The sequence below is a fragment of the Canis lupus genome, chromosome 33 (genome assembly GCF_048164855.1).
Source record: "Canis lupus baileyi chromosome 33, mCanLup2.hap1, whole genome shotgun sequence".
Lineage (NCBI taxonomy): Eukaryota > Metazoa > Chordata > Mammalia > Carnivora > Canidae > Canis > Canis lupus.
The window spans coordinates 33,306,713-33,836,432 of record NC_132870.1 but is presented as its reverse complement, the minus strand read 5'-3'; the positions used below and the strand labels follow the sequence as shown (position 1 = coordinate 33,836,432).

Sequence of the window (529,720 nt, the reverse complement as noted above, 5' to 3'; positions counted from 1 at the left end):
GAAAGGTGCTCGCAGGGAACTCGGGCAGGATCCCAAGAGTGGCAGTGGAGCCTCCGGTATCCCAGGTCACTAACAGAGGAAGGACCCCGGGGGGAGAATGCACCGCACACGGTGGGCCGAGCGCGGTAAAGGGCTGACGCGCCTGGAGGGGCCCCGGGGAGAAAACAGGGGGTCAGGTGGGGGCTCCGGCGGAGGGGGCTGCACCCTGCTGCCTTCGGAAGCCGGGGCCCCAGGAGCGCGATTCCAGCAGCGCAGGCCCCGGATCCCAGGGCAGCGGGGGACACAGCCCAGGATCCGGTGCTCCCCTCAGGACAGGTGGAGGTGGGGAGGACACAGGACAGCAAGGAAGCTCCTTCCCCCGGCACGCCCGAGCTGTGGTCAGCTCCCCCCGCCCCTGGAGCATCCAGGCCAGTGCAGACTAGAGCTGTGGTAGTTACTGCGGGAGCTGACTCCAGGGCTGGAGAGCTGGCCACTGCCAGTGGGGTTGTTCCTCCTGGTGTTACCCCCTATGCCTGGGAGGGTTGGGGCACCAGGGAGCAGGGGCCTCACAGGATAAACAGCTCCCACTGAGGCGTGCACCTGGCAGTGGGTGGGGCATCTCCACCAGGTGCACACACCTGAGAGTCAGTACAGCAGTCCCCTCCCCCAGAAGACCAGCTGGAAGGACAGGGGAAGGGCAAGTTCTGGACAGAGCGTTGCTGGAAAGCTCCAGGGGAAGTCGAGGAATTTACAGTATATAGAACCAGAGGATACCCCTCCTTGTTTTTTTCTTCCTTTTTCCAGTACAACTCGTTTTTGTATCAGACTGTAATTTCCAATATTTTTTCTCTTTTCCCACCTACAATATTTTACCACCTCTTCATTTTTAAGATTCTTCCTTTTTGACTTTCATATTTCTACAATTACATGTCTTAGATATATTTTCCACTTCTAGATCCCCTTCAACATACTCAACTTATTTTTGGGAGACATACAAGATATGTTTTTTTTGTTTGTTTGTTTGTTTTGTGTTTTTTGTTTCCTCTGCCTCATTTTGTTCTACAATGGTGGAAGTTAATACCTTCTAAACATGACCAGCATGCACCGAGAACCAAGTGGTATACCATGCTGACTTTTTCTGTAAGATTCCTAATTCTCATTCTGCCCCCCTCTTTTATCACATTTATGTTTTGGTGGTAAATGTTGGGGCTCTCTACAAGTATTTCTAGTTTATATAAATTTGGGACTGAGCATCTTCTAACATACAGAGCTTAATATACTCAGAACCAAGAGGATCACCCTCTAGAACCCCTCAGGTAGACTATATTCTCCCTCCACTACAATTTCATCACCACCACCATCTCCCAGTCCCCCCATTTTTCTTCTCCTATTTATTTTTATTTTTTCTTTTTTTCTCTCCATTTTTGGGATTCTTGGCCTATTATTTTTTACTACTTTATTTTAAAATTTGTTTTTCACTTTAGTGGTCCTTTTGTTTTATGTGGTTCCGATCTTTATTTTCAATTTCTGGTCTCTGACCTTGCCAGAATCATCTAGGGTGAAATTTACTTACGTCGTGGTTGATATTCTTGACTCAGCCAACTCATATAGTCACTCTGCACTGAGCAAAATGACTAGAAAGAAGAACTCACCACGAAAGAAAGTATCAGAAATAGTACTCTGCCACAGAATTTGGATTACAATTCCATGTCAGAAAGACAATTCAGAAGCACAATTATAAAGCTACTGGTGGCTCTGGAAAATAAAAAAAGCATAAAGGAATCAAGAGGCTTCATGACTGAAGAATTTAGATCTAATCAGGCCAAAATTAAAAACCAATTAAATGAGATGCAATCCAAACTGGAGGTCCTAACAACATGGGTTAATGAGGTAGAACAAAGAGTGAGTGACATAGAAGACAAGTTGATGGCAAGGAAGAAAGCTGAGGAAAAAAGAGAAGACTGATTAAAAGACCATGAGGAAAGGTTAAGGGAAATAAATGATAGCCTCAGATGGAAAAATCTACGTATACTTGGGGTTCCAGAGAATGCCAAGAGGGACAGAGGGCCAGATAGCATATTTGAACAAATCATAGCTGAGAACTTCCCTAACTTGGGTAGGAAAACAGGCACTCAGAACCAGGAGATAGAGAGGTCTCCCCCACACAAAATCAATAAAAACCATTCAACACCTCAACATTTAATAGTGAAACTTGCAAATTCCAAAGGTAAAGAGAAAATCTTTAAAGCAATGAGAGACAAGAGATCCCTAACTTATATGAGGAGAAATATTAGATTAACAGCAGACCTCTCCACAGAAACCTGGCAGGCCAGAAAGGGCTGGCAGGTTATTTTCAGGGTCCTAAATGAGAAGAACATGCAGCCAAGAATACTATGTATAGCAAGGCTCTCATTCAGAATAGAAGGAGAGATAAAGAGCTTCCAAGATAGGCAGAAACTGAAAGAAAATGTGACCACGAAACCAGCTCTGCAAGAAAATATTAAAGGGGACCCTGTAAAAGAAAGAGGAAGCCCAAAGGAATAATCCACAAAAACAGGGACTGAATAGGCATTATGATAACACTAAATTCATATCTTTCAATAGTTACTCTGAACACGAATGGGCTTAATGATCCCATCAAAAGGCGCAGGGTTTCAGACTGGATAAAAAAGCAAGACCCATTCATTTGGTGTCTACAAGAGACTAATTTTAGACCTAAGGACACCTCCAGCCTGAAAATGAAAGGTTGGAAAAACATTTAGCATTCAAATGGTCCTCAAAAGAAAGCTGAGGTAGCAATCCTCATATCAGATAAATTAAAGTTTATCCCAAAGACTGAAGTAAGAGATGAAGAGGGACACTATATCATACTTAAAGGGTCTATCCAACAAGAGGACCTAACAATCATGAATATTTATGCCCCTAATGTGGGAGCTGCCAAGTATATCAATCAATTAATAACCAAAGTAAAGACATACTTAGATAATAATACTCTAATAGTAGGAAATTTCAATACAGCACTTACTGCAAATGACAGATTTTCTAAGCACAACATCACCAAAGAAACAAGAGCTTTAAATGATACACTGGACCAGATGGATTTCACAGATATATACAGAACTTTGCAACTGAATGCAACTGAATACACATTTTTCTCAAGTGCACATGGAACTTTCTCCAGAATAGACTAGATACTGGGTCACAAATCAGGTCTCAACCAATACCAAAAGATTGGGATTGTCCCCTGCATATTTTCAGACCACAATGCTTTGAAACTAGAGCTCAAACACAAGAAGAAATTTAGAAGAAACTCAAACATGTGGAGGTTAAAGAGCATCCTGTAAAAGATGAATGGATCAACCAGGAAATTAGAGAAGAATTCAAAAGATTCATGGAAACTAATGAAAATGAAGATACAACCATTCGAAATCTTTGGGATACAGCAAAAGCAGTCCTAAGAGGGAAATACATCACAATACAAGCATTCCTCAAAAAATTGGAAAAACCTAGCTAACCTCACACCTAAAAAAACTGGAGAAAGAACAGCAAATAAAACCTACATACACCAAGCAGAAGAAGAGAGTTAATAAAGATTCAAGAAGAACTCAATGAAATAGAGACCAGAAGAACTGTAGAACAGATCAACAAAATGGAGTTGGTTCTTTGAAAGAATTAATAAGATAGATAAACCATTAGCCAGCCTTATGAAAAAGAAGAGAGAGAAGACACAAGTTAATAAAATCATGAATGAGAAAGGAGAGATCACTACCAACACCAAGGAAATACAAACTATTTTAAAAACATATTATGAACAGCTATACGCCAATAAATTAGGCAATCTAGAAGAAATGGACGCATTCCTGGAAAGCCACAAACTACCAAAACTGGAACAGGAAGAAATAGAAAACCTGAACAGGCCAATAACCAGGGAGGAAATTGAAGCAGTCATCAAAAACCTCCCAAGACACAAAAGTCCAGGGCCAGATGGCTTCCCAGAGGAATTCTACCAAACATTTAAAGAAGAAGCAATACCTATTCTACTAAAGCTGTTCTGAAAGATAGAAAAGGACTGAATACTTCCAAACTCACTTTATGAGGCCAGCATCACCTTAATTCCAAAACCAGACAAAGACCACACCAAAAAGGAGAATTATAGACTAATATCCCTGATGAACACAGATGCAAAAATTCTCAACAAGATACTAGCCAATAGGATCCAACAGTACATTAAGAAGATTATTCACCATGACCAAGTGGGATTTATCCCCGGGATGCAAGCCTGGTTCAACACTCACAAAGCAATCAATGTGATAGATCATATCAACAAGAGAAAAAACAAGAACCATATGATATCTCAATAGATGCAGAGAAAGCATTTGACAAAATACAGCATCCATTCTTGATCAAAACTCTTCAGAGTGTAGGGTTAGAGGGAACATTCCTCAGCATCTTAAAAGCCATCTATGAAAAACCCACAGCAAATATAATTTTCAATGGGGAAACACTGGGAGCCTTTCCCCTAAGATCAGGAACATGACAGGGATGTCCACTCTCACTACTGCTATTCAACATAGTACTAGAAGTCCTAGCCTCACAGCAAATATAATTTTCAATGGGGAAACACTGGGATCCTTTCTCCTAAGATCAGGAACATGACAGGGATGTCCACTCTCACTACTGCTATTCAACATAGTACTAGAAGTCCTAGCCTCAGCAATCAGGCAACAAAAAGAAAGAAAGGCATTCAAACTGGCAAAGAAGAAGTCAGACTCTCCCTCTTTGCAGATAACATGATACTATACATAGAAAACCCAAAAAACTGCACCCCAAGATTGCTAGAACTCATACAGCAATTCGGCAGTGTGGCAGGATACACAATCAATGCCCAGAAATCATTGGGATTTCTATGCACTAACAATGAGACTGAAGAAAGAGAAATTAAGGAGTCAATCCCATTCACAATTGCACCCAAAAGCATAAGATACCTAGGAATAAACCTAGCCAAAGAGGTAAAGGATCTCTACCCTAAAAACTACAGAACACTTCTGAAAGAAATTGAGGAAGACACAAAGAGATGGAAAAATATTCCATGCTCATGGATTGAGAGAATTAATATTGTGAAAATGTCAATGCTACCTGGGGCAATTTACACGTTTAATGCAATCTCTATCAAAATCCCATGGACTTTCTTCAGAGAGTTGGAACAAATAATCTTAAGATTTGTGTGGAATCAGAAAAGACCCTGAATAGCCAGGGGAATATTGAAAAAGAAAACCAGAGCTGGGGGCATCACAATGCCAGATTTCAGGTTGTACTACAAAGTTGTGGTCATCAAGACAGTGTGGTACTGGCACAAAAACAGACACATAGATCAATGGAACAGAATAGAGAACCCAGAAATGGGCCCTCAACTCTATGGTCAACTAATATTTGACAAAGCATGAAAGACTCCACTGGAAAAAGCACAGTCTCTTCAATAAATAGTGCTGGGAAAATTGGACATCCACATGCAGAAGAATGAAACTAGACCATTCTCTTTCACCATACACAAAGATAAACTCAAAATGGATGAAAGATCTAAATGTGAGACAGGAATCCATCAAAATGCTAGAGAACACAGGCAACACCCTTTTTGAACTTGGCCACAGCAACTTCTTGCAAGATACATCTATGAAGGCAAGGGAAACAAAAACAAAAGTAAACTATTGGGACTTAGTCAAGATAAAAAGCTTCTGCACAGCAAAAGAAACAGTCAACAACACTAAAAGACAACCTACAGAATGGGAGAAGATATGTGGAAATGACATATCAGATAAAAGGCTAGTATCCAAGATCTATAAAGAACTTTTAAACTCAACAGCAAAGAAACAAACAATTCAATCATGAAATGGGCAAAAGACATGAACAGAAATTTCACAGAGGAAGACATAGACATGGCCAACAAACACATGAGAAAATGCTCCACATCACTGGCCATCAGGGAAATACAAGTCAAAACCACAATGAGATACCGTCTCACAGCAGTGAAAATTAACAAGACAGGAAACAACAAGTGTTGGAGAGGATGTGGAGAAACGGGAACCCTCTTGCTCTGTTGGTGGGAATGTGAACTGGTGTAGCCACTCTGGAAAACTGTGTGGAGGTTCCTCAAAGAGTTAAAAATAGACCTACCCTACAACCCAGCAATTGCACTGCTGGGGATTTACCCCAAAGACACAAATGCAATGAAACGCCGGGACACCTGCACCCCGATGTTTATAGCAGCAATGGCCACGATAGCCAAACTGTGGAAGGAGCCTCGGTGTCCAACGAAAGATGAATGGATAAAGAAGATGTGGTTTATGTATACAATGGAATATTACTCAGCTATTAGAAATGACAAATACCCACCATTTGCTTCAACGTGGATGGAACTGGAGGGTATTATGCTGAGTGAAGTAAGTCAGTCGGAGAAGGACAAACATTATATGTTCTCATTCATTTGGGGAATATAAATAATAGTGAAAGGGAATATAAGGGAAGGGAGAAGAAATGTGTGGGAAATATCAGAAAGGGAGACAGAACGTAAAGACTGCTAACTCTGGGAAACGAACTAGGGGTGGTAGAAGGGGAGGAGGGCGGGGGGTGGGAGTGAATGGGTGACGGGCACTGGGGGTTATTCTGTATGTTAGTAAATTGAACACCAATAAAAAATAAATTAAAAGAAAAAAAAAAGAAACGACAAATACCCACCGTTTGCTTCGACATGGATGGAACTATAGGGTATTATGCTGAGTGAAGTAAGTCAATTGGAGATGGACAAACATTTTATGGTTTCATTCATATGGGGAATATAAAAAATAGTGTAAGAGATTATAGGGGAAAGGCGGGAAAATGGGTGGGCAATATCAAAAAGGGTGATGGAACAGGAGAGACTCCTAACTCTGAGAAATGAACAAGGGGTGGTGGAAGGGGAGGTGGGCAGGGGATTGGGGTGACTGGGTGATGGGCACTGAGGGGGGCCCTTGACAGGATGAGCACTGGGTGTTATACTGTATGTTGGAAAATCAAATTTCAATAAAAAAATAGACAAAAAAAACCCCGATGAACTCTGAATAAAATATGGAGTTCTGTTGATACTATCATGAAAAAAAAAAAACTTGTTTGGCTAACTGTGCGATATGAAATTGACATGTACATTGTCTTCTATGTAAGTTGACTTGAACAAGACTTCATTTTAAGTTTCCAAATGGGGATGAATGGGTAGGGATGGCAGGGTTATTTTTCAATGTGGTCTCCATCCCCCTATAGAGGAAAGAATCTCTGATGGGCCAACAAAGCGGCACATTAATTCTTTAACCCATCCTTTCTGGAAAGGAAACTCTTGTCTCAGGTGAGCAAGCCCTTGACTAAGGAAATTGGCCTATGAGTCAATGCACAATTGCATTCGGCCACAATATTGCCAATTGAAAAAGAAGACTTGGCTAAATAGTTAGAACTCCATCACCCTCTCTCTATTCAACTGTTTACCATGATATACTTCTTAAATATTTTTGAGTGGAAATAAAAAAAGTAAATTAATAAATATGAGAGTTAATTTATCCTAGTGTTCCTGTGAAAGAAAACAATTTTTTTTCAGCCAGATATTTGATGGAATTTAGCAGCATCAGAAGCTTCCCAACCAATCTCTCATTTCCAAAGGTGGGGATGGGAGTTTAACTGAGACATTTTTAGAAGCTAAGAAGAAATATCAAATATCCCAGAACTTTGATATTCACTGAAGATAATTAGACATAATACAGGAAGGAACTCTGTTTCATGCAACATCGATTTCTATGGCTCCCCTTTACCTTCCACTAGTATGTAGTAAGTATTTTGTATGGAACAGGCACTGTGGTAAGCCCTGGGCCTAAAGTAGTGAACAAAACCTAAACTAGACCCTAATCCAGTGTAGGGATAGGCATTAACCAAATATGCACAGTGTCTAAATAAGCTGAAATCAACATTCTGGACAGAAAGGAATATGAAGTAAATGGAGGGCAGGACTGGTGTATGATCAGATATGCAATTTTTTAAAACATAATTGCTGAATGCAGAAAATCAGTTGGAGGAAAGCCAAGTGATTACGCTGTAGTAAAATGTTCTGATGTTATTTTGTAAGGGAACTGACTTTTCATATTAGTTAACACAAGTACACAGAGAAGAAACCTCATTTTATGTGCACTTGTCTGGAACTTTGAAAAAGAAACTTTATATTCTATGCGGGAAAACATGTGAGCTGGGTAATGTTCAGGCAAAGCTACTCTATGTTCATGGTACTTTTGATGTTTTCTTGGGTATTCTTTTCATGCATGTTTTAACTGGAGTAGAGTCTGAGTGGGTGGCAGGCAAGCACACTTTGTTAAAACTTGCTCCACTCATTTGCTTCATAAAGTTTCAGATTATGGCTACCAGTGGGACTAGACTCAACTAGTTATTCTTTCTGAATCAAAGTACTAGGTCAACTTGGATACTGAAAATAAACCATAATATAAAATATGCCATTATAACAGATTCCTCTAGTTACTTCCAGAAAATAACAATGACAGGATATTCCGCTAACAAACAGGATATAGAAATATTAAATTAGAAAAGTATAAGAAAATGATAACTGTCTACTGAAAATAATTTAAATAAAATATATTTCAAAATATTTGAGACAACTCCCCCATCTTTATCTTTCCATCTTTATATAATACATATTCGTATATGTACTGTCTCTGAAAATTCCATTATTCTTCCACTACTCCTCTATGACCTTTTCCTATTTAACTTCAAATTATTTGAAACATCACTACTTGCTTGCCACTCCCTCTACAGTGTAAACTTCAGAAAGTCTCTAACATTATATCTACTTCCTTCCCTCTCATTTTGATATTTTCTACTTCACAAGGCATGAACTAGAAATACTCTCATTATAAATGTTATCAAAGTTTACCACACTGAGGGAAAGTATGCTTAACCAAAATCAGAATTATTTTCTACCTATAAATATGAATTTGAAAAGCATTCATCACACTAGCTATATGCATAAAATTATTGGTTATTTTATGTCAATTCAAGTACATGTAAATTAATTGGATAGTTCCACAAATGATTAAATGTACATTTACATGTAAATTTTTACAAAAATTATTATTATTATTTTTAAAGATTTTATTTATTTATTCATAGAGACAGAGAGAGAGAGAGGCAGAGACACAGGCAGAGGGAGAAACAGGCTCCATGCAGGGAGCCCAACGTGGAACTTGATCTAGGGTCTCCAGGATCACGCCCTGGGCTGCAGGCGGCGCTAAACCCCTGGGCCACCGGGGGTGCCCCCAAAATTATTAGCATATTGTGATAAAGTACAGATTCCTTAAAATCATACCAAATTTATGAATGTTACACAACTTATTTTGCTATGGTATTAAACTGGAAGAAACAAAAACATTCAATTTCTTTACAAAGGTTTTTAAGGAGCATGTCAGTTTTTTTTAAGATTTATTTATTTCTTAGTTGAGAGAGTGTGAGCTAGTGGGGGGAGGGGCAGAGGATGAGGAAGTCTCAACATACTTCCCACTGAGCGAGGAACCTGATGTGGGGCTTAGGATCCTGAGATCACAACCTGAGCCAAAATCAAGGGTCGGACAGTTAACCGACTGAAACACCCAGGCGGCCCTAACGGCATATGGTTTATAAAACACTTTGTGGATCAGAATCCTCAATATGCTAATATAAACATCTTCAGAAAAATTTTTTTATTTATTGTGGTAAGTAAACACAAGATAGAGACAAAGGGAAACATGTCTTATAAAACCATTTTATTATGAGCCAGATCTTAGATATTAAAAGGAAATTATATCAATTGCAATAACATTTAAAGCACTGAAAGGCCTTTCTTGTGAGATCATTTTAATATGAAAAGCTGACAAATGACACTGTTTAATAGGGAATGCTGTTTAAAAAGGCATTTCATAAAAATCTTACCAGCAAAATTAGTGCTCCCCATCTTGGACAAGAAATATTGCATTTGTTTTAATATTGCCAAAAGATGGTTTTATTGCTTCAGTTGACCCATTGACTTAAAATCAATGCTTCCTAAGAGGTGAAGTGGAAAGGCTAAGCAGGAGAGAGAAGGAGAGGTTCTCCTCAAGAATCCATTATAATATGAGAGCATATTGTTTGCCAAATCTACTTATTTTCTGAAAATTAAATTCCTTCTGAATAACTGAACATAAGAATTGACCTTACTAATCATATATGTATGGAGTGCTATGTTTTAATTTTTTAAATTAAAATCCTCTGGCCTTTAATTTTATTTTTTTATTTTTTATTTTTAATAATTTTTTTTAAATTTTTATCTATTTATGATAGTCACACAGAGAGAGGAGAGAGGCTGAGACATAGGCAGAGGGAGAAGCAGGCTCCATGCACCGGGAGCCCGATGTGGGATTCAATCCCGGGTCTCCAGGATCGCGCCCTGGGCCAAAGGCAGGTGCCAAACCGCTGCGCCACCCAGGGATCCCTAATTTTAAATAAAAAAGAAGACATCTACTTTAAAAAATAATCAAGAGCATGATTAGCAAAAACAGCAGAGACAAGAGGCCTGTACTTTCATTGACTGTTTAGTCACTGATTTGCTATGTAACCTTGAAAAGTCAAGGAACGACTTGAAGCCAGCCTTTCTTTACTCATTTATGAAGTGGATACATGGTAATGATTACCAGCTGTTTCTAGGATTGATGAGTTTGGGTGTGATCCTCCCATGTTACAGAAATACACCCCAGCTAGGCCCCACTGAGCCTATTAACAAAAGGGAGAAGCGATATCACAAAGCATCAGGGCTGAGCCAGGCACCACACAGGATGCCATATGGCTGGAGGTGGTCCAAGATGGTGACTATGAAGATCCTGAACTTGCCTCCTGCAGACATACAAGTCTACAACTACACATGGAACAATTATCTCGGAAAAAGACCTGAAAACTTGCTAAACATTTCTTTCTCAGCTGCAAATGAGAAAAAGGGGGAGAGAGGCTGAGCTATGGTCTTGTCGTATAATCCAGCCCCAGCACAGCAACCCACAATCAGGAGGGAACTTACGAATCCAGAACTTCTCTCTGAAGAGCGAAAAGTTGGTACCCCACATCAGGAACCCTAACTTTTAGGTTCTGCACCTGAGAGATGAAACCCTGAAATATCTGACTTTGAAAACCAATAGGGCTTTTGTCTACAAGACCCAAAGGGCTGTAGCAAACTGAGAAACTGCCCTTAAAGGCCTCATGTGCAGACTCACTTGCCCCAGGATCCCAAGCATAAGTGGAAGTTTGAAAAACACCAGTCTATATGTGAAGGAGATTCATTTGCTAATCTTAAAGTGTCCACCAGATGGGTAGAGGCCTGTGAGGATACTCTCTCAGGACTAAGGTACAGGCAGATGTAACTTTTGAGCTGTCTTTCTTCCTTGTAAAGCCAAGAAATGTCAGGCAACTTTTTTTTTTTAAATCTTTGGGGGTGCTATCTTCATGCTCTCCCTCTGCAATGTTCCACAATGCCAGTACCCCTGGAGTTAGGGGAAGCTTTTATATACACAGCTGATGCCCTGGTTTTTTTTTTTTTTTTTTTTTTTTTTTTATATATATATATTTTTTATTTATTTTTATGATAGCCATACAGAGAGAGAGAGAGAGGCAGAGACACAGGCAGAGGGAGAAGCAGGCCCCATGCACCGGGAGCCTGACGTGGGATTCGATCCCGGGTCTCCAGGATCGCGCCCTGGGCCAAAGGCAGGCGCCAAACTGCTGCGCCACCCAGGGATCCCCGATGCCCTGGTTTTTATGTCTGGTGTCCCAGTTTTTGCAGTTGCAGCCCAGGTAGTACCCTTTGATCTCCTGGTTCAAGTGGTGAGGGAGACTTGCATTTCTGGGTCCCATGAAATTGTAACAATCAGAGAGACAGTTCTTAGCAGACTACCACACTCAGGGCACTGCACAGAATAACTAAAACATCCCCCCCCCACTCCCAGTTTTTCTGATAAAGAGACCTATTTGGTTGTCTGAGAGCTATGGCGGGAAGGGCAGGCTTCCGGTTGAACACATAGGAGCCTGCAGATGTGCTCTGAGGGAAGGAGGCCAGTGGATTCAGTCTTTGTGCTTTCCCTCTGCCTTTCTCCTTCTCACTGGTATCTTTCAGGAATGAGCTTATACATTTATATGATGCTCTGATTTTTGTAGCTGCTTCCAGGAGACACCTCTACATCACTTGGTTCTGGTGGCCAGCATGGCTTATGCTCACAGGTCCTACAGGACTATGTATATTTGCATACTTAAAAGTTTGGCTGGCTTCTGGCTTCTAATCAGCCTGAAAGTAGGTGTTGAGATCTCCCCCTTTGGGACACCCTCATAACTGAGAGCTATGAAAAATAAAATAGGCTGCTTAGACAAAGATCCAAGAGACTACCAAGAGCTAGAAAAGGTTGAATGACTGAATAAAAATTACACTAGTGGTGTTCAACAGCAAACTGGATGAAGCAGAGGAAAGGATGCTATCAGACAGCTTGGGTGAGTTTGCAGAGAATGAGGTTGGGGGCACTGGAGATAGGTCCTCTCCCAGTCACTGCAGAACCAGGAGCATAGAGGGCAACAGTGGGAGCAGGGAGAAAAAGATAGAAAAAAAAGGAGAGAAAACTAGCACATCTTGAGCACCTATAAAACGCAAATAGCCATAGTACTACTTCAGGGTGAAATTATGAGAATTAAAGAACTAGACTTTTTTTGGAAAGACCTTAGCAAAATTCTTGAAATACAAAAGTGCTAAAAATTTGTTGGTTTTATAGAAGTGGCTTGGGATCCAGACTGACTAGGTTCAGATTATTATTCCAAAATATTATCTATGTATCTAATTAATTAACTTCCCTTTGTCTCAGTTTCCTTAATTATAATATGAAAGTAAAGATATTCCCTGCTCGTAGGGCTGATGCAAGGATAAACATGTTAATAACTACACAGCACAAAGAACAGTGCCTGGCACCTCTAAGCCATTCAATAAGTATTAGAGTAACAGTGTGTTCATCACTTCCTGCCAGGTTCTGCGCATGATGCTTTCACAACATTGTCTCATTTTCCATATCTAATTAATGTTCTCGGAGGCAAAAATGGCGATATGGTAACTTGCATTCTCTTAGAGAAAGATATCATGAGGATGGTATTCTGTTTATGACCCAAAGAAATCTAATATAATTTTTAAAATAGATAGCACTGTATAGCATGCTATTACTGATCTTGAAATACCATAATGCAAAATATCTTCTGTTGTTTTATTTACTCCACAAATATTTACTATTTACTCACTATGTGCCAGACATATGTTGAAACTCTATAAGCAGAATACTAAAGAGATTTCTTTTGAAAAGTTCTTTTTATTGCCTACAAAGGTTAAGATCAGAATAAACTTTCTACCAACTATATTGTATTCATTAATTTTACTCCCCTCTAGTTTTGTGTCTCCTTTCTAAGAAGACATCCAGCTTCCTGTTTTTGTTTCTTTTTGGTCCCTGCAATCAATCCTTGTTAGTTTTTCCATTCCCATTTCGGGATGCTTCTTCTTTAGGAAACCTCCATCAATTCTGATCCTTTCTTGCCCGGCTTTGTATCATGGCCAGAGCACAGATAGGGCCGAATTAAGCATGGCAGGAGGATTGTTGTTGTATAACAAACTATACCCAAACTGAGTAGCCTGAAACCACAGTCACTTAATTTGCTCATAATTCTGTTACTAAACTGGGCAATTCTTATCTGGGCTAGCTTAATGGATCTCTACAGTCAGATGGTAACTCAGCTGGGGCTGATGGTCTAGAATGATCTTATTTATAGCTAGGTGGTTCTAGTATGCCTCATCTTTGGGAGAAAGGATAACTTTCTTTGCTTCATATAATTTCCTATCCTTCAGTAGGCTGTTCCTGATTTCTACCCACAAGTTCTGAAAAACAGAAAGAGAAAAGGCAAGTTCCCAGATACAGCCTCTTTTTAAGCCTCTGCTAATATCAAGTTTACTTGTCCTACTGGCCAAAAGAAGTCACACAGTCAGGCCCAGATCCGAGGAGAGGAAAAATAGATTCCTCCTCTTAATTAGAAGCATTTTGCAAAGAAGCAGTATACAGAGATGGGAAGAATTTATGACTAGTGTGCACAAGAAGGTAAGCCCTAAAAAAAAAAGGCAAGAGATCACAAATATTTGAGCAAAATAAAATTTTTGATATTTGAAAATTCAAAAAAGCATAAAGTGATTATAATGAAAAAAATTGGTACTGTTAGGTAGCCTTACACTTATAATGATATAAGATCTTGAGTTTTATTTATTTTATTAAGATTTTATTTATTTATTCATGAGAGATACAGAGAGAGAGGCAGAGACATAGGCAGAGGCAGAAGCAGGCTCCCTGTGGTGAGCTGGATACGGGACTGGATCCCAGGATACCGGAATCACAACCTGAGCCAAAGGTAGATGCTCAACAACTGAGCCACTCAGGTGCCCCAAGATCTTGATGTTTTAAATTACATACGAAGCAAACGTGGGCAACAATTTGTTTTCATTACTTAGTGTCTTAGTCTATTTGGGATGCTAAAACAAAATACCACAGACTGGATGGTTGGGGTCTGATTGCTCCCACACTGGGTTAGGACCTCTATTTTAGATTCTCATAGATATACATCATCTTCATAGTGCTCATTACAATTGTGACTACTATCAATTCTCCCAGTAAACTGCAATCTCCATGAAGGCATGGATTATGCCTATCTTGTGCCGTATTATATGTGTCTCCAATAACTGACCAATAAATAATGGACCTTTGATGGGGGATAGCTGAATGAATGGCAAAGCAGGAGAGAAGAAAGAATAAAGAGATATGTATACAAACATATCTTTGAAATTGATTGAGAAGATGTAAGGTGAGTAAGGGAATAAACAGTAGAGAGGCCTGCCTGCACAAGTTAACAAAGGAAAGACTATACACTGAGAGAATGATAACAAATAAAGATGTATTTGGTAGGAATTAAAGTAGAAGAGGGCATGAGCAAAGATTTCCCATTTTGATGATTAGAAAGCCCAAAGTGAAACTGAGCCCGGGGGTGGTTACAGTGGAGGTAAGTAGGACATTGGGCAATGAAAGAGTTTGATAAATCAAAAAGCCAGAAACAGTATAGTAGACCTGGACAAGAGGGGCCCCTGCCCTGGGTTTCCACCCTATTCTCTGGCCCCCCTTCAGTCTTGTTCCTTCCCTAAGTCAGGATGCCCACCCAGAGTCCATATACCTCCTTTTAGATCATATCTGGGGCCCGAAAATTTCATGTAGAGATCACTCTACATATCTGTCCTCCTGAGGGTGGATCACATGGCTATCGTATACTCTCTGGATCAAGGGGAGAGCAAGACAGGACTCTTTAAGGGCAGTTTGGCCATGTGGTCTGGAGTGTCTAAACACTTTTACAAGGGTCTTGCGGAGCAGGAGCAGGGGCAGAGAGAAAAAAGAGTGAACATGGTCTGGGGTCCACCTAACCCACCAAATAGTGACATGGGACTCTGACAAGGTCCAGGAATTCTAATCTTGAATCAGGCTTCCAGCTCTCAAGTTGTATCTCTGTTTCCCATGTATATTTCTTTGCTCTCCCTATAGTAAAAGAAAATGCAGGCTTTCTAGGAGAGAAATAAGTTGGACTCCAGCTAAATTGATGAAGTCAGAGTTTCAAATTAGGTTTGACTTATTAGCTTGACTTATAACTATTAAATATTTAAATATATGACACACAGACCTCCATTTTTAATCTTGACACCAGCTCTGCAATGTTAGGGGCAGGTCCAGCCAGGATGTTTATCTTCTACTAGAAAGCTATGATTCTGAAATGATCTTTCACTCTGGGTTGATTTTGGCTGGTTATGGACTTCTTAGTATCCATAACTCTTATTTTTATGTGAAAAGTTAACTAGACTATCCCACAACAATTGGCTTAAGTTTAGAGTTCCACTTACTCTTTTCAGATGGACACTGAGTAATGTATTTGGTTAGGAGTCCCTAGAGGCTAGAGCATCTTCTAAACTCGGAGAAATGAAGAAAATTAGGGAGACATGAATAGCATAAAGGTATGTGGTAGTTGATGATTTCAAAACCCGTTCATGTATATTATCCTAATTTGGTTCTTAGAACCACCCTGTAAAAATAGATAGGGAAGATATTACTTCCTCACTTGACAGTCAAGAAAACAAACTCCAAGAGCTTGCACCATGATGGATAGCAGAATTAGAATTTGAACCCAGGCTTAAAATATCCTTTTATTTTTCAAATTAGGAAGGAGGTGACATATTTACCAAATTTGAGGGTTTTTTCTTAACAAAATAAAACATGTAAACCTGCAGTGAATACATATATGTGATCTCATCATGAGAAGAAGGTGTAGCACTTTTTGAAAAGATACAAAGTCCTCTAGTTGGCTTCAGTTTGAAATCTCTCTGATTTCATCAGTTTGGCAGGTGTCCAACTGGCTTATGCCCTAGAAATCCTGTGCTTTCTTTTATTAAGGGGAAAGAAAAGGAACAAAAAAAGGGAAACAAAGGATATAATTTTAGACCTAGCTTTCGTCTAAGTCTTTATTTTTATCTGAGGTCACTGCAACTCAGAAAAGTTAAGTGAGTTGCCATAAATCTCCGAGAGATAGAAGGAAGAGCTAGACCATGAAACCACATCTGATTCAGATCTCTGAGATTCCCCTCTCTTGGTGTCCTGTGTAATAGTCTTTACTCTCTCCAGTTAATTTTATTCTTTCTTTCTTAATTTCTCATCACCTTCTTTTTAATGTAGTCTCTGCTCAGTTATTCAAACCTACTAGTTTGAAACTATATACAAGATATGCATACATATATCTTGTGTGTTAACATATATATCTTGATTATATAGTTCTGGTCTACAAAATATTTCACATTATTATTTTCACTATGCATTACATTAGATGCATGTTCTATGTCCTTTAGTATATCCATAATTATCATTTCTAGGGTTCATAGCATTGCATCAAGTTGATGACTCATAATTTATTTAACCCATTTTCCTATTACTTAACATTAAAACTATTTTAATATTTTCTATTATGGATAGTGCTCCTGTGACCATTTTTATCAACTCTTTTTCTATTCTACTGAATTGTGTTTTTAGGATAAATGTCAAAGAATGGTATTATTGAGCTAATGTGTAGAGATATTTGTGTGGTTTATATATGATACTGTGATATACATTGCCATATTATTTTCTGAAAAATATATATCAACTCAATGCTTTCACAAGAGTACCAGTTTCAATCCAATCTTATTAATATTATATACCATATATTATTCATTTTACTAGTTTAATAGGTATAAAAATTATGATAGTTGTTTTATTTTATATTCCTTTCATTACAAATAATATAAATATTTTACTCTCTTTTGATCCACTTCTATTTGCATTAATTGTCCAAATTCTTTACATATTTATTATTGGATGTCAAGATATTTTTCTTAAAAATTTGAGTGAACACTTTTCTTGTTATATTACTAATAGTATCTTCCCAGTTTATTTTCCTTTTGTTTTTAATTTTTTTTTTAAATTTTTTTTATTTATTTATGATAGTCACAGAGAGAGAGAGAGGCGCAGAGACACAGGCAGAGGGAGAAGCAGGCTCCATGCACCGGGAGCCCGATGTGGGATTCGATCCCGGGTCTCCAGGATCGTGCCCTGGGCCAAAGGCAGGCGCCAAACCGCTGCGCCACCCAGGGATCCCTATTTTCCTTTTTGACTCTAGTTTTATAATTCATTTTCACACAATTAAAATTTCCTATCTAACTGCTACTGTTGAACAAGCAAAACCAGTAGATTCACACAACTTTGTTTTTCTCAATGTCTCTAAATTCTATGGGCCTGGTTTCTCTTGCCCTTCAGACTTCTAGTCAATCCTAAAGAACAGAGAGTCTTGTGATCTCTCTATTTCACAAAATCTGATAGCAATTCAGAATTAGGATGCCCAATAATGTATAATTATGAAAACTCTGAACTTCATTTAACACATGTGTTTTGTCCTTTCCCCAGATCAGAACTACTTCAGCCTGGAAACCTAGAGTATTTCTCTAGTTTACTGCTCCCTGCCTAGTACTTCTACCCTTCCTTCCCTAGTTTGTTAACCTCAACTTCTCCTCCAGGTTGTGTATGCAGGGAGGGAGAAAAGGTGAGAGAGTCGAGTAAGTCCTTAAATGACCACCAGTAGGATGCACTCGGGGCCTGGCAGTTGTTCAAGGGTAACTTTTTCTCAGATGTGCCCCCCGCCAACTTTTGACAATTTCCTATCTGCAGTTCCTTTGACATGAGGACAGGTATGTCTAGGCAGAATCTGGAGAGTCAGCCCTTCAGATTGGACAGCTATCTCTTGATTCTTTTTGTCTGATTGAGACTGCACTCCTGAAATTCCTGAACAGGACCAAAGACAACTCGCTTCTATTCACTCATGGCCCACATCTGATTCCCGGGAAGCCCTGAAGCATCCTTTGTCCTGTCCAACTGTGGGAGACCTGGCCAGTCCCTGTGAGCCCCTCTCTTCCTTTGACTCATTGGCAGACAGTCCTGAGGCTTTCTCAAGCAGCAGCCAGACACCAGACTACTTGAATCTCAGGAGGTTGGCCCCTCCCTCCTCAGGCCCATGTAGGCAAGGTTAGGAGTTCTCAGGGCACACCAACCACTTATGAAAATGTCTCTTCACATATACCCTCCAATCTCCACACACTCTGACCCTTTTAATACCTTTGCATAGGTAAGAATATTAAGAGTTGTCAAACTGGTTTTTAATAATCTCCTTTTGAAAACTGGCATCTTGCTCTGGCACACCTCTTTGGAAAATCATACCTTTGAATCTTGGTGGCTCAGTTACAACTTCTGATTTAATAGTCTGTTAAAAGTATTTTATAATCATCTGTCATTGAAATTTCTGTATCATTTAAAAGTTAGAAATAGAAGAGTTTGGGTGGCCCGGGTGGCTCAGCGGTTTAGCGCCGCCTTCAGCCCAGGGCCTGATCCTGGAGACCCGGGATTGAGTCCCATGTCGGGGTCCCTGCATGGAGCCTGCTTCTCCCTCTGCCTGTGTCTTTGCCTCTCTCTCTCTCTCTCTCTCTCTCCCTATCTCTCATTAATAAATAGATAAAATCTTTAAAAAAAAAAAGAAATAGAAGAGTTTCCCTACATATATAGTAAATTAAATTTTCTGTTGGGCTTTAACTTCTTTTTCATTTAGCTCTCTAATTTCAACTAGATATGTTTTTCTCTTGATATGTGCTATAAGATATGGGTTAGTAAATATTTTTATGTGGTTTTATAATTACTCAATTGTTATGTTCATCATTCTAAATGCTTACTTCCTTTTATGTTGAAAAGTTTATTTTCACATATTATTTTCTTATAGCATTGGATCAGATTTTGGCCTCTCCTTTCTTTCACTTTAATCAGTATTAAATTATTGTTGTATAGTAAGTTCTATCTGGTTAGGTAGGACCTATATGTCATTTGTTAAGAGCTGATCATGCATATAAGAATAATTCAGAAACTGGGAGCTTTCGAACCAACAGTGGAATGAGTCTCAGAGGTATATTCTTATCAGATAATTTATATAGCGACAGTGCAGAGGCGGTTTGTTCTTTACAATGACTGGTTATAATATTACAGTTTTCTTAGTGATAGGGGATAGGTTAAAAGTGGTTACCTTATGCTAATTTTGGAGAACAACTTGTTTCGTCTATGTTACTCTTCTTATAAATATTATCTCACATGTTGAGTTCTGAATTATCATTAGAATAAGGTTTTATTGGAATGACATTACACTGAAAGTTAATTTAGGACAAATGACAACTTAAAACAAGCCTTAATACTGCTTGCAGTGGACAAAAGCTGTTCTATGTGCTTTCAAATATTAACTCATTTAATTCTCAAAAGGACTGTGGTCGATTTAATTACTGACTCCATTACATCACCTCTTCTGGCATCAACAACTTTTTTACAGCCTCATCCTGAGAGGGATGTATTTCCCACCACTTAACTCTGAGCTTAGTTATAAGATTTGCATCACCCAGCAAGAGGTAAGCAGATAAACAGAGTCTGGAGATGTGGCTGCTTGGTATAGCTTGATTTCTTGTGCTTCAGCTATGCCCTGAGATGAATTTGTGTCCATCCCACTGATCGCAGGAGGAGATGGGAAACAGTTGGAGCAGAGCTAGCCCTGCAAATCCTCAAATCCATGAGAATTGTGGATTTTTGTTGCTTTAAGCCTTTGAATTTTGGGGTAGTTTGTTAAAAGCAACATTGTTTGGTGATAAGTAATACGCCACACCATGAAGTAGGTATTATTATCATCCATATTTTACAGATGAGAAAAATGAGGCAAAGAGAGGCTCAGTAACTTATTAGCTAGCAAGTGGGCAGGCAGTATGATTCCACAGGGCATGTTTTTGATCATCATTACAACACTGAGTTCTTAGTTTGGAAAACAGTTTACTCAAAACTGTGTATTCAAATATTTTCAACTCCCAATCTAAATGTATACTTTTCTTTATAAATACTGCACGTGTCTCATCTAGTTCATCTAACATATGATTTGATGATTATCAGTTTCTATTTTGAGTTAAAACCCTGTTTTATTTTCAAACCTACTTTGTTCATCAATACTTCAATATTATAGAGCTCTATCATTATCTATGTTGGTAAATTCAAAGAAAGAAAAAGTTTTACTCAGGTATTTATGGAGACCTTATTCCAATGAATGAACACTTACTATGTTCCTTATCTCACCATCCTCTTCACTCTTTACTTTATTGACCTTTCTCACTTCCTGTTGTGTTAGTTCTCTGGTTCTTAGCTATTTGATATTCTGTTCTCTTATGATGTCCTTCTCTTGTTTTCCATCTTTTTATATAACCACCTGATGTAACTTAACCTTTATTTCACATATAAAATGATAATTATAGCATCTATCTGCATAAGTTGTGAAGAGCACTGGGACAGTTCACAAAAAAGCACTTAGCACTGGGACAGTTCATGAAAAAGCACTTAGCACATAGCTGGCACCATGCCATGACTGATAATGTTTAATAAAAGTTGCTATCTTTGCAGTTATATTTCTCTTGCTATTTCTTGGTTTCCTTAGGGGTCCTATTTCATCTTCCCTATCTTTAAATAGTTTTGTCCTAAGCCCCTTTCTCACTTCTTATTCTCCATAGTTCCTTAGGAAATTTTACCCACCTTAACTAGATGTGGATACAATTTTCTCTCCTCCCTTGTTCTCTGAGGTCCGGACCCATATATCCACCTATCTACTGTACTCCTCCACTGGGATGTGTTTCACATATCTCAAGTTCAACACCAGAGTAATTTTTTCCACCTAGTCCTCAAACCTGCTAGTCCTTTCATGACTTCTACCATTATAAATTGTCATTCAGGCAATTTCCTCCAAACCAGAAACTAGGTATAACCATTTATTCCCCCCTCATTTTTATTCTCCAATCACCAACTTCTATTGGTTTCATCACTCTGTCTTAAAAATTCATATGATTTTTATTCTTATGATTTACATTATTCTTATAGTCTTTTTGATTCACATGATTTTTATAAATCCATATAGTCCAAGCTTGGGGATATGCTACTTTCTGAATGCCAGATCAGGCACTTACTCTTACTGAGTAGGCTTGACTCTAGATTTCACAGCTATCGAGCCTCATTGAGACCAGATACTGAAACATTCCTGTCTCAGGAGGTCAGTGCCTTAGACCTTTGGCCCATGCCACAGGAAGAATACTACAAATCCTGCCTAAAGGCACCACTATAGATGAACTGGATTCAGAACTTAACTTTTCCTTCCCGTCTTTCCTTTCCAGTGCATCTGAATCCAGCAGTGCCTGCGTGGGCTGGCTATTGCCCCTGTCACTCACTCGTTTAAGCTTTAATACCTTTCCCTTCTTTTTTTGATCCTGTTGGCCTGGCTATATCTCAACTTTATTCTTCCTGCCATCTTACAGAAACTCACTGTTTAGCCCTCAGCTGTTCTGACTCTAGATTTATCCAACCATTTTTTAGCTGTGTTTCCCATATTGTATTTGATAAATGGCACCAATCTCATCCATTAAGTAATCCTATTAAAACTTGATGCTGCAGCTTCTAAGTCAGTGGTTTTTAAAACCCTATACATGCCAGAATCACCTGGAGAGCTTTTCTTAGCATAGATATTCCCAAATTCTGAAATTTTGATTTAGGTCTTGGGTGGAGCTGGGAATTAAAAAAAAAAAAAAAAAAAAAAAAAAAGGCCCTAAAGGAATCTGATGAGCAGCCAGGTTTAGAAATTGATATTCTAAACAGAAAACTGCTATGTAAATAATAAAGAATTTTACTTACAATTTAGGCAGTAAGAATGGATTTTAAACTAGTAGAAACTACCAGGTTTTCCCATTGTAAAAATTCTATTTAAAAGTCTGCTTTCAAACATTTGTTTAATGAAAGATCTCTTCTTTGACAGCTCAGACTTTCTGAGTTTCTAATGTCAAAAACCGTGTTACTTTTGGGTAGCTATGTTTACACACTCTTGAAATTTTAGTGTCACTCATATTACTCAAGTTATTACAGCTTATTTCAACAGAGACTTCCCAAGAAAGAGAAGTAATCTTTACTTAACAATTACTAGATCAGCTACTTAACCACCCTAATCAGAGAGCCCTTGTTTCTTCAAACAATAGCTCAAAGCAGTCTTAGTTCTATAGCCTAATAAAGAGTTAGTAATGATGAATACGGAGTTGATTATATAGAATGCATATCAAAATGACTATACTAGGACAAATGTTTCTTTTAGACTGCATGAATATATCCTTGGTGACTATTCCCTCATTTTTAAGTACTTTAATGTACGTATAAATGCAAACAAGCAGCAATGGAGTTTTAAATCTTTTTAATAGTCTATAAATCCCTGGAGTGGCTATTTTCACAACTTTTTAAGCCTACATTTAAAAATTAGAAGTATCTTTTAAGCATCTAAGTACATGTTTTGTTGAAAATAAATGCCTATAAAAGAAAGGAAATAGGGTGGGAGGCATGCTTTCTTACTAAGCAAAAACAAAAACATGCTCTCTTACCAAGCAAAAACAACTTATCTAGGTGTATGCAGTAGTAAGCTAGGGCATTTCTGCCCATGCATACTGGGGGCTATGGAAATGTCTTTATGGTGAGGATTAACATTGATATTTCAAAGAAATATTGTGCAACTATCCATTTTAGTGCTTGTGAATTTCTTAGCTTCTGTATTTACAGATTGGTTGGTTCCTCATATCCACTCCTTCATTCTACCTGCCATCCCTGGGCATCCTCTACCCTTGGTATGTCCCCTAAAGAGCCTCAGGCCACACTGTGGTGCTTTATTCTGATCGTCCTCTCTGATGGTGACCTCCCTGGCAATACATTCTATTATTTCTTTTCTTTTTCCATCACCCAAAGAAGGTCCATATTGGGTCCCTGGTTCCTTTGTCACTTGTTTTCTTCTGAGGTGATTAATTACTCCTTTCCAAACTTTTAACAAATACCCCTATCCCAGAAGATGATGTAATCATAGCATATTTCTTTAACTTAAGGAATATATTGCTGTAGAAATTTCACACCGTGGCAGTTGTGTGATTCTAGTCTTTACTCCCTCAAATCTCTCCCTAAAAATATCCTGGGATATCTTTTCCTATATTTTCATCATGTCTCACTCTTACCAAAAATCTTTAATAGATTCAGTTGCTCTCAGGGTACAATTCAACTCCTCAAATTTTTATGGACTGAAGCCACTTATTTGTAGCTTCTATGTCTATAAATCCATCCCAGAAAGGACCTTAATATGATTTAGTTAAGTACTTTTCCATGTTATGTCCTATTCAAAGGACCTCACCACTCTTAATGCTCCCCAAATCAGTCCCAGCCCTTCATACCTTTTCAAAGCTTCTCGATATCTGGTATGATCTGAACTTCCTAACATCATTTGTCATACTCTCCCAGTCCAAATTTTTCTCAGCCAATTGGTCTTCTCTTTCCTTTTACCTGAAGTGCCTTTCCTTTAACTTCCTCTCTTCTTTTTTTGTCTTTTAAGATTTTATTTATTTATTCATGAGAGACACACACAGAGAGAGGCAGAGACATAGGCAGAGGGAGAAACAGGCTCCCTATGAGAAGCCCAATGTGGGACTTGATTCCAGGACCCAGGGATCACGACCTGAGCCACAAGCAGAAGCTCAACCACTGAGCCACCCAGATGCCCCAACTTCCTCTCTTCTTTCCCAAATTGTGATTGTCCTTTAAGGTATAGCTTCAGTCCCACCTCCTGATCAAGCCTCACCTGAATAATCAGTCCACACTAATGTTATCCTTAAGCAATTCTATTTCCTCTTTCTCTCTCTTTACTGAATCAAATAGTACCTTTAATTTTTATAATGCCATTCCATAACTAGAAGACTTACATCTAAGCCGAAATAAACCTACAGTGTGGTTCCATAAGTGAAGCTGATGCCTGAACGCCAAAAATGCTTGCTTTAAAGTCAGGAAAAACAGCTAAGTTATAGAGGGTCTTTAACCTGGGATTTCATGAGGACGCTAAAACTACTGCTTACAGTGCATGAAACACAATCCTATAATGAGAAATGCGAAATTTATGTGCTTATAATACCAGTATATGTACAGTAAAGCATAGGGCATTCAACAGCCTCTGATTTCACTCTCAAAGTATTCCTTATGGATGTGGGAATAACCATTATCCATTTCCCACTTTGGCTCGTGTACCCAACCAATGGATTTTCCCTTTGAGTCACATCTCATTTGGTCTGCTGTAGCATGACTATTCTTGTTTCTTGGCTCTTACTACTAATTGCAACTAGTTCTTAGTCTCCCTTAATATTAGTACTGCTTACTCCAGAAATGGCATTTTTCGGGCCAGAATTTTGCCCTTCTGTCCTAAATGTGGAGAACATGCATACCTTCTGTGAAGATTAGAATTCTCTAACTCTGGCAGCTGTGTTCTCTCTGTGCTGTGTGGCTAGAAAAGATCTTAATGTCCATTTGTAGGAAGATTATCTTTTGAAAAACATGGGGTTTTGAAGACCGACGTATCTGCCACGTCTCAGTTTGTTTCCTGTAAAAAAGTGGTAACTGCTTTTACTCAGCAGCCTCTAAGGTGCTCTGTCCTCCCATCTTTCCTCGGAAACTAAGGCCAGGATGGGTGAGGCCCTCACTTCATCCTATGACTTGCACCTTGCCTGGCAGCACCCACTCAGCACTCATCCACACCATGGCCCCCAGCTGGGACCTCACCTGTTTCTACTCAGCCCTCATCCTGCACAACTCAGCCCTCATCCTGCACAACATGGTGACCATCACAGAGAATAAGAGCAATGCCCTCATTAAAGAAGTGGGTGTAAATGTTGAACCTTCTGGTCCAGGCTTGTTTGCCAGGCCCTGGCCAGCGTCAATACCAGGAGAGCCTCATCTACAGTGTAGGAGCAGAAGGACCTGCCCCAGCAGCTGGTACGCCACCAGCAGAAGATCCTGCTCCCTCCACCACTGCTGCCCCAGCTGAGAAGAAAGTGGTAGCAAAGAAAGAAGAATCAGAGGAGTCTGATGATGACATGAGCTTCAGTCTTTTTTTTTTCTTTTATGATTTTATTTATTTATTCATGATAGACACAGAGAGAGAGGCAGAGACACAGGCAGAGGGAGAAGCAGGCTCCATGCAGGGAGCCCGATGCAGGACTTGATCCTGGGTCTCCAGGATCACACCCTGGGCCGAAGGCAGGCGCTAAACCTCTGAGCCACCGAGCGATTCCTGAGCTTCAGTCTTTTTGGCTAAACTTCTTCTGATCTGTTCAATAAAAAGCTAAACTCTTAAAAAAGAGGGGTGGATAACAGAAAATAGCATCTCCCTCAGTTTAAAGGTTACTTCCCTGTGCCACCTCACCCACTAACTGCACACAGTCTAAGTCAGCTTTCTTCCTTCTAAAATTTCTTTTGATTTTATTCCTTTGCTTCAGAATACTGCAGAATAGTAGAGAACTTTTGGAGTTTGAGATGCTTCATTGATGAGCATATCTATTGCAGTCAACGGTAAGTTCCACAAAAGCAGATGCTGTGGCTGATTTAGTTAACCATTACTTCCCCAGCTACTAGCATTGGCCCAGCTCCCCAGATATTTGTTGAATAGAAGAATACCTCATAAAATTGGAAGAGAAGGAAAAGCAATAAAGTGTGTAAAGCACTATATATATACTATAAGGCAGATGTGGGTGTGCAAGTATTCACTCTTGCTTGAAATCTGAACTGAAAAGGGTCCTCTTTCTTGCAGAGCAACATGGACACTTCCTGTGCTATGTCATTCATTACCCCCAACTAAAGTAGCCCATCTATCTGAATGTCTGTTGACATTCAAGCCCCTTGTTAGGCCTACATAGCTGAGGGCCTTACCACAGTGCTTTCCAAACTCCCAATATTCAGTTCACTCATTACATATTGGTGATTTAACTTACAGAATTGCCAGATCATATTTTCAAGTACGCTCATCTCTCCACAGATTAGTCTCCATAGACTAATCAAAATGGCCTCAGGGAAGAAAATAAACTGGTAGAGGGCTACACATGTTAGCAAAAATAACTGCATGAGGCACACTGCAAATTTCAAAGGTGCTGAGTTTCCATTTTACAAATGTTTTGCCTAGAAACTAAATAGGAACTTTAGCAACAAGAGGAATTAAAAACAAATGGCTAAGTGAAACCTAGATTTATGCATAGGCAATTGGGAGGATCTGGCTTTTTTATGTGCCAGCCCATAGTAGGTGTTCAATAAATAACTTGAATAAATTTTGGGAAAGCAAAAACGTCTCAATGGCTCTTGGCGTTGACTGCCTCCTCTATAGACACCACAAATCCCTTTCCTGACTGAGCAGGGCTTTAAAAACCTGTGACTCTAGTAAAAAGCAGGCATATCTTCACAGTCAGGACAAGCTTTTACAATAGTTTCACTCTACATGGTTAAAAATAATAATAAAACAAAAAAACTGATGCAGTTCCTGGAACTCTTAGATGAGAAATAGTTTCTCTACTGCAAGAGTGCAGACTGGGCTTTCAGTTCTCGAGAATGAAATGCGGAACTCCTCTTCGCCCCTCGTTCTTTGCTGGAGATGCCCGGTGGGTAAATCTGGGGGAGAGGACGGGCGGCCTGGGTGGCGCAGCGGTTTAGCGCCGCCTGCAGCCCAGGGCCTGATCCCGGAGACCTGGGCTCGAGTCCCACGTCGGGCTCCCTGCATGGGGCCTGCTTCTCCCTCTGCCTGTGTCGCCGCCTCTCTCTGTGTGTCTCTATGAATAAATAAATAAAAATCTTTAAAAATTTTCTAAAAAAGAATAAGAGAGGACAACTTCAAGACCTTCACGTAGGGAGAAGCTAACGAGGAAGTCAGCCTGTAAAGGCCAGCAACAGCGAAAGGAGATTCAATTTAAAAACTTGTAGTCGCGACTGTTAAAAAAAAAAAAAAAAGGAGAGAGAGAGAGAGAGAGAGAGGCGGGATAAAAGGAGTAGGAAAAATGGGGAGGGGGGGAGTGGAGGGAAGAAAGCAGCAAAGGAAAACCAGAAGAGCGTTAGGAAGAGTATGCGCTACGCAGTTGTTTCTCGGCTCTTCCTCTCACTCCCTCCAGAAGCTCGAGGAAGTTTGCAAGCGCAGCGGTCGGGATGGGCGGGATGGGCGGGAGGGCTCCCGGTTTACGGAGCCGCGAGCACTCGCGCCCGCCCGCCTCGCCCCCGGCGACCCGGCCCGCCTGCGCCCTCGCCCGCCGCGGGAGCGCGGCCGCCGGAGCCCGAGAGCCCGAGAGCCCGAGAGCCCGAGAGCAGCGGGCGCGGCGGACGCCCCGGGCCCCGCACCCCGAGCAGGGCGCGCGCGCACCTTCGCGCCGCGGGCCCCGCCGAGCCTCCTCTCCCCCCTCCGCGCGGAAAGGAAAAAGGGAAAGGCCGAACCTCTCAGCCAGGACCGCACCCTCCCGCCTTCCTGGACGAGCCAGCGCCGAAAGTACGGGTCTGCGATTCACGGACACAGGAGCGGGAGGCGGCGGCGGCAAGGAACGGCCGGGGCCAAAACCAAGCTCGGTTGCCGGCACCGCGCGCCCGTGCGTCCGCCGGCTCCGCGGGGGCCGAGGGGGCGCGGCGGGGAGCGGCCACCAGGCCGGGCCGCGCTCCGCCCCCCACGCGCTCCCGCGGCCCGGAGGACCCGGCGCTCCCGCCGCACAGGGGTGGTTGCCGTGGAGAGAAGTAGGGGACCGCGCTGGTTTGGGTCCCCCCTCACTTCGCCGCCCGGTGTCGGGGAGATTGGCCGACGCCTTGCAGAGGAGCGGGAGAAGTAGAGAGCCCCGGAAAAGTGGAGGAAAGTGGTCAGGAAGTCGGTCCGCCGCGGGCCGCGGGGTGTCTGCCGGGGTGCGAGCGGGGCGCGGCGGCTCGGCCTCGCGGAGCTTTCCCGGCGAGGGGCCCCCGGAGCGCCCCGACGCGCGCGCGCGCGCCCCCGGCCGCCCCGTCCCCAACCTCCAGGGCGCTCCGGCCACAACAGCCCCCACCCCCTCGGGGATTCCCAATTCCTTACTAGACTTTTCTCCCGAGAACTTTGGGGTGTTGGCATTCACTTTTGGGTGTGCGTGCGCGTGCAAGCTGCTCAGGGGAGCGAGGAGGAGGAAGTGAACTTTGACGGAGAAGAGCGACTGTTTTTCCGACGTCTCGGCGCTCGTGGAAGGCGCAGGCTGTTGCACGTGCTGACCGCCGCGAGCTGGAGCGCAGGACGCCTTTCCGGGTGGAGGCAGCCGCCGCCCGTTCGCTCCCCCCCTCCCGCGTGCATGTGTGCGGCGGCGGCGGCGGCGGCGCGCGGGTCTGCGCGTGGTTCTGCGCGTGGAGCCTCAGCCGCGACCCCAGTGAATGGCCCCCGGGGCCCCTGCGGGGCCTGCGCCTCCGCCGCCAGCCTGGGTCGGGCCGGGAAGGATGCTAGCGATGGGGGCGCTGGCAGCCGTCTGGGTCCTCAGCCTCCTCACCTACGGTTACCTGTCCTGGGGCCAGGGCTTGGAGGAAGAGGAGGAAGGGCCCTTGCGAGCTCAGTCTGGAGAGATCCCGGAGCCCAGCACAACTGCCACCTCCCAGCCCCATCTCATCTTCATCCTAGCGGATGATCAGGGATTTAGAGATGTGGGTTACCACGGCTCTGAGATAAAGACGCCCACCCTGGACAAGCTCGCGGCCGAAGGAGTTAAACTGGAGAACTACTATGTCCAGCCTATTTGCACACCGTCCAGGAGTCAGTTTATTACTGGAAAGTAAGTGTTACCACTTCCTATATTTGTTCCTTGGAGAAATGTTAAGCATTTAATTGAGACCCAGCTCCTAATTGAAAGGAGTGACAGACAATATGGGAAACGAGTGGATGAATGAAATGTGGGTATTGAGCTGTGGTGAGTATTAAATGGGATGCCCTCTTCATGATCTTGAACGTCTCCTCTCTGGTCTAGTAGCATTTTGCTTATTCTCAGGAGCCCGCTGTGAAGTGCCTGCCCTCCACGTTTTCGAATGAGATCTGGACTTGTAAAGTCCCACCTACCAACCAGATGTCTCCAGAAGGGGTCTCCTTTTCCAAATCTATTTTGGCTTTTGAGCATGCCCAGATTTCTTTCAGGCGTCACAATACAATTCACAAACACCATCGTTGATAAGAAAGGTGTGCAACTCTTGGTTTGTTCTTAAATCTAGAATTGAGTCATCAAAGTCTTAGGTCTTCGCGGACGTAAAAGGGGCCAAAGAAACAGAGGGAAAGCAATGTAAAATCTGCCTACAAATGACTCTCTCTGGGTCTTTGATAGGTAATTTTATCTAACTGGATCAGTGAAGAGGGCCTTGTGTGATTGATTACCAAGGCAGTTCTCAAGTGCAAGGAAATTCAATGATAAATGTTCAACAGGATTCAAATTTCATCTAAAGTTTTCTGCCATTCCTCACGTCTGTGAATTTTCTGTTTAACTCTGAGAAAAATCGGGTTATTTGGGTGCTTAAGGAAAGCATTTTTAATATTGTTGCCTTGCTATATAGCTAACCTGTCACTTAAGGCATTCGCTCATTTTCATATTCTAATTCTATCCTATTAGAATATAGGTCACTGTTGCTGATTTGCACGTCCAAAGTTAGCCTGTGGAACAGAGATAGACTGGGAGGTCTGGAGGTCAAGCTACCACTGGACACAGGTAGAAGAGAAGCCTTAGTGGTTCAGCATATATGTCCTGTGATTTCAGTCTCAGAGAACTCTGCTTCAGTGAAGTTGTTCTTGGAATTGGATCCTATAAAAGTAGCCAGTATCCATTGGAAAAATAAAGATTATTTTGTAAGAATCTCTGTCTTAGAGAGACTTTTGCTTACGGCATGATTTCCATTGCTTAGCAAACTGTCAGAACTTAGCATCACTGCCAGAAAGGAAAAGAAAAAAATCCTGTCCTTTCCTTTCTTGAGGAAGAAAGATTAAAAAAAAAAAGTCTCCGTGTACTTCAGAATCATTTTAAAGGTTATTTGTGGCATCAGAAAGTCAAGGGCATTTGATATTCATGAAAGAGTGGATTTTTGGCTGGAAAATAAGTCCATCTGGTGGCCTGCAGGTCAAGTTGTTCATGTCTAATCCCAACCACTCTTATTTTGGCTTATGAAATAAATGTGTCATAAAAGCTCACTGAACCTCTTCAACTAGTTGAGAAAGTTTAGATTTACTGGGACAGCCAATGGTAGCTGTAAATATGTACGTGAATTATATGAATTTATCTCTCACAGTAGGGCATATGCTTTAAGGCTTTAGTCTCTGAACATTTAGTTCCTAAACATTATTTTTGCACTAATAAAATGTCTAGGTTTTATCTTTTAATCTTTGTTTACTTAACGACGTGAAACAGAAAATGAAGTTAGAAATAATTCCTAACTTTTGTCTCTTTTAATCGAAGATGATATACAATATTGCATTTGTTTTAGACATACAACATATTGATGCAACAACTCTGTACATTATGGTATGCTCATCACAGTGTAGATAATTTTTCTCTTTTGTCAAACCTTGACCCTCTTGTTCTTTCAATGCAATCAGACATCTAATGAAAAGATTTATTCTCCTATTAAAATTTTCTATTCGTGCAACAAATTGTGTAACTTTTATAGACAGAAATTAAAATAGATGCTATAATTTGATTTAAATTCTTATTTGACTAAACAGTTGAAGACATTTTCAGTGCAGTTCTCTTTTTTTTTTAATTTTTATTTATTTATGATAGGCACACAGTGAGAGAGAGAGAGGCAGAGACACAGGCAGAGGGAGAAGCAGGCTCCATGCACTGGGAGCCCAACGTGGGATTCGATCCCGGGTCTCCAGGATCGCGCCCTGGGCCAAAGGCAGGCGCTAAACCGCTGCGCCACCCAGGGATCCCGCAGTTCTCTTTTTAGACTGAACTTTCCTTTAGATGAATACAAATATAAAAAAGAAAGTAGTTATAGGAGCCTAGTTGTGGACCTAATATTAATTGTGCAGAGCCAGGGATTTTGGTCATTTGTCCTCTCCATGAGCACATGTGTATACTCTCTGGATCTTCTAAACTAAAACAAAACAAAACAAAAACAAAAAGCAATAAAAACCTGACTTATTATGTAAAATATGAAAGGATTCAAATGCTTTCATGTTTATAAAGAAAGTTAAGTGGATTAAAACTGAAGCAATTTTTAGTGCTATTAACAAAACAAGCCTCCTTTTATATTTTGCTGGAGTCAAAATGTAAAAACCTATTCCTTTATACTGCACAAATGTGTAACAAATTCCAGATTTCTCTAATAATTTATTATCATACACGTCTGGCAATGCTGAATATCACACTGTCAGCAAGCATTTACTGTATGCAGATCCCTGTATTGGAGCTCTGAGGAACAAGAGGTAAGCCTTAATCTCTGAATAGTGGCCTTCAAATTCAAGTCTACAAAAATAATCACTCAAAAGCCTAGTTAAAATGCAGATTTCCAGGCCAAACTAGCAATTCAGCTTTAGCAGGTCTGGGGGTGAGCCCAGAAATCAATAGTGATTTAACAAACACCTCATTTCTGATGTTAACATTAATACAAATTAAGGGTATTATTATTAAGTGCTAGCAGCCACTATTCCAGGATAATACATTTTTATCTCATTTCATCTTTATAACACTGTAAGAGATAACTGCTGTTGTTATCTTCATTTTATATAGTTATAGCGAAAAATTTCAAGAGAGGTAGTAAATGCAGGGGTTGCATCCTATGTGTTCAAAGTTGGCGTGGTGATAAAAAGGTAGACTGAGCAAGTGGCTGCCTATGTTTGATTCATTTCAAAGTAATTTTTCTCACTTTTTGTTTTGTTTTTCACAGTTTTAACAAATAAAGACATGGGTAAATGACATCATTTCTTATTAAAAGAGAATATAGTAAAGGCTTCTGGAAGAGAACTAAAAGTTTTCCAAAATTTAGGGGTGCCTGTGTGACTGAGTCAGTTGAGCGTTTCATCCGACTTTTGATTTCCACTCTGGTCATGATCTCAGGGTCATAAAATTGAGCCAGGCATTGGGCTCTGCACTCAGTGTAGAGTCTGCTTGAGGATTCTCTCTCTCTCTCTCTCTCTCTCTCTCTCTCCTTGAGGATTCTCTCTCTCTCTCTCTCTCTTCCCCATCTCCCACACACACTCTCTCTCTCAAATAAATAAATCTTAAAAAAAGAAAAAGGTTTTGCAAATTTAGACATGCATTTTATGCAGACTTTAAAGTAGGAAAAATTGGCAATCTGAACTGCATTTATATTTTTGCAATAATTTTAGTTTTTGACTATTTTGTTATTGATTTTTCTACCTGAAATATCATGCTTTTTTAAAAAAAAATATTTCATTTATTTATTCATGAGAGACCCAAAGAGAGAGAGGCAGACACATAGGCAGAGGGAGAAGCAGGCTCCATCCAGGGAGCCTGATGTGGGACACAATCCAGGGACTCCAGGATCACGCCCTTGGGTGGAAGGCAGACGCTCAACCTCTGAGCCACCCAGGGATCCCCTTGAAATACCATGTTGATCTCCTTGAAATACCTTTATAAAGCAAAGGTAACTCAAATGTGTATTTGTAACAGGATATTTGATAAATTCATTTGTGTTAAAACAACCCCTGCTTCTTGCTGAGGGTAATCACTCTCCCAACTTCTAACACCTCAGGTTAATTTTTGGCTTTTTTTGAACCGTATTTTAATGGAATTATAGAAAATGTACTCTTTCATGTCTGACTTCTTTCTCTTAACATGTTTGTAAAACTTTTCCATGTTATTGCCTGTAGATATAATTCATTCATCCTCACTACTGACCAGTGTTCTTCTGTATAAATATAATACAATTAATTTATCCATTCTACCGTTGACAGACATTAGGGTAGTTTCAAGTGTTGGGCCATTATGAATACTGCTGCCATGAATGTATTTGTATGTGCTTGTTGATGAACATATGTATATGTTTCTCTTGGATAACCATCAAGAACTTTGATTGCTGGGTTATGGGAAAGTGTGTTTTCATTTGCTGTAGCTGCTGCCCAACAGTTTCCCAAAGTGATTCCACCAGTTTACACTCTTATCAACACACACTCTTAGCAGTGTATGGAGAGTTGTATTTGTTTCACATCTTTGTCAACATTTGATATTTTCTTCTTCAATTTACTCATTCTGGTTGTTATGCCCTGGTATACTATCATGGATTAAATTTGCATGTCTCTGATGACTAATGAAGTTGAGTATCTTTTTGTATTTTTATGACTACTTGAATTTTCCCTTTTAAGAGATATTTATTTAAGTCTTTGCCTATTTTCTCATTAGGTGATTGTTCTTCCTTGTTGATTTGTGGTAATTATTTATATGTTCTGTTTCTTTGTCAGATATTTGTACTGCAGATGTCTTCTTCCATTCTGTGGCTTACTTTTTCACTCTTAATAGTGTTTTTTGATGAGCAGAAGGTTTTAATTTTATTGTAGTCAAAATAATTATCTTTTTCTTCTTCTGTCCTACTTAAGATATCTTTGACTAAATCAAGATCATGACAGTGGTCTTTTTTTCCTAAATGTTTTATTGTTTTATTTTTATATTTAGATCTATAATTCATCTGAAATTAATTTTCTCTTATGATATGTCAGGGTTCAAGATTATTTTTTTTCCATGTGTACCTCCATTTGGCCCACACTATTTATTAAAAAGACCATACTCTATCTACACTGTAGTGTCACTTTTTCATAAATCAGAAAAATGTAGATGTTTGGGTCTATTTCCGGACTCTGTTCTGTTCCATTAGTCTCTTTGTCTATCCTTGTGCCAATAATACATTCTTAACTATTAGTTTTATAATATTGATATCTGGAATGTAAGTTCTCGTACTTGTTCTCCTTCAAAATTGCCTTAGCTCTTCTTTAATAGTTCATTCATTTTAATATAAAAGAAGGGAAAATATGGATGTACAAATGCAAATAAGTTGGAAGATTCGGTTTTGGAGTATGGAGTAGTTCTTTTTTGAATTATTCTACTTTCAAAGTGAAATAACAAATGAGGTCATTAGCTGAGAATAAAGATCTGGAGGTTTAAATACAGAAATAGAAAATATTCCTCCAGGAGAATGAGAAAGTGAATTAAGTAGAGAAATGCTATACAAAAACAGGGCATTCAACTGAGCCCACTTGAGATTTGTGGTCATAAATTTAAACAGAGACAAGTCATAATTTGTTTGTTTTTCTTGTGCCATGGCCAGGTGCTGTGCAGAAGAAGCGTCATTGAAGAGGTAGATTCAACTAGATTTGGGGCTTTGCCAAATGAATTAAATAGAACCATGGACTCTAAATTGTCAAGGAAAAGGGGAAGACAATAAGAGGTTTATGTTCTCTAAGAAATTATCAGGGTCAATGAATTGACTATCTGGCTGGGGTTGAAGTGAGGACACTATAATAAACTTGGAATGCTAGATAGATAATGGTAGTTGGAGAAGTGCGTGCTTAGAATCAAAATTGTGTGAGTGGTACAGTTTTGGGCAATTACAGGGGAATGGATGCTAAGGTGAAATAGAAGAAAACATCTTCAGAAATGAGGAAGGCAACATTTTAGAAGGGCAAGGTGTTAGATCACTTCAGTGTACATTAAAATCATTAACAACAATGGGAGAAGCAGTATTGAAGAGGATGGTGAACCAAGTGGTGGAATCATTTATGACTGGGAGGTAAGGGGCAGGGTTTGGAAGTGGGTGGGTAAGGGAGTAAAACAGAAGAAATAGTCTATAGTCTGCTACTTTGCTTTTCAAAAGAGTTAGGCTTTTAAAAAAGACAAGAGCCAAAAATGCCAAAAGTGCAAGTGAAGAACTAGGAGGACACTCATCCGTGCTTCAGGCTCTGTGATAATGGGGTAGGGGTAAAAGAACAGCCCCAAATTGAGAGGATATCAGGGATGCCCAGCAATCAACTAAAACAAGAAGGTGGGAAGAAAGTCCAAGAAAGAGAGGAGGTCATAGTAAATTTTGCCAATGACAGATTTTCAGTAACAAAAGTCTTCTTGGCAAGGGTTAGGGAGTTAGTAGCAGAGAGGGGTTGATGTAGAGTAGAGATGTACAGAGATATATGGAGATTAGAACCTGAATGAAAGAAGATACATTGGGAAGATTGAAGTTAGAGCGAAAACATAAGTGGCGTTGAAAGGCATGGTACAAGTTTTTTCCAGATGATCTCCAAGGAAATGATGTGTTCAGTTTTAATTATGGTCTCATTCTGGAAATTGACTGAGCTCCTGACCCTTCATCACCAACTACTGCAGCCATACTGTGTACAGTCAGGCATACTGTCAGGAGCCCTGGGACCTCATTTGGTCCAGGAAGAGAGGATCCATATAGGCCTTGTCTGTATCCTGCAATGGGCTGTACAGGCAGGGAAACATGTCTTTTAGGAGTTTACAAACTATTTTTTCTGGATATGAAATTATCAATTAACAATTATTTTAGTGTTGAAAACTCTGAAAAAGTAATTGAATTCTTTTAGCCACTCTCACAGAGAAAGATTCAAGGACACTAAGGGGATTAGGATTTGACTATTCCATTTCATAGGCATGTGGGTACATATACACATTTCCCCTCCACTTCTATCGTAAACATAACATCGTCATGCATGCTTTCTCTTCCATCCACTTCTTTTATCCAAAGCCTGATTTTAAGTAGTGTTCTATACACTGAGAGTACACAATAAATATCAGTTGCTAAGAGTTCACTTATTGCATTTGTAAATATTTAGTTAATGCATAAACATCTAGAGAAATGTTTATGGTTAGAAGTTTAGAAGAAACAATTTTTTTCCAAGGCTCACTTTAGCTTTGGGAAATGAATATAACAACAAATGGAGAGGATGGCTTTAAAGCCTCACATATCCATTTCAAAAAGAACAGCTCTGTTGAGGAGACCATTCAACAAATAGCTGCCTATTCCTGTTTGACCTCATGGGTTTTTCTGACAGTAGAATCATGGTCAAGTAAGCTATTGGCACACTCTTGTGATCAAAGTCCCTAATTTTAAATGAGTCTTTTAAAAAAGATTCCCTTTGAAATGAACCTCTATTCAGGTAATCCTGGATGAGTTTCCTGAGTGGCTGTTCTGAAAGCTGGAAATTTATCCAGGTGTGGAGAGTTGAGAACATTTTGTTTCATCCAAATGACCTCTCCCAGAGATCAAAGGTGGTAGAAGCAAAAGACTCAGAGCCCCTGCTTCTAATATGAGCTCAGTATGAAAGCCTCTTTTATTTAAAAGTTTGGTTTCATTCAGATTTTGTCTCACAGCAATATTCCAGAATTAATTCCACTGTAATCTTTTTCTGTATTTCACTTTGATATAATTAGAATATGTTGCAATGTTCTTTTATCCTTCTAGATAGTAAATAATCCCGGTAGTGTTACCTCTTTGAGACCATCATTCCCCTGTGTGCTCAATGGCAAAAAAAAGACTTTTTACCTCTAATCATTTACTCCTTCTGTCTTCTAATTTGCCCAGCATATTTGCTTTACTCAGACATGACTCTCATTACATCACCAGCCTTAGTAAACATGCTCCCTGGTTCGCCACTGACTACCACAGAATGGGAAAAGAAATTGTTTACTGACACTTATTGTGCCATTCACTTTTCAAACATCCTGTCATTTGATCTTCGCACCTTCATTGAGGTGAAATATTTTTATTATTTTGGAAAATATTTATGAGATGTTTAATAAATGTCTTCCTTCCATGGACCATATATAAAAGTTATAGAGAAATATCTAAATTGATCACACAGCTTGTAAGCAGCAGAGCCTGTATTTAAACCTGAATTTGTGTGGCTTCAAAAAGACCACTGGTGTTTTCATCCCCTCATTCTGCCCAATATGAAAAGTGTAAGCACCTTTGTCCAGTCTGTAAAAAAGTTTTTAGCTGTGTTTTCTCCTCTCAACCTTCACACTCCCCTCCTGCAAAAAGGATGATTCATTGTTTCTTGAACACATTCCACACTTCACTTTCTTCCTCCTTTTGCCCATACAGTTTCCACTCCTTGGAATTCATGCCCTATCTCTCTTTGCCCAAATGCTAGCTGCTCAGACTCACCTAAAATGCTATCCATCCTGTACAGCTTTCCATGATTCCTTATCCAGAAAGAATTTATTCCAGTGATGACCTTTCATAATTCTTTCTATTACTGTCTTACTACGCATGATTTCCACGTCATTCATAGCTGTCACTGGCCCTCATACCTCCCTTGCCAGTCCTCAGAGCAGACTCTGATTTATAATCTCCCATGAATCTCACAGTGTTTCGTACTAATAGGCAGTAAGTATACATGTGAAGAATGAACGAATGAATGAATGAATAGATGAATGATTATGTATGTCCCTCTGACAGGCAATGTGATAGAGCAGAATAGCATAGAATTTATAGTGAGGAAAATCTCACTATAAATTGATTCAGTGTTGATTCAGTGAACAAATTCCTGACTGTGTTATCCTGAATAAGTAGTTTAATCTAAGACTCCGTGGTTTCACTATAGAATAAGGATATTATTTGTATTACCAACCTTAAATTGAGGAAATTTGTGAAAACAGTCCAAAAATTTTTAAAGATTTTCATAGCTTTTAAGTAAAAATTCTTTTAAATTTAGAGCTACGGCTCCATAATTTTCAACCATATACAAACTTTAAAGGAACTGTTTGTTATTTTTAAAAGTTTTCTGTGATACAGTCCTATCTCTTTTCCAATTTCAATTGATCAGTGCAAAGAGTTGAAATTAAATCCCATATGTTTTAATTTCTATACACAGATTTTTTTTTCACATGATATTGTTAGTTCTGAGATGTTCAGGAAGGTTATTGGGGCTTTTTTTTTTTTTTTCAATTTCTGTACTTGGAGATTGTGTTATTGTCCTTGTGCTTGGAAGAATCTGAATGAACTCTATAAGCTTGTGACTGCTGAAAGCAAATGCATCTTTAAACAATGACATTAAGAGTATAACATACTAAATGAGAATAAATGAAAATAGGGTAATGAAAAGGCCAGTGATTAATTACTTCAAATCCTTCAATCAACAATAGCGTTAAAATTTTATTGAATATCATTAACACCTCTCATTCAAATTTGAATATCAGTTCACCCTAGGGACTACCATTCAGCAGGTACTCAATAAATAGTTTTGAATTAAGATGTTGCTCTTGGCTTCATGGGAATTGGAATTTTATATGCTCTATGACCACTATTTCAGTCACACACACACCCCCCCCCCCAAGTGATTGTATTGCCTGCAGCATCTGCCTCGAACACTAGGACCTGGTGAAATTTCAACACAGTTGAAATCATATCACTCCCTTGGTCATAATCTTTTAGCAACTGCCTTGACCTGTAGGCTAAAGTCCCATTCTATAAAGAAATCCCTAAGCATTTCTATATTAGAATCTTCAACATAGGGCTTCTGATAAGGTTCTGGTGCAATCTCCTAACACGTTCTGATTTATATCTTTTCTGGATTGTCACCGCCAAGGTACTTGTACTTTCCCACAAGGGCTATGCCCTCAACTTCCCTGTTTCCGTATAAGCAGGTTTCTCTTACTAGAATATCACTTATTCTCTTCATTGCATCTCTCCAGACCCTCTACTACCTTCATCTCCAATCTTTCTCTGACCACTTTCTTACCTCACACCAGGCAGAGTCAACTGCAATCTTCTCTGTCCCTACAGCTCTCCTCTTTATGTTTTTATAATATTTGTAATGATTTATGTACCTATTTCCTCTCAATTCCAAAATGTACAAACTTCTGCTTTTTAAAAAATTTTATTTTATTTATCTAAGAGAGAGAGAAAGAGAGAGAGAGAGCAGGGGAGGGGAAGAGGGAGAGAGAATCTCAAGCAGATTCCACACTGAGCAGAGAGCCCAAAGTGGGGCTCGACATCACAAACCTGAGATCATGACCTGAGCTGAAAGAGTCAGACGCTTAACTGATTAAGCTACTCAGATGCCCCTAAACTGTAAACTTCTTACAACATAGTTTTTTTTTTTTAAAAACATATCCTATTGATTAAAAGGAAGAATCCTGTAAGACATCAGACACATAACTTAAGTTTTATATGCCTCATTTCCTCATGGGAAAATGGCCATGATAATTATATATAAAACCTTGATAATCTTGGTTATTATCTTCATGCTGGACTTTAAGCTATCCCACAAATAGTGAATGTTGATAAGCAGACACTCAATAAATATTTCTTCAATGATTGTACTGAATCAAGTGAAAAGGTCTTAATGAGAAGATATTCAAAAATATGTTAAGTGATTTATGGGTGACGTACATGAGTTTATTCTAAATTTTAGGAGTTTCCATATTTTTCAATGATTAGTACTGTGGCTTAAAATTTTAAAGGAATGTTACAATTTAAAAATTGTCAACATCTGCATCACCATTGCTGATCAACTGAGATTTGATACTATATTTCATAAAGTTAGGTGGACGTAAATATTTAGATTGGTAACATTTTAACAATTGTTCAAGTGTAATTTTAAACTTTATCATGTTCACAGAAAGCAGCGATGTTAAGTGGAAGTTATTTGAGAAGCAGTGTGCAATGTGGAAAGAACAGTAGGCATAGAGTTGAAGACCTGGGTCTAAATGCCAGTTTTCACCTATGGTGAAACCTTTGGTAGGTTACTTCATGCCGTTGAGTCTCCTCATCAAATGAGAGTATAGGAACTAATTCTCAGGTTTGGTTATCATATTAAATGAGACCATGTTGGTGAAAGCACATAGAATATTGCCTGACATATAATATAGATGCTCAATACATTCTAGTTTTAAGTTTGAATTCTACAGGGCATTTATTTTGAACAAAAAAGGAAAAATTTTTTTCTGAAGTCTCAACTACTGTTTTAATTTTTTTTTAAAGTAAAAGATTTTATTTATCTATTCATGAGAGACACAGAGAAAGAGAGGCAGAGACATAGGCAGAGGGAGAAGTAGGCTCCATGCAGGGAGCCCAAGGTGGGACTCCATCCCGGGACTCCAGGATCATGCGCTGAGCCAAAAGCACTCAAACACTGAGCCACCCAGGCATCCCTACTCTTTTAATTTTTTTCCAAAGTAGGGATGTGTACAGCCTTACCAAAAATTGTGACAATACTCACAAACCTTTTGCAAACGTTTACTTTATATAGGCTTTATACACCTTTTCTTGAGTATGATATGATATGACAGCCAACATACAGATAGAATTCTTAGAATTCAAAGGGGTGTCACACATAATTTTTTTCCAACCCCTTCACTTTATGACAATGAATAGGACTCTTCTTTCCACTGACTAAACAAAATCAATAATATCACATCTCTATTATAATACCAACACCAATCTGCCAACCACTTTGGCCTAGTAAGAGACAAGCCAGAAGATATTCACTAGGTCATTGTCCCCTTACTGAGGAGATATATTAATGTGCTTTTCTCAATATTTGGTTGTTCTCAGACTTGATTGGAGAGGTTAAGGGAACCAGATTTGGATGAGAAAGAGGCTAAGGAAACTAACTGGACCCTATGGGAGTTCTGGATTGTTCTGTGCACAGTGTCCAAACAGGCTTTGTGAGCATGGTTTGGCAACATTTTATGTCCAATAAGGTCCACCCAAGAGGTACACATAGCAGAAAGAACATAAGTGGCAATCAATACTTGAGTAAATCCACGACCACAAATCCAAAATAGGCACTCAAAAGTGCCCAGTGATTTTTTTTAACTTCCTCTAGTATGTGTTCCATTCTTTAGAACTACTATTTCAAAATTTCTCATCTCCTCAGACTGACAATATCCTCTAATCAGCTCATTATCTTATTTCAAAATTCCATTGACAGAAGCAATAATGAATAATCTATGCCATAATATTAATGTATACTATAAATTATCTATAATTTTAACATTTTTAACACATCTGTAATTTATCAGAAATTTATAAAAAGATTTGCCATAATCTTGGATCTGAAGACCTCAAAAATTTTTAAATTGTTTTATCAGACATTAAAAAATTATCTTTGGGGTTAAATATTTTAAGATTAAAGACTGTGTTATATCCTTTGAACACAGCAGGTTCTTGCAAAGAATAAGGCTATCATAAAAGAATGTGAACTGAGTGTATCAGACTCATCAGATTAAGTCTTTTTTAGTTTAGGGCACATGGATGGCTTAATTGGATAAGCATGACTCTTGATTTTGGCTCAAGTCATGATCTCAGGGTTGTGAGATCTAGCCCATGTCAGGCTCCCCACTGGGCATTGAGCTTGCTTAAGATTCTGTTTCCCTCTGCCCCTCCCCACCATAGGGAAAATTTTGTTAGTTTAGAAATTATTTAACACACTTGAAAATATAAGCTCAAATACTTGAAATCAGTTGTCATTTGTTTGTTTATTTATTTTCTGGTTTGGTTCTAGTTTGTCTTTCAGTGCTCTGATGTGTAATTTAATCGTAAATTTTTCTAAATAAAAGATTTAGTTGAAGATAAAATCTTGGGAATAGAGATATATCATTTATTTGACACAACAATTGTTAAAAAATATATGTATGTATGTATATATATTATCCTATAATATACATTCTCTAATTTGTCTATGTATGAATATTTCTCCTTCTCCCAATATGTATATAGGCTTCATAACTCAGGGGTAATTATTATTATCCACATTTTATATATGAAGAAATCAAGCTCATAGAAGTAAAATATTTTGGCCAAGATACCATAATAAGTAATAAGGCTAGAATTCCAACCCTAACACTATGATTGTTCTATTATACTACTCTGATTGTTGACAAGGTGGGGTTTAGTATAGCTGCATACCTACTCTTTAAAGTAGAAATCAATAAATACCTTATTCTTGCAAAGCCACAATAGGCTAAAATAGAGCCTTTCTAAAAAGCAGGAACTAATTTTCAAACTGGCTTTCCCATACAATTTGGGGAAATTGGAATAAGTTCTTATTATTCATTTGTTTCATATCTAAATTAAGGATGACACTATTAGTTTACCTTTCAAAATTTGTAATACTTATATTATTAATCAAACTACACTTTCTCATATTGAGAGGAAACAAAGAACTTAAATGGTCCACAAGGGATTTAAAATATAATCCCAGCTCTATTTTTGTTACTATGTTTTGAAGCAATAGTGTTTAGTGCCTGGTAAAAGGTTTTGTTTAAATTCAACTTTGAAAAGTTTTAAGGAATTTTTTCATATGTACTGTTGACCCTAACCTCTTAAATATTAACAGTTAGACATTTAGAATTGTAAGATGTACATGATAGTGCAATGCATAAGAATCACCTGGAGAATTTGTTAAAAATTTCATTCCTCTAGGCTCCACCCAGAAATTTTGTTTTAGAAGTTTCTGGGTGGTGCCTGAAATTCTTCATTTTCAGTAAACAGCCTGATGATAATGAAGTTGCTGGTCTGGGGACCACAATGAGTACTGAGTTATACTGCAATACAGTTTTCACCTCTAAAGCTCCATGACTGTTTATTACCATCTTTACTTCTTTATTTTTTAACCACCATTTAACACCCACTCTATGCATAAGACTGTTTAATTTAAATGCCATCCAAGGAGCAAGTGCAGTTAATTCATGTGGCTTTCTTTATATCCTCTACAGTTGAAGGCTTGTTTCAGGTTACATAGATCTGGCTCCTGGAAGAGAGAGAGCTTCTCTATTAAGGTGCTTCTGCTCTCCTACAAAATGAATGATAAAAAGATTCCTATTTTGGGCAAAGTAATTGGCTCAAGACCAAAAGCAACTGAATTTCTGAGAGCTAAATCATGAAATTAAAGGTGTTAAGAAATACAGATATTTTAGTACATTGTTCTCTTTTAGAACCTTTACCACAATGCCGACTTAGAGAAAATGGACATTTATTTCGAGGTCTTGTTTAAATCCATAAATTAAGAATTTGACCTAGTTTGCATCAGTTTCAGGATGAATAAAGATATATCTTGATTTTGTAAAGTGTTGTAGCTGGTCTGAATTAGCTGAGGAATACCTTTAAATGAAATTGGGTCATTTGGTTCAGTAGTCAGATTTGCTAAAATAAAGCAGTGATTTGACTTTAACAATAGAACTTCCCAGATTCTCTTTTCTGATATGGCTCTGAATAACTGCAGATGCCAAAATAACAAAACAAAATAAGTAAATAATTTAAAATCGAGTTTTTTAAAAAAAATTTTTAGGACAATGTTAAGCCTCAGCACAAATCTATGAGGAAGGTAAATGTTAATATTTCTCAGAAGTCTTCCAAGGTTAAATGCATACCCTTAGAAGTTCTGTAGAGGAGAAACCTATACATTGACTAGCTTGTCACACTCATGTGTAAACCTTCATGAAGCTTTCCATTACCAGTTAATGGTTTCTGAGGTTATCACCCTTGATTTCATTGGGTTTTTTATTTTTATTTCTCTGATTTCTCTGAAATTCATTCAGCATTCATTCATTCAACATTGAGCAACTGCTCTTTGCCAGATACTGTTCGAGGCACTGGGAAACGTAGCAGTCAACACAACCTACAAAAATCCCTGTTATCCTGACTTTTATATTTTAGTGCAAGGAGATACAAATAAGTGAAATATAGAGAATACTAGAGGACATCATGCTCTGTGAAGAACAATACAGCAGGAAAGGGGATGAGAGTTAAGAGGGCAATATTATGGAGGTCACAGAAGGCCTCATTAAGAAAGGAAGTGAAAGAGAGAGTCTTGTATATTACTGCTCCAGGCAGGCAGAACAGTAAATGCATTGGCCCTGTGGTAGGAGCACCTTTGATGTGTTCAAGTACCATTAAGAAGGCCGACTAGCTAGACTGATCAGAGGGAGGACAGGGGAGAGTAAGTGGAGGTGGGGTCAAGGTGGTTAAAGAAGCCAGATTCTGTAGTGCCATGCAGGCCTAGGCAGGACACAGACTTTCACTGTGAGCAAAATGGGAGCCATGGAAGGCTTAGAGTGGAGAGGTGACAAGACCTAACTTAGTTTTAACTGAATTGCTTTGGTGCTTGTGTTGAGGCTAGATTGTAGATGTAAGGTTTGCAGCAGGAAGACTTGGCCCTGAAATCATCCATTAACCTAGGGGGAGATTACAGGCTTGGAGAGGAGTGATGGAAAGCAGTAGGCTCTGAGTATATTCCACAGGTAGGCAGACAAAATATTTTTATGGACTATAGATAGATAGGTTGGGAGGAAAAAGAGTTGAGATGTCAGGAGTTGACCCTGACAATGTCAAGGTCATTCATTCTGCTATTAGCAGAAAAAAAAAATGTGCTCATTCAAAAGCAGGTAAAGTTACTACTGATTACAAATCACAGGACCGCTTTCAGCAAATACATTTTATACTTCAAAGCCCACCAATAAATTAGAGCCTTTGTATTTTTTTATTTAGCAATATGGTCCAGGGAAGAGCATAGTAGGTAGGGTTAGAAGATCTGAATTTGAATTCTAGCTCAGCCAGTTAACTACTAACATTTCAACGGAAAGATAAAGCAGCACAGGGGAATGTGGAGGAGGTGGCTATGTCAGGGCAAGAACCGGGGCTTGCATTCTTGTTTGGCCCCAGAGACCCAGAATGACAAATTCGCTATTCCCATCACTTTGCCACCTCAGACTTGCAGACACAAACCCTGCACATTATTAGTACAGTACCCATTATTAGTATTAGAGTTGCTCAGATGGTTGCTGAAAAAAGGAAACCCACAAGCACAGCCAATGTATAAACTGGACATTCCTCTCCATTGTCATTACACTGAAAATGTTGCTACTTGAGACGGATTAAATGTCAAGTGTATACACCACAAACACACATACATACTATGTGCATGTTTCTCCCTTTCTCTTGGATTAATGTCAAAGCCAAAGAGTCTGAGTGACACTTGGTGGTTGATTCTTCACCTGCATTTATGGAGTTATGACTTTTAAGGATTTATTTCTGGTAAGAATTTTTTTTTTTTTAATTTGAGGTATGGCTTATTTTGTTTCTTAGTTTAAAAATGGCTAAAAGTAGAACATCTGCTTTTATATTTAGAAAACAGTCGCTTTAAAAAACTTTTCCACATTGACAATCTCTTCTTTTTGTTCTCTGAGTTAATAAAATTGTTCTCTAAACAATTTATGAACCACTCTGGGTAAGTTGTATCACTGCTTCTGTGTTGCTTTCTGGGCCAAAGAGTTAACAGCTGCACAGATACAGAGACAAGCTTTAATGAGATGAATGTTTGTGTCAGTGCATTCATTCATTACCCCCTGGTATTGATATCGAAAGGTCCGCCCTCCATCTGACATGACAGTGAGCCCAAACTTTCTCTTTCTTGGATTTTGAAGGACATGCGTTGTCAACAATTTTATACTGAAGCAAAAGAAATTTTTAAAATTATTTCTTAAAGAACACTGAATCTCAATCTTTTACAATCTCAAATTTCTCCTCAAAATCTCTTCATTTTAAGTATTTGTGGCTAACTTTAGTGAAGCCATGCTGTCCTGTCCTGTAAGTTACCTTACTTCCCGAGTGCTGAGGCTTTTCTGGGTAGGAGTAGGGCAGTAGTGTCACGCCTCCAGATGTCTATGCAGGAGCCACACAGTTCCTGCTTTGTCTCAGGGCTTCCTTTTGACCTGGAGGAGCTAGCCAGTTCACAGATTTTCTGCCACATGTAAATTGATTTATTTCCTTGCTGGACTTGAAACTTGTTCTGTGACTTACAAACTCTTTTTCTACTTGGAACGTTTTATTCAAGTGAGGTCTTTGAGGGAATAGCCCAGTATATAAAACAAATGAAAGTGGATAGTCTGGTAGAGGTTTCTAGCCTCAACCCCTTCCTTCTAAGGCAGGCTCAGGGACCCTCTGCCCAATCTCCAGGGTTCCTGGGTCATGGCTTGAGATACTCAGGCCTATTTTATCTACTCTGAGGATAATTTTCCGACAGGTCAAGAAAGATACATTACTGACTTAATACTACAAATGAGTACTTTGTTGACAATGCAGCCATTCTCAAGAATAGGGAATATAGGCATTTGGTTATAACATGTAAACATTGTGACACAACAGCAGCAACCACAAAAAACCACCTATCTCTTAAATACATCTTTTACAAGTAAATGCTTTGACAACAACCGTTTTTTTGTTTTTTGTTTTTTTTTTCTTTTTACAAAGTATGCTGTTTGTTGTGATACTTTTAAAGAATTGATCATAGGTTTTAAAGATGAGGCAGTTAGTAATAATCTTAAAGTATTGTAATGCTACAATGCAGGGGCATGAAAGACTTTAATATCCAAACAAGGGTACATGGAAATACGAGGAAAATAATAATAAAGCAACAATATCTGTATGGTGGAGAAGACTTTCCAGATAATATCAGACCTTCAAGGGTATTTTTTTCTTGTCATTTCAATAGCCCATTAGACAGGACAAGGAAGTTAGTAACTAAGTTACAGGTAAGCATGTTGCAGAACAATTATTGAGAACTAATACTTAAAGTTTGTCCTCTTTCTATGCATAATCTATAAAATATCTACTATGATTCTACTGCCCATTACTATCTCTCTAATTCTGTATCAAGGAAATCAGTAGGAAATTGTTTAGATGAGAAATGAGAAGCTAGAAAGACATAATAATAAGAATGGAAAAGAGAACAAAACTTCAAGAGATAGTATTAGAATGCACACTGCTGAATCCCCAAATGAACATAGCTTGAAATGAAAAGAGGAAAAACTGGAAGACTTTTGGACAAGTTCTCGTTGGGTGGCTGGTAGAACATATAACATTAAGCAAAGTAGACATTAATCAAAATGTAAGGTGGCAAATATTCTGACTTTTAACTATACTTTTTTTCTTTATATTTGCATTCTGTCTTTCAGAAACCAAATGCCTTTTGACAATGTACAATCATATAAACACATTCTGGTGCAACAATTAATCCCTCATCATTGCCAAATAGTCTAAAAAATCATAGTAAATAAATATAAACTGAAACATAGCAAATGTCTGTAAAATTTTTGCTTAAATGCTACACATGATCATTGTAAATCCTACATAACTAAAAAAAAAATACAGCAAAATGAAGTTCCTCTAGTAAATGTTGAAATTTAGAAAAGATAAAGCATGAAAACAGTAAGATCTTATTTCTCTCTTACCATAGCCTCTCATAAAAGCTAAAAATTCTGTCTCCTTTGAGACTGTGAAATTGTTCACAGGTTCACATATGTCCCTAACATTTTAATAGCTAACTGTCTCGGAAAGCTTTACGACTCTGACTCATGTTTGGCCAGAATGATTCAATATTAGGGAATCAATTCACTAGATCAGAACTAGTCTGTGCATTTGAAACATTAAACAGAAGATTTTTTTTAAAGGAAATGTTATACATATTTAGAAGTAAAGCTGTTAACAGAACAGAACTCTGGACTGAGGGTGAACAGAAATTATTTTCCCCCACAGTGTGCTGTTGGCTTATGAGGTTTATGTTCTGTGTGAGCCACTCAGAAAGATGTCTACAGCAATTTCAGGCAGATTACTTAATTTAACATTTGCCTGAAAAGAAATGTTCTTTTTAGACAGTTCTAGTTATTATTAAAATTTTTATAGTGCTTTTAAGTTGCTATTTTAAGAAGAAAGACATCATTTTTATCACACCTTCCCCAGAAAAAAATTAAAACCACAAATAGCTCTGATTTTGGAAAGGTTACTAAAAAGGGTTGATGGAATAGAAATGGAGAGAGTGGTATAATCTGTGAGAGGAGTTTGAAACAAAGGCAAGAGATAAATATTCTGGTGATTTAAAAAGTAGCAGGTTCAAAGAGGGTATTTTCAAGGTAGAGAGACATGTAGTTGAAGATGTGGGTGAAGGTAGAACAGAAAATAAAGGGGAGCTTAGGGGAAAGTAAATCTTTAAACAAATGGAAGTGGTACATTTTGATCATGATTGCCCTCTTCTTTTGCCGATTTGAAATCTTACTTATCCTTGAAGGCCCCGATTAAAGTCTGTCTTTCTCCAAATCCTCCTCACCTTAAGCTCTGTTATGCATGCATTTGGATATATATATAATAGCTAACAATAAAATACTCAGGTTAACATCCATAGAGAAAAAAAATGTAAAAGCTATGATGTAAGGGCCTGATATTTGTCAAAGTGTGAATGGTTTACAGACCTTCTATGATCATCATAGGTGTCTGGTTTAGGGAACACAGTACAAATAGAAAAATAATTAATGGATTTCTTAATTTCCCTACACACAGGGAGATCTTAGAGCACATTTTATCTTTAGTCAGCGTTGATAACACTGTTTGTACTACTGTTATGCATATAATTTTTTATTTAACACTAATTTTGCCTCTATCACTCTCTCCCTAATTAGACTGGATTTTCATAGAGCAATGCCTTATATACAGGGAGATTCAGTAAGGTGGCTGATTTGTCATCTCCTTTTTCACCAGACCACCTCACTGAACTCAAGTTGCTTCAGGAGCACTGCTGTTCAGTTTCTTTTTCACGGTAGTTTGGAAAGAGCGAGTAAGAGGAAATAGAGGCTCCAGGCAGTGGCAACAGCTGGAAGGCATCTCTAATTAGATTCCAGGCAGACTTCAGCCACATTTATAACTTTCCATATGCTGGCTTATAGTTCCTTTTAAAAAGGTTCCCAAAACAACATGCAAATTTAAAAAGATTTGCTGCACTTGTATGTCATTCACTATGAAGTAGTTTTCCTTGAGCACCTTAGTATAGAACATAGAAATGTAATCACCTAATGCTAACTTAAAAGATGTTATCCAGAAAGGAGTCTTAGGAGGTCTGTGTGCTTGACTGATAAGTTATTTACTCAAAAAGTTTTAACACTTCTGTTACCTCATAAAATCACAAGATATAAGCCTAGCTGCTCAAATTCTATCTAATTTTTACAGTTTTTTTCTCACAGAAATGATTTGGAGTCTCTCTTGTAAGTTACTGTTGCAAAAGAAGCAAACCATTGTGTTCAATATACAAACAAATCAGTGGCCGTGAACTATGAAACATATGTTGTGCATTTGTGATTATAGTGTTGTACTCAACGGTAGAGGGAAGGTTTAGGGTGGTTGGGTTTTATTTTATTTTTTTAGGGTTCTATACTGGAAAGATTGATTTAAAATTTTCCTTCTCAAGGAAATTGAAAGTTACATTTGTTGCAGAAGATCTTTAAAGACCTGTTGCTCTTCTCAAATAAATGATTAGGCCACTTAATTTTAGATTTTAAATTTTCCAATAAAATGTATTGCTTATTACTTTTGTACTTGTGAAGGATTCGTTTTTGTATTTGTTTTTCTCCAGAGAGGTCTCTAAAATTAACTTAAAAAACAAAAGATTTATTTATTTATTTGGGGAGGGGTGGGGAAGAGGGAGAGAAAATCTCAAGCAGATTCCACACTGAGCTCGGAACCCAACATGAGGCTTCGTCTCATGACCTAAGATCACAACCCGAGATCACGACCTGAGACCACAACCTGAACCAAAACCCAGAGTCACATTTTAACTCATTGCACCACCCAGACACCCCTTAACATCTTTAAAAATAGAAGAAACCCCTAATGTTTAAGCATGTTAATAAAGGTATGTAAATGAAATGGTGGTAATACCTTCTGAAAAGCTGAATGTAAAAGAGCTGCCACCATCCCAAGGCATCTGACATCACATTGAAGCCTTTATTGCTATTAACTTACTATGTTATCTTTGAATCTTCTGCAAGACCCTACTCTCCAAACCTTAGCCTTACCTCAAAACATTTCATATTTATGAGCTGCCCACAATTGCTAAAAACATTAATTATTCTAAAACAAAATGATTCTCTAATTTATGACAACATAGATCATTATGTAGTTTCATCTTGCCCATACAATTGCAATCACTTGTAAAATGGTCCACTGCCACCAGTCTCTTCCTTCCACCATTTTCCTCCCATAAGCCACTGCAATCGTCTTTGTAAATCACCCATCAAATAGGTAATGCTCTTGACAATGCAGAGACCACACTTGGGCACAGAAGACCCCTTACAAACCAGCCCCTCACTCTTTCTGGACTCCTTTCTCACTGCTCCTCCAAGTACCCTGTAATCTATGTACACTGGTCATGTCAGCATTTTGAACTTACCTCTTTCACATACCTCTTTGCCTTTCCACAGGCTTTTCCTTTTGAGGTGTTCTTTACCCCTCTCTCATTTTATATGTGATTTATCCTTCAGAACTCAAATCAGGGTGCCTGGGTGACTCAGTTGGTTAAGTGTCTGCCTTGGGCTAAGGTCATAATCCCAGCATCCTGGGATGGAGCCCTGCATCAGGTTTCCTTCTCAGTGCAGAGCCTGTTCCTCCCTCCTACTTATGCTCTCTCTTGCTCGCCCTCAAATAAATAAATAAAATCTTTAAAAAAAAAGAACTCAAATCAAATTTTACTCCCTTCACTTACTCCTATAGATGAGTTTCTTTTTTTTTATTCATAGATTTTATTTATACTTACCAATACTGTAGCACTCATTGCCATATTCTCCATTGCACCCTGAGCTCTTCAAAGGCATAGACCTTGTCTTATAAATTTAAATTCACCCTGTACCTAGCATTACATGTCATAGAGTAAGTAGTCAATAAATATTTATTAAGTGAATGTGTGTTCCCACTGATTTCTAGCATATTTGTAATACTTCTTAGTATTTTTGCTTTCCCCTTAGTATTAAGGGGATCCTTAGATCCCCTTCTCTTTATTTTTTCCATTAGATGACTGATAACCAACTCTTTAGGTTCTAAGGGAACAATACATTACCTATACCCTGTAAGAAGGGGAAGCTCCTCTAATCATGAATAATTTGGATCCTAATTTTTTGTTCTAAATACATGTTTTCATAAAGAAGGCTTTGCCTCACTTTCTTTCAAAATCAGTACAAGCTCTATCCTCAATATTATCCTTATATTTTTATACAAAGAAATTAAATACTGTAATCTTTTTTTCAGCTTGGACATATAGCTGAATGAATATTCAACTTCTCCAGTGCTGGTTTGAAAAATTATTATATTTCAATACAAGTCTGTTTTGTTACCTTGTCCTATCTGCTATTTATCCAGTCTTGGTAGAGAGATGGTGTTCGATGAATACTTGGTTATAGCTTACATCTTGGTTCTAGCAGCTTATGTCAAGTCACATGGGAACATAAAGACAAAGAGAAGAGAAAGGGAAAAGAAAATTATCATCACACTGTAAACCAAACAGCTATCATTTGGGAATAGTTGTCAAAGAAGCATAAATATATGCTATATGTTTTTTAGATATTTTTTAAAAGATTTACTTATTTATTCAGAGAGAGAGAGAGGGAGAGACACAGGCAGAGGGAGAAGCAGGCTCCACGCAGAGAGTCCGATGCAGGACTCGATCCTGGGTTCCCAGGATCACACCCCGGGCTCCAGGCGGTGCTAAACCATGGCGCCACCGGGGTGGCCCTATTTTTTAGATATTTTATATCCATTCAGGTTTGACCATTAATATATCCTGTTGAAAAATAGTTATCCTGGGACACCTGGGTGACTCAGCAGTTGAGCGCCTGCCTTCCGCCCAGGGCATGATCCTGGAGTCCCTCGATCGAGTAGGGCATCAGGCTCCCTGCATGGAGCCTGCTTCTCCCTCTGCCTATGTCTCTCTCTCTCTCTCTCTGTGTCTCTCATGAATAAATAAAATCTTAAAAAAAAAAAAGTTATCCTATATCTCTACCAGAAATTTCAAATCAAATCTTTCCTTTAAAGTTATAAAATTGTTTTGTTCTTCCTGAATAAAACCGACTAATTTACTTATAAATTATTATGTAAACAGAAATTAAATATTAGAGATTACTTGTTATATTACCTTGATGTATTAATTTTCCAATCAAAATCAGGATATAATAAGCAGAGGTTGAATTATCTTCTTTGTCATCTTTTTTTTTTCTACCAAACTAGATTTTATTTTTTTAAATTTTTTTAATTTTTTAATTGGAGTTCAATTTGCCAACAGATAGCATATCACCCATTGCTCATCCGGTCAAGTGCCCCTCTCAGTGCCCATCACCCAGTCACCCCAACCCCTCACCCACCTCCCCTTCCACTACCCCTTGTTCATTTCCCAGAGTTAGGAGTCTCTTGTGGTTTGTCACCCTCACTAATATTTCCCACTCATTTTCTCTCCTTTCCCTTTATTCCTTTTCACTATTTTTTATATTCCCCGAATGAATGAGACCATATAATGTTTGTCCTTTCCTGATTGACTTATTTCACTCAGCATAATACCCTCCAGTTCTATCTACGTCGAAGCAAATGGTGGGTGTTTGTCATTTCTAATGGCTGAGGAATATTCCATTGTATACATATATACAGCTTCTTTATCCATTCATCTTTCAATGGGCACCAAGGCTTCTTCCACAGTTTGGCTATTGTGGACATTGCTGCTAGAAACATTGGGGTGCAAGTGTTCTGGCATACAAGACAGGAAACAACAAATTTTGGGGAGGATGTGGAGAAAGGGGAACCCTCTTGCACTGTTGGTGGGATTGTGAACTGGTACAGCCACTCTGGAAAACTGTGTGGAGGTTCTTTGTCTTCTTATAAGCAAGATATATTAGTACCCTAGAATAAATAGAAAATAAGTTTTATTTCCTTCTGTAATAGTTTTGGATATAGTCCATTTGCTTATGTTAGGTTGGATTTACATGATAGCTGAACAATCCCCAATTTTCATTCAAAAGTTTTCATTAAAAAAAAAAAATTCTGGAGAAAAAAATTCCAAAGCCACCTTTTAAAAAGTCATGGTTATTTTCAACCACATAGGCAGGAAAGTTTTCCTTCATAACCAGTTTTAAATTCCAGTTAATGTTCTTCTATCCTTCTTCATATTCAGTGGAATTAGAATACTTATAAGCTATCATTATCATAACTTATAAATGCCTTAATTCATTCTTTAGCTTTTATTTCCCTGAGCTTTTGTTTTTGTGGAGTGTTGTTCTGTTTCACATGACTGGATCACACATGTAATGAGATCTTGATGTGAAGTGAATGTTAGCAAAGTACATCTGTTTTCATAAGTTATATAATGCTGGATAAAGATATGCTATAGTTTTTATGTAATAAAGACATTTTTGTGACACACAACATTTTGTGACACCAGCTAATCTCTCAACTTAAATAGGGTAGAATGGAATAGATAAAATAGAATATAATAACCCAACTAGCATTGCATTCCTCCTAATAAAAGTGAATTTACACGAAATTTTTTTACATAGAGGAAAATACATTAATGAAGATAAACAGGTTAAATGTGAATATCTTAGATCAAGTTCCTGATGTTTGTGCTTTTTTTAACCTATAAAAATGGTACTTTTGTACCTGATACTTACATTAATAAAGTGATGATACAGTGCCAAGAAATGGTAGATACTATGAGGAAAAACAAGGCAATTTAAGGAAAAAGAGAGTAAGAGGAATTGGCCTATTTCTATAGGGCATTCAGGAGATGTGTCTGTGAAAAGGAAACAATTGCAACCTGAATGAAATGAAGCAAGAGCTAATATATAATTAGTCTAGGCTGAGGAAGCAACGTGGCAAAGGTCCTGAGATTCGTGCTGGCTTGGCACGTTTGAGGAATGGGTAGTTGGCTGGTGTGGAGAGAATGAGCAGAGCGTGGAAGGAAATGAGAACAGAGACACAATCTGTCTTGCAGTCCCTGGTAAAGACTTTGAAACTTAACCTAAGGGTGAGGAGATGCCACTGAAGGGTTTTGAGAAGTGTGACATGATCTAATTTATATTCCAAAATGATTTTTTGTAGCTCTCAGTACTTCAGTCAGGCTATATGAGGCAGAGGGCTACAACCTCCTGGATAAGGGATAGTGTGTCTCCCAGGATAGAGTGGAATTTGCTTTATCTACCTGTAGCCACTTGGATTTAGGGCAGGTCAAGAGGAGCTGGTGAATTTTAACTACCAAACTCTACTGTAAAATGTGGACTCCTACACCTGCACAAATGCAGTCTGACTTCCCATGCTTCCAAGGCCAGCTTCCCCATTTCTGCCTGGAGCCCAACCCAAGTGTTCAGAAGCAGGAAACACCACCATGGTTCATCACAGGTTCCAGGAGCCTCCATAGCGTATTCATTTTAACACTGGCCAGCTAGTGAGTGTGGGGCTTTGTCCCTGATGCCAGTGTACTAGAATTTGGTAGAGTTATGGCAACATCATAAAAAGTAGCTATATAGGTCATTCATGGACCTTTCATGGAGGCACCTGCACTGTATCATCCAAGGTTTGGTGAAGACTGAAAGTACATTTATTTTGGCCTTTAGACAAGATCAAAATCTATAAAAAAATAGTTGTTAATTCCATTCTTTGTTTCTGAAAATTACTGAAATGCCATTTGCTAATGTTTAAAAAGTAGCATTCTTATTTTAGCTACTCAAACTTTACAAAAATATTCCCTATTTCAATCAAACATTTTTGCATGTTGTCCCAAACTGGAGTGAATATACTTGGCTTTAAAATTTGAGACAACTGTCTTCAGCTTTTCTTGAATGTTTTTACTATAAGAAGCATTTTTATAATTAAAGACATGGTTATCTATTTTTCCCTCTTCTAAATGAATATGTATCCTTTATCTTAAGTCTAGAAACACTGATAATTGGGACAGCACCTTAATCAAAGGTGATCAAAATTAGTGTGCCTTGAAACTTTATGTCCTTAACACATTGTTTTAAATCACTGCTCTTCGTTCTGAGGCATTACATTGCTTATGAGTTGTTGGCCCATTTATGTAGAGCACATGGCAGTAACCATGAGGATCCTTGAGAGAGGTTCTAGGGTTTTTCTGTGGCTGCAGTCTACCCAAACTGCAAATTTCAGTACATTAAAAAAAAAAAAAAAAAAAAAAAGTTTGGTCACAAGTGGAACCAAATTAAAATGTTTAATAAATTTCAATAATATTTTCAAATTTTCAGTTTAAAAATGCTATTTCCATAGTTCAAATGACTTGGAAATATTATATTCATAAATTATTAGACCACAGCCCATATCATTGGAAGATACTAAAAGACAACAGTTTCTAAAAATAACATTAAAAAGTATAATCACATCATTACTGTTCTTACAATAAAAATTTGTGAAAATGTTCCAAACAGAGGCAGGACACCACAGTAGAGCTAACACTAGATTTGGAATTTAAAAAACCTCGTTTTAGAGTAAAAAGTTATGGCTTACTCTGGAAAACTGTGTGGAGGCTCCTCAAAGAGTTAAAATAGATCTACCCTACAACCCAGTAATTGCACTGCTGGGGATTTACCCCAAAGATACAGATGCAGTGAAACGCCGGGACACCTGCACCCCAATGTTTCTAGCAGCAATGTCCACAATAGCCAAATGGTGGAAGGAGCCTCGGTGTCCATCGAAAGATGAGTGGATAAAGAAGATGTGGTCTATGTATACAATGGAATATTACTCAGCTATTAGAAACGGCAAATACCCACCTTTTGCTTCGATGTGGATGGACCTGGAGGTAAAATATTTGTTGAGTAAAATAAGTAAATTGGAAAAGGACAAACATTATATGGTCTCATTCATTTGGGGAATATAAAAATTAGTGAAAGGGAATAAAGGGAAAGGAGAGAAAATGAGTGAAAATATCAGTAAGGGAGACAAAACATGAGAGACTCCTAACTCTGGGAAATGAACAAGGGGTAGTGGTAGGGGAGGTGGGTGGGGTGGGGGTCACTGGGTGAAAATAAATAAATAAAAATAACCAAATAAAAATAAATAAGTTATGGCTTAAAACATTGTCTTTTGCTATGTGAGCATAATGATTTCATTTTACCACCTTAAGCCTTTGTTGCCTTACCTATAAATGAGGATTATAGGCCAAGCAAAGCAATGTGTAGAGTGGAAAACATTATACAGATGTTAATCATTATTATTTTCATGGTATTTATCATACTGTATCCATATGGATTTGGTGCTTGAAAACAACAAACTACATCCTTGTGTTTTCCGTTCAATACAAACTATGACACTACTCCTCCTGGGCTTCCAGGTAATTCTATAGATTTTTTTCCCCAAATTTTCTGTTTAATTATGTAATCATTTAGATGACCATGAGTCCATGCAGATTTAGAACCTAAAAGAAGTTGGTTAATTGGTTGAGTTAATATGTAAATAATAACCTGTTTTCCCACTCATTTTGATAGACATTGATGAGAATTTGGGGGACAGGGAGGTGAGTGTAATGTAGCTGCCACAATTGCTCAAAGACGTTCTCAAACTAGATGTATGCGGTGTCACTGAATCTGGCAAGACTTGGAGAAGTGGTTTAGTGTGTTCCTGACAATGAGTGTCTCTGGCTTTCAATTCTACCCTTCCATTATCTCCTTCCTGTGTTAAAAGTACCTTGATCTCCCTTTCCTCAGATTTCTCCAATAATTAATTTTCGTCCATCTGGCATAGACTCAGAAACAGATGCTGTGTGCTCACATATGCTAAAGAAAACAGTTAAGAATTTGAGAGGAGGAATAAAATAGAACACAGCTCTGTTTGTAAGGGTAAAGAATGGGACCAAAATAACAAAAGACAGATAAATGTACAGAGCATAGCAAAGGGGAAACATTACTGCATTAGAACAAATTGGAAATCATTTCTAAGAGGTTCCAGACATCTGGCTCCTGGGGTTTGGGGGTTGAATATCCATAGACCTTTCTTGGAAACAGTGGAAATTTAAAAGGCATGGCTCTATTTTCAGCAAGTGGGCCTTTGGTGGATCGCTGCCCAGTGTGATCTGGCTTCATCTGTCTCACTGCTATGAGATAAATTCCCACCTATTGGCAATACCCATACATCAAAACATGCCTATAACTGGGAATCTTTGTCCCGGGGACATTTTGCACTGTGAGTTATAGAAAGTACATGTGGACTTCTAAAGTACAATCTGTGTTTAACTTTAAATGAAATAAAGGAAGATATTTAGGTTTTGGAAGCTGTGCTTCCTAGGTATTTTGTTTGAGGCAGAATTTGAAATAAACGTTTCATTTATTTTCTTTTACAAGTATTTAAAATCTGTATTTTCACAAAGAATGAAAACATAAACAAGAACACAAATCTAAAATTTTAAGATCAGAGAAAGCAAAAAAAAATAAGATCAGAGAAAGCTATTATGGAAACATTATTTATTAATTTTAATGAAAATTCTGTGTTAATTGCAAAGAATATATACATTGAGAGGGAGGAAGACAAGGAGGAGGGAGACAATGGCTAATAGATTTCTATAAGTTAACATAAGTTCTAGGATGCTTCTAATATATATATTTAGAAATACTGCCTTTTGAATCTCACATTTCTTGAAACAATTTTATTCAGACTTATGTCATGTATCTTTGATATCACTGACCTCGTCATTGCTCCTGCTACCTTTTTTATCTCTTTTTTCCCCACAGCACTTTATCTTTACTTGTATCTTAAGTTATTTAACATTCAGCACTTCTAAAATTCTTTTCTTGTGCTACCACTGATCGTTGCTTTTGATTTTACAGATACTAAAATTGAAAATCTTTTTTTTTACCCTTTAAAATATTTTCTCCCTTAATTAATGAATTAGCATTTTCACTAGGTTGATCTGGTGCCACATATGTATGGCCAGTATTTGGGGCCAAAAGGTGCACGTCCTGTTTGACATTCAAATTATTATTATTGAGGATTCTCATTGGTTATATTTGGTTAACTCCCTTGTACTAAACAAAAAAGCCATATGTTATTTTACAAAGTATACGTTTGTCACAAGATTTTGAAGAAAATAGAATGTACTAAGAGAAGATATTTTGTTTACATCCTTTTTAAAAAGCAGAATGAAATTCAAACTGAGGGATTGATGAAATACACTGCCAGCAAATAGTAGTATGAGACAAATGAGATATGTCTACACTCCACAGATTCTAAGGGAGATTGCCTAGTCTTTAAAGCTGATTGTCACACCTTTTGCCACGCTGTGTTCCCCAAGTTCTAATTTTCCTAATCAGGAGACCCTACAGTCTTTCAGCATAGAGAACACAAGCTTCAGAGTTCAGCAGGCCTCATTCTAAATCCCAGGTCTTCCACTTTAGTTTCTTAATCCATAATTTTCTTTGTCTGAAGTGGGGATGCTATTACTTTCCAAAGGTTATTCCAAGAGTGAAAGATATTGTTGGTTTAGTGCCAGATGATACAGTATTCAATTGTAGGTATCATTGCTGAATCTGTGCTATTTTGATCTTAGTTTTTAATATAGACTTCAATCATAACACCAAGACTCCTAGTGCCAAAGCTATTTTCTGATATCAAACCTCCTAAAAATGTTGTTATTGTCGTGTCCTCCCACTGAGTGCTGACACAGATCCCTCTTGATCATGTCCCAGTTCCAGGCCAGTTCTTATGTGAACCATATCTAAACTAGAATTTTAGGATAGCCTAAGAGGTTTGCCTTTCCTACAGGGGGCTGGCTTTCTGTAACCTATAGATCTCTTGGTCCTTTTAACCAGCTGTCACTCACTCCGGTCCCTATTTCTCAGCCCTTTATTGCCCTCTAGTGATTACTTTCAGCACTACCTCATTTGGTGGTTTATCCTTGTTCTGAAACTCGTTGACCTGGGTTCAAAGACTGTAAGAACAGTCAGCTGAATTGAGAATCCACAGTGGATTAAATTACATTCCATATTTTAAACATTAACATATGTGTGAAAAAAAATTGAAAAGCAGCCATAACAGACTCCCAAAAAGAGAAAGTATCAAAATATTGAAGATGTGTAGGATCTCAATGTCAAGAGTTGGGATTAGAGGAACAAGACATTAATTGGTTATCATGCCCTGGATAAAAAATTCTACTTGACTGGGAAATGATTGTTATTGAGTAAGTTAGTAAGGAATCAGTGAGTAAATCAGTTAGTAAAGGAATCGTTAGAATCTTAGATTCATTGAGAAGTTATGCCCCCCAAAATATCATTTACTTTTCTTCTGGCATGCATGCCATTAGTAGTGGAAGTTATAGGTATACTATATCTCAGTTTCAACAAAGCCCATAGAAAAGACAATTCGTTTAAAAAAATTAGATTGAGTGGTAAGTGAAAAGTTGAATGAGTCATTCAAAGTGAATTGATTAATAAATCAAAGTTAGCCTGAGGGCAGGTCTCCGGTAACATTTTATAAGGCTTTTATGTGAGTTAGTGTTGTCCCTTCAAAATCTTTAACATGTGATTCAGATGAAGACATATATTGCCAAAATTAGAAGAAGAGGAATAGGTATTGGATGGCAAAAGCACAAGTATCTTCTGGTCTCTAAATGAGCGAAAACATCAAAAAATGGAAAATTCTCTGTGTAAATTAACAAATTAAACTATTCTACAAAATACAGGAAACCTGGCTTAAGGAAATATACAGTAAAAAAAAAAAAATAATGTAGGGCTTTAGCTGCCTGCAAGCTCACCACGTGCCAACAGTGTGATTAACTGCCAAATAAGCTAATGTGAGTCCTAATAAAGTGTAGAGTTCAGATCAAGGAAAGTACTAGTCCCATTGAATTTCTCACTGTTCATACCACATCTGGAGTATTATGTTCAATTTAAAGTGCCAGATTTTAAGAGGGACACTGACAAACTGAAGCTCATGCCAAGGAGATCTGGCAAGCACAGAGCGTGAGGATTGGCTGAAATTGCTGAGATGACTCAGAAACATGGTAGCTGTCTTCACGTATTACAAGAACTGTAATGTAGAAGAGATTCTGTATTTATTAAGATTCCAGACAAGTAGAGCCTGGATCAATCCAAATAAGAACCTTCTATTAGTAAACTCTTCAGAAACAAAATGAGCTGTCTGGTGAGAAATTGAACTCCCTGCCACTCAAAGCGGTCTAGAAAATGCCATAGGACTAAAAACCAAGCATGGCTCTTTATAGCTTTACTGTTTGAGGTGTCTCATGCCTGCCTTATAAATCTTTAACTTTTATGATTATATTTATTTTCCCTCTCTTATATTTGTTTCTTCAAACGTAGAAGCCTTCATTTATTTTCTTTTACTCTCCAAGTCCCGCCTCCCAAACTTGGTGCAAAGTTGGACAAGGCAGTGCCATAAACAGAATTACAACATATCATGGCCAAGGCAGGATGCCAGTGCTTCAACTGTATGCAGATTTCTTGAAGAATAAGATGGTGTCTCAGAACAGAATCCAGAGGAAATAATTCCCATTTCTATCCCCGGTTATGGTATAATCAGAAAAGTGTAGCTTCTTAATGTGTAAGCCTTTATATTTGGTGGCCATAAAAACAAAGAGAACACAATCACTTTAGCATAAGCCTAAGAAGCTTATGTGCAATGTTTTAATATTCATATTACAGAACCAAGTAGGATTTATATAACTTCAGAATTTGCGGGCCTTTCAAAGCAGAATCAATTCTCTCTCCCTCGTTCCTTCTTTCCACTTCTCCTTCTTTTTTTCTGTCTCTTTCTTTCAAAATTTATCTCACAGCTGTTGCATAGTGTTTCTCAGTAGAATGATTGAGTGTCCCGTTCCTATGTTTTTCTTGAGTTGTTTCCTTATTACCAAACCAAACTGACTGCCAGGTCCAGAGCTCATCTGGCTGGTGCCTCCTACATCTGCTGCGCTAGGAATAGCTTCCTCTTCACCAGCTGGCAGTAAAGCAACCATGAGGGTGCAGAGGGAGCAGGTTTGGGGGGAGCATCAAAAGAACGGAGAGGATGTAGAGCAGAAATGTCTTTTCTTCTCTTTGATGGATTTCCTTCAGGGCAGTTCTAGACAGCTGAAATCTCTTCAAAGGAAGGGAAATAGAGAAGCTGTTCTTTCAGAAGCAGGTTTCTCCTTTCAGATGGCCTAATATTACTACTTCTATGTAATTACTTTTCAGTACCTTTTATTAGAAATTATTTTTATTTCCTGAGAAATCATGTAGTTTGCATCTGTATAGCATGCATTTCTGTGGACCCCTAGGGTCTTGGCATTTCCAGTGTCTGATTCCATTCCCAGATGAAAAGTTGGGAAAACCTAGAAAAGAAAATCTCCACACTTTTTTTTTTTTTTCCTCCAAGGAGTCTTTAACATCAACTGCAAGAGAGGCTGTGAACATTAATAACAAAGATCTCTTTCTGCTGTGCTGGGGTGCTGGGAAGCATCAGGAACTAATGTTCTACATATGGAATAGAATACAGATTTCAAAAGTATGTTAATAGTGATGAGACTATCAGCATCATCCCTTTATGCCTTCATATCTCCATATTTAAATGACACTAATAGGTCTATCCCATAGGGTAATTAGAGGAGAAAACAGGAAGGAGGTAAAATCCTTAGCCCAGGGACTGGAACAGAGTAAATCCTCAATAACACTCAGCTATTAATTCATTCCTGTCTATTTTTAAGTAGGGCAGTGAAGGAACCATCAGGAAATACCTGTGGAATGAAGGTGGGGGCCATTGAAAACCCGTGTTTCAACCCATTGAAAACACAATGTGTGCAGATCTTGAGCTTCATTCAGAAATGGCAGATTCTAGTGTGTATCCACAACTCCTGTTCATGTGCTTCTTTTTCCACCTTTTAATGAAAGTCAAACAGAAAGGAAAAAGATGGTCTCTGGCATTCTCTGTATCTTCAATTTTAACCAGCAAAAAAAGTGCCATTGGTGAGGTAGCACATTTCTTAAAGGTAGGCTAAGAAACCCTTTGAGCATCTGTTGCAATGAAGTGATAGAGAAAATTCTAAGAGCAAGGGTGCTTGCCTGGCTTAGTCATTAGAGCAATGTGTAACTTGCTCTTGGGGTTGCTAGTTTGAGCCCCATGTTAGGGATAGTGATTGCTTAAAAATAAAATCTTAAAAAAAAGAAAGGAAATTCTAAGAGCAAAGCCAAATACCATGTAAGAAGCATAGAAGAGGATGTGGAATGGCTACATCCAGTTCATTCATGGCACGGGACTGTACTCTTCTCTGTGCTTCTGTAGTAATAGATTTATGTTTGCTGGTATGTGCCTGTATATTTTTTTGTATGTGCTTTAGAATGAAGTTTTAAAATATGATTGCCTAGACATAGATAGAAAAAAAATCCATGAAGTGCAATAAAAAAGCTATAAGGACAACATTAATAATATGCTTGGAGGGCAGCCTGGGTGGCTCAGCAGTTTAGCGCCGCCTTCAGCCTGGAGACCCGGGATTGAGTCCCACATCGGGCTCCCTGCATGGAGACTGTTTCTCCCTCTGCCTGTGTCTCTGCCTCTCTCTGTGTGTCTCACATGAATAAATAAATAAAACCTTTAAAAAAAAACAATATGCTTGGAAAAAATTCTAGAATGCAGCATGCTTGCAAATATTTTCAGTAAATAATAATGTGTGTTTGCTTTTAAAATTAATAAAACTGCCTAGATGTTATAAAATATGACATTTCATATAGCTGTGGTGTTTCAGGGAATGCTCAAATCTTTGTTAACTGTAAGGAATTTTCTGAAGAAAAGAGTAATAATTTTAAAGTTTTTTGCAGTTTAAATTTCTTGGTGATTGTAAGCCTTTTGGATTTACTGATCTATAGTTATGAAAGAATATAAATTTCAACAAGTAATTCCTGAGCAGGGCTCATAGATAAGATAGTAGAATGAAGCCGTAAGTAACTCACAAGCATATTACTTCTGTTAGAAACATTTTTCTCCACCCTCTTTGAGTCTCTGGCTGGGCCTCAGAATTAAGCTGACATAAGACAGATTAAGAGAAAAGCATGCAAATTGTATGGAATTTTCACAGGCACATGGAAACCTTCACAAGATAATGGAGACCCAAAGAAGTAACCAGAGCAGGAAGCTTTTAATACATTTTAAACAGAAATACTACATCTATGAAGAATGATGTGAAGAAATAACCAGGTTTCTTTCCACAGCCTTCTTAGCCCTAAATTCCCCAACTCTGGTGATTAGGATAGGGTGTCTTTCTTCCTCCTGGTACAGGGAGAGAACCTTCCATGTGGGAGGTTTCTCTCCTACTGTTTAAGAAGGGGTGTCAGAATGACCTTCCTACTGCTACTATTGTCTCAAACTCCTTCAACGTAGGATATTCAGTATGTCAAGGTGCTATAATTTAGAGTGGCATGTCCTGAACTTCATCATTTCATAATAAATAAAATATTATATTTTAATATATTTTCATTAGATACAAAATTTAAAGGCTTAGTTTCCAAATGTTCTCATTAAAGAAAATATTCTATATCCAGATATGTTTGTTGATGAGTTTTACCATATTACACTTATCGAAAGAAAGTATAAAGTATCTCAAGCTAGAGGTACTTGGGTGACTCAGTTGGTTAAGTGTCTGCCTTTGGCTCAGGGCATGATCCTGGAGTCCCGGGACTGAGTCCCACATTTGGTTCCCTGCTTGGCAGGTAGTCTGCTTCTCCCTCTGCCCCTCCCCAACTCTCTCTCTCTGTCCCTCGGAAATAAAATCTTTAAAAATAAATAAATAAATATCTCAAGCAAAATGACCAAAAGCAACAAACAAAATTTATTAAGTAACTTATAAAATACAGTTTGTATAATTTCCTTATTTAATTGTCAAGGCAAAAGTCATTCTTCACTTATAAATCACAATTAAAGTACCTAAATATCAGAATTTGAAAATTTTGAATATATATCAATATGTCAAAATACTAATTGATGAAAAGAAAGTCAGATGTTTTCCACATAGTTCATGGAACTACAAAGTGATATTCATCAATTTTTTTTAGTGAATAATCATCAAATGTTAGATAACACTCATTTTGCTGATGCTTCACCTCTAATAAATGAAATTTTAATTATGTTGTTTTAAATTGCATAAATAACTTTTAACTGTTACTACAATATTCTTAAAATGTGTATAATTAAAAAATCATAACTATGTTTAGGAAAAGACAATAAGAACCTAGAAACCACTGTATAGGAAAACAAAACAGCTATAATTCAAATCATTAAAATAATTTTAATATTGCATTTGTTTCCTTGAGGGCTCCCCACTGAGCTCAATTTTAATAATGTATGTGAAAATAAATTATATAATTTTTACAAAATATAAAACATGATAAATGAATTATTATTGCTATTATTAAGATCAAGGAGAAATGCAAACTTATGTAAATTAAAATAGAAGTTGGAGAGTTTGGCATATTAAATATATAAATCATATTCACTGGCTTGTTTGTGTGTGCACATATGCATGTGTAGATTTGTGGGGATGTGTTTGTGTACTGTGTGTATATATAATCCAATCTTTCCTGATTTCCTTTTTATTCTGAAAGGAGTAAAAGTGGAGACCATGTGAAAAATTGGGAATGCTGACCCACTGTAAAATATAACATATTTAAATTATCTTTTGTATCTCAACATTCTTTTCTTTCAGATACATTTTTTTTATGCTTCTTAAAAATGCCACTTGATGTGTAAAGGAGTCCTCCCTGTGTGGAACTCCATGTATGTCTGCATCATTGTATTTATGCATAATGATTTGCAAGCCATTAAAAGATAGTAGTTACATATAGGATTTGTTTTCAGTTTAATTTTGGAGCACAGTTCCTATTGTTTCCAGTTCTAAGAAAGTATAAAGAAGACAGATAAGAAATTGGTGAAAAAGACATCCAGAAGTGTGAAGGAGTAAATTCTGGCTCACTTTTCATTTCCTTTTCCCAACATGGGGAACACAGTTAGAAGTGATCTACACTTCCTTCATTTTAAGTTACTTTTCACAATAACCACAGGCACATTATTTTTATACCAAGGGAGGAAAGTGATTCTTAGGAGGGAGAAATTTAAAGAGTGGAAGGAAAGTACTTTGTGTGAAATTGTTTTCCTAGATCACTCTACCTGCAACCTACAAACAGATTGATATTTTTAATACCCCAGTATCCTCTGCCAACAACAAGATTATTTGTGCATATCAGAAAAAATAGTGTGTGGAAATTACTAGGGAGAATTGTTTTTATTTTCATTAGAAAGAAAGTAGAAAGAAAACAAAGAATGGGCAAAATTCTAGTACTCAGGGTACTTCTAAACAAGAGTTCTTTTACCTATTTGTATGAATGTCAAATCCATAAAGGTATACTGCATTAAGGATTTTAATATGAAAATGGAGGGGAGCCTGGGTGGCTGAGTTCCTTAAGTCTGACTTCAGTTTAGGTCATAATCCCAGGATCCTGGGATCAAGCCCCTATCAGGCTCCCTACTCAGTGGGGAGCCTGCTTCTCCCTCTCCCTCTGCTGCTCCCCCTGCTTGCGTGCACTCTCTCTCAAATAAATAAATAAAATATTAAAAATAAATACCTTCCTTTAAAAAATAATAATATGAAAATGGAGAAATGGGATTTATGATGGCAATTAAGCAGGTTTTCTCCTGGTTGTTCATGATGCCTTTCTTGAAAGAATGATGAAAAATATTCTCTTAAAATGTAAGTATCTTAGGAACAATTACATATATATTCAATCACAATAATGACATTACCCATATCTTGACTAGTCAATTATAATTCTAACTATTCAAAGTCTACTAATTTCTGTTATCTCCTCTTTAAATAAGAAGTGGACATTTTAGGAGAGACCACCAAAGAACTAATTACAGCAAATAACTTTCTATTCGGAATACAAAAATGCCCCCTTGATTTTTAATGCACTATTGTTACTCTTGTTAACATGTGATTTCAAAAGATAAAAATACCACTGTCATTCAAATATAAAATAAACCTGTCAAAGATTTATTTTATTAGATTCATTAAGGAGAGAACCATTAAGATGTCAATATTAATTTAAATCAGAGTTTGAAGAAAATAAATATGCAATCATGAATGCTGAAATGAATTTGTTAATAAGTGCAAAACTAGTTAATATTCCTGGGGCAATAAAATGCAGTGGAGTCATCTTTTCTATAGGGCAGAGATCAGTTGTATCTCTATCAGACAAAATACATTTGCATTGCTGTGGGCAAGAATTATTTGTATTACCCTGAGTTTTCTGATACTTCTACAGTTTTCTAACCCCTACAGTATTGTAACATAGCCTAATCAATAATAAAACTCACATTCCTATAGAATTGATAATCCACAGAGGATCTGTCAGGACACTCTACCTCCCTGCATAGCCCTGAAAGAGCATTCAGAAACCTCTTTCCTATCCTTGGGAAATATTTCCTTCACAGTGTATATAATTTTACCAGACATACTGGTCTTGATTACTGTGATTTTTTAGGTAATGGATCCCTTTTGGTGACTAGACAACTTTAAAATTATGAGGCCATTTTATGAGGCTTCCTCCACCTGATGAGGAACAATGGGATTAATATAATAATCTCAAACTTTTAAGACAGTGTCATTGAATTCTTTTTATGTTCCTCTCCTAGTCTTTCCATTGTCCTCAGTTATTTAATCCCAAATCCTAGGAATCATCTGTCTATCTGCCTCATCCTAAATCCAAAAGCCACACAAACACACATGCACACACATCCCCTGTCTAGCCCTGTCAGATCTGCAAGCAAATAATTTCCTGAATATTACTTCTCTGAGTCTCCTAGTTCTAAGCCACAAACATCACTTGCCCGGCCTAGTGCAGTAGCATTCATATTGTTTCCTCTTCTGTCACCAAAATTGCATTCTCTACAAGTCAGCAGAGAGATTTTGAAAAACTTAGATCATATTACTTTCCTGCTTAAAGCTTTCCAATGGCGTTACAATTTCAGTTAAAATAAAAAATTTTAGGACATGGCCTACAAGGCCCAACATATTGTGGCCCCTACCTATGTCTTTGGCCTTGTTACCTACCATCTTTGCTACTGTGCTACTGTGCTCCCTGTGCTCCAGCCACACTGTCTGTCCTTCTGCTCATGGACAGGTCTATCTGATTCCCAGCTCAGGACCCTTACACTTACCATTCCTTCTGCTTGAGTGACTTTCCCCCATATCTTCACTTGCCTTCACCTTGTCATTCAGGTGTCAGTTCAAAAGCTACAGCCTGAAAGAAGACTTCCCTTCTGATGTACCTTTCTTTGGTCACTCTACCAATTGCTTGTTTTAATTTTTTCCATAGCAGTTATTACTACTTGAACTTTCTTATTTGCAGTTGGTTTGTTTACTATCTGATTCCCCTGAGGGGAGGGCAGAGCTATGGTTCATGTACAACTCTAGTGCCTGTCCTGTAGTGATGTTCAATTAATATTTATTAAAGCATAGGTAAATCCCAGTAAAATATGTTTGCAATATTCACAGAGGAATTTTGGCTCTATTTAGGAATCTAAACTGCACATGTAATGTGAAAGAACATCAAGGAATCGTGCTCAAGACAATAAAAGATCTAGTCCTCCATGATACAGTAGAACATTAGAGGGGCAGAGATTCCCACCTAGGGCTTTGGTAGGTACTTTAGGACTGGGGGGTACAAGTAAGTCCTCAGATACTGAGCTAAGGTGTGAAGCACAGATTCAGGATCATGGAACCCAAGGATAGGAATTAAATAAAGCAGGGAAAGTTGAAATTGGAGTCTATGGAATATGCTGACTTCTCTCTGTTAACTTTTATTTATTTATTTATTTATTTATTTATTTATTTATTTATTTATTTATTTTTAAGATTTTATTTATTTGAGAGAGAGAGAGAGACAGAGTTAGTGGCAGAGAGCTTGAGCAGGGAGGAGAGGGAGAAACAGGCTCCCTGCTCAGCACTCGATCCCAGAATGCTGAGATGATGACCGGAGCCAAAGGTAGATGCTTACCCAACTGAGCCATCCAGGTGCCCCTGTCAACTGCTTTTGAAAAGTATGTGAGCAGTTCTGCACCCACAGTGATAAATGTTAGTCAAAAGGAGGTCAGTGGCCTCCAGATAAATCCTGTTTGAGTTTCAAAAGATGTGATAAGATCCACCAAAGAGATTCAAAGCCTAATTTTGTGAACAACTATCTTATGATTCTTAGGAGAAAGATGCTTTGTACTCTTAGTTGTTATTGTTTTTAAGTATCTAGGTGAATTTCTGAAGCATGAGGCAAGATCTTTTCTTTACATATATTTATTAGCTGCACCAGTTAATTATTCTAGGCTATGATTGAACCTATGGCTTGGGTGCTATTTAATTAATGTGGCACTTTTTTTTCATATTTTTATGACTTTTCCATTTTAAGAAAAAGTTCCACAATTCTAGCACAACTGTGCATTGTGTATATGCCAAATTAAAATGAAGATCTGAAAAGATCACTCATATCCACTGCTTGCCAAATCTAAGAACATTCCCTAGTCATTGTTGATGGTGCTTAGTTATGCCTCAGGGGGGAAGAGGAAAGCTCCATGGCAGAGGTGGCATATGAAATGGGCCTTTAAATATGGAAGTGGTTCCAAAACAAAGATTTATATCAAGTTAAGTCTCAGAGCAATGTTGTCTGGGTTTATTTGGAACAGGGGAGAAATGAGCACTAGTTACTTGGGTCTGTGAAAACTTGCAGTAATAATTTCAAGGGCCTTGTTCTGAGACATGTGCACTTCATGTATTTTGCAGGTTACTGATTTTTTAGGAGCAAGCTTATATCACTGGGATATATCTATAAAATACTGAACTGAAAACTTATAAATTAATTTGAACAGAAAGGGATAGGAAAGCAAGGAAAAAAGGGTTTGAAATGTGGATCCATGGGTATTACCATGGTTTGACTGGGTGTTGAGGTAATCCCATGATCTGATTTTTCTTTGCATTTCTTGCTCATTACTCATCCCTTGTGTTCTAGCAAAAGTTAACAGTGCTTGTGCTCTTCAAATTCAACACATTTACCTAAAAAGATTCCTTTTAGCTGGCATCCAGTTTTCCCCTTCAGCTTACTCATACTTCCGGGAGGTCATAATCCTTGACTTTCTCTAACCTGCTCTCACCATCATCCTTACAACTCTATTTTTGGGAATCATGACCTACATACATTCCTTACCTCTCTAAACCTCTGACTTCTAACCTGTAATAATATTAATATCCACCTCAGAACTGTGCCAAGGTAAATAATGAAAAAGTTTTGAGCATTCTTATTTTTGAATTGGTGCAGTTTTAACTTGGCAATATAAATTTAGCATTTTCTCTTGCTGTACAGTAATTTATATACATGATTTATTGCTTCACCCAGATTCTAATTTAATTGAAAGTGGAAATTGCATGTTATTTTTGTCTTCACCACCGAGTTTATTATGGTGTCTTAGACATTAGACATTTATGTTTTAAGTTTGAATTAAGTGCCATTTTATAATTGTTAATAGCACATCTGGCTTGAATTATGATTATTTGGGGCTCTGGACAACACACCAATATCAGACAGTTTAGTTTGTTGAAAGTTGTTTGAAGGCATAAACACCATATCTTCTTATCTTTTTTAAAAAAGATTTTATTTATTTCTTTGAGAGAGAGAAAGAGAGAGAGAGTGTGTGTGTGTGTGTGTATACAAGCAGCGGGGAGGGGCAGAGGGAGAGAAAGAAAGAGAGAAAGAATCTTAAGCAGACTCCCTGCTGAGCATGGAGCCTGTTCTAGGGCCCAATCCCAGGACCCTGAGATCATGACCTGAGCCAAAGTCAGGTGCTTAACCAACTGAGCCACCCAGGCACCCCCATGCCTTCCCAGCTTTACACTGTCCTATTGTGCTCCTAGTAGATTTCCTTCCTGTCTACCAGAAGCCATATGGTAGGAACCAAGTAAACACTCACTAAATCAAAATATGAACACAAAGAAAGAGACTCCTATATTCTTTAAATTCTCTGAGATGTCAACAAGCAGTGATTTCACTTTCTTATTTATGTAATTGAGAAAGTTTTGCATTATTTTATACTTTTAAAGTTCCTAGAAACTCTTAACTAGTCTATTGTATTTTCAAAATATTGAGTGTGTTCACATGTTTGTATATATCACATTTACATCAGAAAGAAATCATTCATTCTTTCTAGGAATATTTATGAGCCTCCACCCTGTTCCTGGTTCTGTGAGGAGCACAGAAGTTCAGATGTGGAATCGAATGGAAAGATCTATTTACTTTCTGGTGATAAGTTCTCAAAAGCTAGAAGGCTATCTTTATCCCTATAACCTGGAAGTTTACTTCAGGAAGACATTGTAGAAACTGGAAGAGAACAAGGAAATCAATTGTGTAAGGAACCCCCAAGAGCCTTACTCCAAGAGTAATCTGCTTTAAGCATATATACCAAGAAGCATGCCATGTGTCAAAATATTAGATTTAACATAAAAATTCTGATATTCAAACATAATCCATTTTGAATGTATTCTTTAATGTCACTCCTTCTGAGAGACTATTCTAGGCCAACTTTTAAAGTGGGTGAAATCAACTTCACTAATTCCACCTCCCTCTCTGGATCTTCTGTCTTCATCTACATTTCCTAGGCATTCAGAGTTTTCCTGTTGCTTTAATTGAGCAAGACCTAATTCTCACTAAGCTTTTAGTGTCCTTTAGATCTATTAATTTTCTTGTGTTCACAGACTTCAGTGCAATATAACTAAAAGTAGTAGTGTGAACATATGAACAGAAGATATTGAAGATGCATTAATATTTTATTTGAAATAATCAAATTCTTAGAAGTGGTTTTTTATTTTGCTTCATTATTATTCTGCTTTTATGAGCTAAAAAATTTTTGGTACTTGAGCTATAATAAAATATCTTCACCTTTATGATTAATGACAGTGCCTCTAATTATTTTTAGATTAAGGAAAGCCTACAGTGAATCTGATTCTGATTCTAAAAGAATCCATTCTAGCTTTTTGAAAAAATTTAATAAAGTATGATGAGCATGAGGTGTTGCATGTAAGTGATGAATCACTAAATTTTACTTCTGTAACTAATATTACACCATATGTTAACTAGCTGGAATTAAAACTTGAAGCTATAATAAATAAATGAACAAAAAATAAATATACAAAAATTATAATAACTACTTTTGTGGTTAAATTGTTTCAATGTGGTATAAAAAGTAAAAGCCAAAGTATTTTTTAATTAGGCCGCTATTTCTAATCCTAGCTATTAAAAATGTATCTTTATGTGGTAATATTCCCTAAATAATTCTCTATGTTTAATGAAAACAATGTTATTTTGTGTTTATAGGTTATAGCAGGGAAGACAATGTAATTGTCATTATTTTATAAACAGGGGTTAAAGACACTGTAATTTTTATATTCCTTGTGTAATATTTAGTATGTGAATCCTATATAGCATTCTGTCCAGTAATAAACTGTGAATATTCAATAAGTATCAGTTAGTGATGGGTCCTTTTTTCATGGTAACTTTCCTTATTTGTAATAGTTTTTATTCTCTTCTCCACTCTACCATGACTCTACATTAAAACATACATACTGTACTATTTCAGTGGTATTATGTATTAGGCACGGTGCTATGCACCAACAATACCGTAATGAAGAAGTCAGCAAAGGCCTTCACCTGCCTGGAACTTAACATACTAGTTCTGGTAAGCAGGGAGAAGGAGACAAATAGGAACCCAGTGAGTAGGATAATTTCAGATTATTCTCAACAGGAAATAAGCAGGTTGATTTGATAGAGAATACTATTTAAGAATCAACCTTTACTCATATATGTATTCATCCTATTTATTTGTTATGTAGCTGGTATGTACACAAGAAATTACAAACTCAAGTGTCTGTGTGTGAAGTGTGTAAAGCAGCAACCTAATGGAAGTTGCAGGCATATTTTCAAATGTTCTTCAAATTTGTTTTCCTGGCTAAACCAGGATCACCTTTTGGAATGCATCTAGTCTACTGCTGTCTACTTCTACATGTAAATATTTTCTTTTTAAGGCAGCAGATACATTATTTTTCTTTGATTGCCAATCTGATTCATGAACATACAAGTACACAAAATTCATTCACTTATTTAATTCCCTCAATCATCCAATAACCTTTAAAATGACATCTTTATTTCAGTATGCTTGTACAAAATGGAAAACTAGGATAAGACTCCGACTCTACCTTCCAATAAATTATAAATTATAAACCATGACATATGAACCCTTCCCTTATCTTTCTGTCCACCCAGCCAGAATTAGTTTCCTCTTCTTCAGAACATCCAAAGAATTTCCTATGTTTTGTATATGTTTGTAAATATATATATGTAAACATAGAAAATTTGTATTTGTATATGTTTCTATTTAAGTCTTATACTCCCTACTTATCTATTCCTTATATATCTTGGTATTCTTCATGCCATTAAAAGTTGTTCTTTACCGTCAGATGTTGCTCAATATATGTTTATTATATGAGTGAGGCAACTGAGATATCAAGTCAGAGCTCTTGCTCATATTATCAAAATGTTTTTTATAGGTCAGAGCATCATTTTTGCATTTATTTACATTACAAATTAAGATAAGGATATAATGAACAGCACCTTCTTTAATTATTTGGTTTGATTTGAAATTTTATCCCCTTCATTGGTATCCTTAATTAATTACTTAAGCTTAGAAAGAACGTTTAAAATACATTTTAAGTTTTAAGAGAGACTGACCTTCAGAATGAAAAACACTATTAATTACTATATTAAGGAAAGTTTGAGAATCATGTATATGTAGGATAAATAGGAAAGTAGAGGAAAGTTGAGCAAGCTGTCAAAATAAGGACAGAGAATTCCTAAATCAGGTTACAGGAAGGTTTTGTTTGCTTTTACTTTCTTAGACCAATGCCCATTCCAGTGTAGTAAAATATAAACTCCAACTGTATAATACAAAATTTCAAATTATTTATTATTTTGAACCATATAAATACTTCTTTCAAAGAGGAAGGTAAAAAAAAAAAAAAAAAAAAAGCTTAGTTTGGGCCTTATTAAGCATAAGGCACTTTTTAGACAAAGTGAAATTGCCAGGTAAGCATTAAATACAAGAAACTGGGGTTTGGAAAAGAGATTATATCTTAGGATATACATGAAAAAGATTAAATGTCATGAGATTATATGGAATCCAAAGATGAACCTCAACCACTCTAGAGTTAAAAGATCAGTGGATGAGGGGGATTTTCAAAAGCATCCTAAAAAGAAGCAGCCAGTGAGTTAGGAAGAAAACTAAGAGTGTGTTCTGGAAGCCAAGTGAAAAAAAGTGTATAAAAGAGAGGGAAATGACCAACTTTGTCAGAAGCTATTTATGGATCAAGTGAGAGGAAGGCTGAATATTGATCACGGCATTTAACAACATGGAGGTCAGTGGTGATCTTATAGTAGAATGGTAAACAGAAAAACTTACTAGAATATGCTCAAAAGAGGATGGGAGAAAACTAGATGGAGATAACAGGTATCAACGAGTATTTCAAGGAGTTTTGATATAAAAGTGAAGAGAAAGACAGGGCAATAGCTGAAAAGGGAAGACAGAGAAGACAAGGTGTTTGTAAGTTGGAATAAATAATAGCAACAGCATATGGTAGCTGATAGGAATGGTTCTGCAGAGAGGCAAAATTTGCAAATGCTGGATATCAGAAGATGTTTTTGAGTAAGCAAGAGATGATGAGATCGAGTGCATGAGGTGAGGGATTGACATGAGTCATGAACATAGAAAGGAAGATAGGGTGTTATGAATACAGAAGCAAGGAGGTGGTAGATTGGACTGGGTAACTTATGGAAGTTAGAATAGAACCTGAGTAATTCCATTTCCTTTGTGAAATAAGTAACTTTACCAGTGAGAGGAAGGATGAAGGAAAGACATTAGAGATCTGAGAAGAGTGTGGTATGAAATATGTATCTAGGAAAGTGAGAGGCAATGAAGGAGGAAATAAAAGTAAGATGAGGGCCAGAATCAGGGCCTACTTGAGATTAGTGATCATGACTCTAAAGTAAGACCAGTACACTTCATTTTAGGTTTTTCTCTGGAATTAGGTTAGGCAGAGAGTTGGATTCAATCAGAATTGAAGTTTCACCAAAAGAGTATGATAAAGTTAGAGGGAAGGAAAGAGAGTAGTACACATGTGTAAGATAATTAAAATGAGAGCGTGTGAAGTTTAAACTAAGGCAATTGGGTATAGGGCTGATGAAAAGGTAGTATAATAAATGGATTACTGGGCAGCCCGGGGGACTCAGTGGTTTAGCGCCACCTTAAGCCCAGGGCGTGATCCTGGAGACCCCCCCTCACCCCCCACCCCCATCAAGTCCCACGTAGGGCTCCCTGCATGGAGCCTGCTTCTCTCTCTGCCTGTGTCTCTGCCTCTGTGTGTGTGTGTCTCTCATGAATAAATAAATAAAATCTAAAATCGATAAATAAATGGATTACTAGTCTCAAAAAGGACATATTTTTATTAATTAGAATATTAGAAGGGATTAGCAAGAAAAAGATTGGAAACAGTGATTAGAGAATGAGGTGCTTAAATTTTGGTTAGAGTCAGGTTTCCATAAATGATAGTGAGAAGATCTTCTTGATCACTAGAGTTGGTAGCTGGTTAAAAAGATCATGGGAGGAAAGAAAGTCAAGAAACCAAGAGTCCATAGCATTGAAGAATCATTTGTATGGACATTGAAGTAGCACTGAAGAATGTTTTATAGTAAAGTAAGAGCCAAAATCTTCAAGAACTGAAAGAGAATGATATGGAGAAGGGGTGCTAGAAAAATGAGATACAGTAGATTCTATAGTATGATAAAATGGACTCAACTTTTCAGGCTATAAGGAGAGAAGAAAGAGATTGTTTGGAAGCAGTAAGGAAATCAAATGGGGTATTTACTCCACTTCCAGGCCCAGTGGTGTAAGAGGTGTCACCACTTGAGAAGGTTATAGGTGATGGAGTGTCTCCAGAAGAGAGCCAGTTTTCAGTGGAAACCAGAAGATAAAGATCACATTCAAGAGGAAGGTGTGACAAATTAGGACTAGTGCTGAGCAGGAGAGTGGTGGGGACCTATCAGTGTTGTGGGAGACAGTCAGACAGTCTTGCCTATGGTCTGCAGAACTGAGACTATCGTATATTCCCCGTAAGGAAATACATATGTTTAACAAATGATGTTTGATGTGATAACCAAATATGTAGAAAGGTAGAATGTAAATACGAATAGAGACTAACTAAAAGAAAAAAAGAATAGAGTCTACCTTTTTGATAGGAAATTCTGTGTTAGATCATTTATAAGTTGATATATTCTGTAGAAATTAGGCTAAGCTGATTCTTAGTTTATAAAAGGAAAGGTCTTTTAAGGAACGTCTTTTATGAGTATTGTCAGATCTAAGTTGATATTTTGTTCCAAAAATTCACATATGGTTTCACATAATATGATTTATTTTCCCCATATTTCCCTTCAGTTTCCCAGAGTCTAAGCTTCACTAATAATATTTAGCTTTATTGTGGTAAAAGGGACTTAGTTCTTTGAGCACACCAATTTTCTGGTCCATGCATCAGATTTAACTATTTTAAAAGGACATACTATGGGGCACCTGCCTGGCTCAGTTGATGGAGCATGAAGCTCTGGATCTCAGGGTTGTAGGTTCGAGCCCCACTTTGGGTGTAGAGATTAGTTTAAAATATAAAATCTTAAAAAATATACTTTTATGCTCTTAAACTTCATTTAAGAATAAGATAATTGCCAACTAAATAATAGCAAATTAAGTCTCTGAATTATTTACTTTTTCTTTTGTTTCTTGCATACTTTTCAGATTTTTTTTTTTAGCAGATTCTCTTCATTGCTATCTTTGAGGCTGTGATGTTCAGTTCCTGTCTCTGTTGGTTTCTTATGAATCTCATCACTTTCCTGATTGGTATTAATAATTTCACTGGCCCATGTTTACATTTCAGTTTGTCTTGATTCAGACATTAAAGTGCATTTTAATTTCTGCTGGATCAAGATATTTTCTGCTTTTCAATATAATTTTTATTTTTTATTTGTTCTTGTAATTATTACTTTTTTTCTCGCAAATCTTTTGAGCCTCTTCACATAAATTCTTCCTTGTATGCAAAGCTTCCTCAAAGGAGATATTGCCCTTTCCAAAATAATCTAAAAATTGTTTTTAATTATGACCAGGTGAAAATACTTTCTTGAAGACATTTACAAAAAAAATAAAAAATAAAAGACATTTACTTTAAACAAAGTTCACCAACATAATATAATCCGGTGTGGATCAGGGGAGAGCACATCTGTTCTTTCTTGAGTGTGGCTGTCCTCTTTTCTAAACAGGTAGAAACAATGGCTACTCCTTTCATAGTGCAATTGGCCTCTTCCTCTATTCTTTTTTGCTTTGGTTATCACATTAATTCTTTTCCTCTCTTCACTTAATCTTGGATCATGACAGGTCCAAAAGGAGTGTAAATTTGTTAATGAAGAGGAAAAATTCATGCTTATTTTTTTCCACTTGCTCAAAATGTTGAATTTGTGCCAAAGCAGAGGAAACTGAGCCATTAACAGTCCTTTATTTTTACGCATATTTATTTATACTTCTATTGGCTACAGTTAGCAGACTTAGAAACATGTGTGGACCATATTGAAAAATCAAATTAAAAAGCAGTACTTAATTGTTGATATTTAATTGGATGATATTTAACTTTTAAGTTTCCTTGATTCAGGGTATGGTATTTGAGTTTCAGCCACTGTATTGAAAATGAACCTTTTTCTTAAATTATCAGATCATTATTAGATTCTTAATAGCCAGAATCATAAGATAAAGTACTGGTATTTTTGCTATAGTGTTGTGCGCGCTGTGGCAACATGATCAGGGTCCTGAGGATAAGGGGATGAGGAAAATAAAAGTAAAGAGATGGGGACAGGAGGGACACAGTGGATGATGTCCAAGCAGTGCCAGATTTATTCAAGGATTTACAACATTGTATAGCATGAGCAAAACAAAGCTAAGAAGGTGTTTACTTTTAGCAGGTTTGTGAAACCCTCCAAAGTTCCCATTTCTCAGCATGCAAGACAGACTCACAGGTGCCGGAAGACCTTGGTAAATAGATAAGCTTGTTGCTCCAGATGTGCATACTTCAAAGGAATCTTAGATATGGTAAACAGACCAGCAAGGACAGCACAGACCCTTATTTACATTTATGACCAGGCCAGAATAAGTTGTATCTATTGTGTTATGTGGGCGATCACGTACAAGCGAGCCCTGAGAACCATTGCTCAAGCCCTTTCTCAATCGTCAACCAACTATTCACCCTTTAGGCTCCTGAGCCTTTTGAGTGAATGAGGGACACAAGTCCGGGCCTGGTTTGGTTCAGTTACTCCAGCTCCAGCTAGTCCATGGTGGCCCACACTATAGGGATACACTTGTCTCAGGAACTGGATGGATTGAAGAGTCCAATAAATGAGGCATCACAGAGAAGTCTCAGGAACACAAAAGTAAAGATTGCCCCTCTGATTTTTTTTTTTTTTGAATGACTTGCAAATCATCAGTCCTCTTTCTGAGTGATACATTTATTCCTCTTTCTATAGGTGCTATGGCCATTGGTCAAACTAAATGCATATCACCACCAAATGACTTATATATGCCACAATTCTTCCCTAACATGTTAATTTTGCAGCTTAATTCTCACAGGGTTCATTTTGTTTTCTTCTGAGTTTGTGAAGATACTGCTGTCACACACCCCTTCACAGCAACCCACATATGTTATATTGTTTGCAGTGAAGCTAGTCCTCATTCTATGGAACTTCCTCTGATTGACCGGGCATTCTGAAAAAGGAGGTATAGGAATTTGGCTTCTAGAACTCCCATTTTCTATATCAGTATTTCCCTTCCCCATAACTGAGCTCCATTGCATCATTGCACAATTCTTTTCTGGTATACCTCATTGCCTCATCCTGCATTTTATGGCCAGCCCCCATGGCTCTATTCCTTGTCTCTTCCAGATTCCATTTTTTGAAACTTTATGGTTCTTCATTCCTTAGTAGATATACTATCTTCTTGCTGTGACTTGAAAGCTAGAGCATTTTGAAAACTATAGAGTTCTATTGGCAAAGGCATAGCAGTAGACATCCCAGTTAGCTAGTTTTACCTAAGCTTTTACTGCACAACACCCTTGCCCTCCTCCTCACCCCTGGCACTTGCCTACCATATTGAACTACTTAAAATTCCACCACTGTGTTTGATCAAATCATTTAGCCTCTGTTTGGAAGGTTCTTTCCCACCCTTCTTCACCTTACCATTCTACATTCTGGTCTCTGCTTGAATATTTCCCAGAGAACATTTCCTTGAACTTTCTTGAACTGCAAACATTTGAGTCCCCGTATCACTGTCATCACCCCTATTTAAGCACTTACCACACTGAATTGAAATCACCTGGTCATTTATCTTTTATTATTTGGCTGTAAACCGCCTAAGATAAAGCACTATGTCTTGTTCACCTTTGTTTAACCAGCACATTGTTGGAGAAGGGAGAGAAGGAATAAGTAAAGAGGGGAGGACAAAGTTAGTTCTACAACTAAAGAAGACTGAAGAGCTATGAGTGAGTGTTTTCTTCTACCTTTATATAGACAAAAGTAAATATTTGCTGGAAAGCCTTTATAATATGAAGGATAGGGACATAAATTTGAAGTTTTATAGTTATGGCATAAAATAAAACAAGTTATCTTTGTACTGAGCTATTCATCTCATTGTCCCTGCCTACTTTACTTCATATGATTCTTTAAGAATTTTGTATCACTTTGATATGCAAATTTTAGACATATGCATTGCTCTGGGAATATATTTCATATTTTATTGATTATAAGATGTCATTAATAGTGGGGAACCCAATATATTATGTAAAACCACATAAAATATATAAGTCAGTTATAAAACACTTCACAATTTGGGAATTGTTCTGAAAAATGTGCATTTTAGGATTAAGGACTATAGTAATAATACAGTAAAATCTAACAATTATTGAATTCTTACAAAATGCCAAGTACTTCACATACATTATAATACTTAATTCTCAAAATAACCCTAGGTGGTAAGTCTACTATTATTATCATATTACATATAAGGAAACTAAATGCATAGAGAGGGGTATGTGGAGGGATGTAGTGTCACTGTGGAGAGAGAGAGAGAGATTTTAAATTGGCGTACATGATTATGGAGGCTGGCAAGTCCAAAATCTGCAAAGGAGGTCATCAGTCTAGAGATCCAAGAGGTAGTTGATGCCACAGTTTGAGTCCAAAGGAAGAATTCCCTTTTCTTCAGAGGAGACCAATCTTTTTCTATCAAGGTTTCAGCTGATTGGAATATACTCACCCACATTAAGGAGGGTAATCTGCTTCACTCAAAATCTCCTGATTTAGATGCTGATCTTGTCTAAAAAATATTTTCACAGAAACATCTAGATTAATGTTTGAACAAATATCTGGGTACTATGGCCTAGCCGAGTTGACATATAAAATTAGTGATCCCATAGTTCACTGAACATTTTTGTATGCAGTATAACAAATTACATTGTTCCATGGAGTACACTGGAAAGGAATTTGACTAGTACTAATGTGACTTTAGTAACTCATACAATCAAACAAAAATGACATGTTTAATAAATCACCAGATAGAGCAGTCTAAGTTAATGTTACATTGTTTCAGGTATTCTAAAACACTTTGATGCTATTTAATTATTACCAAATAATACTTTTTTTGTTTTCTGCAACATATGAGTAAAAGTATAAAGACTGCTTTAAATGTTACCATTTTCTCCATAGTGAATATACAACAGTGGTTCATGGAAGCTGAAGCCATTACTTCCATCAAATTACTAGAGAACATATCTAGTATATTTCTATATTTAAAAAAAAGAAGCTTAGCAATAGAGCTGATAGGATATTATGTTATGCATACCATAATTAAACACTGAACAATAGCTAATCATAAACAAATAATTAGAATATTTGTTAATAATCTTCCTATTTCCATTTCAAATTTGAAAATTAAGTGTTAAATTACATTTCTCCACTGGTTGCAAACTCTTAGTAATTGGAGCTATTTAAAATTTAATAACAATATTTGATTTGGTCTGGTTTTTAATTTCACACCAAGGATTTCATCTCATTACTTTCCTAACATAACATTTTTGACTGAGGCATGATGTTTTACTTAAGCAGAGGACTGCCCTTGGAAAGAGAAGTAGAGACAGAATTATTTCCTGTATTTGTTTTTAAATATTTTATTTATTTATCTGAGAGAGAGAGGGCACCTGAGAGAGAGCAGGAGCTGCAGGAAGGGGCAAAAGGAGAGGAAGAAGCAGACTTTCTGCTGAGGGGAGAGGCCATCCCAACCCGGAGCTCCATCCCAGGACCCTGGTATCAGGACCCGAGCCAAAGGCAGACACTTCACTGACTGAGCCACCCAGGCACCCTTATTTCTTGTATTTTTTAAGTGATCTTCCTTGTAGACCTTACTTTCCTCACAAACTGTGGTGTTGATATTGTTCTCTTTCCCACTAGAATAGGGAAGATGAATCACAAGGAAAAAAACCCTGCCTTGTTCATGTTGTTTAAGCATGATGGTTGTTCCTTGGTTTATTCTTAGGACTATTTGAGAATTCATTGATATTTGCGTGTTTGTTTAGACTCTTGTCCACCTAAAGTTTTCACCAACTTACTCCATTCCTGGTATTGTCCACCAGGCTGTCTGCATGTGGTGTTTGAAAGATGAAATTTTAATTGGACTAGAAACTACGGAGTACAGCCTTTATTTTAGTAGTTTGCAAAATACAAATTGACTATAGCAGCTTTCTGACTAAGAAGAGAAGCTATACCATTTGGCAAGTTTAATTAACCCAAGACTGGTGAGATGAGTCCTAGAATTATGGGTTAATAATCACTAAGAATGTGGCTTCATTTATATCCTGGATGAGAAAACCTGTTTAATCAGCTTTATGTTTAACCTAGCTCTTGGTTAAAAGTTACATTCCAGATAGATTAAACAAATTTTGTAGTTTCAGGTGAATAATTCTGAGAGCCTCTTGCCCCTCCTCAACAAACATTAAACAGAAGAACTGTCATTCAAGATAAGAAGAAAAAGAGTATGTATAAACCTAAATCTTTTGCACACACCTCCCACCCTCCAGTCCCCTAACAGCCTGTCTCTTTGTGTTCTTCTGGTGGTGGAATGAGTAATACTCCACACAGTTTATGGAAGTTACAGAGTATGTGTGTCAACAGCATTCTTTTCTCTCAAGGTTTGTCATCAAATACCATGGTTTTCTATAGTTTCTTTTCATTTTAAGCAAAGCTGACTCAAAGTTTAAAGCTTCTAATTTTTCTTTCCATGCTCTGGTTTCCCCCTGGTTTCACAGTTATGGTCATTTAAAATGTGTATCTGTATGTCTATTTCAGAGAATTTTAAGCAATATTCTGCTGTCTTTGATGAATCTCATTGAACTTTGTACAGTGCCTACAGAGTCCAGCCATCCCATTTAATTCCCAGTTAATGCTCCAGTATGTCATTATTGGTGCCATTGCTTTTAATCTAATACCTTCTAAACCTTGTTAGTGTCCTCCATTAAATTGTTGAAGAATGTAAATGTGACTTTTGTAGTTACCTTGGACCTCTGGGTTATTTAAAAATTCTAAAACTTCATTTTTACTCTAAAATGTGATAATGTTTAAATTAAATACTTACCAAGTTGACTTTCCCATAGTAGGCGGTTGAAACAGGCATATTGTCCTAAGTCAGGTCCCTCCACAGGCTTTTATTTAAGTATGGGCTGCTCTTTAGTCAGCCTCTGAAGAGACATCTAGGCCTCTGGATTCTTTATGATTTCTCTCCATAAACAAAAATTTCATTTTAGGAAAATTCCATCCATCTTTCAGCATTTAATTGTGAACAAAGGTTATTGTTCATAGAATGTTAGAACTGAAAGGCCCAGAAGCTCCCTCATTCCAGACTTTTTATTTTATATAAGAAGTCTTACAGTTTTTCCTGACATTGCCTAGTATGTTTCTTTGTGTGTTACCAATAGTTATTCTGACCTGTTTCTGCAAATATATGTATAGTCCACAGTATACAAAGGTGTTGTCAAGTGATCCTGGATAATTTTTATGTTTGCTGCTTGGTGCTATGAGTGTGTGCTTTAAGCCTGCTTACTTGTACCTAGGTTAATGGCCATAGAACACTTTTCTAGAGAATATTTTGATATTTAAACACTCATGCAAACTCAAATATTCTGTAGAAGCCTTTCATCCACACTGAAACTAACCTATTACAAGAAACAAAAATTATATGACTTTTGGCACAATGTTAGTATTAATTTTTCTAACCCTCAGAAGCTAGTTGTTGGCTTTATACAAAGGAATATCAAGCTGCCCTCTCCTTTATTAAAATTCAAAGGAATGTAGAGCACTGTATTCAATATACAAAAGCAAGTGCTTCATTTTAAGAGAAACAGTACATTTCTAGTTCCTACTAGAAATTGCTAACAAATCTTAACCATACTCACTTTACAGAGCATGATTTCCTGTTAAATATTAAACTATTTCAACAACTAGATTATCTTTATGAGAGGGATCTACAGGACTGTCTTGCTTCTTGCTCCTGTTACTTAATAATAACTAAACTTCCATAATATTTCATTCTTCAAAGAGAGAATTTATACATATTATCTTATTTAATTTTCACAACAATATGAAGGGAAAGGCAAGTGTATGATTGTGACCAGATTAAGTGAAAGTCAGGTGTCACATGAAGTAGAGATTTAGTTAACTACATTCCACAGCTTGCTTCCATAGGCAGGGCTTGTGAAAACCATTCCCATTGTTTCTTTGCCTTTCTCAGTTTACACTCCCTCATCTGCCCATATTCCAGATTCCTCTTTTTGTCACACTGAACCATGAATCTCTGCCTTTCTTCAGGGTCCACAAGATCCCCCCTGCTTTTCTGAAGCATGACTAAATTTTCTGAAAATGCAGGGTCATGTTGCATAGCAACGGGTATCTGCTATTTCTCTGGCTCTCCACCTCACAAACTACTCCTTCCCAAAGTCCACACTTCAGATGTGCACCTCTATCTCATACAGATGGGGAAAGTTAGGCTTAGGAACAGTCAGTGATGAGTCCAAATGACAGAACATGAGTGAAAGGCATGTGTCTCATTACAGATCCAGGGATCCACACATTACTTTATCAATATTAACAGTAATAATTTGTTCGGTGCATTATAGTTTACATAAGCATTTCATTTGCATTAACATGTTTTAAATCTGTTTAATAACCCTGTGAGGGAGGTATTATATTGTTCCATTTTACAGAAGCACATGTGGATACATACAGAATTGACTAACCTAAGGCACTGTTTGTTACCATTCAACTTTACCCTTTTTTTGAGATTTCATTTGCATAAAGTTGATTTAAAACCTTTAACCTTCATCTTATTGAAGTCCAGTAGTCTGCCAAGGGTTTCTCTTTTTTTCTTTTTTTAAAGATTTATTTATTTATTTATTTATTTATTTATTTATTTATTGCACAAACAGGGAGGGACAGAGGGAGAGAGAGAATCTCCGGCAGACTCCATTCTGAGCATGGAGCCCATCTCAGGGCTTAATCCAAGGACCCTGAGATCCTGACCTGAACTGAAACCAAGAGTCAGTGGCTCAACAGACTGAGCCACACAGGCACTCCTCCCAAGGATTTCTGTTAATTACTAGGATCTCACAGTCTCATGGTCACCTCTTTCTATAGCCTTTGATCTCAGCTGAATCTCATGTTCTAGTCTAGATGATATGTCTCTCAGCTTCAGTGCAACCCAAATATGAAAAATAGTCCTTTTATTATTTTTTTTTAACTTTGTATAAAAACCAAAGCCAACTACTCTAGAAGCTGAAGGAAGTGATATGGAAAATTTTCACCACTAATGTGCATTTTGCCAGAGGCAACTTACTAAAAACTATTTGTCTCATATTGCTACAGAGTTAATAATGGATTCAATATTGGAAGTTTTACAGCTAATATCATGTTCTTTTCATTATAAAATATTGTTTCATAAAATTATTGTGTATTTAGCTTTGATAATGACTGATATATCTATTCAGAAAGTTTTAAACATAGTATAATTTAGAGACTGTTATAACATCAATGTTTCTCAAACTTTTTGGCCTCAGGACCTACCTGTGTTCTTAAAAATCACTGAGGATTTCAAAGAACTTTTGTTTATATGGGCTAACGGTTGTTTTAACCATAATAGAAATTAAAACTGAGAATTTTAGAAAAATATTTTCTTATTAATTCATTTAAAAATAATAAACCAACACATGTTAACAAAAATAAGATCTTTTTATGAGTACAACAGTCCCCCCTCATCCACAGAAGATATGTTCCAAGATCTCCCAGTGGATGCCTAAAACTGTAGAAAATATCAAAACCTATATATACTATATTTTTCCTGTGTATACATACATATGATAAACTTTAAAAGTTAGGCTAAGGGATTAACAGTAACTAATAATAAAATAAAATAATTATAGCAATATGCTATAAAAATGTTATGTGAATATGGTCTCTCTCCTTCAAAATATCTTATCCTGGATTTATTCCTCTTGTGATAATGTAAGATGATAAAATGCCTACAAGACAACATGAAGTGAAGTGAATGACATAGGCAGTCTGATGTAGTGTCAGGCTACTTTTGACCTGATAATACATCAGGAAGATCATCTACTTCTGGACCATGGTTGACTCTGAGTAAATGAAACCACAGAGAGTGAAACTGCAGGGAAGGGGGACTACTGTATAACTATATTCTTCCAAAAAACAATAATGAGATTAGCACTGTTTTTTACTTTTTTGCTAATCACTTTAATGGTTAGTTTAATAGAAGATAATTGGATTCTCCTTGCTGTACCTTATTACTATTGAAGTATGTGAAGAAAATTCAGCTTCATGGAGGCAAAAAGTTGGAAAGGGAGATGTATTTGAGCCATGTTTTCAGATAAATGTGGATATTCTTCTTTGATACTACACCAAAAATTTGACAAATGGCAGTTTCTTAGAGAGTTTTAAAACTATGTTAGATGAAATCACACAACCAATAGGTTAGAAAATGTGTTAAGTCTGCCAAAATTCTAAAAACCTCATTACACTCTGTAATTTTTTTTGTATTGTGTTTCTATTTGTTAGACACTCTTCTAAGCATTTTGGATCTACTGACTCATTTAATTGTCAATAACTCAATGAAAAGGTGCTATTTTAAATCTCATTTTATGCAAATAAGGAAACAGAGGCATAGAGAATCTCTGAAATGAACTTTCCCTGTTACTGCTCAGCATTAATGTTTCACAGGATAGTAAATTCAAAATCTAATAAATCTAATGACAAGGATAAGTAATAGAATTTCAAAGTTACGGTAAGCATATGACATATTGAACACTAATAATACTTGGGTAAATTACAAAGGAAGATAACATAACCATCCTGTAGTAGGCCAGAATCACTTATTATTCCCTTAGTTTGCCTCCAATTATATTGTCTATTGAAATAAAATGATCTACTTTTGGTAACTTGTTTCTAATACATTATTTTTCTGAATATGACACATAAGAACTCCATTAATACAGCTTTAGCACACTGTACTTTTGTGTACACTTTTCCTTACATTGCTATAAAAATACCTTATACTAATATTAAGAATCTGTGTTTGGATCCTAGTAAAAAGACAGTTAAAACAGCATAGCTTTTCAGGATTTACATAGCTATCTAGGATTGCAAAATCTCAAGAACATAGGGATAACAGTTTGGGATATTATAACACAAATTTTTAGAGGAGTTGTCAGGCAAAGCATAGCAGGAGGACATGTAATTCCTCTTAATGGCACAAGAAAGGAGTGACGGGCACTAGCAGAAGCAGTACCATAAAGACCAATTTTTGCTGCAGCAAATCTTAATGGTACCTTCTGGGAGATTTCCAGAATAGTCACCTGAGAAATGTGTGCTCAATAATGGATATGCTTTCCCAAGGTCATAAATGCAAAATCTATCTGTACAGTATGAGTAAAGAATAAGAAAAAAAATGGATGGTATATTCCAGCTGAGACTTATCTATCAAATCTTCCCTCCAATAGATAATATAAATATTAATTAATATGAAAGCACTCAAAAGAGAATTGGGGAAATAAATTTATCTCTACTTCTGAAATATTATCAAGATGCATATATTAAATTAATACTGGAAATTATTATTCAGACAACTAACAGATCAGTTGGTTTTTGTTTATAAGTCATTATAACTCAGCACTGGAAATTTTCCTATAGACTCAACACCTATCCTTGTCACAAACTGTCTCCATTCATAAAAATAAGGCTAAGTAATTGGGAAGAACTTGGGTCTCCCTACAGAGCAATATGAATTATATTTTTGCATTCCTTGTAGACATTTAAAGGAATTGACACATTTTTCAAGTAGAAGAGATGGAAAGCAACTCTGTGACTAAAACTTCAGTTTGACAACTGGAAATTCCAGTCTGGTGCCAGGAAGAAAAAGAATGGGCAAAATGCTAGTTCATTAGTTCTAAGCATCTGAATCACGTATTTGCCTTGGTTTGTTTTTGGTTTCATCACTTGCACAAATAGGACAGTGGAGGAAGAGGACATGCAGTTGAAGAGATGATGGATAGGATGGGGACAAGAAAAGACGTTTTAACTAATTATTATTAGTATAACTAGCATTTGTATAAAATTTTACGGTTTACAGTATGTTTTTAAGCATTTTATTTCATTTAATCCTAACCAAAAAGGGAGGGGACAGAGTCCTGTGGAGTTGACACATTGCTATTACTGATATCTCTGTTACAAATGAAGAGATGAAGTTCAGGTTAGTGGCTGGCCCAAGGCTACGTGGCCAGTGAGGAGGAGGATTCAAATCTAGACATTGTGATTCCCAAAACAGTGGGTCTTTCTCAGTACAACCACATATTCTGGATTGTTTCCATACTACATGCTAGAAAACATCCTGTGATGTCAAGTCATTGGGCAGATTGTCCAGAGCTAAAGTATGGCCTCTACTAATCCCTCCTCCAGCCTGATTTCTAACAAATAGAAAGTACACATTTCCCACTTACTACACAAGATATGGGTGGTTGTCCTCTTATGAGACATTGGGCTGTAGAACCAACCCGTCCTGACCACCAGGACAATCCCTTTGGAGAAGATAAAGAGGATTATTGCCTGAGCACATGTGAAATAAACACTGTGAACTTTCCAGTTACTGCCCTTTTTGGCCTGTAAGCAGTGAGCCCTCCCCTGAGGAAAATAATCTGCCTCTATAATGATTACTTTCCACTTTACTTGTAATGTTTGGATAGCTTTAATGGAAGAAAAAAATATATAAGAGGGCTGACCAGCACCTGCAGCGAGAGGGATGAAAGCTCTGTTAAGCCAGAGCAGAGAAGATCTCCTCCCCTCGGGTATGTTTCAAGGCAATAGGTTTTGCCTATTAGAGATCTTCAGGGTATATTTATTTTTCCTTTTATTCCTAGTTTTAAACATTTTTATTATCACTGTAAAACATTTCAAACATACTAAAGCTTTTTGAGAATAATATGACAAATACTCTGGGCATTTTTCTACACAAAGAAGAAAGTTGAGTGAAAAGAATTATTATATAAAATTAAGACAGCTATAACCATCCTTGTTATATATGTGGTAGATGAAAGAGTATCTATAATAATTATTAGGGCAAGGTGTCCATTTTAATTTGCTAATTTTCCTACTCTCATTTAAAGCTACATATAAAGTTCAGCACTTCAGAATATAAAATATCAGTTCCACATCCTTATCTGCCAGCACTAATTGCTTATTAATGCTGCCATTTTAATAATAAATCCTAAGCTATTCAAAATAGTTCAATATCTGTATTCAGGACAGAATCAATAATCATCACTGTTAGAATTTACAGAGAAACCAATAAAAGGGCAAACTCATGGCAGAAGTCCATGAATGCAGCTTTTAGGAAAAAAATTATCTATACATGCCAGTTGATGTCTAAGTCTAATGATGCCTATGTGAAAATGAGTGGCTCTAGCCATGAGAATTTGGTCATACAAATTTATGGAGTTTTGACTGAAAAATCATCTTTTTTCTTTAGTTTAAATTGCTTTGTAGCATAGAATTATAAACATCTTTTAAAAATGATGCTAATCAACTGAAAGTGTTAGTAAACCTATTGGCTTTGAAGAATGTAGGTTCACAACTCTCTCTCTGTAGATTTCCTGGTGTAATCTGAAACTTGTCCCCATCCATAGAAACAGGGACAGACCTAAGAAATAGGCCACTCCAGGTTAGTAGGTGGGGCTTTTTAAATTTTTTTGTATTTTGGTAGCATTTCTGGTGGTAGCAAAAGGAACATACATAAAAGGCTTGTTTTGGGTGGCAGCAAGATGAATGGATCCCTGCACCCTCTCTTCCAATCTTAAAAGCTTATAAAGAGGCCCTAACTGGGCTCAGTCACCTATACTATGCAGGTGCTTTCAACATCACATCACCATCTCAAGGCCCTGTACTTGGAGCAGCATCTAGGACCAGGACAGACCAGTGAAACTCACATTCCCAGGACAGAGAAGAGGGTGATAAGCCTCCTAGTGCCCATGTCCAGCTCAAGGGTCAATTGGCAGTCATGTTTTTTTGGTCACATTTCCCAACAATTATATAACAATTATATATTCCCTGATAAGCCTCTTTACTTTCACTTTATTTTCACCTGGCTTGCAGCTAAGACATTAATGAGTTCCATATGAGTTTGACATGAAATACTTTCACCTATGTGTGGGTAATTTCAGTGCAAAGATACCCAGTTATTTGAAAAATAATTCCTAACTATGGCTAACAAGTAATTATGTTCAAGAATGCAAGAATATTACCACTTTTTCTGTTGAGCTAATTCACAGAGAAGCCATATGGTGAACATAAATGTCAAGCTCTTCATAATTTTTCTTTCTTTTCAAAGTTAGAACTACCAAGAAAATATCAGGCTTAAATATAGCACTCCTGGGACACCTGGGTGGCTCAGTCGGTTAAGTGGTTAAATGTCTGACTTCAGGTCATGATCTCAGGTCTTGGGATCAAGCACAGCATCAGGCTCCCTGCCCAGTGTGTGGAGTCTGCTTCTCCCTCTCCCTCTGCTCCTCCCCTTGCCCAAGCTCTCACTCTCTCAATCTCTCAAATAAATCAATAAAATCCTAAATAAATAAATAAATAAATAAATAAATAAATAAATAAATAAATAAATAAAAGGCAGTCCTGTTCTAGGGAAATAACAATGATGGACTAATGCATACAAAGGAAAGTGAGAGATCATATTTTCAAAATATTTGAAAGGATTTTTAATTTTTTCTAAGAAATTTATATCTTAATTTGAGAATTCTAACATCAAAGGATATTACTTAAGGATATTTTCCTTAACACATCTGTCTCTGGGGTAAAGTTGGTAACATGAAATGTGGTTTAATATTTTAAGTAGTCTCTGGTCCATACTTTCAAGTGCATTTTCTGTTTAGAATAGAGGACATTAAAACTTGCACATTTAAAAAAATGATTTAATAATACTCTGATAGTAAAGAGAATAGCAAAAAAAAAAAAGAAAATTTTATTTTGATGATATGGTTATACTTTGTTTTATGGAATATATGTGACCTTAAAATAATCTCTATAAATTAAATAACTGTAAATATAGCTCTGGAGTTAAATTTTACTCAATAATTTTACAGAAAAGGAACATACTAATTATATAAGTGAATGTTCATTTAGACAGATATTTGGTAATCTCTTGTTTATGTATTAAATCTTTTCTTTTTAATGGAGTAGAAAGTATCAGTCTTCAAAAGGAATAATTCCAAGAAGGAAAGACGACAGAGGAAAAAAAGAGGGAGAAGACCCTCTAGTTGGGAAGCATATTTGCTTTTTAATGGAAACTACCAAGAATTCACACACACCATAAATAAGACTCTAAGTGAACCAAATAAAAGTACATCCACCTGATGTGTGGCAAGCCAATAAAAATTGACACTCAGCTTTTGCAGTAAGGAAAGGCAGGCTATTTATTGGTATAGCGCCACCCAGGAGGATGGGGAGCTAATACTCTAAAGTCCAAAACTCCCTGATGGCTTGCAAGTGAAGGGTTTTGAAGGCAAAATTTGGGTCAGGGGATGCCTTGAAAAAGGGGATACCACTGATTGGAGGCCCAGAAGATTATGCTAGCATGTGCTCTAGTGCCACTTCATCTGATCTCCTAGAGATCTTTTCCATCTCAAGAGACTTAGGATCTGAAAAATATCTTTATTCTTTATGCTAGAGATTTCTTTAGGTGCATCTGGTGATTATATCTTTAGGGTAGTGCTGATATATACCTAAAAGCTAGTAGAGTTGCATTCCTACAGGTTCGTTGATCAGTCTAGCCCTGCCTGGGGCAATATGACCTCTAATGTTCATTCTTTCATCTGAACTGACAAGATGGACACGGGTTTCAAGATTAAAAGAAAAATTTCCAGAAAGAAGTCACTTAACATGTGATTTGCAGCCATGTTTCTAATGAGACCAGGAAAACTGTATTCAGTGTAGCAAAATCTTTGATGTTTATAAATGTTAACATATTGTGGATGAGCAGGGCAATTGTAAGGATGAACAGCAGGTTCTGATGAGGAGGAAAGACCATTTAAAGCCAGGAATTTTAAGTTACTTGACAAGTTATTCTTTCTGTTTGTTAAATGGAGCATTTTTCTCTGGCTTACATGAGATGATTACAGAATTTATTTAGCTCATTCTGTCTGTTTTATTCTGGCCTAAAGTTGGCCTCCTGAATAGATGTTCCTAATAGGAAGCATGTTCCTTGATGAGATGAATGTTTTCATTCACTTGGCATTTACATTCCCTTTTTTATTTTATTTTTTATGTATTTTTTTTCCTTTTTTATTTTAAATTAAAAATTAGTCCCTCTTCTCTCACAGTTACTATTATCTCCCTGGAAATAATCATGTCTAACTATTTGGATCATATCTTTACATTTTTTCTTTCCCTTTCTCTTTCTATGAATACACACTCATTCATTTATCCATTCAACAAATATTTATTGATGTTCTTTTATGAGCCAGGTATTGTTTTAGGCAATGCAGAACAGCAGTGAACAGTCCCTGCCTTCATAGAATATGCATAGTTTTTATTATAAAAATGTAATCATACAATATTCTCCCATAGCCAGATGTTCTTTCACTCAACAATGCACCATAAGCATTTCTCCATATTAGCACTTGGAGCCCCATCATATATTTTTTTCTTTTTCCATTTATACATCTTGAAGAAATAGTTTATACTCACCACTTACACGTTTTGTAAACCTAAAAAAAAAAAAAAAAAAAAGGAAGCCAATTATCTTACCAGCAAAATGGGTTTATTCAAGAATGGTAGAGAATTACAATTCAGGACCCACAATCTATAGCAAAATGACAAATGCAACAGACAAAGGAGAGGAAGATTATCTTATAGAGAAAAAGGAAGTTGGGAGGGGCTGTTCTGAACTAAGGTCCATTGGAGAAAAGTAAGAGTTCAGGATGATGACAGTTTCTCATTGGCTGAGAAATTGGGGTAGTCAATTTCTTGTAGAAGATTCAGTGTACCTCTTCTCCTGTTGGGGCCTATAATTGATCATTACTTCCTATTGAAGATTCTTTTGTTGGAGCCTGCAATTGAGAATTCTTCCTGTAATTGAGGTTGAGTGGTATGGCTCCTTCTAGCTACCCAATTCCAGTTTACCCAAATGCACTCAGATCAATTCAATTAACATTTTCACAGTTTTCACTTTTCATTCAGGTCTCAACTCACTAAAATCTGGGCTTCTACTAAAATATGTTTTATCACGTTGTCAGGGAGAAAGAATTTCCTCTGTCCTTCATGGTCCTTCTAGCTGGACTAAGAATCGAACTGACATAAAACAGATAAACAGGAGAAAATCAACTTTAGTTTCATATGTATGGAAAATCCACACAGACATGAACTTCCAGAGACAGTCAGGCAATATGAGGTTTATTTGACTTCCTACCTGAGCTAAGGAGAAAGATGAGGGTTTAAGGATACAAAGGGTAGAAGTCTATTAGCAGGAAGGTGAGGGGAGATGTCTGGAAAACAAAGGTTGACCTATTATGCAGTTAACCTTCTTAGGTAAAAAAGAACCTATGTTAATAGCTCTCTTCCTGGTACATCCAGGAAGTTGTGGGGGAGATAAAGAGCTTTTTCTGAATCTGCTGTGTTTAACTCGAAATAATCTTCATGCCAAAGTAGCCTTTTTTGGGGCAGCCTGTTCTTGGTCCCTACAAGGTCATACAGGCTTATTCCCAAGTTAAGTTGATGCTTTTTAAATTCTCATGTTTCTTAGCTTCTTTACTGTATGTGATGAAGTCGACTCAAACTGCCCTTTATTACTCTAATTTATGCAGTAGCTGTTTCATCTCAAACTCTTTCACTGGTGCTCCTTGCTTTTCTTCTGCATGATGGCATTCCCTGGGCTCCGTCTTTGGCCCTCAGTCTCGGTCTTGTTTTTAGATGATCTCATGTGCTCCCATAAATTCACCCACCACCTGTATACTAATGAGTCTCAAATCTTAGAGTTATTTTATCCTATACATCTCCAACCAAACAGTGCTTTTGGATATCTTACAGGTGTTTCCAACCAAACACAGAGCAGGATGCATCATCTTCGTATTCATTTCTCTTCTTCTTCCTAGATTTCCTTAGTACAAGAAAACTTCTTTCACCCCACCACTCAACCGAGAAACTTGGGACTCATTTTTAACATCTCCTGTCTCACATTGCCCACAGTATGTAGCCCTCTCAGATATGCCCCATTAAAATCCTCCCCTCATCCTTACTGTCACCAATCTCCGTTTCAACGGTCAGCATTTATTTCTTACACAAACATCCCTGCTTTTGTCTTGTTCCACTCCAATCTACCCTTCATGCTGCAGAGTGATTTTTCTAATACAGACTTTTATGATGTATTATTACTCTTTTTAAAGTATTTTAGTGGTTTTCTGTAAACTTCACATTAAGTACAAAAACCGTTGTACAGCTGTATGCTGTAATACAGCTCTATGTAACTTGGCACCTACTTATCTCTGTAATCTCATCTTCCATCAAGATATGTCTGAATCTCTGTTCTCATATTCTGAACTGTTGATCCACATGAGGCCAAATTCTCTACCTTTGTGCATTTGAAGATTCTGCTCCTCTTACTGAAATACTCTCTTTACCTCCCCTTCCTTCAACTCTTCAAGTGAATGGCACCTCCCCCCTCAAGAATCACCTCAGATTCATGTTCCCTTGTGACTCCATGCTTTTGTCCATATTGTTCCAGGTTTTTCACTATCTGCCTTTTCCCCACATTCACCTAGATAGCCCTACAAATGCACTCAGATCAAACATGGCCTCTTCTGAGAGCATTTTGTGACCCTAATAGGAGTACTCAGAATATGCTGTGGTTGTTTTTCTTGAACTATATATTCCTGTCATGACTATTCTCTAATTTTTGTCAGTCTCTAATAATACTAGACTTGTAACCTAATCATCTATTGTAGCCTCTAATTCTAGAAATGAGGGGAAGCCCTGAAGTGCTGTTGCAACCATCCATCCTGAGGAATCCCAACAAATCAAAAGCATAGCTCCTGGCTGGGTTTGCCAACACTGTTGCCCAACAAACTCAGATAAACTCATCATAAGAGAAGCCAATAATTCAAGAGGGGGGTTGTGGAAAAGAGAAAGAGAAAAATTAATTTTGGGTGCAGGCAGCTGGAGGAGGTGGCAGGCTCAAGCCTTAAAAACCAACATCTCCACCGGCAATATGGACACCTGAAATTTTATAAGGAGAGGATGGAGGGTGGGGATACATGCAAGAGAGCAGGCAGAGAGTGCATGTTCATGCATGGGGGTCGGGATGTGTTCAGACCATTAACATGGGTGGGAAAGGGGATGTGTGGTCTTCTAGGCATTCCATTGCTATCAGGGCTTTTCTGACCTGGCAGTTGGAATGTTCTGGTCATTGCAAAACACCTTTATTAATGCCTCAAAAAAGTGTGAAAAGAAATATGCTCAAGGGGTTTTAGTTAGAGTATGAGTTAAGTGGTCTTATCTGCTTCTGGTTTGGACTGTTGGGGTCTATAATTGAGTAAGAAGTCTTGCTAACTGAGTGCCTTGCAAGCAGGAATCATCCTCTTCAACTTTATGACCCCCAAAGCTAGCAGTGTCTGGCTCATGGTGAGTGAATGAGTTTTAAATAAGTAATTCATTCTAAACTATGACTAGTTTTTCATCTCATGAATGAATACTCAATGAATATCCATTCATTCATGAAAAAAAGCTAGACATTGAGTTGTTATGGTACCTCTCTCCCACTTAACACCCTTTGTTAGAAGATATAATTAATTGAAAGGTGAAATTAAGACCTATAAATAGAATGGCAGTCTTTGAAATAAAAGAGTCTTTTGGAAGGAAGTGATAAAGGAACACCTTTCAGAATATGGAAACTTAGTTACATTTTTCTAATTTATATATAAATACCTGAGTGACATTTGATTCATAAGGTATAGTTTCTTATACCTGGTTCCTTCCCTTCGAAATATCAATTTCTCCTGCACTATTGGCTGATTTTGTATTCTGTAATAATCTTAGACTCTAGAGTCTGCGTGGAACTATAAAGACTCATAATTTTATAAGTATCTCGTCATTATAAGGGTACAACTATGTAACTGGATTAAAACAATAATATTGGGCAGCCCGGTGGCTCAACAGTTTTAGTGCCTGCCTTTGGCCCCAGGGCGTGATCCTGGCGTCCCGGGATCAAGTCCCGCGTCGTCGGGCTCCCTGCATGGAGCTTGCTTCTCCCTCTGCCTGTGTCTCTGCCTCTCTCTCTCTCTCTCTCTCTCTGTCTCATGAATGAATAAATAAAATCTTTTTAAAAAAATAAAATAAAACAATAATATTATGTTAGACATTCCTAGGCAAAAGAGAATTCAAAACTACTGCTACTACCAGAACTCAGTGATATAAATTAATATTTAAAAAATTACAGAAGTCTTTACATAATCTAATGCCAAGCTGAAAGGCCCACTTAGCTTCTGTCTTTTAAGTTGGCAGGAAAGTGAGAATGATTGCTATTGATTTTAACAGATTTGGCATCAACTCTAGGTTTACTATTGTTCATATGGAATTTTCTTCACATGGTGGCCAGATGGTAACAAAAAAGTAGGCTAAATTTCAAAATTAGTTCATTTTTTAGCCTGATTACTGCCTTCAGAAAATATTATGTGAAAAACCTATTTTTAAGCTAACTTTATATTATTCAAAGAAAGAAATTAAATATATATGGATGCATTGTGGAAACTTCTTTATCAAATACCTGTATGTAATATAAATTTGTTTTTGTAAAACTGCTCTGAGGTTGCATGGCGTTCCTTAGGGAAACATTAACCTATCATCTTTGATCCATGAATTTTTAGTTAGAAGGAACCTTAGAGGTAATCTAATATTCCTTTCCCAATTCAGATTCATTTTTTACAGAATCCCTGGCAGATGATCATGTAGTCTATTTTGTTGTTTTTTGTTTCTTTTCTTTTTTAGTTGTGGGGTTTTTTGTTTGTTTGTTTGTTTGTTTGTTTGTGCTGTTGTTTTTCAACCTACCATTTTGTAATCTTATCCATTAGGTCTAACTGTATTCTTTGGAACAAAATGGAGATCAGCTGGTCCGTCCACTGTTCACCAAAATATGAAAGCCACAAACCCAAAAGTCCTTGATTTTTCCTTTTCCTTTCCCACTACTCTCCCTTCACTGATTTAGTCTTCTATCAGTCCTAAATTCAAATTATACATCTGATTTATCCCCTTCCTTCCACTTTTACTGCCACTAGGTGGTAGTCCAAGCCACCATCATCTTTGACCTACACTACTGTAATAGCCTCATTAATCTCTGTTTCAATCTCATCTCCTTACAATCAACTTTCTGTACCAGCAGTCTCCAAATTGGAATACATACACCCTAGGACAATGCGGGATCATAGGATATAAGAACAAATACCAGAATTCTACTTATATTTATTTTATCCCATTCTTTTTAATTTTTACTTGGTGTGACTTAAAATATTCATAAATTAGTGCAGTAGTGCCTGTATATCACTTTTAAATAAATAAATGTACATATACTTGTGGGAATGTGCTTAAGCATTGAATATTCCAGATGTTATCATTAGCCCAGTGTAGCGTTATTACTTCTTAGAATTTACACATCGCCCTTATATAATGTAAGATCTTACTAGCATTTTATCTCTTTTCTGTTTTGCTTTTTTCAAATTCATAGTCTGATATGTCCAATTTCCCAGATCCATAAGAACATGTAAATAAATGTCTTTTAACATGCAGAGCCTTCCATTTATCCCAATTAGATTTTCTTAGACATTTTTTATCTATATTTCATCTTGTTTCAACATTTCAAGTCATTTATAGTACTTTGAGTCTTGATTACACCACTTATAATATCAACTATTCTTCCTAGATAACAAGGATTTCTTCTGTTTCTTTATTCAAGTCATGGATAATAATAGATATGGATTTTTAATGGATTATAATAATAAATGTATGATAATGACCAATGCGTAAAAGCCATGGAAAGAGCTTTGTTGTACTGTTCCAGAGACTACTCTTCAGATCAGCAGTATTCAACTAATTAATCAATCACTATTTTGTAGTGTGTTTTGAAGAATTATCTAATTGATTATCAAGCTTGCTGCTGCCAAGTCAAAGACACTATCAAGCCAAAGATTATTCCCTAGATTCCAACCATCCCCTTCCTAAAAGAAAATAATTTGTTAGCATTCAGTGCTATTCTCCATGACTGAACTGTCTCCATCCCTACCTGATCCCAAGGTTCAGAAAACTCATACCTTAATGTCAGTCCCATTGCTAGTAGGATCTTGACTTAGAGCTCACTTAGGGATAGCAAAGCTTTGGGTACCAGGAGGTGGTGGACAAAACAGAACAAATATTTAGACCCTGGCATACATTTTACACTCCATATACTGTTTAACTGAGCAAATGAATAACTACTGAAGGTTAATGTAAATAAATTAACCCAATGTTTAAATGGGTCTAGCTTTTCAGTAATCTGTGAGTGTTCCATGGAAAAGACTCTAAAGCCAAAAATCTGGATTCCAGATTTTTTCAACACTTATAGCTATAAAACTCGACAAATCATTAAATTACTCTGAGTTTCAATGTTTTGGGTTTTTGTTATTAGATGAAAATAATTAATGGAACTCTCCTGCTTCATCCACAGAGTTCTATAAGCCAGAGAAATCATGTAAATAAAAATTATCTATATGCCTTGATTGGTATTAATGTGTAATACTATCATTCTTATAATGACCATACTGTTATTTTCCATTATTTTGTAAGAAAAGAATCATGAGCAGATTTTTGAAATGCCAATCATTTTCCAAAGCTGTTTACCTAATACTGATCTTTTTTTTAAAAAAAGAGAGTGAAGCTTAAAAATTTATTTTAAATAAAATAAAATATAATAGAAAAGAAAATGAAGCTAACATAGCAAGACTTTTCTTTTTGGTCCCACCTAATTTGTTCTTTTTGAAGTGGTCACAAATCATCTACTTAAAAAATCGTTCTCAAATTTTTCTGGGATCAATATAAACCTCACTATTTGGTTTACAAAAATCTTTCTTTAATTAGAAAGTTAAAACAGATTTGCTTCTCAAGATTGATGGCATTTTTCCCCTGCTCCTTGATTTTTTTTTAAGAATACTGATTTTACTTAAAGAGAATAGAGAGAGCATCAGACTTAACTGTTGTCATTCAGAAATCAACTTCACAGCTTGGTGGAGCAGGCTAAGGAGTTGGGGGTCATCTCTATATCTCTATTCTCCTATCTATAAAATTAACAAAAAAGTATCCTACCTCTTACTGTTGTAGTAAGAACTAAATGCAATAATGCATGTGACAGAAGGCCTATAAATTATAAAACATTATACATATATGTTAGTAACATGACTCAGAACTCTGAGGTAATAATAGCAAAACCTATCATTTATTGATGTACTCTGTACTCTCCTTATTAAACTCTATGCTCTCTTAATGTTACAGCAATCCAATATGTATTATTATCCCTATTTTACAGATGAGGAAACTGAGGATCAGAGGGGTTAAGTACTGCCCAAAGTCACATAGCTAATAAGCAGTGGAGCAAATTCAACCCCAGGTCTGTCTAACCCCCAAGCTCTATCTATCCTTCACCTATGCCCCAAATTCTAGTCCAAACTACCAATTTACCCCCAAAGTCTTGAGTTCATTTAATAAGAGCCTGTCCTGAAAAGATCTCTTCTGCTATGAGCTTCCACCAAACCTTTATGTTGTTGTCTGTTCTAAATTTTCCAATATGAAAACTGTTCTAGGTTGTGGGGAAGAAAAAAACCATACAGCTAATGGTTCTGATGTCTCTTACTTATCTGCTAACACTGTTCCCTCTCCTGAAAAACACCGACCTTTTCTTCCCTACTCTTTTTTGTGTGAGCATTTTCTGTATTTCATGCTTTTCAAAAGGCACAATTACTTTTGCTTTTAGTACTAGCTGAGAAAATGCCCAGTTTGATTAAAAAGACTTGAATTGCTTAGCCATTCAATGAATTGAATAGATACTCTGGCCAAGTATATTTTCTGCATAGAATTATTTACTTAATGATTCATTAAAATTCTTACCCATACAGATTTTTCCATTTTTAAATTGAATCAATGCTTACACTGATAGGTATTATCAATTTGTCATGTACTCTTACAAAATCAATGCTTTCACCAGGAAGTGTTTTGGATTCTGAACTGAATCATCAAAAATTATCAAGGGCAGTAACAGTACTTTCTTAATTTGCTGCTAAATAATGCTTATGAAATGCTTATTTTTGAGAGTTTATTACATTTTAAATTATCTCAACTGTGGTAATTGTGAAACTTTGACAGCTTAATGATTAGCAGAGTAGACAGGGCCCATGTTGAATGCTGCTTTGCCTTAGTGACCAAATATCCCTATGGATCCCACAAAACCATCAATGTTAGTTACATCAATGACACTTTAAAAAAACTCACAGTTACATTATACTGTCATTTGAAAATTTAAATAAATTGCCCTATTCACCCAAGGTATGTATGACATGTGGCCTTTTGAGTTAAATCAATTTTAAAAATGTTTTATTTTGATCTCAATATTACTCTTTGTAACTTGATTCCAAGAATATTTTTGCATCTACCTTAAAAAATATTTTTGCATCTACCTTAAATCATATTTTTGCATCTAACTTAAAACCTTCTGCAACCTTCATTTTCTCAGAATTTCTGTATTTTCTATTTTAAAAGTCCTTTTGAACTTATATAATAGTTATAGAATCAATTGCTTTTAAATGTCATGAACTAATAGGCACATCTTGATCCAAATGAAAATTCATACTTAGGTGATGATAACCATTCTCTGAGGAAAAGTCCTTGGCAAAATATCCTTGGGAAAAGAACAAGGCTAGAACCTAACAGTCACTTAATTTTAATATATAGAAAGGGTTGCCTTGTTTTCTTAGAATAGTTGAATGTGATTTTTTTTAAAAAGGAGACACTGTGGAAAAAATATGAAAGGACTTATTTGCTGCTGTTTTGAAGAAAATATAATCCTTCCTTAGCACCAGCTAAAACCCTTACCCTAAAGTGGCTTTTCAGTAATGTCTTGTGTGCCAGAAAAATTCCCTTTCTCTTTACAGAAATCTAACAGGTTGAGGACTAATTATAAGATATTTTTTGACAATCAAATAGCAGATTTTTATATAACTTTTCCTTGTATTTTTAGTGCCTCAGAATTAGTGCTTGAAAAAAAAAATGATCTCAGGAAATGATTTGGGAGCTAATGTGAGGTCCCTAGACTAAAAACTAATTAATCATCATCATCATCATCATCATCATCATCATCATCATCATCTAACATTTCTATACTTTCCCTTACCACATTAGCTTTCTATGTCATATAATTAAGAGATTAAAGTTAATTCAGGTCTGTGGCCATACCACCCTGAACGTGCCCGATCTCATCTAAAGTTAATTCAGATTAGTTCCATTAGAAGAACTTTAAAAAGACTTTGAGATAGGGGCACCTGGGTGGCCCAGTGGGTTAAGCGTCTGATTTTTGGCTTAGGTCATAATCTCAGGATGGTGAGATTGAGCCTCACATAGAGCTGCATGTTGAGCGTGGAGCCTGCTTAAGATTTTCTCTCTCCCTCTACCCCTACCCCTTCTCAAAAAAAAAAAAAAAAGTACTTTAAGTGGTGAAATCTTAGTTTTAAAAGTACTGATTTAGAGTCAAATGTATTTCAGATGTTAAATATGAAGCTAATTAGGGTAAGACTTTTGAGTCGACAGTAGAAATACTGAATTGGTCCTATTTTATTTCAGGTAATGTTTTATTTCATAGGAACATTGTTTAACTTAAAAACCATTATAATATCTCTTTTATTCTGCACTGACAAAACTTTTACTCTCGTCAAGGTATCAGATACACACCGGACTTCAACATTCTATCATAAGACCTACCCAACCCAACTGCTTACCTCTGGACAATGCAACCCTACCTCAGAAGCTAAAGGAGGTTGGATATTCAACACATATGGTTGGAAAATGGCACTTGGGTTTTTATAGAAAAGAATGTATGCCCACCAAGAGAGGATTTGATACATTTTTTGGTTCCCTCTTGGGAAGTGGTGATTACTATACACACTACAAATGTGACAGTCCTGGGATGTGTGGCTACGACTTGTATGAAAATGACAATGCTGCCTGGGACTATGACAATGGCATATACTCCACACAGATGTACACTCAGAGAGTTCAGCAGATCTTAGCTTCCCATGACCCCAGAAAGCCTATATTTTTATATATTGCCTACCAAGCTGTTCACTCACCGCTGCAAGCCCCTGGCAGGTATTTTGAACACTACAGATCCATTATCAACATAAATAGGCGGAGGTATGCAGCCATGCTTTCCTGCTTAGATGAAGCTATCAACAATGTGACTCTGGCTCTGAAGACCTATGGTTTCTATAACAATAGCATCATCATATACTCTTCAGATAATGGCGGCCAGCCCACAGCAGGAGGAAGTAACTGGCCTCTCAGAGGTAGCAAAGGAACGTACTGGGAAGGAGGCATTCGGGCTGTTGGCTTTGTGCATAGTCCACTTCTGAAAAACAAGGGAACAGTGTGTAAGGAGCTGGTGCACATCACTGACTGGTACCCCACTCTGATTTCACTGGCTGAAGGACAAATTGATGAGGACATCCAACTGGATGGCTATGATGTCTGGGAAACCATAAGTGAGGGCCTTCGTTCACCCCGGGTGGATATTTTGCACAACATTGACCCCATTTATACCAAGGCGAAAAATGGCTCCTGGGCAGCCGGCTATGGGATCTGGAACACGGCCATCCAGTCAGCCATCAGGGTGCAGCACTGGAAACTGCTTACAGGAAACCCTGGCTACAGTGACTGGGTCCCCCCTCAGTCTTTCAGCAACCTGGGACCCAACCGGTGGCACAACGAGCGAATTACCTTGTCGACTGGCAAGAGCGTCTGGCTCTTCAACATCACAGCTGACCCATATGAGAGAGTGGACCTATCGCACAGGTATCCTGGCATCGTGAAGCAGCTCCTGCGGAGGCTCTCCCAGTTCAACAAAACCGCAGTGCCTGTCAGGTACCCCCCCAAAGACCCCAGAAGTAACCCTCGGCTCAATGGAGGAGTCTGGGGACCATGGTATAAGGAGGAATACAAGAAAAAGAAGCCAAGCAAAAATAAGGCTGAGAAAAAGCAGAAGAAAAGTAAGACAAAGAAGAAACAGCAGAAAGCAGGTTCGTTTCCAAATTGCCGTGCAGGTGTTTGCCATTACCGTGGATAAGTACAATCTTTTTCCCGTCTGCTTAAACTTAGATCAGTCTGTGTCTTTTAGCTGTTTTCTAGGTAAACCAGCAAATTCGGTTTAATAAGATCACTGCCATAAGCACCGGAACTATTTTCATGCTGTACCAGTCCCGAGACTCCTGCCACCTGGTCGCCACATGGAAAGCAGTTCCATTCAGTGCCAAAGGTGCTACCCTCGCAAGCCACACTCGGAGGAGAATGGAGATGTTTAATTCTTTTGCTCCTTTATAGAAATGTTCATTAAGGAGTTCAGTGCTTCAGTCAATTGACCAAACACTTGCTTAAAACTGCAGCCAATGAACATGTTAACTTGATGCAAGTTACAGGGTAGCAGGACTACAACTACCTGTGATAAAGGACAGTCAAAGGTTGCGTCACCTCAAAAGGCCTTGAAAAATATTTTTTCTTAGTGAATTATTGTATCTCTATTTTATGACACTTGTTTTTTTTTTTTAATTAATTCCATGTCACGTATCATTTCCTTTCCTGTGAAAATAGGCTGTTTTCTCCCATGTAAACAGCAAGCACCTCATTTTATCACGCATGAGGGAATGGCAAATAAGAATGTTTGAGCACACTGCCAAAACATGAATGTAACTGTTTTCTAAACACTTTAATAGAATGACATTTCAACATAAAATACATAATTTATTTTACAGAAAAAAATATTAACTATTTTGTTTTCATAAAAAGTTATACAAATGACTTTTAATTATCTTATTTTTATTTTCTATATACTGTTAGAAGTTTACTTCATATCTTTAAGATTACCAAGCACTGTAATACTACAAATTACTGTAATTCTGTGTGAATTCATAGAATATAAAAAGAAAATTATTCAGAAAAAATGATCATTGTTCAATTGTTATTTTTGAATGTAAAAAGATGAATATATTCCTTAAAAATTACTCAAATTCAGTGTTGTACAGGGGTGAGAGACGACTTTATTGTTTCTATCATAAACACTTTATTTATATGACTTTATTATTAAAAATGACTTGTTTTACAGCACTAGCAAATTTAGTGTGGCTTTTATGATCTAATTTCTAGATATATTATTCATCTTAATAACAAAAATCTTTACAAATAGTCAATTGAAGGTATGATTTTCTAACAACCATAGTAAATAATATGGATTTTGCAAATAAGAGATGTTTCCATTTGGCTATTTCATAGAGAAAAATGCTCTTTTGTTAGTATGTAACATTTATAATGATCCTACTCTTACACAAAGTGGACATGGTGGGGATATGATTTTAAGTTCTTGATTAATGACCGTAACTTTCTCAATGAAAATAAATTAGCCCACAGTCTTCTATCTGGAAATGGCTTCGCAGATGTTCAATATTTGTAAGAATACCTGCCACCAGCACATGTGCTAGGTAGGCTGTGATTTAAGAGAAATCTGTCTTGCAGGGTGCCTGGGTGGCTCAGCTGGTTAAGCGGTTGCTTTTGGGTTAGGTCATAATCCTGAGGTCCTGGGATTGAGCCCTGCTGCTCAGCAGGGAGTCTGCTTCTCCCTCTCCCTCTGCCCTCCCCTTGCTCCTGTCGTGTTCTCTCTCTCTCCCTCTCTCAAATTAAATATTTTTAAAAGTCTGTCTTGCCCTAAAGAAACTAAAGTCTAAAAAAAAAAAAAAACTAAAGTCTAATATAATATTCATCTATAAATAATGAACAAAAATATTTTCAAAATGTCTGCAATTCACTAGGTATTTCAAGATGTCTGGGAAGGAAAATACTGTACACTTGACTTTAATGCCCTAATAATTAAAACTGTGTTAATACTGGGCATTTAATCTCTGGTGTCAGTTTAAGAGACTAAACTGGGTTTCTCATGCTGTATTTCTAGCTCTTTCAAGACTAGACTGCAACTCTTCAAAACCTCTGATCCTTTTACTAGGAGAACAAAAGAAAATCCTGGACTTAAAGTTTAAAACTAGTTTTGTCAGAAAATAATTTGTGGATTTGGCTACGTGTCTTGGATGCAAAAGGATATAAAACAGTTTATTTGAATAAAAAAGCAACAAATAACAAACAGCAAACTCTAATAGTGCCTTTCCAGTGAAAACATCCACCCCAGGTCTGTCAAGTCTACTAAAGGAGTTGCTTCATCTATATTTATATAGTCTCACCTCACTTTTCAAAATAATTGAGTTAATGTTACAGTTTTCTTGACCAGGCCCTTTTTGAAAATCTTAAGAATAGAGAAAACACTGTGCCTCTGACAGCTGAATAAGTATACAGTTAATACATTTTAGCATTTGATATTCCAAAGTATATGAATTTGGCATCAGGATTAGCCTCTTAAGCATTTTATTTATAGGGTTCTTAAGCACTCAAATTATGAATTTGTCAGTAGCCATCAGAATATGTGTTGGCAGAAAGAAGCTGGCTTGCCAAAAGAACCATGCAAAATTCTTATGTCATAAGCCAATAAATTCATTGTTCCTTCTTAGCAAAAATTACTTATCAAAATTTACATGTTCATTCAACAAATATTTATTAAATCCCCAAATCTGTCAGGTAAAATTCTAGGTGCTTGGGATGTAGCAGTGAACAAAATGAATAAAAATTCTCACCTTTGTGCAGGTTATCCTCTTGCCAAGTTAGGCAGACAATAAATAATGAATGTAACTAATAAGCAAATTCTATATGTAGTCCCCCACCTTAGCCACAATTTTGCTTTCCATGGCTTTACTTACTCTGAATAATTAGTCTACTGCAGTCCAGAAGTAGACGATCCTCCTTCTGTATCCTCAGATGAATCATAGCCATCCCAATGCCTACGTCATTCACCGCACTTCACTTCATCACTTTGGGATTTTTTCATCTCACATCATCACAAGAAGGCTGAGTTCTATACAATAAGATATTTGAGAGAGAGAGAGACCACATTCACACAACTTTTATTACAGTATATTGTTAATAATTTTTATTTTATTATTAGTTATCGCTGTTAATCTCTTACTGTGCTTAATTTATAAATTAAGCTTTATCATAGATGTGTATGTATAGGAATAAAACATAGTATATATAGACTTAGATATTATCTGTGGTTTCAGGCATCCACTGGAGGTCTTGGGACTGCTGTATATAGGTACTATATAAAGTAATATGAAAAGGAAAAAGTAGATCAGAATAAGGGGAGGATTCATTCAATGCCAAGTTTATCTACCCATTCATTCAACATTTGTGAAATGCCACATACAATGATATCCCCTAGGGTCCATTGACAAGTATAATCAAACAGAGTTCTTGTCTTCAGGTCATGTACATTATCCTGGGAGACATACATAAATCAAATAATCAAGCATCCTCATCTCCTCCTCTCCCTTCTTCCCTAAGTGATGTCTCTCCGTAGCACTTCTCATCCTTTAATATATTTCATACTTTACTTACATATTTTCTTTATTCCCTGACTCTTTCCTCTAGAGTATAAGCTTCTTAAAAATCATTTATGTCTGCTCTGTTTATACTTGTATCACCAGTATATAAGGCAATACCTGGCTCATAGTCAGCATTCAATATATATTTTTGAATGAATAAATACAGTTATCACATACATCCATATGTTCAGCTACATTTGCTTGAGTTTCTGATTTCCTTTTTTTTGTTGTTTGCTTTCCATTTCTTGTATCAGGATTTCACTGTTGAAAATAGAACTAATCATCTCTAATACCTTTCCTCATAATAATAGCAATAATGTGAAATGCAGACATTTCTAGCACTGTAAAAAGTAACTCTAATAATGTATAGTTATAAAAATAGAGTGTTAAAGCAAATCCCAAGCAAAGTCACACAAAATTGAGAGCAATTTTTATCTACTTTATTACCTAACAGGACAGAACACTATTATTCTAACACTACTTTGAATATTATAGATCCATTAGCTGAAATGAGAGTTTCCAGAAAGAAGAGGTGGGGGCTTAAATTGTGAATAATTGTCTTAGCAAGTTGTAAAAGGAAAAAAGATAAATAGCAAACGTCTATGTCTTCATAGAATTTTGAAGCCACATGGATTAAACCTCGTTTCCTTGAGTGATTACAAACCTCTCCAATTTGGCAGAACAAGAATTCTTCTTTAAAGATAGGTCTTTCTTAAGCTGGACTGTTAGGATTTCTATGAAGTCTGTTGATTTATTGGCTAGCTATGGCATTATTAAAGCCAGGACACCAAAATGTCCTTGCAAGTTAGGTAGACAAACACATTACCTAACCTTCCATTTTATATCTGTGACTTGAAATTTCCTTTCTCCCAAATTTTTCTACAATCCTATGATATTCTTGGTTCATTGGCTTATGCAATTTTGTGTAAAATTAATCTCAAAAACCATAAAGGAGGAAGAAAATAACATAAGCTCATTAGAAATGTCTACATAGTCACTCTTTGCAAAAATTCTCTAGCTGAAAATTTTTTTTTTTCTAGCTGAAAATTTTAAGTGAGGAGCATCTTATAAATCAAAGAAAAGTAAAATTTATCTTTCACAATAAAAATCCATAAACAAATTTTAAATGACCTATTAATTTCTCTGGAAACGATATTTTAAAGAATTAATGTTCCTTCAGCCTTGAGAGTTGTGAATGACTGGCAGATACTTTCAAAAGAACTTCTAAAGCCTAAACAACTATAAGAAAAAAAAATTTATAACTAAGATTAACAAAAACAAAACCTTGTTTTTGTTTTTGTTTTTTAAAAAAAAACCTTGGTTTTTATATAGCATCTGAAACTGTATTTTCTCATGTCACCATCATCAGAACTTCCAGAGGTTTTTTATCAGCAAAAATGATAGCATAATTCATCAGCCATGGAGACGCATTCTAATACACATCCCACTAACATTTGTAGTTTTTCATGATTGGAGTATCAATTCCCTCTAGCACCTGAGAAATAGAGAATTATAAGCATATAGCATCCACATTACTTTCTACTATACAATCACACTTAAGTCACCAATAAAATGTAGGGATTCAGAGTATATCACCCCAAAATATGCTGCCTTGGTATATTCATTCCTTTGAGTGAGTTACAGTCACCTTAAAAATGGCAGATACAAGAACAGCCTTCCTTTTTCTTCTGGAAGGCAGGAGATAAAACTCTCATATGAAAAGTGTCCTCTCCATAAGGAGGAAGACATTCTTGTCACTAGACAAGGGGAGTGGAGGCTGAGAGAAGCCTGTACAAATTTGTTAATCTGATCCTCACCTCTCTAGTCACTTTTCCACAAGTAATTGTCCTGGCCCAGAACCCTTTGTCACATTCTCACAATTTACTACCCTTTGTCCAACCTGGTACATAGCATTCAACTCTAGCGACTTCTTTGTGTCTTCCTTTTCCACCGAAGATGCCCATGTACGTGTAAAAATAAAATATACAGTCTTTTTTATTAAGCCTGTCTTTTCTTCATGTTTTGCTCAAAGACCTAAGAGTTAACTTAGCCTTTCAAAAATTACAGTGACAACTGCCAAGATAAGCTATTATTTCCCAGCAGGGAGAAGTGGCTGTAGTGATGAACTAGGTAAGCAGGTAAGTGGAGAGGTTTTTCCCTTCTTTCTTTGTCTCCAAGTCTGTGTACTTCCTAGCATCTGGCCTATGGGTAGGCTGTTTCTTTCTGTCCTCTTACATTACAACCATGGCTCCACATTTTACATTTTCAGTGCTTTTATTATCCATTCCTGGGTCCCACACCACTTCCTGCCACAGAACTAGGCACATAGACACCTGTGTCCAACAGATTATTGACATCTTAATTCATCCTCTCCTAAAATTCCCCAACATAAAGAGATGAGTGTGTAAAACTACCCTCACTGCCCCCACCCTGTGACAGGAGGTCCTGAGCCCCACACTAAAACCTTTAGCAGCAGAGATCATGGTAGAAGGGGAGTGGGGAATGGGGAATCAAAGTGTTTCCAAAGGAATAAGTGAGATACATCTCCCCTCAGGTTTGCACAGCTTCCCAGCTGCAATGCCCAAAGCCTTGCCTCAATTTTGGTAACTAATTAACATGTTCTCCTCCTGTCTCCTCCTGTCAGGAGAGATCAATAAACAAAGTAATTTCTACTGTTTTGGACCTACCTAAAACCCATCTTTGGGAATTCTGGCTCTTTCTCATCTAGCCTGGAGGAGAAAGCAACAGAGACTTCTAATCTTGTCTACCTACCCACAGCTCAATTTGGGGAATTCCTGGACCTTTACTTCCCTGGCCTGGAAGACAAAACAGAAACCAAAAGCACCGTTTTGGGATGCTACCTCGCAATCTTCAGCAGACCAAGGTCTTCCCATCCTTTCAACATGGCAGCTACTGGTTTCTGTTGACATCTCTTAGATCCTGTTAGCCTATGAGGTTCTCCTCAAACAGGATCCTATCCTCATTAACAAAATTGATACATTTTTACTATTTATATTTCTTCAGAAAGAAGAATTATCCTGAAAGAAAGTTATCCTGAAAGAAACCATGACTCACTGGAGTAGATATCAGTCATTGTTATTTACCGTGATGACGTCACCAACTTCCCAGAGGTGACCTAATAACTGCCACATGGTTAGGACTCCATGTCCAGGAATTGTACCACAGAAGAGGAACCCAGAGATTAGGAATTAGGGTTCTTTGTTTTTTTTTTTTTTTTTTTTACATACACATATATGTTGGAATTAGGGGTTTTATACAGGAACAGGATGCCTCTTCTTTTCTCCTCCCCTCCAGAGTAAAAAAGAGAAACCTTTGCTCCACAGTCTTTCACAATCCTTTGGAATGTAAATGAATTCTCTCAAGAAGAAAGGGGCAAGTCAACACCATAGAATGTGAAGCATTTGGCTCTGGAAGAGGTAAGTTCTATTACCTTATGAATGGGAGCAGATGGTTCAAGGTCTATCTAATACCCTTTAACTTCCAAGGCTTGTCCTTTAACCCAATTGCCAATAATGTTTCCTCAGAAGGTCCTAACCGTGCAGAACCATGAAAATACCTACTTCTTGACACAGTGGTGGCCTGTGTCACCCTGTGACTGTTGGAGGGGGATTGACAGCAAATAGGTAGGAGGGAATCATCTGGGGTGAGGTAAGTATTTTAAACTGAACTGTGAAGTCTTGGGATCAAAATGGCGAGCAGGTCTCCTGCTGCAACATCAGGCGGCTAGAGGGTATTAAGAAATGGTATTACAATGCTGCAGGGTTCAATAAACTGGATTTAATGCAAGATGATGCAGTGTATGAGAATGATGATGTGAAAGAGGCTATAAGGCTTCCTGAGAACCTTCCTGAGAGCCACAGGATGTTTCACATTACGAGAGCACTGGACCTGACCAGGAGGTAGCATATCTTGCCTAAGGAGTAGTGGACAAAATATGAGGAAGGTAAATTCTACCTTGAACCCTACTTGACAGAAGTTATTTGGGAAAGAAAACAGAAGCATGGGCAAAGAAGTAATCACAGAGTTGAAATCTGTGGTTACAGCTGCCCTCAAATATTTTTAAGAAATTTGAGTAAATCTGAAATGTACAATTGAGAACTATTTGAGCTACAAATGTACTACTTAAATAAACGTCTATTGTAATTTTTTAAATTTAAATTTAAAAATATTTTAATAAAAAACTGAATTGTGAGGATGATTTGACAACTGCATAATATCCTAAATATCCTAAAAATCACTGAACTGTATGCCTGAGATAGGCAACTGAAGGGATCCCATGAAGGACTGCTTTTTTTTTTGCTGTCTCTATCCTTGCTAGAACCTGCACCCTCACCTTACACATGCCTGAAATATATGTCCTCCTTATAAAGATCAAGGAGTTACTGGTTTCTTTGGAGTCTTTCAACACAATAGATAACATTTAAGGAGTTAAATAGGTGAGGTCATTTTTCAAGATCACTGATTCCAGACACCTTGTTGCCAAGACTCCTGGCTTGAGAGCATAAATGACTTACAGAGGACACTTGAGCACTCATCCTTGTTTTGATCAATTGTTGGATACTTGGGAGGACCCGTTTACCAGATACCAAGCAAAGACGACAGACTCTCTCTTTTCTTTCCAGGTCTCCAGGATAATGTCTGTATCTGCATTCTCTCTATTTCTTCAGTAAACTTTGCTCTCACTTCCTCTTAGTTCCCATTAGATTTCTATCCTGCTAGAAGCTAAGAACCCTCTTGGCTAGTCCTATGGGCCCCCTTCTGGGTCCTTGGACCTGACCTGCCTACATCACATTTACAATGGGCAAATTGTGTGGTATGTAAAATATTCCTCAATAAAGCAATTAATATAAGCCATAGATTGGGAGGATTATTTATAACAAATATGATTTAACAAAAGATCAGTTTCCAGAATATATAAATCAATAAGAAAATAAAGGTCCTTCACAAAAAGGACACACCCAAATGACAATAAATATTTGAAAATGTGCTCAAAATCGTTAGGCATTAGAGAAATGAAAATGAAAGTCATAATGGTATACCATTACATGCCTACCAAAAAGGCTAAAATGAAAAAGAAAAAATAAGTGTTGGCAGATATCTTGAACAACCAAGTGAAAGTGTTCATGAGAGTGTAAGTTGGTGCAAATGTGTTAGAAAAATCTTTAGTCTCTCAATGAAAGTTGAACATATGTATCCCTATGACCAAGAAACCTCACTCTTGGGTATATACCCAAAAGAAATGTTTATATATAGTTGCCAAAGTCATACAAAGGGATATAGCATAATCCATAGTATGTCAACACTGAAAAACACCCCAAATATCCATCAACAGTAGAATGAATAAATAAATTATGGTATAATGACAAAAAAAAACACCACTTTTGTTACTCTCACCAATACTTATAATGCCAGATATGGGAGATTTTACACACCAAACAATACCCCACTTCTTGGTAGACACTAACTAGAGATATCCTACAATTTAACTCAATTCTGATACAAACTGCCTGGAGTTAGCCCAGATTCCACAGGTTAAGACTGCCCTTCTGCCACTTCTGACTCCAATCAGAAGTCTAGGCTTCCCATACTCCTGACTGGTGGCAACCAATAAATTGGAGATTCCCAAGACTCCCTCTTAGAGTTTGAGAATTTACTAGAAAAGCTCATAGAGCTCAGAAAAATAGTTTGCTTACTAGATTACTGGTTTACTACAAAAGGAAACAATTCAGGAACAGACAGGCAGAAAAGATACAGAAAGTGTGGGAAGGGCACAAAGGTGGTGTGCTCTCTCCACATGCACCGTATCTCCAAACACCTTCATGAAGGTTCAGCATCTCAGAAACTCTCTGAATCTCTTAGGTTAGGACTTTTTTTTAATGTAGGCATTATTATATAAACATGGTGAATTAAATCATTGGCCGTTAGTGATTAACTAAACTCCAAGCCACTCATCTCTCCCTAGAGGTCAGGAGGGACTGCTGAAAGTTTCACTAGTAATGTGGTTAGGTCCCCTGGCAACCAGTCCTTTTTTTTTTTTTTTTTAGATTTTATTTATTTATTCATGAGAGAGAGAGAGAGAGAGAGAGAGGCAAAGACATAGGCAGAGGAAGAAGCAGGCTCCATGCAGGGAGCCCAACGTGGGACTCGATCCTGTGACTCGAGGATCACACCCTGAACTGAAGGTGGCGCTAAACTGCTGAGCCACCCGGCTGCCCCTGGCAACCAGTCCTAATCCCTAGAGGCTTTCCAAAAGCTACCTCATTAACATAAATTCAGGTGTGATTGAAAGGGACCTATTATGAACAACAAACACTGCTCTTTTTACTTTATGGCTCTGGAACTATTTCAGAAGCCAGGAACAAGAACCTAATTTTATAACAGAACATGTTCCTATGGCTCTTATCACTTTGGAAAATACAGGGTTTGAGGAGTTTTTTCAGAAGCTTGGAGGAAGACCAAAACATATTTTTTTCTTATTAAATCACAGTATCAAATCCTTATTGTGGAATGTTATTTCATAGAGAAAGGAGTGTTGGGAGATCACCGGAAGGGACACAAGCGGAGATTTGGGGTTCTGTTAATTTTTTATCTTGCTGCTGCTTATGGGAGTATTTTGACTTTTTTTAAAAAAAGATTTTATTTATTTATTCTTGAGAGACACAGAGAGAGAGAGGCAGAGACATAGGCAGAGGGAGAAGCAGGCTTCCCAAGGGGAATCTGATGTGGGACTTGATCCCAGGGATGACGACCTGAGCCAAAGGCTCAACCACTGACCCACTCAGGTGCACCAGCCGTATGTTCACTTTTTAAAAAATTTTTTTTTTAATTTTTATTTATTTATGATAGTCACAGAGAGAGAGAGAGAGAGAGAGGCAGAGACACAGGCAGAGGGAGAAGCAGGTTCCATGAACCGGGAGCCCGACGTGGGATTCGATCCCGGGTCTCCAGGATCCGCCCTGGGCCAAAGGCAGGCGCCAAACTGCTGCGCCACCCGGGGATCCCCGTATGTTCACTTTTTACGAATTTATTAAACTACTCATTTCTGGTTTGTGTACTTTTATGTATTTTTGTTATACTTAGCACCAACCCTACCACTATCAGAGTTCACTCTATGTGTAGTCTACTATATATGTTTAATCTGTGTGTGTGAATATATATCATATATATAATAGGTGTATATAATAGGCATGTCTACTGTGTCTACCCTATGACACAGCAATACTACTCCCAGATATTTATGCAAATCCAGTGATAAATCTATTAGGTACCTAGCAGAGTATCTTGCACACTATGGCACATAATTAACATTGAACACAGAACAAAAAAAGGCCTAATATACTCACCTAATATTTTAAATTTTTTTTTTACCATATTAACCAGCATGCAGAAATCAGTGGGACCTAAATAAATATCACGCCATCACGTTATAGATGACTGTCACCAGATATCATGCGAACAGGTTTCATTCAACTGATTGACGCTATTGACGTTATTAGTTATAACTAATTTTATTATTTTTAATTATTCAAATCCAAATCCTTTAAAATTAAATCATAAAACTAGAGAAATATGAATAATCATCTTGAATGGTAAGTGTAATTATATCTGTATATGCATTTTACTCACAACTGATTCATGTTTAATAATCACAGTTCAAATTCAATTCTAATCAAAATTACTAATAAATATAAATTTGAGGGGTGCCTGAGTGGCTCAGTGGTTGAGTGTCTGCCTTTGGCTCAGGGCGTGATTCCAGAGTTCGGGGTGGGAGTCCTACATCGCGCTCCCTGCAAGGAGCCTGCTTCTCCCTCTGCCTATGTCTCTGCCTTCTCTCTGTGTCTCTCATGAATAAATAAATAAAATCTTTAAAAAAATAAAAGTAATAAACATATATATATATATATATATATATAAAAATTTGGAATAAAGAACCATGCATATATGGCTTTCTGATTATATGATATTCTACTGAGAAAATATGAATTCCCCTTGAATCCTCTCTGTTGTTTTCATGTTTTCAATGACTATTTCTCTGTTTCTCTGCCCTGCTCTACTCTATCCCACCACTGTTTCCTCTGCCTATTTGTCCATCTCTCACCCTCTCTGGCTCTGTTTCCTTTCTCATGCTTGCCTTTTCTTCTCCATCTTTCAATAAATATAATCTATTTAAAAACTAAACAAACTTGCTTGTTGAAATTCAACATTAACTCCTGTTAGTTCTGTGCACCTACCTTTAAAAAAAGTCTTTGAGGGAAGTTTCATAATAGGATGCATTGTTCCAAACAGCCATTTATGTTCCACCCTAATCTAAGAGTAAAAAGACTACTGATTGAAAAATCTGTATTTTACCTACAGTCAAAGGTAGTGATCAGATTTCAACAATAGAAAATTTTATTTATAGGGAGGCTGGGTGGCTCAGTCAGTTAAGCATCCAATCAAGAGTCTTGATTTTGGCTCAGGTCATGACTTCAGGGTCCTGAGATCCAGCCCTGGCATTGGGCTCTCCATCACTGGGTGTGGAGTCTGTTTAAGATTCTATCTCTCCCTTTCCTTTTGCCCCTCACTCCACTTTCCCTCTGTCAAAAAAAAAAAAAAAAAAAAAAAAAAGGAACTTTATTTACCATTACCAGATTAAGTATCTTTGTGTATTTGTATGTTTAATTATAATAACTTTTGCTTGAACTGTGGTACCGAACTAATTACAGCTGTTATTGGTAATTAAATAAGAAAATGTATTTGTAGCTCAAAATTTGTCTTGTTATATTTCCTGGTGGAAAAAGGCATGTATACTGACAGGATATTAATTAATTTTAAATGGATTCAGATTATTCCCCAGCACAATAAAACAATAAGCAAAACTCTGCTTTGCAGATTGTGAATTATTAGTATTTGTATTATTTTCTGTTTGCCTGCATTTTCAATATTTTTATATATATGATCATTTTGTAAATAAAACTGATGTAAGATTTAATCCTAAATACTTGTGAAGAATGAATTATCATTTTCTCTTAATCTGCATTAACCCATTCAAGCAAGAAAGTTTTTTAAATTAGATTCTACTAACCTTCAGCATATATGTTCTTGTCAAATTACTGAACTTACGCTGTTGTAGGATAATTTTAGTAAAATATATCTTGAATTATTCTAAATTCTCTTAAGTAAGATGGCTGATAAATTTTCAAACAATAGCTATTTTATGAGCTACATAATTCAATCTCTAAATTTGATTTCAATTCAAAACAAACAGAGTTATAGTTTCAATAAACTTCAGCTTATTGACACATTATAGTCCTCCTTTTCCCTCTAACGATCATTTGACCTTTTTTTTTTTTTTGACCATGAGTTATTCTGTTCCCTTTATAATTCGTAAATAAATCTTGGGGTTTTTTTCATCAATATGAAAATGCTGTAATTTCCTTATAACTTGTTATTGATGCTAATTTACTCTATAATTTATTTGCCCTTTAAAGCATCTTTCTCTCGACATTTATCTTAAAATTTCTTTGTAAGCAGCCAGTTACTGAGCTGAAGCATTTTATTAGCTGATTTGGATGCTGTACATGTTCATGAAATACTGCCAAGCAGATCCTTGAACATTTTCCCTGTCATTGCTTGTCTTTTCTCTTATACTAAAAAGTATTATGTACCCTATTTACATGCAAAATACACATTTCTGAAATCTGACTTCTGAAGTCCATTTTTTTAATCTGGACTTCAGAGAGTGAAGGAATTTAGGATTTCAACTATGTTCAATGTACTAATAATCTTTTTATCTTAGGAAATGTACTCTTAATATTGTTGCTATTATTATTTAATATCTCTTTGAGAACCTTGAAATATTATTTAAGATAGAAGTGTACCTTGTAAGTAGTGAGCAATAGGGTTAAATTGGCCGACTAAATTCATTCTCTCAATTCTCACCTCACATGTATTGTTTTAAAAATACTCTAGGAGTCAAAAACGAGTGTTGCTGAATGAACTTCCTATAGCTGTATGTGAAAAGAGAGAGAATACCTGTTTTATAAAAACATCAATAACTTTATTTCATTTCTTTTTTGCCTCCTTTCTCTGATTCAGACAGCCAATCTTGATATATAAGTAGAAGAAAATAAGTAGTGAGAGGCTTCACATTACTGGCTATATATCCTCTACAGAGAACATGAGAATTTTATCACTTAAATTCAGATCTTTTATTTCTTTCTTCCAAGATGAGAAACATGAAAACTTTGTAAGAAAATTGCATTCTCTTTGACTAGCCATTTGTACTCATTTTTCTACAAAAAGAAAGTAGGGCTAAATCAAAGCAAGATAGCAAAAGGCAAAATTGATTTTTCAAAAATCATAATGTTTAAAAATAGATGTCACTGATTCCCTTGAGCTTGACACATTACTTGTGAGTCTCACCTGAATTTCACATCATTCTTTGGCTGTAGGTGGTTAACAGAGCAACAAACAATAAAAAGCCTGAAATCAATCAAATAATGAGTTCAACCAATCTGCTCTCAGTTTGTCATACTTATTCTTCAGCCTGGAGAGACTCACAGCCAGGGAAAGTTGCTCTTCCTATTTGTTTATAAAAATATGAAGTGATGTGTGCATAATTGCAAGTGATAATACAATATTCTTATTCTTGCTAGTAATAGGCATATGTTATTATTTATTATGGTTAATAATAGGGGTGCAATGACTAAGAGGCATATTTAAACATATATCATTGCTAAACACATTCTAAGAGGCATTAGCTTAAGTCAATTACAGCTTAGAAATAGATTAAAATGTTTTTGTAAGCTGCCTTCCGTGGCTCTCTAAAGCAAACCTAGGATGAACAGATGAAATTAGGTAAATTTTACATCAATATAAGCAGAAATTTTCTAGCAATTAATGCTACCTTCAGTGGAATATGGCAGACTCAGAAATCTACATGTGTCTCCCGTTATTGAAGCAACTATAACTGAAGTGCAATCACTAAATGGGAGGGACATATCCAGACTCCATGTGTTAGTAAGAACCAGGAGAGTTGTCCACAGCCCAGACAGCTATAATAGTTTGGGTCCAAAGCCACCTTCCACAAGCATCAGGAGAAATGAGCTCTCACAGTTTCTCCTGTCAAATGTTTCTTCCAGTGCTGATTCTAACTAATATATAGTAGTTGAGATGATGTGAATATATGTGTATATGATTTATTTATTTTCCCCAACTCAACTGAAATCAGTAGAAAAAGGAAGATTTGTGCCATGTTCAGAAGCTCATGAGCATGCAGGCTCAACTCTCTTTAGAACGTCACTCAAATTTTCTATCTCATGACTTGGTCTCTTGTCGATGGCATAAATCTGTGTCCAAGGAAGATAGGACCACTCTGATTATGATTTACTTCACATTCACGTCGTTTTCTCATTATAATGCTTTAGCATAATAAGATACTCCTGTTGCCAGGGCAACCTAAATGCACATTTGTTTCCTTAAAGCCTATACAACCTTGTCAAATTCCCCCTATAATCTTGTCAGGTCTCACTTTTGTGTCATTAAGATGTAAGCATTCTGCAATTTCCCCTCTTCTTATTTTGCCATTTTTCACAAGGATCTGTTTGTCTATATACTCTTTTCCTTTGATTCACTGACATTTTATTTTTATTAACTAGTTCAAATGCATTTCAGCACATTGAAAACAAGATTTATTTCCCATCCCTTGCATATGTTTCTCTCAAATTTTTCATCTCCATTAGAAAAAAATGAAGAAAAATCAACTTGCACATTTAAAAAAACCCTATATTTTGGAAAACTACATGAGTACTACAACCTCTTTTTAACATGTATTTTTGTTTCATCATAGAATCATGTCTTCAAGATACTTAACATGTTCAAATTATCTGTAATCATTTTTTTCCTTTTTTATGTTAAAATTGATATAGTGGGCCCTGAAAGCCCTCTGACAAACTAGCTTTTCTTTTTTTTTTTAAAGATTTATTTATTTATTCATGAGAGACACACACAGAGAGAAGCGGAGAGACACAGGCAGAGGGAGAAGCAGGCTGCTCGCTGGGAGCCCGATGTGGGACTCGATGCCAGATCACACCCCGAGCGGAAGGCAAGACTCCCAACTGCTGAGCCACCCAGGAGTCCCGCATACTAACTTCTTTAAAGTTTATTCTTATTTTCCTGATGTTAAGTGGATTCAGCTCTACTCCAAGGAGCCCTCGTTACTTTTAGGGAAGAAGAATATTAGAAGCTATATGTTGGTGTTAGATCATACATCAGATTATTCCATATGATTACAAGAGTCAGGAAGAGTGACAGAGAGGACCCAAGAAGTGCTTGCTTGCATTATTAACACACACTGAATATTGGAATAGAAAAGTATATTCACAGATAACATTTAGGTATGATACTGTAGCTTTTTCAGAATTATGGAAATTTAAAAGGGTAAGAATAGTTCATAAAAGTAAAATTTTATAATTTTTCTTAGCATAATGAAACAAGTCAAATGCAGCTACTAGAGTTTGCTGGAAAAGAATGGGCAATTAGTAACAACAGTGTCTGCCAATAAAGAATTCTGTTTTTTCCTCTTATATATTCAAAACTGAAGAATGCAACATGAGGAACTTTAACTGGAGTTAGTTCCTTTCTATGAATGATAGGACTTTCAAATAGATGATTTGGGAAAGAGGCCAGAGGGCCTATACTTTCTTATATTAATCAGGTCATTACTTTAAAATGAAACAGAATTAGTAAATGAAAGAACTAAAATCTCAGATGACAATCTAAAGTTTTGTGGCTGTAATTCATACCTCACAAGAAGGATAAATAAGTCCTGTGTTTTTACCACCTCCTAATGGTTAAAATCTAGACTTCCATCACATCAATTATCTGGCCAAAATATCCAGTGGAAACAAGAAAACTTGAAGTAACTTGAAATGATTTTCATGTATGTTTGAATTTGAATAATATACAAAGTAACAGATATTTTCAAAATGAAATTCTAGAAATGCATCCTGAAGATATATTCCACAAAATAAAAGTTTTAAAAATTATTTCTCCTTTTTTAGGGTGTGGCTTTTTATGAAAAGTGTTGCCCTTTGTTTTAACATTATATGGAAACTTTAGGGATAGACTAATTATTGCCAAATTTCCTGCAGCTGGCAGCCACTCAGTATGATGCACATGTTTGTGATCAAATCTCCCCAAAGAGCTTAAGGTGTTTCATCAAATAAGAGTTGATTCATAAAATTTAGCTGTGTTTCCAAGAGCTGTTGTTTTTCTTTTCTTTTTTTAAACATTTATTTTTATTTTTTTAAGATTTTATTTATTTATTCATGAAAGACACACACACAGAGAGAGAGGGAGAGAGAGGCAGAGAAACAGGCAAGAGGGAGAAGCAAGCTCCATGCAGGGAGCCTGATGTGGGACTTGATCCCGGGTCTCCAGGATCAGCCCTGGGCGGAAGGCAGGTGCTCCACTGAGCCACCCAGGGATCCCTGTTGTTTTTCTTAATTATATCAACTCCAAGTTTGCTAAATACATTCATAGATATATGCTGATCAAGTTCAATCTTCATTTATTATAAATACTCTTTGCTTATTGAGAAATTCATCAATGCATAAGATTAGTATACTTTTAAGGTAGGATTCTTTAAAAAAAATTTTTGTTTTCTAAAAAAAATTTTGAAAGATGCTGGAGGTGGGACACCTGGGTGCTCAGCAGTTGAATGTCCACCTTTGGCTCAGAGCGTGATCCCAAGATCTGGCATTGAGTCCCACATCAGGCTCCCTGCATGGAGCCTGCTTCTCCCTCTGCCTATGTCTCTGCTTCTCTCTCTGTCTCTCATGAATAAATAAATAATTTTTTTTTTAAAAAAAGAAAGATGCTGGAGGTGACAGGGATTTGGAGTCATTCAACAATATGTCATTCTTGAAGGACAAAACCTGAAATTAACTGTTAGTATGAAATCAGTAAGAGTTCATAAAGAAATAAACATTAAATAAAAACAAATCCTCCTAATATTTGGTCAACAGGTGAGAAGGCAAGGACTTGAACTGGATTTTTCAATAACTTATACTTTTGGCTGAATATACTGTGTGGCAAGAACTTGCTTTTTTCTTGTACTAATTTATAGAAGACTTATAGGCATAGTCACTCAAAAATTGTTATTATTTTACTAATCTGACCTCTGAGAAATGGAATAGAAGTGAGAATACAAAATGAATTTTCTTCCAAGTCCAATGTAGCATAGGACTCAGAATTAGTCTCAAAATTATGAAATTAAATTTATATAGGAAATTAGCACTCTAAGTTCTCAGGTTGAGTGGCTCTCTGCACTATTCATTCTGGACAACTAATGCAAACTGGAGTGCTTTCTTACCTTTATTTCATGTACTTTACCTGTTTATTTCTAATGCTATTTATAGTTTCATATTATCTCCAACAACCACCATTGTCTATATTTTAAAACCTGATTGTCTTATTACAAACATTAGTTTTTCAATATATTGCAGGGAATTCAATGATCTTGAATGATCTTTGCATAACATTTATGCAGAGGACAACTTTTGTCTTCAATGATAAGTTATGTTATTACAGCATGATATTGTAGATTACCAGTGGAAAACTTTCTTACTGTCCCAGAATTAATGTCTAAGGGTCCATAGTCTGATACCAAGTAATGCATGTATATTTTCTTATTTTCCCAATATTGATGCCTAGAATCCACATTGTAATGTCAAGTAATGTCAAATTCTAAAATCAAAAACTAACCACCTGTGGGGCTAACCACTTTGAAAAGAGGATTTCTAAAAGGCACCATTTCAGCACCGCTGGCATCATGCATTATACAACCCATCACTTCTCCACTTCCCCTGCACTATATACAAAGAAGGAAGGCTAGAAGTCATCTTTGATGGGAATGAGAATTTGTGGAGCAGCTTTCCATCCTTCTCCCATAGGTGAGGAAGCACATTCAAAATAGTCTTTCTGATCCCACGTGGTTGAAGATGTCAGAACCACTACCTCTTCCACTAAGTTGTGACTGCTGATCATCCTCATGTAAAATTTTCTAAGCTACAAATCCAGCCGGACACTTTCTGCCCTAAACTTAGAGCTACTGATGAGAAAAGGGAGGGGCAACAGAGATGAGGAGAGACAGCTACAAGGGGGTATTGCCTGTATCCCTACCATATGGTGTGGCAAGAATATGTTTCCCACAAGCACAATGTACCAGTATAGGTTAGAAACTGAGTGATTTTGCTAGTACTCTCCAAGTGAGCTATCAACTAGAACAGGAATCCCCAACTGCAAGAGGCAATAAAGTGAAATCCCCATGGCAGAAATGGGGATAGTAAGTGGTTAAACCTCAGCTGATTCTTTCAAGCCATGGCATGGTAAAGAGTAAGAACCCATTAGGGGCTCTTCGCAGAATCAGGGAACATCTGCCTATTAGAAAACAATCATTTGGATTCCTACCACAGAGAAGTAGCTGGAACTGACAGAAAGGGAGAACAAATTGCCATGGTGGATTTAAGGGACGGAAGAGCATTTCAAATAACAAAATAAACATCAGCCAATTATCCATAGGCAGTTGCATATGGCAACACATTTTGACTGTTCTCCCTCTCTATCTCAACACCAGAGGACTAAGAGCTTGAGAAAGGACAAGGTCATAAGAAAGTTTGCTCTACTTCCACTGTTAACCCAAGTCCTGAACCACTAGGCTGGACTTGGGGGACTAAGGGAGGACTTAAATTGATTACAAGATTTACATTCTAAAATAGACTATTAATAACCAGTAACTTGTATTATTTTTCTTATGTGAAATACCTGCATATATCCCATTTGTGGAAATTCTGTTTAATCTGTAATTCTATGGTAACAGTTATTTTCTTTTAGTCCTTAGATTATGCCACTGCTTTCTGGCTTCAGTTTCTAATGTTGAGAAATCAAATTTTAATCTAATTGTTCTTCCTTTGTGATTAATATGATTTATTCCCTGATGCCTTGATGCTTTTAATAACTCCTCTTTTTTTCATTAATGTTTTACTTTCACTATGTCTAGGTGTGTATTTGTTTTAAACAATTTACCTCCTTAGGATCCATTGAATTTTCCCAATTTGATATTGGTATATTGGTGCTTTCATAACATCTGAAATGGCAATTATCTCTTCAAACATATCCTTTTTCACCATCCTTTCTATTTTATATTATTCTGGAACTATCGTTAGGGGTATCTGAAACTCTTCCCTCTATCCTCTCTTTCATATTTTCATGTCCTTCTCTCTCTTTGTTGATCCTGGATAATTGATTCTTTGCATCAATCTTCCATTGACTAATTCTTTCTTCAACTGTGTAATGTGTTATTTTATCCATCGATCAGGTTTAATATAATTTTATATTTTAATTTTTAGAACTTCTGTTTGGTTCTTTATCGATAGCAAATTGGCCTTTGTTTATAGTTTTGATTCACTCTTAAAGATTTAAAAAATATTCACACATGTTTTTCTGATTATTATATCTATAGGCTTTACAGGTAGGTTCATAATGTTTTGTGTTAATTTTGCTTATGGCTTATTTCTTCATGTTTTTAATGACATTTTATTAAGAGATGATATTGATTGGAATTTGGAGAATTGTTTGAATTTGTTTTTAAAGTTTTTTTCCCCATAGCATATCTATGTTTTCTTTTGTCAGGCTCTTGGTATTACTACCAATACAGAATCATATTAGCTTAGTTTTAAAGTTACATAGTAGTGTGAATTCATGCCCCATATCCACGTATGTTAAAATATTCTGGTTAGGGGCGACTGTGTGGTTCAGTTGGTTGTGTCCCACTCATGGTCTCAGCTCAGGTCTTGATCTCAGCGTTGTGAGTTCAAACCCCCCACTGGGGTCCATGCTGAGTGTGGAGCCTACTTAAAAATAAGAAAAATTCTGATTAGAAACTCTTAGAAGATTTTTGTTCTTTTTATATTTGCTTTTAATTTCATGTTCTGTTCCACCCAAAGCCAATGTGTTTTAATGGGTACTTGGGGTTTGTTTTAATCAATTATGGTAAGATGACAGACATGGAGGCAATTGCCTCAAAGAATGACTTTATTACTCACAATTTCCTAGAGAATGGGGTGCATACCATGCCATACAGAGCCATCTGTTGAATCACCAGGGTTAATAGAAGGCAGACGGAGCAAGAGAAAAGCATGTGCAGAGGCTTTATCACAATTTTTGCAAGAAGGAAGGGGTAGGGGCACCTGGGTGGCTCAATGGTTGAGCGTCTGCCTTTGACTCAGGTCATGATCCCAGGGCCCTGGGATGGTATCCTGCATCAGGCTCCCCACTGGGTGCCTGTTTCTCCCTCTGCTTATGTCTCTGCCTGTCTCTTTCTGTGTCTCTCGTGAATAAATAAATAAAATATTTTTTAAAAAAGAAGAAGAAGGAAGGGGTAAGACTGGGTAGGCAAGCTGAGCAAGCTTAGTATTGCATAGTTTGAATAATTTTTGAGGGCTCTGGACTATAAGGGTGGCCCCTAATTATTGGGTACCTGGTCTTGGGGTGATTTAAGGCAAGGGGAATCTTGGCTTGGTGTGTGAGTTACATAAAAGAGGTGGTTGAGGTTAAGGACTCAGGATTATTTGGTTTGTATATGAAAGGCATGCTCAAAGGAAAGACCTTAACTAGCTGTAGGAGTTAGGTAGCTCTGGGAGAGGCAATCTTTGCAAGATTAGCAAGGGCCCAAGATGACAAAGTATTAAAAAATCTTAAAACAAACAAATAAATAAATATAGTACCCAAGGTGAGATGGGCAAGTATTCTCAACATCTTCCTGTGTGGGTATACGGGCCTTAAGAATCCAAGCTCAAGGTTACTAACAATTAGCAGGTGCTCTCCAGGCAAAAGGCAAACACTGCCTCAAGTGCTCATTTACTGTTCTGAATATGTGGGGAGGGTTTTGTTGTTAATTCTGACTTCTGATGTTTTTTCTTAATTTACTACCACATCAGTAACGATTTTTAAAACATTTTCACGTTTAATTTGTTATTTCACACATACTCTGCTCCACTAGTCAAGCATTTTGCTAAAATTAAAGTCTTTGGGGAGCTTGGGTGGCTTGGTTGAGCAACCAACTCTTGGTTCTGGCTCAGATCATGATCTCTGATCTCACCTCTGGGCTCTGAAGGTGGAGGCTGCTTCAGATTCTCTCTCCCTCCCCCAATACCCCTCCTCCCCATTCACTCTTGCACATGTGCTTTCTCTCCAAAATAGATAAATAAAATCTTAAAAAAAAAAATCTTTGATTTATCCTTTAATGTCTCTTTGCTTATTAAAGGTTATTCTTAAACTCTACTAAAAGCAAGAAAAAAAAATCCTAAACTAGTATATAATGAAATTTCAATACGATTTTTTTAGGCCTTCAAATAGTTTTGTATATTTTGAGCGACAGCCATAAAATGAAGCTACTTGACTTTTCTGACTAAATGTTTTGTAATTTTTATTTTCTCTAAGAAATTGAAAATCTTCCCTGTGATTTCATGTTGCAATCTGAAATTTAATTTTAAAACGTGAGAACATCTGTCTTCCTTTTTCAATATTGAAATTATTTTTGTAAAAGATGTCAATATTTCTTAACATAGAGATCAGATTCTGCAGTTTGCTCGCCTTAGAACATAGAAGCCATTCAACCTATCATTGAACCTACCTATTCAATATCCTCTAAATGGGCAATAAGAAAACATTTCAAAAGCCAACCAAAGAAGACTCTGTACACATTATATAATAATATAGATGTGTAGTCCATAAAATGTAATTAGAAAACAATTTGAATTACATAAGATATTACCTGCGATTTCAATATCATATTAATTTTAGGTCACTTTGCTTTAATTTCAAGTTCTGATAATACTAAGAAATACAAAAGGTCAATACAATGACTCTATAATCACAAGATAACTGTGCTTGATTGTTTAGCAGAACAGTTTTAGTCTATTGTTTCATTTTTTATTTTAATTAAGCTAACTGAAAGTTCCTAAGAGTCATTTCAGCATTTTTATATTACCAAATAATGTGGGAATTCAGGCAACTATTGTCATTAATTAATCATCATTTCCATTTTCTTAGGAGTCAAGCCAGATCTGAGAACTAACTAGTAAGCAGGAAGCTTGGGAAAGGCTGGTTTAACAAAAGGGACATGAACAAACATGTTTTGTATTTCATGTCTATTCCGGAAGTCATTTGCCAATTAAGTTATCTGCTTTGTGAGAATTAAAGTATTCTAGTCTATTTACATCAGGATTAGTAGACAGAGGAAAGAGGAAGAGGAGAGTACTGAATAAACTTCCATAAGAATCTGGGTCATCACAATAACAATTAAAGATGCACAAGTTAAGAAAAAATATTTTTTGCTTCTCAGATAGCAAAGAAAATAGTGTGATAATACCAGGGTGAGAGAAACTGGAAGTTAAAAGATGTTTTTTAAACTGTTTAATTACAAATTGCTACCAGCCACAGGATAAATTGACATCATATATCATTAAAACCTTTTAAAATATGTATATTCTTTAGTCAACTAAACTTTCAGAACTTTTTCCCAAACAAAACAAAACAGATGGAGATACACAAATGTTCATAATTGTGAAAGTTTCCAACAGCAGTGAGATCCTTTACTAAAAAGAGGCAAAGGAATTTGTATAGCTCTGCTCTTTGAGGAAAGCTATGTCTACCATGAGTTGATTCTTAAGCCATCTGCAATGAAAACCTTTCTTTATGAGGGACTCCTCCTACTAGCCTACCTTTTGCATTGTTTTCTGCCTTTACTAAAAATTTATTTATGCAGTTCATCGCTTCATCATTGACCTAAAATTTATTAATAATTTATATGTTGTATACTCCCATTTTTATTCTATTTTTTATATTTTAGATTTGCTAGCTTTTATTTTCTTGTAACTAAAACATTTATTTGTTTTTAATACAAAAACTTTATTTTACAGGATCCCTGGGTGGCGCAGCAGTTTAGCACCTACCTTTGGCCCAGGGCACGATCCTGGAGACCCAGGATCGAATCCCACGTCGGGCTCCCTGCATGGAGCCTGCTTCTCCCTCTGCCTGTGTCTCTGCCTCTCTTTCTCTCACTGTGTGCCTATCATAAATAAATAAAAATTTTAAAAAAAACTTTATTTTACATTCTTAAAAGCTACTTTTAGTCTTAATAACCTCTTTCTTAACTGTTTACTTTTTAGACCTAGCTTCTTATCTTGAATCTATTTATTTTCAAGTCTATTCAATTTTTTTAACTTAATTGCTTTTTCTATATTTTAAAAACAATATTTTTTCCTTGGGATAAATTCTCTTACCTTAAAATTATACTCTATTTCTGCTTCTTTTGTTTCTAGACTTCATCCATTTTAATTTTCTGTTTTTCCATTTATTAATTTTAATTTAATTTTTTTTCTGTTTTGTTGAATCCCCTCACTTCATGGCTCATATTCAAGAGGAGAATCCTGGCCCTGCCCACCCCTCAGCCCATTTGTATGAAGAGGTTGGGTGACTCTTGTTCTGGCACTGTCCTTATTCAGCTCTGCTTTCACAAGAGAATGTCTTTCTGCTTGCCAGCTCCATTGAAACTTAACTGGCAATTAACTTGAAATGTAACTGGCAACATGTTGCAATTGCAATCCAGTTCTTAACAAAAGCTTATTTGAAAGAAACATGACTAACTGAAGGCTGTGAAAAAGTTGTGCAATCCTTCCACGTCTAAGTGCTTCAGTGAATCCCTGGATGAAGCCAGATCAACCGAAAGCCTGAACCTGAATTTAGAGTCTTCTGGTACTACTAAGATTAATCATACTAAACTTGGTGTTCTCCGGTTGGTCTATTTTGAAGATTTTTATAAGAAATTGCCCTATGAAAATGTTAATATATATATATCTAGGGTAGAGAAGTTCCCAGGAGCATAGTGTCTCTGGAGCAAACAACCGCTTTGTTTTGGGTTTTGTATGGCTATTGATACGGTCAATGCTATCTTATTGACCCTCTGAATTGTGTAACCCCTTTATTTTCTTTTCCCTTTTGGTTGTCTACTAGAGAGCACAGAGTCAAAATCATGGCTTATGTCTAACAAGCACACAGGATCTCTTGGCAAATATTTTACTACTCACTTCTAGTTTTATTTTTGTTTCTCTTATTTTAAGCATTCTGTCTGCAGTGATTTTTCTTAGTTACATATTTTTATTTTATCTGGATATATTATATGCATTGTTATACTTCACCTTAAAGAATTTTGAAATATGAAACACTCTGAAAGAGAGAGAAACAGAAAAGATCAGCATTATAACCCCATTTTACACATTAAAAAACCAGGACAATGTGATAATAATAGGAAGCCAGTCAGTAGCAGAATTGAAATTAGAACATCCACCTTCAAGTTATGAAATGACTTAAAATTCAAGAATCCAAAGCCATCAGACTCTCTTGTTATAATTGCCAGATTTCCATCAACACTGGGGATCAACCACCAGTCAGAAATAATCAAATTCTTTGTGCTGTTTTCTCTACTTTATTTTGAGTAATATTAAAGTTCCAGAAATATCAGCCCAGGCAAATCCAGTGAGTATAAGTAACTAAAAGTGTTAGCTCCCACCTCTTTGCCATATGTTTAGAAAAATCTCAGACAAGTCCAACCTGATGTTTTGTGAACCACCCATCTAGAAACATTGCAAGCTTTACTGGGTGGGGTTTTGTGGCAACTTTAAAATACATAAGTTTAGTCAAGAATATGCAGAGGAACATAACAGCAAAATCCATTTTGCCATAAAGATTCACTTTGCCACTTAATATTAAACAAAATATTTAAATAATACTTACAAATATTTCAGGTGGATGAAATGGTTCTTGCAGACCTGATTTTAAGCCACAAAACTTGGATTCTCAACCTTTGCTTTATAGAACTTTATATTTGTTTTGGAGCTTCATACTGTAGAAATACCATCCAAAGATTTTTCTACAAGACTCCTTCTGCTTTGTTTTGTTCTCTGATTATAAAAGTAACTATTCTTATTGTAGAAAATTAGAGAAGCAAAAAGTATAGAAATAAAAATGAAAACTTAGGGAATCCCTGCTCAGCGGTTTAGCGCCTGCCTTCGGCTCACGGCGAGATCCTGGAGTGCCGGGATCGGGTCCCACATCGGGCTCCTTGCATGGAGCCTGCTTCTCCCTCTGCCTGTGTCTCTGCCTCTCTCTCTCTCCCTGTGTCTTTCATGAATAAATAAATAGAATCTTTTTTAAAAAATGAAAACTTAAAAGAAATCATTCTAGCTAACATTTTTTTCAGCATTAATTTAGTATGAGCATTGATCTAAGCACCTTACACACATTTTCTCTACCTCCCAACAATGCTGCAAAATACACCGCTTCACTCTGTTTTATGGCTGGAGAAAACAACACTCAATGAGTTGCATTAAGTGACTAAGTGAATGAATCACTAATTATAAAAGTTGTAAGTGGTGTTTGATGTTTTGCATTCCAATTTTTATTCATTTGTGATAAATAATGGATGGATAGATATAGACAAAGATAGAAACGGATAGGTAGGTGGATAAGTGGATGATAGATAGATGGATAGGCAGATACAGATACTCTTCTTATTATTAGGACAATCATGTTTGAAACCTAATTCTGTCACACATAATTATATCATAAGCAGTTTTTTATGTGTGTCTTGAAATTTTACCAAAAATCTAAAAGCCTGCTGAGTCAGTTTAAATTACATTCAGCTGGAAGGGACAGCAAACCTAACAGATATGCTTGAAACAGGTAAGTGCTTATCTACCTACAATAATTCTGAGTTCAAAAATACCATCAGCAATCTAGACCTTTCCATCTTTCCCTGTGCTTAGTATACAGACGTTCATCCTCTTACTGGTACCTCATTGTCATATGGTGGGTGACTGCCACATCTGTAGCTGCTGTGTTTCAGATAGGAGAGAAAGGGGAAAAGAAAGAGGGACATGCCCCCAGGTGTTGTGCCTCAAAAGCCCCTCTCACCATTAGCCATATCTGGTTCATACAGTATTTCAGCTTACTACTGCATAACAAATGATCCCAATACATAAAGGCTGAAACATCAAGAAAATGGCAGACAACTGCCAAGTGGACTAGGGAGAGCTAGTCCTTGCTTTGAGTGATAGTAGCTTGGAGGATCCAAGACGGCTCCACCCAGAAATTTGGCAGTCAGTTGGGCTGGCTAGAATGACTGGGGATTCACTGGGCCTCTCTTCTCCTTATAATTCCTCCAGGATTTTTCTCTTTCCACCAGTAAACTTTTTCTAGTTAGACCTTGGAATTCTTTACATGATGGCTGGCTTCCAAGAGAATGAAAGAACAGAAGCTGCAAAGTTTATTGAGACCTAACCCCAGGAGTCAACTGGCCAAAATAAATCATAGGACTAGTCTGGATTCAAGGGTAGAAGACTCATATCTTGATGGAAGGAGGGGGATATATATGAAAGGATGGAAGGAATTGGTGACCATCTTTGCAAATAATCCACCAGATGTAGATACTCCTATTCCAGTTACTGTTTTAAAAAAAACTGTAGTAAGAGCATCAGACTGGCTTAGTTGGAAGAGCACATGACTCCTGATCTCAGGGTTTCAGGTTGTGAATTCAAGCCCCACATTGAATGTAGAGATTACTTAAATAAAATAAACTTAAGAAAAAAAAAAAAAAGCTATAGGAGCTCAAAGGACGTTCAGACAATTAGTCTACCTTAATTATTTTTTTTTCTGCAAGGAATTCTATTCTATCTCTTCCACCACACCTCCCCTTTTAGGTTTCTCATTCTCTCTAGCTCTCACTCTTGCTTCCTCTGCAACATTCACATACACACATAATCACCTAGAATAAAATAATTAAAAAAAAAGACTCATTAAAAATTAAATATACAGCCCCTCTAAACGTTTCTCTCTCTCTCTCTCTCTCTCTCTCTCTCACAAAAAGGGACAACTGGGTGCCTCAGTAGATTAATAATTCAACTCTTGGTTTCAACTCAGGTCATGATCTCAGAGTCTTGAGATCAAGCCCCACTTTAGGCTCTGAGCTGGGTGTGGAGCCTATTTAAGATTCTTTCTCCCTTTCCTCCTACCCCTCCCCACCTGAAAAATTAAATATACAGTTATATGCAGTTTAATCTTAACTAAAGATAGAAAAAAATCACACACAAAGTTTTGGGTGTAGTTGGGCTACCAGTACACCTTTTTGTTTGTTTATTTTTTCAGTATTTTCTGATTCTCCATAATAATATTGTTACTTCTATATCAGAAAATAATAATAAATGCTCTTTTCTAAAAGCTGTCTTTTTTTACTAATGGTATAATATTCTATTACATAGATGCAAAAAATGATATACACATTCCCTTATAATTGGATATTTAGGCTATTTATTTTTTTCCCATTAAATCATGCAAAGATAACTGTATTTGAATAAATATAAATGTCTTTTCCTAGAAACTATTTTCCAAGAAATGTTACTTTCATTTAGACTTTGACAAGCAGGGTATAAAATAGTCTAAGCATATCTTCAGCACCATTGGGTATTTCAGCATTTTAAAAACTTATGGCACCTTATTTTTACTTGCCTTTTTTATTATTAGTGAATTTGAAATTTTATAAGGTATATTTTTGGCCATTTGTATATTTTCAGGTCCAAATTGTCTGCATCCTTCCCAGTTTTTCTGATGGAACTAAAATGTTTTTTCATTTTTGTTAAGTCTTCATACAAGGAAGCATATTAACTTCTTGATATAACTTATTATATTTTCTGAGTTTCTCATTTACCTTTTTGATGTTTTTCTCATACAATAACATTACAACTTTTTACTCTTGAAATCTATCAATTATTTTATTGTATTTTCTCTTGCATATATCCTTAGATATTCCTCCCCCCCATCTTGAATTAAATATTCCATTAAATTTTCTTCATGTATAATTTAGAACTTTTTATGCTTAACTATTAGATTCACTTGGGTTTTATTTTGGTACATGATGCAATGAGAAAATTTAAATTAATACATCCCCCAAATAAAGGCCATCTCTCAAGACCATTTATTGAAGAATTTATCCATTCATAACCATATGTTTATATAAATTCTAAAATATATTATTGTGTGTACAGATACACACACCATCTATCAATTCTTACAGAAATGATTGACATTCCTTCTAGTTTTATAATGTATTTTAAAAACCTATTAATTATTAGACAAATCCCAGTCCAATTTTTCCTCTCAGTTTTTTTTATCATTCCAAGTAAATATTTAAATCTTTATTTCAAGGTCTAAAATGATCCTGGTGTTATTTTCACTTAGAGCAGAAGTGTATAAATTAATTTGGGAAGGGCAGCCCGGGTGGCTTAGCAGTTTAGCGCCTGCTTTCAGCCCAGGGCCTGATCCTGGAGACCTCGGATCAAGTCCCACGTCAGGCTCCTTGCATGGAGCCTGCTTCTCTCTCTGCCTGTGCCTCTGCTTCTCTGTCTCTGTCCCTCATGAGTAAATAAATAAAAAATCTTAAAGAAATTAATTTGGGAAGAACTATCATCTTTAAAATATTCTTAAAAGGAAAATTTTATGTCTGTACATATCAGAACTTATTTCCAAATATGTTTTTATAATTATTTAATGTGAATTATGATTTTTTCTTAAGAAATGTCTCTTGATAGAATTTCATTACTATTTGTAATGAAATATTTTTCTTTCATAATATCTTCTAAGTGATCATTATTAAACTGGAAAGCTATGAATTTTCATATCTTTCACATTTTTTTTTTTAAGATTTTATTTATTTATTCATGAGAGTCACAGAGAGAGAGAGGCAGAGACGTAGGCAGAGATGTAGGTAGAGATGTAGGCAGAGGGAGAAGCAGGCTCCATGCAGGGAGCCCGATGTAGCATTCCCGGGACTCCAGGATCAAGCCCTGGGCCGGAGGCAGGTGCTAAACCGCTGAGCCACCCCTCTTTCACATTTTCTTAATCAGTTATTTTGTGTATATCAGAGGTTTTCAAATTATTTTCTTGAGTATGCTTGGTTTATACTATGTTGCCAGCAAATAAACATTATTGTCTCAGTCACTGCAAAGTAAAAACCTTATTTTTTTCTACTTTAGTGTCCCATATATTGGTTAGAATTCCAGAACAATAGCATGAGACATTTATTCATTCAACTAATATTTAATGAGTGGCCCTTTTCTGGCTGCTAACATGTGCTGCAATTAGGTTATTGTTCAACCTCAGAATCCCATGTTTGATTGAAGTTCTAATTGCATTTTTGCATTTTTGTAATTATGCCTCCCCCACCACTATTCAGAATTTTCACAAGGAAGATCTTCCCATTCACCTCCTTTTTTTTGTTTGTTTGTTTTTTTTTGTTTAGTCTTTGTAATCTCAGCAGAGAGCAGAGTCTCAAAGATTAGGTAATTATTAGATGTTCAATGAATGGAGGAATGAACCACACAATGTGTAGTCAGAGACATGCTTATGGAGAATGAGCTAAGAACACATTCATTTATTCATTTCCATCCACTGAACTTGAGCAACCTCCAACCAAAGTACTGTGATTTTGTACAAAAACATAAGCAATATAGCTGAATCAAAAGGACTCTTATTCTAGGGAATGACTGGGCAGTGAAAAAGCAGCAGGAAGCATGGAGGCTTTATCAATAACTCTTATTTTTAAAAAATATTTTATTTATTTATTTATTCCTGAGAAACACAGAGAGAGACTCAGAGACATAGGAAGAAGGAGAAGTAGGCTCCCCAAGGGAACCTGATGCAGAACTGGATCCCAGGACCTCAGGATTAAGACCTGAGCCAAAGGCAGATGCTTAACCATTGAGCCACCAGGTGCCCCAAGAACTCTTATTTTTATACTGCTTATATGCAGGATGATCATACCTCTCTTATCACTGAGGAATTTCTTTTTTATTAAATCCATTTATTTGACAGAAAGAGAGAGTACACACAAGCAGGGGAAGTGGCAGGCAGAGGGAGAGGGAGAAGCAGGCTCTCGTTGGAGCTCAATCCCAGGACCCTGGGATCATGACCTGAGCAGAAGGCAGATGCTTAGCTGACTGAGCCACCCAGGCGCCCCCACTGAGGAGATTCTTAAAAACAAATTCAGAACAACCTCTCTTTGTTATGTTCAATAATAGGTTAATTGTGGGAATGGAAAACCAAACAGCTAAATAAATGAAACTAAGGCAAAGTTCAAATCGATCAATGTTAGGGTTAATCAATACAGAGAATAACAGGCAGAAACTTTCATTTATTTTGCCCTAGTCATCAAATAACATCTAGGGTTGTATAGGTGCACTCATCATTTAAAATCTTAATTTCAAAATGTAGTTTAGAGATTGAAGAATATGGACAGCAATTTACAGTTTTTTACATCTGTAGTTTTTTTTTCTTTTTATTTTTAAGATTTTATTTATTTATTTGAGGGAGAGAGAGAGAGAGAACAGGAGCAGGGGTAGGGGCAGAGAGAGAGAGGGAGAAGCAGGCTCCCCACTGAGCAGGGAGCCCGCCCAATGCAAGGCTCCATTCCAGGACCCCTGGATCAGGATCTAAGCTAAAGGCAGATGCTTAACTACCTGAGCCACCCAGGTGGCCCACATGTGTTGTTTTCAATATGCACAAAATATGTATGATAGCTCTAGGTATCAATTTGTATATAAAGTAATCTGGGGAAAGAAAAAAATGGATTCTCTAGAGTATACCACTGGTTTTCAAATCAGTTGTGTGTGTGCTCGGGTCAGGAAGACAGGGCTTAAATGAACCAGGCTTTGAAAATCCCATGAATATTACTGCTGTAGATTAATTTTCTAACAAAGAAATTTTAGTCTATGAATAATTCTTAGACTTGTGCTTGTTATCATTGCTCATTATATTCAAGCTGAAAGCAATATTACATAGGAGGTCTCTTTTTAATGAATCTTTTGCAAGGTTGTTAAAGGGGAGCCAGGAATAAAACATTGTTTTCTAAAAATAGTGGCATTTACTTATGAAATTGTGGAATTCTGAGCAAGTACACTCTGGGTAACTTAAGGGCTCAAATCCAATAGTTTGTTTTTTTAAAAATCTGCTTTATTTAACATTAAAAAGTGTGTTAAACAGAAAAGTCAGGTTATTCCTTCTTAGCTAGTGCTCAAAAATAAGGAGATGATACAATTAAATTAATCGTATTATTTTATTTCTTACAATGGGAAAAAATATACCCTATGTATTCATAAAGAAAGATTCTGACATGCCCATGACTTGAGCATAAAATTGCCTCATGAGCATAAAAAACTTTTTGTTATTGCCATTAATATGGACAATTAACACATAGTTAATTATGTTATCATGTGTTTAGCCTTCAAAAATTACAATGGGGATATTCTATATTGGAACAATACATGGAACATGATAGAATGTATCACTCAGGTGCAGAATTTTAGATTAGTGGTGTACAGTATTACTGTATTGGGTATTCAGGGCCTAGAAGAGAATAAAAGGTAAATAAATGGAAAATTTTCTTATGTAATATTATCCACCAGAGGGAGCATAGACAGTCAAAAAGAATATAAATCATAACTAAGGTCGACCATTAAGCTAAATAGATTTTCCCCTGGGCTTCAGTATTAAAAAAAAAAAAAAGAAAGAAAGAAAAAAGTAAAAGAAGATTTCTTAAATGACACCAGCCCTCTTTTAAGGAATCAAAATGTCATAAAAAATCAGATATCATTTTTGATTTTTGAACAGTGGTTATATTTGTATTTTGAATCAGGCCTTTCATCACAACAAATAATATATAAAATATGAAACCTTTGCTTCACACATTAATAGCCAAATGCATATATAATGCATGCTTAAATTATTTTCACTTTACACAGTGAATCCAAACCAGACAAGAAGAAAGGACCTATTTTTAAAGTCTATAGCCTCATTTAATCTAGGCAAATGTGAATAGGAGAGAAGTAGTTGCTAAAAGATGGCAAAGTTCACCGAAACCAATGAAATTTTAAAACATCTCAAAGTGAACAAAGCCAAAGACTCCATCAGCTGATGCTGCCTTCTAAGCTTACCTGCATAGGAAGTCATCCCAATGCTATAGAACTGCCTTTCAGAATTGCTTCTGTTCTGAAAAGAAATGTAAACCCTATTGTGGTTTTACAAGGTCAATATTGAAAGTATTTCTGAGCACATTTCAGTTTTATCTTTTTCTTATGCATTATCTCAAAATTTCTGGTTTTCATCTTTTTCTATTACTCAGTAAAGGTTGATATTGTCTTCAACAGTGGCCATTATAACTAAACTAAACTAAAATCACTAAAAGGCATTATTAAACATAATTACTACATTATTATGGCAGTTGCTGACCCCCTTTCTATATGTTTATGGAGCTGCCCATGATTATGCAGATGATAGAATTGAAGCCTGTGTTTGCATTCTGTAGGGTAACTGGACCTGACTAATAATACATGAGATTATCCTAAGCAATTCTCCATCTTGGCTTTTCAACAATTAAGATCTGAGTCTCTCTGCAACCAGTAACTGTTTTCCCTTTGTACTTCACAGGGATCAAGAGCTCACATTCTTCACTTTTTAGATAGTTGTGAAGGAATATATTTTGCTAAAGAAATTTGCTTGAATTTGCAAACATTCTGAAGGAAATTCTTGCAATACAGAAAGGGCTAACCAAATAAATAAATAAATAAAATTTAAAAAACAAACAAACAAACAAACAAAAACAGAAAGTGCTAACCTATCTAGGACTACTTAGTCTATACAATATATGTATATGATATTATGAATATATCTATCTACAGTCTCCATCTGATACTAATACTCGTTGTAGCTATAAGTAGAGTTTTATACTGATAATCAGTGTAAGATTGGTTGTGTACTTTTGTAAATAACCAAGAGATATTTAATTAATTTTTGACAGATGAGTGAATTAATAAATGATATTGAAGTTTTGGCCTTGAAACTATACTGATTATGAGATGACTTATTACTGGGTTAATAACTAATGAATTGTCTAACATAAAAGGTAATTATCTTATTTTACCTTATTGGAGCACTACTAAAATATCTAAATTCTGACCAGTGGTATTAAACATTTCTCAGTTTATTTTATCAGCTCCAAAACACAGCTAAATGTACTAAAGGAAGTATTTCAAAACCACGTTTAGGAATAACCAAAAAAGCTAAACCAAAAAGGTATTCACTACAACAAAAAAAGCAAGTAAAAAGTGTACTTAGGGTATACACTAAAATCAGAAAGTAATTAGAAAATATGTAAAATAGTGATTTAATTTATAACAGGCATTTGAATGTGAAATTTTGTTCTTTTTTATGTGATATTATTTCTTCTCATTATTTTATACCCAACAGCCTGAGCTTCAATAAGTACCAGCTGACCCTCAGGCAAGAAAGGCAGTACAGCACAGTAATTTGTAAAGTAAAGCTAATTTTTGGTGAATCATCCAAGGAATTCACTGCTTCTCAACATTTCAGATTAACCTTTCCATGTCACAAATTATTAGAAATAAATCCAATTAAATTACATAGCTTCTGTGAAATAATTTCCCCTCAAGATGCCATTTCCATCTCTCCAGGGAAAAGGACATTTTAAAAACCTAAAACTAAACTAGAGAAATTATTATTTTAAACTTTGTGTAATTCAAATATATGTGTTGCATTGAACACTATTGCTTTCTTGTATGTCTATAATGCATATAGCTCATCCAAGCAAAAATTCCCAAGAACATGGCTTCCCAATGACTTGATTTCCTCCCCATGAAGAAGGCACCATAGCCACTGAGGTAAGAAGCATCTATCTGAAGAAAGTTTACATCTTGCATCCTCTTAGGTTTCTTTTTTTTTTTTACATTAATTTACTGTTTCCTTTTGGAACTAAGACCATAAGTAACCAAAGAAAGTGAGCAAAATATGATGACAAATAAAAAGAAGGGAAAGTAGAAAAAAAAAAACATGATAAGTGATAAGGATGCCTTTAGTACCATAAAAATCCCTTATTTATTAACTTGCTAAGGTCCTTAGTACAATATCAATCATATAGACAGTGCTTGACAAATATTGGATAAATGAATACATTAGTGAATAGTGCATAGCAATCAAAACTTAAGAGAACAGTGTGAGGTGGAGCTAGAGTGGGTTTTCAGTCTCCATTTGCTGCTAATCTCTGGAGACTGTGTTCCCTAGTGGACACAGAGACCTGGTTTGGAGATGGGCTGTGCTCCCCGAGAGCAACAGGATAATTAGAACCAGCTAGTAACTAACAGGAAGACTTAGCTCTCTCATGTAGACTTATTTCAACACTGGTATTGTATTTCTGGGATTTTGTTCCACTCTGGTAGATCCAATAGAGAATAAAATGGAATGTCTTCCCTTCACATTCATTCATTCACATTCATCTACTGAATAAAATTTGTACTATTATCTACACTAGCTGTTAGTAAACCTTGACATTGAAGAAGTAGCTGATTCCATATTTTAGACAGTTTCCATTTAGTGTTATCAATTTAAATACTACAGCCGTTAATGAACACATTAAATACTCTCATTGCCTTTTTTAAGTCTGCCTTTTTACCTCCCACCACATGATTCCTTTAGCAGAATAATTGCAGGCAAAAAACATTTTTTTCAGCTATTGCTATTTGCCCCAATATCTTGATCAAATGTACACAGCCTTTGCTTATGAGCTATAAAACAGAATTAAGAGATATCCTCTGGCTATTTTTAATCTGAGACTTTAAACAATAGCACACCAACTGGAAAGTAATGTCAGTGAGAGATGAGCAAATGTTAATCAGTGTAGCTCAAATAAATATATTGAAATTCCTAGTATGTGTCAAGCTCTATGCCAGGCATTCAGATAAAAATATTTATAATAAATGTTCTTTGTTTATGAAGAACTTATAGATTAATGTGTATTATTATTTAGTTAACTGTATATAAGATGGAAAGCAGTGAAAAGAACCGAATGAAACTCAATAAAACCCAGAAGCCAGAAAACTCGAAGACCTAGAGTAAAAAAGGGAAGGATTCAACTCTATAGAGGATAGAAGTATGAGGGTAAGAAGAGCTTGTAGTGTCATCACATCTCTGGGACTCAGTTTCTTCGTTTATGAAAGTAAGGAAGTGGTCCAGAAAGCTTTGATGATGCTATGATTTCAGTAGTTTTAAAATACATCCAGGGGTGTCAGTTAAGCATCTGCCTTTGTCTCAGGTGATGATTTTGGGGCTCTGGGATCGAGCCCCATGTCTGGCTTTCTGTTCAGTGGGGAGTCTGCTTCTCCCTCTCCCTCTACCTGCAGCTCCCCCTGCTTGTCTTGCTCTCTTTCCGTCAAATAAACAAAATCTTTAAAAGTATATATGTATCCACAGATTCTTATATATTCTTCCATTCGAAAAGTGGAGCCTAATTCCCCTCCCTTTGAGTGTGGGCTGGTCTTAATGACTGACTAAAAACAGACGATGATGGAAGTGACTGGGAATAAGTCATAAAAGGCATGGCCTGCTTGCCCCTTGCTCTCTTTTTTAAAATTATTATTAATAGAATGTTTCTTTTATTTTATTTATAGAGGATAGAGTATTACTCTTCAGCTCTTGCTCTCTTTTGGGTTGCTAATTCTGGGAGTAGCTACATACCAGGTGAGCAACCCTCTGGAGAGGTCTACATGGCAAGGAACTGGGGGCTCCTGCCAAAAGTCATGTGACTGAGCCATCTTGGAAGTGGATCCTCTTGCCCAATCAAACCTTCAGATGGCCACAGCCCTGGCTCAGATTTTTACTGTAATCTTAAAGGAAACCCTGAGCCACAACCACCTAGCTAAGGCATTTCTGGTCACCAAACTTTCAGAAACTTTAGGAGATAAAAAACATATGTTGTTCTAAGCTGTTAGGGCTTGAGGGTAATTTGGTACAAAGCTGTACATAACTAATAATATGGCCCTGATGTATAAATTAATAATGTTACATAATTTTAAAAATACTATAAATAAATAATGAGTAATAATTTTATATTTTGACATAGAGAATTTGGGAAATTCATAGGACTTTTTGCTTACAAAACCATAGAAGACTAAAAGGAAAAGATATAATTCTGTTAGAATTAGACCATATAAGTTGATCATAGTCTTGGCTTTGACACGGCACACTGCAATAGTGCAGCCCACTGGGGTAGCTCATTATCACACAACTTTTTATGACCCTGACAGGCGTTCAGTAAATATTTGTTGAATGAGGGAACAATGGAAAATGACAAGGAAATGTGTAAGTCTGGGGATAGCACGAACTCAATGTTAGAGAATACCTAGTTTGTGCCAGACACCATGATAAAGAGCTCACATGAATAAACAAAGTACTTATATTATTCAAGACCTTTAATATGCAAGTATTCACTGCCTAAAACTAATTTGGAAAGAGGAAGAAACGTAGAAAAGGAAAGTGTTGGAAATAAAATCCTCTCAGGCAGAGGAGAAATAGTGATTATATGAACCCAAGATAATCCTAGAAAGTGCCTTATCAGTGCCTCAAATAGAAGATTTTCCCTTAGGCTATGTGGTTTTCCACAAAGAAAAAAAATACTTAGTAAATGAGTTTAAAATCATGAAATGCAGTTTTAAGCAATGTTTATTTAAAACTACTTGATGCCCAAAACAATTACGTGAATAAGGCCTGCTTGCTTACCTTCATCTCTAATGTTGCCAATATAATCATATATTATTTTTCAAAGATTTGGCCTTTATCTCAGCATATTGAGCTAAAGCCACAAATAAAGATACAGTTACAGTGATGATAAATTAAAATTTAAAAATGTTGCAATATTTATTGCTTATATACAAAAATGTTTTACTTAAACCATGTACTTTAAAAATTTATAAGTGTATACTCCATTAAATGTCACCTCGATTAGGGTCTAAATACATCATTAGAGTTTTGAAAGAAGAGACTTGGGCTTCAAAACAGACCCAATTATCTATTTCTCATGCCCTTTCTTTTTTACCCTTAATTGGAGTAGCGGGCATCATTCCAGCTTTTTATTAGGACTAAATATACACACACCTCATGACTTGAGGTAGAAGAGAATTTTTTTTTTTTTTTTTTTTGCAACTCAGATTCCTTCAAATACTAGAACCTATACAGACCTATCTAACTTGAATTATGCCTTTTTACCTAAACATAATAGGAATTAAAAACAAATTAATTGAGGGGCACCTGGGCAGCTTAGTAAGTAGAACAAGGGACTCTTGATCTCAGTGTTGTGAGTTCAAGCCCCACAGTGGGCATAGAGAGTACTCAGAAATAAAGTCTTAAAAACAAACAAATTGAACTATAATCTCTGTAAAAAATACTGAGCACACATAACTGATATACCCTCTCAGCTCATTTACAGGCTGTATCTAAAAGAAATAGGTGGCACACATGCTCATGCTGCATTTACAGAATGACTCTCCAGACTGCCCCCTCGTACCTCGCTGTTTTTTTTCTTGTTATTCTGTGCTGAGCCTTCACCTGTTCCCTCGTACTTCTGTTCCACCTGATACACTAATTGGCTGCTCTCCCATTTCTGGACTTTCAGCTTCGTTCCCTTCACTCCAAATCATGGTTGTTTTTCTGAACATCATCTCAAATTACACAATGATAAGGAGCTCTTTTTTGGAAAGGACTTCAGCCCTTCTACTACATACGACCCTCCTTACAGCTGATATTTGGCTGGGCCCGGCCCACAGAGTAGGCACGAGATCTTGCAGGTTTGGCATATATACATGAAGGATTATCTGCCCACAGTGTGCATGCTATCATCAGACCTTCCCAGTAAAACTGAGCCTTCTACTATCGCCAGTCCTCCCTATGTATGTCTTTTTAAAGAGATCCTGTTGCTGAAAATGCTTTCTTCAATACCTGTCTCAAGTGCTAGATTATTCCCTCAGGGTCAAACCCCCAGAGCTAGAGAATGAATGCAATTTTACATTCAAATAGACACATGCCTTATTCATGACAGGGAACTTCCACACCTCAAAAATAATTAAATCAAAACAGAAAAGCAGGGTTGCCTATGTGGCTCAGTGGTTGAGCATCTGCTTTCCTGCTTCTCCTTCTGCCTATGTCTCTGCCTCTCTGTATCCCTCATGAATAAATAAATAAAATCTTTTTAAAAAGCAGAAATTGGAAACTTGGCATCCAGTATTAACAGTTTGCCCATCCCTGATATACACAAACACACAATCCAAAGTGCATTGACTCAAGCAATGATTGATAAGAGCTTGTAACAAAATCCTTGGGCCTTCTTCAATTTCAAAAACCTGACACAAACTACTTGGAAGGCAAAATACAAAAAAAAAAAACAAACTCTGAGATTAATATTTTCCATCTGTGGAAGGAGCTTGTGAGAAACCGTAGAGGAGAAAAACAAAAACAATACCTTGCCCTTAGCCTGTGAGTATTTTGTTTTTACCAGGCCACATGCTGGGGTATTCCCAGGGCTTTGAAGGTCTGGGGAGCAATGGAGAATGAGTAGAACCTGGAAGTTACTGCAATTCAGTTTATTCATTCATTCAACAATATTTTGAGCCCCTGCTCTGTGTTGGGAACACCAATGCTCTGCCTTCACAGAACTTACTTTCTGATGGAACAGACAGAGAAAAACCAAATAAATAAAGAAGTTTAGAACACACAACAGGCAGTGCTAGTGCTGGAAAGAAAGAAAAAGAAAAAGAGAAAGAGAAAGAAAAAGAAAGAAAAGAAAGAAAGAAAGAAGAAAGAAAGAAAGAAAGAAAGAAAGAAAGAAAGAAAGAAAGAAAGAAAGAAAGAAAGAAAGAAAGAAAGAAAGAAAGAAAAATAGAGCAGGTTAAGAAGAAGAAGTGTGGCAAGTCCTGCTAGGTGAAACATAGAGCCTGAGTAGGTTTTTCTTAGGAGGCCTTCAATAGAGGCCAGAATGAGACAAAGAGTGAACTGTGCAGAAGTATAGGGAGAACTTCAGGTGGCAAAAATAATGAATGGAAAAGTCCAGGGCCTAGAACATGCTTGGAGGGTCCAATGAATAGAAAAAGAACCAAAGCATCTGTAACAGAGAGAAAGGATAAACGTAGAAAAATGTGTCTCAAGGAGCACCTGGGTGGCTCAGTGGTTGAGCATCTGCCTTTGGCTCAGGTCATGATCCCCAGGTCCTGGGATCGAGTCTCCCATCAGGATCTCTACAGGAAGCCTGCCTCTCCCTCTCCCTATCTCTGTCTCTGCCTCTGTGTGTGTGTGTGTATCTCATGAATAAATAAAAATCTTAAAAAAGAAAAAGAAAAATATTTCCTAAAAGTTGTCAGAGGCCAGATTGCATAGGCCCTTGTAAACTATGGTAAGGGCTGTCAAACTGTTCCTTCCCACCTTCAAGTGCCTTGGAAGCTATTTTGGAGACCTTTGATTATTGGTCCCCATTTTTTCACTTGCTTGTCATAGGATGATATACTTAGACATACCCTTAGCCATAGTGCTTTGCAGCCCCCTCCCACGTGTGTAACATGTAATTCCTTACACCATTGATGCATATGACTTGGTTTGGTCAATGGAATGTTAGCTAATGTGACACAAACAGAAGCCTTACATGTGCTCACATCGGTTGTCTTGGACTCTGAAGCGCCCCAGGTTCCCATTTGAAGAGTAGGCCCTCAGCCAGTGTCCCAGAATAAGATTCATGGAACACACTAGAACCCATCCTGAGCCCTGAGTCACAGCTGACCCGTGAGCAAGTAAAAAAGAATCCTTAATGTTGTAAACTATTTAGAGTCAGAGTGGTTTGTTTAGCAGTCTTATTGAAGCAAGAGCTGACTAATACACCACTGGAGGGTTTAAATCAAAGGAAGACAGTAATCTGACATATTTTAAAATCAGCGGTTTGGAGAGTAGAAGGAAGAAAGATACAAGTGGAGATAGAGCAATTTGGAGGCCACTGCCAGCATCGAGGTGAGGCACCATGGTAGCTAGATCAGGGTGGGAGCCTTGGAGCGGACAGGATTTGGGGGTGATTAGGAGGTGAGGTGTGAGATAAAGAAAGGAGTGTGACAACACTGTCTTACAGCAATTTAATCATCCAGTTTGTTATTTTACCCAGCCCACCAGCCCAGCCCACGTTGCTAAGCTTAAAAATCAACACATAAAGAGTGTTTCTGTCAATTGCCATACATTCAAGGACTACGGTTGCCATAGCAGCCAAGCAATTCTCCTTGGGTAGCCAGGTGGAAACCACATTGTCTCGAAGAATCCTAGAGCTGAATAGGGAGATTTTCTCTAATACCACATGACAAACTTAATCATTGCATTTTATTTTTTTAACAAGAGTATCTAAATCAGGATGCTATCCATGGCTTAGTACACAATCCTCTTTTTCTGAAAGCCATCTCTGTTTTTCCATTTTGCAGTTTGTAGTTTGTGCTGAGAATTTTATGGATGTTGCTGTTTCATGAGGTCATTCTGGCAAATGCTAGGGCATCTCTCCCTCGACTGAATGGGTACCTATCCTTGGGTTGCAGAAATAGCTCAGACCAGTGTACACTACTCATTCATTGCAAGGGCTTTTGACTCAAATACGTGTCTTCTCTCCTACCTAGGAAACCAAGTCAGTACTGGAGCTGCAAGGACCACCTGGCTTCTTTCTTGTCACACTTCCTTCAAGCTTGGAGCCAAACTAAACCTGGAAGTCTGATCCTGCCTCTCTTCCCATATGGCTTACCGTGGCATTCCTCTCATTAAAACCTAGATTTCCTACTTGCATAAAATACACCCAGCTCAGGAACTCTTGTACCCTGTTGGTGGGAATGTAAATTGGTACAGCCATTATGAAAACAGTATGGAGGTTCCTCAAAAAATTAAAAATAGAACTACCATATGATCCAGCAATCCCACTTCTGGGAATATAGCCAAAGGAAATAAAATCAGTATCTTGAAGAGATATTTGCACTCCTATGTTCATTGCAGCACTACTCATAATAGCCAAGATATAGAATCCAACCTGAGTCTCTGTGAATGAATGAATGGATAAAGAAAATAGAGTGTGTGTGTGTGTGTACACACACACATATATGTATAATTATATATATTATTAACAATACTGTATTTTATACTTACGATTTGCTAGGAGAGTAGATCTTAAATGTTCTTAGCACAAAAAAATGAGAACTATGTGAGGTGATAATATGTTAGTTAATTTGATTATGGTAGTCATTTCACAATGTATACATAAATCGAAACATCACATTGTACACCATAAATATACACAATTTTTGTCTGTCAATTATACCTCAATAAAGCTGGGGGGAAGTGCACTCAACCTTCACCAGTAGTATGACAAAGGGAGAAAGACATCCTCCAGGACTCCCACATGTATGATCCTTTCACTTCTCTCAAAAAAGTTTAGTCTCCAACTTCCATGATCTGAGTGACATAATATCTTATAGTGCACCTAACCCACCATCTGCATTTATATATAACTGTCTTTGATTCTACTTTGTCTATTTTGTCCACAATGGTCCTTGATGGGCATTTTTGCTCCTTTTCCCTGAGAGATCAGAACGAGAGGGGACAAGCAGGTGCCAGTACTTTGATGAACTTATTTCAATTTTTGGATATCTAACATACAGCATAGTACATTAAGTACTTCTTATTGTTATACCATATGATATTCAGAATCAAACACTTTAAAAATGCCTAATGTCCACCTGCCAGCCAGGGAGGGAGGGTCTGGTAGACTGTAATAGGGAACTAGCCTCTAAAGCTTGTGGCTATTCATAATAGACAGCACTGATGTAAAAATGACAGCCAAACATTTATTAAACTCATTAAAGTCCTAAGAAACTCAAGAGTACTCAAAATAAATTGCATTTTGGCACAAAGAGTTTAAGGAGAAATCTCATAGGAAAGAGTTTAGAATTGCTTGCAATCTGTAGGAGGGCTACATTTCCTGCATTTTAAAAAGAAATCTCATAGATGTTCAAGAGAGATTTATTGTCTGTGGTTTCTATGCAGCCAGCAAGCACTAGGTAAATAAGATGCCTTACTGGTGAGAAAGCTATTACTTGTTCTTATATCCTTGAGTATGAACATGCTACTGCAGTACAATTAAATCCATATTTAGAGACACTAACCAGGCACAAAACCTGCACGGTGTAATCACACTGCTCAGGGAAATGGTTGCTTCATGCAGTATCCCTCATGGATTCTCTTTCCCTTCCTGTTCAGGGACACATATGCCACTTAGCCTTTTCCATCACATTAGAGGTCACAGAGGATAGGTGGCCTTAAATGTCTTCTCTAGAATCGCAAGAATACAGATAAACTAAAGGACTAATGTGACAGGTTTTCAAGAGCATAATACTCTGTGGAAACAATATTATTAAGACAGCCCTTCAGGAGATAATGGAGTCTCTTCCTTGGGATTTTTAATAAAAGGTCTTTCATATTCTAAAGTGTGATGGGGAAAACATCCATTGAAATGCTTCTTGGAGCTATAGTTCACAATATTTGGAGTTAGTATCTCCCTATTTCCCAAAATTATGTTTCATTAATGTGATTTTCCATGTTTTGCTTTTGGGTGTGTATGTTATAGCCTCAACAAAATACATTTAGTTGCTGTTCTACTTTTCCTGATGGATCTGGATAATGAACAAGGAAAAACAGAAGAAAGATAAAAATAGAACTCAATCATTATTTACAATCATATGCCATTTTCTAAGCTGGCCTTGGAATTGTCTACAGCCTGGTTTTGTGTGTGTGTGTGTGTGTGTGTGTTTTGTGTGTGTGTGTGTGTTGTTATAACCCTTTCTCTGCAGAGCTGGTTTACTTGACAGCTGGGATTTTAAAAATATTTCATTAAATATTTTGAATCTAAAAAAAAAAGACAGTCTTTCAATGATCCATTATTGTTAGATCTTGGGAGAGAAGAGATTCTTCAATGTCTTTTGAAAAAGTCAAACTCAAAAAATACATATCTAATGCTCTCTTGAGATGAATGTTTATATGTGAGGAGTCAGAAACTGTAGTTAAGTTCTACCACTACTTCCCACAGGACTTTGAGCAAGTTCCCTTCTCGCCCTCTGTGTATGCATTGTTTCCATGGTAGGAAGTGATGTGTTGTGTTCCTCCTCATTGAGGAGGAGAGAATGAAGAAGAGGTGAGGAGGTCACTCCTCCTGGAGGAGTCCTCCTCCAACATCTGGTCAACTTAATTCTTCTATTCTTAATTCTCAGCATACAGCATACTAGGTATAGAATAAGATAAAGTCTCCAATTTTAGAAAATAAAAGGTAAGAAATGCTTTATAAACTTGCTTAAACATTTTTAAAATCAAGAAACATATTTGGAAGAATGTTTTAAAACATTACACACACACATATATGTTTTTTATTATATATATATAACCATGTATATATAAAACCAAAAGGTGTGTATATATATATATATATATAAAACCTCTATATCTGATTGCCTATTAGACATTTCTACTGGTATGTCTCTGAGCACCTCCACCTCAACACATTCAAAATCAAACCTAGTATTCCCCTGCCCCCTCCATGAACAAAGTCTTCCTTCTAAGTTCCCTAACTCAACATTTATTCCATCTGGTCAGCCAAACCCCAAACCAAAGCATTGTCCTGTGCTCCTCTCTCTCCCATCTCCATTATCCAATCACACAATAAGTCATAGAAATCTGCCTGTCATAATTTCTAATTTATTCATTCTTTCTCATTTCCACAGCCACTCCTAGACCTTTATCATCTCTCATTTTATAACGAAACCTCCTATAGAGATTCTCTGCCACCTGTCTCTCATTTCCCTCCACCCCATCTAGCATGGCTGCCAGAATTATTTTGCTGAAATATTTATCCGATATTGTCTTTCATTGACTTAAAAATTGACTCGGGTGACCCCTTTGTTGCCTCTAAGATAAACTCAAAGTCATTTCAACAATGTTTTTTTTTTAAATATCTATTACTATAAGCCATAAAGTCTACTAAGTACAATGAATACAAAGATAAAAAGGCAGGGACTCCTAAGGATCCCATGTGTACTTCTAGGAGAATAAGATGTATTAACCGCTATTTACAAGACAATGCAATATATGCAACCTCAAGAGTGTGCACAAGTACAGAGCAGCATAGAAAAGGGAGTAACCATTTATCTTAAGGGCTTCAGAATGGGGAGCCATGCAAGCTCGGGATGAGTATGCCAAGTAAAGGGAATGGCATGTGCAAAGTGCATAAGAATAAAATAGCACTCTGGAACCTATTTATTGCAACTGTTTTTATTGCTAAGAATGTTGAAATCAAGAACTGAGACTGGAAAAACTGGAATATGAATTGTTATTGGTTATGGTGTTAGGGGTTGGTAGTGGGGGTAAGGTGGGTAAGCAGAGAGTGGTCAAGACACAGGAACAACAGGTGAGGGGGGTGCTATTTAAGTTGAAATATCCAAGTGCAGGTCAGAGATGGAAAGCTTGAGAGGAACTTGGCTCCTTATTGTTGGAGGGCAATCCATGGGAAGCATGAAAAAGAATGTAGGCACCTAAAGGAGCAAAAACTGGCCCTTGGATGATGGCCAGCAAAGACACAGACCTCAGCCCTATAACCACAGTGAAGTGGATTCATCCAACAACTTGAATGAGCTTGGAAGCAAATTCTTCCCTGGTAAGGAATGCAGCCCAGGTGAAACCTTAATTTTAGCCTTCTGAAGCCTTAAGCAAAGAACCCAGCTGAGCTCACATGGGCTTAAGATCTACAGATACTGTGAGAAAATAAATTGTGTCACCGTTAAACTTGTGATAATTTGTTACAACAGCAAACTAACACTGCCAATTCATGTTCAAATTAGTTGTGTTCACACACTAATTATACTCATTAGAAGTTCAGTTCATTGAACTTAGGAACCACCTGTTACTCTCTATGAGGCTTTTGTCTTAGAATTATGACTGGACCAGAGAAACAGTACAATCAAGATTCAACTGAAGTTACTGGAAGATCTTTAGGTTCCTCATCTCTACCTGATAAGGGAACTTCATATTATGACTTATTTGTTATTAGTTTCATCTGAACATAAACACTTCTTCCTTTGTGCTTAGAAGAGCATCTCCTTGGTACTAGGGTCACAAAATGATACTGAGTTTCCTTCAGGAATCTAGATATTTCACTTGAGAGTTACTTCAACAAATGGAGATATTTTGTTATCAAAGATTTCTGTAGTCTAGCCCTGATTACATGCCCTGTAACATGCCCATTCCTGTGCCTGCCTGATAGCTGGTTCCCTTGCTGTCTCTCATGCATAAGGCGGGTTCAAGAACACGTTTTCTCTTATTTTGGTCAAGAACCCGAGCTTCTCCTTTTAAAAAAGTTACAAGGTGGAAGCAATCCACCTTGTAGCCCTCAACTAAGGGTCATTCCCACCACCCCACCCCAGGAATGACCTTCCAGGTAACCTGCCAGTGTGAAAAAAAAAATCTACTACATCAGAACCTCGTCTTTCTGGGAGTGGCCTCTCCCCGTACCTCTTTCCTGGAGATATGATGCTCTAATGGCTACCAGGAAACACAATCTGCAGCTTAAAGAACTAAAAACATGTTGATTTACTACTAAAATCTTTTCCTTTTTAGACTCAAGAAATTTTTGGAATCTAATCTTTCAGGATCCACTAGAAAATTCTAACTGCTACCATTTTCTAGACTTCCGTGTGCCCCTGATTTCTCATGTGAAAAATGAGGACAGTAATAATAACTAGGTTGTGGGGGAGGTTGTGCGAGTTAATAGATGAAAAGTATTTCAAGCCAGCAATTCCACTTCAGGGAATATGTTAAATAGCCCTAAAAGCATCAGTTAATAAGAATATATGTGTAAGGATGTTCGGTGCAACATTGTGGTGGCAAACAGGAAAACTGGAAACAACACAAATATCTATCCAACTGCGTATAGCTAAATAAATGTGGTGCCTACATACGACAGAACATTGTACAGTTGTTTTAGACATCTGCCGGGTATCATCTTACATCCTAGTCCACACTTTACTCCAGCTGTTGCATAGCAACCGACTGCTTCAAGGCATCCTCCACAGCACCCTCCTCCAGCGGCATCACAGATTTCTTGATTTGTGCCCAGAGTCTCGGTCCATCAACACTTGGAACATATGCAGGAACTCCTAGCCATTTCAACACAGGTGCAAACCTGCAATTGAAAAGAACACACGGCACATCCTGACTATTCGAGAGTGGGAACCAGTGTATAAATGGTTTTTCTCCTGTCCCTTAAGCAGATAGTTCTGAGTACATACTCTACACTGCTGCTCAGAAGTCCTGATTCTCCACAGTTCTGGCCTAGTGAATCACTGGCTGACTTTCCCTTTTCTCCTGTTCACTCTTTCTAGTCTTCTATTCCTGGTCCTTGGGGATCACTTTCCAGAATAAGCTGCCTGTGGCAACCCCTTGTCTCAGGCTTTTTGGGGGAAACTCAGGTTAAAAAAGTAGCTATTTTGAAAATGAGAAAATATGTTGACCTGAAAGGTCATCCATAGTATATTGCTTAAAAAGGAAAAATGAAGTGCAGATAAATATATGTGATGCCATGTATAAAAACAACCAAGACTATGGAGTGCCTCAGTGGCTCAGTTAAGTGTCTGCCTTCAGCTGAGGTCATGATCTCAGGGTCCTGGGATGGAGCCCTGCATCGTTCTCTCCACTCAGCAGGAAGTCTGCTTCTGCCTCTGCCTCTGCCACTCCCCCTGCTGGTGCACTTTCTCTCTCTGTGTCAAATAAATAAAATCTTAAGCAACAACAATAACGACAACACTAAACTGTGTGTGTTTCTATAACCTTGGAGAGAGGTCAAAGGGTGTACATCAATTTGTTGGAATCAGTCTTCTCAGGGACGTGGAAGGAAATTGTTAGCTTTTCCTGAGTAATTTTTTCATTCTTTTAGTATAGTCAGCATGAGTTAATTTCACATTTTAAAATCCTTTGAAAAGAATAATGATGTTTAAACCTAGTATCAGGTCAACATACCAGGAAGAAGACCTTCTAATCAGGTGATGAAGACAATAATTGTACTATTGGACTTAAGCTGAAATACAAACTCTATTATAAGCCTTTTTATTAACCTTGGGCAAGAGAATAAGTTCTTACCTGAGAACTTTCATTGTAAAATAAAGTACCCAAAACTATACTCACTAAACTAACATACCGGCTGTGACTGAGATACACTCCAGAGAGCCCTGAATGAAGAATGAGCCACTCACTAAGGACTCAGAATGATTAATAGATAAACAGATGGACGTCCACTCCTGCAGCATTTCCAAAGGTGTATATAGCAGGGGCCGAGCCACAGAATGAGAACAGCTATTCTCAAGAAAGATCCTGGTTGAAAAAAATGAAGGATCTCACAGAAAAAATTTTAGAGCAGCAGCTATGCCAGCGTGACATGCAGGATAAACCTCAGTTTGGAGCTCTTCAAACTTACCGAAAGAAGCACACAGTAAGATCTCATACAAGATATTATGAAACTTCAAATCTAATCTGATTAAATTTACATTAGCCTCATTTCCTTTGATTCCTGGGTGGGTTCGTTATCAATTAAGCATGAGTGTTGACCAGATGCATGTGTGTGTGTTTAAAGAAATGCTTTTGAATACCTCCTTAGAAGTCTAGACCTCCAGTTTAGCATCTGGTCCCACTAGTTAAATATGCAAGAGGTGAAGAAAAACCTCTTTAGAATATGAGACAAAAGAATGAAGGAAGCACACTCTAAAAGACATACTCTGTCAAGAAATGGCTGACTTACGGCTTGCAATGATAAGTACACTTTTCCATGGTACTAAATAAGTGGACCAAATTGGCAAATCCTGGGATGCAAAGGCTAAGTTGATTAACCACTGTAATGGTTAATTTTATGTTTTAACTTAGCTCAGCCACGGTTTTCAGGTACCTGGTTGTTATCAAGTGAATGCTGTCTCTCCCACGCCCCCGCCCAACCTATATGTTGAGAACCTAATTCCCAATGTGATGGTATGAAGAGGTGGAGTCTGTGGGAAGTAATTAGATTTACCAAGGCCCTATGCCTCCACGATGAGGTTAGTGTCCTTATAAAAAGATGACGAGACTAGAGTATATTCTCTCTCTTGCTCTTTCTCCGCCCCCCCCCCCCCCAACCCCTGTTCTTTCCACAATAAGAGGATACAGCAAGAAGGTAGCCATCTGCAAATCAGGAAGAGGGCCTTCACCAGACACCGAAGCTGCCAGCACCTTGATTTTGGACTTTCCAGCCAACGGAACTATAAGAAATTAATTTTGTTATTTAAGCCACCAGCCTATTGTATTTTGTTATAGCAACCAGAACTGACTAAGACATGGGTCAAACATTATCCTAGAGGTTTCTGTGATGGTATTATTGAATGAAGTTAGGATTTAAATGGGTGGACTTAATAATGTAGAGTGTCTCTCATGATATGGGTGGGTCTCATCCAATCAGTTAAAGTACTGACAAAAACAAAAGACTGACTTCATTCAACAAGAAGGAACTGGATCTCAGCTCCCATATTGGCTCTTCCTGGGTCTCCAGCCTGCCAGCTTCTCTTATCGATTTTGGACTCATTAAGCCTTCACAATCGTAGGAGCTAATTCCTTAAAATAAGTGTTTTTATATATACGCATCCTTTGGTTGTTTCTCTGGAGAGCTCTGACTAATTAATATTAGTCACAACGTATTCAAATGCCCTGGAATGTAAATTGACTCATTAATATAATTAATAATAATTATAACAGCGAATACTCACTGAATGCTTACCTGAATTCCAGGCATTGTTCTAAGTGCTCTACAATTCAACTCATTGATTCTGCACAATAATGCTATAAAGCTATCATACCCATTTTACCCATTTGTTGAAGAAACAATAGCACAGAGAAAGCACACTGCTCAGGGTTCAACTGCTCAGTGAGTGGCAGAGGCCTTTATAGACTCATAGGCGATGTTCTACTGCCCAAAGTCCTGACTAGTACAGATAATGGTTTTTAGCAAAGAAACAATACCATGCAACAGTAAAGAATCCTAAAGTTAAATTTCATATCCTCTTTCTCTTGAATTTGAACTCCCCTGATTCTCTGCTTGCAACAATCCTTTCAGGCTACACCTCGATTTCCCTGTCCCTAGACATTCAGTATCTACTCTTAAATTTCTGAGCAGTGACCCTCATCCTTACTCTGTCTTCCCTGGGAGAGGCACAGTTGCAAACTTTTCACTCATCATAAATAGCAGTGGAGTAAGGTTGAATCTGTGTGGGGTCTGGAGTCACAGCCCAAGCTTATGCCTGGTCCTGATGTCACTAGACCTGTGACCTTGGCAAGTAACTTAAACATTCTTAGTTTCCTCACTGGTAAGTGGAGATAATAATATCACCCACCCTAGTGGGTTCCTGTGAGGTTTATAGGAGCCAATACCAGGAAAATTCTGAGCATAATGCGATCCATATAAAAAATATACAATAAATGTTTGCTTTTTTCCAGCCCCCAAATTCACCAGCCTTGAGTCACATTTTCTCTGGACTCTGTTCTTTCTTTAACACATAATCTGATAGCTTTAGCTTCAAAAAGGAAGATCTTATCTTTAAGGAAATATATTTTCATTCCAGGGCTTTTCTGGAAACAAATGCCTTATCCCATGTAAAGGTCCTACACATTGGAGTGTAATAGGCCTTCTTTTTCTTGCACTCTACTGATACTACTCCAAAAGTCTTATCTCACAGGAGAAGGATCCATCATTCTGGGAGAGTTTAAATTCCTAAAGAAAGCATATTAGTAAACAACAGCAACATGCAATCCTCACTGTGGGAAGGAAATGAAAGGGACTCAATTGAACATTTCCATTTAAATGGCACTTCAGGCTCAACTTGTATAAAACTAATTTACATTTTAACTTAAAAAATCTGTCAATATACTACTGCTCACCCTATGATGCAAGTTAGAAACTCAGATTATTCATGGATTCCTCATTCTCCCTTGCAATCTCATGATTGATAGTGCAAGTACATCTAGGCAACTTGTTTACCTGTCTAGCTGTATTTCTCCTTCTGTCTTCCCCTACTATTCACTACGAACCATCCCTGTAAAAAACTCTAGTCTTCCTTTCAATTCAATCTGCGCAACACACTATACACTCTTCTGGGCTTTCTGATTCTTACAAATTTAAATGTTGGAGGCAGCTGATAAAAGTGCAAAATAAATCTTGCCTATAGATATGACAAATTCTGTGCAGTGGAGAGACAGCCCCACCCCCACCACTCCAAAAAATGAGTTTTGTCTCTATTTGCACATTTATTTCAATATTCCTGATCAGTAAGTGTGTCCATTTTCTGGATTCTCTTTTGAAGATCTGCCTCATTCCCTTATTGTGAGTCAAATAAAATATTTAATACATGTTTATCTTTTATCTTGTTGGAGCATCATGATTTTATCTTTTTTTAAAAATTATCCTTAAACAACATCATGTCTTTTGTCCATATTCAAACATTCAGTGCCTCTTTGATGACTAAGATTCAAGATTCTTGGATTAGCATTCAAACTTCTTTACTACCAGAATACAAGCTACACTTCTTATTTTTTCTCTAACTTTGCCCTCACACATACTTTCCCCATGAGCCTGGAGGTCTTCTTAGTCATTGTCCTGAGTGTCTCTTGATGCCACAGTTCGGTCTCTGGCATTAGTTGAGTGTATCCCTCTTTGCATCTAATTCCTGTTCTTCATTCATGGACAAGATCAACCCTTATCTCTTCTGTTAAAACTTGCATAACAATCCCAAACAAATTCTTCTCTCTCTAAAGCATTTAGTTTTGTCAGTATTCTTTTTGTTTTTGTTTTTTTTTTTAAGATTTTATTTATTTATTCATGAGAGACACAGAGAGAGAGGCAGAGACATAGGCAGAGGGAGAAGCAGGCTCTCTGCGGGGAGCCCAATGCAGGACTCCATCCCTGGACCCTGGTGATCATGCCCTGAGCCGAAGGCAGACACTCAACCACCCAGGTGTCCCAGTATTGTCAGTATTCTTTTGAGACTTTATAAGCTGCCCTTTATTTGTCTAAAATATATATCCTATTGCCCCAGAGACCATATGTTCTTTTTTTCCCCCTGTATCCACCACAATGCCTTGTACCATGCCTCGATTATTAGTTCCACAATTGACTCGGCACATTGTGGGGAGAAAAGCTTCTATTATATGCTCTCTCCCAATCTCTCATCCTATGCCAAAGCAAAAGTACACATTTCAGTTATAAAGTCTAACACTTTTTACACTGTGGGTAATTATTTTTAAAAATAAGGAGATAAGGATAGGCACACACAATGATAGCTTGATTACACTCAACAGGGAATGCATCTTAAATTCCTAGTTATGAATATTTTAATGAACAGTATCAATAAAAGCCTCTTACCCTTTGGCCTATTTGTGATGCTAAAGATTCAGTTAGTAATAATAGCTCTTTGAGGACAGAGAGAACTCAAAATAATTCTTTTTTCAAGAGCATAAAAGGCAAAGATCCTCCAGGGAAGTTTTATAAGCCATTTCTAAATAGAAACAATTACCAAACTTTCTAAAAGCATGGATGAATTGTTAGTTTTGATAAAAATAGATTTAAGCTCCATCTGAGAAAAATACAGTGAACAGACTTATAGAAAGCAAAATATTTGCCATAAAAAAGAATCACCAAGTTCTACAAAACATCTACAATGCTCAAATAAAATATACTTGAAAATCTTACAGTTGCTCTATTAGTGAAGGTCACACATCTAAATTCAGAAGCTTTTGCCATTCTCATCGTCAACCTTTCCCTCGTGCTTGTCTACAAAACTGAGCGATTAAAAGCATGAACTTGATAGTTGAGGTCCTGACTAGACCACTGTGTGACCTGCAGCAGGAGACTTAGCCTTCCAAAGCCTTAATTTGCCCTTTTACCAAATGGAAGTATTGATAGCACTGCCTTGCGAATTTCCCATGAAGATTAAATGAGATAATGAACATAATACACAGAGCATGGAGATGGGTACATACTACATGCCTGGGAGATGTCAGTTATTATTGTGACATAATACGTCAGAAGGAAAAAGAAACACAAAGCAAATGCTTTTGTAGAAGTAATAATGTCATCGAGACATATGATATTTACAAAGCCAAGAGTGTGTCAGAATTTGCCTGACAGAGGACGCAGAACAGCTATGAGGCTTAAACACTAAGTTGAAGCGAGAAGCTTTAACAGGAACCATTGATATAAGTTTCAAAGTAACTTCCTTTACAGACAACTCTACTGCCTAAGAGAAAATGGTGAGACTGAACATACTGAAAAATAGTCAGACCTCCCTCAGGCTTTAGTTCATTATAAATTACTTTATTTAATGCACACGGGTTATAAACTAAAATCTCTGCAGATCACAGAATTTAGTTTTAATGACCTTGGACCTAATCCAAAGGCTTTTAGTTACATGAAGTACCATGAGGACTTTATTAAAATAGGGTTACAACAATCATATGCCCTAGTTTCTGAAGGTGGGATTCAAAGCCAAATATGGTATGTAGTCACAGAATCATACAGTTTATGAATTGAAAGATTCGTACAGAATTTCTCATTCAACGCTTCCATTTTATAACTAAGGAAATGGGAACATGGAGAAACTGTCTAGTAATGTTCTTTAGTGTAAATCCGAAAAATGCATTTAAAGTGATGGTCCCGGTGAGGATTTATTTTGACACATCTTCAGGAGCTTCTTAGCAGAGCAGAACAAGCCAGGAATGAGGCAATAATTCTGAGAAAGATACAATAAAATTTGAAGCAGACACATGTGGTTTTCTTCTTAGAACCTATAAAAGTGACCACATGGTCTTCTATTTCCTCATTCCTCCCCCACCTTGCTAAGCCTTGGCTTTGGACCTTTCATTTTAGCAGGTGGTTCTCACTACTCAGATGGAGAATCATTCTTGATGACGGCAAATGGTACATGAACACAGAGACTCCACCAACATCTATGTGATGAGGCTTGTGATTTTAAAACCTAGGGTGAACCCTGGTCTCTCAGAGCTTTCTCCTATCCACCATCATGTTTAGCTGTCTATATTGACCAGCCTTATTAACAAGAATAATAGCAACAATTAAAAAAATCCCTTGTACATTGATATAATGTTATAGGTAATGATAATTAACTTGTCTGATTACTATCACATACCAGATGCTGTTTTAATAACAAACCCTAAGAGATAGGTGCATTAGCAACCCTTTCACGGCGATGAGGAAACAGAGGTAAAGAGCGTTAATTGCCTCAAGTCACTGGCTAGCATCCAAATTCAAGGAGTCCAACTCCAGGACCTATACCTCTAATCTTTGTATTCTTGATCCCCGTATTCACCACTAGATTCCTCAACACATCATTTAATCCTCAACAAAATCTTTTGTAGTATTATTAGTTCCACTTTACCAGTGATAAAACTAAGATTTATAGAGGTTAAGTTTAAAGAGATTACAAAACATGATGAGCATGTGGAAGAGCCAGGATTATAATCCAGGTCTAACTGATTCCAAAGCACACACTCGATATTAAAACCTGCTTTTCTGGCTTTCACTGCATTATCTCCTGCTGAGACTAGAAACCGGTGGCCCTGGCTCAGCTTCTGGGCACTGCATCTTGCTCTCTCTAATCCTGGCTTAGAGAAAGACCATCTGGAACCATGATATGGCCATCTACCCTGTACGGACTATTGTTACTTCTTGCAAGCCCTTCCTGCCTTGCTCTATCATGCGGGGCTGTCAAGCTGCGTTCATCATCCTTTGGACACCATACATTGGCTGCTGGCCACTGCTCTGTTGGGGACCCAGACGTAAAGCCAGGTTAATTTCCTCAGCGCTGGCCCCAGCTTCCTTTCTCATCCCATTATTCCATAGCACTAAGGGCCAGTATCCCTTCTGGTCCAAATAATTCAAGTCTTAACAGCCATAGGATATTCTTAATTTAAAATAGTTGAATGTGATGCTATTTATCAGCACTTTTGCTTTAAATTATACATGTGTGTACATATATTTAGATATATAAATTATATTTTCATTTTCTATATTTCAATAAATAAAGAAATCTAAAAGACTTTTAACCAAAACACATGCAGTCACATAAACACATGACCACACCATATTTAGCTTTAAAAACTACTTGTCCATCTTCAACATGGTGCCTCAGTGCTTTCCTTTGATGTATATACTTACATATGATTCTATTCCTAAGTCTTACGGGTGCTCAACCACACTGCTTAACAGGATGGGAGGTTTTATCCTCAAGTCATTAGATTGTGTGTTGAAATAGCTATGTGAAATTCAGCAAGGTAATCCAGTTGTGTCCATTTTAGTCAGGGCCAACTTGGAAATGCTTTAAATTGCCTTATTAGCTCCATTGGTAATGAGCGGATTGCCCTTGAAAACAGCAGACACCTTTTTATTGCTCCTGGGACTATTATAGGAGCAGTCTGTCAAGAATTTGGCCCAAGAGATAAAAAATGCCTTTAAAAGTATTTATCATATGATTTTCATGCACATTTTTTAAAAAGAATGAGTGATTGACATGATATTAAAGAGACCTACATAAAATTAGGCTCTGCCCAGAGTGGAAGAGAGAGGCTATGGATCCTAAAGTGATTTGTTTGCTTCTTTCTGTGCACTTATTTTAGTCTGTATTATTTCCCTGATGCAAGATTTTGTTTAAGAAGATCATTGCTTTGAACATTTGATAGATATTTTCTTTTATGTGCACAGTTTAAAAACATTTAAAGCAATGCCAATTCTAAAAGTGCTAACTGTTGAAAATACCTTTCCAACTAGACGTTATTGATGTCTGCAGTTCTGAGGAAACCATTTCTTTTAGATCCTGACAGTCCCTGAAAGTTATGCATTTTGCCAAAGTCATAACTCTTAAGATGGAGCAATAGTTGCCTATTCATTTCTGCAGATACATTTTGGCATCATTATGTAATCATAAATTGGAATGCTGTCCTCTGAACCAAAATGACCCCTCAGAGGTAGAACAGGTAACATTTATCATAATTTTAAATATTTTTATTAAATATCATTTTAAGTCCTACATTCAGCAAAAGACTTTAAATTTACCCAGACAGGAAAGTTCTAAGAATACTGATAGATACTAGTTGCACCTTCCTCCTTACATTCGAAAGGGAAGAAGTGTTATCTTGAGCAACATCATCTGTAAACCCCTAGGGCTCTCTTTGTGAGTCCAAATTTTCTTAAAAAGGGTGATATTTACATTATAAGGAAAGATCCAAAGAGGCCGATGTCCAGAGCAAAAATAATCAGTGAGTAAATACAGGAATTCTGCTTTTACCCACTAAGGTAATTATTGTAAGTGATGCCTCACACACTGAGTAGGCTCGAGGGTAGGGCATGAGTTCTTTCCTATGCCTTGAAGCAGCAACACATAACAGAGGCAGCCTGATTTTTAGAACCAGACAATCCAATATGTGGGTCCTGGTTCTTCCTGTTACTACACGTGTAGTTAACACGGTCAAGTTACTTGTGCTCCTAAGCCTCAAGTCATTCTCTAATAATAGAATTATGCATGAAACATGGAGTATATTTCATAAAGACCCAATTCCATTACTTCTTTCCTGGTTTTGCGAATCAAAGCACTAGAATCTTAACTGGAATAGCCAGATATGGGTCACTGCATTTAGGAATCTATATTAAACAATAACTATAAGGGTTATTTCATTTTAAACTTTATGAAAATAGCAAAAATACTTATTTTAATTAACTGAACCTACACTCTATTATGACAGATACACCAAATTTATACTGCAACATTATATATACTGTACAACTGGGTATATTAGTATATTCTTCTAAAGAATTTGATTATTTAAAAAAAAAACTCTTGTTGTTAGGGTGGATTCTATTTCTATTTCTAGAAAATGTCTGTCCTCTAGAAATAGAAATAGAATCCAGTTCACTCTCCTACTAAATTGGGTCTGAGGTATCCGTTTCTTTCAGGCTCTTAATAGGTTTTAATTATGCTATGTACTTGCCCCAAATACGGCCTTCTAGTATTGGTCTTTCTTTCTCTTAACAGATATTTATTTAGCTGCTGTAATGTGTCAGGTATTGTGCCTGTTGATTCCCTGGGAATCAGTTGAATTCTACAGAAGGCTTTGTACTTCATTGGATATGCTTTAACATGCTGGTCGTGTGATATGATGCCTTGTTCTGTGGTGGGGCGGGGGTCAGGGGGGGCAGGGGGGGTAAGATCAGTTTTCTCTGTTTTAATTGTTCCATTCTCTCTGCAGGACCAATATTGTTCTCCATGCTGGGGGAACTTCACAAGGGCTTGAATGCCTTTAGGCAAGAAAGTAATTTCCTGTTTGGAGCATAAAATGAAATCAGATCCATATGCTCAATGCCATTATATATTACATACTCTTAGCAACAGTAGTTCAAAGTCATTTCTATTTAATCATTTCATGCTCACTATCTCCTAGTGGTCATGAAAAGTTACATAGCAAAATCCTGGGGAGATAATATTCCTCTGTAAGTGCAAAACATTTAATCCCTGTGGTTATAACCAGAAGGGCATTTAATGGTGGATGACAGGAAATAGACAAATAGGTAATGGATTTTGAGTAATTTGAGGGGAGAGAGGAGAGCAGAAGCTAGGGGTGGGGCAAGAAGGAGTAGCCTAGAGAAGACTGTTAGCAATTGAATCAAAAATTCCTTTTGAAAACCAATCTAGAAGGAAGATGCTTTATTTTTGCGATGTTATTTTAGAGTTTCATCATAATAAGGGTGATTCTATAAAATTAGCTAAATATTCTCTACTGTTCATGTACTAATTATTTCTTATTCCTTCAAATATGTTTTTTGGAAAATATAAGACTGCCTCAATTATTACTAATGTCTGCTCTAGTCTATGTGAGAAGGCAACTGACTAATAAAGAATCCTGCCAGGAGGGTAAACACTTTATAACCAAAAAGAATAGCATTCAGTGAAAAGGAAGCCATCAACTGAGAGATGGTTTTTTAAAATATTTTGTTTATTTATTCATGAGAGACAGAGAGAGAGAGAGAGAGGCAGAGACATAGGCAAAGAGAGGAGAAGCAGGCTTCCTGTGGGGAGCCCCATGTAGGAACCCTGGATCATGCCCTAAGCCAAAGGCAGATGCTCAACCACTGAGCCACCCAGGTGTCCCAAGAGATGATTTTAAAGACTCATGAGAATATGGAGAAATTAGTGATGACGAGTCAACTTCCAGGGACAGAAAGCAATTTATATATCAAAAAATATTTAATATATGCCATTGCATAGCTCTCAAAATAAAGACATTATAGGACAGCTTGAGACAATTGGAGGTGAATTGACTAATTATAGTGTTGGAGTCCATCTCTTCTTTTTTTTATTTATACCCCAGCCATACTCTAGCTTCTTCTGGAATAAATTCTGAACATGTGTGTTCAGTCATGTCTTGTGCCTTTGCTCACGCTAAACACATTTGGCAACCCCTTTTCTACCAATCCAAATGTTTCTCATTCTTTAAGTTTTATCTTAAATTCTACTTCTTCTGAGTCTGAATAACACACACCTTCCTCTATATCTCCTTGTCATGGAGCTCTTATTGTTAGCCATTTTCTTTCATTCTCTCTGTACAAGTTTGTCTTCTCAGCTAGCTTATGATGATAGTTTGCCTGTCTTTGTATATTCACAGTGCCTAAGAGAGTGCTTCAAAACTAATAAGCATTTAATAGTATATTTAATTCAGAATAAGACGTAGGGTGTAGTTTGAAATCTTTGAGGATAGATTTAATATTTATCCTTTAGGTGGTATAGTATTTAGTTCAGGTTTCTCTCAGAATTTCTTTTACTAATTTGTATTCTAGAGATAAACATAACAGTCCTGCATTATGTCAGGATTTGGGGAGGATCACACAGGCAAGGCATATGAAAGTGTATTATAAGCTGCAGAACACTATACAGAGATAGGATCTTACATTTATGAAATAAACTGATTTGACCACATTGCACATGAGCTTCCTTCCATGATTATGGAAGCTTTTCTTTACCCCATGATGACTTTACAAATGGCTGCAAATTCTTAGATACTCCTCTCCTGGAGAAGTAAAATCCTATTCCTGCCTCCCTCTTCACTCCACCCCTCACCACTGGATTCTTGGCTGTTTTTATGACTCTCTCATAACTAATAGAATACACAGATCTGACACTGTGTGTAATGAAAGGCCATGAAGCTTCCACTTGAATCTTCTGGGATGCTCATTCACAGGATGCTTCCTCTCAAATTCTGGCTGCCATGCTGTGAAAAGTCCAAACTACATGGAGAGGTCACAGATAGTGGACAGGTCCACTCTGGCCTGTGCTTTAGGCATCCTAGTACAAGCACCAAGCATTGAGTGAAAACGCCAGCAGATGATTCTAACTAGGGAGTCATCCTAGTCAACCCAGTCATTGTGGAGCAGAAAAAAGTCAGCCCTTCTTTGTCTTTCTGAATTCCTGGCCCATAGAATCTATAAGCACAATAAAACACTTGTTGTTTTATGCTACGAAGTCTTGGGGTGGCTTGTTACACAGCAGTATATAACCGAAAAAACTTCCCATACATGGCCTGCCAATTTGCCATGAGCTGTAATAGCCAGGACAGGACAGGTAACATGACACAGAAAACAACCTAATAATCTCAGTGGGTTTTTTTTTTTAAGATTTTATTTATTTATTCATGAGAGACACAGAGAGAGAGAGGCAGAGACATAGGCAGAGGGAGAAGCAGGCTCCATGCAGGGAGCCCAAAGTGGGACTCGTTCCCAGGACTCCAGGACCATGCCCTGAGCCAAAAGCAGAGGCTCAACTGCTGAGCCACCCAGGCATCCCAATCTCAGTGGTTTTAAATAACAGATACTCATTCCTTATACCACATGTCCATTGTGGGTCAACAGGGAAGTTCACCTCCTCCTAGTTACTCAGAAACTCAAGCTCATAAACACTGCCAATCACGAGGCTAGAGGCAGACAGAGCTCTGAAAGTTCTTGTATCAGCAGTTAGATGTTAAGCCTGGAAATGATACATTACTTTTGCTGTTGGCTCATTGGCCAGAACTGGTCATATGGCTCTTCCTACACACAGAGGTGCCAGAAGTATTAGTCCTATCATGTACTTTGGAGGAAGAGAGCCAGAAATATTCCAGAAGCAGTACTTATGATTACCATATAAGCTCCTTCATAGACGTTGCCTGCCTAGGCTTCCCAGTCAAACCCTTTACCTCAACCTCTAGTTCTGACTTTCTTTCCTGACCTATGTTAGCTCTCCTCACCTCCTCAGGCCAGTATCTTATTTTGCTGCTACCATTTTACCATTTGGGATCCATGTCTATGTCTAATCTTCCTGCCTACCCTTCCTGCACGTTATCTGCATATAAAGCAGTGGCAGTGGTGGTCTCCATGACAACCAAGACTATCTAGTGCTTTTGCTAAACTCCTAATCATGAGTTGTTTTTTTGGTTGCTTTCTTTCTCTTTCTGTCAGAGCCAAAATCAGGTTTTTATAGAGAGTTCACCATTCCCCTTTCTCCTGAAAAAAAAAAAAAAAAAAAGAAGTCTGGACTTATACTCTGGTCTGAAATGATTACTTATGTGAAGTATCAATTAAAGATATTTATAAAGAATAAAAAGAGGGATGGAAATTAAAACAAATTCTGTAAGGAGGAAGAATGAATTTTGTTAAATGAGAACACAAAGGAAGATTCCAAAGTAGGAAAGAGAGGGTAAATACAGAAGGAAATGGACCAGAGTATATTTTGGTGCAAATTCTTGACTAGGTATTAAATTTAAGGCCCAGGGATCCCTGGGTGGCGCAGTGGTTTAGCGCCTGCCTTTGGCCCAGGGCGCGATCCTGGAGACCCAGGATCAAATCCCACGTCGGGCTCCCGGTGCATGGAGCCTGCTTCTCCCTCTGCCTGTGTCTCTGCCTCTCTCTCTCACTGTGTGCCTATCATAAAAATAAATAATAAAAAAAAAAATTAAATTTAAGGCCCAATTCTTTTTACTTATTCAATTTTTAACATTTTGAAAGTTCATATTCCTTGCATATAAAATAAGAAAATATAATACTTCCCCTACCTAAGTAATAAGGTTGTTGTAAGGATAAAATTAGTCTAAGTAAAAATATATTAAAAGTAGAAAACATCATTCAACTGCAAAGTAATATTATTACATTTATTTCAAATAAACATAGGAATGATGGTTAAAGATTCTCATGGCTTCGGAGGGATTGTAGAAGGTGTTAGAAATTCTCAACCTATAATATAGTTGAACACAGATGTCTAAAACTTCTAGGTACAAGGTGATGAATCACAGGCATAATTAATGCTGTGAAATGTGAGACCACCAAATAAATACCATGTGGAGGAAGTCTTTTCAAAGGCCAAAATACAGAAACATAGTCCTCTGATAAATGCCTTTGAATGGTATTGATGATCTAAGTAACTCAATAGCCTTCTATCCTTCAGATTTTAGCAAAATTTGACCTGCTTAGCAATTCTTTTTAAAATGTGCATGTTTGAAATTCTAGGACTTTAAGAGCTCTCCTTCTATTATCTCTTGTTACTCTTTTTCTGATACTTTTGATAAACCCTTTTCTTTCCTATGTCCTAAATGTGTACACTTCCCCAAGTTTTGATAATCTATTTTCAGCTATTAAAATGGCCTCAATCTGGGGCACCTGAGTGGCTCAGTCAGTAAAGCATCTGCCTTTGGCTCAGGTCAGGATCATGGGGTCCTGGAATTGAGCCCCACATTGGGCTTTCCCCAGTGGAGAGCCTGCTTCTCTCTCACCCTCTGCTTCTTCCAACCCTGCTCATTCTATCTTAAATAAATAAATACATACATACATAATACATACATAAATAGATTTTTTAAATGACTTCAACCCGCCAAGCTTCAAGGATGACTTGTGCATTCTATCTCACATCTCTCCCCCTGAAAATTGTTTTGAGATCAGTCCGCCTAAAGCACTATTTTTTTAATCTTATTTTTATTTATTTATTTATTTATTTTAATGATAGTCACACAGAGAGAGAGGCAGAGACACAGGCAGAGGGAGAAGCAGGCTCCACCGGGAGCTTGAGGTGGGATTTGATCCCGGATCTCCAGGATCGCGCCCTGGGCCAAAGGCAGGCACCAAACCGCTGCGCCACCCAGGGATCCCCTAAAGCACTATTTCAATCATTCCATTCTTATAAACTCAATTCAAACCCGTTAGTCTGATGCTACAAGCCTATGCTTGATCTTCCTCAAACATATTTTATACCACTTTCTTTGGGAAAAAAAAAAAAAAAAACTGAGCTGAGCTAATGACTATTTCTTAAATGTTCCTCTCTTCTGTCTTTTTTCATGTCATTCCATCAAAACCTAACAACCCATCTCTACTTATAAAATCCTATATCACTAGAGTTTCAGTCAAATGCTACTGCCTCCATGAAGCCTATCTGTGGCTCTTCGATAAGAAGAGGTCTTTCTGTCTGATCTTCTGAATACTTGGTTCATAACACTACTAATGCACATATTGAATATACCTCAAGTTCTGGTTCTGTGTGGTTAGTTGTCTTCTTTTCTTTTCTAATACTAGGGAGGAAAATACCTTCTTTTATTCATTTGTGTATTTCTCAGAGTATCTGAAACAATGCTTTACACATAGTAGGAGATCAACAAATATTACTTGAATGAATGTGAAAAAGAAACTTAGACATGGAGCATATCCTCAGAAAAATATCATATAAATCATAGAAATGAACAGTTTGCAAATCTTAAATTGACATTTTTATGATATGCCTGATATATATATATATTAGTCATCAGTGACTATGTTAAATTATTTATCTTCCAGAAGCTACAACTCAGGCAGTAAAGAATTTTGTTTTGAAGAGCCTATCTTAATTAAAGATTACTTGCTGGATCTCTAACAGTCAGCATTGAAGAAAAAGTGAAGCAATCACTTCCAAATTTTTCTACGTTATTTACTATAACCACGCTTCACGCCAAAAAAGCAAAAAAACAAAAACCCACCATGTCTATTTTGTGTGAAATGGTAAATTGAGTTTATAGCTTATAATGGAGTTGATAACTAAACTTCTGCAAATTTCAACAAAACAGAATATCTGAAATATCAAATGTTAAAAATAAACAATTCTCTTTTTCTTTCCTATCCCCACCTCCTTTCCTAAGGCATACCAGCGTGTTCAATGTAAAGCCAGAAAAATCCATTATAGCAACTTATGATGAAATCAAATCAAAATGAAAGTATTACATGCAATTTTCAGTTGTATTATTACTTCTTAAATATTTTCTGGTTGTACCTATAAAACCTTTTCTTTCGCACAAAAGTATTTTAAAAGCACTGTCTTCTTAAGGAGAATTTTTTGGTTGGGAAAATTCACTGCAGAAGCTGTGGAGCAAGCGGGAAGCTTAGAGTTCATTTCAAATCTCTGGTTGATGCATGAATTTCTGTTCATCCCTGACAAAAGGCCATGCTGTCTCGGAACGTTGCCGCATGAGGTAACCTACTCCTGTTTCAAAGAGCTTCCACTGTCAGAAAATTCTTTATTAGACAAATTCTACCTCTGTCCTCTGCAATCCTGAATAATAGGCCTGTTGCATCTTAATACTACAATCCTTTAGTTATTTCAAGATAACTATCATGTCTCTGTCTTCTAGACCAAGTGTTATAAGGACTTACTTTTAGCTCAGTATTAAAGGATAACATTATTTCAAGAGCCTAGAACAAAATCTGAGATTGTATGATTTTGAAAAATCTTCCCTGAGAGTTTCAGCTGAATGTCCTCACTCCTCCACCCTGCTGTGTACCTCCAACCACCTCCTCTCCTCTATCCACGCAAGTCTGCTATGATTTGTTCCTGGAAGATGAAATTACTCAGAGGTCATATTAGAACTTCATATATATATATCAAATTTCATTAATGTACATGGTTATGGATCAATCTTGCTACTATCTGATCTTGTCACTCCTATAGACTGGCTCATCTTTGACTAGTTGCTTTGAAATTAATTCATCCTGTCTTGTGCCTGACAACCACTCACTATGCCTTCTTCACCAGATATCTACCTATCTCTTTACTAATATGACAGCATTTTACCCAAAAGTAGTAATTTGTTTATTTTCTGAGTGTTAATCTCTCCCTCTGCTTTCTAAATAGTACTCTGAGGACATTTCCCCTAAGCCATAGCCAAAGATCCAAAGAGTGAAGCTATTAGGCGCCATTTGAGACAAAAAAGATTTTGAAGCCAATTTGATGGCTAAATTCTTTCCTCCTCTAAAAACATGATGATTTAGAGGACATGGAAGAGAAGGGGCCTCATTAAGAAGGTAGAGGGACAACTCAGACTAGATAGTAGGTGGTAGAGAAATCTAAGCCTTCAAAGAGCATGAGTGGAGTCTGCAAAAGGGGCGAGAGTTGAAATGGGCCAGGAATGGGCTCAAGAAGAACCTTGCACTAAAGAGGATGCAAACTTATTTCATAGCTATAGTTATAAGAGGACTTACAATTACTAAAGCCATCCATATTTGATGCCCTGAAAAGTCTATTCATCCGACCTTTCCTTTCCAGTATCTGAATAATTGTGATTTTTACATTTGTCTATAATCATTAGATTAGTGTATGCCTCTCTCAACCTGAGCATATAGTTCCATGGGGACTGGAAGGACCATGTCTGATTGCACTTATCATTGTGTCTAGGCACCTAGAACAGTGTCTGATACATGGTAAGCATCAGTAGACTTTCTTTTTTTTTTTTTTTTTTTTTTTTACAATGAAGTGTGAAAAATAAATGATGTTATTGGGGAGAGATTACAAATTCATCAAGAATAGGTACTGAACAGAGGTGCCTGGCTGGGTTAATTGGAGGAGTGTGTGACTCTTGATCTCCAGATTGTGAGCTCAAGCCCCAGGTGGAATATACAGATTACTTAAATAAGACTTAAATAAATAAAATTAAAAAGAAAAATAAGAATAGATAACTTGTGGGGCATCTGGGTGGCTCAGTAGGTTAAGTGTCTGCCTTCTGCTCAGCTCATGATCTCAGGGTCCTGGGATCAAGCCCAGTATCGGGCTTCTCACTCAGCAGGGAGTCTGCTTCTCCCTCTGCCCTTCCCCCTGCTCACTTGCTCTCTCTCTCTCCTCTCCCTCTCAAGTAAATGAATAAAATATTTTTTAAAAATAGTAGGTAATTAGCTACCTGTGTATGTTTAGGTTAACTATTAAGTACCTTGATGAATAGTTTATCATTATGTTGCTCAAGTTTTCTTCAGCTGGTTATAGTGGTATTCCATAAGCCTTCATTAACCAATCTATTTAGGCATTGTAAAACAGACATATTTGAACTGGATAGAAGCATTCAACCACCTGGAGGCCACCAATGTGGAGCCCAATAAGAGACAGCTACAACATTGGCATCTTGGCACAAAGAACAGCACACATGGTGTCTAAACAGACTATTCCAGGCTTGGAGAAGCCAAGTGTTACATAAGAAGCAAGGGTCAGCCAATGTGGGTTGTTCCCTACCATCATACTTAGGTTCTGCTCCAAAGCTCATTTTTGGACTATCCCAAGGGTTATTTATTTATTTATTTTGCAGCCAGTCAGAATATTCGAAGTAATAGAACACTGGAAAATATCAAAGAAGTTGTTTCCATTCCAACTTTGTCATTTGAAACACTTAATCAAGTGATTTGTGTGTGAATTGTTTCTTTGAATAGGAATAATTTTAAAAGAACTTATTTAGCATATGAACTCTATGTGAAAGCCAGGCATATCTCCTTTGACCTTGAAACCTAGCTAACCAGACCATTTTTTTTCTTCTCTGTTAACGGGCTTAAACCTAGGCCAGACCTCTTAGAATGTCAGAATTGGTATACATATTTGGAAGGGAGAGGAAAGGACTTAAGAATGATTATTTTGTTCTTGGAAAGCAGCAGTTAATACCAATGTTCACATTAGCCGTGCAGTACAGGCACCTTTCCATAATCTCCTCTCAAAACCTTTGGTCTGGTCTGGTTTTGTTTTTTTCTGCTTAAGTTTGAGATGGAGGAAGAAATGAGCTGGAATGTTGCACTTTATCCCTCTTCTACCACAATCCTCCTGACCACCTTTGGCTCAAATTTTTTCCACATTCAATCTATCTAAAGCTCCTTTGAACTTTGAAGAAGAGAGAGACAAATACACAGAGACCGAGAGAGAACAGGGAAGGAAAAAACAGGAAGTCTTCTTGGGAGAGGTATGAGAGCTCCTGAAAGTTTGCCCAGGCTTAGCAGGGAGGGGACAGAATGGAAGCCATCAGGGTTCCTCTGGCTCCTTTCTCCACCATTTCCATTAAGTATCATTCCTTAGGAGAATGGTTGTTCAAAATTCAGTCACTAATCTCTGTCTGATTCAAAAACCTCCTTCCATGCTACGAGTTGAAACCATGGGTTTAATTTCCATCTGCTTCTTTTTAATGGACTTGATTTTTAAATGATGAATTTCTCTCAAATTAATATTGTAAAATGTAATTGATATTTAGAATTTGTTATTTTCCATTCTCGAAAGCCTGGGGAAAATTAAGATAAAACTGTTCCAGGACTGCCTTGGGTGGCTCAGTCAGTTAAGCATCTGCCTTAGGGTCCTGGGACTAAGCTCCACATCAGGCTCCCTGCTCAGTGGGGACCTGCTTCTCCTTTTCCCTCTGCCTGCCATGCCTCCTGGCTTGTGCTCCCTCTCTCTTGCTCTCAATCAAGTGAGTAAATAAAATCTTTTAAAAATGAGAGAGAAAACAGTTCCAAAACCCCACTAAATTATGCTTAGTGAGCCTACCTGAAGCACTGTTAAGCCACTGTTAAATTTAAATGTTTAGATTCATGTGTCATCTACTTAGGTACATGAAGTTATAATTGATCTCATGTTAGGAATTGATGCTTTCTTGGTATTTGTCAAGGCCTGAAGACATTAAGTTTTCATCTAAACACGTGATTATTCCTATTCTTTTTAAATTGATAAACTCTTAGCCAAGATTATGAAATACCGATTGATGCCACAGCATTGTTTGTTTGTTTTTTAAGATTTTATTTATTTATTCATGAGAGACACACAGAGAGAGGCAGAGACACAGGCAGAGGGAGAAGCAGACTCCATGCAGGGAGCCTGATGTGGGACTCCATCCTGGGACTCCAGGATCACACTCTGAGCCCAAGGCAGGCGCTAAACTGCTGAGCCACCCAGGGATCCCCACTTTTTCTTATTTTAAAAGTGATACATGCCAATCACGGAAATACTCTGTGTGTGTGTATATGTGTATAATTGTATATAATGTTGAAATGTAATGGTACATATGTATATAATATTTGTATATAAATACAAATGAATAATTATTCTTTTTTTAAATAATTATTTTAACAGTGTAGACATTGGTTATTTTATATATAATAATGTATATAATTGAATATAATATATAAATTATATAATATAGATATATATATACATACACAGACATTATGTAGTATGTATACACACACACATACACACACACACACAGACATAAATGTACCATAAACATAATGGTATAAACATTGGGCTTGTTGGCATCAAAAGTTCCAGTTTTATTTTGATATCCATCTCCCATCTCCCCACCTAGTGCCATCTCATGCCTATTGGCTTTCTATCTGTGTAGTGTAGGTAGGTTTCCTTCCCCATTCAGCACATGAATGGAACAAATTACTCATGCAGAAGCCAATCAGAGCAACATAATCCCCTTGAAATAGGGATTAGGTCACATACCCCATACTAGTCCAATCAAAGAGACTTTTAGGACATTTGCTGGGAATATTAGGACAAAGATATTCTCTCTTGTCTAACATAGAAATTCTATAACAATTGTACCACTACATTGAGATAAAGAATACGAAACAGTGATTAGCAGAGTAGAAGGATGGGAAAAACTGCTACCTAAAGATGCTTTGTGAATCTCAAACCCAATTGTTTCTGAATCTAAGTTTACTTTTGGGCTTCATATGGATTGTAAGAGCCAATATATCTACCATATTTAATTGGGTTTTCTGTGACTTACAAGAGTCTTAACCATAACACTGATTATCCAGAGATCACTGTGGAAATTTCACAGTTTTTCCATCCTTTTTTCATATCATTATATAATTACAAGTGGGTAACATTTTTCATAATGAAAGCAACCTTATTAAGCATAATTATATAAATATAATTCCTAGAGTGAATAGTAACCTACATATTTCATAAACACCTTTGACTTACAAATAAATTATATCCATATTACTCTAACTGGTTTTTAAGTAAACTTAAAAATCCATCTAAAATAAAAGTTGATATATTAAGAACTATTGGGGGAAATGCAAAATGGTACAAACACGTTGGAAATCAGTTCAGAGATTTCAGTTCGACTGTTCGATATTTGTCCAAAAGAAGCAGTCACACAAAAACTCGTATGTGAATATGAATATTGGTTTTATTCACATGCTCCAAACGCTGAAAACAACTCAAAGTTTCTTCAGTTGGTGAACATATAAACAAATCATGGTAATCCATACAATGGAATACTACTTAGCAATAAAAGGAAGAAGGTAGGATGTGGAAGACAGAGATAAGAAATGGAACAAAGACCACCATATCAATCATACAAAAGATGAACAAAAAATAAAAAGCATAATAAAAAGGTCTACAACAAGGTGGGAGTGAGTCTAACAGTAAACAAAAAGTAGTGAATAGATTAAATTCCTATATTGAGTAACAGAGTCTCAGATTGCAGTAAAAGAACAAAACAACAACAACAAAAAACCCCAGCTATGTACAGGTTTATGAGAGACATTTCTGTAATCAATAACAGAAAAAGGATGAAAATAAAGCCACAGAACCCAATGCCGATGAAGTGGAAGTAAGTGTAAAGGTATCCCACATTGACTCATCTCCCTACTGCTCTCCTTTATCTCATATTTTCTCTCATTTTTTCCAACTTAATCCAAGGGAAACAACATTTTCCACACATCAACCTATTCACCTGAGTGGAAAATGATCTTTCCACTCCATAGTTTCAATAAATGTTAAACCTGAAACCTCTACAGTGAAAGCTGTTGATTCTCCTAAGCTTCCGGTGCCCTGCTGTAAGCTTTTTTCTTCCTGTGGTTAATGCAGCTTCCTGTTTTACTCCTCAGCCAAATAGAAAAATCCCCGTGCCTCTAAGATTCATACTACACAACTGTCTCAACGTTTGTCCCTCTTGTTCTCCTTTGTTCCTTAGTTATTTTCCTGAATTTATTAGACTTTGGCACCTGGTTAATTCTAGCATGGAAAATTTTAAAGTCACAATGACCTTAGGGGTTTTTTTTTTCCTCAATAAGGAAGGATTCTAAGGAGGTTCCTATGATTCCCCCTTCCTGGCGTTCATATCGTTGTATAAACCTCTACCCTTTAGAGTAGGGTGGGGCCTGTGACTTACTTCCATCCCACAGAACGTGGCATGATGATAGGATATCACTCTGGCATCTCTCTTTACTGCTTTGATGAAGAAAGGGGCTGAATGGAAAAGCTCACATGGTGAGGGGTTGCAGGTGGCCTCCAGGAAATAAGAGTAGTTTCTAGCTGCTAAGGGCTATCTTCAGTCCATAGCCAACAAAAAGCCCTGGCCCTTGATCGATCCTGCCATCACAGAGAAATTCAGCCAACAAACTGAATAAACTTGGAAGTGAATTCTTCAACAGTTGAACCTCCAGATAAAAATGCAGCCCAGCCAACACTTTGTAGCACTGTGAGACCCTAGGCAGAGGAAAGGGTTAAGCTGTGCTCAAACTCATGACCCACAGAAACTCAGATAATAACTGTTGTTTTAAGTCACTAAATTTGTGGTATTTTGTTACACAGTGATAGATAACTGATAATAATTCCCCATTGGGTTTCTTCCAAAAAGCAGTTACCTGCTCTCATAGCTCTACCCTGCACCTTGTTGCTCCCTGGGAACTAAAATCTCTGGAAATTTAAACTAAGCTATTTTACTCCATGAGCATATTTCCTATCTATTCTTTGACTTACAAGTGTTGAAAGTTAGAGACTTCTAGCCACTTGATCTTTCAGATGTCTATTCATCTTCTTAATAAAGAAGTATCTCCCTTTTCCCCTGTGCATCCTGGACCTAGCCAATGACCCAAATTTTTATCTGACTTGCACCACTGATCCTCTTATACAATATCCTCTCCTGTCCCTGCTCAACTAAATCATAAAAACGGTAAACCTCAGGGTTTCATTATCATCCCCTACCACTGCATAAATGATTGCTACTGAGAGAAATTACACAAACATTCAGATCAGCACCTTTGAAACACTAGGATTTCCATGAAGAGATTGCTCCTCAATTCCAAACTCATTCAGAGAATCTATAGTTCCAGACACTGGAAACATTCTTGTTATGATTCCACATCCTGCTCTTTATAAAACAAATGCTTTTTTGCCAAGAAATATATAGATTATTTTGATTGCTCCAAATATTATTTTTCAAGGGGCTTCGTAAAGGATGTATGATATTTTGAATTATTCCATTTGGATCTTGTCTTAACTCCTAATCCTGTTTATATTTGAGATACAAATGAGCCTTCATACTCTCTATAATGTCTAGCTCCTAACATATTTAAACTACCTGAAGTCCTTGTTTCTATAATACTTTTACCTTAAAAAAAGGTTCTTCATAAGTTATTATTATCCTAAAGAAAATGTTGAACTTAAGGCAAGAAGTTTGAAGTGAAAGTATGATGACCTATTAGAAGAAAGGATCATATTCCTAACTTAGTATATATTATCCCATCAAGCTGAGTTCTTTTTAGCTTTTTTTGATCAATGTGGTACAAGATGGATGTGAAAAGGTGCTGTGATAACTGAGCAACACTAACACTATTTGTTCTGAGTTAGAAAAAAATATGTGAGAAAATAGAAAATTTTCTGTAACTGAGTTAAATACTCCCAAGGATACTGTACTCATAAAAACACTTAGAAAGAAAAAATGATTATTGTCTTTCTTTAGGAGCCAGTTGGTGAATGTGACCACTGGGTGAGAGAACTGAGTTCTCAATCTGACTAGGAGCTCACTCTTTGATATGTGGCCCATCTTTGCTTAGTCACACCTTATCTATCAGAAATGGTCATGATAAATGTCACCAGCATATTTTTCTAAATGCTTAACATGCTTAAAGGAAAGAGTCTAAGCAAAGAAAGCAATTTTATTATAAATATGGACACTAGTTTAATCACCAATGAAGTTGGTTATTTTCTATCTCAGAGAATAGCTTTATTTAGAAATTCATCATCTACAGATGGAAAAGAATAAATCTTTTTAAAATGTGTATTTTTGACATCATTAACGTCAATCAAAACCAGAGGACTGTATCCCACCAAAGTGACAGCATTGCTATAGTACATGTTGCCTGTGTTTAACAGACAATTCACTGGCTAATCAATCAAAGAAATTGCTTGACAACATTTTCATTTCATTGGAGCTCAGCTTCCAGGTGGATAAAATGAGCAGTAGTATTATTCTCATTGCTTTGGGCTGTTCAACCCTAATGCACAAACATTTTGACCTCCACCCCTCATCTTCTCCCTTGAGTATGTCTAAGAACCTTTCAGCAACATGTCAGCAGTCAGCATCTCTTTTCTTTTTCTACTTGCAGGATGGCAACTTTAATTAGTGGTTTCTCCTCCTACTCTCATATGCTCTCTGTACAGTAATATTTTACTTGCGATTACCCCAGACCTCCTACTGATTCCATTAGAGAGTAAGCCAGGAGCAGACTCTCTCTGACTCAAGCTTTTGGTTCCTCCTTTGTTTTTCCTGGCAGATACAGTTCCTTCATTATATGTAACACCTACGGTAATTGCTGCTGCTTCAAAAAATCTTTTCTGAATGTTATTAAGACACGCAGGAGGGAAAAGCATTCACAAAATAGAGATATTACTTTTATTTACATGCCAGCATTCTCTCAGGGGAAAAAAAGTTGAAAGCTTTTTACCCTGGTGTCTCATTAATTCTGACAATACCCCTAGAGGCAGGGAAGTGACAAGACCATTATTCTTGTTATAGTGGAGAAAACACTGAAAAACCCAGAGAGGTTAGATATCTTGTTGAAGGTGACACACAGTTATTGTGAGCCTGGAGGGAAGAAAACAGACACCTAAACCTCAGGATTCTGATTCCCAGGTGGTTCAGTCATTTCTCCATTCCATTTATAAGTATATGTTTGTAAAGTCCACCTTGCTTTTAAGTGCTGCCAGATGTTAATCATGTGATTAAAGTGTGGGGTAACTCAAACCTCAAAGGATCTTAGACTAACCTGCTGTGCAGAGTTATCAATCAGAAGCATCATACTTCCAAGTGAACATTCAAGCATGAAATACAAAAGCTATCATGATAAAACAGAATGGCAAATACTACAGTCTGGGGTGCTCAGCATGTATCCCCTCCTGCTGGTATGTCATCACACATGGGCTAGAAACCTGAAAGCTACATTTCCTCAGAGTCCTCTGCAGTTAGGGTTCTGTGTGCAAATGAGGTGCTGACCATAAGATGTACCTATGCAAATGTGGAAGGCCCAAGTGAAGAGGAAATATTTCTAGGCTCTTTAACCTGCTGTTGCTTGCAAACATGTTATGGAGATATTTAGGGCTTTTGCAGCACAATTTAGCCTCCCAAATGTGGACAGGTAGCTAAACGGGCTTTGGCAAAGCTTCCTACCTTAGCAGCAGGAGTGGCTGTGGCTTTCTGGACCATGGACCATCGCCACATGTTTCTGTTTCCTGCTTGTGGGACTTACGTGATACAAATGGCCCTAAACCTACCTCAAGCCAATAGAACGAGAAGTGGTATAATTTTCACATAGAATAACATTTCATCTTTTCTCAAAAAATTATTAGAAAAGTCATAGCATTCAAAATCTATGGGATTGCCTGACAATCTCCGGAAAAGTTTCTTTCCAAAGGAACCATCTAGAGTGCTGTGTATCACACAGCTCATTTGCTTTTCTATGTCCACTTTCCACAATACTCTTCCTTCCATTTCTGCTCATATCTCTCTCCCCATGCGGATAGATCTTTCTTATAGTTCCCCATTGGAAATTACTTCTTTCTTCTCTGGCTTCCTTCAGCATTTTATTGGATTTCCCTTGGGTACTTCTTCTGTGCTGTGTGAAAATACAGAGGAGCCAGGAGGTAGGAGAGGAAGGATTCACAGGCAGTCACCAAAAGAGCATGGGTAGGTTTGTGCTACAGGACGCTGGGCAAGAAAGGGCAGCAGAGAGAAGTAGTTGTTGTCGTTGTTGAGTTGTTTCTACCCCAGAAAGAGGGAAAAGGAAATAGATCATTGGCAAAAGGGGAGAAAGGATAAGAGATGTTAACCAGGAAAGGAAATGAACCACAAGGAAACAAAAGAGCAGCACCACTAGGATGACCATATCAGGTACTATTCTAAAGCCTAAGAGAAGAGCATCCACTATGGTTTCTGACAACCTGGAGAGAAACACTAAGAAAAACAAGATTCTGCTTCCTATGATTTACTTGGATGTAATGATAATACAACAACAACCAATTTTTATTTTGCCTTTGTTATATTCCAAGCACTGTGGAGAGTGTTTTACAAGTATTACTACCCCATTTAATTTTATAGTAACTCTGTGAGTATGTACTATTATTAAACCCATTTTACCGATTAGAAAACTGAAGCCCATAGAGGTTACATTAAGTAAAATACCCAAGCTAATAGGTGACAAACTGACATCCAAGATTATGCTTTTAACCACTGTGCTATAGGGTCTCTCTACATTGAGAGTGGCCCAGAAAACATCATAATTTTCACATAGAATTCACAGATATTTAGTAAATATTTAGATGACATTTTCCATTTAATTATTTTCTATAGCCTTATTTTAAGCACAGTTGCAAAGAGGAATAAAGAAGAGCATTGTCCAATATAATAATCCTTAGTCCATCCTGACTGGAAGTATTTCCACCAATGGGCACATTGCTAAGCAAAATTCCCCTGGGCAGTCTGTGGCACTTTTTTATGTGCATATTTTACCTCAACTCCTAAACACCTGATCCTTGTGGATTGCATTTACAAACATGCAGTCCAGGTTCATAAAAAACAAACTCTTTTTTTCTTTAGAATTTGACACAGAATTAATTTAAAGTAGATATGAAAAAATGTGTGCATGAACCTGAACAAATTACTTAATCTCTCTATACATTAGATTCCTAATGTGTAAATGAAGAGATCATTGAACTATTATAAAAATTAAATTTCTGTCTCCTTAACCCTTCAGCATCTTTTGCTCACAGAAGACATCCAGTAGATCTTACCCTATGGTGGTGTTTGTTGGTCATAAACTACTGATGGTTATTGAATATCCTTTAGTGAGAACACAGAGTAATTCCTCCCTTCTGTGTTCTCTCTTAGCCTACAATATAGTTGTGCTTGGCAAGTATTAGAGAGGAGGAAAGGAAGAACAAGAAAAATTGAGTATTTGATTTTTTCCATACATTGGGATTTAGAATAAAAATATTGTTTATTATAATCTATTGTCATATTGTATACAAGGTGAGGTGATCAGTTTTTATTTAAAAAATTTTTTTTGATTGAATTTTTAACTACCACTACCATACCTATATTTTAGGTAGGATATAGCTTCTTCACTTCAATCATTTGCACAATGAGGAATTAATGAAATATTTAGAACATTTATTCTTTCAATATTTAAATTTAATTAGCTTTGTAGATAGACAAAATCACCCAAAGAATAAACATGTATAAGCCAAGGCCTACTATTTATCATGCATTCTCATCTAGACAACTGCAGCTACTTTCACTTGACTCTGATTTAAAAAAAAAGCATGCATATATTTTGTAGCCAAATGGGTTAAAATGCAGTGCATATAGTCACATATAGAAAATATGATGAACAAACTCTTTTTTTCTTTAGAACTTGACACATAATTAATTTAAAGTAGATATGAAAAAAATGGCTAAGCTAATAAGAAAGTAGAAATAGAGAATGTCTATGAGGTATGTGGGTGAAAACACTGATCCAAAGAAAGGTAGTTGTAAAAAAAAAAGTGACAACAGGCCCCAAATGGAGTCACCTATGTCAAGCCTATGTTACCAAACCAAGACTTAATACCTAACGTAACCTAACTGCAGTTTCAGCCTTTTCCAGGAATGTAGTCTTATCCAGTCAGTCTGGAATTTTCTGGTCAGCACTAGTGAGGTAATTCAGCTGATAGACCCCTACTGTCCCCCATAGGAAGGAGATTTTGCCTGAAACAATTAGTGTTTGGTTAGAATAAGGTCCTTGTCCTACCTCCTTGTACTTATAAAAAAATCTTCCTTTTTAAAAATTTTTATATCTTTATTTTTTTAAATCTTCCTTTTGAATAGCTCTTCAGAGCTCCTCTTTGTTTGTTAGATGGAATGTTGCCTGATTCATGAATTGTGGAATAAAGCCAATAAGATCTTTAAATTTATTCAGTTGAATTTTGTTTTTTACCATAGTCAAATTTTCAAACTAGCACAAAGTCGTATTTTCCTTTACAATTTAAGTGTCCATTGCAGGCAAAACTTGGGTTACACATTGTAGAAAATAGGAGAGTGAATAAAACAACTACCTCCTCATAGAGTCCTATAATGTATCGTTAATTAGCATAGAAAAGCAATGAATTGAAAATAAGTGGAGACTAGGGCCTTCATATCTATATGAAGATACCTTTTTTCCCCATCATCACAGTTAATGCATTTTTACATAACTTAACTTTACAGGCCTTATCTCATTTAATCCAATGAAGTAGATTCTACTATAATTTTTATTTCTCTTCTATGGATAAAGAAATTTGAATCAAGAGTTGAAGTTACTTGCATAAAGTTCACATGGCAGTAAATAACCACTATAATGTCTTTACAAAGGGCCCTTGGTTGATTGGTTAGACAATTGGTTTCCTTCAGCAAGTGCTCTAAGCATTAGGAATGTGTAATTTGAATGATACTTCAACTTTCCTGGTCTTGACAAGGACACATAGCTGGAAAGGCTTCATTTTTCTTCATATATAAAATGAAAGACATGGAAGGTCATATTGAAGTTTCATCCCTCTTTTCAAGTGCTTCAATTTTTTAGAAAATTTTATGAATATTAAATTACAGCAACATACTAAGCATCATAAAAGGCTACATGTAGACTTCTGTTGATCCAAAGCATCAATTTTTTCTGAAATTATCCATATATTTAGGCAATGAATATCAGAATTTCCTGAAATAGCCCAATAATCAAAATGAAGATAATACTGCTGCTTATGAATCCCAATCCGGGGGTAATTTAAATGTACTGTAATTTAAGAAGAAAACTATTTAATATTGCTTTCATTAGGGATCAAAATGATGAGTTAAAGAATACTGTCAAACCCACCAGTTCGGAGGTGCATAGCTTTTCTGTCATGGCTTTTTATGTTTGTTTAAGGGTTTCCAGTAAAACACAAAGAAAATGATAGAGGACTAGAAAATAATACGGAAAATCAATAATTCAAAGCATATCTCTCCATAACTCTTCCAACTAATCAATACATGAGGAGTTACTAGTGCTTCGTCTCTCACTTCTTTGTGAGAATATTAATTTTCTGTCTGGTTTCCACTCAAATTCTCCATGCCTACTTGCATATTAAGTACATATCCAGTCTTTAATTAAAAAATAAATATTTAAGGGGATCCCTGGGTGGCGCAGCGGTTTGGCGCCTGCCTTTGGCCCAGGGCGCGATCCTGGAGACCCGGGGTCGAATCCCACATCGGGCTCCCGGTGCATGGAGCCTGCTTCTCCCTCTGCCTATGTCTCTCTCTCTGTCTCTCTCTGTGACTATCATAAATAAATAAAATTTAAAAAAAAATAATAAAATTAAAAAGAAATATTTAAACATTAACAAAAAGTGAAAAAAGCCAGACATGGAGTGAAACATGCTAGTCCCTTGGAGAAACCAAATATAATTCCTGACAAGAGATATTTCCATTGTAACTCAGACTTCATCCTTTTTCAACAAGAGGCAGAAAATCAATGATCAGATGTTGTAAATTTCCACTTCAGAGAGTGCAACTTGTGTTTTTATTACAAGTATGCCAAAAGTCTTAATTCTTAAATGATGACAAATTGTCTGCATCAATAGAACTATGATTCTCTTTCATTTATAAATGCATGTAGCAGATAGTCCCTAAAGTTCTAAAGATGCTTTGCAAGTGGAGTGTTAAATATCAAAGTATATACAAAGGTTTATCCTGATGGAATCTCCTTTGGCATTAGAACTGCTTCCTTTCATTGTAATCTCTTCCTTGTTTAGATAGAAAACACTTAACAGTTTGATGTTTTGTTAATTGTTCCTGAATTAGCACCAGCATCAGTTCATATTTCCTGCATCACTGGGACAAAAGAAAACAAACGGCCTATAACACGCAAGCTTCCTTGCGATCTGCCTAGACTAGGTCTTCCTCCAAAAGCCACGCGGTTTCTTTCTAAAAGGCTCAGGAGAAGACTTAACATTTAGATTTCCTATGAATTTTATTCTTGTTAGGTTTTCTCCAAAAATGTCACAAGGAACTAGAAACCAGAAGGTGTAAAAGGGGAGCTCAGAGAATCCTGCCATCATAAATCCAGACTACGGTACCACGGAATGACTTCCTAAATCAGATTGCCTTCAAAAGATGGCAAAAAACTACCTGATTTTTACTAAAACTACCTAAACAGTTGTGTCAGAGATGGTCCCGCTTGGGCATATTGGAGACTTGATATTCTTGTCACCTTATATCCAAAGAAAGTGTAAGGGGAAATATAATGAATTGTTTCTGCAAAGAGACATTTAAAATTTTATATGATAGAATTGGCAGAACAAAAATGCATTTCGGGGGAAGCTTTGATTACGTAATGCTAAGCGCTTTGCCAGGTAGCTCCCTGAAATGCATCATTCTATCACATTTATTCCAAAGCACTTTCCACACAATAAATACTCATTTCAACCAGCGTACAGATAACTCCATGGTTCATATATAATGTAATCATTCCAGGGTCCCTTTTGTAGTACTAATTTGCTTATAAAAACATATTTTAAACATCTTTCAGAGAAGAAAGGGTTGATTTTTGGCTTTTGTTTCCAGCAAATAATACGTTCAAAATGTATTAGAAATGTGACAACCAGATATTTTCACTTTCTAGTTGTTTACTTCCTGTGAATTTATTTTATTTCAGGCCATGAGTAATAGCATCATAAAAAAGTATATTAAGATATTGGCCAAAGCAAAAGAACTATCTTTTATGAGTAGGGGATAACGAATTAAACAATATGTCTTGTAGGTTAACAAATGGGGTGTTTTAATTTTTTATCTCTCAAATTAAAAAAAGTATCCAGATGAATGTCTTGATCATTTAAAAAAAAATGATTGCCTGTAAGATATTTCTACTAGACAAAATGTTCGCTCACATTTTTTATCAAATTATTCCTATTAGGGCGGGGAGCAAGAGAAATTTGAATGACTAAAGTGAGGGGTTTTATTTTGAAAAAAAAGTAATAGAAAATAGGAGGAAAAAAATTCTGCCTCTGATAACTTAAATTTTCAGATATGGGAAAACTCTTCAATAATGCCATGAAAATTACCACTGATCATTTTTTTTTTTTAAGATTTTTATCTATTTATTCTTGAGACACAGAGAAGCAGAGACATAGGCAGAGGGAGAAGCAGATTCCCCTGGGAACCTGATGTGGGATTCAATCCCAGGACCCTGGGTTCATGACCTGAGCCAAAGGCAGATGCTCAACCACTGAGCCAACTAGGAGTCCCATAACATATGCAATCTTATAATTAAAATTTGGAGATCACAGATCATTGTACAGTCAGCAAGTTTTAGTATTTTTATTTTTCAGCTTTGGGCAAACACCATAAAAGCTTTTGTCTTCAGGCTCCACTGTGTGAGAGTGAGCACATTAAAGCACATTAATGAACCTTTTCCTTGGAGAATATGCTTCCATTCATTGCCCTTTTTGCTGGACGCTATCCCATCCATTGTTCCTTGGTGTCTCAAATGGCCCTGTTTCTGCTATTTAACTCCACCACTTAGACCACAGCTGTTTTTCCAGGGTTGGACTCTGACTGGAGTGCATCCAGTCTACTGCCTGAGTGACACCAATCAGATTACCTCACAAGAATTTAAATAAGAGACAGAAACTGCGATTGTCTGCAGGCTGGGCACCAGTATCCCAAACCAAGCAGCACTTCCAACAACTCCCCTTCCAGCACACTTAGTGTAGCTTCTGCTAGTTAATTGTTTCATCTAATATGCTTTCAGTTAGAGGCTTTATTATCTCTAAAACGTGTGATGAATATATCACAAGTCATCTAGAGATCACACAAAATAGTCCTGAGGCTGCTCCAGGAGAAATGTGGATACCTAAAATGATATGTACAATGAGTCCTCCTAAAGGTAGAAATTTTAAGGAGAATAAAATTAAAGATTAGAAAAGGTAGTAACTTTCTTAACACTCCAAAGCTAGTAACAACAGGGCTGGGATTCACTCTATTTCCCGCCTCTCGGTCCAATACTTTAATATTCTCTCCTGGCTCTTACAGAAATCTAGCCAGCTGTGGGTCTCCATATAATTTTTGCCCTTTTGGTTGTAAACATTGTTCATCACATGGCTGCCAGATCATTTCATAAAGCAAGATGAAAACTTTTAACTGTTTAAATAGCCCAGCACCCTTATTTTATGTATGAGAGAAAAAAGATTCAGAGGTGTTCATTGATTTGCTATGTGGACATAGCTAGATGATGGTCAGGATTGGAGACTGGGTGTCAGACTCTCAGTCCACTCCATACATTCATCTAATAAATGCCACACTAGTTAGTTATACTGACATGGACTTTAAAGACAATGTGAATGTAGATGTCCTGCATGTGACAGCTTATTTTGATGCATTATGTATGCTTAAAATAAATAAAACACATCAAAGAGATGTGCTTCTCTCTTGATTATGTCAGTGTTTTCAAGAAAAGGAAATTGATATTTGGAAATAAAATACAGAAAGGGTAAGAGATTCCTATATTCTATGTTTAGCCAGACTTAACATGACTATAACAGAGAATGTTTTCCCTGCTGCCATTTCTGACTCTACATCAGTTGTGAAGTAATGCATGCTCTTGCTTTTAGGATGCTCTGCAGGATCCTAAATAATAATTATGTACACAATCATGTCAACCTTGCTCAGATAAAATGCCATATGCAAATAGGAATCTTAAATTGCTAGCTATTAAATCCATTTTTTTCCTTTTGCTAAGCCAGAGTATGAGTTTTCACATAGAAGAGAGTTACAGAGGTGTTATATAATCAGGTTACTGAATTACAATAATCTAATGCTCTAATTAAAGAAATGTATTTTCAGAAATATTTGAAACATGGTAAAACATTACCAGCATCTAGTTTTCCATCCAGAAATTAAATTTTCCAAACTAAACAGCCATCCCATAATTTCCCCATCTATAAATGGACATATGGTGAATAATGATCCCCACACCTTGAAATTCACACCCTTGTATAATATACCCTCCTTTTGAGTATGAGCTGGACCTAGGGATTCACTATTCTAGTGAATAGACTATGGCAAAAATAATGCAATGATACTTTCAAGGTTAGGTGACAAAGAGACTGTGGCTTCTGATATGATGCTCTCTCTTACTCACATATTTACTCAATTTGATGGAAGCAGCTGCTAGGTTGTGAGCTGCCCTACGGAGAGGTTCATATGGAACCAGCCAACAACCAGTAAGGAACTGAGACCTCAGTCCAAAAGTCTATGAGGAACTAGATCCTGCCAATAACCATGTTAACAAACTTGAAATTGTATCCTCTTCAAGTCAGGTCTTCACAAAAGATCACAGCCATGGCTTTTCTTTTTATTACAGTCTTTTTAGATTTTGTGGCAAAAGCACATAACGAAGCCATCATAGTTGCATGGCCCATAGAAACTAGGAGATAGTGTTTGTTATCTTAAACCACAAAATTTGGGAATTATTTGTTACTCAGCAATAGATAACTAATACAGAGTATAAACCATCACAGAGTTTATGACCCTCAACAGGCATTCAGTATTGCTTGCTAGTTAAAGAACAAGTTTCATTGATTTTGTACAGCACTTATGATTTTTTAGGTTGCCTGGGGGGCTCAGCAGTTGAGCATCTGCCTTTGGCTCAGGGCTTGATCCTGGAGTTCCCTGATGAGTCCAGCAGTGGGCTCCCTGCAGGGGAGCTTCTTCCTCTGCCTATGTCTCTGTCTCTTACTCTGTGTCTCTCATGGGTAAATAAATAAATCTTTAAAAAAAAATTTTCAGTTTAAAACAATGATTCAGGTAATTGAGCAAGTAATAGAATCTCAGATCTCCAGAAGCATTGAAGTGATCCTCCTAACATCTACTTTTAAATACTAGAGGAATTGAGAGATTCCTGTGATAGAAGGAATCATTAATTTTAAAAGAGCAAGCTGCTATATCAGCTCTAGGTGACCACTCCAATCTCACCACTAGACCCATTTGGTTGTGGTATTTAACCCAAGAAATTTTTCCTCAAGATTAAGCTGTAAATGGATTGTTCTTTGAATTTCATTGCAAATTCTTCATATTACAAAGCAATTGCAGAACCCAAATCTATCATGACTCTGGTATAAAACCTGATTAATAGTTTCTATAAAAATAGAAACTCAGTTCCTTCATACTATGGTTCTCTTTAAAAATCCCAGTGCCTTAGTTATTTTTTCCATTAAATCATTGAATGTTAGATTTAAATTTAACCCCATCTGTTTATGACATACTAATTAGAATTTCTTTCAGTCACATCTACCCAAAAGCAGTTTGGTCACATCACACTCTTATTTATTTAGAGTTTATGTCTCCCCTTTAATTTATAAAGATCCACTTTTCTAGACTCTTTGAAGATATTTTACATTTTTAATTAAATTTCTAGAATAATATCAATAAATAATACTATATAAAACATGTCATACATTAGGATTCCTTTGAATATTTACAGACATACAATCCCTGAAGGATATAAGGGTAATGAATAAAACTAGGAATGGAAAATAAATAAGAAAATGAGCTAACTTGGGTATTATTACAAACATTTATTGTAATGATTATTGCAATGATTATTACAAATATCTATTGCAATGATTAAGATGCTGATATTCTGAATCACAAAACACAGTCATTAAATTTAATGGAAATAATCCTACCTAAAGCTTAGTATATATTCCGACATTTTCACAGCCCTGTTGGAAAAAAATATCACCTAAATGAAAACTAGCAATAAGCTCGTTAAATCACGTCAGGGTTTCCTTTCCCTTGTCATGCTTTTATCTAATGGGTTTTCCTTTGAACAAGGAAAGCAACAGATATGTAACACCTGGTATATCCAGGTAATGAATGTCATTAAAGCTATCTTTTGCTTTTGTGCCTTTTTTTTTTTTTTTTTTTTTTTTTTTTTTTACAGTTTTGAATTAGATGACTCCAACACTGGCATTGGCATAATTTTTTTTTTTTTTTTTTGTAATATATCCATCATGACTCAGACTCTCTGAATCAGAGCCTGTGGGCCAGCATCAACAACATTTTCCTTTTCTAGAACAGGAGAGGTCTGAATATTGCCCCAGAGGCCTGTCTCCCAGGCAAACAGAGCCTGCCAGCACACACAGGAAGCAGGCCTATAATTTGAGTGTTTGGCTTTTCATAACTCTGGCTATAAAATAAGAATCATCAAGACAAAAAAAAAAAGTTGGTTTGGCTGCTGGATTTACTATCCGGCTACTCAAGAAATTCTCAGGATTTTTTAATCTTCGACCATACTAACAGGCAATATTGGTCACGTTACAGTCAGTTTTAAAAGCATAGTATAACCATCCAATTCTACCAATGTGTCCTTTACCTATGACACTTCTGAAAAACTTTAGCTATATCTAAGACCCTTCAAAAATACACACATGCACACACACAAATTGTTAATTAAAAGTATCTTGCAAATATTTTTGAACACTTCTAAAGCAAAGAACTGCTTCAGTGTTCTCAGTTTGTTCCTGGCGCTTGCAGACATTTGAAGAAGTATAGTGTATTCCCGGGGCTATTGGTGTGTTAAGCACCCAGTGGACTTTAAGTGGGTGTTTTTGAACATATCATCACATTTAATTTCATGTTATTTTTCTACTCTGAAGGTAAAGACAATTTGTTCTTTATATTTATAAAAGGACTGAAGTTTTGAATTAAGAAACTCTGTATAAGCATGCCTTGTGTCCTTATGTTGTTGTAAATGCTAGCCTTATATACATTTTTAACACCTTTACAGTAATTCACCTTGATCAATGAGAAAGGTTTTTAAAATCCTGCTAGAATAACTACCTTTCATAGAAAGTGGATTTTGATTTGGACTTTAAAAATATACTGGAGTCTCCCTCCCAGAAGATAACAGCATTGCTGGGTGGGAAAATGATCCAAGAAAAGGCCTGGAAGAGCAGAACTACCTGACAGAGAACTTCGATTTTACAGATAAAACACCTGCAGACAGGTGGTCAGGGGTGAATTTTAAGAGTTTTCATGCCATGCAATGAACGTGGGGCTTGGTTCTTTGAAAGCTGGAGGGCAACAGATGCTTTTTAAGGAAGGCAATGGCTTGTTTCAAATGATTTTTTGTTGGCAGAGAGGGAAGAGAGAGAAAAAATGGCAACAGAAAGACTGTTTAAATGACTATTCAAACAAAAATGGTCAAGGTATTTTGGCCTTAAAATTACTTGAATTTGGGATCCCTGGGTGGCGCAGCGATTTGGCGCCTGCCTTTGGCCCAGGGCGCGATCCTGGAGACCCGGGATCGAATCCCACACCGAGCTCTCGGTGCATGGAGCCTGCTTCTCCCTCTGCCTATGTCTCTGCCTCTCTCTCTCTCTCTGTGACTATCATAAATAAATAAAAGTTAAAAAAAATTACCTGAATCTTTTTCATCTAATTTTCTTGAGACTTTTCTTCCTGACCAGCATTTAAAAAAAAAAAAATTATCATTTTGATTTTTCCATTTGGCTCATTATCTTCAAACTTAAAATTGCTAGGAATACCAATAGACTTTCCAATTCAAGACACAGGCCTATGCTATTTCTAAGTTTATGTCATCTGCAAATACTAATATGAATCATCCTGCTTTAATTTTGAATCTATTAAAAAGTGCTGAAACTCTTCTCTTCTTGAATAATAAAATCAATTGCCCAATTCCTGATGCTGTAAACTATCAATCACATTTATAAGAAATATAGTTTTACTTTTTTGAATTACATCAAAGTAAAATTTATTTCTTGGTCACAGTGTGATTCACTTGATTTTATGAACGAAATTCTAGTGAAGTTTAGAATCTAACCAAGAGCTATGATGAAGCCACACCTAGTTGGCTGGTACATCTGATTCTATATCTGACCCCTCATGGCTGTGTTTCCTACAACCTATACAGATATCCCTCTTTCATCATCAGAGTTCAAAGGGACAATTACAATTACAGCAATCCGGAGCAATGGGCCAGGGAACGTAGCTGCCTATTTGACAGACTGCTCCAGTGGGTAGCTGGTTTTGATCATGGTCAAAGTTATGCTGGGCCAACGCTAGCAACTAGCTGTGGGTCTTAGCTGGAGTCAGGAAAGATAAGTTACAAAGCAAGTACTAGATTGGCTTTGGAGGCCTAAATCTAAGCCAATAAGCCAAGGAAGACTATAGTCAAAGTCATACAGAGCTTCACTGACAGGTAAAACCTGAGAAAGTTGTGTGTGCCTCATGAGAAAAAGACATCTGAACAGAGAAAAAAGAAAATGAGGCAAGGACATCATGCTTTGGTGACCTATCCCCTATGGGAAGAGGGAGTAACAGGTGTGAAGGCAGGAAACAGCATGGAGGCCAATATGGCTGGAGCACAGTAAACGAACTATAGAGTGGGAGTAGCTGGACTCAGAGACGTAGCCAGAGGAAGATCATAGAGGGCTACAAGGGTCAGAGACGAGGCTTTGGATTTTACTGTATACAGAAAGGAATGACATAATCAGACATGTTCTTTAAAACTCACACCAATTGCTGGTTGGAAAATAGATTGTAGATGTCTAGAGTAGAAATAGGGAGACCAGTCAGAGACTCCTGTAGTAATTGAGGCAAGATTTAATCGTGTTCTGAATAAAAGTGGTAGCAATGGAGATATTGAGATGACAGATTCAGGATATATCTTGAGATATAGTCAATAAAATTTGTGGTTGGATGTGAAATAAAAAAAGAAGCAAGAAAGACTGAAATTTTGCCTTAAGCAATTTCAATGGTAGAGTTTTCATTAACTTTACAATGATTTACAGAGACCACTGAAAGAATGAATTCAAGTGTTCAGGGTGAGGGATCAAGTGCATGATTAGGGACAAGAAGAGTCTGAGATGTTTATTCTGTCCATGTGGACATGTCAAGTTGTAATTGGAAATATGAAAGTGAAGTTGAAGAGAAAAGTCTAGGCTGGAGGCATGAACTTTGGAATCTATCCTATATAGATATCATCTAACATCATAAAATTAGATTGAGATTATGTAAGAAGTGAGTACTATTAAAGAAGAGTGGTGTTCCAAAAACTGAGCTTTAGGAGGTTCCTAGATTTAGAGACCGGGAAAATGAAGAGGAACCTCCTGGAGACAGGGAAAGAATAGCAAGTGACATAAGAGAGAGGGCTGTCTTAGGATCCAAGAGAAGACAGTGCTTCAAAATAAAAGTGACTAATTAACTGTGCCAAATTCTGATGAGAAGTCAAGTAATTTGAGGACTAAAAATAGATTGTTAGATTGAGCAACAAAAGATCACAAGTGGCCTTGACAAGAGTAATTTTAGTTGAATAGGGGAGAAGGACTTGTGAAGTGGGTTCAAGAGAGAATAAAAGCTAGCAAGTATAGACAGTTCTTCCTTGAATTTTTCTACAAAGATGTATAATATGGATGGAAAATGTTATTTTTTTAAAAGAGTTTGTTTATTTATTCCCGAAAGGCACAGGGACAGAGAGGCAGAGACCTAGGTAGAGGGAGAAGCAGCCCCTTGCAGGGAGCCCGATGTGGGACTCAATCCCAGGACCCCGGGATCACACCCTGAGCCAAAGGCAGATGCTCAACCACCGAGCCACCCAGGTGCCCCCAGAAGATGTTATTAAAACGTTCCTGTTTTTGTTTTTTAGGTGAGAGGTACTGTAGTGCATTTGTATGCTGATTTAGATGATGCTATAGAGAGTAAAAATTATGATGATATGGGAGGGTAGTACTACTGGAAAAAAATGGATATAAGTATGTTCTAGGAGTAGCCAGCAACCTTGTTGAGGAATGGAGTGGAACATGTGTAGTCACTCACATTTGGCTCTTCTTTGTCTTTGAATTCATTCTCATCCTAAACAGTCATGCTTTAGAGTATCAAATCAAAATTTCTGACAGCATATTAGTATTTCCTCTTCAATTTTTTATCTATTATACACATCTTCTCTTCTTCTTAGAGCTGTTTGTTATGCCTATTAATATCATTAAAAAATAAATTTTAACTCATTTTAAGTACCCACATAAGACTTTCCTCCTCTGCCCCCCTCCCCAAGATGTCCCTCACCCCAGAATCTTTCTTTTACTATGTCACCACCATGGAAAATATGATCTGAGCACATTGGGTGAGAAAATAAGGACTATTCTTTCTGTTTCATTGCAAATAGAACTGAATATTACATTTTATTTATTTTATTTTTAAAAAGATTTTATATATTTGTCTATGAGAGACACAGAGAGAGAGGCAGAGACACAGGCAGAGGGAGAAGCAGGCTCTTTGTGGGGAGCCCAATGCGGGACTTGATCCCAGGGCCCCAGGATCACACCCTGAGCCAAAGGCAGATGCTCAACCACTGAGCAACCCAGGCATCCTTAGAATTGAATATTTTAGAAGGATATTGATTGCTCTGAATTTTACGTATTATCTCTCTGTTTTCTAGGTGACCCTTCTGAACATAATCTCTTGCCTTTCTGATTTACCATATCCAATATCATCCCTACATGGCCAATCTCAAATCCTGACTTTTCCTAATTTACCCTATAACCTCAGCATCTAAGTCTTAGCAGGTTAGTTGATTTTAGGAGAAGACTTAAAGCTCTGGCCAATAGAGTCAGGCAAAGATAGAATTTCTGAGATCATACATAGTTAATAAGTTTAATCGGCTGAGAGTGGCTAATAATGCTTGTTGTTCATGTATCCTGTTCAAATGTTTAAATACTCAACAGGATAAATGCTACTGAGATGTATCCAGCAGTTACGTCAGGGCATCCGCCTGCTCTTAATTACTCTAGACATAAATTGTTGAGTGTTAAAATAGCTAAACCTGGGTAAGCACCTAAAGGATTGTTCAAAGTCCAGCAGTTTTGGCAGATAAACCAATGAAACTTAAGTGCCATTCTTTCAGAGGTCATAACCCACAGAATTAAATTCCAATTTTGCCAGTCTGGCCTCTTCCATAGACCTTTCATTATCTAATGAACCAGCTACTGCTCCATTTGCCCATAAACCTCAAGATAAACCTGTGATGCATCAAAAGATTTGCAAATTATGTGCCTATTTGGATGTGAACCACCAAACTATGTAATCTAAGACCTTGAGTTCTATTGGCTTAGTTCTTTTATGGAATCATCTGGTTTACCTGGTCACTTGGATCAAGTTGAATAAGTAAATCATTATCTATTAAGGGTATATTCATGGACACCAACCTCTGCAACCATTTTTTGTTCTAAAAAATACATGCTGCTGCTGCTGCTACTTCTACTCGTCTCCTACGTATAGTCAAGTTCCTGTCACATGTACAGTATCCACAATTGAATGTTTTGGTTACTGAGGAGTTGGAATCTTTTCATTTGTCCAGATTGAACTTGATAGTCCTATAAATGCTCCAGGAGACCAGAATAAAGAAATAGGATTCTTTGTTGCTTCTGACATCCGAGGAAGGCCTCAAATCTTCCTCTCTCTCAAATGGCAGAAAACACTTACTCTGGACTTACATACCTAAGCTTTTATCAATGAAGGAGGTTTTTATGAATCTCTTTTGCAGTTTACGGCATAGAATTCACAGCAGAGATCCTGTGGGATTTGGATTTGTGCAATGTGGGCCCTGGATATTTAACTGCATTCAGCTTAGGGAAAGAGAGTACTACAAAGTTAAAAGTGCACAGGGCTAGTTGGCATCTCATATTCTAAAAGAGCACTATAATTTAAATAATTTAAATGCAACATAGTTTCATATTTTATTACCTATGTCAGAATTTCTGTGAAACTTCATGATATTCTAGGATATTTCTATATTTCTTTCTGTCTGGGTGGAATTAGAGTTCTTTGCATATTCTGAGCTGAGGTTATTCTCAGAGTGTAATTTGCATATTTTGTCCTAAGTAAGTTTTGATCAAATCTTCATTATAGAAGCCATTTTTCTTTTTTGTATCCTTTACACTCCAGAAGGGTATTTTTGTTTTTTTAAGAGTCACATTAATAAATAGTAAATATCACAACAAAATTAACAACCTTCATTTTCTCTATTTTATTACTGCAGTATTAAATCTGCATTGGCAATACTTAACTTCTATATCTTAGGATGAGAATATAAGCAGAATCAGGAGAGCAATTTGATCGAATTGAGAGGCTTTAGAATCAGACAAACTAGGCCTGAGTCCTGATTTGACATCCTCCCAACAGTATAACCTTCCTGGCTTTCTTGCCTGTAAAATGGCAATAGTGTAATCTACTGTTATGAACTGAATGTTTGTGTCTTCCCCAAATGTATACATTAAAATCATACCCCTTAATGATCGAGTGTCTGCCTTTGACTCAGGGTGTGATCCTGATTGGGGATCCAGTCTGGCCTCTTCCATAGTCCTTTCATTATATAATGAACCAGCTACTGCTCCATTTGCCCATAAACCTCAAGATAAGCCTGTGAAGCATCAAAAGAAGATGTGCAAATTATGTGCCTATTTGGTTATGAACCACCAAACTATGTAATCCAAGACCCCTGCGAGGAGCCTGCTTCTCCCTCTGCCTATGTCTCTGCCTCTCTCTGTGTGTGTCCCTCATGAATAAATAAATGAAGTCTTTAAAAAAATAAATATAAAAATAAAGTCACACCCCTCTATGTGGTAATATTAGGAGTAGGAGGTAGGTCCTCTGGGGAGAAATTAGGTCATAAGGATAGACCTGTCACAAACGGGGCTAGTGCTTTATAGGAAACGCAAGAGAGCTTGCTTCCTTTCTTAGTCTGCTGTTCACGTGAGGACACCATAGAAAGAAGGCCATCTGTAAGCTAGGGAAAGAGCCTTCACCAGGAGCCTAATCATGAGAGCACCCTGATATTGAACTTTCAGTCTCCAGAACTGAGAAATAAATGTCTGTTGTTTAAGCTCCCAGTCTGAAGTATATTTGTTGTAGCAGCTCAAGCTGACGAGGACACCTACCAAGTCAAGATTGGGTACACATAACACAGCACAATGCTTAGGAAACTCTCAATGGCTAGTCATACGTAATAGTAACACTGCTGAAGCAGCCTTTCAATCCATTTTAATTCACTTCTCAAAAACTATCCAGCACTTACTTGGTCCCAAATTTGTTACCCGGTTATGTGGATATGATCCGCTTTGTGGTGCAGATATAAAATAAGCCACAAATTGTGGGTCAAGGAGTTCAGTGTGTACTGAGAGAGATAGATACATGAATAATTACAATGAAATGCCATACAAATCCAAAGAGATATTTGTGCAAAGCTCTTTTGGTTACAGAGGAAATGACTAACTATGAGATGTGGAGTTTTGGAAAGGGTTCACAGAGCAGGGGACTTCTGGGTTTAGAGACACTGTAGGAATTTTTCCAATAAATAGAATTACTTAGTAGAGAGAGCCCTTAACGGGAAGCAAAGGTCACTGAATTGCTGCTCTTTCTCTGGGAACACTGGACCCAAGATTTCTAGATATCCTTTGCTCTGAAACCTCAGGGATGAGACTGCTTCCTCACCACCACCCCACCTTCAGTTGCAGGCAAGACCAGCCACCACATGACCTTTAATTACTATCCTGTGGCTTCTGAAGCAAATCCCATCATGCCTCAATACCAGCTCTCCTGTATTACCACAAGAAGTCCAGGATTCCCAGATCACCCAGTTTCACACAGATATTCATCATCACCCAGTTCCCAGCCTCCATGAATCTGACCATATCTCCCACACTCTTGGCTATCCAAGCCTTTCCACCCAAACTTGTTTCCTGATCAGAAAACTCGTCTCCTTCCTTAACGTCTTCGCTGAACATGTCCTTTACATTTTTGCTGAAATTTAACTTGGCTCCCGAAAACACTGCTTTCTTGGACCGTTCAAGTGAAGGACTTATTTTTATTTTTTCCTCTCATGCTTAAGTAGTACACATGACTGGAGCTTGAGGTAAGGTCTTTTCTGCTCCCTGTTCCCACTTCCAAATGATCACTCCTTTCTGCATTTGAAACTTCATGTCTTTTGAAACATCCATTCTCATACTATGTCACCCTGTATCCCTCTTTGTCAGGCCACATACAGACCTCTGAATCATTGTTCTTCACTCTTTAATACTTTCCCTGCCATTTTGGTTATCCACTTTAAAATACAGCTCTATGATCCAACTATCACCTTGGCTTCTAAATTCTTTTCTTTCATTAGCTCCATCCTAATGGAGAGCTAAAAAGATAATCTTTTTCTCCAACCTTTCTCCATGACCCCCATGTCATACCTAGACCTTGTCATCACCCAAAACTGAATTTCAGTTTCAAACATCTCATTTTGATTGTCATCCCCTGTTCTTCCAGTCTATTCCCTCTAGGACTCCACTCATGCAATTCACCAACTCATCACAGCTACCCATTCATTGACCCTATAATTCATCTTTATTCATCATAACTCCTTGTCTAAACATGTCGTATTATCCAGCTTGTTTTTCATGATTCTGCCCTATAATTACTTCCCAATGAATGTCTTTAACTGCCTTTATACTTTCTCCCTCAGGCAAACTTTCCTGGCAAAATCTAAACTCTGATCAAATGCACCTATCTGTTGGATGCATTAATCTATCCTGCATTTAAGTGGCTAAATACTCCTTGGGAATATTACATAATTATGCTTATTAGAGTCACCCATGAACAACATCTTGCCAGAAACAATGGCTGGTTCAATGTCCTCACCTGTCATTTCCTTATCTGAAATATATTTTTTTAAAGATTGTATTTATTTATTCATAAGAGACACACAGAGAGAGGCAGAGACACAGGCAGAGGGAGAAGCAGGCTCCTTGCAGGGAGCCAGATGCGAGACTTGATTCCTGGACCCAGGATCACACCCTGAGCTGAAGGCAGATGCTCAACCAACTGCTGAGTCATTCAGGCATCCCTGAAATATCTTTTTCTAGGTATATTTACTTATTATGATGTGCTACAACTTTGAGAGTGTTTTTGTTTAAAACCATCATAAGTGCACTTTTACATAGAGTTCCCTCTGGATAATATTCTATGTGCCACTGGCATGACATTTCACAACTTCAGACAGTATCCAAAATGCAGGATTTCCTTACCACTAGCTGGACCGAAAATTTTAATTGCCAGAAATTGTTACATGTATTTAGTAATCAGGCATTTGTTTTCTATTGTGTTTTGTCTTGTTTCACCACTTAAAGTCATTAAGAATCTACGGCAAGATCAGGCTCTTAATATCTAGCCATCTAACAATGTACTCTACTAACACTTCTTTCATCCTGGTCCCCTACACAATATCTTAGACCATGTGCTATTTCCCAACTTCCAATTATCAGATATTTTTAAATGACATTTAGCTTCCTACTATCAGATGCTATTAAATGCACTGACCTCAGTTCTCCCAAAGCTCATGAAAGATACATCCTCATCTGAAATCATTGCTTTTTCCTAGATCTTGAATTTAATAAACCCTAAATCTAAGTCTGCTTTAGGAAAGCTGCTCTATATCTGCTGCATCCTTTATTGAATTTTTAGGGGAGGTGGGGCAAGAGTCTATGGAGAAAAACTCTATTCTCTCATTTGTAGAATAAGAGGAATAGAACAAATATCATGAGGTTTTTGATATTTCAATGTGTTAATATACATAAATGTTTTAGTAGAATCCTGGCACATAGTAAAAATTCAATAAATGTTGCTTTTATAATTGTTATTATTATCTAGAACCATCTCTCAACCCCTGGCTTCACATTGCCAAATGCATGAAAGTCCAAGGGAAGAATACTCATTTTTTTTTCTTTTTCTGGTTAGTTATCTTTACTCATTTGTCATCTTTTCTTTTCTTCCTCCAGGCAATTTCTCCCAGTATTTTATTGGCTTCTCCTCCCAGTAGACATTCTATTAGCCTCTCCCTATCCTTATTGTTACCTCTAATACTTCAATTGCATTATATTCCAATTTTATTAAGATTCTCTGGGAAATGTATAAAAATAATAATTGTATAATAACCATCCTAATGGTACAATTGTTTAGAAGTAAAGATTCCAACAAACATTAAGATTAATTTTAACATTTTTTAGCCTAGGAGATCCGAATCAGTGTATCTATTTATTTTTTCAAAATTTACCAGAAGCCTTTAGTGAAATGTCTATTCAGCTTTTTGGCTCTCATCTCCCTCCATCTGAGCTCTGTGCCCACTGCACCACACCTGGGGATAGTTTCTGGTTCCTGCTACACTGGCGCTGCCCTTGCTCTCTTCAGGTGCCCTCATAGTCATCTGCTAGGACTTCATCAGCCATGATGAGATGTTCTCCAACATCTATAAGATCTGGGAGATCTCATATCCTGCACCTGGAGGTAGACTGGAAGATGGTCAGTAGAACAGCGAATATCATTAATGGCTAGCTCATTGGTGAAAATGCCACCTCAAAGTCCCCAAGGGCAGCAAAGGTAGCAAGAGCACAGTTACCACTGGTGTTGCTATTGTCATGAACCATCCTTGGCAGGAAAAGAAAAACAGCTTCACAAAAGCCTATAAGAAATATATCAATGATTGCATGAACTTAATCAAAGGCAGACTTGAAGAACAGAGACCAAAAATAGAAAAACCTTTTATGACAGGGGCTGCAGAACAAATCAAGCACGTTCTTGCTAATTCCAGAAACTACCAGTTCCTTTTTGCTAAAAACATGAATCTAGATGGCGTGATTGCTCTGCTGAACTACAATGAGGATAACATCTTTAAGGATGTTTTAGAAATGGAAAAATGTTAACCAATTTGGCTATTACATTGGATTGATCACCTGTTGCCGTAACTGGCTATTACTTTTCATCCATACAAATCAGAACTTAGGCAAATGGGACTGATGCCATTTTGAGCTCTTCATTAATTTTCGGCTTGATATACTTGGAGCGGACACATTGTCTTAAGGGAAAAAAAACATGTCATGTAGGTTATCTAAAAATAAAAAGCACTTAAACTAAAAAAACAAAGAGTGTCCATCAGTACTACTAGTTATTAATAGGAATTGCAAATTTCGGGCCCTCTAGTGGTCAATACCATGTTGCTAATTCTCTAAGACTTCCTCAAAGAGTAAATTTCAATAATATTTCCATCAAAAGATAACGGGCCATTATCTTTGTCCCCCAAATATGGCACCACAGTTCAAGCTGAATAATTCATTATATCAAAAAAGAGTTGTGAATACCAGTGTAAATTAATACTACTAATAAAAAAAAATCAAGAAACCAAGATAAATTGTCAATACTTCCTACCTTGGGTTTGGGTCATATCTTTTAATAACACAGTATATTTATTTATTTTTTTATTATGGCATATCATACAGACTTTAGGAGCAGATATTACTACTTATTATTTATATGCATGGCTTAGAGGAGTTAATAAATACTTCTATCAGGTTCTACTAGTTTAAAAAAAATCTAGATAATATGTACCTTACAAGGATTATGAAATGGAAACAAGATTAAATATATACCTTAATTAGTGTACTGCATGGAACAGAAAAGTGCTCCTCAAATCACTAAAATAATCGTGGTGGTGCTACTTTTGAGCAATAAAGGAAAAGTAAGACATTTCTTCAATTTCTTACAAAAACAATACTCTTATTGACATTACTTAAGTCTCAACTCATGTGGATTTTATGTGTACCTAAATAATAATTATTCCAACATTTTAAGTTTTACTTTTTAAGTTTTATATGACTTAATAAGATAGTTACCCTGTCACAAAACTCTGTGGTTTTTGTTTCTCAGTTTAACACCAATACTGTGTGCCATTTTTTAAAAGTAAGGCTAAGTCTCAAGAACTAAAGGCAACATTAGGTGTTTTTTTAAAACATGACCAATTATAAATAATTGCAGTAATTCTATAGAGTTAGTTTAGGACTACTCCAAGTATTTAAAATTAAAATGAAAAGTAATAAGAGATGTGACAATATTAATATGTGGAAATGTCTCACTTCTTTCAGCTCTAAAAAAGTAAATTAACTTTCTGGTGGAATTATATACTATTTAGCTGGTTATATTTTAGTGATAAAATATCCTTGTTCCACTGTGTGACTAAGTATGTGTATAATACTATAAAAATAATACAACATATTCTTCATTAATTTTTCTCCTACAAAAGAAAACATAGACCTTTAACACACAGAGGCCAGGTGATTATGTGTCGTATTTCACTGTAAAGTCACCAATTTAAGCTTTAATGTCCTTTATATGTAAGGATATACATCTGTTTCTATTTCCTTGACTTCATACCTCTGCCAAAATTAGATCTAGAAATGTTTAAAAGTAGTTTTGCAGGGTTCAACTTATAATAAAAAGGAAGTAAATTTGCCAGATAAAATAAAGGATGGCCAATTCAATTTGTTTCAAACAGTACAGTGTTGGTGGTAAGCAGAGTTGCCCTCCAATTTGTTCCAGATAAGCAATGAATATTTAGTATATATTTCATGCAACAATATTTTTTAGTGTATCTAAGTCCCAGATATTATATAGGTCAAACTTATACTAAAAAATTATTCATTAACTATCTGAAATTCAAGTTTAACTGAGTACCTTGTATATTTATTGGCTAAATCTGTTAACCATAAAAGGAAGATAAAAATTAATTTGGAATAAAATGCAAAACAAATATTTCAACAATAATACCTTGTATTTTAGCTGAAAAAAAAAAAAAAAAGGATCTCCAGTCTACTAAGAATGCAAGGCCAATACATACAGAATTTTATGCATATGGAGAGAAAAAAAGAACTAGCTCTCTTTCCAGATCTAGATGATTTCTGCTGTTCTTGGCATAATTTCCATTCTGATATAAGTTTCTTGAATAATTGGCTATTAGGAGATCTCTAAGAGTTAAAGGTTAGTAGACAGTCTGAAATATAAAAATTCAAGGAATTGTGAAAAACTGCTTTACCCACAAAAGTCTTACCAATTCACAATTAAAAAAAAAAATACCCTTACTTCCTGAATCGTAGCTAACTGAATCAGAAGTGGGGGCCACTTTCAACAAAAAATTCTTCTCCAGGGATTTGGAGTTTGAACAATATTAATTTTTTTTTTTTTTTTTGTGGCTAGACCTGAAATGTGCAAAACCATGGCCATTTGGTGGGGTCTCTGCATGCTTATATGCTGCCTTTTAGAAACTAGAAAAAGTCACCCATCTAGGACAACTCAACCCTGAGGGTTCACAGCTGGGCTAGCAGAACTAGATTGTTTTTTAACTCTCTTGGCTGGACACCCTTGCGTAGATTGCAAACTGTACAATCTTATGGGATTGCCTTGCCATTTTATGCTGTGCAAAATAAAAAGTAGAGTACAGAAACAAGTGGAAATGGAAAACAGTATAAGAATACAACTAGCACTTTGATATTTTTGTTTCTAAATTCTAAGCCTCCTTGAGACAAAGGTTTATTTCTATCACTATGTTTTATAAAATATTCTCTTGAATCTTTATAATAAATTCCTCCATTTTGCTTACTGTAGATCATACTCATTCCTGACACTTGAAAACAAACTATTGTAATTAGTTACATAAATACTGGCTTTAAAGTAATGTCTTAAGAATCACTGGCAGATTCTGATAAGATTCTGGCAATAGGGGATCCCTGGGTGGCTCAGCGGTTTGGCGCCTGCCTTTGGCCCAGGACGCAATCCTAGAGTCCCGGGATGGAGTCCCACGTCAGGCCCTGGCATGGAGCCTGCTTCTCCCTCCTCCTGTGCCTCTGCCTCTCTCTCTCTCTCTCTCTCTCTATCATAAAAAAAAAAAGATTCTGGCAATAATCTATATTGAACTAATATTTGAATACACCAATGTGCCTTTCTTTTACTTTCTGGATTGATCTTAGTTTCAGAGGCTGAGAAATCCTTCAGTGAACAAAAAGGTTTGCCTTAACTGCACCCAGAATGAATTTAATTTTAATTCACTTCCTATGAATAATGAGCTCCTCAGGCTGGATTATAAGCTTTGTTGTTTGATATAAATGCCTTTTCTTTTTTTGGAACAATTTGTAAATATAGAATTGGAGAGGCAGTAAAAAGAAGGAATCAGAAGGTTTTATACAAAAACAGCTTAATGACATGAAAGAAAGAAACACTGGAATAAACAGGAACAAGAACAGAACCACTTACAGTGTTAACTAAGACCTCTCTGGGCAGTGGCTTATATATTACCAAAGGTTTTTGTTTTGTTCTATTTGTTCTGTTTTTATGATTGTGGGGAAAAGCTCTGCTTTTTCATAAACTATCACATCTCAAGTCTTCACAGAGCCATTTTCATAGACATTCACTTTCCTCCAGGTGAAGATATAGGAAGTTGTTTTCTCATTGTCTTTCTATCATTTAACATGAGAGGCAAACTTGCTCTAACATACAGTTCATTCATTACAGACATCTTGCGTGGAATCATGTGTTGAAAGCATCCATTCCACACAGCATGGTCTAAAGGATGCCCATACCATAGTTCGGTGTAGTATTTTTACTTCTTGAGAATCACAGTTTGGCTATAAATAAGTACTTGGCCATCAGAGAAATTATCATTTCTTGAATCTCACTAGGAAATTTAGGATAGGTTAAAGCATCAATGCTTTGTGTGTGTGTGTGTGTGTGTGTACTTAATCTCATTCTACATCAGCAAAAACCCTGAAAGCAGGGGCACGCTTAGGTGGCTCAGTGATTGAGCATCTGCTTTTGGTTCAGGTCATGATTCCAGGGTCCTGGGATGAAGTCCTGCATCAGGCTTGCTGCAGAGAGCCTGCTTCTCCCTCTGCTTATGTCTCTGCCTCTCTCTGTGGGTCTCTCATGAGTAAATAAGTAAAATCTTTTTAAAAAATCCTGAAAACAAGTTTCTTGACTTCATTGGATTAATTTTTAATTTTTTTCTGACATATAATCACATATAAAACAAGAAGTTGTATCCAGTGATTGTCTAATTTATGTGTCTTTGTAGTATCATATATTAAATTCTTAGAACAAGCTTTGGAATCCAAGAGACCTGGATCAAATGACAGCTCTATGTGCCCTCTGGTAGGTGTGACCTTCCAGCAAACATACTGTTAATTGAATCTTGTTTGCTCAAATGTACAACAGGCATAATAACCATTACTTTCCACAATTCTCGAAAAGATTAAAAATGTAAATATACGTTAAGTGGTTAACAAAGTGTTTGGCACATAGTAGATACTAAATAAACAATAGTTACTACGAGAAGAATACAGATTAGCCTTATACTTCAAGTTCTCCATTTTTAACTTGGTTTCATTTTTAATATAGGAGGTGATGAATGGGCTTTATAGAATACTGAAGAAATGGACCGCTGTCTTGGAGGAGAAGGCTCAGTAGGTGAAACACTAAGGAGACCATTGTAATTACTGAGCACCAAGATAATAGACCCCCTCTCTGATGATGACATATAAGTGGGAAGGAGTAAATCCTAATGGGTAGTTTTTATTTCCCCTAATGGGTAGTTTTAATGTAGATATTTTTAATATAGAATCTACAGGATGTGATAACATTGGAAATAGGGAATATAAGGAAGAGATCAAACATTACCCCAAGGATTGAATTTGTAGAAGTGAGGAAATGGTACCATTAACAGAAATTGAGAGTTTGGAAAGGATGCACTGTGGCATCAACACATGAAATATAAGAGAGGAATGAGCACCTCTGGAGAGCTACAGGGGCTGAGGACCATGATGTGGGAATTCTCTGTATGGAGCCAGTAGGCAAGGATTTTGGTAGTGATATCCACTCCAAAGTAGTGGTAAAGGCCTAATTATAAAGAAAAAGGGAAGGAAGAAGAACAAGGCGGAAGTATGAACACTGCAGGAACGATTCTTAGCAGTAGGAGACCCAGGAGAACTGGGATTAAGGAAGTCAAAGGAAGACTCATTTCAAGAAAAGATAGCAATTGGCCATGTAGATTTCTACAGATCCTCATGAGGATGGGGCTGGAGTAAAGTTGCCTGGATTTGGCCATTGGGAGTCCCTAGCCTGGTGATTAGTAGGATTCTTGGATTGGTAGAGGGATTGAAACCAGAACACGCATATTTAAACAGGTGGCAGTGGGAGATAGTGATAGAACCCATCCAATATGAATCCTTTTTATGTTTCTGAGGTGCACTTGGAATCTGGCATTGCCAGCCTGTTGGAAGGGCCTGGTTTGAAGCTCAGGGAGTAAACCACAGAAATGCACTCAGGAAATGAGGTGAGCTGGGAATGTTAAGGAAAAGGGCTTGCATCTAGTCGTTAAAATATCTAGTGAGGGCTGTGGAGTTTATTGTCACTCTCCCCCTTACCAGTCAGATTTTCAGATCCTAATCTGAAGTAAGATCCTACCAGATCCTAGGAAATGAAGCAGATCCTAGCCCTGAGATGAGGTAAGAAACTAAGTTGATAAGTGGGTACCAGAGCCAGAAAGAAGCAAAAACTGGACAAGGCCTATGGAGGATGGAGGAAGGATGTATTCAGCTGAACCTCTGGAGCAGAAGATGAGAGTCACATAAACACATGTTTAGAAAATGAGTCACCCATCTCTCTAGAAAAGCAGTTGTTTATTGGCTAATATTATTTACCACTTAGGGCTGACTGTAGCTAATTATCAAAGTAGGAAATTCACTGGTTTTCCCCTGAAGACATGACTTCTGCAGTTCATTTGTTAACTCCACACCGTTTCTCCCCTTAAAGAGCCGCCAAATCTGCACAGCTAAATAGTCTCAGAACTATCCATTTGAAAAATGTATCTATGAGTGTATCTAGCTGTGGCATGTAAAATGAATAAAAATATGAAAGATAATATATAGTAATTAAAAATACAGGTTCTGTGGCTCTGTAGCAGAAAACTATCTCAGAGGGTTGTGAGTCATATAGTAACACTCAAAAAATGTTACCTGTTATTATTACCTTAGTATAAAACTTGAGTATAAAACTTGAAGTGACCCCTATTTCTAGTGAGAAATAAGGTTAAACATTTAATGCTCAAATTTCCTCATTCCATAAGATAAAAAAATTTCATGTTGTTTATATGATTACTGGGAAACTATGACATGCAAAGAGTAGTTATTACTATTCCTTCATCCTTTGGTCCCAGCACCAACAAGGAACTCTCCAGGAGGAAACCACAGAATTGATAAATTCCAAGCTTCTCTTTGATTCTGGAATGTATATTCTAATTCTCAAATATATGTAAATTCAAAAGTTTTATCTTTTTAGAGTATTCATTGCTTTTAGTACACAAAAGTTATTGAGTGAAGGAAAATCCAAAAATACTGAAAAGAAATAATTCATACACCTACTTCCAAAGATAATCACAGTTAAAATTTAGGAAATTGTTTGAAGTTTGAGAATTTTATCTATCTCATATCTTACTTAACTCTTTCTCTATCCATCCATCCAAACAACCAAACATAAACCAAATAAAAAACAGATTAAGCTAAACTAAACTAAATTGAGATTAAAATAAACTCTTCAGTAACTTGAATTTTTAGTTAACATATTGTGACATTTTTCCATGCCAGAACTTTGCTAAGCACGATTTAGTGCAATAATAGCTGCATATATTTTATTGTACAACATGCCAGTATTTGAAAGAACTTCCTGTGTTTCCATTGTCCCCTCTGAATATCTTCAGACAACCTATTAATAATGCAGTACAAACTCATTACGATAGGGAGAACACCACCTAATGTTTCAATAGAAAGAATTCAGAGGGGAGATATGCATAGGACTTGGGATCTGGACTCAAGATGTTTAAAAAAGAAGTCTTCCAAGAAGGAAATAGAAAATTGGGCAAAATCTATGATATAAGAGCTGAAAATTAGTGGATGCTGTAAAGTAATTATTGAAAACTGAACTGATGAGTAAGTTAGTTAGCCAGGTGAGCAGAATACTCTCTCGAGTAACTTGATAGAAAGAAGTTCCCAAATAAAACAGTAAAGTTATTTATTAATTTATAGTACTATATTTCCTGGCAGAGTTTTCCGAAAAACAAACAAACAAACAAACAAACAAAAACCCAAATCTAAGTCATTCTAACATAGATAGTCTATGGTTTTATCTAATTCCTAATAATACAGATGGTTTCAAATGTCAATGTGTCTTTTATAGTTTTAATATTAATTTTCCAAATATATTTTAAATATTCATTTAGCGTTATTTACACCACTACCACCTAAATCCATGCTATCACTTTCTCTTACTTTTGCCTTCTAAGCTGATCACTTTAGATTACTAACATTGATTTTCCACAGGCAGCCAGAATAAACTATGGGATACAGAATATCACATGCATTTTTAAATCCTTGCAGTGCTTCCACACTGTTCTGTGTGTTTTTCTTTTTTCTTTTTCGTTTCTTTTCCTTCTTTTTTGTGTTTTTTGAGTAGGCTCCGTACCCAGTGTGGAGGCCAACATGCTGCCTGTACGCCCGATCCTGAAATTAAGACTTGAGCTAAGGTCAAGAGTTGGGTGCTTAACCAACTGAGCCACCCAGGTGCCCTTTCTTTTTCATATAGTTTTAAGTTCCCCATGACAGCCTCTCAGACCCTTCCCTATAGCCTCATTTGGCTCACTGCATGCTGCCCACAGTAGACCTCTTCTGGTTCCTCAAATTTACCATGTTCCATATACCAGAATACTTTTTCCTGTACTTTTTAAAAAAAAAGATTTTATTTTTAAGTAATCTCTACACCCAACGTGGGGCTCAAACTCACAACCCCAAGATCAAGAACTGAATGCTCTTCCAATTGAGCCAGCCAGGGACCTTGCTTTTCCCTGTACTTTCTTTTATCTAGTTCTTACTTATTTTTCAGATCTCATTTGCTCATCCCCTCTCAGAAAAACCTTCTTTGCCTACTCCACCAAGACAAATATTCTACATTCTCATAGCTCCCTATATTCTTCCTTTATATTGCTTAAATTTCTTACAAACCATTGATTAAATGCCTATCCCCCTCCAAATAGTGGGGACACTGCTTATTGTGCGTGGCCTAATGTATAAACAAACAACTTATACAATAAATGTTGCAAAATTAATGCACAATTCACATTTAAGCTGCAGAAAGAAGCTCTTTGTTTTCCATATACTTTGATAACTCTCTCAGCTTAAATGTCTCTGCCTTCAAAAACACCTTTAAACTCTTAATTTGAGGGCACACCTTCTTTGTTAAATGAATCAAGTACTTGTGAAAAAAAAAAGTGTTGCTTACAAATAAGCAATTAATTGAAAACTCTTTTTTTGGAGTAATAAATGAAGTAGAAAAACACAAAAAATGGGAAAACTTTAGAGAAAAATGTTCATGGCCCTTTGCAGTGATATTGCTATAGCTTCCAAGATTTCTAAAAATCTGTTTCCCCTATTGGATGAAATCTTTGTGTGGGCATATGTGTGTATTGGGGGTGTGTGTAGTAGGGGTAAAATGATAGAATGATTCTTTCATTTATTTTTTTAACTTGAACCATATAGATACTTGTTCTGACTAGAGTTGGACCATTTTACAACAAAGCTAAATATTAATAACCTCACTAATGGAAACTGGCATAATATGGAAAAATAAAATATGGTCATACCCCCAACCACTTATTTCCATTCATTCATTAATTATACTTTTATTCTTAAGCTTTGAGTTATAGTGATACTTTACATTTATACAGGACTTTTAAGAGGTCTTTTTAAAAATGCTTTGTTTTACATAGGGCAGGCTAAGCTATAGAAACAAAAGTTTAAAATTCAGTTCCTTTGAGAACAAAAGTTTATTTCTTTAGTCTAGAGCAGAGTTTCCAGGTCAACAGCAGCTTTGCTTTTATGAATTCTTTCAGGGATCCAGACTGACATCTTCAGCATGACACTTAGAAGATCATCCTAGGATTTGCCATGCCAGTCATTCAGGAATGTGAAGAACATTAAGCAGCATGAATGTGGTGTTGTTTTGTGGGGGTGGGAGCTGGGGAAAATGCAAAACCTAAAGTGGTATACATCACTTCTGCTCCCATTTCTTTGTCAATAATTTAATCTGAAGGCAAAAACTTTTGCTAGATGTATGCTACCTATGTGCTCAGCTCCAACCCTATTTTTGTAGAAGGATAGAACAGACTCTGATGGTTAGGTTTAGCTACATGTATTACTGCATTGGCCAAGTAAAACTTTAAAACCACTTCTCTTTCTACTTTTTAAATGAATGAGTGAGCATATCTACAACGAACTTCTACAAAGCAAAGAAGCAGAGAAATAAGAAATATTGGAGGCCTTGGTAAGCTAGGAATGAAATAGTAGTTGATAACAAATTATAATAAATAATAATGAATAGCCTGACCTGTCATGCAAATAGGACAGAGGTTAGTATAATTCTACAGTATTTGGTGATAATAAATTGAGTAAGAAAACGTATTTTAAAATCTATTCTGTGTCGAGTTTGTGTTGCCTAGTTGAAACCATATAGCAAAGCCTTGGCATTGGGCCCTACATGAAGAAAAAACAACTTTCAAGTTTTGGCAAAGATAATTTAAACCATTAATATTTTTTTAAAAGCTAAGTTTGAAAATGAAGAAAGATGAGGGAAATGCTATCCTCCTCTAAAGCCACATGAATTAGGAGAAGAGTTTTAGCACAGGAATAGACAAATAGAAGATAGAGAATAATGAAGCAATTCCATGTATCATGACTATATGATTTTTTAAAAGGTCTTCTAAAGAAGTGGGAAAGATGAACTATTCAGTTAATGCATTGGCAAAACTAGATATTTTATTTTAAAAAATATTTTATTTATTTATTTATGAGAGACATATAGAGAGAGAGGCAGAGACACAGGCAGAGGGAGAAGCAGGCTCCACGCTCAGAGCCTGACATGGGACTTGATCTTGGGTGTCCAGGATCACACCCTGGGCTGAAGGCAGGCACTAAACCGCTGAGCCACCCAGGCTGCCCAAAACTAGATATTTTAGAGAAAAACATGAAAGTAGATACTGGCCTTGTACCATTCACAACAATAAATTTTAGACAGGTTAAAATACTAATCATAACAGTGTTAAGAGAAAAACACAGGCAAATATACAACCTTGTGAATAGAAAAGGTTTCTTCAACATGTAAGAAACAGACAAAAACAGATCATGTAGGGCTTCCTAAAACACATACAATATGTTGGTCTCTATTTCAAGATGATTAGAAAAGTGATTGAAGTATTTTAGCAAAGGAATTGTGGGATCAGTTTGTTTTTAAAAGATCATTCTCTCAGATGTGCAGAGGAGATGGAAGCTAGCAGAAATTAATGGAGTTGGGAGGCTTTCTCTGCAAACTTGGTTGAGAGATGACAACAGTTTGGTCTAGAATGCCAGTGATGAGAAATATGAAGTGAATAGATAATTCTAGAAATACTTGGTAGTCGCTGTATGGGATGGTGACAAGAGAGATGAATCTATGAAACTAAGCAGGGTCCTGATGAGGAAACACCTGGTAGGGTGTACTAAAGATTTTGGACTTTTTTTTTCATAGGATTAATGGTGAGGAGAGACATATTAGATTTCTTTAATGTGAGTTCACTACAGAAGGATGACTTAACGCCCTAATCCAAGTGAGAGAAGGTGGTGGCCTAAAAGAAGGTATTTGCAGTGGAGATGGCAGGAGGTACAGGGACATATGATTGGTTGGGGGTAGTAAGGCAGAGGGATTGTTACTTACAGGCGGCCCTCAAATTTTACTGAGATATGGAAGAGGTGTAAGTGAAGAGGGAATACAGGAGATGAATTTTTTTTTTTTTTTTTATGATAGTCACAGAGAGAGAGAGAGAGGCAGAGACACAGGCAGAGAGAGAAGCAGGCTCCACGCACCGGGAGCCCGTTGTGGGATTCGATCCCGGGTCTCCAGGATCGCGCCCTAGGCCAAAGGCAGGCGCCAAAGCGCTGCGCCACCTAGGGATCCCAGGAGATGAATTTTTAACATGTTAAATCAGACATAGAGGTGGAATATCTAAGAGGAAGTTTCTAATAGGGAGCAGGAAACACGTGTCTGAAGCTCAGGAAGAGATTGGAGTTTGAGAGGAAGATTTCAGAGTTATTAGCATTTCCATATCTAACAGACTCTTGTTATCTCCCCACTCTCTATGTGCCCGCAAGAAGAGGGGGTCCTACTTGATTCTTTGGGGGTTTGTGTCCCTTCTTCCCCCTTCCCCTTAGCTAGGAGTCAGGGACTGACTGGTGAAAGAATAGGAAAGTCCTTACCTGGAAAGGAACAAAATCTGGATGGAATCTACATTCTCGAGCTGAATGTAAAAGAGGTTCAGGCTGAGACTTTGCCTGAAATCACACCAGGTTGTTTGTTTGTCTTTGTTCTGCTTCCTCCCCATCCTTACCCTTTTCTCTGAGAGCTCTGCCTCTCCATAAATCACTTGCACAGACATTTTTGTCTACGGGTCTACATCTGGAGAGCCAAATTTAAAACAGGTAATAATCAGGAAAATTAGTTATTAAAGCAGCCTGAGAAGGGTGTGTGTAAGGTTAAGAACAAAAGCAGCCTACAATGGAATGCCGAAGCATACCATTCACCATAAAGTTGGAAAAAAAAAGAGCTCAGGAATGAGCCTGAAGAAAAGACAGAAATGTTGTGGGTGTTGGGAGGTGCTGTGAATGGAAAATATGGTGCTGGATGTGGAAACCTACAGAGAACATTTTAAACCCAGTATGAAATCATACAAAGAAGTCAAATTATGGAAGGATTGAAAATGATCTATTATATATAGACAGGAAAAGGCTTTATTACACCCTATTAAATATTGGGCATTTTTAATATTTTGGAGATAGAGACTGATGATAATATATATGTATATATTTTAATAAAAGGTATTTTTGAGCCCTGTACCAGTGCTGCAGTAGGAGACTGACAGTTCCTGTCATATAAGGGGCCAATAGTCACAGTCCAGTGTAAGAAGTGTTGCAACAGTAGTAAGTGAAAGTCATTACCCATGCACAGAGGAAGACTTAACATCTGCTAATTCATGTTTTTACTTTGTTAATGATCAATAGCCTTTTATACAGTTGTTTTGGTTTATGCATCGTACTTTATATTAAATATAATCTCCTGCTACAATTCTTTTTAGCAGAGTGTTAGATATCTTCATGGAGGGTCAAATATGCTAATCCATGTACTTGGAAGTAATGGGAAAAAAGCTACCTCTTCATTGTGCGGGTATCGCTTATTTCCTCGTTCATTTACACATTTATGTTTATTTGTAGGGGAAAAATTCCTTCTGAACCTGATGAAATGAAGAAAATCTTTTCAGTTATGAGCTTCTGTTTCATGAATAGTTCATTTCTTCACCTGCAAACTCATCTCTCATGAATGGATAGTTTGGTGAACAGATTATCAGCTTACTAGTAGACTATTTTTGTGTCTGGCTCTATGAGATTCATTTATTATATCTTGAGAAAGCTAATTGGAAAAAACAACAGCAAGTTGCATTCTTCTCCTTGCCTCCAAATACTCAGTGGAAAGTGGCTACAATACACACCCTGCTAAAACTCTCACAGCAATCTACTTATTACTGATAGTCTTTACTGTAAGGAGCTGTGGAGATAGCATCATCTCTCTGTTGTTTCTTGTCTTGTAACTGTAGCAAGGAATATCAATGACTGCCAGTATCCGTTTTGTTTACCTAAGTATTAGAAACTTACTCTTTCCTGGTGGGACTTCTGAAGGCTTCCGATTTTTAATTGCAAAATGGCAAAAAAGAGAAAAAAAGAGATCTTCTATCTTTGGTTCTCCTGTTGTATTTGTACGTAGTGATGATTTTCATTCTGTCTTCTACCTCTTTGCTACTTTGGTCAGTTGATACCATCACACACACACACAAAAGGGAGGGAATATATTTAGAGCAAAATATTGTGTGGTCTTGGTATTAACATGATTTCATCTGATGGAAGTCTAGCAATGTAGGTAGTGACTGGGCTCTGCTTAGAACTAGTTACCCCCCTAAAACTCCCCACCCCTCATACCTCACACCTCTTCCTCTGTTCACTGTTACCTTTTCCAGCATTAAAGAATACATTTTAGAAGAAGATAAAATTATGACTGCTTTTCTTTCACCTTAGCAAGCAGAACATTAGGAGCTTATAACACTAGCTGATTTCAATCTTTGTGTGATTAAATCAATTGAGAAACCAAATATGCACATGTTTATAACTTTTTTCCCATTTATACTTGAATAATGTATTTTATTTTAAAAGATTTTATTTATTTATTCGAGAGAGAGAGAGAGAGAGAGAGAGGCAGAGACAGGCAGAGACAGGCAGAGGGAGAAGCAGGCTCCCTGTGGGGAGCCCGTTGCAGGACTCCATCCCAGGACGTCCAGGATCATGACCTGAGCCAAAGACAGAAACTTAACCACTGAGCCACCCAGGCATTCCTGCATTTTATTTTTTGTATAACTTTCAGCTCATGTGTTTTACTAAATTTTAGAAAATTTCTTAACTTTAACCTGCCAATCCTCCATTCCCATTTGTAACTTCTGACGTCCTTTTCACATTTATGACTTCCTAAGTATTTCTTCACATCATAAAATGGATCTTCTTTCATAGTAGGGGTGGTATTAAACTAGTGTAGGAATTACAAAAACTTATTTCAAAGCCACATTTTCATTTCCTTAACTGAGTTGTGTCTTCACAGTGAGACCTAATCATTTGAAACTTTTGGCATCTGTCTTTTATTACAATGTAAAATTTAGTAATGCCAGTATATCTACAAAAACAGAAATTCCTTCTCCCTTTATGGACTTCAATGGCATGAAAATTAGTACTAGATCCTTTTTCCCTTGATGTTAATTTTTAATGTATTTTAAAAATCCACTTCTCCACGTAAGCACTTTCAATTATAGGATACTGGGACTATCTTAATTGAAAATGATCACCTTAGAGTAATAAGTTTTATTGGTATATTAATTATCAACAACTTTAAAAAAAAAGATTTTATGTATTTATGAGAGAGAGAGGCAGAGGGAGAAGCAGGCTCCATGCAGGGAGCCTGACGTGACTCGATCCCAGGTCTCCAGGATCAGGCCCTGGGCCAAAGGCAGCGCTAAACCGCTGAGCCACCTGGGCTGCCCAACAACTTTCATATAAAAATTGCAATTAGATCATTTAAATTCCAAAATAATTAATTTGCCCATTCAATAAAATTCATTGAGCAGCTATTATGTCCAGGTACTATTCCAGTTGCTGGAAATAGAGTAGTAAACAAAACAGACAATAACGCATGCCCTTGGGGAACTTATATTTTAGTTGGGAAGTAAACAATTAACAGGGAAAAATTTATAGTATACTAGATGGTAATAGATATTAAGGGGAACAATAAAGCAGGCAGTGCAAATAGAAATCATGTCTGAAAAATGGGCAGTAATTGATAGAGTGGCCAGGTAAAGCTGCATTGATGAGGTGATATTTGAGAAAATACTAGAAGGAGGTAAAAAAATGCAATAGGAGAAATGAATATTCCAGGAAAGAGAGAATAGTACATGTGAAGTCCCTAATCAGGAGCATGCCAAGTCATGCTCCAGAACAGCAGAGGCCAATGCGGCTGGAGTAGAATGAGCCAGGGTACAAACTGAGGGTAAGAAGACGAATGGAGTAGGGATGGAGGGCAGACCCGTGAAGGCCTTGTTAGCCATTTTTGGAATTTTGCTTTTTAATCTAATTGAGTTACTAAGACTTCAGAAGTTTTTGAGCAAAGGCATGATTTGTTCTGACTGAGGTTTTAAGGGGACCATTATGCCTGCCATGGCTAGACTAGAATGAAAAGGGGTAAGGGCAGACACAGGAGACCAGGAAGAAGGCAAGAAGATTATAATCCAAATGGGATTTCTGTGTAACTTTAGAAGGATTACTGTCTTGTAAACATTAAAAAAAAAAAAATCACTGTTTTAAGAAAGCCCAAACTTCAGAAATAACTGTCAATCTTTGAATAAGAGAAATATTTTAATCAGTCTAAGATATTAATCAGGAAACAGCACAAATATTGAGTAAGCAGTGTTTAAAATACACATTTATTGTCTAATAATACATCAATATTGAAACTCTTCTGTTTCATTGTATCATACAATCATCATAACCACTCACAATTATTGCTAGTTTAAATAACTGAGATAAATACTGTAATTATGTAGACCTAATTGCTTGAATATTCAAAAATTTTTTTCCTCCCCGGAGTTGTAAAATTTTATATTATCTTTATTTATTGTTTTAATTATACTTACTCTGCTTCATTTTCAGATTCAGAGAATGTTACATTATTGCATTATAACTTGGAACCATGTTGCTAGATATTTAAGACACAAGTTAAAAATCTTTAGCAGACGAAATCTTTTTTTTCCAATTTTATGGCTCAATTATTAATATTTAGACCTGTTTTTCTTTATACAGCCTTTGGTATCATCTTGTATCATTACATTTTACACAATGTTCTATTTGCTTTTTATGGCTAGGAATAAAAATAGGCACAAGGTTCCATTTTGTTACAGTGGTTGGAATTGGTAAATACTTTGAAAACCTCAGTAAAAGCTCTGCTTCTTGGCAGGAGATCATTCCCCAGATGAGGAAATGTGTGACTATGGACAAGCAGCCCTTGGGAGATGGCAACAATTCCTCTACATTAGACTGTATATCCAAGTTATCCTTTATCTTCCAGCTGCGGAAATCTGAGTCCATGATGTAATGCTAATCATGAACAAATCAGCCAGAACTACGAGGTTTTTAGGGTCCCCTGCTGTAAAACAAAGGACAGCAATTTGGAAAGACCGTTCAAAACCGTTTTGTTCTGCCTTCAAAATTGCAGATGCATAGTTTATTAAAGACAGACGGGAGGGCCGGGGGTTGTTTCAGCGATCAGCGATTTATTTTAAATCTACTTTTTTCCTCCTATTTACTGTCTGCTAATGCTAAGGACACACTCTTGAACCGTTAAGTCGCTTACGAAGCGTACTTCCGGGTCACTGCCTAGCCAGGTCTTCGGTCATGCGAGCAGAACACGCCCGGCCGCTAGACTTCTCTTTCTTCCCTTTGCAAAACGAAACGGGCCGGAACGTGTTCACGTGATGCGAGTGACGTCAGCCCCAGCCAGGTCGCGTGACCGACACCCAACCTGCCCAGCAGCCGCCCCCGCCCCCGCCCCCGCCCCCGCCCCCGCCCCCGCCGCCCGGGCCGGAGATCTCGCGAGAAGCCGCCTTACTATCAGAACTTCCTGAGCTTACGCGGGAGTTACTCTGAAGGGAGGGTGTGGCTCGCTCGCTCGCTCGCTCGCTCGGGGAGTGTTTGCTTTCATTCTAGCCTTCGGCAAAGGCTGAAGCGAAGGCCTGGGGCGGGGGTTGTCTGTCAAGAGTTTGAGCGACCCGGCCTGGAGAACGGCGCGGGGGCACGTGGGCAGTGAGGTGCAGTCGCCTCACACGTGAAACGTGGCGCACGGCGGGCAGCGCCCCTCGCTAAGCCGGCTGCGGGCGGCGGCGCGGCTTCTGCAGGCCGGGCCCGGAGTCCCCGGGGGCTGTGGGAGGCCGGGACCCCGGGCGGGACGCGGCCGATTGCCCACCTCCGGCCCCCGCGGTGTCGACCCCGAGCGGAGCCGAGCGGACGCGGCCGCGCACGTCGCCCTCCCCCCGGGGGCACCCCCCGGCCGGCCCGCGGCTCGCCCCGCGTCGTTCCGCCGCATCCAGCCCCAGTGTCGGCAGCCGCCTGACCGCGAGGTCACCTGGGCGGCTCGCCGTGTCGCCTCACTCGCCTAAACCCTCGCCGGGCTGCTCGTTCGTACATCCTCCGCCCCCCCCGCCCCCCCCGCCCCCCGACGGGTGTGCGCGAGCGTGAGACCCGGGGCGGAGAGCGAGGTCCGCGAAGGCGCGGGGCTGGGAGTCGCTAGAGGGAGGTGTGGGACCGGCGAGGAGGGGGCTCCGCGGAGGGAGCGCGGGGGAGGGGAGGGGAGGCGAGGGGAGGAGGCGGAGGCCCAGGCCCGCGGAGGGCCGCCCGGGCTTCGCCCCATCCGAGCGCTCTTCCTCTCGCCGCGCAGCCGCGCAGCCTCGCAGCGGAGCGGCGCGGGCCCCAGGGGCAGCGCCAGGCAGCCGAGGCGCCCGCGGGAGGCAGGCGGGCCCCGGGCGCGCACGCTCGGCCGAGCCCCGGCGCGCCCCGCGCCCCCCGCGCCCCCCGCGCCCGCTGACAGCTGCAGCTGGGCTCGCGCTGTCCGCTCCCAGCTCCTCGGCCTCCGCCCCCTCGGGCTCCCTCCCCTCCAGCCCGGTGCGGCTAGTTTCGCAACTGCTCGCCTCTCGCCCCGTGCCCGGCTGTTTTCCATTTCCCGGCCCCTTCTTCCCGAGTACTTCGCCCCCGGCATTTGGGGGAGAGGGGCTGGGAAGGGGCGGGTGGAGCGTCCCGCGGAGAAGGAAGCACGGGCCGGAGGAGGAGGAGGAGGAGGAGGAGGAAGAGAATCGGCGGGCCGTGGGGAGGAGACCCCACGCCACCCTTTCTGGTCATCTCCCCTCGCGCCCCGCCCCTGCGCACACTCCCTCCCGGGCGAGCTACTTTCGGACGAGGAAAGTGAGGGCGGCCCTGGGTGGCAGCGCCGCGGGGCCAGTCCCGGGGAAGCCGCGCGTCTGTTGGAGTCGCGTCCGCCGGCTCTCCCAGCCAGGGGCATAGCCCGCACCGAGAGGATGGCTTCGACCGCAACCTGCACCAGGTTCACGGACGAGTATCAGCTTTTCGAGGAGCTCGGAAAGTAAGCGCCTTTGCCCGCGTCCGCACGTCCCCTTCCCAGCAGAGGGGCGGGTAGCGTTCCCCGACCCACCGGCCTCCCGCGCGGGGCGAGGGAGCTGGGGAGACCCGAGGAGTGGGAGGAGGGCCAGTGGCGTGGCCGGCTCTGAGCAAGGTGCTGCTCTAGCAAGAGGAGGGGGACCGAGACTGGAAAAGACCCTCCACCCCGCTTGTGTGGCCCATTCCGATAATCCTCAACCCACCTTCTCCCGCCCACCCCCCCCCACCCCAACCCTCTTGCACTAGAGACTTAGTGGATTTACGGTCCCTGCAGTTGTAGCTGTCATCCTGAGAAGTGTGCGAGCGTGCGTGTGTGTGTGTGTGTGTGTGTGGAGAGAAAACAAGAACCCGTGTAAAATGCAACATAGATCGTGTTTTCTGTAAATAGAGATGCCTCCTGGTTAGCCGGCGTGTCGCCCGTACGACCCACGTACGAACGAGAACTCCCTGCCACAGACGGTGCCATATTTATTGATGCCGAAAGTTCAACTTGGCGTGGAGTCTATTTCACGTCCAGTAGTTGTTCTGTCCAGGAAGAGGGTCACCAAAGGAACTCGACCCCCTGCCCCATATCCACTACCCTTTGCACCTAGATTATTCGCTCATCATCATCCTTCCTAGGATTTACGTGTACATCTTCGCATTCTCTGGGAGGATTTATTTATACAGGCGACGGAAAAGACCTGGAGACCGAGAGAAAGCTTGCCAAGGGTAGCCTAGCGTCCTATAAAAACGACCTCCCACGCCCCGACTGGCGGAACTCCTCGGAGAATTTAAGGAAGGGGACCAGAGACCTCCTGAGGACCTGTGTGCTTAGGGACCCAGGGGCCAAACCGTGAATGTTGGTTTATGTAGCATCCCACCCAAACCCTATTCCTCTATCGCTAGTGCCGACTATTACTTACGAAAGGGGTGCGTTTATGTGTATGTATGTATGTATGTTTTATACAATTGAATTCAAGAAACTGTAATTATCTTTTAAACGTAATGACAAGTATATCCTTACATATTTATATGTTGTCTGCTGTTAAAACATGGAGACTATGTCGGAAGAGCAGCTTAATTCAAATCTCACCCTTCCCCCAGCTCAAAAGAGGGCACAGAGAAATCACCGTATCAGGACTTATTAAACCACACAAATGTTCCCAAGATTTCTATTTTAGTGAAAACAATCGCCATATTTACTTGGAGCCACATTAATTTTTTTTTTCTAATAAATAGGCAGCAGATTTTTGCTGCTCCTCCTCAGCCATGCTCTTTGCAGGTTTTTTTTTTTTTTTTTCTCCCTTCTCAGAGCATTTGGTACTATGTGAGTGTGAATTGTAAAATGTTTTCAAATTTCCTGGGCAAACAAGAGCCGTCATAATTGGCAGTTTCTTTCATTATGTTGATTAATAATGTGTGCTCCCAGTTAAATAAAATTTACTTTTATTCTTCAACATTAAAGAAGGCTTGGGTTCCCAGGAAGAATCGTTCATTTTCTGATATTACTGTAGCGCATTGATATTTTACAAATCACTAAATGCAGTAAAAATGCTCAGATTGCTGTGATTTTTAATAGGATATCAGAGCTGATTATATTGATGACATGCTAATTATTGGTTTTCAGGGGGGCTTTCTCAGTGGTGAGAAGATGTATGAAAATCCCTACTGGACAAGAATATGCTGCCAAAATTATCAACACCAAAAAGCTTTCTGCTAGGGGTGGGTATTTTCAACCACATAATACAGTATATGTTAATTATGTATTTGTCATGTTGATTGTTCTGTTGTCTGTAAATATATAGTTATAATTGAACTGTAGACTTAGGTGTCCTCTTACATTTTTGCAGTTACTTCCTTCTTGAATGCCTCTTGGTATGTATAGTTTAAAAGTTAAGTGAAGACATAGAATTTTAACAACAAATTATTAAATCATTCCAACTGTCCTGTGAGCAGCAGCATATGTAACTATTTTACAGCAAATAAGTTGTCCCTTAGTGCGTCTTGCTTTTAGCTCTGCTGTGAAACAACTTTCAGAAATACCCTGGAATGGAAAAATGTCTCACAACTGTCATTATTCTCTTTTGCTTTTAAGAGGAAAAATAGGTCATAGCTCAGTTGAATCATATTTCAATTGTAGTTACACTTGAACTTAATTTATCAAGGTATATTTAACAGTAATAGCTTTGGGAGGAAAAAATTTATCATTGCTATATTCTAGGAAGTTCAGCTTGATTTTGAGGTTTCCGTGTGTGCAGTCCAGACCTATACTGGGTCTTCCGCATTAAGGCTTCTCGCCGACTCCTGTAATGTATTTTACACATGCTTTATAGCCACGGAGATAATTCCTATCATAAAATAGCTGTTGACATACGCAAAAAAAAAAAAAAAAAAAAACCAAAAAAAAAAAAAAACAAACCTTGAAGGGGCCTCACTGCATTCTTTTGTTGAACGCATGCAAAAGTACTTACACTGAAATGTTAGGCATTCTAATTATTGTGAGCACGTGTCTAATGTATTTCCATGGGAATTTATGGTTTAATGGAATTTAAATGGAATTAAAATGAACAAAATGCCACAATATAAGCCATTTTAGTGACCTGGTTTATTTTAAGTAATGAGAGAGGAAATTCTATTAGGGTTAGTTTGCCTCATTTCAATTTGTCTTCTAAAAAGTGCTGCTTCCTAGGATCCTTGTGTTTGGTCTCTGCCATGATTTTTTAAAAACTTTTCCTCTCTCTGTTACAGATTCTACTTTTAACATATGCTTGAGGTTTAGATTGGCATTTCAGTTCATTTATTTGAATCAGAGAGATTTTGTTGTGATTTCCTTCATCTGATTTTAACGGTCTTCCTAGGGACATCTATGTGCTAAAGTAACCAGTACCATAGCTTCACAGCTTGAGAACTAATGAGAAGCACGTCATCCTTGATTACACTCCCCTATCCCTCTTCTCTCCACAGGAAGGTTTTTAACAGTCAAAATGAGTTGCTAAACTGTAAATGACATTTTAGTTTTTAAAAAAGAAAAAAAAAGTGTATAATTCTGTCAGGGCTTATATGTTTTCTTTCCCTACACTAGGTACTTTTGGCGAGAGTAGGTAGTAGTTCTTTTGGAGGCGTTATACCACCTGTCCCAAATCTCTTAGTGGCTTTAAATTTTCTTTCAAAACAAATCAGTCTCATGCTTCACTTCTACTGATTTTCTTAATTAGTGTTATCCCTCTTCATCTACCCTGCTTCATACTCCCTATATCAGAATGGCAAATACAGTTTCTGCTCACATTTTATTTTTCTTCTGACTCCAGTCTGTGGAGGATAAGTCTTCTCTAACTTGATGGGATTCCTTCTTCCTGCCAGTGTTTCTCACCTGCTCATACTCCACTTTAAAGAACAATCTACATCCCAAACCACTTTGCCCCATCTGGATTTAATGATTCCAATTACGTTTAGGAAAAGTAGGGTGAAGTACTAAAAGACCTCTCCCTCTCCAGTTTTCTTGTGACTTTGGGCAAATTTCTTAACCTGCCTACGTTAAACCCTTCTGAGGAGTGAGGTGGTACAGAAGCAGGTGTTGGAATAAATGCCCTGGGTTTAAATTCTGATTTCCCTATTAATTGTAATCTTGGGGCAAGATTACGTGTTTTTGATGAGCCTTTGTTTACTCATCCATAAAATGGACTAATAATGTAACCCTTTTATAGGGTTTGTGAGGAGTAAATTAATATAGTACAGAACGCCACCTGCTACATAATACGTATTCAATGAATATTAGCTGTTATTATTATCTCTTGGGTCGTAATGATCAGATGGGATTACTAACATGAAAGAATGTGAAAATTATGAATCCAGGGGCAGCCTTGATTTAGCCGTGAGAATGCAATTTGAATCTTGACTTTACTACTTAATGTGTAAATTTGGATTAGTCACTTATCTTTTCTTGATCTCAGGTTCTTCATCAACAAAATGGGGGAAGAGTACTCATAGGGTATCCTGGGTGGTTTTGCGGATTCAGTGAATTTTACGAGAATCATTTCTTAATTGCAAAGTGCTGAGTCAATTTTACTATTACTGCTCACCTGTAAAATATTATAGTACTTCAAAATGTTCAGTTTATTTTATCACCACAACTAGAGCTACTTATAGCATATTTATACTTTTGAATTTGTACACTTGTTTAAAGTTGTATTATTAAGTATATTAAGTTGTAAACTCTTAATGAAGTGCTTTCAGTTTTTAATATAACATTTCACAGCATTGTGTATATAGGAAGAGTTCAGTATGGAGTGACTAGGATCAAATGGTTTGTGAAGGAGTTAAATACTTGTTCTTAGGCAAAAACTAAGCAAATCCTAGGGATGCCTGGGTGGCTTAGCGGGTTGAGTGCCTGCCTTAGGCCCAGGATGTGATCCTGCAGACCCAGGATCCAGGAGTCCCACATCGGGCTCCCTGCAGGGAGCCTGCTTCTCCTGCTTATGTCTCTGCCTCTCTCTCTCTCTCTCTCTCATGAATAAATAAGTAAAATCTTAAAAAAAAAAAAAAAAAAAAAAACAAGCAAATACTAGATGTAATCAATAAGGTAGTGTATTAACATATGCTTTAAAATATGAACGTTAAAAGCACTCCCTTCTCAGAATATAATAATCCTTAAAATGACCTTTCTAGAAAAATTTAAGGTGATACATTTAAAGGGAAATTAGAATGATATGTAAGTTAGCATACTTTTCCCCCTCGTAACATACTGATTTTTTTTTCTTTCAGCTGCGCATAGCAGTTTTTGTGGAGCATATAATTTTTTTGTACAAATTTTTGTTTGTATAATTTAAAATGCTGTGCCTTTGTAAATCCAAGCTTTAAACCTGTTTGTTTTAAAGACCAGCCAGGTCCTCCAACTCAAATAGTATTCTTTAAATGTAACATTACAACTGAAAAAGAAAGGCTATTGTCAATACATATAAGACCATGAGGGATTGCTAAAAAATTTGGCTATATTCCTGCACAAATTTGCACATCCAACTATACTGTCACCCAGGCATTTTTCTGTGCCTAGATGTTAATGGATTTCCAGTACAGTTTCAGTTGCATTTCCTCTCAGCTGTTAGTCACACAAACCATATTTGGGAGACTCAGTCTGTTGAAGAATTTCTTCCCTATTGCTTTAGCACATGCATGCACAGAGCATTCATCATATGGTACTGATCAGATAGATTAAGTACACTGATACATAATTTGGCTTGTTTTAAAAATAGTATAGAAAAGTTTCAGATGGCTTGTATTTCATATGAAATTTCTCTCAAGTTTTTTTGTTAGGATTAGGTATGCTTAAATGGTGGTTACTGATGATAGAATTTTATCCTATTTTTACCATGGGAAGTAGAAATTATATCATTTTGGTCCTAGACAATTAGGTTGGTATTTAACAAATGCTAATTTGCCCTGCAGTTCTGAGATTTTTTTGATTTTTGACATGTTTATAACTGTAACATATTGTCAGGTTGTGTGAAGTTCATGAAAAGTTGTGATTGCAGTTCAGAATCCGGTGGACTGATGGTTTTGATGGCAGATGTCTTTAGAAATAGTATTTGTGATTTCACATTTTAAAGACTCTTTGGTAAATGATTTTTTTTAAAGATCGTAATGTCTTCTTGATATTCATTTTCCAGTGTAATTTTTGATCATTATAAACCACTTTCTATGACATGGGGTCTGATATGCCACAAGTCATTGTATTTGTAAAATGTAAACTACAATAGAAGCTTGAAATAGTATACTTTTATAAGTGTATTTTAACTTCACTCCCTTGGAATTTAAAAAGGGATTTCAGGGGATCCCTGGGTGGCTCAGCGGTTTGGCGCCTGCCTTTGGCCCAGGACGCGATCCTGGAGTCCCGGGATCAAGTCCTGCGTCGGGCTCCCGACATGGAGCCTGCTTCTCCCTCTCCCTCTGCCTGTGTCTCTGCCTCTTGCTCTCTTTATTGTCTATCATGAATAAATAAATAAATCTTAAAAAAAAATAAAAAGGGATTTCATTTTATATTTCTATAATACTTCACAGATACAACACAAGTCATTTGCATTATTTGATTTTTACTAGTTTTGTTATTCCCAAGTTGATGATCTTAGTAGACTGAATCAGGACTTTATAAAACTGCTTGATCATGTACCCCAAATTAGTTCCCAGCTTTGAAATCAATGTTGCATGTATGTCCTTAAGTAGTCTTTTTTATTTTATAATAGAGATGTCAACAACCAACTCTTGCTACTTGTTTTCTTCTTCGACACCCAGGCAATAAAGCAATTACTGCAATTTTTCAGCCTTATGGTTACTTGTCTTAAATTGAAAGCAGAACCGAGATGTTATAGATGAGTCAGATTGTTGTGATTAAACATTATTGATTTGGCGATTTGGAACCAATTGGGTGAATTAATATTTTTTGAAAGTTTATTGGTTTGAGCAATGTTTAAGAAAAAATTAGTAAATTGTTTATTTTTGTATATGGAATTTCTACAGCTTCTTAATTATTGGGTCCCAAAGTGGCGTGTATCAATTTTAACATTTAGTGTCCTTTAGTTACATTTAGTTGTATTTGCATTCTTACAAATGTTTTGATATTGCATATCTATTTTCCTCTTTTGGTGAGTGAGAATATTATTGATGTTCAAATTGGCTAGGAGATAAAAATGTATATCTGCATTTCTAGGAAATAATAAAAATCTTTTTCTGTGTTCCAACATCATTAACATAGGCAAATTTAATAAAGAATATGGTTGTCAGGTACCTCACTGTGATATTAATAACTAGTGTCAACCTCTACCCAACTGATTATGAAGTAGGAGTTGAACACCTGGAGAACCTTCATTGTTTATACAATTAGATTAATACTTTTCATTTCCTTGAAATACTGAATCAACTTCATATAAAAATTAAAATTTAGGGGCAGCCCGGGTGGCTCAATGGTTTAGCGCTGCCTTCAGTCCAGGGCCTGATCCTGGAGACCTGGGATCGAGTCCCACATCGTGCTCCCTGCATAGAGCCTGCTTCTCCCTCTGCCTCTGCCTGCCTGTCTCTCTCTCTCTGTGTCTCTCATGAATATATAAATAAAATCTAAAAAGGAAAATTTAGTAGTAAATTTTAATGGGCCCTTTTAAAGTTAATAATCATGAGTTGTTATAGAGCACATACTGGGATTGTGTTGGGCATTTAACTTCATTTGTTAACTAGAATTTAATTTTTAAAAGTCTTTTTCCTGGGGCAATATGGAGGCTGACCAACTCCTAGTGCCTCTAGGGTTGAGTTGGTTTTTTTTTTTTTTTTTTAGACCTCTGTCTCTCTTCATTTATTAGGGTATGGTGTACACAATGTTTTTTTATTATTGGCAATTAATGATTGTTTTGTAAATTGCAGTGCTATACATTAAGTGGAGTCTTAGCAATATTTTTTTTCTCTAAAACACAGTACCTCTCGGGCAGCCCAGTGGCTCAGCGGTTTAGTGCTGCCTTTGGCCTGGGGTGGTCCTGGAGACGCAGGATCTAGTCCCACGTCAGGCTCCCTGCATGGATTCTGCTTCTCCCTCTGCCTGTGTCTCTGCCTCTCTCTCTCTCTCTGTCTCTCTGTCTCTCTGTGTGTCTTTCATGAATAAATAAATAAAAATCTTAAAAAAAAACAACACACAGTACCTCTGTAGTAATTTACATTTCATATTACTTGATAGATTACTAAGCATGTTCAATTATGTGGCCTTATTTTATATATTTTTATTTAATAGTAAATGAGTACAATGGGCAGAGTGTTAGGAAAAGTAAGTCTACACAAATAGTTATCATAGAAGACATAAATGGTATAAGTTGCTAACATGAATAAAATGTTATTGATTTTTTTCAAAGGTAAAAATTATTTCTGCCTGGAGAGATGAAGGAAGCCTTTTATATAATATGGATTTAAATAAATTATTAAAACTATAATGCAGATAGGGCTCAAGGACCAAAATCTAAATAAACAATTTGGAGAGATTATTCAAAATAGTTTACCTGATTATGATTAAGTTTGTTGCAACTCTCAGTATATGGTAAATTTGCTGCAACTCTCATTATAAAGTTATTTTTAGATAAAATAATTAAGTGTAGCAGGATACTTTTTTAGATGACAAAATTCCTGATTCCAGTTAAGATAGGCCATGAACTCACCTTAAGAAGTATTGTTCTACCATGAACTGTTTCTTTCTCTAATATGGGGAAACTGTTAGGTTTGGAGACGAGAGAAAGGGGAGAGGACAGCTTTGCTTGTTGTTTGGTTTTGATTTTAAATAGCTTCACTGTCATAATTATACACAATCACAGAACAGTATCATAATTGATTCTCTTAGTCGAACCCCTTTTGTAACTACTATAGTCTCCTTAACTTCTTAGACCTTTATTGCTACCCAACTCGGCAATGATAAAATCATAGGAATGTTAATAGCTATTATTTAAAGAGAACCTTCTCAGTGACTAGTGTATACTTACAAAACACTTTGTTTTATTTAAATAGTTTACTCCATTTTTAAATAAAGGAAACTGAGGCTCTAAGTTACTAAAATCCTAAATATTAGTAAGTGGTAGAGTCCGTATTTCAACTCATTTTTCTCTGACTCTGAATTCTGGCTCTTTCTACTATCACATCCCATTGATTGCTGTTAGAACTTATCTTAACCTTTCTATGCTTATCTATATGTGCTTGACTGATCTCACTAAACTTCAGGGTCTTTCATAAATAGGAATATGTCCCTTAAGGGTAGGGAAGGCAAATAATTTGGAATTTATTTAGTAACAGGAAATTATTTTCTTCCTATTTCTTTTTGAAGCAATTTTATTAATAACATTGTCTACACATTGAAATAAAGCAAGAGTAAGTTATATAAAACTACTTATTAAAGGTAAATATCGTAAGTAGATTTTTATTCTGTATTATAGAGAAGTTGTAGAGTTGAGCTATGCCATATCATGGCACTAGGGTTTAAACTAAAATTTGATATTTTGGTTAAGAAATACTTCTGTGATTTTTGGAGACTGTGTTCTGATGACTTGAATTTCTGCTGAAGTGTATTCATTAGAAAACCAGGTACAAACTCTACTCATCCCTGGGGACTCAGTACTTTCTTCCTTCTATGAATGGTGCCATAATTTTTCTGGACTTTCAGGCATGCTTGATTTTCTTTCTTTTCTTTAATCCATCTTACCATTTTCCATCTCTTTCTTTTTCACCAGTCTAACTTGAGCTGTTTTTTCTTGCTTCAGCTTTTTTAAACAGCTTCCTAAACAGGTTTTCCAGCTGACAGTTACCATGTCTCCTTCCTATTCATTTATTCAGCTCATCATTAGACCTTTCAGTACTCATTGTCCTGGGCATCTTGATAAATTGCAGGGGTACGGAGGTGAAAAATAGAGATCTGCTGGCAAGTGTTTTGTGGTCTATTAGTGTGGCTGATAGCCTGGCATGTACAGTATAGTTTTTGAGGACTATAGTAGAGATTTACACAAGGCTTTTGTGTAGATACAGGCTGGAGGAGATTGTTATCACAGATTTCTTGAAGAGATAAATGCATGAGATTGTGTTTTTGAATGGCAATTGAGCCTGGTAGAAGAGAGAAATGGTTGTCCAAGCGAAGTAAGCAGTCTGTTCAAAGGAAGGGAGACAGTTCTGGCTCCACCCTCCAGAAGAAATGAGTACACCTAGTGCTGTTGAAATCCTTCTGTAAGACTCTGTTCAGGTGCTGCCGCCTCTATGATGCCATCTCTCACTTATTCTCCACCCTTTGTTCCTTCTCTAGGCCCAAGTGATTCTTTTCATCCTCCTTTGAATAGCTTTTTCCATGTTTCTTAAGCAGCTGATCATTTCTCCTTTTGTATTTTAGTTATATATGTTGTAGCTTTCAAATATCTTGTGGACATTTTTAAGCTTATCTTTGAATCTGTGCCTGGCACAGTAATTATAGTATTGAAGATACTTGTGTTTGTTGGAGTGGACAAATGAGTAAGCAAATAAGAGAGAATCTTAGATATATGATTAACAGAGACTTCTTGCAGATAAAGTAAGTGAAAATTGAGCTGAGGCTTCATGTCAAATGGAATGCACTATATCAAATTTTTAATTCATAAATTATTTCATTAGTTCCTTGATATTATGCTTTGTTGGAAAGAGTTTTGTATAATTTCGTAAGTTTTTGAACAACTATGTGTAAATTCTTACTGCTATTTTTTACCATGTAATTGTAAAGTGGCTTGATAATAAGGAGTAACATTTTCCTGGTATGTGTGTCCATTAGTCTGTTAATAATGCCAGACTCATGCTATCATCACATAATTTTAAATGTTTAGCTTTTTAAGTTTTTATCCATTTTCCAGAGGTGCTTACTTTTTGACTTATTTTTTAATGAAGCTCATTTTAAAAAGCACTTTGGTGATACTTTGTATAGTTTTGGATGCACAAATTGTGTTTATTGATTTTTTTTAGTGAAGGCTGTTAGAGGCCAACTGTTAAAACTGCTGTGTCTGTCAATTCAGAAACTTGGTAAAAGGACTAGAAAATGTGCTTGTTTCAGTACTGGAAATCCCTTAGAATAATATAAGCTTTAAAGCACTTATTTCTTTATTAGGGGTCTCACAATTCTGTAATTTTAGCAAACATCATATATGTATGTATACATATATGTATATATATGCATATATTCACACACATTTTAAGAAAATATACTTTTTTCATAAAAACATGCAAATCACTTATATATAATCATGGTGGCAAAAGTGATTTGTGAAATTAGTTCAGCTGAGCATTTTGGCCATTTTGTAGAAGTTTTATACACGATGAATCCTTTAGTAAAGCAAATTGTATGTGTTTTTATATTAAAGGTTATATTAGTATTTTTAGGTACAGGGAGAATTGTATATTTTGGACATATCTCTGAAATAAATTTTTAATCATCACCAATTTGTATAAGTACAGTAAAAATTGTATCATAAAAATACATATGCTAATTATGCAATCTGGAGAAATACAGAAAAATAGAAAACAACATATTCATAGCTCACTCAGTTTTCCCAGTCACTGGTGGGGTTTCTTTTTTTAAATTGGAGAATACTAGACACTAAAATGTATACTATTGTGTTCTGCATTTTTGCTTAGTATTTTAAAATTTTCCTGTTACTACAAATCGTTTGAATTCTTAATAACTGAATTATACCCCACTGAGTAAAATATTAGTGTATTTAATATTGGTTTGAAAAAATTTTTGCCTTCTAAAAATTTTTGCCTTTTGCTATGATAACTGACAAAACAGTAAACATTTTTTTGTAATACTTTTTCATATTTCTGATTCTTAGGAAATATTCATAAAGGAGAATTAATGGGTTAGAAGATGTAATATTATCAAAATTTTTGATGCATTATTGCCAGATTGCATTCTGCAAGTTTAGTACATTTCCACCAATGACCATTTAATTATGCTACTGAAAGTGAATTTTGGGGAGCATGATTCTAAATTTCAGTTACTCACCTTCTTCCAGACTCTCTGCTAAGTGTGGATAAACAAAGTACAAAGGGTAAGGTTCTTCATCTCAAGGTGAAGTACATGTGGAATCGAAGTAAATTACCATACCAATTGATAAGTGTCACAGTGGAAGTGTTTACTCATTCTGGGGTGTAAGGACCTAACTATTGGGTTGGTGAAAGATAAGGGGAAGGCTTCCTAGAGTGGTTGATATTGAACTGGGTTTTGGAAATAACCAGTTTTGAATGAAAGATGGCAGAAAAAGATAACAAATTTAATAGGAAATTATTTAAATTAATTAAATAATGAATCATTGAATAATGATGAGAATAATGAAATTTGAGTCATTTGGGTGGCTCAGGTGGTTAAGGGTCTGACTCTTGATTTTTGGCTCAAGTCATGATCTCAGGGTCCTGGGATTGAACCCTAGGTTGGGCTCCATGCTCAGGGTGGAGTCTGCTTGAGAGTCTCTTTCTGCTCCTCCTGCTGCTCATGTTTATGTCTAGAATAAATAAAATCTTTCAATAAAAAAAATCATGGGAAGCAAAGTAATCAGGAAGTGTCAATAAGGAGCAAACTTAAAAGAAGATACATACTTTTTTACCCAGAGTGACTGACTTGTGTATAAATTTTCACAAAAGCTTGTAAAAACTGATGAAAAGAGATGGAAAGTTTTTGTTTTACAGTGAATTATTGAGTACAGCAAGATCTGTTGGAAGGATTTAATAAGGTGGGATTGTAGGATTTTACAGCCCTGAGTCATTAGGGATGAATAGCTGTTAAGAGAGGAATAGCATCTTCTTATCAACCTCCCATTTTGTTTTATTTAGCTCTGGGGCAATACAAAAAAAAAAAAAGTGACTAACTGGAAGATAAAGGAGAATTGTTAAAAGTTTTTTTTTTTCCTTAAATCAACCAATATTATGAAAGTGCCCTAGGGAATCCCATTGGTGTTTATAAACAAGAAAAGCTAGATAGTCTGTGCAGTGACAATATTAGATTAATGACTATTGCAAAAATTGTAGGTTTCTGTTCAAAACCAAAAGATGTTTAATATTCCCCATCTGCATTTCCAGTGTCTAGATTAATACCTGGTACCTTTCGCAGATATCTATTGAATAAAATGAATGAATGCATGACTCCCAAACTGCATCATTTTATGATTAATGAATACACATTTAGAGACCCAGAACTTTTAGCAGTAAGATTTGTATACATTATTCCCAACTATTGTCTTTTCAAAAATTTTTTAAGGAAAGCTCACAATTGTACAGTTAGATTAATTCTGTGATATAACTTAACACAAGTTGGTGGTTGGAAAATAATCATTTATTCCCATCATTAAATAATGGATAAATATCTCATTCATTGTTTAGAAGATAACTTCAATTTAGAGATTTAACCTCCCTAAGTTCAGCCATGCAATATGTTTTTTTCTTTTTAAAAGGATCTTATAGCTGTAAAATAAAAATATATGATTTATCCAGTTAATATTAAGGACTATAGAAATCAAAGGAGGAAGAAATATTCTTTCTCTCTCTCTCTCTGAAATATATAAAATTCATGGTAGAATTTTTTGGAGTTCAGATGGGAACTTTGTTGAGCAGAAAATCTTCTATTGAATTCAAAAGCAGTGATTCAGGGTTGGTATAACCATTAGAATGCAGGTTGGAAAAAATTCTAGTTCCAGATTGCAAGCAAAAATTTCAAGGTCAGTCAACTCCTTTTCTCTTGAATATAGATCTCCTGATTTCAGGGTATTTTTCTTTCTAGGAGAATTGGAGAGGACAAAGAAAAAGCTGTGAAAGAGAAAAGTTTTGCCTCTTGTAAATAGGATAGAGGCTTACTTTTCTCTAATATTTATATGATCTGGAAATAATTTTCAGAAAAAACGTTTGGATTGACTGCTTCCTATGCATCTCTATGTTCAGAAAAAGGGAAAACAACTTTGTTAACTTTAAGTTTGAAGGAAAAAATTATATTTTATACTGCCAAAGATCCAATTACTGGATTACCTGTAGCTTTGTATCCTTCATTTAATCCTGGTAATTGTAGCGTCTATATTCTGCCAATGACATAATAAAGAGAAGGACTTAAGGCATGAACAGGGATGGTTAAATGATCATTGGGATAATTGATCTTTTAAAATAGAAATAATTTTTAAAAATTTAGTTCATATTTACTGAGCTTTTGTAAACTTCATTAGGTAGGAAACTTTAAGAGGTATATTTTGAATAATCCAAATGAATAAATCCAAATTTAGAAGGACCAACGTTAGAAATATTCCATGAACACCCACAAGGTCAGTTTTAAAAATAGCACTTAGCTTTGAGAGGATAATTTCTCCTCACCCTACATGTAAAATGTTTTATTAAGACCTTCAGTAACAAGCTTTGAAAAGAAAAAAGTTTTGAGGAAGGGGAGTGTGAAATAAGTCTTTTTGAAAAATTCTTGTATTTAGCATCTTTCATTCTTAGGATCTTAAGACATTCCCTACAATCTCCTACTTTTGCAGTGTTGATGAGGGACATTCAGGGATTCTTGTGCCCAGTGCTATAAGGCCTGCCATCCCCAAGTGGCATGTTGCAGCTGTTTCATGGGACACATCACATTTCCTCCAAAGCCAGGGAATGGAGGAGGCGGTATTACTCAGCTGAAGGAACATAGGAGCAGAGAGATTTAGGGAGTAAGGAGTTGATTACCTAATTTGGAATTTGGTTAAGTCTCTGAGTTAGAACATTTTTGTAGAAATAAGGCTACTGTCTTTAAAACATTTGATATCCTGCTTTCTCTCCTAGAAAATAAACTCTGCCTCACTTTTCATCTGTGTTACTATGTATCTTTGGAAGTTTAATGGTGAGGAATATGCTGGTTAATATGTACAGTTGTTGAGAGAAGAAAGCAAGGTTAGCATTTTCTTTAAAGGACAACAGAAGAGAACCGTTTGTATTATTTTTGGGCAAAGAAAGCTGTAAGGGACATGGAAATAATGCAACATGGTCAAAGAACTCATAGCTTGGTTTGGAGAATAGGAGAAACACATAATTTTACAAGAGATAAAGAGGAGTAGCAGAAGAATGTAGTATGATGATTCAGTGTGCCTAAATGACCTATAGTTGTGGAAACAAAAGTAATATCGAGGAAGTAGAAGTTTAGATGGGTGGATAGAAGGAAGGAAGAAGAACAAAGACCCGGGGATGCAGGAAGTCGCATAACATTCTGGCAAGAACCAAAAATACCTGTTTGGGCAGAAGTAATCTATGGGAAATCAGGAAAAAAAGCTTTGGGGCACCTGTATGGCGCAGTCGGTTAAGTGCCTGCCTGACTCTTGGTTTCAGCTCAAGTCATGATCTCCGGGTCATAATCTCTGGGTTGTAATTTCAGGGTTTTAAGATCAGGCTCTGATGTAGGGCTCTGCACTCTGGGGGGGGGTTCTGCTTAAGACTCTCTTTTCCCTTTCCTCTGCCCTTCCCCTTTGTGTGCATGCTCACTTTCTTATTCTCTAAAATCTTTTAAAATAAAGCTTAAAAGCATGTAAAGTGTTTGATTGCTAAGTTGAGAATATTGTCTTAAATATAGTGAAGACACGTTAAAGAGGGCATCTAGGACCTTGGCAGCAGTGAATAAGCAGGTTGGATTGGCAAAGAGTGTGAGATACTGAGTTCTGAAACCTTAAGATATGAAAGGATAAGGAAGAGTGAGGACACAAGGATAACTGAGGTTTGAAGTTCGAATAATGGAGAACGTTGTAATTTTCATATAACAAATTAAGTCAGAATCATTTGATCTTGATAAAAATGATGAATTGACGTGTATGTGTCTGATGTACAAGCAAAATATCTAAAAGACCATTAAACATTGGGTGTGATCTTTGAGAAAGGGTCCCAGAAAGCGGGGCAATATATTGTATAGGTTAAGAGCATTGGCTCTGAAATCCAATTGCTAGGGTTCAAGACCTGGTTCTAAAACTTCCTAGTCCTTGTGATCTGGGGAGAAATTCCTGATGTTTCCAAGCCTTGGTTTTTCTTATCTATAAAATAGCAGTAATCAATTTAGCTACTATTTGTGACTTGTCTGTGCAGAGTTGATGGTAAAAGCCATATTCATGGAAAAGATCAGAAGTGAATATAGGAAGAAAAGAATAGAGATCCTAGGACAGTGGTCTGGGGAAATACATTCATCTTAATAGATGGAAAGAAAAAGTAGGCCTGGAGTAAGAGAAATGGAAAGATATGTCAGAAAAGGAAGAGGAAACCAGGAGAGTTCAATGCTTTGACTCAAGGAGAGAAATTTTTCAAAGGAAGGGGATGGCAAGTAACAGTGTGAGAAGTAAAGAGCAACGAAGACTGTGAAAAGGCCTTGGATTTTCATTTGGCAGAATTTCAGTAGTTTTCAGGAAAAGATCTTGAGGATTGGGCCAATCTGTTATTCATCTCTACATTCTTGTAACTGAGCACACTGCATGAAATATAATAGATATTTAATAAGTATTTGCTGAATGGATAAAGAAAACTATTTCTTGGGATTAAAGAATAAATGGAGATAACATGAAAAGCCTTGCTTGTTTAATAAAACAGGAAAAAAGAGATTGACATCCTCAGGAGTAATTCCAGGGATTAGCCAGGTCAAGGGAATTAACTTTGGTGATAAATAAAGCTGAAGCTTATTTGGAGGAGGAAAAGGAACAAAAAAGCAGTAAGGAATAGAAAGACTGATAATGCAAAGCAAGAGTATAAAATTTACCGGGCATTCATGGAGACTGTTGGATGTTAGTGGGAACAGGAGATTTGAGTAGGAAGAAAGACATTTTTCCTAGAGAGATAGCAGGATAGCAGGAGAATGAGAAGATAGCACACATGCAGAGATGTTTTGAGATGGAGAAGATGAGAGTTACAGTTCAGCTGAGAGTAATAGAAAAAGAAGTAGGATTGAGAGCTTGAAGAGAATGCATTTGTCGTGGTCTTTGGGGTTTGTAGAGAAGAGTCCACCAAGATCATTAACAGGTAGAGCTAACATGAATCGAGTCCCATAGTGACCAGAGAAGTCTTTAGGAACCCATTAGGGTTTGACAGGGTGAGACAACAGGAATCCTGGTGCTTTTTAAACATTTAAGGAGAAAAAGCCCTTTAAAAAAATCACACGCACACATTAATTTTCCTTAATTTGTATAGCTGGTAAGAATAGAGCAGCTGGAATTTAAGACCCTCGCTATTGTCCTTCTATTTTGTTCTCTCTGGGTACATCCAGCAGAGAGATGAGGTAGGGAGGCCATTAGAAAGCAGAAGCTTGGGAGGAAAATTTTGTTCTATAAGAATGACAGAATAATTCCGTTTAGGAATGTTTGGTAGCAGATTTCTTTTTTTATCTGAAAGAGAAGCCTGGGGGATTCTTCAATTCAGAATCTAAATTTCCCTTATTTCTACTCAATTTCATTCAATTTCTCTACATAAACAAAAGCCTCTGTAGGCAGTTTTTAATGGATCAGAGTTGTACATGATTTCATCTGTAGGAAGGCAGTGTTTATGTAGAAAATTACCGCAGATCAGGAGTATGAAATAAAACTGTAAAGACTTAAGCTAGTTCATTTTAGAGGTTTTATTACCAAAGTTTGTAAGGTTCGTCATTGTGAATATTCTATTTCATGTGTGCCTTGCTTACTTTCCTATCTACATATCTCTGCTTCATTGACTTTGATGGTAAGGACTTTGCTTTGACAACTTCCCCCCCAAAGCATTAGTATTCTTAATAATTTCCTTAAAGTGCCTCGGTGGCTCAGTAGGTTAAGTGTCTGCCTACAGCTCAGGTCTTGATCCTGGGATGGTGCCCCACGTTGGGCTTCCTGCTCAGTGGGGAGTCTGCTTCTTCCTCTCCCTGCCACTCCCCCCCCCCCCAACTTGTGCTATCCTGCTATCTCAAATAAAATCTTAAAAAAAATAATTTCTTTAAGTCTGTGTCATCTTTCATTTGGGTTTCTAATGAAAAGAAAAGCAGTGAACCCAGATTGTTAATCAAGGTGGATGTGATCAGAATATGTGTCATTTATTTTTTCTTTTTTCATAAAATGGTTTTGTTCCCTTATTCCTCATTCTCTCTCCCTTTGCTATTACTATTGATGTTTAATACATAATTTCTCCTACTTTTCTGTCCCTCTACCATGTGATTTCTCTTAAAGAAAACTTTGAGTTCAGACTTAGAAGTTCTAGAAAAGAAAACCTTTTTTCAACTTTCCCAGTTATTAGCTTTTGTGTAATAAGTAGAGAGATATATGTCTTTTATACTGATGTTTTTGTATACTTTGTTTTTCTACTTCCCAGAGTTTAGGAATGAGACTTTGTTTTTCTACTTCCCAGAGTTTAGGAATGAGAGCTTGAAGAGAACACATTTGTTATGGTCTTTGCAGTTTGTAGAGAAGAGTCCACTAAAAGCAGTTTACAGTGGATCATTAACAGGTTGAGCTAACATGAATCTAGTACCATAGTGACCAGAGAGATCTCATGTCTTAACTTACTCTCATTTTATCAGCCATCATTAATTCATTAATTCATTCACTTATTTAACGAATATTTACTGAGCAGCTGCTATGTGCATACATACTTCTTGATTTTGGGGGAGATAGAGATGAGCATAGTTGGTATAGGAGAGGCTGGAAGAATCATCTGGATAGATAAGTGCTGTGAAGTAAATAAAACAGGGCTCAAATGAAATTACTTTAGATAGGCCTCTCTGAGGATGTAACATTTGAGCTGAGGCATTAATGAAGAGAAGAAACAAACCATGAGAAAATATGAGGGAAGAAACTTCCAGGTCAAAGGACCAACGTGGCAACGAGCTTGCACAGGGTTAGAAAGAAAGTAATCATAGCTAATTAGCAAGGAGGAGAGAAGCACACAATGATCTCTGGAGGTAGGCAGAGGACAGATTTGGTAGATAGAGCCTTTTGGCTAATGTTAAGAAATTTGGAACTTATTTTGAAAGCCGTCATAAAGCTGATTTGAGGATGTGGAGCAGAGAAGTGATGTGACCAGCATTTGGCTTAAAAAGTCTGTCTCTGGATGCCAGGTAGAGGATAGATGGTAAGAGTACGTGAATGAGAACAAGACTAGGAGAGTCTGAAAGTCTATTAGAGATGTGAAGGTGAGTACTTTTTTAAAAGATTTTATTTCTTTATTAGAGAGAGATAGAGGGAGGCAGATATTTTTTTTAAAGATTTTATTTCTTTATTAGAGAGAGATAGAGAGAGGGAGGCAGAGACACAGGCAGAGGGAGAAGCAGGCTCCATGCAGCGAGCCCGACGTGGGACTCGATCCTGGTACTCCAGGATCAGGCTCTGGGCTGAAGGTGGCGCTAAACCGCTGAGCCACTGGGGCTGCCCAAGAAGATATTTTGGGGGAGGAGAAAATACAGGACTTGCTAATGGAAAGATTGTGAGATATGAAGGAATGTGAAGAGGCATGACTACTGGGCTTATGGCCGACTCAACTATCTAATGGTGTGCTATTAACAGAGATAGAGAATAGTGGAGTGGAATTAGATTGAAGTGGGAAATCGGGAGTTAAGGTTTTGACATATAATGTGACTCATCAACTTCAAAAAGAAACCTTTTACTTTTTAGCAATTATTCCCCATTCCTGCTTTTTCTCTTCTCCCTCAACTCCAGGCAACCAGTAGTCTATTTTCTTTCTCTGTAGATTTGTTTTTTATGGGCATTTCATATTAAGTAGAACCGTACATTATATAGTCCTCTGTGATTGGCTTCTTTCATTTAGCATGTTTTCAAGGTTCATTCATGTTGTAGCACATTTTATTATTGAATAGTGTTCCATCTTACGGATATAGCACATTTTGTTCATCCATCAGTTGATGAACATTTGGGTGGTCTCTACTTTTCAGCCACTATGAATAATGCTGCTGTGAGCATTTGTGTCCCAGGTTTTCTGTATAGACCTGTGTCTTTATTTCTCTTGCATATATACCTAGGAGTGAAGGAACTGCTACACACAGGCAAACACACACATACACATTAAAGAAATGCAAAGTGAAGAGTTTATAACACAGATAGTATAACCGTATAGTTATAGTGTCATACCAGAATTATTGATTATTAACCAGATTAATTTGCGTGATGACACATGTACATGTAACAAATAGGTAACAAAGTATTCTAATTTATATATTTTGATGTGAGAAAAATGAAAACAGAGTTTCAGTATAAGAAAGTGAATTATGACCATTTTCCCTTCATGTGTAGGAATAGAGATATCATACCAAGTAAGATATTTTAAAATAGCTGTGCCCAGAGTTGAAAGGAGCATCTGTTTCATGTCAAAGAATCATCAATCTAATCTATTACTGTGTGATCTCTTTACTCATGTTCACTGTTACTAGAAATAATTTGGCGTGAGGATCATTATTTGTATCCTGGGTTTTGTTAGAATATTGATGCAGATCGGTATTTTTCTGTTGATTGAATGGGAAGTGTGCTTAAATTCTTATCCTAGACCTATCCTTTCCCGTTACCCCTTTGTCAGAGAGGTGCCTGTTTCTGCATGTTACTTTCTAGGCTGTGGCATATATTCATAGTCTGTTGATACTGCTATAAAATTTGCTAGTCTTTTTGCTTTTGAGGTGGGAACTGTTTTGGGGAATGATTGGGGCAATAGGCCATGAGGGCTGAGATAAATAGGCAGAAGTTGTCCTTCACTAAGACTCTTAATAGGTGAGCTCATAATCAGTAAGAAGTTTTATTTTCATCTTTTATATTGAAAAGTGAATTTAGGATTCATTGAAGGCCTAAGAATGCAGCAACCTGCCTTTTTCTTTCCTATGAAATTTGACTAATTTCAATTTTTTTTTTTTTTTTTGCAGCATTGTATTTTCTTGTCTGACAATATAAGACAAACCCATCTGTGGAGAATTTCCATGTTCTGTACTTTTAAATGCTATAAACACTTTAGGCATGGAAAAGAACTAAGGAAGTTGCTTTTTTGAAGGGATATTCCAATTACAGTTAATATTTTTTATGCCATTAAAACCCAGCTTTACACTGATGGCAGGACATTTTTTGGGTGGGTTCTGTCTTATATATATTAATAATTTGATGTATATTTTCAAGTGAATTAATAAGTATTGTTCCCCACATTATATCTTTTATAAAATACTGTAATTTTTGTTTTGTTTTGTTTTAAAGATTTTATTTATTCATGAGAGAGAGAGAGAGAGAGAGGCAGAGGCAGAGACAGAGGCAGAGGGAGAAGCAGGCTCCACTCGGGAGCCCGATGTGGGACTTGATCCCAGGAGTCCAGGATCACGGCGTGGGCCGAAGGCAGCTGCTAAAACCACTGAGCCACCTAGGCATCCCATGTAATTGATTTTAAAGACTAGGTTGAATTAATAGCCTTTAAAGTCTTTCATAATTGACTTTTCTCAGGAAATTTTTGGTGCCATGGAGAAATCCATACTAGAAAAGTTTGCCTTAGTATTTGAAATAGTGAATATCTGATGATATTATTTTGTTATATTTTTTAGTATCATTTCCATTCAAAATAGAAGCAGTTGTAGAAATTATGAAAAGTACTACTTATTTTTTGCCAGAATACAAGGAGGACAACAACACATTAAAAATATTTTGTTCACTCATTTTGCAATATCCTATTTTCATTTTTTTAAAAATCAGGTTGGCGAGTTAGCTGGAAATAGGAGACTGGCTAACTTTCCCACACATTCTTTCTCCTTTGTGGGTTTTTATATGGGTATGTTTAAACAGCCACATGAAACCACTATTTGTGGGAGATGGATTGGAAAGGAACATGTACAGACCGTCTTATATAATATTCAGGGCTAATTTAGGGAGAGTTATCAGAAAACAAACTACTGTGATTTCATAAATAGGCATTTAATTTGTTATCATCTAGCTTAGTTCCTTCTCACAAAGTGATTTTCAAAGAAATTCATTGATTCTGTGGGCCTGCAATATGTAAAAGCTGTGATTTACCATTTCTTTTGTACAGAGTTGTAAACTTTAATTTCTGACATCAATGAGATGACCTTAAGCAATTTGCTTAATGTTTTATTTGAAAGCCTAATTTGGATTTGTGAAAAATAATGAGGGAACCTGCAAGGCACATTGTCTTAAAATCTACCATTTTAATCATTTTTAAATATATAGTTCAGTGGTGTTAAGTATGTTTACATTGTTGTGCAACCATTATAAGTATCCATCTCTAGAATCTTTTTTTTTTTTTTTCATTTTCTCTGACACTCCATACCCATTAAACATTAGCCCTCAATTCTCTCTTCCATGCCCCTGGCAACCACCATTCTTCCTTCTGCTTCTGAATTTGACTACTCTAGGGACCTCATCTAAGTGGACTCCTGCATTGTTTGTCCTTTTGTGATGGCTTATTTCACTTAGTGTAATGTTCTAAAGAGTCATCCATATTGTAGCATGTGTCAGAATTTCCTTCCTTTTTAAGGCTGAATAATATTGTATCGATATATACCACATTTTGTTTATCCACTCATCTATTGGTGAACACTTAGGTTGCTTCCACCTTTTGGCAGTTGTGAATGGTAGGGATTTTTAAGAGTTCTGAAAAGCTATTTATGGTCATTAAATCGAATGTTCTAATTGGATGAAATAAAGAAGGGATAATGTTATATATCTTATAATTTTGATTTCTTGATTATATACAGGAATGTGTGGGGTGGTTTTATCCCAAGATACTTTTATCATTTTGTAAACTGTTTATGTTGAATATTCTACTGCATGTGCTTTTTCTTTTGCCTTTGCTCTGGCTTTTATAATTACTTTTCATTTAACTAGTTTTATCATATCAGTGTTAATATGATAATGTTTAGGTTTTCAAATATAAAGTGTCATGTACTGGTGTGGAAGAAATGTGGGTTTATTGAGTACCTAATTGCAGTGATATGGAATCATTGTCTGTGCCCTAGACTTGTAAGGTATCTGTAAACTTCTACTAAATTTTTGCAGGTACTAAGTTAGGGAGTATATGCCATTGAAAGAGAGTATGTGCATTGCATTACCTTTCTTCTATTGTTTCTCTTGTTTTAAAGTAATGAAACAAAACTGAAACAAACTTTGAGTAACTCGAGTTGATTAACTTTTGCAGTGAATTGCTTTTCTATCTCACTATCTTTTGTTTTTAAAAAGTTTTATTTGAGAGAGAGAGAGAGAGAGAGGAAGAGAGTGACTAAGCACGTGGTCTCATGACCCTGAGATCATGACCTAAGCCAAAACCAAGAGTCAGATACCTAACTGACTGTACTACCCTGGTGCCCCTAAATCATTACTTTTTAAATGCTTGAAGATACTGAAGTATAGCAGGCAGTTTTGGTTTCTGGAACTAATCTAAGTGAAGAGTTTATGGTTTAATACATTGTAATCCATTGTACACTTAATGTCTAACATTAGAATAAAAGTATATTTAAAATACATTAGCATGGAGTAATAGCATCTAAGAAGCCTTCCGAATATTTTGGATGACTTGGAAGATCTGATCGTATGTGGATATTTCAAAGTATAATTATAGCTGTGAGTGGGAAAGAAAGCCTTGAAAAGCGTTTGCTATGTTTTGCTTAATTTTTGTTTTTATATTTTTTTAAGGATTTATTTGACCAACCGATCCAATCATAGTTCCACTGCTTGTCAGTGATAGGTTTATTATTCAAAATGACAGTGACCCCAAATACACTCTTATACAATTATGGGGCTGTTAGTAGGTGGAGTTATTTTTATTCTGGTGAAGAATCTGGTTTACTTCTAATTGAATATAGCTTATAGATGAAGAGATAGTTTCTTTCTAAATAATCTGTATGTCCTTGCTCAGGAGTTATATAAAGTTGGTAGAGCCTCTTTAAGTCTTTCTGATGATCTAACAAAGAAGATTCTAAAAGGATATTTTTAATTTTTATTATTTCAGATATTCAAAATATTAGCTACTTTGTTTTGTAGAAAGTTATGGGAACTCATTTTCTGTTGCCATTTGCAGTGGTGAGAATGTTAATATACTTATATAAATATAGTTGGTTTTTTTAAATGTCATTTGGTTTTTATCTGTCTAGTTGAGTCTCCTTCTTTAAATTTTTAAGAAATTAAGTGAACTCTATTCCCAACGTGGGGCTTGAACTCATGACCCCAAGATCAAGAGCTGGGTGATTCACTGACTGAGCCAGCAGGTGCCCCAAGTCTCCTTTTTGTTTTTAATTTCTTTCTAATTGCTTTATGCTAAATGCAAAAATGTCTCATCAGTCTTATTTCTTAGGAAAATGTTATTTATTAAGGTACTACAGCTATATTTTAAATCTTTCTGAGCTTTATTTCTTCATTAGATGGGGAATAATAACACTTGTGTATCTCTGAGTTATTGTGAAAATCAAATGATTTAATATGAAAGCACTCTGCATATTATAAAGCACCATATATATTATCTCTATAAAATACATGTAGTTGCATATTATACAAAGGCAGAATTTCATGTATACTATTTCCTACACGTTATTTTGACAAGGCTCCTATATGCAGTTGGTGTTGCAATTTCTCTGATAGGCAAAGTGTGTTGTTTTATGTGTGTGTTTTAATTCTTACATTTCTTGAGTCATTTTCAGAATCCACTTCATTAATTTGGTGATTATACATTATTACCTAAAAGTTTGCCATGTAAAATAATCTAAAAACCCTGGCTCACTTAATTTTTTTCTACCTTTTCCCCACATCTTCCTAAAGCTGTAGGAGTAAAATTGGTTTAAAAAAACATTTTGAGGGCAGCCCCAGTGGCCCAGAGGTTTAGCGCCGCCTTCGGCCCCAGGTGTGATCCTGGAGACCCGGGATCGAGTCCCACGTCGGGCTCCCTGCATGGAGCCTGCTTCTCCCTCTGCCTGTGTCTCTGCCTCTCTCTCTCTCTCTGTCTGTCACGAATAAATAAATAAAATCTTAAAAAAAAAACATTTGAAAGCATTTAAAAAAATTAAGTGTTTGCAGTTTAGTCTTATTTTCCCTTTGTATTAGCACGAGGGCATATATAGTATGTAGAGTAGTGTGTTCACAGTAAAATGTGTTTTCCCATCAGCTTTTCAAATCATTCTATCTTGTTAATTATGAAAGCATTGCCATTTTAATAACCAGTCTTTCTAGGCTGTCAGCTAACCTCTTGAAATGGTAAAGCTGCTTTGGCATTAATGCTGGAACCTCCCACTCTCTTATTGTCAATAGATGATATGGAATAATTTGAAGTATCTGATTTGCATACTCATTAAGTGATTTGTATAGATGCCATCTATTTGGAAAAAATATTTTTGAAAAGGCTAAATCTAGGACATTACTACAGTAATGAAGAAAACAACAAAATACTCTGCTCTATTAGAATATAGTAGAATACTATTCTGAAAATTTGTTAATGATGATTCAATAAGTGGCTCTCTGAATTTTCTTTCCAGATACCGCCTCTGAAGTAGAGCAACTAAAAATCTCCACAAGGTTCTCCATCCCCATGTACTGTGGTATTTTAGAAAGAAATAAAAAAAAAAAAAAGTTTACACAGCTGAACTATTCTCTACTAACCAATACTGAGAATAAGGATTTTATATTACCTCAAACTTCTTGTGTTTCTTAGGATTTCATGTACAAAGATTTTATTTTATACCCTCAGCTGAAAGTGAAAACACATCAAATTACCCTTATTAAAAAAAAAACTGTTAAACATGAGAATTTCAAACAAAATTCTGTTCTTTTATTCTATTATAGAAGTCAGGTGAGAATCTTTTTGATATTTAAAAATTGAAGTTATTTTTTTCCTTAGAAAACATTTTTCTTGTCCATTCTGTTTAAGGCAGAATGGAAACTTATTCTCATTTATACATATTTGGCCTACCCTTTGGCTTACCAATGGTTGAGTCATGAACAAAGTTACTTTGTGTATGTATTTTAAATGGCAGATGTCAAGTAATCACCTTATAAGAGGCTCATTATAATTAGATGTGTGCATCACAGTTTACTCATTCAGAAAATGCCATTGATCTAGTTTCATACTTTAAAAGCTACATGCATAAGCAGAGCTTGTATTTATATATTTAAAAATGAAATGGCCTTTTATCTTTATGTAAAACCATGTTTGGCAACTCTACATTTTTTTCCATAGCTCTGCTTTTAGAATGATAGCCAAGATTTTAGTAGAGTGGCAAATTAATTTTTAATAATTTCAATATTATTGATATTTTATTTGAATTCCTGATTGGGGCTTGTCCACTTGACTTTTCTTCTCTTTGGGGATTTTTAATTCACTTAAATGTGGCTGAAAAAAAGGCGTAATAAAGCAGATGTTCACTTGAGCAATTATAAAAGGATTTGTACTTATGGAGAACAGTTTTTAAAATCAGACCGGCATTTAATTACTCTTTGATCTTTCATTTGTGGTGTTCATGCCTAAACATTTTAAAACTGACTAAAGACAAAATGCTTATGCAGGAGAAAAGACATTGAGGACCAAGACTCCATCCATAAATACAAAGCAACTGCTATTATAGGTGCATGGAAGCTTATAAGATTTCTTTTGTAATCATTCAGAAGCATTACAAAATGGCACTTTTCTGAATTCTGGTTTGCTGGATGCTACTAGCAGTCATTAGCACATTCCAGCTTCATCATTTCAGTCTCTGCCTCTTTGCACATATAGCTCTCACAACCCAAATTGCTTTGTCCCTCTTTTCCACTAGCTCCCCTCACCTCCTTCCAAAACTGAACAGTGGGAAACTTCTTGATCAATCTGTCCTACATGACCTCTTTTACTTTATATTCATTACATACTTAATTTTTACCATATATTCATTTGAAATTATTTAGATATTATGGGATAGCTCCTCCTATGTCTTTTCCATTTGTATTGTGTAGGACTTCTTATAGCATATAACTTCCTTTTTGATATATGATGCACTAGATAGACAAGACACTCAGAACACCACCACTGTCATGTGTCAGTCAAGTGTTTCAACATTGAAAGAGAGGGTACAAATGTCCCAAGAGTCTAGGCACCACTGCTAGAGTCCAGTTGCCTAATTTTAAAGATGAAGACACTGGGCCACAGGAAATGAAGTGACCCATCCAGACCTTACCAGTGAGTGTCAGAGTTAAGACTAGAGATCAGAGCTCAGGTGTTCAATGGCTCTATAATCATAGTACTTCATAAAGGGTAGTGGACTTCATAAAGTGGACTTCATTAAGGGGAATGGAATTTGTGAGATTGGGTGGGACAAAGAGCAATAACCCTTTCTTTGAATACTTTTAATTTGAAATTCCTTTATTCACCATCAAGAAATAAGTGGCAAGTAATTGATTGATTATTGGAGACAATGTTGTATAGTGCTAATGAAAATGGCTTAATTTATTCTGTTAATTTTTGATTTTTTGGAGCCTCAATAATAGTGCAAATATCATTTTAATAGTATTTTTAAACTTTTCAAAATCATTTTTACAATTATAATTTTATATCTTCATAAAGCCTTGAGAAACAATTAGGGAAGTTTTGGTGAGCCCCTCTTTTTAGACTTGGGAATGCTGATACACAGAGAAGTTAAATGAATGGCCTGGAGCCATGGACTTCTGTGTCTTGAAATATGGGTCTCTTAACCCTCAGTTCTATTTTATGCCCATTACCTATGTTTTAATTTTGTGGCATGTCTTTGCTTCTCCATGTTCCTTTAGTGAGGCGGCAGATTTACAGAAAGGTTGAAATGCTAGGCAGTCAATTTGGCTTTTTGCTAGTACTTGTTGAAGAGAATCAATTTATGAATATATTGAAATTGATGACTTAAATAATACCTAAGGGTTATATATATTGCATTTTTTTAAGTCAGTGATTTGAAATATGTGGTACTATGGTAACTGCTAAATAAGTGACTTTCTGTTTGTGGTGTTTCTGTTTAGTGGTAAGTCTTATAACTGTCATGTAAGTTGGCAAAAGAAGATGTTAATAAATGTAATACCTTGCATGTACAGTACACACAATACAAGGGTTATAAGAATTAGCAAGAATTAGCAAGGGTAGAAAAAGCTCAGTTATGTATTCACTCTACAGAAGGATGGTTAAGACAGGGAATTGAACTGGGGAGTAAGTAGAAGAAAGTACTATGAGAAAGGTGATTTTAAAAGCAACAGTTTAAATCCTTTCTATAACCAGTTGAATGAATTATGTTAAAGTCCAGAGTTTCATGAATTGGAGTAAGAAAATGTCATATAAGGGACCTCAACTGTAGGACTGGCTCTGTTAATGTTATATTCTAGGTCAATGTTCTTTTGCAATATATGTTTGTAGTTCGGTGGAAAAGGTCTTTATAGCAAATAAAATGGGTATATATGACTAGTATTATTCATGAGTACCTTAGTAAAACATCTCTAAGAAATGGGAAGAACTTTCTTTCCATTTGTATGAAATTATAAGATGAAATTTAAATTTCATATAAAGTGTATATGAAAGGCACCTGGGTAGCTCAATGGTTGAGCATCTGCCTTTGGCTAGGGTCATGATCCCAGGGATCCTGGGATTGAGTCCCACTTTGGGCTCCTGTGGGGAGCCTGCTTCTCCCTCTGCCTATGTCTCTGCCTCTCTCTCTATGTCTCTCATGAATAAATAAAATCTTAAAAGAAATTCACATATCCTGTTTTTTTCATCTTATGAGGAACTTTGTATCATTACTGTCCTCATTATTTTAATTCATTATGTCACTTAGAAGAAGTTACTACCCAAACAAAAGTCATGAAACTAAGTGAACAAAACCATAAAATGAAGAGCTCAGGAAAAAAAAATAGTTGACAGTATGTTGCTGAAATGAATTTGCTGTTAATACCCGCTGAGAAGTTAAGAACAAATAATAGTCACCTTTGTCAGTTCATTAATTAATATAGCAGATCTGTATTGAATACTCACTGTCTTTTAGGAACTGAGAATGCAGAATGAACAAAAGAAATAGTTTGTCTTCATGAAGCTTATAGTGTAGTGATGGGAGATGGAGCAAACATCTACATGAGATATGTGCAGGAGTTGATAAGTGCATGTCAAGGTGATGTGTAATAGAAACTGATTCTGGAAGACTGACTTTAAATAAGATGGCCAGGAAAGGTTTCTGAGGATAAGACATTTGAACTTAAGGGAAGAGCAGAAGTGAACAAGAGCACATGAGGTAGAAGAAATGACAAGTGCAAATATAAGACAGATTTGACATGTTGGAACAACAGAAAGAGCAGGTATAGTTCAAATGCAGTTACGATGGAGGGGACTGATCAAAGCTGGACAGGTAAGTAATTGTGTCAAGTAGAGTCTTGTGGGCCATGGTAAGAAATGTGGATTTTAGCTTAAAAGCATTGTTTAGCCATTGAAATAATTTAAGCAGGGGCATGACATGGTCTAAATTATGTTTATAAAACAATCACCCTGGCTTCCCTAGGGTAACAGATTGAGGAAAGGTGCAATAGTAGAAGCTATAAGAGTAGTTAGAAGACTGCTAAAAATAGGGGTGGTTATGAAGCTGATTGGGATGCATGTTTGAGTTTTGTGGGTCCCTCCCCCCAAGCTACATTTATTGTGGCTGCAAATTCAATCCTATGTTTTTCCATTGTCCATTGGAAAGCAATTTTATAATAATCACTGTTCTTTGAACAGAACTACAATACCATAAGAGACTTTCTGTTGTAACCTGTGGCAAGAAAGTAGTTTTAGGTTCAGAATTGTATGTACTTACCTATGATTGAATTAGGCATGTTCTTTGTAAAGTTTTGATTAATAAATAATAATAGTGAAGGTTTTTTGAGCTCTTATTTTGTGCACTGTAGTGCTTTCAAATCCATTATCTCATTTAATCTTCACAATAATCCTATGATGGAAACACTTATTATCTACGTTTTGGAAATAATCAAGGGACTGAGAAGTTAAGGAACTTTCGAAGGTCACACAAGAGAAATAGTGCCGTCAGAATTCGAACCTGATTTTTTTGTGATACCACAGCTAAAATGCTTAAAAAACAACAAAAACTAATATACCTCTTATTGAGAAACAACTTACATATAATAAAATGCTTTAATGTAATAAAATGCTCATGTCTTAAGTGTGTAATTGGATAAATTTTGGCACTTGTAACCACCTATGTAGCCACCTCTCCAAACAAAATATAGAACATTGCTATAACTTCAGAAACTTCCTTCCAGTCAGTTCTCCCCCAACATCCTCCCACCCTACAGACAAATACTTTCTGGCTTCCATCACCATATGTTGGTTTTGTCTCTTCTTGAATTTCATGTGAATGAAAACAAACAATATATTCTTTTGTGTCTGGCTTCTTTCATCTGACATGACATTTTGGGAGACTCCTCTATTCTGTTATTCTTTCTCATCTCCAAGGAGTGTAGTATTCCATTATATGAATATAGTATAATATATCAATCCATTTACCTGTTTGGGTACATTTAGGTTGTTTCTGGTTCTTTGCTATTTTATGAATAAATCTGCTATGAACATTTGTGTGCAAGATTGTTCTGTCTTCTGTGTTCATCTATTCTTTCCTATCTCCAAGGAGTAGTATTCCATTATATGAATATAGCATAATATATCGTATAGCAAATATATCAATCTGTTTACCTATTTAGGGACATCTAGATTGTTTCCAGTTCTTTGATGTTTTATGGATAAAACTGCACACATTTGTGTGCAAGATTATGTTTTCATTTCAATTGGGTTGATACTAAGGAGTACAATTTCTCGATCATAAGGTAAGCTGTGTATTTACCTTTTTAAGAAGCTGCCAAAAAGCTTCTGGAGTGGTTGTAACATTATACTTTCCCACCAGCAGTATATGGAGATTTCAGTTGCTGGACATATAACTGGCATTTGGTATTGTCAGTGGTTTTATTTTAGCCATGCTAATGGGTCTACAACATGGTATCTTACTGTGGTTTTAATGTTCATGTCCCTAGTGACAATGATGTCAGGCATTTTTAAATGTGTTGTCCGTTAGTATGTTTTTTTTTCTTAAAAAGATCTTTGCCTTTTAAAGTACTCTTAGGTTATTTGCATCTTTATACATTTTTAAGGTTTCTTGATACAGGTACATTTATTTTTGTCAGATATATCTCCCTCTCTCACTATGAGAGACCATTTTATCTCAAACTATAGTTTGCCTGTTCATTTCCCGATCAGTATCTTTTGATGAGCAGAAATGTTTAATATTTAAGGAAGTCCAATTTACCAGTTTTGTCTTCCATAGTTACTGTTGCCTGTGTCCTAAGAAACCTTTGCCTGCTTTATAACCCAAAAAGGTTTTCTCATGTGTTTTCCTCTGGAAGATTTATATTAGTTTTAGAGTTCAGTCTTTGATCCATTTAGAATTTATTTTTGCATATGGTATCAGGTAAAGGGCAAGGTTCATTTTTTTCCCCATGTTTATCTTGTTTCAGTACTTTATTGAAAAGACTTTTGTTTCCCTTTGAATTGCTTTGGTGCCTATGTCAAGTCAGTTGGCCATATGTATGTGGGTCAATTCCTGGACACCATCTTGATTCATTTGTCTTTGTGCTGGTAGGACAATGTCTTGTTTATTATAGTTCAATTAGGTAGTATATGTTGTCTATTTTTTTCAAACTACCTATTTTAGGTTCTTTTATTTTCATATAATTTTAAGAATGGCCTGCCAATTTCTTATTAAAATACTGCTAGTATTTTTGTTTGGATGGCATTGAACCTATAGATTAATTTTGCAAGAATGGGCCTAGTGAGTCTTCTGATCAACATATATGGTATTATCTCTACATTTATTTTATAGTCCAGAATATATGATCACTTAGCTCCAGCAAACACAGGAAACTCTATCTTTTAAATCTTCTCATAAAATATAAATTTGGTGCCTGTGAAAATGGGTGAGGTATGCTTCATTACCTTATGAGGAGTGGTTAAAACTTCACCATTGTATATAGTTCTCAAGAAACATTGCTTTCCAAATAATATGTAGTCTTTCGACTACTGATGTTTTTTTTTTTGTACTAATGAAAGTATGATCTGTCGTGGTTTAATTAATTACCCAATAAGCTGGTCTGTGGTGACCAGTATTCTCATAAAATATTGCATGTAGAATAAGCTATCTGTGTGGAGACAGAAAATCCCTTAAAGTAACTCTGAGTGTGGCTGCATTTTCTAAGTCTAGGGAAGATGTGTTTACCTAATAAGTACAACAGAGCTAATGAAAATAACAGCTTTTGGTTTTGAGTTTGCCAGTGGTAATAGTGATTCAGAGCATTCATCTTTTAATACATAATATTGGAGGAGTAACAGAATATGTAGCTCACGGGGTTATTGTGATGATTACAGCAGAAAATCTATGTCAAGTGCCAAGCACGTTGCTTGGAGTGGGATAAGCTCTCAATAAGCTATCTCTTTATCTAAATCCAGGACAAGTTCTGGGTATAAGTGTTTAACCTGTGTAATCTCATGTGCTTTTGCTTTAGAATGCTATTGTAGACCTCAATATTCAAATTTTTTGTAAACATGTGACTTTCTACAAATATTAATTTGATTTTGAGTCCTAGGTCTCACTTATTCTGTTTGACAGGTAGCTATAGATAGAACCATTTTACTTGAAGTATTTTTTTTTCTTTCACTGAACTTGAAGCTACTGCTTACTTTTAGAAGAATGAAATTCCATAATTTTTTTTTTTCCTGAATCCAGTAGTAGAAGCTAATTTATGGACCTATGGCATTTGTTACTACCTTAACACTAAAATATGTATTGTTTTTTACTTTTAATTTCTACATTGTTACTGAGTTTTAGCATATTCATTATGTGAGATGTTACATCATCTTTAATGGGGCAGCTAATTGATAGAAGTTGTTACTCTTCTGTAAACATAACAGAATTTCAGTCTAGATATCAACTCTCTGTAGAAGTCAGAGATGGAGATAGGGAAACCAGAAAGGAGGAAGGAATGTATGTGGATATCTTTTAATGCTTTTTTGTCTTTAAGCAAACAAGTGATCAGCAAGGGAATGATTTAAATATTAAGAAGATGTGGTTTATGTATACAATGGAATATTACTCAGCCATTAGAAATGAAAAATACCCACCATTTGCTTCAACGTGGATGGAACTGGAGGGTATTATGCTGAGTAAAATGAGTCAATCAGAGAAGGACAAACATTATATGTTCTCATTCATTTGGGGAATATAAATAATAGTGAAAGGGAATAGAAGGGAAGGAAGAATAAATGGATAGGAAATATCAGAAAGGGAGACAGAACATAAAGACTCCTAACTCTGGGAAACAAACTAGGGGTGGTGGATGGGGAGGAGGGCGGGGGGTGGGGGTAAATGGGTGACGGGCACTGAGGGGGGCACTTGGCGGGATGAGCACTGGGTGTTATTATGTATGTTGGCAAATTGAACACCAATAAAAATAAATTTATTTTAAAAATTAAATATTAAGAAAAATAGAATTTTATTACAAATACTTTGATTAATATGCATTATTGGACTTACACTTCGGGATGTTTTAAGGTGTGAACATCTGTGTGTGTGTGTGTGTGTGTGTATGTCTCTGTGTTGTGAATTTTTCTTTAGATCTCTAAATCTATTTATGCAAATTTAAGAAATATGCGAATTAAATAAGGCCACCCTTCTTTGACCGTATGCCAGGGAACCTCGGAAATATTAACCTCCAAATTTTGAGTTTTGAGTTGATGTTTAACTGCTAAATGATTTATGATTTTACATTGGAAATATATTTAGGAGCAAAGATCCCATTTGGTTTGGAATTTTGCTTTATGGCTGGAGCATGCAACACTATAGAAGATACATGGTCTCTCTTCACCACCTCATCCCAAGGCAATTTCAGTCAGCCAACAGGGTCTTGTTTCCTATATATAGATCTATTAACCAGTGACAGAAATGTTCATGATTTCTAAAGGCTTTAATGGTTATTAATTTGGAAAAACATAAGATACAGTTCCAGATGATAAACACCTCTTTTAAACAAATGTTTTTATGAGATCTCCTAACAAACATGCCCACTAAAATATTTAACATTCCACTTAAACTCACTTATCCTATTTGCTAGGTTCTTTTTTTTAAAATTTATTTTATTTTATTTTATTTATTTATGATAGGCACACAGTGAGAGAGAGAAAGAGGCAGAGACATAGAGGGAGAAGCAGGCTCCATGCACCGGGAGCCCGATGTGGGATTCGATCCCGGGTCTCCAGGATCGCGCCCTGGGCCAAAGGCAGGCGCTAAACCATTGCGCCACCCAGGGATCCCTATTTGCTAGGTTCTTTTATTTATTATTTGGATTTTGGCTATCTAAGCATACGTTAATTATAGTTTTTATAATTGTTTTAGGTATAAGGAATTTAAGAAATATTGTTACAAAGAAATCCAATAACAAAATTAAATTCACTAGGATTTACATATTGAATGCCAGATGTTATGATTCAAACACTTGAAACTATATATCTTTAGGTATTTTTTAAGGAAGGTGATCTAAACAAAGAGCTTAGCATGCTAGGCTCTGGCATTAAAATAAATGCATTTTAAAAATGAGCAGTAGGGATCCCTGGGTGGCGCAGCGGTTTGGCGCCTGCCTTTGGCCCAGGGCGTGATCCTGGAGACCCGGGATCGAATCCCACATCGGGCTCCCGGTGCATGGAGCCTGCTTCTCCCTCTGCCTGTGTCTCTGCCTCTCTCTCTCTCTGTGTGACTATCATAAATAAATAAAAATATAATAAAAAAAAAACAAAATAAAAATGAGCAGTAGCTGTCTTTTCACATTATCATACCTTTGAGAATAGAAAGTTCTTGTCAAAATGGTAATTCAACATTTCTACCAAATAAAATTGATTAGATATATTGATCAACTAAAGCTTTCTTCCCCCCGACCAGGAAATAAAAAGAAGACACTATATGTATAATTATGCACGTGCGTGCGCGCACACACACGTGTATATGCATGCGTATAATATGCATATGTATATGGATGTAGTCTATATGTTTGTGTATATTATTAAAATTTCATTGAAATACAATAAGTTTTCAAAATAAATTCATTTTTAAGAAGTAATGATTCCTTTTTATCACCAAAAAATTACATGCTTGTTTTTTTTGTTAAAACCAAGGGAGTGGAATGTCTGAGAAGGTATTGCTAATAACATCTGAATTATTCGGGTTCCTGGATGGATCAGTTGGTGGGCAACTGACTCCTGCTTTCAGCTCAGGTTGTGATTTTGGGTTCATGAGATCAAGCCCTTCAGGCTTCATGCTTAGTGGGGAGTCTGCTTGAGATTCTCTCTTTCCCTCTGCCCTTTCCCCTGCTTGTGTTCTCTCTCCTGTTAAAAATAAATAAATCTTTAAAGAAATATCTGAATTATCAAAATTCAGAGGACTGAATAAAATCTTCAAAGTATTAGGACTCACTGTATTAACATAAATTGAGAAAATATCTTCAATTCTGGGGGCATAGTATATGATGCTTTTGCCAAAAGGCAGTGTTTGGTTTTAAAATCTTTCTCTGTGTTCACAAGATGAATGTTTCTTTCTTCCTTTATTTTTTTCCTTTCTCCTCTCCCGCCCTCCTTTCCTCTTCCTTCAACTGACCTTTAATTTTTAGAGCTTTTAGGTTCATAACAAAAGTGCAGAGATTTCCCTTGCCCCAACTTGCACATCCTTGGCAACTATCAATATCTTTCATCAGAGTGGTGCAGTTGACATTTGTTACAGTTGATGAACTTAAATGACATATCATAATCACTTGAAGTCCATAGTTTACCTTAGGGTTCATTCATGGTGTTTATACTCTGTGGGTTTTGACAAATATATAACAACATGTATCCATTTTTATGGCAACATACAGAACAGTTTTACTGTCCTAAAAATCTTCTGTGCTCTGCTTCTTTAGTCTCCCTCCCCAGTAAACCCTGGAGACCATTGATCATTTTATTGTCTCTATAGTTTTGCTTTTTCCCAGAATGTCATATAGTTAGAATAGCCTGTAACCTATTCAGATTAGCTTCTTTTACTTAACAATGTGCATTTAAGTTTTACCTATGTCTTTTTATGGCTTGATAGTTCATTTCTTTCAGAACTATATATTACTCCATTATTGGATGAATCTCAATTTATCTGTTCACCTACTGAAGGATATCCTGGTTGCTTTCAAATTTTAGCAATTATGAATAAGGCTGCTATAAATATCTTTGTGAAGGTTTTTGTGTGGACATGTGTTTGTGACTCTTTGGGGTAGGTGTCAAGGAGTGCAGTCACTGGATTGTATGGTAACACTGTAGTTTTGGGAGAAACCACCAAACTGTGTTTTAAAGCGGCAGTACCATTTTGCATTCCTGCCAGTAAGACTTCCTGTTGTTTCATATCTTTGCCAGCCTTTGGTGGTGTCAGGACTTTGGGTTTTGACCATTCTAATAAGTGTGTAGTGGTATTTTATTGTGCGTTAATTTGCAATTCCCTAATGACATATAATGTTGAATGTTTTTTCATATACTTACTTGCCATCTGTGTATTTTCTTTGGTGAGGTGTCTTTTCAGATCTTTTGCTCATCTTTATTTTTTTTTATTTTTATTTTTTTGAAGACTTGTATTCTTTTTTTTATTATTTTTTATTATTTTTATTTATAATAGTCACACAGAGAGAGAGAGAGAGAGAGAGAGAGAGAGAGAGGGGCAGAGACATAGGCAGAGGGAGAAGCAGGCTCCATGCACCGGGAGCCCGACGTGGGATTCGATCCCGGGTCTCCAGGATCGCGCCCTGGGCCAAAGGCAGGCGCCAAACCGCTGTGCCACCCAGGGATCCCTTTTGCTCATCTTTAAATTGTTTTCTTACTGGTGAGATTTAAAAGTTTTTGGTATATTTTGGATAATAGTCTTTTGTCAGATATATCTTTGGTATATATTTTCTCCCAGTCTGTGGCTTATCTTCTCAATTTTTTGACAGTGTCTTTTGTAGAGCAGAACTTTTAATTTTTTTTTTAATCAGTTATTGCTTTCATGAGTCATGCCTTTGGTGTTGTATTTGAAGAGTCATTGCCATACCCAAGATCATCTAGATTTTCTCCCATGTTCTCTTTAGGAGCTTCATAGTTCTGCATTTCATATTTAGGTCTATGATCAATTTAGAATTAATTTTTGTGAAGGGTGTTAGGTCTGTGTCTAGATTCTTTTTCTTTTTTGACATATGGATGTCTATTTATTGTAGCGCTGTTTTTTGAGTGGACTTTTATCTATTGTGTTTGTTGGAGATCAGTTGACTATAATTGTATTAGTGTATTTTTGGGCTTTGCATTTTGTTCCACTGATCTGCTTGTCTATTCTTTTACCAATACCAAACTGTCTTGATTAATGTAGCTTAATAGTAACTCTTAAAGTCATATAGTTTCACTTCTTTAACTTGTTCTTCTCTTTCAATATCATGTTTACTGTCCTGGATCTTTGCCTTTCCATATAAATATTAGAATCAGTTTGTTGATATTCACAAAATGACTTGATAGAATTTTTATTAGTCATTTATTTATAATTTTTATTTTCCAATGAAATTAACATACAGTATTAGTTTTAGGTGTGCAATGTAGTAATTCAGCAATTCTATGCATTTCTCAGTGTTCATTTTGGTAAGTTTCACTTTCAAAAAAAGTGAAACTTATCACCTGTTTCACTCATCCACCTACCTTCCCTCCCTTCTGGTAACCATCAGTTTGTTCTCCAATAGAGTCTGTTTTTTTGTTTTTCTCTTTCCTTTGTTTTGTTTCTTAAATTCTACATATGAGTGAAATATAGTGTATCTTTCTCTGACTGAATTATTTCACTTAGCTTTATACCCTTTAGATCCATCCATGGATGGCAAGATTTCATTCTTTTTTATGGCTGAGTAATATTTGTGTGTGTGTGTGTGTGTGTGTGTGTGTGCGTGTGTACATTTATCCATTTTATTTATCTATTCATCTATTAATTGACACAGTTGCTTCCATAATTTGGTTACTGGAAATAATGCTGCAGTAAATATAAGGATGCATATATCTTTTCAAATTAGTGTTTGTGGATTCTTTGGGTAAATATCCAGTAAAGGAATTACTGGATTGTAGGGTAATTCTATTTTTAACTTTTTGAGGAACCTCCATACTGTTTTCCAGAGCAGTCATACCAGTTTGCATTCCCAACAATAGTCATAAGGGTTCCTTTCTTTCCATTTCCTTGCCAACACTTGCTTCTTGTGTTTTTGATTTTAGTAATTAGGCATTTATTTTTCATTAGGTTTTTTTTGCTTTCTCATTTAAAATTTTTCATTAATTTTTTTTATTGGAGCCTAGCTAAATTTCTAGTGAAATAGATAAAAATATATAGTTCAATGAAGGATGGCAAATGCATGCATCTGTGCAACCTAGGTGTTTATGAAGTTACAGATCATTTCCATCACCACAGGATATTCTCTAGGGCCATTTCCCAGGCTTACTGTGCCCTGCTTCTCCCTCAGCCAAACGCTGTTTTGATTTCTGTCACCGTAGATTACTTCTATTTTTTGGAACTCTGTAAAATTGGAATTACAGGTTACTATTACTATTACTATTCTAGAACTTAATATCAGGGAATCATGCAGTACTCTTTTGGGTCTGGCTTCTTTCATTCACCATAGTGTTTCTGATATTGTTTTTGCATTTATCATTAACTTATTCCTCTTTTTGAAAAATAGTATTTCATTATATAAATATTACCACTCCTATTGGTGTACGTACTTTATTAATATATATAATATGTAATATGTGTGTGTATATATGTGTGTATGTGTATATATAGTTTCCAGTTTGGGGCCATTATGAATAAAACTATAAGAAACATTCTTATACAAAGTTTTTGTGAATCTTATGTTTTTTTGGGTAATTTGTTTTGGGTAAATTTCAAGGAGTAGAATTGCTGAATTCTAGGTTATAAATCCTTAAGAAACTTCAAAGTAGTGGGGTACCTGGGTGACTCAGTCAGTTAAGTGTCCAACTCTTGATTTTGGGTCAGGTCATGGTCTCAGGGTTGGGCTCCTGCTTAAGATTCTCTCTCTCCTTCTCTCTAAGCTGCCCCCAAAACAAACAAATAACTTCAAAGTAGTTCCCCAAAGTTGTTGGACCATTTTATTTTCTCACCATTGATCTATCTGAGTCTCTGTTGCTCTATAATCTTAAATAACATTTAGTGTTACCAGTTATTTTATGTTAGTTATTTTAGTGGGTGTGTAATTTTATCTCATTGTGGTTTTGATTTTCATTTCTCTAATGCCTAAAGATGTTAAACATCTCTTGTGCTTATTGGCTATTAGTATACTTTTTTTTTTTTTTTTTTTTGGTGAAATGCTCTTTCTTAGTTTTATTTCAAGTAGTGTTGTTCTACTCTTTGCTGTTGACTTATAGGAGTTCTTTATGTATTCTGGATACAAGCCTTTTATCAGATAAATTTATTGAGAATATTTTCCCCTAGTCTGTGCATTAAAGGTATATTTTATATTGTATGCATATTATTATTTTACCACTGATTTTGAAAATGCTTCTTTTATATCATGGAATTACTTTATATTTATCGAAAATTAATCACCTAAATGTGGGACAATTACTGGTCCCTGACATGTATTTTCGTAATCTGTATATCCTTATGCTAATTCCATACTAATTCCATACTGCATTATTATGCTAATTCCATACTATTATTCCATACTGCAATATATAATAGCTATATATTACATCTTGAAATCAGTTTATTCAGTAAATTTTGAAATTGTTTGTTCTTTTCAAGATTGTTCAAACTCCTCTAGATATATATATTTAGAGATAAATTATTTATATTAATATTAACTTATATAAAAATATATATATATTTAGAGACCACATGTGTGCATGAGCAGGGAGGGAGGGACAGAGGGAGAGAGAGAATCTTGAACAGTCTCCACATCCAGCACAGGCTTAATCTCATGACCCAGAGATCATGACCTGAGCTGAAATCAAGAGTCTGATGCTTAACCTACTGAGCCACCCAGGTGCCCCCTGTCTAAGTGTTTTTGCACTTTGTTGTAGATTTCAGGATTTGCTTGTAAATATCTACCACAATTTTGCTGGGATTTTATTTGGCATAACAATAATCTATATAGCAATATGGGGAAAATCAGCTTCTTAACAATACTGTGTTTTCTAATCCATGAACATGACCTATAAAATATAGCTATTTTTACAAGGTCTTCTTTAAATCAGCAGTGATTTGTAGTTTTCTTTATAGAGGTTTTGCTCATTTTCATTAATTATATCCCCAGATATTTTATTTTAACATAAATGGTTTTATGTTTTGAATTTCATTTTCTAACTGTTCATTTTTTAGTATATAAAATAGAAATTCATTGAAGTTTTTTGTATAATGCTTTCTTATCCTCCAAACTTGTCAGATTCACTTCTTGCATTTTTTGGTAGATATTTAAATATTTTCTGTGCACAGAATCAAGTTTATTTTTTAAAATCTTTTTTGTCTTTTTCCTTTCCCAACTTTATGCTCTTCATTTCTTTTTCTTATTGGATTACACTAGATAGGACCTCTAGTTCACTATTAAATAAAAGTGATATGAATAAAGACAGTGGATATTCTTGATTTATTTCCTTTTTTTTAAAAAAAAGATTATTCATTCATTCATTCATTCATTCATTCATTCATGACAGACACAGAGAGAGAGAGGCAGAGACACAGGCAGAGGGAGAAGCAGGCTCCAGGCAGGGAGTTCTACATGGGACTCAATCCCGGGTCCCCAGGATCACACCTCAGGCTGAAGGCAGCACTAAACCTCTGGGCCACCGGGGCTGCCCTCTTGACTTATTTCTGATGCTAAAGGAAAAACATTCAGCCCTTCACCATTCAATATGATGTTAGCTAATAGCCTTTCTTAAATGTCCTTTATCAGATTAAAGTTCTATGCTTAGTTTGCTATTTGCTGGAGTTCTTATCCTCTCCCTCCCCCACTTCCCTTCCCTCTTTCTATCCTTCATATCCTTTTTTTGTTTTTGTTTTTTTGATGATTAGTATTTGATATAATTCGCCAGTGAAAATGTCTGGGCCTGAAATCTTACACATGGAGAGGTTTTGATTATGAATTAAATTTCTTAATAAATGATGGAAATATATTTTATATGTTGAATTTATTGGAATAACATTCCCTTATTGTCTTTTACATATTTTTGGATGTAGAATTATGTCATTTTTAATACCTGATATTGATACTTTGTGTTATGTTATTTTCTTAGTCTAACAAGCAGGTTTATAAATTTTATTAATCTTATCAAAGAACAGATTTTTAGTTTCATTGACTTCTCTGTTTTGCATTTTTCTATTTCTTTGACTTTTACTCTATTTACTTTTGGATTAATGTGCTCATATTTTTCCTAGCTTCTTAAGGTGGATGGCTGTATTGTTGATTTTAAGACTATTCTAATATTGGCATTTAAAGATAAAATTTCTCTAAAATTGAGTTTTAAGCTCACACATTTTTAAAAATTATACTTTGAAGATAATTGTAGATTCACATGCTGTGATAAAAATTGATATTGAGAAAGTCCATGTACCCTTTACCCATTTTCTTTCTTTTTTTTTCTTTTTCTTTTTCTTTTTCTTTTTCTTTTTCTTTTTCTTTTTCTTTTTCCCTTCTCTTCTCTTTTTTTCTTTTCTTTTCTTTTTTTTCTTTTCTTTTCTTTTCTTTCTTTCTTTTTCTTTTTTTTTAAGATTTTATTTATTAATGAGAGACACAGAGAGAGAGGTAGAGACATAGGCAGAGGGAGAAGCGGGCTCCCTGTGGGGAGCCCGATGAGGAACTCATCCCGGGACTCCAGGATCATACCCTGAGCTGAAGGCAGACATTCAGTTGCTGAGCCACCTAGTCGTCCCTCATTCTTCTAATGGCAACATCTAGCAAAACTTTAGAATAATGCCACAATCACAAAATTAAAACTGATACAATTTACTAATCTTACTTTACCAGTTTTATGATTCAGATGTGCTTAGTTCTGTGTAATATTATCACCTGTGTAGGTTCTTGTATCCACTGCCAAATTAATGTATTGAATAGCAAGACCTTTTCCATTGTCCTTTTAAACCCATGTCCAACCCTGCAAAATTCCCAAATCCCATGCCTAACCCTGCTAACCACTCCTTTTTATTCATCTCTATAATTTTGTTACTTGAGGAATATTATGTAAATGGTATTGTCTAGCATATAACCTTTTGAGATTAGCTTTTTAATTTTTAAAATTTTTTTAAAAAGATTTATTTATTTGAGAGAGAGAAAACAAATTAGGGAGGGCAGAGGGAGAGAATCCCAAACAGACCCTCTACTAAGCACAGAGCCTGATGTGAAGCTCCATGGATCCTACAACCCATGAGATCATGACCTGAACTGAAACTAAGAGTCAGACACTTAACTAAGCTACACAGGCGCCCTGACGTTAACTTTTTAAAAACTCAGCATAATTCCCTTAAGTTTCATCCAGTTGTTGCATGTACCAATATTTTGTTCTTTTTCATTATTCAGTATGGATCAGCCACAGTTTGTTTAACCAAAAACCTGTTGAAGGGCATCCCTGTTGTCTTCAGTTTTGGGCTAGTAGTAATTAAACTGCTGTGAGCATTTGTGTATAGACTTGTGTGTGGGCATAAAGTTTCATTTCTCTGGGATAAATGCCCAGGAGTGCAATTGCTGGGTATATGGTAATTGCATGTTTAGTTTATAAGAAACTGCCAGACTGTTTTCCAGACTGCCTGAGCCATTTTAAATTCCCACTGGCCACAAATGAGTGATCCAGTTCCTCTGCATTTTGCCAGCATTTGTCACTGTCTTTTATTTTAGTCATTCTGATAAGTGTGTAGTGATAATCTCATTGTGGTTTTAATTTGCACTTCCTTAATGGCATCTAATGTTTTTTTTTAATTTATTTTTTATTGGTGTTCAATTTACTAACATACAGAATAACCCCCAGTGCCTGTCACCCATTCACTCCCACCCCCCGCCCTCCTCCCCTTCTACCACCCCTAGTTCGTTTCCCAGAGTTAGCAGTCTTTACGTTCTGTCTCCCTTTCTGATATTTCCCACACATTTCTTCTCCCTTCCCTTATATTCCCTTTCACTATTATTTATATTCCCCAAATGAATGAGAACATATAATGTTTGTCCTTCTCCGACTGACTTACTTCACTCAGCATAATACCCTCCAGCATCTAATGTTAAACATCTTTTTGTGTGCTTATTTACCATCTGTATTTCTTTAGTGAAAAGTCTATCTTGTTCATTTTCTAATTGAATTGTTTGGTTTATACTCTTAAATTTTGAGAGTTCATTATATATTGTAGTTACTAGTCTTTTGTTGGAGATGTGGTTTGTAAAAATTTTCTCCCTACCTCTAGCTGTTTTTCCATCCACTTAAGATGGTCTTTTACAGAGCAAAAGTTGTTAATCCTGATGAGGTCCAGTTTATCAGTTTTTCTTTTTAGAATTGTACTTTGGGTATCAAGTTTAAAATTCTTTGTCTAGCCCAGGATCCTGACAATTTTCTCTTATTTTTAAAGTTTTACATTTTAAGTTAATTTTCTATATAAGGGATATATTTAGGATAAGATTTACTTTTTTGGGCAATGTATAATTAATTGCTCAAGCACCATTTGTGAAGAGGCTGTCCTTTTTTATTGAATTGCTTTTGTACCTTTGTCAAACTCAGTTGAACGTATTATGTGGATCTTTTTCTGAGTTCTCTATCCTTTTCCACTGACTTACATGTCTACCTTCCTACAGTACCACAGTGACTGGATTCATCTGAGTACTAAGATTATCCTGTAGAGTGATTTTTTTCCTCCTTTATTCTTCTGTTTCAAAGTTCTTTCCGTTATTCTAGTTCCTTTGCATTTCCATATAAATTTTAGAATAATCTTGTCAATATCTACAAAAAGTATTACTGAGATTTTGATAGGAAATATATTAAATTTGTAGAATGATTTAGGGAGAATTCATATCTTTTTGAGTTTTCAATTCTATTTGTACTAGAAAATCCACTTTTTTCTTTCTTTAGCAGTTGTTAAAGGTATTGTATTGATTTTGGTTTCTACATCTTCATTGCTAGCATTTGGAAATATTGTTGATTTTTGTGTATTTTGTATCCTGTGACTTTGCTGTTTTTTTAGTAGATTACTTGAGAATTTTCTTTGATCTGACATATTCATAAAAGATCACTCTGGCTATCATATGGAAGATAAATTATACCAGGGCAAGGTGTAATCAACAAGTATGGTTAGGAAGCTATTAAATTAATCCAAACAAGAGTTACGATGATTTTCTTTAGTGTAGTCATTCAGTAGAGAGAAATGGTTGGATTTTGATATATTTTTGAGGACAGAACCCATGGGAATCTTTAGTGAGAGAAAGAAGTTAATGCTTTCCAACCAATCAATTTTAATTATACTGTTACTATTACATCATTATTATTTTAAAATAACTTCTCTAGAGATGGCTATGTGTTATAGGATACAAAGAAATTATCTTTCATTTTTTAAAGTGTGTAACAACTTTATGAAAGAATTGTTATTGTTAATACAAGTGCCCAAATTGTTTCCAGTGTTTCCTAGCCATTCCAGAAATCGTTGTTGATGATAAATTTTAAAGTGACTTGTTATAAGCAGATTAAACCTATTAGTAGCTACTAGAAGCTACTTGTGTACTATTTAGGGCAAGAAAGTTTTGCTTCATCCTAGTAGCTTATAAGACAGAAGGACTTGAAAAAAAGAGGGGGGGCTTGCTCCTTTCTAGGCAAAGTATATTTGCAAAGAGTTGGGGTATACATATTTTAAAATATATTTTATATTGTTAGGAGTAATTCTTCTTTGTAAGTAAAATTTAATAGGCCACAGTTACCAAGTGAAAACTTTTAAGTTTCATCAAACCCTGTTTCTACTTTGCAAATTAATCACAGTTTATCTGTTGGTAGTTACCTGTGTATAAGATTAGTTGGTGTAGTTATTGGGACTACTAATTTCAGAAGGAAATAAAAGACAATTATTATATGAACAGTTCTTTATTCAATAATCAAAGATTTTAGGACTGCAAATTCAGTCCCCCTCACCCCGCCTTTATAATTTAAAACTAGAACATAGAGGTTTAGTAGAATCATTTAAAAGTTGTATTTACAAAAACATTTGGTTTACCTCAACACTCACTTTTGGAAGTGAAGACTTTACTTTTGCTCATGCACAGGATAAAAATACAGTCAAGAGATACATATTTATAGCACAAGTTTCAGGTAGTTCTAAGTCCTTGCATTTTTTTTTTTTGAGAATTTAATTATGAGCATGCTCTAAAAATTCATTATACTAGATTCTCCTAGGGGTTTCCATAAAATTTAAAAATCACGTATTTTATCATCCTTATGTTTTAAAACTCATATTAAGTGAAACCCACCAAAGACAGTTTTTCTGTCAGCAAGGTGATATTTATATTGCTTTCTTTTTAAAAAATATCTTTATTTTTTATATTGCTTATGTTTTACAATGTTTTAACAAGCATTTTCTTTAGGTATTGATGCTATTTCTTGTTGGCCTTGAAAAGACAATTCTGGAAAATATAAACTACCCACAAATTAGAACTTTTTGCTTTCTGAGACATTTACCTTTCTCTCTTAATTTGTAAGAGCAATTGTCATTCTGAGAGATAAAAAAGATGTATCTCAGTGGTTTATTCAGCAAAATGCTAGATTTATTTGGACCAGATCACTTTAAAATGTTAGGGAAGAGCAAAATAGGTTGGAAAAAGGCAGTCTTTTATAGGAATCCTTTCAAACTTTTTGAAACTGTATAAAAATGGAATTTAAGAGATTTTGTTCATTTTTATGTGTTCATAACAATATCATTGGATTATTCTTCTTTTGGTTTGCAAAATGCCCCTAAAAATGGGACCAAATATGAATTTGTGGGGACTCATTTTTAGAAATACATAAAACTAAACATTCTGTTCATTAATGAGCATCCTTCCTTATATTACTAGTACACTTTTGCTGGATGTCATTACTTTTATGTAGTTTTTAATTAATACAAGGAAAGATTTTGGCTGGAGGTAAGTTCTGCAGGTTTGTGATTTGTTCAAGATTCATCAAATGGTGAGACTCATTCAAGCAACAGAGCCCTTCCTTGTGGCATATAATAGAATGGTATTTGGCTCTTCAAATTTGTGTTTTGTTTGATGAATGCTGAGCACTTGATCAAAGTTTAACTAGTCTAATAGTTGTGATGTATATTTATTACTGTCAGAGCAAGTGACTGAGATGGAGCAATCACAGGGAAGGTTGGTGCAGGTCATACTTAGAGGCCTTATACCTTGAGGCAATCCAGGGAGGAAACCCTTAGTTTTCTGTGATGTGGCATGAATATGGCCTTTTCTCTGCTTCAGAGTGCTGAATTTTTCAGGGAAAGTAACGGGGGTAATGTCTCTTAATGTGTGTGATAAAGCTTAATGACTCTTGAAATTACTCCAAAGTAAGGTTTGGACTCCCAGTCAGTGTTTTTTGTAGTACAGTAATGCCCTGGAAATGCCAGTAAGTTTTTCTGAGAAAAAATAATTATTTGATCAAGTCAGTTTGAGAAACTTTTGTTAAATAATCAAATATGTGTGTGTATGTATATTTTACTGTAGATTATCTCAGAGCCAATATGTACTAGCAATATTGCAAATTTCTAAGAAGGAGGTATATAGATCTTGGCATTGCTCAAACTCACTTGATCACATAAACCACCTATAATATCTGGAAATATAACAGTGCTGCATAGAAATTGAGAAATGTTTCCTAAACATGACTTTCTTCTCTTGTAAGAAAAGAGATTGGAAACAAATATGGTGAAATGTTAATATTGGTTTAAACATGGTAATGGGTAAATTTTTTATTGCATTATATTCTATAAAATTAAACTACCACAGAAAAAATACATTCACAGACATTTGAGATTTTGTAGTGTTAGTGTTAGGGAAGCATGGAAGAGGAAACTTCTGCAGTTACCATAAAGATAGCTAGTGCCTTAATGGTGTTTGAATGTACCTTGAAACTTCCAAAATGTCTAATTTGAGATGAAAAAACCAATGGCATATAGCTTTTCCTAGTAGATACATTTATGTGAGCTAGGAGTAGCTAAAGTCTTATTTAAATAGCAGTATACTTCTACAACATTTAGGCATCCAGATTGGGAAGCACTATTTTCCATCAGCTTTAAATTACAACTCTCTATAACTCTATGAATTTGAACCTAACTCTAAAGATAATGAGTAATTGAAAATTACAAACAACCATAGTCTTCTGTGTCATTCTTGGACCCATTTTCAAGTAGGTCAAAGTTAATTGTCTACCCCAGGCTTCCCTAAGGCTGCCTCTATCCCTTGGGAATTGGTGACAACATCCTTTCCTACAAAAATATGTCATGTGAATTTATCAGCTCATGCAATAAAATGTAAGTGAGGATAAATAATGAATTTCATTTCCTAATGATCCTTGCATTTTAAGTAGGTTGAAAGACTTACAACATAATGAATTTCTAAAAGAGAAGGGTAAGGTCTGTAGATTCAGGGTAGATGGTTTGTTAAATGCCTTCCTGTGACTTTTTAAACCCATCGCCTAGAGAGTATATGCTGTACTTAGGAGGCAAATGGACACTTGTTTGTAACAAGGAAAATAAAATGAACAGAAAAGTTTATTTAATGGAAATGTTATTTTTTAAATTGCAAATTAGAGCCGAATTAGAAATCTTACAATCTCTTTACCCTGAAAAATATTCAGTATTCAGATATTCTTTATATGCATAGAATGAAGTATAAGCTAGGGTGATGACATCAGAGGAGAATAAGTGAAGGCCCAATGATAAGCTTCCAGTAAATTGACTGACTATAGGGTCATTTTCATCCTGATAGTCATTATAATAAATAAATTCCTATATCATTTATTATCATGGGTCAACATAAAGGCTAGTTCCATATTGAAATGAATCTTTGGGGAATAACTATTTCATTGCAAACCAATATTATTTCAATTTAGTTTAGCAGTTGCCTTGAGGCCAGATTTCATCAACTCATTTAAATTTCTCTTTTAGTTCAGACAGGAACAAATTATGGAGTAGAAATATGTTAACACCTTTGCCGGTAGATATTTTAGCTTTACTATAGATTTTGAATTCCTCAGTATTAAATATTTTCTCTTTTAAGTTTGTTAGTTTCCATTGAGATAGTTTGTGTAAAAATGGGAGATCCAATGGTATTATCCATGACTGTGTTAATATTTTGAAAATGTATTGCAAAGGATAAGTTGGGAAATTCTAATATGTCCATATATTTTGCATATATACATATATATTCAACTTTACATGTGATAATAAAATAATACAGCATAATGGATTTATATATTTACAAATCTGTTTAGACAAATATTTTATGTTATATATTTAATAAGATAATTATATTTTTTGGTAGATTCATAATTATTAGAAATTAAGACTACCATAAAGAAAACTTTCTAACAGTTCCACAGGATGCAGATTTTAGAGTGTGATCTACATAGTATTTATTATGTAGAACACATTTCAGAATTAATCCAAAGAAGACATGCATTAGAGAAACATTTGATCTCTTACTGTAGGAGTAGTGCATTTGATCAATACCCCAAGTGCTTATTAAGGCAATTTCTCATTTCTCAGTATGAATTTAGTGTATCTTAAGTCAGCAATTTTTGATTCTGCACTTTCTCTGAAAATAGCACAAACTTGCCTTCCACTGCTGGCATTGCCTCACCTAGCTGCTGAAGTGTAGTGGCAGCAACAGCTGAAACAGCAGCAGTGTCAGGAGGGAATGGTCCATGGAGATGGAACTGTAGCCACATGCAACATTTTAAGATGTGTTTCAGGTTTGGTTAACATAGGTGCATTATACCAAATAAAATATTTATTCCTTATTTATAATCCCTCTATTTTCATCTTTGAATAAATAAGGAAAGGAATAATTGACACTTGGGATTGATTTTGTGTGTGTGTGTGTGTGTGTGTGTGTGTGTGTGTTGAATAGTAATTTCAGTTAGGTGCCAAAGAGCAAAGTGTTTATTGTCTTCTTCATGGGTAGAAGCTCATGGCCTCAAATAGTCCTGGGGGCTCAGAATGTGTTTGTATTTATAGCTTTAGTTCTGCAGCTTTTATTCCTCCAGCCTTAAAGAACCATTTGCATGTCTTGAGTTTGTGCCATGTGGGAATCAAAATCCTGACAAGGATTTATTAATTACTATATCCTAGAATTGTCCTCTTTCATTGGCCTCTAGTTAGTGATGGGTTTCTACTTTATGTCCTGTGTAGCCTCGTAAATACATATAGTGTAACTGTTGTAGACATATATGTCATTGAAATCTATTGACCTTTTCACAAATAAGTAAATAAATCTTCTCAAAGTATCTTTGTTTTTAAATATCCTGAAATCTAAATGTCTTTGAAAATCTGTAGTTCTGAGATCTAGTACGTTCAAAAAGTTTGGAGCTTTAGACTGCCGCCTTCCAGATATCCTAATTTCTTTACATTTTACTTCTCATACCAACATTAGCCTATGGAAACAGAGTTTAAGATAAAAGAGCAGGTTTACCCCTCTCCTCACATGGCATTAAAGGAAAAATAAGTGCTATCCCCAAACCCCAGTTTGCTTTTGCTTACAACAAAAATGGAGTTCTGCCTAGATAATTCCTATTTTCTGGGACATTTGTATTCAGTTCTGAAAGCTTTCGTATATATAACTTATATATAGCCTATAACTCTTATGGTATTTAGCTTTTTACTTCTTCTGTATCTGCAAAGCCTTCCTTGAAACCAGAACAGATTGGACTGTTGTTTATCAGTGTGGGTACCCTGTGGTATTTGGGGTTTTTTGGGTACAGGAATATGCCACATTTGGAAGGCTGTCAGACTGCAGCAATTATCTAGTCCACTCTTGTTAGATTTAGATGATCAGCTCCCAAAATATTTAAATCAACCCACTCTACTAGTTTTACCTTTTAGGCACATATTCTACTATTTAAAAATAATCTCCTCTTCTCTGCTAGCTTTTGTTCTTGTCCTGTGTTCCAATTGAATTGGAAGGTGATAGACCGATGTTTTAACTTTTAACCACTTGTTTCAATTCTGAACCTAGTATGATTCAGGGAATATCAATGTATTTAAAATAAAAATACATAGTATTCTCAAATTGCAAAAAAAGTTACCATTTTCATTTTTCTGGAACTCGAATAAATATTTTGAATTTTTCTAATTGAAAAGAATATTTTAAATTTTTGAATTGAAAAAATATCTGAGTTTCCATTTTTCAAATTGAAAAAAAAATTTTGATTTCCATATAAAATGTCTCTAGAGGAAAAAATAGAATAAAATATAGGTGCTTAGAGAAATAAGATGATTTTGAGAGGATGTAATTTGTTTCAGAGATGATAGGGTGATTTATTTTTTAAAAATGGACAGGAAAATAATTTGTTTTTATAGCCAGATCAGGTTGCTGTATCAGTATTTTTCTTACCTTAAAATTTCATATAGTTTGGGGGTACTTTAGTGACTCAGTTAAGCGTCTACCTTTAGCTCAGGTCATGATCTCAGGGTCCAGGGATTCAGCCCCACATCAGCCTCCCTGCTCAGTGGAGGGTCTTCTTTTCCCTCTCTCTCTGCTCTTCCCCACAGCTTGTGTGCGCGTGCGCGCACTCTCTCTCTCCCTCTCTCTTTCTCTCAAATAAATAAATCTTAAAAAAAAATTTCATTAGTTTGGTTCCATTAAAATACATACACCATTGATTTTAAAGGGAGTAAAACATGCTTTAGTTTGATAACACGTTTTATGGCTAGGTTATAGACTGTTAGGAAGGTTTTGCTTTTAAAAAGATTATCGGTAAAGCTGTGAAGAAAACTTTCCCCACTCTTGATGTAAAAATTAATAGGTAATTTGCATGCTGGAGTAATTTTACTGTAGTGTCTGTGAAGTGGTCAGAGTACAGAAGTAATTCCAGTTACCAGGCAACAAATAGCAGGCTGAAATATGTGAGCTGCAATACTTTCATTTAATTGTTAGTAAAGAGATTCTCCGGTCCTGCAGCCCAATTCCTAGCAATTGTTTATGGAATTAGTTGCCCATGAAGAATCTGTCCCCAGATTTTGTTTTCTGAATGTGCAACACACTGGAAGCCTTCAGATTATACCAGCACTGATCTTGCTATAGACCGCTTAAAAAGTGGGCTGTGACAACCTGTAAGGAAAATAAGGAGTCCTTTTGATTTACTCCAATTTGCCTATGATATAGTAACATGGTGCTCTTCAAAATAAGGCTCAGACCCTTGAACGCCAATAAGAGGGAGAGGAAAGAATATTAGAGGATGGGAAATTTACAGACTGGAGAGAGGTCATTTTCTGATGTTTGGTGCTATTACTTTCATACTTAACAGTTCTATGAATAATAAGAGTAGCAATTCAGGAAAGTTTCATGGTAACATATCTCTATTCCTTTTGGAAAATTGAAAACCTCTTGTGTTTCATCTATCAGGGAATGGAAGGGAACTAACATTACCTGAGCATCGGTCTAAGAAATTATACCAGATTCTTTATACAGATTATCTCTTTTTTATCATCAGAACACTTTTACAAACTGAGTATTACTGCTATCTATAATCCTCTTCTAGAGATGAATGCTTCTACAGAGTTGAAGCATTTTGAGGCTAAAAATCTTGCCCAATGTCTCACATTATGGTTTGATCTAAAGCAATTTTCATTGCATTGCCTCCTGTAATTCGGAGTAGTTGACTGTGTTCAGTAACATCTAATAGTTCTCTTTATGCAATTTAATATGTCTTGATAAAGTATATGTAAAAATTAGAGTTTGAAAGGATCTTATAAATCACATTGTATTTCTCACTCCTGTACCTTAACCACTCTAGGGTAAATTAAATATCTGTGTAGTTTTAAGTAATTCTAGAAAAGATTCCATGATTTCTTTTAATAACCTAAGTCTGTCATTGCTTTGATTTAAGCCATTTTCTTCTGGATTGTCCTAAATAGAGATGGAGAACAGCTGGTTACCATTCTCAATATAATAGTCCATATATTTCAAGAACATTAAAAAGTATCCCCTCAGCTCTTTCTTTATAGCTTGAATACTTGTGTCTTTTTGATCTTTCTTCTTTTTCCAACCCTTTCATCATCAGTGTGGGCTTCCTTCTTTTTTATTTCTCTGCATTCCCTTTCTGATGTGGAGATCCTAACTGGGCATGGATATCCAGTGTGAGTCAAGCAGTGAAGAGTAAAATAAGAAGCTTACCTCAGAGTTTCTAAACTAATTTTCTATTTATGAACGCCAGTAATGTGTTTGCTTAAAACACAAGAATGGTGGCTTGTTATCACATTTCACTTATAGGTCTGCTAGGTGCAAGATGTTTTTTTCCCCCTGTTGTATTTCACTTATTTTACATACATAGCAGCTTATGTTAAAGCTGTGTATTTCATATTCCAAAGCATGTTATTTGCAAAATGACAAATAAGAGCTGCATAAATGTGAAGAATATTTTGATAGGAAAGAAACTTTTAGGAGGTTTTAACATAATCACTTTGACTACATTAAAAATGCTTTGTTCTTTATATACAATGGGATCTTGAAATACTTCATATATACCTAAATAGTTGATAATGCAGCTTTGCCTCAATGATTTAGTTAATTACATAAGGGTATTCTAATATACCAACCCCATTTTGAATACTATTTGAATCCATCAAAGTTCTTTGTTTCTAGCTTATTTACTAATGGGAATTTAAGCTTACTGTCTATTACAATGACATATTTTCCTGAGGAAATGTTAAATAGTACAAAATACTAGGCCAAATTTTACCCATACCATCCTTTAAAACTTATTCCAAAATGCACATTCTGTATTAAAATACCCCACATTTTTTTCCTTCCCACTTCAGAACATTTTTAATTTATAAAATCACTTTGTTTCCTGGAAAGTGTTGTTACTGTAGTATTTTTTAGATTTAATTTTATTGTTTTTTTTTTAAGATTTTATTTATTCACGAGAGACACACAGAGAGAGAGAGAGAGGCAGAGAGACACAGGCAGAGGGAGAAGCAGCCTCCATGCAGGGAGCCCGATGCGAGATTTGATCAGACGCTCAACGGCTGAGCCACGTAGGCATTCCGTTTTTTTTTTTTTTTTTTTTTTCAATTTTAGATTTATTTTGTTACTCAATTTAATGCCATACTTTATCTTTTTTGTTAAGAGTAAGGGGTCAAAGTTATTTTTATTTAGCTAGGAAATGTCTTGCTTTAATCCAGCTTAAGTGGGATAGCTTTTATTAGTGAACTTATCATTTTCATTCTGTTACAGTGTGGTAAGTTTGCCAATTCAGAATTGGAGTTTTTCATGAATGCATTCTAGTTTAATTAAAAGTTTATGCTCCCTCAGTAAGTACTACACAAAGATCTAGAAAGGATGTTTATCACTGGTTTAATAACATTAAATTGACTTTTGATAAAAATTAGCTTCTCTTGGGGGATTTGTATTTGGCGCCTGCCTTCAGCCCAGGGCATGATCCTGGAGTCCTGGGATCGAGTCCCACATCGGGCTCCCTGCATGGAGCCTGCTTCTCCCTCTGCCTGTGTCTCTGCCTCTCTCTCTCTTTCTCTCTGTGTCTCTCATGAATAAATAAATACAATCCTTAAAAAATTAGCTTCTCTCTATAAAATATATCCCTAAAATTGACAATTTTGTATAGAAAAAAAATTGAATATAACTATCAGAAGTATTTTGAAGTCTCTTCTTACCAGTTAGTTGATTACCATCTTTTTTACTTTAATGACCCATTAAATTGGCCAATTTTTAGAGAGTAGCAGTATTCTCTCTTTAGCCTTCATCTTGGCATAAGACCTATTTCCTGGGTATCCTCACTTCGTCTTCCCTCCCACCACTTTCAGCAGTGGTATTTTGTGACACAGATGTGCATCTCTCTTCCTTACTATTCCAGTGCTCCTTTTCTTTGAAGTGTTGCTCAGAGAACAATAGAATGATTTTCTTCTTTAAATTCTAGACATGATTCTTTACCTCCTTTTAATATGCTGGGGAGACTTACTAATAAGATGAATGTACTATCCTCTTTAAATTCCATTCACTGTCAGTTTTTAAGAAAATTCAGTCTCCAATCTAAGCAAGTCTACAGAATAAGTAAAATTGACTACTGAGTAGTCTCTCAGTAGTACACTTTTGTTAAAACTTTTTAGTTTGAAATAATTTATGAGACAGTTGCAAAGATAGTATAGAATTTTCTCAAATACAGATCATTTAGTTTAGAGCTAAAATTTTTATTTTTTTATTATTTTTTTAGAGCTAAAATTTTTAAAGACAGAATAGCTTAGTGTTTCCTGCTTAAAAACCAGATGCTGGCTACCTTTTAACTTCAAAGCATGTACAAAGACCTTTGGGTGGTTGAGTATCTGTAGATGGTGATAGTGTGGTGTACATAGCTGCTAGGCACCAACACTTGGCAGAAATGAGAAGAGTTGAAGCATCTGAATAAGCTTTTTTTTTTTTTTTTAAGATTTTACTCATTTATTAATGCACACAAGGGAAGGGGGTGTGGAGAGACACTCTGCTGAACTGAACGGGGAGCCTGACACAGGGTTGGATCCTAGGGCCCTGAGATTATGACCTGAGTCAAAGGCAGGCACTTAACAGACCGAGCAAACCAGGTACTCCTGAACAACCTTTTGAAGTAGGGAGTGCTAGTCTTCATCTACCACTTTTAAGATAGAAGCAGTATTTCTGGAACCTCTCCTGTCTCTAATCAAACATACCGTGGTGACAGCAACTGAATGTCAAAGGGCCTGCTGTCATCTTTTGTTTTCCTGCTGTTGTTTGACACCTGCTATAACTTTTAGATACTCTTATTTTATTGAAGCAACTTATTCTCATAGGACATTAACTTGCACTACTATAAAAGCCTTATTGATAATACTTTTTTTTGTATTTAATTTCACTGCTTTATTATTCACTGACTGATGTACCTTTTAGTAGAAAGGTTGTTAACCTGATGTCGATACACTTCAGTGGATTCACTGTGAGCTTTATAGTGTATATGGGAATGTGGATTTTTTTTTGAGAGGAGGATCTATAGATTTTATGAGATTTTCAGGAGTGTGTGTAATCACTCCCTGCTTTATTTCTTCTCCTCAAATTAGTAACTCTTCTGCTCAGGTGTGAGAAAGATAGCATAGAAAATTTCAGGTAAATTAGATTGACATTGCTAATGGGATTTTAAATATATATTCCTTATCAGTATATACTAAAAGATACGTGTTTCTCGATGGCTAGGGTTGGTTAAGCTTCTGACTCTTGATTTTTGACTCAGGTCATGATCTCAGGGTCCTAGCTTGGAGCCTGCTTTGTTTAAGATTGTCTCTCTCCCCCCCTGTTTGCTCCTCCCCGTCTCCCCTGTTTGGGCCCACACATGCTCATTCTCTCTCTCTCAAAAAAAGATACATGTTTCTATTAAGAATGAAATTTAGTTATGGACTTACTTTAAATAAAATTATTTTAGATTAATAAAATATAAGTTAATAGTCCAGAAAATAAATTTTCTATTTTTCTTATAACATTAAAAATGTTAAAACATATTTTTCCTATAATATTAAAGTTTGTTTTTTACAATTTGTAAAATATGGCAGAATATCCCAGTGCAGTCAAACAACTTCCAACCATGAAATTTCAGTAGACCAAAGAAAAATAAATTACAGATGATGTTACTTTTATATCAGACATGTTAAGGGCAAAAAGTATGGGAAGCTTGGTATAGTATAGTATGGGGGGAAAACAAATGGAAATACCAATCTTGTATATTTATAGAAGCCATTCAAATTTCATTTTAGTATCCCTTCTGACTCCCAGATAAACGGCTCTTATCTCTTTAAGAATAATACTGTGTTTCTAAAGCTTTTTTATATTAATTTTATTTTCTGGGGTATCATAAAAATTGCACAAAGGCAAGAAAGAAATCTTTGGAATTATTGAGATTTCAGAAAGCATGATTTTGCCACATGTAGCATCTGGTCTTAAAAAACGAAAGGATATTATAAGATATAGAAAGCTGGTCCTCTGGCAGAAGCTTGAAAAATATTTTGAGGAAATATACCTTCCATTTTATGTCTTCTATAAAGCAGAATAATCAAGTCATCATGAAAGATTATGCAATTCTTACAGTTGTCATAGACTTATTTTCTTGCATCTCAAATTTATTTTTCTCATTCAGAGAGTATTTAAAGAAAAACGGTTTTAAAAGTCTAAATCATCTTAAGTTTTTAAAAATTGTGAGTTAAGGAATCTCTAGTGCATTGAAGAAGTTCTCACAGATTTGGTGACCAAATAAGACTTAACTCTTTTTATTTTTTATTCTACTGTAGCACTTTTTCCAGACCACTAGGTGTTATTAGATCACCTATCTGTGTTTCCCACTAAACTTTGCACTGCTGAAGGGCAAAAATTGAATCCTATTTAATCTGTATTCTCAATAGCTAGAACTCAGTAAATGCCGTTTAAATGAACAAATTCACATTTGTCAAAACACCATCCTCTGTATTCTTTAGCTCTACTCTCCAGTATGGTAGCCATTAGCTATATGTAACTAATGAGCACTTGTAATGTACCTAGTCTGAATTGAAATTTGATACAAATCTAAGATACACACTTAATTTCAAAGACTTAGAATGTAAAATAGTCGTTAATATTTCTATGTTGATTCCATGTTGAAATAAGAGTATCTTTTATATTTTTTATTAAATCCTATTTGAATTGAGTCCACACATTTCTTTTTGCTTTTTTTTTTTTTTTTTTTTAAATAGCTGCTAGACAGGGATCCCTGGGTGGCGCAGTGGTTTAGCGCCTGCCTTTGGCCCAGGGCGCGATCCTGGAGACCCGGGATGGAGTCCCACGTCGGGCTCCCGGTGCATGGAGCCTGCTTCTCCCTCTGCCTGTGTCTCTGCCTCTCTCTCTCTCTCTGTGACTATAATTAATTAATTAATAAATAAATAAATAAATAAATAAATAAATAAATAAATAAAGCTGCTAGACAATTTAAAATTACATATAGGATTTGCATTAAGTTTCCATTTGACAGTGCTGTTCTGAAGCAAAAGTTGGTAAATTATGGCAATTGGGCCATATCTGGCCTATTTCTATGGCCAATGGGCTAAGAATGTTTTTTACATTTTTAAAGAGTTTAAAAAAGTATATGCGACAGAGATCAAATGTAATACACAAAGCCTAGAATATTTACTCTCTGGCCTTTAATATAAAAAGTTTATAATTGTTCTAAAGAAGTTAGGAGGATATAACTCATGGTTCTTACTCAAGGTTTGTAGTTTAATGGAATTAACATTCTAGAAATGTTACATAACACAATTGAAGTTTTATTAAATGCAAGTGTTCTGTTCGGCATTATATGATGTATAAATGGACTAGAGGAAGAACAGGATGAGATGGTTTGGGCAGAGTGGTGGATGTGGTGCTGTGCTCCCCAGGTTCCCCTTCAAAGATGTTCCTGTCTCAGCTAGCTGGAAATGTTAATCCCTTCAGAGATTGCATTTGCAGAGCACCACCTCATTCAATTTCACACCCTTCCTAGGGTGGCCAGTATCCAGTGAATGATCAGGTTGAGTATAAAGGCCTTACCATTTCAGCAAACCTGTGACATTTCTGAAGGGCCGTTTTACTTACAGAGCTCCTGGAAGTTGCTGGCTAAGCCTGTCATAGCTCAGCTTTTCCCTCTACGCAGTTCTGCATCCTTCTCCTTTCCTCAGGTTTTGATTTCTAGGGCATTCTCTAATTAATGTTCTGTGTATTAAACTCCATCTCAGTCTACTACCTAGAGAATCCAACCTGCATTGGGCAGAAAAGTAAATAGCATTCTACTTGTTGAGTGTTGTGATGACAAAGGGACAGAGACAAAAACAAACAAAAGCCCCTCTTGGGGGCAGTGCAATTAATTACCTGGGTAGTGCAGAGTGATTATGTTTAAAGTAACAGGCTAGAAGATTGCCAAAAGGGCTTTCTCTTGGGGAAACCAGGAAGCTTTTTGAACAGGGATGTGGCATGAAGTGCTTTAGGGGAATTAATCTAGTAACGAGAAGCACATATTATAGGGAGCAAAATTGTTAAAAATATATCCATTTCTATGCTAATTTTTCATCAGTGCCTAATTTTGTGGGTTGTCAGTAAGTGATGATTGAATGCCTTATTTAACGAAAATCTTATTAGTTGAGATTTGAGAACTTGAAATTATTCTGGCAATGTATTCTTTTAGATCATTTCTGAAAGCTGGATCAGGTTCCTTGCCTTTAGTGTAGTCCCAAAGAGGGTAGGAAGAGTGCCCTTCTAGAGTGTCCTAGGCTCATCCAAAGGGTTGCCTGGCATTTTACCCACTCCAGGTTTTCCAAATGCCAGCTGACACAGCTGAGCCTACTTTTGCCAGTTGAGTTTGCTGTGACCACTTTCTTCTCTTCTACAGAGAAAACATAGTTGCCCACAGCTAGAATGATGAGGGGAAAACTGAATTGGGTGGTCTTCCTACACTGGTAGATGACACAGTTTACCTGGGGCCCCTTGGGTTTCCTTCACAGTTTTACTCTGCTCTGTCTGGTTTGGGGGGAAGTGTTTTTATTTTTGTTGTTGTTTCTTGATCTGAAGGAGTTGGTTATTTGATACTGCTATTTAGAACTAAGGAGGAGAAGCCTTTGTTACCAGGGCTGGGAGGTGTGGCACAAGAATAGGCTTTAGAATTATGCAAACGGAGCCAGTATCAGTGACTCTTCTGAAGTTGCATTAATCTATTCTCTTACCAGTGTTACAGCTCCAAGAAACAGCAGAAAAAAATATTATATATATATAAATATGTATATATGTGTGTATATATATATATAAATACGTATATATGTGTATATAAATTATATGGTAATTTTCTCAACCTGAAAGTATTAATCCTTCTTTGGCTTTTATTATAAATTGGTGGAATTTACTTTAATATCATTGACAAAGAGGGCCAACATACAATTATGAGGTTATTAAAAATAACCCTTTGACAAGGCAGTGAAATGGTTGCCTGTTTGAAATTGGCAGATTTTCTTAGGGTATTTAATAAAAAGTAGTCTCAATCTTTGCTGGCTTTGGTCACAATCTTTGAAGAAAATTCAATTTCAATTGGCCATTGAATATTATGTGCTTGTCTTTCCATAGAAATAATTTTGTAAGATCTGATATGCAAAAAGTACCAGATGGAGAGATTACGGACAAGTAGGAATGTAGGATGCTTAGGTACACAGCCCTTTGAAATGAAATAAACAAATAGTAGAACTAGCTTCTTAACATGGTTTATAGTTGCAACATTTGCATTACAGAAGTGCCTAGTGTTTTCATAAAAGAATGACTTTCTCTTGCTCATAAATCTGTTCCTAAAAATTAGTGTTTCTGATTCAAAACACAAGTTAAGGGGCAGCCCTGGTGGCTCAGCGGTTTAGCCTTCAGCCCAGGTTGTGATCCTGGAGACCCTGGATCAAGTCCCATGTCAGGCTCCCTGCATGGAGCTGCTTCTCCCTCTGTCTGTGTCTCTTCCTCTGTCTGTGTCTCTTCCTCTCTCTCTCTCTCTCTCTCTCTGTGTGTGTGTTTCTCATGAATAAGTAAATAAAATCTTTAAAAAAAAACACAAGTTAAGGCATGAAATATTTTTAATGAATGCGGATCCATAGGAATGAGTTTCTTAATTTAAGTTTGCATCATAACAATTTGGTCTCTACATTAAAAATATTTTGCATATGCCTTGTAACTATATCAGAATTCCCAAAGTGTGTTTTGTTTTTATTTTATATAGGGCTATTTTTTTTTATTTTCCATAAACCTTATTATCTTTGTTAGGGATGGGAACAAGATGATTATGGGTTCAATCACCTTTTTAGGTATGGAGGAAGATTGGAAAGTGGGGCAGAATGGGAGGGAGAAGGAATGTGGTAATGTCGCCTGTCTTCTATAGCTTTTAGACTAATGGATTAGAGTTTAACTTTTGATAAATGTTAGATTATATGCTTGCACATTCGTGACATAATATTAAAAGTAACCTACAGGGATGCCTGTGGCTCAGTGGTTGAATGTCTGCCTTTCTTCAGGTCATGATCCCGGGGTCCTGGGATCGAGTCCCACATCAGGCTCCCTGCAGGGAGACTGGTTCTCCCTCTGCCTGTATCTCTCACTCTGTGTCTCTTATGAATAAATAAATAAATTCTTAAATAAAAGGAATCTACAGTACTTAAATATGTCAGTGTATTTGAGAGTATATGGTTGTCTGAAAAGTAACATCTTGGTAGTACAAAAAGAAAGGATATCAGATAGGCAGAATAAAAGTAGTATTTTTCTTTAATTTCATGGCATATTAGAGATATAGCTCTACCTCTGTGTTTGCCAGAAAACATCCTCTGTACTTCTAATCTGTTCAAGCTGGTTCCTTAATCTCCTTTAACTCCCTATACTGGTAGATAAAACCAGGGATCATATCATATCTCTTTAGTTGGTAGAATCCCTACATTTCTGTTCTTACTAGATTAGCATAACCTTTAAGACTTTAAAAATATACCACTGATGTAGGTATATCCTTTCCTAGAGGCACTTTGGCAATATCTTATATAATTGAAATATAGATATTGCCATTGTTCCAATAGACACACTTCTAGAATGACATAATCCCAAAACTGTGTGTGTATACACATAAAATGTTATTTTTTAAGAATTAGGAATTTGTTTTAATCAATTTTATTTATTTATTCATGAGAGAGACAGGTAGAGACACAGGCAGAGGGAGAAGCAGGCTCCATGCAGGGAGTCCGATGTGGGACTCGATCCCGGGTCTCCAGGATCACACCCTGAGCTGAGGGCAGGCACGCTTAACCACTGACCCACCCAGCCATCCCCAAATAAAATGTTTTTTAAAGCATTGTTTGCTAATAGTAAAAACTGGATACAACATCCATGTTTATCAACTGGACACTAATAAATTAACCAAATTTTTGAGTGCCATGTTAAAATGTTGATATAAATAGGAAAGTTTATAAAACTATCATTAGAAGAAAGGAAAAAAATTGCAGAAGTTTATGTAGTGTGATCTTATTTATGTAAATAAAAAAGAAAATGTCTGAGTATATAGCTATGTTTCCTGTCACCAAATTATGTTGGAAGGGCATGCAGGCAGTGAAACTTTGGGAGAGTGGGAGCCAGCGGTGAAGAAGATGGGATATTCATGTTTATTTTTTCTGTACTGTTTGATTATTTTGGCCGTGAACATATTTGTAACATATTTTAAATGTTGACCACTGATAGAAAAAGAAATAATACAATAATAATACTTATGATGAGATCTAATATTTGTTAAATACTTACAGTGGACCAGGCACTATTGTATATATGTGACATGTATTTATTCACTAAATTATAACAGAAACCTTATCAGGTAGCTTTGTTGTATCCTTGTTTTATAGTTGATGAATCTGAGACACAAAGAAATCTGTAATTTTATGTCCAAGTCAATGTATGAGGAAGGAGTCAAATAAAAGCATTGGTATAGAATGAATGTTACCATTTATAAATGATCTCTACTTCAGTGACCTAGAAGGCTAAGCATTGTGGCTTCCTAGTTTTGTGAGCAGGAGGGAGAGGAAAGGTAGGTTCTTTTACCCTATGACTCCTGTAGTGATTCTCAGGAGTTAAATTCAAGGAGAAAAATGTCTGTTTGATAAATTCCAAAGACTGCTTTGAGGGAGTTATTTCCAGGGGAGAAATCAACTATGGGATTTTTTTTGTAGGTATTTCAAAACAGAGAGGTATTCTATGAGCCATTTCTCATAAGAACTGGCCTCCTATAGTAAGAAAAAATCTTTCTCACATTTTCCAAGATTATTGAGAAATGCTAACAAATGATTTTTCTTTCTTGCAATAGTTATCCAAGTACAGAAAGGTGAAAAATAGCTTTTAGGTCAGGGCTTTGAATGTACTTTACAATAGTGCTCTTTCATTTAATAGATATTTATTGTATACCTCAGAAACCTATAATTTATATATTTTAACGACCAGATTTAAACTCCCATGGCCCTCAAAATCTCCCATAGTCAGTTCTCTTTGTGTTGATTAACCTCTTTCACTGTTCTCCAGGAAATTCCCTCAGCATCATCTGGCCTGTTCAGTCTGACTTTTAAATCATTCCTCTGTAGCTACTTTTGCCAGGAGATGAACTTAAGCATAGGGTTTTTAGTGTCCCTGACATCCATAATAGTGCCTGTACCATAGGAGACTTAAAGCTGTTATACAAATGAGTGAATGAATGCTTTCATTTTGGTCTTCATTCTCTTGCGCATATACATTTCCATGTGTAGAGCTTTGCATTCCTTTCTTTCCACCTTTCAAAACCTTAGACCAGAGTCATTGTACTTATGGAGAGACCTTATCACTGTCAGTATCACTGATTCCCAGGCTCAGTGCAATAGGTCCCTACTGCCTCCTATACCAAATCCAGGCTCCTTTGAAGTTTAGGGACATTGTGCTCCTCATGCATCCAAGTGTTATTAATTAGGTTGTTTTTCAGACTACTTCAGAACATACTTAAACATTACCTTCTTTGTACCCCATGATGGAACCATCTTTCTTTTAGATGCAAAAGTTAAAAACATGGCCTATGAGCAGAGGACCTGAATTCAAATGGTGATTCTTTCACTTCCTAGCCATGTGAAAATTTCTTGAAGTCTCTTAGCCTCAGTCACCTCCTTTTAAAAAGAAAGAAGGTCATGGAAACTTGTATGGTAAGGACTTGTGTGGTAAGGACTCACTAATCTATTAAAGTGCTTAGCACAGTGCTTGGTATATTGTAAGCATTCCTTAAATGTTAGCTATTACGAATGTTTCTGTGTATATTTTATCTTACCTGTGAAGTTGAGGAAGTAGGGATTGCTTCTGAGCAAATACTATTTACTAGCTGTTAATAGATTATTAGTAAGGTGGATGATAACCTTTAAGAGGACAAGGGAGATGACTGAAATGTATTATGAGTGATTGTGTAGAGACATTAATTACTCTTGCTTGTGTCTTATGGGTCCACTACTTTATTAAATACGTAGTAATTGATTACTTATTATGTGCCAGGCACCATTCTAGGTTCTGGTGATACAGCAGGTATCAAAATAGAAGAAAATGCCTGTCTTCATGTAACTTACATTTTTAGTCATAAGTAAAATAGAAGTATGTGAGATGGTAAAAGGACTGTGGAAAAAATGAAGCCACAAGGGGGCTAAGGTATAGAAGTGTATGTGTGTGTCTGTCAAGGGGTGTGGATTGCAATTTTAAGTATGGTTAGAAAAGACAACATAGTATGGCATATTTAGGAAAAGTTCTGAAGGAGGTAAAGGAATAACGTATATACCTGTGGTAAGCTTTCTAAGCAGAGGGATCAGGAAGTGTAAAGGACCTGAGTTGGTAACATACCCAGTATGTTCAAAGAACAACAAGGAGGCCAGTGTGCTTGGAGCAGGATGAGTCAGAGAGAAATAGGAAACGAGGTAGAATGTGTGTTGGCCTGGGGCAGGTACAGATCACATACGATACTGTAGACTATAGCAATACCTGTGTCTTTTATGCTGTGTGAGATGAGGAGCCTTGGGAAGGTTTTGTGTGCAGGAATAATATCTGATTAGGCTGCAATGAGATTACTCTGGCTGCTGTGTTGAACAAAGACTAAAGTCAGCAAGGGCAGGAGCAGGGAGACAAATTGGACACTATTGCCCTGATCCAGGAGAGACATAATGTTGGCTTAGACCTGGGTGGTTGTAGTGGAGGTGGTGAGAAGTGGCTTGATTCTGGTTATATTTTGAAAGCAGAGCCCATAGGACCTGCTGACAATTGGATATGAAGGAAAGAGAGAAGTTAGGGATGAGACTTGGCCTGAGCAACTTAGAAGGATCGGGTTATTTACTGAAATAGGAAACACTGAAGAATGGTAGATTTGGAGGGAAAGAACAAGGGCTAATCTGGATATGCTAAATTGGCACACCTTTTGAGACATTCAAGTAGAGATAGAGAGCTGACCCCTAGATATAGTTTGGAATTCAAGGGAGAGGTCAGGGTTAGAGTTACAGATTTGGGCTTGTCAATACATAGATAGTATTTGAAATGTAGGCATTGGATAGTGAATAATTTGTAAATTCCTCCTAGCCTTCTCATACCATTTTTTTTTCATTTAATTTCTCTATCTTGATCATTCTTATTTATCTTCTCATCCCACAAAGTCCAAAATGACAGTAGTATTGTCGGTTATCATTCACCTTGGGTGATGTGTAGGAGGATTCTACTTTTCTCATTTTGAGATATAGTCAGAATAAGTGTTCATTTTAGTGAGATGAAGAATTTTTCTTGATGACTATAGTTGTGGTAGATCCTGTTCTAACTAGAAAGTTGGAAACGTTTGTTTTAACAGTATTTTTGTATCAACTATGTGCTAATCAAGGAATCAGTCTGTAAACGTGTAGAACATTATGTACCTATGTTGTCAGTGATGTTAGAGAAGTGTTTTGCTGAAAGTTTCTGGCCTGGGGAAACTTACTAATTACGTGAGAGCCTGGACACACACAGGTAAACCAATTAAACACAATGTAAGACAACATTTAATTTTGCCTGAGGTTGTGTAGTTTAACAGTACCAGGAAAAGCTTATTAAAGCTAACATTTTGATATTTTTGGCAATGTCCTGGTAAGTTAATTTTCATCATGTGTGGGTGAGATGTACTGTCCTTCCTGTCTGTCTAGTATCCCATAGGTCTTGATGATTCCCTTGAGACGTATTAGAATCAATGCCACTAGCTTCTCACTGAAGATAATGAGCATGTGGCCCACATTCCCAAAATAAGAGCCTTTTGTAAATCCAGATGTTGATGTTTTCATTCATAAAAATGCTTATTTTTGAGAAATAAAGCACTTTTTAGTGGATTGTAGGTTACCTGTTATTCTAGATTAACTTCTTAAAATATAAACATTTTGGTGGCATTTGGAGAGCAGCTTCATTACAAGAGCTGAAAGCATTAATGAAAGCTTATATTAATGCTTCATTAATAAATCAGCAATGGGTAAGAAACTAGATCTTCCTTTTCCTGAAGACTTTAATGTATCTCTGTGCTCCATTGGTTTAGAGGTCAGGAAACTCCTAAAGTTTGAGGTCGGATGATATCATATGGCATTAACAGTCTCTGGACAGATTAGCTGATGCTTACACCCCCAGATTAATCCACCAACATCAGGTGAGCTAACTACTTGATGTGAATAATGAATGTATCTTTTTCAACATAAGGTTTTTAAAGCCTAACAGATGTCAGAGATTTGTATATAGAGGAAGAGAATTTTGGTTTTTGCTTGGTGAATAAAAGTGAGGAAGTGAGGGAGAGTGGATATATTAAAACTCATTTTCATTTAGCTTTGGTATGCTTAATAGAATGGTTTTGTAGCATATAATGTCTTCCTAACTGGGTTCATCTTAGTAACTATTAAAATATTAGGTAGGGTAGAAAAGTCTGAAACTTTTCCTTTCAATGATCTCTGAAGAGTTTTCATCTAGAGGAGTGACTTTACTGTTAATAAAGACAGACTTTACTGTTAATAAAGACAGTTTTATTTTTGTATTTACATTTGGTTATAACCATATCCAACCATATCTTATAGGAGAAAGTTTTAAATTCTTAGGTCCTGAGCAAAACTTTCCAATAGAACCCCATGAACTTTCAAAAACCATCCAGTTGGAGTGTAGGGATTGTAACAATTAGACTCAAGGAGAAAGGAAATAAGGCATTAATTCTTTCTCTTCTGCCACTTGCTGCCTTTGCTTGATGTTTTCATTTTCTCGAGAAGGATCAGAAACAGAGGGGTATTTGAATGTTAGGAAGTGAGTATCTCATCTTTTACAAGGGCTTGACTGAAGCTACAAATAAAAGGCAGTATTTTATTGGTTCATCTCCAAATACCTTACATCAGTGAAGTCTCAGAAAAAATCTGTTAGCATTTTGGAATTTAGCCAAACTAGCTAAGTCTGTCTTTGGCTCTCCTGACTTCCAGGCTGGTCTCCTAGGAATTTTTTATGGGAACTTTGGAGCCCATAAACTTTACAAATGTTGCTTCTGACAACCCAATGAAACCATCCTGGGAAGGACTGCTACCCAAGGAGATTAAGTTTGCCTTTTTTATTCTGATCCGTTACTCAGAATCTTCCTTACCCATTGATCTAGTCTGTAGATGACATTGTCGGTAGAAGGGTTAGCTCAAGAACCAGTTTATAGCCAGCTGCTGCAGATTTATTTATTTTTTTTTACATCTCCCTGGGGTCAGAGGGAGTATAAATGATTTCCTGTGGGCTACTGCTTGAATAAGGAAATATAAGGTTTCATGTACCCTGTGACTTGATGAAAATTATTATAAGCAGTTCTATAAGTTATAATGATAGAGTTTGAAAACAAGCCTTGTTTTAAATTATAGTCAATGAAGATAATATTCCTAAGTATAACATAAAATTTATACACTTGTATTCAGGAAATATATTAGGTACATACATTGATGTTTTCTGGCATGCATGTTTTCTATAAATATTTAGTGCAGGAATTAACACTATGTAAATGTGAATTGTCAAAATTTAGTATTACTCAAGTTGAATACTAAAAATTATACACATTTTTATTTAGTGGATATTATCAAATTGATGTTATTTTTATTTTTATTCCAATGTAGTTAATATGCAGTGTTATATTAGTGTCAGGTATACAATATAGTGATTCCATACACCATGTTGTGCTCATCACAACAAGTGCACGCCTAACCCCATCACCTATTTCACCCATTTCCAACCATCTCCCCTCTAGTAACCATCAGTTTTCTTTAAGCGTCTGATTTTTTGGGAAAAAAAATCAGATTTTTGTTTTGTCTCTTTTTTCCTTTGCTTGTTTCTTAAATTATGTTCATGAGTGAAATAATATAGTATTTGTCATTCTCTGACTTATTCCACTTGGCATTACACTCTCTAGCTCCATCCATGTTGTTGCAAATGGCAAGAGTTCATTCTTTTTTATGGCTGAATAATATTTCACTGTGTATATATAACACATCTTTTTATCCATTTATCTATCCGTGGACACTTGGGTTACTTCCATAATTTGGCTATTGTAAATAATGCTGCAGTAAACATAGGAGTGTATATATCCCTTTGAATTAGTGTTTTTGTACTTTTTGGATAAGTACCCAGTACTATGATTTCTGGGTCATAGGGAAGCTCTATTTTTAACTTTTTTTGGAACCTCTGTACTGTTTTTCACAGTGGCAACACCAGTTTTCATTCCCATCAACAGTGCACAAAAGTTCTTATTTCTCTACTTCCTCACCAATACTTGTTTCTTGCTTTTGATTTTAGCCAATCTAACTCTTATTAGGTGATCTCTCATAGTTTTGATTTACATTTCCCTGATGATGAGTGATGTTAAGCATCTTTTCATGTCTATTGGCCCTCTGGATGTCTTCTTTGGATAAATGTCTGCTTATGTGTTTTGCCCATTTTTTAATTGGATTATTTGTTTTTTGGGTGTTTTAAGTTCTCTTATATTTTGGAAATTAACGCTTTGTCAGATATGTTATTTGCAGATATCTTCTCCCATTCAGTAGGTTGCCTTTTAATTTTGTTGACTGTTTCCTTTACTGTGCAGAAGCTCTTTATTTTGATATAGTCTGATATTTATTTTAAACACATTTTATTAGGAAGAGCAAAATTGTTTTTATCATTTTCTGATAGGGTTAAATTGGTATTTTGGTGTATGAATGGAAGCAATATGGTCAAGAGAGAAACTCTTATGCAGAGGCAAGTTACCTGGAATGAATGAAGAATTTTGAGTGAGATATAATCTTTTCTTAGAAAACAAGTGGTTGAAGACTGAGACACTTAGCAAAGACTCTTAAATTATTCAGTGATTTCCTCAGCAGCATTTTAAATTGTGTTTATGTAACTGTTTCATGGTTGACTTTATGCTTCTCATGTATTGCTATTTTTCTTTGTCCTTTTCTCAAGAGTAGGAAGAGAATTTCATTAAAACACAAGACATTATATTTGTTGGCCACACTTCATAGAAGAGTCATTGTATAATTTGGCCAATTTCCTTCACCACCCATTTAAGTATATGGCAAATGTAATTGGGATTTCCCCAGCCATTTAGGAACATCTATAAATCTTGTTAAATGTAGATGCAGCCACAGAATAGCTTTAGCTCTGGAGAGTCTTCTCAGCCTGATGGCATTGCCTTTATTCCCACCATCAGATTTCTTTCACCCAGTTTTCCAATTTAAAAAGCGTAATTAGCTTTAATCTTATAAGAAAGTATATACCTTCATGTACTAAATTCTTGATAGAGCAGGTATGGTACTTAAGCCTAGGAAATTATGCAGAGTATGTAGGGTAATCATTCTTCAAATTTTCAAGAGTGTTGTGATAGATAATCTATGTCTTTTTAATTTCAATGGAGAGTCTTCCATTCTTTAGGAGAATCTTGTGTGTGTGTGTGTGTGTGTGTGTGTGTGACAGTGATGATGGTGAATTGCCTTGATGCATTTGAGTTGCGCATACAGAGCACTCTATTAAGAAATACTTTGTGTTGTGAATCCCAAAACAATTGTGTATCTTAATTATTCTTCGCTTGTAATAATAATTTCTTTAGTGCAGCAAAATAAACTCATTTTATGTCTAAGGGTTTTGGGTTTCACAGCATTTACAAACAGTCCTTTTCTTATTTCCTACGCGATCTATTACCAGTATCAAATAGAGAATTCTGAGAGGAATTGACACAAGACTATGGGGAAACTAATATATACAGACTGCAGTCTTGAATTTTGATTTTATAGTAGCACAATATACAGTGCATGGTAAAAACAATTAATAATGTGCTGAGTATATTCAAATTAAAGCCTGCCTAGGATTGATCTGGAAATTGTTCAACATTAGTAAGAAAAAATAGCTATTTTAAAGTAGGGGAGAGGTCTAATCATCCTCATACATGGTGAAAAGAATAAGGTAGTTGCCTGGGAAACCACTCAGCAGACACTTTGAAAATATAACTCTGATTATTCAATAATAATAATATTTCCAGTTATTCTGCTTCAGTTTTCCCCAGGTAATAACTGGAGATGCAGGACTAGAGTTTAGCATAGGCACATATCTACTCCTGGACCTTCTTACAACTGGGAGTTCACTTTCCATTATTTCACAAATCATTTCCTTAAATGTCCTGAAACCCTTCCCCATACATTCCCTGCCAGGTGCTGTAGGAATTTAAACAAGATATTTTATTGGCCAGGGTGGATCGACCTGTGACCTCTTGATCTTCTCTCAGAATTTTATCAGTACCTTTACCAGAATGAATTCAAGAATAGGGGTGAGGTTGCGTTGAAGATGAGTTATAAAACATGCTGAATTTTGGTCATTGGTCATCATATTTTGAACTTACAAAATTGTTCTTTTGTTCTGTTTTGCTTAATTACCTTTGGTTCTTCTTACCATTCTTGATCTGGTTTCATATTGTCATCTTTGCATGGATGTTCTTCCTCTCCCCACCATGGTATTTTTGGGTATTCAAACCAAATTAATGTTAATTGTTATGCAGGAACTTTGCTATTTATTCAACTAATAATTATTGAGCACCCATTATGTACTTGGCACATAGACTTTGGAGAAACGGTGTTAAACATGCCAACAAGTTCCCTCCCTTTAAGAGACTAGTATTTTAGTGGGAGTTAAAGAATGGTAGGTGATGGGACAGATTTCTTTTAAGTAAGTAATCAAACACATTGATTTCAGATTATGTTAAGTGCCATGAAGGCAATATACAGGGATGGGGTGAGTGATTCAGATTAATAAGATAATAGTGGGGCTTCCTGAGAAAGAGTAGTAAAAAGTATATTGGTAACATTTGAGCAGAGGCCTGAATGATGAAAAGAAGCTACCCATGGAAAATGAAAGGAATAATATTTATACCAGAAGAGGGGAAAAAGTACGAAGTCCCTGAGACAAGAATGTGAAGGGCATGATGGAGGAAAAGAAAAAGCACTATTGTGTGTAGAATATAACAAGCAAAAGGGAGAGTGGAATGAAATAAGGTTAGAGAGAGAGGGAGTAACTGTTTTATATTGGATATTATATATGAAGATGGATCCAGAGATGTTTGGAATTCGAAATAGAGGTCAGGCTAGACAAGGATTTTAGAAACATCTATATGGAGAGGATAATTGTGTGAATAGATGATTTACTATGTTACTTCTAAAGTCAAATACATGTTATGACACCATGTCATTTAACTAGAAAATAGTGGAAAGTTGTTTTATTCTCACATACTTAAAGACTGAGGCATGGTTACAAAGGAAAATGACCTCCCCACCCTGGGCTTTTAAGGCTTTTTGAATAAGATTTCTTTCCATATGAAATTCTGAGAATGTACAGATCTCCTTGTGAAGGTCACACGCTTGACAGATATATAATGTAAAGAAGAGATCTGTTTAGTTGGCCTCATTCTGCTTTTGGATGGCAAGAGTTTCAGACCATTTGCAACAGACATAGTGTTGTGGGTTTTTTTTTTTTTCTTTTTTTTAAGTTTTATTTATTTATTCATGAGAAAGAGAGAGAGGCGGAGACATAGAGAGAGAAGCAGGCCCCATTGCAGGGAGCCTGATCCTGGGACTCCAGATCACATCCTGGGTGGAAGGCAGATGCTCAGCCACTGAGCCACCCAGTAGTCCCTAGACATAGTTTTGGTAGCTGATGTCAGAGTGCAGAATTTTCTAGGAAACTTATTCAGATTTAGCAACTATAGAAATCAGTTATTATTTAACAATTGAAAATTAAGTGTTTTTCTTTTGCTGAGTCTCATCTATCTAATCATGGTTTTATTTGGTAAGCTATGAATGTCTACTTAACTGAAGTTTTTTTTCCCCTCTGTGTTTTCAGATTGTAAAAGTAAATATTACTCTGTCATGCTGCTTTAGAAGTTTTAATTCATACATTATTTTGTGACAAAAAAAATGACCTGAAAATTACAGTATTTATATGAGATTCTTTGTGATGATTGAGCCAAGAAGGGATATGGGAAACAGGTAGAGTGCCTAAAGTTTTTATATTTCATGTAAAGAGTAAAACAATAAAAATGTCTCATTTGTATTTGGCTACTTTTATGTTACTGAAAGATCAGTTGGAAGTTCCTTTTTTTTTTTTTTTTTTAAAGATTTTATTTATTTATTCATGAGAGACACAGAGAGAAGGAGAGGCAGAGAGACACAGGCAGAGGGAGAAGCAGGCTCCTCGCAGGAAGCCCGATGTGGGACTCGATCCCGGGTCTCCAGGATCAGGCCCTGGGCTGAAGGCGGCGCTAAACCGCTGAGCCACCCAGGCTGCCCAAGCTCCTTATTTTTAACTAGTGGGTAGATGTTCAAGGAATTCTTAAGTTTCTTTCTTATAAAGCATTTACTGGATAAAAAGCTTTAGAAACAAGATTTCCTTGTTTAAGAACAAGACAAACTTGGCCTTACTTGTGGCAGACTGTTTATCCTTTGTAGGATTATTGTTAATTCTGAGTTGGAGAGCAATGTCTATTGGTCCATTCCAGTCACTAGTGCTCCTGACAACAGGACTGATAATTTTTTAGGCTATCAATTATTTTCATCTTAGTTGATTAAACCATTTAATAGGATTTGATTGATGACCTGTCCTGCACTTAAGAGGATGGTTTGTAATCACAGGCTAGTTGATATTTTTTTTTCTTTTAGTCAATAAACATTTATATATCACCCATTTTTATAGAGGTTTTGTTACTGTTATTGATCACGGTTAAGCAAATGATATGTAACCAACTACCTGGGAACATATAAAATTATTATGGGCTCTAAGATATATTTTCCTCTCCTTTAAGGACACATGGTTGAAAATCTGACATGAGGACTGAGGAACTTTATTTACCTCAAATGAGGGAAAGCCAAAAAAAGGGAAGAACGGTTAATAATTTCTTGTGCTCAATTTAGGAAAGGTCACAATAGAAACTGATTCAAAGAAGAAAACATTGGTGCTCCTGGCTAGCTTCCAGGTGAATTTTTGTATTGTGAAACTCGTCTTTTTTTTCCTTCCACTTAGTTATTTTTTAAGAGAAATTTATTTTAAGGGATAATCATTTGAGCATTCAGTGTGTGTATATGCACACACATTAAAAACAAGAAAGGAGCTTAGTATGTTTGCATTAAAACTTGTGGCATAAAATTTTGCACTGACCAACATGGATGAGTATCATTCTTTTATTGGTAAGTCAGGGCTGAAAGATTTCTTTCCAATAATCATATTAAAAATAAATTCATTGTATTACAAGATACTTGGTTTGTGGCTCAAAATTTTTGCAGATTTAATTCCCAAAATTCCTAATTATTTAGGGAGGAAAATGATTCCAGAAGTAAGCTGTGTGCCTCCTTCTTAAATTTAAAGGTACACTTCTCAAAGGGGCAATAAAAATCCTCTTTCAAGAAAATTAGAAACCCCAAAGAAATATTAGAATTATTATGGCATTTAGAAAAATAATTTAAGATTTTGGCAATTTTGTTGTTAGCAAAAGAGGAAAAGTAAACTGTTTTCTTTAGTACCATTAGTAATGGATATTGTTGCAGATAATTGAGTAAGGTAACTTTTACCTTTTTAAGGTAAAAGTTAAATATTACTGTCAAAGATGTTGCTTAGGATCAAGTACAGTACATTTTAGTGATTTAGCTTTCATTCATCATTCATTTCTGTAATTTTTCTTTTTAAATTACAATTTTCAAAGAAAATATGAGAAAATACTATTTATCTCTCCTAGTTCCCAAAGATACCTATTTTTATTCTAATAGATGGTTAATTTTCATGACTATTGACATAAAACTAAAGTGTCTCAACAATTTTTTTTTAAGATTTTATGTTTTTGAGAGAGAGAGTGTGTGCACAAGCTTGGGGAAGGGCACAGGGAGAGAGAGAAGCAAAAACCCCAATGAGCAGGGAGCCTGATGGCGGGGCTCCATCCCAGGACCATCAGATCATGACCTGAGCGGAAGGCAGACACTTAACTAACTGAGCCACCCCAGCACCCCAAAATGTCTTGACACTTTTTACAGTATTACCTATTGGTGATTAGGGGCTCCTACCCATGATGTTGGGCCCAGGGAATCCAGAATCTTAGGAGATTGGTTGAAATGCCATTTGGAAAAGCTGTTGGATTCTGAAATCTTCTTGATTTGCTCTCCTCTAGTGCCTTACTAAAGGCAGTCAGTAAAGAAGGAGGGGTTTTGCTCAGTCTCTTTTGCCTGGGAGGCCTGTCCGGTTAACTGCTGCCAGCTCTCTGCACATGGGCACACCACAGAAGAAGAAAAGCAGGCCTAGCCATTCAGGGAACTCACTGCCTGCTGTGGGGTGGAGTGGGGCCACTGCTTATGTAGTTGCTAAAGCACATTATTTAAAACTGACCTCAAGACTTTGATCTCAGTTTATTTTTAGAAATAATGACACTATAGCACTCTAAGGCCTGGATGTTATTTCTAGACTGGACAGTAATATTATTTTTCTGAGAAATAGAATTTTGGGATTTTAAATAGATATTTTTGGGTCAAGATTTCTGAAACTTTTCCAGGAAATGGGACTTACCAGGCAGAAAGAGATGGGAGCAGTATGCTTCCTCTATTCCTGCTGAACTTGGACATGAAGACTGAAGGATTGTCATGGAAGGGGTGTATAATTTTCCTTGTCCCTCATTCTGAGCGAGTTCCCTAATGTACAAAGAAGAAAGAAGCATATATTCTTGTCAGTCATCTACTTTCCAAGTTACTAAATTTTAAATTGCAATTATAATATCTACCAGGTTGTTTGTGGGGAGTATATTTGTGTTTATAAATTGTAACCTGTCATATCTATTAGCTTGCCTAAGAGATTTGGAGACACACACATACACACAGGTCTGATTTGGAATATATAAATAGTAACTTTTTATGTATATGTATTTTGTATTATGTATTACTTTATGGTACATAGTTAATGTATTTGGATATTTGAACAGAGAAATGTCTTCACAAATCCATTTAATTTTTACAGATACAGTTTTCATTAGCCTCCTGAGTGAAATCCTTGCCTTTAATCTTTTCTTTCTCTAGTTTTCATATTCCACAATATTTTTCTAAAATAACAATAGCTAGCATTTTGTTTTGCTTATTATATGCCAGGCACTGTTCTGTTTTTATGTATAAACCTTTCAACAACTCCATGAAGTAGGTACTATTAAAAATCTTCATTTTATGGAAGAAGAAATTGAAGCACAGAGAGGTCAAGGTATTTGCTCCAGGTCACAAACCTCCTGAGTGGTAGAGTTGATTTTTAAATCCAGGCAGTCTCACTTTAGAATCTGCATACTTAACTACTAAATCATACTGCCTTGCAAACAAAAACATGTTTCCTCAGCCTTCTAATTAAAACCCACGTTCTCTGCAGCAGAACATGCTAACTTAGCTTAGGACTGATTTGTCAGCTTTTTATGATTCACCTCTGCTCATGTTTGAGGTCATTGTTCATAATCAAGCACATTAGACTATTTTTCCTTCTCCAAAATATCCCAAATATATTTTTACTTCATACTGTTAATCATTATATGCTTTTGTCTAGAATTTGCTTCATCAGTGTCTAACTGGAAAATCCCTGTTCTTCAAAGGCCAATTCAAGCTTTACCTCTTTTATACATTGTGGTAAAATTGTTTTATCTTTCATTTGTACTTAAGATGTAGCTGTTTTGATACTTGTCCCATCATATGGTGTTGTTTATCTATGTTTTTTCTTCTTGATCTGTGGGACTTCTTGAGTTAGGGATTGTTTTCCTCAGCTTTGTATCCTCAGTACAGCTAATATAAGTGAGTGATTCGTAGTAGGCACTCATGAAATAGTGTCAGTATTAAATTGAATTCAACGCTGAATCAGTTCATGTCCTAGAATTGCAGGAAGGTAGAGGCATCCTGAATCTGGCTGCAAACCTCTATTGACAAGAAAAGATGTCATGTGCCTTTCACTGGGAGTACTGTGTTCCCACTGCTGATTTCATGTGACCATCTCGTAACCAGACTCAACTCTTGGGCATGTTGCCACGTCCTGGGTGCTGCTCTGAGGGGCCCTGCCTGGTTTTCAGTCAGAGTTTCCTGTGCAGGTGGTGGAGGATTTTGAAATGCCTGAAACTAAACCATTACACCCACTTAAAATAGTTTCTCTTGTCTGCGTATGATAAGAGGTAGGTGGGAAAAAATTAGTGCACACAGACTATTTCTTGGAGTTGAGGTTGCCAAATAAATGTCATGAATGGGGTAAAATAACACATGTAAGTTGTGTTTAAAATATTTTGCCCCTCCATTCTTCTATTTGTTTTAATTTAGAACATAAGTTTCCAGATGTTAGATTAGTATTGACTGATTTTGCAGTACCGTCTTTTATTCTGTTTTCTTGATTATAGGTCATCTGACACAAGTGTATTTAGGGAAACTGGCAGGGCAGGGAAACTGATGGAACATGGTGAAACCAAGAGCATTGTATTTCTCTAAGGAAAGTAGTGAATTCGGTCAGATTTTTTACAGTCATAAAGCATTTTGTATTTTGCCCTTTGATACAGTGAAAACACTGTACAGTGTTTGATACAGTGAAACTTTGATGACTTTATTTTGACTTTAATTGAAGAATGTTTGAATTAAAACATTTACTTTACTGATAATAGTAGAAGAACATTTTTCTTTATCTACTGTAGTAAATGCTAAGATGATAGTTCTAATTTTAAGTTAGGTAAATGCCAAATTATAGGTCTCTGCATGACTTCAGCAAAATAAAGGGTGAGAGATAGAGATTATTTGAGGGTTTTAGACACCTCTCTTGGAGTAGAGAAGGAAAAAAGACAAGATTGGCCTGTTCATAACTGCACTATTATTCAGTATTGGACTGGAAATCGAAAGCTGAAAAGCACTGAAATAAATTAGGAATTTGAATTTCAAAAGCTTATGGACTTTTAAAATGAATCAAAACATCAATAATCAAAAACTTAGAAAAATTAATAGAATTGCCATTTTAATTCAATTTATAAAAATCTGAGTATATATTTTTCTCTTACCCTATTCTGTTTTTAAAACAGTTTATTTAGAAATTATTAAAAGAAAATCTAGTATGTTAAAATAATGTTTTTCCTTTCTATCAAAACAGTGGAAACATTTAACTTAATTCTGTGTTGGAAGGTTTCATGTATGTAATCTAATTTCATTCTTGCAGTTACCCTGTAAACCATTATCATCTTTCATCATATAAACACAGAAAAGGAAGCTCAGCAATTGTTCCAGAAAACAAAGAGCAGAGCAGGATTCAAACCCAGATTCACTGCTGACTGCATTCAGTTCTTTTTTTCCTTGGTAGGAAATTTCAGTTTTGACCAGAGATTCCCCATGAAATAGGGAAACAAACTTACCAGAAGTACAAAACTAACAGTAAATTTTAACTGGAAAAAGTCGTTTATATTGGTTATGTCATTTGGCATAATTTAAACAGAAGTCATCTAAATAAATGATTTTTTTCATATTTCAACTGTCATTGAAATCTCAATAGAGACTTATTAAATGGTGGGCTAACAGGGTATTTATCTATGATTTTTGCTTCAATAATATGATCACTTGCATTATAGCTCGGAATAAATTTAGGATAAAATTTGAGGCCAGATTTTGTTTTTCAGTACAGTTTTGAAGTTTTCTGTGGCTAGTAAATGATCTATTGGAACTGGCCATTTCACTAGCTTTGCACTGCAAATAAAGAATGTACAGTATATTCCATTTTCCATTTTTAATACAGAAATATCATACATGAGAGATGGAAGGAAAGGAAAAGAAATAACAGCTTAAGCTTAAATATAACTAGCAATAAAACAATATTTGCTTTAGTAAATACAGTCAACAGGGACCTGACACCTGATCTTCAATTGGTATTTCCCTAATTTACTGAATGATTATAGGAAATTTACAGAAACGTATTTTGTGTTTCATTCTGACTCTTAATTTAAAGGGATGCTCTTTGTGACCTATTTCACAGAGAGATGGTATAGATTAATTAGATCCTGCCATCCAAGTACCCAGTGCCTGCCCTAGAGAAAGGTGTTCCATAAATCAGACCTGTCTTTAGGAGGCCTTTGTTTGTCTCAAGTCCCTGAACAGGATGGTGCATTTACTCCATATCCTAATGGGAGTCACCTATATTCAGGCCAAGGGCATATTTTCCCATGACACAAACGACATTTTTTTTCTTTTAGTTCTCTGTGACCAGTCAGATTTCTGCTTCTGTGGACCTCAGTGTCCTCATCTGTAAAAGCAGCAGTCCCTAGCCAGATAATTCCTTTTATATTTAATTTTTAAATTATTTATTTATGTGTGTGAGAGAGAGAATAAGGGAGGAGGGACAGAGAGAGAGGGAGAAAGAGAATTTTAAGCAGGCTCCATGCCCAGCATGGAGTCAAATGTGGGGCTCAACCTCAAAACCCTAAGTTCGTGACCTGAGCTGAAATTGAGTCGATGCTTAGCTGATGGAACCACCCAGGCGCCTCAAGCCAGATACTTTCTAAATTGGGAACTAACCCTAGAATAACCTTAATTCATAAATATGTTTGCTTCTCTTGGCCCACCTAGCTTCTCTGACCTAATAAACATTTTTTTTTAAGCTCATGTGCTATTAAATGACTGTGGCAGACTGAGATAGGCCATTCAGATCCTCCTCTAAGGAATGCCTTGGTGGCCAGAAGTGAGGCAGGTAGTCAGCAGAGGCTCCAGCAGTTAGAGTCAGCTTCTGCTGCAGAGAGCTGGCTCTCCGAGGGTCCAGTTGGGACACCTGGATGTCTCAGTGGTTGAGTGTCTGGCTCAGGTCATGATCTTGGGGCCTGCATCAGGCTCAGGGAGCTTGCTTCTCCCTCTGTCTATGTCTCTGCCTCTCTGTGTCTCTCATGAATAAATACAAATCTAAAAAAAAAAAAAAAGGAAAAAGAAACATCAATACATCAAATATGGCTCTTGCCAGTACATGTTAGATACACATTAAAGTATTTTTTAGCTGATCCTCAAATACATCATTGTGCTAATAGAAGCCATTCTCTTTCTTCGTTTTTTCCTTTATTCCTTTCTAATTGTTTGGATTTGGTTGTGTATGTCCTAAAATACTAGTAAGTCTGTTACTATGAGCTTGATATCCTTATAGGGACTGTATGGTGAGTGTTTCTAAGAAATCAAATTTTTATATTGTAACAGAGGGCTGATGTTTCGTTGTTTGTGCTTTAATTTTGAATTTGCATTTAGAGATTTGGCTTAAACTTTTTGGATTTGAAATGAGAGTTCCCCAAATTCAATTATGTGACTTCTTAAAAATTTGATTTCTCCCTATCCGTGATTAAGGTATATAACTTAGTATTTTTCTGTTTTCTTTTACATGTTATTGTTGATTTTATTTTAATCCAAAAGAGCAGAGACTTGTCTGTATGGCTAGCATCTAGAAAAGAGTTAAAGGAAAAGGAGCTTGGGTGAAGCAAACATTTAAAAAACAGCATGTATTAGTTAAGAAGAGGGTAAGAGACTAATTTCTGGCATGTAGGTATTACAGTAAACCTAAACTACTTTTGATTTTATCCACTATTTGTTTATGTTGTGGTCATAAAGTAAATATACCAGTTACACTAAGCCTTTGTAGATTTAATTAGCTCTTTAGCATTAACAACTTTTCGTACTGTCTTATTTGCTTTTTCATCTATGCATGCATTCATTTTAACAAATTTTCATCTCTTAATAATATTGGCACACCAGACCCCCGGAGCAGTACCACGTGAGTGGAATGTGTTCCAGAGATAAAATAAAACAAAGGCATAGTTCTCTTTGTATTATTTTGTTCATGTTAAATACAGATACAAGCTAAACTATACTGTTAGGAGTCAGGATAGTGGCTACTTTGGTGTGGGATATTGGGGCTGGGAGCATGGAGGGTTTTGTGTGCTGGTCATGTTCTGTTTCTTTATCTAGATGCTGATTATATGGGTGTTTATATTTTGTGAAAATTCATTGTACAGTATACTTATGGCATGTGCAATCCCATATGCTTATTTTAATTTTATACCTAAATAAATATTTTTTTAGAATGTCAGACTGGGGAACCCTTGGGTTAAGTGTACTTTGCGCCCACTTACACTTTAAGAATTCCAGAATTAAATATAAAATCATAGAAATGGAAAATACCTTTTTCTAGTCTACTCTGTCGTGAGGAGGAATAGAAGCCTAGAAGGTTTTGGGGTGTTGCAAGTGTCCTACCATACATTTCACATCTTCAAACCAAGGAAAATGATGTTTGGGGAGGTCTCACCTCCTGAAGAGCACCCTGATCCAGCTGCCTCCTTTGCTTGAGTTCTTCCTACTGTTGGGCTCAGCCTATCACATAAAAGTAGTTCCTTCATAGAACTATCCTTTATTAAACAGGAGACTTGGGTTAACATAGCTAACAGAGATTTCTAATGACAATTCATACAAAAAGATTTTCTTTCATTTAACCGTCAAGTAATGTGATTTTTCAGCTGACTGGAACTATCAAAGTATAAAATATCCTATTTGTTTGAAATTTTACTCTAGCTTTTAAAATCTTTGCTATCAAAAATAAATAAATAAAATCTCTCATGGCAGTTTAATTCACAACTGTTTAAAAATAACATCTTTGGTTGATCTTTGAGGCTTGAGTCAAGGTGCTACTATATATTCTTCTATGTGTATTTCTGCAGATTTCCTACTTAATATTAGTATGATATATCCTTTAGGTTTGTACTTATTTTGCCACTAAGTAAAACTACTTATTTTTTTTTCTATATAGGCGGGGCTGTTTTTACTTGATTGATTACTTATTCAAGGCCTATAGTTCAGATTTTAATTGTATATATGGATATGTATATATTATTGTATATAATATAAACTTGATTTTTAGCTTTCTGATAATCTAATGAGTAATCCCATCTTTGTCAATGCAACAAGCATTGAATTTCTATAATCTAGGCTCAGTTGTCATCCAGTGCTGACACAGGGCCTCCTTATTCAGATGTTTTGTCTTGTCTGATTCTTAGAGCAGCCTCTTGATTGATTATCCAGATTGCCCTCATATATCTTTGGTCACTGAAGAAGAAAGTAAATCAAGTTACATCAAGAGTAGTCTCCATTCTTTTTTTACTCCTGCTTTTTTGTTTGTACCACATTTTTCTTGTTTACTTACACATTCATTTAATAAATATTTATTTTTTCTTTACTATATGTCAGACATTGTCTTAGGCATAGGATATAAAGTAGTGAAAAAAAAAGTTATGTATTCTTCTGTCCAGATCTTACAGTTTATTTAAAGAGATAATCATTTTTTAAAAATCATACAACTGAATTAAAAAAATCATGAATGTGGCAAGTAACAATGAAGTGGAATTTGTATTGTGTGTAAGAACCAATAATACAGTATTTGAGCATGTTAGAAATGGCTTCCTTAGAAAAACTTAGAACATGAATAGGCATAAATTAAGGAAAGGAGAAGTGACTATTTCAGCAGTGGGGATAGCATGCACAAAGGTTCTGAGGTGGAGAATTCATGGCACATTTGAGGCACTCAGATGGCTGGAGGTGAGAGTACATAGGGATGGGAAGGAAAGTGAATAATGGGGAGGACTTCTGGATTGGGAGAAGTGAACGGAGTCAGTGGACTGGTGGTTCTAATGGTTGAAAAAAGTTACCTAGAGGACTTTGAACACACCAATTTGGAAAATGAACAGTTCGTGGTTGGAGATTAGGGTTTTTAACTTCCTGACTCTGGAGGAGGATGACCAAGTTTCAAGGAATGACTACAAGAGTAGTGATTGAAATGGGCCAGAAATAATCTCCAGATCCTTGGAGACAAAGCCTTCAAGGAACTGAGAAGTTGTGTGTGGACGAATTATCCCTTTGTTAAAGTAGCCTAACATGTTGGCAGGCTGCAGATGGGGATTGGCCAGGTGCCACATGTTTAATAAACAAAGAGGATTGAATGGTTGGGATGCAGAGAACTGATAGGGGAAGGAGACTCCCTAAACCAAATAAAAATTTCCTAAGATTTGAATGGTTTGTATGATAGAGATAGCCTGGATTTTGAGTGATCTCTTTTCCATATTTTCCTTGTATTTTGGCCAGTATATGGACTTAAAAATAAGAACTAAAGGAGTCTCCTCATTTGAGTTGCAGATTCCAAGATGGCACAAATTGTGTCTTAATCACTTATGTAGAGCCTGTGTAGATCATCTTGGCTTACCCAAAGACAAATGGTAGATGTTGATAAATAAAGCATATTAATAAATTCTGAATGAACAGTGCAGCTATTTTAGATGGAAGATTTTGTTGTTTTTATTTTCATACAATCCTGCAAATTTAAAAAATTTTACATGACCTTTTACCTTTGTGACTACAATTATATTTGCATGTCCATTATTTACCTACTAGTCTCATGTTTTTTCTCCCAAAAGTAAACTTTTAAACGAGAATAATTTCCCTCTGATTCTGTGGGAACTTTACCATTTATGCAAATATTTTGAGGAGCCAATTAATCACACCCTTTTGACAAAAATTGCATGGAGGAGCACCTGGTGTGATTAGGGTATGTTTTTGTTTTTAAAGATTTTATTTATTCGTGAGAGACAGAGAGAGGCAAAGATATAGGCAGAGGAAGAAGCAGGCTCCCCATGGGAAGCCCGATGCAAGACTTGATCCCAGGACCCTGGATCACAACCTGAGCCAAAGGCAGATGCTCAACCGCTGAGCCACCCAGGCATCCCAATGTTTTGTCTAGGAAGGATCTTTCTGCCTCCCCAAATTCCAGTTTGAAAGCTTTTATCATTCAGTTGTTTAGCCAGCCATCAGTCTGTCTTCTCTAAGCAATTGCTTGACAGATTCAGGTAGTTTAAAATCATAATTTATATACTTTTGTAAAGTCAGAAGTGTGGGGACGACTGGGTGGCTCAGCAGTTGAGCATCTGTCTTTGGCTCAGGAGTTGAAATTTATTATTTTTACAATAAGACTTTTTAAAATAATGTGAAAGGAGAAGGTAAATAAGAATGGGCACAAATAACTCAGGAATAAGGCTATGTGAAAAGAAAAAAAGATTTATGGAGGAGATAGGCGGGTTGTCAAGGATGGAACATGCAGGGGTGGACTATAGCTGCAGCTGCATGTTTGATTCTGCTGTGAGAAGCTAATTCAGGATGCTCTCTTCAAAGGTCTCTGTCATGTCCCATGTTTCCAGGTCACTTGGCAGAATTCCGAGAGTCTCATGTTTTAAGGAGCAAATGGTATGGGTTTCTCCCTAGTGCCACTGGCATTTTATTCCCTGAGGGAGTGGTAGCCATTGATTTCTTTTAACTGTGATAGAAAAAATAGTGAACTCCTAGGGGTTCCCCTGACCTCTTTCCAGCTGTTAGGGAGTCTTGTTTGACTCTCATAATACCTGTAGATTGACACAAATCAGATTTTTTCCCCCAGTACCACTCTACAGACAGTAGACACTTTAACAGCTGAGACAGTGGGTATGTTCATTATAATGGGAGTAGAAGTTAATTTCACGTGTCATTCCAGGACAGATTTTTCTGCTGATGACTTTAAAGTTTTCCACAAAGAGGCAGACATCTTCCTCTTTAGAGTTTAGAATGAACCAAAGTCAATTTGGGTGACATTTAATATACCTCCTTATGAATTTTAAGTGTTGAGCCAAGCAGAGTCACAAAAAGCTTTTGCTTTAGAGCTGGCCCAATTTGTAATGCCCCATCAGTGGCAAATATGTATTCTAAATGAGGTAGCACTTACTTGATCTAGAGAATTTTAGATAAAAGATACTCATTACCAATGAATGATAACATCTAGAATGATGAATTACACTCTCTTAAGTCCAGGGGATTTTGTCGTGCATTTCAGATGCATTATAACGTCAAGATCAGATGGAATAAGATGATACACCCTAAACTGTAAGCTATCTAGAAAAATTTTAGGTGATTGAAAAATACACAAACATATTTCACAGGTATTCTAATGTAATCTATTCTTTATAGGTCTACTTCCAAAGGGAATTGAACAGGGAACTCTGAAAGCAGAACAATGCAATGTGAAAGAAATAACAGTATTCAGTAAATTCAATTTCTAGGGTTTTAGATTTGTTAAAGAAAATATGTGTAACCTCTATTATATGAAAGCACTGTAATCAGATCATTTGCACCCCACTGACCCCTCCACCTCCTCAGCTCCCTCAAATCCACTGTACCTATTCACTCCTGCCCTTGAAGAAGTCAGGCTTTGCATTTCCTTCGAGTCAAAACAACAGTCTCATTTCAGAAATTAAAAAGTCCTGACCAGTGTAGTATCATTTGAAACTTCACTCCTCTGCCAAGTCAGGCCTGTTGCACACTTGAGAGACTCTGGGGACCAGAGACGGGTGTAGTACCCAACATGTTTTATGACCTCACATCCTCTCCCATTCACTGGTTACTCTTTGTGGCTCTTTAGGGCAAAGCTATAAGGAGCTGTGTGTTTGATTTCACTGCTACAGTTCTAATTAATCTGTACTACAACTGTCTGAGAGATATATGATTACTGATCTCCCGGGACATTCTTGAGGGTTTTTGGACAGTTTCCCTTAGGGACCGCTGGTGACTGTTTTGCTAATGATGGCTATGTTTCTGCCCTCTGGGTGTTTTTATCTGCCTTTCCAGCTCTTGGGCGTCTGCTATTCTACTCCTCTTTGGGGTCACATTGAGTCTCCATGTAGTTCTTGTGGGGATTGTCCAACGTAAGACAATCTATCCTTCCTAGGGGCCCACATCTGGCTTCTGGGAATGGGCATCTTTGTCCTGCTGGTGGTGGAAGTATAGCCTGATCCCAGCAGAGCCTACTTTGCTTTGCAGTTCCAGGGCAGCTAACCAGACAAAATTTCATGCTGTTAAAGTCCAGTTAAATAGGAAGCCATTCTTGTTTTTCCCAAACTGTAGGAGATGAATTCCTTAAAATATTTCTCTCAGACACACCCTTTTCTCTCTCAATTTAGTGCCCTAGAGTAAGCTCTTTTCCAGTGTGGGGTAGAAGGCAATGCAGAATGTTCTGAGAACTCTATCCACAGCAGTCCTCCTCATGGTCTTGTTTCCTGCTCTTATACTGCTGGAAGTGAGCAGTGGGCTCATAGTGGCAGAGTGGCTTCAGCTGACAACTTGACAAGTCCTAAATATATGGTTTTAGCATCTTGTCTCTGATAATTGTGTTTAGTTTTTAGACTTCAGAATTTCAACTAAAACTGAAACTATTTTATTTGAATATCTTGTTTCAGTAGTTTTTTTTTTTTAAGGAAGCTTCATTAAACTTCCTGTGTGTGTGTGTGTGTGTGTGTGTGTGTGTGTGTGAGAGAGAGAGAGAGAGAGAGAGAGAGAGAGCGAGCACACGAGCATGGGAAATAAAAAAACATCCACAAAGTGTGGGTAGATTAGAAATACATGATTACATATGCTGAGACACAAGATTGGGTGTCTTGAAAGTTTTTAACTTGGGGAGTATGGTTCAATAAATGATAATTTCACTTTCCATCTCCAACTTGAAGGGTGTTATTATTATTATTATTATCATTATTATTACTATACTTGTGATTTCTAGTTTAATTATTAGTTCATGAGTAGTTAGACTATAATAAGTTACTTTATCTTCCAAAATATCAATCAGTGTCCTTGTATCTGCTTAATAAAAATGCTTAATAAATATGTTCATAATGAATATGTTTAGGTACCATATTTGATCTAGTAACTTTTCCCCCTAAGTAAGCATAAGTCATTTCAAATATGTAACATTCTCAGAATATAGAGGAATAAGTATACTACTTCACTTTTATAAAATTTGTTCTCTTTTGCCCTTAATTCCTTGCAGAGCTTATACTGGAAGTCATTTTTTTTTTCTTCCTGATTTTCAACTTGATGGTCTTTTTGCTATGGTTTTTCACTCATGACTAAGAGATGTATAGTTTTTAAATGAATAGCTTAGCAATATAAATGAATATGTATTTATTTAGAGAATTGATATGAATTTTGAACTTTATTGGATATGATTTTTTGTGTTCAGAATTTGAACAGTAAGTTACCACTTTCTTTTTTTATAATAGGGAGTGTGGACCCAGGACCTGCAACTTATGCAGTCTAGGAGATTCTCGCTAAAGAAAGAAAACAAAATTATAAATACAAAATGAAACTGAAATGTAAATGTATATTTAGAGGGAAAATAGTCACAAGAAATTATGAATTTAAGAAGCTGACGTATATTGCAAAGCAAAATGAAATTTAGAAAAATAGCAAAAAGTTAGTGTTTCTCCTTTGCTCACCCACACTCGTGGGGTGATCTGTAGTACAAGTTCACATGGGGTGTCTTCACATCACATGATAGGCTGGGAAGTGGGAATATTCCTAGAAGCATTATGTTGGGATAAGTAGTAATAACAGGAATACCCAGAAGTGGTTGTGAACCAGATAAATATGTTTCATTATATCCAAACTAAATTATGTGTTTGACTCAACTTCCCCTTTGCTAGACCTCAAAAATATTTGTGGCCACTCCAGTATCACTCAGTATAAGCGGAGATAAAATTGAGGGGAAGAGCAGTGGAAGGAAATCATGATCATAATTGTGTTGAAACATCTGGTTTTGCAAGTTTTATGAGAACATATGACCATTTTTTTTTTTTGAGAAGATATGATCATATGACTAAGATCCTCTTAGGGGCCCAAAGTTTAAGATTTTTAACTTTACAGTTACATCTGAGGGAAACTCATTAACAGAGAAGTAAATAACTGAAAGTTCCAGATGCTTAAAGGAAACATAAAAGTCCAAGTCTCCCTCTTTTTTTCCTTCATTCTTCTAGATTGTTATCCAGGGGCACCAGAGCAGCTCAGTCAGTTGACTCTTGATTTTGGCTTAGGTCATGATCTCAGGGTTGGAGGATTAAGCCCTGAGTAGGGCTCTGGGCTAGCACGGAGTCTGCTTGTCCATCTCCCTCTGCTTCACATACCCCACCTCCCCATTCTTGTACTCACTTGCATGTGCTCTTTCTCACTCTATCAAATCAATCAATCTGTAAATTGTTATCCAAAGTTATTTTTTTAATATGTTAATATTAAACTACATGAGGAAAAATGTCCTGTGGATAACTATATATTTCCTGCTTTTCATGTTTTGAATAAATTGTGTATTTAATTAGTAGAAAAATAGATGTAAGAATAGCAAAATATGTTTACTATAGTAAGAAAAATTAATTCTTCTTGTGAAAACCCAAAAGTAATGTTCTTTTGTGTTACTATGCAACTACCTATAAAAATCATCTGGGCCACTGGAAAAAATGGTAAAGCATGGATTGTAATTATCTTTAGTATGCCTTGTTTCTCTTTGGGGTCCTTATAGTCTCAAGGTAGTGAGTTTAAAAGATTTTAATACAGAATGTCCCAAGTGACATAGCTCTATTATGCCTAAACATGAGAAAGGAATTATGTAGCTAAGTTCTTCCAAAAGCACAAGTAAAATTACACTAAGGGGACAGTACTATATCGACCAAATCCTAGAGACTGAGGGTAGAATGAGATACTATACAAAATTCAGCCCATTACCCTTCTATAGAAATGCGATCAGAAAATTTTTAAAATAATTTTTATTTATTTAAAGATGTTATTTATTTATTCATGAGAGACACAGAGAGAGGCAGAGACACAGGCAGAGAGAGAAGCAGGCTCCTCACAGGGAGCCCGACACGGGACTCGATCCCTGGATCGGGATCACGCCCTGAGCCAAAGGGAGATGCTCAACCACTGAGCCACCCAGGAATCCCAGAATAATTTTTTAAATGCTAGATGAATTAAATTATTGATGTACAATTAAAATAAAGATATAATTGAAATATCTTTAATACTTAATATGCACCAATGAATATTCTCATAATTTATTTATACAAAGGTTTGTTTTGGGGTGCCTGGTTGGCTCAGTCAGTAAAGCATGTGACTCTTGATCTCAGGGTCATGAGTTCAAGCCTCACATTGGGCATGGAGCCTACTTAAAAAAAAAAAAAAAAGTTTGTTTTTTAAGATATTAACAGTCACTTGAGCCAAAACAGCTTAAAATTCTACTATTGAATCCTCTATCTGTACTGTGTGAATTCTATCTGACACCTTGTGTTCTAAATGCCATCTAGGAAAATTTGCTCTCCTCCTGTGACTTGACTGTGACTTCCTACAGAGACTTGTTTGGGCTATCAGTCTTTTCTGGGTACCACTTTCCGTTTATTTTCCTTCCTGGTTTATTTCTCTAAACAGAATCTTTTGGTGATCCTCTCAGTACAAGTTCCCTGCCTTAGAACATGTAATGAGTGATGCCAATATGTTAGCAAAATGAGACACACACAACCAGGCAGAAGCACCCTTCTCCCCCCATAACAGGAGAATGGCAACACCATAAGAAGCTTTGAACCTAGGTGGAAAGCTGGCTGATGTCAACTAGGACTAAAGGGGTATAAGTAGAGCTTCCTGTCCATCTCCTCCCTTTATCATCTGGAGGATATCTACACTCTAGCAAGAATCTTTATAGGATTTTATGCCCTGTGCCCAAATTCTACACAGTTACACTTCCTCTTCCTCACAGAGGATAAAAGCTCAATTCAAATTCTCTTAACCCATTACCTAGAGATAATGAGAGGCTTACTAAGAGATTTTCCTGTGACTTCTAGTATGTCTGAACAGAATATTTCCATCCCATGCTATATTCTTGGTAGATATGTAGATATTTTATATATTCTGTATAACCAGATATTAAACATTTCTATGAAAGTATTTTATGTAAATTAACGTCCACTATTAACAATTCTAAGAGGCCTATATATATTGTATGTTTAAATTGCTACTCAACAAAAGCCTATTTATAAGATACTTTATCATGTGTTTCATAATTTTGTGTAAAGCACTAGTTTTGTAGCAGATATGATATGTCTCTGAATGAATGTCACTGTTGTGCGGAGCCTTGGGTCGCTCAGTCGGTTAAGCATCTGCCTTTGGCTCAAGTCATAATCTCAGAGTCCTGGGATCCAGCCCCATATCTGGTTCCTTGCTCAGTGGGGTGTCTGCTTGTATCTCTCCCTTTGCCTGTCCTCTCTGCTCATGCTGTCTCTCTCTCTCTCTCTCTCAGATAAAGAAATTAAATTAAAAAAAAAAAGAATGACATTGTGGTGGAAGAGGGAAAATATTTCTTTTGCAGAACAGCTTAAGAGTGGTACTATCAAATTTTATTATTTATTTCTTTACATTCCTAAAAAATAGGCTAACTATATTATCTAGTACTACTAAAATAATATCATATAAATTATCAGAACATAGTTCATTTTGAATGTGTGGAATGAATGAATGAATATAATTTGCATGTAAAACTGGTCAGTTTAATTTGTCTAAAAATTTTACACTCAAATTATTTCCCTGTATTATCGTTAATTTTTGAGATGTTTAGAATGAATAATAACACTGAATAAATATGAGTTTTTGTCCATATTTTACTGTATTGATTTTTCTCTTTCTCAACATACATACCAGTGGTTCTCCCACTGTTTAGCACAATCATATGATTTTATGGAAAATTATTTTCATAGTATATTAGAGTACATATAAAATGATTAATACTTGATGAAATTAATAGCATCTGTTAAGAATTTTGGTTTCTTAGAGTTACAGATTTCTAAGAATAATAAAAATAATGATGATGATACCATAATTTGTTGAGTACCTACTTTCTTCCAGATATGCTGCCTGATGCTAGATATTTTATGCTCCTTTTATAGATGAATCTTTTGAGCAGTCAAGGAACTTTGATACTCAGCTACTTGTAAGTGGTAGAACCAGATAACAACTCTTGACTGTTTTACTCTGAAACCTGAGGTCTTTCTATCCTTCTGGGTTGTTTCTGTGTCTAGAGTTCTACAAAATCAGGAGCTTTCATTATAGGCCTTTTATTTCTCTGGCACCTGTGGCCAGTGCCATCTTCCTCCACAGGTGAAACTGCAGAAAGAAGGTAAAATGGAGAGGACTGGTTTATCCCCTGTGTGATAGATGTTTTAAAAAAATCAGGGGAAAAAAAGGTTTATCACAAAAATTGTAAACCATTCCATAAAGAATGAAAGTTTGACTGACATTCAGAATTTAACATTTGCATGAGCTTCCCACACAGAAAAAAAAAAAAAAAAGCTTTCAAAAGACTTCACTCTTAAGATATATGAACTTTTAGTTCATGTATCTAATTCTACTCTACCAGGAAAGAAAGAACATCATCCTATATAGTTATAGAATCTTACCAATTTATCCAGGATATTACTGGCAATAGAAAATAACGGGACATGACCAGTCCCTAATGTCAGAAAGAATCTAGGTCAAAGAGTTAAAAGAAAATAAAATCTATGATATGGATTAAGCCTAGTTTAAAAGGATAAGATGAAAGATAATATTTAATTACGAATTAAAAAAACTTAATATGACTGCTTTAAATCCATATATATATCATACTGAGCTTTGTAATGAAGTGGCCCCTTTAAATAGCTCTTTCTAACTTACAGTGTGGTTTTAAGTGTGACCTACTTAAATGGACAGAATCTATATTCCTACCAAAGGAATGCCTCATTTAGCTTGAAGTAGTTTCTCAAACAAGAAAAATGTATTCAGAATACAATTTTAAAAATCTTTAGGAATAAGGTCTCTGAGTAGCCGCATTATAGTGCTCCAGAATCTGTGCCCTGAGGATTGTACCTTTTATTCAGAAAACATCTCTTCAGGTTCTCACTGCCTGGTTATTTGTAATTAGTTTATATTTTTTATCCTTGTTATCCTCTATTCTTAGTTCATAGCAGTTTTGAAATGAAGGGGCAGTTGTCTTCAATTTCTTCATTTGACAGAGATTTATTTAATGCCTGTTATGTGTACCTGAAATTGTTTAGTGTACTGGAGATACAGCAGTAAGAGCTGACAGTAAAAAAAAAAAAAAAAAAAAAAAAAAAGGAAGATATAGAAATGTATAATAAACAGATGCAAAATAGAAGACTTAAAATAGTTTAGGTCCATTTTGTCTAATCTTCCCTCTTCTGAAAATGGACAGCCAGGCAGGTGTGGTTCTAAATGGGGAGTAAGGGTGTCTCTTACTTGAGAGTGTAGTTTCTTAGAAACCAAACAAATGTGACAAAGTTAAGAATCAAGTTGGGTTAGTTATGGAAGAAACCAGGAAAGCAGGATTAACCTGCCCTGAGAAATAAACTGATCTAAGGCATTGATCTCAAACTGGTGCACTGGGCTAAGGAACAACCAAGGAGATAGGGGCAGGAAAGATAAGAGCAGCTTGATCTGGCAAGCCAGAAGGTCGGCAGAACAAACATTAATGTTGGATGGAGTTGGATTTTAAACCTATTTTCGTGGACATGAGGAGTGACTTCTAACTGCTATGTAAGATTGTTTTGTGGGTGGGAATCTGTTTATGGGGAGGGGTAACTAAAAGAATTTAACCCTCTTGGGTGTGGCAAATTCATGTCCTCCTTAGGTTGTATGTTTACACTCATGTGTGTTTGGTGGAAGAGGTAGGAAGTGACCAATTAAGACAGCCACCTCTCTCCTCCAGCCCAGACCATCCCTTGGCATTGCCTGTGCTGACAAGATGATTCCACATTGAGGTGCAGAGAGCAGACTGAACACAGGGAAGTACCCTGTGGGCTTCTACACCTCAGTAGCTTTTTCAGGCTTCACTGGATTATAGCAGAGTAATAATGATGTTAGTCATTACTAACATCAATGGTGTCAAAAAAGGTTAAATTATTTTATGTATCATTTATTTTAAAAAGCAGTGATTATTAGATTTACCCTCAAGAGGGTTGATTTTTTTAAAAAAAAGATTTTATTTATTTATTCATGAGAGAGAGAGAGAGAGAGTCAGAGACACAGGCAGAGGGAGAAGCAGACTCCATGCAGGGAGCCCGATGTGGGACTTGATCCCAGGTCCCCAGGACCACGCCCTGGGCCAAAGGCAGGCACCAAACCGCTGAGCCACCCAGAGATCCCCAAGAGGTTGACATTTTAAGTTGTTTGTCATTTGTGGTGGGGAAGGTAGTTAACTTTTGAAATTTACTAGATGAAAGAAAGTTCATTGGCTGGTGTTGCTGGATAAATAAATTGTTGTTTTATGTAGATTTAGTGATACTCCTATTGCTCTGTGAAAGTGATTCAGGGCTAGCCCTTTAATTTCCATTTGTGATCAGTTATTCTCCATAAAGATTAAATTTTGATTGGAACAGGAGTGAAGGATTTACTTCAGTAGGTTTGAAATCACATTTACCTCCCCATTTGAAATAAATAACTTATTAAATTTAAAAAGTATCTAAAAGTATCCTAAAGCTGGGAAGAAGTGTGACTACATTTTCTCACAATTCAGAAAATTTTAAAATACTGAGGTCTTTGTACTGGGTAGTACCATTCTCTACCTTTCCATGTCAAAACTGAATGATGATTTATTTGTGCATTGTTTGTATGGTGGATCTTCAACTATCCATTGCTAACAGCATGTATCTTTTCAGACTTGACAATATTAAAGCCTGAAGGGTTATTATTTTATCCATAGAACAGTGGACTTGAGTTTCAAAGGAAGAAAAAAGTCAAACTATTACAATTTGAATACTTTAATATTAAATGATAAATGAATCTGGTTCTACAGTAGCTTCAAGGTGTGTGGATAATAAAAGAAAATCTTCAGATGATGATAAACAGTATTATGGATGTCTTGTCTTTTATAATCTCTTTGCCTCTTACCATTACAGTTGTGAGACCTGGGAATGATGAGGTAGGAATGTATGATTTTTAGTTGCTGATTGAATTAAAAGTAAAGGAAATTTTAATGCAAAATTTAATCATCTCTTGAGAAGGATAAATACTGAAATGTCCCTTTAGTATTAATAGGCCTCTTCACCTTCCTACTCCCTCTAAAGGAAAGTTGTACATTTGATGTTGAATATGAAGCATTTCCATTATTTCTAAATTCTGATTTTAATGAAAGCTTTAGTTCTATCACTGTTTGGAATGTCCAAACATGCCCCAATAGGAAACTGTGGGATGCCTTAGGAGTCACAGGGGATCACTAAGTTATGTGACTGTATGGAAGAAAAAGTAAAGCAAAAGCTCATGAAGATATCAGTACTATTATGAAGTTAGACATGAAAAGCAACCTCTTAAGACAGCTCCAGTGACCTTTGCTTCCTGATATTAATGCACTTGTATACTTTGTATACATACCCCCCATTAAAAAAGTGGACCATCTTAGTGACTTGCTTCTAAACAAATACTATGGCAGATGTCATGGGATATCACTTTTCTGTGATTGAGCTGGATAAGACAGTGACTTCTGTTTTGGTAAGAGATTCTTTACCTTAGCGGCTTTGATGAAGCGCTTTGCTATGTTGACACAGAGCAAAGAAGTGAGGGCAACAACCAACCAACCAAGAGCTGGCTAGGAACCAAGACACTCAGGTCAACAACTTCTGAGGTACTGAATACTTCCACCAACCATATGGACTTGGAAACCAATCCTTCCCTTGTATTTAGATGCGACCCCAGCCCTAGCTGATATATTCATTGCAGCCTTTTGAGAGAACCTAAAGCAAAGGACTCAGCTAAACCATGTTCAGGTTCCTGATCCACAGAAACTGTGAGATTATAAATGTATGTTATTTTAAGCTTCCAAATTTGTGGCTATTCGTTATATAGCAGTAGAAAACTAATACTTTGGTGTATTTGTTAGTTAGAGCTGCCATAAGAAAGTAATACAAATTAGGCGGTTAAACAGTAGAGTTTATCTTTTCAAATTCTGGAGGCTAGAAGTCCAAGATCAGAGTTTCGGTGGGGTTGGTTTTCCAAGGGCTCTCTTTGGCTTGTAGGTATCTTCTCCCTGTGGCTTTATATGACCTTCCCTCAATGTGTGCCCGTTCTAAACTCTTTTTAAAAGGACACCAGTCAGTTGAATTAGGGCTTCCCCTAATGACCTCATTTTAACTTAATTATCCCTTTATAGACTCTGTGTTCACATACATACTCATTCTGAGATAGTAACGGTTAGGAGCTCAACATATAGATTTTATAAGACCTAGTTCAATCTGTAAGAATAGGCTATATAAAATTCTGTAATTATGTTCATCTTTATAGCTAAACCTCTATGTCACATATTGTCAATAAAGATCTTTTGTCATCTTGTTTAATTATATAGGTATCAGATGATGTATATATTAAACATATTATACATAATATATATATAACATGATATAGCATATATTTGCATACCCCGGTCTCCACAACAAAATTATAATTTCTGTAAGCATATGTTTTGCATATGTCACTTGGCAGTAGTTAAGATGGTGTTAGACACAGTTTCAAATCAGCTTTAATTTTTTATGTTTATTTGCATATTTCTAAATGAGAATATTCTAGAAGTAGCTTGTGTTAAGGATGACAACCTGTTAAAGAGCTAGGGAGTTTGAAGGATTTACATTTATTTGAGACACTTGTAGTTTTAGATAATGGTAAAGCCAGAGAACATGTCTTCATATTTGGTAATCCAGATATAACAGATAACACTGTTAGATCCAATCCAATGCTGAGCTGATTTTTTTTTTAAGATTTTATTTATTTATTCATGAGAGACACACAGAGAGGAGAAAGAGAGGGGCAGAGACACAGGCAGAGGGAGAAGCAGGTTCCATGCCGGGAGCCTGATGTGGGACTCTATCCTGGGTCTCCAGGGTCAGGCCCTGGGCTGAAGGTGGCTCTAAACCACTGAGCCACCCGGGCTGCCCTGAGCTGATTCTTTAAAACACTATTTCTGGGATCCCTGGGTGGTGCAGCAGTTTGGCGCCTGCCTTTGGCCCAGGGCGCGATCCTGAAGACCCGGGATCGAATCCCACGTCGGGCTCCCGGTGCATGGAGCCTGCTTCTCCCTCTGCCTGTGTCTCTGCCTCTCTCTCTCTCTCTCTCTCTGTGACTATCATAAATAAATAAAAATTTATAAAAAAATAAAAAATAAAAAAATAAAACACTATTTCTGTTTGAGTAGCTAACAACACTATATACCCACATTCAGTATAGAGATTACTTAAAACGCAAAATATGTTTAAAATATTTTTTCAAAATTGCAAGAAAAATAGAATATAAAGCAGGTTTTTTGTTTTGTTTTGTTTTTTTAGAATATACCAGTGGTTCTCAAAAATGTGGCCTGTAGACCTAGGAGTCCCTGAATCTACAAGGTCAAAACTGTTTTCATAATAAATCTAAATCTAAGACATACGCTTTGTGTGTGTGTGTGTGTGTGTGTGTGTGTGTGTGTGTGTGTGTTGATGTTTGTACCTATGATACAAAAGAAATAGTGGATATTTCATTCCTGGGACCTTTGCATGAATCAAGGCAGTGGCATCAGACTATACTATTAGTCTGTAATTTTTGCACTTATAGACTAAATAAAAAACTTCACTAAGGATTGACCTTAATGAACCAATTAAAATTATTACTGTAGTTAAATCTTGACCTTTGATCACCTGTCTTTGCAACATTCTGCATGATTAAATGAGAAGAATGCAGAAAGCACTTTTGCTCTATACCTAGGTACAGTGGTTGTCTCAAGGAAAAGTACTTTGTGATTGATTGAGTTGGAAGCTTAACTAGATACTCTTTCATGGAACACCATTTTTACTTGGAATTACAACTGAAAAACAAGCTATGATTATTCAGACTTAGGTTACTGAGAGACATTTTCTCAAAAATGAGCAAAGTGAGCCTGTTGCTTAAAGGAAAACAACTGACAGCATTTATTGCCAACAACATAGTTCAGGGTTCAAACAATAATTAGAATTTGGAAAATTTGTATTTGCCCATGAGAAACATGATAAATTCCCAAATTTAAAGATTGTTCTGATGATAATAGTGGTGTATTGTTTTTATGTATGTAATGAAATGTGTCCATGTTTAGAAGAACTACATAACATACTAACCAATATTTTCCAAATGGTTCGACATATTATAAAGTTATGCCTAGGTGTAAAAGAAGCATATGAAAGAGCAATGAATTTTAATGTAGCAGAGTAAAATTTTATTATATTAAAAAGAACATTTATTATATTAATGTTGAAAATTAATTTGATTTAAACATTAAAGTTCATGACTTCATTGATATGGTTCATAAAATACATTAATAAAGTTTCAGATTTCACATGGCAACTAACCTTTAAGAAGCTATCACTTGTTGAATTTTGGGATGATATTAAAGAACAATAACCACAATTATCTGAAAAGGCTGTGACAGTGCTCTTTCTTTTTCCAACTACATATCCTTGTGAGGTCAGATTTGGTTGATCTACTTCAACCAAAACAACATATTACAGTAGATAGAATATAGAAGCAAACATGAGAATACAGCTGTATTCTAATTAAGGCAAACATCAAAGAGATTTGCCAAAGATATAAAACCGTGCTACTCTTTTTAAATTTTTTTTCACTTCAAAATCATTTTTTGAGTACAGTTGAAACGATGTTATAGTAGTTTCAGGTGTACAACATAACGATAAGATGAATACTACATTTTTTTTTGAATACTACATTATTTTTATTGCAAGTATAGCTACTATCTGTCCTTATACATTCTTATTTACAATCATTGACTTTAAGTGATCGTATATTTCATGAAATATATGTTACTCTGCTAGCGTTAGAAAATCAACATTTTTCTACTATCATAAAGACTGGTTCAGGCAGGAATCATCACTGAATGCAAAATTTACAGGGAAATTTTGATGAAGAGCAGGATGTTTTCCTGGTAATAAGGTCTCACCACATATTTTTATTAGTTACAAAGGAAACAAAAAGTAATATTTAGCAGAGAAATTCAACAGCTCCTTGACCTGGTGCTCAAAGTTATCATTTTTGAGAAGCAGTTGGACAATATATACCTCCATATGTGACAGCCAGAGGAGGATAATGTTCTAGCTGAGAATGCATAGTCTAAATCAAACCATGATTGGCAGTTGACAATACCAAAATGAAAATAATTCTTTTTGAAGATAGAAATGATGATATACTTCACAACTGTCAGGTCATAAAAGACAAAAACTGTGGAAATATTCCAGAGTAAAGGAACTAAAGAGAGATGATAACTCAGTGCCATATCTGAACCTCGGCCAGATCCTGCACTGGAGGGAAAAAAATCCTATAAAGGGCATGATTGAGTTAAATGGAGAAAATTAGAGTATGGATGGTAAAGTATTGTTTCAGTGTGGCATTTGCTGAAGTTGATCACTATGCAGTGATTGTAAGAGAGTATTTTAGTTCTTAGGTAATATATACTGAAATTTTAGAGGTAAAAAGGGCCTTCATGTTTGTAACTTACCTTCAAATAGTTCAGAAAAAAGTTAGATATAAATATAAACATGTATATTTATATATTTGTGTGTTGATTAAATACGTGTATATGGGGCACTAGCATGGCTCAGTGGTTGAATATCAGCCTTGGCTCATGATCCCAGGGTCCTGGGATCGAGTCCCACATCGGGCTCCTCACAGGGAGCCTACTTCTCCCTCTGCCTGTGTCTCTGCCTCTCTTTCTCTGTGTTTCTCATGAATGAATAAAATAAAATCTTAGCAAATGTGTATATACATACACAGACATGTATATATACATAGAGCATGGATATGTATATATAATTGATTTTTAAAAAAATATTTATGTATTTATTCATGAGATAAAGAGAGGCAGAGACACAGGCAGAGGGAGAAGCAGGCTCCATGGAGGGAGCCTGATGTGGGACTCGATCCTGGGACTCCAGGATCATGCCCTGAGCTGAAGGCAGGCGCTAAACCGCTGAGCCACCCAGGGGTCCCCATAAATGATTTTTTAAGGGGTAAAATATTAATAATAGATGTATCTGGGTAATCTGGTATATGTGTTTTTAGTACTGTTCTTCAAATTTTCTGTAAGTTTTAGTTATTTCCAAATAAAAAGTTTAAAAATTAAATGCAACGGTTATGTTAATATAATGGGTTCATTATTGTTTTTAAATGAATTAATATATGTTTAACATTTTTCTTAGTTTTGTTTCTCATAGAGCAAGCATGATTAGATCTAATCAATATGAACAAAACTTTTTGGGATCCTCGATAATTTTTAAGAATAACAAGGGGTTGTAAGACCACAGAGTTTGAGGACCATTGGTATAGACTGTGTGTAAGTAGTTAGATATGTGTTCCCTCTTTCTTTTAAGGCTATTTCATAACTCTAGTTAATGAGAGCTGATTTAGTAGACACCATTAATCTTTAATGCCTTTATGCCTTAGTTTTTATATTTTAAAATATGGATATAGTAATGCCTATTCCCAGAGGATTACTGTAAGTTTTAAGTCAGATAGCTATATAAGGCTTTCAACTAATGACCACTTTGTAGTGCTGTCCTGATTGGCAGCATGTGTTTCTTCTCTCTTCTTGCCTCTTTTTGACACTTATTTTGTGCTTTGGCCAGTGATTTTGGTTATAAATATGTGCATATGAACCACCACAAAGAAACCAGAGGAGAGTATCAGTTCTTAAAAGGCAAGTTTACAGTGGCCATGCCTCTTCAAAGAAATGAGTAGGGAAATGTAGAAGGGTGAAAGTGAGCAAGCAATGTGGGATTTTTAGAAGTCTCGGATATAAGAAAGAACATCATAAACTTAGGGAGTTGGACCAACAATTGTATGAAAAGTGGTTGATAGAAAATATGACGGGACAGGAAATATTTCTTCATTAGGGGCAAACTGTAACCCTACTTAGCAGTGTTTCTATGGCATTCCAAATTCCGGATAGGCATCCTCTGCTTAAATGTGTATGTGTATTTGGGTTATTTAAGTTGTTGTAATAATATATACTTAAGGTAAAGAAAGAATACTGTTGTTTTGTGACATTTTTCACTGTTTTCTCCAGCCCTGTCAAAATTCAGCTGTATTCTGTATCTCTGTCAAGCATCAAGCTAAGGAAAAAAGGAAAATTTGGTTGCTAAGCTATATTATGTTCACCTAATTGCAAATTATCATTTTTTAAAAAGAGATCAAAGGATATGTAAATGTAAAGGCTTTATATCATTTTAATATGTCATTTATTATCTTTAAATCTTTTTTGCTAAGACTTGTGATTTATATTTTTAAACAGATCATCAGAAACTGGAAAGAGAAGCTAGAATCTGCCGTCTTTTGAAGCACCCCAATATTGGTAAGGAAATCTTTTCAACGTATGTTTTTTTTTCAATTTAAATTCAGTTAGCTTTACATGTAGTATACATCTTTGGTTTCATATGTAGTTTTCAATAATTCATTTTGAATGTTAAAGTTTATGTTATGTGTTTTTTAACCACAATAAAAATGTTATTTTAGTAATCTAGACATTGCTTCTCTTCCAAAAGCTAGTACAGTTATTTTAGAATATTATCTCCCATGAATTATAAATAGCATGATAATGTTCAAAATAAAAAAAATGATGAATATAAGAAAAACAGAAGAAACAAAGGAAAGAAAAAGAACAAAAACAAAACAAGAAGAGCCAAGAACATGATTCTGTGACAATAGTTTTGATTATTTTAGATAAATATTGCTTTCCCAGCCCTGTTTTATTGTCAGCCAAATTATTTATGATGTGGAAGTTGTGAAAGAAGGAAGGATAATGCAGTAGAATTGCAAAATCATTCACTAAGAAGGTTTATAGTTCTTCTATTTTTATGAATGGTGAGACCATTCAGTTTCTATTCCTGACTTGAAGTTTCTAGTCAGTTTCTATTCCTGACTTGAAGTTTCTAGTATCCTGCATACTTCTTAGGTTCTTAAACCAATGAACGGATACCACCAAGTAAATCTGAAGTATTAACAAACTAGCAGCTGTCTAATATCCTTCTGGTTGGAGAGAAAACCAAACAACTCTGAAATGTAAATCTACCTCTTTATAAATGTTTTTACCCTGATGACAGTCTTTGGCATTTCTTAGTTGGCTGTTGTATTTTTTTTTTTTTTTTTTTTGCTAGGGCTGCCATAACAACATATAACAGATTAGATGGCTTTAACAGAGAAATTTACTATCTCACAATTCTGTAAGCAAGAAATCTGAGATTAAGGTGTTAAGTGTTAACAGGGTTTGTTTCTTCTGAGACCTCTATCCTTATGTTGTAGATAGGTGTCTTCCCCCTGTGTCTTCAACTGGTCTTGTCTCTGTTGTAATTTTTTCTTCTTTTAAGAGCACCATCATATTGAATTAGGGTCCTGATGACCTCATTTTAACTTAAATGTCCTTTCAAAGACTTTATCTTCAAATACAGTAACTTTATGAGGCCCTGGGGTTGAGACACAAATTTTGGAGAGACACAATTCAGTGCATAATATTGGCTAATGAGAAATTACACAGTATGACCTACTATAGTTCAAAGAGCACTATTCTTACTCAGGTTTAAGATAAAATGAAATTTTTGTTTGGTTCACTTATTATTCTTCTGAAGAAGAGTTGTTATTTGTTTTGTTTTTAATCAAGATCTTTCTGTGAAACTCAGTTTTTGTAGATATTGAAACTAACTGTCCTCATTTCCTCTAGGACACCAAAGTCAGACATTCTAAAGACACTCAAACTAAAACAAGAACAATTTTCATTTTGAAACTCCATGCAGAATAACCTTAGTAACAAAGGGGAAGTTGTACAGTGGGGAAAGTTCTAAAGTTTTCTGACCTAGAAAGCACCATTAACACACTCTTGACACTACATAAATTTTTTTTTCAGTAGTCCATAGCATCAAGTTCCATGGCTCCTTGGTCTCCTCACTTGAAGTTTTATTCATCTTTCAAGATTTCAGAAGTACCAAAGCAATGATAGAAATTCCAGGTTCTTGAATTCTGAGATCCAGAGAAACAGAATCAGCCACTCATTAAAGTCAATAGACAGATTTTATTCAATATTATTTCATTAGGGGAAAGAGCTGAGCTCAGTTCCAAATATAGCAAAGACAACCAGGGATTTATAGCCAAAGAACAGAATGAAGGGGTCAGTGAATTGAAAATTGCTGAGAGGAGGTATCACACGTAGGGGAATTGTTACTGAACTTATTAAACTACCAATGAAATTCTTATTAAAGGAAGGCCAAAGCTTAGACATCAAGAGTTAGGGATGAAGAACTTGATCAGGTGTTGTGGGTGATCACATATCAAAGATGGAAGGATGGCTTGGTAGGATTCTTTGCTAAGACTAGTATAGGCAGATTGAGTATAGAGTCCAATACAAGGTCTGGTTAAAAAGAAGACTGAAAGGAGCCTGACTAATTTTAGTCAAGGGGACAGTCTTTGTTGCTACATTAGGCTTGTCAGGCAAGATATGCAGGGGTCACATTTAAATTGATCTCTAAAAGATAAGAATCCATCATGAAAAAGTTCAGGGAGAAAGAGTTACAGTCAGAGTAAGCTTTCCCTGTTAGGGGAAGAGTCAGAAGATCAGTGTGTAGCCTACCATGAGAGAGAAAGAGAGAGACTGACCTGAGATGGGTAAGAGGGATAGGTAGATGCCTGACCATGGAGGGCCTTGGAAATCAGGTTATAGTGTTTAGGACTTATTCTAAGTACAATGGAAGCCAATAGAAGGATCATAAGCAAGAGTGTCGTCATCTGATTTGTTGTGCCTACCGTGTATAAAATGGATTATAGTTACATGAGCACAATCAGAGATAATAGTACTCCATTAGTTCATTAGAGTCCAGTGTTTATATATATTGCCCTTGGCTCCCATCTTTTTGGCAAAAATTCAAATAGATTCAGGTTGACCTCTTTCCTGTGTGCTTTGGTAGTTCACAAAAAGTACCATGCATCTTTTGCTCAACAAACTGCCATGCAGGCAGCTTCCTAAGTAGCTCCATCTTTGCTCTGTCTTCAGAGTATGTAGCCAAACAATCTTGTTTGAGTCCCAAACTGGAAAGATTACCACTAACCTTATTTGAAAGTGTTGAAGCAATTTGGAGAGAACGTCTTGCCTCAAGCTTTTGTAAATTAGCTTGTTTTTTAATTGTTCATCCTTTATTTTAATAAAATGGGCTTATTTTCTCTTGAGGTCTAAACAGGTCTATGGTAAATCAAATAGTGTAAGCTATATGTTAGCATATCTACCAAGTGAAGGGAAAATACCTTGGAGGTAGCAAAATGAAATACTTGAGGTAATAGCCAAATTGTTCTCAAAATTATTTTCTATTTCCATTGTTTTTGTACTTGACCTTTGATAAGCATTATTACTGGGGAACTTATTGAAACCTGTGGCAAAGTCCAAATAACTCAAAGTAGTAAGGGGAAGCTAAATCAGGCAGCACACTCACTCACTGCAAGTAGGTGAATCTGAGAACAATGGGCCAGCAAGGGGAAAGGGAAAGCTATCAGGAACTTAGACCTGACTCCTCTGGGTTCCCAAGTGAGAAGGTACCCACTTAGTCTTTATTTGTAAGGAAAACAATATTTGATAGAACTTTTCAGTTGGCGGGATGATACATTTTGAGGCTGGGCTATACCCATTCTCTAAAGACCTGAATCTACACTTTGTGTAGACTTTAGAAAGAGCGAGATGGTTTTCTGAAAGTGTAAGGGAACATTTTTATTTGTAGAAGATCAATACCTCCTTTGTAAGGTAAGCCTTTAGTGATACGGCTCAATGAATCCCAGTAGCTAGAGAGCCAAAGGAAGGGCTATGTGGCCTTTAAAAATAAAAAAAATAAAAAAATAAAAAATAAAGAAAAAGAATCTAGTCTGTACCAGTGCCCTGGGACCTGTAGTACAATGAGTAACTGTTCTGAGACCACATCATATCTTAATGATTATCATTTCCTATCAGTTTTCTCAGCCACTGCCCCAAAACACATAAACATATCCACTCCTACATTGTATAAGCTGTAATAGAAAATTAAAGACACAGTATTAATGGAAAAGTCTATAGACTCCGTGAACCCCACTTTATTCCGCCTCTGACACGGAGTCTGTTCAATGAACTGCTGAAGCATATCCCATTTGCTCATTAATGTCTAGTTGCTCTCTTTGTAAAGCAGAGAAAATATTTACCATTTTATTTCCTTCTGAGAATTATTAGGGAGAACTAGATAGTGCTTCTTTTTGGTGAGGAGTTAATAAACTTTGGACGTTACTTAATGTAAATAAACACACAAATGTGTATATATATATATATATGAATAATACATGTTTCTGAAATGTTTTTCCACTGTTGAGTATATATCTCTCAGGAAAAAGCTACCAGACATTATTAAACGATCAGTTAGGTAGTATATTGTATAAGTAATGCCCCATAATAATTTACTCAACTGTTTGCTTACACATATATTACATAATCAGAAAATCATAATATTGCAATAACCAAGATCTTACAGTTATCTAGTACAAACTTATTTTTTAATAATTGAGGAAACTAAAATTTTCTGTATCTGTATGACTTCTCCAAAGTCACAATTCTTTAGTGATGTTGTCAAGCCTAAATTCTTGATATTTCTGTAAAGAGGTACCGATGTTTGAGGGAACCTGACTCGCAGCAACAAGATTGAAAAGGTAATCATATTCCCTTTCAAGGAGAATTTTGAAGTTGTTTTTGCTTCAACTCAACCCTCCCCCATATATGGGAAAAAAATATTTAAATTAGAAACTTCTAATACTAATACAAGAAAACTTTGTAAGTTTTGGAGAGCATAAGTAATACCTCTCTACTCTGGTATGGAATCACGTATTTCATAAAGATACAGTGAACAGGTTTTTAATTTGACATCTATAATATGTAAAATTACATATGCTGAGAAGTAGAGAATAGAAAATATATAAAGACTTTACATTCTATAGAAGCAGATTTTCCATGCCCATGAGTGATAATTTATTGCATCTAGGATTTAAACATTTTCCTTTTCCTAATATATAAAACTGGAAGAGCCTTTAGGAATTATCTAAATCCAGCCTAGATTCTGCAGATGGGAGTTTGGAGATTTCAGTAGGGAGGTAATGGCCAAGGTCACACGCAGATCTCAAAAGGGATTAAAAATGCACAACCTGTTTATTACTTCACCTTGCATGTAGTGTTTTTCATTTTCACTAACCTTAGGAGGCATGGTGTCATACTCTAAAACTAGTATTTTAACCTCAATCTCAGATCTCCCTCTTCTTTGCAAATAATCCTCAAGTTAAACATCATACCTCTAATTTTCACAAGACAAAATTAAGTCATTTTTGTTCGTGTTTTGCTTTTAACAATATTTTACCTTTGTGTTCTACTCTGCATGTAGTCCTCTTCCAGGTTCCTAGAATGTATAAGAAACTGCTCTAATCACATTGTATGTACAAGCTTACATTTAATAAATATGTATCTTAAATATTCCCAGTAGTTGGTTATCAAATGAATAAATTGCCTTTTATGTCTATTGCTATAATATTTCAGTTTTAAATCCTTTGGAAGAGACAGGGAAAAGGAGAACAGTGTTAATACAGAGTAAATGTTAATTGGTGTGCTGAGAAAACAAAGTTAATGATTTTATGAATGACACTCAAGTCTTTTTCAATGTGATGAGAAATTAAACAACATTGAAAGAAAATGATAAAGTTTTTATGACCTCCCTCGTTATTGGCAGTTATGCCTAATATTCATAACAGTCTATAATTATACAAGAATAAGTAATTTTTATGGCTAAACAGCTTGCTCTACTGACTTTTCAACAGATAAAAGGTAATTTAACACAATTAAGTACTGAAAAAGCAAGGTACTCTTGTTTTATGTTCACCTTTTATTTGATTAAATCTCACCTCTTTATCTTTTTTTTTTTTTTTTTTTTTTTTTTTTTTTTTTTTTTATTGGTGTTCAATTTACTAACATACAGAATAACACCCAGTGCCCGTCACCCATTCACTCCCACCCCCCGCCCTCCTCCCCTTCTACCACCCCTAGTTCGTTTCCCAGAGTTAGCAGTCTTTATGTTCTGTCTCCCTTTCTGATATTTCCCACACATTTCTTCTCCCTTCCCTTATTTTCCCTTTCACTATTATTTATATTCCCCAAATGAATGAGAACATATAATGTTTGTCCTTCTCCGACTGACTTACTTCACTCAGCATAATACCCTCCAGTTCCATCCACGTTGAAGCAAATGGTGGGTATTTGTCATTTCTAATAGCTGAGTAATATTCCATTGTATACATAAACCACATCTTCTTTATCCATTCATCTTTCGTTGGACACCGAGGCTCCTTCCACAGTTTGGCTATCGTGGCCATTGCTGCTAGAAACATCGGGGTGCAGGTGTCCCAGCGTTTCATTGCATTTGTATCTTTGGGGTAAATCCCCAACAGTGCAATTGCTGGGTCGTAGGGCAGGTCTATTTTTAACTGTTTGAGGAACCTCCACACAGTTTTCCACAGTGGCTGCACCAGTTCACATTCCCACCAACAGTGTAAGAGGGTTCCCTTTTCTCCACATCCTCTCCAACATTTGTTGTTTCCTGCCTTGTTAATTTTTCCCATTCTCACTGGTGTGAGGTGGTATCTCATTGTGGTTTTGATTTGTATTTCCCTGATGGCAAGTGATGCAGAGCATTTTCTCATGTGCATGTTGGCCATGTCTATGTCTTCTTCTGTGAGATTTCTGTTCATGTCTTTTGCCCATTTCATGATTGGATTGTTTGTTTCTTTGGTGTTGAGTTTAATAAGTTCTTTATAGATCTTGGAAACTAGCCCTTTATCTGATATGTCATTTGCAAATATCTTCTCCCATTCTGTAGGTTGTCTTTGAGTTTTGTTGACTGTATCCTTTGCTGTGCAAAAGCTTCTTATCTTGATGAAGTCCCAATAGTTCATTTTTGCTTTTGTTTCTTTTGCCTTCGTGGATGTATCTTGCAAGAAGTTACTATGGCCGAGTTCAAAAAGGGTGTTGCCTGTGTTCTTCTCTAGGATTTTGATGGAATCTTGTCTCACATTTAGATCTTTCATCCATTTTGAGTTTATCTTTGTGTATGGTGAAAGAGAGTGGTCTAGTTTCATTCTTCTGCATGTGGATGTCCAATTTTCCCAGCACCATTTATTGAAGAGACTGTCTTTCTTCCAATGGATAGTCTTTCCTCCTTTATCGAATATTAGTTGCCCATAAAGTTCAGGGTCCACTTCTGGATTCTCTATTCTGTTCCACTGATCTATGTGTCTGTTTTTGTGCCAGTACCACACTGTCTTGATGACCACAGCTTTGTAGTACAACCTGAAATCTGGCATTGTGATGCCCCCAGATATGGTTTTCTTTTTTAAAATTCCCCTGGCTATTCGGGGTCTTTTCTGATTCCACACAAATCTTAAAATAATTTGTTCTAACTCTCTGAAGAAAGTCCATGGTATTTTGATAGGGATTGCATTAAACGTGTATATTGCCCTGGGTAACATTGACATTTTCACAATATTAATTCTGCCAATCCATGAGCAAGAGAAAAACCAAGAACCATATGATCCTCTCATTGGATGCAGAGAAAGCATTTGACAAAATACAGCATCCATTCCTGATCAAAACTCTTCAGAGTGTAGGGATAGAGGGAACATTCCTCGACATCTTAAAAGCCATCTATGAAAAGCCCACAGCAAATATCATTCTCAATGGGGAAGCACTGGGAGCCTTTCCCCTAAGATCAGGAACAAGACAGGGATGTCCACTCTCACCACTGCTATTCAACATAGTACTGGAAGTCCTAGCCTCAGCAATCAGACAACAAAAAGACATTAAAGGCATTCAAATTGGCAAAGAAGAAGTCAAACTCTCCCTCTTCGCCGATGACATGATACTCTACATAGAAAACCCAAAAGTCTCCACCCCAAGATTGCTAGAACTCATACAGCAATTCGGTAGCGTGGCAGGATACAAAATCAATGCCCAGAAGTCAGTGGCATTTCTATACACTAACAATGAGACTGAAGAAAGAGAAATTAAGGAGTCAATCCCATTTACAATTGCACCCAAAAGCATAAGATACCTAGGAATAAACCTCACCAAAGATGTAAAGGATCTATACCCTCAAAACTATAGAACACTTCTGAAAGAAATTGAGGAAGACACAAAGAGATGGAAAAATATTCCATGCTCACCTCTTTATCTTGATTATTTGGTGTGAAGGCTAAATTACATCTCAGAATATGTTACTGTCTGCAGAAGAATACTCTCTCTTAACAAATGAGAAACAGCACAGAAATAATGTTTTCCTGTCAAATAATTATTTTCAGTATTTCTCATTATCGCTGGTTTTTCTTTTGTTCATCTAATAATGGTATCAGTGATGTACCCTTTGTAATTCTTAGTTGAAAGCTAAATTCGTCATTATCTTAAGTAAACAAACTATGTAGTAGAAAGATGAAATATAGTTATAAAATTAATTGATATGACATTTTAAACTCTTTTAATTGTGAGTTTGGCTATGAGGCCATTTTTTTATTTCTTTGTAAATTATATTTTCTGTATATAAATTAAATGGAAATTTCCCTGAGTTATATTAGAATAGTTGGATTTTAAATGAAACTGTAGAGGAAAAAAAATGGCTCTTCTGTTACAAATAAAGGACAATTTGTGATTTGGATTTATTAGATAATGTACTTTGATTTATCAGTCATAATGCTTACTCAAATATATCCTCTGTTTTGTTCTACTAAACCTTTTTTATTTTCATCTTGTCTCGTCTTCATTATGTTCAACTCATAATTGAGTTTTGGAAGTTTATAATAGTTCCTTGGACTCAGTATTGTGCCCTAAACTGAAACTTCAAAAGAAAAAATAATTCCAAACATTACTAGGACATTTTCTTTCTTTATTTGCTTGTTTTACTGGGGCTTCAATTATACAGAATGCCCTCTCCACTCCCTTGCCTCACCCTGGGTAAGAACAGCTCATGTAGCCTGGAAATGATGAAAAGAGTTGAGGAACCTTTTAATCCTTCAAAAATCATTGCTATTTTACCTTCTTCTGATAGTTTTGACCACAAAAATAAACTTAGATACAATAAGCTATCGTGTTGAGATTTGAAGATGTGCTGAATAAAAGAAAAAAAATTGGGTTGAAATTTCAATGAACTTTGTCACTACAATTAGGAGACTGATGCACTGCGTACTGTGCTAATGAGCAAGGCACCTTGTCACTACAATGAAAAGCAGAGCTGTTAACTATGTTATCAGACACTAATCTAAATGCTTTCCATGCATCCAGTCTTTTAACCTTCAAAACAAATAAGTGCCATGCTTGTCTCTATTTTACAGACAAGGAATATAAAGCCCAAACAGGTTATACAGTCAACCAAGGTCAGACAGCTAGAAGGTAATAGACATTCCAGCCTTCACATTCTGGTATCATAATCCATACTCTTCAATACCACACTGTGTTGCCTGTAGTTGTGTAACTCTGAATTAGTCACATTGTTGCTTAATAAATAATCTTCAAATTTTACAAAGATTAGTTAAAATAACAGCAGACTGAGATTCTTTCCTAGAGATATTATGTAATTTTACTATTTATTTCCAGCCCTTACTCTAGAGGTGAAATATCAGCAAAAGATTATTGAAACACTTATGGCAAATACTGATATTATAGAACTAATTAGATTTTAATGACAATTTTGTTATAATTTAATAATTTTTAGTGTCTTGGTGAAAAAGCTTTTAGGTGGTCAGATCTGACCCTGAATTACTTACGTGCTATGCAAGACTATCTTTTACTCCCTTCTTCTTCTTGATAAGGAAAACAAATATTTTTCAGAACACAATAAGGGTTAAGGAAATAAACCAACAACAGTAATTGATGTGTGACACTGACAAATTTTTAAAAACTATTCTTTAAATTGTAGAAAAAGAATTGGGATATGACACATGAGATTATGGATTCTAAGATCAGATAAGCCCTTGGAGTTGTGTGTGTATGTATGTGTGTGTGTGCGTGGGGTGTTTTAAGTAATCATTGCTTATACTTTATTTATTTTTTTTACTTATAACTTATTTTAATAGAGTATACATAGGAATACTACTTTAGAGTTTTGAGATAACTTTTGAGAGTATAATTTAGAGTCCAACTATAGCATTTATTTCTAGCATTTTGTAATGTAAACTGTGGTTTAGTTTGACAGAAAAGTTTCCACTTTAGGGAAGGTAGCTCTATATTCCTATTATTTATAAATTTGAAAGTAAGAATTTATTTTCTTTTAAAATGTTCCGTAGTTAGAAGTGTTTGTTCTTTATATTTGGTTTGTATCTGCTTCACAAAAACTACCCTAGATCTAATGAGCTTGTTGTAAAGTAGTGATTATGACAGGTTATTGTTTGATATGTTCAGTTTGTTGATTATTTAGTTTACAAAGCTAATGGTGTATGTGGAAGGAAAGGAAATAGGTACATACAGTTATATATGACTTGAATTCTCTTACTCTTTCACATTTTGTACTTCTGTAGTAATTTATAATACATTTCCTATGAAGTGACAGAAATTATGTGGTAAGATTTTGTTCACACTATTGAAGTTTAGTAGTTTTTATAGTTTATTCTTCAAAGTTTGCTTTCAATTTTTAGTCATAAGTTTATTCTGTAAGTAGTTCAACAAAAGACTTAGAATAAGAAAATTTTCTGTAGACTATAATGTTAATCACCAAAGAAGATGACAATAATTTTTATGAGTCCGTTAATTTGAGATATAGGATAGCTTGTCTTTCATGTGTTCTGTTCAGAAAATTAATTGACTTAGAATATTGGAAACTTAAATTGTGTAAACAGTTCCCCCATAAGGATATCCTGAATTATAATTTCCTTAGGTAGCAGTGATTTCTACACATATAGATGAATTTACATTGGATATGTTTTTAAAAACTACATAACTATGCTTTTTAATTGTTAATCTATATTTCCTAAGCAGACCTCTCACTTTCAAATTGAAGTGGTGAAGCATACTGTTATATTTTAATTAGCTCTGAAAATATTTTTGAAAAGATTTTATTTATTGGAAAGAGAGAGAAAGAGAGCAAGGGTGCATGAGTGAAACTATTTTCTATTGGAAAGAGAGAGAGAAAAGCCAGCTCCCCCCATGAGCAGGGAGCCCATCCCAGAACGCTGGGATCATGACCTGAGCTGAAGGCAAATGCTTAACTGACTGAGCTACCCAGGCACCCCTATTCTGAAAATATTCCTTAAAAGCTTTTAAAAATTTAATAAAATTTCTTGCTACCTATTTTTTCTTCTAATTTCATAAAACAATCATTAGATAAGCCTTTTTTTAAAAGATGTTATTTATTTGATGGAGAAAGAGCAAGCAAGCTTAAAAGCAGGGAGAGCATCAGAGGGAAAGGGAGAAACAGGCTCCCCACTGAGCAGGGGCCCAATGCAGGACTGGATCCCAAGACCCTGGGATCATGACCTGAGCCAAAGGCAGATGCTTAACCAACTGAGCCACCCAGGTGCCCTGAGTCTTTTTTTTTTTTTTTTTTAAATCCACACTTGATTTCAGAATTAAAAAATAATGCCAGGGTAAAAGTAAAATGAAAAAAAAAGAGGAGCAAAATAAAAGTATATATAATCTGCAAGTTGTCTTCTATTTCCTATGATTAGTATTAAGCATTAATTTGAATACTGCTAACTTAGTTGCAGTTAAAATACTGAAAGATGACTATAATGATGAATGAACCATAGTCCTTGACCACAAGTTCACTGTTTTGGAGGGCAGATAGTTATGTGTACAACTAAAATATAATGTGGTTACATACTTAATGATGCTATTACTAAGGTGCCATGAGAGCACTAAGTAATAAACTAATAATTTTAACTGAAATGCATTATATAATGAAAAAAGTTTTTGCCATAAATGAGCAGGTATTTTATACTCAATAGCAGGGTAGAAAGACAAAACAATAAAAGGAAAAGATCAGTTGTGAAAGTTCATGTTACTCCTGAAAAATGATAGAGTTGACAAAACCAAAGGACAACTGACAGAATGGGAGAAGATATTTGCAAATGTCTTATCAGATAAAGGGCTAGTATCCAGAATCTATAAAGAACTTATCAAATTCAACACCCAAAGAACAAATAATCCGATCAAGAAATAGGCAGAAGACATGAACAGACATTTCTCCTAAGAAGACATACGCATGGTCGACAGACACATGAAAATATACTCCATATCACTTTGTATCAGGGAAATACAAATCAAAACCACAATGAGATACCACCTCACACCAGTCAGAATGGCTAAAATTAACAAGTGAGGAAACAGCAGATGTTGATGAGGATGCAGAGAAAGGGGAACCCTCTTACACTGTTGGCAGGAATGCAAGCTGCTGCAGCCACTCTGGAAAATAGTATGGAGGTTCCTCAAAAAGTTGAAAATAGGGCAGCCCTGGTGGCTTAGCGGTTTAGTGCCATCTTCAGCTCAGGGCGTGATCCTGGAGACCCGGGATCGAGTCCCGCATTAGGCTCCCTGCATGGAGCCTGCTTCTCCCTCTGCCTGCCTGTCTGTCTGTCTGTCTCTGTGTGTGTGTCTCAAGTAAATAAAAAATCTTTAAAAAGTTGAAAATAGAGCTACCTTATGACTGAGCAATTGCACTACTAGGGATTTACCCCAAAGAAACAAATGTAGTGATCTGAAGGGGCACCTGCACTCCAATGTTTATAACAGAAGAATAAAGATGGGGTGTGTGTGTGTGTGTGTGTGTGTGTGTATACATATATACATACATAGACACACAATGGAATACTACTTAGCCATCAAAAAATGAAATCTTGTCATTTGTAATGATGTGGATGGAATTGGTATTATGCTAAACAAAATAGTCAGAAAGACAATTACCATGTTATCACTCATATGTGAAATTTAGGACACAAAACAGGGTCATAGGGGAAGGGAGGGAAAAAATAAAACAAGATGAAATCAGAGATGGAGACAAACTGTAGAAGACTCTTAATCACAGGAAACAAACTGAGGGTTGCTGGAGGAGAGGGATGTGGGAGGGATGGGGTAACTAGATGGTGGACTTTAAGGGAGGGCATGTGATGCAATGAGCACTGGGTGTTATATAAGACTGATGAGTCACTGACTGCTACCTCTGAAACAAATAATATGTTATATGTTAATTAATTTAAATAAAAAGAATAATAGAAAACCTGGAATGACTGGAGTATATTGGTGTGTTGGCCATAAAGCTTGATTAGGAATGATAACAGAGCGTCAACTTTTCTATGCCAAAGTTTTTGATCTCTAAATCTTTAGAAATGAAGAATTATTAAAGATTTATTTATTTGACTCATATGATTATATTGGTTTCTTAGAAGAACAATTTTGGCAGTAATAAACATAATTTTTTGGAGTCAGGATAAATTTGTGTTGAAAGAGCATTTGAAAATTAATTTATATATAAGGCAAATAATGAATTTCTAAACCATGGTAATGAGAACAGAAATGGAAAGAAGGGCAAAGATACTAGAGATATTGTGAGGGTAGAATTAGGAGATCTTGGGCAGCAGTTAAACTGTAGTAAATGGAATAGAACGTGGTTTTTCTGAGGTTTCTAGTTTGGGTGAGTGGAGAGATGTATATTTCTTTAAGAATAGGGAACAAAGGAGGGGAAGGAAGTTGGGAGAAATTAGAAATTTAATTGAATTGAGAACATGAAAGTATTTTTTTTTTTTTTAAGATTTATGTGAGAGAGAGAGTGTGTGTGTGTGCGTGTGCGTGCACATGAGAAGGAGAGGCAGAGTGAGAGGGAGGATACTCAGGAAACTCCATACGGAGCCTGGAGCCCACCCTGGGGCTTCATCCATCTCATGACCTTCAGGTCATGACCTGAGCCAAAACCAAGAGTTGGAGGCTTAATCAAATGTGCTACCCAGGTACCCCTGGTGAAAGTATATTTTGAAGATTGGAAAATACCTTTTTGGAGGGGCAATGGACGAAGAAGGAAAAATAGAAATGACAAACAACACTATGTAAAAGCTGGATCATTCACTTTTTCCTAAAAACTCTAAGCCTTTTCCCATTTGGGCATTCCTCTTCAGGGTGGAAGCTGTTGGCAATGGTTATGATCATCCCTCTTAGACCAAGACTTGAAGGGTAGCTAGACCTTTGGTTTTGGGTCCTTTTTTTCATGCAGGAAGTAAAGATAGTCAAGCTGGATTCTCAAAATATCTTCTGAATAAGTAGTAAGTAGTACCCGGGCTGCCCTTCTTTTCATTTTAGCAGTAATAGTTAAAATGTGTTGATCTTAGATAGGCTTATATCAGTATTTACTCTTATAAGGAAAGGACTAAGTCTATGTTTTATTAACAGGTTTGATTTTGTAGAGCTACAATAAAATTAATATATTGAAGATCGTATTTTTTCTTCTGCCAGTTGCCATCCCCTGGTGTCTCATTTAAAAGGTAGTAGTACCAGGGACGCCTGAGTGGCTCAGCAGTTGAGTGCTTCTCTTTGGCCCAGGGCATGATCCTGGAGTCTCAGGATTGAGTCCCACATTGGGCTCCCTGATGGAGCCTGCTTCTCTCTCTCCTTGTGTCTCTGCCTCTCTCTGTGTCTCTCATAAATAAATAAAATCTTAAAATAAATATAAAAAAATTAAAGGTAGTAGTACCAAATATATTTTTAAACTTATTTGTTAGGAACTTTAAAGAGAAGCGCTCTGATAAAACATGGTTTTCAAATGTCATTTTCATATTCTATAGATTATTCCAGTGACCTTTTCTTTTGATATTTCTTTTATAAATCTGCCCTTTAAAATTAAATTACATCTCCTGGTCACTTTCTAAGAATACATTCATAATATGGACAAGAGAAATGAGATAAGGCCAATCCCCTTCCCCCATCCCCAAAAGCCAAAGAATCGATTCAAGGTAGGTTTTCAACCTGGGGTAATTTTGTAGCTTTTACTCTTTCTTCTTCCTGGGGACCTTTGGCACTATGCATTTAGGTCATCAGAACTAAAGGTGCCCATCCGGTATCAATTGAATAGAAGCCTCAGATGCCACTAAAATCCTACAAGGGACAAGACAGCCCCTCACAGTAATGAATTATTTCGTCCAAAATATTAATAGTGCTGAGATTGGGAAACCTTGATTTAAGGTAAGAGCAACAATAACAGTAATACAGCGAAGAGCTAGACTTACTTGGTTTAGCCCTGGACCCATGTGATTTTCATATATATATGTGTGTATATATATATATATATATAATATAAAATTAGTCAAAAAATAAATGAAAAATAAAATTAGTCAATATGTCCCCTTTAATGAAGAACAAGTAAGCAATGATACTTGTATAAACTATCCTGTGAATAAAAGTTTCTAAAATATTCTCTTTTAACCAAAGAGTAGAAAAATAACTAGTTTAAATGTCAGCCATAAGTGATATCAAGTTACAGATTAGAATATTTTTTTCTGGGCAGCCCTGGTGGCTCAGGGGTTTAGCGCTGCCTTCAGCCCAGGGCCTGATCCTGGAGACCCAAGATCGAGTCCCACGTCAGGCTCTCTGCATGGAGCCTGCTTCTCCCTCTGCCTGTGTCTCTGCCTCTCTCTCTCTCTCTCTCTCTCTCTCTCATGAATAAATAAAATCTTTAAAAAAATTTTTCTGAATCATTGAAAAAGGGTATTTTTATATTTTAAGTTTTTTTTTTAATTTAAAACTAGGAGAAACTATGTAAGTCAATATTGAAGTAAAAAATGAGAGTATCCCAAGAATCATAAAAAGAACAGTAATTCTCTAGGAAGTAATTTTATCTTCATTGTGATCCTTTTTGATTTTATCACTTTTGGATCTTGAACCATGTTCAGATAAACTTTTATAGTCATAGATTCTCCTTCTCTATAAAATTGCATACTGACCCCAAAGTTTTTATGTAGTTTGAAATTTTCAGAGACCAGTAGAGCCCAAATATGGACCTTTCACCATAGATTTCATATTAAAACAGAACAAAACTTACTTTGAAGAAACATAGTAGAATGGTCCCTTAATCTTAAATGTGACTCCCATAGTAGTCTTAATGATCTTGTAATCTTTGTAAAAGATTTACAAATTTCTATTCACTTCAACTCCTATCTTAGTAAAGTGTGCATTTTGGGTTGGAGATGCAGCCTGATTGTGGAATGGAGAAGCATCACCCAGCTCACTTGGTAAGTAAAACACTGGACAGACACTGAGCTAAACTAGGCTTACATTTATTTATGCCTATTTATACCTTTATATTACTAATATACCCCCCAAATATACTATTAAGAAAAGGAATAATGTAAGATTTTTTTTAAGATTTTGGATATGTATCTCATGTAGAGAATAAACTGTTTTGAGACATTTTGAAGTATCCCTTAGATAGTATCCTTAGAAGTTAACCTAGTGTAGACTGATGCTGACATCTGCTAATTACAATCCTTTACAAATCTGTTTATTTGAAATCCCTGGGTGGCTCAGTTGGTTAAGTGTCCAACTCTTGATCTCAGCTCAGGTCATGATCTCAGGATCGTGAGATCAAGCCCAAGGTTGGCCTCCATGCTGAGCATGGAGCCTGCTTAAGATTCTCTCTCACCCCCCACCCCCAAAAGAAATCTTTTTATTAAAACAACTTTTATTAGTGTTGGCAAGCCTGATTTCTTACTTCACATGCTAAAGGATAGTGAAATTTATTTAAATAGATTATTTAATATTTTAACCAATTTTCATAGATCGTCTCCCTAGTTATTCCAAATCAGTGATGTGTTAATATGATAAAACAGTTGCAAAGCGTTTCCCAATAAAATGAAAAAAAGAATGTTGTAACTCTCTCCCAAGGTTTTTCCAAAAACTAGAAAATGTTATTTTTTTGAGACAATAAGTGAACAGGTATGTTGATGTTACTTGTTTTTAATTTGGGATATTACCACTTCACCAATATTTTTGGTGAAGTGGTAATATCCCACTTACTTTTAACAGATTTGCTCTTGCTGTGTTTGAGTCAGATCACATCTGTCCTCTGCTTCCTACTTCACTCGGGACAAGTCCTAGAGCCTTCACAATGGTGTGAAGCCTTCCACAAGGATCACCTGTCCCTTTACCTTCCTGATCTTAGCTCTTCTCTCCCCTTCACTTGCTCTGCCCCAGCCCCTTGGCCCCTGGGGGTTCATGAGTACACTATGTGTCCCTCCTGAGGGCACTGCTACCCTCTACTCCCCACAGGAATGCTAGTTCCCTTCCTTCAGGCCATTGCTCAACCATTACCTCATCCAGGAAACCTTCCCTAATAGCTCTGCATAAAAAAAGCAGCCTCTTTCCCCCATGCCCACCCTGCACTCCCTGTCTTCTTCCCTCCTTCCTCTATTTTTTTCTCTATAGCCTTTATCATGATACTGAATATTTACTTGTTGATTTATTTTCTACCCACTAGCATGTAAAACCTCAATGAAGGCAGGGACTTTGCTTACTAATTGTATCCCCTGTACCAAAAATAGTGTTTGGCTTCAAGTCTGTGCTCAACAAATAAATGTCACACATTAAATGATGCATGTTAAACAATAAACATATATTTTTATTAAATGTAGATAATCTGAAGGGGAACAAACACTTCTATTGGAAAAAATATAAATTTCAACTTATGACACAGCGTTTTTATTCAAGTAGAGGGCTCGTCTATAGAACTTAGGTTTTCCTCTGGCTAAAATCAGTATCAGTAGGCTAGGGCAAGTACATAACTAAATAAAGACTACAAAAGCAGGAGAACAAATATATGGATCCTACCTGGTTTAGAAGATCAATAAACCATATGAGTTAGCATACCTCTTTTTTGCTGCCTGGTCTTCCTGAACAATCCTTATCATTTAGTCTGAAATTCCCATTCTACTGGCTGGAATCTTGGCCCAGAGCCCTCTTGGTAACCTTTGACGTATTTCCCATGCAACCTGGAGAACATGAGTCATCTTTGTTGAATGTCAAGGTCATTGTCTCTTTTATCTGGCTGATACCTAAAACTGCCAGCTGCTTCTCCACCTTAGGGAGCATTTTAGTGATACCCCAGGAAGCAGAACTGTACTATCAATAAATATCACCATTTTTTTTCTCTTGCCAGATCATTTACTGATTTGATAGTGAGCCTCATTCTTAGACCTTTATGGAATAGCCATTAGTTTGTTCCATACTTCAAAACCAATGCCTACTGTCCAGATAAAATTATCAAACTTTTGAGTAAATAAAGAGTACTGGTTGTCAGCCTGACTTATGCTTTCATAATAGCATCCTATCCTCACCAATTCTTTTAAAGCCTCTGAAGCAAGGATTGGCAAACTACTTCTGTAAAGCACCCAATAATAAGTATTTTAGGTTTTGCAGCCATGTGATCTCTTGCCCTTATTTTTAACTTTGTCATTGTAGTGCAAAGCAGCCACAGACACTTCATAAATGGGCTTCTAGGTAGTTGCTGCCCACCTCTTTTTGCCTCATCAGCCAACTACCACACCTACCTAACCTACAGATGGTAAATTTGGTTTACATCTTAAGGGGATATCACTCAAAGCTTACCTTTTTATTTTACTTGAAAATTGATTTTGTTTCAGAGTACATCTGAATTTACACATACATGCACTATTTCCAAAATAACTTTGAGCCCTGACTTTTTCCTCATAGTTTTTAACTTTTGCCTTGTATAAAACCTAGGCCAGGTTTGTCCTTATTTGGCAGATGTACTGCTCTCTAAGCCATGAATCTGACAGGGTGTTATCTTTTCTACTTATTCTGCTATTGTTGAGGTCTTTTTCTTTTTGTATTTAATCTTCCCCTGTGCTTCCCAAAACATACTGAGTCTACCAGGGCCTGCCTCTCTAATGATTGGCCTCAGCTGAGATTTTGCCTTTATTAATAACATGAAACCATTCTGACAATAGGTATAAGCGAGAATGAACTAATTTTGATGTACTAAAGGATCCTTTCTATGAGAGTACAGAAGAGAACATATTTATCTTCATTTGCAAATATCTCATGAGGAAATCCCTGTATTCTTTAAATGTATTTGCACTTTTGGAGCTGACCTGGATCCCCTTAAACTCTCTGCCCAGTTTAACCAGGATGGGGCAATGTAGTGTGAGCCCTGATGGGTAGCCTTATATTGCTCAGAAAAGGCAATACCATTTTTTGAACATCTTGGCACCTCAGATATAACAAATTTCCCCTGGTGGGAGAAATGAGAAAACCACATCTAGGCACAGAGCCATTTCAGTAGGTTATCAAGATGGTCGGTGGAAGGCGAGGCTGCTGGTTTCTTCTGCTGAGCCTGGGAAATACTGACCCAGTCTCACTCACTTATTTGTGTATAGATGTAGACTGCAAACGGCCAGCCATGGTGAACAATTCTTACTTTGTGTCAACAACTTATCAGAATTCCCTGGTTTCAAAAGACCATTAACACAGTCCCAGACCCTGTCCTACCACTGGTAATTGATACTCTGACATAGCTCTTGTCTTTGGACTTGGACTTTCTGGGCTCTGGACCATTTTTTCTACACACTTGAAGTCTGGACTCATGAGCCCCCATGTGTGACTTTGCAGACAGCCCTATTAGTGAGCTGAACCTGTGATAGCTACCTCTGGCCTTGATCTTCCATCCTCCCAACTTTCCACACCATCCTCTGCACACTAATGCTACTGTCCTTGCAATACAGCTTACCTCTAGTATCGTGGAAGACAAAATAATCCCATTCCGTCCAAAGTTCCATTTTTTAAGGCATATATTTGAATAGATACAGACTGAAGAAATAAAACTGGTCTTCTGAGAAAGATTTTCACTTCTGAGGATTTATTTATTTGGTGTTTTGATTGTTTAATTGCTAATCCTTGAGTTATATAAGAGATAATTCCTGCTATATCTAATATAATTTGATTATAGATCTACTTATAAATGATTTTGTAATACTGCTTGGTCATTCTCTTTTTCTTGAAGTTGTAGTATATCTCTTACTTTGCACTTTTAAGTTTTTATTTAAATTCCTGTTAACATACAGTGTAATGTTAGTTTCAAGTGGAGAATTTAGTGATTCACCAATTCCATATATTAGCCAGTGCTCATCACAAGTGCTCTCCTTAATCCTCATCACCTATTTCACCCATTCCCTCACCCTCTTATTCCACATTTTTAACCTTATCCTAATGTTCATTTTGCAAACTGAAACCCGTTGTCTAAACACTTACCATAATGAGCATATTTAATTTTCTAAACAACTACTCTACAGGTATTATCCTCTCCATTTTTTGATTCAACTTAATAAATATTGAGCACCTGCTGTGTATCTTGTACCTATGAAGAAGTTCGGTCTCAGATTAATTAATTTGCCTGAGGGTGACTTACTTTATGAAGGGTGGAACCAAGATTCAAATACATTTGTTTGATTCCAAAGTTCACAGTTCTACTCTACAAGCCTTCTGTTCTTTACTTCCTCCTCTGCTCAAAGCTATGTGCGCTCTTTGTGCAGCTGCATTACTTTTTATTTAAATAAAGCCCTAGGACGTGGCCTACATGGCACCAAATATTGTTGACATGGTAGGGGCTTCCTACTTGTGCAGGAAGCTAGGACATTTGCAAATGAAAATACTCAGCAGTTTAAAAGTGCATGTAATTAAGTGCCCAAATTAGATATATAGAGAAGAGAGAGTCTCATGTTGTCTGTCAGTGTTTTAGGCAGAATATTGAGCAGATTTGAATACCTCTGAGATTTAAGGAGGGAACAATGTTTTCTCCAGACATAGAAGTTGACGTGAGTCTGTTCTAGGGATAATGCTGGGTAACCATCTTTCTACATTTAAAAAATTATGTAAACAGTTATTTAAGTAATTCCTCCCCATTCCTTCCCATTTCCATTTCACTGAACAGTTATTTGTTATTTGTTTTTTTTAAAGAAGCACTCTGTTTCCATTTCCTCAGCTTCTACATTCTGGCTTCTTCCCTTATGTTCCAGTGAAACTGTTCTCCTCATGATTAGAAGCCACCTCCTTATTACTAAGTTCAGTGAAATTTTTTAGGTTCTGGTCTTACTTGATCTCTCTATAGTTGCAAGAGTGAGTCACCTGCTTTGGCTTTTGTAACATGTCGTGTATTCTAGATTTCTTCTTTGTCTTGAACAACTTATTTTCTTTCAGTCTTCTTCCTGAATTTCTCTTCCTTTGCCTGTCTCTTAAATCTAACCAGGGCATCTCATTCACATACCAATTTTTCCCCACTTAATATTTCTATTCAGATGGGCTTCCTATTGAATATTTCTTGAATGTTGTATACTGGTACCTTAATAGTAATACCATATACAAAATGGACCTTGTTTTCCCCTGCTGCCCTACATGACCCTCACCCAAACCTGTTTCTCTGCTTGTGTTCCCTGCCTTACCTTCTAGCCTTGCCTAAGCCAGAAACCTGGTTTTATCCTGCCCACCTCTCTTTCCCTTGCCAACTTATATAATCACTTAGCAATTCCCTTCACTTAACTTCCTAAATGACTTTTAAATTTGTTGCTTCCTCTTTACCCACATACCACAGGACAGGCTCCAATAAACCTTTCCTCTTCTCAGCTCTCCATTTTGCTTCTAAGAAAGGGGGCTTAAAAAAGAGAGAGATTTTATTTATCTGTTTGAGAGAGAACCAGAGAGCACAAGCAGGGGGAGAAGTAGGAGCAGAGGGAAAGGAAGAACCAGGCTCCCTGCTGAGCAGTAAGCCCAATATGGTCCCAGTCCAGGAGCTTGGGATGATGACCTGAGCCAAAGGCAGACACTTAACTGACTGAGCCACTAAGGGCCCCAGAAAGTGGGCTTTTAAGAGTGCAGATCAGATCTGTCACTCCTCTTCTTAAAATCCTTCTACAGTTCTCTAGTTCCTCAAGTTAAATTCTAAAATCCCAACTTTGCAAAATATTTTACATTTCAGTTTCCTTAACTGTTCTCTACTGTCCAGCCATATAGACCATATCCTCTCTCCTCCCCACCTCCAGTCTCGAAGTTTACCATCTTTTCTTGATGCCTTTTTATTCATACTGCTTTTGTGGGGAAACTGTCCCCCCTCCTGCTACCTCCAAGCATATATAATTTTTTTAGGCCTTATCTCTGGCATGAACCCTCTGCCATTCTTGACACCTCTAGTGGGTAGTCTGGGGAAGGTTTTCAGTATAGGAAGGTATCTAGCTAAAGGGATGAGTCAGACTGATACAAGGGCTGCCTTACAAGGGCTGCCTTTTTAAAATGTGCTATGCAGGCTAGCAGCTACTCTTATACATTATGTGTTTACCTATGAATATTACCCCCAGACTTAGTTCATTGGTGTTAGGGACCTCATTCACATTTTATTTTCAGGTCCTAGCACATAAGTTGCCATTAAGTCTAGCACAAACTATAACATAATAATCATGTCTGTTTATATTGCTTTCACAATTTACTGTTCATTTTTTGTATAATTTTTTTGTGTAATTCACAGTGAGCCTAGATCATTAGCTACCTGGGAGGAGGAGGAAATAGATGAAAATGTTACCTTTTACTTCAGATGGAAAGCTCTGCCCCTACCACGTTTTCCCCCTAACAGAGCACTTTGGATTGACTCTGTGTCTGAGTCATTCCTTTCCTGTTGGTTGGATCAAATTGGGGGCAGATCTGGGGAAAATATCTATACATCCATCAATCCACCCATCCATACACACTCACATATATATGCACACATATATACATACATGTGTATATATGTTTAAGATTTATTTATTTGAGAAAGAGTATGGGAGTGGGGAGAGGAGCAGGGAGAGAGAGAATCTCAAGCAGACTTCGGGTTCAGTTTGAAACCCACGATGGGGCTTCATCACAGGACCCTGAGATAATGACCTGAGCCAAAACCGAGTCGGATGCTTTACAAACTGAGCCACCCTGGTGCCCCCCCGATCTGGGGAATATTTGAATAGTATTTTTCTCTAGAGTTGCTTGAACAGAAGCTGGATAGGAACATAGCCCTGATGAGTTTGCTTTTTAGAAGCAGGTATCTGCTTAGTGATGGTGAAATTCCTTTATTTTTTTTTTCTCTGAATCTCTCTCAGCTAAAGCCATAAACTGATCCAATTGCCTCCTACCTCTGTTTTCCTAAAACTGCACCTGGCAGAACTGAGAGAACATTGTATCCTGCTCCTTGTAAGTATCTAACCTTCCCCCTAGGAAGATATCCCGGTAGGAATCCCAGCTTAGAAAAGAGGACACTGCTTGCTGGGGACTCTCATCCTCACACCACTTGCTCCAAACACCTACCTCGTTTGTCTTCTTGTACTCTGGTTCTCACTTGCTCTCATGCTCTCCCTCCTTTCTATTTCTCTCTGTCTCCTTCTCTGTCTCTGTCTCTCTGTTTCTCTGTCTGTCTGTCTCTCTCTCTCTCTCTCTCACACACACACACACACACACACACACACACACACACACACTCATCTAATTGGAGCTGTTTTATGTGTTTCTGTTCAGCTCTATAGTTTTCAGCCTCATCTTCCCAGTCAGGCTTCCCTTTTCTTCATCTGAGGTTTCTTTAGACTGTGTCCATACAAATGTACAGAATCATTTGCATACACTTGCTCATACCTTCTGCTTAGAGGATTCAGAAATTTGGGTGACCAGTGGGTCAGGCTCTTTAGCTACAAATCGGGAGGTACCAAGAGAGGTGGATACATAAAACCAGATCTGGGAGAGGGAGGATAGCAAGGATGCACGAGGACAAGGCTGCCATTCTTTTTTGTTGGTGTAGAACCTTAGGGAACCAGTTCAGAGACTCAGAGCCCTTGTATGAAATTTTAAAATTATTATTTCAAGAGCATTTCAACTCGTTTGCCTAGTCAACAAGGGCCTGCACAGTAAAATGCCTACAAACCAATCTACAGGCAAAAAAAACCTTACACCTCTGTAGTTTCTGAAAACAACATTCAGATGGTATCTTACTGGATAGATACTTCAGAGCAATTTGGGTCCAAGTTTTATATCAGAGTAAATCTATAGATGATAGATTTCAAAGGATATACTGAATAGTTGGATTATTGTTTGTTGGCTGCTAAAGATTGTTAATTATGTGCCCAAACCAAAACAAAAGAATGCATTTAGCTTCTTGAATGAAGATTTCTGAAACCTAACCCAAATGAAACCAAGAGAGGAAAGATAAGGGCTCATAAGTTTATGAAACTTGCTAATGGGACTTAAAATAACTCCATTTTATTCTTTACTCTCATTCAAATTTCTTATCCTGCACAATATATTTTATGTTATTTTGAAAAATAAAACAAAATTGAGGCTATGTTCAATTTTGGATGTTAAGACTATTTTGAAAATTGTAGGAAAATCATTGCAGGTTTAGAATGACATTTGGCCTATGATATCAGCCTTACTCATTTATTCATCCATTTAGCAAATACTTGTTGAATATCTGTCGTGTTATTTACTCTTATAGGTACCTGTGATATGACTGAACAAAGCTAGTAAAATTTCTAGGCCTTATTCTGCTTATACTCTGCTGGCAGGGGCTGAGGATAAACAAATTGTGATAAGGAAGCTAAACCCAGAAGGAAGTGAGAGAACAGACTTTGCAATTCCCAAGGAGGAATGAGCCTTGCAGGGCTAGTGAGTTGGGAGCTTGCCTGGCATGGCTGAGAGCAACACATAGGCCCATGTGGCCTGGTATGGTGTGGAGTGAGGGGGCAGACGGTTGTAGGTGATGCCACCAGATAGGTGACAGAGGCCTCTAGGTTGTAGTAAGGATCTTCAGTTTCTGTCCTAGTGATACGGTGTTATGTACTGAACGTGTGTGCCTCCCTCAAATTCCGATGTTAAAGCCTTAATTCCCAATGTGGTATATTTGTGGTAGGGCCTTTGTGAGGTAATTACGTTAACATGAGAGGGGGGACCCTCGGGATGGGACTAGTGCCCTTTTATGAAGATAAAGAAACACCAGAGTGCTGCCTGCCCCCCTTCATATGAGGACACATTGAGAGGGCTTACCTCTGCAAGCCAGGAAAAGAGTTCTCACCAGGAGCCAGATCTGCCAGCATCTTGAGCTAGAATTTCCCAGTCTCTAGAGGTGTGAGAAGTAAGTGTGGGTTGTTTGAGCCACCTAAATCTGTGGTATTTTGTTATGGCAGCCCAAGCTGACTAAGATAGGAACGTTTTGGAAAGTTCTGAGGAGAAAAGTGAATTGATCTGATTTCTGTTTTAAGAGGATGGCCGTGGCTACTAGGTTGCTGGACAATTGCAAGGGCAAAGCAGAGCCTGGGAGACCAGTTCCAAGATAGTTGCTGGGACCAGTGTCTTGAGTCAGAGCAACAGCCATGGAGAAGGAGCACTACAGTCAGATTCAGGGTGTGTTTTAAAAGTGGCACTGGGTATATGGTGGTTTGTTGTCACATACAGAAGGGATTCAAAGATGAATTTTGAGAAACTGGCAGGATATAGTTGCCCCAGGTGGAAATGGGTGTGGCTAGGGGTGGAGATATGTTGGAAGAGTAGAGGATTGGTTAACATGTAAAGTTAAAATACCAACTGAACCTTCAAGTGGAGGTGTCAAATAAGTCATTGCTATGAGTCTGCAGTTTGGTGGGAGTTCAGGGTTAAAGATAAAAAATCAACAGTTGACAGTAACCAGGAATGATATTTAAAATATTTATCAACTAATATGGCTTGAGTACCAAGCAGCCAAGATGGGTACCTGCCTTAACAACAGACACGGCTGTACAGCTTCCTGTCAGCAGAATATACAGCATATATCAATCACACTTGCTAAAGACATTCCTCCTCATTTGTTACAGATAAACTGTAAACTTAGCAGATAAACCATAAATGTAGATTTCCTGTAAAACACAAAAAGGTACTAACTAGAAAGCATAAGCACAATTACATTCTCATTTTTCTACTCCCTGATTCACATTATGCCCACTCTGTTTTCCTTTAGGGGTTAAATATAAGTACTCAACAAATCAATGTTTTAAAGACTGGTTTGAAAGTACTGGCTTTCAAGTACAACAGACCATTTTGGAGTCCTAGATCTTTGTACTACTTATGTTTTCAGAAACAAGTTCTTTTTCCTTAAAAAAAAAAAAAAAAAAAAAAAACCTGTAAAATTAAGAAGACCACCTCACAGTATAATGAGGTTTAGAAATTCAACGTGTGGGATGCCTGGGTGGCTCAGCAGTTGGGCGTCTGCCTTTGGCTCAGGGCATGATCCCAGATCCTGGGATCGAGTCCTACATTAGGCTTCCTGCATGGAGCCTGCTTCTCCCTCTGCCTGTGTTTCTACCTCCCTCTCTCTCTGTCTCTCATGAATAAATAAATAGAATCTTTAAAAAAAAAATCCAACATATAAAAAACCTATCTTAGTGCCCATTACTTGTGGTGTAATTCCCTATTTAAATCATAAGGTTTTAGATATTGAAAGGACCTTACTTTCTCTTGTGTTTTTATAATAGTCAAACCATTACAGTAATATTCATGCCATCTAAATTGGATTGAGAATGTAATCTGCATTCAGAGATCTTGGGGCTTAGATTTATGCATACCAAGAGGAAATATGAGTATTTATCAAAGGAAAGACCTTGATTTTGATAAGTTCTTTCCTACAAGTCAGACTGGGAAAATCTACCAGAAAGTACTTTCTCAAACTATGTAAGCCATCAATTATATCTTTATATAAATATTTACTTGTTATACCATCACCAAGCAATTATGAACCCTTCACCTTTGTTGATATGTTCCCACAATAAAGACAGGGATTCTTTTTCTTTCTTGCTATGTTTTTTTTGCTATCACCATTACATGAGGATAATTACAGAACTAGGTACATGTGTGTTGGATAGAGGACAGTCTGGCCTTCTAAATAAACTTCAGAAGATCTTGCCCATTCCAGTCATTAATACATCTTTGTTCTAGATAGGTGTGGGAGAACATTTTGGCTGCCTTCCCAGATGGGTGGAAGTGAGGTCAGAGACTGTTTTGTTTGCTGTTGATTCCTCAATACCTAGAAAGTTTGTTGGCACGATTTGGTGCTCAAGAAATGTTTGTAAAATTAATACATGGAAACAAAATAGTGTAATGCTAATTGTACCTTGGAGTCAGAATTTTTGAGGGAAATAAGCAGTGAGTATCTCATTTCTGTGAATGCAGCTCGTAACTGATTTGCAAATGTCATTACTGAGCTGTGGCTGCTGCTATTGGACTTAATGTCCTGTTGTGCTCGATGTTGTGTTTTCTTTCTCTCCTCATTAAAGTTATGGATTTTACTTACCAAGTTTTCTTTCCTCATCAGAGAGATAGAGAAAATACTGTAGCTTACATTTAATTACTGAGTTAATATTAATTGCCCAGTTCTCTCTACTCTTGGAAAGAGCTCTCTCCTTGGAGAAATCTCAGGCCCTCTCCATTTTCTGATTTGTTAGATAAGCCAAATGTCAGAAGCCAGCTGTGGACACAGCCATGATTCAAACTGCTGATTCTCCCCAGTGTGAAAATGAAAATATAGACACCTGTGGAGGATCAGAAAAGGGAAGGAAGAACAGAGAAACCTTGATGGCAGCTGGTTTGTGAACAGCACTCTGGAAGGCAAAGGCTTCTCAGTGTTTTGTAGGCCTCTGCCACAGATCAGACTGTGCTTTTTGTCCTATTTTTAAAAGCAAAGGATTCTTCCAGAAATATTTCTAATAAAACATGTTCCATCCCTTCCAACTGCTATGTGATTGCACATTTTTAAAATGATTCTTAAAATTATATCAACTACTAACATTTTATTGAATGTATGTCACATGCCAGGCATGACGCTAAATGCCCTGTATACATTATCTCGTTCAATCATCATAGTAACCTTCTGAGCTCGGTACAGTGTTGTGTTCATGTCTACAAATGAAGTAAAGAAGTTAAGGCATAGAAGCACCTTACACGGTTACCCAGCAAGTGGCCAAGTGGGGACTGCACGCCCGATATTCTGTGTGGAGAGCCCACACTTGCCTCTGCACTTTCTCCCTGATGGCTCTGGCGGCCTGGGATTCTTTTGTTTATCCTTTTGAAGGGACAACTGCAGTAATGACCAAGTATACTGTGACATTAATTCCCCCTGGAAGTGTAATTTGATTATGTTTGGTAAACTGAATGTCTGATTTCTATGAATGCAGCTTTTAATTGATTTACAAATGACATTGTTTGGAGCTGCTCCTATTGGACTTTGTGTCCTATTGCAGTCGATGCCACTGATTTTGCCCTCCTCACATTGATCATGTTTTCTGTGAGGCTATTTTAATCATGTCCTTTGAAAGTAGCCATCTTAAGAGAAATAAGTAAATGTGACAACTATGCTGAAGTAGCCTTTGTGTGGAAATAAAACCCTCATGCAGTGGGAATTACGTTTGCACTATTGTCCCCTTCTTGAAGTTGGGAGAGAGACAAACTAATAAGCAGATAACCTTTAAAAAAATGTATTTTTGTGCATATACAGTGTTAAAACCAATGAAAACTTTAACATATAATACCTTTTCATGTCTACATTTAGTTTCTTCAAATTGATTTGCCTGTAAAATTCCTAATACATTTTTCAATAGAATTTATAGTTTATAGCAGCAATGGCCACAATAGCCAAACTGTGGAAGGAGCCTCGGTGTCCATCGAAAGATGAGTGGATAAAGAAGATGTGGTTTATGTATACAATGGAATATTACTCAGCTATTAGAAATGACAAATACCCACCATTTACTTCAACGTGGATGGAACTGGAGGGTATTATGCTAAGTGAAGTAAGTCAGTCGGAGAAGGACAAACATTATATGTTCTCATTCATGTGGGGAATATAAATAATCGTGAAAGGGAATATAAGGGAAGGGAGAAGAAATGTGTGGGAAATATCAGAAAGGGAGACATAACGTAAAGACTGCTAACTCTGGGAAACGAACTAGGGGTGGTAGAAGGGGAGGAGGGCGGGGGGTGGGAGTGATTGGGTGACGGGTACTGGGGGTTATTCTGTATGTTGGTAAATTGAACACCAATAAAAAAAAAAGAAAGAAAAAAAATAAATAATAAAGCTGTTTTAAAAGTTGTCAAAAAAAAAAAAAAGAATTTATGGTTTGTGGCCAGATTTCCTGACTTTGGTCTTTGCAAAAGAAAGCAGCTATTAATCCACTTAGAGCAGATGGTTGTAGGAAACAAGGTACCATATGAATGACCTTATGCCTAGGAATAGAAACCCTGAGGAATGTATGCACTAAACATTACTTTGTGATACTTTTTAGTACTTGGAGATCCTATGCCATTCTAGCCACTTTCCAGTTCAGTCTGAGAAGGATCTATGTATTTGGTCTGAATTACTCATTATATTGTTTCTTCCTAAAAAACATTTTTCTGTGTCCATAGACTTAATTTTTACGATGTATTTCTTATGATGACTTTTAATATTTAAGCTCATTAATCTTCAAATATACAATCCAATATTAGTAACTATAGCCACCATACTGTATGTTACATCTCATGCTTTAAATGAAGAGTTTGTACCTTTAACTCCCTTCATCTATTTTACCTACCCACTTGACCCCTCCTTCCTGGTAGCCACCAATCTCTTCTCTGTATCTATGAATTTCATTTTCTGTTTCATTTTGTTTTGTTTTGGTATTTAGATTGAACATATAAGTGAGAACATATGGTATTTGTTTTTCTCTGCTTAACTGAATATTATTAGCATAATACCCCCATGTCATTGCAAACGGGAAGATCTCATTCTTTTTTATGGTTGAATAGAATTACATTTGTGTGTGAATGTGTGTGTGTATATATGCATGTATCTTTTTTAATTAGAATTTTTAATTTTAAATATTTTATTTATTCATGAGAGACACACAGAGAGAGAGGAGAGAGAGAGAGAGACAGAGGCAGAGGGAGAAGCAGGCTCAATTCAGGGATCCTGATGTGGGACTAGATCTTGGGACTCTGGGATCACGCCCTGAGCTGAAGGCAGATGCTCAACGACTGAGTCACTCAGGCATCCCAGCATTTTTATTTTCCTTGGGTAAATACCCAGAAGTGGAATTGCTGGATCATATGGTAGTTCTATTTTTAAATTTTTGAGGAATCTCCATACTTTTTTTCATTATGGCTATACCAATTTACATAACCATAGCCATTTTATTATATCATTTGTTATTTTTTGTCTTTTTGTTAATAGTCATTGTAACAGATGTGAAGTGATAGCTCATGGTGGTTTCAATTTGCTTTTCCCTAATGATTAGTGATGTTGCATATCTTTTCTTGTGACTGTTGGACATTAATAGATCTTTAGAGAAATGTCTATTCAGGGTTGCTGCCCATTTTCTAATCAAGGTTATGCTAATTAGTTATGTAAATTTTTATAGATATATTTTAGATATTAACCCCTTATCAGATAGATAATTTGAAAATATTTTCTCCCATTCAGTAGGTTGTCTTTACATTTTGTGTATGATTTCCTTTGTTGAGCTTTTCAGTTTGATGTAATCCCACTTGTTAATTTTTGCCCTCATTGCCTTTACTTTTGAAGCTAGATCAAAAAGTTCATCACCAAGAATAATGTCAAGGAGATTGACATCTTTGTTTTCTTTTAGGAGTTTTATGGTTTCAGGTCTTATATTCAAGTCTTTAGTACATTTTGAATTTATTTCTGTGTATGATGTAAGATAGTAGTTTAATTTCTTTTGTCTGTGGCTATCCCAGTTTCCCAACACTGTTTATTAAAGAAATTATCTTTTCTCTATTATATATTCTTGCTTCCTTAATTATAAATTAATGAACCATATATGCATGGGTTTATTTCTAGACTCTTTTCTGTTAAAGTGATCTATGTATCTGCTTTTATGCTGATATCACACAGTCTTGACTACTTTAATGTTATAATGTAGGTGAAATCAGGGGGTGTAATGCCTCTACCTTTGTTCTTTCTGAATATTGCTTTGGTTATTCTGGGTCTTTTGTCATTCCATACAAATTTTAGGATTCTTTGTTCTATTTCTATGAAAATTCCCGTTGGAATTTTGATTGAGATTTCACCGAATCTATAGATTTCTGTAGGTAGTACGGACATTTTAACAGTATTAGTTCTTCCAATCCATGAGCACAGAATGTCTTCCCATTTGTTTGTTTCTTCTTCAGTTTCTTTAGTTGATATCTTATAGTTTTCAATGTACAGGTCTTTCACCTCCTTGGTTAAATTTATTCCTATGTATTTTATTCTTCTTAATGCAGTTATAAATGGAATTGTTTTCTTAATTTCACTTTCTGATATTTTATTGTTAGTGGATAGAAATGCAACAGATTTCTGTACATTGATTTTGTATCCTGCTACTTTACTGAAATTATTAGTTCTAGCAGTTTTTTTGTGGCATCTTTAAGGTTTTCTAGAAATAAAGTCATGTCATCTGCAAATAGTGATACTTTTACTTCTTCCTTTCCAATTTGGATGCTTTTTATTTCTTTTTCTTGCCTAATTGCTCTGACTAGGACTTCCAGCACTGTTTTGAATAAAAGTAGGGAGAACAGACATTCTTGTCTTTTCTTTTTTTATCCTAAAGGAAAGGCTTTCAGCTTTTTACCATTAAGTGTGTTATTAGCTATTGGCCTGTCATGGATAGCCTAATTATATTGATGTGTTTCCTCTGTACCCACTTTGTTGAGAGATTTTATCATAAGTGGATATTGAATTTTGCCCAGTGCTTTTTCTGCATCAATTGAGATAATCATATGATTTTTATTCTTCATTTTGTTAATGTGATGTATCATGTTGATGTATGTATAAATGTTGAACTATCTTTGCATCCTTGGAATAAATACCACTTAATTATGAATTACCCTTTAATGTGTCGTTGAGTGTGGTTAATATTTTGTTGAAGATTTTTACATCTATGTTCTTCAGGAATGTTGGCCTATAATTTTCTTTTCTTGTAGTATCTTTGTCTGGTTTTGGTATCAGGGTAATGCTGGTCTTGTAAAATTAGTTTAGAAACATTTTATCTTCTTTTATTTATTTTTTTAGAAAAGTTTAAAAAGAATTGGTGTTACTTCTTTGAATTTTTGGTAGAATTTACCAGTGAAGTCATCTGGTCCTGGACTTTTGTTGGGAGATTTCTGGTTACTGATCTGATTCAATCTACTTTCTAGTGATCAGTTAATTCACATTTTCTGTTTCTTCATGATTCTATCTTGTAGGGTTGTATATTTCTAAGAATTTATCTACTCTAAGTTGTCCAATTTGTTGGTCTTTGACTGTTTTTAGTAGTCTCTAATGCTTTGTTGTTTTTATGGTAAAAGTTATAATGTCTTCTCTTTCATTTCTGATTTTACTTATTTGAGGTCTCTTTTTTTTCTTGGTAAGTTTAGTCAAAAGCTTGTCAATTTGGTTTATCTTTTCTAAGAAGTAGCTCTTAGTTTCATTGATCTTCTGTATTGTCTTTTTAGTCTCTATTTATTTCTGCTCTGATCTTTTTTTCTTCTTTCTGGCTTCATTTGTTGCTTCCTTTCTAGTTTCTTTGAGAGATAAAATCAGATTGTTCATTTGAAACTTTTCTCATCTTTTGAGATAGACCTGGATTATTTTGAAATTCCCTCTTGGAAATGTTTTTCCTGTGCCCCAAAACTGGGTACATTACATTTCCATTTTCTGGTACATTGCATTTCCATTTTCATTTGTCTCACTGTATTTTTGTTTGCTCCTTTGATTCTTTATTGATTCTTTATTCTTTCAATTACATAGTGTTTAATCTCTACATATTTGTGATTTTTCATTTTCCCCCTGTAAGTGATTTTTAGTTTTTTACCATTATGGTCAGAAAACACACTTGTTATAATTTCAATCTTAAATTTGTGAAGACTTGTATTGTGGCTTAACATATGATCTATTCTGGAGAATGTTCCATGTGCACTTGAGAATAATGTATATTCTGCTTTTGGATGAAATGTTTTGTATATATCTATTAAATCTGTCTGGTCTAATGTGTCATTTAAGGTAAGTTGTCTGTCCTTCAAAACTTCTAAATTAGATAGAACTCTGTAAAGACACCCTAACTTTCACCATCATGAAGATGACTGTTATCCAGAACATTATTTCTTCACTCAGTGTGGGTGTGTACCTCTTTCTCTTTTATTTTTTATTTTTTTGATTACTTTTTAGATTGCCTTGCTACTTGCAAGCAGGCTTGCGGCACCAGTTTCACCACTACATACTTCCCTCACTCATCTTCATGTTCTAACCTAACTAAAGGCAAAGACACCAAAGACAATATTTACCCAGTTAATGTTTTGTTTTGTTCAGGACCATCCTGCTAAGGCATTTGACTTGCTATTTTGTATGTATTGTTATTTTGAATGTCAGTGTTCAGGAACCCTGGTTCTGACTCACAAATCACAAAATCATTGGCTAGCAGGTTCTCTCAGTTGAGGGGAATGTTTGTTGGATAGTAGAGGTATCAACTGCAACCAGTCTGGATATTTCTTAAAATCACTAACTGTACCCCTTCAGTGTAATTCCCTATGTTTTTAATTGAGCATTCTCTGCTCACAGATAGCATTAGGGGTAGGAGAACAAAAGAGGAGATCTTTGGACAGCCCAATACAAAAACCATTCCTGCTTTGGAATAACAGTGTGGCGCTCTGGTTTATATAAATACATAGCCCCTGGACTTGTTTGGTACAACAAAGAGGATACATTGTAGTTGATATTTAATGTCTCTGATAAGTCTGAAATTCTGGAACTTGATTTCTTTATTATGTTGTGTTAATTACACGTTACACAAAATAGGTGTGGTAGATAATTGCTGTATCCTATGATCTTTTAAATAGTCTTTCTAAAGTTGGGAAATAAAATTTTGAGTCCCACCTTACCAATTTAGAATTCAGGAATCAAAGTTTCAGCCTCCCTTGCAGCTCGTAAGCAATCGTGTTACCTCGGATTGTCCAATCTGACAAACCTTTTCCATATTTAGATTGAGGATTGATCATTGTCGAGGAACAAGATTTGCATGGATATTCTATTTTGTCAGTGAGTATGGTAGCATACTGCTCTGGTTTGAGACATTAGCAGTATAATATCCAATTCTTGATACAGAATTGACATTTATCCTGGAGATATTGGCAGTTGTACATTAATGATAAAATGGTGGCAGATGTAGTGGTAGATCTATGTAAATATTTCTCTTCATTGAAAGTAACATTAATTTTTTTGCTACCCAACAAGTGGATATTTAGTACAGTGACTTGAGTTAGATGTGAATAGAAAGGAAGATACAGATGAGCCGAAGTAAAGTGTTGAATTTATGTCTATATTGCCTGGTCTATGGGATAATATGGACCTGATTCATTATCTGCTAAGTTAAATCGCTGATCTTAGTCAATATCGTAAATGTCCCCTGAAGAGCTTTTTAACTTTGCAAATTAGGGACGCTTGGGTGGCTCAGCAGTTAAGCATCTGCCTTCAGCTCAGGGAGTGACCCCGGGGCGCCGGGATCGAGTCCCACATTGGGCTCCTTACAGGGAGGCTGTTTCTCCCTCTGCCTACGTCTTTGCCTCTCTCTCCGTGTGTCTCTCATGAATAAATAAATGAAATATATTTTTAAAAAACTTTACAAATTATACATCATTTCCTTTGTATGAGTCTGCCTAAGGGAGGTTTGATTTGAGAACTGTTAGAGAAAAATGGCAGGATGGAGAATTTTTCTATCTTTTCTATTTTTACTAAGAACATAATTTGACAGAAGTAAACTTGTATTACATATATTATTATCTAAGGAACTTAAAAATAAATGAAATCTTTTTCACTATTACATCAATCCACTACTAGCACTGAGGCCCTGAACTGGGAGAGATAACGACAAATACTGGTGTCAGGGTTTTTTTGAACTGTACATTGTGACTCATTGCCACTATGTGTAATAAAATAAATACTTAATAAAAGATATCAGAATGTCTTTCATGTAGTAATGTTAAATATCATTTTGTGTAAGATTTTCCAGTTGTATGCGTGTGTATGTATTTTTATACATATGCTATAAGGAATATAATTTTAACTGAGTCATTTCTTAATGAGAAAGTTTAAGAGACCAAAAGCTTACTTTTAGTCTGTTGATGCCATGTATCTTTCCTTAAAAAAAAATATTGGGATGCCTGGGTGGCTCAGGGGCTGAGCCTCTGCCTTCAGCTCCAGGCGTGATTCTGGGATCCAGGATCTCCCACATCAGGCTCCCTGTCGGGAGCCTGCTTCCCCTCTGCCTGTGTATCTGCCTCTCTCTCTCTCTCTCTCCCCCTGTGCGTATCTCATGAATAAATAAATAAATCTTTAAAAGAAAAGAAATTATTAAAATTATTTTGAGCCCATTTTTGGTTTTCAGAATTGACTGTCACAAATGATCACACAGAAATTGTTACTCTAGGTTCTAGGAATTTCTGATATAAACTTATTTATTCAGATGATTCAATTACATCAGCAGTTTCTAAAACTTTTTTTGAGGTTCAGCCCATTGAGTAGTTCTGGTCAGTCTGGTACTTTGCATAATGTGTGTGTGTGTGTATGTGTAATGAATTAGCCAATTGAAAGAATATGCTTGAAATAAAAAACATTAGTCCCTTAATTCCAGTGTATGGTTCATTTACAGTATTTTTTTACTGTTTAGATTTTGTTTTGTTGAGTTGTAGAAATAAGTAATTTTTTAAGTTTGTGAAAATGTTCTCCCACCTGTGCTTGCCATTGTTGAGTGCAGTTTTACATTGAGTTATTGGTAACATAAAGCAAGAGGAACAGGTATAGCCATTCATTTTTCAATTCTTAGATTGTTCAGGCAAACCTATGGTCTAGTTCAAAAACCTTTCTGTTTAGGAGATATTAAGAATTATAAATTTCCCAATATGACACTGAAATAATATTTTCTAAGATTTTATTGCCCTTAAAAAATGAAAATAGTTTTTTTTTAAAAGGAGTCAATTTTTACCAATAGAAAGAATTGCCTTCATTTTAATTACCTTTCTTTTCTACTTTTTTTACTCATACATATATACATACATATATACATATATAATCTTGAGAATTCTTACCAGAGAGCCCCAAATATTTTGTGAAATAATGAATAATTTGAACATCCAGAGGCTTTGTAGGAGGAAAGATAAGCCCTTTGAGAGGATCAGAGAAGGTAATATGTATACCAAACTCTCTTCACATTTCACTGTTCTATGGTAGGAATCCAGAAAAAAGGTCACCTAGACTTCCGATTTTACTGCCATTTTTAAGTATAATTTTCACATTAATGTTAATCATACTTCAATATTAAAGATGGCTTTTTAAAATTAATGAGGTTATATCTCTTATTCCATTTCTCTTTCTTTCTTATGTTCTTTCCTGAATAGAAGCCAATCTTATAGTAGGTTATAAACTGCAAGGTAATTTGCTAGTGTAGTATCTAACGTAGTGTCATCATATGTAGGCATTCTTCTAATAGTGTTTATGGTTATACATAAAGTCTTAAATATTTAGGAAGATTGTATCAAAAAAGGTAAGATTATTAGGTAGATTGATCAAATGATAACTGATATATTAAAAAGTTTTACTTTATAAATGATTAACCACATAGGTTTGATCTCCTCATCTACAATTAAGTATTGTGGTTATTAACCTTATTTGATACTTGATAGTGCTAAAGAACAGTTAAATATAACTAAAGAGCTAAGAGCCATGATCAAGTGAAACTACATGTGGAAATATATATAGTCCTCATTTATAGATTCCATATTTGCAAATTCACTTGCTTGCTAAAATTTGTTTATAATTTCTTCAATATTTGACTTCCGATTTGACTGCTTTTGTAGTCATTCTTGGACATTCACAGACACATGCAGAGGAGCAAAAAGTTGGAGTCACCCGATGTGCATGGCATTCCCAGTTGAGATCTGACATGGTCATGGTCAGCTTTCTTGTATCAGCTCTCATAGTTGAAACAAATATCTTTTTCACTCTTTAATGTCACATTTTTGTGCTTTTTGTTGGTGATTTTTCTGATTAGAATGGTCCCCAAGCATAATGCTGAAGTGGTGTTTATTGTTTCTAAGCTTAGAAAGGCTGTGATGTGCCTTATGTAGAAAATATGAAAAAAAAACAAACACATGTGTTAGGCTTTATAGGAAAGCTTCCTACAGGTGTGAGTTACAGCCCTATTGGCTGTGTGTTCATCATTAATGAATCAGCACTATAGATTAAGATTTCTTTAACTAGAAGCACATATAAAGCAAGGTTACATATTGATAAATTGATAAAAATATTGTGACAGGAGATTTTCAGGAAGCTAACCCTGTATTTTCCCCCAGAAACAATGGTTCAGTATTTATTAATTGTCCATGACAACTTTGTAGAGCATAACTTCCATGAATAATGAAAAATGACTGTATTAAGCACTCTGATATTTGTTAGAGTGAAAAATGATGGAAAACAATGATTTTGAACTCAAAGAATTAAATTTACTTTTAAGGGAGCACATTTCTACATAAAATAATAGCATAATTATTGGAAAGGCATTTTGCTCTCTACTTCCTTTAGCTTTGAAGAGAGCATCATATGGCAATCAGTGATCGAAAGGAAATGAGCTAACTCCTAAGTGATAATTTGTTGTGCCTATTACTTAAAAAAGAAACTTTTGTGAGTCCTTGTGAAAAATATTTACTCTTTATTTATATAATTAATGTTATAAGAAATGTTGCTTAAAGTTTGAAGCCAATGCACTGTTTTAGGTGAAGTGGATAGCTGAGATCCATCTAACTCCAGCTCACTAGTTTGTATATGAGGAATGGAGGCCCAGATCCATTTGTACTTTGCCAAGACTGAAGAACAAACTATTGGTAGTCAGGGTATGAACTAAAGTTTCCTCATTTAGTCAAGTGCCTCTGTTCTTCCTCAGGCTGCCCATTTGCTGAAACCCAACTGTCATAATCCTATAGTTACTGCCTAGGGACCAACCACAAGTATGAAAGATTTTATTTCCTACAATATTTTTATACAATTAAATTGGTCAAATTTTTGCTATGAAATTTACAACTTTTATTAAATAATAACTCCTTTTCATTTAATAATTATAGTAATTTAATAAATCACATTCAGGGCTTTTATGTACAATGAACTATTTTGAGCTCTTGACATATTATCTCCATTAATCGTCACAATAGGCTATTGGAGGGATTCTCTTATTATCCTCATTTTACAACTGAGAAACTGAGGCATTGAAAGGTTAATAAGTAAGTGTCCAGGATTACATGGTTACTATGTGACAGAATCAAGATTAGAGCATACAAATACTGACTTCAGAGCTCTTGCTCTTAAACACAATAATGTTCTGATATCTATTTTTATTTTTTTAAAACATTTATTTAATTGAGAGCTTAGAGGATGGAGGAAGGTGGGAGACAGAATCACAAGCTGACTTCTCAATGAGGAAAGAACCCATTGCAGGGCTCAATGACCTGAGTCGAAAACCAAGAGTTGAACTGCTTAACTGACTGAACCACCAGGCACCTGCTGATATCTTCTCTTCATGTTGTATTCAGGGAGGCCAAGAGTAGATTTCATTCACTAAAGAGTGAATTCATTTATGAGCTTTTTTATTTCTCCACTAAGATGTATATTGGGTGTTTGTAATTTACCCCCATTGCCTTAGCCTGCCGCTCCTGCATCTTCACTTATTCTCATATGCAGTTACTCAGAACAAAACCAAAGTCATACTTTATTCCTTTCCTTCTCTCATATCCCACATCTAATCTATCAACAGTACCTGTCAGCTCTGCTTTCAAAATATATCCTCAATCTGACCACATGTATGCTTCCAGGGACACTACTCTTGCCTGAAATTCCATCTTTCTCTCACCTGGCTTTTTACATTCATTTCTTTGTGTTTCAATCTTTGCTTCCTTACAATATATTTCAGAATAACACCAGTTACAGTGTTATTCTTAAAACAAGTGGAACGGTCTCCCCCTCCTCAGAAGCCTGTAGTGAATTCCCTTAAAGCTCAGAGGAAAGATCAAAGCCCTTAATGTCCTCTTCCAAAGCCCTATAGGCCCCTGAAATTCCCTCCCCCACCAAAAAGGAGCGTACTCATACATCTGACCTCTTACCCTGCTATCCTCTCTCTTGTTCACTCTATTCCAGACATGCTGTTTCTCAGACACATCAATTTTAGTCTTCTATTAGATTTTCTCTGAGCCATCTCCATGATTTGCTCTATTCATTTCCTTCTGGTTTCCCCTCAAATTTCACCATATTATTTTTTTATATTTTTTAAAATTTATTTATTTGCATGAAAGAGGGCATGCAAGCACATACATACAAGCAGGGGAAGTGGCAGGCTGAGAGAGAGGGAGAAGCAGGCTCTCCATGGAACAGGGAGCTGGATGTGGAGCTCCATCCCAGGACCCTGGGATCATGACTTGAACCAAAGGCAGACACTTAACCAACTGAGCCACCCAGGCACCCCCAAAATTCACCTTATTAATGAAGATTTCTCCACATAGCCTCCTCTTTCCTTTCTCTTGTTACTCCTTACTCTTCTCCATTTTTTTTTTCAGAGCACTTACTAGACTCTTACGTGTATTTTTGCTTATTTGACATTGATCTGTGTACATTTTGAACATTAGCTTCGTGAGGGTTATGCAAATAGTTTTGTTGCCTGCTTCATTCCTAATACCTGTGGTACTTTGCACTGAGAGGAACTCAGTAAATGTTTACTGGAAAAATAATTCATCATCAGCAACTATTATTGAATGCCTGCTCCCTGCCTCCAACATTTTGTGGATTAAAGAAGGCATATATAAATAACTAGAAGATAAGTCTGATCTGGCCTCAATCTCCTGTGTGTGTTTCACTGATCATAAGACATCTGGCCAGCTAAGCAGGTGGTCCCTTCCTCATTATTCCACATCCTTAGTTGGAGAGAAGAGAAGATTTTGCTTCTACCAAGGACATAAATAAAACTCCTAGGACAAGACAGTGTTTGATAAGCATTATTTAGCTAAGATGATGTTAATCTTTTTATATGAAGTCAAAAGCAGTCCTTAGGATGCCTTTGTGTTGATTATAGGTCAACACATGTCCAAAACTTAACTTTATTTTATAATTATAGAAATGTGGCCAATCATTCACCAAGAGTTGGTGTAGGAGATCAACTTAGCCAAAACAACCCATTGATACACTAATACCAGAGTCCATTAATTCCTTAAGAAGCATTTACTCAGTTTCTTCTATATGCCAGAATATACTAGTCATGAAGAACGGAGAGACCTGAAATACAACACCAGATTTTGTAGGACACTGCATTATTGAATGCAATGTTTGTCTCATTTGTATGAGAGTCTACCCTAGAAGGCACATGAAGAACAGAAAGTTGTTTAATTCTATAAAAATCAAGGCTTTTCTATCAAGTGAGCAGGAATGTTCATTTTAACTGACTAAAGCACTTAAGAGCAATAACAACTCTTTTTCTTTCCTTTTTCAAATCCTTTTACAATAATATATCAAGCATGTTACAAAGCTATTGGAAAGATTCAATTTTGATTTTGTTTTGTATCAGTTACTTTCAAGCTATGTTTCCATAATACACCTTGGGTCTGACTGGAGATTTTATATTTTCTTTATCTGATTAGGTATCAAAAAAAAATCTTATAATGTGTTATTTCCAAAATGATTATTTCAAGGTTGAGTATGTTTCTCATTTTTATTTCAGTAAGTAATTTTTACTTTGCTTTTTAAAAAAATTTTTTTCCTGAAGTAAAATTCTAAGGATTATAGGAAATAAAGGAAAAGGAGTCCATGTTGAGTCCATGGATCAAGAACAGCTGGCATTGGAGCTTAAGGAGTAGATAGGATTTCCATCTAATGGAAAGTTAAGACTGGTGTAGGGTAACATTCTAGGAAAGGAAGCTTTTGGGTCTCAAAAATCAAAAAGATCTCTTAGGGAATAGTAAGAAGCCTGCTTGTTTGAATATAAAGTACAAACAGCAGATCATTATTTAAATACCTCTGGGCCAAAGAAGGCCTTGAAATTCTGCCTCTTATGTTGTTATATATGTATTTAATAAACGATGAGAAGCTCACTAAAGACCAGTGACAGCAATGGGGCTAAAGAAAAAAAGCCTGAAAACAATCCAAATGTCCTTGCAGAGGGGCTAGTTAAGTAGACTGTGGTGTATCATATACTGTGTACACCAATTAAAGCATTACATATACCTAAAATATCAAAAAATTTACTTAACTAATTAATGAGAGAACTAGTAGAATGTCAGAGCCAGTTTAATAACCCGTAAGAGTAACAGAAATATTTATAGTCACAGAAAGAATTCTGGATTCTTTGATTGCTATAGTGATAAACTGATTGTTGCTCTATAGGCAATAAAACTATAACCTTTGAGAATCCATTTATGTCTCTAAAAACTCTGCCTCTCTGAGTGTGTGTCTCATGAATAAATAAATAGATAAATAAATAAAATTATTTTTTTAAGATTTTATTTATTTATTCATGAGAGACATAGAGAGAGAGAGGCAGAGACACAGGCAGAGGAGAAGCAGGCTCCCTGCAGGGAGCCCGACATGGGACTCGATCCTGGGTCCCCAGGATCCCACCTTGGGCTGAAGGCAGTGAGTGCTAAACCACTGAGCCACCGTGGCTGCCCCCCCAAAAAATTTTTTTAAATTCTGAAGGATAGCTAGGGGTTAAGTTTGAGAGGAGGAAGGAGAAGGCCAAACCAAAGAATGTGAAGATGTGGCTTGCTACATGAGGGAGCAGAGTACCCGATTCTGAAAGAGGACCTCTGTTGTTGGAGAGAGCTGGAGGGCAAGTGTGAGGGAAATTGAAGAGGTAGAGCCTAGTGGGTGGGATGACCATTCTAACTACTTTTCCAAGGGCTGTCCTGATTTATACCATGGTGTAAAAATTAATCACCCTCTTTTACTCTCAAAATGTCCCCGTTTAAATGACAAATTATGTGATAAATCAGTAGGAAGACATTAAAGAATTTTAAGACTGGCTAGTGTGATACAACCAGATTCATATTTTGAAGTGATGGCTGCCTTGTGGATAATGGTTTTGAGTAGGCCACAGGGGATGCTAAATTTCTTGTTTATGGGGAAATTTGTCTTTCAGGTTAAACAACTTGTTAAATTTTCTCAATAGTGAGTCCAGGAAAAAAAAAAATTCAGAGGAATGTGTTTGGTGAAATCAGTTGGTCAGTAGATACAGACTGTTGATTTAATAGCCACTAGTAGATGAAGACATTTTATAGTGTATTTAGTTATCACTGATGCTTTGTTTAGATTTGTTTGCCTCCTCATTATTTTGTGTTCCTGTGTTCCCATAGGGGTGCATAATGAGAAGACTATAAAATAAAACTATTGAAATGTGCTTTGTGAAGCGATGAATCTGATAATCTAGGCTACAGAATCACAAAATTAACAAGGGATTTTGTCCCAAAGACTGAAAACCGTTTGAGGATGAATATCACCACTGAAGTGTTCATAGTTATAGCCCCAGCATATGGCACCCAAGTAAACTGGCTGAGTGACTGAAAGAATGAACTCCTTCCTCTAACAAGAACTTCATTTATTAAAAAACCTTGGGTACAACATTCATAAAGCTTAAGACATATATGCCGTAAGCTTAGAATCTCTGAATGGGAACTGTGGTCAAGATTATAGAGATAAAAATATTTACCAAATAAAACTGAAACATATTTCCTACTGATGTTTTTTTTGTTGTTGTTCAGCATTAAAGGACAGTTTGACATAAATTTTGGTTAGGAATAGAGATGGCAAAACCAATTTCCATCAAAAACCAAATTAATGTCATGTAGTTTTTATTGAGGACAATTTAAAATGTATCTTCTTTTTTCCAAGAAGGAAAAAATAAAACTGAGTATGAATATATTAAAATTGTTATGATATAAATGAATAAAATCATATTATTCTGTAATTTAGATGTTATAAAATGCAGGAAATATGCATAAACATTTAAAATCACAGTAACACTTTAATAAGATTCAAATCCTCCCCCAGGATTATTCTGGTAATAAAATGACAGAAACCTCCTATTCCTTAAGTGTAATTTTTAAAAATTAATATATTTATTTAAAAATGTCTATTTTCTAAAAAAGAAAAAAATGAACATTTATCAAAGAGAATCAATTTGTTTAACTATTGAGTTAATATCTAAGACTGAGAATATTGCCAAGTTTTAATACATTTTATTGGTTTTCTTTTTCCCTTTAATTATATAATAAGAAATCTGATGTCATAATATTTGCAAAATGCCCTAAGTTCTCCTAGTGGTCTCTGTTCATTTCTTTTTCTTGTGCTAACTACAATCTGGCTTTCTCTTGAGTTGGCTGTTTTCTTCTACATACTGCTGAACGTGGGAGTCGAGAGGTGTTTTCTTGCTCTTCAGTGCTTTTGTAAAACCACTGTTGTTAACACCTCCTCCCTCAATATCCCCCACCTCCATTCTTCTACCGCCCTATCTTTGAAACATTTTCTCAAATTATAACATCCTACACTTCCTAGTGTAGCAATTTCCTGTCATTTGTGTGTTCTGTAGGAACTGACTATCTTCTCTCCTTCCTCACTTACAACCATCAGTCTTGGTGGCTTTAATTAGCTTTATAGATTATGGGTGCCACACCCAGGCCTCTCACAACCAGTCCTCTCCCTTTCAAGGTCTTTTCTTCTATTCTAGGGGTCAGCAAACTTTACCTCTCAAGGGGCAAACAGTAAATATTTTCAGTTTCCTGGCTATATGGTTTTCGCTGCAGCTGTTCAGCACTGTAGTTCTAGCTTGAAGGCACCCATTGATTATAATACATAAACAAATGGACAAGGCTGTGTTCGCGTAAAACTTTATTTACAAAAAAGGTGAAAAGCTGAGTAGCAATTTGAAGATGAGGTAGTGAGCCATATTTGGAGGAAAAGAGTTCTAGTAGGCAGAGGAAATAGCAAGTGCAAAGTCTGAGGCAGGATTTTGCCTGGGGTTCTCTAGAAGCAGCAAGGAGGCCAGTGTGGTCAGAGCACAGCCACCAAAGGAAGAGTGGTGCAGGTAGATGCCAGGGAGATGATGGGGGGAGGAGGGTGGACTTTAAGGGATCTTATAGGTCACAGATGGGATTTTGGTTTTTACATGGAGGCAGTTGAAGAGACTGGAGGGTTCTGAGCAGAGGGGCAATATCAGATTTAAGTTTTAACAGGATTGTTTTGGCTGCTGTGATAAGGACAGTGAAAGGACATAATTTTTTTTCTAATATATATTTTGAGGTGTTTGCTTTCAGATTAGATTTTGGGTATAAGAGAGAAAAGAGTTAAGAATTACACTGAGATTTTTATCCTGAATAACTAGAAAGATATGGAAGACATTGGATAAAGCAGATTTTAGAGAAAGATCATTGGTTCTTGGGCTTATTTTGAGATGTCTTTGAGGTAGGCATATGCCCCCAATATTTGAAATGTCTCACATTTGTTATAACTTCCTTGATTTCATGATAAGAAACAATTAGTCTTTATTTTTAAAAAAAAATCACTGATCTAGGTGAACTGACTGTTCCATTGAATGCTTATCCAAAATATATTCCCAGGTACCTGATGCTGACTGTGCCTATAGCTGTATTTATTAAAAGGCTTTATTATTCCAAGGGTATGAATTTGTGAATAATTTCATGCATAACTTTTATATTTTTCTTCAATTGTGAGCCTAAGATCATAATTCTTCTTCATGTGTTTCATGTTTGTGTATATTATACAGAGGAAATAAACTGATCTTTTAAGCAATTTCAGTACATAAATAGCTAATCAAAAACCATTATGAGATAGTATAGTATGGACACTAGCTACAGTTTTAGAATACGTTTCTTATCATTTTAGTAGAATTTTAAACTCAAGGGATTTCTGCTTATAGGATGAATCAAATTTGGAAAAATACTTTATGCGAGAAATGAATTCTCAGGGATTTGAAAGATTGAGAGCATTTGGGCTTATGTATCTTCAGGGAATATTTAGTTGCAAATGGTAAGGTAATATGGTAGTAAGCTGCAAAGAGAGGATGATCTAATAAGTTTTTCCATTCACTGTATTCTCTAAGGGCTATTATCAGAAAAGCAATTCATCTACTGAGTAAATTTTTGTAAAGGCTTATTTTTAATTTGGCAAGATAAATGTTTTAGGTTTTCCTTCTAGTTATTCATTAAAAGTAAATCCAAAATGAAATGAAGTGTGTTTTAAACTTAAATTTTTTTGAATATTAGAGGAAAAAGTCTTAGAGGATTGTATTCAACCTTATATTGGTAATAACCATATTTTTTAGTTTTCTGTGTGTTAATTAGTTATAATCATCTTGAAATGTGGAAATGTAAAAAAAGTTGGAAAAGAGCTTATAGGATCCTCTTAAAAGATTATGTAACCCAGTGTTTATCAAGCATTTATCCTGTGATCTACCATTAAAAAAACAAATAAAGGTTTTATATCATGACCCAGTGCACAATATATTTGTATAAAAGTCAAGCAAAAGTGTCACAAAGCTATAGTTACCTTAGATGGGAAATGCACTTCAATGTATCTTATTTTCATTTTAAATGCTGCCTTGATCTGCACTTTGAATAAAAGATCCTTATCTTGTCTGTCCTTTGGCATGATGCAGTCTCCTTCCTGTGTGATATCCTTAGTTTATCATAAATCACAAAGCCTTTGTTTAATCTCACAATGAAGCTAAGTATTGTACTGCTTTAAGACATTTAATGTGTTTGTGTCTTGCTGTTACATATGGACCCAGCTGAGCAGCCTGGTGTGAAATTATCAATAGAGCTTCTCTTTTTGACCCAGACTGAGGAACGCAGAATGGTTGAATCTGCATTGGATTCCACAAGCAGAAAGATAATAATGCTATTCAGATACTTAAAGCTGAGAAATTACTAATGGCCATTTTTTGTCTTCTTAACCAGACGTCTTACACATTTAATACATAGTAGATAGCTGTGTACATTTTGGATAAATTTAACAAAAAGTTTGTATTAGTCCAGTGCTCTGGTAGATCCTCGTAGTTACAGTACAATATGAAGATGCACCATCTTAAGATTCCTATAATAGGCAAGTCATATGATAGCAGTTTTTCTTCCTTTTTAAATATTCCTAATACTTAAGAATATACGTGAGAGATCACTAATTAGCTCTATATAAGTATTAGAAGGTGAAATAACTAAAAGATGAGGCAAGGAAAAGAAAAATGAAGAAAATTAGAACTACTTACTGAAATACATAAATAATATTGATGCAGAATTAAAAAAGGAAAAAAAATGAATAAAGGGAACTTGAAATAAATATTAACTTTTCCAAGAAATGAAATCATGTTTTCAAAAAACAAATTATAAGTAAGATGCAATTAAAGTGTGCAATAAGATAATCTCAAATTATTTTTTAAAGGGAGCAAAGAGGGGATCCCTGGGTGGCACAGCGGTCTGGCCCCTGCCTTTGGCCCAGGGCACAATCCTGGAGACCTGGGATCAAGTCCTGCGTCGGGCTCCCTGCGTGGAGCCTGCTTCTCCCTCTGCCTGTGTCTCTGCCTCTCTCTCTATGTCTATCATGAATAAATAAATAAAATCTTAAAAAGAAATTTAAAAAATAAAGGAAGCAAAGAATATATCTAGATATTACTAGGTTTAGTAATAAACCTCTAATTTAATTTCTCCTCACATATACAATTTTATTTAAAATGAGCAGGAAAGTGTATTAAATGACTTATCCATTAACTTTATTAACCATCTCTGAAATTCTGTATTTAGCCCTTATGACTTTTTTCTTTCAAGCAAAAGGATTGCTTGCTCTCTTATGTTGTTCATACTGTTGCATGGTTGCTGTAGCAGGTAACCATATAATTAGCAACCACTGGTCATGTTTTCTCACTTTCTGTCATCGTCCGAGGTTGAAATCTTCGTGAGTAATAGTTTTTTTGACCAGTCAGAAATTCCTTTGAATAATCTAACTCTGACCTATTAGAAGACATTATAATTTGTTCTAGTCAGCCCTGAATGTTACTAATCTGATCTTATAAATTTTGAAGCTAATCTAAACTTACTTTTTAAAGTCTGGAACCAGGAAAATGGGGTGAGAATTTGGGAGTAGGGATGAAGATGATAGTCAGCAAAGTTGATACACATTGACTTTCAACACTGATGTTAGGATCCAATGACTTTTTTTGTGTACTTTTAAAATAACCTTAAGGGACACCTGTGTGGGTCAGTAGTTGAGTATCTGCCTTCAGCTCAGGGCATGATCCTGGGGTCCTGGGATCGAGTCCCACATCAGGCTCTCCGCAGGGAGCTTGCTTCTCCTTCTGCCTATGTCTCTCCCTCTCTCTCTCTCTCTGTGTCTCTCATGAATAAATAAATAAAATCTTTAAATAAATAAAATCTTAAAATTATGTGGATGAAATTTCCCACTGAGTTTTCATGTAATAATTATATTTGTTTTTTTAAAAGTTATTTTTCTTAAGTATAAGCACTGAATTGCTTTTAAATATGATTTATGATAAATTTTAAAAACATTTTCTTGTCATGAAAAATATATTTGTAATTTTATTAAAACAATTTTTGTGGTTCTCATGTTAAAGTTATTTTAATATTTGAGTGCTGGATAATGGTACATATTGGTAAGTATTTGTCAAAAATATATATCCTTCATGCAATTCTAGGAATTTGTGTTCAGATATCTAAGATTAGGACAGATCATCGTTTCTGTGCTGGTTGAGCTTATTTATTTGCCTTAGCCAGCTAAGTCAAATTCCCCGTTTTTATGCCTAAATTTTAAAAGTATTAAGACAAACAAATCAAAGTATAAACCCTACAAGGCTATTACTCTAACAATAATAATGGCAAAGAAATACTTATTTATCTATATCTGCCTATTTTTTTATTCCATATAAAATTAACAGTGTACATGAATCCATATTTCAAAGAAGTTAGAGCATATATTTTTAAAATATGCAAAACTATGTTTTAAATGGTATTGTTTTATTAACTATTACTTGTGTTATAAGAAGTGGAAATCTAGAAGAACATGCACATGCAGATTGGCCTTCAGATTTTTAGAAATGTTAGCTTGATTTTAAATTTGGTTTTTCAGTGTTTGTTTGAAAACTTCTCTCTAGAAATGTTTAGCTTTGTCACAAAAGAGCCAGTAGTAATGGTTGAGCTCAAATTTCTCTCTAGAATACTGCCATTTGAATGTTATAATGTTTGAGACATGTATGTGTATGTATTTTTTTTAATTTAACAAATGAACTCATTGTTGGCATCCCTCTTTTGAGAAGGCTATGGCATATTGCATGGCCATACTTGGCTAGTGCTTACTCTAGCTCTGAAATATAATTAAGTATTGATGGGAGTATAAAAAGCATCTGACTTACAAGCTGCCATCTTTCCATCCCAGTATGTGAATCAAATCCAACTACTTCAAGCCTTATAACATGGTAAAGCTAAAAATGCAAAATCTACCTCATTTATAACCAGGACTATTGCTTAGAGCTGACAAATAGTGATTATGGGAATGCACTAGAGTCTTTTCTGTATGAATTATTTAATTAGTAGTATGATAATATTGGCAGCATTGCCCTGTTTAGTTTTGGAGGTTTCTAATAACTCATATTTTGAGGTACAACTCATTCTTTTTCTGCTAAAAAATTGTTTATGATAAGGAATGAATTCTTTAAGGACAATGAGTCAATCACAAATTTCAGATTATCTTATTTATTTATCTATTGTTAGCTAATAACTCCCACTCTGAACTTAATGGCCCAAAACAACATCTGTTTATTATTTCTTATTGCTCTATGGACTGACTGGATTCAGTAGGTAGTTCTACTCCACATGATGTGAGGTAACAATTGCAGTTGCCTTCAGCAATGAGCTCTGCTAGTGGTGGAATGTCAACATGGCCTCTCATCCTCCAGGGTTTCTCTCCATGTGGCCTCTTTCTAAGTCTATTCCAGACTTCTCTTTAGTATAGCATGTGGTTTCCAAGAAGACAACTCCAAGGTACAAGAGCTTATAAAGGCTCTGTTTACATCAAACATGCTAATCACTCAAAGCAAGTCACATGGCCAAACCCAGAATCAGTATGGGAGAGGATTATACAAGGACATGAATATTGAAAGACATGGTCTCTTGGGGCCATCAATGTAATAGCCTGCTACTTCTCCATAATAAACACTAGTAGAGAACAGCAGGTAGTGAGTATAGTTGAATGGAAAGGTAAGAATCAGTATAATTTGAACCAAGTGGTATGTTGTATAAATAAATTCACAAAATTATAATTACTACCCTTGGTTGTATTTAGAGGATGTTGTTAGGAAATGAAGAGGGAAGGAAGTATACTGAAATTGAAACAAGTGACTTTGTATGCTATTAGTCTTTTTTGAAAGATAATAAATTATCATAAAATAATATATGTTCACTTTCTTTTGACAGAAAAGTTCTTACTATGTGTCATCAAAATAGATAAGATGAAAAAAATAGATAAGATGTACCTAATAAGCAGTTTTGACATGGCTTCTATTTAGAGTTCAGTTCTCCTAATCTTTCCCTTTTCTTCCTTGCATACCCATTTCCACTTCCTCTGTCTCTTCCCATGTTAACATAGTATCCATATCATAGAAATGTCAATTTTGGAAACAAAAATTGTTAAATTTATGCTATTTTACATATTGTGCAAGTTTTCCAGATTCTTTAATTAGGATTTTTGGTACATTAAACATCCTGTCAGGTAAAATAGCTGAGTCACTGGGTGGTCTAACATTTCCAATTTGAAAAGGAGAATTAACACTTTTCTAGGGATTTAGGGACTGGACAGAGAGACAGATGTGGCTGATGTTGACTCTGTATCTTAGATATCATCTAGCTGTCTCTATACCTCCCCTAGTACAGCATCACATTTTAAACTTCCTAAACTAAAAATATTTTTCTCTTTTTGTAAGTAGATTTTTTTCTTAGTGCTGTTTTTTTAAGCATTGCTTTTTTTTTTCTCTAGTTACCATAACTATTTCTTCCTCTTTATAATTCTTTTCTAAATATTGTTTTATCCAATTCATACTCTACAGTGTCAGGGGGTGGGGGAGTGGGCAGAGTGGAGGTGGTAGTTTATTGATAGATATACTTTGGAGTGTCCATATAGTATTCTGAACAAGAACCAGATCTTTGGAATCTTCTAGCTCTGGATTATGGTCCTAGCCTAGCCTATGACCTTAACTAGCTGTTAAGGCTTGGAAGTTTCTTTCTCCTCTCTAAGCTTGTGCACATTCATTTGTAAATGGTGATGGGAAAGGTCTTATATGTTATCTAAAGTAAGTCTTGCAAAAAGTATTTGCACTGTGTTGATATAGTAAGCACTGTAGTTATTATCTTTTAACCCCTTAAATGAAAGGATGTATTAAAATAAAAAACTTCTTTCACATTTAAATAAGTTTTTTTCAGATAATTACAAGGTCCTATTTAATCCTATTTGGCCCCTCTGTAGAACTAGTACTTATCTAGAAACTGCAGTGAAATCAAATAATAATATAGGACAGGAAGAGAAAGCAGTGACCCCATGCTAATATGAATGCAAATGACCAAATTGATAACATGAGGCAGAGAAGGTAAAAGGATTAAGCCATGGATCAACAATTTTGGAGACATTTTAACCTTAGAAACACCTTTTCTCCTCTTATATGTCTCATACTTAATGCTCTAGAATTTTACATTTTATTCTGGATGAGAACTGTTATACCATTACCATTTATGAAAACTCATTCATTCATAGACTTGATTTTACCTTTGAGCAAACTTCAGAAAAGAATGACTACCAAGAGGTATTATAACCTGTGTTCTCAGATGCTTTTCTCATTATCTTCTTTAACATTTTTTTCTGAGAGCATCTTAGTGATGACTGTGATTAAGTTAATTGTGTGCACCCATATGTACAGCTTATGGCAATAACAAAGAGCAGTCATAGCAAGAACATAATGCAATATGTTTCAATATAGAACAGCAGCAATACTCTCAAGGCTGGCCATGTTGGCAGTCTTGGGCTAACATCTGTGGGGAACAGAACATCCTGTATTTCCTTTAGCATAGAAATGAATTGACAGTTATTTATAGAGAATAACTAATGCAAGTTTTTTGTGAAAGTAAACACAATTTTAAACCTTGAAAAACTATTAAAAAGAGGAAAAGGATGGAAGATGGATACTTTTGACTAACCAAAAAGGCTTGAAGAGAAAAAGAGAATATCTGTAGTGTGTAAGACACTGTCTTCTGACTGTATAAACATCATCAACTCTGAGAATGGTAAGAGTTCAAAGTTTCAAAAGGAAACCATCCTTAGAGTAATTGTAAACATGTGGAACAACCATGCAAAGGTGAAATTACATAGTTTTATTAATAGATAAAAATTGTGATGCTTGCATTTCTGTTTTCCAGTTCTTAAGAGTGGAAGGAGGTAAAAAAAAAAAAAAAAGTCATAAGGAAGGAAGGAAATGTGTATATATTTTTCCTAAGTAAAGATGATGCTAGTTCTTTATGCTTTATTGATAAAACTAATTCAAATTAATCTCACCTAGTCAAATGGCTGGTTAGAAATAGTGGAAATTTGTTTTGGAATTGTGTGATGCAAAAGTAGTGAACTTGGATCGAATGGTTTGTCTTTAAGCAATTATTATGTGCTTGTTGGCACCAAAAACAATGTATGTTTGATTGTTATGCTGTAATCTGAGCAACTCTTAACATTTTCAAAAAAAAAATAATTTACTTCCAAATGATGATTATTTCCAAGTATAAATAAGATAGTGGTAATCATACAAAGAAGATTTTATTCCAAATAGAACCAGAAAGCAATACTGTTTCTCCAAGTGTACCTGAAATTTCTACTTCTGTTTAACTCTATAACCCTTTGATCTGAAAAACTGAGCTCCCCATCTCCACTTGAAGTTTTTGAGACAGTGGAAAAAAAGAAATTATAATTTCCTCCTGCTCACATTGTGATTTTACTTTTTATTTTAACGTTGATAGCATAGAAATCCATCTTATTTTCATGTAATAACTGTTGGACTTAATTAGATATACCATTTGTTGAGCTCATTTAAACATAGGTTGTTTTACAACTGCTAAGTTAGGTAGGTATCTGTGAAACTGGTGTCATTCAATAAAGCCACTGAATTTTCTGTCATGCCCTTTCTTTACTGTGCTGAATGACTATGAATAAAACATGTCATTAAAACTAACTTTTGATTTTCTTTGGCAGCATAAGTTTAAACAAAGGTAGTGGGCATCTTTGATATTAAACTGAAGATATTAAACTGATATTAATATTGAAGAGCATCCTTCACACAATTAAAGTTATGGTAGAATTATTTGGATTCAATAGTTTTATTTTAGACATAAACAGGTATACTGAGCTATGGTGAAAGTCCAAAAACTTGGAAGAATGCCTAGCACATAGTATAGTAAGTGCTCAAAGCAATTTTATAAAAGACCATCTACCATGTGCTAGATCTCTTTGAAGGATTTAAAACCCTGTAAAATATGATAACTGTATGGTAGGAATGATGAGAAAGAAATTCTATATAATGGAACAAAAAAAAGTCTTTATTTCTCTATCTTGGTAAGATTTCTGAAGAGAGATTCAGGAAAGGTTTTAATAATGGACCAAGGATGATGTCTGAAGGGGATAGAACTGGATTGTAAGGAATGGACATTATATTAAGTTTATGACCTTGGGATTTCATGAGTACTGCAGACTCTATAGATCATTGTAGTCTGTATGTGAATCTAAATGTTCTTTGGAATCCACATTTCTACTTGGTGGTCATCACTGCATGGGGAACATACTAAGGACCAGTACTAGTAGAAATCATTATCTTCTTGTGGTAACTTTTCAAAAACAGTTGTATCCTACAGATTTGTTGCATTTTCTGCTCTCTGTTGCTCCCAGTGAAGGACAAGCCAGCCCAAGTGATTTGGATAAATTGGAAGAGTGTACCATCTGTGGGGATGAGTTGAAGAAGGCAGGGGACTTAGGCAAAAATAAATAGCAGAAAAAACACTATGTAAATTCTACATGTGTAGTTTACGTTAGAGTCATAGTAAAGAGTGAAGGGTTTCCATTCAGAGGAGCAAAATATTTGTCTTTACTACCAATCAGTGAAAGTCTAGCACATTGGAAAAATTAAAAAAGTATTAATTTGAGGAACTAGCAGAACGAGAGGTTCTACCTGTATATTTTTGGCTGACTTGGTAAATAGATCTTGGTGACTTGAGTTTAGAAGTAGCATAGTAAAAACTCTCTTGACAGGTTAGCCAGGGGCTATGTAGAAATTCTCCCCACCCCCACTCCCACCAAAAAAAAAGGGGCAGGGAGAGCAGGAGCAAGGAGACCATTTACTATATTCTTCAAATGGTCCCTCTTGCTCCTTATTGTATTGATGAAGGAATGAGTTGGGGAAAACCTGGACTGGGAGATAGTAAAGAGAATGACAAGGAAGAGACTCGAAGTGGGAGAATTGCTCGAACCTGCTAACTTTCAATAGATTTATATATATTAAAACAGTCATTGATATTTTTAAGTATTCATCCAGCAATATGTGGATTTTATTTTATATTATCTCATTTAACCTTCTTAACTATTTTGTAAAGTTAGATACTATTATTATAAGTTGGTTAATTTGATTAATCTCACATGGGGGGATGCCTACATGGCTCAGTCACTTGGGGTCTGGCTCTTGCTTTTGCTTCAGGTCCTGATCTCAGGGTTGTGGGACTGAGCCCTGCAATTGGGCTCTACACTGAGTGTGGAGCCCACTTATGATTCTCTAGCTCTCCTTCTGCTTCTGTCTCTCCTGCTTGCCGTCTCCTCTCTCGGGCTCGCTCTCTCTCTCTCTCTCTCTCTTAAAAAAAATGATTAAGCTAACACAGTTAATAATTATCAGAGGCAGAATCTAAACTTTGGGTTTGTCTGAACCCATGCCTTGTTGTAAAGAATACTACTTACCAGAGTCTAGAATAAAGAGTGCTGCTAGCACTTTTAGTTAGGGGACAGATAAATGCCCATTAGAAGTCTGGTTTAATGTTCTTCATTGACATATGTATAAAATAAACATCTCTCTCTCTCTCTCTCTCTTTTTTTTTTTTTTAGTGCGACTTCATGACAGCATATCAGAAGAGGGCTTCCACTATTTGGTGTTTGATTTGTAAGTACAGCACACTTTGTAGTCATTTATTTTTGCTATTTGAAGACCATTTTGAATTGAACATGAGTTTTTCTAGTTTATGGTCTAAATTAATGACTAATTTTTTTAGATGTTCTCCAAATAACATTCAACTTTAATTCTTCTGAAAAAAATATGACTGTTCAGGAGTGTTTATTTAAAACTTAAGTTAATCTTCGTAGCTGAAACAGGAGTCTGTTTGGATTGTTCACTGTGATGTTATAAGCAGTTCTCAGTTTTGTCTTTGGGCATACAAATGGCTGGTATGAGCGAGTTTTCCATTGAATTTTTTGGACTATGTATAATTTATTGGCTTATATAAAAAGAACCATAGCTAACATCATACTCAGTGGTGAAAAAATGACAGATTTTTTTTCTCTAAGATCAGGAAAAAGATAAGGATGTTCACCTTGCCAGTTTTATTCAACATAGCCTGGGAACCCTAGCCACAGTAATCAGATAAGAAAAAGAAATAAGAGACATCATAGTGGTAAGGAAGAAGTAAAACTCCCCTATTTGCAGATGACATGATACCATACATAGAAAATCCTAAAGACACCACCAAAAAACTATTAGCAGTAATAAATAGTCAAGTTGCAGAATACAAAGTTAATATGCAAAAATTGGTAGCATTTCTATATGCTAGTAACAAAGTAGCAAAGACGAGAAATTAAGAAAACAGTTCCATTTACAATTGCGTCAAAAAGAATAAAATGCCTAGGAATAAACTTAAGAAAGTGAAAGACCTTACTCTGAAAACTGTAAAATAATGTTGAAAGAAATTGAAGACAACACAAACAAATAGAAAGATATGCCATGCTCATGGATTGGAAGAATAATATTGTTTAAATGTCGCAACTACCCAAAGCTATCTTTCAATGCAATCCCTATCAAAATACCAGCAGCATTTTTCTCAGAACTAGAACAAATAATACTAAAATTTGTATAGAACCACAGAAAAAACTCCAATAGCCAAAGCAGCCTTGAGAAAGTACAAAAGTAGAGACATCATAATCCCAGATTCCAAGATACCCTACAAAGCTGTAGTAATTGAAACAGTATGGTACTGGCACAAAAATAGACCCAAACATCAATGAAACAGAGTAGAGAGCCCAGAAATAAACCCATACTTATGTAGTCAATTAATCTATGACAAAAGAGGCAAAAATATACAATGGAGAAAAAGCCAGTCTCTTCAATAAGTGGCGCTGGGAAAATTGGACAGCTATGCAAAAGAATGAAACTGGATGACTTTCTAACACCAAACATAAAAAATAAACTGAAAATGGATTAAACCCAATAATTGCTATCAGTCATAGTGACATTGTTCTAGATATGTCTACTGAGGCAAGGGATACAGAGGCAAAAACAAACGATTAAACTACATCAAAATAAAAAGCTTTGCACAGCAAAGGAAAGCATCAACAAAACAAAAAGGCAGCTTACTGAATGAGTAAAGATATTTGCAAATAGTATATCCAATAATGGGTTAATATCCAAAATATATTAAGAACTTATTCCAGTCAGTACCAGAAAAAAAAAATCCAATTAAAAAAACTGGATTCTACATATTCAGTCAGAAGACCTGAATAGACATTTTTCCAAAGAAGATGTACAGATAGTCAAGAGACACATAAAAACATGCTCAGTATCACTCATTTGGGAAATGCAAATCAAAACTATAATGAGATATCACCTTACCTGTCAGAATGGCCAAAACCAAATACATAAGAAATATTAAGTGTTGATGAGGATTTGGGGAAAAAGGAACCTTTCTGCACTGTTGGTGGGAATGTGAATTGGGTATAGCCACTGTGGAAACCAGTATAGAGGTTCCTCCAAAAATTAAAAATAGGAATACTATAGGATCTAAAAACTCCACTCTTAGGTATGTACCCAAAGAATGTGACAACACTAATTTGAAAAGAAATTTGCTCCACTATGTTTATTGCAGCATTATTTACAATAGCCAAGATATGGAAGCAACTTAAGTGTCCATCAGTAGATGAATGGATAAATAAGATGTGGTGTGGTGTATACACACACACATACACACACACATACAGTGGAACACTACGTGGCTACAAAGAAAGGAGAGGTCTTGCCATGTGTAACAATATGGATGGAGCAAGACAGTATTATGCTAAGTGAAATAAGTCACACTGAGAAAGACAAATACCATGAGATTTTACTCGTATGTGGAATGTAAAAAACAAAGTGAATAAACAAAAACTAGAATCAGAGAACAAATTGGTGGTTGCCAGAGGGCAGGAGAGTGGAGGGATTGGCAAAATGGATGAAGGGGAGTGGGGAATATAGGCTTCCAGTTATGGAATGAATAAATCACAGGAATAAAATACGTAAGGGAATATTTTTAATGATATTATAATAGCGTTGTATGATAACAGATGGTAAGTACACTTGTGAGCATAGCATAATGTGTAGATATCTTAAATCACTATGTTGTGTACCTGAAACTAATGCAACATTGTATGTCAATTATATTCACATTTAAAAACTAAAAATAAATTATAATTCAAATAATGGAAAAAGACTAAGGAAAGGGTCCTTGAAGTTGGTTTATTCAGGGGTCAGCATTTTCATACTCCATCTTTTACTTCAGCTCATTGGCTTTTTCTCAGATTGGTATGGTTCAAGATATTATATACACATGCTAATGACCAGTAGACGACATTGTCTCGTTTTTTTATAAGAATCAAAAATTTACCCGGTAAACCTCTCATTTCCTCTCACTGGCCAGGATTAGGTCACATGCCCATCCTTAACCAATCAGTAGCAAGAGGAATGTAATTACCAAGATTGATTTAGACTAACTAGGATTTATAAATGAAGTTCTATCGACTAGAATGAAGGGAAAATATGACTCAGCATTTGCTCTGGCTGCCTGGGATATAGTGAGACAGGCCATATACATGGCTGGTTGGTGTTTAATAAGAACACACTTTCTTTTTTTTGTTTGTACTATATATCAGAAACGTCCATACCATTTGGCAGTAATTTCACTTCTAGAAATGAAGTCCATGGAAAGTATACCCTAAGTTTAGATAAAACTTTGGCCAAAAGATGTTCCTTGCATCAGCCTTTATAATGGGGGAAAAAAAAGAAAGAAAGCCATCTTATAGATCTAATAATAAATATTTGTGTAAAGATGGTAAATTCATAAAATGGACTACTGTCTAGCATTTTCATGTGATGCTTGGGAAATAGATAAGAAAAAATATTTTTTGTAATAGTCTAAAAGTAGGTAATTGTTAGATTTGTTTAATTCAGCCCTTCAATGATGTAATTAAGAAATCAAGTTTTTTCCATCGTTTTGTTTTTTCTCTGTAGTATATGGGCTTATTCTCAGTTTGGCTACCTCATTTTCAGATATTAGTGACTTTCACAGTCAGAAAAAAAGGGCACTACTAATGCCATTGCCTGTGGTTTTATCCTTTCTCAGCAGTCCCTCACAAGATTATCTGTTAGTGAATCCCTGTTTAGAATTTCTTCTCATCTCATTCCCGAATCAAGTATTGATGAAGGGAATGGGTTTTAAAACCATTGGCTTTGACCAATTATAAACCTAATATGTCCATCTTGGGAGGTAACTGGCCTCCCCTGAATCACCATATGCATGGTCAGGTAAGGTCTAAACCATGACGTTGTTAATAAGAAAATATTAGGCAGCCAAGTGTGTCTGTTATATTGGTGATTGATGTGTGGTGGGGAATAGAGACTGAAGCTCTAATTATGCAGAGTCGCAGTATACAGGCTCCTTTCCACAGTCGCAGTCCACCCAAGGCTTGTTCACAGGGCTGTAGTTTGGCACCATTCCGTATTGTGCTAGTCCTCCCTCTTCAGTGCTTTCTCAGAGCTCATATTTTTACTTTCTCCATTGTACTTTCTTCCTTTCTGATGTTCTAAGACCTCTTCTTTTATGATTTCCTTTAATAACTTCCATTCTTTCAGAGTAGATATTCTAGCAACAGGTTCTTACTATTTTTCTGAGAATGTCTTGATTTCCCCCTTCACTCCTTTTTGCTAGATAAAGAATTCTAGGTAAACAGTTATGTTCTTTTAATGTTACATCAATTCCTTCTGGATTCTCTGATTTGTGATGAAAAATCTCTTGTCATTCTGTTTTGCCCCTAAAAGTAAGGTGTTTTTTCTCTCCAGATGCTTTAAAGATTTTTTTTGTCTATAGTTTTTAGAAGTTTGACTATGATGTGTCTTGGCTTGGATTTCTTAGAGTTTATCTTATTTGGTCTTCACTTAACCTCTTGAATATACAATACAGGTGATGTCTTCTGCCAAACTTGGGAAATTTTTAGACATTGTTTCTTTGAATACTTTTTTTTAGCCTTGCCTTCTTTCTCTTTTCCTTCTGGAACTTGATAACATGAATGCTAGATCTTTTGTCATAGCTACAAAAATTCCTGGGGCTCTGTTCATTTTTATCTTTTTTTCGTCTTGCTTAGATTAGGAAATTTATACTGTTTTCTTTAAGTTGACTGATCCATTTTCTTTCATTCTGCTATTGAATGCATCCATTTCAGTTATTATATTCTTCTAGTTCCATGATAGACTATTGGTTTTTCTGTAAATTCTCTGTCTTTGCTGAGACTTTTCTATGTTTTCTTTGCATTCATAATTTTCACTGAAGCATTATATTAGTAATCAAAAAATCTTTGTCAGATAATTCCAACTGCATGGTGATCATGGTGTTGTTGGCATCTGTTCATTGTTTTTTCTCATTCATATTGAAATTTTCTTGGTTTTTTTATATAATGAGTAATTTTGCATTATATCCTGGACATTTGGGTATTATTTTATGAGACCATGGATATAATTTAAATCTTTGTAACAGGCCTCCTCTGATACCACATTGGCAGGGGTAATTAGGTACCATCTTACTACTTTTTGGGTGGGAGTGGAAGCCCCAGTTTCCTATTTAGCTTCCTGTGGCACCCCATGGGTGTTCCTCCTCACTGCTGGGCAGGACTAGGAGAACAGAGAATCTTTTTTTAATGCACTTAATGAGAGAAATGTATCTACCCTAATTTTTTAGACCTGTTGTTATTTCCTAATAGATTTAATTTGTTAGATCTCCTTTGCTGTATATATCAACAGTATGGTATTATAAACTGGGATATGTCCTTCATGCTATGATGAATGCTGGAATGAAAAATAATTTTGCTAATGCTCATTTACCTGACTACCATTATTCAGAATTGGATTTGATCATAGCTCTATCAGAGAGGATATACTTTTCCTATACCCTCTTATGTTCTGTGCATGAAGGCATGTGAATTAGACTAAAGTCAGGTTAACAGAATAAAAGACAATTTTTATTAGTATTTATGTGCATGGGAGTTTGTAGAAAAGAAGTGAAACTAAAAGAAGCAGTGAAAATATTAAATTCTTGTCTTAGATGACAAAAATTACTCTTCTCTCCCTGGTACATAGGGAAATGTTCTCCCTGCTTCTCTCCCTGAGCAGATAACCTTCCTCAAAGGGAAATTGATGCCTCTTGGGAAAATAAGGGGAAAGTAGAGAACTCTTCCTGTATTTGTTCATTCTCAGTTGACTTTAGCCCAAAATAATCTTTTTGCCAAAGTGGCATTTCGTAGGGTGGTATATTCTAATCTGCTTCAGCTCCAAGAAGCACATTAATCTGAGGTCAGATGTAGGGATGCCTGGGTGGCTCAGCAGTTGAATGTCTGCCTTTGGCTCAAGGTACGATCCTGGTCCAGGGATCAAGTCCCACATCAGGCTCCCTGTGAGGAGTCTGCTTCTCCCTCTGCCTGTGTCTCTGCCTCTCTCTCTCTCTCTCTCTCTCTCTCTCCCTCTCCCCCCCCCCCTGTTTCTCTCATGAATAAATAAATAAAATCCTTAAAAAAATAAAAAAGTTAGGTCAGATGCAGAAAGGCAATACCCTTCTTCTCATGTCATGCACACTACTTTTCCATAGTTACCATGTTCACATATAAAATTTTATACTTTTCTATATTTCTTATTAAATGGAGGGAATATGAATCAGAGTTCTTTAAATAATTGGTATAGAACATATATAAAAAAACAGTTCATGTGAATACAAAATAAGATTTTCAGTTATTTGTCATATTTGGATCATATTTGTCACAGTATTTGTGGTATTAATGTCTCTGAAACCAAAGTGTAAGTTTGCATCTGAACCATAGTAACATTAAATACGCTTCATCAGACAGTTGAATTGCTAGATTGAAATTGCTTCATCAGGAAGTTGCTAGATTGAAAGCTCAGAGTCTTCACAATTATTTTTCAATGTTTAAAGTTTGAGGAGTTATGAGCACTTTTCATAAAAATATTCTGTCATTAAGTGATAAAGCACCCAGCTTTAGAGACATTTGGAAAATAATGGTTAAAAGTATAGATTTTGAGTGATTAAAAAGAGATTATAACAGATATAATTCCTCTAAATTATCTAATTGTGATGGTTACTCTATGAAGAGGAAAAGTAAGTAGCTTTAGAAAAATGAACATTTTATACATTTAAGAAAAGTATGGTCTCAAATGTATCAATGAAATACTCATATGGGAAAATTGGAGTCACTTAGCCAATCAGTTCCAAGATAAAATAACTACTTGAATTCCTAAAGAAGGAATGTTACTGTTTGTCCTTTTGATGATGGTTTTGGCAGTGTGGTACTTGTGCATACTTCCTGTGGAATGTCAGCTATTCACAATCTATTGGGAAGTTCTATTTTTATAGGTGCACTGAGTTTTCTTCTAATGGAATACTTTTCCCTTTCTAAAAAGCAAAACAGAAGAGGCAATGAGTTCCATTAAAAAAAAAAAATGTTTCTTACAATTTTAAATTTACATTTTTCATTCAAGTATCTATCTACCATTTTCAACTACACAGCATTAGTAATCACTTTTTCAAATAGACTCAGGAATCCATGGGAAAGACCTACATGAAAGCAAAGAGCTCTTCACGGCAAATAATGAATTATCCTCCAGGTTTGTGCCTAGCAGGGTTTTCAGGACACCTCAGCAGTTCTGGGAGATAAGAGATGTGGATTTATCTGAAGGCCAGGCAGGGAAATAATGGATTTGTACCTAGAATTATAGTCCCTAAGGGAGAGGTCTGTACTGAGAGCCATTGGCCTTAGGCAGATACAGCCGATTCAGTCCATTTCTTTGAGAAATAAGGCCTTGACAAGGGCAGTCATCTGAATGTGACATACATATTTCAGGAACTAAATGTCAGTGAATATCTGTATTATGTGCATGTTGGGTGAATGTGTAATGAAGTATAGAAATATCACAGCCTTTCTAAGTAAATGTATAAGAGAATAATACTTGAGTTAAATTTTGTAATCTCAATAGGGAACTAAAATTAGATTAGATTAAGGTTTTTTGGCAAAAGTGCTGATCCAGAATGAAAAGTCTTAAGTTTCCATTTCAGAGCTACCCAAGGCTAACCATCTAACATTACCTTTTCTCTAATTCTAATTTTTCTCATGCAGAATGAGGCTGTGGGACCAGATGAAAAATGTGTCAGACATCTCTCAAGTCCTTGCTTATTTTGTGAGGCCAGGATGTTGTTCTCATCAAGTTGAGATTTCTGGTAGAATAGGAATCCAAGTGTCATTTTTAAATATTAGATTTATTATGATTTTAAATTATTTGAGAAAAATTCTATTATTGCATCTTTAGAAAGAACTTTTTTTCTCCTAGCAAAAACACATCTTGGTACACGAAATGTGTTTTTGTCCCCATATAAGAGATTCTGTTCATCAAATGTATAATGAGTACCTATTAAATGTAAGACACTATGCCTAATGCTTTAAGAAAAAAGGTAGTGTTTCTGAACATTTTAAAATCAATGTCCTATTTTGACAATTTTAAAATTGAATACTCAGAGAATATGATGTGTTCCCTTCCTGTGTCCCATTTTTTTCATTCTTGTACCAACCAGAAAGATTGGTTAAACAGCATGCCTTATAGTTATTACTAAGAAGACATATATTTTTCATTTTTACAAATTTGAAATTATATCAGTATTAAAAAACACCTTTCAAAAACTACACCCCTTGGACTGGGATGCTGATCATTATACTGGCAATATCAAGACTAAAATATAAGATACATCCACTTTTTTGAAATTTTTGTAGTTCGGAAAGGGGATTAGACAGCTTCAAAAAATCTGCAGAATAGACATAATATGGTAAAAGCTGTTAAGAGTTATACAGAGGTTTGGGAGAGAGAGCCAGCATTCATTTAGTGAGGAATGCCAGGAAACACAATGGGAAGAACTGAAGTTGAAGCAGATGTAATTATGTCTTTGTCTATGTCTTCATTCAACAAATGTACCTAAAGTCTATACTTACTCTCTATCAGACACTGTGGGGTAAACTGATTGGAGGGAAGGCGAATGACAATTTTTGCCTTCAAAAGAACTAAAAGCAATCTCATACTTGTTTTGTTCTAGCATTCTTTCATCTACTAGAATATTTGGTTACATAACCAACAGGTCAGCATTTTACAAAACATTCAGATACAGCGTAGTAAGTTTCACAATATCTGTGAACATCTGTGTGTGCCCTTGTGACTTGGTCATCTTTATGGTTATTTAATAAAATTCTTCTATTATGCTGATAATATTCTCCTGTATCTCACAAGGCATATATATTCCATATACATTCCAATGAATATTAAATCTTTTTTAGGGGTGGAAGCCTAGTCTGATTTTTCTGGACATCTTTGACCTATTAGTCACAGCAAATTTTATCCTTTTTTTTTTTTTTTTAAAGATTTTATTTATTCGTGAGAGACACAGAGAGAGAGAGAGAGGCAGAGACATTGGCAGAGGAGAATCAAGCTCCTTGTGGGGAGCCCAATGCGGGACTCAGTCCCAGATCCTGGGATCAGGACCTGAGTCGAAGACAGATGCCCAACCGCTGAGCCACCCAGGCATCTCAAATTCTATCCTTAAAACCTACCTAATATAATTCATTTATCTTATATTTGGTTTTAATATTATTTGGTCACATTTGATTTATAATGGTGTATATAGGAAGTGGTGACAAAAATAATTTCTACTCTCCGATCAAAATGTGAATGCACATGTTTGAAGATTATTTGGTCTATCAGTGCCCTGTAAACAGCACTTGAGAATTGGCCTCTAGGTTAAACTCCTGTCAAAAGACAAAAAACTAAATAAGTATTTATTGTGTAGCATGACTTGTGCAGTGTTTTGCTGTGTGCGTGGATGATTGAAGCAAAAAGAGATTGAATTAGTGGTGTAAATCCAGTTAGAAGTTGGCTACACTAATATCCAGGTAGAAGATAGTAAGCCCTTGAAGTTAGATGTTGGTAGGAACAAAAGAAGTTACAAGGTATAAATCCTCTGAATCTACCTTTTAGAACAAAGTTGAACCTATGGATTTTGGTTTTGGTTGGCCCTTTTATGCAAGAAACAGTCATTCTGCATAACGTGGAAGATAATTTAAATAACAAAGAAACCCTAATGCTTTAAAGATATTGCATTTCTCATTTGTTTTTAGAAAAGTGTTTGAGTCAAAATATCTTGGCTATTTTTAAAATAAATTTAATGTCCACTAGAATAATTCTAGAATGTCCACTCTATAATTCTAGAATTGTAAGAGGGTCACTGATAGGAAAATACGGCTTTTACAAAGGTAAACTACACAATTTCAACGTCCTATTAGTTGGAAAATTAATAAAATGGCAATGATTCTGTCCTATTTTTTTACAGAAAAACATTTATTTATTTTTTAAAGATTTTATTTATTTGAGAAAGAGTGAATGAGTGTGAGTGGGAACTAGGGGCAAGAGCAGAGGGAGAGGAAGAAACAAATGTTCCACTGAGCAGGAAGCCTGACTCAGGGCTCCACTGAAGGAGATCGTGACTTAAGCTGAAAGCAGACCCTTAACCAAATGAGCCACCAAGGCACCCCTAGAAAAACATTTTAAATGACTATGGCATTTATACTTTTAATAGGTATAGAGAAAATCATATTCTTTTCTTTCTGAATAGAAAGCAAAATACTCAGCTTTTCTCACGTATTATGGTGCTGCTACAAGATGGCAAACTCAGCTCTTCCATCACACATTATGGTTTTAAATTTGCGGGGAGTACAATGTAAATGGTAAAGTAAAAAAAAAAAAAAGCCTATTTTCTTTTAAGATTTTATTATTTGAGAGAGAGAGAGAGAGAAAGAGAGAAAAGCAAGCAAGAGCAAGAGGAAGGACAGAGGGAGAAAGAGAAGCAGGCTCTTAGCTGAGCAGGGAGCCCTATGTAGGGCTTGATCCTGGGACCCTGGGATCATGACCTGAGTTGAAAGCAGGTGCTTAGCCAACTGAGCCACCCAGCTGTGCCAAATGGTAAAGTGTTTTTGATTTCTGTTTCACTTGGTCATTTCCAATATATCGGTCATTTCCTAATACAGTCAAATGGTAGACTTTTGCATATTAACCTTGTATTCCACAATTTGCTATATTTGCTTCTTAGTTTCCCAAAGCTTTGTTGTGTATTCTTAGGGGTTTTTACCATAGACAGTCATGTTAATCTGTGAATAAATACAACTGTATTTCTTCTTCCCAATTTGTACGTATGCCTTTTATTTCTTGTCGTACTGCATTAACTAGGACTTCCAGTATGGTATTGAAAAGGAGTCGTAAAAAGAGACATTTTTGTCTTGTTCCTGATCTCAGTGGGAAAGCTTTAAGTGTCTGTTAAATATGATGCTAGCTTGTGATATTTTGTGAATGTTCTTTATCAAGTTGAGGGAAGTCATTTCTGTTCCTAGTTTGCTGAGAGTTATTATCATGAATGGGTGTTGAATTTTGTCAAATGTGTTTTTCTGCATCAACTAGTATGATCATGGGTTTTTTTTCTATTTTTACCTGTTATTGTGATGGATAACATTTTTTAATTTTCACATATTAAACAAGCCCTGCATACTTGAAATAAATCCTTTTTTAAATGAGATATAATTCTTTTTATATACTATTAATTTCAATTTCTTAATATTTTGTTGAGGATTTTTATATCTGTGTTCGTGATGGCCATTGGTCTATAATTTTCTTGTAATGTCTTTATCTTGTTCTGGAATTAAAGTAATGCTGATCTCATAGGACGTGTTGGCATGTGTTCACTCTACTTCTGTTTTCTGGGTGAAATTAGGAAGGGCTGGTATTATTTCTTAAGTGTTTGGTATAATTTATCAGTGAATTCATCTAAGCCTCCTTCTGTTTTGGAAAGTTATTAATGATACACTTTCTTTAATAGGCCCATTTTTAAAAAGATTTTTTTTTTTCATGAGAGACACAGAGAGAGAGAGAGGCAGAGACACAGACAGAGGAGAAGCAGACTCCTTCCAGGAAGCCTGATGTGGTACTTGATCCCGGGACTCCAGGATCACGGCCTGTGCTGAAGGCAGGCGCCAAAACGCTGAGCCACCCAGGGATCCCCCAATAGGCCTATTTTTTTTTTTAAGATTTTATTTATTTATTCATGAACAACATGAAGAGAGAGACAGAGACATAGGTAGAGGAAGAAACAGGCTCCCCATGGGGAGCCTGATGTGAGACTTCATCTCAGGCCCACGGGATCACAACCTGAGCCAAAGGCAGACACTCAATCACTGAGCCACACAGGTGCCCTTAGATAGGCCTATTTGTATTGTCTGTTTCTTCTTGTGTGATTTTGGCATATTGTGTCTTTCAAGGAATTAATCTATTTCATCTAGATTACCAAGTATGAGAATATAGAGTTATTCATAATATTCCTTTATTATCCTTTTATTGTCCATGTTACCTATAATGATGTCTTCTCTTTCATTTCTGGTACTAGCAATTTATGTTTTCTCTCATTTTTTCTTAGTCTGATTATAGGCTTATACATTTTTTTTTTTTAGGCTTATACATTTTAATGGATCTTTTCAAACTAGCTTTTTTGCTTTTGTTGATTTTTTTTTGGTTTCCTGTTTTCAATTTTATTGATTTCTGCTCTAATTTTTATAATTTATTCTGCTTATTTTAGATTTCATTTGCTCCTTTTTCTTGTTTTGTTTTTAGTGGAAGCTTAAATTACTGATATATCTTTCTTTTCAAATATATGAATTTCCCTCTATGTACTACATCCCACAAATTCTGATAAGTTGTACTTTAATTTCCATTTAATTCAAAATGCTTTTAAATTTCTCTTGAAATTACTTCTTTGACCCCTGTGTTGTTTAATCTCTAAGTATTTTGGGTTTTTCAGCTATATTTCTGGTATTGACTACTAGTTCAATTCCATATGGTCTGAGAGAAGACATTGTATGATGATTTCTGTTCTTCTATATTTGTTAAGGGTTTTTTTTTTATGACTCATATTGTAGTCCGTCTTGGTTCCATGTGACCTTGAGAAGAATGTGTATTCTACTTTTGTTACATGAAATAGTCTATAGATGTAAATTATATCCAGTTGATTTACGGTGCTCTTGAGTTGAACTATATGGCTAATGATTTTCTGCTTGCTGGATCAGTCCATTTTTGATGGGATGTATTAAAGTTTCCAGCCGTGGTAGTAGATTCACCTTTTCTTATATTTTTCATCTTCTGCCTGACATGTATTGATGTCGTATTGTTAAACACCTGCATATTAAGGATTAATGGCTCTTTTTGGAGACTCTTTTATTATTAAGTAACGTATTAAGTCTGCTCTGCAATTAATAAAGCTATGCTCATGTTCTTTTGAGCAGTGTTTGTTTGGTTTGTTTTTCCTACCTTTAGTCTTAATCTATATGTGTCTGTAAAGCAAGCTTCTGACAACATGTAGTCGGGTCTTGTTTTTAAAGATTTCATTTATTTATTTATTTATTATTTATTTATTTATTTATTTAAGAGAGAGGCTGGGAGAGTGAGAACACAGCAGGGCAGAGGGAGAAGGACAAGTAGGCTCTCCATTGAGCAGGATCCCAACACAGGGCTTGATCCCAGGACCTGAGGATCATAACCTGAGCTGAAGACACACACTTAGCGGACTGTGCTACCCAGGTGCCATGTTTTCCTTGTTCTTTGTTCCTGTTTTATCTTATCATGCTTTTTTTTTTTTTTGAAATTTCTATTGTCCTTTCCTCAAGCTCCGAGATTCTTTCTTCAGCCGTGTCTAGTCTACTAATGAGCTCATAAGTGGATTCATTTCTGTGAGAGTGTTTTCTTTTCTCTGGTATTTCTTCTTGATTCTTTCCTAGAATTTCCATATCTGTACTAACATTACCCCTCTGTTCTTTCTTGCATGTTGTCTGTTTTATCATGTAATGTTCGTAGCATATTAACCATAGTTTTAAAAGTCTTGGTCTGATAATTCCAACATTACTACCATGTCTGACTCTGGCTCTAATGCTTGGTAGGTTTCTTCAAAGTGTGCTTTTTGCCTTTTAGTATGTCTTGTAATTTTTTGTTAGAAGGTAGATATGAAACAGTAGGTAAGAGGAACTAGGTAAATAGGCCTTTAGTGTAATGTGGGTTTTAGGCTGTGATAAAATAGTTTTTTCTTTAAGCAGGCATTTTTAAAAGAGAATATTTTTCAGAGTGGTTCCTTTTCTTTTCTCCCCTCCCTGCTAGAAGCATGAATTTTTCTTTCTTTCTTTTTTTTTTTTTTTTTTTTTTTTTAGATAGTCACTGTGAGGGCCTGATAGAGCTACTGATGGAAAATGTACAAGAGTCTAAGTCTGAGGGCCCCCTATGACTGGGTCCCCCACTTTTACCTTCCTGGCTTGAACACAGGGAGCCTTCAGTAATTTTTCAATTACAGTTCAGATTTTCCTGTCACAGTACTGATTCCTGCAGAAGTTTCTGCTCCGTTATTTTCTGTGTCTGCCCGTCTGTCTCTCTAGTTTTGGGGGCATCTGTCTGCCTTGTGACCTTATTTGACAGATATGTGAAGAATTGTTAATTTCTCAGTTTGTTTAGCTTTTTATTTGTTGTTATGACAGAATGACAACTTTTAAGCTCCCTATGTGCCAGACCAGAAACCAGAAGTCCTCATGTTTTTTTTTTTTAATTTTAAGTTTTATAAAACAACTAAAAACTTCAAAATTGCTGGGAATTGAAAAGACAAGGCATAGTCATTTATTAGTTGGAGGTCTGAAATCTGAGGCTAGAAATTTATATTCTTAAGGTTAAGATAATTAGAAGTCTGACCTATGTGTTTCTTTATATTGTAAGTCAGCAAGAGTGATAGAATGAGTAGATTGAATATTCCTCAGGAAACAATTGAAACTTACACCCCATTGGAATTTTTTGTCCAGAGTCATTAAAGAGATTTACTACCTCTTTTGTTCAACCAGATTTTAAAAGCAGAATTTTCTCAAGAGGTTAAATATTAAAATCATGGATGCTTATGAAAGTGCTAAATAAATATAAATGCCTTTCACCTCTTGGGTCAGATAGTTCTCCTTGGAAAAGGCTGGCATTGTTATCTAAGGTATTAATTGTCATGTTAGAGACAGGTAGTGTCTATGGACTGTCAGTGACATTCTGCTGTGTAAGGGAATCTGGAAAAGTTACAGTTTAAAAGATGTTAGACTAAGTTTAGCAGTCCACTTCTTTAGTATGTGATGATATTTTCTACCATGCTCTCATCCATTCCATTTTTTCGCCTGGACTTTGTAGGCAGGAAGCCCAAGTCCCACTTGATCCCTGCTTACTTTTCATTTCTGCTTGAGACACCCAAAATTGGCAGGTGCTCCTCTTGGCTTGCAGTTAATTCTCCCCCTAGCTTTGGTACTTCAGACATTCTCTGTAAATAGATTTGCTATTATAATACATTCATCCAATGACTAGAATACTGATTGGGTGCTAATTATATGCCAGGCACTTTGCTAAATACTAGAGATAAAACTATGAATAAGACATAGTCCCTGCCCACGAGGAGCTTATAGCCAGTTGTTGAAAAAGGATAGTAGACTATGCTGAGCCCTAAGATAGGGTGAGCTTGTGGGAAAGAACGGTGCCTAATGGGTACAAGGGTGAGAGTGTAGAGGGGAGACTCTATTCTGAGATTTAAAAGATAAGTAGAATTAGTCGTCATAGATTGTTATTCTTCCCTGCAATGCCAAGGGAAACAATATATGCAATATCCTAGAAGAGACTTTAGACAATTCTAGACATCTGTACCTCAGTGTGGATGAACCAGCAAGATTTTTGAGTGGAAAAGTGGAGAACCATGAGGTTATGAGACTGAAGAAGTAGGCGGGAGCCAATTCTCAAAGCTTCTTCCTTATTTATCATTCCTTGAACTAAAACCTGAAATGAACTAAAACCTGATTTTTAAAAGGAGAGTTAAGGGAAACAATATAATGAAATATGTGTTTAGAAGAATCATTCCAGCTACAAGTTGAGGTACTTATTGGCATCCTAATGTGAGATACTAGTTTCTGGAACTAAGCAGTGAAATGGGAATGAAGAAAAGTGGAAAGCTTTGAGAGTAATTTAAGAGGTAAAAGTAATAGATATAATGATTAATTGACTTAAAACTCTTTTGTTGAAGCTTTCTGTCTTTTGAGAACATTCCATTTCTAAAATAACTATAATAATCTGATTAGAGAAAAGAATATTTTATCTCCTTAAAGCTTTGAGTAGCTAATTGATAGCCATGTAATTGAGAACAGTTAGAACAATGACATTTTTGTTGATAGACGGCGGACTCAGAAATAGTTACCAGGTCAGTGTTTTGGAATTTTAACTATGTGAATTAAACAAGTAAAACATTTACAAGTATGTGACTTGACAAACAAGAAGACTTTGAAAAAAGATCTTCTCTTCCCCAACTAAAGCAAGGATGTAAACAGTGCTAAAACATAGTTGGTACTTCATAAATACTTGTTGAATAAATGAGTTGAATTATTTAACATTTTAAGTAAGTCAGAAAAAGTAGAAGCAGTTATTGAGATTACATCAATTTTAATTGCACATATTCATTCTTCATGTATACATATATAATATAAACTACTGTTGTGTGATGTGTGCCAGTTCTGTGAAGGGATGAGGGCAAATATCCAATAGAGTTATTCCTTCCAAGTAGTCAGGGTAAAACTTGTGAAAATTACTGGTGTGCTAATTGATTTGGTTTACAAATAACAAACTGAAATATTTGAAATATTAAAAATGGTCACTCATGATTTAGAAATCACTTTGTAGGTAATATGTAATAATTATAGTTTCAACATGAATCAGTGTTTAAACATTGTTTCTTTTATTATGTCTGTGTATCTGTCAGTCCTGTGTGTGTGTGTGTGTGTGTGTGTGTGTGTGTGTGTGTGATATTTATGTGTTTTGTATGGTTGGCGTTGTTGTGCCCAAGATTGCGAATCCGAGAAACCACCAAGGAGCCGACACCGATGCAAACACACGAGGGTTTATTTACAAGCTCGAGCTTGGGTCCAAGTATACCTGACACAGCGGAGCAGGGACTTGGACCCCGAAGTGGGTTACAGCTGGGTTTTTTATAGGCTGGTCTAGGGGATATTCAGAAGGGGTGGAGGAATTTCTCAAGTTCTGTTTACATTCTGATATGGGGCTTAAGGGCATTGAGCTCTGTTCTCATTCTAATATGGGACTTTATACCACGGGCGTGGGCTCTGTTGTCTTTCTGATATGGGATTACCTGCCGAGGACATTCTGCAGTTTTTCCTATAAAGTTCAGTTCTTATTCACAGGGGCCTAAGATGGCTGTACTTGTGCTAATGGCCTTGATTTTTCTCAGCTCCACAGCGTGGCTATAAATTTGCCAAGATTTTGGCAGAGAAGAATAATTGTTTTAAAGAAAGATGTTTCTTTTGTTTTGAAAAATATTTGAGAAATAGAAGTCTGATTTTTCATAAATGTTTTTGTATTTTGTTTTGGATTCTAAAGCAGCAACCTGACATCAATCAGGACTTTTATTAAATCATCAAGAAAAGTTTTGGTTTTTTTTTTTAAGATTTTATTTATTCATGAGAGAGAAAGAAAAAGACATGGGCAGAGGGAGAAGCAGGATACATGTGGGAGCCTGATAATAGCACTCGATCCCAGGACCCCGGGATCATGACCCAAGCCAAAGGCAGACCCTCAACCACTGAGCCACCCAGGTGTGCCTTAAGAAAAGTTTTCAACATAAAATTTTGAAGAAAATTATATTTTAAAATAGTGTTCATTTCTCTTCTTTGCCCTTTTAATGTACTGATAGATGTGTTTATGAAAAGTTTTTTTAATATACTAGATTTACCATCTTGAGTCATTTTTCCATTAACTTTTACTGTAATTTTTCATATAACTTACTAAAAGGAGAACAAGGAATCAAATCTTAATAATGTTTTTTTAAAGGAGACTTAATCTTTCTTTTAAAGAACATAACATTTTTATCCATACCGGATTTGTTTTTGTTTACTGGCTTGGTACTCTCCTTGATAAAAAATAAAATCAATTTACTACTAAGTTAATCTCTCTTCTATATAGATAGGTCTCTACTAGTTTCTTTGTTTTCCTAGTGCCTTGCTCAGTTTCTGGAATGAGAAGGTGCTTGGTAATAACCTCCAGGATTCTGAATTCATTTTTCATTCATGTATTCATGGAATAAATACATTTAGTATTTATTATATAGTTGGTACAGTGCTGATCCCTGGGGTCCACAGTGAGTTTGTTTTGTACCTCTCTTCAAGGCATTTGAAGTTTTTTTTAGATATTCATTAAACATGCACATATTCAAAATACCATAGAGGTAATTTAGATCTATGTTGGTAATTTCCTTCTACTCTTCTTTGTCTCCTTTTTTAGTGTTTTTCATCTCCTGGACATTTAAATACAGGAATGACCCAAGGTCTTGGTCCTTGGCCATCTTATATTTTCAGTTTATACTCACTTCCAGAGTATCTCATTCAGTATCATGGTCTTAAATTCCATCTATAAATTAATGTTACTCAAATTTATAATTGCAGCTCAGACCTCTACCTGAATTCCAGTCTTGGATATTCTACTGCCTACTCACCATCTCCACTTGGTGTCTAATTGGTGTTTCAAATTTAAAATGTCTGAAACTCACCTACTCATCTCCCTACAGCAAAACCTTCTCCTATAAGTTCATGGCAACTCCTTCATCCCAGTTGTTCAGTCCAAAAACATTGGAGTAATTATTGACTCTTTTTTTTTAAATATACTATATCTGATTGATCAGCAACTCCTGTCAATTTCAAAATATACTCAGAATTTGGTAACTTGTCACCATCTCTGCAGTACCACCTTGGCCCCAACTGCTGTCCTCTCTTGCCTGGTCACTGTGAAAACATTCCTACCAGGCTGCATGTTTCTGCACCCACCCTTCTGCATCTGCACTCAGTACAGCATCCACAGAAATATCCTATCAAAATCCAAGAGCATGTCATTGCTCTGTTCAGAGCACTCTGTTGTTTCATTGCTTATTACCTTCCTCCTGCCTACCTCAGCTCTAGCCACACTGCCTTCCTCATAGCTTGGAACAAGCTGAGTTCACGCTGCCTTTTTCCTTGGCCCTGAATGTTCTTATCCCTGAAACTTGCCTGGCTCACCTATCACTCCCTTCAGGGCTTGGCTCCTAGGTCACCTTCTCAAGGAAGCTTTCCCAGGTACCCTCTATACGTTGCCATTCTTTCTTCACCAACTGTTCCCAACTCTTTCTTTGCCTTTAAACCCCGCTACTTATCACTATTAATCTAGGATAAATTAAACCTAATTCATCTGGTTAATTATCTACATCACCCACTAGAATGTGAGCTCCATGAATGCTGGGACTTTATTTTTTCTTTTGTTCACAGTTTTATCCTCAGTGCCTAGAATAGTGCTTACACATAGTAGGCTTTCAAAATTTTGTTTTTAACATACAGAATATGAGGAAGCTTTTGTTTTGTTTTATTTTTTAAGATTTTATTTTTTTACTTTTATTTATTTTTTAAGAATTTATTTATTTATTCATGAGAGATACAGAGAGAGAGAGAGAGGCAGAGGGAGAAGCGGGCTCCATACAGGGAGCCTGATGTGGGACTCAATCGTGGGTCTCTAGGATCACACCCCGGGCCGAAGGTGGCGCTAAACCACTGAGCCACCTGGGCTGCCCCAGCTTTTGAAAAGAAAATACAATTAGTTTGTAAAGAATTTAGAGAGCTTAAAGTGAATATTTAGGTCTTCTTTCATTTACTTGTTACTTTGAGTACACACTGCCAGCACTTTGAAGGTCCAGTTGCCTAATTACTAGTTACTTAGCATGCTCAGAATCATAGAAAGAGACTTTTTGCCGAAACTAAAAATGAAGATTTAGTTTAGCCAAGTATCTATTTTGGAGCAAAATGTGACATTATGAAGACACATTTTAAGAATTTTTTTTTTAAAGATTGATTTATTCATTCATGAAAGACAAAGACAGAGGCAGAGACATAGTCAGAGGGGGAGAAGCAGGAGCCCTGCAGGGAGCCCAGTGAGGGACTCCATCCAGATCCCGGAATCACGCCCTGAGCCGAAGGCAGACGCTCAACTGCTGACCCACTCAGGTGTCCCATATTTTAAGAAATGTTAAGTAGCAATGCCTGTATGGTCAAAATGAATTGTAGTATTCTCAAACATGATAATTATGATGTAGTTAAATTCACATACTGATTATTTCTTATTGTTATGAGTGCTTAATTAATTGATATCTACCATCTATCTTAACTTTTTCTTAGAGATATTTCGGTTACTTCTTTTCAGTCAACAGGCAAAGCAGGATATTCAAATGCCCTGGGAGCATAATGCTAATGACTAGCAATTGAAGTCATTCCTCTCATTCTCTTTTTCAAAGCCACAAGGTGCCAAGATTGAAACATGTGATATATACATGGCCTAATATATTTCTTTAGCAGTCATATTTGTCATTGGAGACTTAGGAAAGAAAGACTCTTTTGTTTGCCTTTTTAATCTCTTATTTTGGAATTTGAAAACTATTCAACCCTTTCCAGATATGTTGACCCAACTGAGGAATTTTCATGGGCAGTAAGAAATCCTTTCTTCCTGTTCTTACTGGAACAAAGAAACCATTGATCAGGGTGCAGGACATCATCAGCATTTGGTTTCTTCTCCTAGCTATTAGTGATAATATGGACCTTTCCTAAGAACATGCCTACTAGCAGGCAGTCTTAAAAAACACTTGCGGACTGAATGGAAGTGAAGTGGTGAATAAATAAGGCATAGTGCCTTAGGACTTAACAGTATTTAGACCCTTAAAATTTATGCCTGGAGTTTGGAAAAACTTTACATGTGGTAGTTACTAATATCCTAGAGAAAGAACACTTTTTATGTCCTCAGACTTCTTAAAGCCTTGTTTCTGTAACTTTGTACAGTAGTTTAATTATTTCGCTTGTTGGCCATCTCAACATAGGAGTTCTCTGGGTTTTTAGGTAATCTCTTTACCTAAAGAAAACAGAGAGGGATTAAAAAGAAACGCCATATTCTTTGTTTTGAGTGTTGCAATGTAAAGAGGGTTTCGGGGACAATGATGTTGATTTAGTCTATGCTGAGTAGAAGTAAGAATATCTGAAGAAAAGTTACTGACTCTGTGAATAAAACCCAAGGATAAAAAGAAAAATTCTTGAATAAAATTTGTTTAAATGAATGTTATTGATTTGTCCTTATCAACACTATATTATCAGAAAAGCATTTGATTTTTGCAAAGGAGTGTCTGTCCTTAATCAGAGCTAAAAATTTGTTACGTGCTATGAACCTCCCTTCCCAAGCCATGACAAATATTATGACATACTACTTCATTTATGTTGCATGGTATCCTATGAGATTATATAGTATTATTTAATTCTTCTTCTTTTTTTTTAAGATTTTATTTATTTATTCATGAGAGACACAGAGAGAGAGAGAGAGGCAGAGACACAGGCAGAGGGAGAAGCAGGCTCCATGCAGGGAGCCCGATGTGGGACTTGATCCCTGGTCTCCAGGATGATGCCCTGGGCTGAAGGCGGTGCTAAACTGCTAAGCCACCCAGGCTGCCCAATTCTTCTTAATAGATGAGAAATAGATAAGATATAGAATAGATAAGGAAATTGGAACAAGAGAGGTTTCTTGTTTTGTTCAAGGTCACAGCATAAATGGCTATGCTAGGATTTAGATTTTCCTGACACTGAAGAAACCACCCTGAAATCTTGCTCGATACTTGAAGAACTTAAATGGTGGAGTACCATGTGCTTGCATTTGGTTTTGAATGATTTGTTTCATCTTTTCCCCCTTTAGCCCAAATGTTAATGTAAGGAGTTTCTGAATTCTGTTATTTTTCATTCAGTCTACCTTTCACAACCCCCCCACCCCCCAACCTCTGTTCCATGCATATACTCTTAACTGCATGCCCTGAATTTGTAGCTGACAGGATACTGAATTTGGCCCTCTCTTACTTTCACAGGAAAGGGGGGGGGGGGGCTTTTCTATAAATTTCCTAATGTTACAGCCCTCAGTCAATAGTAGTAGAGATGGGCCAGCCCAGGGGGCTCAGCAGTTTAGCGCCGCCTTCAGCCCAGGGCAGGATCCTGGAGACCCGGATTGAGTCCCACATCAGACTCCCTGCATGGAGCCTGCTTTTCCCTCTGCCTGTGTCTCTGCCTCTCTGTCTCTCATGAATAAATGAATTAAAAAAAAAATAGTATTGGAAATGGCTCATTTGTTGAATACAGAAATAAACTCAAGATTTATGGAAATTAGGCCCATTTGAACTAAATCCAAATGTGCACAGTCACAGGGTATTTAGGAAAATGGGGATTAAGTGGAGCCCTACATCCTAGGTGCTTCTGTTGAGAGAAACGGAGCTAGAATCACCTGGTAGATAGACTCACCTAGCAGCTTTGAGTTTTGTTGGGAAGTGGTGACAATAACATGTAAAAGTTGATGTATTTTTCAGAACTCTTTTTGTTACAAGAGACAGAAGTCCAAAATAGCTTCAGCCAAAAAGTTAATTTATTTCCTCAAATAAATGAAAAATCCATAGGTAGGTTTGGTTTCATATGTGCTCAAAAGTGGCCCAGGTTCAGCTGAACTCCATGTACTCTTTTCTAGTTTATTGTCAGGCACATTCTCCCATTATGTGGCCCCTAACAGTTCCGGTCTTTACATTTTTCTTCAGACAATTAGTCTCCTTGCAAAGAAAGCCTCTTTTTCCAGTTAATTCCAATGGTTGTACCAAAATTGAGTTGTATGGTATATTCCTGAATCAGTTACTCTGACCAGGGGAATTACACAGTAGCCTGTGGGGCTGGAAGGGGGTGGTAGTAAAGAAAGTTTACAAAAAAAAAAAAAAAAAGAGAGAGAGAGAGAGAGATATGCAGAAGAGAAATATATGCCAGGTAGGTGGAAAAGCAACAAAGGTATACTATAGGCAGAACAAAAGAGGCGGCAGATGGGAGTCAAGCCAAAGGAAAAGTGTCTTTGAAGAGAAGGAAACAGTGGCCAGAAGTCAGTAGTGTAGGAGAATAGGAGCAAGTCTTGCTATATATGCTAGTAACATTCTCTTCTTAAACAGTTACCTCCACTTTAATACTGGAGGTCATATTTAAAAGTTATCTATATAACAGGAGCTAAATTAGTTTAAATTGTGTTTATTTTTTAAGCATAAAGGTCTATATGCTTATCTCAAGTGGAAATTTAAAATCAGTGCATTTTGAATCAGAGAACCACATGATGAGAAGAAAAATTCAGAAATACAGAGTCATCTGAGTTTATCTGATAATGAGAGAATAGTGAGTGATCCCATTACTGGTTTTTATGGGTCATTGGGCAAAAATAGATATAGACACGGGGACAATTAAACATAATAGTAATAGGTATTATGAATATTTTTTTGCCCAGCATTTTCCTGCTCTTCTTTGGTAACCACCACAATTTAACTATAGGGCTACCTATTCTTCCCAATTATGGATAGTCCCATGAGTCTGTCCTAGAAAGTGTCCTCTCCTCCCTTATCTAAGAGGTAGGCACATGACTCAAGCCAGACCTCTCAGGTGCTCCCCCTTCTGTCTAGAATTTGAAACCCAAACCAAGTAACTGAGAGATGTAAAGTGGTGGGAATAGATTCATGGTGGGAGTGCCAAGAAGATCCCCAGTAGTTGCTCTGGCCTGGAGACTTTGGGAAAGCTTCCCTGGTTCTTCACTTCTCAGCCTGCTGCTTCAGGCCATCCTCGGATTCTGAGCTATCCCATGTCTGCCAATAAACTCTTCTATCCTGCATAAGCTGGAGTTGGTTTCTGTGCCCTTCAAAGCAATGAACCATAGTTGAGGCAGGAGAAAAGGTAAAGGAAAGAAGAGATAAGAACAGAAAGGAAAAGGAAGAAGAGAATAAGTAATGAGGAAAAAGAAGAGGACCTATGCCTTAGCCTGTCTAGTCTCTATCTTTCATCTTTTCTCCAGAAATAATGCTTTTACCTTCAGCTCCACTCTTATTCTATCAGCCAGAGAGTGAGCTGGTGAAGTACAGTACTTTTGAGCCCTGAAACTCACTTGCTTGGATTTTACCCCCAGCTCTGCTAGTTACTTTTTTTTCTGACCTTGAACAATTTGCTTAACCTCATATGGCTTCATTTTCCTCTGTTGTTAAACAAAAATAGCAGTACCATATAACTTCTAAGGTTGCTGTGAGAATCAAATGATTTGACTGATGTAAAACTTACAGAACAATGCTTGGCTGAGAGTAAGCTCTTAGCAGGTGTTACCTGTGATTATGAATCTGAGCTCAGGTACAGAAAGAAAAAAAATAGTGTCTATTCTTTCTACCTCATTTATGCCTCCTTGGGTCAGTGAGCAAATATTTATTGAATACCTAATATGTGATATTATTATAGTAGGTACTATAGGAAATACAAAGATGGAGGCACTTTTTCTTCCATTAAATTGCTCACAATATGGTTTTGATGGTTGATGCAATTAGATACAATGCAAGACAGAAAGATGCCATGAGAAATGTGGAAAGGGTACTTAGGGAGTTTGGAGAAAAGAGTTTGTTCCAACAGAGAATAAAAAAATTACCTATATATGATCTTTAGGTGTGTTTAAGTTTTCACACATAGTTTTAGTCAGAGATCAGTTGGAACAAAAGTGAGGGTTGAAGTGTATTCTGTTTGACGATAAATAATCTGGTTTGGCTGAAGATATCTTTTGCCCTCTTTACCTGAAGTCAGGAGGAGGCCTGCCACCAAAGACATGCCTCTCCTGTGCTTTTGTCCCCATCATTAGAGGTGAAGAGGAAGGCCGAAACCACCCCAACAGTCCACCCTCATGTCTTACAACTCACCCAGCCTTGGTGCTTTGAATCCACTTAAACTTACTTCATTATGCACTTCTTTAGCTCTGCCTTTAGTAGTCACCCTCAGGACCCGCAGATTCCCAGGTCACTCCTCATTTCTCATGTCCTATTCCCTAGAAACTTTTATACAGCCTTACTGTACTCTGATGCTGATAGCATGAGATCCTAGAAGACACATTCCAATTCCACTGAGCAATGAAAGACTAGAGCAACTCTTGGCCCATGTACTATAGATAAGGAGCTCCTTTCTCCTGACAATAAAGAAAGATTTCTGGAAATACTTGATATCCACATACAGCTCTTGCATTATGTTGGATTTTGTAATGTAAATACAGGAAAGTGATTTCTCCACATCCTAGCTAATGATTAAGTTTTATCTAAGAATAGTTTGGATTTTTCAGGTCCATAAAGGCATGTGTAGCATGTACCATCAGAGCAATGGTGGCCCTGATTCAAGCATTTCAGGCATTTCAGTCTACACCATACACTGAGCCAAAGGGAGATTGGTCCACAATGGGTATAAAATGCACACTCAGATGAAGTGGATCTATGTGTAGGAATCTGTATTTTATAACACATGGGAAAAAATTAACATGTACTTGGTAATATGAACTATGTCTTTGTAAGTACATTTTTGCTTATGATCTTGATTACATAAGTTAGCTGTGGTAAGTAAAACTGGAAATTTTGTTCTCTCCTAAATGTTCCCATTTTAAACCATAAGTGCCTTAACAGCAATTATCAACTGCATTTTCTCACTAACAGTGTTGGTTTTGAGCATTTATCCTGAGGAATCCTGCTGCCTCACGTTTTAGAGTTGAGTTTCTAATGTATGATATTGGCCATTTTTACTAATTGAGACCAGGTAGCACCCATAATGCTACCACAGCGAATTTCTAAATAATATTTAAATAGGGCTTCTAATTTTTTTCCTGGGAGACAACTTTTTTTTTTTTTTTTTTTTTTTTTGCTTTCCCCTAGTGGATTTTGTTATCACTGAGAGTGATACCAAAACAGATTAGTATTTTTATATGTTAATTTAAGTATATCCACATGAAATATATAAAGAAATAAATACATGAGGTTTTAAAAATCTTAACCTGCATTGTTTGTGCCACATGCAGGCTGTACATTAAACAGTATAGATTAGAATTCACATCCCTAGGAAATTCTTGTCTAAAACCAATGGTATATGTGAACAAACTGGGTGGAGACTCAGACGCTCAAGATAAAATTTAGCATGGCAGCAATTTAAAATTAGAAGCCCTTGATGAAAGATGAGACCTGTTTTAGCCTTCTTGGTGAGCCCCACCTTTTAAAGGCAGGACTTGATCCTGTGGGAGAGAGGAGCAATCACAGGAGGACAGACTGTCTCTGTCCCAGTAGGGAGTGCCTGTCTTCCTATTTAGTGTGTGATGGTGTTAAATAAAGCTGTGACCTTTGATTATCTCCCAAGCTTTTCTACCTCTCCTTTGGCAGAATGCCATGGAATAGGGTATATTTATCAGCAGGCTGTGGTCTAAATTCAGACATTGCCTGAAGCTCATGACAATAAGTGTCTACTGTATATACTGTACAGACTTTTCGCCTGAGAGGCACTCTGTCAATCCTTGAATACTAGAGACCTCTTAGATGTTTTATGAAGTCCTAGATCAGAGTAGTCTCTTTATTATTTATTTTAATAATAGCCTGAGATAGGCTATCAGTAGAAATAGTCTGTTTTCTGTTTTTCATGATTCAATCACTCAAGTCCAAGTATCAATATATATAATTTTCATGTTATTCCTTAATGAAAGATTTTTTTTGAATGAAAGCTCCAATTGTAGTTTATAAGCTTGTTTCTTTAAACAACTGGAAAGAGGAGTATTTAAAATATATAACTTTGAGAAGTTTTAGATACAAGTTAACAGTGGAAGCCTTCTCTGTCTCAGTTGCATGTGATGATTGCATGACTATATGTGTTTGTCAAAACTCAGAACTGTGCATTAAAAAGTGAATTTCACTATATACAAATTATACCTTGATAAATGTAGGTTAAAGACATAGCTATACTAGATGGAAGTCATGTGTCCTAAATGCTTTATTCTTTTTATGGTTTATATACAAATTTCCTTCCTACCTTCATTCTATTCAAGGAGAACGGATCCCACCCACACCCTAGAGTGAGCCACCATGCATGTCACAAGATTCTGTCCTTCTGGACACAGTTTATTGGATTAGGTTTGGACATGTATCTGAAGCTAGGTCAACTGGATTTGGAACCAAGACACAGACTGAAGCTGTAAGTTCGTAGAGATTTGGGGCCAGAGTCAAAATATGTGCTCCAGAAGCCATGGACAAATGAGAGTTATTGGGAATTTCCAAGACAGAGTTATACAGAAGAAGCTAGTATCAAGGAAGGTAGGTTAAGTGGGTATGTGGAGAAGCACTGAAGAAGAGCCCTTGTGTCTTCATAGGAAGAGAGATGAACGTATAATGACTTTCCAATTTCTCAGAGGTTTGGCTAAACTTGAAATAGGTTTCTCTGACTTTTCTCCTCTATACATCTTTTAACTTAATGTAGTCTGTGGGAGTTTTGGTTTTCATGTAAAGATCAGGAAAATTATTCAATGACATTTGATGTTCTTCATCCCAAATTACAGGCCAATACTAAACTGTTGATATCATCACCTCTTTATTTCTAAAATACATGGCTCTAGTAGGGGGAAAGATAAATGAAATCATACAAAAGTCTGAACTATTTCTGTTAGCTCTGTTTTCATCTGGAAATTTCATTTTTTTAAAATCAGATACCATAAGACTAAGAATTTGATACTTGGCATTTCCTTTTTTCTTCCTTCCTATAAAATTATTTAGATACAAAAAAGGTAAAATAGAGTCATAGTAATTGATTTTAGCTCCTTCTACTAGTAAAATTATCTTTTTTGTAAGGAAAATTTTTTACCTTTACTTTCACACCAAAGTGTTGATGACAGATCCATTTAAAAAAAGAAAACAAGTTAAAAAGCTTCTACATACTGGAGTATAACTTTAAAAGTTAATTATAGCCAATTTGAATTAGGTGCTTAATAAGTGCTAGTGGCTACACCCAGTGTCTTGAATATATTATTTTATTTAATCCTTACAGTCTTATGAAATAATTGTTATTATCATTTTACAGATAATAAGCCTTAGTGAAGTTAAGTAAGTTACAGCTCCATAGTAGTAAGTTTTAACACCTAACTTTAAGCCCAAACTGACCTACTTGTGAGTCTATGCCCAATATGGGGCTTTGAACTCACAGCCCCAAGATCAAGAGTCACATGCTCCACCTACTGAGCTAACCAGGAGCCCCTTCAATCTGAGCTCTTAATCCCAATGAAGAATATACCAAAATATTAGAGCTAAGGAAGGAATCATCAGATCATTTTTGTATTTTAATTATTTTTCTGAATCTCATATCCAACTAGATAGATAATTATATACAGGTTTAAGAAAATGTGATAAGTCTTATAGAACCAGTACTCAATTTACCTCTTGGAAGATGGAGAGGAAGCATGTGGTCTTATTTAGAGTGGGGAGATACTCAAATTAGGCACATTCTTTCAGAGCAAATACAAGGTCTTGACTGAGATGCTCAAACATGTGGCAGAATGGTGGGGACAGTGGGGGCGGGGTGGAGCTGTGGCACAGAATTTATGCAAATAACTATTTAAACCTACTAAAGTTAAATGAAAAAATAAAAGCAGTATATACTAAAGAACCCAAATAAAACTAGAACACAAATAATCCAAAGAAAATCTCACAAATGCTTCACACTAAAGAACAACTTAGTAAGAATGCTTTCAATATAATTAAGAACCCAAAGCTTAGAAGGTAAAAGGGATATCATATACCTGAGGAAACAAATTGAGGGCCAAATGAACATCATTATTGAGTATGTGACTGACAAAATATGAGGTAGTTGATAAACACCACTGATTACCAGGTTAATGACATAGTAAAAAAGACTTGTGATAATTATAGTGTATGCAGATGAGAGAGATGAGAATATCATAATTTTAGAAAATCTAATAGAGAACAGAGCTAAAGCTAAGTCAACATAAGAATAATTGGTGTCTCTGAATAGAAAATCCAAAATAAGGAACAGAATATATAACTCAAGAGAACTTCTATAAAATGAAGAGAGAATTGAACCTGTATATTAAAAGCACAATATGTTCCAGGAAATTTTGAATCAGAACATGAATCCGAGATGTGTCCTAGTTAGGCTGATACACTTGTAAGATGATGAGAAAATTTTTTAGATATCCAAGTAGCAAAATGCCATTGAAAAGAAGAAACAGTATAAAAATTCTCAAATATATAATACTCTCAGAATACAAAATTCACTGGGCTCTTACAGGGCCAGGGTGGGGATTGGGGGTGGCAGAGCTGGAGGAACTACTTGAAAAAGTGAAATCAAGAGAATCAATCAAAAGGAGGAATTCGTGAATGAAAAAGGCTGTGGCAAAAGATCTGGCTGTGAACATTTAATTCTGAGATGACATGAATACTAAACAGTGCTGGGAATTACTGACAACCAATAGAATGTGAATACATAAGTATAGACAGTTTAGAATTTATAACATAAGTTGCAAAATAGAGAGGTGAGGGAGGGGAATTAGAAAGGAACATGAGGGGACACCAGGGTGTCTCAAGTGGTTAAGCATCTGCCTTCAGGCTCAGGTCCTGATCCTAGGGTCCTGGGTAGGGCTCCTGGCTCATCAGGGAGCCTGCTTCTCCCTCTCCCTCTGCTGCCCCACCCCCACCCCCACTCCCTGCTTGTGCTCTCTGGTGTGTGTGTGAGCATGCGTGCTCTTCCTCTGTCAAATAAATAAAATCTTTTTTTTTTAATTATTTTTTTAAGATTTTATTTATTTATTCATGAGAGACACGGGGTGGGGTGGGGGGGCAGAGACACAGGCAGAGGGAGAAGCAGGCTCCATGCAGGGAGCCTGACATGGGACTCGATTCTAGGACTCTAGGATCAAGCCCTGAGCTGAAGACAGACTCTCAACTGCTGAGCCCACCCAGGTGTCCCTAAATAAAATCTTTAAAAAAAATAAGGGAACATGAGAATGCTAATCCCCTTATCTGTCAAAAAGCAAGGAGTCAGTTGATACCATCTAAATTAAAGCATATATAATTGAAAATTATTCTTAGTCTCTTAATTTTCGTTCAGAATTCTCTTTTTTAAAAACTTTTAAGTACTCTTTTAAGAAAATATGCCTGCTAATAATTTTGATAAAATTCATTTTAATTAATTTTATTAGATTCTCTTCTAATTTCAAATTTAATATTTTGTAAATTAAGATTAATAACAAGATGAGTCCCATTTTTTTAAAAGTCTCTTTATTTTTCTATCATCTATGTATCTTTCATACACACTCCTGCACATACAGTTACTGGTTTGTGGATTTGGAATACATTTTCCATCTTTTTGCTTTTAATTTGGACTTTTCTGCATTGTTTTAATTTACTGTTGAAAAAAAATTAGTTGAGGAAAACTAATTGAGCAAGTTTTTTTTTTTTCTTAATAAAAAAATCAGGTGAGAGGAGATTAGAAACACATATGCTAGCATGTAAACAACATTAAATTTGGGGAAGCTGCAAATACAGATTTTTATTCTTTTCTCTGTTTTCTTGAAATGTCAAAAATTGAAATATTAAAAGAACTTAATAGTTGATTCTGGGTATCTTCTTCATCTAGAAGATACTTACTAGAGATTGATATGTGTTCTCTTAAAAAAGAGCAATGTACTTTATGCTTTAAATCTCCACTTATTAGGAATTCAGTAAGCAAGAATGTTCTTTAAGTCACTAAATTTTTTGTCAAAACATGTTTGCTGAAGCTCATGAACTTCATTCCATAAAGTATCCCAGACCCTCCATCAGAATATATTGACTTCAAATGTTTTAACAGGTTTTATGATCTACTATCCAAACCCCCTGACAGTTAGAAGCCTGGAAATTCAAGAAGAGAAATAAAGACCAAAGAGGCCCAGGAAGCAGATACAGTAATTGTAGGAACAAAAGGAAGAAAAAGCTGACCGACCGACTGAGAGAAGAAATAAGCATTTTTTTTTTTAATTTTTATTTATTTATGATAGTCACACACAGAGAGAGCGAGAGAGGCAGAGACATAGGCAGAGGGAGAAGCAGGCTCCATACACCGGGAGCCTGACGTGTGATTCGATCCCGGGTCTCCAGGATCGTGCCCTGGGCCAAAGGCAGGCGCTAAACCGCTGCGCCACCCAGGGATCCCGAAATAAGCATATTTTAAATGAGGGGATAAAATAAAGCAGAACCAGCAAAATGCTGTGGTTTGGGAGGGCTTAGTGTGGGAGCAAATATTTCTGCTCACCTCTCTAAGGTATGAGGCACCAAAAACTGTACAGACCATAGAATCCTATAATCATGATCCTGAGCCATCCAGAAAATTAGATTTTGTATATTAAGAATTCAGAGGTATTCAACGTATATTTGTATGTGACCATCAAGATACTTAACCTGAATTTTATAACTTAAGGAATAATTTTTTACTTGTAAAAATAAAATATCCCCCTTCCTAATGATGCCAGGAAAATGAGGCATTTCTCTAATTGTTGGTTTACATTTTGTTTCATGGAAAGACTGCAATTAGGGTATAGGCACATAGCCTTAATCTGTTTTCTTTCTAAGGAATGGATGGCAGTCTTCAAATAAACAATTATCCTTCATTTTAAGTTCCTTGAAACAGCAAGTGCATAGAATATACCCCCTTACTTTGGCAATTTAGCAGCCTAATATTCTCCAGAGGGGAAAATAATTACATTTATTACCTGAGTTTTGTGGTGCTATAAATATTAGTGTAGAAAAACTAATTGGCTGTTAAACCTTGAAGAAGTGAGTGCACAGATGCTCTGTTTATTTTTTCCTTCAACTTGTTCCACCTATGTATCACACCATATGCTGTTTACAAAGATGACATATTATGTAAAACTAGGCTTATAAGAACCTTTCTGGAGTTCTCAAATCCACTAGTAGTGAATGACAGTATCTTTTTGCTGTCTATTGGATTAATGTTTTCATGTACAGTGTTTTCTAGCTATATTTGAATGCATATTTAACATTTAACAGAGTTTTAAAGTTGGCAAATAGTCCTAGCATTTTTCCATTGGCATCAACAGAGAGAAACACTGTCTTCAGTGAATATTGTCCAGTAAAGCACTTTGTGAAAACTTTTCTTTTTTTTTTTTTTTTGTGAAAACTTTTCTAAGTTCCAGAACATATTGTGCTTTACAAATTCTTTATAATGCAGACACATGGTTGAAAGAGCACTTTAATGACTGCATAATATTGAAAGTGAAAAGTAAGTGTCTCAATTTGCAAACCAAAATTCAAACTTAGAAATAAGCTTTGGCATGTGTATGGTGAGGAATCGGGACTTTTGGGTTCTGGCACTAGATTTAGTAGTGATTGATGTCCTTGGAAATATCCCACACTTCTGTGCTAGAGTAAATTATCTCAGCAGTCCTTTCTAGGCTCTAAAGTTTTATAATTTATTCAGGTGCTATTCACGGGATCTAATACAGTCATACTCCATTTTAGAACAATAACGTAGCAGCAATATGGAGAATATATCTGTAATAGGGAGACGTGATGTTAGCCATAAGAGGCAGTCTGGTAGTTTATTTGAGACATGGTAAAACATTAACTTTAAGATGGAGGATGGAGAGGAGGTGATCAAGTCCAGAGGTTTTTTGAAGCTAGAATTTGGCGGAATGTGATAAACCACTGGATGCTGTGGTAAGGAAGAAGTGGAATTTAGCTTAACTGAAGTGGGAGCTATGTAAATCATAATTCCATTATAATATGAGAAGGTAGACTAAAATGAATTTATTTTTGCACAATGTCTTGGGGATGTCCATAAGACATTGACTGGAACTAGTTAAAAGATGAGAGATTAATAGAGAGAATGAGAATAGATTTTGATGGGAGATTCATTTTTAGGCTAATTAGAAGAAGCCAGTGAAGAAGGGATATTTAAGACCCAGGGAAAAAAAAGTGAGAGTCAGGGGAAACTAAAGTGTAAAGTTCAGAAGGAAAAAGCAGGAACAAACTAAGATCATATCTAAAAGCCTTTGATCTTTGAAGGAGAGAGATGTCTTTCTCTGAGGTTAAGAGAGAAGAGTACGTCTGGGTTTATATCTGTATTCAAATGTGGGAGTTTGAAAGTTTATAGAAATAATTCTATAAAGCCTGTCCGCTTGTTATCTGGAAGCTTCTGTTTGCTTAATTGTACAATATCTGCAGATTATACTTGGAAATCACTATTCATTACACTTCTGAGCCAAGGTCTTTACTATTTCCCTGTCTTTTCACTTACAGATTCTCCATGGGCCTCTTGTGTCTTATTGTAGTATTCAGGCTAGAGCCAAGTGGGGCTGAGTTAAGTTGATGAAATGTTTGGTAATTCCTTCAAACCTTCATGTTGTGTTATTCCAAAAAGAGAATCGAAGTCAGTACCAGAATGCTCAGGCAAATCAGAAACATTATTGTAGTTTCTGAATAAATTGGTCAGTATCAAAAAGATCGCGTTAGACCATTCCAGTTCCCTGTAATAAAATAAATTTCCTTAGAGATCTGAGGTGTGTGTGTATTTTAATGACAGTTTCATCCCATCTACCAGCTTGTAACTGCAACTAGTAAATATTTTAAGCATTCTTTGTATGAGAGATGCCCTCATTCTTTTCTTTTTTGAGAGATGGCTGCTTTTACCATTTTTTTTAATCTTCTAAATGGTTTCAAAGGCCTTCCAATGTAAAAATAAGAGTTCAAGATCAATCAGTCTTTGTTAGCTAATGATGTATTTCCGATACTTTTCCCTTTACCTGCCAACATTTATAATAAAACAGTTCATATGCGAATATGCTATATTTAAATAGTCCATTCTCTGGTTTAGTAAGCCATACCGTGGAGAGGAAGAAGGGACCATCTCTTGAAGGTTACCAGAGCCAAATTTTTTTTAAAAAAATAACATATTGAGGCTGTTGCTTTATTTTTTGAGGACTGTTATTATGGTCCTGGTTTTTACCTGTCTTGAAGTAAAATAATCTTGGAGGAATAGGGTCAACATGTCTCCACATAAACAAGATTGATGTGGGCTTTTGAAGTTTTTTGAGAATATGTTTTTTGAGTTAATTGAGTGTATTGTACCTAAATTGGATTTCACAGTTCTCTAGTGCAGTCTGTGTTCTGTTAATAACATTTATAAAACTAGCATCTCACGTATAAAAAGTGTAATATAAATAGATAACTGACCTACAGATAGATTTTATAAAAATAAATTGGAAAGCTCTCCATAAATAATCATTAAAATATTGAAAATCTTATAACTTGTTTTTCTCAGTTGCCATTTCTGCTTTTGTGAATATTATTGGGAAAAATAATGATATTTAATTTGGCCTACCTTCATATAGTTTCCAGGAGTTTTTTAAACTAATATGAAGAATAAAGATTAAATTTTCTAATTATCTGTCAACTTAGATGATGAACTGTTAGCAATTTTCAACTCTCTACTTAAAAGAATAAATTTAATACAAGAAAGTATTTTAATGTAAATCAAGGTCTTCAAATTAACTTACTTTTCCTATTATTATAAGCCTTTTTAATATTGACACTCTCTGTTGATATTTAGAGGCTAGATCTCAGAACAGTTAAACATCTTTGTTCATTTATACTAACATGCAAATGTATATTTTTCTTTTTTATTTCTATAAGTATTTTAATCTGAAATCTTTTCAGCTATCTAACTGGCATTTTCTCCAAGGCAACATTAAGCAACCTGACCTAGAAGTTTCTATAAATATGCCTTTCTTTGAAAATATGAGGGGGACAAGAATAAAAATCCAATGTCTATACAGTGTCACTGGGCATGTGGCCCCTTTGAAACCTAGAAGCTTTCCAATGAGAAGGAGGGATGCAGAACAAATAGTTATCAGAGTTAACCCTCTAAAGCAAATCACCTGTAGCTAAGTCCGAGGAGACTTCTTTACATGTCCTCTTTTCTAAAACCAAATTCCCTCCTCCAAACATGAACAAAACTGTGTAGTAGATCTTTGGTTGATAATTACTTTTTGATTTCTTTTTTTCAAACATTGAAATTTTATTGTTAGCATTGGCTTGAGCTTTCAAGATAAATGTCATTTACTGCCCTATGTGTTTGCAGTTTCATTTTTATTGTTTTCTATATTTTTCTAGTGTCAAATACAGTTCCATATAGTTGAGGTAAGATATTAGATATAATATAGCCTATTATAAAAATCCATGCCTTTTAATATAGTAAAAAATCAATGCCTAAAAATACTATAGAAACTGCTGCATTTGGCGCCTTTTCATTGTAGGATGCGGTAAACATTGTGGCTGGGAGCATGATATATAAACTTAGATCCATATATGTGTCCCATATCAACTATTTTCTACCTATGTGATTTTCTGCAGTTTATCTTTGCCAGGCTTCATGTTTTTTATCTCTAAAATTGACATAATATCATTCATAAGATGTTTGAATGGATTAAATAAGACAGTGTTCACAAAGTACCCTAATAAAGCAAGTGCTTAATAAATCTTACCTTTTTCTTTAAATGTCAGCTATTATAGCATATACCCTTAGAGTGTAAAATCATAGTTGGTAGTTGGCCACCTTGATGATTCCAGCTCAGTTGTTTAGCTATGGAAGTAGAAGTGTCTCCCACTAAGGTCACAGAGACAGGCCAAAGACAAAGGAAGCAGGGCTAGGCTAATCTTTCAAAAGATCAAGTCTCAGGTATATTGGCTCTTTCGAACCCTTGAAGATTGAAAAGATCTTGTCTTTAAGCAGTTAAATGGTCTTACAAAGGAAAGAACAAAACACAATGAGAAAGAGGTGTCTGGAAACAAATATGTAGTACTAGATACAAAAAAGTTGTGAGGGTGGGACCTAGGAAAGATGAATTTTTATGCTATGAAGTATGTGCTTACAATTATCAAGTTTGAATATCCATTTGTGATCTTTCCTTGTTGATAGAACTCAGAAGGCATAAGTATTTACATGTTATAATTTAATTAGATTAATCTGACAAAAAAAGATTGTAGAAATTTGAAACCCTGAAATTTTAATAAGTTTGCTTATTATAAATGTATAGCCTATTTGTGTGACCTTGGATGTACTATCTTCTCTTTGCCTTAGTGTCTCTGGGTAAATAAGGCAATTGAAAGAATAAATTATATCTTAGGTGAAGAGCCCTAAAAATGGATGATTCTCTGCATTTTTATTTAGAACAGGGTACAATATTCTTTTGAATTCTTTCCTTCACACAAATTTATTCTCTTCAGTTTATACATAGACTTTTCATTGCAAATCTCTATTCGTGCTATATTACCTTCAAGAATAGAAGCAAGACATAATTATTGACACAGCAAAAGTTCATGCTTTTTTATCATTATAATAATAGATAACATTGTTGAGCTATTAATACATGCTAATTATTTTTCTGAGTATATTATAAGCCTTATGTGTAAACTCAAAACAACTACTGGTCTTGTTACTATATAAATGATGGAAAAAGTTTAATAATTTCCCTGGGAACAGTAAATGGTAGAGCAAAAATTCACCCAAAGTCTGACCAGGACCCTGTGGGTGACAGGTATTTTCTGAATGCTCACAGTGAGAGTATCTAAATCTTATTGTTGCATTATTCCTAAATTGTATTCATCCTTACATTTTCTGTTTATTTCTTCCTTATACTTATTTGTGCTGCTCTAGACTTGGATGCCTTCTCCTAATTCTTCCTTTAAGAAGAACACTGCTTCTTAAAAAATATATCAAAATAACTTCTTATTCTTGTGTTTTTCATACTGGAATGATCTTTTAAAAATTTTTTCATAAAAAGTAATGTTATCCTAAAATTAATTTGATTACAAAGAATGAAACATTATAACCTTATTTTTAATAATATTAATGCCCTGTAGAGAAATAGATGGAAATTTATGGATCTCTTAATCAGTATACATTTAAGTTTGCAATAAGTGTGATTCATCTAATGACAAGGTTTGATATACACTTGTTATGGCAGCAAGCTATTTCAGCTCTTTTGATGTTGTGGAGAATAGCAATCTGGGGTTCAGCTAGTGAAGTTGTGGAAAAGAAATAAAGATGTATGCCTGAGAGAGAACTTTCTGATCTGTTTTAGAACTGCATTCTTAACAAATTAAATCATATTCACTATAAAAGAAAAACAAGAATAAACTTGCTATACTGGTGCTATTTAAAAATTTATGACTTAGGAGAATATTTGTACATATGTATTTTATTGTCGCTACAAATGGTTTTTCTAAACGTCACCACAAAAGCCAATATAATATTGTCCACAGATAAATTACCTTAAAGAAGATAGAATTACATTAATTCTGCCCTATGGAGAGGGACCTGTGCTATAATGGTTTGGATTAAATATGAACAAATTCTCCTAAAACATTGTGTAAGATATTTAGAAGTGAATTGCTTAAAATTCTGGTAGCAGATATATTGTATTTTTTATTATCTATATATAAACAGAAACTTGGAATGCATTTTTAATTAATCTCTGTAGACATATATAAACTTTGATAGCTCTTTCAGCTATTTTCCTACGTGAAACCTAAATCATTAGAGAATAACAGGATGTCTACCTGCAAAATAATGAAATTGAACCCTTACCTTATACCATATACAAAATATAACTCAACATTGATCAAGGTCCTAAATGTAAGAGCTAAAACTGTTGAACTCTTAGAAGAAAACAAGAAAAAAAATCTTCATGACAGTGGATTGGTAATATTTTCCTGAATATGACTCCAGAAGTACAGGCAACAGAAGACAAAGAAAGATAAATTGGACTTCATCCACACACACAAAAAATGTGTACCTATCGATGTACCACCAGGGTGCCACACTCTGACTCCACAAGGACTAAAGCTTCTGTACTCAGGACACTTTCAGACCTTGCCCTATGTATCTCTTCATCTGATCATTCATTTGTATCCCTTATAATAAATAGGTAATAGCAAGCAGAAAAAAATGTGTATTAAAGGACACTTTCAACAGAGCAAAAAGATGACCCATAGAATGATGGGAAATATTTGTACATCATATATGTGGTAAGGATTAATATCCAGAAATCCAGAATATATAAAGAACTCCTATAACTCAATAACAAAAACAACACCATTCAGAATTGGGCAAAGCATTTTAATAGACATTTTTTGAAAAGATATACAAATGACTAGCCCATGAAAATATGCTCAGCGTTGTTAATTATTAGGGAAAATACAAATTAAAACTACTGTAAAATACCACATTATACCCATTAGAGTGGCTGTTATAAAAACAAAACAGGAAAATGCAAGCTTTTTCAAGAATATGGAGTATTTGGACCCCTTGTGCATTGCTGGTGGGAATGGAAAGTAATGCAAACACTTTGGAAAAAATTCGCCGTTCCTCAAAAAGTTAAACCCAGAATTGTGGTATGACCCAGCAATTTAGCTTTTCAGTATATACCCAAAAGAATCAAAATCAGGCACTCAGATACTTATGTACCAAAGTTCGTAGCATTATTCACAATAGCCAAAAAGTAGAAACAGCTCAGATGCCCATCTACAGTTAAACAGATGAATAAAATATATACACGACAGAATATTATTCAGCCTAAAAAAAGACTGAAGTTTTGGTATGTGCCACAACATGGATAAACCTTGAAAATATGCTAAGTGAAGTAAGCCAGACACAAAAGGACAAATACTGTATAGTTTTGCTTATACGTAATATCTAAAATAGATTCACAGAAACGGGCTGAAGGAGAAGAGGAAATGGAGAATTTTTGTTTAATCAGTACAGAGTTCTGTTTGGAGTTATACAAAACCTTATAAATGGATTGTGGTGATGGTTGCACATTGTCAATTATGTTTATGCCACTAGATTGCACAGTTGAAATTGAGTAAAAGGGTAAACTATGTTATGTGTACTTTACCACAATAAAAAAAATCATGTTACCATAAAAAATTATTAGAGATATCTAAACACACTATATGGATATTTTAATTTTATAAGTATTGTGGTTTAAATGTCAAGTTATTGCTAATCACTTCTACTTCTAAAATTATAAACTTGATACCCAATACAATGATGACTTGTTATGTAGTTGCATAGATTAATCAAAGTGTCCATACTATATTAAAATAATAATAACTATATCTAATGTTCATTGGGTACCAATTGTGTACTTCACACTACTTAACTATATTAATTCATTTGATGCTTACATCAACTAGGTACTATTTTTTGTTTTTTTTATCAATGAAGACACTGAAGCTCAGAGATGAAATGACTCTTATAAGCCATACAGCTAGCTAATAGCTAAGTAGTGGACTCATAATTCTTTTTTTTTTTTAAGATCTTATTTATTTATTCATGGGAGACAGAAAGAGGCAGAGACATAGGCAGAGACAGAAGCAGACTCCACACAGGGAGCCCGATGTGGGACTCGATCCTGGGACTCCAGGTTCATGCCCTGGGCCAAAGGCAGGTGCTCAACCACTGAGCCACCCAGGTGTCCCTGGACTCATAATTATAACACAAGATGTCTAATTTTTAACCTTGTCATTTTAATCAATTTCAGATTCTATCCAGATTTTTTATAATGTTCATTTTTTAGTTCTGTTTTGCTTTTTCTGGTTGGTTGATCTTAATTCATTCAACAAACATTTATGTGCTATCCTTTATTTGCATATACTTTCCTAGCTCTGGAAATACAGTGATGGACAAGAAAAAAACTTACATTGTGGCAGTTGAGGGTAGAGGAAATAAATAAAAAGTAAGTAAACAAGTAAAATCAACAAGATAATTTTAGATCATTTGTAGTGTTAGGAAAACAGGATGATATATGCTGAGTGGACTAGGGGCTGATGACAGATTTAAAGGGGATAATTAGGGTGAGGTTGCTATGAGGTGTCAGGAACAGAAACCTAAGTATTGAAAAGATCTAGAAGTAGAGAATCCACACACAGTGAGCAATAAGCACAGCCTTAAGAAAAAGTGATCTCCTTGAGGAGTGTAAGGAAGGCTAGCATGACTTAAAATGTCACAAGGACTAGGGTACAGGCATGCAGAGTAACATGTAACATAGGTATGGGCCAGAGTTCAGAAGGTCTTGTAGGCCAAGAGAAGGAATTTGGATATTATATGTGTGCTGGAAAGATTAAAGCCAGGAAATTAATGATCTGATTTCATTTTACAAAGCTTTCTCTTGCTGTAGTGTGGCAAAGGGATTATGGGAGGCCAGAAGGGAAGTGAGGAAAATGGACATTATGGGAGTTCAAGGGGAAAAAAAAGTAGTTATTTGCACAAGGATGAAGACAAATGAGAAAAAGAGAAACTGAAGTGTCAACCTGAGAGGGTAAATTTTTAAAGTAAACGGTACATGTATATTGCAAACATAAAATCAATATTAGACATTCAGAGCTTTAGGAAAAACTACAGATTTAAACAAAAGGAATCCCTGCTCCTCAATCTAGGCCAGAATTAGAGATGATTTCAGGCTCAAAGGATGACTTTACTTTTGCTGGGGAGACCGCCTTTCCTTCATTGTTCCCACTCTTCTGACTGAATCTCTCTTATTGTTAATCAGAACTCAAGGTAATATTGAAAAAAAAATGTGACAATATCACAGAATAACCAATAGAGATTAAAACATGTTTTATGATGAGGAAAATATATGGAAATTCTGTTTGGTATTTCAGAATATCAAATAACACAGCAAATCTTCCAGAGATACATGTGGGATCATTACTAGCCTCTGCTAAATGTTTATATTCTGCAGGAAGCCAAACTGAGTTAAGAAAATCTTTCTCTACTTTATCTCTCCTCAACATCTTTCAACATTCCCATGTGACTTAGATCTCATTTTAAGATGAATGTGTTATTTGCATGGCAAAGATACAAAGATCAGTAGCTTTGTCTTGCATGTGCAGATTCATATATTCTTTCACTGTATGATTTCTATGAAAGGTGTTCTTCAGGCATTTGGCAAAAAAAGATATTGCCTGAACCCTTTTTAATTTACTCTAAATTTATAGGACCATGATCCTGTCTAATCAGTAACCTTGTACCTTTCACAAACCAGCATAGTGTGGCACTGGCTAAAAACATTTCTAATCACAGGCTTATCTGCATCTAGTGACCTAGTGGCAAGATATTTGTGGTCTGATTGGGGATTGACCACATCCTTTGGTTACATGTTATTTTTTTGATGTCTCTTCATATGTCTTAACTGCTTTCATTTGATGTTTCCACTGACTTATTTGTAGTAATAGTTAAGCTTTTATGCTTTGAAAATTTCAATTGATGTCTTTTTATGTATTGCCTGGGTATTTGCTTGTATCTGACGATTTTCTAATACATTGTGTATTTTCTAGTTTTTTTTGGTGAAGCTCTATTACATAGGCTCTTATATTTTGACACTTGGTAAATACTTGTTAAAAGAATAAATGTGCAAATGACTGGAGGGACAGGACTTTAAAGGAAAATTTTAATAATAAAAATTATTCATAATTTCACTACCTTATTTTAACTGATTTCATATTTGTACCTTCTCTTTCAATGTAATGTTTATTGAGATACTAATATTTCTCAGGCATTATAATAAGCTCATGTGTTAGGCATAGAGGATACAAAGAAAATGAACTAGGCATTGCTCTTGCCATTTTTCTTTTTTTTGAAATATAGTTGGGGATTTAGGTGTATAGCAGATGGTTGGTGTCATATGAAATTTAAATCAAGTAAGCACAGTGTTTGTGAGTGGGTTTTAGAGAATCCTTCCTGGAAAAGTCTAGGGCTTTGAAGAAAGTATAAGCTCAAGGAAAACAAAATAAAGGCTACATAGGCATTATTAGCAGTGAATAATATTAAAATGCATGCAAACATAATGCAAATAGCCAAAGTCCAGGTGATTGGTATGGAGTAAAGAGCATGAGCTCTGCAAGTGAAAGACAGGTTATGGAGGTCTGTGTATGTCATGGTAAGGATGTGGAACTCTATGCTCTAGGCCAGTGAACCTTAGCTTTTTGGAAAAAGGTCACTGATGCCTTGCCATTGCACTTGAAGCACATATGTGTAAAATGAACTTAGAAGCCTTGACATAGGGAATGGGTAGCCATGGAAGAAGTTTTTAGCAGAGTAGTCACATGGTCAGATTGGCTTTTTAGATAGATCATGCTGATCACAATGTGGAGGGAGATAAAAGCAAAAGGAGGGCGATTAGTCATGCAACCAATATATTTCTCTAGTTGAGAGATTATATGGCCATGACAGCAATAGAAGGTATGAAAAAAAGTATTGTGAATCAGGAAATATTTAAAAGACAGAATTAACAGAGCATATTAATTGATGGAGAAAAGTAGATAAAATTAGTCAAGGATGATTAGCCAAGTTTTTGGCTTGGTTGGCTTTGTGGACAGTTGTACTATTAAATGAGATTTGGGATATGGGAGGAGCAGCAGGTCTTGAGATAAAGACAATAGTTAATTGAATTTAAGATGCTTGTGGGACATCATTGGCATGCCAGCTTAAATCATAAGAAGTATCATTTTTATGAGGGAATTATGTTATTCCATATCAAACACTAAGGAGGTGACTCGGGGGATAAAGTGTGTATAAGTGAAAGAAATAGGAAATTTCCAAGAACAGAGTGTTGTGGAAATAAGGGATTATGTAGAACTAATAGTCATCAATGTCAAAACTAGTAGAGACACCCAATGTATGGTAAATAGTGGCATAAATGAGATTTGAGAATGTTGAGGAGTGTTCTCATGATCAGCCCCTCTCTCTTAACTGGATGAAAACAATGAGATTAGGAAGAAGCCTGGAGATAAGGAGAAAATGGAGGAGTTAAGGGGCTAGGATTCTTTTTGAAGAAAACTCACACGTTGTGGTCACAAATTCTAATATATGTATTTATTTACTCAAACCTTAAATTCGTATCAGCTACTCCTACCCATGGGCATACCTTTGACCTTGTCATTGTCCAGGACTACTGCAAGGAACTAAAATAATAGATGTAGGAAGGGCTGACCAAATGGACAGTGAAGTCAATTAAAATAATAGCAGGATATGTTGGGGGGAGGGCTAGAAGTGACCATGTATAATAGTAAGGGTAAGAGAAATGAGGGGGTGATAGATGGTAATATGACAGATGATATAAGCTTTGAAGAAGAAGGGTGTTTTATAGAAAATGAGGGAAGAATTCATGTGTATATTTGTGTAATGATATGTATGTACTGAAATTATTTTGTGTTTCAATACTTATACTGAAAACACATTTTTCACGTTCATACATCATCTTCATTATTATAATTTTAGTTTTAGTGTAACATCTCATCGTATTGCATCAAAATTATTAACCCATTTTTGTGAAGACATTCATTTAGATGGTTTTCTATACTTTTGCTATTTCAGGATAATGCTTCATTAAATAGCTCCTATTATACAGCTTTGAATTTCTTAATTTAATTCAAATGCTTCCTAAGTTTAGTGATTTTGCAGCTTTCAAGCATCATAAAATGCAAATTCCTGAAGGGGAATTTTTAAATCACCTACAGTTCCTTTTGTAAATCTAACTGCCCCACTTTTATCCAGCAAATGATATTCTGAACACAGTATACTTCAAGTCAAAGAATTAAGGATGATGGCAAGAGTAAAGGGCACAGAGAAAAAGTCATGTCAGTAAGGAATTGGAATGTTTCACATTCTAGAATCAGGGGCGATATCTTTCTTTTTTTTTATTTTTAATTTAAATTCTAAAAGCTTAATGTACATATACACGTATTATTTGTTTCAGAGGTAGAATTCAGTGATTTTTTGGTTGCATATAACATCTAGCACTCATTACTTTCAGTGCCTTCCTTAATGCCCATCATCCAGTTACCTAATCGTCCCACTCCCTACCCCTCCAGCAACCCTCAGTTTGTTTCCTGTAGTTAGGAGTCTCTCATTATTTGCCTCCCCTTCTGTTTTCATCTTATTTTATTTTTCTTTCCCTCCTCCTGTGTTCATTTGTTTTGTTTCTTAAATTCCACACAAGTGAAATCGTATGATATTTGTCTTTCTCTGACTTACTTTACTTAGCATACCTTCTAGTCACCCCCACACATCATTGCAAATGGCAAGATTTCATTCTTTTTGATGGCTGAGTAATATTCCATTATATATGTATATGTATATATATGTTTCATACATATATATAACTTTATCCATTTATCTGTCAATGGACATCTGGGCTTTTCCCCCCATATTTTAGCTATTGTGGGCATTGCTGTTATAAACATTGGAGTACATGCACCCCTTCAAATCACTGTTTGTATCCTTTGGATAAATATCTAGTAGTACAATTGCTAGGTCATAGGATAGCTCTATTTTTAACTTTTTGAGGAAACTCCATACTGTTTTGCAGATTGGCTATACCAGTTTGCATTCCCGCCAATAGTTTAAGAGGGTTAGGAGTGATGTTCTTCTTAAGAGGGTGAGAATTCATATATATGTTATAATCTTAATATTTTATATGAATCTATTCCAATTTGGTTATCAGGCAGTAAAGTAGTTTCAGTATAAATAATTTAATATAGGAAACATTTTATAAATGAAAAGTATATATTTAATAGATATAAGTGGGAGTTTAAAAGAAACTTAGGGGATCCCTGGATGGCTCTGGGGTTTGGTACCTGCCTTTGGCCCAGGGCGTGATCCTGGAGACCCAGGATCGAGTCCCACATCAGGCTCCCTGAATGGAGCCTGCTTCTCCCTCTGCCTGTGTCTCTGCACCCCCCCCCCCCCCGTGTGTGTGTGTCTCTCATGAGTAAATAAATAAAATATTTTTAAAAAATAAAAGAAACTTAGTTATCTGCATGAGGAGTCTCTATTTCATAGATTCACTAAGGAATTTTTAAATTCTAGGCTAACTTCCTTTTATACTCTCACAACCTGTAATATTTTTCACTAAATTCTTCTCCTTCCCTTTTTCCCAAGGACTGCTTAATGTGAAAATTTATTTAAGCAACATATAAATCTTGATATTGAATATGTTTGGGGGATGTTTGACACTATGCTGAATTTGCTTATTCTTACTGATCTTTTGTAGTAAAGAGTTGAGTGCAGTATACTCCAGACTTGAATAATGTAGTTAAATAGACAACCTCTGAATGGTCATCTAAAATAGAATTCTGTGGGGTGCCTGGGTGGCTCAGTTGGTTAAGCATCTCCCTTCAGCTCAGGTCATGATCTCAAGGTCCAGAGATCAAGCCCCACATCTGACTCTGCTCAGCAGGGAGTCTGCTGCTCCCTCTCCCTCTGTGGGCGCTCTCTCTCTCTCTCTCTCTCAAAGAAATAGAATCTTTAAATAAATAAAATAGAATTCTGCTACCACTTCCCTATTGTTTTTAAGTACCTCTAAGAGAATCTTCTCTTTTTCCAACATTAAAGATATGCAGAATAGTATCATCCATCAATCTATCCATCAAGCAACCCATATTAGAGTTGGAAATGCAACAAGACATTGAGACATTCTAGGATTTCCTTTTTAGGGTCTCAAAATGGTTTAGTATATCTGCAACACCCTCTTTCCTCTGGGGCTGATGGCAGCAAGAGGAGAAGAATACACAAGAGAAACCAGAGTGAAGATTCTCTGAGTGACGAAGAAATCTCTCAGAAAGCAAGCCACCTTATGCTTTAGACACATTATACTTTAGACACCCAGAACCAGGGTATTTGAGGATGCTTTATGTTTGACATCATGCTAAATCTGATTTGTATTATACTAACTTAACATTTACGTTCTAAGGATGAATTGTTCTCCATACTGATTCCTACAAATATTATGTGTAAGAATATTTTTTATTTTCAAATTCTTGTTCTAAAGATCATATTATTGCTGAACAGTGACAAAAGTACTACTAACTGTGAATTAGTTTATAGCCCTGTAAGAATGCATTAAATTATATACCTGAGAACCTAATTGTCTATTGAAAAAAAATTCTATGGACTCAAATGACTAAACCAAGCTTCAGTAAATTAAACACTTAATACAATGGCTTGCACATAATAAGCAACAAATATTTTTGATTCAGTAAGCAATTATTAAATTCAAGTATGTTTTCTCTTTCTGAGCTGTTGTGATTAAAAAAATGGAGGCAATCTAAGATTTTTGTAGGTAGCAATTACATATGAATTTGTTATTCCTTCTTTTGCAATATTAGCCTAAATAAGAAACATTAGTACATGCACTTGGAGTTCAGATGAGGAATTTTGATAATTTAGATTATTTGATAAGCTATCTCACATCCCCTTTGGAAGGTGCCATAAGGGGATGAATAAGTGAATAATTTTTAAATTGATAGTAGTTTGAGTGAGTTAGGCCTAGATGTGTCTTTCAATTCTAGATAGGCAGTATGCTTAAAGAGTGAGTATAAATAAGCTTTCAAGTAAGTACTTAACATAGTAATTTGCATGTAGCATGCCGATGTAAGGTTTTTAGTGATTTCTTAGTGGCACACCGGCAGGACCTCTTACTACCAAATGAAGCAAAGATGGCTTTATTTCCTTTTATATAAAATAAAATATAGCTTCCTTTCCTTAGAAATATGTTCTATAACTCAGAAATATGACTTCTCATTAAGAGGTAAAAACTTCCAGTCATAAAGTAAGTAAGTCATGTGGATATGATGTACAACATAGGGAATAATATAGTAACGTTGTAATAACTTTATACGGCGACAGATGGTGATGAGACTTATCATGGGGATCATTTTGTAATGTATAAAAATATTGAATCACTATGACATATACCTGAAACTAATAGGATATTGTATGATAAGTATAACACTTCAAAAAAGAAAGATGGCTCTTTAGACCAGCCAATTAATCTGAATTACTGCAGCTTTACTGTGATGCTTATTTTTTTATTTTGAAATTCATTGAATGTTTTATAGCCAATAAAAAATAAGATTAAATTACTTGAGTAAATGGTGCTGTTTTTTTCACACCTACTAAGGAAGTGGATATGTTTGCAAGTGTATGCATACACGTGTGCAATAAACTATTCATTAATATTCCAGAGACCCAACTAAAAGTGCAAGCAAAAGAGGAAATCTTAAAAAATAAATAAATAAAAATAAAAATAAAAAGGGGGGGATCCCTGGATGGCTCAGTGGTTTAGTACTTGCCTTTGGCCCAGGGCATGGTCCTGGAGTCCCAGGATTGAGTCCCACATCAGGCTCCTGCATGCTCTCTGCCTGTGTCTCTGCCTCTCTTTCTCTGTGTCTCTCATGAATAAATAAATAAAATATTTTTTTTAAAAAAAAGAGGAAATCTGTTGTCCAATAATAAGTGTAGTACATTGGTAGTAGGATTCTCAAGCTAAAGCACGGAGAAGAACTTGTGAGCATAAATGCTAAATCTAGAAACAAGTACTAAATTATTTGCTATTGACAAAAGGTTGGGAATAAAGCCAGGAATAATTCTTGGTATTTTTAAATGAAATTACTGTCCCCCGCATCCCTTAAAGAAGCATTATTTCTATAACCCTGTATAAAAATTAATCCAGCATTACCTTTTTAAAAACCATTAGTTTTTTGGTTATGTTTTTGTTTTTGTATTTTTATTTTTCATGGGATGATTCTTTATTCAGATATTTAGGAAACTGTGCTATCAGAAATTAACTTGCTATTAGATTCCAGTGTGAAAGCCTAATCACGTAATTACATAATCACATACCAGAACGAATTTTGGTAGAAAGTGAAAAGCTGATAGCATTTGGGAGAATGTAGCTTTTGGAAGTACCATTCCCGGTAAGGTATATTTGGTATGAATATTTATTATGAAGAATGGAAGAAAACAATAGTGGGACCAGATAAGAGATTGAGATTCCTACTTTAATCCTTTTGTTCCCTTTCTTTTTCCTTTCTCTGTTTAAACCCCCATTGCTTCTTGGGCATTACTGTTCCACATTTCTTTCTAGCTAACTTCCTTATTTATGTCAGTTCCTCTTCAAACAACACCTTGTCTGTGAAGTTTTCTCTGACCCCTAGAAAGAATTTATAATTCTGTCCTCTCTTTTTCTTTTGTCCTTCGTGGATTTATTATTTCCTCCTTTCTTTTTGCCAATCCTTTGTACAATGTAACTTCCTGAATCCCGATGACATAGAGAGACTGGAGCGCTCTGTAAAGCCTAGAAAATGGGGCAAGTAGGGAATTCATCAAAAACTCCAATAAGTGACAAAATGTGAAAGGACTCCTGGCCTTACTGGCATTGAGCTTCAGTTAATAAGATTCTCCACTGGGTATGTTACTTACTGCTTATTCATAAGTGAGCTCTTATAGAGTACATTTATGGTGCATTTGTGCTCATTTTTCTTTCTTTTATCACACCAAAAAGATGAGTGTTGGGTGAAACATTTTTATCTACAGGTACACATACTTCCTCTGTAAATGAGAAGATCCCCTAGTTGCTAGGATTTGCCACATCCCAAGGATTTTTGTTTTATAATCATACCTGTGCCTTAGTTGAAGCATGTCCCACAGAAACTTAGTTTTGATTTATGTTTCTGCTTATTCCACTAAACCAAGTGATAGATTTTATACCCTTATATTCAGATAAGGGTGTATTCAGATAGATAGATAGATAGATAGATAGATAGATAGATAGATAGATAGATGTCTTATCTATATCCCTATATTCTTTATATCCTAATATCTGTTAATATAGACAAGTCTCATACCTATTAGAGACACCGTTGATTATGGAATTAGTATATAAATGACACTGATGTATAGGTAACAAATTTAACTGTCCATGAAGTTATTTGTGTTTTCAGAAAGAAAACCATGAGAACAAATGTGTCTCTAGCTGGAGAACTTAGTAGGGGAACTTATCTCCTAGTTCTAAAAAACAGCAAACACCATTTAATAGCTTATAGTCACAAGTAGCTTGAGCCCTTTCTTTGTAAACATTTAGACATTGACTGTGATCAACAATAACAGTATGTCCTCTGCAGCAGAGAATTTATTGCTCTCCTGAGTATTCAAGACTGGTTAAAAGAGGATCCCTGGGTGGCTCAGCGGTTTAGCGCCTGCCTTTGGCCCAGGGTGCTATCCTGGAGTCCCGGAATCGAGTCCCACGTCGGGCTCCCGGCATGGAGCCTGCTTCTCCCTCCTCCTGTGTCTCTGCCTCTCTCTCTCTCTCTCTCTCTCTCTCTCTCTCTCTATGTCTATCATAAATAAATAAATAAATCTTAAAAAAAAAAAGAAAAGAAAAAGACTGGTTAATGCTAGGATCTCCTCTTGTCTGTCATCTTGGAAAACTCTAATGTTCCAGAACCTGGAAAACCTGATGTCTTATGGGGATGTATTATCAAATTACTAGCTTGGCTCATCTGTCACCTCTATTCGGTATTCTTTCTGGAGTATTGTTTGTCAGAAATATGTTAAAGTCTCAGCTTTGGGTTATAAATTCACTCATCATTTGTACTGGCTTTGCTGCTTTTATAATATGATATAAACATTTTGTTGCTAAATATAGGCTCATTTCTCTGATGACTACAGCCAACTTTTGGATGAATTACTGAGACACAAAAACTGTTCAGCCCAATTAACTTGTGAAACAAATTTTAGCTGCAGTGTTGTTTTTTTTTTTCAGTCAGAGGCAGTTGCTTTGACACTAACAATGAAAACTTATATTCATAGGAAGATTCAGCATAGCCTCAGCAGGACTCTTAGGCTATTCAGCAGTCAGTGAAAAGATTAATGAGTGTAGTTTATAAGGTGATGATGATCAGTTCATAACATTCATCAGAGGGCTAATGACAGATTTTTTTAAAAAGTTATTGTAATTTTTCTCTAAGATTACATAAGCATGATAAATAAAATATGAACAAAAATTCTGGTAATGCAAGAGATTTTTAAGGTAGCAATCATTTTAATATGAAGATAATTTAAAAATAATCATGTCTATATTGTATTGCTTGAGACTTAAGTCTAGTGAATGACAAGAGGGTAGCACAGGTATCAGGATTTTAATTTATTTTTTATGTAACAGTACTTCTGATAGATTTACTGATTTCCAGTTGTGCAGTTCATAGGTCATTTCTCTATAGTACTCAAATTATTTCTAATTAGATGAAAATTTCTACTCTTTTTAAAACATTTTGTAAATATTCTCTTGTATTTAGCATATCTATAGTGTATGTAAATCTTTAAATGGTCGTTGCTTTCTGTTTGAGGGTTTTTATTTTATGCACATTGAAGCACAGGATATCAGGTATCTTGTTAAGATGTTTGGTATATGTTAGAAAATTTATCTTCACTTCTTAAGTATCAGATTCTTTTAAAAATGTGACTAGGATATGCATTTAGCTTAGACAGATGAAGTGGAAAATTAAATGGTAATTATAAGAATGAAATTTTTCTGTATGTGGTTTATTGACCTTGCAAATCACCTGAATGTATTGAACAGTATTTGTCCTTTGCTCTCACATGTTTAACTGAAGATTATTCTTGCCCAACTGTGGGTCCAGGCTATAACTCTCTTCAGCTAGATTCCTCACTTCTAAAAGAGTATCTTGAATATTTGAGTATGAGCCCAGCCACAACCATACGGACTAGAAATCTAAGGAACCAGAGCCAGTGGTTGGCAGGTGGGCCAAATCCTCAAAAGGGCACTCACCATTATCTACCTGGATGGATTATCAGCTTTTCTATATATATATTTTTTTCTGTTTTATATATACATAGGCACTGTGATATCAGTTGTCATGTCTTCTTCTAAAGAGTTGAGTGTTTATATCAATTCATCCATCCTCATAATTTAAGTATATGTACCAAGCAGGATTTTGGTGAGCAAAGAGTAGGACTGGTGCAAAGCTATGTAATTGCAAGTAATCAACTGCCAAAGAGGTAAGCTGCCCCTTAGTAGACCAGCCTCAAGTCAGAAAAGATAAGTACTGTGATAAGGCATGAGAGAGGTAAACAATTCTGCTGGTCTCCAAAATGCAGCTTGCAGAGTCCTAAATTTAATTCTAAAATTTCTATAAGGTCTTATAAATAATTCTATAAATGTCTCACACCTCAGAGATACCACAGAAAGATCATTTAATTTCATATTTGATATTTCCAGAATAAGAATAACTTGGGTGCTTCAATGAGTGTGTATTCCGGGGTTATAGTAGGCATATATATGAATAGAAGATAATATGAACTGAATTACTCACAGAACTTTGTCAAGTATCAATAGCCACTGTATACCTGTTAGATATTTCTTTGCCATTAGAAAAAGCTCCTGGTGTGGGCACTTTGCTTAGAAAATGGAATAAGGCTGGATTATAGCTCTTCCTTGTCCCAGTGGTTTGTACCTTTATATAAAACACAGATTGCACAATATTTATTTCTTGAATGTGAATTATGAAAAATGCTGTCTTTTCTTTTTGCAATTTATAAATAGGCAAAATAGCAAAGAAAAATTGCCTGATCTGACCTCATAGTGTTGGCTGATATCAAAGCAGAATATTGAGACTACTTCATTCTCTCTTTGACCATCCTGCCTAACAGTGAAATAAATTATCAATTTTAATAACTGGCTGATAAACAACTATTTATTAGCTTTCAAGATTATAGTATAGATAATTTTCTTTTTTAAAAAAAGATTTTATTGGGACACCTGGGTGGCTCAGTGGTTAAGCATCTGCCTTCAGCTCAGGGCGTGATCCTGGAGTCCCGGGATTGAGTCCCACAGGCTTCCTGTGTGGAGCCTGCTTCTCACTCTGCCTGTGTCTTTGCTTTTCTCTCTGTGTCTCTCGTGAATAAATAAATAAAATTTTTTTCAAAAAATTAAAAAATATTTTATTTATGTGAGAGAGAGAGAGAGTGAGTGACAGAGCACAAACAGGGAAAAAGCAGAGGTAGAGGGAAAAACAGACTGCTCTGCTGAGTAGGGAGTCTGATGCAGGATTTAATTCTGGACCCTGGGGTCAGGACCTGAGCCAAAGGCAGACACTTAACCAACTGAGCCACCCAGGTGCCCCAGTATAGATACTTTTCTAAAGCCCTCTGGAACCCAGAAAGAGGAATAGAAAGTAGCAATATGTATGTTAAATTGTACTCTATTTTTTCATTGTCGTCATCATCAAATATTTTGGGTTGGTTTATTTTTTTATTGTGGTAAAATACACATAGCATAAAATTTTTTATCTTAACCATTTTTAAGTATAGTTAAATGTCATTAAGTACATTTACATTGTGGTGCAGCCATCATCAACACTCATCTACAAAACTTTTCATTTTGCAAAACTGAAGCTCTACATCTATTAAACAATGACTCCACATTCCTCTCTCCCCTAAGTTCCTGACAACTAACATTCTACTTTCTGTCTCTATAATTTTGCCCACTCTAAGTACCTCATGAAACCATACAGTATTTGTTTTTTTGTGACTGGCTTACTTCACTTAACATAGTGTTCTCAGGGTTCATCTATATTGTAACATATGACAGGATTTCCTTCCTTTTTAATATTTCCTTGTCTGTTGGTACCACACTTATTTGTTCATCTATCAGTGAACACTTGGGTTACTTCCATGTTTTAACTGACGTGAATAATTCTGTTGTGAACTTGGGTATACAAATATCTCTTCAACACCCTGATTTTGGTGCTTTTGTGCATATACCTAGATATAGAAATGGTGTGTTATATGGTAATTCTAGTATTAATTTCTTGAGGAACTGTTGTAGTTTTCCACAGCAGCTGTATTATTTTATATTCCCACCAGTAGTGCACAAAGGTTCCAATCTCTCTAGATCTTCACCACTACTTACTTTCTTTCTGTTTGTCTGTCTGTCATCCTAATGGGTATGAGTGGGTATCTTGTTATGGTTTTAATTTGCATCGAAAAAAATTTTTAAATATATAGTTTTACAATTTATTCCTTTCCTTCAGGAAGCATTCATTTTGTTATGCACATCTTTTTGATACATTGCCTGAGTGTTTAATCAAACATTCCCAGATTAAGGCATCTTGTTAAAACACACACACATATACACACACACACACACACACAGAGATTATATAATAAACTGAATAGCTGATTTCATTTGAGGAGGTTGGTGATATTCACAGAACAAAACCTCATTCATTTCAGGTTTTGCTTTATTCTGTGTGCCCTTAATTGTGGTTAGCAGTGTTGTTTTCACTGATGCTTTTTATTGGCCATAGAATAGGGAAAAAAGTCTTAAGAATATGAACTTTTGATAGTGGTTTATATTTTTCATGTGCATTTGTGACAGATGAAATGAGAAAGGAATTGTAATGTAGAGCTGGCATGTGTTTTAGGATTGAGGGAAGATACAGAAGGTATGAAGTATAAAGTAGAGTAAGGTGAGAGAAAGTAAATCCAGAATGATGTTGAAAGGATAGATTCAGCAATAAGAGATTAGTCAGAAAAACAAGAGTAAAGTAAGTGCTCCATTGAAGTATTTTGAACCCTGCTATCCCATACCTCTTCCCCACTCTGCTTAATGAACACAGGTTGGACAGAGCCCATAAATCTACTCTCCTTCTAATATCTCAAATTGTGCCTCCCCCAGTGTATTGCCTCTCTCCTGGCCAGTGTCAGTTTTGAATGGAACAGTTCCAATGGCCTGTCTCCGTTTTATCATCTCAATTATAATTCTTTGTATGACACAGCAAATCTATTTACAACAAGATCAATAAGAAACTCTTTGGACCTTCTGTTAAAGCAAACTCCTAGCCTTTTAAAATTTCCATAATCCAATTTGGAATTCATTCAGAAAATCATTTCTGAACAACTTCAGATAATCCTCTACTTCAGAGGTGTCATCAGATACTTGGTATTCAGCTAGAAAATAACTTACATAAGAAATTGATCTTAGCTAAATAAGATACTAATGATGGTATTAAGAAAAGAACTAGTGTGGTCCTTTGAATCCCTCTGTCCTTAATTTGCATCATCAGCTGCCCCCATGCCTACCACTGTAGCTTTAAACAAAAGAATTTTATTTATTTATTTATTTATTTATTTATTTATTTATTTATTTATGAGAGACAATGAGAGAGAGAGAGAGAGCGCATGTGCATGAGTGAGGAGGAGAGGCTGACAGAGAGGAAGAAGCAGACTTAGGACCCCAGGATCATGACCTAAGCCAAAGGCAGACACTTAACCAACTGAGCCACCCAAGCATTCGACCACTGTAGCTTTAACAGAATTGGCAGATATATCTGATTCTGCTGGAGTCATGGTTATACCACCTGACTCATTTTGAAACACTGATCATTCACCAGGAACCAGGAAAGTATCCAGACATATGAGAGAGGAGGTATACTGTCAAATTAAGTTGGACATATAGATGTTCTTGTGGTCTGTATTTAATTATAGTAACATGAGGCAAAGGTTCAGTTCTTTACAAAATAGCTAGCTGTCTTCCCAAAATTGTTGAAACACTATGCCCTTACTTCTCAATCTCTAATCTAAATATGTGCCTTATAATTAATTCAACAAATAATTCTGCATTTGTGATCAAACATTAGTTCATAGACATACTCTGTCTTGTGGGAAGATACTACAAGATCCAGAACTGACTTAAATGATTTCTAGGGGCAAACTGCTTGGAACATCTTTGTCTTCTTACCAAATATAATGGTAAATGATATGATATCAGGAATTAACCAACATTATGGCATTGGCACATGATCATCTCACACATCTGCCTCTCTGTGAGATATAAAACTCTGGAATTATTCACTTAAAAGCACTTAATGAGCTTGTCAAAGGCACTTTGACTCAGCTCTGTTTATTTTATAGTGAAAACAGAGGAACAAATTCTACCCTCCCAAAGCTACCATACTAGTAGAGAGAGAAACATTAAACAAATAAATACATAAACAAACACATAATGGGATAAGTATTATGGAGAATAACAAAGTCCTAGGGGGGTAAGATAATGTAGATGAGTGGAGGTCTAAGGATATAACACTTAAGCCAAATTTTAAGGATAACATAATATACTAATTTTTAAAAAAAAATGTATAACTACTGCTTAACTTTGTGCTTACCCAGTAATAGTGGTAGACAGGTTGGGAATGTCCTGGAAGAGAGACAAGCATGTGAAAAGGCTCAGGGATGGTAAGGATTTTGGTGTACTCAAGAAATTGGAAGAAGGCCCTTATGTTTGGAGCAGGATGGAGAAAGGAGTACCAAGGAGGGCCAGAAGATGGGCAGAGTACAAATTAGGCAGAAACTTGAAGGTCATATCTAGTAGCAATGGACAGCTATTTAAAGGACTTCCTGTAGGCATGGGACAAAATATGAAGCATATTTAAATCCGCTGTCTAGAGAACTGATGGCAGAGGGGGAAGAGAAGAAGCTGGGCCAAGTAAGAGGCTTTTGCAGTAGAGCAGGTGATAAGACAGTGACTACTTGGGTTGGTAACATTGTAGTGGGGGGTAGAAAGAAGTCTTAATTCAAGATCTATTTTGGAGATAAAATCAGGATTTGGTTAGACATTAGTAGATAAGTAATACAAAAAGTGGGAAAACTTCTTTACCTCAGATTCTAGCTTACAGGTTAAACCATAAAACTGTGGACAGATGCTTATGGCTTCATTCCTCCTTTTAATTATTTAAACATTTATTCACTCATCAAATTTATTAAGCTTCTTCTGTATGTCAGGTACTCTGTAAGGGTACTGAAGATACACCGTTCCATTATGTAATGACTAGCTTGATTGATTATATATGTTAAAACAAGGCGCCAAGAAGACTAAAATTCTCAATTGCATCTCTGTAGATTTTGTTTCCTTAGCTCAGAGGTTCTCATCAAGGATGCCTAGGGCGCTCTGGGTGTGAGGGGGTGATTATAAATGGTATAAATTGGCACACTGGTTGTCACACTGACAAGGTAGTACTATTGGCACCTAGTGTGGGGCCTGCTGCTGACAATCTTGTCATGCAAGAGATCATCCTATATGGCCAAAAAGGACAGTTATACTCCTGTTGATGAACCCTGGTCACCTTTATTTCAACTAATGATGGTTCTCCAGCCCTGGCTAGCAGTTTGACTTTAAAAACGGGATATAAATGGAATGCCTTTATGTCAGAATTCTTTCCAGTCTTTCCACATGATCCTTTGGGCTCTCCAGAGACCCTTGACTTGCTCCTCTGCTCTCCAGAATGTGCTCAGGGTGCAGCTATTAGGGCAGCACAGATGAGAACAAACCCTTTTTCCTTCTTGTGCTATGTATTCTTGGGATAAGTGTTTAACCTTCATTACTTCTATTTTCTCATCTGTAAAATGGAAATAGCATTAGTTATCTACTTCATGAGGTTATTGTGTTGTAACCTATAGAGACAGAACAACGCTTGGCCTTAGCACGTGGTGAGGACCCAATGGATATCAGCTGTTATTGTTCAACAATATAGAAGGCAGTGTGCTGGATACCATGAAGGTAACATCACTATCACAGCTTCTGCCTTGGAGGAGATCACCAGAAGACATGTCTGTCATCCAAATGCAGGGCACCTTATGATACGTTTTTTGACAAAAATCTAGCTGTGATGGCTCTTTGCTAATATGACTCCAGGTGCCTCCACTCAGAGCCTTGGATTACAGGATGGATGGCTTCTACTCATTGGGTTTATTCTTCAGCTTTATACTTAGTGTCTGGGAGGAATTACTTCTTTTTCCAGGGGATATTCCTGGCCCTCCCTGTTTTGGTGAGATTACCTCCCCACTGTGAGTTAGCTGGGCCCTCCTTTTGATTCCTGTTTTCCAATTTAGCTACATCCTGAGATTCCTGGATTTCCCCCCACCACCTTGGTCAGTGGTTCTGATCACTATATCATTGCTGGTTTGGGGGTTAATATGGCACCATTTTGATCTTCCAAAGCCCAATTTTGGACTCTATTGTCTGCTTAGCTTCATAGTCAAGGCTATAATCCTCCTGAAATTTTATAAATATTTTATTCAATATGAAACTAGTTTCAACCATTTCGGAATAAATCATAAATATATAGACTAGGAAGAAAAGAACAATTCATTCTTCTAGATAACAGAACGAATCAACATCCCTATAAATAATGATAATGGCAGCAAAAGTATTTATCTTTTTGATATGTAAAGTTTCATCTTTTCATGATTCTAGGATTATCTTATTTTTCCCTGGAAGCCCTAATGTTCTAGAGATTCATAAATGATAATTAATGCTTCAAATATATAACTGATATGCCTCATATCATAGCAGAACTCCAGCATTAATTTATTCACAAAAGCTCTACTTAGTTAATTAGCAGTTTATTCATGAGACGGATTTAATTTGACTTTGTATGAAATTTTATATAACGCACTAAAATTTTTAAAAAATATTTAATAACTACTGCTTAATTTTGTGCCCCATTAAACAATGATGTCAGTATGAAAATGTATTCAAGTTAGAAAATTCATTAGTTTATCTTCAAGGCAGCATGTTCTAGTAGCTCCATTTTTTCCTTCCCAGGCATTTATTATACATATAACAGAAAAGATAAAATGGTTTCATTTGCACAAGGATATTTTTAAATAATGAGAAGAATGAATGTTAGAAAATGAGAAAGAGTGCTGTTACAAATACTTAACATTAAACCCTGCACACCTTAAATTTCTTTAACAGCTAGAATAGTTCATTGAAAATTACCAGAATGCTAGGCACCGAGTTTTTAATATTCTTCTTTAAATACAAGCACCTTACAAAATAAAACCTATTGCCATATAGAGCCAAATTTTAATGTTTTCTTTTCCCTTTTTAAGTTTATATGAAGTCCACAGTTGGAGCAAATGGACAGCATGATTTTCTGATTTGATTAATTCACGTAATCATTACTTCAGTACTTCCTAATTGATCAAATACTGTGGGTTAGATGCTATGGTAGCAAAGATCAGTAAATCATGATTCCAGTGATGTAAGACATGACAGTTCACTTGGAATATATAGTATACTTAAGGAGCTACTATAAGCAGCAATTTCATTAATGGCAATAAGCTTTTATTCTCAGCAATAAGCTTTTTAATCAATACTTGTTAAACACTTTACAAACCACACTTGTGTGTAATACAGATTTTTCTGGGTACCTATGAGCAAAAACAAAGATAAATATATATATCATGTTTACCTTAGTTATATTCATTCAAAGGAAGAAACCCCATGAAACTGTTATTACCATTATAGAGATATAATGGGTTTGTTGGAAGTACTTTCTAATATTTAATTATTTTGTATTATAATATATCTAGGGTACCTTATTTGATTGCATTATTATTATAATTCTAACTGGGAAAAAAGCTTGCTGAGCTATTAAATGAAACTACATATACATGTAACCACGATTTTTCAGAACAAGCCCATATGAAGCTTTAAATAATTTTAGGTGCACATTTTATATGTAAAGACTGAAAATAATGACTCCATCATTAAAGGTCTTATAAATACCTAGGATGCTATGAAGAAGAGTCAGAGTTGCATAAACTTTCAGACACATTAAGTTTTTAGTATTGCCTCTTATCCTTTAGGAAAGGAAAATACAAAAGAGACTAATAACTGAACATTTCTGGAACATGTTATCATTTGATGTTTCAGAACTTAATAAAGCAAATGAAAAAAAAATTAAAAAGCTATCTTAAGAGTAATTTTATCTTCCATTCCATAGTGAACATACACCAAGCTTTATACTTTCACCCAGTGCTTTTTCAAATGACTCATGCTTTCTAAACTTCTGGAAGGATTGACAGTGTAATTATTAGAATGGCTACATTGTGTGCTGATTGAGAGCAGGGGCTGTGGAATGGATGGCCCACCTGTACTACTTAAGTCTTTGTAATCTTTGGCAAGTTGCTTCTCTATGCCTCCATTTTTCTCATCAATAAACTGAGCTAGTGTTAAAATTCATCTCATACAATAATTGCAAGGATTTATGAGTTAATATAATGCTTAGCACACTGTGTAGCACATGGTAAGCAAATGTTAACTATTACGAGGTTAAGCTCCAAAGCTGAAATTTCCTTTTAAAATCAAACCATAGCATAATAGAGAAAGAAATGGCTGATAAATACATGAAAAAAAATGGTTCACTTTGCTAATAATCAAAAAATATTAACAGGCAATAACTTTTTTCCAACTTTTTTTAACTGAAAAAACTGTGGGCATCTTCTCAATATTGGGGTACAACTGTTGTGGAAGGTAATGTGCCCTGTCCTCATACGCACAAACATATATTTCTGCTTATTACTTATTTTAAACAGGGAAGATACTTCTAACATGAAATAGTGCCCATGACTTAAAGTGAAATGAAAAACACAATTAACCTAATAATTTGTATATATCGTATGAGTCTACTTTTTGAGACAAAAAATATATGACTTTGTGTTTGCAGGGGGACCAAATATGTTTAAAGATACATAGAAAGTTGAAAGGATATGCATAAAGTTAAAATTATTTTATTCCAGAGAGTGGAATTGCGGTTAACAGATAAGAGCATATTTGGTATACTTCCATATTTTGCTTAAAAGAAATGTTAAATTCACGTATTGAAGGGGATTCCTGAGGCAAAGAATCACTGGTTAGGAAATTCTAGCCCCAAAACCTGGAGAAGAAATGAATCCCAAAGATAATTATATCTACTTATATAGAGAGCTTTGAAAGCCCTGGTTTTAATTTACTTTGTAGAGTAACTAAATCCAGTTGCTGAGTTGTAGGAAAGTCTTCACTTAAGATGGAAGACAGATAAGGCAAGGGATCAATGCTGCCTTCTTAAGGACATTGCCAAAAGCCCCAAGTCTGTGTTCACTGGCAAATACATGATCATAAAAGAAATTGGGGTGTTTTACAAGGAAAATCTAGCTAGCACTCAGCCCAAAAGCTATATATATTTTGGAAGGCCACCTCTAGCCCATAAAGTCATGTTTATTGCAGTTTAAAAAACAGAGAGATACACCCTGAAAATACATACTCTAGGCTTTGATAGTAATCATCTTCTCTTATTGTTCAGAAAATGTTTCTAAACTGTTCCATACACTTCATCAGACCTTAGTTAATATTTGGAGAATTAAAATGAAAAGTTGCATAGAGATTATTTTGTGTAAGAGATACCACTGAATATATTTATGTTATACAGAAAATTGTGTCCTCAGGATCTAGCAATACAAAGACATGTAGAAAAGAGGAAATGTTTAGAGTTAATATAGATTGTTATGAAAACTGTAAGTCCTGTAATGTTTTACAATATTTTGTTTTGGTAGTTTTCAAAGTAATCTGAAAACAAAAATTCTGCATGAACATGTTGCAAATCTATTGATGTATAATTTTTTTTCTTGTTTAATGTCAACATATTGATTGTCTTTACAGAGTTACTGGAGGTGAACTCTTTGAAGACATAGTGGCAAGAGAGTATTACAGTGAAGCAGATGCCAGGTAAGTGACTTGCCCAGGGGCAAGATATAAGACTCAACATTCAAATGACACTGTTCAGTATATCTCTTTACAAATGCATCATAAAGCTTAGTATTTATGAGACTCTCATAATACCATCTTGGACGACTTCTCATGATGAGTCCATCTTAGCTATTTCTCTCTCTTACGGATTTCCAGGATAATTGTTTAGGGAAAAAAAAAAAAAAACCTAGAATCTGGTCTACACTTTGTTATTATCTAACATCTATAGTTAGTTTTTTTAAAAAAATTAAAAAATATGTATTCAACTTGGAATGACTTCTGCTAAAGAAATATACTTTTCTAGCAAAGTTAAGAGATCAAAGATTCAGATCTTCTGGTCTCTAGATCCTAAGCTGCTCCTTATGGTAGCTACTAATAACGCATGGCTATTTTAATTTCAGTTAATTAAAATTAAATAAAAATTTAGTTTCTCAGTTGTACTAGCTACATTTCGAATACTTACTGGCTATAAGTGACTAGTAACTATCAATTGGACATAGCATTTATAGAACATTTCCATTATCACAGAAAGATTCACTGAACAGCCCACTCTAATCAGAGATCATAAAAAGAAACAGACTACAAAAGCCCCAGTGGTATCCTTAAAGCATTATTAGCTGTTTAACGCTGGAAATTCCAGGATAGCTTTTGGAACCTTCATGTAAAAAATATTGATTCGGATGTATCAGAGCGTTCAAAAGGATTTCTCAATCTTGTTAATTGATATCATCTTTAGAGAAGTTAACAGTGGCTATACATTTTTTCTCATTCGAAACTTCCTAGTCTGCACAAAGGCAACCTTTTTGGAATGAAGCGACATTAGTTTACTTGCCTAGATACTATTTAGATGTATCATGTTAGTTTTCCTTGGCATTTCTTTATACATATTCAGTAGTTGGCACTTGTTTTGAAAGATCTAGCCTTGGGTAATTGACTCATTATTAACAATGTAAATGAGATCTTATGAAAATTCAGTTACTTATTGTCTGCCCCCATTATCTAATGCTCTCAGAGCTTCCTAAAGCTTGCTCATCCCACTGTAGCCTGCACTCAGCAGATAGTCAGCTGATAGCATGTTCCCTCCCCATCCCTTCAAAGTAGCACATGCATACACAGGCTCGCTTGCAAATCTCTAATTAATCTTCTTGGTTTAATGCCAGTTTATGACAGTCTGTGAATCTTATCTGTACATGACTACATTCTAATTTTTTAATGGAATTTTTACTGCCAAAGTCAAATAGAAACTTCCGTGTCATTTATACTCTTATAAGTGAATCATCCTCCAATTCTTATGTTAGGGCCCTGAAAAGGGACTTTAGAGCAGCCTTGCGAGAAGCTATTTGCCCATTTGCCTAGACAGGGTAATAATTTTAATCAGGTAGTTCACTAGTTAGGGAATTACATTTATTTTGCTTTTTAAAGTTATGTTAAGTCATTATGTTTGAAAAGTATTGTTTGAAATTAAAATAGAAACTGTTTTCAATATTGAAGAGCCGTATAGATAACAGAAAAGACCCTATAGGTTGGATCATATTATATGCACATTTATTATTGTTTTGGAATTTGGTACAAGTTCTTTTTTAGGGTAGGTCCCATACAAAATCAAGGAGAAGGAACGTTTTTTTCCCCAAAGATGAACTTAAAGAAAAAGGCTTCTTACTAGTCCTCAAGAACTAAAGAATTGAATCCATTCTCACTAGTAAAAAATGATGTTCATTTAATATGAATTATTGTATGCTTTACTATGCATTATTCATTAAGCCTAATGACTTATATCTGTGGTTTGAGAAGAGAAAGTGAAATATTTCTAAAAAGTAGTACAAAGTGAAGAAAAGTCATAGGATTTAAAAAATAATTACCAACATCCAAGTAAGCTATTTGGTCAAAAAGCAACTAATGTTTGGCTCTTTTAGTGGGACTCTTTATAGAGTTAGACCTGGGAAATCATAACCTTGATCATTTTTTACATTCACATTGTAGTAAATCAGATGGTGATTACTTTTTATAATTCAGGAATTTACTGAGTAATATTATTTTGTAATTAAATGGCTGAAAATAGCCTTATTAAAATGTTTGTTAATAAATGTAGCTCAGCACATAACCTGCATTTGAATCACACAGTAAATTTGAACAAAATATGTCAGTGTGGTCTATATTATGTCAGATGACAATGCATGGGAACTTACAGGTGCCAATCAATGATTTATCCCTTCTAATTTAATTAGCAGTCTGTTTGACATCAGTGAGCCTTTTAAGAATAGTATAAATTGTGTTTTTTGACATAATAATAAAAAATTTTCCTTTAGTGAGGTGTATAAAAAAGTATCAACATTACTAGTGTTCAGGGGATTTTAAAATTTGTTTTTTTGTAAGTTCCTAGCCCTTCTCTAGAGTATGCCTATCCTGAAAACGGGTTTATTTTATGTGATGGGTTTACTTGAAATTCTCCCTCTGTATTGGAGACTTGCATTAGTTTTCCTCTTACTATATTATACAAGAAGCACCATTTCTAAGTCAAAATGATAAATGTGTCCCTCCATTTTTTAACCCTTGTTTCACCTGCCACTTCATCTGTGTTTACCCTCTTGTTTCAACACCTATGTTTAATTGTGACCTCAGATTTTAAACAGTTTAGATGTGTATGAGAAATAACCATAAATTTTACATTGGCTGAAGAATTTTCCCAGAACATTATGGGAATATTTATAAATTTTTCTTCTTGAATATGGAAATTTTGGCTTCTGTATACAAGTGATTTAATTTGTATACTTGCAATGGAAAACACAGCTCAAATTGTTTTGTCTGAATATGTCACAAACTGTATGTTGGATGTCATTTTCGTTAGAACCTGAATTAGCTTTATTCAGCATTATTAAATTCCAGTGTAAAGCTAAAAAAATGTTGTGAAAAAATATAATTTTTGTTTGTTTGTTTGTTTCGTTTTAACTTTCATTTTATTTTGTATTCAATGTGATTATGTACCTTTAAAATGTTCTCCCTTCCATTCTGCCCTTGTATCTTTACAGTCATTGTATACAGCAGATTCTAGAAAGTGTAAATCATTGTCACCTAAATGGCATAGTTCACAGGGACCTGAAGGTCAGTATATGGAGTCCATAAATCTGAATCAAAGGAGTTTTGTTTTGTTTTGTTTTGTTTCTGGGGAAAGGGCAGAGGGTGGGTATTTAAAATGGTTCCCTTGCCTTTCCCAATTTTTCCCTAAAATGACTACATGATGAAATGATAATGCATGATGCCTCTTTCAGTTTGCTCATCTACAGGCTAAATATACATCATAGCAAAAAGAGAGGGTCCATATTGAAAACACAACCTATTAAGTTTCCAAGCAATAAACTACCAGAGGCGGTTTGGGGCAGGCTTTCCTGAAATGTCCAGCATTTGCCTGGAGACGAACGTGGCCTGTGATGTATGTCCGCCTGTAGATTTAAACACCACTTCTGTTCTGAGACCATGGGTTGCTGTAGCAAAACAACTGGTTACACATTGCTCCATTTGAGTCTGATGAACCCTCAGGCAAGAGATAATAATTGCCAGCTAAATTAAAGCACAAGAAGTTAATGATTTATCAAAAATTCATTATGTATCCTAATTTAACCTTAATGATGTCTTGACTGCTAATGTGACAGCTTTGGAATGATACTAGAAAAATGGGAGGGATTGGGAAAACAGTTTTTTCTATGTGGGGTGAAGGTGGGCCACAACAGCTATAAAAATTTTATTTGCATTCCAGTTCTTTTCCCATAAGAATTTATAACTAGGAAAGGAGCTACTGAATTAAAATATTTTTAAGATGATTTTTTTTCCTAAGATCAAGTGGATCTACATTTTTGCTCACATCTGGCAAGATCCTGATTGCTCTGAGGTAGTAGTCACTCTGCTTGAGCAATATGTTTACATTACTGAAGGTGGTAAAATACAACCCCAGTTGTCTGCTGGTTTTGCACTTTAACCCAGTCTCTCTGAGGGTATACAGACAGTGAGTGTAAGCTTGGAACTAACACACGCCCCCTGGTGTTTGCATGCAGTCATTGCATTCAGCAGATCCTGGAGGCTGTGCTACACTGCCATCAGATGGGCGTAGTCCATCGGGACCTGAAGGTGAGTAATGCCCTTGGAGAAGATAAACCACCACACAATTCCTAATGACTGTTCAGCTGCAATTATGCCTATAAAGGAAAAACTATGAGCCAGAAAGTTGTGTGGACTCATTCCAACATATTACTAAAACACTTTCCTTCACCACAGTCTCTCTTATTTCATCTTTTTCCTCATCCACGCTTGAAACTTACATAAATCCCATTTCATCCAGAGGAATAATGTCCTACCATTAACAATAAAGAGGCTACTTATGTTTTCCTTCCTCGTAAGACTATAGCATTTAATGTGACACTGCATAGGACTGATGATCTTTTTCATTCTAAACCTGTTCTGTGGACATTGATCAAACATACTATTTTGGAGTCATATTGTGTATACCTAATATTATGTAAATAGTTGTGAATATTATAAAGAGAATAGTTATTAAATAGGTTTTTAGCATTAAAGAACCTCTGTCTGAAGTCTCTTTCCCTTAACAGTAGTCCTGGGAATTCTGAGGATGTTGAGGCTTCCTGTTCTTTACATTCCTATGTAAAGATACTAGTGCCTTTTAAAACAGAGAGGAAAAAAGTAAAATTTTATCATAAAATAATAATTATGTAACATATATTGACTAATACTTTTAAGACTCCACTCAGTTTCTGATATCACTGCGAATGAGAAGTGTTTAGATCATTTAGAAATTAAATAGTTCAGAAGGAGACTATTCTTTCATTCATTTTCTGGCCCCTTCTCCCAAGACTCTAGTTTCACTTATGGAATTTCAGAGATCTAGTGAAGGCCTAGAAACTTAAATGAAACCACTGAGTGGGCAAAATAGCAAATGTGAGCACTATGTAGTTGTCATTCTTTGTTTCAAGCCTCATCCATATACAAGCATTAGTACAAAGGCAGAAAAATAATTTAGAATGTCTCCAGCTGTATATGTTTAGTGGGAGGACCTGGGGTGGTTTCTCATGTGCGGACTTCTCTAGTTGTGATAAATCTGTAGTTTCCATCATTTAGTATGCTCTAGTAGAATATATCTCTAAGGATCCACAACAAGTTATTTGAAGATGTGATTTATAAGCAAAGCATTGCCTTAGGTTTCTGGAATATTCCTCTGATTTCAGTTTGAGTCTTAGATCTTTAAATGTGAACCATAACCAAAGTTATGGTTAATGGCATTTTCTTTTCTTTTCTTTCCTTCCTTCCTTTCTCCTTTTTTCCTTTTTTTTTTTTTTTTTTTTGAGAGCCAAGACAGGACTCTACATCTGCTAACACTTTACCAAGTGTACCCATCATGATTAAGGAAAAACAATAGGTTCCTTTGAAAATTCGTATCTTTGGCAGGCACCTCAAGAATTCCTTACCAGCCACAGAGAGAGAGAGAGAGAGAGAGAGTGAGAGAGAGAGAGAGAGGGAGAGGGAGAGACCAACCCTTTTTGTTAATTCTTAGAACTCACAGTACTACTTCCCTTTTTAAGTGAAAATACATGGTGGCACCTGGTGGTTCAGTGGTTGAGCATCTGCCTTTGGCTCAGGGCATGATCCTGAGTGCTGAGATCGAGTCTTGCATTGGGCTCCCTGTGAGGAGCTTGCTTCTCCCTCTGCCTGTGTCTCTGCCTCTCTGTGTGTCTCTCATGAATGAATAAATACAATCTTAAAAAAAAAAAAGAAAGTAAAAATATATGGGCATATGTATTTATTTATGCTATTTTATTACATATTCTATTTAATAAATTTATCATTGAAATATTTTGCTCCATACTATATAAGCATACTCTAAAACCCAGGGATGAAAAATATGAATTCTCTTACATGATCTTCAAAATATATATTGTGGGGGCATGATGAGTTCAAACTCAACTAAGTTCCTCAAAGACTAGAACTTTAATCAGAGATGGCAGTGGGCCTAGGATATGGGCTGAAAAGAAAACCTATTTTCTGACATATGAGCTAAATTGACGAATTAAAAACTCAGGCAGATGACTTTTAGGGAGGCTTACTACCAAAAGAAATAACCTGCTGCCTCACCCATTAGATTTCTTTCAAGGGATAAAAGTATTTTTGTTCTCTATCCTTATTCTGATTTTAGGAGAGGATGGGGATGAACTTTGGGTAGAGCTTGTTAAGATTTTTATAATTCTCTTGGTTTCTCTCAAATTGCTGACTGGAATAGACTTGAGTCTAGTTTTTGGTGTATGTTTCAGTAGGCCATTTCATAACATACTAAGAGAGTATGTTAGAGATAATTTACACACACCCGGAGGGTGCTAAATCCCTGGCTTTGTGGTATGTTTCTTTATACCCACACATGTACTTTATTTGATAAGTATACTACTTATAATAGCATATTCACCAGTGTATTAAAATGAAAAAGATTGGAAAAATTTCTTATTACCAAGCTTTAAACAAAAATTTGCCCCTATTAAAAAAAAATTTGCCCCTATTATTCTTAGGTCATATATTTAGTTTCATATCTTGATTCATACATTAATTTATATATAATACAAATGTTTGATGCACAGTTTAATTTATGCATATCAGTGAGAAAAACACAGAAAACATTATGTTCTTTATCATTATTAAATGCACCTACAAGCACATGAATGTTGTACAATTTGTAAGCCTCTGCTAGAACAATAGCTGTATAACTATACAATACCTACCTATAATACTGTATTACTTCACAGTCTCTAATATAGGACTTTATACCTAGTAAATACCTGTGACATATACTTTCAATTTAGGAATGCAGGAAGTTCAATCAGAAGCACATTTATTATATAAAAGGCTTTACTGGGACACCTGGGTGGCTCAGCGGTTGAGTGCCTGCCTTCGGCTCAGGGCATGATCCTGGAGTCCAGGGATCAAGTCCCACATCGGGCTCCCTGTATGGAGCCTGCTTCTCCCTCTGCCTGTGTCTCTGCCTCTCTCTCTGTGTCTCTCATGAATAAATAAATAAAATCTTAAAAAAAATAAAAGGCGTTATTAAATAACATAGACTTTTGTTTATGTTAATTAATATTGAATAAAGAGGATAAGTATCACTCTTTGAGACAGTGATAGCTTTAAGATCATTATTTGAGTAACTGCCACTCTTGGGAGCTTATTAGGCAGTAGAATCCACCAGATGGAAAATTATAAGAACCTAGAGACAAGGCTGAGGCATAGCAGACAATTGGAGGATGTCCCAGAAACAAACAATAGGAGAAGGCTCCGTGTGGTGGGATATTAGCATTAAGGAAGCATATCAGTCACAACCAGACAGTATGTAGTGGATACACAAACCTTCCGTCTAAGGTGCATCCAGTGTCAGATCCAAGCAGTATTAAGGAGTATCTAGCAGTGGTGACATAATTATAGTACTATAGTTCAGGAATATGACTCTTGTCTTTGGGAGGATTTGGATCAAGACAGGACGTTAGTAATAAAAATGATTATAGCTGCCATTTATCAGGCAGTTACCATGTACCCTGTACTGTGTTATCATATGAATCTTAACAATAGCTTTATGAGGAAGGCACTTTGATCTCTCCCCCTTGTTGCATGAGGAGGGATTTAGCAACCATGGATGAATGAACTTGTTCATGGTCGCTCAGCTAGTAAGTTATGATTTGTGTCCAAGCATTTTGGTTCCAGAGTCTGCACACTTAATTGTTAACCACTTCTCAATTCGTTAATTGGATAAATTGAAAACTTTATAGAGGCCAAAAATTAGGTCAAACAATGAGAAAGTAATTTTGCCAGCAACATTAAGAATTGGGAAATGGTTCTAAGTTTAGTGAGTCAAATGATTAAAATGATCCTGCTTATGGATCTTCCAGAGCTGTACAAAATCTGTATCATTAGGAAAGAGATTAAGTTTAAGTTATACTTAAGATATAATATGGAGTTGAGAGGCAACACATCTGTTATAGATTGGTGTCCAAAGTAAAAATTTCTTATTTAGGAAATCAGTAAAGTGGCATTGGTCACAGCCTTTGGAAAATGAGACATAGAAAAGAACGAAATTCATTTGCCACATTTGATTTAGGCCACATCAAGATAATCAGTCTGGACTGCCTAAAAATAGATTGTTTATAAAGAGTAAATTACTGTAACTCAGTGTTGAGTGTTTGTGAACTAATCATTGAAAATTCAGGTATAAAAAGAAAGGAACAAACATTCTTCAAACATAACTTGAGCACCTACTGAGGCACTGTCAGAGCTGTGACATAAATTACAGAGCAAAAGAAGCATAAACCTTGTGTGGACAAAATCTACAGGCCACTGAATTATAGATCATTTTAAAATATGTATCAATGCAGTTCCTCACAGAAATAAGGAAAGATGTTAGATGAATACTTCATCCAAAAATATATTAGGTGAAAGAGAGATTGCCTTAAAAAGTGACAACTCTTGAGGTCATGGGAAATAGAGGATATCAAATCAGATGTGTTCTTTCATTTAACAGCCTGAAGAATACAATTTGTGTAAATCCAGTAACAGAAGTTAGTCAAAGAAGACAGTTCTGCTTTATCATATAACATATTTCACACAATATAGTAAGATTTCTTCAAGGTTCATCAGAAATGGTTACCAAACTACTTTATGAACAGCATCTAGATGAATAGGAAGCTTCATACATACAATAACCTTTTAGTCACATACCAACACCTGTAAATTGCCTCAGCAGAGAATGCTGCTTTTTTTTTATTCTAACTCTCCTGAAAAACAATTTTATTTAATGGAAAAGTCATTAGATCAATGGATGGTTATGAGAGAGAGAGAGGGAGAGATGAATGGAAGGGAGAGGGCAGCAAGAGGGAAGGAGAATAGATTTTGATGGAGATGATAATTTTGGAGATGGAGGAGTTTAAAGACTATTTTAGAGGAATAAAATTTAAGATCAGAAAAGAAAAATTAATTTTCTAGGGGAATACGACATGCATTCAGTAAATCCTCTTTAGTAGTACATAAATCAAATTGTGAATCTACACTTTGAATAATCATAAAATTGCGATTATTCCACTTCTCTCAGAAGTATACTTAGATAAAAGTTTAAAGAACTATGTATAATGTATGTCTAGGTGTTTTAGACACAAACTATGTAAGTGATAAATTCCATAATTCATTGGTCATTATTGTGTTTGTTTATTGAACCTGACTGCTGTGTGTCAGGCCTTAGAGAAACAGTAGGTAATTGTCAGTCCCACTGTGGTTGTACTCCACTCTGCTGATTTCAGTCTATGTGCTAATAGTGTAGAAGTCAATAAAAAAAATAGTAATGGAGAACAGATGATTCTTAAGAACTTACCCATATATGCATAGTGGTAGAAGTCATTCTTCCCAACCAGACTTACAGCACAGTGCATCAGCTCCCTGTGCTAAGTGCATAAATTCAAGTATTCATTCCATATAAAAATAAAAGCAAAAGTCACTTGTACTGTGTATTCAGAAGAGCTTCTACCATGTGCACGAGGAGCTTGATATTCAAGCTTTTCAATCCATGCAAACTTTGACTTAGATTATTTCTAGGAGCTTCGTTCACACGTTCTTTGGCAAAGGAAAAGTGACTAAAAAACACAACAAAGCACAGAATGCTTAACTTTATGTTGAAAAAATTAATACTAGATAATTTCAACTCTTAAAAAGTAATATCCAGAGAAACTTAAGAATTAATTAATAGGTGATCCCTGGGTGGCGCAGCGGTTTGGCGCCTGCCTTTGGCCCAGGGCGTGATCCTGGAGACCCGGGATCGAGTCCCACGTCGGGCTCCCGGTGCATGGAGCCTGCTTCTCCCTCTGCCTGTGTCTCTGCCTCTCTCTCTCTCACTGTGTGCCTATCATAAATTTAAAAAAAATTAATTAATAGGAATAAAATTAATAACTAGCTATTTTATGATATTCAAGAAGAAAAAAACTATAAAGTAAAACACATTTCACTACACATAAAAATTTGTAATGTTTGAGTTTTGTTGGCTAGATGATCACATATGTACATGGATAAATCTGTGATATGACGAATGCTGAAGATGATCATCACCTTTGCCAAATCAGTTACTTAATAAAGATCACACTAAGAATTCTCATGTGTTTGGGAGACTTTTGAGAAGATTGAAATGAAACTATGGCTCGTGTTTCATAAGTTTCCCCTCTTGTTTGATTTGGATATGGGTAATAAATACTTTTAAGTATTTCATATTCTTTTGCAACCATCTACTGAGTGAACTATCTTTGAAAATGATCCATTTTTATGCCATTGGATGAGTTTCCTCAGTATTACATCTTTAAAAGAAGAAATCAAGAAATCTGGCTTCAAAATCCTCCATCTTTTTTGGATCTCCCTACTTCATTTGGAGATTGAGGGGTTTGAGTTATTTTATCTCCCAAGTCAGTTCCAGTCCCTAAAAGTGACCCAGCAAGTTTCCTAGGTACTTTGAGATATTTGAACAGATTCCAGAAAATCTCAAATCACAATGAAAGATGTTGCCATTGCATCCATATGGAAGTACAGAACAAAACTTGCCAACAGTTGCTGCTCATTACAGCTGATATGCTATAAATGGTTGTTGACACTAAGACCAGATGTCATGGAAAATCCTGCATCATTAGAAAGCAATTGGGTGGGCAAGGAACCTGTGTGTGAGAATGTCAGTAGAATCTATTTAAAAGCCAACCTAAAAAGTGATTCATTATAGGAATTTAGAGATAATCTCAATACATAAAGATTAGCATAATAGACTGAGTTAAATTTAAGAATATAGACATCCCTCAAGTTATGAACATTCATTGTGAATATTCTGTATCGTGCACATAGACATGGCCAGCTGCACTGGAGTGTAATAATCACTAATGTGTATATTGTTCCATACAGAGTACAGAGCTCTTATGATAAAATCCAGTGAGATTTTATACTTTTATGTATACTGTGATGAAATACATGTTTGTTTGAGAGATGAAGGAACTAATTCGCTCCAAGAGTCTATGAGTTACCCATAGTCAATAACAGTTAATAACAGTCAGTCCCAGGACATAAACCTATCTCTCCATCTTTTTCCTAGAGCATTGTGTTGCCAATTTCTCTCGTGTTCAGCTGTACACTGGAAGAGCATTGTTTCTGATTTTACCTTTCTCATTTGCTTTAGAAAATCAAAATACTTGAATAGTAGCAGATAATAGCGGTGATCCTTTTTAAGGAAGCAGCCACTAATTAGCTGAAAGATTCTACTATTTCAGCTTTTGTTAAATACAATCACAAATTATCTTCTTTTCTATAGGTGTTCAAAATTTGAACTAACCTACATGCCAATGAGCTTTCATAGTGCAACACAAATTTAAGTTGGATACTATATAAGTGGTAAAATATAATAGGATAATTCAAATTTTGAATATATTCCAAAGGGTCGTATATAAATCAAAATTGTGTGCTATTTCTAATGTTTCCTTGCAGCTGGCCATTAGAAACAATCTTGTGATGAAACATTTTATAAAGCAAATAATCCTTTAATAAAGTCAGTAAACATCTTAATTTTTCAGTTTACATTCCATAATTCTATATTTTAGGTTTGCTTAAAAATATGTAAAAACATGAAGCCATTTTAGTGCTGTTAATTTTTAAATCTACACAATAACCTTGAAAGAACCCTGCCTTTTCCTGTACATAACTGCAGCTGAACAGTCTTCATGGGTATAAGGTAAAACACTGATCCAGAGGGATTATTTCCCTGGATGACTCACAAGGCCCCATAGAGAGGTCTTCTAGGTCATCTCTAGGTATGAATATTTGTCCAAGTCATTCAGAGGCCATGCATGATAAAACTCTAAGGTGTTACATTTCTTCTGAATTGGCAGATACTTGGTGTGTAAGGGCATAATGCACACAGCACTGTGCAGAAACTTATTTGATCTAGTGATAAGAATAAAAACACATTAAATATTTTAAAAGTTTATTCACTGTTGGCACTGGCATTTGCTCAAGAACCTTCAGTACCACTTGATTTAAAAGACCTAAAATGATTGACTTCTAAAGGGATTGGAACTCTTTCCTTGAATGAATCTGTGGTTGACAAAATAGGACAGATGTGTGTTAGCAGAGATCTCAGATATCTCAGTGCTTTTGAATGTGAAGGTTACAAAGAATTAAACTATTGCTTACAGTTCGAGTGGTTTTTTTCCAAGTCATTTATTTCATAAATTAATAGCTTCAAATCACTTTGTGATTAAATTAGAAAATGCATGAATGTAGTAGGCTACAAATTTTAGTTGTGAGAATAAAATGTCAAGTATTAGTAACATAATATGGTTAGGTACTGTATTACATTAATAGATAACTAGAGTTCCAAGTAATTTTGAATGTTAAGTTTTTACTAAAAGTTATTTCAGCATGGAGATCTTTCATATTCTTGAGACATCTTCATCCCAGTGTCCAAATTATCATGTACTTAGTGTTGAGATAATTTAAAAACCCTATCAGCCCTAAGAAATTACAAAGTTTTCCTTACAGTTACCAATTGTCATAATAGTGATGAATCTGATGGCAGTGAACAGCAATAGCCTGAAGAAGTATGGTACTTGATTAAAACTTACTTGCCTATACTCTTATTTCTTATAGACTTAACCTAATTTTTTCAAGTTCTGGTTATGAGTCTTTGCTAATTTGCATGGCTGGCTTAATTAATAAATTAGATATTGGTTTAGGCTGTGTTTATGCAAGGTCAAAACAACCAACTGAATTGCTTAATTCAGTAAGAAAAAAAGTAGCTATTTCATGCCAAAAAATATTGAATTAGTTTGCCAACACATAAGCAGAACCAATTTGAATGACCTGAATATTTAAATTTCCAGACAATTGTTTTGGCACTTGTAGATTCCATTATTTCCCAACTTTTTTCAGTCTGAGGCACACCTCTAAATTTGCTGGGGTTTACCCAGTGGAAGAAGATGTTGAACTACTCTCCCACATATGAATGTACCAATCCAGCTATATACTAGATACCAGATACCTGGGGATGGTAGACTTCACTGTATGTATTACTCAGCCTCCTCTTTCTGATGGTCTTCTCCCTTAATTAAGGCTAAAATTCACAGAGGTGGATCAGGGAAATTCAAGACTTTGCTCTGGTGCCTATTTTCAAAGTTCCAGTGTGTCTCGATGGCCTGGTTGGGAAACAGTGATATAAACACAGCCTTATTCCAAGACTGAATTGTCAGTCCTTGAATAATGATAAATAACCAAGAAAATAAAAATGTATCTTTCTTATAGTATTCCAAGATATGAGAACAAATGTATAAGGAATGCTTTGAATCACACTTTGTAGGCATATAAATTATGTTTTTAAAAACTGGCTTATAAGGAAAAAAGCTAACTATAACATTTGGCAAATAGTAGTACAGTCTTACTGCCTTTAAGAATAAACAGATTCTTAAAGACAGCAATTATTACATAATTCAGAATAAGACTCCAAAATTTGTACAGAAATTGTTTGGAAACATTGAGAAATCAAAATCACTACATTTGGGTCCAAACTCTTGAAGTCAACTAGGATTTAATTTGCACAGTTTCATTTGCCAAATGTCTGTAGATTGGTCCAACTCTTGTTATCATTTTGCCAAGTTTCCTTCTGCTGAAAATGTCTGTGCTCTATTAGGCTTCTAAGTCAATGTCCATGGCCAAGTCTGGACCTCACCAGCCCTTGGAAGCATGTGAGCAGGTCAAGACAGGTGCTTCCGTTCATTTGATCTCTCCCCAAGTGTATTCTTTCTTCTTCCCAGTATCTCTCCAATACTTTTATGCATCTGTCTGAAGCCTGTACACATGATAATTTGTAATCATTTTTCTAACCATATTTTCCCTGGGATTTAGGAATGACAGTCTCCAGGAGAGAGGACAGTGCATGACTCCCCCCCCCCCCCCGCCCCAATCTTACAAAATGTTGTTAGTTTTGAGTAGTCTCTTAAAATAGGTTCTCACTTCAGTCTCTATTTTTTCTTTCTAAATAAAGCCTGAGAATTTGCTTTTAGCTAGCAAATCCAAGGGAGCAGCTGTGAAACTGGCAGACTTTGGCTTAGCCATAGAAGTTCAAGGAGACCAGCAGGCGTGGTTTGGTGAGTAGGGCCTCTCTCTATTTCATGCTGTTCATTCTCTTCTGCCTGATCATAACCCACTTCCCAGCCAAAATAAGACAGAAATGTTCCTTCTAACAACAACCTGACTAAACTGAAGATATTAGACCTTTATAGGCACTTAATTTTACTGACATTAAAAGGTATATATTATCTAGAAATAATTTAAGAGAAAATATTAATACAAGAGTAGTAATATGTATAGACTTTTCCTTAAAAAAATGAGTGAGAAAATAGTTCTTACACTAACAATTAATAGGGAGGTTTGCAATGTTAGAAGGTCACTTTTTATTTGGGAGAAAAGTGATTGTTTACATAGAACCTTACCGGATGCCAAAAACTGCTGTGTAAATAGTAGATACTCAGGAAATATAATATTTCCACATATTTTGTGGTTAACAAATTAAAGTTTTAAAAATATAATAGTGTTTATATGTGTGTGTTCATCTTAATTATCTTCTATTTCTTCAAACTGCTGGTTTCTGCTCTAAAATTCTGATAATTTTGAAATTTCTGTATGATGAAATTTCTGTTTCTTTACAATGAAGGAAAAAATTAACTCTAAGTTTAAATTAGAGCATTTCTAACCAGGCTTGTGTATTGTCTCAGTATTTATCCTGTTAGGTTATTTTATTCACTGGTTTTGTGTGTGTGTTTGCCTCTGTTTTTGCCATTTCCCAGTACTGACCCATTTTTCTTCGTGTAATCTCCCAAAATATAACCTCTCCTCAAGCCTCGATCTTACTTCTTTTTTGACTTTCAGTGTATTGAGGTTAGATCGTTTTTTAAATGCTCTTTGTTTCTGATTGCTTTTCCTGTGAACAACAACTGCAAATAGAAAAAGCACCCAAAATATAATTACTCATTTCATTTTATATGCAAAGACTTTCTTTGTTTGCCTAAATTTAAGGTGTGCACAGAGTCCCCAGGGTTCACCATTGTCTCTAATCTGTCCCAGCTAGTAAATGAGCCTGGATGATGTGACAGCCTTCTCCCATCTTGTCTATAGGCAGCTTAATTTAGGACCTCATTTTCTGCTTCCTGTCCTATCTCAGTAGTATCTTACTGTTGGCCTTGTCCATGATTCCTCCTAAGCTTAATACCACTGCTTACATTAAGTCTCTCTTTACCCACCAAATGAATTAAGTATCTCCAAACTTGGCATTTGGTTTGTCATATTTTGACATATGAGTAAGCTTGTTCATATTAATTGCAAACTGAAAGAAGTTAGGGCTTAGAATAAGTACTGTAAATTGGAGGTTCAGAGGCATCTTTGTATCCTGGGTAAGAGCACGGTTGACAGAGATAAAGAGTATATGGTGACTTGAAGTTGGAGTCCCCCAGTAAGTAACAGGCTATCACAGAGATGGGCAGAGTAATTAAAGGGGGTGCTTATATTAAGCAGGAGGTCTGCCCCTCAAGATGCTGACAATGACTATTTACTGTGCAATGTGGGAGCATCTTAACAGAGGCACATGTGAAGGTGCTCTGGAACACAAGAGAAGAAGTATGAAATTCTGCCTCTGGGGAAAGTTTTGGTGATTGGGATAGTGCTTGTTTCCCTAATGGGTAAATGAGAGTTTGTTCACTAACATGTAAGGAGATGAAGGCCAGACAGAAGGATCAGCACATGCAAAATCTCAGAGGCGTGAAACGTGTTTCTATTTAAGGAATAACAAGAAGTTTGATATAGCTAAAGTATAAAGTATACTGGGATAAATGGTAGATAATTAGGTGGGAAAGGATTTTGTGTGCTTTGGAAGGATTTGGCTTTTATCCTAGAAGTTTCAAGAATCCTGTGAAAAATTTTAAGTAGGGAAGGACATAATTAGGTTTGTTATATAATGATTTTGTGGGTAACAATGTGGAGAGTGTGTTAAGGATACTTACTCTCAAGGCAGGGAACCAGTTAGGCTAATACAGTAGTTCAAATTATGCATGATGACAGCTTGAGCCAAGGAGTACAAGAGCAAGCAAATTCCAGATAACTTGCAGAACAGACAGTGACTCTGAGCTCTAAGGAGGTCTGTGTAGAAGAAATCAAAGACCCAGAGGTTGAACTCTAGTCACATCTAATCTCATCTGCTTCACAAAATTCAGGGTATGAAGCAGGACACTAAAACAGGGATTTAGGCTAGGGATATAATTGCCAGAACTGGGTGTAAGGTGATGATAAGATGTTAGGAACAAGACAAGCTTTGCAGCTAATGCTGCAAATTAACATCGGCAACTTGGCTTCATACTTAGAAGACTGATATAATTGAGCACCTTAAATCTCCCCTGTTTTTGAGCTCTGTGTTTTATCTCCTGTTTTAGATCACAAGCTGTTTGAGGGCAGGATTGTGTGTAGTAGAAAAAAAATTCTGCTTTTTGAATTAGAATACCCAAGCTCATATCCTGGGTCTGATTCTTAATAGATATATAGTATTGGGCAAGTCACTTTAACTCTGTGAGTACATGTCCTCTTTGTAAGCAGTGATAATAAACACTTCTTCGCAAGACCATTATGAATCCATAGGTATTCCCTGGGCTACGAAAGATGTTGAATACGTTTTCAAAACCATCTTGGCATGAAGCACAATGTCACAGTTCTTTGCCTGTTCAGTGAAACTTGTTGAGCAAATCAATCAGTAAAAAACCCAATATCAAATTAGCAAAAGCAATAGCATTTATTTTTTTAATTTATTTTTATTTTTTATTTTTTTAGCAATAGCATTTAAATAAAAGTGTACACACATTTCACATTGCAATCATTTATTTCTAAAAGTGATTTGATTCCAGAGAAAGAATGACAGATTAGAATAAAATCCCCATTTCTTTTTCAGTGTGATATTATAACCCTTATGTTCTTACTAAGATCCCTATTAGAATAATGATTTTTAGGAGGTGCATTAGAAGTCCTAAGAAAATTCATCATTTCAAAAAATGTAGAAAAATCACTTTATAAGCTTAAGAGAATGCACAAGTTTTTCTTTTTCTTTTCTTCTTTAGCTTCTTTTCAGCTTATTCTATGCAAGTGAATCCTCATGGTAACCCACCTGAGGAAAAGGAGGCATGTGGTAAACTATATATCTTCTGGGTGTACTACCAGATATATCACAGATTTTAAAGTAAATACCTGTTTTAGTATGAATGACTTGGTTTGATTTTTATTCAGTATTATCTACCATAATAGTGTCATGTATTTGACTGATTATTTTTTAATTTAAATTAAAGTAGTGGGGATCCCTGGGTGGCTCAGCGGTTTGGCGCCTGTCTTTGGCCCAGGGCATGATCCTGGAGTCCTGGGATCGAGTCCCACATCGGGCTCCCTGCATGGAGCCTGCTTCTCCCTCTGCTTGTGTCTCTGCCTCTCTCTCTGTGTCTCTCATGAATAAATAATAAATCTTCAAAATATTAAAGTTAGTTAACATATAGTATATTATTAGTTTCAGGGGTAGAGTTAAGTGATTCATCAATTGCATGTAACACTCAGTGCTCAATTACATCAAGTGCTCTCCTTAAGGCCCATTCCCCTTGACTGATTAATTTTATCTTTTAAAATGTATTATCAGTGATAGGGAGGGGAACCTTTTTATTTTTAATAAAATAAGTTATTTTAATTTTAAGACAAGAGCAGAACTCTTTTTTCATTTTGTGTAATGCCAGAATTTCAGGCTTTTGCTCAATTTTATTATAATAAATATAAGAAGTCTACTACAGATAAGAAAAATAAAACTACACAAAGCTTATAGAAGCTGTTTATTGTGTTTTTTAATTCTCATTTGTAAGTCTTAATGTTTCTTTTTCTCATGATAATTTTGTCTGTCTTCCTAGCCCTGTTCTATTTGATTACTAGCCAAAAAGCTAGAAGTAACACCCTGTATCATTACACTTGTTTTAAGATGGCTAGAAAATTTACCAAAGAGAAATATCCAAATATAGCCCATTTCTCCTGTGGGATTAGAAGTGCTATTTGCAGTATATTTCTAGTTCCTTTTTGCTGCTAAGAAAAAAGAATAACCATCTTGCTTCATAGAAAAATTGTTTTGCTTGATTAATACTATGTCTCTTTAAAAATAATGAGGGTTTTATGATTTCACTATTGGGTATTTACCCCAAAGATGCAGAGATAGTGAAATGATGGGACACCTGCACCTCAGTGTTCACAGCAGCAATGCCCACAATAGCCAAACTGTGGAAGGAGCCATGATGTCCTTTGACAGATGAATGGATAAAGAAGGTGTGATATACACACACACGCTCACACACACACACACACACACACACTCTCACAGAATATTACTCAGCCATCAGAAAGAATGAATACCTACCATTTACTTCGACATGGATGAAACTGGAGGGTATTATGCTGAGTGAAATAAGTCAGAGAAAGACAATTATCATATAGTTTCACTCATATGTGGAATATAAGAAATAGTGAAAGGGTCCATAAGGGAAGGGGGGAAGCTGAGTGGGGAAAAATTAAAGAGAAAGACAAACCATAAGAGACTCCTAACTCTGGAAAACAAAGAGTTTCAGAAGGGGAGGTGGATGGGGGGTTGGGGTAACTGGGTGATGGGCATTAAGGAGGGCACATGATGAGATGAGCACTGAGTGTTATATGTTGACAAATTGAATTTAAATAAAATATAAAAAAATATTGGTGTTTTTAAAATGCAATGAATACCCATTATAATTATTTGGATTCCCAACAGTAAGTAATTATGTTTTGATTTTGGTCTGTTCTGATATTCCTTTTGGTTTTTCGGATTAAGAAGCACATACTACCTCTAGAGAAGGCAAGCTCTCATAATTTCCCAGCTAATAGCATATATCATGATAAATGAGATTCTTATGAGTAATCTCCTGCTAAAAAAGGCTTTTCCTGTCTTACCCTAAGTATTTTGGTATTCATGAGAACACATTGCACAGTACACAGTTCGTTTATGTTTATATATTTAAAATATGCTTCAATAGTCTTAGGACTAAGGACCCCACTGATGCTCAAATGATAATTATATTAAATAAGAATGAACATGATGGTGTTTTCTTAACATTTTAGTCTCCAGAAAAGGTTTGTAATAATTTACATTTAAAATTATCTTTTCATTTCTTAGTCACTTAATGAATTCTTCTTTATCTTTATACCTAGATGAAGTATCATTAACATTTCCTCCTCTAGGAAATATATTCTTCTAAGAAATTTAATACCTATATTAAAGTTTACTAATTCTAGGTAGGAGGTTATAGATTGTATATAAAAGGGTGGTAGAAATTCAGAGTGAGGAAGGACCACTGAGAATTGTAGTTAGCTAAGGAGATCTCTAAGATGGAAATAATTTAGAGTCCACTCTCTGTTAAAGAAAAGGTAAAAGTAGAAATTGAGGTTTTAAGGAACAGAAAAAATAACATCAATGGCAAGAATGAGAAATTTGTTTCAAGAGACCTTAAAAAGATTAATAAGGTCAAATGCTCAAGAGTAGAAAGAAATCATGTTGGTTGAATGAAGGGAAACCAGGTAATACAGGGTCTTAAAATGTAGGCTAGGAACTTGGTCTTTAATCTGGAGTTTGGCATTGGTTTCTCATTGGGTTCCTTTGTGTCTCATCTTGGGAGGAGTTGGAAAGGGATCATTGGAATAAGAGCAGATGAGGCATACCCAGTAGCTCTTTAGGACTCTTATGCCCATCCCTGCCTTGGAATTAGCTGACTCCACATCACTCCTTGATGTAATCTTCAAACTTTGGTAATGGAACCACCGTGATTACTCAGGAATTCTTTCACCTCACACCTGAGAGGCAAATGCTCCTTTTAAGTAAAGTTTAAGAATAGAGGTGGATCCACTATGGTCCATGTGAAGCTTAAACTACTTTACAGGCGTCTTTTTTTGGAATCCCTTCTCATTGTCCACTCCATCTTCCTCCACAAGAAAGGAAAGGAAAAGTAATAAAGGGGTAGAAGGGATAAAATCCACAATCCTTTGCCTCGTTTTCTAAGGTAATTTTGTTCAGAGGAATAACCATGCTACTTTCTCTCTCTCTCTCTCTCTCTCTGCACACACAGACACACACACACACACACTTGTTTTTATACCTTTTTGCACATTGTTTGTACTTAATAAATTTGAAAATAGGAAGAAAAGGCTCCTTTCTTGAGCCCTTTCAATCCTAGTAAATATATGATGAGCTTCTCCAGTGATTTGTGGTCAGAGGAATTCCTGATTACGTATCCCTTTAAAGAAATGGTTCCAATTTTGGGGGTATCTTTAAATAAAACTTGCAAATAGTTATTTTGGATCTTTTTAAAAGTAGCTATTTTTATTTGAAAGCTATTATTTTTAGAAATAAGAAAAATGTCACTCTAGGTCCTAACTCTAAATTGATTATTATTTAAGCATACTTTATCAGAAAGTATGCTTTACATTGATTTATACAATAGTGAAACTTTTGTTCCACTTTTATTTTACCATTTTCTTTTTCTTACCACATCTCTCTCTTAAAATTCTAGTTGATACTTGTTCAATAGTGATTCATACAGATGTTCCTGAGTCTTCTCTTTAGTTGACAGTTTTAAGTACGCACTGACTATTTATTAGAACACAGTGATCTCTTTGATATATTTAGGGTTTATTTCTTCTCCTGGTGAATTCTTCAAATACTCAGCCCCATTACCACCCCATAGACTACCTCACTTTGAAAAATATTTACTTAGGATCTAGTTTTTTTGTCCTTTTGTTTTATAGGTGTGTCTCAAAATTATATCGGTATCATGTTAACTATCATTTCTTACGAAGTTCTAACCCTATCTTCAAATTTCTCCCTATTTCTTTTCAGATATAGGAAAGGAAAGACTTTTTCTTTCCCCTCTTAGGTCTGTGGCTCGGGCCTGTGAGTTGAACTGACAAAAGACTGATGAACAGAAGAAAAGCATACAGTGCTTTTGATGTTAATATTTTAACTCTTACATACACACAGGGGCCTTTCTAGAAAATTAATGAAGACCTAAAGAAAGGCCAGCCTTAGAAGCTCTTGTCCCGTTTTAACAAAGAGTGATAAAATGTGGCGATTTGACAAGACAAAGAGAAAAGGAGTTAGTTAGGGCTGGGGGTATTAAATTGTGGGGAAATAACAAGGAAACCTATAAGGACACTAATGGAAGATCAAGGTTATTTTAGTAAGGTTGGTTTGTATAGATCCATCTTGGCACCAACTCCTGTGCCAGGAATTTTCCCTTCTTCCTGGTACAGGGAGGGCACCTTTTCACAAGAATTTATGCCCTACTTTTAGGTAAAAAGGAGAAGATTAAAGAGCCTGTCATACATCTGCTGATTCTCAGTTGCCTTCAGCTAAAAATAATCACTATGCCACAGTGACATATTTTGGGGTGGTATGTTCTGATCCCCTTCAAAGGTTTATTTTCAAATCTTGCATAAGTAAGTGAGAATAAGAACTAACCAAGTAGACTTAAGTAAAAATTCTGACTGTATGGTACAATAGAATAACATTCATATCTGGGAAAAAATGCATTTTTTTTCTAATTAGCTACAAAGCAGGTTAGTGTGATACTGCAATAGAGAGAAACTAGTGTACATTATTTTAGGCCTGGTTTTCTCTTGACAAGCATATCATCAGATCAAAAATCCCCAAAAATATTTTCTTCCTTAGTTTCCTGTTTCTTGGTTTTGTCAAATGAACTCTGACTCATTAACCTTTTTTTCTTAGGTTTTGCTGGCACACCCGGATATCTTTCTCCAGAAGTTTTACGTAAAGATCCTTATGGAAAGCCAGTGGATATGTGGGCATGTGGTAAGGAATCATATTTCCTTGCAAATTTTGCAGTATACCAGTATAATTAAAAATAGTATTTTTTAAATTTGAAGTTGATGCTCACTAGAATCAGCTTAGAATAGTAGTTCTCAAACTTCAGCCTACAACAGGTCACATGGAAGGCTGGTTAAAGCACAGATTACTGCATCTGATTAAGGAGGTCTAGAGTGGGAGCATCTATAATTTTAGCAAGTTCCCAGACAATGTTAGTGCTTCCAGTATCAGGAACCACTGAGACCAGGGACACAGAGCATCTCCACTAGTGGCCATGCATTTATACTGTTGTCCTGCCACCTCATTCAGGCAGTCCTTATAACAGATGCCATGTTTGCACAACATGTTTGGTTGGCAGGGATTAAGAGAGAAAAAGTGGATCTTGGAAAAGGCTGAAACTGGTCTGTCCTATGGACTGAACTCAGAATTAGGCCTTTAGCAACCAACTCCAATCAAATGAGAATCCTGTGCAGGCTCAAAGACACTTAATGTGGAGGATTCCCACCAGTTTTTAAATGGAATTTCTCTATGTTAACATATACAGCAAATAGGTGAAAACCCGAAATAAAAGGGATACTATAGGATGCACTGAAATATTTTTCAACTGGTGTTACTGACACAAAGTAGTCCTCTAGGTTCCTGAAACAGCCATCGCTACAAGTCTATAAATAGTTTGGCTTTAGTGTGCTGCAAACAGACTCCATTGCCTTTGGTGTTTGTCAGTAAGCCCGGAAAGAGTTGATAACAAAAATGAAAACTTTTTTGATTCCGAAAATAACTTTTTAGATTTGGCTCTAGTGAAAAAATAATAATTTATTACCACTACTTCATAGTAATAGTTATCCCTAACCTATCAGTAACCACACTATATTTCTTGTCAGCTTTATCCTATTAGCAATAGCAACTTGGTGTTTGATCTTAAACTGAATGCATCCTGGGCCTTTAGACTTACCTCCACTCCTAGGAAAGCAGTTATGGGAGGAGCACTGTATCTGGAGTCATAATGCCTGCATTCAGATCTTTGCTTTGCACCTACTAACCCTATCTCTAGTATCTCTGAGTTGGTTTCTTTACCTGTCAAACAGGAAAATATTGCCCTCATAGAGTTGTATGGAGGTCAAATAAAAGCATTTTATAGTTTGTAAAGAAATTTAAAATGCAAACAGCTATTACTCTAAAAGTTGGATTAATTAAAGGGTAATGTTTTATGTGTACCCCAAGCTATGTCGTCTTCCTGCCTGCCTGAGAATATCTTCTAAGCATGAACTCTATGCCTTTGGGTTAGAACATTGTCACAGAATGTCCTTCTTGAAATCTAAATGCTAATGGCAAATAACTCACATATTTCCCTTGCAATGATCAGCTCTCATCACAGACCTCTCTTTGCTGATGAATTTAAAAAGTAGCAGAGTGTGTTGAGAGACAGGCAGACATAGATGGGTTTTATGGAGGATACAATTGAGGGGAGTGTAGCTGGTGTGCTACACTCAGACCCCAAACACCAGCAGGCTAGTGTGGTAGAGACTGGTCAGTAGCTGAGGCAAGGCACTGAGAGGCTTCTTTGTTGCCTTCATTAGACTTTACCTCTAACCTCCTCCCAACTCCTTTATTCTTCATCCTTTCTTCTTTCTCTCTTTCTCCTCCTCTCTCCCACCTGCTTCACAGGCAGGAGGCAGTGTGCGAAGTGGTTGAGTGGGTCTTCTGCTTTAGTGGGTCTGAACTGAGTATAGGCAGCTGCATTTTTAATATCTATGACATCATCAGAGTTTAGACTCACTGTCTTACACTCACTAAATATACTACACTCAATTTTAATATTACTTTGGTAAATTTGAGTCTAATTGGCTTCTGGATTTTTTGTTTGGGTGTATTGTTTGTATAGCTAACCTTTTATAATGTATATTTTATAATAATAGGATTTCACATCTGTAAAATGTGAGGTAACTTACAGGGTAGAAGCTCTCTCTTGGCTGGAAGAAGGAAAAAATATGGGTGAAGAGTTACTTGCCTCCTTATTGTCTAAGCTATATGCCATTCTTAAGAACTGTAAGTAAGTAGTAGATAGATAGTACATGTATACCTGCAGACATATATTCACACATACAGATCTCATAATAACTCTAGAAACTTAGAGCCATAGGGTATCTCACAAATTTCAACCTCAGTTTTCCCATGGGCAGAGCCACCTTTCACTTTGTGCTCAGTTAGTTAGTTATTTAGAGAGAGAGAGAGAGAGAGAAAGCAGGGGTAGAGGCAGAGAGAAAAGGAAAATCTCAAGCAGTCTCCACACTGAGCCTGACATCGGCTCAGGACCATGAGATCATGACCTGAGCCAAAACCAAGAGTCAGATGCTTAACTGACGACCCTCACTTTATTCAGTCTATCCTTACCTTTGTTTTCTGTCCACAATTTTCTATAAACAGCCAAATCCCTTTGTGACAAGCCATGCTCCATTTAGACCATATTTCCTAACAGTTCCCATTTTCCTTAGAGATTGTGACATTTTTAAAAATAGTGTGCCTTGAAATGTATTTGGGATCACAAAGGTAACCACAGAATTGTCTTAGATATTCCAATATCACATATTTGGGGGAAGTGACCCCCCCACCTTCCATAAACATCATAATAAAATCTTCTGCCTTTTGTTACATTCTGGATCACTGCAGTGAGTGAGTTTGAAATGTTGTTTTACCATTTTATTTTATTTTCATTTCACTCAGGTAACATGGAAGTTACATTAAATTCTCTTTATTTCTAAGATGATCCACCATTTCTCATTCCCATTTAAGAACCACCAAGGTAATGTACACATCATTTGATTACCTTTAGGCTATGGCAATCTTGAGAGAAACTCTTTTTTAGCCATCCATCAGCACTGGCTCTTACCTAGTGAATACTTTTTTCAAGGTTAGACGTTGCGTAGTATAGTTGGAAATGACACTACACAGATAACAAATGCAAAATAAGACATTTAGCAGAATGGCAGCTAATCTGTGAATTAAGCTGTGAGTACTCACTACAGCAGATTATCTGTTTAGCAGTTGACATGGAGCAGAGTGAGGCACACTATTAGTATAATGGCTAAAAGAAGTCTGCACATTATTTTTATTAGAAATATGCAAAAACTGGTACATAAGAAATTTCAAGTACTTACTACCATTACCTTGTTTTCGAGACCTCATACAGAGTGTAGTCTGATCTGTACTCAGTCTTTTAAAGTAACTAGTCCATTACTAGAAATCAAATAATAGACATTAATGAAGCAAGAATATACCCCTGTTTTGTACCATTAACCAATTGATTTTGATGGCTTTCTTGCATATATAGCTGTTTCCATAATTCACCAATGGAATGAGCAGATGTTGTTTATAGATGTCACTGAATCACTGGATTTTAACAGAACTTGCTTCTACATCTTGATTCAAAAAATGTAAGCCCATCTAAACATATCCAACACACACACACACACACACACACACACACACACACACACACACACATATCCTGGTCTTAACTACGTCTCTAACTGAATTAGATATCAGAACAATTATGAGTGGTAATAAATTAGTGACTAGCACAGAATGATCATGACCTGATGAGCCTTTGGAATATTATGGAAAATATTCTTTTCTTGCATGGACACTGTAGCTTCAATATTTGTGTCATTACTGGACCTTAGAGTATATATCTGCTAACAGTTCTCATTCTCCTTAGAGATTATGGGGTTGTTTATGTATTTCAGCTGAGATAAGTCAGCATCAAGCACTTTTTAAAGAAAGTATTGACAGTTTTGAAATCTCAAGCCTACTGTAAAATTTGTTGCTATGCTTACCTTACACTGGGCAACATTTGTTGCTTATGATTACCAGTTCTATGATTACCTTACACTTGGCCATCACACGTATACTTCACAATTACAAGTCTCTGTGTCTTCATCATTTATGACCCACATTCTCATTAGTCTTCTACCCATGGAGCTTTACTCACAATTATAGCCTCTACCAATATTTTCTTGCTCTGGTCTTAGATTTCTTAAGAAAATATTTATGGTTTCCCTAACTTGATGATTTACAAACTGTGGACCATGGACCCATGCTTCAAAGTGACCTGAGTGCTAATCAAAATTTTAGCTTCCTGGGATGCACTGGAGGATCACTTAATAAGATTCTCTGTGGTGAGGCTCAAGAATTTGCATTTTATCAAGCTTACTGGGTTATCCTAATACACACCAACATTGAACAGCATTACCCTAGGAGTTGCAAATTTCCTTAGGGCAGCAAATTTTAGGATTCTTACACCATACAGCAGAGGTTGTAAACAGGTTGGTTTATAGATGTCTTGGCCAGATTGGCGGACCTTTCACTTTGGGAGGTGTTGACATTTATTATCTTTATAATTTGTTATCAAGAGATTACTTGTAAAACTATCAGTTTCTAGCCCCTCTAAAGTAAGCAAAAGAACTAATAACAAGATGCTTTTGTCCTTAAATAGCAACTGTGCCTGTCAGATAATGGACACATGCTCTCCCCTGATTACCACTCTCCCCAATGCACATTGCAAACTCAGGCATTCATTTCTGCCTGATGTTGGAAGAACTGCCAGTTTGCCACCCCTACTATATGGCATAATTTCTATCATCTGAAGACTAACTTCCTATATTACTGACCTTGACCTTCTTCTAGATCTTTGTCCTACCCATCATTGGCCCTGTAGGTCAGAGTTAAACACTTTTCCTATTTGAATTGTATGATTTTTTTTGCATAAGATATTACAATATAAAAGAGAGCCATACTTATTCCTCATATAGTTAATTATGCATTTCCAAACTCCACTCATAGTGTGTCCTTTATTTACTGAGAGTATTAAGTGGATGTCTTGTTAGATTGTTCTGTTAACTTCCCACTGACTTTTCAAAGTTTCTCAACATTGCTTTTTTCTCCTTCCATTAGAGCACTCATTAGAATGTTTTAATCATTAATGTGATTATAGGTTTAATCATGTTTCTAACTCTAGCTTTTATTAAAATCATTTTTGAATGTTCTTGATAATGTAATCTTTTTACCTAATCAGTAATCAGTGCTTCTCAACTCTTATTAATCACATATCTCTGGCACCACTCAAGCACAAATATGCACATATGACAGTTAAAACTAGTTTTATCCACTTTTAAATGTTATATGAAACTGTGTCAAAATAGTTTTTAACTTTCTGTTTTAGAAATTTTAAAGCATACAGAAATATACAGAATGAACTCTTGGCTAATCTTATTTCATCTATACTACCCTATTCATTCCTCATCCCCAAGATTATTTTATTTTATTTTTTTAACTTTATTTTTTTAAATTTATTTATGATAGTCACACAGAGAGAGAGAGGCAGAGACACAGGCAGAGGGAGAAGCAGGCTCCATGCACCGGGAGGCCGACGTGGGATTCGATCCCAGGTCTCCAGGATCGCGCCCTGGGCCAAAGGCAGGTCCCAAACCACTGCGCCACCCAGGGATCCCCCCAAGATTATTTTAGTCAAATCCAAACATAATATCAATATATTTATACATACTGTAATGTATATCTCTAAAAGAAAAGGGTTCTTTTAAAAGAATGACAATAATATCAAAACTAAAAAAATAATAATAGCAATATTTCAAAATTTAAAATAATAATAACTACTTAAAACCATCAAACATTTAAGGGTTTTTTTTTTAATTTTCCCTCTTATCTCACAATTTATTAGTTTGATCTCTTAAGTCTCTTTTAATTTGTAGTTCCTGCTTCTTTCTCTCTCCCTCTCCTCATTCCCCTTCCCATTTCTCTATTTGTTGAAGAAATCTGTAGTTCCCATGGAACATCCCTATGGAGTACCTGATATTGGTTCTACATAGTGTTTACGACCTAAGAAACCAGGATTCCTTGTAGAAGTGGCTGATTGCAAGTATGGATCAGGAAAAAGCACAAGATGATAGAGGTGGATCTTGTTATAGCAGGAAAGAAAGAAAAAAGAAAACTGTTAAAGGCTACAGACTTTTGGAGGGAGCAAGAACACTTCAGGGATGATGATATAAGCTCCAAAGGTTGGGTGTTCTAATGATGCTAATGGCCTTTGATGATCTACCTAGGTATTAACAGGACTCAAGAGCCAACTTGGAGAGGCTTCTTTTGGTTAAACATGGGACAATTAGAGCATAAGTGAGAAAAATAACAGTAATGGATTAAAACACATCAAATAAGTTTAAATCCATGCATTCATGATGATAAAATACAACAGCAATTTTAACTTTTGAGTTAGATTAGTTAATAGGGAACGAATATGTTATTTTGAAAACTAATAAAAGGGAAAAATTCTGTTACTTTGCCTTTCCTGTATGAATTATAAGATAGAATAACCAAATAATGATGAAGTACATTGTTCTTAGACTAAAGAAGGTATAATAGAATAACAATATCATTATTTTGCAACCCCTAATGAAATATCTAGGTAGAGATCATCAAAGGGCACTAACATTGTGAGAAAAATCCAAACTTTAGAGGTTGTGGCATCACCCCTGAAGTGTTCTTGAAGAAAAAAAAAAAAAAAAAAAAAGGAAGTGAAGATTTTGATTGACTTTTAAAATTTTTGCTGTTTCAGTTATAGGGAAAGAAAAAAAAAACATTTTTTTTTCATTTTTTCCCTCTGACCTAGGAGAAAAAGGTAATATGTTAGGATTATAAATTAAGGTTACAAGAAAAAGGGGATCTCTGGGAGGTTCAGTGGTTTGACACCTGCCTTTGGCCCAGGGCGTGATCCTGGAGTTCTGGGATCGAGTCCCACATCGGGCTCCCTGCATGGAGCCTGCTTCTCCCTGTGCCTGTGTTTCTGCCTCTGTGTGTGTGTGTGTGTGTCTCATGAATAAATAAATAAAATCTTAAAAAAAAAAAAGGTTACAAGAAAAAAGTAAATTGGAACCTACTAATGGGGCAAAGACTCATAGACAATAAAAAAGCTTTAAAATAATCAAGGTACCTAGCTAAAGGAAAAAGTGGGTACAAGGAATATTTAAGGCCAGGACCAAGTTGAAACCTTACCATTGAGAGTCCAGGCCTCTCAATCAGACAACACAAACAATTTAAAACTTAAAATGATCATTTCTCTTAAAGTTCATAGATAAAGAAAAAGTAGCTGCAACGAACCTTTAAGACCTGGCTTTGTCAAGCCTGCTTGTGGCTAAAACAGTTAAGTCACTCAAACTCTCAAATTCCATTTCCTCATCTGTATAATGGAGACAATAACATTACCGCACAGCTTTGTATAGGGAGTAAATGAGGTAATGCACTAAAGCACATCTAGCTGCTCAAAAAATGTAACCTACGATAAAACTTATTATTATATCATGACTCTTGTAATTAAAGCTTTCAGAAAGTAGAATGCCAAAAGTATATCATTCAGGAAGGCTTCAGATGCCAATCTAATGAGCAAATCAAATTAAGCTAACAAAGCAATATTTATTTAAATAGGTACTGACAATAATTAATCATCAGTCTCCTTAGTGCCCATGTAGTTTTCGTCTTGAAATCTTCTGGCCTGAGTGTTTTAAAATCTTCTGTATTTGTATAGTTGTTTTAGTGAAAGTAGTTCTTTTGGTAGAAACTCCTCAAACAATTAAATTGTGGTCATTTATCTATATAGTGGCTGCCAATTTGGGAGGAACTCAACCAGTGAGCCTTCCCCTTCGCAGAGACATGCCACATCAAGTGTTAGCCAGTAGAACTATGGATGTAATGCAAAAGGACAAAGCCTCAGAGGCAGGCCAGGCTTGCAAAGTAACCTAGGTCCAGAATGCTAAATGACTCTGTTGGGAGTCTGTTTTATAATTTCATAACAGCCTACCTCAGATATTTATTAGCAAAATGCCTAATTAGGGACGCCTGGGTGGCTCAGGGTGTGATCTTGCAGTCCCAGGATTGAGTCCCACATCAGACTCCCTGCATGGAGCCTGCTTCTCCTTCTGCCTATGTCTCTGCCTCCCTCTCTCTGTGTCTCTCATGAATAAATAAATAAAATCTTTAAAAAAAGAAAAATTCCTAATTAAAAATTAATATAGACTATTGCCATTACAAGGCCAATTTTTTTTCTTTGCTCCCTAAATTAAAGGGAGTAATTAAAGGGAGGGTTAAAAAAAAAACTTAGAAATAGTCTTACCTCTGCCTGTGTTCTAGGAACGCAAACACAGACACCCATCATCATCATCATCATTAGATGTATCTATTACATCAGATAATAAAAATGATATAAAAATAATTTTTAAAAGTGTACATTAGATTATAATATAGTGAAAGGTGGAAAAATATTTTTTTATGTTGTGAAGATGAGGTTTAATGTATTGAAGTTTTTTTCATGGTCTCCTTTTTTAACTCCAGTATAGTAAAATAATTTTCAGTCTCACTTTTAATGCTTTGTTAGATTTTTATTTAAGGATGTTTAAATAAATTGTTGTTTAAATTGTTCTACTCTGGTTGTGATTCACATGAATTAAGAATCTGCTTTTGAACTGGAACTTCCTGAAGCAGGCTATCAAAATCTAAAGTGATTAAACCATTGTTTAAAAGCCATTTTTGTTGCCACAGTGTCTACTGTATAAAGATGCTAAGTCTGATGGATAAGAGCAAAGCTAGATCTCCCTGACAAAGAAAACATAAAGAAACCCAAGAGATCCTCATTAGAGAAAAAAAGGAATCGTAGGCCATGCCAGGCAGTTTTACCTGTCTTACCCATCTGTCCCTGGTTTCCATGGTTTAAGGGAAAGCAACAAGAAGAAAACAAGCAGTAGAGGTCAGAGCAGTGGCAGAAACTAAAGGCCTCATGCAGGCCAATTAACTTTTCAAAAGTAGAAGGGGATTGGTTCAAGATAGCAAGGTTAGAAGATCCCAAATTCAACTCCCCAGTGAGCACACCAACTCTACAGCTTCATATGAAACAACCTAAGAAAAACTAGGGCACCTGGATGGCTCAGTCGGTTGAGCATCTACCTTTGATTCAGGTCATGATCCCGGGGTCCTAGGATTGAGTCCTACGTGGAGTTCCCTGCTCAGTTCCCTCTGCCTGCCACTCCCCCTGCTTGTGTTCTTGTGTTCTCTCTCTCTCTCTCTGTCCCTCCCTCCCTCCCTCCCTCCCCCCCCACCTCTCCGTCTCCCTTTCTCTCCCTCTCTCTCAAATAAATAAATCTTTTTCAAAAGACAAAAAACTAAAGATTGGCTGAGTATTGACTATACATCAGGCAAAAGAAAAGAATATCACATTGAAGTGTGCAGGAGAGGCTGCACAATCTCACCATAAACCCTGCCCATGATTTGGTGACCAAAATGAGGAAAAAAATCAAAACCTGAGCCTTTCTGTGGAGTAAGTGTTCAAGCCCCCATCCAGCCCCTCAGCTTTTAGGACTGGCACCTGAGAGTTAAAAACTTAAAATATCTAATTGTAAAACCAATAGCACTTATGTCCCAGGTGCACAAGGCTATCATGATCTGAAAGACAGCTCTTAATGGGCCTGGATGCTTGGACATACCTGCCTCAGGGCCCAGCTCAGTGGCTGCCTGATTGCATCCAGACATAAATTGAAGGAGGTTGGCCTGCTGATATTTAAGTGTCAGCCTGTGGGGCAAGCATCTAACGTAACACACATATCTGGGAGCCTACTGGAGTATTCTCTGGGATAGAGACTGGTTAGTACTGTGCCCATGCTCTTCTTTTGCTGTGCTCCAGAGCACTAGAAAGGAAATTTTTACATGTATCTGGTGCCCTGATTTTTGTGGCTGCTGCCCAGGGGATGCCTCCTGACTGGCTGGCTCTGGATGCCAGGACTTATGTTCCTCATCTCATGAGACTATAATAATCAGGATCACCCAGAGAGGAGCTCATACTGGTCTCTGGCACCTTAATTTTAGTACCTGCTGCCAGGAGACACCTCCACATTGCCAGCTCTGTTAGTCAGTGGGGTTTACGCTTGTGAGTTCCTTAGGACAGTAACTCGTGGAGAGAGGGTTCCTAAATACCCACCACCCCCCACTGCACAGCAAAAGGCAACAGACCTAGGAGCTTGGTCTTTCTGGGAAGGGAGCCTACTAACTAAAAGTCATGGCTGGCAGCCTGAGGGGCAGGTTTCTAATTAAACACACATCTAAGGAATGACTATAATCTTCCAGAGACCTCAGAAAGTACCACTATCTTCATGTTCTCCCTCTGTCACACTCCAGAGCACCAATGTCTCCTGGAGGGAAGCTTCACATGAAGCTGGTGTCCTGGTTTTTGCATCTGCTGTCATGTATTTTTATCTGCCCCCCAGGGTATGTCCCTAGATTGCCTGGCTGGCTAGGGGAACTTGCATCTGAAGTTCCAGCAGACTGGCAATTGGAGACAAAGTTCTTGGCAGGCTGCCATCCCAGGACACTGCACAGACAGAAGATCGAGGCATACCTCTTTCCAGTCATTCTGTAAAGGGGGCCTCTTGGCTTGTCCTAGAGCTTTGGTCTGAGGAGCACACTAAGAGCTGCTCTCAAAGAATGTAGGTTGTAGGCACCATCATGGTGCTCTCATTCTGCCTTGTTCCATCTGGCCAGTATCTCCCAGAAAAGAGATTTAACATTCCTCTGGAGACCCAGTTTTTGTAACTGTCACCCAGGGGATGACACCAAATTGCTTGTTCAGTGGGGTTTATGCTTGTGGTCCCACAGGACTGTACATATTTGCATAATTTTATTTTTTACTTTTTTTATTTGCATAATTTTAAAAGCTGCTACCTGAAGATTTGGCTTCCAAACAGCCTGAATCTAGGTACTGAGCTCTTCCCCTTTCATTCACTGACAGGTCTTGGCACATCCTCACCTACTGAGCCCTAATAAAGATATAGCAGGCTTTTTGGAAGAGAACAAAGGTTTGAGAATGACAGAGTTGGAGCAGAGTTGAAAGATGCCCATAAGGCTCATCTACACAAAGAGAGGTGGTGGTTTTGTATATTCTATAAACCAACACAAAGTCAAGTAAAATGAAAAAACAAAACAAAACAAAAAAAAAAACAGGAAAATCTTCAGAATGGAAGAAAAAGATAAAACCTTAGGGAAAAAAAACTGTAATAAAATGCAGATAAGTAATTCACCTAATAAAGCACTCAAAATTATGTTCTTAAATATGTTCATCAAACATGGGAAAAGAATGGATGGACACAGAACTGCAACATAGAAATGGAAAATAAAAGAAGTACCAAATAGAAGTCATAGAGCTAAAGAATACAGTCACTGAACTGAGAAACATATTAGAAGGGTTCAACAACAGATTACATGAAATACAAGGAAGGATCATTTAACATGAATCCAAGCTGCTGGTGGAACTCACCCACTCACAGCAAAAAAAAAAAAAAAATGAAGATAACTTAAGGGCTTATGAGGCAATATCAAGCAGACTAACATTCACATTATGGAGTCCCACAAGGAGGAGAGAAAGAAGCAAACTTGTTTGAAGAAATAATGTCTAAAAACTTTCTAGAGGAAGTCAAGGAAGGAAGTGGGGAAGGAAACAGACATCCAGATCCTGAAAGCCCAGAGATTTCCAAATAAGATGAAATCAAAAACCCACATCAATACACATTATAATTAAACTGTCAAAAATTAAAGATGATAAAATATTAAAAGCAATAAGAGAAAAATAATTAGTTGTGTACCAGGGAACCCCCATAAGCCTATCAGTAAGTTTTTCAGCAGAAACTTTGCAGGCCAGAGGGAGTGGCATGATATATTTAAGGTGCTGAAAGAAAAAAAAACTTCCAACTAAGAATATCCTACCCATAAAGTCATTCAAAATTGAAGGAGAGATCATGAGTTTTCCATATAACAAAAACAAAAGGAGTTCATCCAACTAAGCCAGCCTTACAAGAAGTGTTAAAGGGATTCCTTTAAGCTGAAAAGAAAGATTGCCAGTTGGTAACAAGAAAACCTATGAAAGAATAAATATCACTGGAAAGGTAAATACATAGTAGAAGTAGTAGAGTAGTCGATTATAAAGCTGATATACAGGTTAAAAGACAAAGGAGGTAAAAATACTATGGTTGTGGTAATTATCTAAAGGATACAGAAGTAAAATGTGACATCAAAACAAAGCGTGGCTGAGTAAAAATATAAGCTTTAGGATAGAATCAAACTTCAAGTAGACTATTAGAATTTGTTCGAAGGAGGGCACTTGATGAGATGAGCACTGGGTGTTAAACTATATGTTGGCAAACTGAATTTAAATATATTGTTTAAAAACTTGTTATATATAAGACTCATGGTAACCATAAAGTGAAAACCTATAGTAAATGCAGAAGAGAGAAAGAGAAAGAAATATAAGTATACCACTAAAGAAAGTCATCAAACCACAAAGAGAGCAAAAGAAGAAAGGAGCAGAGAGGAAGTACAAAAACAGTCAGAAAACAACAGAATGACAAAAGTACATACCTATCAATAATTGCTTGAAATGTAAATGGACTAAATTATCCAATCAAAAGGCATAGAGTGGCTGGATGGATTTTAAAAACAAAAATAAATGTACACTGCCTATAAGAGACTCACTTCAGATGTAAGGACACATAGACTGAAAGTGAAGGGATGGAAAAAGATTTTTTGGGCAGCCTGGGCGGCTCAGCGGTTTAGCACTGCGTTTATCCCAGGGCGTGATCCTGGAGGCCCGGGATTGAGTCCCACGTCATGCTACATGCATGGAGCCTGCTTCCCCCTCTGCCTGTGTCTCTGCCTCTCTGTGTGTGTCTCTTATGAATAAATAAATAAAATCTAAAAAAAAAAAAAGCTCCTCTCACTTAAAAAAAAATCTTTCATGCAAATGAAAACCTAAAGACAGGTAGAGTATACTTTGACAAAACAGGCTTTAAAACAGAGGCTGTAGGGATCCCTGGGTGGTGCAGCGGTTTGGCGCCTGCCTTTGGCCCGGGGCTCGATCCTGGAGACCCGGGATCGAATCCCACGTCGGGCTCCCGGTGCATGGAGCCTGCTTCTCCCTCTGCCTGTGTCTCTGCCTCTCTCTCTCTCTCTCTCTCTGTGACTATCATAAATACATAAAAAAATTTTTAAAAAATACATTTAAAAAAAATAAAATAAAAAAAAAAACAGAGGCTGTAGTAAGAAACAAAGATGAACATTATGTAATGATAAATGGGTCAATCCAACGAGAGAAAATAACATTTATAAATATTCACCCAACATGGGAGCATCTAAATATATAAAACAAATATTAACAGACCTAAAGGGAGAAATAGATGGCAATACAATAATACTAAGGGATTTCAATACCCTCATTTACATCAATTGATAGATCATCCAGACAGAAAATCAGTAAGAAAGTATTGGCCTTAAACATGTTGGACCACATGAACTTAACAGATGTATACAGAATATTCCATCCGAGGACAACAGAACACACATTCTTCTTGAGTGTACATGTAGCCTCTTCCAGGAAAGATCCTATGTTAGGCCACAGAACAAGTCTTAATCAGGGACACCAAAGAATTTGTCACCCAATAACATGTGAGTTTCATCTTTAGGTATTAACCTGCTATGCCTCTTCAGAATTCTTTGGTCCTAAGGTTAACAAGGGAACAGTGTCTTCGAATGATTCATTACACCAGATGGACATAACAGATGTATATGTAACATCCCATCCAAAAACAACTGAGTACACATCCTTTTCAAGTGCACATAGAATTCTTTATGTTTCAAACTGCCACACATTATCAGAGTTCTTGAGCATAACAACAGGCACTTTCACCCTCCACTGAAAGCTTCAGAGGAGATCAGAGAATGTCTTTCTGAAGTTTTCCAAATATTTGGTTTCCTCTCTTGGAATGGATGTGGCTTAGCATCATTGTGGATCTGCCATATTTACCTTATTGTTACCTGAATGATTAAACATTATGCTAATATGCTTGCTTATTCTGTCCAGGTGTTATTCTCTATATCCTCCTGGTGGGATATCCACCCTTCTGGGATGAAGATCAACACAGACTTTATCAGCAGATCAAGGCTGGAGCTTATGATGTATGTAATAAAAGTTTATATAGCTGTAGATGACTGTTTTTTGTTTTTGACCAAGAACCAAATTTTTTATTACAATTTTAACCATAATTTTCAACAATTTCTCTATTTTTCTCTCTCCTAGGGAAAGGGAGATAAAGAGTAGGGAATGCAGCATATGTATTCAGTTTATATTTCCTCTTAGTTCACTGTCTCCTAGGATTGAAATAAATACAATTGGAAGTCTCTAAGGAAGGACTTTCCTTGTCAAATTTTGAGATCTTAGCACATTTTAAGACATAGAAAAACTAAAAGATTTTTGTTTTGGAAATGATTACTACTTGCTTAGTTGAATTATATCCCCAAATGTTTATCACATAATTTTAAATAATATATCAACAATACTTTGCAGTGATCCATGTATCAAATAGAACATTGTTCCATTATGTCAGCTTGACTTTTTTTGTCTTGTTTACCTAATGGGCTTCTTTGCAGACTTTCATTTGAAGAATGGGTTTCACAATTTTAAAATGTTTGAAAATCACAATTCCAATACATTTCATTTACAATCAGAATGCTTGGGATCCCTGGGTGGCACAGTGGTTTAGCGCCTGCCTTTGGCCCAGGGCGGGATCCTGGAGACCCGGGATCGAATCCCACGTCAGGCTCCCGGTGCATGGAGCCTGCTTCTCCCTCTGCCTATGTCTCTGCCTCTCTCTCTCTCTGTGTGTGACTATCAATAAATAAATTAATTAATTAAAAAAAAAAGTTTACAATCAGAATGCTTGAAAGTATGAGAATGAATTAAGTCCTAAATCGAAAAAGTAAGGCCTTATATATTTTCTCTTTATGTCTTAACTTTGTGTTCATTGATATAATTTTCTCTCCTTTGACAAATATGTCTGTAAATATGATTTACCACCACCTCTGGGTGCATTTCACACAGCCAGCCCTCTGAAAATTAGAGATCAAGGTCTGGAGATGCTTTTCATATATTAGTAAGTGGGGTAACTAAGTAGTAGGCAATATTGGGTAATCCTGTGCACAAGTTAAAAGCTCAATATAGCAGTAAGGAATTAAAATCTGTATTATATTGTATCAGGTCATATGAACTCAGCATGGGCATTTCTGTAAAAATGTTCTATATATGGAAGTGTGTATCACAAGAATTTAAAATATATATTCTTTTAGTTTTGAAGCATTCCATTGTAGTCAGGCTAATAATTGGACCAAGTTATATTTACATGGCTACAGCTAGCATATTCGTTATCTTTATAGACTACAACTAGGTACCCTCCTAGAAAGATATAGCTCTGCAGATGTACTGTTTGATGAATGTGAAGGAGTGACATTGTTAAAATTTTATAAATGAGAAAAAGATCCACCTTTATTCAGGCTGAACCAGCTCCTAATTTGCTATCGGAAGATCTGTACATCATGAAGGAGCAGCCTTGAATCTTTCTTCAGTAGCTCCTAATCATTAGTGAGTTTTTGCAGCTGCCTAAAATAATTTTTGGAAATAAAATGACAGTTGTTAAACTAGTAAAATTTGAAGTATTAAATAATGAGTCACTATCATTTTTCTCATATTTCATTTTACCAATGGGTCACAAAGAAACCATTTTATAAATACTAAAAGTGAACTTAAAGTCCATGACACAGTGACAGTGGCATTTTATTCTAAGATTTTCTATTCTTGAGTGTACATGTAACCTCATAAAAATTCATGAATAAGAACAGGACCTGATATTCTGTCTGTTTAGAAACTAATGTAATGTAAATTTTTCTTAACCTATCGAGAATAGTATTTCTACTAATAAATTATGTGAAAATGAAGTTACATTATTATCAACAAAAATTTTAAGTAAACAGGATAAATAGCTTTATTATATAGTTATTAATGCACAAATAGATTACTAATAGAAGTTATGAATATTAGTTCCTTTTACGAACTTTGATGAAATTCATAATTAAGTAGGTAAACCTTTCTGAAGTGTTAAAATGAGATCCTGCTAACACTCTTGTAGTCTGAGATTTCTTCTCAGTACTATATTACAAATAGCCACAAGTAATAGGTCAGTTTTGTAACGGGTAATGGAGGCTATTTTATTATATCCACTATTAACTGCTCATGAGTTGTGAAAGTATGTAATACTTCATTGGTTTTTTTTTGTAACATCTCCTTTTGAATCTTGGTGTAATAGCATGATGACATCAATATGTGTGACAACCTGTCAGCTTTATTGATGTTTGCAAATAATTATGAGAAAGATGGCATAAAATTTTATTTTCAAACCAAAATAAATATGCTTTTAGAGGACCAGAAGATTCTTAAGTTTATTTTTCTAAATTTCAAAATATAACTACTAGTTCTAATATGCAATTTATAATATGTGTATCCCTTATTGGTTACTTTTCTTTAATATATATAGGGAGAGGGGGATATATACATCTATGATTTATCCACCTGTAGATACAATTTAACTTCTACAAAAAGTAAATTTATAAAGAAATTCACTACCAAAGGAAATGATTAGTTTACTTAGCTCTTCCCTATTCTACTGAGTGTATCTATTTTTTAAACTCCTTATTAATTTGTATTTTTGAAGTTTCCATCACCAGAGTGGGACACAGTGACTCCTGAAGCCAAAGACCTAATCAATAAAATGCTCACTATCAACCCTGCCAAGCGTATCACAGCCTCAGAGGCACTGAAACACCCATGGATCTGTGTAAGTGACAGTTCTTAAAAGACCTTAGGAAAAAATTAAAAATAAGTCCTTTAAATTTTTTTTCATAGATTTAAATTTTTGCAGAAAAAGATAAAACTAAAAAGGAATGAATTTTTGACTCAAGGTATTTAACAAAATAAATTTGTACTGGTGATAATTGCCATTTGGTGTAACAAAATCTGATTTACATAGATTGATAAATGTTACCTACAATAACACAAGGAATGAGTATTTCCCCCTATCAATTATTGATAATACTTATGAACAGAGGTCAAGAAAATGCCACTAAGATTATATCCCAGTAGAGAATATTAGACAAAGTTCAATTATTTATCATTAGGCAGCTTTAGGGCAAAAAGTTTTAGAAGCTTATAGTAAGTTTTACTAGCAAGAAAGAACAGCAATGGTAGACTAAATATACTTTAGATGTGCTAAGAAAAACTGAAATTCAGGGGGAATGTAGAGTTTTCAGTACATTTCTAGGCTTAAGTGTCAAATGTTAGGGCAGTAAATATGGTACTAAGTAAATGAAAAGCAGTCCAATAGAAATATTAGTAAAGACATTGAAATAAAGTTAATTTGGAGAATTACTGTTATTCATTTCTATATTTTCTATAGATAAATGTTGCACCTTTGTTACTAATAAATAATCTTGGCAAAACTATTCATCCATTATTAGCGAACTTTTGCAAGTGAATACTCACAAGTTCATCAAATGGGTTCAGGCACCATTAATGCAGATTTGATGAAATTGAGATACTATAATGCTTAGTATGTTTTGAATATCCTAAGTTAAGTTTCTTTTCCTCCTTTTTCAGCAACGTTCTACTGTTGCTTCCATGATGCACAGACAGGAGACTGTAGACTGCTTGAAGAAATTTAATGCTAGAAGAAAACTAAAGGTAAGAAATTTTACATTTTTGTGAGAAGGTAGACTTGGCAGAGTGAGAAATGAGATTCTTTATGAGGGAAATAACTTTTTCAGCAAAGGCTTTTAAATGCCTTTTAGACCTCAGTACTTATATTACTCTTCTTCTGGGTCTTCAAAAAATTGAATATCACACTGGACTTAAGTCTACAATGAGGAGGTAGGATCTGTGTGGCAGTGTGTCCTGTAGTTCCTCCCTTCAGAAGAAAACAACTGCAATTTGATAATTAGAATCCACCCATACACATGAGGGCAATCCCAGCGTTATGGAGGACATAGTCCTGCTAGTCTCAGGAAACAAAACATCAAAAACAGACAAATAAAAATCCCCTGACTTAATAGAGGAAAGGAGAAAAAATGAGTGGGAAATATCAGAAAGGGAGACAGAACATGGAAGACTCCTAACTCTGGGAAACGAACTAGGGGTGGGGAAAGGGGGAGGTGGGCGGGGGGTGGGGGTGACTGGGTGACGGGCACTGAGGGGGGCACTTGACGGGATGAGCACTGGGTGTTATTCTATATGTTGGCAAATTGAACACCAATAAAAATAAATTTACAAAAAAAAAAAAAATCCCCTGACTTGAAAGTAAGGCTAGGAGAAGATTTGTTATCAAAGACTGTTTATTTGTTAGGTCAAAGATTTGTACAAGCAACATTAATTTCATATTTTTGTTTTTCTGACAGGGTGCCATCTTAACAACTATGCTGGCTACAAGAAATTTTTCAGGTACATGTGTTAAGAATTATGCTCCTTATCCACTGCTCTCCTTTTTAGTAGTCATCTTGAAATTAAAGAAAAACCTAACAATTAGAAAAACACTGTTGTTAGGGATCGCAAATATGCGGCATGGATTCCTTCAGTGCAGTGTCTATCATTAGGAATCCTAAGGGTACTGTCTCATGGAGATGTTAGGCATGTAACTGCACTTTTCTAAAGAGCACACAAGCAGCCCCTCCACTGGTCAGTGTTGTGCAGCATTTGAAACCCATCTGTCATCCTTGCTGGGGTATACACAAGTTGAGGAAATATGTACTCTCTCTTCCTGAAGCTCAGCATTTCAAACCTAGAATTAGTTAATTGATGTTTCATCAACTAATAGCTATAAATAAGATATTTTGTTTGTCTTATTCTCATAGGGAATCCCAATAAGCAAGATTTTTAAAAGAAGACCATTATTGTGGAACCCAGTTCTCATAGGCCCAAGTTCTTTCAAAAGTACAGATGTATCTTGACACACTAAAAGAATGGTTGCATATTTCAAGGGTATCCAAATTCGAGAATGTACAGAGAACCCTACCTCACAGTAATATCACAAGATAATAAATGTTCCTCAAAATTATTCCATGATAAAAATAATTTTTAAATAAAAGAAGTAAAGCCATTTCTTTAGGTGTGGCTCTTCAAAATGGACATAAATATGTATTATGTCCAGAAATTACTTGAATTTTGGACCCCCCTCTAATAGATTATCACTAAGAACCAGTTTCCAAAAATCAAATTTTGGTAAATACTAATTAGTCTTATATCTGGGGAGGAACTGAAGCAGCAAGGAAGCTGCATTTTGTAAAGTGGCTTTTAAGACTTGGAAGGATTATCAAACGACTTGCCAAAAATACTACCACTTTACTTTGCTTGCTATTCACATAAGAGTGACATCAAATTATCCAGATATCCTTAAGATATTTATCACTGTACATACTTAACTCCTGGGTATTATAGTGCTATCAGGTGATGATCCATAACCTTATCAAATGTTCTTCAACCTTCTCAACCAACTTTGAGTTATTGCTTATGACTAGATGAAATAGTCAGCTTTTATACCCCACTATATTTAGTTAATACATAATGTGAAACCATAGGATGCTTTCCAAAGGCTTCCATCGACCTGTTAGTGAAATATATGTATTTTGTCCAATTTGTTTGATGTAATAAAACGTTGTTACTGCCTTTGTCAAGTTACCTGTTTTATGAACAGTTGATTAATATAGTTGACATTTACAAGGGTGAGTTCAATATCATCTCATTAAATATTAACTAATACATACTATATTCAAATAGTTATTTCACTGTGGCCCAAAAATTAGTGAATCACTAAAAGATAGGATGATTAATATATATATTATTAAAGATAAACTAACTTGAAAAAATCTCCAATATTAAGATTATGTATTTTGTTAAAGTCTTAAATACACTCAGGCATAAATTGGGCCTTTTTAAATATACAATCATGTATAGAAGCTTTTTGTGTACATCACATTTTCCTTTTCATCATCGTGTAAACTAAAACTCATGACTAATGTGTGAATTTTATATTGTTTCTGATGTCTTAGCATGAAAGGCAAACTTTTTTTTAATCCATCACTTCAAGGCAACTGAATAACCTTGAACCCAGTTACAACATCTTGTACTTGATATTGCATTTTAGTTTTGAGTATTTTATTCATTCTGTTTCATTAGCAAACATGCTTTTAAAGTAATTTGTCCATAAGTATATGGTTATAAAGTTGTTTTTATTTTTTTTCTTTTCTCCCTTTATGTGGAATGTATTTCTTGTGAGGTAAGGTGAATAGTAACCAAAAGGGACATTTCTGCATCTCCCAGGCCAAATCCCTGCTTACCCTGAATCATTGTCTTCTCTTTGCTTGCTATTGCAATTTCAACTATTCTGAGTTTGCTTTCTAACCTATTAACTGCCACAGGATTTACTTAATATTGCTTTTTAACTCTAGGCAAATAGTATTATAGCTAAGGCACCAATGCTTACAATATCAATTAATAATAAATTAATAGCTTTTGTTGCTTAAAACTAAATAAAATTAACATTTTTGTATCTTAAATAAATTTAAAATTATACCAAAGTAATATCAAAATAATAGCTCAAATCAAATGGATGTCAGGAAATTACATGTTCATACAGTTCTATTATAGCTAGGTATTCCATTTCAGATGCCAAAGTCTATTCTGATATACTTAAATAATTATACATATATATACATATATATATATGTGTGTGTGTATATATATATATATATATATATATATATATATATAAAACATTAAATGGAAACATAAGTGTATGCTTTGTCCTGCATATTCATAAATGTTCTACCCTTGGTGTACTAATTGTCATTAGCAGTTATATAATCTTTTCACTGTGTATGAATGTACCCATTCATAAGTCTGTTTTTTGAAAGGATGACTTCACCTTCTAATATACTCAAGAAGTTCAGTAACAGAAGGAATGCTAAAAGCTATCCTCTGAGAAAATGAAATTTCATATTGAGACCACATACTTCAAGGGTTCTTTGATTTAGTTGAAAATGTTGTTTTGTTTTATAACTCACCTCAAATTTTATAATTTTTAATTTTTTTATGTAAATGGCTTTTGTTTATGAAAGCTTTGTATTCTGATTTTGAAGTATAAAAGAATACATAATACCTTTTTTCAAAGGTCCTATGCTAAGTGTTTAAAAAGTTTGCTGTAGGCCACTAATGTACCATTTCATTTTAAATACATTTATTACTGTTTTTTGTACAAAATGAAAGCTATGATTTCATATATATATATATATATATTTTTAAGAGATGTTATTTACCCAGAGCAAATTTTCACAAATAAATTTCAAATCTTTAGAAAGAGGGGCTTAAGTGGCAGAACTGACCTGGTCACCATACTTGTAGTGTGAATGAACATGTAATATAGTCTGTAAGCTGATGTTTGAAGACTGAAATCAACTTTCTGGATTACAAAAGTATAGTCCAGTTAAAGTTCCAGTATCCTTTTCGCAACCAACAGTGAAACCAAGACCAGTAACATAACTGGCAAAGTGTCCAATTACATGCAATGCACTAAATAAGAATTTAGTTCTAAATTTGATGTGGCAAAACCAAGAAAAGCGATACTGTGTTTCAATGTCCTGTAAGCTCACGCTCATCAGTGTAACCTTGATAATTTGGCATATGTTGGCCATAACTCAGTAAAGGTGATAGAAGGAAACAATAACCTAATTTGTTGCTGGCATGAGTTTCTGTGAATAACTCACTGAAAAGGTTTTACTCTCATTTTGCAGCAGCCAAGAGTTTGTTAAAGAAACCAGATGGAGTAAAGGTAAGTTAAACAGGTGCTCCTAAAATCATTTCTGACTTTCAGATGCTGGATAATTTTTAAATGTGAAATCTAAATTGTAAGTTTTCATAGTAATTGTAAGTTTTTTTTATAGTTCCTGTAAAGGATGCAGTTTGAAGTATAAAATAATTTAATATGTAAATATGACTATCATTTATGGCAAGAAACTGTATATTTTGATTCAATTATATTTTAAATAATCTGACAAAATAATACTTTTATATGCAGTTGTAGAAACAATGTCTAAATCCTCTGTGCTTTAACTACAGTCCTATCATAAAGACCTGAAAATCAATGAAAACCAAATGCTTTTCTAATTAATTATGCTATGTTCTTGAAGTCTGCTGAATTATATAACCTGAAAAAAATCAAGTCATAGGGTATGGGAAATTAAACGTCAAATGATTAAATTTATCTGCATAGACCGTTTTTATAAAGGTCATAATTGTTCCTGTGCTTCTGTCATAAGGTATTGACACATACTCAAGGTGAATATTCTAATAAATTATAGAAAATTTTCCAAGAAAGATAACAACAGGATATTTTGACTTTCTTGGATTTCTAAACCAAGTAATACAACTTATTTTCTATTGATTCTATTTTGTTTTGTGGGAATTTACCTTTAATTGAATGTATTTGTATTATGTTTGTTATCTTTCTGGAGTATTACCTAAGTATTTTGTTTCTTTAATCCTTTTCTTTCTCTTCCAATGGCAGATGCATACATTCTTCATGAATACTTCAACATTTTTGGGAATTAGTTAATATTCTAACATTGAACTTGACCCAAAGTCAGGTGGTCAGTTCATTTTGAAAATGTAACATAGAAAATCATTTGTCACTTATTAGGTTCATGCCCAATCATTTCTTCACCTCCTGTCTATGTGTGATTTGGGAATTTCTAGAGCTATGGTTACCATGTAATTGTGATTCCCATTAAGATGGCATTTGCCTTTTGCCAATTGCTATCCTCAACCTGTAATGTTCTCTCCCTTCTGCTTAGTTTGTTTCATTTCAGTTTCACTAATGACAGTTGATGTTGCCTTTTTCTCAGTGTTACATTGGTAGAAATGTGATACTTTAAATTTTCCAAATGTTTTATTCTGTTTTTCTATACCTTTCAGTGATGCAGAGGTCATAGTTCCTATTGGGATATTTATTTTTACTCCCCTTATATAGAAAGAAAAACTTCCAGAACTTTTTTCTTCTAGACAACTTACAGTTCCTCTTTAAAGAGAAATTTATTCTGTCCTCCATGCTTTGATACTTTAAAAATTCAACCGGTCATATTTTTTTCTTTTCCTTTCTCTTTGACTGGTCAATTCAGAAAAGGAAGTCCAGTTCGAGTGTTCAGATGATGGTGAGGATCTCTATCTGCCAGATTTCTCCTCCTGTGAAAAGTCATACTTAGGAATAAAAACAGTCTTATTTACCTAAGTTAGTGTAAGTAGAGTATAGGACCATTACAGGCCAATGTCAATTAACTGTCAAAACGCAGTATCCACATTCACATAATACTATTTATCTTTGACTTTGAATTTTTAAAATATGTAAAAAGTTCATACCTTTATCTATATGCTATTAAAGGATCATTTATAAGACCCTTTTTAAGACCTTAAAACTGAAGAGACCATGACATAATTAATGTCTGTTTAATGATAAGTGAAAGAATATTGTAGGATTATTTTTAAGTGATGATCATGATTACTAAAAATAGAAGTCATTTTCAGTTCCAGATGCACCATAATACATCTACCATGAAGTTTATAAATAGTGTAGTAGTTACCTTACAATGGACCCATCCTAGTTAAGCACCTACAGAGGAAACATTTATTAATCTCAAAACTGAATAAACTTAACACCTGAGAAATAAGAATATCTTGCCCATACCCCATAACAGTAATTCAGTGGATCACTTAAATACCTGGTTTGATTTAGTTTTGTTAAAGAAAAATAGCTTCATAACATAAAATTACTACATTTCATAACAAAAGTGCCTGAGTCCTTGTATGTTTTAGACTGCTTATAGTTTACCTCATACTTAATATTTGATTCTTTAATAAAAAAGAAGTCCTCCTAGCCTTTTACTTGGAAACTCTCCTATTATTTTTCAACTAATTAATATTACAAGTACCTTTAAAAGACTTCCCATAGTAATAAAAGATCATTAAGCTTATTTTTACATTAACTTAAAAAGTTTGTAACTGCATATTTAAACACAACTAAAAGTGGTGGTTGAGGCTCATATTCATTTAACTCATATTTGTCATACCTGACAATAAAGAATGGCTTATCCAGGCAGAATGGCCTTCAATTGGAAGACCAGGTGATGTGTGTACGCTGCGTACCTATGTGTGAACGTGTGTAGGAGTGTGTGTTGTATGTGTGTGCACACATTTGTGCAGAGAAGTGCGTGTGCATAGGTGTGCATGTGTGACATTTTCACTGAAAGAAATCAGTTCTTTGCAACCATTCTAGAAAACAGTCGTCTCTTATCTCAATACAGAAATGAAAAGATCTCAAAAAAAGAAGTATCTCAGTATATTCCTCTTTTATTTTTGTATCTGCTGATATAAACTAAATATAACAAATATATGTGGTGCTTCAATTATAAGTACCTCTGATCATTTGATAAGAAGTCAACTGTGTTTTGCCATGTACTCTTCCTCATTGGAAATTATTTGCATGTGCATCCCTCCTCTTTTATCATGTATTTCATACTAACATAAATACTAATTTTGATCCCTCTTTAATAGATTCCATCTCTTACCTCTTTCTGGCTGTTGCACAAATTTGATGTTAAATTCCATGCACTTTGATTTAAAGAAAAATTTTAGACTATGTAAAATAGAGATTGATGGTTTAATATTTAAAGAGTTTTTCCGTAAAGGGCACCAGAAGTTTTCTCTTTTCCTGCATGTCATAGAGCATAGTGTTATAGCTTATTTAAATAATACCGATACAAAAAAATCACACAAATACGAATGATTAAAAAAGCAAAATATTATGTACTGAAATTAATTTCTTTATCCTTCTATGTTCTTCTCAGTGCTGGTTTCATTATGATCTACAGGTATAAAATACAAAAGAAAAAAAAAAAACTCCCAGGAAGTCCAATTAAATTGGCGTAATTGCTTATAAACTTGTTTGGAGTATGTAGTACGTTTTTCCCTTTGAGGCCTTTAAGAACATTTATACTAAAATTATGTGATGTGTTCCTTTAAATAATAATATGTAAAGAAAATACCTAGATAATGTAGTACAGGAGAATTAATGTAAATAAATAGTTCTGTTTGATAACTGTAATATGTTATCATACATGAACTTAAATGAATGTTGATTATTACTGCTTAGTTTTTTATTATTTAATGCCCAAATTCAACTGTAATTTCAACTTGCCACTTGTCTACAAAGAGTTTTCTCTGTGGACCCATTATAATACTTATTGACCCAACTGAGTTGCCAGTGTGGCTTCCATTGTGATATCTCCTTAATATCAACCCCAATATGAGACAGAACATGAGAGACTCCTAACTCTGGGAAACGAATTAGGGGTGGTGGAAGGGGAGGAGGGCAGGGGGTGGGGGTGACTGGATGGCGGGCACTGAGGGGGGCACTTGATGGGATGAGCACTGGGTGTTATTCTGTATGTTGGCAAATTGAACACCAATAAAAAATAAATTTATTATTAAAAATAAAATAAAGATCAACCCCAATATGTTAAAGCAAGAGAATAATATTACCAAATACAATCTTCAACAGTAGCACTTTGAAAGAAAAACAAAGTAGTAACACTTTGACAGAAAACACAGTGTTTTCCTCTCAAACAATTGTGAGAAATAATCTTTTTACATTCAGAAGATAGCGAAGAATTCAATTTGCCCATTTATAATTGAAGATGTGTTTTTTAAAGGAGGCCCAAACTTATAATTTTAAAAAGTATGTTATAAAGCCTGCATTTCATCAGAAGATCTAAGTTTGGAATTGGTTACCTACTAAGCAAAGTGATGATGGCTTCGCAGAGAAAAACGGTCTATGTGTGACTTCAAGATCGAGAATAAAATGAAAAAAAAAAAAAGGAATGTATTCATAACAGAGAATAATTGGAACCTGGGAACAGACTCCAACTTGAAGAGTATGAAAATATTTATGTTAATTTCATACTCTGAAACTTGACTTGAGCTCTACTGAAGCAGTTCTTTGTTGGTTAATGTGGCACAGCCAAAGCAGCCAAGTCTGTTTGATCATCCCACCATCACAGACGTGGTCCTAGCCTGTATGTGACCATCGGAGACTAGAATTGATTATCATTTCTGTCACACATCATGGTGTCTTTCACGTTCATCTTCAGTGGCTCTTTATTTTCATGTCTATATCTCCACATAGACATGCTGAAGTATAGAGACATTGGCTACCAAGGGATTTAAGGCATCTCTGTTTCTATTTTCTGCATACCTACAGATAAACAACAAAGCCAACGTGGTAACCAGCCCCAAAGAAAATATTCCTACCCCAGCGCTGGTATACCTGGACTCTTTGTAACCCTTCTTAAGTTCTTTACTGTTTTTTGTTGTTTCTCTCATTTGCTTTCACTATATAGATACATATGTTATATAAGTATTTTATTTTGTTGGGTTTTGTTTTGCTTTTGAAGATATGAGAAAAGTTCTTTTTTTTTTTTCTTTTTGTTAAGGTAGTTGCCAAGCAGTGTGTTCCTAACATAATGATCTCATTTCATTGTTGAACATTATTCTGATAGCTGTGGTCCCTGTAGTTGAAATTGTTGCATGCTGCTTTAGAAATACAGTAGAATGCGCTTTGGTCGCTCTTAGCTCTTCTTCTGATGGTAGCTCTAGATTATGATTTCCTCCTTCTGTGATGCAAATATTGACATCGAGGAGAGCTAAGGGGGTTATTGCCAGACACCAGTAAATGTAGACCTTATTCAGAGTTCATTTCCCTCTTCTTGAAAGACAGTAGGGCTTTATAAGACCTTTTTGAGATAAAGAGGCATTTGGTATTTTTGAGCTTTTAAAGAGCTCTTTGAGTTTTAAACGATCACTGTTTCACAGTAATCCAAAGAATGAAATGTATACCATAGAACTTTGAATTATCAGTGGAAATCAGTTTTGCTCATTTTAATCCAATCACACCATTTACAACTAAATCATTTTGATACTTTGAGATAGTGTTATATTAAAAATCAAGATTTGAATACTGGCATTCAGTACTCTGAGTTTCATAATATTTTGCTCAACTAATTCCATATCTTGATATAGGTTTTCTGAACTATTTCTGATTTTTAACTGTCCTTTATACTATTATTTTAAATGAAAGAAAATACTAAGGGATTATTTTCACTTGGGTTAACTAGAAGGTTCTGTTTTAAAAACGTTTAAAGGAGAAAGGACATAATCAAGATAGCAAATTATGAGTAAAAACAATGTCAGTCATAACTCTAGCCAAGAGAGAGGAAGAATGGAAGCAGTAAATATGTTCTCTAAGTATTACAGCATAAACTGTGGTGAAGAGGAGATCCTAGAGAACAGAGTACTTATAGTGGGAGAAAATTTTCAATGGCTAGATACCTCAGATAATGTCTCAGTTACCAAGACATCATGCAATGAAAGTGTCAAGCATGCCAATAATATATGGGCCTTGAATCTTTTTTTAACATCGGTTATTTGAGAATTATTTTCCACTTGGAATATTTCTTCAATTCTCTGGTAGAAAGCAGAAAAGAATAATAATGTTCTCTTCATGGAAAAAGCATGATGTTACAAGCAAATATTTGTATATATTCATTCCATAAAGCTGAAATTTCTTTTTAGATATGAATTAACATGGCATTTAACAGCAGTATGTCTCAAATTATAGTGATTATATGATTAATTCTAGTATTCTTTAAATAACCTTTTCAATATTCTTTAGAATTTCTTATGGACTTTTGAAATAAATTCTTTAGGATAGCATTTTTTAAAGCAAGGCACAATGTTCTAAATTTTCAGAGAGTATTTACCTGTGTATTAACTATACACTACTATTAGTGATGACACCATCATCGATTCTCAAAGATATACCTGAAAAAAATCCTAATTTTAAAGAGTTCTGATCTCCAGTGTCCTTGGTCAGTTTTCTGTAGGACAAACATTAACAGCTTACTCACTAAAGAAGAAAGGAAAATTCTATTATAGGACCTTGTGAAACAGTGAGTGCCTCTTTAAGTCTCCAAACTTCAAAGCCTTGTCTGTTTACTGATCACGAATAAGGTCTTTTGCATGCTGCTGCTGGGTACTGAGGTATCCTATCTCATGGGCTCACTAGGAACACTTTTCATCAGTGATCTTGTCAGCTGCTATCTCTGACAGTAGTTAACATCGCTTAAGCTCTTGTCACTATTTAGTTTTGTCAGCTGGCTCACTCTGCTCTGTCCCTCACACTAGTAAGAATGTACTTACAATGCGAACTGTTTCTTTCTCTATTTTGTTCTCACTCAGGAGCCCCAAACTACTGTAATCCACAACCCTGATGGAAACAAGGTATTCAGAAAGAATCAACATCATCTTGCTTTCACAAGATTACACATTTCATCAAATATCCAAAGCAAAATTAATTCACTATCTAAATGTGGAAATAAAATTCTTACCCTTTTTCTAACATGCTTTTTTTTGGGGGGGGGAGGGTTGGGCCTAATTTATATAGAATTCTACACATATTTCTTTTAAAACAATCATGAATGACATCTTGAAAGAGAAATTAATGGTACCGTTAGTCAATAAAAGTTGGGTTAAGCAAAGTCTTTATGTCAAGATGACTGTGTATCTTAAGCAATTCCATCTGATCCTTTTTTTTCTTTTCCATGCTTGCTGTGTGTTGTACTTTAGTTATATTCTGCATGAAATTTTAGAATTTCTTGCTATATCATTTCACTGTCTTCAAGAAAATCAACTTGAGTTCATAGATGTTTGTTTAAATTTAATGTTGCTTTTGAATTTTATTTATTCTGTTGTCAGAGTGCCTTTTCTGTTAATTCTGTGTTGGTGTTGTTTTTGTTCTTTGGCATGAAATTGAGGATAATCAAGGAGTTTCAATTCTTGTGAAATGCTTATTTTTTGTTGAATTATATGGATTTTGGTAACATATTTAACCAGGTAGGCTGAATGAAGTTAGGCTGTAATGTTTTCTGTCTGTTGTAGATTAGTTGTATAGCATGTTGACCAAATAATAGTACTTGTATACATGTCTATTGGATGAAAGGAAACATTTTTGAACATATTCCATGTTTCCAGTTTACTAATTCTCATATATTATTGTATCTCTAAAGTAAGGAAAATATAATTCATCCAATTTTTCTCAAAGATCAAAATACAGACAAGGGTCTAACTTCTCCTTACTCTTATCAACAATGTTTAAGTCCTAGAAGACACATTTTCTCTGGTTTAACATTTAGTTGATCAATATTAAAATAACTAAAGTGAAAAAAATCAAGTATTTCTTAAGATGTATTTATGATCATGACACTTAAAATATTTTAAGTCCCTAAAAGACTTCTAGTACTCAGGAGCATCACATAGGAAAACAATTTTTTTTAATATCGTTAGCAAATGAAAGACCAAGCATAACAGCTGGAGTGGATACTTCAATAGTTCTAGCTATATCATTTGTAAGAGTTGCTGCATGATTTTTCTTACATGAATTAGTTTACTTTTACAGTGCATGGGTTTACCTTGATCTTGAGTTTAATTTGAACACTAGGTCACATTAAGAAACGCATGAGGACTCTCTGCTTTGGTTTTGTGTGTATGGAGACTCTGGATACACATTTAATTAGTCTGACCCTTTGGCTTAAATATTATATATTATATTTATACAAATTGATGGCTTTTTTGACTATTGAATCTCTACAAGGACACTGATTAGTATTTGCATCATTTTCCAAAATCTGTTTTTCATCACTGAGCACATAGCTCTGGATTGGAAGTTTGTTTCCAATTTCTTTCAACTCTAACCTTTAATCATTTCAAGTAGAAAATGGTGTTTTTCTTATGACTACTACCAAATTTCTTTGCTAGAAAATAGTTTGTTAGCACATTATTAATGGAAAAATTTATCAAACCATTTTAAGAAACTATATCTTAATACTGGCAGTTGCAATGTCCTTTTTTAAGTGTGCTTATTAATCTTCAACTTCATTTGTAATTTTACAAAAATAATAGCTTTTTCTATCCATTATGAGAGCAGATTTGTTATCAATATTAGTCTCTAATTAAATAGATGACAAAATCTAATAGTCCTTGAAAGTAAATTATTCATATAATTCCATTGCACTGATCACAAACATGGAAATTCTTGTTAAAAGCAATTTCAGCATAATTCACCTTAGTGCCCATAATTTCATCATCAAATGATGCAATGAAATGCTTTCTATCTCTACACAGGAATAAGACAAATAGGCTATGAATTCAGTGCTTGATATAGTGCTTTATACAAAGAGGGGATTATTTACTGATTAATTAATTGGAGATAGAAATTGTTCTATTTTAGGGTCAGATTCATTGGGCTAATATATACAATTTCTGATAAATATATAGAAAAAGCACACTTTATGGGGCACTGTAACCAAATACAGCCTTACACAGCTCTTAAAATAAGTTGCCCACTTTGGCTGCTTCTACAAATAACCTAGACTTATCATGCTTTAGTGTAGGCCACCAGAGTACTCCCTTTTTGAAACATTTGCAGCATTTGGCATTTTATTTCTATTAAAACCACATAATGTATTTGTCCATCTGCATGTCAGTATATGTACACAGCCTGCTGATGAATTTTTGCATGATATGTATATCACTTGCCAATTTTAAGAAGGAAAAAAGTGAAGTTATCCATTGTTTGCAACTTAACACTTGTTTTCTTCTCGACAGGAGTCAACTGAAAGTTCAAATACAACAATTGAGGATGAAGATGTGAAAGGTATGATTAAATCAGAAATGGAAAATCCTAACTTAGAGTTCCACATGAATCAAAAAAATAATTGTTCATATAACTAACAAGTTTGGGAACTAGGCCTGTTCTAAGAAACAAAAATAATTTTCTTCTTAAAAGTACACTATTATTTTGATTATATGTATTGATTTGGCCAATTTTTTCACATTCTTTTCTCTGTTTTGAAATATCAACAAATGTGGGATATTTGAAAACATTGTGATTTTAAACCAGATGACAGTCTGGGGACATGATATCAAATTGTAAATGTATCAGTCAAAAGGTAATTTAAATGTATATCTATGTCTAGAAAACAGCTTATGTTCAAGAATAGAGTATTAAAAGGACCATTTTTTAAAGCCTTTAATGGTCTTGGTGAGTTTCAATGGAATTTCACATTTGGTAGCCTTTTATCCTCGGTTTTTGTGCATTTTCCTAATATTTTCTTGACCTCCATTCACTTGAGTTGCCCAGATTCTTTTAGAAATATAAATGAGTCATTGCCAACATTTCTATGGACATCTCACTGCTTCTGCCCATACATACTAAACATACTTTGACTTCTTTTTGGTCTCATGGCTGTTCTAGAAGTGTTAATTTTGCTTCAGCTGCTTTCGTGGTTTTGTGTTCTCATTTTTTATTTCCATATGTGTAACTGCAATTTCTACTGGCCACTTTTGTAGAAACCATTCCAAAAAAGAATGATAACAATAGGATGTTTAAAAAGTATTAAAGATGTATTAAAGGAAAATAAGCATAAAACAAAGGTAGAGAAATGATTTGTCAGATAATTAAACATTATTTGGAAAGATTATTTACCTAATAGTATCAACATGGGTTTTCATTTTGTAGATGGCATTAGTAAGACACAGTTTTGGAAAACTGTATTCATGTTATAGAATAAGGAACCTGGAAACTCTCAGATCACGAAGATATATAGGCAGTTTAGAAAATAAAAATACCTATAGACTGCAAGTTACCAGTCACCTGTGCTGACTTTTCCCCCTTTGGTTGAATAGAACAGCTGATTCTATTATATTAAAGTGTACTCACTATTTTTAGTGCACTAACCTAACTCTGCTAGAATAGTCATTTTTTTTCTCTTACAATAGAAAGGTGGATAGCTGTTTTGAGGATTTATTTAGTAGGTCTATTCATCTTGCTCTTGCCCCTGAGCTGAAATTTGAACGGAAGTAATTTTATGAATCATTGATGCCAGTCGCATTAGATAAAGATTTTTTTTTTTAACCAAATAAGCAGATATGCCATTTAGCTTTCTCGGTGATTCAGAAAGCATCATCTTTGTAAGTGTTTTGGATTCATTACCTTTTCAGCCAAGCAAAATATTTATATGACTTTATACATTCTTCTCTTGAGCAAGAATCAGGGGAAATAAACTTGTGCATTATCCACTGGAAAGTCTGAGTCTTTAAACAGCTGAATAATATTAGAATAGTAATACCTCACTATGTGCAATTCATCCTAATAAACATATTCCTTGATGATCACAAGCAGAGTTTTTATAAGTGGTCTTTCTCACCTGAGTTTGACTTCTACTAAGTTTTGGTTTAGGATCATAGCTATTAGACTATAGATATCAACATATAAACAGAATCACTGTCTGTCTTACCTTATAGTTTATAATATTTTTTGATGAAATAAAATTATATCAGCACCTCTCACAAAACAGTTCTCTCTTAAATCACAACAATGATACTGGTTTCATTTTGCCTCTGGGATTTCACAAATTGAGATAACATTTGTCTTTATGGTTACATGCTGAGACTACACACACCAAATGTTAGAAAAATTAAGCATAATATTGAGATGGAAAGAAATGTCCAGTTTATTATTAACCCCAAAGTGCTTTGATTTATTTCTTTGAACTCGGTGAATAAGATATTGACATTTCTGCTTAATTTTCCTTGAGTGGATGTGGCCGCAGAGTCACAGATAATATATTAAGCATCATTTGTGTTCTTTGTAAGACCCACACAGCTTTTTGGTGGCTAACCTTTTTTAATTTTGAATGATATTAGAAACCTGTCAGACTAGAAGAAGACACTTTAAAAAAATCACCCAGGCTATCATTCTGACTACAAGACGGATGGTACATAAAACTGTCATAAATATTTGTAATGTATTTATTGTGCTGGTTATATGCTTATATGGGGATCTCTTTATTAATAAATACACAGTCCTTCAGAAAGATCCTAATTGAATTCTGCATTTGTACAACTGTGCTCTTTTCTCTTTACCTCAGAGTTTGCTATAGCTTTAGGTAGCTTGGTAGAGAATGTTTATTGGCCAACTCTGTTAGAACCCAAATTTACATCTCAGCTCTAGGAACTCAAAAAGATCATTGGTTATAAACCTGACCAAAGTCACACCCTACTTATAAAATTGCATATCTTTCTTCCACATTTACTTTGCAGTCCTATCCCTTCTGTAGACAACTTTGTTATCAGGGTGAAACACCAGATTTCTCAACACATTCCTAAAGGCATATTGCCGTAGCATGCTCCTGCATGCAATCACAAGCTTCATCCATTCCTGCTGGGTATCCCTCCTAGACTTACATTGTTTCATGGTGGCTGGAATACCATAGTACATACTTTTACGCTAGTGTCATGCACTTTCTGTCCAATCCCCAAGGACCAACCTGGTAATGACAGTTCTGCACCCTCTCTACTGTAAAGAAGCTTAGGGGGGAATATTAACACATCATGGTGACCTAGACAAAGGAAGAAATGAAAACCAACAACAGAATACCTTTTGCTGGCGTTTTCGGGGGGAAAAAGGTAGGCCAACTGCTCTTAAGGATGAGGAAAGAAGTCATAGTAGATGAATAGTCCTTCACATTCAAGGAACTTAGAGAGCCAGAATTTGGAGAAGACCCTTTTTTTTTTTTTTTTTTTTTTTTTTTTTTTTTTTTTTACCTCTCTTTGTTAGCTTCCATTCAAAATGGCCTTTGGTTTTCATAAGGCCCCAATCTATGTGTTATTCTTGAACTTTATGTAGGCTACCTCACTTTTTTTTCATTCAGCAAATATTTACTGAATGCCTACTATTTGTGTGAGCTCCACATTTTTTCTTGGTGACCAGTCTTATTCAACAAAGCAGAGTCAAGATGTTCTTCTGTATGCTTTACATGAAGCTTTAATGCTATAATTTGGCTATTTTCCTCATCTAGTTCAATAAATACCAAGAAATTGACTTCAAAAAGTGAGACCCAAGATAAATGCATTTTATTTCTAAAAGTCTTTTTATTTTTCATTTTTTAAAAAACTTCAGCATTTAGTTATAACCACAACATTGTCCTTCCAAAGCTCACAATCTATCCTAAGGAATTATTTTATAAGTTTTCTTTTTAAAAAGTGTATCAAGTTCACTGTTTTCTCTTTTCAAGGCAATGTGGACTTCCTAGTATGGACCTTTTGAGCCATTTCCTAATTTTATACTATATTCAAAAACCAAATATTATCCCTAACTCTCTGCCTGTAAACTCAGTGATAAACTCCATGTAATGGAAAGACACGAAGGGCTCTAAAATAAATGGGATCTTAATGAGGCATAGCTATTACCATAGAAGCACCATGTAGTAAAAACAGCTTTATGCACCCAAAACACAGTAAGCAAACAAGTTTTCCTATTAGAATTCACTGGTGTTTTCAAAATACAAATTTTTAGGTCCAAAATTGTTGTAGTCATTCCATTTTGAGTACATTTCTAGTAAAACAATGACTTTCATTAGTTTAAGGTGTTACAAACAGCTATCATCATTAGCCTTTAATTAGTATATGGCAATACTAACAGTGTGGCTGTCTATGAATATGGGTGTCCTTAAAGCCAATGATGCATAGCAATGGTCCTTTCACCACTGTATATACATTTGAAGACTGTCCTTTGGTTTGTGGCTGTAGCCACAGTTTGCAGGGCCTGTTGCTGTATGCCATAATGTCTCTCTACCTCATAACCTGCCAACACCGTTGTTCAGAGTCAACTGCTTCTTCCTGATGAGTATGCATTGGTTTGGACCATCTGCTGCTCTTTCCTAGAGTTCCAGAGTTGTGTGACATCTGTCGAAGTTGAGTTCCTCTGTGCCCATATGTCATCTCTGTCACTCATCCTGCTTCCAGCATCTCATTGCATTCAGCTCACCGCTGAGTAGCTGCTTGGATCTCTTGCCACATTTCTTCCTCCTTAACAACTCTAGACCAGTGGAGCTCTTTACAACAAGCAAACATGTATTGCTAGGAGCTTGACTGTGGGACTTCATTTTGGTTTATCCTCTTTTTTTTCCCTTTGCTAACAAATAGATGATGATAATGATGTTGCATAGAATGTTTGCAAAAGGCCTTAAGGGCAAGGGTTGACACCCTTCATTTGAATGGGGCCTGGTATTTGATGACATCTGGTTATAAAGGTCTTGGCCAATTTACAGAATCACTTGGTTAATGAGCTTTTTGTGTACATCTTTGTAAATCTGTACATTGGTGGACAGTGTGATGACTATTCAGATTCAACTATTCTTAAGTTCTGTTTTCAATGAAAACCATCATTGGGTTTCAGGGTAGGACTCCCTGAAGGCAGATGATCATATGATACTGATCTTTTTTCAGATCCCTCTGTGGCTTGTTACTCAGCACTTGTCCTGCCTGTGTTTCTCTTTTCAAGGGAATTTGCAAATCAAGAAACTTCTTGTTATTTTGTTTAAGAACCTTCGATAATTATGTCATTCCATTAGGTTAAAAGTGTCTTAGAAGACCTATAGTGCAGTGCGTAATAATTTCTTTCAGATTTCTAATCCAAATTTGATTTCTAAAAAGGTTTACTTAGAAAAAGTTACGTCTGCATGTGTGTATCTTGCCTGTTGACTTTTAACTTTTAAATCAAGATCAATAACTTATAGAAATGATGCCGAATTTACCTGCTCTATCACCAATATAAAATAATTTCATTTCTCTTTATTTTTCTTGTTTACATTCCTTTATTTTTTACCACCATACTCACTCAGGTTTTTCCATTTACTCTTTGCCTCCTGCTAGGTTTGTAACTTAGATCTGTCAGTGACAACCTCATGCTTCTTTAACCATGCTGACACAATACAAGGTCAAAACTGCTTCCAACTTGAGCTTAAAAAAAGTCCTAATTGAAAATGAGCAAAACCAACTAACAAAAGCATGTAGTTAGCTACTCATTTTATCATTAGGAAATCACAGGCTCAAAAAAAAAAAAAAAAAAAAGGAAATCACAGGCTCATCCTATATTAATAAACATTCTCAGTTCCAAGTTTCCATAAATGGCTTTTTTAGCAAGTTTGCCAAACTCTATATACTTCTAGAAAATAATAGAGCATTATTTTATTATTTCATAAATTCTAAATCATGTATGTTCTAAGACTCCTGCCATCAGTTTCTCAATCTTTTTATTATTAGGTAAAAATCTTGTATTTATAAGACATGCTTTTCCTAGTGTTTATATTAAGACTAGGCTACAGGTTTAGTATTTTTAGTGACAGGCTTGTGACATAGAAAACATATTAATGTGTTACATTTTGACCAGGTTTGGCTCTTTATAAGAAAAAAAAAAGGGTAATTTGTTCTAACATACTATCCTAGTATTTATATTTAAAATGACCACCAAGGATCTATATCAAGGTACAATTTGTTAATTAGTTGGCTTTCAGAACTGAAGCATAAAAATATTTGCTAATTGCTGTACTTTTTTTTTATGTTGAAGACAGATAAACTCCAGTTTAGGTTTTATTTTACTTTCACCTTATTTTGGGGTTTTTTCCTATTTTTTATTTTTTTTTTTGATATAATCTTATGTTATTTTCGTTCCGGTATAGTGAACAGTTTTTATTAGTTTCAGGTATACAAAATAGTGATTCAACAATTCCATACATCGGGATCCCTGGGTGGCTCAGCGGTTTGGCGCCTGCCTTTGGCCCAGGGCACCATCCTGGAGTCCCGGGATTGAGTCCCACATCAGGCTCCCTGCATGGAGCCTGTTTCTCCCTCCTCCTGTGTCTCTGCCTCTCTCTCTCTCTCTCTCTCTCTATGTCTATCATAAATAAATAAATCTTTAAAAAAATAATTCTTTACATCATCCAGTGCTCATCACAACAAGTGCACTCCTTAATCTTCATCCTTTACTTCACCTATCCCTCACTCTCACCCACCTCCCTTCTGGTACCAGTTTATTCTCTATACTTAGGATTCTAGCAGTCTGTTTTTTGGTTTGTCTCTCCCCCACCACCTCCCTATCCTCCTCTTTTCTTCCTTTGTCCTTTGTTTCGTTTTTTAAATCCCACATGCGAGTGAAATCATGTGGTATTTGTCTTTCTCTGACTTATTTTGCTTAGGATTATACTCTCTAGTTCTATTCACGTCTTTGTAAATGGCAAGATTTAATTCTTTTTTTTGGCTGAATAACATTCCTTTGTGTGTCTGTATGTGTATATATATTCACTACATCTTCTCTATTCACTCATCAGTCATTGGACACTTGAGCTGTTTCCATTATTTGGCTGTTGTAAATAATGCTGCAGTAAACATAGGGGTGCATATATCCCTTTGAATTAGTGTTTTTGTATTCTTTGGATAAATACCCAGTAGTGTGATTACTGGATCTTGGGGTAGTTCTACTTTTTTTGAGGAACCTCCATATTGTCTTCCACATGTCTGCACAGTTTGCATTCCCACCAACAGTACATGGGGGCTTCTTTCTCTCTACTTGCTTGCCAATACTTGTTTATTGTGTTTTTGATTTTTAGCCATTCTCATAGGTGCGAGGTGATATGTCATTGTAGTTTTGATTTGCATTTCTGTGATAAGTGATGTTAAGCATCTTTTCATGTGTTTGTTAGCCAGCTATTTTCTTCAGAGAAATGTCTGCTTATGTCTTCTGCCCATTTTTAACTGGATTATTTGCTTTTGGGGTGTTTGTATAAGTTCTTTATATGTTTTGAACACTGACCAAATATGTCATTTGCAAATATCAGATATGTCATTTGCAAATATCTTCTCCTGTTCTGTGGGTGTCATTTAGTTTTGTTTACTGTGTCCTTCACTGTACAGAAGCATTTTCTTTTGATGTAGTCCTAATCACTTATTTTTGCTTTTATTTCTCTTGCCTCGAGACATATCTAGAAAAATGTTGCTATGGCTGATGTCAGATAAATTACTCCCTGTACTCCCTTTATGATTGTTATGATTTCAGGTCTCACAGTTAGGTCTTTATTCCATTTTGAGTTTATTTTTGTTACGGTGTAAGAAAGTGATCCAGTTTCATTCTTTTGATTGTTGATGTCCAGTTTTCCCATCTATTTTTTTTCTCATTAAATAGTCTTTCCTGCTTTGTCAAAAATTAATTGGCCATATAATTGTAGGTTCATTTCCAGGTTTTCTGTTCTATTGATCTGTGTGTCTATTTTTGTTCCAGTACCAAACTGTTTTGATTACTATAGCTTTGTAATATAACCTGAAGTCTGGAATTGGGATACTTCTAGCTTTGTTTTTCTTTTTCAGAATTGCTTTGGCTATTTGGGGTCTTTTGTAGTTCCATGTAAATTTTAGGATATTTTATAGTTTTGTGGAAAATGCTATTGGCATTTTGATAGGGATTGCATTAAATCTTTAGATTGCTTTGGGAATATAGACATTTTAACAATATTTGTTCTTCCAATCCCTAAGCGTGGAATGTCTGTTTCTTTGTGTTGTCTTCAATTTCTTTCATCAGTGTTTCATAATTTTCAGAATATGGGTTTTTCACCTCTTTAGTTAGGTTTATTTTTGGTATTTTATTATTTTGGGTGCAATTGTAGATGGAATTGTTTTATTAATATTTCTTTCTACTGCTTCATTAATTGTGTATAGAAATGCAGCAGATTTCTGTAGGTTGATTCGTATCCTGCAACTTTACTGAATTCGTTGATCAGTTCTAGTGTTTTTTTTTTTAAAGGCCAACAAACAAATTTATTGCAGGACACATGGACAGTAAATGAAATGGAAATGCCTACAGGGATCCCTGGGTGGCGCAGCGGTTTGGCGCCTGCCTTTGGCCCAGGGCGCGATCCTGGAGACCCGGGATCGAATCCCACGTCGGGCTCCTGGTGCATGGAGCCTGCTTCTCCCTCAGCCTATGTCTCTGCCTCTCTCTCTCTCTCTGTGTGACTATCATAAATAAATTAAAAAAATAAAAATAAAAAAAAGGAAATGCCTACATATCATTTTTGAGAATCCTCCATGATCTGAATTTAAAAACCACTACAAGATTCCATCGTCATGATGCTTTCTTTTGTTTCTTCTTTTCATTTTCTTCTTTTTCTTTTTCAATTTCAGCAACATATTTTTCAGTTTCTTCAGGATTTAAAATCTTGAGGGGTTGATCTCGCCTCATAACAGCCAGTTCAATGTTTTTGCCACCAGAGTGAACCACTTCCAGGAGGGCCTTGATAACCAGCTTAATGGTCAGGTCGTTAGTCTCAATGGCTTCATCAGTGTAATTCTTCTCCAGAAATTCACGCACTGACTTGGCACCCCGACCTATGGCATTGGCCTTCCAGGCATGGTATGTCCCCGAGGGGTCAGTCTGATAGAGTCTGGGCGTGCCATCAAAGTCAAAACAAACCTGACCCTATCACTTGGGAAGATCGGGATTATTTAGCCTTTAAAACCCTAATGGAAAGCTTAAAAAAAAAAAATCCCCTGCCCTTGAACATCCCAGTGACCAATTTCCTATTTTCCTGTCCCTGCTGAACCCCGTCCCACTTCCCTGCTCCTCACATAACTAATCGTAACCCCCCACCCTCCTTGCCTTTTCTGGGAGTGGTACTCTTCAGGACTGGTTATCTCTGGCAGGTCACCTCCTTGCCCCTCCCTGATGACTTACAGGGAGCTCCTTTGCTTAAATCAACTTTTTTGTCCTGATAGTTCTTAAAAAAAAAAAAAAGTCTAAGGTTTTTTGTCTACTATCATATTATCTGCAAATAGTGAAAGTTTTAGTTCTTTCTTACGAATGTGATTGCCTTTTCTTTCTTTTTGTTGCCTGATTACTGTGGCTAAGACTTCCAGTACAATATTGAGTAAAAGTAGTAAGAGTGTATGGAAACCCTTGCCATATTCCTGACCTTAGGGAAAAAGCTCTCAGTTTTCCCCCATTGAGTATGATTCATTGTGAGTTTTTGATTATATGGTTTATATTATGTTGAGGTATGTTCCCTCTACACCTACTTTGTTGAGGGCTTATCATGAATAGATATTGTACTTTGTCAAATGCTTTATCTGCATCTATTGAAATGATCATGTGGTTTTTATTCTTTCTCTTTATTAATGTGGCATATCACATTGATTGATTTGCAAATACTGAACCATCCTTGCATCCCAAGAATAAATCTCACTTGATCATGGTGAATAATATGTTTTAATGTTAATGTAGTGTTGGATTCAGTTTGCTAATATTTTGTTGATGATTTTTGCATCTATGTTCATCACAGATAATTGGCTTATAGTTCTTTTGTGTGTGTGTGTGCTCTCTTTATCTAGTTTTGGTATCTGGGTGATACTGACCTCAGAATGAATTTGGAAGTTTTCCTTCTGTTTTCTGGAGTTTCTTGAGTAGAATATGTATTAACTCTTCTTTAAGTGTCTGGTGGAATATACCTGTAAAGCCATCTGGTCCTGGACTTTGTTCATTGGGAGTTCTTTGCTGATTCAACTCCTTGCTGGTAATCGGTCTTTTCAAAGTTTATATTTCTTCCTGCTTTAGTTTTGGGGGGTTAAATGTTTCTAAGCATTTATCCATTTCTTCTTGGTTTTCTAATTTGTTGGCATGTAGGTTTTCATCATAATTTCATACAATTGTACTACTGTGGTGTTGGTGGTTATCTCTCCTCTTTCATTGGTAATTTTGCTTATTTTGAGCTCTCTCTCTCTTCTCCTCACTCCCTACCTACCCCCACCCCACCCCCGCCCCTTCTTTATTTTTCTTTGATGAGTCTGGCTATTTGTTCATCTTCTCAAAGAACCAGGTCTTGCTTTCATTAATCTTTCTCACTGTTTTTTTGTTGATCTTTTATTTCTGCTCTAATCTTTATTATTTCCTTTCTTCTTCTGGTTTCAGGCTTTGTTCTTTTTCTAGCTTCTTTAGGTATAATGTTAGATTGTTTATGTGAGTTTTCTTGCTTATTGAAGTAGTCCTGTATTGCTATAAATTTCTGTCTTTGAGCCACTTTTGCTGCATCCCAAAGGTTTTAGACCATTTTGTTCTCATTTTCATTTCTTTCCATGTACTTTTTGATTTCTTCTTTGATTTCCAAATTATGATTAAACTACCAGTTTTACAACTTTGAATTCATTTTAATAATTCAGTGCTTAAAAATCTAACATATTATTTTTACTTACATGGAACTTAAAAATAATGAGACTCACAATTTATATAATCAAAAATTTTATAGTCAGCAAGATCTAATTGACATCATAATATAGTTGCATATATATATATATATACATATTTTAAAGATTTTATTTATTTATTCATGAGAGACAGAGAGAGAGAGTGGCAGAGACACAGACAGAGGGAGAAGCAGGCTCCATGCAGGGAGCCCAATGTGGGACTCAATCCTTGGACTCCAAGGTCACGCCCTGAGCTGAAGGCAGATGCTCAACCGCTGAGCCACCGAGGCGTCCCTAGTTGCATATATATTGAGTGTAAAACTTTCTTGGTTTTTTTTCTATCTATTTATATTTCCCATTATGGTCCAATTTAATAAGCAACTAAATTTAAAGTTATGTCCAAGTTTTAAAGTATTTTATTTTATCTCCTTTACCTTTCTCTATCTCCTTTACTTTCTCTATTTCTTTTACCTTTGTAGATTGTAACTTTGTTACATTTTTAATGATATAAAAATATTAACAAGTATCTGATTTGGATCCAGAGTTTACACTCTTGTTTGTAGTTCTTTTATCTAACTTGCTTAAAGCAAATTGTATAACTTCTCTGTGGCTCAGCCTTCAGGTTATAGAATTTAGATACTGAAATCAATAATACAGAATTAGGGATCCCTGGGTGGCGCAGCGGTTTGGCGCCTCCCTTTGGCCCAGGGCGTGATCCTGGAGACTCGGGATCGAATCCCACGTCGGGCTCCCGGTGCTTGGAGCCTGCTTCTCCCTCTGCCTGTGTCTCTGCCTCTCTCTCTCTCTCCGTGTGACTATCATGAATAAATAAATTAAAAAAAAAAAAGAAAGAATAATACAGAATTATAAGGTTTTGATCTACCCTACTTAAATGCACTAAGATTGTATGAAGTCTCACATTTTTAAAGTGTGCGCAATTTTACATTATAAATTAATATATAATAAATATAGATGATAATAGTATAAATTATCCAAAACAATTCTAAAAAGATATTTAATTCAAAGTTGAATACAGGAATAAATTGCTGCAGTTTTATGGAATATTATTGCAATGAAAAAAATAGTGTCCACCAATCTGTATATTCAAAATATTATCATGGCACTTAGTGGACTGTAAAATTAGTACTTTAAACACATCCTATTCAGAATTATTCTGGGGCTGTATTTCATGTTTTTAAAGTATCTACTAGGTAAAATTACTTTATTTTTTTTTTTTTTTAATTTATTTTTTTATTGGTGTTCAATTTACTAACATACAGAATAACACCCAGTGCCCGTCACCCATTCACTCCCACCCCCCGCCCTCCTCCCCTTCTACCACCCCTAGTTCGTTTCCCAGAGTTAGCAGTCTTTATGTTCTGTCTCCCTTTCTGATATTTCCCACACATTTCTTCTCCCTTCCCTTATTTTCCCTTTCACTATTATTTATATTCCCCAAATGAATGAGAACATATAATGTTTGTCCTTCTCTGACTGACTTACTTCACTCAGCATAATACCCTCCAGTTCCATCCACGTTGAAGCAAATGGTGGGTATTTGTCATTTCTAATAGCTGAGTAATATTCCATTGTATACATAAACCACATCTTCTTTATCCATTCATCTTTCGATGGACACCGAGGCTCCTTCCACAGTTTGGCTATCGTGGCCATTGCTGCTAGAAACATCGGGGTGCATGTGTCCCGGCGTTTCATTGCATTTGTATCTTTGGGGTAAATCCCCAACAGTGCAATTGCTGGGTCGTAGGGCAGGTATATTTTTAACTGTTTGAGGAACCTCCACACAGTTTTCCAGAGTGGCTGCACCAGTTCACATTCCCACCAACAGTGTAAGAGGGTTCCCTTTTCTCCGCATCCTCTCCAACATTTGTTGTTTCCTGCCTTGTTAATTTTCCCCATTCTCACTGGTGTGAGGTGGTATCTCATTGTAGTTTTCATTTGTATTTCCCTGATGGCAAGTGATGCAGAGCATTTTCTCATATGCATGTTGGCCATGTCTATGTCTTCCTCTGTGAGATTTCTGTTCATGTCTTTTGCCCATTTCATGATTGGATTGTTTGTTTCTTTGGTGTTGAGTTTAATAAGTTCTTTATAGATCTTGGAAACTAGCCCTTTATCTGATATGTCATTTGCAAATATCTTCTCCCATTCTGTAGGTTGTCTTTGAGTTTTGTTGACTGTATCCTTTGCTGTGCAAAAGCTTCTTATCTTGATGGAGTCCCAATAGTTCATTTTTGCTTTTGTTTCTTTTGCCTTTGTGGATGTATCTTGCAAGAAGTTACTATGGCCGAGTTCAAAAAGGGTGTTGCCTGTGTTCTTCTCTAGGATTTTGATGGAATCTTGTCTCACCTTTAGATCTTTCATCCATTTTGAGTTTATCTTTGTGTATGGTGAAAGAGAGTGGTCTAGTTTCATTCTTCTGCATGTGGATGTCCAATTTTCCCAGCACCATTTATTGAAGAGACTGTCTTTCTTCCAATGGATAGTCTTTCCTCCTTTATCGAATATTAGTTGCCCATAAAGTTCAGGGTCCACTTCTGGATTCTCTATTCTGTTCCACTGATCTATGTGTCTGTTTTTGTGCCAGTACCACACTGTCTTGATGACCACAGCTTTGTAGTACAACCTGAAATCTGGCATTGTGATGCCCCCAGATATGGTTTTCTTTTTTAAAATTCCCCTGGCTATTCGGGGTCTTTTCTGATTCCACACAAATCTTAAAATAATTTGTTCTAACTCTCTGAAGAAAGTCCATGGTATTTTGATAGGGATTGCATTAAACGTGTATATTGCCCTGGGTAACATTGACATTTTCACAATATTAATTCTGCCAATCCATGAGCATGGAATATTTTTCCATCTCTTTGTGTCTTCCTCAATTTCTTTCAGAAGTGTTCTATAGTTTTGAGGGTATAGATCCTTTACATCTTTGGTGAGGTTTATTCCTAGGTATCTTATGCTTTTGGGTGCAATTGTAAATGGGATTGACTCCTTAATTTCTCTTTCTTCAGTCTCATTGTTAGTGTATAGAAATGCCACTGACTTCTGGGCATTGATTTTGTATCCTGCCACGCTACCGAATTGCTGTATGAGTTCTAGCAATCTTGGGGTGGAGACTTTTGGGTTTTCTATGTAGAGTATCATGTCATCGGCGAAGAGAGAGAGTTTGACTTCTTCTTTGCCAATTTGAATGCCTTTAATGTCTTTTTGTTGTCTGATTGCTGAGGCTAGGACTTCCAGTACTATGTTGAATAGCAGTGGTGAGAGTGGACATCCCTGTCTTGTTCCTGATCTTAGGGGAAAGGCTCCCAGTGCTTCCCCATTGAGAATGATATTTGCTGTGGGCTTTTCATAGATGGCTTTTAAGATGTCGAGGAATGTTCCCTCTATCCCTACACTCTGAAGAGTTTTAATCAGGAATGGATGCTGTATTTTGTCAAATGCTTTCTCTGCATCCAATGAGAGGATCATATGGTTCTTGGTTTTTCTCTTGCTGATATGATGAATCACATTGATTGTTTTACGGGTGTTGAACCAGCCTTGTGTCCCAGGGATAAATCCTACTTGGTCATGGTGAATAATTTTCTTAATGTACTGTTGGATCCTATTGGCCAGTATCTTGTTGAGAATTTTTGCATCCATGTTCATCAGGGATATTGGTCTGTAATTCTCCTTTTTGGCGGGGTCTTTGTCTGGCTTTGGAATTAAGGTGATGCTGGCTTCATAGAATGAATTTGGAAGTACTCCATCTCTTTCTATCTTTCCAAACAGCTTTAGGAGAATAGGTATGATTTCTTCTTTAAACGTTTGATAAAATTCTCCTGGGAAGCCATCTGGCCCTGGACTCTTGTGTCTTGGGAGGTTTTTGATGACTGCTTCAATTTCCTCCCTGGTTATTGGCCTGTTCAGGTTTTCTATTTCTTCCTGTTCCAGTTTTGGTAGTTTGTGGCTTTCCAGGAATGCGTCCATTTCTTCTAGATTGCCTAATTTATTGGCGTATAGCTGTTCATAATATGTTTTTAAAATCGTTTGTATTTCCTTGGTGTTGGTAGTGATCTCTCCTTTCTCATTCATGATTTTATTAATTTGAGTCTTCTCTCTCTTCTTTTTAATAAGGCTGGCTAATGGTTTATCTATCTTATTAATTCTTTCAAAGAACCAACTCCTGGTTCTGTTGATCTGTTCCACAGTTCTTCTGGTCTCGATTTCGTTGAGTTCTGCTCGAATCTTTATTAACTCCCTTCTTCTCTTGGGTGTAGGATCTATTTGCTGTTTTTTCTCTAGCTCCTTTATGTGTAAGGTTAGCTTTTGTATTTGAGTTCTTTCCAGTTTTTGAATGGATGCTTGTATTGCGATGTATTTCCCCCTTAGGACTGCTTTTGCTGCATCCCAAAGATTTTGAACGGTTGTATCTTCATTCTCATTAGTTTCCATGAATCTTTTTAATTCTTCCTTAATTTCCTGGTTGACCCTTTTATCTTTTAGCAGGATGGTCCTTAACCTCCATGTGTTTGAGGTCCTTCCAAACTTCTTGTTGTGATTTAGTTCTAATTTCAAGGCATTATGGTCCGAGAATATGCAGGGGACAATCCCAATCTTTTGGTATCGGTTCAGACCCGATTTGTGACCCAATATGTGGTCTATTCTGGAGAAAGTTCCATGTGCGCTTGAGAAGAATGTGTATTCGGTTGAGTTTGGATGTAAAGTTCTGTAGATATCTGTGAAATCCATCTGGTCCAGTGTATCATTTAAAGCTCTCGTTTCTTTGGAGATGTTTTGCTTAGAAGACCTATCGAGTATAGAAAGAGCTAGATTGAAGTCACCAAGTATAAGTGTATTATTATCTAAGTATTTCTTCACTTTGGTTAATAATTGATTTATATATTTGGCAGCTCCCACATTCGGAGCATATATATTGAGGATTGTTAAGTCCTCTTGTTGAATAGATCCTTTAAGTATGATATAGTGTCCCTCTTCATCTCTCTCTACAGTCTTTGGGGTAAATTTTAGTTTATCTGATATAAGGATGGCTACCCCTGCTTTCTTTTGAGGACCATTCGAATGGTAAATGGTTCTCCAACCTTTTATTTTCAGGCTGTAGGTGTCCTTCTGTCTAAAATGAGTCTCTTGTAGACAGCAAATAGATGGGTCCTGCTTTTTTATCCAGTCTGAAACCCTGCGCCTTTTGATGGGGTCATTAAGCCCGTTCACATTCAGAGTTACTATTGAGAGATATGAGTTTAGTGTCATCATGATATCTATTCAGTCTTTGTTTTTGTGGACTGTTCCACTGAACTTCTTCTTAAAGGGGAATTTTAAGAGTCCCCCTTAAAATTTCTTGCAGAGCTGGTTTGGAGGTCACATATTCTTTTAGTTGCTGCCTGTCTTGGAAGCTCTTTATCTCTCCTTCCATTTTGAATGAGAGCCTTGCTGGATAAAGTATTCTTGGTTGCATGTTCTTCTCCTTTAGGACCCTGAATATATCCTGCCAGCCCTTTCTGGCCTGCCAGGTCTCTGTGGAGAGGTCTGCTGTTACCCTAATACTCCTCCCCATAAAAGTCAGGGATTTCTTGTCTCTTGCTGCTTTAAGGATCTTCTCCTTATCTTTGGAATTTGCAAGCTTCACAATTAAATGTCGAGGTGTTGAACGGTTTTTATTGATTTTAGGGGGGGATCTCTCTATTTCCTGGATCTGAATGCCTGTTTCCCTTCCCAGATTAGGAAAGTTTTCAGCTAGAATTTGTTCAAATACATATTCTGGCCCTCTGTCCCTTTCGGCGCCCTCGGGAACCCCAATTAAACGTAGGTTTTTCTTCCTCAGGCTGTCGTTTATTTCCCTTAATCTATCTTCATGGTCTTTTAATTGTTTGTCTCTTTTTTCCTCAGTTTCCCTCTTTGCTATCAACTTGTCTTCTATGTCACTCACTCGTTCTTCCACCTCGTTAACCCTCGTCGTTAGGACTTCTAGTTTGGATTGCATCTCATTCAATTGATTTTTAATTTCTGCCTGATTAGCTCTAAATTCTGCAGTCATGAAGTCTCTTGAGTCCTTTATACTTTTTTCTAGAGCCACCAGTAGCTGTATAATAGTGCTTCTGAATTGGCTTTCTGACATTGAATTGTAATCCAGATTTTGTAACTCTGTGGGAGAGAGGACTGTTTCTGATTCTTTCTTTTGAGGTGAGGTTTTCCTTCTAGTCATTTTGCTCAGTGCAGAGTGGCCAAAAGCAAATTGTATTGGGAAAAAGAGAAAAAGAGAGGAGAGAAAGAAGGAAAGAAAAGAGAAAGAGAAAAAAAAAGGGAAGAAAAGAAAAAAAAACGAGAAAAAAAAAAAGAAGAAAAAGAGAAAGAAAAAGAAAGGAGAAAAAAAGGGGGTGGGGGAAGGAAACAAATCAAAAAGCAAAACAAAACAAAAACAAAAACAAAAACAAAACAAAAAAAAAAAAAAAAAAAAGAACCACAGGGGAGTATCTTCTGATTCTGTGTACTTTAAGTCCCTTGGCTTCTCCTGGAAGTTGTCCGTCTAGCTGATCTTCTGGGGGAGGGGCCTGTTGTGCTGATTTTCAGGTGTTAGCAGTTGGGGGAGCCGCTGTGCCCCTGCCTGGTGCAGGGCTCGGTGGGGGTTGTTTACCCCGTGAGGCCGCAGGAGGAACAGCCCCAGTGGCGGGGCAGCTCTGGAAACCTGGATTCAGCTCCGGCAGGAACTCCGTCTGCAGGGCCTGGAGGCTCCGGGGCGGGGCCGCTGATCTGCTCAGCTCGGGGCAGGAGCGTCCTCGCTGTCCTGGGCCCTCCCGGCCTCTGCCTGTCCCGGGGGAGGCGGGATCCCGGGCTGTGTCCCGGCGCCCTGGGCTCCGGAGCCTGCGCTGTTGGATTCGCGCTCCCGGGCCGCGCAGCCCCCTCCGCGGAGCCGCCGCCCGAGCCCCTTCAGCTGCTCCGGGTCCCGCCGGGTCCCGCCGTGCGCGCTGCAGCCCTTAGGGAGCTCGGCGCACTCTCCTGGGCGCGCAGTTGCTCTGTTACTGTCCCGGGGAGCCCGAGGGCATCCCCGCCCTCCTGGGTCCTGCTCCACCTCCCTGCGAGCCCCTTTCCGCCCGGGAAGGTCGGTGCAGCTCCTGCTCCTCCGGGACGGGGCTCTCCTGTCCTGGGGACACTCGCCCCGGCCTCAGCCCGGCTCCTCGCGGGCCCCTCCCCCTTGGAGGCCTTTTGTGTCTTTATTTCTTTTTCCCCGTCTTCCTACCTTGATAGATGCGCGAACTCTTCTCACTGTTGCATTCCAGCTGGTCTCTCTTTAAATCTCAGGCCGAATTCATAGATTTTCAGGATAATTTGAAGGTTTTCTAGGTAGTTTGGTGGAGACTGGTGATTTGGGGACCCTACTCCTCCGCCATCTTGCTCCTCCCTCTCGGTAAAATTACTTTAAATATCTAAATTTATTTTACCTCAGACATTTCTATGCAGAAATTAAATTATAATTATTTTTTATTAGCTATGAATTATGTAATTTTGAAATTATTTATTAGAATAAAATACTGCCTCCTTTGCTGAGCTTATATTATTTTATACCAATAACTATGTCTAGAAATTATGTGAAATTATATGTCTGTATTATTTAGTGATTCTTTTTATACATTAGTGATTCAGTGAAATGGCGTTTTGTTTTGTTTTTGGTTTTTGGTTTTTTTGATGGACTTCTCAGATCCCTTCGATTTGCTCAGAAGGTGTAAAGTTGTCAAATAAATCTCAGTCCTGGGCATTTTTACTATTTTATCTGGTTATAGGTCATTCAGTTTTAGACCATGTTAGGTGGAGAACTAAGATATTACGAGATAAAACAGAGAAGGCATTATTGAATGAAGGAGCTTAATGAAAGAGATTATGTCAAAATAAAGGATTTCTTTTTGCATCTAGAATACTGGTGTTTCATTATTCAATCGAAATAGTCAATGAATATTCTGAAAACACCTCCAATGTAAGTTAAGTAGGCACTTGCCACATTTCTTGCCCTCATGAACAAGTCTAGAAAAGGAGAGATTCTGCATGATAATATATCTTCTTACTTCTGGATGATACTCAGATAATTCTAAAACAAGGAATAATATGTTTATGAAAAAAAATAAACATAAGGACAGAGTCATATATGAGCAATACAGAAAATTTCAGATGCATGTAACACATATAATTCCTTTTTTATTAAAGATTTGTTTATTTGAAAGAGAGTGTACCTACATGTGGGCATGCACATGTACCTGTGAGTTGGAGGAGAAGCAGAGGGAGAGAATCTCCAAGCAGATTCCTGGCTCTCTGTGGAGCCCCAGACAGAGTTCAATCTTCTTTTGACTCAGGAGATATGAGCTAGGCCAAAACCAAGGAGTCAGGGGCTTAACCAACTGAACGTCCCAGGCACCCCTAACATATGTAATGTCTAACAAAGAGATCTCTATTTGAAATCTCTATTTGAAATACTTGATCCAATTTTGTTTTTTAGAAAAAATTATTGAACACCCATTGTGCCTTGGGAATGGTAGACTAGGCTGAGGCTAATAAGGCTTATTACCTTTTTCCTCAAGGAGTTATCAGTCTTATAGTATTCTCTCTAATGAAATTATACCTGCTGGTACATTTCCCCAGTGAATGGCTATTTTTACATTACAATTTGTTCTATGTTAAAGAAAATTTCTTCTAGGATACCTGAATAAAATGTTTGTACTTAAAACTTAGTGAATTTGTCTTCTTTTCTTTCTTTCTTTCTTTCTTTCTTTCTTTCTTTCTTTCTTTCATTCATTCATTCATTCATTTGATATGTAATGTAACATTGTACTCTTGGCCAATGTTGTTTAGCAGAATTTGCCAATCCATTATATGAAAATAAGCATCATGGTTAGTACAAAGGTCTGATTTAGTTATTGGGATTGTTGTGACTTGTTTTACCGTAGTAACATAAATGTCACTGCTAGAGCCATATTATCCTACTAATTATATGTATAAAGGTACTTCAGTACCCAAATGAAACAATTTGCAATATGTAAATACCTTTGGATGGTTTGATCTCTTGAGATTAGAACAGAAAATTTAAAACCTATACCTAGGTTTGAACATTCCCAAACTATTCAATTGTGTTTTCTTTAAAAATGAACATAAAAACTCTTTGTAGAACTATTTCATGTTATATGTTATAAATAAAATTATACTTTAAAAATGTCAGGGCTTACTGACACCTTCAGGAAAGATTTCTTTTTTATTTCTCCTCATCTACATATTATCAGTACAAGTCTGCAATGTTTTGATCTAATTGTTTATTCCTATATAACATGTCTTCAACCTTTTTCATGTATCTCTGTTCAAATGCATCTATGAAAACTGAATTTGACATGCTTGTGGTATATTCTAGATCCTTTAATACTCCCGGCTCATCATCTTAAGAGTTTTCTTTGTCTCCTCGGTTTTGTTTATACTCTACATCCAGTCTACCACTCTATCAGCAAATCCTGCTGGCTCTCCTTTCAGAATACACACATTTTTCTCCCCACTTGACAACTGCTCACTAACCTCCACTTCCACCACCATTGTCCGAGATACTATCATCTTTTGCCCATATCATTGACATGACTTTCTTAGTCTCCTTGCTTTAAGTATCACCTGATTATAGTCTATTCACAACATGGTAGTCAGAGTGAGATTGTATAATGTTTCCACTATGTATTTTTCAGTGACTGCCAAAGCCATTTTATTATTTTTTATTTTTATCCCAATATATTAATTAAACATACAGTGTTATATTAGTTTCACATGTGCAATATATGTACCAAAGCCATTTCAGGATTAAAAGCCCCTCCATGATGAGAACTTCCACTAGCTATGCCTCCCTTTACCATCTGGCCTCATCTCATATTATATACCTTAAGAGCACTATTCCTGAAACTGTATCAAGCAGGTTCCTGGCTTAGGGCCTTTGCACTTGCTGTTCCCCACCTATTATGTCCTGATACACATTCCACGTTGCTTGCTGCCTCTTCTCTTTTTTTTGGTAGCTGATTAAATATTACCCTCTCAGACCTTGATGACCCTACTTTAAATTGTGCCTTCAAATCCAGCAATTCCATTTTCCTTCTCTGCTTTACTTTTCACCTAGTACTTTATATTATATGAGATATTTATTTTACTTTAATGTCTCTCTCTTCCTCTACTAGAATGTAAGTTTCTTCAGGGCAGGGATCTTTATTTTGTCCACTGATGTATCTGCATTATCTAGACCAGTGTTTGGGAATGATAGGAATAATAAGTACTTAATTGATGGAGGAAGGAAACAGGTGGATACCAACCATGCCATAAAATTTATTGGCCAGCCAATAAAATGATGAAAATTCTCTAACAGTTATGACCTCATCACAACTTTTTATTTCTATAGGTTTTTATACACATGTCCTCTGCCCATCCCCCATAATTTAGGAGCTAAAGATATAAAATTGCAAATTTAAAAAGTAACTCCCATAGGATCCTCTTCCCTGTCTGGATGGAGCATGTGCTTTGCTGTCAAACTTACTAGGTTTGAATCCCAACCCAGCCCTTGATGGGCAATGTAATCCAGCTGCTCATGTAAACCTCTCTGAGTCATACGTACAGTATCTCACTTCTTAACCATTTTTTTTACCTTCAAAAGTGACAGTGTCATATGGTTTAACATAATAATAATAATAATAAACAACTATGATCACGTTGACTAGAAATAATGTTTGTTAAAATGCCTGGCCCATGATAGTTGCTTAGTCAAATTATATTATTTCTGGCCATTCTTTCCTCAGATGACATTAACACAGAGATTCACAATTAAAAGAGACTGTAAATTTAAAAAGAACTGTGGAGGTTTTTTATAATTTTAGCATCAATGTTTCTACTTTTTAAGCCATTTGTTTCAGATAAGTGGGTAAACATCTGTAAATGTTAAGATCCACATATAGAATGTAGCCTTTTTACAGACATACACATAATAGCTATAAGTACAGAAAATTTCACTTTTGCCTTATTTTTTTAAATAAGCTTTTATTAAACTAACAATATTCTTTTAATTTGTGATGAATTTTAAAGTTAGATTGTTTTAATTCATTGCTTTTTTTCCTCCCTGGTATCATATGGTAGTCACTCAGTAAATTAATAAATTATTCATGAGGTTTTTACATTAACATTTTGAGTTCAGACATACTTTGTTTCTAATTAAACATAAATATTTTAAGTAATGATTCAGTCTTCCTGAGTCTAAACTGATCTTTTGTCCTTTAATATTCTCAAGTGTTTTGAAAAATTAGCTCACTTTTGGCTGTCTTGATTATTCTGGTTGAGAGAAGTAAAAGTATGTAGACTGATTTCCACAAAAGTAAAACACATACTTAAAAAGAAGTATATATATGCACTTCTCAAGCAAAATGTTGCAAGAACTATAATATAAAATATCCCTCTTAGAGGGATAATTATTCAGTTCAGTGTTCTTCAAAGGGCCACTAACCATCTTGGTAGAAATTAACAGATCAAGTGTGAAAGACCTATTTGTTAAATAATCTATTACAGGATCATGGATTTCTTTAACCTCATTACATGTGGTTATTTAGAATGTATGTGTCTAGCAAAACACAGATAAGAAATGCTAAGGAGAGTATTTTGGATTTTAGGAAGTTTAAGTAATAGAAAAAAATCCACTGCTGTTATGTGTTTTCAAATTTAAAATACGAGAAAAGAAAAATGCTGCTCCAGAATGTCATTTGTTTATCATTTAAACTAGAGGATATTTTCAGTAAAGGAAAATAATTCGTGGTGATGGTATCTGAGTATATCGTATTTTTTATTCCATACCTAGCCTACTTTACTCAGACTTCTAATCAAGTACTGCATCACATTATACAAAGTTAAGGTGAACAAAAATGTAAAGATACTCCTGAACAGTAGAGAAGTACTGTTAATGATATGGTTAATGGTCTATAATAACAGAAAAGGCAGCTATACTTTAAAAAGACTACCATGATTTTTTAGAGGTATTTTTACCAGTATAGGAAGTGTGAGCATATGGGATTGTGTATTTTAAATTTTTCTTCAAGAAGTAGAAGCTCTTCATTCATAACCTTTACAAGTAAAAAGAGTAATGTGAAATTTAAATATTAAAGAGCTAATAAAAATGAAATGTGTTTACTTGTTATGGAGAATGAAATAAACAAAAAGCTGTTTAGGATAAATGTCTAAATATCTGTACCAGAGTTGATATCCTTAGAGTCTATACTAGAATTTTCTAACATGAACAGTTGTGAGTTATTGAAGAATTTCCTTATCAGTGTTATTTAAATTATACCTCACTTCTCATCCTTTTTGTGTTGTGTAATCTGCTGATATAAGTGCAAGAGACAAGTTTTAAAGATGTTTCTGATGGTCTACCCTGCTGAACTCCCAAGTTAGTATCTCCTTGTTAGCTCAAAACTATTCTCTATGGAAGATTCTTACTATTGTCTTAACCTCAGTTCACATAATATAGACATGAATTTTGTAAGTGTGCACTGTTGATTACACATTAAATAACCTGAATGGTGTCTTTGATGAATGTTCATCATTTGAATTCAACAGATAAAGGCAAAAGAATATTCCCTACTCAAAAATACTGTATCCACTCTAAGTTACATTTTATAATACACTGTTAATTTATGATAATTTACATTTATAATATACCATAGGATAAATGGGAATGACAGTAATATGTTCTGAAACAATATGGTTCATAAATTTAATTATTACTGTGGTCATATTGATTAAACCAAGAATAACTTTACTGGGTTTGTAAAATTTAGCCAAGATAGTCTAACAAATGCTTTTACATTAATTTCCTAAGCTGAATTTAGCACAAAATATCTCAGCACTGAACTAGTTATATAAGGCCAATGTGAGGTATCACTTGAATAAAAAGCATTTGTTATGAGAACTCACTTAAGAACTTCTGGTCTGATAGGATATTTTCACTTTTCCAAAGTAAGCTTTGAAAAATGTAGTAACTAATCACAGAAATGACTCTTGGTCCTAGGAATCCTACCAGTGCAATCTGTCAGATGCATGGGGACAACAGAAGAATTATAGGAATTTACATCATTTTGTGAGAGGGAGTGTGTGTATGTGTGTGTGTTGAAAGTGAGAGGTATTTGTAAGTAATTTTCCTCTAAGTCTAAAAAGGTTTTCCAAGTTGTGACAAACCATTGTAAATTTATATACAGATTAACTGCAGCTATGCCTTTTCAAACCAGTAGTCTGGCATCTCAAAAGGCAACAGTGGTCATCAAAGTTAGGCATATAGGCACATATGTATTACATTGAACTCTGGCCTTTGTACTTATGATGCCATAGACAACTGTATTACACAATTGATTTATCAAGAGTCTATCATTATTCCACAATTTTCCAAATTTAAAAAAAAAATCCTTATTTATGTTACTTGTCCTATAAACTTGTTTCACTAGTTCCCCAATTTACCATTGATTATAGATGCTCTAGTACTCTTGAATAACATATGAGTGCAACTGTATTCTATGTTTTGTGAATTGGCCTCTCTCTTTCCACTTCACTGGACCTCATCTGCCCTTTCAATTCTCATTTATTGATTCTGGAAGTTATGGATTGGATAATGATAAGCTTTGAAACCACAAGCTACTATTTTTGCAGCTGTTGAAAATGAGAATTAGCTAGAGAGTATAGAATTACAGTGACAGGGGATGCTGCTGCATATTTTTGGGTAATATCTGCTGTGTTATCTTAGCAACTTCATCAAAGGGAATGGTTCAAAATGGGAGAAGTAGGGATCCCTAGGTGGCGCAGTGGTTTGGCGCCTGCCTTTGGCTCAGGGCGCAATCCTGGAGACCTGGGATCGAATCCCACGTCGGGCTCCCGGTGCATGGAGCCTGCTTCTCCCTCTGCCTATGTCTCTACCTCTCTCTCTCTCTCTGTGACTATCATAAATAAATTTAAAAAAAAATTTTTAATTAAAAACATTTAAAAAAACAAAAAAACAAAATGGGAGAAGTAGAAGAACTTAACACTTAGAAAAAAAGTGAAATGACATTCTTAGAGTTAAAATATATGTACAGTGGTAGGTGATAACAAGCTGCTTAGCTTCAGACTTACTCTGAGACAACACTGGTGTAAGAAGTATTGAAATATGACTAAGCTTGTGTGAACCTGGAGACAAGGAGAAAAGATTAGATGGCAGGACACATGGGTGGCTCAGCAGCTGAGCGTCTGCCTTTGGCTCAAAGCGTGATCCCAGGTCCAGGATGGAGTCCCATATCAGGCTCCTTGCGGGAAGCCTGCTTCTCCCTCTGCCTGTATCTCTGCGTTTCTCTCTCTCTCTCTCTCTCTCTCTCTCCCTCTCCCTCTCCCTCTCCCTCTCCCTCTCCCTCCCTCCCTCCCTCTCTCTCTCCCTCTCTGTCTCTCATGAATAAATAAAAATATTTTTTAAAAAAGATTAGATGGAGATCAATATGTGTGGAGGCAGAATAATATTGTATACTCTTACTAGTATTAAGAGTTTAGCTCAAAAAGCCTAGTTCTTTCTCAAAAAGCAAATCCAAGGACATCACACTTTAGTTAATTTTGGTAGAGTTTTGTTTGTATTTTGCTTTTTATTTTTGGTTTTTGCAAAACAAAGTTTTTAAATGGTTTTGTAATATAGGGCACATGCTCTTAAGCTTTTCTTGCATTCTTGATCCAAGGGAGCACTAAAAAATCTACCAGTTGAATTATTCAGGAAAATGTAGTTATAAATAAACTTATCCAAGAATGTATTGAATTCTATTTTTTGCTAAATTCAAACTATATACTTTTTATATAGGAATAGAATAAGTTATTAAAAATAAAATAACATTGTCTTCTAAAATACATACTAAAAAGGAAATAAAGGAAAGTAAAAGAAATGTTCAAAAAAATTTTTTTTCTTCTAATGAGAACTTTTGGGATCAACTTCCTTAACAACTTTCACATGTATCATCCAACAGTGCTAACTGTAGTACTCATGTTATACATTACATCCTTAGGACTTATTTACCTTAAAACTGGAAGTTTGTACCTTTTGACCACTTTTCTTCAACTCCCTTTCTCTGGTTATCTCTGGTAACCAGAAATCTGATCTCTTTTTTTATGAGTTTGTTGTTTGTCTGATTGGTAGATTCCATATATAAATGAAAGCATACAGTGTATCTTTCTCTGTGTGATTCATTTCACTTAGCATAGGTCAATCCACATTATTGAGGAGACTACAGTTTTAATCCTCAAGCAGTTGATGTTATGTAAATCTTTGAACCAGCTTCTTAAAATCTTGTTTTTCCATGTCATCAACTCTTAACTAGAAGCACTACCACACCTATCGATCTTATTCAGACACATCTTAATACTAAAATACTCAGTGGTCTTCATAACGTTGTGCTATTTCTAGCTTCTTTAAGTCAGCTGAGGATAGCAGAACAGTTATTCAATTGCTTTAATGTGGCTAGACTGAATTCTTTCATATAAGCAAATATATAACCACATGTAGGTTTTTTTATACTTTAAAACTTTTACTTAAGCCATTTTTAATGAAAATATTTCAAAATACTTTACACATCCTTTAATTTTAAAAAATAGTAAATATTTTATTTCCTCTTTAGATCTAGTCATTTTAGAAATGACCTCACCATATTATATAACCCAATAATATCTCACAAAATTTTTAAAAATGTAATCCTCTTTTCACTTATGCTAAATGATCCCAATGCTAGAATTTTCTGTTTTTAAATATTTGTTAATCATATATTGTCAGTTCATAGCAACTACAGAGCTGAGATTAATAGTATTCCTTCCCCCAATTTACATTTTATGCTTTGAATTCATGAGTCATTTTTATAGAGCAAGTTACAAAGATGGTGTGAATTTTTTTTTTAAGTTTTGAGGGCCTCTAGTAATTAAGGAGGTAATTGACTTCTGGATAAGTGAGTTTTACAATTCTTGAAAGCATTCTTGAATATAAATTCTTGAATAGAAATTTGGTAATTTCCAGGTCATAATTTGAATAATATATTATAGATTAAACCACTCAACTCTAAAATCTTCTGTGGACTTGATTTTAAAAGCCAAAAGCCAAAATAATGGAAATTACTCTTCTGAATGTTGATACATCAAACTGGTGAAATAAAAATGAAATCATTAAAAAGCAAGGTGTTAATTGCATAGGAAATGCCAAACAGCTGAGATGATAGGCACCTGTTTCTGTAAAACTATCAAAAGCATGAAAATGATCCTAATTTGTATATTTTCCCAAGATAATAACTATTCCTAACAGTTATTTTTGTTAATGGCATATGGAAAAAGATAGTAAAATCATGGGGCACCCTGTTTTGTGAAATTAGTATAATTAATCACAATCTTGGCTTAGTAATTAAGTAGTCAGTCACCTTGCCAGAGTAAGTTCAAAGGCACTTAGGTGGTTCATTTAAGTTTATGATTTCAAAATATTGAATTAGGCACTGTGGCCTGGAAAGGAACATAGATTAGTGAATTAAACAGATACCTCAGCCAAATAAAGCTCCAGCCCTGGCACAGCTTCTTACTCCGCTGGATGACTTGAGCAAGTCATTTAACCCCTCTGTCTTTCAATTCTGTGGCAGCCAAGTGCCTAATACCTCTGAGAAATGTAGAAAGAAGTTAAATTAAATAGAACTATACCTATTGGCAAAAAATAGATGAGCAGTGTGCCCAGGTGGCTCAGTAAGTCTGACTCTTGGTTTCAGGTCAGGTCATGATCCTCAGGGTCATGAGATGGAGCACCACACAGTGCTCCACACTCAGCAGGATGTCTGCTTGAGATTCTCTTTCTGCCGCTCCTCCCTACTTCTAGTGTCTTTCTCTCAAATCTTCTTTTTTTTTTAAGTGAGCAGAATTGCTAGTAAGCTAATATAACTTAAAAATCTAATTTTAATTGTGTAACCTTTGATCATTGAGTAATCTTTAGGCATAGTTCTCTAAAAGATTTCAATGTGTATACTCTGCCAACATTTTAGTAAAAATCAGTTTGCATCTATAAATTCAGTTCCTTTCCTGGTTTGAGTTTCATTGTAGGCCAGATAGCCTCCTGAGTAAGGTTTATTATCAAGTAGTTTCATATCAGCAAATTGGTTAACCCAAAATCTATAATTGCTGAAAAGCTCATGCTTGAATAAGTAGGATTTTCTCTGCACTCAATTCTCTTGAAAGAAACTACAAGTTTAAACATCAACTAGACATGCCTAGTTTATCTCACTAGACCTATACAGATTACTCTGGCATCTAAAATACCATGGCCTCACATAGAGTGGTCATTCTGCTGAATCTGAGGTATGCAGGATCCACGAGTGCCTTTTCAGTTAGCACAGTCACATTCAGACTGCTATCAGACAGGATCATCATCACCTATATACTTGGCATTTATCTAATGTTTCAAAATGTACATAATATTTTATACACCTTATCTGTGCATTTATTCATATATGCATGCATTTATAGACAGTAGTCAGTGCTAGGTGTTGAAGCTAGAAAAAAGTCCTGGATAGATATATGAACACCCTATGACAATACTTTAGGAGGGCAGCAATACAACCAAAAAGCTGCAAATGGAGCCTAGAAAAGGCTATAAGGAAGACATAACTTTGGAGCAGAATATCGAAGATTTCTAGATAGGAGAGGGAGAGTTTCCAGACAGAAGAAATAGTGACAGGAAAGGCACAGCATTATCTAAGAGCCAGGACTAGTTGAAGAAGAGTGAGGCCCTTGATGGAGTTGTAGGGCTCCTGGGGGAAAAGAAGTATCAGAGTCAAAGCTAGAAAAGTAAAGTAGGAAGACCTTTCAAGAACAAAGAAGCTTGGGCTTGGCTTCTAGATGGCAGAAGAGAGGCATAGACAGAACTCTGTTCTGCAGATGATTTTGCAACAGTGAGGGGTAGAGAGTGGAATCTGTAGGATGTGACCGCAGAGCAGGAGGGGTTAGGAACACCTAAGAGCCTGAATCAGAGCAGTGACCATTAGCCTAAAGAGGAAGAATGGATCTGAGAAAGATTTAGATAAGTGAAGAGGCACTAGTGATCAGCTATGTGAAGACTTGAAAGAAAAGTGAGTGTCAAGGCTTTTGGTTTGGGTAACTGAGTAGATTATGTCATCATTATCCAAGATGAGTGGATACAAGAGAAAGCAAATTTTGTAAGGAAAATACTTGAGGTCCATCTTGGGTACCCTACTAGGTCTAAAATGTCAGGATAACCAGAGATATTATGATGCAGTTAAAAATATGAACTTGGATCCTAGACAGGTTTAAGGTTAGTGATAGAGATTTGGCAGTCTTCATTATATGGTCAAAGCCAGAGGAATAAATGAGATAGCCAAGGGCAAGCAACAAGATGAAGAGGCTGAGGATATACCCCAGGAAATATCATCATAGCTGGTAATGAAAAATTATATGACTTGTGGAAGACAGAATATGAGAACAAGACTAGTAAAATTGTGGTCACTTTAGCAAAAGTGAGGAAGTCAAGAGAAAGAAATTTGATGTTTAGTTTTTAGACAAGTTGAGTATTTTCTTTCATTATCAGTAAGCAGTAAGACATGCTTCTTTATATCTGAATTGTTTCCATTTATCAGTTGTATATTTTTTAAAGGCTACCTGACCATCATTAAAAAATGTAGTATATTTTGGAAAGGCCACTGTATTGGGAGTCAGAAAGCACTTGAGTTTGTTCTGGACCACTGTTCATTCAAATATTTATTAAACATGTACTATGCTAGATGTTGGGTTGCAATGATAAGGTATCCACCCCTGAGGAGTTTACAATTACATAAAGAAAATGTAATCAAATACACACAATATGTAAACACATGTATACTAAGTGCTTTTAAACACCAATTGTAGGACATGTATGAATTTAAAACAGAGACCTCTCCTAAAATGAGGGTCAGGGGAGGCTTTTTCAAAGAAATAATAGTTGAGATCTGATAAAAGAAGTAGAAGCAACGATAGGGGACACTTTTCCAAGAAGAGAGGATAATATATATGAAGGGCTGATAATAGAAGGAATCATGGCCATTTTGAATTTCTGAAAGTAGGCTATATGAGTGGAATGGAGAAGATAAAATAAAAATATTTGAATGGGTCTGGTGAGGTGGTCAGGGTCTAGATTATTGAAGACTGCATAGTCTCCAGATACTTATCCTGGACAAGAAATGATGCATGCTTAAACCACAGTGGTGGTGAAAAAAGAAAAAAGTAATAAGTAAGACATTTTAAAAGACAAAATCAACAGAACTTGAAAGATTATATAGGGTGGGTGGGGTGAGGGAGTCAAAGATTATTCTCAGGTTTCTTTCTCGTTTGTGCAACTGGATGATGATGTTGCCATTCACCAAGAGGGAAATCTCTGGAAAAGCAAATAGACTTGTGGGGGTAGAAGTTCATAAATTCAATTTAGGGTATGTTGAGTTAAAGATTCATTTGAAATAGCCAAATGAAGATTCCAAAATAGGCATTGATACCAGATCTGAAGGAAAAGACTAGAAGAAAAGGAAGTCACAACGTGGGAGTCATTGGGACATGAATGGCAATATAAAACACTAGAGTGGACAGGATCATAGGGATACAATGTATGTTGAGAAGAGGGCCTCATATTGAACCTTTAAAAGGAATCGAAACTTTTCAAGTCCAGATAGAGAAAGATAACATAGCAAATGAGAGTGAGATCATGTGACCACGTAATTAGTAAGAAATGCAGGAAAGAAGTGAGAGTATTTCAGCATGAAGGAAAGGAGTAATCAGCAACACTGTACCTTTGGGCAGGGCCTATAATCTGTGTATGTACTGATTAAACAGGTAATGTTTGCATATCTCAAAGCCTTGATCAGATTTGATCCTTGTTGATCTGATCAGATAAGATCTGCTAATGTTTGAGAAATGTTGAAATCTGTCATTTTATTATGTAATCATTCTCGGTTTCTTGTTTGGTTGATTTGTAACACTGGGACCATTCACACTCTTATCTTACTCTTCCAGCCCTCTTTAGAACAATGAAAGAGCTAAAAAGATATGAATTTAAACATGAAAATGTTCCTAGTTCTTTTGCATAGTTGCATGGGAAGCAATTATACTCAAGATCTGGAGCATCTCTCCCACTCACTTTTCTCTCCTACATTTCCCCTAGGAACCTGGAAATCCCCAGAAACTATTTTGGGACCTGTGGGTATAGGCTTGAGCATCTCCATCTGTAAATAAAACTACTGGGTAATCAGTTCTCTGTAATTAAAATGCTAGCTAAGGGTGGAAAAATTTTTGGTATTCAGAGGATGCTGCATTGGTACACTCTTCATGTTAAGTGTTAATTAGTGACACATCACAAGCTATCCCCCACTTTGACTTCTGGAATGTTCAGTACTCAATCTTTTGAAAGAGGGAAGGCCAGATGATAGGGGCCTCTTCCTACAGATCATAGGCATCCAATCACCTAGTACACTGAGTGTCGCTTATCCTCACTGCTGAAAAGTAGAGCTAAATAACACGAAAACCTCATTCTTCCTGTAGGTCACTGTGGCAATAGTCTTAACTACAATAGACTACTATGTACAAATGATTCATTTCCAGACTTCTGCTTTTCTTTAAAGAGTCAGCTGTCATGTGCTGTCTATGACTCATTCAAGCTCCTTTACCCCAGGGAAATAAACACTCTCAAGATTTCTGAGTTCCAGGCTCCTCTGAAGCCAAAATAGTCATATTGTTTTTATAATGGTGCAGCACAGAAGCATTCTTACTAATTCCCACTTGCTCTGCTGCCAGCTAAAGGACCATTGTTTCTGAACCTAAGAACTAAGAGAGAAAGGAATTTGTGTTGCTTTGATTATGCAGGACAAAAATTAAGCCAGTTGTATCATGTAAACTATGAAAGAGCTAATACTTCCAGTGATTTAGAGGGAGAGAAACGGCCATATATATGCCTGATATTTTAATTCAATATGTTGCTTATCAGGGAATGCAGAGACTTTTGGGAAATTCAGAAAGTGACCTTGAACTTTTCATGCTCTATAAGCTGTCTTAGCCTAATGAAGCTCTACAAAGGGCGCTGACCTTATGTTCATTTTCCCCCTTCTAGTTTTTAAAAATTGACACTGTTTTCTAAACTATAGGCTTTAACTTAGAAAACTAAGAAATGTATTAGTTTTAAACAAAGATTTAATATTGAGGATGAAGTTTTGGTAGTCACACTTTCTTAATCTCATTCTCTGAGTACCCTCTTACCAATGTCCTTTATATTCCAGAATCGGGTCAGCTGTCATGCATTTTTGCCAAATGTTCATACTGTTGAGGCCAGAGACAGATGAATCACTTATTGCCAAACTAAATTAAGCTGAAATGTGCCATTGGCAGCATCTCTATTACAGAATTATTCCCTGCTACTACTTGTATCAGTGTGGTTTTGGTGCTTGGATATATTATATTCATAAATCAAATGAACAAGGGCAAAAATGTTTTAAATGTGTGTAGTAGCTAAGAAACCTTATGTTTTTCCCTCTAATAGAATTTAAATTTAATTATGTAACTAAATATGAAATCTAACCTATATAGTGGTTTTTGACATTATAAACCTTAACATTATTAGCAACCATTTTATAGACAAATCATATTTTATAGGTTAGTGAAGAAATGAAGTCAAGTTGTGTTTACAGGATATTTGTATTAAATAAATATAATGCAGATAACATAAATGTTTAATTTTGTGGTTAAAACATTTAATGAAGATTTGTTTCATTAAAAATGCATACTAGTTGCCTTTAATCAATAACAAAAACAAAACTTCAGCTTTTTCTGTGATGAATAGCAGTTTCACTAAGATAAAACAGATATAACTTTTTGTGACTCTCCCAGTTTATTTCCAATGATTTAAGGAAATAACACAAGGTTCTTAAGGCAAAACTCAGGGAAATTTAATTTTTAAAAATTTCATGCATTAATTTCATTGGTAACAGAAAAATATCCTGAACTCAGAAGATTATCATTAATAGCAATTGATCAAATTCCATTGCTCATTATTGAGCATCTGTTTTATTAAATACATTGGAATAAAACTTAGATGATATAAAAAATAACATTCCCTCTCCCCCAAAAACACACAGGGAGCTTTTAATTTAGCAAGAAAGGCAGTTACACAGTGAACAAAGTTTAATAAGAATTTAAAACCAGTAATAATTTAACTAAAGGCGTTATGGTACATAGCATATGCTTAATTACAGCATGAATGATACATTGTAGGCATTCAAAAAAGGCAAAGAACACTTGCAGATGTTATCAGAAAGGAATTGACTGCATAGGATCTGAGCCAAGCCAGCTATTAATAATTTTACCATTTGTGGGCTACAAAAAGAAAGCATGTTTCGTGTTGGATTTGACAGTTCTCTAGGGTGGCTTCCATCTAATTATCTGCCTACGTCCACATATTGATTCATATGTTGGTTTTCCAATATACAGAGTTTACTGCAGTCCCCTTGTATAAATATGATGGCAATTATAGTGTTGATATCCCCTTTTGTCGAGTTGATTGGACTGAATAATAAAAAATAATTATTTAAAGTGTCTCAATGTAAAAGATCCATCTATACTCTAAAGATAGACATTTGTTAATGTTCAAGAGAAAAACATTACAAATTCAATTAAATTGATAAAGGTGATGAGAACTTATTTTAAAAATATATAGGCTTGAATTTCCAGGTGACTAAGGGTTCTGTTAAAATACAGATTCTGTAGGTCTGGAGTAGGACCTGGTAATCTGCGTCTAAGAGGCCCCTGAAAAATAGATGACGCTCATCTCTGCAACATGAGCAGCTAGATTATAGAGAGAATAAGACCATGGTTCGGGGAGGGGTGTGTCTTAAATGGTAATACCCTGTTTAAGAAAAATGGCAATATTGTCAGAATTTTGTGACAATAAAGGACAAAGGTCATATAAAACATTCCATGTTTGCCTTTAGCACGAAAGCAAGAAATCATCAAAGTCACTGAACAACTGATTGAAGCTATCAACAATGGAGACTTTGAAGCTTACACGTGAGTAGAGGCACATTTATTTTGCTTTCATGCATATGACAAGATATTTTCTATGTGAATGCATTCTTCAGTGTACTAGAATTCATGTATATTTAACCCCAGGTTTGATGTCAATAATAGCTTTATTTCAGTGTATAAATTAAGTGTCCCCAGGAGAGAAATAAATTGAGGATTTAGAGAGGAAAGACAAGACTTCTGAAAGGAGGATTGGAGCTTTCTCTGTCAATGCACAGACTTGGAATCATCAGCACCTCCATATGGGGAAGGCATTCCAGGCAGAGCATTCATGAGAGTAAAAATACAAGAGAGAAAAGCACCAAAAAAAGGCATTTTGGTTTAAGAAATGTTTTGCCTCACAGCTCTGTCAAGGTGCTGGGACAGAGAGAGAAAAAGGGAGAGAGATCAGGAGGCAACATGAGGCAGCCTTCTTCTTCATCAGGCAGTACACCTCAACTTTATCTTCATCTCTTTTATGAGTTTGTTTCTTGGGTAACAATTTATTTGAAGGAAGGTTCAAATTCTTAAAGTTTATAAACTACTGGGTCATAGGGTATATAAATTACAGGAAATCCCTCCAATCATAAAAATAAAGCATACAAATAAATAGGACATGGATGCTTACTTCACAAAGTATGTGGGTCAACAAGTTAGCTATTTAGATGAAGATAAAAATCAGTTTAAGCCTTCCCCTTATTCCGTACAAGTAAGTTCTTCTCAAATGAAAGCGTTAAAGGCAAAAAAAGAGATAGATCTTTCTAATCAGAGATCAAATTCAAAGTTTTAAAGCGGGGGAATTAATCACAAATGAGAAGATAAAATGCTTAGGCAACCCAAATTGGTAAAACATGTATACTTAAAAAAAAGCCAAAATAATAAAAAAGTCAAAATACGCAAATTTGAATGCAAGAGCATTTTCTGCCAATCAGATCAGAGATAAAAACTACTGACAACCAGAGGGGTGCAGATACTGCAGAACTATTATGATTTTCCTGCACCACTGGATGGGGTATAAAGGGAGGCAGACAATTAGGTTAGTGGCAGTGGCAGGGATTGGAGGGGACATTTAGTTCTTATATACCAGAAAGCATTTATGAACTTTAAAATTGTTTTGATCTTCTAATTTTACTTATAAAAATTTAACATAGTATAGATTTTTATGGACAGAAATTATAAACATATTACTGAAGCAGTATTCATTCACAATAGTGAAAAATTGGAAGCATCTGTCCAACATTAACCAGTAAGTAATATGTGGTTCATTTAGTACAGTGAATGTTGATGCACAGTTTCTAGCTATCTGGCGAAAGGCTTATAATGTACAAAAGTATTCCAACTACATAAAAAAAGCATTAAAAATGGAATGAGATATGCCAAATTGGTTTTAAAAGGGATAAAAGGATATTGACTCTGGAACTTGAAATTATGTGTGAGATTTTTTTCCTTGCTTTTTTTCCCCAAATTTTATGTAAAATATTCCTTTTATCCTCAGTTACAAATAGCCAGAGTGCTTCTTATAAATTAAATGTGTATATGCATATACATTCAAACACATTCATATATATATATATATTAATATATATATATACACACACACACACACACACATACATACATACATGTGTATTTGTGTGTATCAACTATTTAACATGGGAACGCCTGGGTGGCTCAGTGGTTGAGCATCTGTCCTTGGCTCAGGGCATGACCCAGGAGTCCGGGACCAAGTCCTGCATCAGGCTCTCAGTGAGGAGCCTGCTTCTCCCTCTACCTATGTCTCTTCCCCTCTCTCTGTCTCTCATGAATATAAATAAATAAAATCTTAAAAAAAAACTGTTTAACATGATTTAATAAAGTGCATTTAAAATGAAATAGTACAATATGAAGTTTAAAAGAGAACTCTATTGTCAGAGACAAGAGTTCCCTTTTAAATTGTTGAGAAGTCTGTGCCATAGAACCTGCTCTTTTATTCTTTTTGCTGATAACTTTGTTAGACCTATAGGATTCTCCAAACATGAGAATACTCTTTAAAAATGTTTTTTTGTTTGTTTTTGTTTTTGTTTTTTTTTTTTGGTAATAGCATTCTCCTGTGGAATAGTAAAAAAAAAAAAACCTTTTGGTGGTGATGATAATCAAGCAAAACTGGAATATTTCCTATATTCTCAGACACTTTATTGTAGGGTATTTTAAATAATGCATAATGCAATCCCTTGGAATCATATCAGTTTGCCTATGGAGGCCTATAATCTGGTCTGATGTTGCATTCTCAGGCCCAGGGATAATCAAACAGGTCCTTCCATTTAGGAGCTTTTTGGATGTAGAACAAACTGGTAAAGCTCTGTCATCTGGTCCTTAGAACACCTGTTCAGAGTATGTGTGCGGACATATATACATCAAATGGCAGCTTTGTGAATGCTTTATTAATCCAAAGCCTAGGACAGGCAATAAATACATATATACATAGGAGAGAGAGAAAGAACAGATTAACAGGTTTTCAGATATATTGACTCTTTTGATGGTTAGGTAAAGAGATCCGTCATGGTACAGTGATTCTCAGATTATTTTAGTGCCAATATAAGGTAGTAAAAAATTTTGACTCACCTATGTTGACAACTGAAAGTCATATTTATAGAGGAAGTAATAGCCCCAGCAGAATAAATTTCTGTTACCATAGGAACACTGTTCTTTTCGCATTTTGCCTCTTACAAAGAGATCATATATATTTGACTCCGAGCTTGGAAGTACCTGCCCACTAGCAAGTCTAAGGCAAAAATGTAAAATGCCTCCCCGCTACCCCTGCAACCCCTGCCTTTAAGGCTTTTTTTTTTTTAACACAAAGAATAATCACTGGTCTGTTTTTTTTTTAATTTTTAAATTATGTACTTTTAAAATGTTCTTTGAAAAAATCAGTTCCACATTCTATGAACAATACTGTGAAGAACCATAGTGAGTTAGCCTTTTGAAACTTGTATTTCTGTTCAACAGTTAAAATGTTTTGCCTCCCAAATGGGGGGACTATTTTATTCTGTAGCCCCTGAATAGTCCCAGATCCTTTTATCTACTTTGTAAACTTCCACCAATTCCTTCAAATCAGATTTTATGTCACCACCTCTGGGAAGCCTACCTTCATCACCAAAGGCCGAAAGAACTGCTTCCCCCTTTATATTTCCATGGATTTATATACAAACCCTGTGCCCAGCACTCACCAGATCAAGCAGCCTAACCATCATTCCCCAAATATACTCTGCATTCTCACACTACTTTGCCATTGTGATTGCCGCCCCCTCTTACCTACCACCTTCTACACACCTGTAAAACTGCTACTTGCTCCTTAAAGCCAAGCTTACATTTTTTGTCTTAAATCTTTCCTGTCTAGTATGTAAGTAATCTAGTTTTCAAGCACTTTGTATTTATTTCTATTCCACTCTTAATTGTTGCATTATAATTGTTTCAAAGAATACCCACTACATAGTAGGTGTTTAACAATTCTTTGTTGAATAAATTTCTCCACAGAAAGCCTACTGGCTTTCTCTGAATATTTTTAAATGTTGTATCTCTTTGTTAAATTACGTTTCTAGGATTAAAAAAACTAATACGTGCATTTTATTAATTTTATTTTTTTTTTTTTTTTTTTTTTGAGGTCCCTTTTTTTTTTTTTTTTTATTGGTGCATTTTATTAATTTTAAAAGTTCAATAAACTTTCAATTCAGCTTTTCCAGAAAGTATAGGATGTGACACATGCCTTCAAATCAATAATATAGATATTTGACATGACTGTAGAAGGTGTCAAAAATTGTTCCAAAATTATTTAATTTCAGAGCCAAAGTTGGTTTTGTATGACTTGGACAGTGTATTGTACTTGGACAGCACTTTAAAAATGAGAAAAACTGGAGAAATACTAAAAATTTACCTTGGAAATATAAAAAAAAAGCAGAAATTTTTAAAAAGAGATTCCTAAAGTAGTATAGATTATCATCTGCTGGAACTTGCTATATTATCTTGCCCCATCAGAGTTTTCTGCAAAACACTCTTTGCTCCTCAACCCACCGTGCCAAGGACTGTGAAAGAAATTTTATATTTTGTATTTTTTAAAGAGACTCCTTCACTGTTTGATAAATAAGAGTGGATATGTGTGTAACAGAATATATTAACTCATGTAATGGTCATTTTCATTATGATTATTTTTATTTGTTTGTCCCTACAGAAAAATCTGTGACCCAGGTCTTACTGCTTTTGAACCTGAAGCTTTGGGTAATTTAGTGGAAGGGATGGACTTTCACCGATTCTACTTTGAAAATGGTACATATATTCTAAATTTTATAAGATGACTTTTCCAGCTTCTTGTTGAATTTCTCCCAAATTTGCAGTTTTGTTTGCTCTATTCTGCAGTGAGAATTTTACATCATAAAATTTTTTATATTTGAAATTTTTAGGAAATGACAAGCTTAAAGGTTTTGGTGTTTTTAAAACTATCTGATTTATAGAAGGTAATGTTGATTGAATATACTCCATTTAAGTCACAGTGAATGTATGATATCAGCTGTAAAATGAATCACCAAAAAAGTATTCACAAAACATCATTTATATATGAAAAAATAAAAGACACCACAGCATGTCAGAATACTTGACATAAATTAGTGCTTTCAAGCATATTTAGTGCTCACTTTTCAAAGTAAAATGTACATGAAGATGAGTGGTCAGGTAAATATTTCAGTTGCCATTACAAGAATTTTAGTGGTCTCAGAGGAAACAGCCATACAACACATGCCCCTGCAGAAATTCTTGAGGCCTTCAAAAAAAAAAAAAAAGGGTAAACCAGAAATTCCTTTTATCTTCTTTTCCTTATACTTAAAGACTAGGTATTGTGTTTTGTTTGCATGATGAATAGAATTCACCCGTTTTCAGTGACTTCTTAGAAATGAAAGAAGAGGTGTAGTAATGATTAGGATAATCAAGCCCACTTCTAGTAATTATAAGCATTAATAAGAGTGTCTGCCCTGGCATGGATTTTTAAGTTAAGATATGTTTAATGAATTACTTTTTCTTTATATTCCCTGGGCATTTGAGAGCAAACAAAGAATTATGTAGTAAATTGGCCTTAAATCCTCAGTAAATTCTCTCATTCTCAATGTTTCTTTCACTTGGTTCTCCATTGATACCATCTCAGTCCTAGCAAAAGAATTAATAATTAGCCCATTAAATATTTAACTTCCTTCAACACAAACTATATGTTATTCTTTACCATAAATATATATTCTTCATAATGAGGCATTCTTTTTATGTAACTGTAGCACTGAGTAATTTACTAAAATATTTTCTGAGAATAGGAAGCAGGTTTGGACAATAGGTAAAACAGGTCAGCCTGTTTAGTGATCTAAAAGAATGACATCAATGATCATTTGTACTAAATCTTCACATCTCTTGGTCATTGAATAATTAGAATCTGTAGCTATTGTCAAAACACCAAAGGCTAGAGCCTTAGGAGGCCTGCTTAATCAAAGAATGAACTAGAGGATCAGAATCAGGCCAAATGTCCAACAGCCAAATTTTGGATTTTTACTGGATGACTACAACTGGACTATCAGGAAATGGACTCTATGAAGTAAAGGGGTGACAGGATAAGATGGGGAAACAAATTGGAATTAATTAATGGCCAGGCTTTATTCTAGACAGTTCTATCCATATATGATACTTGTTATATTTCCCTTGTCCCATATCCTATAGCAACTAACAAAAACGAACAAGACGACAGGATATCCTGTCAACTGCTCCCTGAATCTGGGCAAGGCTTTCTCCCTCTGTAACATGGCTTCTGTTTCTAATCACTTCCCATTATGAATAAATACATCTCTTCAGCTCCCCCCTCCATAGTTTCCAGAGTGACATGCAAATTCTCCAAAAAGAGAAACACAGACAATGACTATTTTTGCTCTTTCTCTTTTCCTTTATACTTTACACGTTGCCAGGGACTCAATTAGTGCAAACAATTCATGAATGAATGAATGAATGAATGAATGAATAGCATTCCATTCATTAGCCCCAGGTGAAGATATTGGTTTTGATTTACTTTGTGTAGAAACTAAGTGTTGTTTTTCAATGTTATTCTCTTTCAGCTTTGTCCAAAAGCAATAAACCAATCCACACAATTATCCTAAACCCCCACGTACACCTGGTAGGTGATGATGCTGCCTGCATAGCATACATTAGGCTCACACAATACATGGATGGCAGTGGAATGCCAAAGACAATGCAGTCAGAAGAGACTCGTGTGTGGCATCGCCGGGATGGAAAGTGGCAGAATGTTCATTTTCATCGCTCTGGGTCACCAACAGTACCCATCAAGTAAATATTTCCAGGCTGTCAACTTCTTTGTTAATATACCCATGGTCAGAGTTTTTTTACTTATTCCATTGTTAATAACATGATATATATTATTTAATGCTAGCAGTCAGTTACATTGGGAATATTCAAAGAGAAACAGATTGTAACTCTCTAGAAAGATTAGACCAACTGTGGGTTGAAACACACACAATAGAAACTGGAGGATATTCTAGTAAACTGATTTATTTTTGTTAAATCATGTAATAAGAAAATAATTTGTGACTTCATTGTCACAATTGGCAGAGGAAGGTAGAGAGTTTCTAAAATGGACAAAATAATATTGAACTTTTATAGATTATCTACTGGGCCCAGTTACAGATATTAGAAGAAATTTAGAAACATTTTAAATACAAGTAGCAGATATCTCAAAATTTTCCTCCCCTGTGCCACTCTACCTCAGACATTATGTCTGCTCTTCTAGTCAGTAATTAGACAAATATTATTGTACATCTCCTAGGTGGTTAACTTGTACCAGATAAAATACAGGTAAAAGTTGTATTCTAGTTTAGGAAGGAACTTAGACCAAAGAAAAATTATGAGATTCATAACATCAGAGTAGAATGGAATTAATGACCAATGTAGCAAAACTGTTAACAATTGGAAGTATACCTTTTGTAGAAGATTTCATTTAATACTTGTCCAAGATTCTGAGTGGAATTTGGAGATCTGGAGCACAGTCAAGGAATATCAGAAGGATGGGACAAAGTCAAGATGTTAGTTTTATATGGTAGAGGAGTATGGATAAGGAAGGCTGGCTCCAACTGGAGTAAAGGGGAATATTTATAGGAAATAAGGTTGCATCAGTGAAGGGATTAGACTCAGAAGCTTGTCCCACTGCTGATGTCATTCTAAACTCTCTCACCAGGATCACCTGTTAATATTGGGGTGGTGGGGAGTGGGATGAGGGAGTCAAGTTTATACGAACAGCCATTCAACTCCAGAGAATCTATCAAAATTTCTTAGTTTAATAATGTACCACAGTGGTTTTCAAAGGCCTTCTCCATAGCCTTAATAGTTATATATCACTGTTGGATTTGTAAAAAGTAGATGAAGGAAAAAAAGATAGCTATTATTTTTAGAATGAATTTCAGCCCATTAAGAGAATGACAAAAAGAATAGAATAATGAAGACACTCATGTTTGTGTGTTTTTTACCCCAAAGAGGTACAGCACTAATTGCCAGTTAATATAGAAGGGATTACATTCATACAGTACTATAGGGTTAGGTTTTTCTACAATTCCCAGAAGTATTTGTGGGACAGAGCCTATTTAAGAAAACTTCATTTTATGCCAGGTGGCTTAAGTGGGGCTTCTCTTAATAGGCCATCCTGTATTCCAAATGGGAAAGAAAACTTCTCAGGAAGCACCTCTTTGTGGCAAAACATCTAAGGCTTGAAAACCATTCACATATGGGTCTTGTAAGTAACATCCTGCTCCGTGATACTTTGTGAATGGAGCTAATGACTAAAAAGCTGCATGGCTGTTTTTCTTCCCCTTAAGGATATTTTCTTTTGCATTATACTCAATGGAAAATATAAAAGGTCTTTGAAAACTTATAGCATTTTTGCATGAGCTCTTGAGTCTAATGTTTGGCCTCATTTTGTAGCATAACCCTTATTTTAAAGGTAATAAGTGCTGAGCAGAGCCTCCCTTCAGCATATAGATTTTAGCATTTTCAAATATCCTGGATTTCCCACATCCACATCCAAAGTCCATTATGTCTGGGTCAATTTAGACAACTCTCAATTATCCAGACCTAATTTTTATCAAGGTCTAGGATTTTGGGGGGGGTCTGTTTTTCTAGAGGTAGTAATTCAAGTTACACACTTGGCTAAGGTTAATATATAAATTAACTCTCTCTGCCTAAGTATAATGGTATTTGACTATGAGGACAGGCCACAAGAGGAAGTCAAGCTGAAATTTAAAACTTACATAGTGGGTAATTCCAGAGGATAATTGAAAGTTGACTGTAATTAAATTCACACCTGTGTTGTTTTTAAAGATTTGTTTCTTAACTTGGCTTAGGATTCAGTTATGTGTGCTAATGTTGTGAATATTTTCTCCACTCAAAGCACTCAACCTTGTCAGAGCTTTTAAGAAATAGTGCTCCCTGCTGTTGGACTTAAAAAAGAGAGAGACTCCCAATTAAATAATAATATGTTTTCTCTATTTTTGAGGCTATATTCCTCAAATTGACTTGTAGGTTTAACTCCCCCAGGAGTCTAAGAGTAATGACAAAAGCTAAGGATGCACTTAAACTTTTCATCTATTTCAACAAAATATTTGTTTAGTAAACATGAATGCTTTTAATACATATTTAAGTTCAATAAGGAGATTGAAGCCTGGGTTCCTATTTTTATTTGTAGCTTAGCTCTGTGTGGACAAGTTGATAGATAATTAATACTGTACGATTTTAACATTGTGTTTGTTTAACATTGTGTATTTCATTTTTTAATGATCCCAAGCAAAGATCTTGTATACAGTGTATTTCACTCTATTAATTTAGTTGTTATATAACTGTAGCCTAGTCACAGTCTTTGGCAAAACAATTTGACGATAATTTGTAAAACAGTATAACTTATTTTTTTGCTCCCCTCCCCTTTCTTTCAGCTAAATATCAACAGTGCCACTTCTGCATTCTCTGTTCTCAAGGCATCTGGATGGTAACCCTGGGCCGTCCTCTCCCCCCTTCATGCATGTTTCTGAGTGCATGAAGTTGTGAAAGTCCTACACGTAATGCATATGTGATGCATCATCTTGTCATATATTCCTTTCCTATACATTGTTTACACTTCAACTATGGGGATGTTCCATGCAAACTTCAATTACTGTTGGCAAACAATAGGGGGAGGTCAGATAAAAAAATATTCCACAATATTCCAAATGCAACCTATTCAAGTTTCTGTTTATGCCAAGATATAACAGACTTCAAAATTATTCTCTCTGAATGACAGTTTGTAAGAGAAACTTACCTTTTTAAAATTCTTTGCTGTTAATCAGTTTTGGCTTGTTTAACAAAAAGCAAAATATATATATATACCTTCAGTTTCCTGGTTGATATTGCTGTTTAACAAAGTAGGTTGATATGCGAGCAAAATCACTCATGAATGTGGAAGGGAGAATCAGTTGGTTTGCTACCATCCAAAGTTGTTTTTGGTCAGACTGTAAACTGGAAAAATTCACATAATTTATGAGTGATCACTTTAGGATATATTCACACTTCTGGTGAATTTGCTGAATTTTTTTGTTCCTTTCTCAGATATATGCTTTCTTTTCTCCATTTGATCTGACTTGTTGCTGTTTGCTTTGTCTCCATCCTCTTCTGTCTTTTCTCACATTCTACTAGACAGAAAGGAAAGTGAAATTTGCATAATAGAGGTAACTAAACTAGCACTTTTGATCATCTTCAGGACCCACAAAACTGTTGTCAAGATTTTAAAGCTTCCTGATTCTGCTTAGGCTCTAGCTTGGATATAGCGAGCCTTGTCAGTGGTTTTAGCATTGTTTAAGCTTAGGATCAAAGCAGTGAGGATTTCTGGTGTCCCTGAGCTGTGTCTCACTGATTAGGGGACTTGCAAGGAGTTGTAGCAGACCAGGATTTTGTGAATGTGCACTTAGCTCTGCCTGGTAGAAGGGGCCCCTCCTGCTTCACCACTGGCTAGTTAAAGTCAGAGAGGTCTGTGATTTCCATTCTCATAAGCGTTTAGAACTTGATTTTTGTGGCTTACGCCCTCTTAACTTCTCTCTTGTGTCAGTAACATTATCTCTCTGTGAAGAATTAGTATTTTCCAGTTTAAAAAGAAAAGGGAAATGCCCATATTTTCTTTGTGCTTCTCATTTCTCCTTTGTTTATTCAATTCTTGTAAGGCTGTTTCTCTTCCCTGAAATGCTTTATAGTGCATGGTATCTTCATCAGCGTTATTTTAACAAATAGTAATTCACAATCTTCAGAAGCCTATTTTTAAAGCAGAAGCAAAAAACTAAACCCTCTTTCTCTCATTTCACCTTTCTGTGTTGATGACTCATCACCTTAGATATTGTTGCTAGTGGATGTATGGTAGATGGATTAAAGCTTTTCTGATAATTACACGATTTAAAAATATATATTTAAAATAAATATATACAGTAAATGTATTGAGCCATGTTAACCTGCCAATGAGATCTGTGAAAAAGTAATGGCCTCGTTTTTCCCTTTTTGATTTCTTTTACCTTTTTGTGAAGCGGCTATACGTGGCATACATGTATTTTAAAAATAATAGGTATAGAGTGGTTTTTTTTTTTTACACTTTTAACTTAGCATGTGGTGTTGAAGTATTACTGTAGATCAAGTTTGTCTCCGCACTGAGATGTGAGGAAATTGTGATTTGTTCTCTCCGCCACAACTGAATTACACATTATCTTCTGTCATTTTGAAACACTGCAGTTTACCATGGGACACTGTATATATTTCTTGCCATAATGGTAAATGACTGATTGATATATTTAAGAGTTAATAAATTTGTGATTTCTGCTGACAATGTGTCCATCTTTATTTCTTAAGAAGAGGTACTAAATGCATGCATCATGTTGGCTAGTGCCAACGGCAGTTGTCCTACTATGGTCTCATTAGTTCATAACAATTTATCTTTGTAAAGGGTAGATGAAGTTATTGAACTATGCTTCCTTTTAAAAATATACTTGGTAAAAAATATATATATATACTTGGTAACAATGGCAATTTACTACATGCACAAAATAACAGTCTCTGCTAAGAAAATTTTTCTGAGAACAAAGCGGTTAAAAACAAGAGTCTTAAAAATGTCCTCCAATCCATCCTTCCATGGCTGCTAGGACGTTCCTTTTTTAACCCAAATCTGACTGTATAACACTTCAGTGTTATCTCCAGTATCCCGGCAAACACCTCCTCTCCTGCCACTGGTCGACGTGAACTTGAATGTACAGATCTGCAACATCTTTCAATTTACTGCAAACATCACACATATTTAGGCTTCTCACCTAGAATATTCCCCCTTCTTCAACCTAATTCTTACTCATTCCTAAAAATACAGTTTAGAGTATCATCAACTTGATTAAACTTCCTTAGACTGTGCTCTAAGCTTGCCTATCCTTTCAATATTGTGTAGTCTGGATCCAGTTCTGCCAGCCATGCGGTTTTGAAAACACATCTTTGTGTCTCCTCTACTGCAGTATAATGTCTCTATAGGCAAGAACTGTGTATTCATCTTTGCATCTCTAAACTCAAAAAGAGCCAGGAAGGGAGAAGCTGTTAATAGTTTTGAACTGTTGGCCAAACCATAAGTGGGAACCTCAAGATGCAATCAGACATTCCTGGGTTTAATGTTTGGCTCCATCACTATTGTCTTTGACACTCTGAACATGTTGCCTCTTCTCTCTGAACTTTAGTTTCTGTATTTGTAAAAAGAACAAACCAGTCTACTAGGGATATTGTGATGGGTACAAAGTACCTAGGGTAATATTTGGTAGATAACATTACATGGTAGCTTCTATAATTGTTATAATCACAAATATTAATAATCCCCTTGTTCTTATTAGTCCTTACTCAGGGGAATAGAACATTCTTCTTTTATGGGTTGCTCTCTTTATGTAGGTTTATGGATAGTGCTAAGGATATAGTCATATCAAATGTCTCAGCAGGAAGAAGAGAAACACTGAAGAAGGTAGTCATCTAGCCAAAAGTAGGGAAAATAACAGAAATAAATCAGTATATTCTAGGAAAACTCTCAAAGAATCTTACTCTTAAGTAACTGAAATTCTGAATCCCTGTATAATCATATCTAATGTAAGGGTAAACATAGATGGCATAACAGTTGAGTGATTTCATTAAAATTCTGTTATCTACAGTTCTTTTAATGTTTTCATGGTATCTTTTGTCAGATTTTAAGACACTAGAATATATAAAAAGATTATTATGAACATTAGCATACTATGCCACATATCCATGATCTGAACAATAAGCAGTGATACAAGCCACATGGCTGAGACAGCAGCATGAAGCATTTACAGTATTCCTACTTTCCTATCAACCAATTCTCTAAAGTAGGCTGAAATGTTCTCCATTAGACTCTAATAGGAAAAATTGATGAAATTAAGTATTAATATTGCCCCAGAAGTAACTATAATTTTAAAAGCTTTTACTGCCTTACAATACAGAGTCAAAATTTTCTGGTTTGCCCATAAAGATGATTTTAACTTTTTGAAAAAATGTTGCCAACATTTGAGAAATCGGAGATTCCATATAAAAGTTATGATTTCTGGGTTAATTTGAAAAATTGCCACGCTGGTCCCATGTTCACTCATCATAACAGAAAAGCTGATGCCTCTTTTAGAGGAGACCAAGTGCCCTGCCTCTTCCCACCCACAAATGCTCCACTCCTTTGAATTTGCAAATAGCTGCTGCAGACACTGGAGTTGAACATCTTTCTTAAAGTCAGAGAGCACGTATTGGCACCTCAGGCTTCAGCGAACATGGTCATTTGGTTTGGACGGAGCAGTCCCTATATCCCTAAACCATACTACTTAGGCAGCTGTCTTCCCATTCGATCTCTCTAGCTAAAGTACCCAGCATTATTTTGACTTCATTTTTAAACAAAAAAATTGAGATCCACAAAAATAAACCCAAAGCACACAATTTTTCTGAGGTACGCTTTGATGTACTAAAGGAAGAACAGCTACTATTTTCATGTAAAATGACTTATCCCATTCTCAAAGTCTTGAATGACCAAGAACTGTCAGGTGATTTTTATTGCCAGGTTTATATAGGCAGTGCAGGGTAATTGTGAACCATTTATATAAACCCAGCAGTGTTCTCTCTGTAACTAGATGTTCAGAAACTGCTTTGGGGTGCAGGAGTGACCATTTACTAAGGCCAGACGGCCTGACTCAGATATTAACACATAATGCAATCTGAACTTAATAACTCCCCTGCTGCTTTCTCCTTCCACTCACCTGGAAACCCACAACCATGCTGACATTCCCCCAGGCTGGGTAGGCAATGCTCACACTCCTGCTGCTGAATGTGGCTGAAGGGAAGTCCCCAATTCTGCTGACAGCTCTTGCTCTACGTTCATAGCCGTTCACACCCCTCACAGATCCCCGCAGCTGCCCAAGAATTCTATTTCCCTAGTCCATTTTCTCCCACTCTCCTACGCACTAGGTCAGACTCTCCTTTCTGTCTCCTACCTCTAACCTGTCCTTCCTCATCATCACTCAGGAGGACTGTGCTTCCAATTTCACTGCAAGAGGTGAAGCAATCTCAGCATCTCTTTCTGCACATACTGACTTCTCTCCAGTTGCTGCGGATAAATAGCTCACATATCTGCCAAAGGCCAGCATCTATCTCCTAGCACCCACTCGTAGGTATCACTCTAGTGGCCCTCCCCATTTTACCACCACTATAAATCATTTCCTCCTTACTAGCTATCCCCACCCATGCCTGCTTCTTTCCTTTGCGGACTCCTTGAAAAGGCTGCCTGTACTTGCTATGTGTAGTTTCCCCCCTCATTCCTCTTAAACCCGCTCCAGTTGCCTTTACAGCTTCACCAGTTTTTCTCAGTCCAGTGACCACCCTGTTAATTCAAAAGATCAATGTTCAGTCTTCATTTTACTTGATCGCTCAAACTGTTTACGATCCCAGTCTTGAAACACATTTTTCTCTTGTCTTTCAAACAATACACTGGCCTGATTTTCTCCCTATCATTCTAGATGCCCCTTTCCAACCTCTAACTGCTCCCTTTTCATCAACTTGACTTTTAATTTTGGAATATTTTTTGTCTTCACTTGTTCCCAGGATAGTTATGTCCAACTTCAATGGCTTTAGATTATATTAATGATTCTCAAGTGTATGTGTCCAGCCTAGATGACTGCCCTAAATTCCAAACATAGAGATCCAACTGCCTATTTGAAATCTACAGTGTACTTCTAACAAGTGTCTCAAAGTGAAATGTCCAAAACTGAAATCTTGAGAGTCTGTACCAAAACCTGCTCCCCTCTGTCCTTTCCAGATCTCAAGTAATTGTCAACTCAATTATTCCTTTGATCAGGCCACACAGGCTAGTGTCGTTTTCTAATTCTTCTCTATTTGAAATCCTGTCACTTTTACCTCCAAAATTTAACTAGAACTGACTTCTCACAATGCCTTCTGCTATATCCCTACACCAAATCACCATCATACTCTCTATACTATTGAAATATCCCCCTAACTAGTCTCTCAGCTTCCATTCTTGTCTCTCTTCTCTTTACTCTCAAGGCAGCAGCTAGAATGAGCTTGTTAAAGTATAAGGCAAAACATGTCACTTTTCTGCACAAAACCATCCAGTAATTACCCTTATCGCTCATTAAATATCAAACTTCTTAAAGTGGCCTCTGATGATAAAACTAGGTAAAGATTCCCCTTTACTCTTATCACTCTTCTATAAATGTGCCAGGATTGCTCCCACCTCAGGGCTTTTACACTTGCTATTTAGTGTGCCTTGAATACTCTTCCTCAGAGGTCCAAGTTGCTATCTTCTTTGCTTTCTTATTTATTCCTTTACAGAATTAAGTCACATGGTCAGTAAAGCTTTCACTGGTCATCTCATCAAAGACTTCAAACTTAACTCCCCTACTAGATGGTATCTATGTATTCTCCTTCCTGGAATTTTTTTCTTAGCACTTGCTATTTTGTTTTCTTAGAACTACATATTGTTTTCTTCATTTTATTGATCAAGACTCTCCTTCAGTAAAAAATATACACCAAGGGCAGAGATTTTTGTCTTTTGTTCATTGATACATTACCAGCTCTTAGAACAGTGTCTGGAACATAGCAACTGCTTAATAAATATTTGTAGTGGAACAAATCATGAATTGCTCTCTTCTTTTACACTTAGAAAAGCTGAGGTTTCCTGCCCATTTAAAAGGTTCCTCAGTAATCCCCAGGGTTGTGCATTGCCCACATAATTACTTAGGGTGGGGGGGAACTCTGCTATAAAAAAACTTCTTCTAGCATCCAAGCACAAATTTGGAACTTTTTTGGGCTGCAAGAAACAAAACTTAATTCTAAACATCTTAAATAATAAGGAAATATATATATATATATATATATATATATATATATATATATATATTTTACAGAAGATATAGATGAGTTAGCTCCAGTTGTTTTAGTGATTCGGCAACATAAAAAAGAACCATGTTCTACCCATTTTTTAGCTTGCCCTTTCTAAAGTATAAACTTCATACTCCAGGTTAAGAGATCTAATGGTCCCAAAATGCATGACTTGGGTCCTACTATCACATCCAGGCAGGACAACATCCAATGGAAGGGCTCATGCTCTCTCTCTTCCATTTCCCACTCCGTCAGCAAAGAAACATTTCCCAATAGCCCAGATGGCCTAGAACTGGCTCAACTGCCATATCCTGTTTAGCTTCACCTGATTTAAGGACCCAGACAAGAGCTATGAATGGGCCACTTTTCTTTAGACTATGGGTGTTCAGCAAAGGATAGATATCTGACCTAAGACTGAATTTTACTGCTTTTTTAAAGAAAGAATTTGAGAACCAACATTGTCCAGTATACTAAGTACCTCAGGAAAGTCAGATCTTTGTTTTTATTGTCCTTTTCAAGTTGCTATTCTATGCATGTCATGGAGGTGGGGCAGAATTTGAGGAAATGAACTCTCTTCTCTAAACTCCAAATCCCATCCACTGATGCATTTTCTTATGTTGTGTGCTCCCAATTTGCCCAGTCAGGTCAGTGCTGGAGAGTGCTTTCAGCACAGAAGTCTTTGGAACTAGGAAAGTTCAGTCATTTCACTCAGCTTGGATTTCTTCCAGGAGCTCTGGTCCTAAGCAGGACCTGGTAAGCCACAATTACATCCTGCCCCCTCCAGATACCCTCTTTGCTTTGCCCTCCTTTCAATGAAATACTTTTTAAAAACAAAGTGAAGACCATTTGGTACCCAAAACCACATTTAGTGATAACTGTTGTTCAGTTCTGCTTTTCTTTTTGTATTACTTTAAATAAAGTGGAAAATGGCGGGGGATGGGAGGATCATAACAACTAAGTAAACACCAACGATCTTATTCACCATCCACCCACTTGAAACTGCCTGGCCAAGGGAACAAAAGGACAAGCAGTTCATCTCTAGAACCTGTTCCCACATGGTCTGAAACAACAATTTGCTGCTGTGTGGGAAGAAGTGTTTAGCTAACTGATTTGTGATCAAGTGGTGTTACGTGTACAATGCTCCTTTTTGTCAGTACTGCTGTTACAAATCTAGGTGACTCAAAGACATCTTCTAAAGATGACTTGGTTAATCACCAGTCTTTTTTTTTTTTTTTTTAACAGAAGTCTTAATTCGCAGAATCAAGCTTCCTCTCATATTTGCTTTTTTAGCATTTTCATGATTGCTTTTCACCCCAAACAGAATAACTAGATTCTCTGTTGTTCGAACTATGAAGAAGGGATCCCCTCTAGGGCATGGGGCTAAGAGGATGACTTTTTTTTTAATCTTTTTTTTTTTTTTTTTTTTTTTAGAGCAAGTGAGTGGGGGTGGGGGTTGTGGAGGAGGGGGCAGAGGCAGGGGAGAATCTTAAGCAGGCTCCTCGCCCAGCACAGAGCTGGACACGGAGCTGGATCTCACAACACTGAGATCATGACCTGAGCTGAAATCAAGAGTCGAACACTTAAGTGACTGAGCTGGCTAGGATCCTCTAAGAAGATGACTTTAAAGTGATGACTGAGTTTACATACATGCATTCCCTTCTTTCCTGTCATTAAAAAAAAAAAAAAAAAAAAAAAAGCAAGTCCATCCTCAGACCCCCTCTGCTAAAAGATTAATATGCACACATGTAAGCATGTGAAGAGATAGAAAATGAAGCACTTTAGGATAACAGGCATAGAAGTTAGCATTAGGATTGATGAGTAGGAAAGAAAAAACAAATTTCCTTATAGGCGGCAAACAAGAAGTATCCACTACGTGCCTGCTGGTTAGAGCCATGATGATAAAAATCTTCCTGAAAGGATAGTCTCTCCTTGCCTGATGGCAGCTGTGGGCATCTATCTCATTCTTAATCTGGCTCCACCTTCCTATGATTCATGCTTAGGCCACAAAACTTGTTTAACTTTTGGGAGAAGTCATAGAAAGAAGTCCTTCACACCAATTCATTATTCATCCCCCCAGGAGCCGTTCCAAGGGTCTGAGACATTGAGGCTAGAGAAGCATCTGGGCCTTGTATTGTGTGATTCTATGCTGATGCTATGATGCCACCAGACAGGAAGAAAGGAATGCAAGCAAGGGAATTTTGAAGCTCCAGATTTTCAGAAGCACAAAATCTTAAGTCTCTCTAATTCTGTGCTCCACGTTTACTAATTTTTTTTAACATATCTGTTAAAGGCAGGAGTACCCACATCCTTCCAAGAGCAAACATTAATTCTTCCAGGACATAGAAACAAAATACTTTACCAGTTACCTCATGATTAATGCTCTTTCTCATTCTTAGCATGTTTGATTTCTTTCCTATTTCCCCAAGCTAAATAGAGAGGTTAAAAAACTTATT

At 36.1% G+C, this 529,720-nt stretch overlaps 2 protein-coding genes, 1 long non-coding RNA gene and 2 pseudogenes across 25 annotated transcripts; all 5 read left to right on the top strand.

The window, feature by feature from the left end:
* The first annotated feature begins 25,335 nt into the window (after window positions 1-25,335).
* On the top strand, window positions 25,336-25,684 carry LOC140623696 (large ribosomal subunit protein P1 pseudogene; annotated as a pseudogene).
* A 2,937-nt stretch (window positions 25,685-28,621) lies between these two features.
* Window positions 28,622-107,920, top strand: ARSJ (arylsulfatase family member J). The gene is made up of 2 exons (XM_072810214.1): window positions 28,622-29,377; window positions 101,105-107,920. The coding sequence occupies exons 1-2, from the start codon at window positions 28,986-28,988 to the stop codon at window positions 102,507-102,509; spliced, it is 1,797 nt and encodes a 598-aa protein (XP_072666315.1). The 5' UTR covers window positions 28,622-28,985; the 3' UTR covers window positions 102,510-107,920.
* Window positions 107,921-194,936: 87,016 nt separating this feature from the next.
* Window positions 194,937-195,434, top strand: LOC140623815 (translationally-controlled tumor protein-like; annotated as a pseudogene).
* Window positions 195,435-212,838: 17,404 nt separating this feature from the next.
* On the top strand, window positions 212,839-522,681 carry CAMK2D (calcium/calmodulin dependent protein kinase II delta). Of its 23 annotated transcripts, none has more exons than XM_072810436.1 (22): window positions 212,839-213,402; window positions 215,047-215,141; window positions 311,459-311,518; window positions 365,481-365,535; window positions 425,383-425,448; window positions 429,516-429,588; window positions 439,556-439,658; window positions 447,380-447,463; window positions 461,436-461,530; window positions 464,116-464,238; window positions 465,057-465,140; window positions 465,851-465,893; window positions 469,238-469,275; window positions 470,621-470,653; window positions 473,755-473,814; window positions 475,791-475,832; window positions 478,215-478,263; window positions 511,715-511,790; window positions 515,989-516,083; window positions 517,898-518,126; window positions 519,487-519,582; window positions 520,775-522,681. In XM_072810436.1, exons 1-21 carry the CDS (start codon window positions 213,338-213,340, stop codon window positions 519,551-519,553), a joined length of 1,635 nt encoding a protein of 544 aa, XP_072666537.1. In that variant the 5' UTR covers window positions 212,839-213,337; the 3' UTR covers window positions 519,554-519,582; window positions 520,775-522,681. The 23 variants fall into 23 exon arrangements, with proteins under 23 accessions (XP_072666537.1, XP_072666548.1, XP_072666539.1 ...); XM_072810438.1 differs by having other exon boundaries at window positions 212,840-213,402; window positions 469,241-469,275; XM_072810435.1 differs by lacking the exon at window positions 429,516-429,588 and adding an exon at window positions 428,496-428,568 and having other exon boundaries at window positions 212,842-213,402.
* Window positions 324,892-340,668, top strand: LOC140623772 (uncharacterized). Its single transcript, XR_012023309.1, has 4 exons — window positions 324,892-325,485; window positions 327,379-327,447; window positions 334,348-334,438; window positions 338,704-340,668. It is a non-coding gene; the product is annotated as an uncharacterized lncRNA (long non-coding RNA).
* Window positions 522,682-529,720: the final 7,039 nt, after the last annotated feature.

What these genes read in the sequence shown, in the direction of transcription:
- ARSJ (XM_072810214.1), top strand. Translation starts at nt 28,986, where the DNA reads ATGGCCCCCGGGGCCCCTGCGGGGCCTGCGCCTCCGCCGCCAGCCTGG. An exon ending in AGTCAGTTTATTACTGGAAA is followed by an intron (nt 29,378 to 101,104) that starts GTAAGTGTTACC and finishes ACTCTCGTCAAG; the next exon opens with GTATCAGATACACACCGGAC.
- CAMK2D (XM_072810436.1), top strand. Translation starts at nt 213,338, where the DNA reads ATGGCTTCGACCGCAACCTGCACCAGGTTCACGGACGAGTATCAGCTT. An exon ending in TAGTCCATCGGGACCTGAAG is followed by an intron (nt 429,589 to 439,555) that starts GTGAGTAATGCC and finishes TTCTAAATAAAG; the next exon opens with CCTGAGAATTTGCTTTTAGC. An exon ending in AGTGGATATGTGGGCATGTG is followed by an intron (nt 447,464 to 461,435) that starts GTAAGGAATCAT and finishes TATTCTGTCCAG; the next exon opens with GTGTTATTCTCTATATCCTC.